The sequence below is a fragment of the Canis lupus genome, chromosome Y (genome assembly GCF_048164855.1).
Source record: "Canis lupus baileyi chromosome Y, mCanLup2.hap1, whole genome shotgun sequence".
Lineage (NCBI taxonomy): Eukaryota > Metazoa > Chordata > Mammalia > Carnivora > Canidae > Canis > Canis lupus.
This window is the reverse complement of record NC_132877.1, coordinates 3733232-4211190: the sequence shown is the minus strand read 5'-3', so window position 1 is coordinate 4211190 and position 477959 is coordinate 3733232. Positions and strand designations below refer to the sequence as shown.

Below are 477959 nucleotides of genomic sequence, written 5' to 3'. Positions count from 1 at the left end.
GAAGGCAAAACCAAGACCCACTTGACTCCTGTAGAAAGGCACTTACCTTGAAAAGAAAGGCAAAGAGCCAGATGCTGAAATATGAAAAACTCATGGAGAACAGTTTTAATTAGGATGAAGTATTCACATATGCAGATCACTTGAAAATTGCAAAACACTCTAAATTTCTGCATAAACTAGGTCGTCTAGCATTTGTTGAGTGTTCATTGTGAGCTAGGCACTTTTTATTTATGAACGTACATCCTTGCCTTTTGCTTTGCCCTTTTTGCTCTCTCTGCCCCGTGTAGTGGCTGAGAGTACTCCCAGCTTCCCCTCTCTTATCTCTAAGGGTTATGTTACATAATTAGGTTATGTACCCCAAAGGCCACTTGGTTATGAAGCGGCGGGGCTGAGGATCGGGGTCGTAAGTTACACGTGCTTCACACTCCAGAAAATATAGCTGTTCCCAACGTAATTATCGTCAACCATAGGGAAGGAAATATGTTTCCGTGGTAGTTAGAATAAAAAGGATGTTTGTCGTCCTGTTGACACCTTCGTGGTGTAGACCCAGCCCACACGAGTGCTGCCGGGGAGCAGTGAATCCTACGCTTAAGTATCTTCTCTACTCACACTGTCGGTGGCCGCAGAGAACACGTGCCTGACTTAGCTGCACTACCAATTTGTATCAAGAAAAGTACTTGCTTTAAACAAGTTTGAGATGCCCTCTAATTGGGAAAATATTAAGGGCCTTGGACGCTACCGCTTGTCTATGCATGAGACAGCTCCCTCATTACTTTGGTTTTTGGTATTCTCAACCTACCTCCAGAAAACACTGCAAAATGTCATTCTTGAGTGCCCTCTCTTTGCAAGTACTTATCAGGCGTGTGTGTGATGAGCTGTTTGTTCTCTGCTGATGCTCTTACTGATGCATAGTCATGTTGATGAAGCAAGTTGTTAGCCGGTTCAAGACTGGAACAGAGTCAACAAAGTTTGCGAGTGCTTCCAGCCACAGTGCAGGCCTCTGAAAATCATCCCTTCCCTCGGCCCCCAGCTCCTCAGGAATAGTGTATGGTTGTTCCTAGGGAGGGTGTTGTTAGGACCTCTCAAGGATTAAGACCTGAGGCTTTTCACCCATCACTCCCCTCTGTTAAGACCATTTCCAACACCAGTTCTATTTCTCGACCTTGATTTCTTTCCTCTCAACTGCCATCTGGTGGTCCATCCCACCACCACCACCCCACTACATCCAGGGAGAACTCGCCCTTAGGGTGATAGAAGTCACCAGCCTTGTGCCCCTTGCCTAAATTCTTCCCAGGGTCCCAGCAGTGGTCCCGGAGACAGGCAAATCGAGTCCTTTGACAGCGCCTGTAGACCCGCATGCTATCTACTCCTTCATGGTAGCTGTGAACGCACACCTGCTTTTCTCTGGCCAGAATCTCCTTGAAGGGATAGCTCAACATGTATCCCAAGAGTTGGAAGGCAGAAAAAGTACCAACTCAATTCCCCTGACTGTTTTGTTTCCCAACTATGTAAACCACATAAACGTGGTCCAGACTCCTCCGTGCAACGTGTAATTTAGTATGAGAGACATGGTAAGAAATCACACACATGAAGGTGTAATTGTAAATTGTCAGAAACACTGCAGAGTCAGAGAAGAGGATCTAAGAATAGCAGGGTGCACCTAATTTAATTTGGGGCTTACAGGGTCAAGGAAGGGGGCATCACTCAGCGCCTGGCCAGTTTCTGGAAAAGTACAATGTATGTTGTCCATACAACCCAGCAATCCACTCTTGGGTGTCTGCTCAAGGGATATGAAAATGTCCACCCACACAAACACCTGTACACAAGTGTTCATAGCAACCTTTCTCGTAACCATCAATGGAGGAAAGTACAGAAGCCAGCAGAAGAGAGAGGTCTTGGTAGAAGTTGGCTCTGTGATGAAGTTTCACAAATTCCAATGTTATTGGCACTTCTTACCAACACCCACATGTTGTTCTAATTAAATCGTATAAAAGTACCTTCCTGTATTTCTAACCAGTTATGTAATTTGGACAAATCATCGATGGAGATCTCCACGTGGAATTCAGAGTACGCCCAATAAGTCAATGGACTTGGTCCATTTTCCAGTGTAAAATATGTGCACTTTTAAATAACATTAATATACTTAGTGATGCGTGATGTCGGTAAGAAGAATCTACAGAGGTGACAGTAGGAAGAAGGAGCTCAGATCACTCCGTGCTTTATATTTTATTATTGTTGACATTGTGGTTCTGCAGTTTGGCAAGATAAGGCAATACCCAGCTAGGAGGAAGCTGCGTACCTTTTGGGGAGCCTCGGTCTTCGTAAGTGAGATGGTGCCCCATAAAAACTGGTGGAAGGGGACTGGCTTGGGCACCTAGGAGAACCCTAAGGAGCATCTCATGAACGTGAAGGTCAACCTTGCAGTGCTGCTAAGAGACCAAGAAACTTCAGGACAGAGGACAGACATGGGGTTTGATTATCTGTCCTTGCACTGATCAGCTCAGGTGACTGGTGGAGGTCAGAGCAGACTACAGAAGAGTAAAGTGAAGCAGAGACCATCAGCACAGAAGACTCATGAGCAATTGTGACAATTGGAGCAAAGAAATAGGGCTGTCACTATAGGGCAGGAAGGATCCAGGAGGGAGTCCTTTGTGTTTTTGGGAGTTCAGGGTGGAATGAAATTCTGAAAGCAGAAAGAGAGCGAGAGCTTCTCAGTTCCAGATGCTGGGGATTCTCATGAAGAAACCTTAGTTTTATCCTTAAAGGTAATGAAGACCCATTGGAGATGCACAGTTTCTACTTCTCTTTCAAGAAATGAGGCCTCCAGGACAGAGGGAAGGAGAGAAGAGGCTGTGAGTCTGGCCTGGTGGAGGCGAGGCACAGAGGAAAGGACTCCCCATGAGTCATAGTGGCATTTTCCCCCTAAAGTCCATTTAACCCCACACATCCAACCCAGCCCACCAGCTGAAATTCTCTCCCATTGCCGCACTCTCTAGATCTTGAGATGCCGCTCATCGGAAGCGATGTTTGTTTACAGCTCCATCAAGGGAGCAGCCACAGGCTCCCACGATTTAAGCACCCCTCAAAATACTTCCCACCTCCCACATCTCACTTCCTGCACGGAAGGGAGCTCATTCCTGCTGTCCAGTGCTCTGCAAAATTCCATGCTGACAGTGTCAAACGTGTCCCCTAATCTCCTTGTGAAAATGCAAATACCCCTAAGAACGTGACTCCCCTCTTAACCTCCTTAATCAGACTGCTTCCTCCTCCTTTTTCGCTGAGCACTGCTCGCTGGAAGGAATCAAATTTTGATGCAGGAGGGTGGATAGTGAAGGGCTTTTGAATAGGAAGCTTGGGAGCGGGGGAAGTAGGTTTGAGTGGGCACTTCACAGGATGAAGACAGGCTGAGGGAAATAGGAGTCCGGATAGGAAAGGGGAAAAGAGAGATGCCACAAGGTAGGCCAGGGTCACAGGAAGGGGACGACCGTGGGCATCCACCATCTTGCTAGTTCTAGCTCCTGTGATTTAATTGTCGGGTGCAGGAGGTGAGCGTGCATATAGCGGCACGCAGTTAGGAGGCCCTCATCCGAGCTCCCCGGGGCCTTTCTTGAATATCACCGGAGCCCGGCAACATTCTTTGTGGTCTAGTAGTGCATGCCCGCTACTGTGTGCCCAAGCACTTATTTTTCCTGGAAAACCCAGCACCTGCTGTCTTCTCTGAAAACTCAGCAAAGCTCCCACCGCAGGCAGCACAAACACAGCAGGATCAGGTTCTGAGACGTGCGTGCCTTTTTATGGGGATGTGTCCCAGGGCAGTGTTTCCGTTTGTGTCCAGCCCTGCAGCAGCACACATTGAATTCGGCTGGCTCTTCCCAGTGGTGGGTATAGATTGGGTCCGGAGGTCGTGTCCTAAAACCACTTCCTGGAGTAGGCTCCAAGCTCTGGGGTGGCACAGATGGCCCCAGCTGGGGCTCTGAAGACGAGAGTGATTTCATACTGGACCAGTTGTCCTGGGAAGTAGAGATGGGCCTGACTCTGCAGCCCCAGTTCATAAAAAGACTCTTGTCTCCAGCCCAGTGCCCACAGATGGGGTTGTTACCCGGAGGGCAGACAGTCACTGCTGTGAGATCTCCTCCATGCTGAACGTTCAGCCTCATTCGGACAAAATATTAAAATGGGAGGTGTCCATGTGATGTCCCCTGCTATGCCTCAAGCCCTGTCCTTACCTGTGCAGTTCAGAGACAGCTCACGGATGGAAAGAAATCTATATGCGCCTTTTAGGATTGGAATGGTTGGTCTTCCCAGTCATGACCCAAACCAGATGGTGGCTTGGAGAAGATGTCAAAAGAGAAGCATTACTCTGTGCTATTTTCTCCACTTACCAGAGTCAGAATTTTCCTAGAAGAATGCCAATATTGTACCCTGAAAGTACACACTTACCACAGCAGCACCCATAGAGATAAAGTGTCTGCACTTGCCACTGGGTAGTCATTTCCAGTCTAACATCATCACGCATGTTTTAAGAAAGTCCTGTTGGAAAATAAGCTCATAAATATCACATTAATTCTGAAATAAGCCTTGATAGTGACTGACTCAAATTGGCCATCCTTTAAAAAAAAGGGGGGGGGAGATGATGCTGCATTAGAAAAGAGGAACAATCAGAAGAAAGAAAAATATTCATCCCAATGGGTTATGGAGCTCTGAGTCAAACACAGGATTTATTTCTCCTTTTAAATGTATGAATTTTTTCTCCTAAAGTCGCCTTTTTACTTCACTATAAATCCCATATACCGTGAAATTCCTAAGTAACATTAATTTCCACCCAACAATAATGGTATGAATTTTGAGAATTATGTTGGTCTATTTCTCAATTTTGATTATTATCTGTACGTACTGATCAATGGTAAGGGGAAGAACCCTCTTCCTTTTAAACCTTTTATGTTGTTGAAATACATCAGTTAGTACAAGCAGAGGTATCAAAACTATTATCTTTGTTTAATCCTCTTTCCAAAATCACACTTCACCTAATTTTAACTCTATTTCAAAGGTGATCCTAAGCACCGTGAAAATAAGCAGCAGCCCCTATGTGTTCACTCTTGGGGGCTCTCAGGATGATTTATACAACAAATCAGAATCCCTCTTCTTGTATTGCCAACATCAGTCATGCGCCCCAGATGGATCCTTCCCTGCTATTTCATGTAAATATCTACTGTGCTCATCTGGGCCAACAGACTTTTTGCACAACGGCACATCGAGCTCAAACAGGGAAAATGCACTCTGTGGGCAAAATCAGAAGGAGATGGAGAAAATAGAAATTAAGGTAAAAAGAGGGGAAAAGTATATCCTTTAGCAAGTTTTGATCAAAATAGCTTAGAAAGAAATAGAATGTGGGTATCTATACGTGCAATCTAATTGTTTGGAATTAAAGACAAGGATTTCTATGGCTTATATAGCATCCATCTGATTGAGTTAAAATTTTCCGTCGGGTTTCTTCCTATAGCTCTTCATCATCACTCATATTTTTTAGACGGCCCATAATAGCATCAAGAAGTGCATCATGGCTCTCTTAGACTGTTCTGTGCCCTATATCCGCGACTGTTTGAACATATGTTGTTGGATATTCTCTTCAAGTCTTCTCTCTCTGGTGTTGAATTCTTTGGGAAGAAAAAAGAAGACTGGATTGGAAGAAAGAGATGACTTTCAATTTCAAATGGTTGTATACACACAGGTCGGTTTTGATTCTTCTATGAAACCAACCCAAAGTAGCCCAGAGACCAAGAGACAAAGAAACGTTATCTTTGATGAAACTAAAAGGAGACTAACATTCTTCCAATTTTTAAATTTATTTTTTAATTATTATTATTATTAGTTTAGAGAGAGTGCTGGTTTGTACATGCGAGTGGGATAGAGGGTGGGCAGAAAGAGAAGGGGAGAGAGAATCTTAAGCAGGCTCCATATCTAGTGGGGAGCCTGATGCGGGGGCTCCATCCCATGACCCCAGGATCCCCAGGATCATGACCTGAGCCAAAATCAAGAGTCAGATGCTTAATCGACTGAGCTACCCAGGTGCCCCTAGTCTTTGAAAAACTTTTGAAGGAAAATCCAGTAGTTCACATCATGTTTATTCACTTTATACAAATAATGCTATAAGGACTAACGATAGAGACATTAGTAATTCTTTAATATTGGAAGAATATTTGTTCTTTCATTCATGAGCAATTTTCCCCCATCAGTGATGATATTAGCTGTGGGTTTTTCATCGATGGCATTTATTATGTTGAGGAGTATTTTCTCTAAATGTACTTTGTGGAGGGTTTTGTTTTGTTTTGTTTTGTTTTATCATGAATGGGTATTGTATTTTGCCAAATGTTTCTCCTGCATTCTTCCTTCTACCATTTTGGGGTTTTGTTCATTCTCCTTTTTCTATCTCCACTAGGTGTGAGGTCAGGTTGTTCGCTTCAAGTTTGTTTTGTTGCTTCTTGAGTTAGGGCTGTGCTGCTATAATCTTTCCTCTTAGAACAGCTCTTGCGGTATCCCAAATATTTTGGACCATTGTTCTTTAATAGTCACTTATATACATATATTTTTTATTTCCTCTTTGATTTCTTGGCTGACCCCATTCATGGTTTAGTAGCATGTTACTTAACTTCCATATATTTGTGTTCTTTCCAGATTTATTCTTGTCGTTGATTTCTAGTTTCATAGCATCGTGTTTGAAAAAGATACACGATAAGACTTCAGTCTTTCTTAATTTTTGATATTTGTTTTATGGCTTCTTATGTGATCAGTTTCAGAGAATGTTCCATGTACATTCATTCTTGAAAAGAATATTTTTCCACTATTTTTGGATGGAATGTTTTGAATATATCTGTTAGGTCCTTCTGATCCAGTGTGTCAATCGAAGCCATCATTTCCTTGTTCATTTTCTCTTTGGATGATCTATTCATTGATGTCAGTGGGGTGCTAAAGTTCTCTACTAATATTATATTACTATCAATTTCTTCCCTTATGTGAGTTAATAGCTGCTTTTATGTATTTGGGTGCTCCCATGCTGGGCACATAAATATTTATAATTGTTATATCTTATTGTTGGATTGTTTCCTTTATACTTATGTAGTGTTAATGGACTTGATAATTTTTCAGAAGTTTTAGGTTTATAGAAAACTTGACTGAAAGTACAGAAAGCCTCATATATGTCTACCGTCCCAGTTTCCCCTATTATTAACCTCTTGTGTTAATTTGGTACATATGTTACAATCTATGTGGCAATATTTTGATGCTATTATTAATATAACAATAGTTTATATTCCAGCTCATTCTTGGTGTTTTACATTCTATGGATTTTGACAAATGTATCCACCATTGTAGTATCATACAGAGTAGTTGCACTGCCCTAAAAATCCAGTGTCCCATCTGTTCATCCATCCCTCCTCCTTACCCCCTGCTAACCATAGTTTTGTTGGTTGGTTGGTTGGTTGGTTGGTTGGTTTGGTTTGTTACCGTGCTTACAGTTTTGTCTTTTTCAAAACATCACAGTTAGGATGGTAGAGTGTGTAACCTTTTCAAATTAACTTCTTTCATTTAGAAATATGCTTTAAAGGTTTTGAAGATTTTTAGAACAAAACAGTATGATTAAAGATGGAGAACAATCAGGAATTATATGTTACCTTAAATTGGAGTCACTTGATTTTTCTAACATTTAATGTTAAAACACTTACTTTTAAGCAATATGTTTGAATGTTGATATATTTATTTTCAATTCCAGCCTCATTTGACACATGCTTTGTATGCATTTTCAAACACATATTTTTCATGCATTCATGGAAGAGTTGTGTTCATAAAGCCCTTGCTTGAAAGGAGCTAACCACTTTTTTTGTGATTTTTATTACAAATAGTAGGTCATATATGTATAAGTTTTTATCTGAAGTGAGAAAATATATATGCCAATGATCTTTGATGGCAATCAAAACATGATGGTGTATTGAAAGGTTTTATACACTATATTTTATGTGCATTAATATTCATCTTTGATTTTCAATATATTTCACTGTGACATTTATCTGGTGTTCAATTGTGAGTTTACATTGTCTTAAGAAAGTTTCCATCCCTTAATTGAAGTTTTCAAATGTGTGAAGAACAAAAATATTATCTTCCTTGAGTTAAAAATACTTGTGCCCATAAACATAACTTATTCAAAATCATCAAGAAATCTTTCAATTTTGATATCTAATAACTCCCTAATAAGAGAAAAGATTTATCCCATAATGAAATTAAAATACCCTCTATGATGATAGAGAATTAGAGCTGGTATTGTTAAAAAAAAAAAAGAAAAGAAAGAAAAGAAAAGAAAAGAAAAGAAAAGAAAAGAAAAGAAAAGAAAAGAAAAGAAAAGAAAGAAAAGAAGAAAAGAAAAGAGGAAAAGAAAAAAAGAAAAGAAAAGAAAAAAAGAAAAAAGAAAAGAAAGAAAAGAAAAAGAAAAGAAAAGAAAGAAAGAAAGAAAAGAAAAAAAGAAAAGAAAAGAAAAGGAAAGAAAAGAAAAGAAGAAAAGAAAAGAAAAAAGAAAAGAAAAGAAAAGAAAAAAGAAAAGAAAAGATCCCATTCGGACATTGCAGGTTTTCATGAGCCACAGTGTTAGCCCATTGGATATGAGCTGTTTCATTTACTATTTCACAGCCCTGTGTCCAGAAATTTGATTTTGAAGATTAAAAACAAGTGCAGGAAGAACATGGAGCAGTACTGTAATTTTTAGTTTTTCATATGTGTGTATGTGCATATACATTTGTTTATTTGTGTAAACTGAAACTAAAATAGCCACATGGCTGTACAACAATAATTAGACCCAAATCTCTAGGAAAAGTATGTCTGCATAGTCTGGGCTAGAAATAATATTCTTTTCTCTTTTGAATACCTTTTCTAGAAACAGTTGCATGAATGACCTCTTTAGAGTACTATTGAAAAATCTTGGGCGCCTGGGTGACTCAGTGGTGGAGCATCTGCCTTCGGCTCAGGTCGTGATCCCGGGGTCCTGGGATCGAGTCCTGCATCGGGTTCCCCACAGGAGGCCTGCTTCTCCTCTGCCTGTATCTCTGCCTCTCTGTGTGTCTCTCATGAATAAGTAAATAAAATCTTAAAACAAAGTAAAGGAAAACAAAAATCTCCAAATAGAAATTCAAACTTTTCATGCAAAAACATGTTACACAGGTGAATCTGCAAAATGTTTTCATGTGGCTGAGTGACTTGGTACCACCACTCATATTGGTTGGGATGGTTCAACTTCACATAACATAGTACCTGACTCCACCTGGCTAAAAGAGTACTGACGTGTACTATTGAAGGAAGAGAGAGATGAGAAGTGGGGCTGGGCTTCCTGCTTGGTTGTTTTGGTTGTTCAGTACTGTGCTAAGGATGCAGGATCTTCCTTTTTCCACTGTGCCCTCACAGATTTGGCTTCCCCTAAAGGTTACACTCTAATGGTCTTCAGATGGCTGTGGCAGTAGCAAAGCACACTGTTTATTTGTTCCCTCCAGGAGGAGAAAAGGGGAACATTGAGTCATTTCATCAGTCTGATGACTCAAGTTAAGACACAAAGCCCTCTGAGCCTGGATTATGGCTGTGGGCCCAGGGATATATACAGGTTGGCTTTTCAGATGAATCCAGTCACCGTTGAGTCTGATGGGCTACTTGCGGGAGTGAGGAAGCTCTGAACAACTGGGGTTCTGATCAGAAGCAGGACGGGGAGAGCGGATATGGACCAGGCAATTTCCATCTCCTGCTCTCCCCCACGAAGGATACATAGCAGTCATGGTCACTCTAGTCCTTGTCCTCAGTAGGCAGCCCAGTGCCATATTGCTTGTTTGCAGCAGAGTTTGGAACTTCATTTATACCTGATTGCATTGGATTGACCACCATACCTCTCATGAACAGTGACAGATGCGGCTGGTGAGGTAGCAACGGCAGTGGAGGCCCTGCCAGTATGTCAGATCAAAACCCAAAGATGGCCAGATGCCATCCTGCCCTGGTGCAGCCAACTGCAGCTGGTCCGTGCTTCCCTGTAGGGGATTTAAGAGGCAGTTCACTGTAGGTACTCGCCATGCTGCAACCCCAGGAAGCAAGAGGGAAACTGAGAACAAAGAAGAGGGTGGAGAAGTCACAGGATAAATGAGAGATGTGAATTCCAGCATTTTTCAGTGCTCATCTGCAGCTTCTAACTCCACAAGTCAGATCACTTTACAGATGCTTAAGCAGCCCCTATTGTCTACCCAAGACGCTGCATTGAAAAGGATCAATGTGGTTTCTACCCTGTTTACAACTCACAGCCCATGGCTCTTCCATTCACTATTCCTTTAACCTAGTCCTCCACCTATTGCTCACATAATGCCAACTTTTCAGCACCCCCAAAAGAGGTATAAAGATTACATGTAAGTACATAGCTGTTCCAGTCCAGTTATGCCAAAGCCACTGCGACACATCATCCGGAACGTATGCAGACTTTGATCCTATCAAACAAATTTTAGAAGAAGACCAATACTTGCTTTAACTTTGTGGAACATACATTTTGTTACTTACCAGTCTGGAGACTGTTAACTCCCCACCTGAAAACATAGTCAACTGAGAATAACAACCATATAAAAAGCTATTGTTCTCTAACATTGATAAGAAGAAAAGCAAATTTTCTTTCTTTTTTTTTTTAATTTTTATTTATTTATGATAGTCACAGAGAGAGAAGGAGAGAGAGGCAGAGACATAGGCAGAGGGAGAAGCAGGCTCCATGCACCGGGAGCCTGATGTGGGATTCGATCCCGGGTCTCCAGGATCACACCCTGGGCCAAAGGCAGGCGCCAAACCGCTGCGCCACCCAGGGATCCCGAAAAGCAAATTTTCAGGAGAAACACCAACATGGTTTTTCTAAATCCACACTGCAAATAGGAAAGAACTGGAAAGATTTTCTGTGCTGTGTAAAAACCGCATGTGTAAAAATTGAATGCCCCCATGTTTCTCCCTACCACCCTTATAGTCCACGCTCCCATCCAATTTCCCTCTTCTAGTCCCACCCCCACCAATGACACATAGCCAGCTGACTGCTGGTTACTTCCACCCTGACTCACAAGTCCTGTGTGGACAGTACCATGTTTCTTGCTTGGAGTAGAGTAGGAACTCAGTGGGGTCACACCACTAATTTTGTAAGAGCAAGGAAAAAACAGATGGAAGGGTGGTTGACAGCTTCATGTATTTTGGGTAACACTGTCTTAGTAATAGGCAGAAGAGGAGTTGAGATCTGAGCTTTAGGTGCCATACACCACCACACACATTCATAGGCACTGATAGATCCAGTTCCCCACCCTACTATTTTGTGCCTGGAAGGCACCTGCTATCCTGGAGTTTCCCACTACTTTTTAGTGTGTCTTTTTCATTCATCGTTATTCAGATGTCCCCTCAACCTCACAACAGTATGGAACTGTCCCAAAAAATATGTTGAAACGGGCCAAATGTTGTCTCCCTTTCCCCAAAGTTTATATGTTGAAGTTCTATACCCCCAAGAACTCAGAATGGGTCTGTATTTCGAGGCAGGATCTTTAAACTGGTGATCAAGGTACCATGAAGCCATTAGGGAGGGGTCTAATGCAATTGTAAGAAGAGAAGATTAGGACACAGACCCATGCACAGAGGGGATGACCATGTGAGGACGCAAGGAGAAGACAGCATCTACACTCCAAGGAAAGAGGCCTCAGGAGAAACCAACCCTGCCCACACCTGGATCTTGGACTTCCAGCCTCCAGGACTATGACAAATAACTGTCTGCTATTGAAGCCTCCCAGTCTGTGGTACTTTGTTATGGCAGCCTGAAGAGACTAATACAGATACTTAAGAATTGTTTCAATCATGGCAAGTCTTTAAGTTTAAATGTCACTTCTTGCTTATTCCATTTGGTGGCTGGCAGCCGCTGAGTGCCACTTGTGTCCTGTGACCATAGAACTAAGCCCTGTTAACTACCTTGTTGCCACTTTTGTCCAGCAAAGTGTATTTCTCTAGTGCCCTTCTTCCTTTCTTCTTGGCCTGACCCATAATTTTCCTCTTGCATCTCTGCATAGACGACCTGTTCTAGCATCCCTTGTCCTGACTTAAAATTGGTAAATGGAAACCTCTCATTGTTGTGACTGGTCCAAGCAATTCGACAAGAGGATAAAACGGCCAGATTTTTTTTTTTTTTTAACAATTATGTATGGTACCTTGCCAAAAATTTGAATCTTCTTGTCTCTGTTGAGGTATCTTTGCTGAGTAACACACATTTATGGATTTCACCTTGGATAAAAAGTGAGCTATCTACCTTTCTCCTTCAAAAATATATATAGAATCCTGCCACTCTGCAAATGAAGCGTAAAAAAGTTCTCTTAGGATAGGCTTGGAGAAATCAGCAAAAATATTAGGTGACACTCACATATATATATATATGGTTCTTCTTGCAACAAAGGTTTATTCACTTGAAGGCAGGCAGCATTTGAGAGGACTTTTGAGGTTGTCATTGTTAGATGTTGGCTCATGGCTACAGTTGCATCCAGGGAAGCAAGGCCAGGTGGGAGACCTTCTAGGAACCAAGGATGTGAGTGCAGGGCTGGAATGGGAGGATGAGCTGAAGCAAGTATGCTGGGGATGGGTCTCACATGAGGGTCTGTGCACGCTAAACACAGCATCCCACACTGATGTATGGTTGGGGCAACATGGATATCTCCATGGTTTCCATGTCAGGCACACTCGGGTTTCCCAACCTGCTATTAGTGATGTTTGACAGGATCATTCTTTGTTGCAGAGTGGGGCTAGGGGACTATCTTAGCATGTTAGAATGCTGGACAGTATCCGTAGACTCTCCCGACCAGATGCCAGTTGCACACGTGCCCAGTTGTAGAGACCAGAAATGTCCCTTGACATTTCCAAATGTCCCCCAAATGGGAGAGGGAGATTACATCATCCACAGTGAAAAAAATCACTGAGGTTTATGGAAGGAATGGGTGCCATACAGGATCTCAGCCCCGTGGGCAAGACAGAGGAAAGTGAATCTGTGCTGTGTCCAATTCCCAAAACGTCATGGTGGAGCTGGATTTCTGACACACTATTTTAGAAGGATTCGAGGCCAAGCTTTGAGGAAGGGACTAAATGATCAATCAACGATGTGCAAGTGAAACGAAGGATGTGGAGATGATCCTTCTGCCGCCTGTTTGTTACTCCAGGACCCTGGCAGGTCAGAGAAGGGATGCTGTGGCCTCAGATCATGGGGCCACTTTCCAGCAAGACTTACCACCTTTTCGTGTAAACAGGAGACACCAAGCCTACTGATTTTTCCCTTTTATTATGCTGTCATGATGGATGCTGGGGCCAAGATGGCCTGGACAGCCCGGGGGCCCTTGTAAGGTGTAGCTGGACATAAAAAATAACTCACTTATAGTCCAGAGAGGTCATATAATGTAGATCCCCAATTTAGTATAAGAATAAGCAGTCTGTCCTCTAAGACCCTAAAGACTTATGGTGGAGACCGGCAGACACTAATGTAGAAATCCAGCAGAAACACCTGCTCAATGAGTTGTACCGTGGTCTACCCTCCCTTTCACATTTGACTAAATGATGGGCCCCCATCATGCCAACCGATGTCTGATCATGTAAAACAATTAAGCAAAAGCATCTACTTGCTTACCTAGGAAAATCTGAAGTTTTTATAGTGCAAAGTGTTAAACGAATTTTCATGGTTGACATAGTATATTTATCACTTTATGCCTAGTGGTCTTTCAATGATGAATTGACGTAAGTGCCGTGCCCTGGAGGATTAGCACAGATTACCTTTTTAAATAAGGGGAAGGCTGAAGTGACAACCTTGTCTCTCTTGGGGTTTAAAGATGCAGTTGTCTCTCTGCATAGGGCATTTTGAAATTCGAAGACCTCTGAACATTTAGGGTGAATCCCAACTGCAAGCCATCCATTCACCAAGGGGTTAAGGATCAGGAAAGTCAGGCCCAGATGCATGAAGTGATGTGTCCCTGGTTTCGAGCAGGGAGTTTTCAGTCCATCCTCATGACAGTAACCCTTTGCTGCCTTCCACCATCACCTGTCTTCCCTCTGAATTTTATACATCAAACTCAGAGTCTGGAAGAATCCTGGTGTACCTCTACGATCACTGAACAGTGTGTGAAAAATGTGGAGAGAAGCCTTGCTTAGAAAAGACTTCAGGTGTAAAGGGAATTTGGGGAAATGCAAGTTCCAGTGAATGGCATTAGCGTACAGAGCAGACCAAGAGAAGGCTAGTCGCTACCTGGCCGCGTGCATAGACCTGTGAGCCCTGAATACACCCGCAAAGAAGAGGACAAGCTCCCCCAGCCTAATTGTGGTTGATAAGAAAGAAAACAAGGGGGGCAGTTATAGTAGCTGAGCAGCAAGCAGTGCCTTCCTCCTTTGAGTAGACTCTGAAGGGACCATCCCAGCCAATACCACCGTAGCACACGAACTGGAATCATACGGCCATGCAAGGGAGCCCTTTATACCTGGGCAAATTTGCTCTGTTCTGTTCAGTTGCTTCTGAAGGCATTGCTCAGATTCCAGTGCTACCCAGTAGTGAAGGACCACGATACTGTCCTGTGAGTCACAGTAGAGTAGAACAGAACATTGTCATTATTTAATCATTCTCACACAGCTGGAGCAGATAGTGTGTGTCACAGAAGTAGGCTACCATTCAATACTGTTTTGAAACATTGGAAGAGCAGTCAGTGTAATCTACAATATTATCAAACTACAAAAAAAAAAAAAAAAGACCTCAGTAAATGTAAGGAAAAAAAAAACAACCCTTTTAAACCCTACATCCAGTACTGATTAAAACCCTCCAGGAAAGTGGGAGTAGAGAGGAAGTTCCTTCGCCTGATAAAGGGCATCTTCTAAAAAGCTAAAGTCAACATCATGGTAAATGGTCGAGCTGAATACTTCTCCCTTAAGTTCAGGAACAAAATACGAGTGCCTGGTTTCACCTCTTCTCGTCAACATCATACTACAGTGCATTAAAAAATTGAAATAAATAAAAGAAACCTAGCCAGAAAGGAAGACGTAAAACTGTGTGCATAGAGACAGGAGCAAAAATCCGATGGAATATACAAATAGTTACTAGAACTATTGAGGTCTTTAGACAGAAAATCAACCACGTGTATTCATTATGAACAATTAAAAAACTAAATAAAAATCGATACGGTGTACAGTGCATCAAAACGTGAAGTACTCAGGGAATGTAGCAGGAACTGGGGAGTTAATCCAGTCCTTGTTATTGTTTTTTGGCTGGAAGTGGAAGTTCTTGTATTGCTCCTATTGAATCCCCTGGAAACAATAGCAATGAATAACCTCACGTAAAAGAGAAGTAAATGAAGTAGCAGACATCTCAGGTGTCTCACAAACATTAGGGAGAGCTCCAGAATAATCGTGCCCTGTATCACCTTTGCACTCAGGACTTCCCGAGGTAAGGATACAGCATCTGTCGACTTTGAGGCATGCCGTCCAAGTCTAATTCAGCCCAGATCCGTAAAATGGTAGAGGGGATTTTTCCTTTATCGCACGACCAACAAGTTAGATAGAAGACCGTACCAGAGTTGAAGAGACTGTGCCCACAATCTAGTTTGTTGATGACGTGGGTGACGTGGATTTCGAATGATGATAAACCAAAGGATGCAAAGACCGAGAAGAACATGATTTTGCAGGTGCCTGAGAAGACCCGTTAGGCAGAGGATCCTGCAACCCTTAATGCTGCAATTAATTTTACATAACATCAGCCATATAACACTGCCCTGAATATTAGGGAGCAGCCTGTTTCCAGGACTTTGCAGGTATGGAAAAGGGAAGCATTACAGTGCGTGCGACGTTCCAGTGAACGTGTCTGAAATGATACCCAGCGGTTGCCGGTTCTGCCCTCAGTGCCAGTCTGCACGCCTGCTTCTACAGCTGTATTCCTGACAATCTGAGCATAAAATGCATGTCCATGACAATAAATCAAAGAGGCATTGTTGAACGGGTGGCGGGGAGCCCCACCCTTAAGAGGTGAGATGCGTACCTTTTCAAGCAAATCTGCAACCAAAACATGTGTACGTCAGGCATTGCCAGCACAACGCGTTCACCAGTGGTCCGGGACGGTTATACTGAACCCACCTTCCCCGGCGCTGTCGAGTAAGCGGGATGGTAGGCAGTAAGGAGGTACATAGGGCTTAAGGACATTGGCGGGGTGGCGGTGCGGGGATGCTCTATTTGTTTCCTGTCCTTGCAACTTTCAAGTCTATAAAAGAAACCCTTCTACCTAATTCTATGTCTAGTCTGCTAAACGATTAGATCCCGGTCCAGGTGGCCCATTGGCTTGACTCCTCTTCCTAACGACGTCATAACCAATAACAGCAAAAGTAACATTTCATGCAGCTGCCATTGAAATAAGAGGCAGTGCATTAGTTTGTTGATAAAGGGGCACTTGCCTGAGCACAGTACCATTTGTAGAGAGAAATGATGAACGAGTGGCAGTGGCGGAAGTCGTAGGCTCTCGGAGCCTCATCAAGCACCGCTGTGCGCTCGTGAACTTTGTAGAGACGTGGAAGGTCAGGAGGGGAGCCAGGAAGGCCCAGCCTGGGCAACCTCAGCGGACACATCATGTGGGATGGTTGTGTGGCTTCTCAAAACCCATCAGGCTTCTGCTCTAGGTGGCTGTAGGCCCCTTTTCCCCTGGCCAGTCCAGGCTGGTGGTTCTGACTGCACATCCCATTGCTAACACACAGGGATGTGTGAGCTCTCCAGCCGTGGGCTGGGTTGTAGGCACCTGGCTTTGCCCAGTCCCCTTGCTACCTTGGCTGGCACCTGGGGAGGGATGAAGGTGAAATCACGTGTCCTGGTCAGCAGAAGGGCCCAGAGGAGCAGCAGCATGTCTCTGTTTACCTTTCATCAGAGCATGTCCCTAATACCATTGAGGTTAAGGAACTATTCCCAGGTGAGAATGAGCATTTTCACCTGGAAGGTGGCAGGCAGCATGAAGGTGGCACCTTAGGCCGTCAGAGCGGTCCTGCTGCCCGTCCGTGCATTTACACTGGCCTTGCAGATTGCTCCCGTGAGCCTGACACCACACACGGCAGGCACTCTTCCCCTTCCAGTTTCCATGACAATGGGGGGCTTCTAGGCAGAGGGACACGGGGGAGACCGGGAGGTGCTGAGTGCGGCAATGACGTAGGTGCGCTTCTGCGGGGACTCCCTGAAGGCTTTAGCTGAATGCAAACTCTGCGTGCGTCACTGTGTTCGCACTTTGCAAACCACGCTGATGAGCCATCAGGCTCCTTTCATGTCGAGCTGGGCAAGCTTGTGCCCCACCTCAGCTAGGCATCCCAAGGCACTGGATCTCAGCTCTGACGTCCAGCCAAGTCTGAGAAGTTGTTGACCCATCTTCCAGCTTCCCACACGTACTCTCTGTCCCTCTGCCCATCCCTCTCTCTCTGGCTTTCCACTCACTTTTGGATATTCTTTGTTTTGTTTCTTGTACCTAAGGATGATTCCTGTATTACTAAATACTTAAATCCGCCCCAGCATCATTCAAGACTTTTTCATATTATATTGGAATCCATTATCCTAATAAGCATAACAGCACCCTTTCCCCAGAAAGTGACCAGCTGGACCCATCATCTTTCCTGTAAACAGAGGGAAAAGAGATGTGGTCTCTTGTAAATCAGCATTAATCTTCTCTTGTGTGTTTTTTTTTTTAAGATTTATTTATTTATTTGAGAGAGAGAGAGAGCACAACCAATGGAGGAGGGGGGTGAGCAGTCGAAGAGAGACAAGCGGACCCTGTGCTGAGCGTGGAGCCCTATGGAGGGCTCGATCTTGTGACCCTGAGACCATGACCTGAGCCGAAACTGAGACAACCAATGGAGCCCCAGGGCACCCCGTCTTTTTTGCCTTTTTAAAATAAATACCATTTCTCAAGGTAGGAAACGACCACACTCCTGTTAGAGTCTGTGGTTAGAAGCCCCATCACTGGGGCAGAAACAAATGCACGTGGCTTACTTTGTAAAAGGTGGCTTTTTGTTTTCTTTGGTCATTCAGTGGCGCTTGGTTTACCCCAAAGTCCTCAGATACTGAACATGGGTCTGTTCGGTCTCTCGGCATTATCTTCAATTTGTATCACCTAAAAAGATTTTTAGCCTCGATGCCTCGAAAGTGTGGTCTTGCTGGGACATTTGGGATTATGACTCTAATACAATAATGTAATTTTTCTTATTTATGCTTATAGACATTTAAAAAGTGATGATCAGGAAGTAGAAACGAATGTTCCACTGCTTTTCCTTTGGGGGAAAAGAAATGGGTGGGTTTGCACCCTGACAGCTAATCAGGTCTCGGTGTGCATGAGGCAGGCCGTGTATCAAACAGATCATCCATGACATCCAGTTTTAGGAAGAACGCCAAGAAATCTCAGCTGCCAGGAGAAAATAAAGACTTGCTTTTCGTGCCTTTGCACCACAGGCAAGGCCAAGTCTGTTCTTACTTCCTGCGGTCCCATCAGCAAAGGCTGTTTTAACGGCGGGCCACCTGAAAGGAGCGCTGCAATTAGGAATGTGGAACTGACGTGCTGTCTGCCCAGCCGCGCTGGCCCCACTGCACCCGGGTGTGCAGGCCTTGGAGGAACGGGGTTTCCAGATCTCCCAGGGAGCCTCAGCTGCAGGCTATATGATACGCCCGTGTTACTCTCGTCACAGCCTTCGAAGCAAGCGCCTTGGGTTACTAATTGTCGCTTGACCCTTCCTGAAACAGAGTGAACGGGGCTCTTTACGTGCGCTGCCTGTGCTGGGTGCGTTCTGTTACTTTATACCCCAGCTACAATGCTCTCCTGGATCGTCACAGAATAACAGTGCATTCCAAATAATATCAAACGAAATCGTCTGATATTGGACTTTTTTTTTTTAAGATTTTGTTTGTGAGAGACTGAGCACACAAGCCAGAGGAAGGGCACAGGGAAAGGGAGAAGGAGCTCTCCACTGAGCAGCGAGCCCGACAACATGGGGCTCCATCCCAGGACCCCGGCATCATGACCTGAGCCGAAGGCAGACGCTCAACCGACTGAGCTGCCCTGGTGCCCTGCAATGAATTGGGGAATAATGGATAATCGACACTTAGTATGATGTGAATTCAGGGTGTACAAGGGGATGAGGTGATATATATTGCAAAATGATGACCAGTTCATGCACTCACATAATTCCCATTGTGTGTGTGTGCATGTGTGTGTGATGAAAATATTTAAGATAAAAAAAAATAGAGAATATTTAAGATCTACTCTCAGGCAGCCCGGGTGGCTCAGCGGTTGAGCGTCTGCCTTCAGCTCGGGGCGTGATCCTGGAGACCCAGGATCGAGTCCCAGGTTGGGCTCCCTGCATGGAGCCTGCTTCTCCCTCTGCCTGGGTCTCTGCCTCTCTCTCTCTCTCTCTCTCTGTGTCTCTCACGAATACATAAATAAAACCTGTTAAAAAAAAGTAAGCTCTACTGTCTTAGCAACGTTCACGTACACAGCAGTATTGTCAACCAAAGTCGCCATACTGTGTATTACATCCCTTGGACCATCCATCTTAATGTTTGACAGTGTGTTCCCTTCGGCCAACATCTCCCCATTTCGGCCTACCCCCCAGCCCCTGGCAACCACCCTGCTATTCTATGTTTCTGCGAGTTGGGCTTTTTTAAGATTCCACATATGAGCGAGTTCTTCCAGGATTTGTCTTTTTCTGGCTGACTTACTTCGCTTAGCATAATGCCCTCGAGGTCCATGCATGTTGTCACAAAAGGCAGTATTTCCTTCCTTCTAGTGGCTGAGTAATATCATGCGTGTGCTAGTGCGTATCACATCTTTATCCGCTCATTTGTAGACACGTGGGTTGTTTCCATATCTCGACTGCAGTGAACATCAGATGGCAGCCATGTCTTGTCTTCAATATCCTGTTTTCATTTCCTGTAGAAATACACCCAGAAGTGTGATTGCTGGATCATATGCTGGTGCTGTTTTTAACTGTTTGAGGACCCTCCACGCGGTTCTCCAGAGCAGCTGCTCCGGTTTGCATCCCCACCAACGGTGCACACGAGGGTTCCTTTTCATCCACATCCTGTCCAGCACTTGTTATCTCTTGCTTTTTTGACGATGGCAGTTGTTAGAGGCATGAAGCGGTATCTCATGATGGTTTTGATTCGTGTTTCCCTGATGAGCAGTGATGTTGAGCATCTTCTCGTGTGTCCGTTGGCCACCTGCATGTCTTTGCAATCCCGTCTCTTTTCCTGTCCACACCCACCAAAGGTCTGCTAGTGGCGGGCTTGCGAGGTACGTGAGCATCCTCAAGGCGGGAAGCTCTAGATTCTGGTATGTTCTTCCCTTGAGATTCAATACCGTAGAGCCGTGAGCTTCACATGGATGTCAGTTCCCAATATGGAACACTATTTAACTTTTCCCTCCTGAGTACAAGGAGGGAAGAGGTGAGTTAGATACATCTCGTGAGAACAGTAGATGAAGGTTATACGGAGGTAGATTTTAATTTAATATTAGAAGACACATTAAAAATTGATATCAATTATCTGTGGAATGTTACAATTTGTTGAATCTTGGCTTTGCTTCCCGGGACATACTCTAACCTTCCTGGTCCTGCAGATTGGGTTAAATGCCTTTCTTTTGTGTTCCATACTATGTCTAGAATGTTCTAGATAAGATATCTGTATTTTGGCTGTCTTCCACGCTAGGTTGTCAGACTTTTAAGGGCAGGTGTCTTACTCATCTTTGTATTTCTAGCATCGAACAAGTTTCCGATACGGCAGAGTTACTGGAGAAAAGAAGCCCTTGACTTTAAATAGGAAATGTGCCTTTCAGAAGCAGTTTTACTGGTTGAGAGGTGGTATTTGATGAATATAAAAATCCTCCTAAATTTTAAGATTGTCTGAGTGCGCTCCCCACCAAAGATTCTTATGCTAACCTGTCATTACTAAATGGGATGCTTTGAACTAACACCCAGTAGATTTGAAAAGATTCACTCTTGCTTTCCAATTTCCAAATTCCTGGTTCCTGTTGTAGCCAGAAATTCATGAAATGGCTAGTTGTGGGTATGGATTAGAGCTTAAATATCCTGGAAGAGACCACAGCCAGCACGACGTTTTAAGCAGCTTAGCCTGCTGGCAACGCACCATAAAACTGAGGAAATAAGTTATTCCCATGGAAAAAAATTCTCCAAATCACTGTTACCAAATTATCACCTTTTCTGTAAAACCAACACATGCTTGCTACCCTAATTATTTTCCTCTTATTTCATTTCTGGTTGTTGGCCTATTCCCTTGAAATTCATATCAGATGGACTGGATCCCACATCCCAGGAGTAGAATTTTTATTTTTTATATTCTTTTAAAAAATATTTTATTTTTTTATTTATTTTAGAGAGAGCACGAGTGAGAGAAAGAGGGAGAGTGAGAGGCATACCCGCCCCCCCCACACACACACACATGCACACAGGACCCCAGGATCATGACCCAAATGGAAGGCAGGTGCTCAACAGTCTGAGCCACCCACGCGCCTCTCCTGGAGTAGAATTTTTTAAAAAATCACTCCATTTTGTAGTTTGGAAATCACCCCTAATCTCAGCCGTCATTTTACAAGACCACTGAGTGAATACCTGTGTGATCCGCTAAGTCAGTGCTCATGAACCAAAGGAAGCTTTTGACATCATCAGCTCAGATAATTTACTGTCATAGTTTTCCTTTCCTGTGCCTGCATACATCCTGAAAACTAATCAAGAATACGTCTTATGAATTCTACTTTTATTTTAATCTTTAAGGACTTAATGGCACTAATCATCTAATTTATGCCCTCTTGGTATTTCAGTCTTGATTTACAAAAACGGAGAAATTAGGAGTGAACGCTATTCACACAGCAAGGATCTCTCTCTCTCCTTCCCCTCCTCCTCCTCCTCATCTCTCTTTCTCTCTCTTCCTCTCTCTCGGAGGCATTTCTGATGCACAAATGACCTTTCCCTGTGTTGCTGGATGGAGAACACTTCCAACATAAAATGATTTCTTCTAGATCAACAGAGGACATTATGTTGAAGACACTTCAGGAGCAGGTCTCCTTCTGTGGGAGAACCTCTATGTCCAGGGGCAACCCACTGGCAGGGGACGAGTCCACAAGAAAGCTTCATCGTGTGACGGAGCATTTGCTGCAACAATTTTGCACGCTTTCTCTGTACTCACCCCTGCAGTGTGCCCCTCCAGGTCAACAGTCCCCTCCACAGAAGGAACTCCTCCTTTCTTTGTAACTCCTTCCCACCACCCAGGTCCTCTTGCTGGGATCGGCAGCTTGTCTTCCTGAGACTCCGCAAGACAGCATGCCTGTCTTCTGATGTTCAGAAGCAAGTCTGCGCCAAGAGCCCTGGCGATTCTCGTGGAGCGAAGTGGATCTCTGTAAAGACAGAGCTATCAGGAACATGTGTCCAGGGGCTAAAGATATGAGGTTTTAGAAGAGAAATACTTGTCAGTTTCCAAAGATAAAATCTCCAGAGCTTGCTAATAATATTTATGGAGCAGCTAACTGCCAGAAGCTCAAAGCTTTTTTCTCATATAATCACATAACGGCTGGCATCAAAACATTACTCTGAAATGGCTAAGGGGTGTCTATTATCCCGTTTTCCCACAAAGGAAACCAAGATAAAAGGTTTAAGTGGTTTTGCCCAGAGGGACAGAGAAGAATTAGAGGTAGTATCGGAAATAGAGGAGAATTGCTCGATTTATACTCTAGCCTGGGTTATATCATACAATTTTGTGAAATAAATAAATGCTTTAATTTGTATATTTTATTGCATAAATCACACATACACTTCTATTCCCCAGCTGGTAGAGTATGCTTGATATTTCAACCTTCCTTGCCAAAACCTGAACGAAAATACCTGTATTCTAGTCCTAGCGTTAACCTTCCTATAGGCCACAGATTCACGTGTCAAACCACAGCAATCACGTCTTTCCTATGGATATCCTTCCCAGAAGGTAGGTCCCTACGCCCTTTCTTTTGAAATCTTGAGTTTAGTTTCTGAGCCATTGGAGGAGTAGACAGGATTAGAGAGAGCTTGCTCTGAGGAGTGAAGCCACAGATAGACACTAAGGAGGGAAAGCCAGTGAGCAAATACAGCAGGACAGGTAGGGGCTGTGGCCTGCTCACTGCCCCGTACCCCCTGGACGTCTCCTCCCTCATGCATTCCCGGTCTTGACATGATAGAAAGTGCCCTGCTGACAGGGAGGGTGATGATGTCCGTGAGTGAAAGCATTCATTACTGGAGAAAAGAATGGCTGAGAGACTGTGCTTTCACTTGTAATAGTTAAATAAAGGAAGGAAGGAGGGAGGGATAGAAGGAACGATGGAAAGAAGGAAGGGTGGCAGATGGAAGGGAGGAAGGAAGAGGGAGGGAGCCACGCAAAAAAACAAGTTGCTAGGCACTTTTTGTCCTAGCAAAAATTAAAATTTGTTAAAATTTGACCTTGGAACATGCAAGGCTCAAAATTCCTTAAGCTTCAATTCTACGCATCTAGAACGTCTTCTTTTCTTTAAAAAATAAATAAAAACCAACCAAACAAAAAAAGACACAACCACCTTGAATATTGTTCTTACCCACCCCAAATAAATGTAAAGGCAATATAGTATTGTCACCGTACAACACCTATTGCACATTTCCCGTGCCAGACACGACGGCCAAAAAGCTCTTTCTCATTGACCATCCTCCATCAATATTTTGGATCCCTGAAACAAAATCTAGAAACCAAGCAGGTTACTCCCTAATTGATGCTCATGATTTCATCAAGAGAAAATTCTGTGGTTTCACACACCGTGAAATCAGAGGGAAGTAAAGACTTTGGAAGAAAACCAGGCAGTATGTCTCACTCTTGTGACGATGTCCTCAGTGTCTTACCTACATTTGGTGTGGTCTCCAGTGGCCTTCTTATAAACAAGAGCGAGAAATGCATCCAATGCCTGTGCAATCATGTTAATTAAATACCATGTTAACAACCAAACCCAAAGGGCTTTTTGACTAGGCCATGATCAACATAATAAGAAATTGCTAATGATGAGTCTTCAAAACCAGGCTTGAAAGAACTGATCATGGTTCGGTTGCTAAGGTTTGGCACTGGCTTTTTTGACATCGGTCAAATCTGACTCTCGATCCTGTATAATGATAGTACCCACTCTCTTGGATTGGAGTTTGCTTTATTGAATGAAACAAAGGGTTGGTTAGCAGTCCGTCATCCTACTGCTATGAGAGGGTGCCAGGGAAGAGAGGGTGGTCACACTGCTGCACGGCAGTAGGCTTCATATTTGATTGCACATCACTCAATCATGGAGAGATTTAGAAAACCCCTCATGGCCAAGTCCCACCACACAGCATCAGGTCAGGGTCTTGATTTGTGGGATCCAGCCTGAGTATCATTAAGGAAGGTGATTCTCCGCGTAGGGCGTCTGGGTTTGCAATATTGATGCGAAGTCTCCACTTTTAGTTTCTATCAGCACCTTATGGATGAAGACTTGAGGCCGTGCACATCGAAGTACATGAGCTAGCAGCTATCTTTTTCTCAGATGGTATGGGACTCTATACATTGTTGACAGAGCAGCGGGTCCCATTTAAGAAGTGCAATGTGACTGGACATAAAGATTTGCCCTTTCATTCAAACCTCATGGTGGAGAATCCACAATGGGAGTCTGTGGCTTGGCAGCAACAACCACAGCATGGCACACAAGCAAGATGGTGGAGTCTTGGCGATCAAACCCTAGGAAGAGTAGAGGAAGAAATGGAGAAGGTTGGTGATTAGAGATGGGAGACTTGTGTGGGATGACTGTCCTGGACATGAAAAGGCTGCCACATGAACCAGAGTTGAATTCATCGCCTCCCATTCTGCAGTACAAGCATCTTGAATAGTTTTCTGCTTGCTCTAAAAATGCCAATGTGTCCTCACCAGATTGTCTTCAGTGATTGTTCCAGGGGACAGATTGCTGGAAACGATTCATATTTGCCTTTTCCCTTGCTTGTGTGTGTGGACCCAAGGGAGGGCGGTTGGGAAGGACAAAATTGAATATTATCTTTTTCATTATCCCTGGTACTGGACCCTCCATACGAAGACATGTTAAAATTTGACCTTGGAACATGCAGGGGTCAAAATTCCTTAAGCTTCAATTCTACGCATCTAGAACGTCTTCTTTTCTTTAAAAAATAAATAAAAACCAACCAAACAAAACACACAACCACCTTGGATATTGTTCTTACCCACCCCAAATAAATGTTAAAAAAAAAAAGATTAAATCTGGTCATGTGTCATTCCCCTCCAAAGTCAGTAATGTCACCATACCAGTGACATTCCTAACAGCAAGGTTAATTCTGTGCTCACTTTGGTTCTTCATCACACAGTAACTTGCTAGGATCATTCACCTTTTTTTTTTCTTTTAGAGTCATTGCATACAGTCTTTCCATCTGTCTGTAACTCTGTTTTGGTTTTCTACAGGGAGAATAAAAATGTTCCTTCAACATCTTAAGTATCTACCCATCCTGGATTGCATTCCCTCCCTTGCTTTTCTCAGATTCTCAAACTCATCTCATGTCCTTCATGACTTATGATCATGACACTGTATTCTTTTGAGTCACCGCAAGAATGTTCCAGATCCCCTTTCACTAACAGAAGTCCGCCCACTGCCAGCTCAATCCCAGAGACACTTGATACCCAACATTTACATAACATAATATTTGTATTTCTGCCTGTGTCAGGTATTGGTTGAATAGTCTACGTATTATCCTTGGCTTTGAATTTTCCTGAAGGTTTTTCACGGGTGATACAGGTTCTTATTTTTCTTTATTAGAGCAGATGTAATTTTATAAAAGCCTCTATCCCTATTTTCAAAAACTCCTATTTCTACTTCTACCTCTCAACAACTTCATGAACCCATACATTAAAAAAAAATGTGAACAGTTAAATAATGATTTTTTTTCTTGACCTGATTGGTGTTAGGCTACATTGCAAACCCCCCAACAAATTTCAAGTAGTATTATTCTTTTTTAATAATTTATGCTCTCTGCCCCCATGTGTTATCCTTGGTATTTGGTGACTGAAATGCCACATTATTTGGTCAAAAACCTTTGAATATGGGACTTTTCCTTACGCATAATTTTTTGAACCATTTTAAGACATGGGTTTATTTTATTTCATTTCGAAGAGTGGATTATGATGAAGACAGAACCACATTTCAATGATGCTTTTATTTATGTCCCTTTTAGTTACTTTGAGCATAGGATTTGCAAGGACGGCATTACAAATAAAGCAGTTAGGTAAGCATTTTTCCACTTCCAGTGAAAAATCAGAGATTGAAAATTGCTTTTAATGCAGCAGCCTGAGATGTAGAGAAAGAATACGCTGTGCCATTAGAGTTGCCACCTGGTATTGATCACAGGCGAGGGGCCACCTATTCCTGAGGGTTTCCCGCCTTGCACGGATCGTATAGGTGTGTGAGTGTTATCTGCAGGAAACGTAACTTATTTCAGCATCAGATAAGACAGGATACACTTGGTTTGGACATGACTCACTACCTCCACATTGTATTCAAAAGAGAGTGCTTTTATTCTTTCTCATTTCTTCAGTTAGCATAAAAACTTCATCATACATAATACAGCCCTTGTGTACCTATTAGACTTTGGCATTTAGATGGTCTTCTTGGGGCTTCAAAGAATGAGATAATCATTAATTAATGCTAAAAATCCCCCCAAATCCTTTTATGTTGGGTATTTCCATAATGACCTTCATTTAATCCAGGAGGGAGATTAACGAACTAATCCTGAAGTCTGTGTCAAAGTCAGTCACAAAGCTGGCATCAGGCGTTGGACCTCCGTGTCTGCTTCCATGCCAAATGACTCGCCTGCGAGGGAAGCATGAGGCACAATGTAAGCTAAGCCACCACTTGCCATGCTCCTGCGACTGCATCTGCTGAAAGTCCTGGGCGATGGGCGGCAAAGGCAGTATCTTCAGGGACGCCTCGTTGTGAAGATAACTAAGTAAGAAGGAGGTGGCCAAGTAGTGACCTTCACAGCCCTGGGTATTGGCCCCAGCAGTGGCTTGAGTGGCAAAAGCTGAGCCAGCTTAGTAGCGTGTGTCTGCACTGTTGCATTTTCCATGCAATAGCTCATTTAACCCTCACAGTGATACTGTGGGGAAACTGAGCCATGCCGTTATATAACACAGCTGAGATGTGAACCTCAAGTTCTAGAGTCTTCAGTCTTGATGCTGTCTCCACTTTTCTGCTGGACTCTTCCTCGAGGTGACCCCTGCCAAGGTTAGCATTATCTTTCTCCAGTTGAAGGCATTACCTCTCCTTGCAGCCTGCTCTGATGTTTCACACCTGTATCACCATCTCGCGGGCATTAGACAGGAATTCCTGAGTGAGAGAGCACTCAGGATGTACTCTTGCCCTCCTCAGACCCTCCCTAGCTTCAGATGAAACCCACACTCCATCTTGAACAAGGCATTCAAACCCATCTGAGCCATGATTGAAATTTGACTCAGCATTCTCAGATTTAATGCCTGGTGTCGCTCCTCGTGAGATCAGTGACCCAGCCTTCCAGGAACATCACTAGTTTCAAGGTTGCCTAACTCAACAACAACAAAAAAAGTGAACAATTCAATTTAAAAAAAAAACAGGCAAAGGCCTTGAATAGACATTTATCCAAAGAAAATATACAAATGGCTAACAAGCACATGAAAAGATGCTCAACGTCTTTCAGTGAAATGCAAATCAAAACCACCAGTTCTCATTGGTGGGGGGTGGCTGTTAAAAAAAAAAACAAATGAGACAACAAACAAACACACTGAACCAGAAAGTAACGAGTGCTGGTGAGGATGCCGAGAAATTGGATCCCTTGTACACTGCTGGTGGGAATGTCTAATGGAATTAGAAAATAATTGGACAGCTCCTCAAAACATGAAAATATAACTGCCATATGATCCAGCAATTCCGCTTCTGGGTTTGTCCCCAAAAGAACTGAAAGCAAAGTCTCAAAGAGATAGTTACATGCTCATGTTCACAGCAGAGTTATTCATGACAACCCAAAGGTGGAAGCAACCCAAGTGTCCCATTAATGGATGGATGAATAAGCAAAAGGTGATGCATACACACAATAGAATACTATTCAGCCTTCAAAAGGAAGGACATTCTGACACTTGCGACAACGTCGATGAACATTGAAGACATTACGCTAAGTGAAATAAGCTAGTCCAAAAAAAAAAAAAATCACTGTCATTAAATGAGATAGTCAAATTTCTACAGCTAGAAAGCAGAAGGGTTGTTTCAGGGACTAGGGGAGGGGGAATGGGGAGTTGTTGTTTGATGGGTATAGAGCTTAGTTTTGTGGGATATGAAAAGTTCTGGAGATGGGTGGTGGTGATGGTTGCAGAGTGTGAACATACTTAATACTTCTGCTATTTTACCACGATTAAAAAGTAAGATTACCTCACTTCTCTGCCTCTGCCCATTCTGACCTAGTTTCTTCCCTCGTTGGTCTTCCTTTTAAAATCCAACCAACTCCTAAAGGTCTAGTTCAAATGTTACCGCCTCTGTGAAATACTCGTTTTTGCAAACAGTTGAATTGAACGCTGCTTTCTCTCGGTGGCCACCACAGTTTACTTACCTTTTGATCACAGCACTTGATGCAAAAGCTTGTGTATTATTACTTAGCGCTGGTCCACGCAGGTCACCCTGATTTCCCCCTGCCGCCCCAGGAAGACTGTAAAGTTCCCGGGGATTAGAGTCTTGATGTTTTCCACTTTGTAGCTTGCACAGTGACATACATAGTAAGTACTCAAATTGAATAATTTGACAGCTCCTCTCCTTTTTTTTCCCCCTCTTTTTGCCAGAACTTCAGGGAAGATACTGGAATTGTCTGCAGTGCTTACTCGATTTTGCATTCTCTCAGTGCTTGGCCACAGATGGTCTTTTGTTGAGCAATTTAAATTTTGCAGAAGGACCTCAAAGTGGCACGAAGCTCTTTGAATGAGTCGAGATAAGTTCCTTTCTGCAGAAGGAACTTAATGACCTCTTAATACGACTTCCGTGCCCTAATCTTTAAATAACATTTCTAGCAATAATTCCATTTTCCACATACATAGCAGGAGATCTGCATATCATCCAAATATAAAATCACTGTTTTTCAAATATTATTAAGTTTCTCTTCACTGCACAGTAATGGTTCTGTCAGGAGAACGGATATAAATGTATGGTCTATTAAAGAAAATAAAAGGCAAACTGTTATTTATGATCTTTCTGTGATGATAAGTTGTAGATGTTTTATAGGCAATTGTGAAAAATGAGTAAAGTGTTAGGGATGGACAAATAATTTCATATCAGTCTTTGTTTATTAATTACTGTGATGTCAAAAAGCAGTCTTCTCATTCTGCCTGGCTCCTACTTGATAGATCCGGCTCACAGTAAATATTTATCGTGCTATTGTCCTGGTATTTGAACAAGTGATTTTCAGAATTATTGAACAGTCTCCTTTTCTCTTACTTTTTTCACCACTTGTGTTATTATTTTTTTTTAAAGAAATTGGTTCAGTTCTTCAAATCATGAATCTTCAGATCATGAATCTCTTGCGTTTCCCTCCTGCTGTTTCCTGATATTTTAAGCTGCATTTACTCATTTTCAAATGGATCCAAGCAAGATCCTTGTGCGCACACCTGCCATACCCAGGCTCATCTTCAAATACCGTCTTTCAATTCACGATCTCTTTATTCCCCTAGCGTTGTGTAGGCCTGGCTTCAAGGCAAGACGCGAGTTGTTGGTTTAGATGGCTCTCAGACATGTTCTGTTTGTGAACTCCTCAACTGTCTGTCCTCCGCTCTTTCCTCTTCCTTGGAGCACATGGCGAGTTTGCTTGCAGCTCAGCCCATCTGCACCTTGCTTGCTGGTGCAATTGGACTCTGTCCAAGGCTAACATTCTCTTTACTTCTCAGGACATCAATGAGTCCTGCCACCATTTCTCAGTGAAACTGAGTTCCCTTCACATCACTCTTTAGCCAAGATGGGGTTGGGGGGAGGCGAGGGTAGCATAAGAAAGAAACTCTTGTCTTTCAACACAAAATATGTAATTGGAAATACTGGCATTTGAGGCTGACTGGAACACCTGTCGAACACCTGTCACTTTTTAAAACCGTAATTTTCTTCTTGTGCTTAACTTTCTCAGGAATCACGGTGATTGTTCTAAGCTTTGAAGAAGTAACGTGTGTGAAGTCAGGGTCATTACAGATATTCCATTTGTTTATATTCTTTTTCTTTGCTCCCCTCCAAAAATTGATAATATTTGATGTTGAAAATATTAATCTTTGTAGAGTGACTATAATCTAATATCAAAATCAGGGCAAGTAGAGAGTGAAAGTCATCTTTCATAATTAGCAGGACAGCAGGGGTCAACCAGTATGCTTCCTGGCAAACCAGTGCAGAGAGTGTGAATACCCTAACTCAGCTCCCTGGAGACCAATTTCTAGCGAGTCTGACTGAAGGAGTGGAAAAAGCCATAACACGTTATGGAGAGAAGAAGCCATAAATCCTGACTGTAATGACTTTATCTCTGTGGGCATGCCCACAGGCTCCTCGCAAATAAAACTTTTGCTTAGCTCTCCCCATCCTACAAAGCTAATTGAGTCCAATTTCAACCAGGAGGAACAATGCAAGAATCAACACAAGAATAAATATAGCATTCATTCATTCATTCATTCTTACCCAAAATGCCATTCCATCCTTATCTTCTACGAGTTCCCATGAAGACAACCAGAAAGACCAGCCAGCAAATACAGTATGCAGTGACAAGGCCCATGGTGGAGGTATGCCCAGCGGGCCTCGCCTTGCTTTATGCCCGTGTTTGTGGGAATTTGTCAGAGCAGGGCCAGGATGCTGATCCCGGGTTGGTGAAAGCTTCCCCAGGAGATCTGTGCTCTGGTGAACACCGAGATGGGCCAGATGCAAACAGGCAGAAACTTCAGGGGGACCCAGCAGGGATGTCTGCCCAAACGGAGTGAAGAACACGGAGATGGAGACACAGGGCAAGCAGGAGGCCGTCGTACTACCAAAGTCAGAAACCTACAGTCTTCCACAAAGCCTTTTCTAAGTGACGGGGATACAGAGCACAGGATTAAAAAAACTATTTACAGCAACACGACTCCTTCCATGTGGGAGAACCCCTCCAGTGTGCACAAATCATTGTGACTAGTTATGCTTTCAAGGAGCCTTCAGGAATCTAATATATATACACACAGACGTGTACATATATACGTAATATTTGGATAGACTTAAAGCAGCTGCCAATCTAGTAGCACATCTCATCATCCCATATTTCATTATGGCAGATTGTCTAATCTTTATGTTTTCCTCATCAGAACAGGGAGACAGTCCCACCCGTAATGCCTGCATCCTAGGGCTCGTTGAGAATTAATGGAGTTTGGGACATACACGCTCAGCAAACAAAACAAGGAATAGCTCCCTATTACTTGCAGTTAACAAAGAGAATAGCCATGAATGCAGGGGAAATACGAGAAATGACTGCTCAGTCATCTTTGGTCTTAGGATTGTTGTTAAATGGCAATGCTCAAAAGCCACAGAGAGGGAGTATCATGTATCATTATTATAGTTTTCCACTACTGAATGGGTGGAAGGGTAGATGGAACGTCGGCAACTACTGTTTTTAGGGTGTCTTCAGCACACTGCACACTGCTTTGAGACACAAATGGGTCCCTGAGTTCCTGCGGTCTGCATAGCGTCGACCTATGTGAGAAGAGACACATGCAAAGAAAATAATGTTATTTTTCATTACTCCAGTCATTCACTCTCATTATAAAAAGCTAGGACATCATGCAGAACAGTAAACCACCAAAAACTCGACCATCTGGACATAATCACTATTAGCAGTGTGGATATTTTTGAAGTCTTCCTGAAGTCGCCTGCCTCCCTGTAAATCCTCTCATCCTTGCCTACACCCCATCCCACTTTTAAAAAATCCTACAGACATGTGCCCATTGCCTGGGGCAGAGAAGTATAAAAGAATGGCATGGAGAGAGAGAAAGAAAAAAAAAAACCCTCTTCCTTTGCTCTGCAGATCCCTGAAAGCACTAGGGACCTGGACCCCTAAGGGCATAAAAACTGTATTTCAGATCATGGCATGTGAAAATTGAAAAAAAAATAAGAGAATTTCTTGGTCAAATAAAGAGTCTGTTATGTTGTCTTCTAGTTTTTTTTTTAATCATTTTCCTGTAAATGTTCTTTTTTTATGTTAAATATTGAATCCTTGCAAAAGCACATATAACCAATGATTAAGCACCAGGGAATAAGAACACATGAGCCAACTGCATCCACCACTGCAGAGCACAGAAGGTTTCTGGCAGATCCATCGCCCTGATGTACCCCGTCCTGGATTCCACCCTGCTCCCTCTGCTACCCACTAGGAACGGGCTCCCCAGATTTTGGTTTTTAATCGTTCCCTGGCCTTTCTGTATAGTTTTACCAACTGTGGAAATAATATCGTGCCAGAATGTTGAACAAGTGTGGTACATACAGTTTGGTCTCCAAATATCCTTTTTAATTTTTATTTTTTATTAAAGTTTTTATTTACTCATGAGAGACACAGAGAGAGAGGTAGAGACACAGGCAGAGGGAGAAGCAGGCTCCCTGCAGGGAGCCCGATGCAGGACTTGATCCCGGGACCCCGGGGTCATGCCCTGAGCCTAAGGCAGATGCTCAACCACTGAGCCACCCAGATGCCCCCAGATACCCTTTTTAAATGCTTGCAGATGCTCATCATATGCACAACATGGAATAACTTCCTGTGACTTTTGTTGAATGGGATTAAAAGGTGAGAATCGATGTAAAGTAAATTCTGATCTTCACCCACACGTGTTGCTCAAATATCGGCGGATAAAATGAAAGGATATCTGGGAATTGCCTCAATATCACCAGGTGTAAGGGTTGGGAGGATGCACAGAGATGTGGTCATATTAGCGGAGGCCAGCAGTTGAGAATTGTTGAAGCTGAGTGATCCATTACTACATGGCGTTCATTGCTATTATTGCTCTACACTTTATATGTTTCAACTTTTTTCATTTAAAGAGGCTAAAATAAAAACCCACGTTTCTTAAAATTGGCATATGAGATGCTTAAGTGTCTGACTCTTGATTTCAGCTCAGGTCATGATCTCAGGGTTGTGAGATCGAGCCCTGTTGGGGCTCAGCGCTGGGCGTGGAGCCTGCTTAAGATTCTCTCTCTCTCTCTCTCTCTCTCTCTCTCTCAAAATAAATAAATAAAATAATGAAATAAATTCAGCATGTGTGTAATAAACTTTCTCTATACACTCATTATCATTGCTTACCCACTAATAACTGCTTATTAATGTGGTTATTCCCATATTCCTACATGACCAGCATAAATAGCATTTTGAGTGCAAGTGGGTTTTTTATTGTTGTTTTAAATTTTATTTATTTATTTGACAGAGAAACAGAACACAAGCAGGGGAAGTAGAGAGGGAGAGGGAGAAGCAGGATAATAAATAATTATTAGCCTGTCCCACTAACTCACGAATGCCAGACTCTACCACCTACAGAGTTCATTCTTCCCCATGTTCTAAGGACCCCATCCCTTCATATATTTTATTTCCTTGAGCTACCTTAGAAAGCATCTATCCCAGTCCAGTGTTTTATAGATGTGAAAACTGTAGTCAAGAAACACTAAACACTTTTGCCTTTTCTCAAATCAGAGTCAATAAAAGACAAGAAAAAAAAAAAAAAAGAAGCCAAGGGTAACACCCAAGTCTTCACACTACATTTTTCCATTCATTTATTCATCACCAAAGGATTTGTGAAGTACTGTCTACGTGTGAGGCAAAATAAACAATGCAGACCAGAGTCCAGGCCCTCACGCAAACACACAAGTGGCAGCATGGTGCCCGACCACGGGAGTCAGCAGTTCCACTCCTAGTTGCATGTTCAAGAGAAAGGAACCATGTACACAAAAGAAAATTGTGCGTGGACGTTCATGGCAGCATGATTCGCAACAGCCAAAGGGCGGAAGGCAACTCAGATGTCTTTCAGTCTGTGAATGGATAAATAAACTGTGGTCTGACCATATAATGGAACGTTATTCAGCCCTGCAAAGAAAGGACGTACTGACACATGCTACAACATGGATGAACATTGAAAGCATCCTACTGAGCAAAAGAAGCCAGTCTCAGAAGAGCACAAACTGTATGACTGTATTTCTTTGAAATGTCCAGAGTAGGTAGGTGCACAAAGAGAGAAAGTACATTCCCGGCTGTCTAGGGCTGCAGGTGTATATGCATTGGGGATAGGAGATGATCGCTTCAGGGTGCAGGGTTTCTTTGTAGGGTGATGGAAACGTTCTAAAATAGACTGTGGTGATGGTTGCACAACTCTGTGAACACACGAAAAGCCATTAAATTGTACAGTATGTGAAAGGTATCTCCACAAAGTTCTTAATTCCAAAAAAAAAAAAAAAATACACAGGCCATGAGTGTGCCACACAGAAAAAAATTAAAAGGGAAAGGTATTTAAGAAGTGCCAGTGGGGTTAAGTTTTAGTAGAGTGCCTTACACAACATTCTCTGAATTCCTATAAATAAGTAAATCTTAAAGGATTTTTTTGACTCACAGCCAACTAATGACATGCCCAGAGGTACCCACTGCCCTCCTGCCACATTAATTAAATTGTATCACTACGGGCTTAAAAAACATCCAAATGATTTCTGGCCCCAGGAAACTCAGGGTTTGACCAAGAGAATGCTGCCTATAAACCCACGGGAGGATCCTGCCTCAGGGATAAGAATTCTATCTGAAGACTAATTGGGTTTCACACAATGTGCTCACCCAGGGGCTTTGCTTTGCAGGCATAATCTTGGATGAAAATTGGGTGGTTTAATAGCCACAGGCCCACTGAATCCACCGAGTCAAGAAATCAGTGCCTTTCTGGCCATTGTATCCTCTCTACCTACGTGTCATCACTTCTGGCCCTTGTAGGGCAAGAGTTTTTAAAAATAAGTACACTTGGTATCTTTCCAAGTTCTATTCCTGAAGAGTGCTGTGAGGTTTGTCAAGAGTTCAGCAAGTTTTCCCAAGAATGGCCAATTGGGAGGCATCCTCTTGCCCCGTAAATATTCTTAGAGTGCCCACCTTCCTGAAGCCACGATGCAGCCGCCATCTACAGGGTGGCCTTGGCGGGTGTGCCCACTGGCGCTTGGCTATTGTATCCAGACTGCACCTGCTGCCTCCAGCCCCAGACAGCCCAGGTGCCTACTCTCACCAGCGACAGATCCATGACAGCAACAATCCCGAGGGGATTACAACTACCTCTTGAGTCCCTAGGGGACACACAGACTTGACCCTGTACATTTATAAGATCTAATAAATTGTACCCTCCAGAAGGGATGCCCTTGAAAGCGTTATAAAGGCATAACTTGACCACGAAGTGGAAAAGTCAGGAAGTTGCCGAGGGCTCTGGTCTGACCTTTCCTTGCACTTTTTTGCTATTTCTGTGGTTACATTTGGCTCTGAATTTAGAGTCCTCTCTTGGGCTTCCGAGGAAACGTGCATCCTGGACGGCTGCCAGCCCTAGCGGGTGATAAAGACTAGCAAATGTGAAATATAGATTTAGAGGTGTCAGAAGAAAATAAATTGGGTTCACATCATATTTTCTTCTGAATCTGAATGTCCCGAAAGTAGGATTTCATTTCCAGTCTCAGACCTGAGGCAGAGATGGCCTGTTGAGCCCCTATGAATCAGAAAGTTTGGACACAGCCTTCTCCAGCTGCAAAGCCCCCCGTCTCATCTGTTCTCCAACCAAAATAAAATTAAGGTTTGGAAAGCCTGCTCTGGGCAGTAACTACTTATGCAGGAAAGTTAGAAAACTGGAAATCACCAACAAAGAGCATAAAATGTGTGACTGTCACACAGGTAAGATGTGATGGATTCGGACAAAACAGAAAAGAGAAGGCCCAGGAGGCATGCATTAAAAGAGTCCGCAAAGAAAAATGCAAAATCCACTATACTTGGAAGCAGCAGATGAAGGAGAGTAGATGAGAAATATCACAGCCTGAAGAAGAATGGACACCTCTGTTTTCCTAAAGAACGTCAGCGTCATGAAGGAGCGTTATCAAGTTAGGAAGGAGATGCCATAAGGAAACCAGCTACGGGTGATGGAAATTAGAGATACAGCATTTCATGTTCTAACTAGTGTTGACCATGTGAATCTCTTACCATCCCTGGGCTCTCCTTCCAAGAGGAAAGAGCGTGGATACCTACTTGTCAGGGTTGCTGGATTGTTAAGTTTCATAGGTGACACGAACTAAGAGAAACCACTTAATAACATAAATTGGGTATCGCGACCCATGGAAAATGTTCTAGATGGGGCTCAGTGCACTATTCCTACAGGCCAGATGCAGCACGCCTCCGATGTCTGTAAAGAAAGTTTCACTGGAACACCATCATGCCCGTTCAATATGCATTGTCCACAGGTGTGTTCCTGCTACAGCTGCAGAATCGATTAGTTAAAATTGAAGCCATATGTCCGCCAAAGCTGAAGATATTTGCTATCTGACCCCTGACAGCAGAAGCTCGCTGACCCCTAGTCTAGAACATCAGTTGATCATCCACTTGGAAATAGAAATAAGCTTCCATTTATTGGTCATCTGTTACGTCTGCTCATAGATGATTTCATGGACTCTTACAAGCTAGGTGCTGTTATCTCCACTTTATTTTTGAGGAGAAGGAAGCGTGTCATTTCTGCAAAGTTACATAATGAAAACGAGCAGAGCCAGAATTCTGATTTGAAAGTCAAGTGTACGTCATTTCTCATCATCATCATTTTATTCTTTTTTTTTTTTTTAGAAAGCACGTGCACAAGCACAGTGGGGAGAGGTAGAGGGAGAGAATCTTAAGCAGCTCCATGCCCAGCACATCATGGGTTTGATCCCATGATGGAGATCATAACCTGAGCTGAAATCCAGAGCTGGACGCTTAACCAACCAAACCACCCAAGCGCCCAACTGGCATTTTAAATTTTTTTTTAAATGAAGGATATAATGCCAGGAGAGAAAAATAAAAATAATGAATTGAATAGAGATCATAACCTGAGCTGAAATCCAGAGCTGGACACTTAACCAACCAAGCCACCCAAGCACCCAACTGGCATTTTAATTTTTTTTTTAAATGAAGGATACAATGCCAGGAGAGAAAAATAAAAATAATGAATTGAATAGAGATTGTTCAGCCAATTGATATAAGGTGAAGCACCAGCAAAGAGAAGGAGCCACCCTTTGCTGGTGGTTTTATTCAGAATTGCAGAAATCCCAGGCAAGGCTCCGCTTTCCTCAAGGACCCAAGACGGGCCCACAAGAGAGGATTTTGGTGCTTTAGTCTCTGCTCATCTTTTCAGTCGCACTTCCTATCCCACCCAACCCTGTACCTTAAAATGAAGTAACTCACAATGAGAGGGAGCTCTGCTCTCAACTCACACCCTAACCTCACAGGTAGACACATATGCGCATGTGCTTGTGCTTGTGCTTTCTTCCTCCTGAGAATACAAGGCAGGGGTCTGCATTCTGAACCCTTCAGGAGTCCTTCTCCAGCCCCAGATGGAACGCCTCTGGGCTCTCGGTGCATTCCATTTGCCATCCTTGACCATCCCAAAAAGACCTGTCTGTTCGCCCATCTATCCCAATGCCCTGGGGGCATGTTGTGGTTCAGGGCCGTGTCTTTTCTTAGCACGAGGTGCCCAGCTCAGTCTCTAGTAGTGAAGCAAAAATCACTTATTTGAATCAACCTTTGCAAGTGTCCCATCAAAGAACAGATAATTCTAGAAAGAGGACTCAATAGAAAGTTCATTTGCAATTGCCAATCTGTCTCTCCCATCCAAAGTGTGCTCTGTTTGGTGCAACTCTTCCCCCAGTCGTCTGTTCACTGTCGCCAACGCTTCCGTCAGAACAAGAGGCAAGCTTTCCAAGTTCCAGAGGGGTGGGGGTGGGGGTCTCTTCTCAGGAGATGAGGGGATATAGCAAGGAGGAGGAAGAGGGAGAGCTCACCTTATTGTAAGTGAGTAGGACTTCAGGGAGAGCTTGTCCTACTGAAGTTATGGGCTTAGAAAATCGGGATTGGTCTCCCTCCAAAAAAGGGCGGGCTGTCACGTGGGCGTAATGGCATGTCTCAGGCCGTCTCAGGCTCTTGAGTGCTGAGTATGAAGAACGTGAGGGTAGAAATCTCCTTTGCTCGTTACTAAATCCTCCTTTACAGAGACCTCAGATAGAAAGCCTCTGTCGACAGGTTGGCAGTTATCGTGGCTGGGCTGATGCTTCCTTATTCATATCCGAGCAAGCCTTTACTTCCCTTGTTTGGCTTTTCTCTGTTCTGAGCTGCTGCCGTCGATGTCAGGCGTGGGCTTGTGGCATTACCTAAAATTTCACAAGTCCCACACCTTTTTGACAATATGCTTCTCCAGTACATACCTGGCCACTGTACTTCTCCCAAGGAAAAGCTTTTTCTCTCAGACTCCCATACATGGAGCTGGTTACATTTTGGCTCTAATTATCCAGTTGACCACACAAAACCACTTACGTTTCAGTCTGTCTAAGAATTCTTTCTTGCCTGTCCTGCAGGCAAGTATCTTCTTTGTGACTGTGAAAATCAGCTGCTTAGATAACCTGTCATGGACCATTATTCTCACCACGTATTTGATTTTTTAAAAAATCATTTAAGGGGCACCTGGGTGGCTCAGTCGGTTAAGCATCTGCCTTCAGCTTGGGTCATGATCTCAGGGTCCTGGGATCGAGCCCCGAATCGAGCTCCCCACTGAGCAAGGAGCCTCTGCCTCTGCCCCTCACTCCTCCCTCTCTCTCACAAATAAATAAAATCTTTTAAAAACCATTTAAAATAGAAAAGACAGTGACTGACAAAAATATTCTGTTGATACCATCTTCTGGGAAGAGAGTAATTTGAGACTGTGATCAACATAAAGGACAAAAATATGAAAATAGAAAGGTGTTCATCACTGAGGAACATATCTCTACATGCCCTGGATTTACCTAATTGTCACATTTATGCTAATGACATACATTATCTTTTATTTTTACTCGGAGGTAAAACAAGTTTGAGTAGCTGCCAAGTTGTTAAGCTTGAGGGTGATGCTGTATGTTTCTAAGGACATAGGTGCTGTTCCATTGTGTATACGTGTCTACTGACCTGACGCTCAAGTTCAAAACAAAGGCAGTGGAGAGAACATGAGACTTGATCTCAGGAAAATTAGCTCTACTGCTCACTAGCTGAGAACTTGTGCATCTCTCTTGGCATCCTGGCCTCAATTCCTCAATCTGGGACATAAGGGAGCTGGAGTTAGATCCTAAGAGTGCTTCCCATTCCAAAATTCCCTGGCGTTATTTATCCACAGGAAGACATAAAAGAATGCCAAAAATAGGAAGCAAGATACAACCAGGCTGAGTCTATTCATTGCCAAGCAGCTATCTCTGAGTTTGTGAAGATGTGGAAGAGGACAGTAAAGAAATTGTTCCAGGAGACTTGAAACAAAGAAAATCCAGAGTCCTTCCAAGAACCTGGGAAAGCTGCATTCATTAGGACACATGCACTTTTTTACATGCATAAAGAATCAATCTGAAGTACACTTGATACGTGGATTCATAAGTGAGTGAAAAAGCTTATTTGAAAATTGAGGGAAAAAACAGCCACATTGAATGATGTTATCATCTGAAAATTCTCAGGGTCGTATATACAAATAAATGTGATCAAATTTGTATTGCTCTCTCCGCCCCAAAGACTGTTATATCTTTTTATGAAATGAGTAGAGCATAACATCATTTCTCTAATTTGGCCAATTTGACTCAACAACCAACCAACATGTGCTAGATGAATCAACTGTCGTGGAATCAGCAGTCTTGAAGGAGATATGGACCAAAAAGTAAAATATTAAAAACATAAGGGGCCCATATGTGATTGTATGGCTATTTCAAGGGAGATAATTAGTGTATTTTATTTGTTTTATAGTTCACAATTTTAGAAATAAGCAGAAATAACCCAAGTTCTCATTCATAATGTTATAGATATCTCTGCTTTCCTGACCAAAGCAATGGGACACAACAAACAGAAGGGAAATGTTAAACTTCATCTCTGATGAAATGAAGGACCACATAAGTGTTGAACCACCACCATATAACGAAAACCTGCTAGTGTGAGTAAAATTTGGACAGTGTGAGGAGGAAGGAGATGCCGAAGAAGGAGGAACACCTCCAATATGTTCTTCAGGATGTGGCAAAGCCCAAAAGGCAAAACGTTGTTTGGAAAAATGCAAATTGGGGATGCTGTTGGATGATGCCGAGAAGAAGCAGGGTAAGCAGGATGAGTCAAGGAGATATGCAGTCATAGCACCTTTGCAAGTGTGGCTACAAGCATGGCATGATGGAACAGATTTTAAAGATGGTAGCAATTCTGCTGATCTGGCTGAACAAAATGGGTGAGAGTTTTCACTCCCCCCGCCCCCCAAAAAAAATATTGTGAATTTTGAGGTGGAGAGGCCCCCTAGTAACTGGGAGCAAGGGTGTATTATAATGCAAAGTAGTGATGGGCAAAAGTGCTTGGAGACAACAAAAGCAGGCATAGAGTGTCCAAGGTACATATAATCTATACTTTCATAAATAGAAGACGAAAGCACAACAGGAAAAAATTACAATTTGGAAAACATTTGACAAGAAATGGCAAGGAGGGTCACATAACCAGGGAGGAATCTAAAACCTTTCTGTGGATTTATAAGAGTTTATGGGGATTTCTCAGTTTCAGAAGGAGGTGTGGCTTTCTTTGAGAGACAGTACTTAAGATACTAATCAAAAAGAAGTGGTTCATTTACACGTGGAGCAAGAACAGAACAGACAGGCAATTTTCAAAAAGAACAACATGACAGCCGGCACCTGGGTGGCTCAGTTGGTTGGGCGTCTGCCTTCAGCTCAGGTCATGTCATGATCCTGGGGCCGTGAGTGGGGCTCCCTGGTCCATGGAATCCTGTTTGTCCCTCTCCCTCTGCCTGACACTCCCCCTGCCTGTGCTCTCTCTCAAATAAATAAATAAAATCTTAAAAAAGAGAGAGAAAAAAGAAAAACATGACAGTCCAATGGCAAATAATCCTAATGGGAACAAGAAGGCTGATGTTTTAACAGAAATTGTGATGACACGAAGAAGCCCTCTAAATGAACTCAGAACAAGAACATGGTCCAACTATGAGAGAATGGGCACAGAAGCAATCAAGGAATATAAAGTCTTTGCAGAAATCTTTAAGTATCAAGAAGTCTTAAGCCCAGGGGTTCCTGGCTGGCTCAGTCAGTAGAGTATGTGACTCTTGATCTTGGGACATGAGTTCCAGCCCTATGTTGGTTATAGAGTATTTATTTATTTTTTAAATTAAAAAAAGAAGTCTTAAGTTCAGAATGAGTCAAGGCATCTAAAACTATGAAAGATATCACAAGAGTTTTGAGTTCACACTGTTAACTAGAACATAGAAGATCTTACTCTGTGTTCTATAGGATCAGCTAGCTAGACAAAATATGTGAAGCCTTCACGGGTACTTCTCTAGATTGACTGAAAATTATCCTCTAAATCTTTCTCTCACAGGATCCAGGTAGTTAACATTCTCATTTTTTTTTAAGTAGGTTATATGCCCAGCATGGAGCCCAGTGCAGGGCTCAAACTCATGATCCTGAGATCAAGACCTGAGCTGAGATCAAGAGTCTGAGGCTTATTAGAAATGACAAATACCCACCATTTGCTTCAACGTGGATGGAACTGGAGGGTATTATGCTGAGTGAAATGAGTCAATCAGAGAAGGACAAACAGTGTATGTATGTTCTCATTCATTTGGGGAATATAAATAATAGTGAAAGGGAATAGAAGGGAAGGGAGAAGAAATGGGTAGGAAATATCAGAAAGGGAGACAGAACATAAAGACTCCTAACTCTGGGAAATGAACTAGGGGTGGTGGAAGGGGAGGAGGGCGGGGGGTGGGGGTGAATGGGTGACGGGCACTGAGGGGGCACTTGACGGGATGAGCACTGGGTGTTATTCTGTATGTTGGCAAATTGAACACCAATAAAAAATAAATTTATTATTTAAAAAAAAGGAGTCTGAGGCTTAACCAGCTGAGCCACCTAGAAGCCCCTCTCACTAATTCGTTATGACTATCGCTATCCCTTCCACCTACTGATGTTCCTCTCACTGTCATTCCCCCTACCGAAGCCAAGCTATAGTTTAAACAGTCATTCCTGATTGCCATTTTAATAGTCCTGGAGAGAAGGATATATATTATTTTGTCCTTTAAGGTCTTAGCTAATCATCAATAAGTGGTAATATATAGGCTATAATAAACTTGGGAAATTAAAAAAAAAAGTCTCCATCCTGTGGCATCTAACTACCTCTTCTTTACTTTGGAGCACTTCACATCTGTCCACCTTCTGCAGACATTTGTCTCTTTATGCAAAGTTCACATTGTCCTTAATCCTTTATGAACTGCAGATGGAAGGGCTTAAGAAACAAATAGCAATTTTTTTACCGACTTCTTCCCTTATAAAGACTACTAATTCCCAAGATAGGACAATAGGTGGGAACTAGCTCTGCTCAGGTAACTGCTTATACTCAAGTAATGGACATTTTGGAGGAACCCTCCCAGCTTCCTGACAAGCTTAGTAGTTGCTCTGTGCAACACCAAAGTTTCCTTGGATCCTTGCTTCTAAAATTATGTGATCGCTGTGGTCTTTCCACAACTACCTAGCATAACAAAATAGACTAAACTTTAAATATTTCCTCCCACAATTCTTTTTCATTTTTCTTTTTTTCTATTTTCCATAATTGGCTTTCATAACTGTTTCACATCCTCTCTGTTCTCTGATTTTTGACTACCACTCTCCCAAAACAAACAAAACCAAGCAAGCAGTTATTAGCAGAAAAGCCCAGAATGGGATGATTTTGTCTGGCCAAATTGGCCAAAAGATAAAGAGCATACCAGAAATTATAGTCTCTCACAATATCAAGGGGTTCCACGGAAAGAACTCTAAATTATGGATGTTCCATCATCCAAGTAATTATGCAAACCATTGACTACTTCTTTCATAGGAAGAATAGCTCTTAGACTTTAATTTTGCTTCTTCTGCTCTGTCATTGAGAATAACCTGCAGACAGGTAATTGTGAAACTAACATTTAGAAGGACATTAAAATCCCAAGACCCGGAAGAGGTTAGAAGGGGAAACCAATTTTGGAAGAAAGATTTTCTAGCCTGGATAAGCTGCTTCTCAAATTCATGAAAGAGCTTACAAATTGTCTGGACTAATTATCATTGGCAATGTTGAAAAGTCATTTATAAGACAGCAGCAATTTCCATCCAGAAAACTGAAAGTGACCAAATGTTTTGATTTTTCAAAGAACAAGGAGATGAATTACACAAATGTGTGAGCAAACAAGGTGGGGTGTTTGACAATGTCAAATGCCAAGAAGAGGTCAAGCAGGAGGTAGCTGAGAAGAGGACGCTGGACTTGATGATTGGATCTCGCTTGAGATCACCAAGAAAGCAGTTTAGCTCTGAGAGAACATGAACTTAATGTCATCCCTGAGGATAATTTGGAAATGGATTATTTTAGAGGCTGGCTGGTGAACACTTAAATTAGAAAATGGAGGTCGCTATGAGTCAGGGTGGGCTCATTATGAACAAAACATGCCTGATTAGAATCATTTCACTGGACTGATAAATACAAGAAATGTAGTAGACCTGAAGGATCGTATCTTCATTTGAGCAAAAATTTGATGAAGTTTTTTAATCGTAGCTTTGAGGACTGGGTGATGATATAATCAAGATCAGGTTAAAATTATGGAAATTAATGATTAAGGGATATTCACGTGGGGGGTTGTTTCTCATAGTCTCTCCGTCGCTTGCTCATTGGTCGTCTCCCGTGGACCATTTTAATTAATAGCTTGGATGAAGAAAAAGATATCCTGCTGACCAGGGTTACAAAGTAGTAGAAGCTGGGATGATTAGCTAATGGATTGAGTGACACACTTGAGACCAAACTAAGCCAGGGCTATGGCTGGGCTGGATTGATTGAATGAATCTAACAAGATGGAGACTGATATCACCCAAGTACTTGGTCAAATACGCCAGCCTCTCAAGTACCAATGAGGAGAGAAATGCCTCAACAACTAAATAAAAAAAAAAAAAATACGCATTTTAATTGACTCTCAGGCCAATGCGTGTGTTCAGTTAATCCATCTAACAACAACAGAAACTTACCCAACTGCACACACTTACAGAATAAATAAAATGTTGGGGGTGCCTGGGTGCCTTAGTCAGTTAAGCATCCAACTCTTGATTTTGGCTCAGGTCATGATCTCAGGGTTGTGAGATTGAGCCCCAGGTTGACTTCTGTGCTGGGCATGAATCCTGCTTCTGATTTTCTCTCTCTCTCTCTCTCTCTCTCTCTCCCTCCTTCTCACCCACCCTGTCCATACCCCCTGCTTTCTCTCTCCCTCAAAAAGAAAAGGAAAGAAAGAAATGTTGAACACAATGAAAGTAACTCCAGTTTGGACCTCACTGTAGATGATTGCATTTGTTAGAATAATACAGAGCCTGGTAACTACTTAAAAATAGCCTTTGGTATTTATATAGGCACATCCCCAATCAACAACAAATTTGATAAACCATGTAACTTTTGGCCTGGAAAATTTCATTTATGGGTTGTGAGTGTCACTGGAAACTTTACTGAACTGATCACCCACAGAGTTGTGAAGTTCTGTCCTGAGGGCCCAAATAATATATTTCCAGAGAAAGCCAGATATGGTGGTGAAGGACCAAAAGATAGGCACATGGATGGATGGAAGAAAGGAAAGAAAGAAAGGCATGAGGGCCTCGTGGAGATAGGGAATGGGATAAGAATGGAAGAGGAATGGGGTGGAGTGACAGACATGTACTTGAACCTTTATTGATGATTCATATACTTGGGTGATTTCCCTGTATACTTGTATCCAGACTTCTGAGTACAGCTGGTGATGACTAGCATACCATAGCTATGATACCGTGTCTCAAACAGAACCTTCCTCATTGCACATTCCCTTTGTGACATTTCATACAATGATAAGTAACCATGTGAGTACTCCTTTCTCTGCCCCACTAGACACTAAGGTAGGTCCATGGGAACATACACTGTGTTGGTCTCTGTCATCACTGTATTTTTAATGCTTAGTATATAGCCATATGTGAGCATGTGCTAAGCACTCTATAAACGTATTTGAATTAATTTTTGAACATTGCTTAGCAATTCAATAACTTTCCTCTAAGGTGGAAATCTTTTAAACAGAATGTGTATAATGAAAAGAAAAATGCCTTTCGTGTTAGCATGTGAATGTTGCCGGCGACAAAGGAAAAATGCATTCTCTCATAATACATGGAATGTCAATGAAATTTGAACAATTGGTTCATAAAGCAGATTATTAGTAAATCTCTTCAGGCTGGTATCATATAAGTCACATTTTCTCTTTATAATGCCTTAAGTTAGAAATCAAGAACAAAGAGATAAATAGAAATCAAGAACAAAGAGATAAATAGGTTAGTATAGATAAATAGAAACAAGGAAATATTTAAAATTTTAAAGTACACATTTTAAAAAACTCATGGGTCGAAAAAGAGATCATAATAGAATGGAAGATATAAAGAGTGATAATACTATATACTTTACAAAGGGGAGATACTATAGAGCAGTATCTTAAGGGAAAATTTAAATCTTGAGTGTTGCTTTAGAAGAGAAAGTAAGATGGACATAAATGAGTTGAACATCTACATTTGGGTGTTAGGAAAAGAACAACAGATTAACCTTCTCTGAAGTCAAAAGAATAAAATAGTAAGACTGAAAAACCTCTGGCAAGATTGATTAGCAGTCACAGAAAAAGATCTGAGAGAGAGATAAATATACTATCAGAATAAAAAATATAGAGAGATACTGCTGAGATCAAGAACATAATAACACGATAGCATTAACGACTTTACACCAATAAATTAAAAAATGTAAATTTTCAAAATCCTAGAAAGATAGAATTGACTCAAAAAGAAACATAAAATTTAAAAGCTGAAGGAAAGGCCTATACCCACATGGTTTTTATATATTGATTCTAGCAAACAATCAGCAAATAATTCCAAACCAATACAACTCTCCCAGAGACCAGAAAAATAAGAAACTGATCTCAACTTAATCTATTACACTACCTAACTTTAATAACCAAGTTATCCAAGGAGAATAAATGTTAAGTCTAAGAATGAACATCTTAAAATAATAATAAAATAATCTAGTAGTATGTGAAGAATAATAATCACATCATGGGAAAATTGGGGTGGTCTTAGAAATACAAAGCTGGATTAACATTAGAAAGATCATTCTATTGAGGCACTTGGGTGGCTCAATGGTTGAGCATCTGCCTTTGGCTCAGGGTGTGATCCTGGGGTCCTGGAATCGAGTCCCACATCAAGCTCCCTGCTTTTCCCTTAGCCTATGTCTCTGCCTGTCTCTCTCTGTGTCTCATGAATAAATAAAATCTTTTAAAAAATAAGAAAGAAAGATCATTCTATTAATCGCTAGAGAAAAACCTATATGATCATTTTAATAGGTTAAGAAAAAGCATTTGATAAAGTCCGAATTTATTACTCACTTTTTTTTTTTTTTTTTTTAAGAGATCCTTACCAATTAGGGCTAGAGTGCAACTTTCCTACTCTGACAAATATCTATTTAGAACAAACTAAGGGGCACCTGGGTGGCTCAGTCAGTTGACCATACGACTCATGATTTTGGTTCAGGTCATGATCTTGGGGTCATGAGATTGAGCCCCATGTCTGGCTCCACCCTCAGTGGGGAGTCTCCTTCTCCCTCTCCCTCTGTTCCTCCCTCTGCTCGCTTGCTCTCTCTCCAGTAAATAAATAAATAAATAAATAAAATCTTCTTAAAAAATAAAACAATACTGAGTTGAAATATATTTAATGGTGAAAAGGTAAAAGTATTTTCGTTTAAGATCAGGAATAAGAATGCTCTTTATTACCACCTCCATTCAGCTTTCTATTGGAGGTACTAAAGAATAAGAAGAAAAGAAAATAAAATCTATGAAGGTTACAAAGGAAGGAGCTGTTTGTTATCCTTCAGAGCTTATTCATTGTCTACCTAGAAAACCTCGGGCCTCAAAGAATACTGAGATACAATTGTTCAAAACAATGAGGTTTTATCACAGTTGCTGGATACCAAATAAATATTCCCAAACACTTGTATACTGATATACTGGCCCTAATTAGAACATACCTTTTTAGAAAATATCTTTCACAAAGGCACACAAACATAAGGAACCAGGAATGAATAGACTACAATTGGTGAAAAGACTTTATGAGGATCTTCCACACATAATATTGAAAAATAATAAAGGAGATAAAAATTAATGAGGCATTAAACATAACAGTGATACCAATGTTAGAGAGTGCCTTTCACCTTGAAACCATTGATCAGGACCAGCCAAAACTGCTGGGATCTTTGCTTAGTCCTAGCATGTCTGTAACTCCTGATTTGCAGCAGAGAACAGGAAATGCCCTAATCTGTGTCTGAAAAGGGTTATCAAAGCATGAGATCCCATGCTGTGTTTCATCTTTCAATAAGATGGTTGTTAGAACAAATACATTTTATTTTATTTTATTTTATTTTTTTAAAGATTGTATTCATTTATTTGAGAGAAAGATAGCACGTAGAACCAGGGGGTAAGGAGGGGCAGGGGCAGAGGGAGAAGCAAAAGAGTATCTCACCCGTGATTACTTTGGTGACCTTTTGTTTTTTATTAATGAAAAACACGTATTGTATTCCACTCGTTACATATGCCTTTGGTGCCTATAAAGTGACCAGCATAGGCCTCTATTTGTCCAACCTGGTAGCAGCTTACTTTTCATTTTTACTTTTTATCTCCAGAGATTTTGGGGGAACAAATATACCAAGGATTTAGAACCCTATAATTTGCAATTTCACTCTATTCCCTTCAACAATATGTCTAGGAAAGGCTGGAGAGAGTGTCTTTTTGGCTAAGTGTTTTCTGGATGTATGCGTGGGAGGGGTGGTAACCAACTTTGATTCAAGAACTAAGCAAAATAAAAGAAGGTACTTCCTAAAGATCCTGCATTGTATCTATTTTGTAATATTTTAATCACACTATGTTGATTTGTCCTATCAAATGCCTGCTGGTTTAGCTGCAAGGAGATGTAATTTGGAAGATAACTTATATATAATGTATTGTCAGATAACATGACATAAATTATTACAGTACTATATTTTATACCTTACAACGTTAAATAACAGTGAATAGTCAATGATACAATGTTAATCCAGAAATAAATCACAGCCATGAGTCCTGAGGTGTTATTTTTTGTCTAATGATGCTTATCCTCCACCCGTTTCTTGATATGTGATAACAGAAGTGTCTGCTTTGAGCTTCTCCAGATCTTTAACAACCAATCCTATTTAGCAGTTGTTTTGAGGTCCAAGCTTGGACATCTAAAGTTCAGAGGTCGTGAGGTCAGTGAATGGACTTGGTCATGGAAAGTGGATGCAGTTTTATCAAGACACAGGAAACGTAGATTGTGGAGTATACTTAACATTTTCTGCTCTATCAGGAGTCCTACCTTTTTGCTTATGGTGAAAGTTAAGACTGGTCATCCCAATCTATGAAAAGATGCCTTAGCTAAGATGGCCCAGAATTCATTCTTGACAGGCTTTTTTTTTCTTTATTCATTTTGTTATATCTTCTTTGTTTTTTTCTTTTGTTGTTGTTATTAGTTGTTTTTAGTCTGAGAGGATCACTGTCATTCATTTTTTTTATGTAACCTTTTTTTAAACATTATTACCAACATCTGACCTAAATTGAGTCAATTATTGCTGCTTTTTCATCCCCTAGTGGTGATTTAAATCTCGACAATGGTACAAATCCATTAAAAATCAATTAAGACTTAAACTACTGGCTACTTTTAAAAATTCTCAAATGTTAATGACACAAGGAAAAAAAATCCATGTTTCTATTTTTGAATTCATGTTCTTCTCTCTCTTCTTTTAGAACTTTACATGGTATTACCCACTGAAGAGGGAATTCAACATAAAAACTATCTTGGCCTCCATCAAAGAGATCACTGAAGCACCGAAAGGCCTCCAGGATGTCGCATCTTATGATATACAGAGGGCTACAGTGTATTCTGCAGAGTTGGGTTCGAGAAAAGAAGATAAATGGAAGTTATAGGGAATTTCAGGAAACTGAAAGTTTCTTGAACCCATGGCCATCAACCCATTGAATGAATGCTGCATGTCCTTGAAGCACTGTTGACTTGCCACTTGCTGCATGAGGACTCACCAGGGAAGCACCACTTCATGACAGCCTGCAACTCTGGCCCCCAAACGTCAGTGTCCAGGGGTATGGGGCTGGACCACGTAAAGGATGCATTTTGTAGAAAGGGAGGTTACGAGGTCCTGGCATCCAAACAGGTTCCCAGAAGTACCTTGACATCTCCCTACCAAATGCATGGTCACCCTATTGCAATAGTAGGGTGCTCACATTCATATTCTCACTATGGATCCCATGCTTTTTTTTCATTGTGTTGACTTCCTTTGCCATGGTGGAGGTTTTCATGGTCTGAAAGGATAGGAGCCTCAGCATTTTAGCATCAGTTGGTAGAGACTCTTCCTCCTTGCCTTCTGTCTATCAAATCACTGGAGCAGCATCAATGGAAAGCCTCAAGCAAAGGTCTCAGGTAGCAATCCCTGGGATGTTCTGGCTCTGGTGTTCCTGAAAGTTTGCAACTAGGTTTATATCCCTTGGCTTAACGATGGAAGGGTCCAAAATCGTAAATTCAAAGTACAATAGAAGAAAATAATAATTTATCCAGTGACTGCAATAAACACAGTCTGATGTCTTAAATTTATTCCATTGACTATTCTTCAAACCAGAAGAGATGTGTGTCAACATAGAAATGGTCTTTATTATGGGGAGCAAATGCCATGGGGACTGTTGATTCTCCGTCACTGAAGCCAGTTTCTTATTTGTGGGACAAGGATGTCTTGCAAAAAGCTCTCTCCTGTAAGCTAATGGCAACTAATACCTTTGTATCTACATCTAGTAGTCTTGATATCATAGTTTTTCCTGTCTTAGATGAGGGGCCTCCTGTAGTCCCCACAATGGGATCCAGTTCTTTCTGCACATTCGTGGAGCGACTTGGAGAACAGAAAGCTGGTTTGCTGAAGGACCACTGGGTAGAGAGGTAAGAAACTCCTCATTTGTTTAAATGCAAGCTTAACTTCCCAATGCAAATATAGAAAAGCATGTGGGAAGATTTCTTTTACAGAACACATTTCTGTTGCCTAGGATATGAATCCTTAATGTCTTTCTAAGTAGTGATTGGAATTTACAAACAGAATCTTCCCTGTTTTGCATGACTCCATGTGAGCTAATGTTTGAAATGCCTTTGGAGTCACTAGTTATTTTGTTTGTATTCCATGCTCAGAAAATCAGAGGGGAGGGTTTTAACCTTGATATTTTGGCTCCTAGAATGGTAGGTACATGAGAAGCTCTAATTTTCATCCAAGGGATATAAGGTGGGTTGCAATCTCTAAATACAGTAGTAGGATGCCCTTTGTTGCTATATTGTTCTTTTAATGGGACCTGCATTCAGAATTCTCTAAGGAAGTAGCTGAGAGAATGATGTTTAACCTTACTTCAAAAGGGCTATTCTCAAGTCTCCTTGAGTATATTCATGCCCAGAATTATATCAGGAGCTGCTGTGCACCACTTCAGGGACACCATTGACCTATGAAAATGTATCCATCAGCCCATGTCATTAACTTGGACAACCATCTAGTCAGTGGTATGATCTTGACCCTTGTAGGGGCCAAATCTAGGAATTTCTCTGATATCTATTGATCTCATTCATCCTAAAAGTTTTTCTCTCTTTTCTATAGTCTAACTTTATGGATGAAAGTTTGGCTTGTTAAGTTAGTGTCTGAATTAGATCCTGAAAACCTTGAGTTTGGAGCCACATGGGGAGCACTGGTTATTCCTTTATTTAAAAAGATGAATAGTGGATGCCTGAGTGGCTCAGTGGTGGAGCGTCTGCCTTTGGCTCAGGTCATGATCCTGGGGTCCTGGGATCGAGTCCCGCATCAGGCTCCTGACAGAGAGCCTGCCTCTCCCTCTGCCTGTGTCTCTGCCTCTCTCTGTGTCTCTCACAAATGAACAAATAAAATCTTTTTTAAAAAAAAAAGATGAATAGTTATTCTCTTGGGAAATTTCATTTTAGAAGATGATTGCCGAGAGTTCCCACAGATATGTCCAAATAGAAGTCCAGCCTATTCTGCATGCCATCATATCCCACCCCAGGTACATTCTTTCTATCCTGAAGTTTGCTGGAACCCAGTGTCCATCCGTGTACTGGCCCTGTTCCCATCAATAAGAGTCCCTAAAGTTATTTTTTTTCTGCCAAAAGGAAATACATATTTCAAGAGTCCCTTTGCACATAGCTTCATGCATTCTACAATATTACATGACACAGAGTAATTAAAACTTCTAGTTTTAAATAATGGCATACCTTCCAAAATGGTGTGATTTTACAAAATCTGCTAAATGATTCATGAATGGCAGCTCTTTTGCTATATCGTGTGAAGTCAAAAATCTATTGCTAAGAACTACAGGTCTTTAGAAGAAAACTTGTATTTTTTTCATTCAGATTTGCTAAGACAGAGGAAAGTACTCTGTGTTTAGAAGCATGATTACACCTCCAGTGACCTCAGATACAGTAGATTGTGCCCCATAGTGAGTGGTAGTATGGTTTACAGACTAATTAGGTTCTGCAGAGAGATCAGTTTCAGAGAACAGGTGAGATCTGCCATTATTCCTAGCATGGTCCTCCCGTGGGGACATTTCTTCACACCCACTTGGTTGCTCACTAAAAGAGAATCTTGATACACCTGCCAAGGGACAATGACCCGTGTGGGCTCGGAATGGATCACCAGGCTGTCCTGCTGTCTGCAGACAGTAAGGTGCTGTGCCTATGCCCGTTTTAGGAGCAAAAGTCTTTAGGGGAAATTTATGTGAGCAGCAAGGTTTATGATCGTGTATCTCACCCTTTGCATACTTTTGGAGCCATTCACACCCGCCCTGCTCACAAGGACTACACAGCCTTCTCCTCACAGAGGTTTTCGGGACAAAGCTCTCTGTTGTTTAAGAAAGACAGTCAGTATATTTGGAGCGTTGCTGGTCAGTAAATCCTAGAAGTGAGTCAACTACACTGGCCAGTGCTGATGTGTGAGCAAGATTTTGGTGGTGATGAAGGATAGTCTATTGGACATACAAGACACAGAAGAAATGGAATCTGATCACTGTTTACCCTCCACACCTTAGAGAGAGCCCCATATTAAGCCAGGCAACCCCAGCCTCATGGGTGGATGGGTAAATCAAACCACTTTCCACAGAGGATGGGTTGGCATCACCATATAGGTCTAAAGCTCATAGACTCTAAGCTACGGTCACGAGATTCATACCTGCCTCCCTCCAAATGCCAAGCCATGTCCCAGATCTGGAGTTCTGTTGCTCAAGGCACAGAGTAGTCAGTTCCCCTCAAATGTGTGAGGGTCTTCATGGTAAGATTTCTTCACACACTGCCACCAGTCAGTCCAACCACATGGGACATCCAGGTAAAACTCATGCTTCCAGTATCAGTATCAGTATCATGCTTCTCTCTAGAGAAGCTTCTCTCTTTTTTGGTCTCCTAGAAAAACCACATTTCAGAAGGGATTATTGAATCAATGTCCATATCCTTGATTTTGGAGTTAAATAAGAACTCGGGTCTTGGCTTTTTGTGGGGACAGACTTGGATAGCCCCCGCTGATCCCTTTAGCAATACATAACTAATGTACTCTTCGACCTACTAGATGGATAACCCAGGGACGATTTGCTTTCCTCTCTATTCAACCCTCATCTTTAAAAACTGAGTGTATAATGGCTACCTCATGGACTATGAATGATCCCTTCCAGAAAGTCTGGAATACCCCAAATACCGGAGGCTGCAGCTTTTTCAAGTATAAAGTGAGAATTCTATAATCTGATTTTCCCGGGAGACTCAGAATAAGGACCCTATTTCTGAGAGTTTTCATGCCACTTATCCTGAAACTAGAGCTTTTTCTTGGCTCTGTGTAAAGCAACCCATATCTCAGAGGCCCCCGTCTAGAAAGCAGAGTTTATTCATGCACGGACGTTGGAACACACTCATAATTGCAATGATCTCAGGCCAAGGGAAACATCTTCCCAAGCACCTGGAGTCCCCTCAAGCCAGGGGAAGCAGGTGCTCTCTGTAAGTGTGAGAGTCCTGGGGAGTAAAGTTCTCCTGGCCTGCAATTGGACTGGGATGGTTCTTACCCTTGACTGTACCCTTGACTGCACATCAGCATGACATGGGCAGAGTTTTCGTGACATTCTCACCTTGAACCTGCATCCTACCTTAGCACTAGCATTTCTGGGGTGGCCCCCTGGCAGTGGTATTTGTAAAAGCTCCCTGGGTGATTCCACCGACACTGTGGACTAGGACTTCCCACGCCCCCGCCCAGGAGATGAAGTCTGCTTGTATGGTCATCACAACTACATCTCCTGAACTCTGGGTCCTCAGCCCCCAGGCTCTTGGCCCAGAGCCTCTCACTGCTCTTCTCCTTCTGGGACATCTGTTCTACAATGAACAAACACTTCCACTTTTTCAACCTTTCTCCCACTGCCTGGATCTTCCCTGGGGCCGCCACTGCCCTGCAGTGCTCTCCCACGGACAGCCATCCATCTGTACCCTGAGAGGTTCAGGGGAGTAGCACTTATCGAATACTTGGTCTTCTCCCTTCAGCATCTGCTCCTTCCTTCCTCTCCCACCACCTCCAGAGGCATGCCCTGCATTTATCTTCTTGCCGTACTAACACCCGCCTGAACTCCCCACTGTGCACATTCCTCTCTGTGATTTACACTATAGCATATAGCATTCCCATCAGATGAATCTTCCTCCCCTTGGGCAAGCTTTCCCGCTTGTCTTTCATGGCCTCAGACATCCCATGTCTCCTTTATCTTCTTAAACCTCTAGCTAATCCTCCCCTTGTATCTATCCATTTTCAGCCCACATTTTAGGCAGCTTCGTCCGGTCCTTCAAAGACATCATTAAGTGGCCCTCACGCAAAGCATTCTTATAGCACCTCATACTGTGGTGAGACCCATCACAGAGCATTCAGATTGCCTATTTACCGCAGTTCTCCCCACCTGAATTGATCGGGTTCTCTAGAGAAACAGAACAAATAGGATATCCATAGGTATAGATATAGCTATATAGATATAGGTATATAATACCTATCCATCCATAGATCTATCTAGCTAGAGAGAGAGCCAGGGATAGATCTGTCTTGATAGAAAGACAGGCAGATGCATAGGTGTATCCAATATATCTCTATCTCAATATAATTCCATTGGATCTACCTATTTAACTATCATCTATCTAGAGAGATGTGGCTCTGTCTCTATAGAGCTATATTTTTATTTCTATCTGTCTGTCTAGTTCTCTCTCTCAAATTATTTTAAGGAATTGGCTCATATGATTGTAGGGGCTGGCAAGCCCAAAATCTGCAGGGCAGACCAGAAGGCTGGAAATTCAGCAGGGATTCTGAGTTGCAGTCTTGAGACAGAATTGCTTCTTCTTTGGGAAACTTCAGTCTTTGCTCCTAAGCCCCTCAAATGATTAAATAAGACCCACCTCCAGGCCCCATCCACTCCCCATCCATCAGCATTATGGAGGAAATCTCCTTTTCTTCAAGTCTGTTGACTTAAATGTAATCACATCTAAAACATAACTTCAGAGCAACATCTAGGCTAACGTTTAGCTGAAAACTGGGCACTGTAGCCTAGTCAAAATATATTTACGTCGCACCACCTGTCTCAAATATGAAGCAGAGTGTGGTAGCTGGCCCTGTGGATGTAATTATTTTGTGTATAACTCCTGTATAACAATAATAGTAGCAATGATCAGGAAAGTTATTGAGTTCATACTGTGTAGGTAAACTATACACAGACTAGTCTATGTGCATACCCTATGTGTTTGTTCTTAGCTTTTGCTCACAGTATAGTATTTGAACTTCACCACTGTCTTTGAGGCGAGTAGTTCTGCTTTATCCGAGGTGACTGAACTCAAAAAACCTTGATTTGTAAACCAAATGGATATCATCAATGAGAGGCAAGCTTGGGATTTAAATCTAGGTCTCCCGGCTTCTAGCCTTACCCCCCAAATCCTAGCATCTTCCTCTCTTCCCCTTGCTTCTATTGTTATTAGGTTATAATCATGTGCTCAGATGTGAGAGAAATGTATCTTTTCTGTCTCTTGAACTGTTTCTGTAAATGAGTATTTATGAACAATCTTTCTCCTCTCAAGTGTGTAAAAAAAATTCCAAGGGTCGCATTAAGCCTGTTATAACCCGGAGCCTCTCTCTTGACCCCCAGCTGCCTCTTGTTTTAAAACAATACTTGGAAGAAAATAAATTGTTAGCTCTCATGGCAGAGCCTTTATGCCAGGCTTTAGGGGATCATTACCATAATATTATGCATCAGGAAGCAATTTTCCAAATGACACTTCAGTGACCCCAAAGAGCCTTAAATCAAAGAAGAGAGCCTTGGATTGTGACTATTTAGTGCAAAAATAGCCATCGACTTCTGTTTTTTAAAATAATCAAGCAGATATCACACAGAGGACAAAGTTATTTAGCTTTTGGTTCTGTGGACTATTGTCTGGGTTCAAGTGGACATCATCATTTTGTTGGTGAAGGCGCCAAATTTGGATGGTATTAGGAGGGGGGGAAAAACAAATAAACCCAAGCTTAGAAATGTGTCATCCTTTCGCATGACAATTGGAGATTCTTGACTGAAATATTCATAAGACTAGATTATAAATGTCTTGGGAGAAGGGACCATATGTTATTCAATGTTTTATCCCTGCCTGCCTGATCAGTGCCTCATTCCAAACACAAAGGAGCCCAAGACCCACTTCTTGGACTGAGTTATTGAACTTCCTCAAAGTAGAGAATCAGGCCTCAGTAACGACTTGGTTTTCCTCTTTATTCAATAGTTTTGTTCTCCCAAATGCACAGAGAATGGACCTTCCTCCTGCAGTTTCCAATATATTTTCCAGAAAATAAGATGTATGCTAATGTCATTTCAATTGAAAGAGCTTTTGACTAGGAGTATTATGGTCATTTGAGAATAATCACTTGCTGTTTGTATTATGCAAAAGACTTTGTCTAAAACACTCTGTAAATAAAGCCCAGAAAGTGCCTATAATCTAGATGTAGGTCCACCATTCACTTCCTAGAATACAGTTCTTGATAAAGTACCAGAAGAGGCACGCTAATATCAACCACTTATTTCTGTGCGGTTAGAACAGTTGTGTTTTTTTTTGTAGGAAAATGGGGCAGATGAAGAACCTAGCAAAGAGTCTCCAAACATTCAGTTCCTCCTTCTCATAGAGTCAAATTTTCAGGAGACTGAAGTGATGGTTGTCAAGCCTGTTTTTCCTTAGAACATAGGACAGGAAGGGATTAAAACCAAGAACCCAAATGACTACCCTGGAGGAACATTAGTGCACATAGTACAAAGAACTTATGGCCATCCTCCTTGTCCCTGTGCGGTGGGAATACCTGGCTAGAAATGTGTTAATAAACACTCAGGATTTCAAGAAAATGCCAATCAGAAACTAACTCCATAAAAAGGAAGAGTTCTGCGCACACATTAGCTGGGGAAAGAGAAGAAAGTACCAAGAGAAGATCCCTACCAGCCTCGATGGGCCATGGCCCCCTTTACACGTCGCTCAAGCATTGCCCAGCGGGCATGTGGGAACATAAGGTGTATCCTTTGTAACCCACTGTGTTGCAGTAAGTCACAGTTCTCATCAGAGTAGGCCGTCAGTTGCATCATCAAAAAAGTCCTTTTACCTTCTTCCAAGAGTTCCAAATCAAACATCTTCTGCATGGATTGCTATGTCTTGAGAATCTGATTATCAGCGGTAATTCAACTTGTTACAAGAAAACAGAGGATAGAGGAGCTCCACGGATGAAGCAAGGAGACGTATTGATGATTCCATTCCATCAGCACTGAGGAAAGTAGCCCAGGGTAGGAACTAATGATGGTGCTGGGAGGATCCACTTGTCAGTTTAATCCTGAGGGCCTCGTGTGGGTTTGGGTGTCAAAACACAAAACAAATACCAACAGAAACCAAATCCAGACTTAAGAGAGTTGTATTCCAAAAGATTTCTGCAAGGGGGGAAAGCTACTAGGGGCATGGGATCTCTGGAGTTTGGGAGGATGCTCTGTCTATAAGATCAGCAAGAACAGTTAGGCAAAAGAGGATTGTCTTTTTATGGAGAGAACCAATCCTGACAGTCATGACCTATAAGTCTAGAAGGAACCAGGCATGGGGAAGTGGGATGAAAGGTGGCATAACCCAATGGTAGTGGTTTACCAGCGCTTGTTTTCCCCTGAGCCAGCCTGTTCTATATGGAGGGGCTGTCCTTGCTCAGGCTGAGGCTGCCAAACAAAAACTAGCTCAGTAAAAAACTCCAGGGCCTTTGAGCGAAGGAGAACAGCTGAGGCAAAGTTTGGTCAACAGGCATTTTGTTCCGGTGGATCAGTGGGGATGAGCTGTCCATTGTATCGTTCACAAGGCCAAGAATGGGAATCTGGAGGGGGGGTGGTGTCTGACCTTCTCCTAGGTAAACCAGCGGGCCTCCATGAGCCTTATCTAACCCACGTGAGGAAGGGTGGTTCTTTGCAGTCTGCAGCTTTCCAGAACAGAGGCAGTGGGGTAACTGCTTAGCCTTCCCCCTTTTGCAGGATCCCAAGGTTCAGGTAGAGTTCACCATTGTCCTGGGTCGGTCCTTCGGATGAATCTTGATGGGAACACCAGTACTAATGGTCCGTGCCCTGGCTGCTCAGGCTCCATGCACTCAGCATAGAAAGAAGCAAGCTTGGCATGTGCAGAGGGAATGTCTTGAGGATTCCCATTTCATGAGATGTCCCCGATGCCGCTGTTATGTTACTACGACTGGTCTTGGCTGTGTTGCTGAGGAAATCCTCAGGCGCGCTGCAGTTTCCGGGAAGCAGTGCTGGAGGCCTCTTCCTTGACCCTTTGGAACAAAGCAATCGTTTTCTCAAGAGATTAAAAAAGCCCATTTCCTCCTGGAGGAAAATGTTGGAGGGTAGGGGGTTGGCCTGGATACACTGATGGCTGTATCCCCTGGCAAAAAATGTTTGCAACAAGGAAGCAGTCCATTTGATCCAATGATACTTTAAGTCCATGCATTCAGGAAGTGATGGTTAGAGAGAGACACAGGATTTGGGTCAGAAGAACTTGGCTCAGTCCCATTTGGGCTCTTTGTTAGCTGTGGAGAGACCATTTGCTCACCCCTTCTTCCATATGCCCAGGCATGCCCATTTCCAGTCTTTCTCATCATTAGGTGCGCCCAGGTGCCCAGGTCCTCCCAAGCAGAAGTGAATGTGCTAGGCATAACTATGGAACTCTGTCACAGGATATCCCTCCTCCCACCCCCCCACCCTTGCACTTCTTTCCAGCTGACTGCAGCGCTGATGCCCAGAGGGATGCTGCGAGAGGAGGGCTGAAGATGGTAGAAGCGTGACAGCTTGGATCCCTGAATGACCGTGTGGACCAGAGGCTTCCACCGTACCGCAGCACAAGCTCTCCTCTGAAGCGCTACCTCTGGTAAGTGATATTTCTCCCCAGAATCTCATCTGACAGAGATGATAGCAGTGCCAATATCTTCTGTTCTTGTGAGAATAAATTAAACCACACATGTAAAAAGCTCTGGAGCTATAAATTGTAGCGCAGACATCTATTGTTAGAATTCCCATTGATGTGAGAAATCATGGTTTATTGGTCATAGCTGAAGCTCTAGATTTATTCACACAGAGTGGGATTAGGCTTGTAGTTTTTAGAAAATGTGGAAGGAGACCAATGATCACCATATAAAGCTGATTTTCAAAACTCTGAATATTGGCTTTGTATAAAACTGAGAAACATTAAATCTAAAACCAAAACAATCCTTTGCAACAGACATGGAACGATTGAAAGAAATTTTCCCACTAGTTGAATTTCATGGCATTAAAGTTTTCAGTTTTGAGGGACTGTAATTATTTAGACATTTGCTCAGGGACACATTTAACAAAATAAGAATTTTCCAAAGTGACTATGTTATGTCGAAGAAGAGATCATGTGTCAGAAATAATAGAATCTAATCTAAACACAGGACCTTCTGGAATTGTCTTCTATTTTATAGCAGAGATTTTATTGAAAACTAGACACACTTATGAGACATTAATACCATCCGTTGTGCATGCCTGGAATTTATTGTGTGTGAATGCTCTGGTTGAATCATACATAGGGGTATGGCATTGTCATCAAGCACATTATATGGAATTAGTGAGAACATGTGTGTTATTTTATTTGATTTAAAAAAAGATTTCTCAGAGTCACACCCTACCAAATCAAAACACTGGTCCAACAAAATGTAATCTAACATCTCTACCAGTGGTTAAAACTACACCTCATAGGATAGGGAATGGATTTTGTGAGCTCGACAGTGGGAGTGTTATGGGTTCTCAATACGTGTGAAATTATAATAATTGTTTCTACTTGCCCTCTCTTTCAGAATCATTAATTGATTTTCCTTATTGTATTCGAATTAGAGTACATTTAAAAATGTTTTATTAATTGCCAGCATACTCCAGGCTCCTTGGCAGTAGCTTTCCACTCTGTAGAAGCTTGTTGCTTGTTTTTGTATTATTTATGAAGGGTATGTTTATTCTTTCTTAGCATAAAGAATACTTCTTCCAAGTGCTGGATTGCTCTCAGGAATAATGATGATGTGTTGATACAGAGAAGTGGAGCAATGTTTAGGCTCCTGCATCTGTCCTTGCGTCTTCCACTCACTAACTGAATTGACTTGGAAACTTGATGTAAATCCCGTGTGTCACTTTTCTCGTTTATAAAATGAGAATGGGAACCACAGCGTCTCCTTCATAGGGTTGCTGTGAAGATTTAGGAGATTCACAGAATCACTCTTGGCCCCTTGTCAATGTTCAATACTTGTGAGTTATTTTGATGGTTAAGCCTTGGTTCTTAGCTGGTTTGTTTATTCATGAAACGATTACTTAGCACTTCCCATGTGCTAGAGACAGTGCTGGTTTCTTGCAAATATAGAGATAATGACAAGGGAGCTTCAGTGAGCTTCACACGTGAAGGGGAGACACCATAACCTCCGCTCGATATTGTGGTTATGGCTGAAGTAAATTCGAGAAATGCTAGTATCAAAGTAAGGAGTTCACAGTTAAGGTTGAGAAAGATAAGGCTTCACAGAGGAGTTGCTTTTGTTTTTTTGAAGGGGGGGATTTTCTTTTCTAATTGTATGATTTCCCTGCCATGAAAGTTTAACACCATAGTTGCATTGTACATCTATTATGTACTGCGTGAATATTTGTGCTTTATACATAGGAACACTAAGATTTCTTGCTCCCCAAGATTCGATCTTTGTCCCTTAGGGGTTCTGTTGTCTCCATTGACAGTGCATGGTATAGCAAGAAATAGCACCATTGATTGGGCAGAGGAGATTTGCAAAAGACAAGTAAGAGTGTATTCCCATGATCATACTGGCTGAAGCATCTTACATATTCCTGAATGACACAATCCACACACTTCCCCATATCAACATCTACATACAGTTGTGTTTACATCTACATATCCCTTGTGTATGCCGATGCTGGTTAGGTGTGTGCTTAGGTTATTATACTTTAAAACATACCTACTTCTAATTAGCAAGGGGAATTTCCATTATTCTTAACGTATCCTTTTTAGTGATTTTTCACAAAATTCAGAGTAGAGAAAAGAGCGTATAATCCTCCAAATATTATTTTATATCAATGACTTACTGAGTGGGCAAATCTTATAGTTCATAGGTCACAAAGCTGGAGAGGCAACATGTAAAAAAAAAAAAAAAAAAAAAAAAACCTCATTAAAATCTGTTTTCCCATCATTTTTGTAGGATATATGGCCATAGTAGAAAAGTATTAATGAGAAACAAAAAAGTCAACTGTGATCCTACCACCATGGAAGCATCATTGTAAATGTCTGAATACACACGTGTTCTGGCGGTAAGAAATATACACAGAGGGCAGCCCTGGTGGCTCAGCGGTTTAGCGCCTCCTTCAGGCCAGGGCGTGATCCTGGAGACCTGGGATCGAGTCCCACATCCGGCTCCCTGCATGGAGCCTGCTTCTCCTTCTGCCTGTGTCTCTGCCTCTCTCTCTCTGTGTGTCTCTCATGAATAAATAAATAAAATCTTTTTTTAAAAAAAGACATATACACAGAGCTAAGTGTCAAAAAAGAGGATGAAGATCTCCAAGACAGTAAGAGATACCCAGCTGTGTAGTCTAGAATTTAATCTTATTCAAAAAAAGGGATCTGGTCTTTGCCCATTAGCTTCTGGAAGTGACTCCTGAGCCCTTGGAATGTCCTGCCTGAGAAGGGTATCTTTTTTTTACCCCTGGGGCTCTGGGTCACTTGGTTGTGTAACACTGTGATTTAGGGTAGGGGTGCTGACCATGCTAGAAAACCTAATGGAATGACAGAGGGTAGAGGCTTTGGGGTATACAGTATCAGCTTGTCTTCCTGAGTGGCTGGAGACTAAGGTCAGCCACATGGTTAGCCTATTGTTTTTACATGATGGAGCCCCCATAAAAACTCTGGACACCAAGTCTCAGGCAAGCATTCCTACTTGGCAATACCCCTGTGTGTAGTCACACATCAGTGCTGGGAATGTAATACTGCCCATGTGTCTTCAGGGAGAGGATACCTGGAAGCTCTGCATTTGCAGTTTTCCCTTTGCATCTCTACCTGCCTTCTCCCTTTGCTGATTTCCATGTGTACCCTTTCCCTGTGGTAAACCATAACTGTGAGGAAAACAACTTTCTGTGCTATCTGTGAGTCCTTCTATAGAATTACTGAACCTGAAGGTGGTCTGGGGAAACCTCCCAGAGCTTGCTATTAGCATCAGAAGTGATAACCATCTTGAGGACTGCTCCCTCTGCCTTGGTGGTTGGCTAACTTCTGCATGGGCTTGTAGTCAAATGGAACAGGAGGCCACAGGATGGGGTCAAAGTCAGGAGGTGAGATGTGGTGAGCAGGATATAATGCATGGGTCCAGCCAAGAAGCCAGAGACCATTCCTGGGAGTTTCCTAGCATAAGGACTGTTATTCAGGGCTGGAACTTATTTCCTCTCCATGGCATGGTGCATGGATGGGTAACTCTTTAAAAGGCTGGATGAAGGGGAGTAAAGACCGCCATGTGGTGCTAGTGAATGCTAGGAACAGCACACTCAGTACAACAGAGAAGATGTCATTGTGGGCATCATAGTCAGTGGGAGCTTCCTGGAGGAGGTGGGCTTTAGCTTGGAGGATGAATGATATTTGGCAAAGTCATTTGGAGAGTCGGCTGCAGGAGTGAACGTCCCAGGCACTGATGTTTAGGAAATGCTTATAGTACAGGGCATAGACCTTTCTTTGTTGGGGGATGGGTGGGATTGGACCCATGTAGTAGAGTGACAAAGTCAAATTTGAAAAGTTTGTGGGTGATCTTGAACCTCTGGGTAAAGAATCTGGGTTCTCTTATACCTGTTTTATTACTTACTGCCTTTAACTATGGCCTTGGGAAAATTAGCTTCTTCATTTGAAAAAACAGTCTGTTAATATTTAATTTAGAGAACTCTTGTGAAATGTAAGTAGGAAATATATATAAAATATTTATTACTTTCCCTCACACCGTGGAGATGCTCAAAATATGGGTTTCCTTTTATCCCAACCAAGAATAGCCTGCAGGTTTAAGCAGGAGAGTTCTATGAGAGATATGGTATGTAAGATTTTTTTTTTTCTTCTGGAAGAAAACAACAAAGATGAAATTGAATTAGAAATAAATTGAAAACAGAGAAAAGGAATAAATAAATAAATAAATAAATAAATAAATCTTTAGATATTCTGGAAATTGATACTTAAAAAAAAAAAAAATCCCCTGGTCACACAACACAAGAAATGATGAACAGTAGAGAAACTCAACAGATGCTGTCTTTACCAAGTGACCCTGGTTAACATCATTAGTGATGAGTCATATGGAAATCATGGACTTCTGATAGGACATGATGAGAAGGGCATCTCACCTCTGAGGACTTCTTTCCCAGAACACGTATGTGCAGTTTAATCATTAGAAAGCATCAGACAAACCCAGGTTGAAGGATATTCTTAAAAAAATCTCTAATCATCAAGGTCATAAAAAGCACGGAAATTCTCAGAAATTGTCATGGTGCAGAGGAGACTAGGAGGCTAAATGCAGTGTAGTATCCTGGATGCGATCCTGGAACAGAGAAATCTCGTTTTTGGAAAAACTGGAGAAATCCTCATAAAGTCTATAAATATAGTTAATAGTAGTGTCCCAAGTTGGCTGCATAGTTTGGGCAAGCAGGCCATGGTCATGTAATATGTTAACATTAGGAGAAGCTAGGTAGAGTGTGTGAGAAATCTCCATGCTATCTTTATAACTTTTCTGTAAATCCAAAATATTTCCAAAATAAAAAACAAGATAAAAAGTGTTAAGTAAAGGAAAATTACTCCTGATTTGCTGTAGGCTGTACAAAGCAATTTACTGCCAAGTAAAGCACTCTAATCAAGAGCTCCAGTATCTGAAGGCAGGAGAAGATGGACATGGCAGGTCAAGAAGAAAGAGAATTTGCCCTTCCTCTGCCTTTTCATTCCATTCAAACCCCCAGTGATTGGATGAGGCCCACACACATTGCTGAATGTGGATCTTCTTTACTCAGGATACTGATTCAAATGCTCATTTCTTGCAGAAACATCCTCAAAGACACACCAAGAAGCAACATTTTATCAGCTATCTGAGCATCCCTTAGACTGGTTAATTTGACATAGAACTGTCACATCAGTGTCTAAGAGAAACTAAATGATTTCTAAATAGCCACTTAAAGGGGAGCAGCACTCTTTGGTTTTGTGGAGCATGGAGTTTGATAGGGCATATGGGTTTAATGCCGTGTGGCCTGGCTTCAATGAGGGGGATGAAGATCATTAAAGGAGGAAAGAGACAAGAGAGGAGAATAGGAGATGGAAATTTTTAACAGGCATACAAGGTGACAAAGATCTGGAGGATAAAAAGCTGTGAAATGTGTGAAGTCGGTCCTCCTTTGTCTCACTTATGATATCTTTAATAAAAGTCTACAAAGTAAATTCAAAAAAATTCTTTAGGTGGCTGGATTTCCCATGGAGATTGGTGAGGGAGACAAATTTCTAAATGCCATTTGTATTGTGGGTTGGTAAGGGGGGTACATTCTGGGTTGTTGATAAAGTGCAGTTATCTAGAATGAATGGTCCTTGGTTTATACCTTCCTGTTATATCATGGCATCATGGGTTGACTTCACGTGACACAGCTCTTGACTTCTATGCAGTGAAGAGGGTTGACCTAGGAAACACCAATTTTACCTGCCTCCATCACTACCACAAAATTGGCTAGTGTGCCTATGTTCTTAAATTGTGATTTTTGTCTTGCCTCCTAGCAGGGCATGATGCCACTTAGTTGGTTCAATTTTTGTACCGTCAGGTTCCAGACCTACTAGATTCTAGCACCCTGGAACATCTCTTTCTTTACTGTTTGCTTCACTTCAGGGACATTTCATTCTGTTGTCATTACACAATCTACAATCTGGGATAAAAAAATGAGTATACCCAGAAACATTGCGCAAGTTGGCCATATGATGTGCAAAGTATGGAAAATTCTCATGGGTGTGAAAATATTATTCTTTCCCTCAGCACTGTAAGCCTTCAAATTCAGGCATGGTTCAGGCAGCATTGGTTCACCTGAGAGCTTGTAGGAAATGTAGAATCTCAGGTCCCTTCCCCACCAAGATCTGTGGAATCAGAATCTATAATTTTAACAAGACCCCTAGTGGATTTGTGTGCACATTAATGTTTGAGAAGCTCTGCTCCACCGTATGAAATGTGAAAGCTCAGCTGCCCCTACCAGTGAAGGGAGAAGGAAGCAAAGGAGACCAGAGTTGGTACTTGAGAGCCTGACCCTGGAGTTGAAAAAGCAGATTTCTAACCCCTACTTTCTTTATTTTCTAAGAGCCTCAGAAGAGTTTCATCCTAAGACCAAGATGTCAGTTTAACATAAGGACCTTTATTCAAACAGTGATTGAGAAAGGCGATCCTTTCCTCCCCTTTTCTAAAGCCTGCAAATATCTGTCAGAACCAAAGGATCATTTTTTTTTTTTTTAGGTGAGTTCTCTCCTGAATATAAAAATAGTCCATTTGTGTGCTAGGAGAAAGGGCTTTGCTCTGTCGGGGGCCTCCTCATTTGTTTTATCTGCAGTCTCCAGTCATGGAGGTATGGGGGGCTACAAATCGTGTTTGACACTCAATTTTCCTCCTGTTCTTTTTCCTTTCAAAAGGCTGGATGTGAAAGTTAGTGGGTTTAAAAAAAAAAAAAAAAAAAACGTATTGTTGGAAAGCCCGGAGGTGAATGTTGTGGAAAGAGGCTCAATGTGTGTAAAGGACAAATAGAATTGTCTGCATCTCAGCATTGCTCTGTAACTTCAACCATGGTCAAATTAAGAATGATATGGCCCACAATATTCATTCCGTTTAAATGACCTAATATTTTTTAAAGCCCATTTTATGTGGTTACTGCTTGAATTGATAGCCTCAGTGATAAGATATGATAACAATACATGTTCATGTCACTCCCCATCTGTAGCCACTCTACTCTTAAATGTGCCATCTGTGTTTGTTGACTTTGGGCCAAGATTCTACATGCACCTCTTAATATATGTCCTCTTTGCCAAATATCAGATCAGTGCATGTTCATTCTAAACCTAGGAAGTGTCTATGAGCATAAAGAATGCGATGATGTTCTACAATGATCCTACCACTGGAATGACTGATGTTTGCATTTTATAGCACAACCTTCCATATTGCCTTCATTATAGCAAGACCTGGAGAATATCCTTCCACAACACAGGATCCTTAAATAAAATGTCTTTATGAATTTAAAATATATATATATTTGTTCACATCTTTCTGTACAAATTCATAGTGTTCTTTGATATCATTGTTACTGACCAGACATGACTTTGTCAATATTACAGCCTTTGTCTCATCTAACTGACATTATTGGGCACTTAACGTATTGTCAGTGTATCTTCATAGATTTTATTTTTTTAAATTTTCATCTTTGTTAATATAGTCTTCTCATGTTCTTTTGACCATTCAGATTTCCTCCTTACATTTTCCCCCCTGACTTTTTAATTAATGTTTCCTAGTTTTTATAGTTTGAAAACAGGTAAAATACAGATACATTCCATTTGAAAGCCCATAAAGAAAAAATGCTAAAATATTTGTTTATAAAGACCCCCCAAAATGAGAAAAGTACAGAAGTATAAATGTAAATTGGAAAACCTATCTCCTCATTTCCAGTTTTCTTGCAAGCTCTTCCTCTGAATTCCCTCTTGATGGGGTAATGACCTCTTGGCTCTATGTTGTACCAGACTTTTTAGTAAGCACATACAATGTAGTATCATCACCTCTAGTATGTTTTTCAAATGATGTGGAATCATCCCAAATATTCTGCTACACGTACATATTAGATATCCTCTCTTCAGTGCACGCAGATGGGGCTACACTATGGTAATCACATTTACATGCCCCTGGACATTGAAGCCCTTGGACACATATGCACACCTGTGTGCATCTCAGTGTTGGAAGCACCCAAACAGCTCTTGGGAAGTGCCGGGAGTCTTCCACAATCTATCACTTTGTGTGCTCAGAGGAGGTGACCAGCTGAATACAGGCAGGGAAGTTGTGTGTCTGGGACATATTTCTGCTGTGAAGAACAGAAGCCCCCTTTCTGACCTAGATCCAAAAGGCAGCATTGCCATCTGCTTTCCTCTTTTGATGGAGCATGTCCGGCTTTGAGTGGGCACTGTATGCACCATCTCTTCTGAATTCTAGAGGCAGTGACAATTCTGTGGATGGGAGCTACTTTGCCAAGACTCTTCAGATCACCTAATTTCACATTCCTAGAAAGGTGAGAAGGTAGCACCAGCAGAACTGGCATGGGGCCATAGTCAATGGTGGTAAAAAAACAATGGAGATGAGTTTCAGAAGACTCACTAAAGAATCACTGTGAAAGGATCACTCCAGTTAGAGAAGCAAAATCCAGAATTCTCTGTGGCCACCCTTTGCCCAAGACGTGGTAGGTTCCACATCTCCGTTAAAGCAACATAATCAACAGAGAGAAGTAAAACTTTCTGGAGAGTACTGTTAGCTTTGGACTCCTTTCTTCTTCTTCTTCTTTTCCTCACCTGTGTTCATTTTGAATTGTGCAGCCATAGCCTTAGGTCATAAAACCTTGAATGGCAGAGAATGGATGTGTTTAACTGTTTTATTGAGGGAGAATAAAATATTCATGTTTGCCTCAAGTGTCAGTGTGTTTGATGCTTTGTGAAGTGTTGAAAATGTGGTACCATTTAAGAGAGCTTAAGACTCCTGTGGAAAGGCAGTTTATCTTTACTAGTAAAGTGCCAACATCCTACGTTGGAGTCCTAGATCTTGTGAGTGGAGATAACAAGTACCCATTGAATATTTCTGGCACTAATAAAAACATGGTTTTCCAGAGTGCCAAGGTTTTATTCCCCACCCATCTCTCTGAATACCTAATATTCAGAGCATATTCAAAGCAGGTGGGAGCCTGACATGGGACGTGGGAATATTGCCTGCTTTCTCAGCTCCTTACACTGGATAAAGTCTTGGCGTAAAATTTTCATTCGATCCCAAGTCTGCGAACAACAACAACGAAAACCCAAATAACAAAAATCTGGGATAATAAATGAAACAGTTTTGCCTAAGGCTGAAATATATCTTTGAGTCACAGCTCCCTGGGTAGAAAGACTTTCTGCTGAGATGAAAGAAACTTTTAAAATATTTTAGATATTAAAGTAATTGCTGAAATGATAATTGGCAAAGGAAGAAATGTTCTATTATTCTATTAAATATTTTAGAAGTGCTAGTGATTAAGACTCTGGAGATGTGTAGGTGGTAGCACAATTTTGAAATATATATATGAAAGCCTTGAAATGTATGTGCAGTAAAAAGCCACTCATAGCGCCCAGCATATGGTAAGAGTTAAATTATTCAATAAATAGTACATAAGAGTAGATAGTAAGCCACCTTGTAGGGACTTTTTGGTACACAGAGATAAATGTGAACACGTAATTACTGAAGGATGTGGATGAGGTGTTTATGTGTATTACAGTCAAGCCTTGAACAATGTGGGGGTTCAGGGGGCCAACCCCCCACACAGTTGAAAATCCACATATAACTTTCACTCCCCCCAAAACTTAACTACTTAGCCTACCATTGACCAGAGGCCTTACCGACCACATAAACAATTAACCCATAGTGTATATATGCATTATATACTATATTCCTACAATAACTAGAGAAAAGAAAATGTGATCAAGAAGAGCATAAGGAAGAAAAAAAAATCATAAGAAAGAGAAAATAGGTTTATAGGACTGTACCTTATTTTTTGGGGAAAAAACAACACACGTAACCCGTGCCATTTAAATGTGTGCTGGTCATGGGTCAGCTGTAGTTTTCTTTGGCTGCTAGGACACAGTGCTACAAACTGGTGGCTTACCATGACAGAAATGTATTCTCTCTTAGGTCAGGAAACCAAAGTCCAAAAGCCAACGTGTCAGCAGGGATATGTTCCCTCTGGAGAGCCTAACAAATAACTCTTACTTGCCTCTTCTAGCTTCCAGTGGCACCATTCTTGGCTCAGCATCACTTGTTTCTCTGCCTCCCTCTCCCCATGGCCTTTCCCCCTGTGCATCTCTATATCCTCTCTCCTTATAAGGATTTGGGGCCCACCTTAAATTCAGGATGATGAAACTAATTACATCTGCAAAGACCTTCCTTCCCAGTAAGGTCACATTCTGAGATTCTGAGTAGACATCAGTTTTTAGGGAACACTATTCATCCTTTGGGTATCTGGGGTGGGGGGGATAAGAATATGCCATCCCAAAATATGCCACTCTAGCCTAAGGTTATTTCGAGTTGAAGCCAATTAAGAAGCACGAAATGCAGAAAGAGCTCTGTGCCCTCCCACTATCTGCCCCAAAGCAGGGCATGCATTTGCCTTCATGAAGAAAGTATTTCCCTTCCTCTCCCCTATACCAGGAGGAAAACAGCCCTTATCATAGGAGATCACCATACAAATCTTACTAAAATAATCCTTATCTTTCATTAGTTCCTCCCGAATATTTACCCTCCCACAATTTACTACCCCTTGAAGCCCAAACACCTTTGCCTTTTCTTGTCACTTATATACAGTTCATGGTGCTTTGTTAAAATGGCATGTAAGCTCCTTAGTCTAACTCCTTCTTTAGGTTCTTCTTTAAAAAACAAAACATAACTTTAAAAAAAAATTATTTGACAGAGAGTACATACAAGCAGGGGTATCAGCAGAGGCAGACAGAGAAGCCTGACATGGGACTGGATCCCAGGACCTGAGGATCATGACCTGAACTGAAGTCAGATGCTTAGCCGACTGAGTCACCCAGGTGCCTGTCTTTAGGCTCTTTTGTATGAAGGACTTCATATGCACAAATAAAAAATTTATACTGTTAATCTGTCTTTTATCAATTTAATTCACAGGCCTCATTACTATAACCTAAGAGGGAGGAGGAAAATTTTTTTTCTCCCCTGCATATCCAAGGAAGCTGAACTGTCTCCTCAATTTCTCCCTAAAAATATAAACACAGAACACAGTGTCTGGAATGTGAATATTCTGTATTACTTTTCACCCCAAACCCTAACAGATCACGCCAAAGACATGCATCCCACTCTTGTAGCTCAGCCCAGACGAGATCTTGAGTAGGAACTAAAGCAACTTGCATAGTTTTTTGTTTTTTTCCCCTTCAATCCCACACTTAGACTTGGATAGTTCCCAATAATGGGAAAGAAAGACCTTCTTTTGTGGAGAGGAGAATTGACCTCAGAGTCTACAACAGTCAGGTCAACAGCTTCTTCACTGGAGGCTGGTACAGACAGCTTTGGGTGGATTGGGCATTGGTGACAGTGACAAATAGGCTTCCTTACCAGGGCAGCCAAGTGAGAGAGAGAGAATCCAAAAGAGTGGGACCTCTTGCCACCCCAACTTTGAGGAAGGGGGAATTGAGGGAGGAATGCTTTCTCTGGAAGAACGCTCCCCACAACCAAAAAGGAAATTATTCCTCTGTGGTATGACACTGAATGTCAGACTCTAGAGAAAAAAAGTTAACAAAATGATTGATCATTTCAGATAGACTTCTTCAAGTTTGCTCACTCAGGACTAGCAGACCACTTTGTCCAACCCCCACTACCCACAAGATAATTCTCTGATGGGTCCTAGATTGAGAATTTGCTATTTTAAGGTTTTAGTAAACTAGAGCCTGTGGTTATCCTCAGCTTTTGGCTGATAAATAACAATTTCTTCTATCTTGCCTGTAATTCAGTTATTGTAAATATGGCACTTTGGTCCGCTAATTCCCACCAACACCCATAATTGCCTTAATAACTCTGTCCTTGTAGCATGAAAACAGCCACAGACAATATGTAAGCCAATGGGTGAGGCTGAGTGCCAATAAAACTTTATTTACAAAACCAGGCAGAAGGCCAGATTTGACCCATGGGCCATAAGGTGTCAATCACCACTATAAACCATGAATCAAGCTGAGCCCTGGAGAGGACTGAAAAGGCCTTTTATCATAGAGGGAAGGAGAGGCTAAAGGTTAGAGGCCTAAGATTCCAGCTCGGTGTTGTCACATTATTCCAGAATGGCTTTTATCTCTTGATTGCGGTGAACACAACCACGCAGAAGCAAGAGCTAATCCAACGTCAGTGATCCCAAATGTAGAGATAACAGTGTGCAAATCTTTGTTTTTTGAAAAGATCTTCATGTGGCTCCTCTAACAGCTATCTAGAATTCTTGAGTTCTTTTCATGAAATAGGATCTCCAACTTCTAACAATAAATGTATCTCCAAGTATCGGGAAATTGATATTACAATATAAGGTATTTCCTCTAATGCTGTGGCTTCTGTGACACCTCTAAGGAAACCTTTCACAGTCACACATTTCCCCCCACGCTTTGGCAAGACTGTCAATAAGGATAAAAATGTATCTTGTCTCCGCAACGGAAGGAAGATGGCGGCCAAGTAGGAGGACCCTAGGCTCCTCTCATCCCATGAACACAACTAAGTAGCTATCAAATCATCCTAAATACCCCTAGGAGTCGACCTGAGGACTAACAGAACAAACTCCACAACTAAAGGGGGAGAAGAAGCGCCATCAAAGAAGCCATGAGCTTTGCGGTTGGGGGTGGGGGGTGGGGGGGGAGTCTCCTTTGGGAAATCTTGCCACCTCAACATTTCATAAGGAGGAAAAGCTATAAAATCTTGTGCAGCTACATCCATGATAAATCGTGTTCAACCCAGAGAGAATAAATACAAATGAGGCACATTTTTTCTCACTTCCACACTTTAAATGGACTGACTTATAATAACACTGTAAGAAGATAATTTTTTTAATAGATTTGAGTCTATGGAGGGTAAAAAAAAAAAGATTTCTCAAAATAAGTGCTCTATCTTGCTATTTGTAGTCGTATCCAACTGCTGAAGGATTTTTAAAAGCCTGCCCAACTTATAACTGCCAGGTGCAAAGTACAGAACAGGTTACTGAAAACCTTTTTCTTAAATTATATTTTGCCATGCACCCATTAGTGATATGAAATACCCAAGATTTGTATATCGCTATCTGGACCTATATAAAAGCAAATAGAAGTTTTCTTAAAGTTCAACAGCATAATAAATTAATGATGAATTAGAAAAAAAATCTGTGTCATCTTGGGAGAAAAGAAATTGGATTCCCTCCATTTCCCTAAGTGTAAAAGATTTCACCAGATTTCTCAGAGTGAGAGATGGAACCTAGAGATAAAAAGTCACGGTCCACATAAATCAAAAGAACCAAAAAGCTGAGAGCAAGTTTGCAAAAAAAGATAATTTTAAGCATACATTATAATTGGTCTGCCACAGTACTTACCCATTATCTGCTTTTTTTTTTTTTTTTTTTAGTTATTACCAATTTTCTGGGACATAATGGATAATTGTGCTTAGGAATTTGAAAGTAAAATGTGACATTTACATAAAGGTTTCCTGCTCCCCTTTGCTCTTCTTAGTTTTGGCGAGGATTGGTCTTGCAAAAAAAGAAAGAAAGAAAGAAAAAGTTGCTTTGTGAAGGTGCTTCTTAAATTGACATAATTCGTGTGACCTTTGACCTGAAACAGTAGCTTGCTCCGCTTTATAAGGTCTGATCTGTGCTTTAATCCCTCCCTGGGAACAAATGCTTGACTCTGCAAGGATGAAAGCACGGCGGTTACCAAGGACGGCGGAGGAGATATACACTTTCAGGAAGGTGGCAGAAAAGGGAAAAAAAAAATCTGTGTATGTCCACCTGCACAGACCAGGAACTGCAGAAGCACATGCCTCCCCTGTGTAACCTTGGAGGAGAGGCCCTCCTGGCAAGTGCCGCCCATCATCCATCAGCCGCTGGATTGCAAGGGATGAGGGAGCCCAGGTAAGCATGCCTTGACCTGTCCGGTATGAAATCATCCGCCTGCCTGGAAGGCTCCAGTCTGTGACCACAAAACTGAGTTAATAAGCAGGAGCCACGCTGAGGCGCCAAGACAGGCCCGGTTCCGGAAGTTTTAGGTACTTGTGTGTGGCGTGCCCGTAAACACATGCACACACATACATTTATTTATAAACGTATATTTAATTAAAGAAGAGGCTGCTCGCATAAGGTGTTCACAGAGGTAAGTGATGAGCTAAGTTTTACTAATTTAAAAGCTTTGGGGGCATGAACCTGCAGAAGAGTTGAGTATGTGAAGCTAGCATTTTAAACATTAAACATGTTTTTTTATACAGCAAGAAATTTTGAGCCTACTCACCACAGCGGAGGCTCCAGGAAGGGTAGGAGAGGACTGTAGAGGAGAATGATTTATCCTGTTTATCTCGGGGTGAGTCCTCGGGGTACAGGCTGGGTCCTGTCCACTGCACCACAGGTCCTCGAAATCTTTTGCCTCCAGCAGAGCTTCTTTGCATTTCAAGGTCCCCACGCAGAAGAGCTGCCTCTCCTAAATTTTCTGATTTACAGTGACTTGCTCAGTAGCAATTAGGAACAGAAACAGAAATAGCAAAAGCCATTACTTTATCGGCTCTATACACTTCCATCCTGTGGCGTATAACAAATCTACCTAATTATGCCCTTTGCGTGAGACATTTTTGCTTTTAAATAGAACACGAGCTCAAGCATGCACGTCCTCAGTTTTTCTCTCTCCTCCTTTCAGGAGCAGGCTTCTCAAGATAGTGGTCCACACTTGCTGTCTGCATGTACTAACTCTCATTCCCTCCAGGGCCGATTTTGGCCTTGCTTCTGGCCCTTTCATCCCCACCCCCCGAACAGTTGTCACGAAGACTCCAAAAATTCCATATCATTGATTGCAATACACCCCCCCCCCTTTTTTTAAGCTTTGTTTTTATGGGATTTCTTACCAACATGGCCTCTTGGCCATTTCCCCCATGGCACATCACTGTCCTCTCTCATTCTTCCTTAACTTTCCCTGTAACCTTTCCTGGGCTCATCCTCCTCTGCCGGATGGTCATGTGTTAGAGGTGAGCAGGTCTTTTGTCCTGAGCCCTCTCTTGCTCTACCTCTGCCAAGTGTCCTCCCAAGCTATCTTACTCAATCCCACACCTTCCTGGAGAAACGCCTGTTAATGATTCATGTGGGAGAGTAACAAGATGGAACCGTTAACAAAGTGTTTACACCAGACGCTCAATGTACCCAGTCCTCATTACATCCCTAGGAGGTAGATCTTAATATTCTTATTCCCCTTCAACAGATAAGAAAACCAAGGCATATAAAGATTAAGGAACTTGCCCAAGGTCAACATCTCAGGTGTAGCAGAGATAGGATTTAATCCAATCCCTCTGTGCTCTTAAACTTTACACTCGTTACATAATCTCCTGAGTTCCGGATCTGTTTATGCACCTGCCTCTTTGTGTGTTTTCAAGCTCAACACACCTGAAACTAAATAAATAACGTTGGAAACTTGGTCCTTGTTAGGCAATCCATGTGCCTTTGGACGGCACCACCATCTGTCAGAAACCCCAGAGTCATTGCAGTCGTTCCACAGGCATTGGAATCAACACGCATTGACACCTAAGCTTGGCAGGAGGAGACACTGAACCAATCCACAGGTTGTGACTTGCTGCAATAGCACCACAGACCGTCTGAGGAGCTACTATTGAGTTTAGAGCGTGACTCCCATCCTTCAGGTCACAAGACGGCACTGGAGCTGAATGTTGCCGTGAAGTTTCGGGAGAAAAAAAAGACCGTGAAAAACAAGGCCAAGCAAAGTCTAGAGCTGAGACCTTGTCCCAATGGAAAGTTTGAAAGAATAGCCCCCCAATCTCCCACTTTCCACTTCTCCTGGTCAGGTGGACCCACTGTCCTTGCCTCTGTCTCGTTTAGAGTCACAGGTGTCCTGTGGTCGTCGTTGCTCTGTGGCAGACTTGACGTATCTTTTCATCTCTCCATGCCATTTGAACCACCTTTGCTAGCTCCTCTGTACACCCCCGGACAATGGCAAAATTCCCTTTTTAACATTGGGCTGGGGTAGAAGGAAATGGTCAGTAACCAAGCATTCTGGACCACGCAGCTCCATCATGAAAGGATACATAGTGACATCATAGAAAGGAAGGTTGGTGTAGGGCATAAGACAGGAAGATCTGAAGACCGGTGCGGTTTGGCCAAGTGTGATTTTTTTTTTTTTTTTATGTACACCAGTACAAAATACAGTTGCTAGATAAAATATAAGGCACCCATTTAAATGTGAATTTCACATAAATATGGAACATACACCGAAAAAAATTATGTGTTGTTTATCTGACATTCAAATTTAACTGAGTATCCCGTGGTGGTTTTATTTGCCAAGTATGGCAACCTTAGTACAAAGTAATCTGTGTCATATGTGGGCTTCCAGTACCTGATTGTCTGTGCAGTACATGATTGATCCCAGTGGTCAGGAATAAATATGTAATGATAATGTTTCTCTAGGACCATGCTTTTCAAACTGGGGTGCACATATCCCTAGGGTACGAAGGAGTGATGTAGAATTTACAAAGTTCTAGGACAACTATTGTTCAGTTCTTTGAGATGTCCAATATGGGAAGTGGCAAGTAATTTATAGCGCATTTCTGGGGGAGGTATCAATTTTATTGACTGGGAAGTTATTTTTAACACATCTTTTTTGGATGTGCCCGTTTTTGGTAATTTGTAGTTTTAATTTTATGACGCACCCAATATTGGGATATTTGTATCGGATGGAGTGACAAATTTAGTTGAATTAAACAATAATAATAAATGTGAGATACCAAAGAGAATTTTCAAGTCATTATTACACATCCTAAGAATCTCTGCATGTTACAGTCCGGGCACTTAAGTTGGAAAGAGTGAAGAGGATGGTTCCAGCCCAGAGATATCCACAAAGTGAGATGAACAGAGTTGATTTCATATAGATCAGGGGCCCTCTAGGGTTCTAAGCCCTTGGTCCCAGCTACAAGTGTCAGCCCTCACAATTGGTGCTTTATCTGAGTAGGAACATGGGACCATTTTTTTTCCTTCAAGGAGAAGAAGTTGCTTCCCAGTGTCCTCAATGTCATTTACTAAAACACCCTATAAAAAGACAAGGGAGATCTCACTAATTGTTATCATCCCACTGACCACAGTAATTTTTAGTGACTTTCAGAGTTAGAAGCACTACAAAGAATCATTTTCCTAATATCCATTAGTGATTGTTGCTAAGACCATTGGGTGGTGGTGGGAAGGTGGTGGCGGGGAAACAAACACAGTATGGTACCAAGTTACTAAAAGAAATAGAACGATTTTAGTGATGTTGGTGAGATTTTGTTCAACCTGCCCTAGACAAGACAAACCAACGAGCAGACTTTCCTATCTCCTCAATCAATGGTAAAATGAAGTTATTCTATACGAAGCACAGAAATGCTGTTGGAATAATTCAGAGTTCATTCTTGGTAGCAACAAATGGATGATAAAATGGGTTTTGTTAAAGTATAGAGAGCACTTAAGGAAGGGCAGATATAGATATCTTGCATTTGCAATAATTGTTTGTGGACTAAAGAACAGGATGGCATTAATTAAACTGAATTAGTGCTGAGCTGCCTCCTTGTTCCCTTTCAAAGCCTTTGTGTTACATTCCGTTTTCTTGGAATTAGAATCATTTTTTTTTTTTAAAGGAGAACAGTGTCTTCCAAGAAAAGATCTCGCTTTTCAGACCTGTAATTTAAGTTTTGCTTTTCCCATTTGACTGTGCCCATAATTCTTGCTTCCTTTGTGTTTTCTATTGTGTGTTTATTCAGTGATATCTTTAGACACTAATTCCATAGCACACTACTGTCTGTTAGCAGAAGGCTGAGAGGCAGACACAGACACAGGTGCAGAGTTTCTTTGAAGGATTCGTCTGGCCAGGCTCTTCAAAGAGCATTTCCTTTGTCATAAAACATAACATGATCTTGGTAAAGAGCGTGGTGTACCAGGACAGATCCAACCAGAAACTTCTGTATGTGGGAATCCACTGATCTGGCTCCCGCGTCCTTGCTCCCTGACGCCGATATCTTTGGCTCACAGATCAAACCCTGTCACCCGACCTGTTCACAGACACACGACTGAATGGGGTGCCACAATTACCTGTTGCTTAAACAGGATTTGAAGAGGAGAGACACAAATGAAGAACTTTAATACTTGGCTTGTGGCAGATCAACATGGGAGAGAAAGAGAAAAAAATCCAGAGTTCAGAAAGATAAGAAAAGTGAATCAGCCGGTTACCAGCATATTTTCAACTAAGCGTTTGAGTCACATTATTTAGATATTGGATCTCAAAGACTGAGTTGATTTCTTTTTATGAAAAAAATAATTTTTAATTGAAATCATAAGCAGAAATGTGTCCCTTTAAAGCAGAATATAAAGGAAATTAAAGTAGAAGGTACAAGAGGCTTTTTCCTTTGTTTGTTTACTCATTTTGTTTTATCAAGACAAGTTGTGCATCATGTTTGTACTTGGGCATCATAATATTTACCAGTTGGTCTCAAGTGCCAATGTATCACACAGCTCCTCCTTCCTGGAACATTCCGGTACCTGAGAAGTACATAACCAAATCTGTCCCCAGGGCAAATGCTTATAATGCCCAAATGCTTACAGAGAAGAACAGATCTGTTAGAACATATTTAATAGCTATAGTTTATATTGACATGATACTTTTGTGTTGTTTTTTTTTTTTTTTTTTTGAAGAAAAATGCAAGTAGCTCCAAAAGGCCAATAATTCAGACAGTGGTCTCTGGGAACTCCAGAGACTATTGCTATTCCTCTTATGCAGCTGCCCTCAACTATTTCAACTCTTTGTACTTGTATTCAGCATTCACTCAACAAACGATTGTCACACAATTCCCTGGCTTGGGGATTGCAGTCATCAACAAAAGATAGAAATCTATGCCACTGTGAGACTAATGTGAGAGATGGTCATAGGGACGATGATAAATACATAAAAAAAAGCAGTGTGTGGGATGGAGATGACATTTCAAAGAGCACAAATAAACTATTAAGCATCAGGGCTCTGGTTGAAATGTTAGAAGGGATTCCTGAGATGGGGAATTTGCAGGTGCCCAAAGGAAGTGAAAGAATAAATCACAAGGCTGCTGGGGTGAGAGCAGCTCTGGAAGAAACAGAAGCAGGTGGAAAGGCTCTATGGAGGTAGAGCGAGTTTGGAGGCCAAAGAAAGAGAAAGGAAGTTGAAACACAAAAAAGAGTGTGTCTGTGGCAGAGTACACATCCAGGAAGTCATGAGGGATGAGATGGTGCATGGCATGGAGAGGCACCGTAATAAGGCCAGTGACTTTGAGCTTGAGTAGATACGGAGCCGGATGATGTGGAAGGTGTTTGCCGAGATGGCTGGTGTTGTGTCCTAACACTTTAGTAGACCAAAGTGATGGTGGGGGCGGTTGACACAGAGGAAGCAGCAGGGAGACCATACAAGAGATGCTTGCAGCAACCCAAGGGCGAGATAACGATGTCAGAACATTGGTGAGAAGTCATGCGATTCTGGATGTCTCTTGGTGGATTTCTCAGCAGACCAGATGAGGGCTGAAGGAGAAAGTGGGGGCCTGAGGGTAGCAGGCACATTTGTAGCTGGGCAGTTATAAGACCCGAACAGTGTGGACCTTAGCAGAAGGCTGTAGGAGTGGCTGGTTTGAGGGTGACAACAAGATCTTGGTTTTGGATGTGCATTGACTTAGCTATCAGAGCTCTAAGTGAAGATGTCATACAGCGATGATCGTATATTTCTGGAATTGAGGGGAAAGGTTTTCAAATTTGGGAGTCATCATTGTACAAGTGGTATTTAAAACCATGAGCCTCAATGAGTTGCGTAGGAATAAGTGTAGAGAGAGGGAGACAGGAGGCACAAGGATTGAGTGCTGGGCACTCTTCCCAAGAGAGATAGGAGGTAAGAGAGACAGGAAGAACCAAGAAAGCAGACACAGAAGGACCATCCAGAAATCCAGGAGGGAAAAGAGAGAGAGGACAAAAAAAAAAAGTCCTTCTAGGGGTGTGAGAAATAACCAAGGCCTCACAGCATGGCGGTTTTGAGTAGTGATGCTGATGGAGTGACTGGGGAGCATCCAGGACAAAATGGTAGAAAAGAAGCTGGAAACATGATTGTAGACCATTCTTTCAAGGAATTGTGTGATTAGGAATGCAGAACCATGTGGTCTTAGCACCAGGTTGGGAGAAAGCTCAAGCGGGGGTTTGCTCCTGTTGTTGAAGATGAGACAAATGATAAGCCCATTTGTTTGCTGATGAGAATGGGGAATGGGTTGTGTAGGGAGAATGGGCTACTGCAGGAGGCAGAGGGGACTTTGTTGGAGCAGAGGCAGGGAGAACTGCTGGGAACCCATGCCCAGCCTCTTCCTAAATGTTCCACTTCCCTCAGCTGACTAGTAAGCCATATTGTGATCTCAGAGTGTGGGTGGGGATGGAGATGGAGATTTAAGGAGCCAGTAAGAAAGACTCACTGAGGAGATCAGGAAATGACAGAGGTATAGAGAAATGTAGCATGCTTACCTGCCTGCATGGAAGACTTCTTGGGATTTCCAGTCTCCATTTAGATGAAGCATCCAGCATGATCTGGATTCGTTTTTGCTAGCCACATCCAGCTGGGTATGTTCAAAGATGGAGTAGGTGAATAGTGGGCTCCTCTGACAGGAGCTCAAGAAAGTGAGGAGGAGGAGGAGGAGGTGAGAGAATTAAGGGAACGTACAAAGGATGTTATTATGTTTGACCACAAAATTAGGGTATAAAACAGGGAAAATGAGGTTCAAGAAAGCCGTGAGGAATCATTAAAAATAGTAGGATCAATGGATGGAAGGTTCTGTGTGGATGCATAATTGTAAGCTTTGGGGAAGAGGGAGGCTGTAGGAAAAATAGGACAAAGCAGTCTAGGGTGGGATAACTGACATTTGTAAAGAGGCACTTTTGATATGTGCAAGATAAAGGGTATGGCCAGAGGAGGGAACGGCCGAGATTTGTATAGGACAGGACCACTGGGGGATCCACCGAGAATCCCAGAGTTGATATGAAGTTGCATTTAAGCTGAAAATATTTCAGATTCAATAGATGCAGAAAGAAGGTCCATTTTTATGAGCCTTTTCTTCTAAATTTTCTTTTGGATTTGAAGGTTCTTCCCTTGTAATTCTATGCAGCAGAATTAATGAAGGCACCAAGTGAAAACCAAACGGGTAGCAATGCAAGAGAATTCAAGAGAAGCATCAATTGGCTTCTGAATTTCAATGAGAAATGTATCCTCGCATTACAATTTTCTACTTCCATTGGCAGGAGAGGGTGCAGGGGAAGAAGGAGACTTTCTGAAGGTCAGGATGGCATCGGTCATGTACATTTCAGCATTTCAAAGAAAAGCTCAAGATAAAAGATTTGCACTTCCAGCTGCAATGAATTTCATCTTCCATACTCTAGGACTCTGCATGTCCATTGACTTGGAGGGAATCAGAATTGGTTTCTGTGACACTGGCTTACAAATGCCAATGTCACTGGAGGCTCGTTGCTTTTACTGCAGATGAAGGGATCACAATATTCCTAGTACTGTTTTATCTTAGCTATTGAGATTTCCTGATTCAGGATGAGTTTATGGACTGCCTCTCTGCAAAGAGCTGTGTGAGGGACCGTGGTTAATCAAAGACAAGTCAAGAGCTGAGTGATAAGGGCTGGTATCTCTGGCATCATCCACAGTTAATGGCTTTTTTTTTTTTTGGTTCATTAAAAAGCAAGAAAAGGTTATGGGGGGAAGGTTTAGATCTGATGCTGCTTAGAGGTGAATGACTCAAATGTTATCCAGAGGGCTGTGGTTTTATCTTTAGTGACAATTCCTTGTGAATGCATGTGATGACCACCCAGCAGGATTTCCACTTGGCTTCTGTCTCTTTTCCACCATGGCAGCCAAACTACCCATTGCCTCCCTGTTCTGGGCCTTCCCTTGCTTGCTGTGATTTCAGCCATACATACACTGGTCACAAAGCCAAGGGTTTCCTAGATTTCTTAACACCATCTTTTAGGAGCCAGATCAAGTTCTATTTTGTAATAATCCACATCGAACCACTCATGTAAGTGATAGTTACAGAGGTGATACACACCCAAGTCTGAACCAACAACATGTTAGTTTCGAAGGAATACAGATAAGTTGGAAATCCACAGGCTTGTTTCACTGATACCATCCCTACTTTATTTTTAGAGAATTTCTTCTCAATGATTTCTGTTGTTTTTTAAATTGTTTTGTTTTGGTGGCTATTTGTTTACTAGAGTTTTCAAATCTGCTAATTTGTCTGCAAGATGAAGGAAGTGTTTAATTCAAAATCAAAGTCACAGGGCACCTGCGCAGCTCTGTTGGTTAAACATCTTATTCTTGATCTCAGCTCAGGTCTTGATCTCAGGGTGGTGAGTTCAAGCCCCGTGTTGGACTCCATGCTGGACATGGAGTCTACTTACAAAACATTTTTAAAAAGGTAAAAATGAAATCAAAGTGCTATAAATAGAAGAAGAAAAAACAAACTGGCATTTTTGTTGGCACCCCACCTTACATGTTTTCAAGATATTTTAATGCATGTTTTCCATAAACATAAAAAGAACAAAATGTTTTAAAAAATGCTTTGTGGGTCCCGAATACCTTTTCTTTCATTTTTCTGGCAAAACTCTATACAGACATAGAAATAATACTTTTGTTAATTCCAACCTTGTTTTACAATTTTTTTCACTGAGCATCAAATGAAGGCAATGAATATTATGAATGCTTGCCGTTGAGGCAAAAATCAAACATTACGGTTTCTTCAAAGTAGGCAAGCTTTTGAATAAAAGATGTCAAAATCAAATAATAATGGCAGTTGCATTATGAACAAAGTAATGTATTTGCAGGGTTGATTCAGCAGCCCCCAAGAGGTATCAGTAGACAAAGCTTTGTCCGTTTTTCTGCTGTGCCGTCTGTATTATGTAACTGTTGGTCTTATGGTCACATGATGGCTGCTGCACTTCCAGGCATCACATCTGCATTCCAAGTAGTAAAAAGGGGGCAAAAGAGCAAAGGGTGAAGAACTAAGGGAAACCTACTGAGTCTGAACCTCTTAGTAAGCTTAATAAGCTGAAGAATCAAACCAGTATTTCTTAAATGCTTGTTTTTGATTATATTTTACACCTTGTTTTATAGATTGGTTATTTTGACTAGACTTGTAAAGAAATATGGGAATATGAGAAGAGGAGAAAAGGAAAGAGGAGGAGTGAAACCAAGAAGGTGCATGGCCATATTGGTGACGGAATGGAAATGTGTATGCATGCGTGTTGTCAACTTAACTGGATCATAGAGTCCCCAGATATTTGGCTGAACATTATTTCTGGGTGCATCTGTGAGGGTGTTGCCGGATGAGATTAGCCTTTGACACAGGACACTGAGTAAAGCAAATGACCCTTCCCAATGTGGGTAGGCTTCACTCAATCTGTTGATGGTCTGAATCGAACAAGAGTGGAGGACAGGAGAATTTGCCCTTTTTTGTTGGCCTGGTTGAGCTGGGACATGGGTCTTCACCTGCTCTCAGACTGCAAATGATACCTTTGGCTCTCCTGGTTCTCAGGTCTCTAGACTTGTGCTGAATTAGACCACCAGATGTCCTGGGTGCCCAGCCTGCAGGAGGCAGATCATGGGTTTCCTCAGCCTGAATAATCATGAATGCATTCTTGCTAGTAAATTTTTCTTATATGTATGTATCCAGGAGGTCTGGAAACCTAGGGGGTCGATAATGTATCAGGAGATCTGGAAACCTAGAGGGTCGACATGTACCCAGGAGATCTGGAAACCTAGAGGGTCGACATGTACCCAGGAGATCTGGAAACCTAAAAGGTCGACATGTATCCAGGAGATCTGGAAACCTAGAGGGTCGATAATGTATCCAGGAGATCTGGAAACCTAGAGGGTCAACATGTATCCAGGAGATCTGGAAACCTAGAGGGTCGATAATGTACCCAGGATATCGGGAAACCTAGAGGGTTGACATGTATCCAGGAGACACAAAAGCAAAGTAGACAATGGAGGATATATATAAAGGATGCATATAAATATGAAGAACAGTATATGTAGGAAGGATACATATGTAGCTATAAAGGATACATATGAATATACATGTATATACAGGAGATGTATGTATAGATACATACTTCTATGTCCTATTGGTCCTGTTTCTCGGGCAGATATCCCGGCAGGATCTAGCAGTGTTTGTGGTTGTACAGGAAGCCTGGGAGAAGCGTCCGTTTGGTGATTTGGAGGCACGAGTATAGAGGCGGACACAGCAGAGCTTTGGTTTCACGTTACCGTGGGCTGGAATTCTCGCACTGTCGGCCTCTTGCTGGAGACCTAAGCTAGAAAAGTCTTTAAGGCAAATCCAGTGTCTCCTTTTTGGGTAAAATGACAGTAATGATCACCACCCCCGAGATGAGTAATGTCACATAAAATCACACATTAAAAGCTAAGGCCGTCATCATTTCACAAAGGGATGAGATTGTGGACAAAGTATCAGAGTCAGAGTTATCCAGGGGAGGAGATCTTGAATGTTTTCCATTGGAAGAGGCCCATTTAAACCCTTGATTGACGGTCTCTTTGGCTGTGAGGTAGGACTAGCAAAATGTACAGGAGACGGTCGGTCTGTGCCCTCAGGGGTCTTGAAAGGTGTTCAGTGGGGAAGACTGGAAGGCGCGTGGACAAGAGGATGGGAGACAGGATCTCATCAGGGGTCAGATGTGTGGTCCAGATCATTATAATTTCTTATACTTACGTATGAGACCATCCGTCTGGTCCCATGCCTTCTGATCCCATGTCTCCACTCCATTTCTATTTCTGTCCGTTCTCTAAAGCTCACACATGTGTGACCCAGGTCACAGAAGCATCTGATCGGGGTACACCAAGGTGGAAGAAGGACACATGTTCATTAAGCGTTTCAAAAGAACTTACGCCTGAGTTTTTCTGCAACCGTGAAACAGACTATATCTCACTGAGGAGACCTCCATGCTCATGACTTTAAATTGCCAAAAAATGGCAGCAAAAGTGTGTAATTATTCTGGGTTTTTTTCCCTACCCTCTAATGACTGAAGACAAAGCATGTATTTATGAGTTGGACACGTGTAGGCAGATTTTTAGAAAAATGTCTATGGGAAAATGAGGAGCCATTGAAACGAGCCCTTCAGAGCAGACCATTAGGAACGGCACTCGAGAAACATAAAGGCTGATTCTTGGTGGTGCCCGAAAGTAGTCGAAGGACGTTCATGTCCACGAAACGTCTGTGAACAAAGCCCTGCTGGGAGCTTACTCACGGAAGAGGTCGGCGTTACACAGTAATGGGACTCAGGAAATGAGCTTCTGCGTGTGGAGTTGTACGTTTGCAGTCTTTGAGTGTATGATTACATTTTATTACAACGAGGGGAAAAAATCAGAGGTAAAGTGTGAACAAGTTGAGGGAGGCTGTTTGCCTCTTCGCATCCAGGTGAGATCCCAGCGGAGAACCAAGGCCTGCTCCCTGTAGGTATTCAACTGTGTGGACCTGTGAGCATCCTTATAACGTGGGCGTGACATGGACACACCTGCGTGGTGTCTCTGAAAACCAGTCTTGCTCCAGGGCGGGAAGAGGGCACGCATTCCCAGGGGTTCCTGCCCCCCTTTTGTCAGGACTTGGTAGGCCTTGTAGATGTGAAAGGTAGTACGCGCGTTAAATCTACATCGTCTGTAATTAGGAGACTTGTGCTTATTGAAATGGTGACCAGTGTTCCTTCTGGATCATGGCAGGTGACTTCAACAGATTCCAAGATGCACCAAAACACACGGGAGTGTGCTCAAAATAAAACCTGCACGACGCTCACGGGGCTGCAGGGACACAATTGAGCGTCTCTGTCAAAACACGGCATTCTCCGCCTACCATGTCCCAAAAAGGAAATGAGGCATTTCCCTGTGCGAACCCATTTTATCACCATCTGGGGTTTTAGGGCCGCAGCTCTGTATGCGGGTGAGAGGTTAATCAGTAAAGCAGGTAGACGGAAGGCACTTGTCCCTCTTTCTTTTCAGCCTGCTTTGGTGTACTTACCCTACACTGTCCTGTGCTCTGGGTGTATTGTTATTTTTGTCCTTATTTACAGCTACACTTGACCCTTGAACAAAGTGGGCATTAGGGGCATGGATCCCCCCAACAATCAGAGCTCCGCATGTAACTTTAGACACCCCCCAAAAAAACTTGACACTAATAGCCTACTGTTAACGAGAAACCTTACTGAAACTATGTATTAGATGCCGTATGTATTCTTACAGTAAAGTGAGCCAGACAACGCACAGTGTGATTATATTATATGAAAAATGCCTTTACAGGACCAGACTGTATTGTTGAAACAAATCTGCATGTAAGCGGACCCACCCAGTTCAAGCCCGTGTTGGTCAAGGGTCAATTATCCACACACGACGCCGGAGGGAAAATGTCGGAAAATATTTTAAACCCCTTCAGCTGTATAACCTCTCTGTATTATTTGGATATCAGTGTCAGGATATAAAACTAATGCCGTGAGGAATATAGTGAGGCTGCCAGGTGACAGAATTTGCAATGAGGCTCAACCATTGCTTTTTGAAATATTTTTTCTTTAGGGACGCCTGGTGGCTCAGTGATTGAGCGTCTGCCATCTGCTCAGGGTGTGATCCGGGGTCCTGGGATCGAGTCCCGCATCAGGATCCCCGCAGAGAGGCTGCTTCTCCCTCTGCCTGTGTCTCTGCCTCTCTCTCTCTCTGTCTCATGAATAAATAAGTAAAATCTTAAAAAAAAAAAAAAGAATTTTTTTAAACATTACAGTGCCGTGCTGCACATATGGAATCTGTTCATTTGCGAAAGGATCCCAAACTTGGGATAATTTAGTGGTATGCAGGTACACAGGGAAACCCAATTATTTTGTAGACCAGCTATTTTCAAAAAAAATTTCTGATAGAGGATTGGACTGTCTCAGATGGAAAAGAATGCTCTTTGGAAATCAGAAAATAAATGTTTTGTGCAAGGGAATTGTTAACCTAATTGTCTCAATAAGCTATTGTTCCATCTGTAGAAAGATGACTATTAACTAGCCTAGTCATGGAAAAATTTGGACTGTGAAGTTCTTTTCTTTCTTTCTTTCTTTTTTTTTTTTTGAAGTTCCTTTCCTAAAAACAAAACAAAACGAAAAAAAAAAGACTCTTGGAAATTTTAAATGCTTTAAACTGTTTCCTTTATGAAAATTTCTATGATTTTTGACAGTGCTTTTTTTTTTAATGACTTGGTAAGCTTTGTAGATCTAAAATGTAATACATATTAAACGTGTGGTATCTGAATCCCATAAATGCTATGTCCTCAATTCGAATAATGTACGTAACAGCATACAGTTATTCTGGGGTAAAAGGAGTGACTCTAATAATGTAAGCAATACATAAATCTATTGATCACTTTGGTGCAGTAATTCCATTTCTAGAGATTCACCTTGAAGAGATTATTTGGCCTGTGAAGCATACAAGCCTCAAGATACTGCCCGAAGTCCCTTACAAGAAAACAAATGTAGGAAACAATTTATATGCCCAACCATACTTGATGGGCAAAATGAATTTTATAAATCCGTGCTGTCAATTATGATATAGAAATGATTTATTGACATGGAAAGATGTTATGATATTAAGAGGAAAAGGGAGTGTTTGAAATAGAATTTGAAAACTCTATTTGCAAATGTATGCAGAAGAAAATGATTTGGAATGATTTATATAAAACTATAGATGGTTATTTCATGGTGGTTTTGATTTCATTTCCATATGATCAGTGATGTCGAGCACCTTTTCATGTGTCTGTTGGCCATCTGTTGTCATCTTTGGAAAAATGTCTATTCAGGCCCATTTTTAAATCAGGGTGTTTTTTGTTCTCCTCGGTTGTATGAGTTCTGTGCAGATTTTGGATGTTAACTCCCTTATGAGATATAGGATCTGCAAATATTTTCTCCCATGCCGAGTGTTGCCTTTCTATTTTGTTGACTGCTTCTTTTGCTTTGCAGAAGCCTTTTAGTTGGATGCAGTCCCTTGTTAATTTTTGCTTTTGTTGCCTGTACTTTTGGTGTCATACCCAGGAAATCGCTGGGAAGACCAAGGTCAAGGGCACATCGCTCTGTGTTTTCTTCAAGGAGTTTATAGTTTCAGGTCTTCAGGTTCTAATCCACCTTGACTTCATTTTTGTGAGTGTTGGGAGGAGTCCAGTTTCATCCGTGCTCATTGTGTTGCAGCAAACAGATCTCCCTCAACTTACAGTGGGGTTACACCCCAATGAAACCCCTCATAAATTGATAATATTGTTTCGTTGAAAATGCATTTAATACATCTACCCTGCGGGACATCACAGACCTGCCTTAAACGTGCTCAGAACAGTTGTATTAGCCTCCAGTTGGGCAAAATCATCTCACATGCAGGCTGTTTTATACTAGAGAGTTGAGTATCTTGTGTAATTTATTGACTGCGGAAAGTGACCAACAGATCGTTCCGGGGGAACAGACTGGTTGTGATCGTATTGGCCGTTGACCCTCATGATCGCATGGCTCACCACTGCTGCCCAGCATCATGGGAGGATTGTACCGCATATCCATAGCCCGGAAGAAAGATCACAAGTCAAAATCTGGGCTATGGTTTCTCCTGGGTGTGTACCGCTTTTGCACCATGGTAAACGGGGAACATCGTTAAGTCAAAGGACCATCTCTTCGTAAGCCAGGGACCATCTCGTAAGCCAGGGACCATCTCTATAAAGGTCTCAAATCAACACGTTGTGGTGTTAAACTTATGCAATGTCTTATGTCAGTCGTATGTCAATTACATCTCAATAAGCCTGGAAAAACATAAATTCTGTGCCAAATACCAAAAAATTCTGGTGTGTCGGGGAAGCGGAGACACAGGAAGGGTTTGGACCACCTGCAGCCTTGCCTAGAGCTTTGCATCTTCCCTGTGGCCGGCGCCCCTGGGAGCGTTGGTTTGAGCTCTCATCTGAACTTCACCCACTTCCTGCACGTGGCGATCTAAGTCTTTGGGAACAGGCTGTCTGGTGTGTTCCCCATCTGGAATGGACTGGGGTTGTCGTACCCCGCTCTTCCCTCGATTTACACTGTCAGAGCCTCTTCCCCAGCAATTTCCAGTCCTTTCTCAGCCTTCAAGGCGAGCCTCGGTTTCCCGTTTCAGCCAGGTCCAACGGGTCAACTTCCCAGGTGCTTCGGACAGTGTGTCTGAACTCTGCCGGGAGCTAGCACTGAAGACAGCCGTCCTCCCTTGGGGTCTCTGCCTGGAAGACATTTAGAATTCACTGTATCTCTAAACCCAAAGCAATTTTCCATGCAGCCCTGGGTCGGGGGGTGGTTCCTAATCACGTCTTTATCTCGTTTCCTTGTCTTCATATAGTGTCTGACTTCCACGCCTCACCGTCCTTAGAAGCTGTGCTTGAAATTTTTCACGAAGTTACGGGCCAGTTGTGCATGCTGATACCAGCCAGTGTTACGGTAGCAAGCTGAGAGGGCCACCCAGCAGCAGAGTGAGCATCCTTGCACTTTCTGGATTTGCCTTTGCAGTGGTAAACAGCAGGCGTTTGCAAACTGGCTGATCTTTACGGAAGGCGCCTCTCACCCCCAGAGCCATTGCGTGGTGGAAATGTCTCGTGAGGAGCTCTTTGAACAGCATCCTGGGGAATGGTGCCAGCAAGAGATATGGAAAGGTTATGATTAGCAGCTGTCAGCGATAGAATGCATTAAGGTGGAGAGCACAAAGACTGCTTCGTAAGGATGCTTGGGAAGAAAAGGGCCAATATCATCAGAGGAAACCATTGCCGGTTCAGTCCAATCAGAGGGAAAAACTATCAGTTCAATGCAATCAGATGGAGAATCGCCAATACAATCGATGAAAACGGTTTCAAATTACCCACTGAATCTGAGACTTTGAGTCTAAGTCGATCAAAAATAACTAACATTACTGTGCGTTGGTCTTGAAGGAAATTCATGGACCTCATTCCCTCATCCTAACCCCAAAAATCGTCATGGCCGTGTGCTGGTTTGTGTTACGGTCTCTGACCGGATTGAGGCACCAGGGCCTTGGATAATCTTTGCCATTGCTGTTCATCCTCCCGAGTTGACCATCGGGCAGACCACAAGTTACACAAGGCGTCAGAGATTCTGGTGGCAGCAGACACCAGGGCTGGGACTCCCACACACGTTTTCTCACTTTGAACCCATTACTCTTTGCAGGAGAGTCGGTTGTAGCGTCCAGGTTATCACGGTGAGGACCGATAGACTTGGCCCCCGCCTGAGCGTCGACTACAACTTTGAGGAGAACGTGGGCGGCTCCTGGAAGGATGCTGTAATGGGCACCACAAAGGACGTGGGGTGAGGACGGGGGTGGGAGGGGTCATCTAGGGAGTGTGGGACGTGTGCTGGCCACGTGAATCCCAGAGTAGGGAGTGGAGCGGGCGGGCATCAGGACTCAGAAGGGCAACAGACCCACGCAGTAAGGAGGTGACTGAACCTTCCGCAGTTTTGGCTGAAGCGCCCCTGGCTTCCTGGCGGGTTTCCCAGTAGGGAGCTGCAGCTGGACAGGGAGTCAGGAAGAAGAGGACAGCCACGGGCCGCCTTCCTTCCAGGCACCTTGTGCTCTCTGAGCCCTTCACCAAAGGCTACTGCTTCTGGCCTACAGCCTGTCTACACCGCCTCTACCAGTGTGGTGTCAGCCGTGACGCCTTCCCTTCGCCCACCTGTGCCTCGGGGCTCAGGCAGCACAAGTCCTACTGGGCCTCGGTTCCTGCAGGCTGCGCACAGCTCCCCGTGCCAGGGTTCTCAACCTCAGCACCGTTGAGCATTTGAGGATGGATCATTCCTCCACATCTGTTCAAAGTTGTTCTGAGCATTGTAGGATGTTTAGCCTGGCCTCTACACACCCCCGCCACCCACATACCCTCAGATTTGGCAACCAGATATGTCTCCATGCATCATCTCCAACCTCCCCCTGGGGGCCACACTAGCTCCCTGCTGAGCACCACTGCTCTACACCCACACTGTTATAAATAGGCCCCTTGCAAGGAGATCCTTCTCTAATGACTCTGTGTGTATTGAGATCCTGACGGATTCAATGAGGAAACAGTCAAGAACGTGAGATCGTTTATTCTTTGAGGAAGCAAAAGGATGAGAATAAAAGCTTTATATCTGTATGGCTGGAAAAGAAAGAAGGAATGTTTTTCAAAAGAATCTAAAATGACATTACTTAGCTCTAGGAAGATGAGGCTCATTTGCTAAAGCCTTTCGTTTTTTAGAGACTTAACAGCACTAAAGGATGTGTCATCTCATGTAGAAACACTTTTAACAATTAAAATCAAGGAAAGATAAGTATAGGGCAGTGACTCTGAACCACCGGCAATTTGGCATCGTAGGGGCCCCTTGGTGATGTCTCGGGGTGCTTTTGGTTGTCACAAGTGGAAGGAGAGCAGGGTGCCACTGGCATCTGGGGAGGAGACCAGGGATGCTGTTCAACATCCTGCACTGCACAGGACGCCCAACCCTAGAGAGTCATCGGGCCCCAGATGTCGGCCATGCCCCGGTTGAAAAGCCCTGGTCTAAGGAAGGAGAATGGACCTGGAGATGTAAAGACTGATACCCAGTATTACCTGCCTCACTAAAGATGTGTAATTTTAGGCATCTAATTTAACTCTAGACACTTCAGTTGACCAACTAGGAAAGCCAAATTGTCAGAAGAGAGTATCTCCCAGCACGTGTCCAGCTCTTGCTTTCCAAGATACCAGCTATCTTTTCCTACCCATGTTTAAGATTCTATAACCTAATATTGGTTATATTAGGTGTGCAATACACATTGCACACCCACCCTCCCTGCCAAGGGCAGCATCTCTGTGGTGATATGGTTACTCTTTATAGTCAGGATAAGCTCATTTGTGGAGAGTGACACCTCAGATCTAGCGGTGTTGAAGTTGTAATCCTGGCATCTGGAAGATGAAGTTGCATCCTGTAATCTGGAAGATTGAGTGGAGGGTCATTGTTACTGAGCGCGTTGCTCAACAGGTTCATCAATTCAATGGTGAAGGGCCCACGTGAAAGGGAATCTACTTTTGGTCTTGGGCTTCTAGACATTTCGTTGCTCATGCTAAGGTCAACATGGATTTTAATATCTTCATTTTCTCACATAAGCCCTCAACAACAGTTTGAGGCGGAACCATGCGTTGGGACTTACAACACTTAATCTGGAAGGGGTACGTGCATTTGACATGACCACAGTGAGTGTTAGCATGGGAGGGTAGGGGTGGTTGGCATCCCCAAGGCTCGCCAACCAACCTAGGCCATTGCGTGTAATACTGCTTGACATCGTTATCATCTTCCTCTCTATCATCGCCCTACTTTGAGTTTCTACTCCATCCTAAGACCATGCCGAGTGTTCTAAATCTATTGTCTGATTTTCATGCTCAACAGCAGTCTTACTGGGTATGTGCGTGTTACGATGACTTTACAAAGGTCAGCGGGGCTGGCAGTCCAACCAGAACTGGCCCATCTCCTCTTGTCCTTGCAAAGGGAGTGGCCCATATCTCACTGGAGGGCCAACAGATGTTTTTACATATGTTTGTGGGCTGGACAGGCGTCACACAAGAGGTGGGTCCTCAGGCAGCCCTTGAACGGGCAGGATTTGACCAAGTGAAGATGAAGGGGTTAGAAGGCACTCTCTCTTGGGCAGATGTGGGCAGATTCCAGAGGCCCTGGAATCTCAAGTTAAGGGGCTTTGATTCTTTGATTCTTAGATCATTTAGAAAGCCCAGGGGCTAAAACCAGCCTGTCCCGTTTCCAGCATTCTTGTCCATGAGCTAAGAATGGTTCTTATACACATTTAAATGCTGGTGGGAAAAAAAAATCAAAAGAATATTTCATGACACATAAAAATATGAAATTACAATGTTGGTGTCCATAAATAAAGTTTTATTGGCACTCCGCCACCCCCAGTCTTCTAGGTATGCTCCATGGCTTGCTTTCATGCTACGAAGGCAGAGCTAGATTGCAGTGACATAGACCATATGGCCCCCAAAGCCAAAAATAATCCTTATCTGGCCCTTTACAGGAAACATTTGCCGACTCCTGCTTTAGCTATTTAAAAAACAGCCAGCTTTTCGTTTCATAAGCAGGAAGATGACCCCTTTATCACATTTGTTAATTAAATGTAGCCATTCAGGCAATAATGGTGGTTGTTTGAGGCAAGGCCAGAAAACCAATAAGTGGGTTTGGCTCTTCCATGTGTCTGGAACCTTACATTGTGGAAAAAGCAAACGAACTTGGTCAATCTTGACATGTATTTTGGTAGGGTGAGTCGGACGACGGTTGTTACTTCTGGATTCATGTAGCTGCTTCCCAGAGGGCACGCTTCCCTAATGTGTAGCCAAAGATACTCAGAATGCATAGGATCCCTCAACAGTTGTGGGCTCCTGTGACCCACAGGTCGCCTTATGCTCTTCCCTTTTGGGCTCTTGGGTTCTTCCCTCTTGGGCTCATTTGTCTTCTGGATCCAGGCCCCCCTACACGTGGACATAATAGGAGAAGGTTTCCCAAAATCACCTACCAAATATGCTTAATAATGATATTAACTAACAAAGAGCAAGCACCTGCTGTTCATAGAGTGCTTTTCCACATGTACAGTTTACATATCTCATCTTCTGTATAAACTTACTTCGATAAAACTTGCAATCCCCCAAGTTGATATGTGATCCCACTTTACAGTGGAGGAAACTGAGGCATGGGTGGTTAAATGATGATCATGATCATCATGGGTTAAATGAGCCCATGATCATGGGCTCCAGTGCACTCCATGGTACAGTTGAGAGTCTGTTACACCTAGACCCTCTAGAGGACAGTGAATGTTGAATCCTGCACATCCCATGTCATGGTTGCTACTGGCTGTGCAGGGTGGTAGATCTTCTGATTCATGTTAAATAATAGAGGGATGCTGCAGCCTGCCCCAGTATAGATCAGACCATACACCACCCAGATGCACATCTATATTTTAAGAATCATCTGTGCATTCAAGAAATCAAATCATGCTAAATTGTGTGATGCAGGAACCAAAAGTCTCCATGGCGACCTGTGGTGGTTTTCCAATTCAAAAGATGTTCGTCTTACTTGGCAGCTAAATGATATCCTCTCTCTGAGATGCATGGTTTCCCCTCCTCCCGCCTTGTCTACTCTACTGCAGAAGGTCCAAGAGTGGAATGAGGATGAGGGCAAGGGCTGGGCCCGTGTTCTGGATGTTCGCTGCCTTCCGTGTGTGGACCAGCAACCACAATAGATCTATAACATCCACACACACTTTGTGTGAACCTGGTGAAATTCGGGATTTAAACCTGGCTTTAGAAACCAGCTCATAAAATGTTGAGCAGCAGTTTCCAAATCCAATGGACTTTAATTGTAGTTTTCAGAAATCCACAAAGAACAGCATCTGTTGGCCGTCCTCTGTCCTGCCAAGCCTACCATCCCTAGGACTCTGTCAAAACACAGGCCAGAGTAGCTTGGAGCTAGAAAAGTCTACATGTCTAAGTACCAGGGTCACATAAAAATTTAACGCCAAGTCCTAGACCCCCAAGGCATCTCCATGAAGCAGAAAATAAAGTACCAACTGCATTGGACCACAGGAGGAAAGAAGTGGCATAGAGTGAAGGGAGCCCTCAGCTACATCACACTTTGGGGACAACGCCAACTGACCACATTCAAGGGTGTGAAATCATACATCCCACCTCACACGGTGGCTCTGATAACGTGATCCCTGAATCAGAGCTCGGGCATCAGCAAGCGCTCGGGCTTGGTGTGTAGACACGTTCACAGCGTTTGATCTGCCCTGTGTCAGCATGAAGATGCACAGGTGAAAACGTCTAGTGTTCAGACAAAGGAAACACTTGTTTTTCCGATGAAACATGGTTAATTACGGAACTTATCACAGCACTGTCTTACTGCATCACATGTTCGCATCAACCAGTTCTGCTTCAAGATAAAAGACCCACCTGAGACTCTGAAAAAATGCAGGAGTGTCCTCTTTGCTTGATTACTGACCGCTGGAGAGCCGGAAATAAGAGTGTAAGTCAGCGGTAACAACTCAGTGCGTGAAAACCTGTCCAGTAATCTGCCTCTAAAGAAAAACAAACAACAACAACAACAAAAACAAGCCTCAATTTACAATACAATCAGGCATAGAGTTCTAAACTTGTGTGTTTTTGTGGTGGGTAGAGGCAGTTTCACACATCCAGTCCTGAGTGTTCCTATATATGTCCTATAACAAGGGCCCTGTGCCTAGCATTATCCCGGCAAGGCAGTTACATGAGTTTAGTAATTGGGCGATTTTATTCACTCCGTGGGGACCCTTGGTGGGTATTGTTTCATGTTAGATTTCTGTGTCAAGGCAGCAGGGAATTCTGGAATTTAAAAATGAGTTTTAAATTGGCCAGTCCCTGGCTTTACTTCTCTAGAGAAATCCCATATACCTAATATATAAAATCTGCAGTGAGATACAATATTTGGTCCTTGTGAGGAATTAACCGCTTTACATTTTCATTTTGTCTTCTCTGCAAATATGGAACACTTTTTTTTTTTTCACCACGAGCAGGGCCCAAATCCTTAAGACCGACAAAATTCCTACTCTGGAATTCCTCCACTGTTCCAACCCATGCATCCATCCATTGTCAGAACTCGCTTTTCTGGTGGCCAGCACCGAAACAAGAAACTACCTGGCAAATGCCCTAGCGGTGTCAGCGATGTCCTGGAAGCCACACACATGTCCTTTTCCAGGACAATCTTTGGAAAATGAGCTTCTGAAAGCTTCTGAAAGTCCTTTGTTGTTGTTGTTTTTTGTTTTTGTTTTGTTTTGTTTTAATGCTAGGTCAAGTGTTCTTGCGTGAGTAGATTTAGAAACAAACAAACCAAGCACAGTCATGCTTTGTAGGATGGAATGGCCCATGATTTGGTTTGGGGAAGGCTTGGCTCTGCCAAGAGAGCAAAAACCCCACACGGTCCTTGGCTTCACGGTCCTATTCGCGTAACTTTATCAGCCTGGGAACCAGCTGGGAGATCTACTTTACACGAATGGTCACAAGCCGTTCTGGTGATGAAATGGGTTTTTTCGTCCGCTTGTTTTCAGGAAATGAAACTCCTCTTCAAATTGTATACATAAAACCCTGTTCTACAAATCCTGCTCCGAGGACAACTGAGGCTGGTAAACTTTGCAAGTCTTAACTACAGAAATGTTCCCAAAGTAATAGCTGCAAGTTTCGGAAGTTCTTGTTATAAGATACTGGATTAGAACAGTGCCTATGCCCTACCTGTTGTAAGATACTGCGTTAGAGCGGTGTCTATGGCCTACTTATTGTTATTATAAATGAAGTTAGCCAAAATCCCCCCAATATTCCAAGTATATGACAAAGGGACTGAGGTTAGTTCCAAAGCATTTACATCTGTGTTCTAAGTTTAGTGTCTGCATAGAATCGTGTTAATAGGAATGATCATCAGAACCTATGTGGACACTGCCTTGTGGTGATTAAGTAACTATTCTGATGCTTATCTCCCTGAGTGCCTTCTTTTTACTTCTCCTGCACTTGGAGAAGGGATTGTCGTAGTTCTTTGTGACTAACGAGGTCAGGCTTTGTCATTGACGATCCAGGAACAAGATTCTTGGTATTTCGAAAAAAAAAACTGCTAAAAACAAATACTCAGTATCACACTGGCGACCCTGGACTCAGAAAACGAAAGATGGATGAACTTGATGGTCATTTCTACAACGCCCCCTTTTCCAAGGACATTTACCTTGGTGTTACGGGCTGGGTTGTGTCCGCCTCCCCCAAATTCACACATTGAAGCCCTAACCCCCCATGGAGCTGTATTTGGAGATGGAGCCTGATAGAGGCGATTAAAGTAAAATGAAGTCATTAAGGTGACCCTACTCCCAACACGACTGGTATCCTTATGAGAAAAGAGCACGAGGACACAGACACACACAGCGAGATGACCATGCGAGGACATGGGGAGACCATGGCGTCTGTACGCCAAGGAAAGAGGCCTCAGGAGAAGCCAGCCTCAGCCCTGCCTGGATCTCAGACTCCCAGCCTCCAGACTACGAGAGAACAAATGTCTGTTGTTGAAGCTTCTCAGTATGGTACGCCACTATGGCAGTCCTACTTGACTAATCCAGTTGGTTTCCCCCATCTGAAAATCCCTATCTTTTCTTACTCAAAAGTCAGCTTTAAAGACTTGTTTTGGAAACCTGAACCAGTTAATCAAACCTGACTTGAATTATATTTTGTGCCTCCTCAGCCAGTATCTGAATTGAGTACAACTTCCTCCCTATGGCTTAAATCTTTTTATTCTCTACCCCCTCTCTTTACAGCTAGAAGGCAAGACATCTGCTGCTTTTGTATTTCCTTAGAAAGCAGTTCATTCCAATAACGTATTGGGAATACTAAAGCTGCTCTTGGTTGGGCTACCGGATTTGGCAAATAGAAATACAGAATGCCCAGTTTAGTTGGAGATTTAAATAAACAGCCTATCTTTTGTAGTTCAAGTATATCTCTGCAATATCTGGGGCAGACTTCTAGTTAAAGAGCATCCATGGTTCATCTGAAATTCAAATTTAGCCGAACGCACTATATTTCATCTGGCAACCCTACTTGTTGGGAGTTTTGATTTGATGGAAACAGTAGAAAAGTTTAATCAGCGACTGTACAAAATGCTACAGACAATCTTGAGAAGCTCAGAGAGGTCACCCATTCTGCTCTTAAGAAGCATTTGTCTGTGTGATCTGCGCACGTTTACAAGGAAGTGGACTCTGTCAGTTCATCAGCTGAGTGCCTCGGGCTACGGGTGCTCTGGGGAGTATGGGAAAGAGGTCACTGCAAAATGTACACAAACACAGAGGGCTTCGTGGAGGAGGTGGTCCTTCAGCTGGACCTTGCAGAGAGGGTTGCAGCTCTCCAGGAAGAGAAAGGTGACGACATATAGGCCGTCCAGATCTTTTCCAGGCTACAGAGCAGAGAATGGCAGTTAGGAATTGGGGAGAACAGCTACCAAGTGATAGTGATAAGTCAGCTACGAAGTAAGCACCTGGCATAGAGTTTGGGAAGAGAAGGGAAGGGAGAAACGCATGAAGGAGGCTTTGGGTGCTTACGATGAAGTGTGGGTTTTGCCTGAATGATGAAAGTTGAGAGACAAAGGAAATTAGCCAAGGAAGTGTGGTTGATGCTCATTATCCATTGAAGACATGTTCTATGAAGTCACGGTGAACATCATATCAGCAAATAATGAACACGGTTTCAAGCGGAAGCCCAGGGGTAGGTTCCTGGGAGGTTCTGCTCACCACATTTTCATTGCCCGAGCAATACGTTACCTTGTTTTATGTGAATTGCTGATTAAAGAAAGACACCTTATGGAATCTGTACTCGACTCATTCACTTGAACTCAGGGCCAACAGCAATGTAACTCATGCCTGAAAAGGAAAGTTTATCTAACTCATGTATTTTTCTTTGTAAGGCGCATTGAACAAACCTCTTGAGCTTAGGCACGCCAAACAATGCTGTAGCACGACACTCGGGGGCCATTTTAAACAGTGAAATCGCCAAAAACAAAAAAAAAATCACAAAAGTGCATAAAACGTGGCTCTGAGCATACTGTGGAAAGAACCCTTTTCTCGTGACTTGAGAACCGAAAGAAGACAGTGTTGCCTTGTTGGGTTCTGTTAGGAAGGTGTGTGTCCGCTGACTCAAGTTTTTTGCTGCTCCGCACATCTCTCTACATGAGTGTGAAAGCCCCACAGGTATTGATGACAAAGTTATAAATAAATATTAGCAAGTAGGAGAGTTTGAAAATGCAGACCTACAAACAATGGGGTCAACTGTGTGTGGTTTTAGACATGAGTTATGGGAGGTAAGGAAGGAGGTGGAAGTCTCCTGAAGCATGGTGATCATGGCACATATGAACCTAGTCAAGGTCGTGTATGAACGTAGTCAGTAGGCGCATTTCTGCTTTGTGTGTTTCTTCATACATTATGCATCGCTGGTCTACCCCAGTTGGGTACTAGGTCAACAACCAGGTGGAAGAAGCCTGTAGAATCTAGCACAAGGTGACCATACCACTGATTCAGACACCATGCTTTCTCTTCTCTTCCGTCTCCTGCCTCAGTTACCCCGACCTCAATGTTGGCTACACTTCCTGATGACAGTCACCTGTGGTTCATAGCCAGCCTTCCTATGCTGCTGAGAAATGACCTCTCAACTCAGTAAATCATGTCTCAGAGCTCCCTGTCCACATGTCTCCAGGGTCACCTGTTTGTTCACACCGTCATGCAGATGGTTCCTTCCTTCCTTCTTTCTGTCCTTCCTCTAGTAGGTTTTTGCACCCATACGTTAGGCCGGTCCTCACTTTATCTCTCAGGACTAAGGAGGTCTCTGCAGATGGGGAAAGAGCTGAGCAATGAGTCTTGAGGAAAGTCCAGAAATGATGTCAAGTACTCTATTAAGTCAATAAAGGTAAAACAAATCAGAAAGGTGAAAGGAGGGGGGGGGGGAGGTATGATTAATTTCTTTATTCATCCATCCACCCAACAAATATTTATTGAGCATGTCAGGAAACAAACACATCACGTGCCTGCCAGAAGAGAGTTTCGGACATAACGATCAATCAAATCCAACTCAATAGAAAAGTAAAGGAAAATGTTAATCCAGAAAGTCAGAGAAAGAGAGCCTGAGAACAACACAAATATACAAGAACTAAGAACATGCTTATATCATGAAGCGAGGGGTAAACTCAGCGTGCAGGATCTTGGCCTCCAAAGATATAGCATAATGAGTAGGACTCACATTTATATTTGGCAGCATCTTGGTCTTTTCATTATATGGAGACTACATCTTGTGTAATGATTCACAGTGTGTGTCCTGGGTAATCAGCTCAGTGAGTCATACCTAATTTCTTCTTGTATTTCCAAAACTCCTTTCTGAGACGGTGGCCAAGCCAGCCCTTTCCCTCGCCAGAGTAAGATATGAGCTCCCAAACCCATCTTTTGTCTGGGGTATGTTACACGGCGTTCCTCTGCTGGAGGTTCGGGCTCTCGTTGGCGGTACTCTGGCTGGGAGATGGCCGGGCATCTTGAAATGGTGTTTGGAAGCCTCCTTTTTGGAAGGTCCTTTCTGCTGCACTTTCAGCCAAAACATGAGATTTCAGTGTCCTTGTCACGTTCAGGCACTGGCAGCTCTCCCAAAGTCATTAATGAGGATGCCAGATATTGTCAACCATGATACGTCTTGTTGTGGGTTCTGTGCCTGTGAAATGAATTTCCTCTTGATAATAAAATGTTCACCCACATGTGGTAAATTGCCTTTTCTGGGGCCATTTAAATCAGATTTAATGCAGTCTTCCTTCCCACATGGAACTGAAGAAAGACGGTCAGTGGTTGTCACACAGCAGTCCACATTAGCAGCATGGTTGCTTCGAGAAATTATTCCTTCAGAAACGAATTCTAACATTTCATACTAGCTGACTACATGCTCTTCACTTCCAAACTTTTGTCAAATAACGATGATCAGTATTTTGGAATGACTGTGCTGTCTCTCCAAAGGAGCATATTTGGGGTTTAAGTGTCACCATAGGTGTTGTGTGCCACAGAACAGACTATAAGAAACATCTTCAATCCCGAATGTTCTTACAGTTTGAGCAAAAAGACCAAGTTCGGGCGCCGACCTCCATCTTTTTTGACCCTTGAGAACCTGTGGCCATAAAATCCTACGGCCTCTTCCCCAAAAGACAAGCCTGTTCCTTTTCTACCATACTGCAATGCCCAAATTTGACAGGAAGTTGCAAAATGACAAACTCTGGCTCATTGTCAAGCCATCAGAAGTCTTCACCAGGGCAGACGCTGAATGAAGGTGAGGACGTGGATTTCAAATAGATGATTCTGGAGATGTGTCTTAATACACCATTATTGTCAGATGTCTACAGCTCAGACACTGGCGTCCTTTCTAACATGTCTGTTCATTATTACCTTCCCTATTCATTGTTTGAGATTGGTTTTATTTGTACTTCTGCGTTTTAAAAATCGTTATTATTGAAGTATAGTTGACGTACAATGCTACAGTAGTTTCAGGGGCATGACGTAATGATGGGACACATGTCTATAGATCACTCAACGCTCACCCTTAAGTGCGGTCACCATCTGTTACCGTACAATATTACAGTATTATTGACCATATTCCCTGTGCTTGTACTTTTCACTCCCGTGTCTTACTTATTCTACACCTGTAAGTTTGTACCTCTTACTTCTTTACTTATTTTACGCATCCTCCCACCCACCTTCCCTCCGGCAACCACCGGTTTGCTCTTTATATTTAACAGCCTGTTTCTGTTTTTTTGATTGTTTGTTCATTTGATTTTTAGATTTTACATGCAAGTGAGATCATGTGGTATTTGTCTTTCTCTGTCTGACTTTTACTGGGCATAATGTCTTCTAGGTCCATCTACGTTGCCACACATGGCAAGACCTTGTTCTTTTTATGGCTGAGTCATATTCCATTGTGTGTGTGTGTGTGTGTATCACATCTTCCTTACCTTTTTGTCTATCTTGCATACTTGGACTGCTTCCGTATCTTGGCTGTTGTAAATAATGCTGCGATAAACGTACGGGTGCACGTGTATTTTCAAATTAGAGTTTCTGTTTGCTTTCAGTAAATACTCCAGTAGCATGATTGCTGGATTATGCAGTAATTTTATTGTTAAGGTTTTAAGGAAACCCCATACTGTTTTCCACAGGGGCTGCACCACTTTGTACTCCTAACGATGCACTCCCAACAATGCACCACTTTGCACTGCCAAAAAGGAAAGTTCCTTTTCCCCCACATCTTGTCTAATACTGGTCCATGACCATTAAGTTTGATGGTGTGATCTACTCTTCCCTGGGGTCCTTGAACTTGACTGCACATTGGAATCACCCGGGCAACTGAAAAAGTATCAATGCCTGGATCCTACTCACAGAGATTTGAGGTTGTGACTGGGGCCATGGGATTTTACAAACTTCCCAGGACATTATTATGTGTGCTCAGGGCCATGGACTCCCAACTTTCTTAAGACCATCTTTTATATTTCTTGCTTCGCCATGAAGGCACCAAGACTTTTCTGCCGTTAAAATAACAACCAGGAATGTTTCTTTCAAGAAAACAATCCAAACTGTCTTTAAGACGTCCACTTGGCAATACGTTTTATATTTGGAGGTGCTTTCGTTTTTGTCTCTTGTCACTTTAAAGCAGGTAAGATCCTCCTCAGAGGAGGATCAGCCTTGATGCAGAAAATGTCCACTTCTCGTGTCAACAGTTTCATTTTCTACAAAGTAAGGTTGTGTCCTTGGATAAGACACTTGGATATTGTCAGGCAGTACTTTACCTAAATGATATGGTTCTAGATGCAGTCTTTTGGTGACTTTCAAAGAGATCTAGGGATTTCCTATTCCTTCTTCAACTCTTTGTGTCTTGGATTTATTAATTCCCATGCCCTTGCATTACAGTTGCTGACACCCTAGAAAAAAGACTTTTCAAAGAGCTAAGAAACTAGAATCTCACCCAACCAAAAATAAAAGTAAGAGATAAACCATACTCACAAGATATCTGTTGATGACAAGAGTTCCTTGGATCATGAGTACCTATTATAGCCCAGAGGAAAATGGTTTATATCTGTACTTTCATCATGCCTTTGAAAGTCCCTTTGAAAGAAAATTAGCATTTTCTTGTAACCATTACTTTCAAAATAAACAGTTCGTGTGTTATCAAGGCAGGGGAACTTCAGTTATTAGCCTCGTGAAAAATTTTGTATCGATTAATAAAGGACCTGCCTCTTTTATGTATAGACTTAGTTCTAGAACAACTGAACAGTGGGGGTTTAAAATGAAATACCCTTTAAATTTATTCTGAGAAATGATTTAGCTGAATGCAGATTATATCAGAAGAATGAGCTCCTATTTGCATAGATATTTTACAGTTAGATGTTGGTGGCCAGGGACCTGCGATAGCAATATCGCATGGACCATATTTCTGTCTCTCTGCTTCCTGGGAAGCCAAGATACACTAGACTTTGTTTTTTCCTTTGTTTTTGTTTGAAGGTTTTTTTTTTTTTTTTTTTTTTTTTTAGTAATCTCTATACCCAGCGTGGGGCTTGAACTCAAAATCCTAAGATCAAGAGTCACATGCTCTTCCAAACAAGCCAGCTAGGTCCCCCTGTTTTTGTTTTTGTTGTTTTTCCACAACAGAAAACCATTTGGAACTTTAAATCCTGGAAAGATTTAAATGACCATTTATACATCATCAAAACTCATTCCATACGATTCTAGAAAGAACCGTGATAGCAAGCATCAAGACAAGTGTAAACATATATTTTTATTGAATTCCATTTGTTCTGTTTCTGAATATTACCTTATCCATAGTATATCTGGTACACAGTTGTGTGTCTTTTGTGTTTTTCCACAACGTACGATGCTCTTATTAAGCTGGAACTGGCAACCTGTGGCCGTAAAGGACCAGGTCGTAGATATTTTTGGTTTTACAGCAGTTGAGACCATTCTATCTGTCTTAACTACTTGCTACTGACGTAACATGAAAATACGGACAGTTTGTAAACTGAAGGGGATCAGAATATGCCACTCCAAAACATGACACTTTGGCAGATGCATTATCTTGAGCTAAAATGCAATCGAGAAACAGCAGACACAAAAAGTTCGCTGCCCCCACCCGCCCACAATCTGCCCCAAATCAGAGTATCAGTTTCTTGTGAGACAAGGAACCACCCTCCTTTCTTTTCCTTTTACCAGGACAGAGGGAGTGACTGTCAGCATTGCAGAGGGGGGATTAATGCCTAGATGAGGTTACACAAACAGCCCTTACTAAAATAACCCCGTTCTTCAGTTAGTGTCCTTCATGCATTTCCTACTCATTGTGTGCAACCTGTTCCCCTTTGTTAAAATGATATAAAGCCCCCAAGTCTAACAGCTTGTTTTCAGTTTTCATTCTTTTTCTGTGAACCTCTGTTATATCAATAGCTTTTGCTATTGATCTGTCTTTTATCAGTGAAATTGCAGACCACAGGCACTGAACCTAAGAGGATAGAGGAAAGATTACTCCTCTCCTAGAAAACAAACAGGCAGGGACATATTCCAATAACATTTAGGTAGTGGGCTGGATTTGGCCTCTGGGCTGATACAAACATTGACCTCCTGGGTAATCTCTTTTCAAGTTTATATTGAGTAGGAGGAGAGGAAGCCTGCTGAGTGACTTAATTTATCATGATGACACCCCTCTAAAGATACCCTTGATGGTAGTTCTGCTCTAGAAGGCACTTAGCACATCAAGGTTTTTGCACCTGCCTCAAACTGTTCCTCAGAAAATCTAAAACTTTGTGCTGCTAGAGTAGACATTTTTGACCTACTTCCTTCTTATGCATTGTCCCCAAAATCTTCATTGTGCATCTTCCCAAGAAGATGTGGGTTCCATGATGAGAGGGGCAGTGGGTGTTTTGTTTGCCATTGTATTCCTGTCGCTGAGATAGGAACTAGTATAAAGGGATGGCTCAGCTGGTTAAATGTCTGCCTTGGGCTCAGGTCAACCTCAGGGTCCTGGGATCGGCTCCCTGCTCAGTGGGGGTCTGCTTCTCTCTCTGCCCTTCCCCACTACGTGTGATCTGTCTCTGTCAAATAAATAAATAAAACCTTAAAAAGGAAGAGCTTCAAATATTCTTACAGAAGACCTTCAAATATTCATTGACTCTGGGTTTTGTATTTACTAAGTTCAACCACATGAAATTGCCATGTGTGTTGGCTGAAAATGGTGGCATAGCATCAATTTCTTGGGGTTCAACCTAAAATCAAAGACCAGTATGAAATTCAAAGGTGACCACAGACCATTGCAGTTCCTAATAAAGATAATGAGGAGTGGTTAGAACGATGCTCTCCAAAGTCTTATGACCACACACCCCCATGGCTCAAGCAATAAAGTCCAAATGTGTGCATCTATCTTTTGTAAGTGATAGCCACATCAGACCATTATGTAATGTCTCGTGGCACAATATACATTCCCAAGAAGATTCCGCTTTCCCAATAGCGGATGCAGATTGCTCTTCAGTAGCCTTCTTGAAAACTCAGAATTTCATTTAAGTGGGAACGAGCATTTTGCCAGCTTTGTTAGAGAGCCGTTGCTTTTAATTGGAGACTGTGCTGACGAGAGTCAGGTGCTGCTGGGTCAGCTTCACCACTTTCCATAGTTTGCTTGATTGAGGTCAGTCGCGGTGTCCTGGTAGGAGCCTTTCAATTGCTCATCCACTTCCTGGGGGCTACTTTAGCGAGAACTAGATGCATCATCCCTTGTACGTGGCAAATGGCTGCAATTTGCTGAAAATAAAAATGAGTGGAAATGAGCAAGCCATCCCTGCCTCTGCCGTAGAAACCCACCTGTAACATCTTGCAGAAGGACCGCATGTGGCAGGAAGCATCAATCAAGATTTGAACTTTTACTAAACCCCACCTTGAGTTGATTCACTAAACATAAAATAGAAATCTGAGCCTTTTCTTCCCATTCGCCAAGGGATATCTTTGCAATCACCTGGAGCTGGGTACATCCAGTATAAGAGCCACTAGATCACAGAGTATTTATAATGCAGGTGATGGCGGAAGCATTCCAAACACAGTCTTGAGGAAGCAAGGTGTGAGGACAGAACGAAACACACTCCGATCTACTTAGGAGATGCCTCTCCAAGTTTCTTGATGAGCAGAATTGAGGTTCTTATCATACTTTAACCACTTCAACATGCAAGCCATCCATTATAGAGAATTGCATCTTAAGTTAGGGGGTGTTTGTGATAGGAAGTTGGGCCTGCTTCCATAAGCTCGAAGGGAGCGCACGGGCTTTGGATTGTTGACCACATAGGTTTGCATGTTGGGTGGACTCAGTTGTCAAGAAAAAGTTTGCAGCTGGCAGGCTAGCCAACTGCGAGCAGACGGTGTCTGTGGCACTTTCAAACCCAGACACGATGCAAAGTCTCAGTCTCCGATCATAGGTTCTGGTTGGTTAGTTCATTAACTTTTTCTCTTGCTAAGATGTAAGATTCTGGAGAGGACAGATCACAGCTGTATGTAAGACAACTTAGCCCTGCCCAGGGCCTGGTGGTTAATTTATATCTGTTCAACGAACAGACACATGAATGAAAGCCTATAGTAATTTTGGCAGAACCGACATTGCAGTTCCAGTCCTCTGACAGTAGGTGAAGTCCCATGCAATTTTCCCAATTTTTTCTGGATGCTCCTTATTTAGAAGAGACTTCTGTTTTAAAATTACTTCTTAAGGGTTCATGTTCACATAAAAATCTCTCTTTTTTAGGATTTTATTCATTTGGGAGAGATTGAGCACACAAGCAGGGGGAGCAGCAGAGGGAGAGGGAGAAGCAGGCCCCTCTCAGAGCAGGGAGCCCAATGCAGGGCTGGATCCCAGGACCCCGAGATCATGACCTGAGCCGAAGGCAGATGCTTAACCGACTGAGCCACCAAGGTGTCCCTAAAAATGTCTTATTTAAGTTATATAGACTAGCCGCATGCTCTATACTGGACTTGGGATAAGACATATAACTTAGTACCAAGCTGGCTGGTCAGTGGAAAGCAAACAAGAAATAATCATAAGGTTTAAAGGGAAGCCATTTGGACGATCTGAAATTTGGGCCTGGACAATATGTTAATCGATGGAGACATTAATACAAAACCACCTTGAGGATTCTCTTCCTATTTACATTGAGTTCTAATCTATCTACTTCTGACGGGACAACAGAGACCCAGAGACATGAAATGTCTTGCCCCAGATGACACAATGTGAAGTAGAGTTAACCAGGACCCAGACAGTTGCTCTTGCACTGAACTGTGACATACGTGTGTGCGTGTACTGCTTGCATCTTCTGTCCCATATTCAGCTGCAGAATACAGGCTGAATGCCCGAGAGACAAACCTCAATGACACAATTCAATGCCATCCTGTCAAACCACGACCATGCTTTCTTGCTAGCAGCGTCTAGAGTTGGCACAGTGAAGTGGCTCATAGGGGTCTCTCCCCAAACACTGCAAATGCAGCGTTCCCTTTGAGCTGCATCCTCTCCGCACACCACTTTCTTCAGTACACACACAACGGTGACCTTGAGACTTGCATGGTCCTGCACCATGAGGAACGGATTAGACCATCTCCGACCCTGAGGGTGTGACAATGCCCTCAAGTTTTCATTTAGAAAAGTCCTTTTCCATTGAGTTGGATATTCCAGAGACAGTTTGCACCGTGAAAGGGACTGTAGAAAATCATTTTCAGGATCCTCGTACCATTCATTATCATCGATCTAGCCTCACAAGACGCCCTGACAAGAGAAAAAGATGTGATTGAACAAATCTGAACTCCGAATGGTAACTATGGACATTTGTACATAGTCACGAGTGATGATAGGCAAGAAATCTCTCGATCTTCAATGGGAGACCGGAGGATTTTATGAAGCTGCCCTGCACGGGATGGAAAACACCTTTTGTCTGTACCCAACCAGCTGTTTGCCACTGTTGGAAGTGGATCTGCATTGCTATGTGTGATAGCCGATGCAAATTATATCTGATGGGATCTTAATTAAAAGCTGGGAAGTTCATCCTGCTAAAGGGTTTGCAACATACAGCGTCAACACAACTCATGAAGAGTGAGTGAATGTTCTCTCTCAGATGCCTTCGATGGTACTGCAGTGGCAGGAATTTCTTGTTCTTCGTGATAGTTGAAGATGGGTGGAATCACAGAGAAAGGTAATTTATTCTATCATTTGATTTTTTTTTATTTTTTTTTTTTATGACAGTCACACACACAGAGAGAGAGAGAGAGAGAGGCAGAGACACAGGCAGAGGGAGAAGCAGGATCCATGCACCAGGAGCCCGACGTGGGACTCTATCCCGGGTCTCCAGGATCATGCCCTGGGCCAAAGGTAGGCACCAAACCGCTGCGCCACCCAGGGATCCCTATTCTATCATTTAAACAACACTAGTTGACACGACTTTTTTATTTAAACTTGAACTATGCATAGCAGATACCTGGGCAAGGACAGTGCCGCCATTGATCAGAATAATAATTAAAAATCACCTGTGCTTACACTTTGTGAGGGTGGGGAAGACATTGTAGGTTGTCAAACAGACCATGCCAGTAGCTGGAAGACTGACACTCTAAGCCAGTTGCTGAAAATACCCTTTTCACAGTGGTCAGCTAACCTCCAAAATTAGAGGGAAATAGAGTTAAAATTAAATTAGAGAAAAATGACAAACTGGAGACGGTTGTGTTATCTCCTTTGCATTAGCCTGAATTATTCACCCCCACCACGCACTCCCGGTGCCCTCAGCCAATTTCTCTGCCATCGATAGTCAAGCCGCTTCATCAGCATCACTTGGGAAATGGGGGATGTGTCTCTGAGCCCAAGCTTAGGAATATGGCAGGTCGAGCTTGAGAACCCTTAGTTTAACAAGCTTCTAACATCCAAGAGATTCGGATGCACCCTGAAGACTCAGCTGAGTAATTACCTAACAAGCTCAGTCACTGCTTTGCAGCCACTGGGAAGTGTTGTCTATTAAAGACTTTGTGAGCTCCCTGATAAATGCCTGTGGATATTGCTTATTGAACTGGCCAAATCAATGACACTCATCTGCTTGCTGCTGTGTTCTTATTCCCATTCCACTTCAAACCCTACTGTGGGGTGCTTGTAGGGAAATTTAATCCTTCCTCAGTGACACCACAGGAAAGCTTTTTATGCTGTGGTCCCTCCTCCACCCTCACGCTGTTTAATCTCCTGCCATATTGAAATCCCCCAAGTGTAGGAGATGTGGTCCAGAGACAAGGTTTGGTGCTGTAGGCTTTCCAAATTTTTAAGATTGCTTCATATTCTTTCTTATGTCAGAGCTAATAATTTAGACTGTTGTCCTGTGAAAAGAGTACCCAGATAGACAAGAGTTCAAATAAGTATACGGTTTTGTTAGGACTTAACTTTAGGGCTCTGCCTCCTTAATAGTAATACAGTTTGAAAGGTGGACTGATTAGAATGATCCCAGATTCCAGAACAAACTAGAAACTTAGATACGATGGCCTTTGAGAAGATAGCAAACCTATCTGTAGCTAATAAGCCTGCTTATAGAGTGGTTGGGTGAGAAACGAAGGTTTGTTGACCGACTCAGTGCTTAGTCCATATCCTACAAGTGAGGCATCCTATTCTACAGAGGCTGGAAGGTGGAAAACGACACTTCCCAGATGCCCTTGCAGCTAGGTTTCAGGATGTGATTTAGGTTCACCCGTGTCACATGCATTCTCTTAATACTTGCTTCAGGAACCGAGGCAGATGCGGAGAAAAGGCCACATCTGGCAGGTGTAGTGGGTTTCTGAGGTAGGCCCCCAACTGTGGTGTAACCAGCATTTCCCCAGAGGGCTATTTTAGTCCTGTGAGTCTAGGGGTCCTTCCTGGAGGCCCATCCAGTGATTTGTAAACACGCGTTCCGTTGTTTTCTGCACAAAATAGCAAGAGCAGTGCTTGTCATCTGCAACTGAACCCCAACAATTATTCAAAATCAAAAGCTTATGAATGCGTGCTCAAGGGTAAGGGGATGGAGGGTGCTAGGCCACGACTGAAGAAAATCATTTCTTGCCACATTTCAGCATGGAAACAACCATTGGAATTGGCGGTGCTCGCACACTAGTTAAATTGAAGCTAATTCCTGGGAAGTTTGAGAAAAACTTAACCATACTTCAATGAAAATTAAAGAGGAAAACATCTCTCCCAAGTCTTCGAGTTAAAATAAGGCTGAAAAGAGGGTATTCTTGGATTTTGACACATAAAAATTTAGTGTTGAAATCAAATTTCAGTATCCAAATAACTGTCATTGCTCAGAGGAAGGAATACTATAGACTCTTCTGGAGAGAAATATGATAATTGCTTTAGTCTCCCAAAGGGACTTTAGTTAATGCTCCCAGCATACTTATTTAATCCAGATGAGGTGGGATAGTTGGGAATTTAGCCATGTGCAAGGCAATATAGCTGCTCAGAAGAAAGGATGCGCTTCTTTTTTCATACGGAATATTTGATTGGCATCTAGATGGATCAAATTCACCAGAATGGTGCAACTTCACGCCTCATTTGGTACATGTAAACACAGCCTATAGTTTCCCACTTTGAGCTCACTCCTGGGCAACTGGATTCTACGCCGTGTAGTAATTTGACTGACATCTCTACCGATAACACAATTGTCTCCAGACAGCCGCTCATCTTCTCAAAATACTTACATCTCTATTGGTGGTCTGCTTTCTCCATTGTTGCTCTGAAACAATTTATGGGGAATTTAACAAACAATAATCAGTGAACCCTATTAATAAAATCAGACGGGGTTCTTGATTTCTGTTTGTTGAATGACGTTTATTGCCAGATACACATGAATTAGTTAATACAAAGGCTTTCACATAAAACGGATAAGATGTTTGTAAAACCTGTAATAGAATGAGACCAAAGAAGGGGGGGCGGGCGCAAGATCTGATGCACAGTGAGCACTCACGATTCAATAAATGCTCAGCTTGGGGAGAAGGGTGGAAATCTGAACCATAGCATTGAGTTGAATCCTGCTAGAGGTGTTTAAACTTTAATCTTTCTGATTAGTGTTTTGCTTAATGGAAGAACGGCTGCATATTCTTAGGTTATGTCAAGATATAATGCAATTTGATGTAATGGCACTGTACAAGAATAAATTGGTTGCTCCATCAATCTGAATGACAACTAGTTTTTGTAGTGCCAGTTAAAAGCAGGTAATTACCTATTGCCCATGGGTGTTGACAGATACCTAATACAGAGTGAATGTAATATATGGTTGAGTTTTCTGCTCCTAGCACACTTTTAACATACATAGGATATGACATTATGTAATTGCAAATTCATTATTTGATCTTAGTACTGATTCATTTAATAGGTTTACCTTGTAAAAAAAAAAAAAAGTCTATGAGCTATTTGAACATTGAATCAAAATGGAATCCTATTCTTGAATTGGGGGTGAACTCATTGTTTGAGGATGAATGCATAGTTTTAGGCCTCCAGAGTGTCAACATTTAATGAAACAAATGTTTATCAATGGCAATCTAGTAAGCCAGAAGATTACTTTCTTAAAAAATATCAGAGATCCCTGGGTGGCTCAGCAGTTTAGAGCCTGCCTTCGGCCCAGGGTGTGATCCTGGAGTCCCGGCATCGAGCCCCACATCGGGCTTCCTGCATGGAGCCTGCTTCTCTCTCTGCCTGTGTCTCTGCCTCTCTCTCTCTCTCTCTCTGTCTCTCGTGAATAAAAAAAAAAAAAAAAACTTAAAAATATTTTAAAAAATCTGTATCTATGAATCTATGTATGTATGTATCTATTATTGACAGTTGTCTTTATTTCACAGTATCCTGTATCCAAAGAGGAGCATAGTTTCCTTACTACATACATACTTCTTTACATAGTTTCTTTATTTGAAAAATTAGGAAACCTCAAAATGAGCTGTTAGGACTACCTCAAATAAAAAGCTTCTGCACAGTGAAGGAAACAGTCAGTGGAACTAAAAGGCAACCTACGGAATGGGAGAAGATATTTGCAAATGACACATCATATAAACAGTAGTATCCAAAGTATATAAAGAACTGATACAACTTAACTCCCCAAAACCAAATAATACGCTTAAAAATGGGCAGAAGACATGAACTGATACTTCTCCCAAGAAGACATCCAGGTGGCTGAAAGACACCTGAAAAGATGCTCATCATCACTTTGCCATCAGGGAAATGCAAATCAAAACCATATCTGTATCTTTGGGGTAAATACCTAGTAGTGCAGTTGCTAGGCCTTAGGCTAGCTCTATTTTTAACTTCTTGAGGCATCTCCATACTGTTCTCCAGAGTGGCACTGGGTGTTATATGCAAATGATGAATTATTGAAAATTATATCTGAAACTAATGATGGACTATATGTTGGTAGATTTAATTTAAAAGAAAAAAATAAAAATATCAAGATAAAAATCATAAAAGTAAAAAGAAAAAAAACCCCACAATGTGGCATCACCTCACACCTGTCAGAATGGCTAAAATCAAGAACACAAGAAACAACAGGTGTTGGTGAAGATGCAGAGAAAGCAGAACCCTCTTGTGCTGTTGGTAGGAATGCCACCTGTTGCAGTCACTCTGAAAAACATTAGGGACGTTCCTCAAATAGTTTTTTTTATTTATTTTTATTTATTTTTAATTTTTTTATTTATTTATGATAGTCACCCAGAGAGAGAGAGAGAGAGAGGCAGAGACATAGGCAGAGGGAGAAGCAGGCTCCATGCACTGGGAGCCCGATGTGGGATTCGATCGCGGGTCTCCAGGATCGCGCCCTGGGCCAAAGGCAGGCGCCAAACTGCTGCACCACCCAGGGATCCCCCTCAAATAGTTAAAATTAGAACTATCCTATGATCCAGCAATTGCACTGTTAGGTATTAATCAAAAAGATAGAAAAATACAGATTTGAAGGGGCACATGTGCTCCAATAGCATGTCAATAGCAGCATTATCAATGATAGCCAAACTATGGAAAGGACCCAAATATCCATCGACTGGCGAATGGATAAAGAAGATGTGGCATAGATATACAAGAGAATATTACTCAGTCATCAAAAGAATGAAATCTTACCATCTGCAATAGTGTGGATGGAGCTGGAGTGTATTATGCTAAGTGAAATAAGTTAGAGAAAGACAAATACCATATGATTTCACCCATATATGGAATTTAAGAAACAAAACAAAGAAGAAGGGGGAGAAAGTAGAGAGGCAAACCAAGAAACAGACTCTTTTATTTTATTTTATTTTATTTTATTTTATTTTATTTTATTTTATTTTATTTATTCATGAGAGACACACAGAGAGAGGCAGAGACACAGACAGAGGGAGAAGCGGGCTCCCCACTCCAGACTCGATCCCAGGACCCTGGGATCATGACTTGAGCCAAAGGTAGACACTCAACCACTGAGCCCCCCAGGTGCCCCTAGAAACAGACTGTTAATCTGAAAGAACACACTGATGGTCACCTGAGGGGAGCTGGGTGGGAGGATGGCTGAAATAGGTGACGGGGATTAAGGAGTGCACTTGTTGTGATGAGCACTGGGTGATTAAAATAAAGACTTTTGTTAAAATGGTGAAAGCTCAGGTATGAGGAAGAAGATAACATGGCTAAAGCTGTTTAAAAATCAAAGTCTGGAATGGATCCAAGGTCTCCTAGAGTATCATTCAGAGTACCTCTACACGAAAAGGTTGATGACCAAAGTCGGACAGCATTGGGCGTCCTCCTCAAGCCCCATGTGTGGGTTCCTTTGTACTTCAGGGATCTTAAATATTGGCTTTCGCGCAAACTTGGGAGCTCTATTCCCAGCAGATGCAATCAAGCCTGCTTTGATGAACAAACCTCAGGAAGTCGTTCAATTCATTGATTGGGTTGAGTTGACTTTTAATCTAGGCATATGTCCCAGGGCCTGGGGACTTCTGCAGGGTACTTAGGACTGCCGGGTCTTGCTCTGAATTCATATAACCTGATTTAGCTGGCATGCCAAGTAGACTGCTCTCTGTGATGTTTGGCAGGTGGTTCCAAATGGAATTCGCTCCAAGCCCTGGTGTAAATGGTGCAGTAGGACTTAGCCTTTGTCTTCCTGTTTGTCAGAAACATCACCGAAGCTTGTGTGAGGGGGGAATGTGAGCATATTGATTTTGTGCATGCTGATCCTCAGCTGTCTGCATTTTTACGGGTTGAATTGTATCCCCGCTGCCTCCCCCCACCAGTTCTATGTTGAAGTCCTAATCCCTAGAACTTCAGAGTGTCACCTTATTGGGACACAGAGGTAATCAGCCTAAAAGAAGACCACTAGCGTAGACTCTAACCCAATGGGACTGGCGTCCTTATAAAAAGGAGAAATTTGGGCACATTCATGGAGAAAGGGAAGACTATGTGAAGGCAGAGGAAGACGATGGCCCTCTCTAAGCCAAGGGGAGGAGCATGGAACAGATCCCTCCCTGACAGCCCTCCGATACCTTGATGCTGACACCTTGATTTCAGACTTCTAGCCCCCAGAACAGTGACACAATAGACTTATGTTGCTTTGAGCCAGCACATTTGTAGTTCTTTGTTACGGCAGCTGTAGGTTCCTAATCCACGCCTGCGCGGTCATGTTAGCAAGAGGGTTACAAAATCGTTGACATTCATGAATGACAAGGGCAGAGCTGGCTGCAGGGGCCCACACCCATGCTGGTGTGTGGGACTTTCCTGGTGGTGGACACTGCAAGTCCCGCATGAGGGAAGCCTCTTATTCCAGAGCAAACAAGGACCATTGGTCACTCTCAGTGGACACCTGACATCCAGTAGATCGTCCCTCCGGTGTTCACCAGGCCGTCTCTCTGAGTTAGTTTCTTAGCTCTCAAGAATATCCTGTCAAAATGAAGAGTGGCAGACGCGGCCTTGGGAGGAATATGGCTCAGTGATTAGGACAGGTCTTGTGAGTGCCCGACATCCTTCAGGGCTCACTCAAAAAGTGCTGATGAAAAGACTTCCTGTTGCAAAATACATTCCCCATAGCCCTGCAATAATCTAAAATTCCACAGCCCTTTTGACTTGCAATAGATTTTTCAGTCTCGGAGACTGTTTTAGGTCAGATTTCCTGGAAACGGAGCCTGAGCTGAGGAGTCACGGGCAAGTGATTTATTGATGGAGGGCTCTGAGGGGGAACGTCCCAGGAGGTGAGGGAAGCGGAAGAGGCAGGGAAAGAACACAGAGCGGGGTCTCACTGCAGCTGAGGTTGTCTGCACTTGCTCCCGTGGGTGGCTCTGGAGCACAAGTGGTGCTGTGGATCTGCCCCACCTTGTCCCAAGGGGTGGGGCCCCTCGCACATCGCGGTGGCTCTGCAACACAGCAGCAGTATTGAGACACCCCCCGTATCGATACGCAGGGCTGCATCCCCTCCCCTTGAATATTGGCAACGCTGTGATCGCTTCGACCAACAGCGTATGGTGAGGTTGACATTAGGTGACTTTTTAAACATTTTTATTGGTGGTCAAATACACATAACCTGAAATTTAACCATTTTTAAGTGTGCAGTGGCATCACGTACCTTCACAGTTTTGTGCAACCGTCACCACCATGCACGGCCGAAGCACTCTTCATCTTGCAGACCTGAAACTTTGTCCCCATCAAACAGCAACTCCTTGTGCCCCCTTTCCCCTTTGTCCCTGGCAACCACCGTTCTGCTTTTTGTGTCTGTGACTTTGACAATTCGAGCTACCTCATATAAGTTGAATAATCATGCAGTATTGGTCTCTTTTTCATACCTGGCTGACCTTGAGTGTCATCCGCGTTGTAGCAGACAACAGAATGTCCTTCCTTTTCAAGGCTGAGTAACATTCCGTCGTAGCATATGTGGCATTTTAGTGGATGCTTGGCTTGCTTCCAGCTTTTGTCCATTGCGGGTAATGCTGCTCTGAACATGGATGTACAGATGTCCCTGAAGATCCTTCCCGTATTTGAGCCCATACTCAGAAGTGGAATTGCTGGATCACATGGTAGTTTCAGTCTTCATTTTTGGTGGAACAGCCATATTGTTTTCCGTAACAGCTGCAACATTTTACATTCCCCCCCGCTAAGAGTGCCCAGGGGTTCCTTTTTCTCTATATCCTCACCAATATTTGCTATTTTCTGTTTGTTTGTTTTGAAGATTTATTTATTTATTTGAGAGAGAGAGAGAGAGAGACAGGGAGTGCCTGCAGAGGGAGAGCGAAAGTGAGAGGAGCAGACTCCTCGCTGAGCATGGACGGGGGGTCTGCTTCATGGAGCTCAAGGTGGGTTATTTATTGATTTTTTTTTTTTTTTTTTTTTTTTAGAGAAAGGGACTGTGCATGAGTGGGGAGAGGAATAGAGGGAGTGAAACTCAAGCAGACTCCATGCTGAGCTTGATCTCATGACCCTGAGATCATGACCTGAGCCAAAATTAATAGATGCCCAAAAGACAGAGCCACTCAGGTACTCCACTTTATTCTTTATAATTGCCTTCTTGATGTGTGAGGTGGTATCTCATTGCAAGTTTGATGTACATCTGCCTGATGTCAGTGACATTGAGCTTCCGTTTACATTTTTGTGGGATCCTATGTCAGATCATAAAAGGTCAACCTCCCTCTGGTTTGCTGATACACTCATTCTTAGAGCCCTGATTCACCACATATGAGTCCAGCTACCCTGAGGCCGTATGCTGGGAGGAAGCCCAAGTTTCATGCAGAGGCCACAGGTAGGTGCTCCCGTCAAGAGTCCCATCTGATGGGATGTCTGTGTGGCTCAGCAATTAAACGCCTCCATTCCACCCAGGGTGTGATCCTGGAGTCCCGGGATCGAGTCCTACATTGGGCTCCCTGCATGGAGCCTCCTTCTCCCACTGCCTGTGTCTCTGCCTCTTTCTCTGTGTCTCTCACGAATAAATAAATAGAATCTTAAAAAAAAAAAAAAAAAAAAAAAAGAGTCCCATCTGAGCCCAGCCTGGGAATTTTCCTACTCCAGGCTCCAGTCCAGTGAATGAAGAAGGCTCCAGGGAATTCCAATTACCAGTTATTCAGTTCATTTGAAGTCACTTGGGTCTTGCAGCTGAGACTCCAATCATCATGGAACAGGGCAAGCCATGCCACTCTGCTGAGTCCAAATTCCTGACCTACACAGATCATGACCTTAATGATCATTGGTGGAGGGTTCTTTTTGTCCCTAAATCTGGTGTTGGCTCCTCTATGCAGCAATACATAATTGAAACATGCTCATATCAGTCATTGGAACCATTTCTGAGGAGAACTGTTACCTCCCATTTATTTCCCATTTGGCTGAGACCAGTTGGTATAGCTCCAAACTCATAGCAGCCAATATTCTTCTCAGTTGGGGAGTAGGTACCCCAAAGGGTCAAGTGGCAAAGAGTAAACCCGGATGAGCCACCAACAGTATCTGCTATCCACCTACTAGTATGTACTAACACCATTAGTGATTCATCTTCCCTGGGTTAGACATTAATATTTTGCCAGGCAATTAGCAGTACCACGTTGAAAATAGATTGGAAAAGTGAGTAAGGACTAAGGCAAAAGCAAAACAGGGAATGGTAAGAGATGGGCCAAGCCCATCATGGCCCTATTTCACAGTTCTTCCCAGGACTAGGCTGCTCATTGAAAAACATACAAGGACAGCTAAATCAGTAGTTAGAAAATCACTAGAGAAGACAATTTTTTTGCAGCTGACATAGGCTTTTGCAGAGATGTTCTTAAGAAATAAAGATGCCAGAAGAAATGAAGCAGGCTTCCTATTTAGAGCAAGGTGATAGGAACAGAAACACTTTCTAGCTGCCTAGGAAGACACTTGAGTAGAGAAACACAAAGCAAACTCTAAAACAAATGCTAAATGCTAATCTGAATCTTTGCACCAAGGTTTAGGCGATGTGATGGAAAAATTGTCATGAGAAGTCCTTACCTGTTTGCTTGTAGAACCTCAGAATGTGATAGGACAGTCAGCCCGTTCATATTCTGACCATAAACTTTCCACTGAAAGCCTATGCTGTATTGCTAATCTTCTTGAACCATTAGACCTGGTCAATAAAATCTTAATCATGAATATGGAACACAGAGTGCTCTTCATCAGGCCACTCAGCTTTGAGATCTTGATAAATGCCACTGCTTCTGAGAGCTCTTTCCTGACCATCCATCCAAACTCTCCTCCCAGGGCCATTGCATGACGTTATCGATGTCCCGCTTAATGTTTAGCACTTAATGCTGTCTGTTGCTTCTCTTACACATTAATTTGTTTGTTACCTACCTCTACCTTCTCCACAAACACCACCTCCACCTAACCAACACCACTTCTCCTTTAGTTTAAAAACAAAACAAAGGATGGGACGCCTGGGTGGCTCAGTGGTTGAGCCTCTGCCTTTAGTTCAGGTCGTGACCGCAGGGTCCTGGGATCGAGTCCCACATTGGGCTCCCTGCATGGGGCCTGCTTCTCCCTCTGCCTGTGTCTGTGCCTCTCTCTCTCTCTCTCTCTCTCATGAATAAATAAATAAAATCTTTAAAAAATAAATTTAAAAAACAGCAAAGGATGACAAGGGCATTGTTTTCCTTGATCACTGCTAAATCTACAATGCTGGAGCTCAAAGAAGGCAGTGGGTAAATAAGTGTTTGTTATTGAACCAGGAAACGGTGGGCATCCTGCAGTGTTGACAATGCCTTTGAAGGGTAGGGGTGGTGTGTTTTCTGGGGAAACTTTGGTCCATTGACTTTGATCTCATTTGCAGAGGATTTTTAAGGCTCTCAGCAATCAGAAAAGGTAGACCCTGGTGGGAACGTTGGGTACAGGAGAGATTCTCAGAATATTGCCAGTGCCTTCTCCAGAGCAACGAAAAGTATCTGGAAACACTGTGACTGTGGCTACTACACTCCTTCCCGTGCCTGGAATCCACGGCTATCTTCTAACGTGACCTCAGACCCACCCACTGGGGCCCAGTGCGCTTCTTTTAATTATGCAGTTTAAGTTTCATTGATGGAACAAGTTATGTGACGTTTCTCTTCCTGTTCCTTTCACTCCACCATAATGTGACTTCCGTGTAGCTGAGCCTCTCATCCATCTAGTCAACTTCTCTGCCCCCTTCCCAAGTCCCAGAATGGCGACTACTGCAGAGAAGGCTGTCACATATATTTATAAAAAGAATTGAATGGATCTGTGATATGCCTTTCTCCGACTGAGACTTCCTGGTCTTCATCTTCTTTGTAATGGTCCGGGTGAGATGCCAAGAGAGGCAAGAGTAGTGCAAGCAGCACTTTGTGAGAGTCACGAGAAGGCACCAACCTCCAAAGATAAATCACAAAATGACACCCCTTTCGTGCAACACTGCAGGTCAACATGGGCTCTATTTCCTCCTGCCCGCCACCCTTGTCAGCCAGCGCTCTTTGAGCTCTTACAGGGCAAACCGCTTCCCCAACTCTATAAGAAGCCCTGGAGCTAAATAAGTATCTGTAGGTTGAATGAATTTTCTTTCTTTGGTATTTAAAATACACTTTTCCAAGGGCACCATCCTTATAGCGCACATTGGATTAAAAACAACAACTCTTAGGAATATTTGAATTTAGTTTCTATTTCTTAATCTTAAAAATGTTGTTAACCATGGGCTATTTCACATTCTGTGGTGCAGTGCAGCTAGCACAAAAAAGCAAGAACATAAATGATAATGAAAACAAACTTTTCTTCCCATTACTTTTGGTAGTTGTTTTGAAAGCAGATTTCATATGTGACTTCTATTATACTTCTAAACCTCCCTAATAAGAGAAATATATGTGTTTAGGGATCTAAGTCAACTTAGTGTGCTTGGATGTGTATCTGTGTACTTGTGGGGTTTGTGTAAATTTCTTCCATTCTCTGCATGTCTGCCATGATAGACATAGATGAGGGAATGCCCAATCAAATGGCAATTAATCCCTTTGCCTAGAAAAAAAGTTACCCTCTTATTTAAAATTCAGTGACCCATTCACATATTTTTAAAAGGAAACGTGCCTTTCCGAAAGTGGAAACTCTGGGAAAAGTTGCGAATGATGAGAGCATTTAGTGGTGAATACTCATTCTGTTCCCCAAATGGACCCGTTTACCAAGAGACTGAAAGTGTGGTAGTGTTTCTTGGCTTCTCTTCTTCCATGTGTCTTATGGGAAAAATCGTCCTGTGCTCTGTGCAACATTTGCAAGTCTCTGAATGAGACTGCATTTCTACACATAGGGTGGAAAGTATTTCTAATGCAGAAGTTGAAGATTTAGCTTGTAGATGCTTGTTTGGGCAGAGCTGTGCTTGGGGGAAAAAAAAAAACATTTAACTGCTTTAGTCGGGCATTTTTCCCTTAGAACTTACTGTTTCATCAAACACAATGATATTAACAACAAAAGAGAATTATAATAAAAGGAGGCTGAGGTAGGCAAAATAATGCCCCCTCCCCAAACATCTGTGTCTTCATCTGCAGCACCTGTAAATATATTGTCTTCTTTAGATGGCAGAATTAAAGTTGCACATAGAATTAAAGTTGCTACTCATCCAATCTTAAGATAGGGAAATTGTCTTGGATGATCCATTGGGGCTCAATGAAATTACGAGAAGCCTTACAGATGAGGAGAAAAAATAAAGCAGAAGAATCAGAGGGATGTGATTTGAGAAAGACTTGACCAATTATTGCTGGCTTTGAAGATGGATGGGGGCCATGAGCCACAGAATGTAGGAGGTTCTAGGTGCTGGAAAAGATTAGGAAATAGATTCCCTCAACAGTCTACAGAATAAATGAATTCTTGCTGACCCTTAGATTTTAGCCCAGAGAAACCTATTTCAAACTTCTGTTCTCCAGAACTATAGGATAGTAAATTAGTTTTGTTTTAAGCCCCTAACTCTGTGGTAATTTGTTACAGCAGGCATAGGAAGCCAAAACAGGCTCCTCCTTCAGTTAGGGGAATGAAGGACAAAGACATCGTGAGTGGGAAATGGGCGCATTTTTTGGAAAATACTGTATTTTGTTGGGGATAGGTGGTTCCAGAAAGGCAAAGCTGGACATAGACCAACTTGTCATTCTCCCAAAAATTTCAGTATCATCTACTTCCAAAGTACATCTTCTCTTCATCTCTTATCTTTATCTAAGCTCAATTTTCCAGAATGTTCCTCCGCCACATGAGTCACAAACAGGGACACCAGTAGAGAAGACCTGCATTGCTTTGAGGATGGGGAAGGGTGTAGCACATAACAAAAAGGAATTTACAATCTCAGAACCATCTATGGAAGATAGTCCCTTCTCTGTCCTGAAACCCATTTACTAATTTCAACAGCGCCATACACCATGGTCCACCCCAAGATAAGCTAGATTTGCGTGACCCAATATGGCAGCCACTCACCACACGTGACTTTTGGCCCTTATAATGTGTCGAATCTCAACTGCGATGTGCTCCAAGTACAAAATACACACCAAATTTCAATGACTTAGTACCAGAAAAAAAAGAATACTAAATATCTCAATGATGTCTAAAATATTGTTTACACATTGTAATGCTTTGGGTATATTGGTTTATATACAATATGCCATTAAATTTAGCTGTTTCCTTTTACTTTTTTTTTTAGATGGAGCTATTGGGAAATTTAAAATCACATACATGGCGTATATTTTTGTTTTTTCTTGTATTTCTACTGGACAGCTGATAGTCTTGAATAAATATTTTAAGTGACCATAACACAGCCTAATACCTCCACAAATTAATTGTCAGTACACTCTGGCAATGTTGATCATAAATATTTGAAATTTCACACTGTAAATCTGATCACAGGAAGAACCCTCTGAAAATCATGTCACTGAAGTCTAAAATATATACTGGCTGAGTCATGCCTATATACCCTCTACCTTGACCCCCCTGGGGAAATTTAGATCCGCGGCTCTCTTCCTTTAAACAATGTGCAGCAAATTATTCAAAATGAATTAAGAAGACATAAAGGGATCCTAGGAGATATAGAGTACCTTTCAGCAGTTCTTTTTGTAATTTTTAACTTATCGACTCATTTTGTGCGCTGTCTCATCTTGAGAAGATGTGAAAAAAAATGGTTAGGAAACTTCATTTCTCCTTTCAGACTTTTTGAACAAAAAGTGAGCATCTTTTGGGATTTAGGCACATGTGAGCTAAACGTTGAGGGGACTGTTTTTCCATCTTTATTCACATTCATCCACATTGTTAAATACATTAATTTGACAAAATAGTGATTGAGTACTATCTGTGGATGAGGCAAGTTGCCAGTAAAGGAAACCTAGTGCCTACCTCTCTAGCTTTCCAATTGTAGTGGCAGAGGCGGTCATGGAGAATTCTGGACTGCCCAGGAGCACGGACCTGGGGTGCTTTCACCTCTGGATGGTACTGCAGGGACACAAGGAGAATTGACAGAATTTTCCATAGCTTTCTGAGTGTTAGAGAATAGGGACTCAAAATAAATATGTCGGGGAACACTTTCAGTATGGTGCCTGAAGCGTGTCTTGAGGGTCCTGTAGGTGCCTCACCCTCATCCCATTGGCCTACTACCCAGGTTCACCAGCAGATGTAGTGGACAAGGGCTCTCAGCAGGCTGCCAGGTTCTTGAGAAGGTCAAGTTATTTCATCTCCTTTCTTCCCAGTGGTGGGCTAGCTGGATGGGTCAAATGCTTTAGCCACCCTACCCCTGGCAGAGGTGATGTTTTCAAGACCACACCTTCCCTCTGAAGGACTTCTCCCAAAATAACTGGAGCCCTCATCCCTGGCCAAGCTAGCCCCTTACTATCATATCCTCTTTTGGTTTATCTCCTTCTTTCACTTTCTCAACCTCCTCATTTGTGCTTCCTGGGATCATCTTGTGAATAAAATCTCTACACTCAACTCCTTGTGTCAGGATCTGCTTGGGGGAACTCAAATGAAGATATCTATAAGAACAAGATGCCGCATCAAGACATTCAAGATAGTATTAGCAGAATTTTGAAACATGAGATTGTGATACCTGCACATTCCAAATATAATTTTTTATTAATAGTGGGTAACATTAATGGCATATGGAATCACATCATGTTAAGGCCCGCTATGTAACATTATAGAATTTATTAGGAAGACACTGGGGAGAAGGTACTGGTGACAGACCAAGAGACTGTTACACAGTTAAGTACCCCACTTCAATAAATTATTTAGAAACTCTCCCCAGGTCACTTGGGTGGCTCAGTTGGTTAAATGGCCAACTCTTGGTTTTGGCTCAGGTCATGATCTCAAGGGTCATGAGATTGAGCCCCACATCAGGCTCCATGTTTGGCAGGGAGTCTGGTTGAGACTATGTCTCTCCCACTCACCCTTCCCCTCCCCTCATGCTCACTTGCTCTCCCTCCCCCTCTCTCTCAAATACATTTTTAAAAATTACATCTAGAAACTCTCTCTATTCTTACAGCATTTCAAATTTGGGAGCGCGTATCTTGCTTTTTATGGCGTGAACATATATAAGGGACTAGTAAAGTCTTCAAAGCCATGGGCAGTCTTGGAGACTTCAACCTCAAAATCCCCTGGGGGCAGATCGGAAACTTGGCTCCTCCATGGAAACATAAATCATGTACCAACTGCAAACAAAGTAGAAGGTATTACCCGGTGAAACTTTCATCAGATCTCTCTATACTAAAGTCAATACAGATGGGATTCTCGAGGCTTTTATCACATTGGAAAATGTCTGCATATGCAAATATGGCCACAGGGTTCAAATCAGCTATATTTCTCTCTCTACAAAATCCCAGGAAAATTACTTAGATTTATAGCAATAAAGCTATCCGCATAGTGGTGCGTATTCCTTTTATTATAGTGTCACTGTACACTTGTTTATTTGTCTCTCTCTCTCTCTCTCTAGGGTTCAATATCCTGTGACAAGAGACTGCCCACCATTGAAATATTAATGTTTTGAAAAGTGTGGTGATAACGTAACTAACATATATTCCCAAAAAGAAGCATTTTTTAGGAGTCAGAATAGGAGAGTTGTAACACCATAGGCTTGAAAGCAAAGTGCTGGGTCCCAATTCTGGCTCGACCCAGAGCAGAGGGTCACTCACTCTGTGTCCTGGTTTGTTCAGCTGGAAAATGGGTTTCATGAGACTGTCTGCCTCCAAATGTGCTAATATGTGTTGTTCTGTTTCAGTCCCAACCGTATGTACTACAATTTGACTCTGGCACTGACCACCTGGACTTAGCACAGAGCCCACAAATTAAGATCCCAAGAAGACTGTCCTGTATTTGGTCTTTCTGGTCACCAGCTCCCCTTCCTGGAACCATCCAATGGCCCCACCATGAGTCATCTCATCTGAATAACAAAGACACTCCTGTCACTCAGGATACTCTAAGGATTTTAGACAGCTGTGCCCAGAACCTAGGCACCAACACCTCAGGGATGACTTTTTGTCCCATATGTGCCAAGGATGTATGCTTAAGGCTGGTATATCGTGAGTAGGCAGTACACAGCAGCCAAGGCTGGAATAGAAAGGGGACAGAGTATCAAGGGACATATTTCATCTCATCTTAAAATCTTGTTAATTGAGAACATGTTCAGCTGCATTTAAGTTTCTGTATTTCCACTTTTTTGTCCACTCAGAAGAAATTCTGTGAGAACAAATTTATCAACTCTTTCCTTGCTCCTCCAAATATTTGCTCCTGTTTGATCCCCCTAGTTTATCACATTATTTTCTGTTTGTTCTATTCCTCATTTCTTTGGGGAGCATTTTTATTCTTCATTCTGTCTGGTCAAGAATATTTTCTGTGCCTCTCAGTAAATGCTCGGTGATTTTTTTTGAACAAATGAATCAATATTTGCTGAACTTGCTCAGATTTTAACCTTTTCTTTTATTCTTAGCAGATATGTATGGAATGAACATTTGCATTCTTTCATTTAATATGTCTTTATCCATCATAGCAGCCAGATGAAAACCATCCCAATTTCCTAGTGACTGGCCATGGTTTCCTAATTAAAACTATTTCATACGAGGTATAAACAAATTTTAATTTAATTTGAATATATGTGTCTGTGCTGGAACATCTGACTTCTTAATTGGCTTGTTTAAATCAAAGTGTCAGGAATCAGGTAGAAAATCAAAACTAAAACAAGAAAATGGGGCCCATGGTGGATATAAATCAGCTATAATCTGTTTCATTAAACCGCTGACCCATCCTGGCTGAGTTATTGCATTTTTCATAACCTATAGATTCCAGAGAATTGCTATGTTCTACATTTAAACATACTGTGATTTATTCAGAGGGTCCTTCCCATAATCAGATTTGAGGTGTGGAATTTCAAATTTTCTTGGGATACACTGCCAACATCTACTGATAATTAATTTATAAAGGCAAATAAGGAGGAGGATGGTCCATTGCAATATCACTTCAAGGCCAGCATCATATAATAGGCCAACAAAACAGTCTGGTGTGAAGGGCATGTACATTGAGCATAACTTTGTTTGCATGTGTGTTTGCTTAGCATATGGATTCCAGAGCTGGAAATGATCAGTAATCATCAATGATGTTTAGAGAGCTTTCAGAGTAGCCTTATGGGGAAGATAGAGAAGGAGGTATTGTAAGAGAAAGGGTCATATATTTGTCAGGGGTCTCCCGGGACACTGAACCAATAGGAGATATATACAAAGAGATTTATTATAAAGAATTGGCTGTCATGATCATGGAGGCTGAGAAGTCCCATGATCTGTCATTTGCAAGGTGGAACCCTTGGAAAACCGGTGGTATAGTTCTAGTCCGAGTCTTAAGGACTGAGACCCAGGAGAACCAATGATGTAAGTTCTAGGCTTGTTGTTGTTATTCAGGTCTTCAACTGACTGTATGAGATCCACCTGCACAGGAGAGGGAAGTCTGCTTTACCTAGTCTCCTGATTCAAATACTAATCTTATCCAGACACACCCAGGATAATGTTTGACCAAATATCTAGGTGCCCCTGGCACCTGGTTCAGTCAAATGGTCACATAAAATTAGCCCTCACAGGTGGAGAAGTGTCCAGGTACCCCCATCCCCTCTTTAAACAGAGTGGCTTTCTTTTTCCTATTGTACCTCTCCAGTTCCTACAGAGTCTCAATGCACATAAGAGACATCATCCTACAGTATTAGGAAGTAGGTCAAATGTGTGCTCTCTTATTCTGACCTCAAAACCACAGGGCTTCCCAGGAGCTCTTGTTAATGTCTCTTCTCCCTCTCTTCCCTTAGTCCATCCCCTCCCTTATTGCAAGCCACACTTGTTCCTAAATTTATTTTTCATTCTAAGGTATAAATACTTGAAAAAGGTCAAGAGCAACATTTTCCATTACTTGTACTGAAGGAACATTAGCCCTGATTGATAGAGACTTCTTGAAGGAATGGTTGCGAGACTAAATAAAACTGAGAAATGTTCTCATGTCTTCTCTTGTGATGCAGTGTTAGCAAACTGAAGATATACAAATCAAGAAATCAGAGATAAGAAACTGATGGAAGCCTTAAATTAAAAATTTGTTCCGACTTACCAGATTACAGTGCCTTTCTTTCCCTCTTTCCTAGCATCTATTAGTGTCTTTTGAAACCGCTGTTCTCTTTATCCTAATTTGGGAGATACTGGTCAAAAGTAATCTGGCAATGTCAAGTGATATTTGTATGGGATATGGAGCAAGACTTTAAACTCAAGACTCAGTATCTCCTCTGGTAGTGTGTAGGACATAGCATGGCTAGGCATCTTGGAAAGTGGCACCCACCATTTCTCCAAGTGCATTGGATGAAATCCAGCTAAGAGTAAGGTTAAAGAGGATGAGCAAAGATGCAACATTGATTCAAATTCAACTCTACCTTAGAATCATACAAGTGGTGCCTTGGTATTATTTCGTGAGAAGTAGTCATTGACACGAATTGTTTAGAAATGGCTCAGCACTGGATCGAAAACATGCATTTCAGTTTTCGAGACCTAAAAGAAAAAGAAAAATGCATAGAACCATTTTTACAATCTGAGATGGTTTATGATGTGTAGTTCTACATTTCTAGCAGATTTTATTCTTTTTTTTTCTCTGATTTGGAATGTTTTTTGAGATTTGAGAGCCTGCTTCCTTTAAATTATATGTATATTACAGTTGCTCTGGGCTGAAGTCATCAATGAGTCAGAGTGTTAAAAACAGCTATATGTGAAAGTAGGATGGTCTTTACTATACACATGATGGAAGATTAAAAACTAAAGGAAGAATATTATTTGGTCATAAAAACGGTTGAGGTACTGACAAATAGTATGACATGAATGAGCCTTAAGAGCATTATGCTGAATGAAAGGAGCCAGTCACAAAAGGCCACATAGCACATGATTCTATTTATATGAAATGTCCAAAATGGACAAATGTGTAGAGACAGACTGCAGATTAGTGGTTTCCAGGGGCTGCAGGCAGCAGGAGAAATAAGCATTGATTACTCACGGGGTCAGCATTTTCTTTTGTGAGGGTGAGCTGGTCTGCAACTCCGTGGCCATGATTGCACGACATTGTGAATGCACTCTATGCCATGGAGTTGTATCTGTATTTTCAAATGGTTAATTTTATGTTGTGTAAATTTAACCTTACTTTGCAAAAGAAAAAAAATGAAAGGGCAAAACATATCGAGGTTTGACAAGACCACTTATTTTTCACTAATACCAGTGACTCTGGACATGGGATCTAAGAGAGAAATTTTTACCGTGAACGAGAGAATCCCCTTCAGTTGCCATAATGCATATGTCACACACACAGTGAATTTAAATTATTTATCTCTTTATTTTTTAAAAAAGGAACTATACTTTTGTTTTCTCTCTCTGAATAAGATGGCATGAGTTTAACCAATGGTCTTTGTAATGTGGCTTTGAGAAGGACTTTATGATAGTTTAGTGTCTTACAGAATTCCTGCACTTCTTTGGCTACAAATAGACCCTGCGGAGAACAGTAGTCATTGAGCTGGTTGGTCTGTCCCATTCCTGCTGGGTCCTATGCCCCCCACGTGCTGTGGCTTGTCTGCTGGGGGAGCAACATCTCCTGCAGCCTGGAAATCACGCCCTAAGCTCCGGCTGCTACCGCCCAGCAAAGGGATGCAGAGTGCCATCAGGCAGATGGGGCTGTGCTACATTCCTTTCCCTCATACAGGAACGTGTTACCTTCTAGTTTGTGGGGTGGTCCCAGTGAGCTGTGTTCCTCTGCCACGTGGCAGGATGTTCATTGGGCTGCCTCGCAGGAGAGCTGCACCTGGGTGTAGACCATGCTCTATCTCTTACCTCTCCTGCTGCCACACAGAGAAGGTCCTCCTAGAATTATCCAAGCCTGCTGTTCACCGGCAACATGTTTGCCCATGTGGCTATCCTCTTGTACGTGGTGTCCTTAGCAGTCCCTAGGAAAATACCAGAAGCTTAATTTGACAGACAGAAATGGAGAAATCTGCATGTCCCTTAGCAGATGCCTCAACTTTGTTCTTCCACACAGCATGGCCCACAAACACCCACTTCGGCATTGAGAATAGTCAAGATTGCTTAGAATTAGGGCATTCTAGATAGAGAGGATCCCTGCGGGGAGGTTTGCTCTTTCTCTGTCGTTTCATGGAGCAAGGGGCTGGTGGCTTAGAAAAGGAGTTTTGCTGTTTTGGAGTAGGGCAAGAATAGAAATGATGTTCCTTGACTCCAAGTTTGGGCTTGCTGATGCCTGGGTTGCGGTGATGCCGAGGTTACCTTGTGATCCCCAGTACGAACGGAAGAGCTGGTGTTCTTGTGGTAGTATGACCTGTGGCCACAGTGTAGAAGGTCTATACAATAGAGTGTGTCATTGAGTATTACCTGTAGCAGGCTTAAAAATGCTGTGTAATTATAGGGAGTGTGAAATAACATTTCAAATAATGTAATTCATGGGGTTTCTTTTACGGACTTAGCATCCTCTCCACCCCCCAGCTCCCCTCTTGCTCTCCCTCCCCCTCCTCCATCCTTCTCCGCTCCGAGGAAACTCATAGTAAAATTCTGTCCACGCTTTATTTTCGCAATGACAAAGTGCCACCTGCAATACGTACATCATCACCGGCACGTCTGCAATCTTTGGTAATGAGATTCAGAACAGAAGAAATGAAGGATAGCGCCTAATTGCTTTCGCTTCTCTGGAGATCCTCAGAGAAATGTTAACATCTGGCATTGTATCACTGCTTGAAAGGTGATTGGGTTTTCTGAGATTAGCTCTTTCCTGATTTTGCAAATTCTTCTCCCTCTTCAGAGATGCTTTAGAATTCAAGAAAGGAAATGATCTTCCTTTCATGTGAATGTGATTTTGGGGTGAGAAGGAGGGGAGCATAAGGTTCTAGGAGGTATCTTTCCTTAATGAATGACAATTTTCCAGGAATAGTGATTTAAAAAAAAATACATATATTTCTGTATGATTATAATGCCTACATGTAAGTTAGATTGCCTGGAAGATTTGATTAAAAATTAATTTTTCAAAATAGTCTATTGATTTTCACTTTATCTTTGTCCCTAAAGAGGCTGCACTATTGTCCGATGAATAATTATATGGCTGTTTATCTTTTTTTTTTCTGTGTAATACATCATGTATGCATTGGGTTGTTGGATTAGCCTCAGATTATTTTTCTTAGATATACATCTCCCGAGGGTGAGTGTGGTGTCAGCAACTTTTGTTTTAATGGGTGTATTTGGTAATAGTAAATATACATGGCAATACATCTTTGGAGAGGCCCTAAAGAATATTCCTAATTTTTCTCTTCTTCAGGGATCATGAGCACATACATTATGAGGTTCCAGAGTATTAGGCCGTAAAACTTAGAATAATGTTGTTTATAAGGTGAATTCCTAGACCAGTCTTCCCCTTTATTATTCTTTCTCATGTGGGTGTTCTGCTCATAGATACTGCCCGCCTGGTTTGAGATTCACAGGTAATTTATCATTTAGATTAATTAAATACTCCAATTCTGTGGTTTTCTTTACGATCTGTGACAAATTGGTGTTGGCTAGAATCTCAGGTTTCAGTTTAAAGACAGTAATCCTTTACCCCGCCACAGTGTCTGTAACAACCACCACCACGATCTCCAGCCTCGCTCTATCAGTCTCGTTTTTAAAAATGAATGTAGCAGTAGCAAGGTCCTTTGCCAACTGGATATTAAGTTCCTAAATAGCTGACACGTGCTTCATTTCCCAGTCCAAAGACACTGAGCAGACCCTGATGACCAGAGTGTGTTGAAAATGCTCATCGTAATGTGTGCACTCATGTAAGTTTAAATGGCATGTGGCTCAATGATAGAATTGCCATCTTTGCCTATTCTTACCTGCATTTCCCCTCTTGAGAAACACACAGAGTGTGCCCACAGAAAGGAATGTTCTGTCTCGATCCGAAGCAGGAGCTAGAGAAAATCACGTACATCGTAAGAAAGGCAAATCAAAAGCCACTCTAAATCTTCAAGATCTTCTACTTTGATTCGTGATGTTAGTAATATGATATCTTCCATGTTCTGAATAGAAGTGGTCCAGTGTTCTGAATAGAATATAATCCTGTGTGGTAGTTTGGCCAGAGCTCTATTGTTTGGGTTACACAAGAGGAGACAAAGAGGTTGACTTGCCCGGGATCACACAGCTCAAGAGTAGAGTCCAGTGTGCTTCTGTAGAGATCTTCTTGTGCTCCTTGTGAGAATCCAGATGTTTATGACTTGAAGTTCTCCTACGATGGCCCACACTGGATCTAAAAACCAGCCTATAGAAAGATAGTATTTAAGTTGTACCCATTTACTAGAGGACCTTCAAGCCGAGACACAGTTGCCAATTGTGGGTGGTGAATGTTGGGGAACCCCGAGAAACTTAGCATTTCCCCAAGGGACATCAGGAGCCTAATGTAGTTTGCAAAGACGCCCAAGACCATCTGTGCAATTTTCTGATAAAATACCTAAGAAATCATATAGGGTCATGGATGACACCCTAGACATAGGATGCTCATCTGAGCCCAGGGTTTAACAATCTGTGGTGATTCATGCTCCAATAAATAAATGTGTAAGTGAATCCTAGGGAGAGTGGGGAAAACTCGGAACATGGAAAACCTGAGAGGTATTTTAATGGCCTTTAAGCAGATCTATGGGCTATTGATTTATACAGATGTTTCCTCTTGAGCTGATGTTGAACGGGGAACTATTGCTACCATGTACCGTGCCTTGTGCAAACTCCTAAGTATCATGTAATTGCTACAGGCAATTAATGTGAAAAAATGCAGTTTCAAATTATATATGAGGACATCCAGTCCATTTCACCTTCACCAAAAACAAAGACATCCTCTCTGCCTCCCCAGCTAAGGACTGTGGTTAATAGGCCGCCGCCGGTCTTTGAGGAAGAGGTAGTGGTAGACTTTGCTCCTTCCCTAGTTCCTTGCTGGATGTTTCAGAACCTGCCAGGGTCTGTTGTGGAGGCTGGAAATATGAAGAAGTTTGAGTAGTTTGGACTTGTTGAAATGGCCACGGGGCCACTGAAATGTGGGTATTGGTTTCCTTTGTGGGTATTAGTTTCTTTTTGCTGCTGTAACAAATTATCAAAAGTTTAAGGCAACACAAATTTATTATCTTACAGTGACAGAGGTTATGAGTGTGAAGTCGGTCTCATGGGGCTAAAGCGAAGCCTTCTGCAGGGCTGCACTCCTTCCAGAGGATCTCGGGAAGAATCCTGCGTTCCTGGATATTAGCCTCCCTGTTCCAATTTTCCCCCTCAGTCTTCACATCACCTCCTACCCACTCTGATTTCCTGACTCTCTCTCTCTCTCTTTTTCTTAAGATTGTATTTATCTATTTGAGAGATAAAAACAGCAGGAGCGAGCAAGAGAGAGAACATAGAGCACAGGAGCAGAGACAGAGGGAGAAGCAGACTCCCCGCTGAGCAGGGGGCTCCATGCGGGGCTCCGTCGCAGGACCTGGAACATGACCTGAGCCAAAGGCAGACACTTCACTGACTGAGCACCCAAGCGCCCCTCCTGACTCTCTCTTATAATGACTCTGTGGCTGCACTAGATCATCTCCCGTCTCATAATTCTTGACTTCATCCCAATTGCAAAGTCCCTTTTGCCACACAGAGTAACTGGGAATTAGGACATGCTCATCTTTGGTGGGGGAGGGAGGGCATGCTTCAGCCTGCCACACTGCACTTAGTTTCATCAGGTCACTGGGCTACTAGGAGACCCTCATGTATTGAGTCTCCCATGCAGCAGCTTGTATGCACAGACTCACAGGAGTGCAGGGCAACCCTGACATAGTCACCTGATCCCACACCCGTGGTCCACTTTCTCTTCGCTGGTATGAGTCAGGCACCTGAGACAGTTCTCAGGACATCTCACCTCCAGGGAACAGCATCAAGCTCTCTTAGAGCTTCTAATAAACTCATGCCCTTGACTCTCTTTGAAGCATCCCCCAAAGAAATGTTGCCCTACATTATGATCCACTTTTATTTTTTTTTAATATTTTACTTATTTATTCATGAGAGACACACAGAGAGAAAGAGGCAGAGACACAGGCAGAGCGAGAAGTGGGCTCCATGCAGGGAGCCCGATGTGGGACTCAATCCCAGGACCCCGGGATCACACCCTGGGCTGAAGGTGGTGCTAAACCACTGAGCCACCCAGGCTGCCCATGATCCACTTTTATATGCTTGATGTGGAGAAGGGATCTCAGACCTGGGGAATAGATCTCTTTCTGAATTCTACATTTTTGTCTCTTACCTCCTTTTGGTATGTTGTATCAATTACATCCCGGTGCCCCAATATCCTTCACGTGTATAAATGTATACAAAATTTTTGTCAGGTAAACAAGATGAAGTCCATCCTGTTAGGGCCATGTAACAGAGGCAAGGTGGCTTTATGGAAACGAACATAGATATTGGAAGTTCGACAGACCTGGTTTCAAATTACTATTTCCCCACCATCAACAACTTCTTAAATGTCCTGAGGCTCGGTGTAGTGGATTGATTGCGTAAATTGCCCTGTTTAACATCTCCACATCCATGTCCTTTGCGATTAGCTTACAACTCAGAGCACTTTGCAAAAAGCCGTGCTTTGTTTCCAGAGGTGTGTTTTTATAAAGCAGGTCAGCATTGTTATGACTGTGAACTAGGTAAGGATTAATTATAATGATTTGGTGAAAATGCACATAATTCCATGGTATAAATTGTGGCAAAATAAAAGAACATGCTCTGCGTTCAGACCTGATCCACAAACCCACTCAGAGCTCACCTTGTAGTCCTCTCTTTCTCCTGACTATAGACCTGGACCAGGTCTTGTGACTTGCTTCGGCCAATGTGACATAAGCCAACGTTTGAGAAGGCACTTCTGCTTCCTCTCTTTGACCCCAATCACTGCCATAAGAACGAGCACAGGCTAGCCCGTTGGAAGATCCCAGCTGAAGTCGTTCTATGCTAGCTGGCCCATGACCTAGACGGCCGTCTGACCACAAATTCAGGATGGACCCCAGTCGGGAACGGACAGTTCATTCTAGATCAGAAGTACTTCCTAGCTGATGCAGACATGTGACAAATAATAAGTGGCTGTTGTTTCAAGCCACCAAATTATGGCAGTGCTTTGTTATACAGCAGTAGCTAACTGATACACTCCATTCCCTCATTTGTGAAATGAACATTAAAATACCTTCTGCTTATGGGTATTGTGAGAAGTGAATGTACACGAAGAGCCTTGTAATTATCTGGGACACTCAAGGTATGCAAGTGGTAACTGAATTTAAGGATGATAATGCAGAAAGACTGGGATCTTTTTGTGTCATGTAGAAGTGAGATTCTGATTAAAGCAGAACATATTTTTTAATGTAAGAATTCTTGTTTTCTCCTTGGTCATACTCTATTTGAATTTTAGATATTATGATAATTCTTTTAAGAGTTTGAATTCAGGCAAAAATATTTTTTGCCTCTTTCTTTTTTTGTGTGGGGGGAGGGTAGAGGGAGCAGCTTTAAAATCATCTCTGTTTCATATCTTTCCACTATAATTCCTTGGTCTTAAAAAATAGATTTGCATCATCAAATGTCAACACCCGACTATCTGCCTTTGAGAAAGTAAAGGCATATAAGTGACATTGTCATGATTTCTGCGAGAGACATTGAGCTTTTATCAAAATTTATATCCTATTTAAATGATGCCTCTGAAATCATTAATTTTACTGTTTAGCAAAGAACCTTTGCAATTAGCTATTTAGAATTCAGATCTTTTAAAGCCTTCATGAAATGTGGCCACTGAGCTTCCTGTACAGCATTTTTATAGTTTTAGGTCAGCATGACTGGACTTTAGATTGTTTATGACCCTGAACTAGGAAAAGATTAAATTAAAATTATTTGGTGAAACCAGACATGATCCCTTGGTATAAATTAAGTGTGGCAGAGCGGAAAAAATGTACACTGGTCTCCAAACCAGCTCAGGCGGTTCTTCTCTTTGAACTCCCATTTCCTCATCCATAAGGTGACTCACTCCCCTGATGGTTATTAAAAGGGTAAGAAATAATGTATGTAAGATGCTCAGTAATGCCTGGGACGTGGCAGGCATTCAGTAGGTGGTAACATTTTGTTAATACAAACCAGAATTTTGTGGACATGCTTTTGCTTGTAACTGAAGAGATCGTTTAAGATGCCAAAGCCAAAGTCAAAGCATGAAGACAGTAACAATAGAAGGGAGGGTGGTGTTTGGTGGAGGATTTAACTGAAAGGGAAGGGAGAGTGAGCACAGGTAGTTGAGGGATCTACGGGCACCTAGGTGGCTCAGTCGGTTAAGTGTCCGACTCTTGATTTCGGCTCAGGTCAAGAGCTCAGGGTTGTGAGGTGGAGCTCCACGTTCAACGTGGAGTCTGCTTGAAGTTCTCTCTATCCTTCTCTCTTTCCCTCCTCCCCCTACTTACTCCATCTCAAAAATAAATAAAATAAAATAAAATAAAATAAAATAAAATGAAATAAAATGAAATAAAATAAAATAAAATAAAATAAAATAAAATAAATAAAATAAAATAAAATAAAATAAAATAATTTAAAAAATGATAGTAGAGGGATCCCACAGCCATTGATCTGAGTTTACCTGCATCACAGCCTTAGGAAATTTGAAAAAGACCTCAGAGCAATGCTTTTAAAAAAAAAGAATCTCTGATGTTTCATGGACCTAGACTTTTGTAAGCCAAAATGAAGTATGAGGAAAGATGAAGTAAAAAGACCTACAAAATACCAGCTCACTGTCTCATTATTAGAGTCCACAGAGAGACATTGACTGTATCAAGTTACTATATACATTTCAACATGCTGACTCTCCATCTCTGTACTTAGCCTGCTGGGAATGGCAACCATCCATGGACCACATGTCGGGGCTCACTGTCCTAAAGACATCTGACTGAACCTCCTTCACAATCAGTGCTTCCTTGTATTGTATTCTTCGTGGCTTTTTGCACCACCATTATTTCTAGGGAAAGATGGCTTGTGGTTTCATGAGTTGGTTTCTTCTATTTTGGGAAAGCTTCAGTTTATCTTTCCAAGACCTCCATGGGTGCCTGGAAAGGACAGGAGCCAGTGGCTGGGTTGAAAAAATACAATCCTTCCTTCCTGCTGGGATGCTCCAAAGCAGAACTTAGGCAAATCCAAGTGGGTGGATCACGATGGTTTTACCAGCTACCAGGAGACTGGAACATTGGTTTGCAAACTAGAGCATGCAGTTAGGGAGTGAAAGGGCCCAAGTAGTGGACTGTAAATGCGAGAGGTTGTCACCAGAAAACAAAATTAGAGCTTTTTGTGCTAGTCAAGGTATGGGTAGCTGGTGTTCTTGCCTCCAGCCCCATCCTCCTGTGGTCCATTCTCCATGTTGTAGTTATAGTGATTTCCCAATGTTCAAGCCCGATCATATCAATCCTCAGCTTCACACTTCTCGATATCGCTGTTCATTTACATATGAGCGTTCTGTTGACCATTCCTTGTATGTGTCATGTTCCATATACTTTCTGCTTGTTAGGGAGTAGGGATGCCTGATGGAGTGAAGATCTGCCCTTCTATCACTCTTCCATTTCTCCTCCTAGCCACAGACTTTATTATATTTGGTCTTTAAGAATATTTGTTCTTTTAGACTTAGGTCAAAAGTTACCCACTTGAGGAGTCTTTTCTGGCCCCCAGCACTAACATATCTCCTCTTGTGTGTTCTTATAGGATCATGTGTTTAAACTATTTTGTCACATAGCTTCTTTCCCCTTTAGACTGGGAAACCCTAGATGGCAGAGTCTTTGTTGTATCTCTGGGAAAAGTAAGTTCTCTAGAGTAAGCAGTGTGATAGCTAGCCAAAAATATCTGCACCCAGAGTTCCAAAAACCTGTGACTATATCCTATTACATCTAAACAGGGACTAGGGTAGACAATGGAATTGAGGTTCCTAACATGCTGACATTAAAATAGGGAGGTTATTTTAGACTCTCCAGTGGGACCCTATAAGTTGAAAAAATGGAGGCAGAACCAAGACACGGCGCTATGAAAAAGGCAACCGCCATTTTTGGCATTGAGGATGGAAAGCTGGCCATGAGCATAGGAAGGCAGATTCCCTGTAAAATCTGGAAGTGGCCATCAGTGGGTTCACCCCTGGGCTCCTAGAAAGGAACAGTCTGTGACACCTCCACGAGATCCCTTGTGAATGGCTGACCTCTAGAACTAGCAGATTAAAGATGTGTGCTGTTGTGTGCTCATTGGGTAATCTGCAATGGGAAACTAATACAGCCACTTACGAACATGTGGTACTTCTTGAATATTTGTTTGGACAAATGAATGCTGAGTTCACCCAGAGACGAGACTACTTTGATATGAAGCAAGTGAAACTCTCATCCAGAATCCCTTTCATGAGCAATATTGAGCTTAGGACCGCGTTGAGTTTGCATGGGAGACATTCCCATCAAGTGGAGATTTACAGGGTCGGGGCAAACCAATCTTCCTTTGACAGTGTTCTCCCACAGATCTTCAACTTTTCAGTACTGAAACTCTGTCTTCCTCAACATGGTCATGACTTTTTTAGATACAGACAAAACACTGTAGCTTCTGGATGCTACAGGTACAAAAAGATGATTGTATTTGTGATTTTTTGCAAATAACCATGAAACTTAGTGGTCAAGAATGACTAAACAGACCTTTTTGTTTGTTTTTGCCTTATGATTTTTGTAGAGTCTGAAATTCTGGAGCAGCTTAACTGAGTGATCCTAATTTGGGGTCTCTTGGGAGGTTTTTTAAAAAAGATTTTAATTATTTATTCATGAGAGAGAGAGAGAGAGTGGCAGAGACACAGGCAGAGGGGCAATCAGGTTCCCCACAAGGAGCCCGATGCGGGACTCGATCCTGGTTCCCAGAATCATGACCTGAGTCAAAGGCAGATGCTCAACCGCTGAGCCACCCAGGCGTCCCTCTCAGTTTATAAACCACTTACACACAGACGAGTATGGAAGACATTGTGAAGTGCTTAGACCCAGTGTCACACTCCTCAGATAAGTGGGCAAAAATGACGTGACCTTTACTTAACGGTCCAAAGCCAACAATGGTAAAAGCTATGGAAAAGGGGTTCTTATAAAAGTTGCCACCCACACGTAGTGAAGTCATTTCACGTTGTTTAGATGAGCACTAGCTATTAAGAGATGCCAGTGTTTGGTAATCTTACTCCATGTTCAATTCCATTTATGCACATACCTTACTGGATGTATTTTCACAATAAATATAACCATATATAACTTCTGAATGTACCTTTTCCGACCTGAGTTCATGGTGTGGAGCCAATGCCAGTGATGGGACTATTTCGATGGTCAGTACACAACAGTTGTTCTTGTTTTAGTAACTTTGTGGCTATAGAAATTCTATTAGTTCAGTGCTACTCAGACACAGACCCGCCTTATGTGTCCTGAGTCATGTTTGTACTGATCCGAGTACATACAATTCGATACCATAAAGTGGCAACGTTACGCTTACAACTGCAGGTCAAGAGCCAGCAGGAGAGTCATAATAGATATTTGCTTCTGATGGAGAAAAAAAAGACATTTTTGAGGATTTTAAAAGAGATTGGACAAATAGACAGTAAAATGGTTTATATTTAAATATACATACAAATATACAGACGTACCTATCTGTATGAAATGTTTCCTAGTATTACTCTGTACATTTGGAAAGTGTTTCTTCCCCCAAAATAAAATTAAACTGACAGAGAAACTCATTTATCCTTCCATATTCATTTTAGCAATAGAAGAATAGGAGCATTTGAGAGATCTTATGAGCTATTTGTGTCGAAACAAATGGTCTATCATGTCTGTTTCAAGATTCTTCCATTGAAGAAATTTGCAAAGTGCACACTTGCACACACAGCTCATACACACGCACTTGGTGTATTCTGGCCTTTTTTTTTTCTTTGAAGAAATATAGTTGTGTAGTACTTTTTGGTTATCTCTAATAGCTTCCTTAACATGCAACGCACACATGTATTCACAGTGTCGGATTTGATTTTAATTTGCTCTTGAAATGGTCCAGGATTTAATGCTGCTTTTTTTTTTTGTTTTTGTTATTTTTTTTAATGCTGCTTATTTCTACAAAATGTCTTTGTGGGTACATGCACTTCTACATTACACGAGGCATGAAGCCATTATTTATTGGAAAACTCGTACGGGTCAGGCGCATGACAAGTCATCGTCAGCTGCTGTCTACAGGAACTAGACTGAATATACATTAGTGTCTCTGCTTTATGGGTAGGGAAACTAAGGCTCTGAGAGTCAGATGGTTTACATAATTTTCTTAGTTCCTGAGCCTCAGGTTGGTGAAGAATTCCAGAGTCCAGATAGAGGTAGACGAGTACCTGGATGTCTGTCAGATTGTCTTTTTGTCCATTATTTCTGTGCACCTTATCTCACTCTGTCTCTATCATCTATCTATCTATCTATCTATCTATCTATCTATCTATCTATCTCCCTATATATTCTTTTTTTTTAAAGATTTTATTGATTTATTCATGAGAGAAAGAGAGAGAGAGAGAGAGGCAGAGACACAGGCAGAGGGAGAAGCAGGCTCCATGCAGGGAGCCCGACGCAGGACTCGATCCTGGGTCTCCAGAATCACGCCCTGAGCCAAAGGCAGGTGCCAAACTGCTGAGCCACTCAGGGATCCCTCTCCCTATCTATTCTATCTATCTACCAATCTATCTATCCACCCATCCATCATCTATCTCCCTATCTATCTATCCATCTATTTATCATCCATCTATCTCTATATATATATCTATCATCTATCTCCCTGCCTATCTATCTATCTATCTATCTATCTATCCATCGTCTACTTTACAATTTTTAAAAGGTTTTATTTATTTGAGAGAGAGGGAGCTGGAGACCGAGCACGAGCAGGGGTAGGGGCAGAGGGAGAGGCACAAGCAGACTGCCCACTGAACAAGGAGCCTGACACAGGGCTCAGTCCCAGGACCCCAGTATCATGACCTGAGCCAAAAGCAGATGCTTCACTGACTGAGCCACCCAGGTGCCCCTACAATTTTTATATATACGCATGTTATAGACATGCCTCTTACATGAAATTGGCGTTGTAAAAACATACTTTTGTGGTTCTCTTCACCCTAACTTCCTACTCATATTGGTTTTACATGGTTATAAATGGCCACATTTAATAGTTATCTCAAGACACCTGTGATTGTGTGTGTGAGAGTGTGTCTAGCACGATGTCCAGGGCACCCACAGCCTAGTCTAAGGCAGGTCCTGCTCCAGCGGGGGTTGGTACTCACATGAGTCAACAGTAGGAAACGCATAACAGGGGCCTGGGGGTGTGGAGGGCTGACACCCCCCCCCAAGCAGGTTCAGGACGTGGGCAGCACCTGAGGGACCCAATTCTGGCCCCACCGCGGGGTTCGCTTCTTCTCCGGGTGGTCTTCACCACTGCCGTTCTGCAGCTCTGCAAATGCTCTCAATACCCTGGTCCGCGTCTCTTGCATGGTTAGGTCTTGCCTCCAGATGCAGGATTCGCAGCCCCGTATCCTCTTCCTTTACCCTAACCCTGGGAGCGGGAGACTGCTGGCCGCAGCCCTGCCCCGTGGAGAACTGGTGTCAGTGGTGCTCTTGGACTTGTCTGGACGATCCTCTGTGTATTTCCTACAAAATTCCACCTGGGTCTCAGGAGTTGGGGTGTGAGCTGTTCTGGGGGCCTCTTGAATTTAGGCCGATTTGCTCTACAGGATTTCCATGGGGGGGGGGGAGCGCCCTCGTGGTGTCCGCAACTGTTTCTCCTTCCCCTTTTGTGTTTCCTTCTGTGATTTTGGTCAGGTTCTCTAGGTTTGCTTATCGAGAAGCACAGGGGCAAGGGAGCTGTACTTAGGCTGTTATTTCCCCCCAAAATGTTTGGATTTGGGTTTATTTAGCCCAATCTGGGAGACTCTGTGTGTTTACATGAGAGTTTAACCTTTTCTCTGTTCCAGCCACGGGTGACAATACATGTGTGATTGGCTCCAGTCGTCTCCTTGCTGGTGAGGGGTTTTAAGGCTTTCTGGCCATTTCCTTTGTTTTACGTTCTTTTGTGCTATGATTGTGTCTCATTTGTTCACATCTTTTCCAAAGATTAGAAGGGCACATTCTGCTTTTGGAAATACTCTCTTGTGCCTCCCTCTTGGCTTTTCAAGAACCTGATTGCTACAGCCTGAATATTTCCCCGATTTCGTATGGAAGCCTAACCCCAACGGGTTGGTGTTTGGGGACGTTTCTTTGGGAGGTGCCCCGGTCATGAGAGTGAAACCCCATGAGTGGGATCAGTGCCCTTCTATGAGAGACCCCAGACAGACGTGAGGACACAGGCAGGAGATGCTGTCTATGAACCGGGAAGCGGGTTCTCCCTAGACACCACGTCTGCTGGCTCCTTGGTCTTGGGCTTCCAGCCCAGAGAAATATGAGAAATAACAGTCTGCTGCTTGGAACCTGCAAAATCTATGGTGTTTTATTACAATTGCCCAAACACACTAAGACAATTACTGACCCCATACTATGAATCTACATGAGGGACGCCTGAGTGGCTCAGTGCTTGAGCACCTGCCTTTGGCTCAGGGTGTGATCCTGGAGTCCTAGGATCGAGTCCCACGTCGGGCTCCCTGCATGGAGCCTGTTTCTCCCTCTCCCTGTGTCTCTGCCATTCTCTCTCTCTGTCTTTCATGAATAAATGAAATATTAAAAACAAATGCCGAGAACAACAGCTGGTCTATAATAAGTGTCTCAAAAATATGAGTTACTTTCATTATTATTGATACTTACATTGTTCAGCATCATGAATGAAGTCATTATCTTTAAACTCCCACCATGTCCAATGAGGACGACTTATATTTTATTGACTCATATTTTCATATCCTTTCCTAACAGAATCTCGGATTTTAAAGCCAAATTATTTTTGTTAGACATGTTACAACTAATACACCCTTTTCAACAGCTTTTGACATTTAGTTTCTTTGGATAGCCATATTTGCCACTTTGTTTTTGTAGGAAACACTATGCATCTCTGGTGTTAGTTTGTAAGAAACACTATGCATGTCTGGTGATTTTGTTTCCAAACCTGCTTAGAATTAAATTAAAATGAGACCCATAATTTCTCCATTCTCGAGTTCTCATTTCTGTTTCATCTCTTTGTGAATTAAAGTGGATTTTAATTTTGAGAATATTTGGATTATAAACAAATGGAATCCTTTAATATTTGCTCTTACATGAGACAGACCTCTTGGGCAGATATAAACCTCTTTGGGTAACAATTTTTCTACTTTCAGAAGAAAAAGACATCTCTAATTCAGGCTTCCATAGATGTCTGAGCACCCCATGATTTTGACTTCTTGTGGGGAGCTTGTTTTTATTTCAGATTTTTATTGCATTTAGTGTCCCTGACTGAATGCTTTTGAAAAACTCTTTCCCTTTAACTTAAAATCTCAGGAAAATAAAAATTCCAGGTAACATTTTTTGTGTGAGTGGCTCCGCCTTAGTCTTTAGGTTGATATTATGTTTTATTTATTTATTTATTTATTTATTTATTTATTGCCATTGATCCATGTCCATTTTCACTCCTCTTTAGGTCTTTTTTTTTCCCTTTCTTTCTTTTTAGGTCTTTGAATGCTGCAAACTGATTTGTGCAAACGGGCTGGGTCTGTGGCTTCTCTTTTGCTCTTCTGTTTGCCACCTTATTTCGGGAGGAGGGTTTTTTTTGTTTGTTTGTTTGGTTAAGATTTTATTTATTTATTTTTTTAAAAGATTTTATTTAATTAAATGTTAAAGTTGTAACCTGAACAACTATACAATAATCCATTTGTTCTTGTAAGTCACTCTGTGGTACTCTGTTACAGCAGCAGCATCAGGAAACATACGTATACGTGTGTATAGGTATATTGATAGAAAATCCTGTTAATAGATAGTTTTAAAGCACAGACCTGGGGCACCCGGGTGGCTCAGCAGTTGAGCGTCTGCCTTCAGCTGAGGCATGACCCCGGGGTCCTGGGATGGAGGCCCTCATCAGGCTTCCCTGCACGGAGCCTGCCTCTCCCTCTGCCTGTGTCTCTGCCTCTCTCTCTGTGTCTTTCATGAATAAATAAAATATTAAAAAAAATAAGGCACAGGGCTCAGAGCAGAAACACTGCCCTCCGTGGCTTCCAACACTGCCTGCACCCCCACACTGCCCCTACTAAGCATGCGTGTGTCGCTCTCGGTGACAGTGAGACCAATGTGTTGGGCCTGCAGGACCCCAGCAGTACTATTGCACAAGCACCTCGTGGACCTTCCTGGGAGCCATGAATCAGGGGACAGACTGTACCGCACGTGACGATGCTCTGGCCGCCCCAAGTATTCAATTCATTTAGCAAGGATGTGGAACGTGGTCGACTGGGGGCAGCTTCATGAGCTGAGGGCAGGTGCTTCTTGGAGAGGCTTTCAGCTGCCCCATCTCCCTTCTGGAGCACACGTGCGTGCGGGACGTTTCTGCGCAGCGAGCCGTTTCCCGCAGTTAAGAGGTGGCATCCTTGCCGTGCTCTTGTGCTTCATGCCCGTGGGCACCGTTGCACAAGAATGTACCGATAGACCCTGAGGACCATGCCAGGGATTGGAATACATGCGGGATGCCTCGATGACTGAGCCACACGCATCCTCTTATTCTTGCTTCAGAGCAGAAGACGAAGCCAGTGCTCAGGAGTCCCCAGAAACGTTTTGTGCTTCCACGTTCTTGCTGTTTCCGAGAGGGCATCCCATCCTGCCTGACCATGGCCCAGGCAGAGCCAGACACACACCCAGCCCCACCCACAAGGCTCCCAATGACAACAGGACCCTGCGGGAGCTTCCTCTCCCATCCACTACATCTAGTACACTCCCTTCCTCCCCTGCAACCCGTCTTTATTGCAAATGTATGGTAAGGACCTGGAGCTGAATGCTCAGTGTGCTCAGAGCGGGCAGGCGGGCTGCAAACGGCTCCCCTCAGCTGTGTCTCTCTGTCCTAATTCTCTCCTTGCACTAAGAAGCTGCTCTCCTGCAAGCTGATGTATGGCTCTTCTTTTTCTGTGATCGGCAAACCTGGTTAGTGTTTCCTTGAGTGCTTTGAAGAGCAGTGTGGAAGCATCTCATGGAGGAAGTTGAACGCATATATATAAATATATTTTTTTTCACTGTATGTGGTCCTAAGACATTGCATGCAGGAGCAACAGTGCCGCCTGCACCTTCTCACGGGTCCCTGCTCCTACGCCCCGGGGCCCACACCCCATACCTGTCTCCCACCACTTCCTTCTCCTTTGGGAGTCACCTCACCATCTTTCACTCAGATGCTCCTCAAAGCAGCAGACGTGTTGGCTTCCAAACCTTGGGATTTTCTTTTTTTAGAGAGATTTTAACATCTAATATCTTAAATTTTGATTTTTTACTGTGACTGTCCACTACATAGACAATTTTTTATAGAAAAGTATAAATGTAATTAATTGTACGCTTGCTTTCCATGTATGGGGAGAAGGTGACCTCAACCGTTAGATCCCCAGTCCAGCTCCATAGAAGACCACCCAGCTCTGTCTAGAACCCCACCTTCACCCTTGTGGATGTCTCTCCAGTGCTCACATAATCCCAGGCTCTGTGGCCATGCAGACCCACACCTCGTAACAATACAACCATGAGCCCCGCGTCACGATGTCCTGCTGGTGGACAGTGTGAATCTTTCACGCTGGAGGCCCTTCTCGTCATCTAAGATAATCTCCTGTATTGTGTCTCCCCTTTCAAAATATTGTGCAGGACACAAAGGTGCCAAGTACGGCGCGCTGCTCGTTGTCGATGGCAAAACATAAATATCCGCTGAGAAAAGAAATAAGAAAAGTGAGGAGACTCCAGAATCACCTGTCAGAACTTTGCAGTTGGGAATGGAGACAAATTACTGCACCTGAGGGCCCGGTTAAAAAAAATAGCATGAATCCATGAAGGCTTTTTTCAAATCTGATTTTGAGTGAATCACTCAAAAATCACTGCTTCATGCGTCCTGTGGAATAAAGAGGGAGAGACTGCAAGTATCATTTACTAATGCAAATCTTCACGCTACCGGTGCTGTGCCTGCATGTACGCAGTCTCTCCGCGGACCACCCTTGCATGCAAGAACAGCAAATGCATGTTGCGTGCGTACCTTAGTACGCGTGAAATAGTACCATATCTTCGTGGGGGAAATACTTTTAAAATTCTGGCGAGAGAGACAGAGTCAGTCTGTGTGTTGTATGACATTTAAGTAAGATCCAGGGTGAAAACACCAATGATGGTGGGATGGGACCCTCATGGAAAGCTATGAGCAGCCTTCAGAATCCTATTCTCCTCTTGGACAGAAAAGCCCATCTTCACGTTGTTGACTTATGTCACAATTTCACCAAAATACTTCATTTTCCACTCGTACCTAAGTATTGACCTTGTAGGGGATCTAAGTACATCTTATGAAATATTACCAGCAACAGGTGCATCTTTCCAGAAGGAATTTCTTAGCGAGCTCTAGGAATAACGAGGACAAGGAATGAACAACTCTTACGTACATTGTGTTAACCATTTCATTAAACCTTTTGAATTATCACCACTACCATCATCACGAATGGGATTATTCACATTTCTTCAATAATAAAAACAATAGGCTCAGAGAGAATCACTTATTTGTACACAATTTCTCAAGTGGTTTAATTAAACTCAGCTGTATACCCAAATCTGTATGCCTGAAAATCACATGAATTCTTTTTTTTTTTCCACCACACTATATGGATATTCTGTTTCACGTGTGGTAGGTGATACAAGCCAAAGGAAGAAAGCAAGTAGGTGCTTCCCCGATCCTATGTGCTTGCTCTGTTCTGAGCTTGTTCCCAAGGTAGATTCGCTGTACTGACACACCCAACGTAAATCCTGTTTGGACTCAGCAATACAAATGCCAGTGACTATTCTGAAGGTGGGGTGCAGCTTGGCTGCTCACATGGTGTTGTGCATTTTGAAGACACAAAATCTAGTATGTGCAGAAAACAGAGACGCCAAGGGTTTGTTCTGTGTTGCTAGGAGTGCAGCACATTCAAGACTCCACTCCCTTTGAGCCAGGATGCTACGGCTGGCAGACGGACCGAGTTATGCCATCTTGCGGAAGGCGTTTGGCCGTGCTCTTACGATGGTAGTCACACACCGAAGGAGAGTGTGGTCTTTCTCAGTCCCATTGAGAGTCGCTCGGCATGTGTGTTTCAAACTGCTGAGACTTGAAACAAACAGTTCAAAATACCCCAAAGGAGACCACTTGTTGCAGGAAGGGGTGGGGTGCGGTGTGTGCCATGACAGTTTCCACGTGCAGCTCAGCCTTCCCTGCTATTGGCTAACAAAGATTTCCCAGCTTGAGTGATGACACTTCGTCTATAGCACAGGTTTGGAGACACCAAGCAGAAACTAGAAGAGAACTATAGTGGGACAGTGGGTGTCACAACACATGTTCGCACATCCGGACTTCTAAGTCGTTGGGTTATGGATGTGTCCAAAAAATATCCGGGGTGCTACAGCCAGATTGAAATGAAATGTCGTAAAAGAAGATGATGACGGATGACTGGAACTTGGGAAGAAGGAGAGACCTACAGAGAGCCTTCTTGTCTTCATTTTGGAATGAGATGGTTGGAGAACGATGGCCAAAAGGTCCAAGAGGTGCAGAGAATGAAGAAATGCAAACATGGGTTTTATGAGAGATTATCAAGTGCGACAGGGATCTGGAGAAAAGGGAACTCAGCACCACATGTGTGGGTGGCAGCCTGCTGAAATGGCTCCCAAAATTCCAACCTCCTGACACTCACACCCCTGTGTCTGTCTGCATCTCCATCTCTTCTGTACAGGATGCCTGTTGACTCCTTGATGATGAATAGAGATGAAGTGATCTGAGATTACGATACAGTCTCCATCGGCTCCGGCTGCCATAGCAAAACAGCGTAGACTGAGTGGCTCAAAAACCACACATCTATTTCTCACGGTCCTGGAGGCTAGAAGTCTGGGATCACGGGGCCACTGCATCGGGTTCTGTGACGATCCTCTCTACCTGACTTGCACATGTCGGCTTTCTCCCTGGGTCCTCAAGCTGTGATGTCTCTTCCTCCTTATCCCACCACAGGGACTCACACTCATCAACTCCTCTAATCCCACCACGGGGTCTCACCCTGACCTCCTCAGACAGCAGCATGCGACCAAAGCACCTTCCATCCATCCTGAGGAGCTGAATCCTCTCAGCAACCACATCCATGAGCTTGGGACAGGTCTTTTCCAGTGCATTCTGGAGATGTGGCCCATAGCTCTGTCCGACAGTTAGGTTTTTAGATTGTGAGAGATCTTCCTGTCTAGAGAACCCAGCTAAGCCCAGAGCCTTGATCTGCAGAAATTGCAATAAATGTTGCTGTTTCATGTCACTAAATTTGAGATAATTTGATGATCGCATAGACAGCCATCATCAATACAATATGGTAGCCTGTTTCAAATATGGAAAGGGCTTTAAAAGCTGGAAAGGTTTAGATTTCTTCTGTTGATTCTGTAAGTGCCAATGAACCAAACTGAAAGTGGAGGGGGGGATGGTTTGCTGTAGTTAATTTAAAATGAAGACTTTCTAACCATTTGAGATTTCTAAAAATGGAACCAGCTTCTATAAAAAGCAGTTAAGTCGAATCATTTTCAATTGGAGACCAAATGGCCGTATCTCCAAAATGCCACGGGGCTAGTAAGCTGTTGTATCAAGGATGGACAGGATCCCTGGTTCTCGAACCTGGCTACCTATCAGAATTCCATGGGGGCATTTTAAAAAATGCCAAGTTCTGAGCCTCAGCACCCAGGATTCTGATCTAACCAGTTGGCAGTGATTCTACAAGTTTCATATTCTTTGACAAATTCCTCACTTCTCTTTGATGCAGGAAGTCCAAGGACTAATGTTGGGAATTCACTTGCCTAGAAGACATCTGGATACCCAATCTTTGGATTTTAGCTTTTCAATTTAAAATAACTAATATAGTTAATGCTCTCTGTTTCCAGATTCTTTCGAGGCTCCGTGTACATCTTCTCTGCCGTTTAGAACAAAGGAGGCAAGGGTAGATGTTGGAACGATCATCTCTTCCCTGAGAGGAATGTGGTGATACACGGGGCATATGTGGGGGCAGGTTATTCTCATCACCTCAGCAAATACAACAACTGAGCGCTTTCTGTTATCAGTAAACCTTCATGGACGTGACTTTTCTGACAACCTGAACATTTTACCAAAGATTGGCCAGGGACATGAGACAAGAGCCTGTGTCCGTTCACCTCGTGAATATATACCAATGGTGTTGGTACTGAAACAGTGCCATGAACAAAAGGGAAGGTCTCCGTCTTCAAGGCAGCCGGGGCCCAGAGGAGGCACACACCCGTTCTGATGTGAATGGAGTCCCAAGAGCCGTGAAGCGGGGCAAGAGGCAGCTAACTCAGATCTGACAGGAGAAGAGGGAGAGGAGATGTGGAATCCAGCCTCAGGCCGTGTGAGAGCATTACGACTGTGTTCTAAGGGCGCCTTCAGCTGTGCCAGAGGATGTCAAGCAGGGGAGTAACGAGCTTGTTTCAGACGATCGCTGTTAGCTTTGGTACAAAGCTGACCGGGGAGTGGGATGTTGCATTTAATTGTATTGCAAGAACTACTTGCAAATACAATAGACCCTTAACCGACATGGCTTTCAACTGTGTAGGCCCCTTAGACTCCAGTATTTTTCATAAATACAGTGCAGCCCTGTTGGTGTATTTTCTTTTCCTTATGATTTTTTTTCCTTATGATGTTATTAATCACATTTTATTTTCTCTGGTTTACTTACAAAATATGAATATGTATATACTGAGATCTTTCAAGTATGTGCTAGGGGACTGTTTATGCTATTGGTAAGCCTTCCGGTCAACGGTGGGCTGTTATTAGTTATGTTTTGGGGAAGTGAAAAGGTATATGCAGGTTTTCGACAGTCTGCGTTGGGGGATGGTTGGTGTCCACTTCCCCTCCCCATGTTGTGCAAGGGTCAACCGTAATTTTAAAAGTCGGTAATATTTAAAGAAGTCTGGCATCCAAAAAGCTCTTCGTCGCCCCACATCGTTGCCTCTCCCATTTAAGCAACTGCCCTAGAGGCCATCAACTCTTTCACCTTTTCTTCTGGAGTTTAGAGGAAACTATCTGTTCACTTGTCTGTCTAGAGGTTGCTCTTCTCTATCAGCATGAAAATTATTTTTACACAATCAGCAAAAGAAGCAAAAGCACCAACCTCCGTCAACCTACTTCCTTCACCTCACGACCTGAGGATGTTTGGTATTGGTGGAAGCAGGGAGAGTAGTTGATGGAACAGTTTCTGAAAACTCTAGAACCTCCTCATCTTGCGTGCCTGAACCTTTATACCCACTGAACAGTCTCCCCATTGCCCCTCCCTCCAGTCCCTGCCAACCACCCTTGTTTTCTGCCCGTTTCCACTCAAGTCTCATTTTCCCGTTTGCTGTGGACCACACCCTCTTTCTTAAAGCAAGAGAAGAGCTCTTTCCAAAGAGAGTATGCTCCATGCATGTGGAGTCAGCAGTCTTTAAAAATCTGAAGTTGCTCAGTGTTCCGCTGGGAAAAGTGTGGGTTATTGTTCTATTGACGTTGTTCAGACCTTGAGGTGCTCCCATACTTTCATGGCGCCCACACAGAAGAGGAAGCAAAATTGCGTCATACATAAAATACTACAGGAAAATCCTGTCTTTGGTTTCTCTCATTCCACACATTCCCGTTGCAAGAATCCCTCCATGCCTGTGCACCTGTCCTGGTCCCCAGCCTCACCACAGGCTCTGAGCAGCTACCCAGAACCCTAGTAAGTGCAAGCAGACCTCTTGGGGATGACAGTCTGCATGACAATGAAACCCAACAATCCCACAGGTTTTAAAGAAGGGATTACTGGAACTGCCTTTAAGACCTGAAGGGTTTGACAGCATTGTCAAAACTCCCACTCACCACCCTTGCAAGATCGGTGTTTCAAAGTTCCCCGTGTGACATGCCCCCCCCCCCCACCACTTGGCCTGGCGCTGCTGAGATGTCTCACCTTGAGCCTCAGATGGTAGATGAAAGGCGTCTGTGCACGCCTTTCTCACCATAATTCACAGCTGCGATTCTCCCCCGGAGATGCAAATCCTTCTCCTCAGAGGATGCACGGCAAGTCACAGGGCCACTGTGCTGCTTTGCCCCTGGCGTGATTCCAACCCCGGGAACATCTCAATGTCACCTGCACATGCTTTGTTTAGTCACTGTTCTCACTCCCCCTCGCATGTTCTATTTTCTCCTGTTTCTCTCTCGGGGTGACCTCTTTTCCTGGAGGCCTCTCCCTCCTTCTCTTTCACATCTGAATGATCCATAGGGACAGTCAGCGATGCCCGGCCTTTTCACCCTCCACGTTTACCCATCGAATGTACATGAACCCTCTGATACCATCCGTCTCGCATGGATGAGCCGAAAGCGTGAACAGGTGAAGATGACATGTGCGGGAGATGGAGGATGGCTCCCATGGAAAACTTACCTGTGTTCAGATCTCTGCATCCCTGCTCCCAGGGGTCACTCACTCCTCCCCAAATACTGATGATGTTGAGAGAAAGACGGACTTCACTTGCGCAAAGGTTATCTTTAACGATACCCAGGCCGAACCTTTATTTGTAAGAATAACTTGATTGTTGGTGAGGAAGAGAGAAGGGTGCTTGGATTTGCCGGGTTCTGGTTCAGGACAAAGCAGTGCCTTCCGCAGCACTCTCCTTGGGGTTAGGCCTTCCCAAGAAGGCGTGAATTACATGCAGGGTCTGCCAGAAGACAATTGTGTGATGAACCAAGAGGATGCACATTGCCCAGTAATCCATTCTCAGAGTGGAGCACCGCAAGGGCCGAGGGCCTGTGGACAGACTGGGGGCCAGTAGATTTGGTAGCTCAGTCACTGTTCGGATTTAGGCCCAAGACCTAAATCCTGAGCGTCAGCTGGTATTCATGATTTACCACTCCCTTTTCCCTACCGTATCCCTACATACTCTCCCCCATCCTTCATCCTCTCAGAGGCCAACGGTTGCCCACTTAATAATTAGCTAACCCCAAGGACTTCTGGGAGTTCTCATAATTCTGAATGCCCCCTTATGGAGCATTTGGGAACCATGGGGGGGGGGCGCATTTTTAGCAGCTGCAACAAATGGCAGCCCTTACGCATTGGAGGTTGCGTCCGTTCTGCATGACATGCTGGAACCCATAGGCAGCCCCACAGCAAGGAATGACCCCCAAATCCTTCATGGTTTTCAGAAGCTCTCCTAGCTACCCTGGAACGTAAAAAAAACACCTTTTTATAATCATACACCCCTACGATGGAACTCTATTTCCTCTGTAAATTCAAGTACTTTTTCCCCTCACAATGTTAAAACAATGATTTTCTTGATGCATGTATCATTAAATTATGCAGCTGACCCTTGAAACGACACAAGTTTGCACCGCGCCAGTCCATTACATGTGCATTGTTTTTGATAAATACAGTACAATGCCATCAATGCCTTTTCTCTTCCTTAGGATTTTCCCAATCACATCGTTTTTTTTACCCCTCTCTGGCTCAGTCTATTTTAAGAATACACAGTACACCATACATAGAGCACCCCAAATATGTGTGACTCTGCTGTTGATGTTACCGGCAGGACTTCTGTAGGTCTTACTTCAACAGTAAGCTATTAGTACTTAGGTTTTGGGGGAGTCAGAAGTCACACATGGATTTTTGATTGTGCAAAAAAAGTCGGGGTTTATCCCCCTATCCCCCATGTTGTGCAAAGGTCAACTGTAACTCAGTTTTGTCTAGGATTTTGCCAAAGCTTGAGCACCATCATGGAAAACCATCTCACTAGTATGACGTCCACTCACCATGTTGGAATTCTCTTAACATACAGGGGGGTTTCCACATAGGACTACGTGTTCTGTGATAGTTTACCACGGCTGGTTTCATTCCATATCCTGAGAAGGACATTCGATACTGTGCTTCTAGACAGGGCCAGCCCAAGCTCGTGTGAGGCAAGACCAGCCTGTCTTGATTTCTCCCCTTGGGCAGCCTATGATTTGTCTCAGCACATTAGCCTAAATTTATTTGCCATTATTTCCATGTTTTTTCCCCTCTTACCACCACCTGGCGGTCCTTATCTTAATGCTAGTTGTTACGAGTGCCTTCTGCGTTGTACTCCTCCCACCACACGTTCTCCCTTAGTAATATCTTCTGATCTCCTCCTAATCTCAGGCCTGTGCATCTAAGGAGGCACCATGTATGTCCTCAAGGACATGTATGTCCTCATGTATGCTTGTGTTTTCACGCCTACTTCTCAATACGGTGGGATACATACTCTTCTATGGGGACAATTTTCCTTCCTTTCTCCATGATAGCCCGGCGAAGGCATCATATTGCTTTATTTTCAAAATCTGGTTGTGGTAGCTTATGGTATACAGACTTATGTCAAGATAAAGAAGGAATTCCATTTGTTGTAAAGAAGGCACCTTGGTGCAGGTATTGTTGAGGAAGTCTGGGGTATAGGTAGGAAAGTAGTGTGAGAGGGACCCCCCAGCACAGCCCACCTTGTCTGCTAAGAAACATTTCACGATGGCGCTTGTAGTCATGCCAGCGCCCTGGATGGACGGATGGCTGACAAAAGAGATGAGCTCATGGGCAGGGCAAAGAGCATTTGGTGGGGCTTGGCCACAAGTTACGAGACCACGTACAGACCTTATAGGCTTCGTTCTCTTCGCGTCCAAAACGCCAAACACGTGTCCAGCAACTGGGTGGATGTGCAGTCAGCCAACACGGATGTGCCCTTCTCTTATGTCTCCGCCTCTGGGAAGATTAGCTCTGCTCACACTGCTTTGCAATGCTTTGCCTCAAGCTATGGCTCTGCGACCCAACCATTCTCTCTCTGAGGCTGGGGGATATTTCTTGTTCATCTTTGTGTCCTTGGATTTGAGTGTCGAAAACTATAAGGTGCTTCAAACATGCTGGAAGACTCAATGCACTCCTTCAATCATACGTTTATTCAAGGTGAGGTTGACATCCGTCGTTTTAACGCCACTGACTTGACTAATTTTGAGTAGCCCGGAGAACCACTGTTGTGCCTAACGACAATAACGGACATAAACCTGCTTGAGAGCCTCTGTCGTTATTTTTTATTATTTTTTTCTTTTTTTTTTTCCGCTGTCGTTATGATAACCCTCCCTTATCTCAGCAATTTTAGAAGAAAGAGAGAGGGGGTAGCTTTATTTCCACTATCTGCTATCCAGGCATGAAAATCAGAGCATAAGTGTGATACAGCTTTATGCATATCAAGGGTCATTTCCTGGAGGCACACATCATAACCGCAGAATAAAATTTACATTCCTGCAGGCTTTAATTTCGTATTTATGAAATTTTTATAGGTTTTCTAATAGAGAGTGTGCCTAGAGTTTGGCCAAGGTGTGAAAAATATTATATGGTAAATGGCCGTATCCACCAGTATTCTCGAGACGTGAGAATAAAAAATAAAAATAGTTGAAACATTTGCAGATGAGCGACTAAAATATCCTGGGCATTAAGCACATGCCGTGGCATGCTATTAAGTACTTTGATAAATATTATCCTATTTGATGCTTATAAAACTTGCTAAAGTAGAACTTGCCAGTTTCCTTTTCTACCTGAGGGGCCTGGGGATCCAGATAGATGCTCACGCCGCCCGCAAACGATGGATTTGTTGGAGCCACATTCCCCTAACTCTAAAAACATTGCTCTGCTAGACGCTGTTCCTCATTTAGGCCGTGGCTTTCTTTTGTCTTCATGATTTTAAAAATTTTTTCCGACTTCCTTTCCCTAAATGGAGCGCGTCCCATCGTTTTGGCTCTTCCGTTCGTGAACATATTTTCCCGTAGTCAAATTTAGCCACTTTCCCTTGACTCTGCTCATTAACAAATGCTTCCCAGCATCCTGGGATAGAGACGCAGACGTTTTCACGTGTGTGGGGGGGGGCACTTGGGCCTTTCAGCCACGTGCTCCCCCGTGAGCAGGAGGGCAGGTGCAGCACGGCCGCTGCAGGTGCGGGCAGGCGCCGCTGATGTCCGGGCAGGCAGGCTGGCCTCGACGGACGAGGCTGTGACTCGGTTCTGTCCCCGGAGAGGACGCGCCGTCTGTGGTCGTCTGCTGCAGCCGGTGGCTCTGGTCCTCACGCAGCCGCCTCCTCTGCCCGCAGCCTGTTCCCGTGTGAGGCGGGCTATTTCTCTCGCACACACGCGTGGCCAGGCCCCCACGCGCGGCCTGAGCACTGGGCTGCCGAGACCCCGGCCCGCCGGGCCCCCTGCAGCTGTGCCCCTCCTCCCCGCCACCCCAGGAGGGAGCGCAGGGGGCCCGCGTGCGGTGACCCTGCCTGGCCTGCCCGTGCACGGGGCCCCCTGGCTGCACCAGCCCGTTGGGGACCAGCCCGTGACCAGGGCGGCAAGAGGGGCCAGCAGCCAAACCAGGCGCTTCCTTGAGCGTCCCGTAAGTGGAAGCAGCGCTTTCCGTGCCCACATAAGCTGAGCTGGTTGGTAAAAGACGGAAAAATGTGCGGACCTGCGATGGGCACCCTTCCCCACAGCTCCCGGTCGGCGTCCCTTCCTCCCCTTTGTCACCGCCCGGCCAGTCCCGAGTGGCGTCCTCGGCCTGCCACCGTCTCCGTGTCCCTGGGACGCTGTGCAAACAGAACCCCTAGGTCGTATTGCCAGTCCAGGCTTCTCGAGAAATCCGCCGCCGCGCGTCCCCCGACGGACACGAGGTGCAGGGGCATTTCCGCCTCACAGGTTAGGGGCCTCACTGTTGGCTTGTCCCTCTGGCCGAGCTGGCTCCAGCCTCCCCCGCTCCTTCTGCCTGCTGACCGCGCACCTGCGGCTCCAGCGCGCACCTGCTGCCTGCAGGCGGCCCTCGCCCCCCCCACCCCCCGCCCGACTCACATCTGTCCCCAGGTGTTGCCTCGCTTACTCCCGCCATGCCCCCGCTTTGAGGCTGGGGTGAGGCTGCGAGGGCTTCAGGAAGGGAGACACACAGGAAGGAAAGTCAGCCCGGGGTCCGTTGCACGTCGGCCGTGCTCAGTGCCGAGAGGAGCAAGCACAGGCCGGCACTGGGGCCGGGGAAGCGGGCCACGCCTCGTGAGCTGGTGGCTGCATTTAGCACACGGCGGGCAGGTGCACCGACCTCTCGGCTGCTTGCACCGCAGGACCCGTGCGCCCGCATTGCCGGCTTTGCTGCACCACCCTCCCGTCGGGGCTGCTGCGAGGGTCCATGCCCCCCCCCCCGCCGCCTCCCAGTGCTCCCCCCGAGGCACCTGTGCACCGTGGAAGTCTGACTCACGCGTCACCTCTGGCTGACCCCCGACCTTAGGATGAAATACAGAACTCATGCTGCGGTCTCTGGCTGTGCACACCTGGGCTCCTTGGCTCTCGTGCCCCCTGACCCTGTTTCATCCCGTTACCTGTGCTTGTCTCTTCCTGCCCTTAGGACCCTCAAGCAGACCATCCCCCAGGCTGGATGCCCTTCTCTTCGTCTCCAGAAACTTCCATCTATCCTCCAACAACCAACTGTCCTTCACCCTTCACTTGGAAAGCTCTTCCCGGGTTTCTCCTTCGCCCACTCGATCCTTCTCAAATTCTCAGATTCTTGTATTTCATTCACAGACCTTATGAGAATTTGTGATGTGTGAATACTTCTGCAATCGCTTGGTCCCCCCTTCCACCTCCTCCCTGGACGGTGAGGACCAGAAGATCGCTTTGGTTTACACCCTGCCTGCTTGGCTCCTAACACAGCAGTGCATGGGAAACACATATGAAATGTGGGTTCAATCAAACTATTGTTGGTTGAATCAAATGTTGATTCTCCACCAGGGCTCACTGTTGCCCCCAGAGAACACTCGGCAACATCAGGAGATGTTCATTATCACAACCAAGGGAGACGCTCCTGCTCTTTGTGGGTAGAGGAATGTCGTAAAGGTCCTACAGGACTTGATGGGGCTCCCCGTGAAGTGAGCTGTCTTTTCCAAGAACTCAAGGAAACACAGACACTTCATCCACGTCCGCTGGTTCCTACAGGATCCCATGATCCTTCCAGCTCCGAGGGAGCTTTGGTCGGAGCTACAAACTCAAAGCAAAGTGAGAAGCATCCCATTGCCTGAATTCTTCACTAACTACTGATGGCCATGTGCGTACATGTCTGCTGTCACGCCTCCTGTCTGCACGTGTCCAGCTCGCAGTTAGCTTGGTCCTCTTTCCTCCTTTTTTTTTTTTTTTTTCAAGATTTTATGGATTTAAGAGAGAGTGAGCGAGCAAGAGAGCAGAAGCAGAGGGAGAGAGAGAAGCAGGCTCCCTAGCAGGAGCGTCACGTGGGGCCAGATCCCAGGACCCTGAGATCACGACCTGAGTGGAAGGCGGGCGCTTCACCCACTGAGCCCCTCCGCCCCCGCCAGGCGCCCCATACTCTCTCTGCTTCTATGCCATTAATCTGGAGCCTTTCCAATCACGCCATCTCAAACAATCTTCTAAATTTCCATGCTACATCGACCGCCTCTAACACCAAAATTCATCAACGGAAAAAATACTGATCTTAATATTGAGATAACAAAAGCATTCCTCCCCCGCCCGGATTAAATTACCGTATGTTGGCCCGCGAGCATCATTCTCACGAATATAATTAAAATATCACTAAAGAAGAGGCATCAATATTATGTACCTTGAAGCCGTTGCTGCACAGAGTGACACCAACGGTTGTGCGAACTGATCTGGCGAACTGATCGATGCAGACTGTTAATCTGTGTGTCTCAGACACTCCGGCCTATTTCTCTTATCTTCTACCATTATAAATTTCTCAGCGGTGTAAAATAGGATTGTCCCGTTTCCTCCACCAGTGAAGAAATGCATCAAGCTCGGAGATATGTAAATCTCTTATCACAGTTTCAGGAATTATCATGTTCATAAGAGAGAAAGGGGGATAAGCCTAAATTCCCATAAGGCAGTGTTTCCGAAGGGGCCACGCTTTCCCTCCCGCAGTCCCTGACCCGCCTTTCTTTTCTGGTTCACGGGGCTTACTCGCAAAGCACGTGTTCCTTAGAAGCGATGAGGTTGGTGGGTGTGGTGTATTTTACCGCCTGAAACCTGAAAACTCCATTTCATCTTTGCTTTGCCTTAGTCCGGATTTCCCACTTCTCTTCTGTACAGATTCCCACTGAAGGAAGATATAAATGTCCCACTGACCCGTTCCCTCTTACAACTACGTCCCTTAATTGAGTGCTTGTTGGTGCACCAAAGTTTCGGTTAAAAGGTAGATTCTGACCCAGATCAAGAACATCGCGTGGGTTTCATTTGATTGACGGTTGACAGGCCGAGGTCTCATCCCTGTCTTGATGCTGCTCCATGGCTCCCAGGTCAGCTTGGAGCTCTTTCCTCTTGTCTCACCATTTCCCACGGGCTGTACCCTGCTGACGTCGTCCCTCGTCTGTGAGCTGCTGTCACTGAGTCTGGCGTGGAGACTAAGGGCATAGACTCTGGAGCACCCAGACTGCCCACATTGCACCCCTATGTGGTCTTCACTCATTTACTCAAGCGCTCCATGATTCAGTTTCTCCATCTGTGAAATGGAATAAGTCTTTCCACCATTGACCAGCATTTCGATGTTCCTTTTACATAAGAGGATGGTGAAGCCCAATAGGGTTCAGAGGGTGTGATCTCAGCCTGGACCTCGTGGTGGTTGGAGGAGGCTGGGGGCCCCCCACTCACACTCCGTGAGCTTCAGTTTCCGATGTCTTAAGCAGGTTCCATAGTTTGTCTTCTTCATAGGATCCCTGTGGGGACTTGAGTGAGAATACGGAAGCCAAGGTGCTCTTTAGGCTGAAACACATCAAGCGCAGGCTCTTTTCCATGATTATCCAGGACACTATTATTATTGATGGCAATGCACACAAACACATGAACAGACTGTCTGCTTCAAGAACCCATTTTTGGTCTTCTGCTCATCATGAGATTCTGTGGAAAACCCAATACTGTATCCGTCAATCCCCATGTTACCTCCACTCACCTCACATCTTTCCATCACTCCTACATTTCTCCTTCTCCTGTCATGTCCTCTTGTAGAAGACCACCACATTTTTGCAAATCTCTCACTTTAGAACCGAATTCTCCACCGGGAAGCACCTATGGCCACCTCCTAACACGGTTTAATTAATCGTGGCCACACGAAAAAGGATTTCTGCATGCCTGAGATTAAGTCTGAAGAGACGCATATTAACCTACCATGGGTGGTTATTCAGACCACAGTCTCCTCCTTTTTAGAAAAGACTTTGAGTGGAGACATTGAGGGTGTTGGTGTCCACAAAACAAGTTAGACCTGACAGAGAAAATCGCCTGTCACGAAGCACCAGAGCCCGTGATGGGCGGCCACGGCTCTTTCTCCCATTGGCAAAGGCGATGTAAATACATGATCCTTTCAGCCTGTTAGCATTGGCCTCTTCTCGCCCCTTCCCAGCCTACTTTTCCTAAATGTGCTCCTTCTCCCATCCAGTGGTAATTTGCCCTGTGTCGCGGAAACATATTTCCTCCTCGTCGTTGCATTGTTTCCCTACAGAAATGTCAGTCTTCTGAGAGACCCGGGTCAGCCACCTAATAGCGATGTGACCATTTACACCCTCGGCCTGGGTGGTGTCCCGCCCCGAAGACACATGCGGAGGGCTCTTGGCGGAGAAAGGCCCACGAGGAAGGAGATGCTATCGTGTGGGCTCTTAATACCCTGTTCTTTGGAAGTCACTGCAGAGCGGGATTACATTAAATCAGGCTGCATGTACTTATTCTCCCGCGACCTCATCAAACAAGGCTTGCGTCCCTAGGATCAAACACCCGATCTTCACAGGCTGTGTCAGCAGGTTGGCTTCCCCATCCATCAGGCTCAAGGCTGGAAGGCATGAGCCCTGTCGGAGGTGCTGGCAAGGAGCGTGCTTTCCCCTGGCCGTTCTTCCTGCTGGCAGAGAAGGAGAGGAAGACTAAGACGCAGAGATGCTATTTGGATGCAACCGGTGGCCTCGGGGGCAAGGCGCCAGCGAATTGTGATTGTAGGCGCGGATGGGTCGCTCCCAAGAATAGGACCCTCTTTCTTACTCAGAAGCTCGAGTAATTGACCACCGGAGCTGCTTGAGTTGTGAGTATCGATCAGTGACAGTCCGGGGCTCTCATGCCATCACTCGTCCGGGGAGGCCTAATTAACAGAGGCTTGCTTGCTGAATTAGATAAAATTTAGTGTCCACCGAAATTAATGTGATGTTGTCTGAGCATCCTTCACCTAATAGTGGAAAATCAAGTTTAAGTGGTGGGAAGGGGGGTCCTAGTGAAGGCTGAGGCCTTTCACCGTAGCCAAGAAGTAGCTTTTCCAGAGTTTGCAGGGACCAGCCAGAAGAAATACTGTCAATTTGTCCCGACACCTGACAGCCAGTGTTTCAATATGATCACTAACGGTTATGCCGAGTAACTAACACGGAGAATTGTCTGCCGCGCTGGCCATTTTCGTTTACTTTTGCTCTACTGAGAATTGGGGTGTTTCTTCCATTAAAGATAAGAAGGAATGCAGACTTACCATGATTTGGTCGCATTTGGAAATCATGTGACTTTGAAGGTCAGCATGTAATACTTTGAAAGGCAGAGTGGGGAGGACTATTTCAGATGGACCCTGAAATCTGTAAGAAGAAAATTCAATCAACTCACTGTTTCAGAGGCCAGAGCTTTTTTTTTTGCGTATGCGATTTTGTAAAATGTGGTTCTTCCTATCATACCCCAATTAATCGGTGGTGCGACTTTTTAAGTAGCCCTATCAGGATTCCACAGATGTCCGTCAAGATAACCCTAGTCTTTTGTATAGCACTCTCTAAATGGGTAAACATTTTGTCTTTTCTTTTTCTTTTTTTTTTTTTTTGAGAAATTATAAGAAAAAAGAGTTAGGATTAAAACCATATCAATAGATGCTCTATGAACAATTAGGGGATCATAGCTTTAGAGCCGAATACTTTACAGTCTTGAACTTTAAGGAGTAGGGATGCATTTTTAAAAAATCAATACACATTTCTACTCTCTTCCCTAGGTACTTAAAAAGAGAGAGAGAGAGAGTCTTACCCTGTTTATCGCAAGACTGGTTTGATAGCCAAATATGCTATTGATCTTGGAGTTGTAGTATTGCATTTGAATACGTAGAAAGGAAGGCCTCATGAAAATCTTCAAACCATGCTTCAAAGCTAGACGTCGTTATGTCTGAAGATCCTGTGTTTATTTTGCATGTTTAGCCATGTTCGTTTTGAATTCTTCTGAAAAGAGTCTGGTTTAATTCAGCCACTGAAATAATCGCCTCACAAGCCCACACTTCCACTACCTCCTTCAGGCCACTTCAGAATCAAATGCCCTAGGAAAGAGTCGTCCCTGTGAAGCTCACGGCTGTTTTCGTAGGAGCAAGGGTAAAGTGTATCAGCTAATCACATGCAACATCTCTAGGTCACCTGTTTTAAATCTTAATTTATCCACATAAAGGATCCCTGGAAGATGGATCCATAATTATACTGAGATGATTCATCCTTTTAAATGCTTACACGCACTCTATTGAGAACGTATACCGTAATTCACGGAACCATTATTCCACCCATAGACATTTAAATTATATCCAAATTTCATTGCTATAAACTATCATTTCCTAAGTAGTCTTGTCATAGCCTGTGAGCCAGAAGCAAACTACAGTTGACCCTCGAACAACATGGGGGGTTCAGGGTGCCAGTCCCCCATACCGTCAAAAATCCACCTATGACTTTTGACTCGAAAAGTCGAAAATGTAACTACTAATAGCCCATTGTTGACAAGAAGCCTTACCGGTAATATATAATCAGTCGATCAACACAGAGTTTGTATGTTGTATTACTGTACACTATATTCTTACAATAAAATAAGCCAGAGAAAAGAAAATGTGATTAAGAAAATCGTAAGGAAGAGAAAATCATTTATAGTACTGTAAACATTTGTTTATTGTATATTTATTGATATAGTCAACATATATTGTAATATTCAATATATATTATATACAAATGCCATGTACAAATATACCTGTACATTACATACTGTACACAAATAATTATTGAGTATATTCATTGAAAAATGCCATAAGGGGGTATTATATATATTATAATATATAAGGGGGACCCATGTAATTCAAACCCATGTTGTTCATGAGTCAACTGTATATTTATTACTATTGCTTAAAATATGATTTAATACCTGTGAGGCATCATTTCCCCCTTTAATTACCTGAATTTCTTTCCCTGAACTTCACTGACTTTTTTTTTTTTTTTTTTTTTTTTTTGCAGTTTTCTCTGCTTGTAAACCTTAGAATAAGCTTGTCTGGTGCAAGCATAAATCTGATTAATTACATCTTTTTCTCAAATATGAACATGGACGTGTAGGGATGAAAAAAACGAACTCTTTTATGCTTTAATACGATCATCTAGGAAGATTCTGTATTTTAACATATTGACTATAATCTCTGCAAGAATGAGATTATGGTACCTGACGAGTTGCCAGGGAATGAGATATATCATAGCAGTGTACTATCAATGTCCTTGACACTGATCCCATTCAACGCCGGCGTCAAACCATGTCGACATTTTTGGACTGGATGCTTCTCATCTCAGCCATAGTCTCCATATTTTCCTTTTGTTCCCACAGTGGAAGATGGCGTTGGTATGTATATTACTCAGGCATCCAATGCCGTGTAACAAATGCACACAAAATGTAGCATCTCGCAGTAACGCACATTCACGCTCTCACAGCTTCCATGGCTCAGAAATCCGTCAGGGGCTGAGCTGAGCATTTGTGGCTCAGGGTACCTCATGTTGTCAGCTGGGGCTGCGGTGCTTTGAAGGCTTGAGTGGGGCTGGAGGACATGCATGTTGGATGGCTCACTTGCATGGCTGTTAGCTGCACGTCTTCAGTCCTTATGATGTGTCAGAAGAAGCCTCAGCTCTAAACCATGCATCCTGCTCCACTGGGCTCACAAGACAGCCACTGGCTTTCTGCAGAATGAGTGAACCAAGACAAGTGAACCAAAGAGAAAACCGTAGTTAATTTTACGACCTAACTTTGGGATGCATACACCAGCCCTGCACACACAGTAGAGTCCTACTGGCTGTACAAACCCGTCCTGGTACTGTAGATCAGCATTATGTGAGGGTGTGAATAGCACAGGGCAGGGGTCATCTCAGCCCGCTTGAGCATAGCTACAGCAGTGAGAGCGGATACTTTCAGTTCTCTGTCTGGAGCCAGAGACACATCATTTTTATTCAAATTTTCCATTGCATATGGTCCAGTGATTTCCTTTGATAATTTGGCACCATCACCAATGTGTAGTGTAGTTGTGTGGGCTACCATGACCACGCTTAGGAGCATGGCCACTAATATTACCTTTAGGGGGAAAAAAAATAAAATGAGAGACAGTTACCTTTAGGGGAAGTCTCTTAAAGTTGTAGAGTTCTTTGTTTTGGCATAATTCTTCTTAGAGTTTAATAATGGTTTCCTTCTCCATAGTTAACTCTTGATTTAGGTTGGACATCATTTCCCCAATCCAATAGAGTGCAAATGGTTTCTGTCAGAGGCACCAGAGATTATACCGTCTGTGATGTACCCAACAGGGCCACATGGTGAACACTTCCAACAATCTGGATAAATGCTTCCTTTTTACTGGCCACATCTCACCCATTGTCAGATCTGTAGCTTGTTCCTGAAAGCTCAGATGAGGTGACTGTCAAGAATGATATATGGCTTCCTGCCCTTCCTTAGAGTCTCTTCCCCTACCCCCATCTCTCCATCTCTCCGTCTTGTTCTGTTTTAGATTACACAGACACACACACACACACACACACAAGTCTACAATCCAGAAACAGTCATATGCTCCACTGATTCATAAACTATAAAATATAACTTGTTTTACACTGAATTCTTTACTCCATTCTGTGGCCATCAGGTAAGGACGTTGAGATAATTTGTGGAAACTCACCGAATAGAAAAATGAAAGGCACACAATACAATGTTTTACCGTATTGACCAGGAAACTTTCCATCTTTCCTCTTCTTTATTCTTTCTGGTCCACAGTTTGACTGCCCTTAAGTAATCATGAAGTCCATAATATCACTCATAAGGTAGGAACTTGCTGATAAACACTTGCTCATAAACACACATGCACACAAACACACACCCATTTTGAACCTAATTAAAACAAAACTATTTTCAATTTCTACCCCTCAGGCATCTCTAATGTTATAAAAAGTGTCACATTTGGTACCATAATGGTCTTCCATTCAGGGCCTTCTTATGGTCCAGAAGGCAGGCACTCTCGCAAGGAATATGACCTTGGTTTGGGATTGCTAATGGTGTTGAATCACGGTACTTCACTTCTTTTCAGGGAGGTTATGGTAGCAATTAACTTCACAATTCACATGGTCAAGATGACTCACAGTTGAAAGCACCTGAGTTGTCTGAAGATCAATTTTCTTTTAGGATTGTGCTGGAAAGGTTGAAAGCAGGACTGAAACATAATGGTGTGAATAGCAAAGGTCTAATTTCCAGGAAGGAGACTCACCCTTGGGGAGTTTCTCACCTCATTTCCCCCAGGGGACTGAGATTCATTGTGTCTCACTTTTTGACATATTATAGGCTCTCTTATACCTCTCAATAATTGGATTGTTTATTCAAGACATCATATTAAAAAGATGTGGGGAGGGATCCCTGGGTGGCGCAGCGGTTTGGCGCCTGCCTTTGGCCCAGGGCGTGATCCCGGAGACCCGGGATCGAATCCCACATCGGGCTCCCGGTGCATGGAGCCTGCTTCTCCCTCTGCCTGTGTCTCTGCCTCCCTCTCTCTCTCTGTAACTATCATAAAAAAAAAAAAAAAAAAGATGTGGGGAGAGCATTCTTCTGGAGTCTCTTGCATTTTTGCATGTATTACAAGCAGAGGTACTGACAGCTTTCCATCTGGAATGTCTTTCAGGGATGTTTGTGTAGCTAATAGCCTTGGAAGACAGAGATTGTGTCCTCCTCTCAGGTAAGGAGCCAGTTTGCTTACTCGCCATTACTTCATTAATAATGTCTTCCATGAGAGGGTAGATCAGAGAGGCTGACCACCCATTCTAAGTATTCAGGTCAGGTTCCCTAACTGCACGTTCCTCTCCTACAACACAACCTACTGTGCGTGCACCTGCCCTGAGGGACCCCAGCCGCCATGCTGTGAGGAAACCCTATGCAGAGAGAGGCTCAGGAAAGAAGAGACCAAGGCTCACCTACAACACGAGTGGGCCACAGATAGGACGGCAGCCCTGACCAACAGAGGGGCTGCAAGCCTATCAGATACCTTGAGCCAGAGGAACCCAGCCAAGCCACATCTGGCCTGTCCACCCACAGAAGCTGTGAGATAATCAGTGTTTGATGTTTTCAGTGGCTGTGTTCAGGGATGATTTGTCACACAGCAATAACTAAATAATATAAGCCAGGAAGAGTGCCTAGAATGTGAGAGGGGCTCATTAATGAACGTGTAAGAGAAGATACATGCCTCTAGATTCATGGACGTGGTCCTCCTGACTACCAGTCGGGCTCTCTGATTCCCAGAGATGGCATTATGGTTCTCGGATGTCCTGGACAGTGGAGCTGTGGCTCTTCTCAAGAGCAAAAGAAGGGACAGGCCACACAAATCCTATCTACACGACCCTACAGCCAATCCTAGAAATGTAGCTGAGATGGAAGAAATGGGATTTGCTGGAAATCCTCTTGAACAGGATTGAATATTTGGGAGTTACCGTTTTGTGAGCCTACTGCGGATGGCCAATTCCACTGACTCAGGAATAAATAAACAAGTTCTCAGGAATAAATAAATAATCCTTACTCTGGAAGGAGATGATGATTAGCTTTCAGGTTTCATATTTCTCAGTAGGGTATGCAAAACTGGGTAAGCTGAGACCTTCTTCTAAATACATGTTTCAGAGAAAGTCCAGGTAGCCTGCCTGCAGTCCCCACTTGTCTGACCCCTCTGCACTTTGCATAATCTGATTATGATTCTAGGGGCGGGTACTCCTCTTCCCACAGAAGGGAATTCAGAGTAGCTACTATGGTGATCCACCCTGTTCTTCTTATTTGTTTTAATATTTCATTTATTTGACAGAGAACATAAGCAGAGGGAGCAGCAGAGAGGGAGAAGCAGGCTCTCCATTCTGAAGGTCAGACATCTGATGCACAGTGCTGGCAAGGCTGTGTATTTTCTGGAGACATGAGGAAGGATCTATGTCCTTGTCTTTCCAGCTTTTAGAAGCATCCTATATTCCGTGCTTTTAACCTCGCCCTGTCTGCAATCTTGCTTGTGTCCCTTTCTTTTCACACATGTAGATCCTGATGAACCTTGTGCTTGTTAATCACCCTCTTAGTCGGCTTCCTGCAGGACTCAACCCCAGACACCACACTCTGTCAGATTGTGCTAGGAGCACAGTGTCTTGCACCCAACTTGTGAAAAATCTAAAGTTAGGTTCTGGAGGAATTCAAAGATATTTATAGTAAAATAAAAAAGAGAGAAAATAAGAGAAGAACAAGAGGGAAAGAAAGGAAAGGAAAGGAAAGGAAAGGAAAGGAAAGGAAAGGAAAGGAAAGGAAAGGAAAGGAAAGGAAAGGAAAGGAAGAAAAAGAGCGAGCTACCCTTCAAAGCAGGGTACCCTTCAAAAGATCCTAGAAAAGTCTGTCTTTTCTAGATTTTTCTAGATAAGCAAGTCAGTGTGGCTGAAAGTCTTCTTCAGGGCTGACTAGCTTTTCTAAGGCCATGAGGTTCAGTCCACATTCACACATTCAGGCTTTAGCTGGCACTTTGCCATTTGTCAGTGGAAAGGGGGATCCCATTGGGGTACACTCTCAATTTAAGTAAGTTATTCTTTTTCATTCTTTCTTTGAGCAATGAGTGACTTTCTCACAGAGTAGTTTGCCATTTAGCTGAAACTAGCTTCACTTAGACCAAGTCAAAATGCCAATAATTTTCTTCAGTCACTTTCTTGTTAAATGGAGAGAACCATTGAAATTTTTTATCCACATACCATAAAGAAAGGAAAAAACAAATTACTTACTGAGAGCTCGCCCTATCATCTATCTATCCACCTATAATACATCCATCCATCTTATCTATGTACATATTTATCTATCCATCCATTACACCATCCGTTCATCCTGTCTATCTATCCCTGTATCCATTCCACCATCCATCCTTCATCAATCTATGCATCAACTATTTATTATCTATCATCAATCTACCTACCTACCAAATTATTAATCACTTATTTATCATCTACCTACCATTTGTGTATCATCTATCTACTCATCTTTGTTAAATATACAAAAAGCCTATCAGACCTCCTGATTCTTTCCCTCCCCTCACATCCCATATACAATCTGTTATTCAGTCCTGCTGGCCCCATCTATGTTCTGTCTGGGTACCACTGTCACTCTAGCCAGAAGGCCTTGAGCTCTCATTCCTACACCAGTGCATTAGTCTGTCTCTTGCTGCTTCCTCTCACACTTCCCTCACTCTATGTTCACAACTGCAGATGGAATGATTTTTGGCAAAAATACATCTCGCCTTAACACCCTCGAAGCCTTCCCATTAAGCCCAGGCTAACATGCAGACTTGTTCCCAAGACCCCAAGGCTCCCAGTGACCCTGCCCCCTGCTCACCTCTTGAGCTTCATATCTTCCTGCTCCCCTCTTTGCTCGCTAGCCTCCAACTGACAGTCCTTTCTTCTGTCCTATTATCGACAAGCCCATTTCCCCAGACTCTGCATCTGCCGGGCCCCTGTCATCATCCAGAGAGTCTGAGTGTCATCTCTGCTGGGGAACCTTGGGGAACCTTCCCCCACCACTTGTCGACACTATCACCCCTACCGGCCAACTCAGAATCACTCTGAATCTCTGGGGCATTGTGACCATCCCATCTCTTTGTTTTGCATTCTCCAATACACAAAACAGCATGGTGGCATAAATTATTTTTGCTCACCTATCTGTTTATTGTATGAATAGGCTGCATGAATGTGACATTACCTGTCCTTATCACTGCCCTGTACCTTCACTTAGAATGTGTATCAACACACAGTTGGTGCTCACCAAATATTCACTGAATGAAGGTTTAATGCTTTTGTTATGAACTAAGATAATATTTTTTAAAAACCCTGAGGTTATATGCAAACTAGGTTTTACTTTCTGTGATAAGCACAGGCTTTAAGAACAAAAGTGTAGTAGCCAAAGTGTTAGTAAAACATTGGTCTGCTTCAAGATTCATAAATGTAACTTTTCACAAGCTTTTGGTGGTAACTATAAAGATAATCCTTGAGTCTAATGATTTTTAAAGTGTAAACAATTTAAGCATAAGTATATATCGCATTCAAGTACCAAAGGCAAGGTGTGTCAAGTATTAAAGACATTTAAAAGAAAGTCATCGATGGCCACACCGTTCCATCCTCAACAAACAAGAAATTATGTTTTCATTTTTAGTCTGAGGTTATTATCCTATAAACACTAGGAAATTGTGTAAAAGAGTTTCAGGGAAAAGTAATTACCTACAGTTACATAAAGGATTGTGTAGTGGAAGAAAAATAATTTTCCTTCTACCGTTCCGAGTTTTCTTCTGAGACCCGTATAATTAAAATGCAGGTTAACAAGGGAAAAACTCACACAAGTTTATTAACACGTCTACCTCCTGTATACATGGGGGATACCCCGGGAAAAATGGAAAACCCAAAGAAGTGGCTTTAGAGTTTGGAATCTGAATAGGCGAAGGGAAGGAGGATGTAGGCGGGGAGAGTAAATGAGTTCAGGAAAGACGACTGGGCCCTTGGAAGAATAGGTGGAGGCATGACAGTTTGTGGCAAAATTTGCCAGGGCCTGGGGTCGAATCTCCTTTCCTGTGACAGGAGACCGTCTTTGTGGTTGATGACAGTCCTGGAGAGGGCATTGACGACAGTTGAATTCCTTTGGGGTGAAGTGTCTTTAGGTAGATGAAGTAAGTTCATGGAAAACCCCTCCGTCCATCTGCTGGTTTTCAAGTGGCCACAACTCAAAATAATCTGTATAGTAAAGTGGCGCATTTTGGGGTGATGTGTTCTGCTACTCTTCGGTCCTGTCCATTGGATTGGCTTCACCAGTAATGTCACAGAATTAAAACAAAAGTAATAGTATTCCATAGCACAAAAAAGCAAAACACAACAGGGTAATAAGAGACCAAGCAATGGGGAGATTCTAACAATGACACAAACTTTCTATTTCCTCCCTGGACGTCTACCTCAATGAAGAGGTCTGAATGTGATGTATTTTGCTGGGGGATCTGTTATCGGTGCTCACAGCTACAAATGCAGACACACAGACCTTTCAGCTTATATTCAGCAACCAGCCCGAGGTCCAAAGGATACAGGTTTGCGGCCAGAGCAAGCAGTTTTATGTTCTCTTGTCATGATTTACGTTGTGTTTTATTTTAGGTAATTCACGGTTCTGATTCCATGTTGGTTGATTCTCCAGTGGATTTTTCTCCACCAAATCGCTTCTGAGGCCCGTCTACCGAGGTGACGTCACACAAAGCAGGTAACCCGCGTGAAATTTGACCAGTGCCCTGCCGACGGGCTGATGCTATAATCTGGTGTAAATCAACCTTGGAGGGGGATGGGTTAGGGAGAGAACGTTCAAGACGTAAATGGGGCATCTGCTGGAAATGTTCATCATGGTACAGAGGAGAAAGTTGAGAAAAACCATGGGTTTTGAGAGGAATATAACGAGTATCTTTCTACCTAACAAGATCTAGGAGATGGTGGGGATATTTGACAAGATCCTGAGGAACAAGTCCCACAGATTAGAGGGATGTATTGAACGTGGGCTGGAGATAAGGGCCAGTCAATGTGGCACAGTTGGGCCAGTGAGCAATGCTCGGCTTTTAGAATACATTAGATGCTTTAATCCGGTGTCCAGAAGAGAGCAGTGCACACTCCTGCCCCATATGGAAGTTGGTAGAGACTCGAAGAAGCAAAGAATGTTTGGAATACCTAAAATCTGCACTGTGTGACTTTTGTCAACAGAGAAGGATGGGTGATGTTGCAAAGAATCTATACACGGTCATTGGAATTATTCACTCAGTGTCTTACTCTTGTCGTTTTCTTTATTTTTTCCTTTCTCTCTCTCTTTAAGACACTGCTGGGAATTCCACGTAGAGAAGCTGTGACCTATGTAAGATAGTAGATGTCACTCGCCTTGAAGGGGGACTCATGATCTTAATAAAAAGACCTGTGTGTCTCTCTGCTTCGAGATTTTAGACTCTAAGAGCCAGGCATTGAGTATCTCGGTCTCCCTGTTGGTATGGGGTCGAGCCTGGGGTCGAGCCTTTGGTTGGACACATACTCGATGATTGATAAACGGGTATTGAAGAAGTGAATGAAAAGTGGAATGGCATTGCGTTGACACCTTAAGTGGTGTGGGGTCTTAGAAAGGACGAGAACAGTGAGCTGAGTGTTTGTGAACATGGTTCCATCTTGGCTCAGGCTTTAAATGGTGGATGAGCTTTAGGGGAAAAGACCCTGAACGTCGCCCGATGGACGTGAGCAAGACGTGTTGTGCTTACATCACGCAGAATCTGCGTCGAAGGAGAGATGCGTGTAGTGGGTAGGACACCAGAGCCCTACTAGTGCCTTGGCATCAAACCCACATCCGTTTATAAGAGATGCTGGCCAATTTGTCCTATGTACGAATGGTCTTCCTTATAAAGTTTTTAGGGTTTTTTTCTTTGGTTGAGGGGAGTGCCGGGGAAGCTGTGATGGAAGCATATTACAATTCAGGCGTCTGCCATGTTGCTCCTTCTTGCCTCAAGGCAAGACAGCGATGGGAAAACAAACGTTTATAACATTAAGGAGTGGAAGGCAAAATTTTTTTTAAAGCAAATTTTTTGACAGGGGAGTTACCTAGTGATCATTGGTTGACAGACTCCTTCCCATGCAACCAATGATCACTAGGTAACTCCCCTGTCTGTGTGTGAGCTCAGAACACCCTCCCGGGACACAACACAGTGAAGGTTCCGGAAGGGTCCATTTCTCTGACAACGGGAAGCATCAACGAGGGAAATAAAACTTGCAGAGGAATGCTCAGATACGGAAATGACGGATCTCTTGCAAACGCGCCCCAGGTAATTGGTACTTGGCGAATGAGTTTTGTAGGTGAGGCATTTGCCGAGTGGAGGAATTTTGAAAGAAAGGCAAAATAAAACTGCAGGTGATGCAGTGTCACGGTTTAGTAAGTTTAGGGAGTGTAGCAGGGAGCCCCCGGCTTGTGGCTGGTGTATGTGGAAGACAGTGAGGCCACCACCTTCACTTTTGCGTCCGATTCTTTGCCATAACTGGCCCCACGTCTCCCGCCCATCCTGGCGCCTGTCTCAGGGCCTGGGCGATCGCTCCCTCACGGACCCATTCTCAGATTATTCCAGAGATTGTGGGAAAAGAGAGGCATGTCTACACAGATGGCACATTCGTTTTCACGCCGTGGTCTGTGGGCACGAGGCGCCGACCTGACCGAGACCGTGCTCCAGGAAGTCAGGGTCACTGGGGTGGCAGGGAGCTCTGTGCCTACCTGCCTGCAGGTGAGGGTCGATCACGGCTCCTTAGCAAATGGCCTGGTGAAGCCAGGGTCAGGCTCCAGGGGGCTCCCACCCTCCGAGCTGCCTGACGCAGACCGAGTGGGCCCCCCAACGAGCAGAGGCCCGCAGCCCCTTTGAGCAGGGACTGCTCGTGGCACTTGTGTCCCTCGTCTTACAGTCGGTGTCCCCACAGGGCCAGTCCCTTGGTCTCCTGCTGTGCCCCAGGCATGGCATCCGATTCCAGGAGGACGAGGCGGCCGGCCCTGAGCTCGGGCATCGGGTCTGCTGCTATGATCCAGCACTCGCACCCCTGGGGATGTGCGGCATTGGACGCGGATGACGTGGCACCCCCGGTCCCCGTGCAAGCCATGAAGAGGAGCCACCGCAGCGTGGAACGAGGCCGAGACCACCCGTTGCCGGGTGACGGTTCCAGGGATGCAGCCGAGAAGCCTGTGCTCGCGGCCCCACGGTGCTTGCATCCTTCATGGAAAAGCGCAGCTGCATCCGGCATCCCGTGCGTGAGGAGCCCACTCATGGCTTCACCGCTGAGCCCGTGGCCCATGATGGCCAGAGGAGTAAGAGGCCTGTGCTCCGTGCGGCGCTCGCAGGATCCCTCTCGCCCCCAGTTTCCCGAGCGATGGAGTGGGGCTGCCTTTCGACGAGGGGCCTCGGGGCTCACTTTTCAGAGGCAATGCTCACGTGCTTGATCGCGGGAGAGGCGTCCTGGAGGAACCCCCAACTCTGACTCGGTGCATGCACCCAGATCTCACGCTCTGCAAATGCCTTGCCCAGTCCCACGGCACACGGAACGCTCGGGGCCTTTCTCCGTGTTTCTCTCCCACAGACACATTCGTGCCGAGTGGCTGCTGACCGTAGGCTGCCTGGAGGACGTGCCTCGGAAAGGCCGGGCCCGGGGTGGCCGTCGTTAGCGCATCTTCTCCCGTTGTCAGCAGTCCCAGGCAGGTTTGCGAGTGGCCCAAGCTCAGAGACAGCGTGGGCGCCTGTGGGAGCCGGGAAGCCTGCGGGGAGCACTGGGAAGAAGTCAGCCCCTTGCAGAACGGCTTCCGGATGGTCAGTACGGCTCGGTTGGGCAGTGGCAGGCCCTGAGCCCGGCGGGGACTCAACAGCAGCCACTTCGCGAGCCGCGGTCTCACCTGGAGACGACCCACCTGCTCGGAAGGCAGCCATCCGCACCTCGGAAGACGAGGCCTCAACCGCCCAGATGCCAGCAACGCCCTGACCTCCGGCGATTTTGCAAACCAGAGCTAACCTCAGCCGGGACGCACTGTCCCCGACCTGAGATCCCCTTCCGAGGTCTCCGTTCCCCTGCGCCTTTCTGAAGGAGGCCAAGCCCTACTGAGATGACAACTACTGACCTCACGGCCCCGGAGCAAGCCTGTGACCCGTAGGGTCTGTTCCTACAGCAGAACCAAGCCTTGAGCCTCCAATGGGGATTCGGAGACGCAGAAGCCTTTCCTTGCCATCATGTCCCAAAATGGGAGAGAAATCGCATTTGGGGGAAATGCTGTAGGTGGAGTCGACCCACGGAGAGCACGCGGGACACCAAGTCCTCGGGGCTTTACAGATGACACGATGGGCCTCCGGGATGGGTGGGCCCACAGCCTGTTGGAGGGATGCGCATCCCTCGAGAAGAAGAGCCGTCTGTGTTACCCGGACATGAGGCAGTGCCAAGCCCGCGAAGGCTTGATGAATGAGTGCCGGCTTCCTCCCCAGGGGTCACCCGTGGAACGGAACAAGAGGAAGCGCGGACGACGCTGGAAGCTGCCTGGCTGCCCGGCTCGGTGGGGGAACCTGCCCCCCTCGGACCCTCTGGGCACCATCCACGTGCCCTCCGCGGCCACTTGGAGCTCCCCGCTTGCCGCACGCCGCGTTCTCAGCAACGGGCGCTGGCCTGTGTCACCGGGTCCTCCGGGCCGACGCCAAGGGCGCGGAGGCACTGTCCCCGGAGCCCTGTGCCTTGCTTTCTTGGGCGCACTGAAGCCTTGCTTTCATTCCCTCTGCAGGGCACATGCTCAGAATAGCTGAAATTCCCAACATTCACCAGGAGGGCCCATAATAAATTATTGACTAACACATAAAGGCCGTTCCAGAGCATGGGAAATGGGCTCGGAAAGCGGCCTGCAACCCCCGCCCGCAGCCACCGCATCATAAATGAGTCCTGTTGTTGGCCACCCGGCTGTCCCCGTCCCCATCTTTCCTTTCTCAATGCCCGCTCCTAAAAATAGCGCACAGTCAGCGGCGGTCACAAAGCACGGCCTTATGGCTGCCGGGGGTATTTGAACCCTGGTGGGGTGTGTGCCGCGCCCCGGTTCCAGTGGCTTCCCAGTTGGGTATTCAGAGGGCCGATTCATTGTGTGGCGGGCACCACCGCGTCCCCATCAGCCCCCGACAATGAACGCTGTCCGCATAACAAATGCGGCTTTCTCGGGCTGCAGCTAATGCGACGTATTCAACAGGGAAGGGAGGCGGCCCCGGGCTTTCCAGCCATACCCCTGGTTTTATTTAACCCTGCATGTGTCAGCCCCATCGGAAAGCCTCTGGAATTTTCTTCTGCTGCTGCTTCTTCTTTCCGCCCCTGCGGGGTCTGAGAGCGAGGCGCTCGGAAACCCCCGCTGCTGACGGGCTGCTCAGGCTTGGAGAGCTGCCTTCGGCCCTGCACATGCACAGGATGCTCAGCTCCCTGCTCCTGACGTTCACGGAAGCAGTTGCATCGAAAGAGGCTCAATCTCACCTCGTGTCAGTCTCCGTGTCTCGTGCAGCCTGCGGGAGCTGCTCGGGTGCACCGAGGGAGCATTAAGGCTGTAAATCAAGCCTGGCGGCGGCGGCAACACACCAAGAATGGTGGACCTGGAGACCTGGCACAGTCACAGCTCCCCCTGCCATCCCCAGGTGCCCCAGGAGGAAGCATGCAGACGGTCCCGTGGGCCCTGGTGCTGATGGAGGCCCGCCCCCTTGGCAAGCCCTCCCTTTGAGACGCTGCGGACGCTGCCTGTTGCACCCGAGAAAGGGACCCAAAAGCCCGAAGCCCCTCTCTGTTCTTCCCAGGCCGCATGCCTCCTCGTATTGGCGCCTGAACACACACCAAGAGGTCCGGAATAGCCTTTTCCAAATGCATCTCTATTGCGAGAAATATCACGCGCGGTGCAGGGCCCGGGTGGCCAAGTATCTCTGCAAGCGACCAGAGCAGCTCCAGAGCCCGCTGATGCTCGCGGCAGCTCTCATAGTCCACAAATTTTCCGAAATTAGAGAGGAAGGCCGGGCTTGTTTACGGGCAGCTAGTGGACGCGGAGACTGTCACCTCTTTTCACGTCGGTGTTGTCGTTTCCAGGTAAGGAGCGACCATGGGGAGCTTCGGAGAAGGCAAAGCAGGATCGACTACGGAGCCTGGCACTTCGCCGTATCCGTTGGCTGGCTCTGTTGGCCTTTCTGGGTCTTTATCGCGTCGCCTCTAGAAAAGGACTTGGGGTGACCTCCGTAAAGAAGCAGCACAGCATAGACACGGGAAGGTCTTGGAAGCAAGTGCGCTAACCAGCGACATCAAACTTTCCCCTTAACTCTGCATCAGGGGCCAAAAACAACACAAAGGAGTGGGAGGGAGAAGCTATTCATGTTTTTCATGGTCAGAGAAACGACGCAGCAGAGCTGAGTTCCTCCTCATGCCTGGGATGTCCTCTGAACATCAGCTTTATGCTAAGTGCGCTGGGAACTTGATCTGGGTTCTTGATTCTTAACGTCTCAACCGTGCAGGTGGTTCTATGCTACGGTCTCTCTATGCCCGATGTCACGCCGTCAAGGAAAGAAGAGCTTTCCGCCTTGACTAGACGTCATCGAGGTCAAGTACTCTGTTATTAGAGTCTCTAGATTTGCAGGGCTGACTCCTTAGGGGTTTTCCCCCCTGTGTTTTCCCTTGTTTGGGCTTTTTGACCATAGAAACCACTGACAGAGCAAAATTGCTGCGTGTAGCAAGCAGCCTATGAGGGGAGCCGGGGTGGCTCCGTCCGTTAGGCATCCAAGTCTTGATTTTTGGCTCAGGTCACGATCTCGGGGTCATGGGATCGAGCCCGGTGCTCACTGGGGAGTCTGCTTGACATCGTCTGCCTCTGCCTCTCGCCCACATCATGTGCACACACTTTCTCTTTCAAATACATAAATAAATCTTAAAAAAAAAAAACACGATCATAGAAGCAACGTAAATATTGCCTTTGGACTCAGACCCAAACCGGGTCATATATGGTGATGCATTCCCTCCCCAATGGCTTTCGCTTTCAACTAGCGGACGACAATCTAGGAACATGCTCCCTGCAAATCCCACCTGAGCTAAAGTGACCCCCGGAGATTTGAGTCGTGTGTGTGCACATGTGAAGAATAAGGCTGCCGTGGCCCCGTGAGAGTTCAGAGCCAAGAAAACAGCTTAGGGCAGGCTGGTTACAGCGTCTGCTCCAGTCACAGGAGGATATTTCCACAGCCGGGAGTCCTCTGGGAGTGAAGCTTCCCGAAGCCGTGCACACGGTCAGGAAACGCCGTCGGACGTTGCACTGTGCTCGTGTTCGGTGCCTCACCTGGTGCTTCCCAACGGCCCTGCGAGCGCCCTTCAGTTGTAAACAGAGAAACCACGCGCGGAGAAGTTAAACGGCTGGACAGAGCGTCGTCCTCAGTATCGAAGACACAGAGGGACACCAGGTCCAGAGCATGGATGCGACTCCCTACCTCTTTCCCCCGGATGTGGGAAACAGATCAACCCGTCACCGGTGACCCAGCAACATTTGCAAGGCGCCACACGTCATCGGTGTTCCTTGGAGCCTTCCCCCTCTGGGGCATAAGGAAGTACCGCTTTCCCGGCCACTCAGAGAACCCACACCCACTGAGCCCACCGAGCCGCGGAAAGGGGAAGATGGCCCGGAGTCTGTCTCTGTAATCTGCTAATGATGACTCCAAACGTAAGCGCTGGAAATATCCACACGTGTTGGCAGATTCATTGTGTACTATTTATACCAGGGGGAAAATGGGCAGAACCACGCGCCATCCTTTCACCCCAAAAGGAGCAGTTAGATGCAGAATGGGCTTGTTTTGTTTTAGAAGAGCATCTGCAGGTGTTCAGCTGTAGTTTCAAATAATGATTCATGACAGGGGCAGGTGCATGTGATGTAGAATTAGCTGGACACATTGCAAGTTAGGAAATTGTGTGTAGGGGGCACCCGGGTGGCTCGGGTTGAGCGTCTGCCTTCAGCTCAGGGCATGATCCTGGGGTCCCGGAATCAAGTTCTGCATCGGGCTCCCTGCACGGAGCCTGCTTCTCCCTCTGCCTGTGTCTCTGCCTCTCTCTCTCTGTGTCTCTCATGAATAAATAAATAAAATCTTTCAAAAAAATTGTGCATAGAGCATCCATTTCGAAGCTTTAAAGTCCTACGGACGACTTGCTCAAAATGCCCCTCACCACCTTCGTGGTTTCCCATTAACAGGGTCTCCAGAGGGAAACAACAATTTACACTTGTAACCGGTTTCCAGCTAATGCTGATGCTACCGGCGCAGGGACCCCACTGAATTAATCAAATATGCATGAGGCGCGTTGTGACAGCCAACCCTCCTGGTAGGGCGGTCATTGTCCCCGGGGTGCTGGAACTTTTAGGAAGTAGCAGCATCCAGTGGCAACGTGAGGCGACACAGCCACTGTCAGAAACACATTGGCATTTCTTCAAATAAATTGCAAAATGCAGTTAGCACATGATGCTCCAGTTCCCCGCCGAGGCACCGACCTAGGAGGAGTGCGCACAGGCCTTCAAGCAGAGGTATGCACACGTGTGTTCACAGCCGCACTACTCGCAGGCAGCAAGGGGTGCACACGGCCCACGTCTCCATCAGCAGGTTAACAGATGCACAAAACGTGGCCCAGCTCCACCGTGGAAGAGGTCTCGGCCACTGAGGCCACGTGGTGATGTTGTCACACCTGCGACGATGTCGGGGCGACTGCAAAGATCCAGACACGCAAGAGCACATTGTATATGCTTCTGTGCATATGAAACGTCCAGAATAGGGGAATGCATCGGGTCGGAAAGCAGATGAGTTGGTTGCCTGGAGCTGAGGTCAGGGGCCACGGCGGAGCGACTGCTTCATGGGTACAGACTTGCTTTGGGAGCCGCGGAAGGTGCAGAAATTAGGTATCGGTCATAGTTGCGCTGCATTGAGAACGTGCTAGAAGCTTCTAGATTGTACGTTTGTAAATGGCCAATTCTATGTTATATAAATGTCACCCCCTATTTTTTAAAATGTCCATACAGCACACTAGCGATTCTGATTTCAGCGTTCTAGGACCTGGCTGTTTTTATTTTATTTTATTTATTTTATTTTATTTTATTTTATTTTATTTTATTTTATTTTATTTATTTTATTTTATTTTATTTTATTTATTTATTTCATTTCATTTCATTTCATTCCATCGTATTTCCTCATATTTCATTGTATTTCATTTTATTTTTATTTTTTATTTTATTTTACTTATTTTATTTCATTGTATTTCATTTCATTTTATTATTTATTTTATTTCATTTTATTTTATTTTATTATTTATTTTATTTTATTTCATTGTATTTCATTTTTTTTTCATTTATTTATGATACTCACACACAGAGAGAGAGAGAGGCAGATACATAGGCAGAGGGAGAAGCAGGCTCCATGCACCGGGAGCCTGATGTGGGATTCGATCCCTGGTCTCCAGGATCGCGCCCTGGGCCAAAGGCAGGTGCTAAACCGCTGTGCCACCCAGGGATCCCTCATTTTATTTTTTATTTTATTTATTTTATTTTTATTTTATTTCATTGTATTTCATTTCATTTTATTTTATTTTATTATTTATTTTATTTTATTTTATTTCATTTCATTGTATTTCATTTCATCTTATTTTTAATTTTATTTAATTTAATTTTATTTATTCAATTTTATTTATTTAATTTTATTTTATTTATTTTATTTCATTGTATTTCATTTCATTATTTTATTTTATTTCATTGTATTTCATTTCATTTTATTATTTTATTTTATTTCATTGTATTTCATTTCATTTTATTTTATTATTTATTTTATTTTATTTCATTTCATTTCATTTCATGTATTTCATTTTATTTCATTTTATTTTTTATTTTATTTATTTTATTTTTATTTCATTTCATTGTATTTCATTTTATTTCATTTAATTTTTAATTTAATTTAATTTATCTTATCTTATTTTATTTTATTTATTTTATTTATTTTATTTTATTTCTAAAAGGCCCCTGAGTGGCTCTGCATCTGCCTTGGGCTCAGGTCATGACCTCAGGGTCCTGAGATCGAGCCCCGCGTTGGGCTCAGTGTGCAGCAAGGAGTCTGCTTCTCCCTCTCCCTCTGTGCTCTCTCTCTCTCTCTCAAATTTCATTTATTTATCTTAAAAAGAAAAAAGAGAGAGAGAGAGAGACAGGAGGGGAAGAGAGAGAATCTCAAGCAGACTCCCGATGCGGAACTCGGTACCATGACTCTGCAACCATGACCAGAGCTGACACCAAGGGTCAGATGCTTGAGCCCCTGAGCCACCCAGGCGCTCCCGAGGTATTTTAAATTGCTTTTCAGATGATTCTAATGGGCAGCCCGGCTTCACTGACCTGGTGGGGATTCAAACAATAGCAACAATGACGGGCAATAACTGGGTCTTTGGACGTGGTTCAAGTGAAGGAGCATGAGAATGGGAAGACTGAAGCTACAACTTTAGCAGGTGGTCCCCATGCCTGTGCTGCTCGGCGTCCAGGGACCAGCAGCATCAGCCTCACCTGGGGGCTTGTCACAAAGGTGGACTGTCCAGCCCCATCCCCACGCCGCCAGAAATACAATCTGCCTTTTAATAAAATCATGCAGGCCTTGTGACATCGTATTTCATGGAACGCCGGTGTGTGGACGGTTATTACTACTTCCCCCGACACAAAGGGTCTGTACGGCCCAGATGTTGCCTGGAAGCACGTTAACCGAATTCGTATCCTCCTGTATCTATGAACCTTTGAGGAGCTCGTGCATCTGACACCCTTGCAGGAGCATTGCAGGGACGACGTGCAATCGTATTGCAAACCGTTCAGAGAATGCAGCTCCTTCTAGAGGAACGCTTTACGATCCTGAGGGGGATTAGGCTTCCGCAAGGAGAACTCTGACAGCTGCTGCTCCAGGACGGTTTTCAATCTTCTGCACCGGCTCCATCCAAAGTGAAGCTTGAATCTGCTAAAAGTCCAGGAGCGACCCTGCATGTCCGTACCCAGAGACACTGGGTGAGAAGTGTTAGATAGACACGAATCACGGGCTACACTTCAATGTGAGTCACAAAACAAGGGAAAGAGGGGCAGGATCCCTTCACGACTCGGCTCTTTGTCATCCTCACTCTTGGAAGATTTGGAGGTTTCAGGCCTGCAGTGAAGATAAGCTAGAGAGACCACGTAGCATGCCCGTACCCAACACGTTCCTGAGAAATTCTCAAGCACCCCAGACTTTTCTTCCAAGCCTTTGTAGGCGAGCTGGGCCCAGCTAACGCCCAAGGGAAAGTCTAATACATCTCTTTGAAATCCATCTTGAGATGACTCAATTTCTATAAATAACAAAAGTACCCAAACAGGAAAGAAAGTTCATGAACTTGTGCAGGGAACGTCAACAGCCTTCTTTATCCCATCAATGAACTTTTTTTTTTTTTTTTTGTCCCTCTGTATTTCCCTGAAAGTCTGACAAGCCATACTCAAATTTGTTTTTCTGGAAATAGCAATGTAATTTTTAACCCGGCGTGAAATATTCAAGAAGTGGGATGGATGCGAACCTCAGAGGTCACCCATGAAATTGGTCCCAATATTGAAGTGATGAAAAATGATTCCGCCCATTCTGTGTGTCAATCTGTTAATATCACATCGTAGATGGGATGCTGATGGTCTCTAACCCCTCAGACCGAAGGTGCCCTCAGCTATCACATCTCGGCAAGATTCACGAATTGATTAAAATAACCATTTTTAGAGAAATGAAGACAGGTTCTTTTTTTTTTTTTTTCTTGCCTATTTAATGGAGTCAAAAGAAGAATTCCCAGCTAAGCCCACATTTCTCAACTCAGTTAAACTGATTTCCATAGACGACGTGAGGGGTAGAGAACACAAGTGATTCACAAACGGTACACATGAAGGGGCCAGCAGAAGGGAAATGATGCTCATTGCTGTTTGCCTGCAAGCCCCTGAGAAGAGTGTTTTTTAAGAAACCCCTTGGGGCACCTGGTGGCTCAGTCGGTTAAGGGTCCACCTTCAGCTCAGGTCATGATCTCGGGGTCCCGGGATCGAGCCCCATGTCAGGCTCCCTGCTCAGCAGCGTCTCTGCTTCTCCCTCTCCCTCTGCCTTTCCCCCTGCTTATTCTCTCGCCAATAAATAAATAAAATCCTTTAAAAAAAAGTTTCTTTGTGAGAAATTGAACATCTGCTTCTTTCTTTCCCGGACAGAAAACAAATGGCAAGGTATCTTTAGCTCAATGTGCAGTTGTTTCTATGTGACAGGGATTGTGCAGGATTTCCTTGTGGGGGCATTTCCAGGGATCCACAGACCACAACCTGGGGACCAAGTGCAGCCCAAGACCTGGTTTCATAACGTGCCTCTGGATCGCAGCCGTGCCCGTATATTCACAGATCGTCTGTGGCTGCTTTCACTTGGCAAGGAAATAGCAGTCAGGTGGTGGTAAGAGGGACCAGCAAACCTAACACATCTACTGTCTGGCATTTTGCAGAAAAGTCGGGGGCACCTGGATGGCTCAGTCAGTTAAGCGTCTGCCTTTGGCTCATGCCATGACCCCAGGGTCCTGGGGTCCAGCCCTGTGTAGGGCTCCCTGTGCAGCGGGGGTGAGGGGTCTCCTTATCCCTCCCCCTTCTCTCATGCTCGTGGGCTCTTGCTTACTCTTGCTCTCTCCCCCTCTCAAATAAATAAAATCCTTAAAAAAATAAAAAAAAGAGAGATAGAGAGAGAAGTCTGCCAACCCCTGCCCTAAGAACGCCTCTGTTCACGAGGCCGTTTCTGTGTGCATCTCGTGATGGGACAATTTAAACGCCGTATATACCGTTTCTATCTACGTGTGATGGATACGGTAGGGTGCCCAGATATTTGGCTAGAGGACATGAAATGAGCATTGGATCAGTAAGACTGAGTGAAGCAGGTAGCCCTCTCTGGGGTGGGTGGGCTCCATCCAATCGGTGACGTCAGGAGTAGATCAAAGAGGTGGAAGAAAGGTTGAGTTCTGTGTGCCTCTCGGACTGATGGTTTGAGCTGGGCATTGGGCCCCTGCCCTTGAACTGGTGCTTGTAGCCTCGGCTCCCTGGGTTCTCAATCCTTCACACTCACACTGAATTACCCACCACGGGCTCTCCTGGGCCTCCAGCTTGCAGATGGCAGACTGTGGGACTCCTCAGCCTCCATAATTGTGTCAGCCAATTCCTTATAATCAATCAATCCACTCCTCCTTCTCTTTTTCTCCCTCCCTCCTTCCCTTCTCCCCTCCCTCTATGCCTACCCCATATATTTCCCGTTGGTTTAGTTTCTCTAGAGAACCCTGACTGATGCCAACAAACATTATCTATCAAGTTTTCTTAACTCTTCTACGAAACTTCTTTGAACACCAAGTATGCGTAAGGTTAGGTGAAGATTAGGAAGACGAAGAAAACAGTTCTTACCCTGAAGACGGCCTCTCAACAGGCCAATGACAATCAATTGACGTAGAGCATCAGACGTGGCTTGAGCAACATCTTCACAAAGTCCTACTTTATTTATTCGCAAGAGGAATCAAACCCCAGCAGTCCAGGGGGTGCTCAAGGTCTCAGAAGAAAGACGGTTATGTCAAGAAGTCTTCACAAGTGCCACGTGTGACACGGGGGCCATCGCAGGGTACAAAGAATGGGCAGTGCCCAACGCAGGTGGGGTTGAAGGAGCTCAAAGTGATGGTTTTCTGGAGTAGAGCAAGACCTGTGGGTGGCACGTTTCCAAGGCAACCCCTGCTCCTGTGTTCCCTGTGATGACACAATGCCTGAGGGCTCTGAGCCTGGCACCCAGCTGAGACAGGCGTGCGAAATAAAGCCAATAGGCCTCCGCTTGAATGCGGGCAGGTTCTGTGTCTACTCGAGTCTGCATGTAGCTCACAGGAAGACTTTTCCACGGTGAAGCCACAAACCACTTGGAACGACTTCACTTTTGAATGTGTTAGTGGAGTGGGTTGGATCGGAAGAGGAGAAAGCCTGACTCTCGTGTCAGAGAAATCTCCCATCTCTTGACGATTTTTCTGCTGGGACTTGATAGGGTGTCATCTGCTTTTCCTTATCATTTAGCATCTAATGAGAGATACTTGCTTCCAGACGGGTCTTCTGTTCAAATTCACCAGGCAGCCTGGCGTTGCATATCCACTGGTCAGGTTCTGAACGATTTACAAGTCGACGTTCTCTCCTTAATGCGGGTGGGCTCGGGGCGAGTGAAGGGTGGCCCGCGATGTCATTTGGGAGGAAACAGCCCCGACTTAAAAGCTGGCAATCCATCCATCCATCTGCTCTCTTTCTTCTCCCTTGCCTGTCATCAGCCAAAGACGTCCCTGACGGGTTAAGTTAATCTGTGATAGAGAATGTGCCACCGTGGGCAGCGTGTTAGCCTTTGGTAGATGTCAGAGACAAACGCGCGCCTCCACGGGGAAGCCCTGAAAACAAACCTGCGCCTGCCTCCATCCTTACCCTGGGTCTGTGGTCTTGAAAACCTGTGTCAGCGCTCTGGCTCTCCAAACAAGGGGTCCGCAGACCTCTTCTGTAACGTGATCGGCTTTTGGGGCCGTGGAGTCACATGGACTCAGTTGTGCCATCGTAGAGCAAAACCCACCACGAAACATAATGACAACACATACCCGAGTGTGTATGGCCAGTTTCGGCCAGCACGCCGTAGTTTGCCCGTCTTTGGACTCGATCACTCTCCCACATCTTGGTAATATCCTGTGGGGGAAGGTAAGGGTAGAGGGAAAGTCACAATTTGCTTGAGCTGCTTCATCTCCCTTCATATGAGGGAGCTCCCTTTGTCAAGGAAGAGACCCAGGACGGGGGAAAGATACACCCTGCACGTGAATCCCATATAGTGGGAAAGGATGTATCTACGTCACTCAGGCACACGTCCTTTAAACTTGTCGCGCTCAAGGGAGACCGAATGGGTCTGGAAACCACCTGTAGAATGGAACATGCCTCCAACATACCTTCCTTTTAGATCGCTTGGGCTCTATCAATGAAAAGCACCCCCAGCCAATTCTGGGAGACAGTTTCCTCGTCCTGGTACCCTCTGGCCATCACAATTGCCATTTATTTAACTGTGACGGAGAACCCAGCTGCCAGGCTCACCCGCAGTCCTGTCCGCCAGGCTCGGCCCAGCGAGCCGGTGATGGGTCTCTAACGCAGCACTGCAAGCACCAAGACGATGCTGCCATGATCGCAAACCCTGGCAACTCCCTCAATACAGTGAAACTCAGACGCTGAAAAAGACTCAAAATGCAAGCGCTCAGATGAAAGCACCCCTGGCAGCATCAACAGGCAGTGAGCGAGAGAGGAGAAAAATCGCCCTGGTGTTTGTTTCTGAATCGTGGAATTGGAGTGGAGGCCCCTGACAGCCTGCCTGGCTTCCGTCGTCGGAGACTCGGTGATGGAGTCACCAGTGGGGTTTCCTCCCACCTGCCCCTCTGCTTTAATGAAGGGCAAGACAGGCATCGCCCAGCCGCCATGCAGGGTGACCCTACCACGTAACAGTGTCCTCCCGTCTCTGCCCAAGGTGAGCAGGGCATCCAGGATGCAGCCGCACCTTAATGAGAAAAACTGACCTGCTTATTTACCCTGTCTCCTCTGTTTCTAATCCAAATAATCTCTGCAAAATCTTTGTCCTTTTGCCTGTAGAAATCAAGCTGAAGCCCCTCCAGGTTGGCTCGTCTTTGACAAACTAGAGGGGTTCAGGTTGGAGGAGGAGCCCAGGCTTGCTGGGTGCTCACGAAATGGGAACACTCGTTGACACGCTCTTCACGACCCCTTCATCGGAGTATGGGCCTAGGAACGTGACAGCTCAAGCTCGACGCTGGGCTAAGTGGCTCTCTTTCTCCACGTACGAAAATGTGGTGCTGTCCTGTAGTATATCACATTTCATGCAGTGCAGCCTGCCCTGATTTCAACAGGGTGGCCACTTTTCTGGGGCAAAAACAGATAATACACAAAAAAAAAAACCCACCAAAAGTCATTGCTTCCTTGTGACAAGCTAGATTTCTATCCATAGAATGAGTACGGTGAGGTTCTGCTATGAACGTTCTGTTCAAAATGATCGCATTAAGCCAACATGCGTATATGTTGGTTAATAAATAAACAAATAAATAAATACCTACTCGAGGTCAACAACACAGAATCCAAAAAAAAAAAAAAAAAAAAACCAACAACAACAACAAAAAAAACCCCAAACAAACAAAAAGAAAAATCTCAAAGTAATTCCAGCAATATCAATACTTTTGATGAATTCTCCATCAATGACTGGACCTTGCAATTTTTATCTCAAAGAGAATTCTAAAAGGCAAAAATAGCCAACCTCGATGTACCCAGCACCATTCAAAGGAAATCACCTACAATTACTTTCTCAGTCCTTCCTCCAACACGGAGGCAGAAATCCTCATCGCTACCATTTTTACCTAATATACTCAGGCGGACACAACAAGCAAGTGGTTGAAGCCACTGGAACCAGGCAGCGTGGCTTTGGGGAAATGTTCTTAAATCCTGGATCACAGCGGGTAGAAACACAGGTTCTCCCCCCTGGCACTCCTGACATTTGCAGTAGGTGATGTTTTGTCGTGGGTGATGCCCTGTGCTTTGCAGGTCATGGAGCAACATCCCTGGCCTCTGCACGTTAGATCCCAATAGCATCCCCGCTCTCCACGGACGTCTCCAGTCGTCATGACCAACGAGGTCTTCACACATTGCCAAGGGCCTCAGGAGGGACAAGGGGAAACGGGAATGCAGAATTGCTACTGTTTGTACTGTTTAGGATATGGTTCTTCAACACGTGAGGGCTGCAAACGCAGATGTGGCCCTGGGCCAGGCAGGCAGTTAGTGCAGATGCGCAGGTTCACGGCAGCAGCAGACGGTCAGCTGGTGGTGGTATTAATGCAACCGCCATGCAGTTTAGGACAATGAAGAGAACGCACAAAACGATTTATGAGGATTATCTTTTGCCAGTGGATTTCCATTTGGCCCATGAGTGATTCCATGGAATGAAGCATGGTCTGTCCACCCTGGCCCTTTGAGATTTGGAGCTGAGGGACTCTTTGTGTGTGTGTGTGTGTGTGTGTGTGTGTGTGTGTGTGGCTGGGCTGTAATCTGCGTTCTAGGATATTTAGCAGCATCCTTGGCCTCAACCTTATAAATTCCAGTACCTCCGCCCCCTAACGCCAACCCCATGGGGGTCCAAGCACTGCCATACGTCCCCAGGGAGGGCAACATCACCCCAGGTGGAGAACCACTGGTCTTGAGCCCCATGAATTTGCCAACATTTAGTTATTCTTGACCTGTACACATGGAAATTTCAAGTGACCCCATCCAACAGCCTCTCAGGGGTTCACCCTCCAGCGAGTGGATAGGTGAGTTTTCCAGATCGAGGACAGGAGCGGTAGGTAGATAGCGTAAATGGGAAGTGGAGTCTGGTGAGGCCCATTCACGCCGGGACAACTTCAATGTGTCCACAGTCTTCCAGGCAGTGATGGAGAGAGACGTGAAGCAAAGTTGCTTAAAAACTTAAACCAGAAGAGTGTACATCGCCTTTCTCATTGCTCAAGAAGTCTGCCTCATTTTTTAAAAAATTTTATTTATTTATTCACAAGAGACACACAGAGACAGAGGCGGAGACATAGGCAGAGGGAGAAGCAGCCCGATGCGGGACTCAATCCCGGGATCCCGGGATCACGTCCTGAGCCCAAGGCAGACGCTCAACCACCGCTGCCCCAGTCCACCCCATTAAGCTTCCCAGACCTTTGGGTGATTTCTAACGCACTCCCGAGCGGTGCCGTGGAGGCTGGCTCTGAGCGCATCTGTGCTGTGTGGCTAAACAGGAAATGACAGTGACCCTATATTCCAAGGTGGATCGAGGGCAGCTGCTATTAAGGCTGAAGTGGCTTCATCCTGTCCTCATTAGGAGCAAGGTGAGCCCATTAAAATGGGCTATTATCTCCGTCCGGCTGTGTATTCCACATTGACCACCAACTAATGAGGAAAATAAAATAGAAAGTTGCTCCCCTCCCGTGACGTCTTCATTCAGGACGTTAATGAACTAGTTCCATAATAAAACAAGAATTTAGACACATGGCAGGACTAATGCCCATCAGCCCTTTGTCTGGCAGCTGCATGGTAAGTCGCAATAGCATTTGGTTTTGGGTTTGTTCACAATGGACCCAACACATGTCGTTGTGACCAGATGTAGCAACACTCACTAACATTCCTACAACCAACCTTACCATGCTGGGCCATTGGAGTATATTATTTTCTAGTTCGAAATGTGACATTGGTGTGGAAAATGCAAAGTTAAGAAAATCTCACAAAATCTTGACAAATTTTTTTTATTGAAATTTTAAATGGCGTATGTCATTTTACTCAGTTTTTGAAGATATGTTTATTTTTATTTGAGAGACAGAGGGAGTGTGAGCCGGGGTTGAGGGACCAGCGGAGGAGGGATAGACGGGGAGGGAGACAGACAATCTCAAGCACGCTCCCCACTGACCACGGAGCCACACACGGGGCTCGATCTCACAACCCTGAGATCATGACGTGAGCCGAAATCAAGAGTCAGATCCCATCCAACAGAGTCGCCCCAGGGCGTATAAATATCATTTTAATGAACATATCATGCATGTGCCTCCATCCAGTTCAAGGCTCTTCTTCATGGCTGTTTTTGACAATAGCTTTATTCCTGTTTATTCTCATTAAACATGTTATTTTGAGATCATTATAAACCTAGAGTTTTGAGAAACAGTGGCGATGTCACACGTACCACGTATCCAGTTTCCTACAAGAGTAGTATTTTGCAGTGTAAAAAGCAGAGACTAGTACAACATCCCAACCGGGCTATGGACGTTGATCCAGGCAAGATGTATTTCCATCACCACCAAGAAATCCCACTCTAGCCGCATCCACTTCCCGCCTGCCCCCCGCCCCTTGGCTTAACCTTTCGCAACCACTAACTTGTTCTCCATTTCTTCAGTACTTTAATTTCCAGAAAGTCATCTAAGTAGAATCGTAACCTGTGGGGTTGGCGCCTTTCATTCAGCATCATTCTCTGGAGATGCATCAGGTGGTTGCGTGCATCCATAGGTCCGTGCCTTTTGAATTCTGAGCGGTATTCCATGGTTTAGACATCACCCACTAAAGGAAATCGGGGTCGTTTCCAGTTTCTATTTTTTTAAACATTTTTCAAGTTTTTATTTTTTTGTTTATTTTTTAAAGTTTTTATTTATTTGTTCGTGAGAGACACACAGAGAGAGAGAGAGAGAGAGGCAGAGACCCAGGCAGAGGGAGAAACAGGCTCCCTGCGGGGCGCCCGACATGGGACTCGATCCTGGGTCTCCAGGATCACGCCCTGAGCCACCCAGGCTGCCCAACATTTTTCAAGTTTTTAAAGTGATCTCAATATCCAAACTGGGTCTCAAACTCACAACCCTGAGATCAAGGGTCATGTGCTCTGCTGACTGAGCCTGCCAGTTGTCCTAGTTTTTAACGATTACAAATAAAGCTGCTAAAAACATTTACATGCAGTTTTTTTTTTTTTTAATAAATCTTTACATTTCCCTGGGATAAATGCCCAGGAGTGCGGTTTCTGGGTTGTACATCAGTTGTATGTTCAAGTATTTGAGAAACTGCCAAACTGTTTTTCCAGAGTGGCTGTAAAGTTGTAAATCCCCCCACCAGCCATGCATGAATGATTCCATTTCTCTGCATCCTCACCAGCATTTGACATTGTCGGTGTCTTTTATTTTAGTCATTTCGACAGCTGGGTAGCGATATTTCCTTGTGGCTTTTGGCCTTCTTATCAAACTAGTTTCATTAATATCCTTTTACCTACTTACTTTTTTTTTTTTTTTTAAATAAGCTCTACGTCCAGTGTGGGGGTTTGAACTCATAACCATATGACCAAGAGTTTCATGCTCCACCAACGGGGCCAGACAGGCACCTCTCATTGTGGTTTAATTTGCATTTATGCAGGATCCCTGGGTGGCTCAGCGGTTTAGCACCACCTTCAGTCCAGGGTGTGACCCTGGGGACCGGGGATCGAGTCCCACATCGGGCTCCCTGCATGGAGCCTGCTTCTCCCTCTGCCTGTGTCTCTGCCTCTCTCTCTCTCTCTCTCTGTCTCTCATGAATAAATTAGTAAAATCTTGAAAAAAGAAAAAGAAAAGAATTTGCATTTCTGGAATAGCTCTTAAAGTCGAACATCTTTTCATGTTCTTATTTGCCATAGGTATCTCTTCTGCAGTGAAATGTCTGTGTGTCTCCTGAACCTAATCTCATTGGGCTGTTTGCTTTTCGCTGTTGTGTTTTGAGGGTTTTTTTTTTTAATATCTCCTAGATATAAATGTTTTGTCAGATATATGGTTTACAAATATTTTCTCCCACTCTATAGCTTGTCTTTTTACCCTTGAGCAGGATCTTTCACAAAGCCAAACTTTTATATTTTGACCAAGACTAATTTATCCATGATTTCGTTTATGGTTTGTGCTTTTGGTGTCAGGCCTCAGAATAAGTTTATTTCTTCATTTTTGATTGGTCTGCCTCTTACTTTCTTATTGCACTGACTAGAACTTCCAGCACTAAGTTGAGTAAGATGATGAGAGTGGACATCCTCGCTCTGTTCTCTATCTTAGGGGAAAATATTCAGTTTTGCACCATGAAGTATACTGTTAGCTGCAAGCATATGGCTTTCCTTTATACGGCTGAGAAAGGTTCCCTCTATTTCTACTTTTTTGATATATTTACCATGGATAGACGCCAGTCTGTCTTTTAATTGGTGTATTCAGACCTTTATAAATGATACAATTTTTTATATATTAGGCCTTAATTATGCCCCTTTTTTTCATTTCTCTCTTTTCTGTTCCCTACCTTCCTGTGGGTTACTTAAACGTTATTTAGAATCTCATTTTGGTTTATTTATGGTAATTTTAGTGGGTCTCTTTGTATAACTTTTTGGTGGTTTCTCCAGATGTTATATTATATACTCATAACTATCACAGTCTACTGATGTCACCATTTTGTCAGTTTTAGTAAAATATACAAACTTTGTCTCCCTTCACCTTCTCCCTTTTATATTATAGTCATCTTATGTCTTTTTTCAGCAGACACTAAGAATGACATCAGGCAATATTCTGTTTTTTGCTTCTACCCTCAAATATGATTAATAAAACTCATTTTGAAATATGTGACATATGTGTAAATATATGAAAAAAAGACATATTTACCTATATTTTTACATATTGTATTTTTTACTCCCTTATGTTGTAAGATTTCTTCTTTTACCAGTTCCCTTCAATTTAGAGAATTTCTTTTAGCAATTATTTAGTGTAGGTCTGCTATTGACAAATTCCCTTACATTTCATTCATCTGAGAACGTCTTCATTTCCTTTTTATTCCTAAAGGATGTTTTGCACTGAATATAGGATTCTGCATTGACAGGTTTTTTTTGTTTTTGTTTTTTTTTTCTTTCATCATCTGAAAAATTTTATGCCACTTCCAAGGGCCTCCATGGTTTCTGGTGAGAAACCTGCTGTCCTTTGATATTTTTTCACCCCACGGGTAAGTTACTTTTTTGTTGTTGTTTTTTTGGATGTTTTTAAATTTTTTATTGTGTGTGTGGCTGCTTTCAAGATTTTTCTTCATGTTTAGCTTACTTCCAGAAGTTTAATGAAGATATGTCTTGGCATGGATTTAATAGGGTTCATCCTCTTTGGTATTCATTCAGCTTCGTGAATCAGCAGGTTTATGCCTCTTTTCAAACTGGAGAAATTTTTAGCCATGATTTCTTTTAGGATTTTTTTCAGCCCCTTGTCTCTTATCCTACTGAGAATTGCCACTTGTAATATCTCTAATTGGGAAATGCAGCTCACATAGTATGGACAAAGAGGGAGTCTAGTTGTCTGTTCTTGGCTATATGTCCTAAAAGTATCCATTGAGGGTTTTTACTGTCATATAAATCTATAATATATTTGCATTTTTTTCCAAATGGAAATAATTAAAATGTTCATGTTTAGAATCCTGTTTTTCTTTTTGTTTGTACAAGTCTAATTTTATATTGCTGAGTGAAATATTTTTTTATTATTCTAGATAGGTTTTATATATTTCTTATTAAGGTTATTATATCTAGTTTTTTTATTTTAATTTCTACTGGGATAGGCCCTTTTTTAGACAACATTTTAAAACTAGTTTCTCGTACTTAGGAAAACTGTGGTTTTATTACATTTATTTTGTATTCAGACATTTTATTAATATTTCTAATTACTACTGTTTGTTTTTCAGTGGGATTCAATACTTTTTCTGAATGTTCTGTATATTTCCCGGTTCTTACCTCAGATTCCCCAAATTTAGCTACAAAACAGATTAATGCATATTCTGAAAGATGCCCCTGAACATCATTACCCATTGTCGATAATTTTAGCAAATACTATATTTTGCTTTCACACCTGTTGATTGAAAATTTACCTTTTCATATTAAACGCTTTGAGAAATCTTCCATTCAGCTTTTTAAAATATAAAGAGAGCTTAGGAAGTAGTACAAAGATGAACTCCCCAGTAGTACAAGGGGCAACTAACAGCAGTAACGCAAATGACCACCACACCATTTTCACCTGTCAAATGAACAAATCAAACCATGGTGGTATCTGGTTATCTTTGTTTCTGACATTCCATCAGATGAAGAGCAAAAAGCTGACTTGCACTGAAACTTGAAATCTTGATAATTGCTTATAATTCTGGTTGCCCAGACTAGGATGAGGAACCATCTGCCTTGCATTCTGCTCTATGAGCAGTTAGCCTCATCAATCTGTCTGCTCCATTGCCTTAGCAGGGATCTCTCTGTTGTTAACAATTCTATTTTCTCATGCCTGCCTGGATTGATTGCTTTCCAGAGGTCAAACAAACATATGGGTTATTTTACTGATTAAAATGCCCACTGGGTGTTAAGATGAAAGTTTTGCGGCACTCTAGGTGCATGGAACAGGTGGGTGTAGATCATTTTCTAGCTGTCAATACCGTGAAAAGGTGTTTTAAGTATTATAGAGCGATAAAGACAGCTGATAATTTCCTATTTGGGTGTTGGTTGGAAATGATAGACCTCTGTGGAGGAAACACCATGGCGCCGATGCAGAGCCCCCATTTTTTTCTAAGCACCATTGGCAATGAACAAGATACACCCTTTCTGCTTTCCTGGAAGACAGTACATCAAGAGGTATAAAAATATCCATGACCCTTGGCCCATAATTAATTACCCAGAAAAATATTCAGAGATGTCAACCATAATTTAGGTCAAGAAAATTCATAACCAAATTACCTAAAATAGCAAGGAAAAGCTCCATCATGCTCAGTAATAGGGAAATAATTACAAAATGTGTAAATATGACAAAACATATAAATTATGATATATGCAGAGGTTATATAATTATATCGATCAGGGATCAGCAAACTCTGTAAGAAGTCAAATAGTGAATATTTCAGGCTTTGAGGATCATAAAGTCTCCATCACAATTACCTAACTGCCCTTGTGGGGCAAAAAAAAAAAAAAAACCCAGTACATAACGAATGGACATGGCTATGTTCCAATAAGACTTTATTTATGGACACAGAAAGGGGAGTTTCATATCATTTTCATGTGTTGTGAACAGTTATTCTTATTTTGATTTTTTTTTCAGCCATTCAATTTCAGTGTGGGCTTAACATGTGGGCTATGTGAAAACAGATGGTGGTCAGTATTTGGCCCATGAATTCTACTTTACTGACTCCCAATATAACTAATAAAATCATATTTTCAAATACTATTTTACATGGAAAAGTGCTCACAACATAATATTAAATGAAAAAAATGTAAAAAAAGAAAAAAGAAAAAAAAGAAAAAATGTAGAGTCTAAAACCATTTTAGTGTATGCTGGCATTTTGTAAAAATAAAGGAATATAAAAAGGACTTGAAAGAAATACCCGTAAGTATTAAAATATTTTTCTCTGTAGGGTGGCCTTTGAATGATTTTTATTCCCTTTGTATGCTTTTCTTTGTTTGCTGAGTGTTGTGCAATGAGTGAGCATTATTTTTATAATAAGAAACGTTACTTTGAAAAATGGTTTTCTAAAAAAATCATTCTCAAGCTGGTTCTTTCTTCTGCTGTTTTAAGGATGCATTTTCCATACTTTGATATTTATTTCCTTTCTCTGTCATTTGTTTCCTTCTTTCAAGGATGTTTGTCTTCTATTTTGAGAACATCCTTCATTCTTTCCCTTTCCCCCTCTCCCTCCCCGTGATCTTTCTCATGTATGACATTTTTCAAAGTTCTATTTTGAGCCAAAAGGGAGAAGATATTAAACATATTCATTATATTGGAAATGAAGGTAGAAAAGTATAGTGTGTTTCCAAGCCCCATTGACTTTATTTTAATGTTTTGTGAATCAAGAGATTCCTCAATGGTGTGACCATGACATTTTCAGTGGAAAATTTAACCATACCAAAAATGATCAAAAATAGATTTTTTTCCCATAATATATACTGAGCCCTACTTAGACCATTGAGCCAAGGTTCTCTTAACCTAGAGGCAGGAAGAACAGTTTTATTCAGATTTCTAAACTTTATGGCCATTTCTCATTTGGCTCCTAAAGAGCACACCAGGATTACCTCTCTCTCCTAAGTATTTATATATTTATATATAATTTTCTTTTTAATTTAGTTTATTTTGTCCTTTATATACTAAGTATTCTTTTTAATGTGATCATCACTGTCCTTTTGCAGACATCCTTCCATCACCATGACCAGGAAAAGGTGGCAGTGTGGTCACCATACGTGTGCTTCTCTTTATACCAAAACCATCTGCATCTTTGGGAGGTGATTAGGTCTTGAGGATGGAGCTCTCATGAGTAGGATTAGTGTCCTTATCAAGGAGACCTTACAGAGCCCCCTTACCCCTCTGCCACATGAGAATACAGCAAGAAGCCTCAGCCCATGAATTCGGGTTCTCACCAGAACTCAACCATGGTAACTTATACCATGTTACTTATACCTGTTTGCACTATTTTGCACTATTAGCCCAGAATACCTAAGACCCCAGGAAAGCCAGTGTTGTACTTCAGTCCGAGGCCTGAGGCCTGAGAACCCCGAGCATTGGTATTCAAGGCCAGGAGCACACGGATGCCTCAGCTCAACAGAGAGTGAATTTGGTCTTCTCTGCCCTTTTCTTCTACCCAGGTCCTCAATGCATTGGGTGATGCCCACCCACAGGGGTGTGGGGCTCATGTTGCACTCAGTCTATGAATTCAAACACTAATCTCTTCTGGAAAGACCCTCACAGACCCACCCAGATGTAACGTCTCACCAGCTCCCTGGGCGTCCCTTAGCTCAGTCATGTTGCCACATAAGATGAACTGTCACACTATCCTGGACAGGAAGGACCCAAGTCCTGGAAAGAAAAACAAATTTGCCCTTGTTCCCCCAGCTGCTTAGCACTAGAGCCAGAACCTTGGTCTACTATTCTCTGGCTATTCTAACCTGTGCAAAATAAGAATGAGATAACCCACGACTTTGCAATGTGAATCAAATGCTGCCTCAGTCCCGTTTCTCCCTAAAAATAAATTTAAGTCCAATCTGTTGATCTTAAATTGTTACCGCATGACAAGTGTGAACTGTCCTTATCCTCTTTATTTAATGCTGAAATGTCTGATTAAAAAGGAATGTTCCCATGGCATAAGGACCTCTATGTTAAAAATAAGGGAGAACAAATGTAAGAAGAAGAGCAGATAAGAATATTGTTTTGCCACGAACCTTGCCTACCTTCAGGGAGAAGCTTACTGGACTTTTAAAATGAGCACTGATTTCCAACATGGAGCTTTGCTGAAAGGGTCTTTCCTGACCTTGGCAATTTTGCCTTGATAGAGGTTGAAATTGATACAGGAATTGACACGAACCGTGGTCGTGAATGCAGAGCTTCCACCAGCCCGCAGTTGGGATGAATTCCGTATCCGCCAGAGTAGCTTCTCAGGACTCCCGTCCTGGGGATTGTCTTCAGGGTCTCTCATTTCACAGGAGGGATGCATTCCTCTGGAGTCTTAGCAAACTGATCGTGTCTGAATCTACCGTGGTCAAGGGCTGAGGCTTGCTCTTGAAGTCATCATCAAACCCACGGGGGTCAGCTTTCTTCCCTTCAGTCTCAGTGCTTCTGAGTATTCAGGGCTGGCTGACAGCTGGGCGTGGAGTCATTCCCTCCCACTGGGTGACGAGAAGGACAGCTGCACAGGCGTGCGTGTTCTCTCCCCTTATATAATACGTTGCTTGATGTGGAACCCGTCTTGACTGTGCTCCCAAAAACACTTGCAGAGCTGTCACATTACCTTGCAGTGGGATCCGCCAACCTCCAGTAATTCACCTAAGAAACCTAGATGAATCCCAGATCAATAAAGAAAATGCAGCAACACAAAAGGGACAAGGAGAGGAAACCTTTTGTCAACCTCGCATTGCGCTTTTGGCCACTTCCTTCTGAACGCGTGCCCAGGCTGCTTTGTGGACATTAAGGGCATGCGGATTGTTCAACAAGAAGTGCCCTGCGTTGCCATGGCAAAACGGGAAGCGTCCACGATGTCACAGAGCTTGTTGGCAGCACTGTTGTAAACAAAGCGGTTAAGGCCAGCGTTTTTGCCAACAGAAGACGCGTGTGTGTTACGGAGTCAGACCTCTTACAGCTGAGGATGGTGTGCTGAAGCATATGAAAGACACTGACAAAAAAAAAAGGAAGAAACAAAGAACGAAAGAAAGAAAGAGAAAAGAAAAGAAAGAAAAGATAAAAAGCCAAAGAGAAAAATCACCTGTGGATTTAGGAGTCAACATATTCTGTGTCACTGGTTCTCAACTGGGAGGCAGTCTCACCCTCCGTGGATATTTGGCCATGTCGGGAGTCAATTTTTGGTCGTCACAGCTGGGGAGACGGTGATAGTGGTACCAGCATCTGGTACTGGAGGGTAACCGTATCATGCATGGGAACACTCCCTACAAAAATAAAATAATATTAAAAAAAAAAAAAACCAAACAACTCTCCATCCCCAAATGCCAATAGTGCCGAGGTTGGAAAACCTGCTCTCTGCAAACAGGAGCTTTTCATGAGACCCTCCATGAGAAGTCTGATCCGTGAAATTCTGTTCCCCATGAATCCATGCCACAATGGCCAAAACAAGACTTCTGGATGAAAAAAAAAAGTCAAGAAAACAAATTAAAGGAAAAAAAAGAAAATGTCGCAGTGATGTCAACTCCCAGGTCCCGTACCTGAAGCTCCTGAAAGACATCCATAGGCTGGAAGACACGCAAACTGCAGTCAACTGAATGACCCAGCTCACGAGGACACAGGCAAATCTCTGGGCTCCAATCAATCGGTAACTACGTGAATCTCCGAAGCTCCCTGCAGAGTCTGGGAAGGAAGGAGTAGGCGTCGGGCTTCTGTCCACGTGGGGAAGCTCCCGGACAAGACGCTGCGGGTCAGCTCCACTCTGGTTAGCGGCTGCGAACCTGCAGGCCTCTGCAGGCCTGCCCCTGTGTGACGCTTCCGTGGGAGCCCAGCCACTCTGTCTGGGATCAGGACCCTGCAGCGTGACTCGTCTGCAGCTATTCCGTGACGCCCTTGCCATGCTTCCCGTGCTCACGTCGGTGGGGCAGCTTCCCTTCGACCTCGCAGACCCACGGTCATCGTCTCGGTGCCTCCTCCACCATCCTGGGACTCAGGGCCTGTTGGTTCCTGAGGGCTCGGCTTGCATAAAGGTAGATGGACTCGACTCCAGAACTTCGCGCGCAAGCCTCCATCTCTCCGTGACAACGGAGTAGACACGTGCTTGAAAATCACCACGGCGGGTTTTGTGTCCCTCCCTTATGGCACGTCATTTCATATCACCCGGGTGGGATGAAGGATGCTGTGCTCAATCTCTGCTTTGGCCACTAGCCAAGCAAAGCACGAGCTTCCTTTGGGTGTTTACGCTCCTCTTACTACCGTTCAACCGAGGTAGCTTGACACTGTGATTTTTCTTTTTTTTTTTTTTAAGACAGGTATTTCTCTGAGAAGTCAGTGTATGGCCTCGGCCATCTTTAAGGCGACACAACTATTTACCAAACCAGTTCATGTGACAATGTGCCTCTCAGTTAATCCCTCTTGGGCACGGGGGAAATAGCTCTTGATTATCCACAACACGACTGCCCCGGAACATAACAGCGGTGTCCGTCCTGGGAATTGACCGCGTCGTATCGGAGGGACACAAGTCTCCGGGGGGGAGCATCGGTTGTCATCGGAGAGCAATTATGTTCTCAGAAAGCTGGCCGTACGGCCTTCCTGGCTCACAAACAGGCCCTGCCTGGCATCATTTCAGAAGTTGCTGCTTACGGCTACCTAAAAATCTATAATTTGGGGACTAATCGGCATATTTGAATCAACTGCCATCGGTTGCCTGACGAGCGACACGGGTGCCTGCCGCCCATATTCTAATGTATGTGTGTGACTTTGAGGAGCTACCAACTCCTGCATAGCCTTGTTCAGATTTTGGAATTTGTGAGTCAAAGCAGAAGCCATAACCCCTTGCATCTCTTGCAAGGACGCTTATCATGCTTATCATTTCTCCTTGAGTTTCGTTCCAGTAGAAGTGGTTCATCTCTGCAGTTGACCAGCGTTGGCTTCCTCAGTCTATCTCCTCTCTGACTGGTCCCTTCCTCCAGGCTGGCCTCTCTGCACATCCCCACCTCCCATTCCTCACCAGAAGTCTCTTCTTGTCCACTCAGGCCTGATCCTAAGATTGTCATTTCAGCAGCTTTCTCCTTAATCTGTGAACTCCTGTAACTCTTACTTTTCCATTTCCTCTGCTCTGTCGTTCCTTGAACCTTGGCTTTAAAAGACCAACTTGCTTCTCCAACACTAACTGCTGAGTTTCTTGAGGGATTGGTGTCATGCCACTTTATCGACCTCTAACTTTCACGTACCCCAGTGCCGTCAGCAATGCGGGCAGGTCTGTGGCCTCTCTGTGCTCCTCCAAGGAGTACAGCCAAATCCTCATCCCCTTGTCCAGGGCACTTCACTCCTTGTCTCCCAGCCTTTATCCCAGTAGAGTGTACCTCCTACCTCAGACAGAATGGGGAGTCTATTGGGATGAGCTGCTGAGTGCTCGTCCACTATACCTACCACTATACCCATCCTAGACTCTCCTGGGATGCGCAGCTGACTGCCCTGCCACCATATCTGTGCTTAGGGCATCTATGAGGATGAGCTCACCTAGTGCTCTGCTGCTATACTTGTCCTTCTAGACTCTATTGGAATGAGCTACTTAGTGCTTTACCCCTATACGTGTCTTTGTAGACTCTACGGCAATGAGCCGCTGAGTGCTTTGCCATTATACCTGGTTCTTAGAGCCTATTGGGATGAACCTCTTTTTTTTGGGGGGGGGGATGAACCTCTTAATGCATTGCCACTATGCCTTTCCTTACAGACTCTATTAGGATGAGCCAGTTAGTACTTTGCCACTATACCTGTCCTTCTAGACTCTATTGGGATGAGCTTCTCAGTGCTCGTCCACTATTCCTACCACTATACCCGTCCTAGACTCTCCTGGGATGCGCAGCTGACTGCCCTGCCAGCATATCTGTGCTTAGGGCATCTATGAGGATGAGCTCACCTAGTGCTCTGCTGCTATACTTGTCCTTCTAGACTCTGTTGGGATGAGCCAGTTAGTACTTTGTCACCACACCTGTCCTTCTAGACTATTGAGCTGAGCCACTTAGTGGTCTACCACCAAACCTATTGTCATAGACTCTGTCGGGATGAGCTCCTGAGCGCTTTGCTACCATGCATTGTCCTTATTCCATGACCTATTTCCACCTGCAGTTCTTCCCTCTGATCCCATGCATGGATTATCTGTCCTTTGGTGAAATAACTTGAGTAGAGACAGAAGAAAACCTGCATGCCAGGTCTGAAGAAGGGGAGGGTAGGAAACAGGAAGGCAAAGCATTGATTATTGATCAATTTATATTGATCCTGGGAACATTAGGAATATTGTTGGGAGAGGAAGACTGAACCACCTAGAGAGGCTGTGGGGCGGGGAGCGGGTGTAAGATGCACGGTTGGTACTCAGCCATGATTCTTATTTTCCACACCTCTATGGAGGCTGCAAAAGCACCAGTCACTCTCCTGCTTAAGTGCTCAGCTGAATTCCTCGTGCTGTAAAAATATCCTGCATAATTTATAGGTTTTCACACTTAAAATATCATTCATACAAACATGGAGATTTCTGAGGTAAGACGCAAAAAGAAATACTCACCTAGGCACGGCTGATAATGAGTTTTATATTTCTGACATCTCTCAAAGTGTGATGAAAGGTTGTATTTATATCTTGCAAAATGATCGCAAGGCCCTCAAAGAAATTCTCCTTCACTAATTTGGGCCACATGCTATTTTATTTCTTTTCCTTCCCCCCCCCCCTTTTTTAAAGAAACCATTCAATGTTTTCATTGCTAAGGTATTGATGAGCAGGCTGTTTACTAAATAAACTCATAGAATGTGGGGCTGGAGGAGGTAATTATGAAAACATGACTGGGGACCAAAATACTCCTCTCTCGCTAGCTGCTGTGATTTCTTTATTGGAAACCAGAGAGTTTGCACAGGGATTTGCCAAGTGAGTTACGTAAGGGACTCCACATACAGAAATGATGAAGGAAGCCAGAAGTGGCTTCTGATTTTTCCCTTTTCTCTCGGTGTGTGAAGGACACGGTATTCTTTCCTGATGGTTTTCGGCAGCCATGGCACCGTGACGGTTTTGTCACTAAACCAAGATATTCCCAGGGCGTTGTTCACTCTGGCAAGTGTTCAGACACTAACTCCCCTTTAGGTCTCTCAGCTGAAGCAGTTACTGAGTTAATTACCAAACCACAATCGATTTAAGCAAGAGCCCCTGTGACGCCTACAGTGCATCTTATTGTTGGGTTGGAAGCCTCCAATGATTTCCTTGACGTTTTTAATTTAATTGTTTCTTTGAGGGAAACACAAAACCTCACCATAATCAGCGAAGGAACCAGTTGTCAAAGATTCCAGCAGATAAATCCATCTGCCCAAAGGCAGCCAGGCAGCCACACTCACGGGGCACTTAGCCTGTGCAAAATAGCGTGTCTGCGTGTTGGGCGGCAGTGAGTGGGGACCTCAGATGTTGGCTGTCTTTGGGAGCAGCGCACACACACACACACACACACACACACACACACACACCTTTCGGCCAAAGGACTGTTTCGAAAGGGTACGACTCTTGTACGACACAAACCTTGTGGTAAGATAGAAGATGCCTACGTGCTAAGAGGCATAGCAGGGAGTGGCCCAAGTCCCCTTTGAGATTTGGTCACTGAGACAGTCTTCAATCTGATGAAAGCATTCTCAACAGATGGCTCCTTTACGCCCTTAACATCTGGGAAGCACAGATCGAGGCTTTCTTTCCTTTTTCTTTTTTTTTTTTTTAAGATTTTATTTATTTATTTGAGAGAGAGACAGAGAGAGCACAAGCACGGGGAGAGGCAGAAGGAGAGGGAGAGGGACAAGCAGATTCCCCGCTGAGTTCAGACCCTGACTGGGGGCTCAATCCCGGCACCCCGAGATCATGACCTGAGCTGAAGTCAGATACATCACTGACTGAGCCCCCCCAGGTGCCCCCAGGCGGACCCTTTTTGCACACGAGAGGCTCTGCATTTCCCACACCACACCCGAACCAATTTCCTGCATGAGGCCTTGAGCTTGTCAAGCCCCTGGAGTCAGGAATCCAAGCTGCACACATCCTACGAGGACCCTGGCCATTGCCTCTGCATAGGGTCACTGTGTTGAACATCCCATTTAACTTATTTTATCCTGGATTCAGATTGCTATCGCCTGCCGGCACGGTGAATCAACAATCATTTCATAATCGAATCTCATGCCTTGGGGCAAAAATCATCTCTGGAAGGGAAGACATAAAAATTAATGCACTGCGTCCCTGTGGGCCACGGCCAGGTTTTAAGGGGAGGGTACCATTGTAAGATGATCCTAGCAGCTCAACTTCTCCATTTCCTCCCAGGACGCAGGACACAGGAAACTGATTTTTCAGACAAATGACATGTGTGGCTGCAGAAATATCGTATAAAAAGGACCACTTCCCATACGATGAGCAAAGGCATCATGGAAACAAAATGTTTAACATCCATCCAGCGTAAAACTCTTTTGTGAAACTCGTCGAGATCCATTGGCTGTTTCAGGAACCTCCACTGTCAAATATTTATTGTGTCCACCACTAGGTTCTTTCCATCTGGAGAATTGCTCCCACCAGCCCACTTTGCACGTGCCCTGCAAGGCAACTTCACGTGCTGTGCTCTCCTAGCAGAGCATCCCTGTTCCCACCCCGACCCCCATCTCTCTGCCCCCTGGTCCTTCCCTCAGACAGCTCTGCCAGTCCTTCTTCCCAGGCCAACCTCCCTTTCTAATGCAGAGAGAAAGTAGTCACTTTCAGGAATAACCACCCCCCTTGCTTTCTCACATCTCCTGGACGACGATCTGTACCTGCATGCTTTCTTCCCTCCCGTCTCTGGAGAGCACAGGACCAGAGATGAGAATCTCCCCGTCTGCTCTGCAGTCTCCATCACGTCTCAGGATGCTCTCCATCCTTCACCTGCTTCTCTCCCTTATCACCAACCTTTCCAAGAATAGAGCATCTCTAAACGAATGAGTTCTCTATGCTTTTCAACATACTTGCCAAATATCATCAATCAGTATCGTTCCAATTTTAGCACCTCCACTGCTGGGCAAACGTTCACAGGATTGTCTTTGCTCACATTCACGATTTCACCTCCCACTTATTCCTTAAAGCCACGGGCACCTGTTTTCAGAATTCACTGCTCTTCAGTTCCGGATACACTCAAGGTCAGTCATCAGTGACCTTTACACACGCCTTAATAACAGCTATGGGGTCACATTTCTTTTCTTTTTCTTTCTTTCTTTCTTTTTTTTTTTTTTTTGAGGTCACATCTCTATCTGATCTCGTTGCATGTATTATCACAGAGTAGACACTTAAACAAAAATTTGTCTCCTCTTTTTTAAAGGAGTTAATAGTTCCAGACTAAACCTTGGTAGTTCAAACTACGTGTTCCTCTAAGACTTTAGCATTTTTTTGCAGCTCTGGCTTGCAGAAGCAAACTGGGGCCTCTGACAGAGGTTGAACAATGACTCTATTCAGCGGTGTTTACCACAATCTCACCTTGCACTGTGCTTAAGGAGTGGATGCATGCGATAGGACTGATTTTGGTCAGAGAAATTATTTTGTCAGCTATGATATAGTCGCATAATAAGGCTCTGTGTCAGACCTTTATGGCTGAACACAAAAGAAGCTTGCAGGAAACCCAAGACTTATTGAGATCCAGGGCCTGAGGGTTTTCATGGAGACCTTCGAAAATGAATGTGATAAAGTGAGAGTGATTCGCACATTCACGGAGTGCCGACTGGGTCATGACCCTTGAACTAGGGACACCATAAATCATGGAGCTCATGTAACCCGAAGCCTGTTATTGATGAGGCCCCCAACGTGTCAAATAGATAAATACTAATATCTACAGGTAACCTTTCACAAACAGAAGAGAGCGTTATTTTTCCCTACAAGGTTTTTTCCATCTTTCTCAGTATGGTGAACTGAAGGTCACATAATAACTTAAAATGATTTTCATAGACCATCTTCACACACATTTTTCTCTTATGTTCTCTGCCACACGTTCTGCAGACTTCAAGACGTGAGTCTAAAAATAAAGACTCACAAAGATTCAATCACTACTATTCTTTTATTTAAAGCTCTGGACAATTACTGAGAAAAAAAAAAACCCCAGGGGATGAAAAATAGAGATTAGAAAAATCGAATAAGAAAGTCATTATGTACAATACATCATTTGGTATGTGGCGCTTCGTGATTTTGAATTTTAATAATGAGTCAGAGAATAGTTAGGATTTTTACCGAGTATTATGATCCCGTAAAATTTTCCCATCAGGGCATTTTCATAAGTACCTCAAAGATTAAATTGATATTTAAATATACCTTTCTAAAGCAGATATTATTTCCTATATTTTCAAAAACGATTACGGTTGTCTAATTAACATTCGCTGATGATCAATATGGTCATCATTAATTGGAGAATTTTCTAAAATAATGCATGTAGATAATTGGGCAACAACCGAGTTATGTCTATTCATACCTAAAGAGTATTTAAATATTGACAAGGGCCTCATGCATATGTATGTACCTGAAAAGGTCAAGATGAGTCATAGTGTGGTACTGTACTTCTTGAGAATAAGGTTGAAAAAATGTGTGTGATGCCCTTCTCCGGCTCATGGGTCTAGCAGATCAACTCAAGCGAGATACTTCCTACGTACTGAACCCTGGGGAAAACGCACTACCCTACGTTGGGCATCACTAATTCATTTATTTATTCATGCGCGCATTACAGAAAAGTATATGTCGACGACGGTACTGTGCTAAAGAACGATCCATGAAATACACAGTCCCCTGTCTCAAGCTGCATATCGTCTCAAAGAGGAAAGAGGGAAATAAGCATGAAGCAACATCAGATAAATTATTTAAAAGAGGCAGAAACAGAGAGCTCCCCGGGTTCCCTAATGCAGCAATGGATTGTGATTGGGGAAGGCCGGGGGAGGTCAGTTTGGGGGATGCCTTGAGACAACGCCTTTTGGGTTGGATTGAGTTGGGCACTGCCTGGTCCAACAGGAAGTAGTGCAGCTGAGTGGCCACTAGCTTCTGAAGTCACAGTTCTGGGGGTTTGTCATGAGTGAGTGTCTCTGCGGAAACGTGCAGAGAAGTCAAAGTTGGCTCAGCAGAGAGGGTACGAGTGACCTACCCGCCCGTCTTCTTTGAAGCGTTCCAGTGCAGGATGGAATCTGTTATCTACGGGTGGTGCACTTCATTTATGGTAGAGTTTAATCCATAACCTTGTTTCTTGGAGATACTTGAGAGCTCTTTAGATCCAATGTGGTGAATGTCCAAGTAGACTCTTAAACAACATGTAATAAGCCACCTGATGATCAAGGCTCGGGAAGGTTGTGCCTGGTAGAGGGGCCAGCAATGCCAAAGCATGGGATCCTGAGGGTGCAACGTAATATCTGTTTGGCTACATACGAGTCATCAAATTAAGGGCCACTGAGCTAAGAACGTTCCCATGTTTTTAAATTATTGAAAAATATTAAAAGGGGGGTAATATTTTGTACACATGAAAATTACATAAAATTCAAATTTCACTGCCCGTAAATGACATTTTATTAGAACACAGCCCTGCCCAGCACTTAGGCACTATTTCTTATGTCTATAGCTACATTCACGCTATAGTGGCAGAGTTGTAGTGATAGCGACTATAAGGCCTGCAAAGTCTAAAATGTTTTACAGACAACGTTTGCTGACCCCTGGGCTACATCTGAGAAAGGTGGCGGGAAGGGGGCAGGGCGGGACATGCTGAGGTAGAAAGGCAGGATCTGGAGGACAGAGAGTCTTGCGTGGCATACGAAGAATGTGTATTTCATTCTGTGCCAATTGGAAGTCATTGGAAAATTCTCAGCAGGGAAATGAGTGCATTTGAGAGAAAGTGTGCATGTTGGGAGGCTCACTTGGGTGGCCATGCACATCAAGAACTGAAGAGCAAAAGCAGATGGAATCAGTGAGCTATTGCAGTAATCCCGGTGAGAGAAAAGGAGAGTTGGAACGTGGGCCGTGACAGCATGGAAGGAAGCAACAAGTGAGAGAAGAAAAAAAAAAAAGAATCTAGAATAGTCCCAGAATAATTTCATGTATTGGCAGATGGCATCCTCATCTTCCAATTACCTGGACCGTCTTGAATAATGTCTGATTGTTGCAGCTTCAAGTGTTTGTCTTTGAACCCCTTCTAAGACTGTGGTGGATGCAGTCAGCGAACCATTCACGTTGCTTTCGCACCCACTTCTACATGCCGAACGTGCTCTCTGCTAACACCCCCGATGCCCTGCTTGGGATGGTTTTCTTGCTATGGCAACACATGTGGACCAAGTACAGGATAAGCTGAAAGTGCTAAGGAGTTGTTGGCCTTACAAGAACCCCTCAAACAATGACAGATGGGCGGTAGGTGGATCAATACTCTAGCTCCCTCACCCATCAGGTGGGATTATTCTCAAGTGTGGCTCTCAAAATCCCCAAATAGTGCTTGGCCTTTTTGCCCACGGGGATAATTCACCATTTACTGGTTTTCTTTCCTGCTCTGTCTCGCTTCCCACTCTTCCTCTGGTCCTCTAGAGCACAGTAAAACTATCCTCACTCAAATTCCTGTCTCGGAAACTGTTTCTCATGGAACCCAACCTAAGACATATTGTAAATGTGTCTCCTGATTCGTGATGCAAATAACATTGGAAATGATTTTAATATGGTCAGCTTGACCTGCCTGCTAAAGTCTTTTCATGCCTGTGAATAATTTTACCTACTTCAGCAAGATAGCATGATGAAGTTAATGACGAATTAAGATTCTCTTCTTTCCTTACACTCCCCACCACTTAGTCCCAGCCTCCAAATCCAACTTCCTCTCTGACCTGGCCTTGGGAGGAAATAGTCACGTTCGAAATTGACCCTCACTTCCAAAACAATAGCCTTAAAGGTGACGGGTCAGTGGAGTGTGTGCATTGGTCTCACACGCAGGGTCAGTGAAGATACGTGGGGGTAGGGGTCAGGGTGGTATCAAACAAACAACTGGGTTCTGTAGGGGTAAGAGGTGCGTTGGCTGTGGTTGACGAGCATTTGTGTTCAGATGGTGGCCTAGTCTCCACACTCCCAACACCAAAGTTCGGGCAGGGATCTAGCTCATCTCATTGGCCAGGGCAGTTCACCCATCATGAAGCGTGATCATTGCAAGGATGCCCAAGCCATGGACGTGTGGTTCCTGGGGCCAGATATGACACAATGATGGGACAGACCATTTGCCTCACATTATTTAGCGAGTCTATAATGCTAAATAAGACACCAAGTTTTATTTATTTACTTATTTTTTTTAGCTGCTTCATATCCTTGGCTTAATTTGTTGGACTCACATGAGTGGATACTCTGTTTTCAAATGACCATCCCTAGGACATTCCGGGATGTCCAGAAAGGGCAGAGTAATGCTGAGTAAAAGGCAGGTGGCCCATTCCATTCTAGCACGTAGAGTCTGATATGCCAGAAAGACACTTGTCCACTAGGTAGCCCATGAGATAACATGTCCACTAGACAGTTGACAGTATGTACCTGGGACATAAAGACTGCAGTTTCAGATGTGGATGGGAAGTCCTCGTGTTTCCTAGTCTGAAGGATCCAGCAGTAAAGAGGCCCAGTCATTGTGAAAGGATGGAGATATCTGAGTCCCTGGTAATGAAGACCCAGGGGTCACTCTACTGCTTGTAGGACCAGCCCCACCCACCAGAGCTGGTATCCTGCACTGCCCATCAAATGTCAGGGTAACTCTGTTCTTCCTGCCTACACCTTTCTAAGGAAAGCTATTCCTGGTGGGTTGTTTTTATTTTTATTTGTTTAATTATTTTTTTAATTTTTTGGTAAAAAGTTGCTTAAGAAGTTTAGTTCAAGTAAGTGTAACCCTGCTTTCCAGGCTTGCGACAGTTGCATCCGCCAGGTACAGAGTTGTGGAAGAGCATAGCAGCCGTCAACAGAGCACTAGGAGTTGGCCCAGCACACACAGCTGACTGTGCTAGTCTCCTGCTAGACGTGATGACCTCACACAACATCAGCATCGAGTCTGTCCTTGGTGGACTGAGACCAGAACAAAAGCCCTCTGTGATCATATCTGTGCACCCATGGAACAGGAACCTTGTCCAAACCAGAAAATATGAAATGCTCTTAGGATCCAGGAGTGACTGCTATATCTTTGCCAATTGACAGTTTCCACTTAACTTCTCTACAGATGGGACGGATTGAGATAATCACAAAGTCGCTCCTGCTTTCTGAGAGCACTCCATGCAGAATGAACCCCTGACTGATTGTCCCCAAACCATCCAACCAAAGTCCAAATCCTGCCATAATTTTTGTTTTCTTATTGAAGGTTGCCCATGAGATACAGCTTTTTGTTTGCGACAAATAATGAGCCCAACTTGCCCAACTGCTGGTCTGTCCCTGGTGGTCTTTGGCCAAAGGCAGTTGACAGGCATGAGGAATTCCACGAGTTGATGCAAGGAGGTGGCTTGGTGTGTTCAGATCTGCTCCACTAAGGTATTTCATATTGATTAGTAATAAAGTGACTCAACTGAAATCTTCTCTTAGGATGTTTTTCCCTTCATCTTAAGAAAAGGGTGCCCCTATCTATAGGGTGTCTACAATTGTGCATTCCAGGCTCATAAGCAAAGGAGCCTAGAGCAGCAAGCAGCCATACAGCCTAGAGCAGTATGCAACGGAGCCTAGAGGCATAAGTCGTAGAATCCAGGCCCATAAGCAGTAGAACCTAGAGAACTCTGTGCAGCAAAGGTAACCAGCCTTAGACCCCACTGTTCTTTATATTCTCTCCCGGTGAACTTAGAGGTGGACTAATTAACATTGAGTGACAATTTGTCACCAAGAATCAATACATCCCTAAGGTGTAGAGAGTCTAAACAGTAAGAATCGTATTTCTATATTAGGTAAAGGAAGTGTTTGTACACTTCCCGAAGAGTAAAATAGAATACGCACACACACACACACACACACACACACACACACACACACCCCACATGGGAAATGGTCACATGAAGATTAAACCATCATAGCAACCACTCACTGATTTTTTTTTTTCTCATCGGAGGTAATGGGTAAAATGTCATTATTCAACCTTAGTTTGAGGGGCCCATTAAAGAAGCAGCATGTGGCACCCAGGACACCATATACAACATATCTAGAAAAAAAACCATGGGCCATTTTTAGAAAGAGGACCCTCCAACTGGCTTCCATTGAGGTGCAATACTAGTCCTAAAAATTGCCCAATAATGAGTTTCCATGGCGAGACTTTCGTCAGTGTCCCCCCCCCACCGGCCCCCGAGCCTTCTTTTTGCACCGTGGTTCATTGCCATTGAGAGGGATGGCGAAGTGACTGAGACTCCTGTCCAGTTTACCTCAGAGAAGAAGGTGCTGGAGAGGCGCCATCATCAAACGGATTTAGGGTTTCCTGCATGCATCCAGCAGACAGAAGACCTTGAATGTGAAGAAAGAGACTTTGCTCATTCATGGAAATCTCTGGAACCAGTGGCGAGCGGAAGGGAAAGCAGCAACACCAGAGAAAACTCAGTGCTCAGCTGCATGGCGGAGCCTTAATTTCACCCAAGTACAATCACACTTTCCCTACTGCTTCATTCAGCTCATCCTCTCTACTAGACGTGAAAGCGGTCTGCAATGGCAATCACACTTTTTGTTTTTCAGCACAACTCTGCAAACGGGAAAAGGAAAGGGAGAGTGTCTTGGTCTATTGGGGCTGCCATAACAAACCCCCCCCCCCCCCCCACTGGGCGGCCCAAACAACAGACGTTTGTTTCTCACAGTTCTGGAGGCTGGAAGTCCTAGATCAAGGTGCTGGCCAATTTGGTGTCTGGAGAGCCCTCTTCTGGGATCACAGACCAATGTCGTCTCGCTGTATCCTCAAATGACAGAAGGGGCAGGGGGTTCTCTGAGGAAACCTTTTATAAGGATGCTAATCCCATCATTAGGGCTCCACTTTCAGTACCTAATCCCCTCCCAAAGGTGTCACTTCCAAATACCATCACGGGTGTGTGTGTGTGGGGAGATTTCAACATAGGAATTTTGGGAGTGAGGGGGATGCAAACATTCAGCGCATAGCAGAGGGCTGTGCATGAAGCAGAAATAGGTAGGCCGAGGGATGACGCCGTAGCTGTTTGCTCTGTGTTAGCGAAACGTGTTTTCTTTTCTTTTTTTACCCCGCCCTGGAGTGTTTTGGCAAATCAGCTCAGCCAACTGAGCTGTCTTTTTACTGTTGGTGTGTTAATACTGTTATTTAGTTGAGTAATTTTTTCGCTCTTCAGATTGTTGTCGTTGTCATCTGTGTTTCAATCTATCTAGGCTTTAAAATAGCACAGCAGGGATATGGTATTCTTTTAAAACTATTAAGAACTTGGTTCTCTTTAGTCTCGCTTCAGGATAGGCAAAAGCTTTCTGTGAAGAGCCAAGGAGTGACTATTTTGGCTTTATGGACCGCACGGTCTCTGTCACAGACACAGAACTCTTCTTCTGTACGACAAAACGCATCCCTATACGGTACCTAAATAATGGACATGACTGTGTACCAATAAGACTTTATAAAAAGAAGCATCGTGCCAGAGTTGGCCTGGGCCTCTGGTCTGCTGACCCTGTCCTAAATCAAACCAAATATCTGGAACCCAGAAGAGAATGTTGAGTTAATTCAGTAACTCCAGTTATATCAAGCCTGCAATCCTGAGATCATGACCTGAGCCGGAATCAGGAGTCAGATATTTGGGCAGACCCAGTGGCTCAGCAGTTTAGCGCCTGCCTTCAGCCCAGGGCCTGATCCTGGAGACCCCGGATCGAGTCCCACGTCGGGCTGTATGGAGCCTGCTTCCCCCTCTGCCTGTGCCTCTGCCTCTCTCTCTGTGTCTCGCATGAATAAATAAATAAAATCCTTAAAAAAAAGAGAGAGAGATTTAACTGACTGAGCTACTCAGGCATGCCCAACATTAATTTTTTTTAATGATATGAGACAAGTTAATATTAAGAATTTACTTGTATATAAAAATTCCAAGATGGATCATGGAATCTATGTCTCTCTATATTGACATCTATCTTATGTATTCATTGATCGTCTATTTTCATATATACGTATTCCTAATCTATTCATGCTATGCGTGTCTGGGTGCGCATGTACACATGTATATACATGTACATCTACACACACGTATGGAATTCTTATTGAATTCATATATACAAACTCATTTATATATGTAACCACTTCCCTAGATATGCACATTTGAGGACATGTGGGCTGTATAGTATCACACATTTGACATCACAAAAATTAATTCTCAAAAGGTATGTTGGGATTGATCTGGTTTCTCATTGTCTCGGAGCTGCAGAGGCAAACTGACACTAGGAGGTACAAATGATTGAGGTTTTTGAACAGGAGCACTGCTGAGTTTTTTAAATTAAAACCACAACCCTTCTACCAAGTGCATAAGCACATTGTATTAGAATGCTTTGACATGTTTTTTAAGTGTGAGATAATGGGTCCTCCAGCCTGATCGTTATAGGCCCCCTTAGTATCTCCGAGGTGACATTTCACTGGATGAACTCATGTGGGGCCGACGAGGGGGCTGGGACCTCTCAGGGATCTCCATGGTGGGTTCTTGTTATTAACAGGGCTATTATTTAAATGTGGTGCACGACCTTACATTTGCAGAGGGAAGAGTGAATTACAATAGTAATAGGCACGCACAAGAGATTCTTCACATTGTTAAAAGTCCTACCCTTAGGGACATCGTTGGTGGTCCTTGAGCTTTATCAAATTGGATACAAATAAAATTTAGTCTTGGAATGAGAGAGCTGGAATAGTTCACAAACAATTCTCTGAAACAGTGTCTTTAACTGTTGGGGATATGATCCCTTCTCTCCCTAGTAAACAACAAAAACAAAAACAAAACAAACTGTGTAGATAAGAAGGGTTCATCCCATGACAAGAAAGATTTAATCATTTCTTTTCCAGATGGGAGAAGGCTAATTCCCGAGTTATGCTTTGGGGGGATGTGCCAATGCAGCATTTTGCCAAAAAGAGTTTACTTGAAAAACCAGTTCCATGGAATGTAGGTGACCAACCATCCCCCGGTTTGGGAAATTCCCAAGACTTGGGACTTTTAGTTCAAAAGCTGGGGCAGGACTTGCCAAACTGGGATGAGTTGACCACAATAATGGAATTGGGAATACTGGAACGGCCCAGCCACGGTTTCAGTGGTCACACGTGTCAGAGAAATTCTGGGACACACGCAGTCCAACCTTTGTTTTCCATGTAAGCAAAGTCACAGTAGCCTAATTAAGAAACAAGATACGTGTTTTTGGGTGCTCATACTACCAAGTACTAGAAGCTAAAATCCTTCTAAGACGGTGGCTAGGAAATCAATTATAGCCCAAGTTCTATCCATCTTGGACAACTGAGACGGACTCGGCATTTTATTCCAAAACTCCCTCGATGAGCAGGACTTTAAAGACAACACATGAAGGAAAAGTATTTGGAGAAAAAAAGAAGGTATATCAATACGTCTAACGAAACCACATGGTAAGATGATTTGTAAAGGCGTGCATCTTTTTCTTTATTCTACTCTTCTCTTTCCAAGGCTTGACATTTGTGTTGAGTGATTCTTGATCCTGGGGGAGAGGGGCTGTCTTATGCATTGGGGGTATCTTGAGCAGCCTTCCTGGCCACGTCTCACGAGATGTCGGTTGTACTCCCCAGCCTGTGACAACCAAAAATGTCCCTGAAGGAGCACACTCGTTATCAATTATAACTGATCATCTATTTGGGCCCATCGAAAAAAAATAGGCTCTCCACAAATAGAAAAGCAAAGTCAGGAAATGTACCCTCAGAAAAGCAAACCCACATGAGGATGTCATCCTGGGTCCCCACCCGGTCATTGGCAGCTTCCTGAGTCGTGCAGTGCAATCTCTGAAAAAGTGGAAGTCCTCCCGTCATCCGTGTGCACTACTTCAATGAAAAGCAGGCCCTTTGGCTGGTGCATTGTTCAAAACCTGGAAGGAGCAGACACTGATGCTCGACCCAGCACCTGCTGTGTTGATGTGACTCTATCAGAGCATTAACTCGGCTTTCACAGACACAATTCAGGAAGGAAAAGGACATGCAAACACTTGTTCTGTTTGCTCTCAAAAACTGCTAATTGTCACCCTAACTAGGTCCTAGAGGCACTTAGGTGTGTGAGAGATGATGTTCAACCCAGATGTTTGCTCTCTTTAGCCTTCTCTTTCCTCGCTTCCATTTTGCCCTCCTACAACTTTCAATTCGCTAATTAAAACGAAAAGCCGCACACACGTGCGCACACACACACACACGCAGACATTTAAAAATCTGGCGGTTGATCCTGGACTCGTTAGTACAATAGTAAGATTCCCTGGGTTCTGGACAGGGCTTGTCAGCCTCAGCAGTATTGATATTTGCGGTTGGATAATTCTCTGTTGCAGGGACTGCCCTGTGCATTGTAGGATACTTAGAGCATCCCTAGCCTCTACCCAGAAGATGCTAATCGGGTTGTTGTAACACCGAACGTCTCCTGAAATTACCAAGTGTCCCTGGGAAGTCGGGTTGCTCCAGTAGAGTACCACTGGTTTAGGGGACGAAGATGAGCAGAAAATGAAGGACAGTGAGGTGAGACGTTTTAGGGAAGACTCTAAAGGGAACATTAAAAATACTTATGCCCGGCCCCACCCTGGGGGGTTTGGAGCTAACTGGCATGGGGTTCAGCTTGGGCACAGGGTTTTCATAAAAGTGACCCAGGCGATTCTAATGTGCAGACAGGGTTGAGTGCTGCCGATCCACAAAGACAATCCTGACCAGAGTTCAAATGAAGCTTTGCAAAATTTCTCAGGAATCAATACACAGGCCGCCAGCACGTCCCATTAGGCAGATACCAGTTCTAGAAACCGTGCACGTTTCTGAGTGTCTAAGAGCTATGTTGCGTATGGCTAACGGGGAGGATGTGTGCTGGGCAATCAGAAAGCAACACTCGTCAGCCATTCTCTGCACCTTCAGTTTCTAGAGTTTTCCAAGACTTTGTAGGGTCATGTTGCAATCCTCCCCTGCTCTCCCACCTCATGTCCAATCTATTGAACCTTCAAAATATGTCCAGAATATGACCCCTTCTCGTGACCTCCACCACTTCCCTTTTAGAAACTTCCACCCTTGTGTTGTCTCTTTCAGGATAATAATAATAATAGTGACTATGATATAATAATATAAGATAATAATAAATTAATTAATTAATAAATTAATATCAATAAATTATCAATCAATTAATACAAGATAATAATAAATTACAATAAAATTTCATTTTAAAAATTAAATTAATAACAATAAAAATATTATTGATCAATAATAAATTAATAATTTATTAATGTTATTACTGTGTGACTCAGTGCTAGGCTGTCCTAAAGCTAGCTACCAGAATCATCTTTTTAAAATACAGGATAAATTGTGTCAACACCCCCACACACGACAAATCTTCTCTCAGCATAAAATCTGAGAACTTCACAGTGATGGACAAGGTCCCCACCACCACCCCCTTGCTCCCATCTCCTACTACACTTGCTTGCTCACTCTGGGCTTCTAGATGTTTCTAGAGCGTTCCAAGCAAGCTCCTCCATCACCGGCTGCTTGCTGTCCCTTGAAGGCTCTTTCAGATATTTGTAATGCTCACCCCTCCTCCCAGAGGTCTTTGCTTAAAATGTTACCTTCCCAGAGAGGTCTTCCCTCAACATTTTAAGTAAAATTGCAACCCCCAAGCACTCGTTATGACCCCTCTAATTTTCTTCATTGTATTTCTTGCCACCTGTATTTGGGGAAGTTTGGGGCAGTGGTGGGGGTATGTTAAAACCAACAGAAATGTATTCTCTCACACTTTGGAAGGCTAGAAGTCTAAGATCCAGGGAGGGCAGGGCCTGCTCTCTCCGTGGGCTCCAGGGGAGGGTCCTTCCTGGCTATTCCAGCTTCTGGAGCTCCAGGCGTCCCTCCAATTTTCAAGATCAGTGTCTTCAAATCTCTCTCTCCTCTTTATTCGCATTGTCTTCTTTCCTACATTTGTAAATCTCCCTCTGCCTCCCTCTTCTAAGGATACATGGAAATATATTTAGGGCACACGTGGATAATCCAGGACAGTCTCTCCATTGCAATTTAACCCTTGATTTAATCACAACTTTAAAAACCCTGTTTCCATATGCAGCAATGTTTACAGGTCCCAGGGATTTGGCCTTGGTTTCTTGAGGGGATGGGTGTTATTAAGAGCACCCTACTATCTATTTATTTTTCATGGTTTTTTATTATATCTTTCCCCCACTGTAATATAAAATCCATTATATATTTTTTTTTATTTTTTACTCCATAGCCATACTCTCCATCTAGAATACCATAAACAACAAATAATGCCAGCTATAGGACTCACTGGATTTGCAGAAGGAGAAGTCAGAATACAGGACGGAAGAAATAACAGCTGAGAATTTTATAGAATTTAGAAAATACCACAGCTACAACTCTCTCTTCGAGGAATACAAAGAAATCTTCTCCACACCCATGCCTTCAAGCTGCAACACGCCAAAGACAAAGACGAGGAAGAGGCCAAAAAGAAGGGAAGTCCCTTCTGGTAGAATTCCCAACCAGTGGACGGAAACATTCAAAGGGAGGAGTTGCAGTGCGTGCAGAGCGCAACAAAGAAAGTGGGGAAAACAGTCATTTGTTATTAAGAGAAGGTCAAGGGTTGGAGAGAGTATGAAGCGAGAGGGCTCAGGGTGTGCTGGTCGGAGCTTTAATTGCCGTTGAAGAACAACTAGGGATATGCAGGAGGGGTCGCTCAGCATTTTACTGCTCACCTATTTGCACAGGGGTATGTGCACAAGGATGTTTATTGCAAATGAAGTTAAATACTCAACCTGGAGCGTGGAAATCAACTGGGGTGGAGTCATGCATGAATTAGAGCAGTGAAAAGTGCATTAAGATGGAACCAACCTATGCAGGTGACGACCTTGACAGACACCGTGCCGATGGAAGCGTTCTGGAATCCGTGCGATGGAATTCAAGCAGCGCACCGTGCAAGAGCAAAGCACAGACTTCCATCTCGATGTGCACAGGCAGGCGGCGTGCATCGGATTTGTGAGCGCAGCATGAGTCATCCTGTATCATAAACGGAGACGGCAATGGGTCAGATGAAAAAACGAAATCAAGAGGAGGTTAAGGACACATGGAAGAACATCGAAAAAGACCACAAAGGCATCCCCAGGGCCTTCCCTTGTATCTGTTGCCTTGTATCTCTTTGTGCCGTGGCCAGCTCACTCTCTTAAACAGTGGGGTCTTCATGCTTGAATTTATTTATATGTCCCACATCTGTGCCAGGTAAGTACATAGACAAAGAACAGGACAAAGCATGCAAAAATAAAAATATTTTCATTTTTATGGACATGTTACCTTTTCTACTTTCAACATTTCTAAATGGCCCCATTAGCATTTTTTGTTTTTTTTTTTTAAATCTAACACAAACATGTTCCCTTCACTTTGCAACGTCTGGGGCGGTTGGTGACGGATGCTGTCTGGACGGCGCAGCAAGGATAGAATTGTGTCCGAGTGTGGATGGTCTCGGCGAAGTCTGCCCGAACCAGAAAAATACCTTTTTTTTTTTTTTTTTTCCGATTGCAACGTTAACTTAGTTGAAAAGAAGCCAGCCAGCTCTGGGTATAATTGGCACTCTGAGAACCATCAAATGCTGTCAAGGGCACAGGAAGAGTTCATAAAATGCGAGCCATCCCTGGACATTGCTGGCTCCCAGAGCAAAGAGAATCACGACTGAGAGCTTAAGTAAATGTTTTGATGTCGAACAGGTGGAATTTGTAGCCCTTCAACGTTACGCGGCCAATCTGCTCCACCGGGCATCCTGTATTAATACGATTAATTCCTTTGTATGAGCTTGCGATGCACATTTCTGCTTCGTACTTACAAACCCCAAGCACCGCGTGTCCGATTACTATCTCCTCTCCGTGCACCTGATTGTCGTCAATATAGGGGCAGGAACGGGGCGGGGGGAACGTCAGGTAGCTCTGGAGTGGGCCCAGACACACGGCATGGGCTAGCACCTGGCCGCGGCAACATCCCAAGCAACATTCTTGAGGCGAGATGGTTAACCTCAGCTTTACAAGGATGGGAGCAGATGCAGTTGCAGTAACGGAAGAGATGCCGGGTGCCGGGGGTTCGGGGGGGCGGGGGAAGTTACCTGAATTATGAAAGCGGCGTGCAAATGCTCCCAGTGTTGGAGACGTGCCCCAGGACTTTGCTGGAGGTCACATCCAATCTTAAACTGTGGTTTCCCCCAGTTTCCTGCAGACCCAGAATCCAACCTTCTCCATAGAACCTGTGGTCTGCAGCACGGAGGACCGTCTTCCCCCAGATGACGCGCAGCCTCCTGACTCACTCTCCAGCCTCAGTGCCCTCCACACACCAGCCACAGGACCCTTTGACCATCGTCTGCTCAAAGCCCTGCAATGGCCACCATTTCTCTGGAGCCAGAGCCAGTCCCCGTGTTGTCCAAAGGCTGTGCCCCCTCGCCCCTCTGGTCTCATTTCGTACTGTCCTCCTCCAACACCCCCACTCAATCCCCCTCCTGGTGCATGTTCCCCAGACCCAGCATTTCCAGCCGTCATGAACACCCATTCGTGATTGGACCAGCTCCGTTCAAGCTTGGGGACCGGGGATAGACGCTTCAATCACAGCTGTCACGCTCAGCGGTTGGTTCCATCCCTATTACCTCTCATTATCCTGCAACCTCTCCCTGGTTTCTGCTCTTGACGCCACCCTCAGGGATGCAGTGTGACCGATCCTGATGTCATCACTGTGTCGTCAAATGACTATTTATGGTCTGTGCCGGCTGCTGAGAGGAGCATCCCTTCCTGGCGCGGGACCACTCATGCGTGTTTAGAAGCAACCTGCACCACGGGGAAGAAAGATGGTCCTCAACTGCTAGACTAGCTTTGTAAAAACAAAACAAAACACATATATGTGATTAATAAAACTAACACAGGACTGTCACAGTCCTCACATTACGACTTTATTAATTTATTGATTCAGTTCTGTTCTCAGACATTTAATTTGTGAAGTTTTGTCCCTCGTTCCGTCCTTCTTTCCTTCCCTCCTTCCATCTTCTCTCTCTCTCTCTCTCTCTCCTCTTCTTGACCTTCTCTTAGGGGGAAATCAGAGATTCATGTTTTGAATTTATTTATCAGTTCAACAAGTTTTTCATTTTGTAAGCCATCTACTTGATGTATGAGCATTATTTCTTCTGCTTTACGAAGGATTATTTAACCATCTTTGAAAAAAAAAATGTCCTCATCATCTATCACGTGAATATACAACCTTCCAAAAGTTATAACATTTACGTTCCGTCTTGCGATGATATTTATCTCCATTACTTAGACTTCATTCTGTAGTTAAACAGATCCCCCGTTTGCTGCCTCTTTTTCACACCTTACTGCCTCCGATGGTATTTTTTTTAAACTATTTTGATTAATCCAACATTTCATTTGAGTACATCTCCAAATGCCTATTTATTTCCAGGAAGACTTATGAGTGATATGTTTTCAGCATCCTTGCACATCAGCGAGAATGTCCCTCAGCAGGTTGTGCATGGAGGTGACATTTCCTGGAGTGTGTGTTTTATGACCATCTCCACATGAGTAGAAGGAAATGTAAATCATGCTCAGATTTACTTTAGAGTGTATTTGTTGACATATGTCCCGGGGATAATGTTGTGACACATGGCCGTAAATATCTAAATTCTTAAGTGCTGTTGAAATCTGTCATCTTAAGCATGATGTTTAAGGATCCTACTTCCCTGAAGAAGGAGGGGGAAACTGAGCCAGTGACAGGCAAACCCTCATCTACAATGGGCACAAGGGGAAGAAGAGGAAGGCCTCTGCTTGTTTTGTTCAGATGCTAGAAGCAGGACTTGGGAATGCCTGGGCTTCATCACCCCATGGGGCAAATCCCATCCGTCCTCTAGGGATCATATCCCCGTTCTCTCAACCATCACTGGATGGCATCCTTGGTGGGAGAGCCCACGTGTGCTGCGGTCCGTACCAATCCATGGCGGCGTCACTGGGGGCCCACCACAGTGCACCCAACGGGCAACATCTGCAGACCACGGGCGTGCAATGAAAATTAGGGGCAAGGCCTCTTGTCCCATGTTCTTTCCTTGTCCATTTGTTCATTCAAAAATAAAACTTTCCCCTTTTTCAAGCGCCTGGTGGTGAAAATGCTCCATTTTGTCACATCGCAGAATAAAGTCAGTTAAAATAGACTTTTTGAAGTCTCTTGCACAGCTGCGATCCATGTAGATGAGCTGTTTGCGGTGGTGCATGGTAGGGGATCTCTGATATTATAGACCTACCCCCAAGATTTCACTGAGTGAGATCTGGAAATCCCCCAGTTGAGCAATTCTACATAAAAGCATGATTCTTACTTTAATTTAGAACAGTGTTTAATGAATGAATCATGAAAGCACAGCAACTGCAAATTCAGTTTATGAAACGTTAAGTCATGAAATCACATATTTACTTCAGCCTGGCAGGACTTCCTTCTCTAAAACTTTAGTTATTTTACTACTTAACTTTCTCTTTCGTTCTTTCTTTCTTTTCTTTCTTTTTTTTTTTTTGCAAACAGATGATTTCTTATGCATGTTTTTGCGCTCCCCCCCCCCCAAATATCATGAAAATGTCATGAAAAATACAAAGGGGAGATGGAAACGACGGAGCATACATTTGCAAACAGCAAATATTCTGAAGTTTTGCTCAGTGTAAGTTTCTTCATTTTCGTAAATGCATAATGAGATGGTTTCATTATTCCTTGACCTTTCAAGGTCTGAATGTATTCACTTTGTTGTCTGAGACATTGTAACTCAGGAAATGTCTTTCTGGAGAGAATGCTAAAATGGTGCCTTTTAAAATCTTCGCCATGGGGAGTGACTTCTGACATTTTTGCACATTAAATTACATTACATGTGAACTCGCTTTTATTTGAGGTTATGTTTAGATAGGGTGGCTTAATGGAGGTAAAAATGTAAGGAAAACAATTAAAATACAAGGAGCGAGAAAAGGCTATCCTGGGGGTGGGGGAAAGCAACAGATTTCTTCCAGTTTTCAATTAAACCTTCCATCAACATGTTCTGTTAAACCCAATCAACCTAGCTTCTTAAATTCAGAAAAAAAAAAAAACACAAATTATTGCAGACTTAACAGGAACATATGAAACATTCCATTTTCCACAGCCTTGATACTTGGCGTATCTTGACGTTTTTAAAACCGTCTAATTGGTATCAAACAGTAGCTCCCTGTTGTTTAAAAGCCCACTTTCTTAATTTTTAGGGTCTGAGCACATTTTCCTAATGTTTTTAGTTATTCCATCTCCTTTATGATAAATTACCTTTTCGTACTATTTGCTCATTGTCTTCTTAAGTGCCCCATTTCTTTGTTGATGTGTGGGGCTCCTGCACGCACGCGGGAACTAATCCACTTGGGGTTTTATCCCTTGTAAGTCCCTTCCCGGTCTACGGCTTATATCTCCAAGCCGTGTACGCGGCCTGTCTGTCGTGTCAAAACTTTGGGCATTACTGTGATTTGAGACGCCGATCCTTTTCGTAAAGAGGGTTTGTGTGTTTGGGGGCCCTCGGTCACGTTTCATAACCCCAAGCTCTTCGACGCATTTTAGTACAGTTTCTTCTAGTGGTTTGGACATTTGGAAGAGTTTTTTCATTCACCAGAGTTTTAAAAATAGCGTGATGGAGGGATGTGTCATCCCTGTTCACCCCACATGTGCACCCCGTGTCTGGAATGGCCTGTCCATCTCCCATCCCCACCCCATCATTCCTCAGTGACCTTTTGTCCTATTGCATGTTCCGGGATATGCTTAACCTATCCCCCCTCCTTGGGTTCTTCGGCGTGTTTGACTGTCGGGCGTCCCACTGTTTTGATCACTTAACGTGACATATGCTAACAAATGACGTGATTCTCCATCTTTAGTACGAGAATTCCTTCATCTTTGTTCTTCTTCTTCCCAATGGTATTGGCCATTCGTGGACACTTACCTTCCTTGCCAAACAAGAACCAACTTCTCCGGTTTGAAGAGATCCTCTATTATGATTCGACAGACGATTTGCATTGAATCGAATTTGCGTTGCATCGCAGTGAAGCATCTTTAAAGATACTGAATCTTCCCTTGAGTGAACAAAGGAAATCTATTCATTTGTCACATCTTCTTTCGTGTTGTCCATGAAGTTCGTTTCTCTCCGTCACGGGCTTTCATCTACCACGATAGGTATGTTTTACATACTTTGCAGTTGAATATTTGTGTATTTTTAGAATGATGCTTGTTAAATGGTGTTTTTAAGTTATTTGTTGCTGGTATAAAAGGATGCAAATTCCTTTTTTGTATATTGCTCTTGTGTTCAGCAGCTTTGAGGGACTCTGCTTAATAGATTCCCTCAAGATCCTCTTGGATTTTCTTTGTAGATAATCATACTGTTTGTGCCTAATGATGATTTTCTTTCATCCCCTACTTTTTCAAATTGCCGGGCTAGGCCTGCTCATGTGAGTTTCAGTGGAAAGTGTGTCTTGACTTTGACCCAATGATATTTATGTTATTGAATATAGCTTACAGTTGGATTCATTAATTTACCAAGCATTCTACATTAAATAATTCTGTGGTTAATCAGGTCAGGGAGGAAAAACATTTCTTCCAGCTGCTTAGGTTCTGTACCCGAGAGAGTGCAAACGTAACCGACCAAAGACAGATTCACAGGAGAAAAGACAGGAGCTCCCAAAGACAGTGGCCCAAGGAAGCAGCTAGAATTTAGAGCGTATATACTATCTTCATAGTGGAGGCAGGGGGACAAAGGCAGTTATGGAATTCCAAGTAACACTTAGGAAATATAAATAAATGAGTCTTTGGGAGGAATATATCGTAGGTTATATAGATTTGTGACAATGTTTGTCTCTGGGATTTCTCATCCTGGTACCTTGGTGTTAGGAGTCAATTTCCCCTGCTACAGGAAGCCTCTCTGGAAGGCGAATTTACGGCAATTGAAATCACTTGGAAGGTCCTGTTTTTAGTCTGCAATGCAGATTTCCAAAAATGCCTTTTCCCAAATCTATGGATTCTCGAGTGTCCTCAGCTCAAAATCACTATTATGCCGCAGTGCTATATACCCCGGATCCCCTCAGCCACATTAATACATCGAACTACAAGCTACTATTTTATGTAAAGAACACATACGCCCCTGAGCCTCCATCTGGAGGCTCCCAGAAATGGTGCAAAGCGACCCAAGGACACATCACCGACATTTTCTCCTATAGAAGGTGAGGGTAGACCAGTCCTTTTTATGCTGGAAATGACCTGTGTCTTCTCTGACTATTCAAGCACATATATTGAGGGGAAAAGCTAATTCCGAGACCTGCAGGCCCATCACAGGGGAACGAGTGTCACACTTCTTCCTAGGCATGTGCATCCTTTTCCTAGCACCTAATTAGAGTCCTTTACCCTTGCATTTCCTGGCAGGGTGCACAGGCCATTCTCCGTATGGTCAGTTGTGGCCTCGGCTTGCTGCTCTCTTCTGTGTATATTCTCTCAAACAGCCCAGTTCACTTTTTATCAGCATTAAATTAAATAACAGGAGCAGATATAAATGCTGCTGACACATTGTCTTTATTAAGCGGGCTGATTTCCTGTTCTGAAAGAATGTACCAGTGAGCCGTGCCACTGACGTGCCTGACTATGTGACTCTGCCCCCTAAGCTAATGCACATGGGTTCAGACATGGCGGGGACGGGCCCTGAGGGATGCTAGGAGCTTGTATGTGACTAGCAGAGACATCCAGAAATTTGATCATTTTTGGTATGCGCACCTTTCTTCATTCCCTGGGTTTCATAAGGACACATGTGTGTGGACACTGGTGCCTCTGGCCCCTCCAGGGGCCTCTGTCACAGGCAACTCTCAACCTGCCCCTGTCCCACATTCTACTTTGGAATCTGCTCTTCCCCGTGAGAAGAGGAGGGCCAGGGGCTCTGGGCATCCCACAGCTGCACGGGCAAGCCTGCCTACCTGTGGGGTCCAGTCCTGGAAACCCTGGTTATCTGCAGTGACATGATTTCACTCATCCAGCAGCCATTTATTGAAGGCATTCCATGGGCAAGCAATGGTCAGCCATGACTCACGCATGGATGGGCAAAGCCTACCTGTGCGATATTACAAATCATCCATTGACCTATTTCTCTATCACGGAGAAAACCTTGACATGTTTGTTGAAATCACTTTGGGGGTAAAGCCAATGTCAGAATTTTCCCGAATTAGCACCGCTTAGCACAACTGAGAATTATGTGGACTATAATGTCTAAGTAAATGGAAGCATAGCGAAGGGCTCAGAGTAGGGCCACCCCAAGTACGCCGCTTGGACAGATTTTGAGCGGAAGGTGCTTGAGAAACAGCATATGCACCAGGATTTCCCTGTTTCCTTGGAAACTTGGGGCACAGGCTTCCCATGAAAAAGGTGTGCCCTCTGCACCAGGAAGCGAAGAATATTCTTATCACCAGACCCTGGGAGTCAGTGCCAAGGTGGACACATACAAGGAAACCTCTGAAAACCCACCTTATCTCCCTGTAGCGACCCCTGTTTCCTAGTCATCTCTCCCCAGTTTGCTGCCCTCAGAAGCTTGAACCCTTTACCTTGTCTTGACAGCTCCTCACAAATTTATCATCCTTTGTCAAGAAAGATGTATATACGCTTTCGGTACTAACCTCTTCTTTGGGTCTTCCTTTTGCTTTGGAAATCTCCTGTATGCATGCAAAGATATTAGATAAAATCTGTACGCTCTTGTCCCGGTCACGTATCTTATGTCAGCTTCACGCGTGGGACCTGTTGCAGAACCTAAGAGGACAGGGGAAAGATTTTTGCCTCCCTTGCAACCGCCAGACAGGTGAATGCTCTGTGGTCCGTAGAAACGATGCACAAGCATTTATTGAGATGGGAAAATGAGGGACGCCTGGGTGACTCCGCGGTTGAGTGCCTGTCTTTGACTCAGGACATGATCCCGGGGTCCTAGGATCGAGTCCCACATCGGGCTCCCTGCAGGGAGCCTGCTTCTCCCTCTGCCTATGTCTCTGCCTCTCTGTGTTTCTTATGAATGAATAAATAAAATCTTTTAAAAAAAAGAGATGGGAAAATGATTATGATCTATTGTGAAATTAAAAAAAAATATCAGCGTGAACTCCTTTCCGGTAAATGAATATATATGTGTATATAATGCAATGGGTAAATAAATCTGCATATATAATGTGATATGCCTATAATGCAATATGCATATTATAATGTGCATATAATACACCTATAAATATGATAAGCATATTCCTATGAGGATATATATATGCGCACTCAGACATATATACCACTGTTGGATATATATATATATATATATTTGTAACTGGAACAGGCAGGCAGCCAATTTAGAACATCTAACATCTGAGTAGTAACAGTGATGTGTTGAAAGAGAAATGAATTAAGCTCACTTTGGAGTCTCATATTTTCTTCTTAGACGCCCCCTGTGTAGCTTTACTTTTATAGGGTTTGCAATGCAAGGTGAGCAACATGCCCGCCACGTAGGTTCTACTTACATTTCTATGCACAGCTGCTTACCTCCCTACCTACCTGCCTCTCTGAGTGTGTCTCTGTGTATTTATCTCCTGTCTGTCCGTCTATCTGCCTATGTATGTACATTTTTTTTCCATGGTTGGTGCTGAATGGTTGAACTGCTGACAGTCTAGCTTCTTGCATTCTGGGTAATACCCATAGAATATGGTTCCCGTTCAAGGATAAGGCCTTGGAGACGGTGCGGTCAGCATCATTAGTTTGACATGTTGACATGTTTCCTGTTGCACCTTCTTCCTCTCTTTCTCACCTGGAAGACTCATCGGCGGCACTTGTCCCCGGACCCAGAATGTGCGGCGGACAGTCCGTGCACACCCGCCCCGCCCCCATCCTCCCAACAGGCACAGAGAGAAGGGATGGGGGACGGAGTCACCTTGATCTCTCCTGGGAGATAACATTCAACGTAAGCTTTTCGAAATGCTGTCTTGAGTCCAGACACGGTGCCTCGAGTGGAACCGACAAAGCTAAACGAGTAATAATCCTTCCACGAAGCTGTGAATCGCCAAGCGCCAGCCGCTGTGCTGATCGCAGGGACGCAGAGATGGAGAGACACAATTCCTGGCTTAGAGGAGCTCGCACTCTTGCACAGACCAGCCTTCCCTTGGTGCTTCTCTCACAGGATTGCAAAGACCCAATGAAGACTCTCCAGTTTGGGGCATCTGCCTCTGTAAAGGCTTCCCCAAGCCTTCCTGACCCTCTGGGCCTGCTCCAGTTTCTCACGGCTCTTGAGACCCTCTCAATGGCCTGGTGGGGATGCGGGTCCTGCCCCTCTAGCAAAAACCATTCACCTTATCCCCCCCACGGCCTGTTGCAGAGAGAGGTGAACTCCACATCCTTGCTCAGATTTCAACACTAATGACGTATATATTGCAAACAACGGTTCCCGATATTAGCACTAAAACATGGTTCACTAACTCCCTGGTGTCCCGAGGCTGGCTGCCCACCCCTGCGCCAGCAACAGGCAGTGCTCGGTTACTTCATGAGTCTGGAGGGCACTTTAGACAGGAGCCACGGCCAGCCAGGGAGGCGGAGGGCTGACTCAGGGAACGCATTCAGTGCCGCTAACACTGTAGGTTAATAGTCGGGGTTACGTGACAAAGGGGGACCAGATGGGAAAGGAGGATATTTGCTCAGTGTGAGTCATCCAGGCCTCCACAGCAGGGCATGCATCGGACACATGATATTTCTGGCCGCAGAAGCACAGTGGGAAGCGCTGATAAGCTGTAGTGAATGGGCCAGACAATGGCTTTGTCCACCCCACATGGACCTGGCACTTACCATGGAGACCAACCTCTGTCCCATCCTTAAACCTCTAGGTGACCTGTCCTCCCTACTGTCCTCCCCTACACAAAAAAGGTGACATGTTCACTTGATCAGTGCAAGCCCACACAGGCATCCTTTTCTTTCTCTTACAGGGACTCAGTCCATGATGGACAAGCTGTGTGCTTGGAAGAGGTTGACAGCACACAGTTAGGGGGTGGGGGGCATGCACGGCGCAGTGATGACCCTTGGCTCACGGGGACAAACCAACTGGAATGGGCTCCAGAGGAGATCAGATCACTAAAAATAACTGCAAAAAAGGAAATACAGAAAGCAAGACTGCTTGTGCGGTGACACGAGCGCCCACTCTGGGATGAGCTAAGCAGACGGGCGTGTTTCGCTGCCCCACGCAGGGGTAGCCAAGCCCCGCGTCACGCGGAACTGCGCATCTCACATCCACTCCAACGACCAGATGGGGCTCACACTCCACTATGTCACAATAATAATGATGATGCCCACTGAACACTTGACACCAGCGTTCCTACCGGGTGTGGACAAAGGCGGGACAGGCCCACGTGAGGGCGTGTAGCACCCAAGAGGGAACTCCAGTGCATTAAATGAAGAAGGGGTGAGCCTCGCTGTAAAGTCTCACTTACTTCATCCTGGGGGCTTGGAGCGTCCTCAACTCCGATGTCTCAACCCTCACATCATTTATAGCACACGTGTGGAGCTGTGGCGTCCTGTGTGGCTCAAAGTCGGTGGCTCTGCTTCCCAGATTTTATGTGCCTCCAGCTGGAGCCGAGTTGCATCTGGTGGTGTTGACCATTCTATCATTAGTATGGACAAAGGATAGAGTTGCTTGATTACCATGTGCTGGAACTTCAAATTCCTTTTTTTTTTTAAATAAAAAAATCCAGTTTCTCTGCTTGTGCCTTGGGTCTGAGAAAATCGGGGAACTTACAAGTGAAATGCATCGAAGAGCCCTCCTTAAAAGCAGTTGTCCAACAGATGATAGAAACGTGTTGGCTCCTGGTCTGAGCCTACTGTCCCATCACTTAAAGGACCACTCAGGGATGCCCAGCTCCACTCAGGGAATACTTGGTGAGTTGTGCCTAGGGGGCCTAATGCCTCATGGTAATGCCATTTAGGGTTGGAAGGCTGTGAGGAGCCTCTACTGAGCCAGAGATAAAAGCTGCCCACCATGCTTTGGATGACTCAGGCGTAGTTGACCAAAGGATTCCTTTTGTCTGGGGAATCAGGAAAGACTTTCCAAAGTGGGATGGATACGTAGGCTTGGAGACACAGAGAGAAGAGGAAGGAAGGGACATTTGGAATTGGAGCCTGGGCAGGAGGGCCTGCCAGTATGAGTTGTCTCCAGGGCACCACGAATGGATGAGGTGTGGGGTCAGGGCACAGGGTGCAATCAAGCAACGTGCTGGCAGGTGAGCTGGGGACGCGAGTAGGGCAGACCCTGGAAGATGCTCTGTGCCATGTCAAGCAACGTGGGTTTTATTTTGTAGGCCGTGCGGTGTCACTTGGGGATTTGAGTAGGGAAGTGACACTCCCTAAGCCTGACCTTTTAAGGGGATGATTCCGGTGAGGTTGGCAAAAGGTTTTGGAGTGAGTGAGGTGCTTCTTTTCAGAGCTTCAGGTCCCTTGAGCTACACTCATCTTGAGAATGACTCTATGTCCAGGGTCGTGGCTACAAGAGTGTAGACACCTACATGAAGATCCTAAGAGTACAGACCCTTAGGCATAGGCCAGAGGGCATAGACTTGGCTGCACTGTGCACAGTGTTTGCCTCTGAATTTCTTTTTTTTTTTTTTTTAATTTTTATTTATGTATGATAGTCACAGAGAGAGAGAGAGAGAGGCAGAGACATAGGCAGAGGGAGAAGCAGGCTCCATGCACCGGGAGCCCGATATGGGATTCGATCCCGGGTCTCCAGGATCACGCCCTGGGCCAAAGGCAGGCGCCAAACCGCTGCGCCATCCAGGGATCCCTGCCTCTGAATTTCTGATGGGTTTTAAACTGAGTTAATCGGCCCTGATCACTCATGCCTGCACAGTTTTGAGGATGTGGCAGGAGGATAGCTTCAACAAGTAATGAATACCTTTACGCCGATGAGGGACCCCTGGGACCCTGGCCCCAGCTTGCTCCTCTCTGCTGCTGCTCATCCTGCCAGGCTCTGATGGGAATCCATGGAGACACAGGCTCCAAGCTGACCATGACTGCCGAAGACCTGATAAAGTCTTCATTTGCAAAAATCATTTGATGTGATGGTGAAGAATCATGAGAATGACTCACTGCTTCCTGCCACGGTTAAGAATCTAGTGATATGTGGTGGTGATATGGGCACTAATGAATACTACACAGGTGAACACCCAAGTGCAGCTCGTCTGCATGTGCATTCCCTTAAGACCCCGTCTGTGGTGACATCTGACAACACAGATGTCATCGCATGACCTTCCCTAGCACTTGGAGGAGCTCCTAGCACTTTTAGGCAGCCCTGCGGCCGTAGGTTACACGCTAGAAAAGAAGACGGAGACAGGCAGTGTCATCAACCCTGGCAGAGAGATGAGTGTTATTCTGGAACGTCCTCCCCATAGAATCCTCGCTGTCACACTGTGTGTGGGATAGAGGTTTCCGGAATGCTACCATAGGCAGTTGGCATGTCACAAGAATTCTTCCCAAGGGAGTGACCGAAAACGATGACTCTCCATTCAGGAATGTGGAGACAGGCCGACCATTCTTTCCATAGGGCATCAGGCCACGGTTGGCCACGGTTCGAATTCCTAAACGATTTTAGGAATTCGACTTCTTTTGGAGGACGGAAAGTGCATTTTGGGGAGTAAGTAAGTAAGTAAATCCTACTGGAGTTTGGTTTTGTTTTTGTTTTGGAGGAGACTGTCTCAAATGAGCAGTGAGGTGTTGAAGTTCCACTCAAATGGAGACGCTACCATGATTTGTGTGATTTGTGAGGGTGGTGGTGGGTGTTTCTGCAGAGTCAGGACAAGGTTGTAAAGTGTCAGCTTCGTAGGCGGGTACTAGATGGGGTTTGTAGCCGTGTTTCTTGTGACTTGCAAGGCATCCTGTGGTTGAGAAAGACTCACCCAGTCAGGTCCTAGAGCATTGCATGGAACCCCCTGACACTACTCATAGCATGTACTGTTTCCTTTCATAGTGATTTCCAGACCTTTTGAAAGAATCCATTGCATGCTGTCAATGATGTTTCTTATCTCATCCTGTAAAAATTGGGGCACAGGGCAGCGCCGGTGGCTTAGCGGTTTAGTGTCACCTTCGGCCTGGGGTGTGATCCTGGAGACCCGGGATCAGGTCCCACGCCGGGCTCCCTGCATGGACCCTGCTTCTCCCTCTGCCTGTCTCTGCCTCTCTCTCTCTCTCTCTCTGTATGTCTGTCATGAATAAATAAATAAAATCTTTTTTAAAAAATGGGACACAGGCTATGTGGCATAAATGTTACCTTTTAACCCTCATTAAAGTGTCTACATCAGTGACATTAAATACATTCCCATTGTTGCTCCATCATCACCATCATCCATAGCTAGAACTTTTCTGCTCTTCCCAAGCAGAAACCTGGTACTTATGGAACATCAGGTCCCCATACCTGCTTCCCCACCCCACCACCACACAGCTTCCAGAAACCACATGTCTACTTTGTCCCTCTGGCTTTGGCTGTACTGGGTACCCCATATAAGTGGTATCAAGCAGTATTTGTCCTTTTGTGTCTGTCTCATTGCACTGAGCATAATGTTGAAGGAAAGCATAATATGCCACCCCAGAATGTGCCACTTTGGTACAGACATTATTCTGAGCTGAGGGCAATTGAGAAGAAGCAGATATAAGGAAAGCTCCTTGAGTTCCCCTCTACGTATCTAAAAGCAAGACATCAATGTGCAAAGGTGTTCCTCCTCCCCCTCTACCTGGAAGGACAAATGTTAACCACCAGAGACAACTTTAGACCCGACTATCCTGGAGGACACACCAGAGGGATCCATGTAACAGACCTTACTAACTTCCCCTCATCTACCATTAGCCTATCTTCCCACAGATTGTGGTTGGGGAAGCCCCAAACCGCATTCCTTTTTCCTATTATTTCTCCGTGAGTTTATTGTTTTTGCTGAATTTGCCATAAAAGCCAGAGTTCTGAGCCCCTACTTTTAGTCACTCATTTTGCCTGGGTTTCTCCCATATATATGAAAGGTAAACGAGTTAATAAGCTTCTGTTGCCTTTTCTCTGGTTGATCTTTTATTACACGGATCTCCAGGAAGAACTCAAAAGGGTAGAGTGGATTTTATTTTTCCTCCGTGTAAGTCCCCACGATACTTCCATGTTGTGTCACATGTCAGGATTTCATTTCTTCTTAAGGCTGAGTAACATTCCATTGTGCACATAAGCCATGTTTTGTTATTTAAGTCACCTTGAATCGTTTCTTTCTGTTAGTTTTCCTTTATTTTTTTTTTATTTTTATTTTTTTTTTGGTTTTACACATTCTTCTGTGCCAATATCCTAGGCCTCCAGCAATAAAAGAGATGGGATTACAAAGGCATATGTCCTTTTTTTTTTTACCGATATTTTATGTATGGAGATGTGGCTAGCCTGGAAATAGGGCACAATTGGTGATTTCTAATATAAATTGCAGAATTTATATTAGATTTCTAATATAAATTCTTCTGCAGAGGCATTTATTTGACTGAATTTAAGGAAATTACAGAAAAAGACAGTCCATCCATGTTTACCTTGAGAATCTTATAACTTACAATTTTATAACTATAATTTCATAGTGTTATAACCATAATCTTACAACTGTGTTGTTGCACTCACACGTGGTGTGAAGGAGCCTCAAGCCTGCAGGTGGTAATGTGGGTACAGCGTGGTATCTGGTGAGCCCCTCTCCTTGTGCTCACATCATTTCCCCTTGCAAAGATCCAGTGAGAGTTTCTGCTCATCCCCGTGTTGTCTCTGTCAATAACTTCCCAATAGTTCAGTGCACATTGCTTAATGAAGTATCCTTCAGAAAAATGAAGCAGAAAACAAAATTACCGGATGGCTACAAGAGCCGTCTCCTCGCGATGAGGGATAAGAATGCTGACAAACCTGAGAAGACGGTCCATGCTGAACGAGCAAGCAGACGCAGCCCACTGAGCACAGTTTTGGGGTGAGCGTCTAGGTGATTGAGGAGGGAGGATTTATACTTGAAAACAAACACACAGTACGGTAGCATCATTGACTAGCATAAAATGGTGGGTGTGACCCCAGCCTCTGTTTTATAAGTTCCCAGGTGATTCTGTTCTGCTCTGGGTTGAGAGTCCGTGGTTAAACAAAGGATCTAAACACAGGTGTTCTCAAGTCTCCATGTAGAAAAAACGAAAAACCATTCATTAGCCTCAGTATCCACCAAGAGGTAGACTAATGCTAGGGAAAACAAAGGAAAATCTGTAAATCCAAATGAAATAAAGAGCCTGTTTGCATATGTGCCCAATTGTGAAGCAATTGTAGAAATGTCTTCAGTGATTTATAAAGGATCAGCTTGACAAAAAAATAAAAAAAATAAAAAAAATAAAGGATCAGCTTTATAAAGTATTTCTCAAGGAGAAAATCATGGTGGGAAAAAGAGCTCCCACCTCTTGACCTCAATCAATCAATTATGGAATGGGCTTCATTTGAGCACACTTGCTTCAGAAATGTTCTCAAGCGAAATTAGGGATAAAATTGTATTAATCTCTAAAAGTGACCTACCTCTCCTGTCTAATCTGTAATATTGGGTAAATCTGTAGATTCGGAAGTATGGTAATCAGACCTACACAATCAATACCTTTCTAATGAGGTCTTACTTCTCTATTCTTGACTTTAGAGGATATCCCAGAGACTGGAGAGTGGAAAAATAAATACACAGTGCAGGAGCGAATTATGTAACTGTAGTTTATTTTCAGTTATGATGGAGAGGCAGAGAAGCAATCATTCTCTAAAGCAGTGGAGAATATAAAAAAAATCTTTAGAACCCATTACTTTGGCATCACATTTACCTGGTGAATGTTTTGTTTGTCCAATAAAAAGTGATTATATGGTTCGAAAGCATTTTAAATGTTTTTTTGTTTTTTTGTGTGCAAGCAAAGAATTTGGGGGAAGCAATTTAAAATGTCAAATCTGCTTCTGTGAAACACAGAATGAAATGATACAGGTTCAGGGATCCCTGGGTGGTGCAGTGGTTTGGTGCCTGCCTTTGGCCCAGGGCGTGATCCTGGAGACCCGAGATCGAATCCCACATTGGGCTCCCGGTGCATGGAGCCTGCTTCTCCCTCTGCCTGTGTCTCTGCCTCTCTATCTCTCTGTGTGTGTGACTATCATAAATAAATAAAAATAAAAAAAGAGATTAAAAAAAAGAAATGATACAGGTTTGCTTAAAGCCCTTAATTTAATTGCCAGGTGATTCTGCAATCTATGTGTCTCTGTCTAGGTTACAACAAATGGAAACATGTATATTTATACACATACAGGTAACAAATTTATCTTTCTATATGTGATACATGTATTAAAAAGATACATTCGTTCTATGCTTATTACAATTTGTTTCATTAGGAATATAGCATAGATATTTATACGGGTTGACACTTAGGTCGTATCCTTTCTGGGTTCATCTTGAGATGGAAGAAAATATAAGCTTCAAAATGCCAAGAGAAGTTTTTTAGAAAGATACTTGGAAAAACTACCATGGAAAATTAGCTCCTTCGGACAGAAAGTGACATGTACGTTTTTATTTTAATTAAACAGAAACATTCTGCCTCTTTGGGAAGACGTGTAAATCGTAAAGGGTCAACTTTTCTAATGAGCTAAGTGCAGTTCCCACAGACGAGCTTTGGATGAAGAGTATTGAGAGGTCGTAGAAATGAGACACTGTGTCATATACCTCCTGACCCTCGGTTCCAGCCAGAGAGTAGATGGTCAGTAGATGCGAGTCCGAGAAATGAGGATGTGCTCATAACAGACATGCGCGGGGAGAATACAGGCTGCAAAGTGCAGGCCGACCTAACGCGCACGGGTTTAAACACCGAGGGCCATGATTTCATCTGATGCCAGTGCAGAGGTAGAGCGAGCCTCAGAGGAGATTGCTGGCTTCATCAGCTGCACTGTGCCATCAAGGTCCTTCCGCCCCACTTCTCCTGTTAAAGCAGCAGCTTCATCATGGCTGTAGGTGGTTGCCAGTAGAAACCAGAGCATCTTCATCCACATCCTGGTGGAGGGACGGTGACAGGCCTCTGTTTCCCAGCAACCCCATCCAGCAGATCTCTTTTTGTGACTCATCAGCCCAGTGTGGCACGGGTGAGCAGGCCCATCCTTGGAGCAAGGGTTTCGGAATGACCAGTATTGGTCCGTGATCAAAATCTGGAAAGGGGTAGAGGTGCTGCTGCACAATCCCAGGCTGACGCTTCTCTTTTCCTCTTACGATAGAACACGCTGTAATCGAGTCTCCTCGCAGTCATACTGTCTCAGTGTGGGGTGGGCTAATATAGCAAGATGTGCTGTAGAAAAGATTGAGATACAAAGAACGGGTAGAGATATTCCCAAAGGGATTATTGTCCGTGATGGACATGACAAAGACCTAGAGCCGGCTAGGGTTGTGTATTTTTTTTTTTAATTTCAAGTATAATTAAAATACATTGTTACATTAGTTTCAGGTGTACAATATGATTCATCCATTCTAAACATTGCTCAGTGCTCATCACGTAAGTGTGCTCTTAATCCCCTTTATCCGTTTCACCATCGCTCACCCACGTCCCCTCTGGTAAACCACCAGTTTGTTCTGTATCTTTGAATCTGTGTTTTTATGTGTTTCTTTTTTGCTTTGTTCATCTGTCTTATTTCTTATATTCCACATTTAAGTGAAATCATACAGTATTTGTCTTTCTCTGGCTGACTTCTTTCACTTAGCATTATACCCTCTAGTTCACCAATGTTGTTGCAAATGGCACTAGGAATTCCTATATTCATTCATTTGAGCTGGGTTATTTCTATTGTTGTTATTCTCTGTTTTTCTCTGCATTTCTATGTCTTCAAAGCACAAAGGAGGACTTTTTATCTTGTTTCACTTTGCCATTTTGATCAGAACTACTACTGTATGCGTTCATTTATCATAGGACACCAGCGGCTTCCATAATTTGTCTATTGTAAATAATGCTGCAATAAACAACAGGTGCATATGCACCTTTTTGAATTAAGGTTTTCCTATTCTTTGGTTAAAAACCCAGCAGTGGAATGACTGGATCATATCATATTTCTATTTTTTAACTTCTTGAGGACCCTCCATACTGTTTTCCACAGTGGCTGTACCAGTTTGCACTCCCAATAACAGTGCAGGAGGGTTCCTTTTTCTCTGCGTCCTCACCAACGCCTGTTATTTCTTACGTTTCTGGTACTACATTCTGAGCGGTGTGAGGTGATATAGCTCATTGTAGTTTTGATTTGCATTTCCTGATGAGCATCTTCTCATGTATCTGTTGGCCATCTGGATGTCATCTTTGAAAAAAATGTCTATCCATGTCTTCTGCCCATTTTTATTTTTTTTAAAGATTTTATTTATTTATTCATGAGAGACACACACAGAGAGAGGCAGAGACACAGAGGGAGAGGGAGGCTCCATGCAGGGAGCCTGATGTGGGACTTGATCCTGCACCGGGATCATGCCCCGAGCCAAAGGCAGATGCTCAACCGTTGAGCCACCCAGGCGTCCCATTCTGCTCATTTTTAATCATTATTTGTGTGTGTGTGTGGGGGGGGGTTGGTGTCACATTGTAAGCTCTTTATATATTCTGGATACTAACCCCTTATCCGATATATCATTTGCAAATATCTTCTCCCATTCAGTATGTTGTCATTTAGTTTTGTTGATCATTTCCTTTGCTGTGCAGAAGCTTCTTATTCTGGTGTAGTCTCAATACTTTATTTTTGCTTTTGTGTCGCTTCCCTTGGGAGACATAGCTAGAAAAATGTTGGTATGGCTGATATCAGAGAAATTACTGCCTGTAGTTTCTTCTAGGAGTTTTATGGTTTAGGTCGCACATTTATGTCTTTCATCCGCTTTAAGTTTATTTTTGTGTGTGGTGTGAGAAAGTGGTCCAGTTTCATTGTTCTGCATGTGGCTGTCCAGTTTACCCAATACCATCTGTCTTTCCCCCTTGCATAGTCTTTCCTGCTTTGTTAAAGATTAATTGACCACATAACTGTGGTTTTATTTCGGGGTCTTCTGCTTTATTAACCTAGGTGTCTATTTTTGTGTCATTTCCATATCCTTTTGATGACTACAGCTTTGGAATATAACTTGAAATCTGAGAATGGGATATCTCTGGTTTTACTCTTTTTTTTCAGGATTGCTCTGGCTATTTAGGTTTTTTTTTTTTTTTTTTTTTTTGTGATTCCATATAAATCTTGGTATTACGTGTTCTAGTTCTGTGAACAGTCCTGTTGGTATTTTGATAGGGATTGCATTGAATCTGTAGACTGTTTTGGGTAGTATAGACATTTTAATGCTATTGATTCTCCCAATCCATGAGCATTGATAGAGCCATATAGTTGTAATGTCTGGTCCAGTGATTCACCTTTGTTGGATTTTATTCTGACATCAGTCACTGCAGATAAGCTTTGTGCCTGGTGTTACCCTGCAGTGCTTGAATTGAGGGTTCTTGAAGATGCTGAATTGGTTGAACTGAGAGTGTTCTTAAAAGTGACAGGTATTAACATCTAAACTGTATAGGAAGCAGAATTTTAGATTGAAGCTCCAAACAGGAAGCTTCTTTTATAACAGTTAGCAGGAATTGAAAGTTACTCCTCTATAGTTACATTTCTTGCTGAGTATTAAAAATAATAGAAAAACACCTTCAATTCTCAGTGCCCTTTCATTGTATTCACAGCACAAAATATTTTACCTAAAAAGGATGAAGTTTCATCAAGTGAAGATTGTCATTCGGAAATGATCATATATACAACATTAAAAATGGTAACAAATGTATATGATACACAATACTGGATGTTGATATAGATTATCTTACTTAGTCATTAGAATATCCCTTTGCAAAAGACGCAATTTGGAATCTTTCTATTTATCACTTCTCTGTGTATATCTGTGTGCGTATTTAATGAGCCATCCATCCATCCATCCATCCATCCATCCATCCATCCATCCATGTTTCTTTCTGTCTCTGAATTGTATAGGAGGAAAAAAAACCCCTTTATTCCCTCTACCCTCTTAGGATCTGTATCTGGGGTGTCTGAATTAAAGTGGCAGAAAACAGACCAACAGAATAAAAACCATAGATTTATTTATTGGTGTAATATTTTTGTATGCATGGAGGCTTCACAGAAAATGAAAACCCAGAAAGGCGGTTTGACTCAGGTGCTTTATATACAATTTTAACAAAAGGCAGTAAATTATGGAGAAGTGACCAGACAAAGGAAAAGGGGATCAGCTCCTAGGAGCACCTTCCCAAAAGGAAATTTATGTCCTTCTTTTCGCCAGAAAAAGGGAGGGCAGAGAGTCTTTGTGTCTGCTGCTTCTCGGATGCTTAATTTTCAAGTCAAAATAATCCTTATGTCAAAGTGGCCTATTTTGAGGTGTCATACGTTGATTGATCATCTATCTATCATTCTATCTATGTATCTATCCATCTATCCATCCATCCATCCGTCCATCCATCCATCCATCCATCCATCCATCCATCCATCCATCCATCATGTCTATGTATCTATGTGTCTATGTACCTATCTATCCACCTACCCCATCCATCCATCCATCCATCCATCCATCCATCCATCCATCCATCATTTCTTTGTATCTATGTATCTACATACCTATGTACCTATCGATCGTTCTATCTATCTATCTATCTATCTATCTATCTATCTATCTATCTATCTGTCATTCCAGAACTCAGGCTCCCCACAATATAGTTGCATGTATAAACATGTAAAATTATTATGAGAATGCTCTAGACATGCCCATCAATGCATGTAGTCAAACTTAGCCCTATCACGAGTGTCTACAAAGTTAAGAACGTACCCAGAGTGAATAGGTAAAACAACCAGACAGATAACTTTTATTCCTTAACTCCCAAGGCAGTGTGTTTTCACTATATCTCTTCTCTTTACTATTTTGAATTTTCAGAGCTTTTAAAAAATGAGTTGCTTGCTCAGGCTCCCATGAACATTAAAGAAATCAATTTAGATTTCTCATCTTTAATTTGTTCTCAGGCCAGAATCTCCCATCTCCCAAAGAGGGGAACAGAGAGATACAGAGAAAGAGAAAGATTTCATATAAAATAGAGAGAAAATTATATATATATCACATAATACTTTCTACGACTTTGTAGACCAAGAAATCACAGAACTTGTAAGCCATACACGAAGTCGCACACCGCTCAAGGAAGACCTGTGAGAGCCAAAACGTTTGAAAGTCCTGATTCTTGGAAACCTACTTTTACCAACTTTGCTTGCTCTCGCTTTCTCGGCCTCCCACTGAGTTCCCTTTTGGCAGATTATGTAAGTCAGGAGGGCACGGTGGCTCATTATTCCAGCTTTTTCTTCTTAGCTTCGCTCCTCTTGACCCATTCCTTCCCTGAAGTCGAAAATAGCTATGGCTCTTTGATGCACAAGACAGAAGTTGTGGGTAGTCCTGAAGAGGAACATGCTTTGCAATCAGGGGAATTTTCGACTTCTTTCTCTGCCAGTCTTGCAGTGCCGTCCCGGGTAATGCAAGCAAAGTAACGACTTCATATAAAATAGAGATATTTTATATCTGTAGTATATAACTGCTCTGGGACGGGATTCTGAGGTTTCCTCTATGGTGTGTATGACTTGCTGATGTCCTCAAACAAAAATAATAATCACTCTTCATTGGAAAAACTGCTTTCTCCCCCACCCCACACCCCGAGGGAAATATTTACAGAAACCCATATTCTCTGGTTTTGCATTAACCAAGTAAGTGTGCTTCATCAGTGTCAATTATGTTTCTTTTGAAGATAATAGATTGTAGACGGAGTAGAATTTTGACTGTATTTACGGGAACAGGAAACCATTTAAGGCATCTAGATGTTATTTTTTAAAATCCCACAATTAAAGACTATAATGCAGGGAACACTACTCTATCATTATTTTTCTCTATTTACTTAAACTGTCTTTAGATTTTTATTTTCTTTTTTTTAATTTAATTTATTTTATTTTTTATTTTAAGAGAGACAGAGAGAATCTTAAGCAGGCTCCATGCTCAGCGCAGAGCCCTACACTGGGCTCAATCTCACAACCCTGAGATTATGACCTGAGTTGGAATCAAGGGTAGGATGCTTAACTGACTGAGCCACCCAGGCGCCCCTTGTTTTAGATATTTTTAAAAATAAGTATAAGAGGAAATAGTGGGGTTTTTTTAAATTTTATTTATGTATTAGAGAGCATGAGCAGGTGGAGGGGCAGAAGGAGAGGATGAAGCAGGCTCCCTGCTGAGCAGGGATCTTTAAATGGGACTTGATCCCAGGACCCTGAGATCATGACCTGAGCCGAAAGCAGACACTTAACCGTCTGAGCCATCCAGGCGCCCCTAATATCTGTCTTCTTAATTTCACAAAGACATTTTGAGCTTGAAGTAAGCCTTGACTATGAAAGCATTTTGCAATAAATCACAGCCATAGTCACTCATATCATTAACAGTTGGTATCAGACAGACACTTTGAAAGCCCTCGGGCGTCTTGGCACTTGCATTTCATTCTATTTGCACATCCCTCTAGTCTCCAGGATTTTGGACGATTTAGGCTATAGAAACCGGTCCAAACGTCAACAGTAGTGGCATCAGCAAAGAGCTACTTAGACATGCGGAACCTCCAGCTCCAACCACCCAAGACCTGAATCTGAGGCTGAAGCAAGGTCTTCAAGAGAGTCAATGCACCTGAGAGTTCGGGAAGCACCAGTTTTCACATCTCCACTTAATGAATTCATCATCTTCTTGTGTGTGGTGATGAACTTGAGAATATTCCTCCAAAGAGGTTGACCCTGGGCATTTGGAGGAGTCAATGCATGTGTCTCAGCCGAAAATCAGCACAGGGTGATGTGAGGAGGGAGCAGGAGAAAGGTACTCAGTGGGCAGTGAGGTCGGGTCATCATCATGCTTTTCAGCTGTGCAGAGGCGTGGTGTGTAGCAGAGCGAGGGTGGGGCGTGGGGTCAGAGGAAAGGGCACTGCATCCCACACGCGACTCCGCGGCTGTGTCCCAAGGTGCAGGGTTCCTTCACTTTGGTACTTGTCTGTTTCCCCAGCAGTAAAATCAGGATGAACCAAGCGGCCATATACACGACGTGAGGAATATGGAAATGGGGGATGGGAACAGAAGTTGTACACGGCAATAGTCACGAACTTAGGCCGGAACTCCTGACTCGGTGGTGTCGAAGGCTACAGGCTCCGTGCACTTGCAGACCGCATGGGGTGATGGCAAGCAGGCCCCTCTGCACGAACAACCCTGGGGCGTGCTGCTGGCGGCCCTGCCCGGATGCCGCTCGGCTGGCCGTTGCGGCTGGCCACCCATGCATCCTTCAGAAGGGGGCACCCCCACTTTTGATCAGCATCTTTCTAAGCAGCATGACCAATAATTGAGTTCCCCTTTTGCAATGCCAGACGCCGTGAACTCAAATACGGACAGAATGTTCCATGTCAGGAGCAACCTTGTGTGAGTTGTGCTCATGAAGGCAACATGTGCAGAGCAGCGTCAATCTCAGGGGTAGGGACCAACCCTTGGGTTTCAGGGTGCTTCTTTTGCAGCGCATGCTTGTTACATGGTTAGGGTCAGGGGATGATCATAGCACTGTGTCCTTTCCACACGCTTCTATGAGGAGCAAATACGTCGATATTTATAAAGGTGCTTAAAACAGTGTTTGCGAAACAAAATTATGATGGATATCCACTTACTAGTGGACGTGAGGCTAGCAAGTTCCTTGTCACTGTATGTAACATTGCAACCCCTTTGCATCTCGTTCAGTATTTTCCTCTACATCTCTGTGTGATGTACATTATACTTTTATTAGTTACTTTTGAAAATTGTCTTTTTTTTTTTTTTTTGGTTTTGTCTCTAACTAAAATGCAAGCTCATTTAGGGCAAGGAATTTTGCATTTTTTCCTCAGCTGTATCCCTTACATCTAACAGAGCGATTGACACAAAATGATGCTCTTTTCGTATAAAGACCTCAGTCCTATGGGATCAGGACCCACCCTAGTGATCTCATTTTACCTTATTTACATCTTTAAAAAACTTATCTCCTAACACAGTCATACTGTGACCTCCTTTGGATTTCAACACATGAATCCGGGGATTGGAGGGACACACTTGATCCCATAGCAGTGCCTACTGCCTTAAAAAAAATTTCCAAGTTTCCTTCTCATGTCATTTCTCTCCACCTTGATGAATATCCAATGGAATGTCTTTTTACTACAGAAACACTGGTGGAAATAGACTCAGCTCTCTTTTATCTATTTCATTTTTGAAGGATATTTTCACTAGACAGAACTGGGGAGACCGCTTCTTTTCTTTCAGCACCTCTAAAGCTACATCATTGTTTGCTGGCATGCTGTAAATTCAGGAAACATTCTTGTCAGTATGATCCAAGATATAAGGCCTTTCTAATTTGCCTGCTTTCCAGCTTTTCTTTTTTTTTCCTTTTTTGTTTTGTTTTGCTTTCAGCATCTTGATTCTTTGTGTCTAGGCGTATTTTTCTTTGTGAATATCTCACTTAGGCTAAGTTTGTTAACCTTAAACAGGATAAATACAAAGAAAACTATATTCGAACATCTATGGTACATGTGACGTTCTTAAATAATTATATGGTGTTTTTTGGCCATTGTCCTTCAAATAACTGCCTTTTCCTGCACCAGTCTTTTCATCTCTCTTCCTGAGATTCCAAGTCTACATACATGGACTTCTCCTCTAAGGTCTGTGAGACTCTATTGACTACATTCATTCTTTATCCTTCTCGGTTCTTCAGATTAGGTAATTTCTGATTATTTCTGTTAAGGTGTTTAGCCATCACCACTGTCTCCTTAAACCAGCAAGGGAAATTGACTTTCACAGATGGCGCATTACATTCCTTAAATTTCTACTAGGCTCTTTTTTATAATTGCCGTGTCTGTGACGGGAATTCACAACCGCTCACTCTTTTTCCTTTAAATCCTTAAACATAATCATATAAGCCGTTTTACAGTCCTTGCCTGACACTTTCAGCATGTGGGTTCACTCATTGTCTGTTTCTATTGACTGTTTTTTCTTGTGGTGATGAGACCTATCTTCCTGCTTCTCCTGAGCCATCAAGTTTTTGTTTCTGCTTTGTCGTTTGTTTGTTTGATTTTATACCAGACATTGTGCAACACTGATGATGGAGTTCGGATTCTGAAATTTTCCTTCAAAGCATGGTAATTGGTATGCTAGCAGGCAAAGTATATTTATACATGGACAACATATGTATTACATTTATATTGCATGATATATATCTTCAATTTTATAATGTCCTGTGTTCTAATAAAACAAGTCATAGTTTGCACTTGGCTTCATTGAAGCATGGGAAGAGACCTACTTGTGATTATTTTGGAATAGTTAACCAATTATTCCAGCATATTTAACTGAAGGATCTGTTCTGTGAATTTAAATTGCTAACGTGCTGCATAAGAAATGTTATGTACTGGGATCCCTGGGTGGCACAGTGGTTTAGCGCCTGCCTTTGGCCCAGGGCGCGATCCTGGAGACCCGGGATTGAATCCCACGTCGGGCTCCCTGCATGGAGCCTGCTTCTCCCTCTGCCTATGTCTCTGCCTCTCTCTCTCTCTCTCTGTGACTATCATAAATAAATAAAAATTTTTAAAAAACTTAAAAAAAAAAGAAATGTTATGTACTAAACTCCTGGGTCTGTTTCTATGGCCTCACCCATCACTGTTGACATATCTATTCCTGAGCTGGTAAGATTTCATCCTAACGTGGCTGTAGCTTCATAAAAAGTTTCAAATTATGCTATGGTGATTTTATCAAAATTACCTCTAAAAAAGAAAATTTTGGTCAAGTTGTTCTTCCCTATAAACTCAAAATAATTTTGTCAAATTTCTATAAAATGAGATATTCTATTAGAATTGAATTAAATTAATAAATTTATTTGAGAGATGATACACGATATGTTTGTCATTATTCTGCTTTCTTTCTTTTATATTAAGTAAGATTTCTGGGGCGCCTGGGTGGCTCAGTCAGTTGAGCACCTGATTCTTGATTTCAGCTCAGGTGATGATCTCAGGGTCATGGGATTGATCCCCAGGTTGGGCTCCCTGCTCAGCAGTGAGTCTGCTTATCCTCCTTCCTCTGCTCCTTTCTCCACTTGGAATCTATCTCTCTCTCAAAGAACAAATAAATAAAATCTTTAAAAAACATTAAGTTTTTATATTTTTTACTTTTACATATGTATAGTCTGGTGAGTTTATTTTAAACTATTTTCTGGCCTTGTTACTATAGACAAAATACTGTTTTCATCATATTTTAAAACTACTTATTTATAGGAAGCTTTTAAAAAATTGTTTTTCTTCTAATTGACCATTTATTGAACTCTTCTCTACCACTGACCTTTCTTGTCTTGGTTCTCCTGAGCGGAAAATCATTTTATTTATATGTAACATCAATTCATGCATCTGATAATAAATATGTATTACTTCCTTTTCTTGTTTCATTGTTTTATGATAAAATGTACAAAATGATGTCTAATAATAATGGTGATGATGATCTTGTCTTGTTTTTATCTTTCCAGCTTTTTAATTTCCTAATAGATTTTTTCTTTTTTTTCTTTTTTTTTTTAATTTTTATTTATTTGTGATAGTCATAGAGAGAGAGAGAGAATGAGGCAGAGACACAGGCAGAGGGAGAAGCAGGCTCCATGCACCGGGAGCCCGACGTGGGATTGGATCCCTGGTCTCCAGGATCGGGCCCTGGGCCAAAGGCAGGCGCCAAACCACTGCGCCACCCAGGGATCCCGTCACGATTTTTTTTCTAATAGATTTTGAAAAGGAATACAATTAGATCTTGCTCTTTATTCTTATAATAGATTTCCAACAACTTGAATGAGGTGATTAGCTTTCATGCATTTGAGAAATCAGTTTACTTTCAGGAAATTATTTTTTATATGCTACTCCTACATTTTACATATTTTTAAATGGTTAGATATATTTAGATTTACATACTGTGAAATGCATGGATCTTAATTGTATAACGAGTCTCCATCATTATATATACTCATCTCCTAATTAAGATGTAGGAGATTTCCAGTATCCTAAACAAACTCTCTTTCTGCCAATCAGCCTTCACCATCTGCTACAGAAGCCAATTTTCTCATTTCAGTCATTGATTTGCTTTTTCTTCTTTTCTTGAACTTTGTATACGTCCAATGATATGGTATCAAGTCTCCCATAGTATTCCACATGTCCATCACTTGTTCTTTTTCTTTTTTTTTAATTTTTTTATTTATTTATGATAGTCACACAGAGAGAGAGAGAGGCGCAGAGACACAGGCAGAGGGAGAAGCAGGCTCCATGCAAGGAGCCCGATGTGCGATTCGATCCCGGGTCTCCAGGATCGCGCCCTGGGCCAAAGGCAGGTGCCAAACCGCTGCGCCACCCAGGGATCCCACTTGTTCTTTTTCAATGCTGAGTAATATTCCATTGTATGAATATACCATAGTTCACTCTCTCTAGTGATGGACATGTGGATTATTTATAGACTTTGGTTATTATAAATAAAGTTTCTATGAATATTCTTTCCCAAGTCCTCTTATGGACCAAAAGAAAGATTATTTCTCTTTAGCAGCTACTAAGTATATAAGTATGTTTGATTTTTATAAGAAATTGCCAGTTTCCCAAAGTAGTTGAACCAGTTCATACTTTCACCAGCAATATATGAAGTACCAATATGCTACTGTCATTCTTTTTAATTTCAGGGCTTCCATTTGGTAGGATTTGTTATCTTTGGGGGGGGTTAATTTGCCTATCATTTTGACTAATGTCGTTCAGTAACTTTTCATGTAAGTATTGGCCATTTGTGTACTTTCTGTACTGAAGCATCTAAGAGTTTTGCCTCTTTTTAATGGGTTGCTTTCATTATTCTCTTTTTAAACGTTGTGTGTGTGTGTGTGTGTGTGTGTGTATTCTTGATCCAAGTCTTTCCTTCTGCATATGTATCACAAAGATATCATTGCAGCCTTTGGCTTTCTTCAGCTTATAAACTATCTCCTTTGATGAGCAAGAGATTTTTTTTTTAAATTTTTTTTAATTTTTTTTATTTATTTATGATAGTTACACAGAGAGAGAGAGAGAGAGGCAGAGACATAGGCAGAGGGAGAAGCAGGCTCCATGCACCGGGAGCCCGACGTGGGACTCGATCCCGGGCCTCCAGGATCACGCCCTGGGCCAAAGGCAGGCGCTAAACCGCTGCGCCACCCAGGGTTCCCGAGCAAGAGATTTTTACTTTGACAGAGTCCAGTTTGTCTTTTTTTGTTGTTGTTTACTTTGTGTTTAATTCTCTTTACATCCTTTCTAAGAAATATCTGCTCTGCAATAGTAATTTTACTGCCCGGCTATATAGAATTTAGACTGCATAATTTATAATAAGGAGACAAAGAAAGATGCTATATTTTAGGTAAAAAAAAAAAGTAAAAACAGAATAACAAGGTTTGTCCATTATAAAAACATAAGCAACTCAATGTAATGTCAAAGTGTACCAAAGGACTGACAGACTCAAGGGAAAAATTCAGATGTCAGCAATTTTAGCTAGAAATTGAAGTCAAAGTGTTTAATAGTTAGAAGAAAAGGAAGTAGACCCTAAATTTTGAACAATACAATGAATAAAGATACATCTTGAGATGTAGACTGGATTTTCTAGCCACAAAGAATCTGTTTGTTGTAGGAAGAAAGGATACATTTACAAACATTCACCCTACCCTAGGCTATAAAAAAAAAAAAAAGTGTCAATATTTTCCAAAGTTTCAGTGTCATACGCTGGTCTGCTTCTCTGGCCTCTGTTCCTGGCAAAAAAAAAAAATTAGAAGTTAAGACAATATAATGAGTTTAAATGTAATAAATTCCGCCGAGCAACTGGCTTTGTTCCTGCTGTCTTGGGGTCAAGTAACCGAGGTGATGATTTGCATGCTGAATTGGACATCTTGATTACTTTCATGAAACGCTCTTCCAAGCTGGCAACGTTAAATCAGCTGGCGGGACTCGTGACGGTAGATGTTGAAGTAGAGTGAAGACCGTCAAGCGTGCTGAAATGCACAAAAGGGAAAAAGCACCACAGCCAGTGAGGGCCTTGGGCTTGTGATATGCGGAGATACCTGGCCTCTGCTCACTGAGGTTTGCAGGGAAGCAAACGTGGTCATTTTCAGGATTAACGAGTCCAAAGCCCAAGTTTTAAGTCTCCTTTTCAAGGCAGCGCTTTTGTCCTCAAAACACGTGGCGTTGTTCCGTGTTACTTAGTGCGAATTGGAGTGTGATTTTCTCCACCTCAGCCTATTTGAATCCTTAAAATTTTTGTTTCCACCACTTCTGAACCATCAGTAGAATCGTACGTCACCTACAGAGAATGCATTTGCAGTCTTTTGCGGCCGCACTCTACTAATACCTACTGCCCTGAAAACTAAAGGGAGATTGTGTACGCTCCACGCATAGACAAACAGGAATCCCTCCAAAGACGAGATAAACGAGCAATTACATAGAATCAGGGAAACACTGTGGACTGCATTCCCAACTGAACAAGCGGAGATAAAGTAATCGAGTCATCATCTCTATCCTTCGCTGTCTGCATCCCATCTCCTATTTTATTTCATTTTATTTTATTTTATTTAATATTTTTAAAATCTTATTTTATTTATCGTATTCTCATGCCCTGTGTTTTAAATGTTAACCCTGTCAGTGCCATTTACCTTCTTTTGCATCTTGTCAAAACAGTTTCCTGCTCTTTTTGAAGGACCAGCTCTGGAGTGCGTTGACAGACATGATGCGTTCCAGGGTTCCTGGAAAAAAATTCCTATGTCTTTTGATCTGTCAGCTCCATAAACCAATTGATCTCCAAGAATGTGGTCTAGATAGGCGCTCTCCTTGAAGGGGGGAAAAGGTGCTAAAACACAAACGTCTGGGACAAATGAAAATGTTCATATTAAATAGACATATATTCACACTGGAAAATTTATGGTGTTTAGATTCACATCCTCAGTTTTCTTCCAGAGGATGACGTTCACTTTAAAGAGTCAAGGTATTTATATAGATGATTTTTTTTTCCTTTTGTTTCTGATCAAAGTGACAGATTGTCAGGATTAAGAGGCTTTGTTGAAAGTTTTGGTTTGTTTGTGGCATATTGTGGCCGCGTGACCGGTGTTCATCCACTGAGGGTTGGAGGAGCTCAGGGCCTCAGGACTCTGGGGATGAACACCGGTCATGCGTAACTGGGGGAGACAGGTGAGCATCCCACTGCCGCTCAGCGAGACCAGCGCTCACGGTCACGGAGGAAGAGCGCACCCATGCGTGCACACGTGCACAGTGGGATCATGGAGGAGAAATACAACTCTCTATAGCCTGTGAATATGGAATAGCATCTAGGGATTACGTTTTAATGATCTATATAAATGCTGATAGGCATGTCTGATATACATGTGCGTGCAATGTGTGTACGTGTATATATATATAGAAATATTCAAATAAATATATATAGAAATATCACCATGATTAACCATTCTTTTAACTCATATGATGTCATAAAAGTGCACCTAACACATATCACATATCAGTTGTAATATATCAGAATACTATAAATTAGTGCACATTTTGACTACATATATATGCACCTATGTATATATTCATACATAACAGCTATGTATGTGTTATGTATTTATATATATAATAGAGACTATATTACATATATACATAGTTTTAATTTTTTTGTTTCTGTGTAAGCTCCACGCCCAACGCGGGGCTTGAACTACTGAGCCTGAGATCCAGACTCACATGCTCCAGTGACTGAGCCGGTTGGGCACCCCACACAAAAGTTTATTTCAGATTCATTTTTATAACATTACATGGATTAAAACAATTAATATTTATATACAAGATGCTAATGTACATATGACATATACTACATATATAAAATATATCACTTTGTTTTAATCTCAGTATTCATGTCAATGCATCTAAAATATACTCTATCTCTGTGTGTGTCTCATGAATAAATAAAATCTCTAAAATAATAGAATGTACTCTTTGTAACCTATCAACATACATATAGAACAAAGAATAAAACGATAGTATGTGAGTGATCTAGATGTACATGAATAAGAATGTGTATTGTATAATATGTAATGTGCAGTCTTAGTAATACATAAAATAGTCAATAGGCTGTAGCTGTGCTATACAGAAATACACATGACAAGGAGAATAATTTAGTGTTACTTTTATGTGGATTAACATAATTGTGATATATATTATATTATATATCTTGTGTAATATATACATTGATATATATAGTTACTTGATATGTTGATTGATACAATTATAAATTGTATCAATTGATTGATTGTTACATTGATATATATCAGTTACTTTAACCCACATGTTTATAAAAGTGAATCTACAATGTGTCTTTGTCATTTATACACATACATAACCCAGTAGAAGTGTTACCTATGAATATATATGTGAATGTATATATAGGGATATACGTCTGTCTACACATACACAAACACAGCTCCCCTAACACATCTGGCTTTGTAATCTCTCTATAATACAGAACACCATACCTTAGGAGCACTTTTATGACATCATATAGATTAAAATAATTGTTCATCATGCTGATTTTCTAGACACTGGTAGAACCATTTTCGACACCTTATTTCTGCAACTTCTATTCTTCCTAGCAGTGCTAAAGCCAATGAGCCTCTGGAATGACTCCGACATCTAACATTTGAACCTGTCTCCAGTGGCGATCCAAAATAGCATGGCTGATCTTCATCAAAAACAGCGATTTTGATTCTCCTATTCAATAGCTTGTTCTTTGAAGAACCAAATCAGAGATATTTTAAACAAATATTGCCTGTTGAAGAACAGAGAATCAAAATTGATTGGTATGCAATTATGTGTCGGGGAATAAAACATATTATGGTAGATTTGCAAAGGAAAGCATTTTTCAGCAAAGCTATTGCTGCCTCTCTTTAAAAGAAAAAAACACGAGACTATCAGTGACGCAACATTTATAAAATTTGATCTTTCTTTCTGGAAAATAATCTGCTGCTGTGTATTTCATTGAGCGCGCACAAGATGAGGGAGGGGAACTTTTCATAGCGTATCTAGCAGTTGCAGCTGAAAATACTTGTTTTGCCTTGTGCTTGAGAGGAGAGAGGTTTAATACAGAGACAAGAGACCATATAATTTAGGGTGACACGGGTCTAGTATTCAAGTGTCTTTGTTATTCGTTGGCTGTGTAAGCTTACGTGATTGATGGGACTTTGGCAATTCTCTCTGTAGGTAGAAAACAGGCGGTAATGCGCACATCAGTGGTCTGTGTATAAATTAAGGGACTTCTATATAAGTTTGTATGTATATTGATCATAGGTACGTGCACGTGTTCATATAGAGGTGGTTTATCCTGCATATATATATATGGTATATCCTGCATATATATATATATATATATATATATATATATATATATATAGCATATAGCTCAGTGCACCACACGACTTAGGTGTTTGTAAAATATAAGTTCTCAGGGCACCTGGATGGCTCAGTGGTGGAGCTTCTGCCTTTGGCTCAGGGCATGATCCCGGGGTCCTGGGATCGAGTCCCACGTCAGGCTCCCTACATGGAGCCTGTGCCTGCGTCTCTGGCTCTCTCTCTTTCTCTCTCTCTGTGTCTCTCATGAATAAATACATAAAATCTTAAAAAAGAAAAAAAAGGCCTCAGACCCAAGGTAGAGGATTCCCTATCAGTGTAGCTGTGTCATGAATGCTAAAGCTCAGTGAAATGTTTTGATGTCTTGTTTCTGCAAATAATGCAGATTTTCAAATGTTGGAAATTGATTCATGAAGGACGAGCACCTGGGGGAAAAGCACCACAGAGACAACAGCCCTCCTCTGAGCCAGGCTTGGAGTACCAGCTACTCACTTGTGACTTCATGTCCAAGCACCACATACAGGAGTGTTCCTGCAAGTGTGGAAGGAACCTCCACAACAGAACCCGTTACAGAAGCAATGTTCAGGTCGCCCCTGCGTCCTACAGGAAGGGAAATGGTGGTGGACACCGCCATGTGCCTCTTCACACACCGGCCGTGTCTGGATCTGCAAAGGAAGCCCAGCGTGCCAGATGTGACCCGCCGTCCGCATTCTCACAGCCACCAACTAAGAGCGCTCTTGACATTTTTAAATGGTTGGGAATCCAAGAAAGACCCAGAAGAATCCTATGTGCAACACCTGGGAGCTTTAGGAAATTCAGTGTCCGTGAATATGGCTTCACTGGGGACCCAGCCGTGCCTTTTTTTTTTTTTTTTTTTACAAAGTAAACTATGATTTTATTGTGAAATTCTCATAGATGGAAAATTAAATTGAATATTTATTCTGTCCATTTCATTTTACAATAATCTTACCACTTATTTTTGTGCCATGTATTTCAATTGCTTGTTTAGTGAAAATAAAGAAACCTATCATTTTCGGCTTGTTTTTAATTTAAATTTTATCACTGGATTAAAGATCCCACCATAAAATGTGTTGCCAACAGCCACATTTGTGTGTTCAAGTTTGACAATTCAGGTTTCAGACGGCGTTCTCTCCGCCACGGTCACTGAAACCTAATCCTGTGTTTGTGTCAACACAAGAAAGATGGGAAGAGGAAGATGCACCAGTTATTCTGTGTGCTCGTTGACCATCTCTTGGTGAATCCACTGAACTTTGGCTTTGGAATAAGATGGACGCGGTTGGGGGACACCCGGGTGGCTCAGTCAGTGAAGCACCTGCCTTGGCTCCGGTCATGATCTCGGGGTCTGAGATCGAGTCCTGCCTCGGGCTCCATACTCAGCGGGGAGTCTGCTTCTCTCTCTGCCTGTGTCTCTTCCCCTCCATTCCTTCTCTGTCTCTCTCAAATAAACTCTTTTTTTCAAATAAACAAATTCTTAAAAAAAAAAAAAAAAAGGACAAGACTTGCGATTCTCAACACCGTTCCTGGAGGTTTAGAAATGTTAAATCATTCGGATTCCTCCCCTGTGAACACAAACAGATAATCCATACCAGGCAGGATCATTTTGAAGGTGAAATAAATACAATAAGCACATGAGGTTACACATAAAGTGCATAACAAACGTCCGCACACGTAGCTCATGTTTCAGAAACGGAATTGTCATTGGTGTGATAAGACCCGTTTTCACTCTGAAGAGGTTCCAGGAGAGTGTGAGATACCAGGAACTGACCCACCCGAACTCTGTCTAGTTTTGGGGAAAAACATTACTATCCCCGTGATGTGACATATTTTACAAAAATGCCGGGATCTGGAGTAAAACACTGCATTCCCTTTTCATTTTTTTAAATAAATTTATTTTTTATTGGTGTTCAGTTTGTCAACATACAGAATAACACCCAGTGCTCATCCTGTTAAGTGCCCCCCCTCAGTGCCCGCCACCCAGTTACCCCCACCCCCCGCCCACCTCCCCTTCCAACACCCCTAGTTCGTTCCCTTTTCAGAGGCCAACGTGACTTTTCTTCAAAACTCCTACACATAGGACTCGAGGAGAGTGGAGTGTTAGACAGCTGGGTCGTGACCGACCCTGTGAGAGCCCTCATCAGTATTCCTATCAGACAAGGCACATGGTTCCCCTAACTATTCATTGACGACGTATTGAATAAACAGAATGCCTATCACTAACCATTGCTTCCATGTGGCAAGATTCATCGTTCTCTTAATCTGGTCTTCCATCTTCTTGCCCGACATCTTCTTATTTGATAACAAGGAATAGTCGTCTCTCAATTTCCAATAATGCACCTTAATATCTCCATGGGGTTGGAAATTCCCAAAGTGAGTGGAAATAAATGAGAAGAACTAGAGTTTCCAGGGAGAGGTCTTTGATCGCCCACTTGAGCATGACATAATGGATTCCAAGTATTTTTATCCTCTCCTTCAGATGGAAGTGCTAAATGCCAACTGATTGCATGGAAAATTGCCTCTGTCTGCCAGTTTCCTTGAAAGACATTTCGAACTGGTAGATGCACATCCCCCCCAATAATAATAATAATAATAATAATAATAATAATAATATTCCCTGGTGAGCTCCATTTCAGCAAAGTCCATTTTAAGCATCATTTGAAGAAAAAAGTCTACAGGTGGAAATGCAAGTATTGAGTGGGAAATTCTTCTTGGGCGTGTATAATGCCTATAAGGCCTGGCATCTGTAAGCGTAACTCTAATGGACCTTGCCTAACTCCCACTGCAAGGGTATGCGTGAATACAGAGCAATGAGGAAAAATCTTATCCCATCTCTACGTTTGTTTTGTCTGATAATCACAAGTCAAATTCTTTTAGCCTTGCTACAGATTTTATTATTTGCCAGCACAGTGATTACTTTTTTCCTGACTTAAAAACTATTTCAAAAACCTTAGTGTTTTTGCAGCGCAATAAAAAAAGGGGGGGGGGATGGGGCACCTGAGTGGCTCAGCTGTTGAGCATCTGCCTTTGGCTCAGGGTGTGATCCCCTGGTCCTGGGATCGAGTCCCACATCGGGCTCCCTGCATGGAGCCTGCTTCTCCCTCTGCCTGTGTCTCTGCCTCTCTCTGTGTGTCTCTCATGAATAAATAAATAATCTTTAAAAAAATAAAGAGACATGCTTTCATGAATCGAGCCCAAGTCCGGTGTTAAAAAGTGAGTGTGACCTGGAATTAATCATTAATGCCTTTTTCATTTTGCTTAAATGAGGAAGATAAGACTTGTCATAGTTCAGTAAAAAAAAAAAAAATCACATTTTATTAGAATAAAAATCTATGGAAATGACGGGACTGAGAAAAAAAATGTTAATCGTGGGAATCTGTGCCCAAACTGAATATAACCAGTTGACTTAACACAGAATCGTGATGCCTTTCCCGTAAGGGTGGTATAAACCAGGAGGGACATATTTACAGTCCAAAATAAATCCAATCAATGACCTTTCTGTACATCACTTTATGAAGTCACTCTGATTTTACGTAAGAACCGTGTATTGGGGTCTCAAACTCCTTAGAAGGCTTTGTTCATCTGTGGAAACGAAGTTACTAAGCTAGAGTCAGTCCGGTTCTGAAGGCCAGCAGTCAACCCGCCTGCCACTCTGTAAGAACGAATAGGATCTATTCAGTTGTTCCTATATTGGCCGCTCCCGTAATTCTCATTCATATTCCTCGGACTGCTGTCGAATGAATGATTCCATCCTTTTCACCTGCCGGGACCTTGCAAGGCTTGGCCCCTTGCCCATTATTGAAGTAGGCTAAAATTATCTTTCATTTCCCCCCATTTCTCCTTTTGTCCCCACCCTATAGCTACATAGCAAACTTCGATTGCATTGCGTGTATATTCCTAATAGGCTGAAAATTGAGATGAATTTCCTACTGCGATTGTGCCAAATTATAAATGGTTGGCATTGGTTCCATTTGTAAAGCACACTTACTGTTTATTGAGGGGCAAAGGCTTCAGAGGAAGAAACTCAGTTTAGCTCGTTCACCTAAACACAAAAGGGAAACAAGATTCGCTTAATAAAAAGAGAAAGAGCCCTTGCAGTTTAATCAAAGTACCATTGAAGGAACTTCAGCCTGCCACATCTGTCTAGATGTCTCAGACCATCTATCCTGCTCAGACAGAGAGAAATAAACAAACATTGGAGACACCAGAGAGCCATCCAGAAGGTCAGAACGTTCAAAGATATACTTGACTGGACACACAGAAAAATCACTAATTGTAAAAGACAATACTGGTTAAACAAAATTTAAAAACAAAAGACAACACTGGTAATTTTTGGGAAGGCGTTCTGATTGCAAAAGGCACAGGTAACACAGTAAAATGGGACCGCACCAGTTAGGCACCAGTTGTTTACAGCATTTTGAGACAACTAAAGTTTCATATGTTGAATATAGAAGTAAAAAAAAATCACATTTTATTAGAATAAAAATCTAAAAGAAGATACTCCTACAAATCAATAAGTAAAATATTAGCAACGCACATGAAACGTGGGCAAAAGATTTGAACCAGCATTTCAGACTTTGGACATCCAAATGCCCGGGGCACACATGAAAATGATACTCAACCTCAATTAACACCAGAAAGATTCACACTGAAACCATGATGGGGGCCCTCCACCCAACCACCAGAATGGCTACATCCAAAGGGTTGGCAAAGGTATACAGCAGGTGCAACTTCCTTGCATTGCTGGTCTGGGTACAAATTGGCACAACCGTTTGGAAAGTTGTTCGCCAATGCTCTATTCTGTTTCTATGTAGGAAAGCTGAAAGCTGTCCATAGATTCACAGAGTTCCATTCCTTTTTTTTTTTTTTGTAAGATTTTGCTTATTTATTTGAGAGAGAGCACAAGCAGAGTAGGGGTGGAGCCGAGGGAGAGGGATAAGCAGACTCCCCACGGAGCAGGGAGCCCAACGTGGGGTTGGTCCCAGGACCCTGAGGTCATGACCTGAGCCCCAGGCAGATGCTGTGACTCCTGAGCCACCCGGGCGCACCCATACTTCCATTCTTGACAGCCGTGCGTACACAGGCTTGGCCAATCGTGTTTGCTTGGGAACGTTCAGAGCACCAGTATTCATCCAGGCCAACTGCACAAAAGAACCCGAATGTTCATCAATAGTACAATGACTACAGTGAGCGATATCTCTACAGCGGGCTATTATCCAGAAACAAAAAATATTTCAGGCACCACCCCCTGCAACAACGTGGATAAATCATACGCATAATATTAAGTGAAATAAACTGGACAAGATAATACTGAATAAAGGATCCCACTCATGTGGAGTTTAGAAACGGGCACACCTAATCTGTGGTGTCAGAACTTAGGAAAGCAGCTATTTTTGTCATCTGGAGTGGAAATTATCAGGAGGGCTCTGGAAGACGCTCCATTGATGCAGGTAATGCTTGATTTTTGTTGGTCGTGGTTACGTGTGTTTACTTTGCCACCATTCATTTCACCGGGCACCTGTTTTTCAGTATGCCATACATACGTAACGATTGTTAACTTTTTTCAAGATTTTTTATTATTATTTATTCATGAGAGACACCCAGGCATCCCCAGTTGTTAACTTTTTAATGTTCCTCCATTGAGCCAATGACCTGTGAAGACACTTTTACGTCAAACCAAAGGGCAACGAAAATGTTTAGGTTTCTGTCAACTTCAGCTTCACCGTCTTTTCCATCCCTGCCAAACTGGGGGTTCCTCTTCCCTTTAGCTTTAGCTAAAGTGACAAAAATACTGGTTACGGCTTCCCAGGGACTCTGTTACACCTGCCCTCATCTTCTACTCACTCCTACCTGCATTAACATGTGTGCAACTTGGCTCGCCAGGTGATTTCTGACCAGTGGGGGTGAGACTCAAGGGGCCTGCAGGGGCCACCTGGTCTCCCCAGGTCTCAGGAATGCACACATTTGTTCATAGCTCAATACATTTTTTGGACCCTTAATTGAATAGAATCACTGAAACTCACCAACCTTGTCTCAGTATGAACGCCAAAGGGAAAAAAAGAAATCCAAGAAAGGCTAGTACTTAATGTCTACTCACAGTGAGTCACTCAATAATCTCCTTCTGGAGCATCAATATACGTACTGATGTTGACATTTATGGCTAAATGGCCTGGTGCGGGACTCCGTGAGGCCGCCGTCCAAACTTTCTCTCCCCCGCCTCGCTGGGTTATTTGTTGTTGAATGGTTGTTCATGTGAAAGCCCAGGCTCTCATTTTCTCCTTCTTCCTGGACACACCTTAGATTTAACCCTTAGTTTCACGATGGATGAAAAACCACATAAACCAAAGACTTAAAATACAGTATGAATCAGTTAAAAAAAAAAAAAACTCTAAAAACAATCAATCATCTGCCTTCAGTTTTCTAAAATTTAAATTCTGTCCTTGCTGCTCTCTTGATTCATCCGAGCATCTAAAGTGACACGTTTAATGCCATCTTTCAATAAGAAGATCAATAATGAGCATTTATAGTTTCCACCATTGTGGGGGAAAATGAGAAACAATTTTGTAAAAGACCGGAAGAGAGTCTCTCTGAAAGAGCCATTTGAGTACAAATTGCCAGCGAGGATTTAGGAGATGAAGCGTTTTCTTAAACTCCCTTAGACTACCGTGTGCAGGGATGTTACGGATGCTTCCGCCTCACGAGGCGTGGCAGCTCAGTAACCGCTGTGTGATTAGATTTTCAAAACCCTTTGGATTGTGTTTCACTGGCGAAGCTACTTGTAAAATGCAGGTGCTGGGGATCCCTGGGTGGCTCAGTGGTTTAGCGCCTGCCTTCGACCCAGGGTGTGATCCTGGAGTCCCGGGATCGAGTCCTGCATCGGGCTCCCTGCATGGAGCCTGCTTCTCCCTCTGTTGTGTCTCTACCTCTCTGTCTGTTTCTCATGAATAAATAAATAAAATATTTTTAAAAATGCAGTTGCTCAGAATTATTCAATAAGGGAAAAAAATGGGTCAACATTTTTAAGCGGCAAAACTCACTTGTCTGTAGCAAAGAACAACTCCGTTCCGATTTCAGTGACAAATAGAAGCATAGGAAGCTGTGTGTCCTGGGTGGGGGGTCACATATCCTTCGAGACTCCATGTGCTTCCCTGTAAAAGGATGTACCGGACTTACAGCCATGACTTCTTCACTCCAATGGCTCGTCTTTCTGCAGTTGCTGGGGGTGGACGGGGTTTCTGTTGTGTCTACCCCTGTCTTGGCCGTCCTACCATCGCCCCCTGAACATGGGGCTTGTCCTGCTGCGTCTGCTCGAGCGTGTGTCATTGATTTGCTCTCCTTCTTGCCAGTCCTCCCTGAAGCTCCTGGTTCCGAGGACCAGTGGAGAGACGTTCTCCTTGCACACGGTCACCAGAAATGGGCGGGCTTTGAAAGGTCTCTGCCAACCCTACCTGCCAGCATTTCCTACCCTGTGCTGCGGAGGCTGACCCAGTGTGTGCAAAGAATTGTAATTGTGTGTAGCGCCACTGAGCTCTGTAACCCATTCATTCACCATCACTATGTAACAACCAATAGGCCATAGGAGCCGATTCTCTATGTATTATTGTGTTTGTTCTTGTCAATAATTAATAGGCATCTGCACACGTTGGGAACCACGTAGCTTCAGAGAAATAGCACAGGAGGAGAAAGCTTTAAAAAACCATAAGCTTCCTACGTCTGCCCTTAAATTCCAAGGAAAACACCAGTCCTTCATGTTCATCCTATCTTTCAATGCTGGTATCTTGGAAGAGCGTTGCTTCATTCCATCTTTCACACGAAAATCCCTTTCTCTTTTTAGAGAAAACAAAAAAAAAACTCCAAGTGGTGGGTCTGGTTGTAGGATCATCCCAGGGTCTTCTCCTCTTCCCTCGCCCAGCGTCCAGAGGTCACAGAAGAAGAGTGGACTTGGCGAGACCCTCCGAGCTGGCTTTTTAAACCTCTGTTACAATTCCCCGCGAGTCTCTCTGGTTTATGCAACAGTGCAAGGTTCAGCTTTGCTTTCACCTCTGTCTGGACCATTCAGTGGGTGGGTGTAGACCCTCAGAACTGGTTCCTTCTAAATCCATTGAGAGAGACAGAGAGAGACACAGAGAGAGAAGCAACTTTCTCACCACCCCCTTGCAGCCCATGACTCGGAGGTAATGGCTCTTTGCCACCTGCCAGGACCGTTTTGCTTTGACAGCAAACCCGCCTTTCACCACGCACTCAGGACAGGTGGGCTGCCAACAATGCTGGGTGTGTGTCACTGGGTGCGGTGTGAGTCCTTTACCCAACGTAACAAGGCAGCTTCGGCATCGCCGGCAGCAGACGCTCCCTGACGCCGCGTGACAGCCGAGGAAGCGCCCAGGGCACAGGCATGAGCAGTGCTAGCAGGCCTGCCAGGCTGAGCAGAGGATGGGACTCGTATCAAGGGATTTGTAAGAGGAGTAGGCGGCTGTCGCTGGCGTCGGCGTCACAGGGGTAAAGCAAGGAAGTTCAGTGCCAAAAGGGAGCATTTCAGAAGGAAAACAAATGAAGTGCAGAGCTAAGGGCGTTGCAATAGGGGAGAGGCATGTTGCTCTAGGAAACAATGCTTCCAGACCACAAAAAAGGCAAATGCAAGAATGAGAGTGTGTGTGGTGCCACCGCTTAAAACCATGGGGCTACCTCTGTCACCAACAGCTTTTTAATTTGTTTTCCCCTGTAATAAATGCACACTCAGCCCGCTTGCCAGATTCAGATCCTCATGTAAATATTACAGGGTCTAGCTCAAAATTATTTTCAATCTCTTGGTGTGGTTGCCTGTGACCTATTTCTCTTCTTTTCTTCTTCTTCTTCTTCTTCTTCTTCTTCTTCTTCTTCTTCTTCTTCTTCTTCTTCTTCTTCTTCTTCTTCTTCTTTTTTAATTTCTTTGTGCAGGCCTGCCTGCTTGCTCTTCGTACACATTCACTTTGTTGGTGGATGGATTTGCAGTTGCGTCTCCGTGCGGATAAGCTGTTGACGTTAGGCAGATGTCTTCATAAAATTCTGTTGACTCTGTTAGCAAGTGGAAGCTCCTATTCAAGGCGGAGAAGATCTGGGGTGGGATGGTGTGCTCAGCAGCCCGGCTGGGGATTTCTGCAGAAGGCAAGTTTGCAAGACTGCAGAAGCCGTGCCCAGTCCTCGGCAAGGCAGGAAGGCACCATTTATCGTCTGCGGTGCCTCTCCCTCTCCTTCCTTGGGTCTCCCCCGTGCTCTGTGCAGCGTCCCCTGCTTTTAAGACTGCGTGCCGTCCTCTCCTACCTTCTTCTGCTACTCCGCCCCGATGCCCAACCTCATCAAGCCAACCTCACACCTTTTCCTCCTGGTCACCATGCCTGGTGGACGGAGGTACGGTCAAGGTACGGTGCAGCATTAAAGCAGGTCGAGAGGTTCATGTGTGTGCGGACGGAGTGGGAGATCTGTGGAATGCCCCTGTCTCACAGGGGTCACCCCAGATTTGTGCTCCTGGGAAGATTCCCTTGACGCATATTCACCTAGGATGCCCTGGGGTCCCGTCGCTGATGCTCATCACTGCATATACAGCACCCCGTCAGGGTAAGGACTCCATCTGGCCCATTGGTTGTGATTTCTTTAGTGTCTATCACGTGTGGTAGAAACCACGGAGATACACTTGGTTTCAGAGGAGAAACCAGTGCTAAGGGAGGTACAGGGTTTAATTCTATCAGTGACCCCCGTGTGGGGCCATATTCCCAAATTGTGACCAAGCAAGCAACAAGACACTCTGCTAATGCAGACAGGCGATTCTGTTTCCCCGAAGCATGGGAGACCCCTGGGCCAGCTGGGCCGTGCATGGGGCTTCCACGCATGCTGCTGCCTTCGCTCACAACACCGCCTCACGTGCTTGCTCCATAACCCCTGCAGACAGTCTGCAAGCTGAGAGACCCCTGTCATACATAGGCTATCTTAGTGACTCCCGGGGAGGCCTAAACTCCTGGCGGGTTTGGGGTAAAGGCAGTTAACCAAAAATAAATAAAAATGCTGTGACAGCTCAGGAACAGAGAGCAGGAGGACCTTTTCCTCTCCGGTGGGGAATGGCTTGCACGTTCCTCACTCCCTATCTTGAGAGAACGAGGCAAGAAGCCAGTCGGGGGTGGGGGGCCCACGATCCAGTTGCCTGTTGGAGGCGACGTCCATTTCTTGCCAAAGCCCATCCAGACTCACTGTTCTGCCTGAAGATGATTGACTCTGCTTTACACCTGTGACCTCGGAGAACAGATGGTTGATCTTCTAGAGCCAAAGGCGAGAGAGGAAGCTGTTCATGCATTTTATAGATTAAAAGAGACAGTGTTCTCTGCAGTATGAGGGAACTCCCTTGACTAAGAGTCTTTCCTTCCTCTTTCTGATGGGGATCATGAGACAGAAAGGTCTCAACAACGCCGTGCAGATCCTCCCAGGACGTGCAAGAGGGAGCAGGGGAGTGGTTTCCCCCCGCATATATCTGTTTGCTGGAAATGTAAAGAGGAGCAAGAGAGGAATTTGTGAAAGTTCTGCTCTAGGGCTCAGTACTCAAACATATGTCTCCACAAATGGTCCATATGTTATGGTCTTTACACAGGCAAAATTCCCAGGGAATCATGGGGTTTCCCTAAGTAAAGATTAAAGTTCAGCAAATGCTTTCAAAGCTGCTCCACACACTTTTGCAGCTGGCCAGCCCTCGAGTAAATCAAGCAATTAGCTTCAAATAAACGTATTAAGCTCCTTTTCTCCTTTCTGTTGTCTGTTGGGATTTCCTGAGAGTTTGTGTTCCTGGGACAACTTTCTTCTTTGGTGCAAGCAGTTGTTGATACACATTCCGCGTCCCAGAGAGCAAGAAGGGGTGAGGCCATGGTCAGCTGATTCACCAACACAGCAGCCCTGAGTCCTTTATGGCTCCCAAGAATTTGTGCTTCTTTCCGTACTTCTGTACTCATGGGACTCTCCAGGATCCTGGACATCACAAAATAGCAACAGTCGGATAAAATATATCACGAAAACCTGGTTGGCTCACCAAGTCTTAGATGACTTTGTTCAACACAGGAAGTGCAGAGTCCTCCAAAACAGGAGTATGGTACACGGGCGCCGTCCTTTCTGTGGTGCAAGGAGAGGCAACAGTTTGGAAATGTTATGTAGACCAAAGTACACAGAAATATCACAAGTAACACCCCCGGTTTCTGCTGCTTTTACCTCCCTCCACGGTATGCTTCCCACGGAAAGCCGGTAGGTAACTATATCTAGGTAACAAGAGAAATGTCTGAGCTACTTCTGGCCAGACACTGGACATCTGGAAAGCCACCTCAAAGCGTGCTACGCCTATCCTCAGGCCTTCCCGCCCTCATGTACATTCGGGAAATAATAGTGACTCTCACGAGCTATTGTTTGGTGGTATTGAGGACACTCAAAGGCAAGGGCACGTATTTTCTTTGTTAAGTGTCTTTGGTACATAACGGAAGACGTAAGTCACTTGCGCAGATGCTCTGTGTTCTCAGAACTGCATGCAGCGCCTCCTCATACAAGTCCTCTAAAGGAGTAATGGTCATTTTCAACCAACGTTGGCACGCATATCCTGCATGCTCGGTGAAGTATCCCACTTTGTCCTGTGCAGACAGATCAGTCACACTCACAGAAGGGCGGGCCCATCTGGCAATGGAGAGCCCGCCTGGTAAGAACGCCCACCGCCTGGGATCCTGTCTCCATTATTCGAATTTCAAGTTGCATGGCCTGCCCTTCTGCAACTCATCCTCCTTGCCTCTCACTTGGGTATGACAATACCTGTTCTACCTCACAGACCATTTTTTTTCTGCATGAATGGACCAAAGTGCTCTGTGAGCTCTGCACAACCCTGAGCCCTTTTTGTGTGAAGGCCCCTGAGATCTTCACGCCCAAGTGAATTCTCATGAATGAAGCAGCTCTTCGTGCTTGGCACTTAAACCACTCCCTGATGTCAAGGACAACAAACGTGGGGCTGCTTGGCTTTAGGGTAATTCCCAAAATGGTGGGAAGAACCCCTCTACTTCCCCATATTTACAGGGTTTCTGTGAATGTGGACCTGGGGGAGAAGAGGCATACAGTCTGTCAGCCCAAACAGAAGACACTTAGGGCAGCGAGAGGAAGCACGGTTAGTAATTCCACGGGGGGAACAGGTGTCTATCAAGACTTCCCTAGACAGACCGCAGTGGGTGGCCATCTTATCTATAAGGACAGAACTTGGAAACTCCACATATGAAGACCATGACATCCAGACCCTCACACTGCCCCTACTTCTAGGCTTGAGCTTCTCATCTCACCAGGGACCCCGTGAGTGCTTGTGGGGGTGAAGCCCTCCTTCTTCTATCGAGTCTACATCAACACTCCATCATGTCCGTCCTTCCCAGTCATTCGTGCCACCTGGCATCTGTTTCACGCACTTACAATTTTAATGTATCCCGTCACTAGGAGGCCGCTGTCGTCAAGGGTCTGAATCTTTTCCTTTTTAAAGAAATACAAGGTAAATACTTTTAGGACGATCGCAGGCCTGGAAGGAAGGCAATGACTCCCATCAGTTCAGTTTCCACTTGGGTGCCTCAGAGAAGGGGCCTTCAAGGGTGAGTAAGAGTTTTCTAGGATGAGATATCTGACTCCATTAAATTTTTTTTTTAAAAATTGACTATGGTCAAATTTGACTATGGGTGGCTCAGTGGTTGGATGTCTGCCTCCAGCTTAGGTTGTGACCCCAGGGTCCTGGGATTGAGTCCCACATCAGGCTCCTTACAGAGAGCCTGCTTCTCCCTCAGCCTGTGTCTCTGCCTCTGTCTGTGTCTCTCATGAATAAATAAGTAAAATCTTTAAAAAAAAAAAAGTACAATAAATTCAAGCATAGTGGCACACAATGTCACATTAATTTCAGGTGTACAACGTAGTGATTTGACTTCTATATACATCACGCTATGCTCACCACACCTGTAGTTATCATCTGTCACCAACAGGACACTATTATAATCTCATTGATATATTCCCTGTGCTGTGCCCGTCATCCCTATACTTAGTCACTCCACAAATGGAAGCCTGTATCTCCCACTCCCCTTTCCCATTTCACTCACTCTCCCACCTGCCCCTCCCCTGACAACCATCAGTTTGTCGTCTGCATTTAAAGGTTTGGATCTACTTTTTGTTTGTTCATTTTTTTATATTCCACATATGAATGAAATCATATGGTCTTTGTCTTCCTCAGTCTGACTTACTTCACTTAGCTTTATACCCTCTAGGTCCATCCGTGTTGTCATCGATGGGAAAACCTCCTCCTTTCTTATGGCTGAGTGATATTCTATTATCTGTCTATATCTACCTATCATTCCATGTATCTATCTATAGACCTATGTCCATAGATACCGATCTCTGTATCTCTTTATCTACCGATCTCTATATCTATCTCATAGATCAATAGATATAGATAGATCTATATCAATAGATAGATATAGATCTACAGATAGATAAACACACATACCCTACCATTTCCTTATCTGTTTCTCAAGCCATGGACACTTGGGTTACTTCCACATCTTGGCCGTTATAAATAATGCTGCAATAAACATAAGGGTGCATGTGCCTTTTCAATGTAATATTTCTATTTTCTCTGGGTAAATTCCCAGTGGTGAAATTACTGGATCTTATGGTAATTGTATTTTTAACTTTTCAGAGAACCTCCATACTGTCTTCCACAGTGGCCGCACCAGTTTTCATTCCCACTAACAGTGCACAAGGATTCCTTTTTCTCACCAACACGTTCATTCTTTCTTATGTTTGTTTGCCATCTGTCTCCCTTCTTTGGAAAAAATGTCTATTCAGGTCCTCTGCCCATTTTTCAATTGAATCGTTTATTTTTCTGGAGTTGAGTTGTAGAAGTTCTTTATGTACTTTGGCTATTAACCCCTTATTGGAGATATCATTTGCAAATATCTTCTCTCACTAAATAGGTTATCTTTTAGTCTTGTTGATTGTTTCCTTTGCCGTGCAAAACCTTTTTATTTTGTTGCAGTCCCCATAGTTTTTTTTTTTTTTTTGTTATTGTTTTTCCTTTTGCTTCCCTTGCCTCAGGAGACAAAAAGTTGCTACAGCCAATATCAGAGACATTATTGCGTGTGCTCTCTCCTAGGACTTTTATGGTTTCAGGTCTCACATTTAGATCTTTCATCCATTTTGAGTTTATTTTTGTGTGTGGTGTAAGAAAGTCGTCCAGTTTCATTCTTTTACACATAGCTGACCAGTTTTGCCAACACCATTTGTTAAAGACATTGTCTTCTTCCCATTGTGTATTCTTGCCTCCTTTGTCATAGATTAACTGGCCCATATAACCATGGTTGATTTCTGGCTTTTCTATTCTGTCCCATTGATCTGTTGTTTGTTTTGTGCCAGTGCCTTACTGTTTTGATTACTACAGCTCTGTAGTATAGCTTGAAATCTGGGATTGTGATACCTTCAGCTTTGTTCTCCTTTCTCGGGATTTCTTTGGCTATTTGGAAATCCAGTGCCATTTTTAATAGTTGACCACTGACAGCTTTTAACCTACTTCCCTCCTCCCTTTTCTTTTTGTCCCACAGATGGACAAGTTGATTAAAAAAAAAAAAAGACTATGAGCTACTTCCCTTGAAAGTGGTGAGTGAAGTTCAAGCCACAAAAATCCTAACTTGTACATATAGAAACCCTCACTCTGGTTCTGTTCCCTAGCCACAGTAAAATCCAATCTCGTCCTCCACCTCCACCCTCCAGCTTCATCTCTCATTTTACACCAGACTGAACCTGAGCTGTTCTCCTTGGAAAATTCTTTTGTTGTTTCCTATGTGGTTACAAAACATTTTATACCCATGGTGGCTATGTATCGTATGTCCTTATGTTGACTAATTCCTAAGCAGAGAGATAAAACCAGCATCCAACCAAGGATAGTGGTCACCCAGATAATGCACCATTTTAGGTAGCAGACTAACCATCATTAAATAAATAAATCTATCATGGAGTTGTAAATATATCTGTGTACACACCAAGCAACTCAACCCTCATTCTGGAGGATGATTCTAAAATGCTCTGCTCCAGGTTTGCAACAAGGAAACTTTGTGCTCACCATACACTTGTAAGTCAAATCATCTGCAAATGTAATTTTCAAATCTGACTCAAATCCATGGAGCTGTTGTCGTGCGATATGACCAACAGAATCTGCTTTCAGTTTACGTAGGTGTCTTGCGTCTAACTTTTTCATGGTTCCAAGTCAAATATTTTATTTATTTTTTAAGTTTTTATGCAAATCCCAGTTAATATACAGTGTAATATTAGTTTCAGATGCACCATATAGTGAGTGATTCAACACTTCCATGCTTCACTCACTGCTCATCACAACAAATGTCCTCCTGAATCCTATCACCTATTTAACCCATCCCCCACGCACCTCCCCTCTGATAACCATCAGTTTATTTTCTAGAGTCTGTTTCTTGGTTTGCTTCTCTGTCTCCTTCCTCCCCACCCCCAAGCCAAGGATTTTAAACTTGTGCTAGTTATCTATTGCTGTGTAACATTACCACAAGATAGTCAGCTGCAACAACAGACATTGATCATCGCATGGGTCCTCTAGGTCAGGACTCTAGGTGTGGCTCAGCTGGGTTTTCTGCTTCAGGGTCTCAGAAGGTTACAATCAGCACATCAGCCAGGATGTAGTTTTCATCCCAAGGCTTGAATGGAGAACAATTTGCTTCCAAACTGATGTGATCGTTAGCAGGATTCAGTTCCTTGCAGATTATTGGAGAGAAAGTTTCAGTCCCTTGCTGATCATTGCCTGGATCCACCCCTCTGTTTCTTGTCTTGCAGACCTCTCCATATGGCAGCTTATTTCATCCAAAGCCAACAAGAGAGAGTCTGCTTAGAAAGATAAAAGTCAAGAGTGTTAGGTAACCTAATCATGGAAGTGACTTCCCATCATCTTTGCTTTATTGCATTGGTTAGAATCAAGTCACGAGAGCAGTCCATACTCAACGGAAGGGATGAAATAGGAGCATAGACCAGGAGGTGGGGGTCGTTTGGGACCATCTGAGTTTGCTTCCTAAGAAGGGGAACAGACTCCTAAAGTTGTGTTCCCTTGTGCAGCCATTTACCCATTTGCTCATACTCTAATAAGAGGCCATAAGCTATAGCTGTTGGAAGTTGCCTGGTGTTTCTCAATTTTGTCCATTATTGCTCACTAAGCCACTTTTTCACACATTGTTTTTCAATCCATCCCCCTATGGAAAGTTTAACAAATATACAGCTTGTCTGTACTGTATTTCTGGTCTCTATTCATAAAATGACTAAGATTTTATTTCATCTCCCAGGAACCAATTTTCACCCAACATGGAACGGTTTTGACCCCAGGAAGAAAGTAGAGTTAGAAAATCAGAATCTATATCTATCCGACTACTTAATAGCTTTGTGATCGTAGGCAAGTCATCAAATCCCTCTGAACCTTAGCTCTCTTAACTGTAAAATTAGAACCACAGTAAGACCTCCCACTTATAATTCTTTTGGAGATTAAATGACACAATACACATGAAATATCTATGAAACACTTAGTAGACAGTGGGAACTCAGTAAATCTCATATTCTATTATTGCATTGTGCGGAACACCATGTCCAGCCCTGGACATGCCAAAATAAGACAAAAGCAAGAGCCTCGAAGAATATGCTGTTTGTTAAAGGAGACAGATCACCAAGGGTATGGTATGTGCTATAAGACAGTTATATTCATGATGATTTAGGCATAGAAAAAAGGGGGTGTCTAAATTCTGGAAGGAGAGAGAAGGGCATGAGAAAGAAAAGTTTCTCAGAGAAAGGACAGTTGAAGAATGAGAGTTGATTTAAGAGCTGAGGAATAAAGACCCAAAGTAATGTAACGTTAATGGTGAGGGAGAGGAAAAAAAGGACTGGACAAATGATCACGCAGTAGAACACAGCATTTAATCAAAAGGTTTGCTGACATAAGTATGTGTTCTTTCAGGTATTTTTGTCCATTCATTCCTCCGTACCTTTATCCACGCACGTATCCATTCATTCATACATATCTCCATACATTCATCTATCTCTTTGCATTCGTACATTCATCCACTCATCCATCCCATCTATCCGTCCATCCATCCATCCTTCTATCCTTCTTTCCATCCTCTGTCTTTTTCCACAGAGTTTTTAGGATGGCTTAGGAAGACACATAAAATATATGGAGACAAGATATCAGTAAACCAACAGAACAATGAACAAACCAAACACAGAAACTAGGTGAGAATGTAATGGAGAGAACTCCATTACGGACATAGATTAGAGCCAGGGATTTGGTTTATACAAGTATGCCTTCAATATGGCCCCATATACCAGCCAAATGAGGGCCACCCATTTAGTGTGTTAAGGTTTTGGGTTGCCCGTTTGCTTCCAATGTGGCTTTTATTTGTGCAGAAATTTCTACAGCATAAAATGTCAATGGGTAATCCACTAAGATATTTACTCTACTCCGCATCAAATATTTGACGGCATTTGAATAGATATAACAACTACAGTCCATCTCTCAATTTATCCTTCATCAGCATCGAAAGTGAGTCAGGCAGTGGAGATGAGATGACACTGGCTAAAATAAAGTCAGGTTTCAAATAGTTCCTCCAGAAAATCCATTTTACTCCTTTGCTGCTAGCAGCATTTACTACAGGAAAATGTATACTTAACATTTAGCCAAAAATAAAGAACCTCTGCAAAATACCTAAATATAGATTGCTTCATTACCTTCAAATCAGCCCGAAAAGAATGCAGAGGCTGGCACTCAGGAGGAATCAAGTGGCTGTGTAACCGCAGTGCCGTCTGCAATCAGAAGGAATTACAATTATGGCACTGAGCGCTAATCCTGGAAAATCAAAACACAGTTAGGCAGCCACTAAATCCCATTATAAAATATAATAATCATTATTAAGCCTTTTTTCCCAGAAAATGAAGAGTTGGAGACATTATGCCATCCCTTAACCATTTTCCATAGCAGGGTCATTATTCTTTATGGCGCTACTAAATATACTCATCATTTTACAAATCCCAAGTTCACCTTCCAAATACATGATCTCGTCCTTCTGTGTAAAGTTAATCAAAGTTGTAAAAGTGCTTTATTCCATATCTTTATTTTCCCCCACGGGGATGGGGGAGCGAAAATGTGATGCATTGGAGGAGAATCTCGGAACTCCACAAAAAAACCTTGAGACGTTATTGTCTCTGTCTTTGCTGGGAAAGCATCCATGCAGAGATTAACCCTCTCCTGGAGCATAGACATCTTAAGTGTTTTCAGAGAAGAGCATGCTTTTCTTGTTAGGACATGAAGTTCTTTATGTCCTACCCTGACTTCTTACATGCTGTACTAACCTTTGCCTCCCTAGTGAAAATTAAAAAAAAAAAAAAAAAAAAAAAACAACCAGGTAATATCTCCTGTGAGCTCTTCAAATACTGAGATCATAACCAAAACTTTGACAATACAACAACAACATCCACCAAAGAGGCTGCGAATGGTGCTAATTTTCCTGAGATAACCACCTCTTCTAGAACATGCCAGAACCAGACCACGCCGTTTGATTTTTGTTCTGTGCGCACACAATAGAGCGCATTTATGGACACGTAATGAATATTCATAAATCTTCTTTGGAAGAATGAGTAAATCAATGAATCAGTACTTCCCGAATTCAATACAAACCACTTCAGACAATGAAACCAAAATACCCATCACTCATCTCCCTCAGTTCAGAACCTGGCATTCTCACATAAACAGCAAGTTCTCCGTAAATGAATTATTTCTAGGTTGAACTATATGAAATTGCTATTATTTCTTTTTAGGTCAGAAAATGGTTGACTATCAGCAGCATGCTAATATTTGCATTCTTCTGCTGATATCAGAGACTTTTTCCATGTCTTTAGCGACATCAGGAAAAGTAGTTTAAGATGAGTCGGGGATATATAAATAGCATCTCACCTTGGGAAAATAGCTAAGTGTACATCAGAAGAAAAGCTAAAACTTTCAGTTTGGGAATGTAGTCTTTCAATTAGAGGAAAAACTTTGGTCAGTGGTAGATACTCTTTTTAGCAAGATGAGGCATTTTAGCCCAATAAAGCAATGAGTTCCATCTTCTGTTGAGTTAGCTGGAAGAGCTAATGAGTCAATTAAGAATGAGTGTCAGAGGATCTGAATAGACAGTATTTTTTTTTTTTTACAGAACACATGCAGATGGCCAACAGACACATGAAAAGGTGCTCAGCATCACTCATCATCAGGGAAATGCAAATCAAAACCACAACGAGCTATATCACCCCAGGCCTGTCAGAATGGTTAAAATCAACACACAAAAACAACAGGTGTTGGAGAGGATGTGGAGAAAGGGGAACCCTCTAACACTGCTGGTGGGAATGCAAACTGGTGCAGCCACTCTGGAAAACAGGATGGAAGGTCCTCAGAAAAATTAAAAATAGAATCACCATATAATCCAGCAATTCCACTTCTGAGCATTTATTCAAAGAAAAGGAAACACTGTCTTGGAGAGATATGTGCACACCCCTGTTCACTGCAGGACTATTTGTAGGAGCTAGGCCATGAACGGGTAAAGAAATGGATGCAGAAAATATATACATATATACATAAATATTATTCAGCCACAAAAAAGAAGGAAATCCTGCCATTTTTTTAAAAAAGATCTTATTTATTTATTCATGAGAGACACAGAGAGAGAGAGAGAGAGAGGCAGAGGGAAAAGCAGGCTCCATGCCAGGAGCCCGACTCGGGGCTCGATCCTTGATCTCCAGGATCATGCCCCGGGCTGAAGGCGGCGCTAAACCACTCAGCCCCCCGGGCTGCCCAATCCTGCCATTTTTTGATGACACAGGTGGACCTTGAGCTCAGTAGGTAGGAGAAATAAGCCAGATAGAGAAAGACAAATACCATATGATTTCACTTATACGTGGAATCCAAAAAAAAAAAAATTAAAATTAAAAAAAAAAAAAAGCCAAACTCAAGTTATCAGAGAAAAGATTGGTGGTTGCCAGAGGTACAGGCAGGGAGTGATAAAATGGATGAGGGTCGTCAAAGGGTCGAGAGTTCCAGTTAGAAGATAAATAAGTCCTGGAGGCGACTGTTCAGCACGGTGACCACAGTTAGCAAAGCTGTGCTGTGTATCTGAAAGTCACTAGGAGAGCGGAGCTTCAAAGTTCTCATCCACGAGAAAAACAAATCATAACTACGTGTGCTGAGGGATGTTAGCTAGATTTATTATAGTAATCAGTTTGCAGTCAAAACGTGCATCAAGTCGTCCTGTGGTTCACCTGAAACCAATACAATGTAATATGTCAATTTTTAAAAAATAATGAGTGTCAGTTTTTGCACAGAGCAGAGGAAAGGAGTCTGTGACAGGATTAGCTCTGTTGTGCTGGTTCACAGGATGCATTCGGACCTGACAGGATCTTGGCTTCCCTGGTGTGAAAACCGCTGACCGAAGGCCAAGGGGATCTGCATCATCGCCCCACCCCACCCCAAAGATTTCCATGTCCTCATCCCCGAACCTATAAACTGTGTTACCTAATAAGGCAAAGGGGACTTTACAGAGATGATTAAGCTGCAGATCCTGAGATGGGGACATCCTGGCCTACCTGGGTGTCACTGATGCACTCACAGCAGCCCTTGTAACTGGAAGCATGAGGCTCAGAGAAGGAGGCATGACAAGGGTGAGGTGAAGGTGCCCGCTGCTGGCTTTGAAGGGGCCGTGCACCACAGAGCGCAGGAAGCTCCTAGAAGCCGGAAAAGACAAAGGAACACATGCCACCCTACAGCCTCCAGCAGAGAGGGCACCCCAGGGAGACCTGTTTCTGACCTCTGACTTGTAGGACGGTGTCATAACCAATGTGCCTTATCTTTACCCACTGGGTCCGGGGCACTGTGTTCTAGCAGCATTAGGAAACTCATGCAGGATGTCCCTCCGGACTCCCGTCTCTCACCACCGATGTCTTTGGGGGATGATGTTGGACACTTAGGAAGATGGGGACCCCTACTTCACTGGTCAATGGCAAATCCAATAAACGGGCGTCTGTTGGATACTTTTTATCTGCAACTTAGGACTGAAACTGTATTCTCTGTCTGTCCCTCTAACGGACACCCTTTCCTCTAGAGGACGTCACAACCTAGGTCGACGCCTAGACCACGGGTGGGGGTTCTGGTTCAACGTGACTAAACACAGGGCTCATTTCTGCAGCTCGGACAAATTGTATGCACGCAAACATGAACGGAGAGGGTCACGTAAGGGGCTAGCAAGCCCACGAGAATTTAGGAAAAAGAATGTGAAACAGGGGAAAGTATGATCTTTCCAAACAGTGTGGGAAACCATCTAGGTCTCCCGAAAAAGTTCCCTCGATGTGGCGCTTTACATGCTAAACCTCGAAAGTCCTTGGCAAACCGGAATACGTCGTCGGTCACCCCATTTCCACATAAAATACATAGGTCCATGGAAGAGGCCAAAGAGATGGATATTAACAACCCAATAGGGCGATCAAATCATTCATTGGCTCAGCAATTTATGTTAAATATTTGCGATGATTTAATCGTGTTTAGGATAAAGAAAAATTTGACATAGACTACCCTCAAGAAATATATTATCCCTTGGAAAGATATAGATTGTATCATATCTATTTAGAGAGAGGGCACCTATGATAAACCTCAAAAAATGGAACTCTGGAATTCATTTTTTTTTTTTAATGCAAGATCGTCGGGTACCGTTTTCTGTTTGTCTCGGATACCTCAGTGCTCTCTTCTGACACAATGAGGGTACTACTAAAATAGATCAAAAGTGGGAAATTGAAACAGATGTGCTCCCATACTTAAATAGGACAGTTTGCTCTGGCAACTTATTGGGTTCATTCAGGGGGGAAAAAAAACCCACAGCGGGGCATCGGGAAACGGCAAAGTGCTCCATTTTGCTGAACGGGGGACACAGTTTGCGTGGCCTTTAACTGCTGGGTCCAACTTCTGGAGGGATAAAATTAGGTTAAAAAGGAGTGTTCTCAATCTCAGTCCTGTTGTAATTTGTGGAGAACTGGCCAGTGTGAATATCTGTCTTTTTTTGGGGGAAAGGAGTGGACAGGGGTTGGATACCAGCGGCCACCCCGCACCACGCATTCCCTCATTGGCAGAGCCACAGAGTGCCTTTCCCATGAGGGACGCATGGTTCCTTCCTCCCGTATCCTCGTCTGAAGTCAGCGTGGCTTCGCGCGCCCGGGGACAGCGCTGCTGTGAATCCAAAGTCCTGAACGGTCAATGACCTGATTAACCTCCGATTGGTCACCTGTTGCATTTCTGCAACTAAATATATTTATCAGAGTCTACGGTAAGGGCACAGGGTCCAGTTTCATGGATGACGATAATGAGTTTCGGGGTAACCCAGAAAATGTCAATTATGGCTTCAGCAGAGGACAACGGGAGCGCCTGCCCGAGACGCCCCGCACATGGCTAATGTCAATACCGAAGCCAACTGGAGATTGTAGGAGAGCTGATTAACCTCTGGGTAACTCCATGTGCCAATCCAAGAAAACTGTGAAATTGGATTCTTCTCCGAACCGGCTTCCCTAGCTCCCAAGGGCAGGCCCTGGTGCAGCAGGAGAGCCAGCCTGCTGGCCTCGCCGGCCGTCAGTGAGGCCCACCTGTCCAGAAGACCTTGCCGCGTGTGCGCCGCACAAGGAGCATGTGAACCCTGTGCTGTCCAGGTCACTGCTCCTCGCGCCTGGAGGACTGCCTGCGAGCCGGTGCTCTTCACGGCCTCAGGGACAGATGGAAGGCGGGACAGGAGCTCACATTCGTCAGCGGCCAGGTTCTGGGAGAAGAGCTAACCTTTGGCGTGGCAGCAGCAGGCAGGGGGATGTGCAGAAGAGACAGGCAGGAGGGGCGGAGGTGCCGTCCAAACGGGCTGTTTGGCCTCTGCTGAGCTCCGTGCAAACAACATGAGCTCCCTCAGATCCAAGCCCAGTTTCCTCTTCGAAGGGCACCTGGTTGGGCCCAGTCAGCGAAGCGTCGAGCTCTTGGTTTCGGCTCAGGTGGTGATCTCGGGGTCATCAAATCAAGCCCCACGTCAGGCTCCACACTCAGCCTGGAGTCTGCTTTAGATTCTCTCTCCCTCTCCCTCTGCTCCTCCCACTTGTGCTCGCTCTCTCTCTCTCTGTCTAAAATAAGTAAATAAATCTTTAGTTAAAAAATAAGGGGGAAAAAAAGGGAAATCCTCAGCCCCAAGCAAGTCCTCCTCAGTCAGGTACTGTGGGGCTGGAGCAGGTGGGGCAGAGTCAGTGCACTCAGCAACGTGGGTTGTAATAAGCACTCCAGGGGATTCCGAGGCACGGGCTGGTTTGATCACCATCACTGCAGAAGGAGGACTTTGGTGGTAAAAAGAAATAGAATAGAGTAGAATAGATTTTTTTTTTTAATTCCAGCAAGAAGAAAAATCAAAGCCCCATTCTTAGAGAAACCTGTGGGACTTCACAAGGTTGCAAGAAAAGATTTGAGGTGTGAGGAACAGGACGGGGCTCCTGCTGTGCACCTGTGTGAGACAGCGTGCAGCGGAGCCAGGGATTGGGTTCACAAGCAGAATTCCCATCTCTGGCCCTGAAACGGCAGTGTGGCAGACTCAGGTGGAAGACTGACGTGAAGCTGGGTCCAGGTGCAGGACTAGAGGAACCTAGAACCAGAGCCAGAGTCATAGTGACTTTATTGCTGTGGGTCTAGGTGCTGGGCAGGCCATTGCATCATCCTCTTCCTTTGCCCTCGTCCTAACACAGACACCTCACCTTCGTTAGTCTGTCCTCACGTAATACCTCCCGTGCACCTTCCTTCTGCTTTGACACACCTGGTGTTGACTGCTCTACCTGCATCTTCTCATGGAGCTATTCTTGTCCATGTGGTTGAGCAGGGGCCCGTTTTCACTTACTTTCCTGTCTTTCTTGAGGTTCGAATGGCTACAGTTCTGCTCAGGGAATCCCAAGGTCAGGCGTGTCCTTGATCCATGGAACAACTGGATTGTATTTCCTCTTGAGCGGATTTCCTCTTGAGTTCCTCTAGCACTTCCTGGCGGTCTAGACCTCGCACTGTATTGGCTCATCATCCATAAGCAACAGTAGATGGAAGTAAAATGGAGTAAGCAGTGGGCTGGGTCTCCAAGACTTGGAGTCTTATTCTCTCCCTGAACCCAGTACCTCTGTGGCCTGTGGGAAGCCCCATGATGTCTGGGCTTCATGTGCATCATCGTAAAGTTATTTAAGTAGAAATAGTAGCAGTCCTTTTGAAATCTCAAGTTCCACAATCTATGCTATTGGTTCCCATTGTTGAGCCCTACTTGGTAAGTGAGAGCTTCGCCCAGCATCCTAAATGCATGGCTAAGACTCAGCGAGCAATGCGTCTAAACAGTTCATGATGTTCCCTTTTGCCATTTTGGACAAATATAATATCCCAACTCCCAAGACTTAGGAGGTAGCAGTCTCCTGAATCTGAATGTCTTAGTTTAGATTGCTAAAAAACCATAGCCTGGGTGGCTTACATATGACAGAAATTTACTCCTCACAGTTTGGAGGCTGGACGTCCAAGATGAAGACGCCAGGAGATTCACCTGCTTGCTGGTTCCTACATGGCCCCTTCCTTACTGTGTCCTCACATGGGGAACAGGACAGGTTGCTCTCTGGGGTTTCTTTTATCAGGGCGCTAACCCACTCATCAGCCTCATGACCTAAGCACTTCCCAAAGACCCTAGACCCTACCACCTAATACCATCAGCTGGCGGGAGTGTGGGGGCGGGGGGTGTGGTGTCAGGATTCAACATATGAATTTGGAGAGGACACAAACAGCCTATTTCACCAAATGCAATAACTCTGCTGAGAATAAGGGGAATCAGCTGCCAGCAAACGTTTTTAAAAAATGGACAGAGTAAAACAGTTCTTCCATCCACCTCATTTCTCAATCACCAGCAAACTCTCTCATTAGAGGTCTCTGCAGCTTAATTAAGTCTTTTGGGTGAAGGTAAAAAAGAAAGATGACCTTTACAATCAAACTGGCATTGCTCGAGTCAGACAAAAGTGGTTTTCTCAGTCGTATTACAACACGGCACTGAATCTGTAAGAGAATATCTCATTTTATTGTAAGTCTGTGAGGCTGAATGTTAAGAAAGGCCCCAAGGCTCCCACTCCCTGGTCCGTACGTCCTGTGTAACCACTGCCTTTGGGTGTTAGCTCCGTCTTTGCATGGGATGGATGTCATCCAGGGATGAGGTGGTGTCACCTTGCGGGGGGAAAGGGTTTTTTGTAGATGCAGTGAAGATCCCTCACCCACAGACTTTGAGCTAATCCAAGAGGGGTCATCCTGGACGGACCTAAACAAATTTAGTTGGGTGGTACACTCGAAACAGCAGAGTGTCTCTGGCCAACCCAGCGGAAGCAAGCCGTCATGAGACCTGCCAACCATCCGGGAGCTCGAAGAGAATCCAGAGCTCCAGATAAGAACAGAGCCCCTACTGTCGCCTTCACTGCAGACGCTTGAAATCAGCAGAAGACTCCCCTAAGCCAACCCCTGGACCTCTGACCTGTGGAAACCCTGACATGATGAACATAAGTTCTTCTAAGCTCTTAAATGTATAGTGACCTGATAGAAAGAATGAGCACTCTCAGACCGGTGGCTTGTGGTTGCAGCCTGGGAGAAAGGACGACTCCAGATCTGTACAAGACATGTGGAGAAGACCCCACTTTCTCAGTCTTAGGAAATTTGCTGTCGGGGCAAAATGATGAGGAAAAAAATGTGTTTAGTATTTTGCTAATGATCGTAATGCTGCTCATTGTTAACAGACTGATATTCAAAGGTAGCATATAAGGTCCAGTAAAAATACAAGAGTCATCTGGAGTAATGCTCACATGGAATAGAAATGAAGGAAAGAGAAAAAGAGAGTCATCAGTTACTAGCTCTTCCTCCAGTGGATTTTAGGAATCCAAGCCGGTCGCTCCCGGATGCCGGGAAACAAGCTGGTGGCAGCTGCTGAGGTGTTCTCTCGAGGGTTTGACACCTCCTGAGGATCAGTTTCCAACTGGACCCCGTTAAGTGATGTAGGTCTGTATGTGGAGACTCTTCCCTGTTGCCCTGGGCCGGACATTGCCAAATTTCTTTATTGAGTCCTTGATGGGAAAGACAAGAGAAGGACCACACAATGACCAGAGATCTGGTGTCTCAAAATATTCTTATTATGGCTTAAGGGAGGAAATATCGCCCTCTCTCCTCTTTGGGTCTGTGGCTGAGTCTGAGAAGCAAACCGACAGAGGACACCGTGACAGGGGGAAAATATACACGTTATCATTGAGTTTTCACGTGAGCACGGAAGCCTTCACAAGGGAGCAAAGACCCACACGCAGTTTTCATGCCTTTGCGACAAGGAAGCGATACATTTGTGAAGACTTGACAAGATAAAGGGATTGGGGCTCAGAGTACAAGATGGTCAAGAAGTAACTAGGGGGCCATGGGTTGGTTTAACAAGATCTGTTGTATATATTTCTTGGCCCCCTATTCCCCCTCTCTGCTGCTAAGAGAGCCTTCCCTTCTCCTGATAGAGGGAGGGTACCTTTCACAGGAGGATTTATGACCTATTTCTGGGAACAAGGACGAGGCAGGGGAGGACATAAAAGTAACCTTCCTGCCTCTACCATTTTCCTCAAACTCCTTGAGCTCAGAATACTTAAGGTGCCATGATGCCGTATTCTGGGCTAGCGTGTCTTGAAACCCATCAACAGTGAGGCAAGGACGAAGAGCCTGAGTCAAAAAAAAAATGGGTTTGTTGGCGCGCATTATCAATTAAAAAAAAAAAAGATTTAGAACACGCTTGACATTCAAGCTCCATTTTGAGTTCGCATTGGAAGGAGATAGAAAAGGTCAGGAAACAAACTTCTCCCAAACCAAGAGTGTAACATCATAAAATAGAGTTTTATCTTGTAATTGTCGTCTTGCTGAAAATTTGAAATACATCTCTAAAGGGAACTAGATAGGCATAAGTTTGTCAATAAATCTTCCTTGGGAAGGTCTCTTTTTTTCCCCCTAAAAATAAGTCCATACTTTTAAAAGAAGTGGTAAAATCATGACTCTCAGACTGACAAAAAATGAATGAGTGTTTGAGAATAGCACTTAACTGAGTATTGGTGAGTGAACTACTAGTGAGGTGATATGCCACCATGAAAGGACAAACCCCCACCCCCCAAAAAAATCTTCTTTCTAGGTTAAACATGGAAATGTGTAAGCACATGGAGGTGAAACACACTTCTATTTTTGTGGGGGACCAAAGTCAGCTGAATTTTCAAGAGACAAAAATCTGCGTGCCTATAGGCAAGAATGATTTTGCATCATTTTTGGTCATTTGCTGCTTACAGAGTCATAAAATCACTCAAAGGCAATGTGAGACACACAGAATCCTGTAGAATCAACCAAATATGCAAGAAGGCGATGATCAAAGCAACGCGTAGCTTGCTGGGGAAGCTCAAATATTCCCCACACATATTTTATTTTATGAATTATACTCATCATACCTCATGGTATTCAATTTTTTAATATCTTACTGGCAACTCTGCACGAGCCTCCCATTTTTGAAGGAATGTTGCTGCTGGATGTGGTACAAAAGCAGACAACCCAGTCTAGCCTACGACAATGGTTCTCTTTGATTTTAAATTCAGAACGTTATTCCTCAGCTTGGGCTCCCATATATTCTATTCTTGCCCACTAATGGCTTTTGGTTGCTCCAAGAAATGAGCTAGAACACGAAGGAGAAAAGAATTTGCCACTGATGAGGCTCTTCTAAGTCACTTTTGGCAGTCTTTGAGGGTAATCCCGAGTGAAGACTTCAAAACATATCTTGAGCATTTACAATAAGAGCTTCAAAGGATGAATCTCTTTTGAAGGGGATGATGCAAATCTGTGTGTTTATGTTCGGTGTCGTTCACGAAAAATAAAGCAAGTTTAACTGTAGAGACAACATGTCATTCGGAACGAAGGCAGCACTGGGTTGAACACAAATCCAATGTGAAACGACCCCCCTCCAAGCCAGGCTTAAGCGTACAGAATGGTGGAAAAAATAGGTTTCAGAGAAAAAGTACGCATCGTCCACATAGAGCACATTTCCCTGAACTATCCCAACTGTCTCACGACCCTGTAAATTGTTCGTAACAGATAGTGATGCAAAGTAATTCTTAGAGGTCCGCAAAGCCTTTCCTGTCCCACTTAATTAGGTTTAATTACTCCCTTTCCTGTTGCCCCTTAGAAAAACCAGTTGACCTTCCATTAGCACATCCATTTAAACATTCTCAGTTTATAATTTTATGATTAAAAAAAAGAAACTTTCTCCCACAATTGATGAATAAGATTATTAAAACGTGTTCATTTTTATATCTTGTTATGAGTGTAATGATTTTACCCTTTTGTGAGCTTTGCGGTTTCAAGTGCAATTGCATGATTAGTCATAGATAAAGACGCAGCGTAAATGCTTATTACGATCACAGTTGTTATTGGCCACGAGATGGATCGGGAGCTGTTGGCTGCACATCATCTCGGGTGAATTTTTCTAGCATCATCTCTGCCTCCCCAAGCAAGCCGAGCACTCACACACGAATCCACCCCCCGCCCCTCCTCCCCATCAAGGAATTCTGAAATCCATTGAGGTCAGAACTGGAGGCACGCCTTTCTTGGGCTGAAAGTGCATCTTTCAGAGGAATCTTCCTTTCTGTTTTGTTGTGAACCTTCAGCTCCTCTTTGAACGGCTTCTCTCTCCAATGGCATTTCTCTTTAATTTCCCTGCTTCGAATGTATGTCTCCTGTGGTTGACGTTCTGAGATAAGCTCAGTGTCCCCTCTTGGGAAAAAGTGCACACCCGTCCTGTTATTTTATGGGGGAGACATGATCCAAGCTTATGAACTGGCAAGAAGTTCCGCCTAAGATTCGTCAGGGTGGTGGGACTCACTGGCCATGCACCGGGGTTTCCGCACACCGACCAGCAATTCTCAGACACCAGCCGTGTGTCAAACACCTCAACCCAGTTCTGACACGTCGACCTGAGGATAGCGTCAGATCCCACTGATTAAGGGCTCATTCCCAGGCGTCTGCCCCTTGCCCTTCAGACACCACTCGCAGGTCCACATTGGCACCTGTGCCTCTGACCTACCTGCCGTGGGTCAGAGGTTCCCATGACCCCTGCTTGGGTTCAACTGCTCCACCAGAGTGGCTCATAGAACTCAAAGGAACATGTTACCTGCTGGATCAGCAGTTTATTAGAAAAGGCTGTAAGTCAGGAGGAAGCAGATGGAGAGACGGCAAGGGCCAGGTACAGGAGAAGGGACGTAGGGTCTCCATGCCTTCTCCAGAGGCACTACTCTTCCTACACCTTCATGTGTTCCCCGACCCAGAAGCTCTCCATACCCTGTCCTTTTGGGGCTTAATGGAGGCTTTACCATGTAGGCACGATTGACTAAATCATTGACCATTGGCATTGGAGCTCAACTTCCCCTCCCTGGAGATGGGATTGAAAGCTTCAACCCTCCAATCACAAGATCTGCTCCACTGGCAACCAGTTCCCATCCTGAGGGGCTGCCCCAAAGTCACCTCATTCACATAACAAAAGATTGGCTCCCATTGGAGGAAAGTCCAAGGGTTTTAGGAGCTCTGTGCCCAAAACGGGAGCCAAAGACCAAATTCATATTTCTTATCATAAATCACAGTATCATTTACCTTAGTGACAGACTTCATCCGCGTTGGGTGAGACATCTGTCTCTGTCCACTCCGACTTTCTCTCCTTCCTGCTGGACCATGTGCCAGGTGACATTGGGGTGGAGAGACCCAGATGAGGGAAGGGAGTTGGGAATACGTTTAGTTTGGATGTAGTGTCCACTGTCGCTTCCACGTCATGTCAGATTCAGCCCCCTCTCCTGGTGGGTAATGGTTTGGCTTCCAGAAATACTCCTGTTTTGGTGCCATGGGTCCTAATTCACCTGACATTGTGACATAAAGGGGCCGGACCCCGGGTCCTGTCTGGGTAGGAAAATATCCTCAGTGCCCAGCCCTGGAAGTAGACGAGTAAGGGAGAAAGAAACCAGCCTTCAAATGAACAGAGATAGAAGCTATTTTACGGATTTTCACCCTCCCCGTGAGGCATGCCATATTAGAGGAACGCGTTCGGTTGTCATCAATGGGAAAAAAATGGAAGTCCCATCCTGTCCGAAATCGACAACGTCATGCGGTAGATTAAAAAAGCAACACACACACACACAAAAAAAAGCAACACATAATCCTCATTGTGTTCTTTTTGTTCTTAAAAAGATGGAATTGAGTGAACTCCTGTGTTTGTAAATCAAAAGCAACACCGTGGTAAAGGCAGCGCATGGCACATGCATCCGTCACGGCTCATATATACGAGGAACTTGACGGCAGCTTCCACGTTCAGTCCTGTCTTTAAAATCTTGATGGGATTTCAAGAATATCAGTTGTGAGCTGTGAGGTTGGGGAGAAAAATTTTCCAGTGACATTGGTGTTACATGCAACTGATGAATTACTGAGCTCTGCATCTGAAACTAATGATGCACTCTATGTTTGGCCAATTCAAATTTTAAAAAAAGAATAAATAAATAATAAATAAATAAATAAATAAATAAATAAATAAATATTTTTAAAAAAGAATTCATAAAAATTCAATCAACCCCCACCCCCAAAATAAAGAGTTGGTGTAGCTGTGTCAACAGCACAGGCTTCTCCCACAATAACTGGTGATTTTTCTCTGCAGAGCTCCTGTGCTTCTCTGTCTAGGAACGTGATGAACAAGGTGCCCTTCACCACGGCAGGGAGCTAGCCAGGTGGCAACGTTCAGCTTTACCTGAGCCCCAAGCTCTCAAAGTAGCAACGGTTTAAACCTCTCCCAACCCTCTCCTGTTCCAGGAAATGACCAACTGCAGGGCATCACCATTCTCTCATCCTCTCGAATGTTCTCAGAGAAGACCCGCCTCGCTCCTTCCTTACCCCTGGTGGAGGACCAGGGAGGATTCCCTTGTCTGTTTGCATCTGTGAAACCCCAGCCTCCAGTCTTCTAGCTCTTCCTCATGAAGGAACGTTCCCCTATTGCAACAGCCTGAATCAAATCACCTCATTCATCTCCAGGCACATGTCTGTTTCTTTGTTTCCTAATCAGGGAACCAGACACCCTAACACTGGCCACAGGCCGACAGGACTCACAGGAACCAAAAGAGGAGTGTCCGTGATGGGGGAAATCTTGAAGGGGGTGGAAGGGATGGGAAACACATTTACAAAATTTGGAGACATCAGCAGAGAAATGAGGCTGTGGGAGACGGCACAGCAGCAAGACGGTTGTAACATTCAAGCAGACGCGCATCACCCTGCCGATACTCAGATGCCTTCTGGGCTTCTTGCGGCTCTGAGTTGGAAATCCAAATTCCATAAATCACTGCAGATTCAGCATCAACCCGACACATATCCAGGGACTCGGCCGAATGCCAACAGCTTGTAGGAACAGCCCTGCCTTTGCATGCACGCTTCTCACTGCTTAAAACCCTTCCCTTTAGACTCTGTCTGCATGCTGTTCACTATCCCTGATCTCACCTCTTTCTGTCCAAATCATGACCATGGCCTTCCTCGTCCATCCCCCCCACCACGCCCCAAGTGCCTTTCCATACAAGAGGCACAGTATTTGCACATCGCAGCAAGAACTTCAGAGGGTATACGAAAAGTTTTCCCTTTTTGTGCCAGCCACATGACAGATAAAGGACACCTTTTTTTTTTTTCTAGATGAACACAGCAATTCAACATATTCCTATTAATTTCTTCTTTTCAATTGTGGTAAAACACAGAATATAAAATTTACCGTCAAAACCATTTTAGGTGTACAGTTGAGTCGTGTTAAGTATATTCACATTGCTGTGCAAACAGATCTATGGAACGTCCTTTTTTCTTTTTTAATTTTTTAAAATATTTATTTATTCATGAGAGATAGAGAGAGGCAGAGACATAGGCAGAGGGAGAAGCAAGCTCTGTGAGGGGAGCCTGATGCAGGACTCGATCCCAGGACCCCAGGATGACGCCCTGAGTGGAAGACAGATGCTCAACTGCTGAGCCACCCAGGCGTCCCTGGAACATTCTTTTATTTATTTTTTATTTTTTTTCATTCTTTTTTTTTTCTTTTTTAAAATAATGAATCTACTAAATATGCATCTACTTTTAAGACTTGACTTTTAAGAGCAGTTTTAGGTTTCCAGTGAAATTAAGAGGAAAAGTACAGAGGCTTCCCATGTACCTCCCTGCCCCCACACAAGCAGAGTGTCCCCTTCATATTCAGCATCCCCACCAGAGTGGTTCATATTTTTGTCGAGAATGAACCTTCCTCCACTCATCATATCCCTCCAAAGCCCACATTTTCCATTTGGGTTCCCTCTCGGTGGTGTGTGTCCTATGGGTTTGGACAAATGTGTAATGACACATTCCCACCGTTATAATATCACACAGAATCGCTTCATTGCCCTACAAACCCTCTGTGCTCTGCTTGCTCATCCCACCCTCCTCCCCCACCCCTGGCAACCAGTGATCTCTTTACTGTCCTCACGGGTTTGCCTTTTCCGGAATGTCCCAGAGTTGGAATCGCACCTAATCTTTCCAGCTTAGCCTTTCTCACTTGGTAATGTGCCTTGACATTTCCTCCGTGGCTTTTAGCTCAATTCTCCTTCCCGCTGGATAGTAGTTCATTGTCTGGTTGGACCGCGGTTTATCCATTCACCTGCTGAAGGGTATCTTGGCTGCTTCCCAGTTTGGTCAGTTAGGAGTCAACCTGCTGCCAACGTCCGTGTGCAGGTTTTTGTGTAGACATACATTTCCTTTTGGCAAATACCAAGGAGCATGACCACCAGGTTGTGTGGTTAGAGGGTGTTTAGTTTAGTCAGAAACCACCAAACTGTCTTCCAAAGTGGCTGCACCATGTTGCATGCCCACCAGCAGTGAATGGAATATTTTCATCTTGCAGAACTGAAAATCTGTACCCGTCGAACACCCTGTCCCCCCATCACCACCATTCTACATTCTGTTTTAATGAGCTTGGCTGCTGTAGACTGTAGATGGCTCAACTGAAGGGAGTCATCCCATATTTGTCCTTCTGTGACTCGCTTATGTCACTTAGCATGATGTCCTCAAGGTTCATCCGTGATTTTCTTCCTTTTGAGGATGAATAATGTTCTGTTTTATGTATATACAGCATTTTGTTTATCCATTCATCATCAGTAGACATTTGGGTTGATCCCCTCTCTCAGTGACTATGAATAACGCTGCAGTGAACACGGGTGGGACCACTAATATCTCCTTGAGATCCTGTTATGAGCTCTTCTGAATCTATACCCAGAAGAGGGATTGTTGGGTTATTTTCTTTCTTTGAGGAAAATGGGCATCACATAGTTAAAATCAGCTTTAGGAAATAAAATTGCTGACACTTAGATACATTTGGATAAAGATAAGATAATGATCCCTGGGAAAAAAAAAAAAAAGTGCTTCTCTTACATTTATTTCCCCAGAGCTTTCTAAATGGAAAGAAACCTGAGGATTGATTACAGTTATTTGAGTAGACAAGAGCCTCTGGAAGCCATGCAAATTCAGGATATGCAGTGCGGGCATGTCTCACAGATATTGCTGGTGTGGTTCCAGACCACTGAAGTAAGTATCGCAATAAACCAAGTCGAATGAAGTGTTTGGCTTCCCAGCACATGTAAGAGTTACATTTACACTAAACTGTACTCCATTAAGTGTGCAATAGCATTATGTCTAAGAAAACGGACAAACCTTAATTGAAAAATACTTTATTGCCAAAAAAAAAAAATGGTAGCCATCAACGGGGCTTTTAGTGAGTTATAATCACTGCTCACAGATCATCATCACAAAGAGGATAAAGAAGAAGCTTGAAATATTGTCACAGTTCTCAAAATGCGATCCCGAGGCACCAAGTGAGCAAATGCTGTTTGCAAAAAAATGATGCAGGGTTTGCCATGAACCATCATTTTGTGGAAAACCCAATATCTGCAAAGTGTGGTAAAACAAGATATGCCTGTATCGTCGATAACTTCACTTCCACACATTTTTTTATTTTCCTTTGAACAGTGTTTCCACAGAATAGAGGGGTCTTTTAGGTTGGTTTGTTTATAGTTCTGTGATTTTTCCATGAAAAAGGCATCTCGGCTGTGTGTTCTGTTGTTATAATACTGCGCCCAAGGAGGAGTCTTATAATAATCGTTTCAAAGCAGCCACGATGATAAGGGAGGGTCGGAGAAGGCAGAGCTAAGTGACTCAGTGTGTCCTTTCGTTAAAGCCAGCGAGCCTGGATATAATTGCCCAAAGAAGTCTACTCCTCCTCCAGAGGCTAGGATTCGTTGTGACTCGAAAGGAACCTGATGGTGAATTTACGTGATGATGCCCGTGGAAGGGGGAGAAGCAATGGTTGCAGGTGTGGCTGCCTCTAGCTCAGCACAATGAACAGGCATTAGCAGACGGAGATGCTCTTGCCCCTTTGGTGGCTTTTTCAGCAGGTGTCCACAAGCCATGACTGCCTGGGGCTCTTGTTCCTGTCACCGTGGTCTAATAAAGAATGTATTTGCTCTTTGCCTGCTGGCACAGAGCCCCTAAAACTCCTAGATTTCCTAAATAATATGATTGTCTTTTGTCATTTATAGTGAGACCACTTGGACCACACCAAGGCTTTATGTTCATGAGGTGACCCCAGGTGGGACCCCCTCTGTGGCTTCAGGGTGGGGGCTGATCACCAGAAAGACCACGTGAGGAGAAGGTTGGCACTTTCAGCCCCACCCTGAGCTCTGGAGGGCAGAGGGAGGGAGGAGGCTGAGATCCATAAAAACCCTTCAACAAGACTCCCAAGAGCTTCCATGTTGGTGACCACATTGCAGGACTGGACTCAAGGGACCTAGACAGGGCATGGACATGGACATGTCTTCCCCCACACCCATAACTATGCCCTCTGCACCTGTTCCATGTGGCTGTTCCTGACATGTGGCTTGTCCTTGATGGCACACCAGTTAACACCAACTCAATGGTTCTCCTCAGTTCTGTGACCTGTCCTACCAAGTGATGGAACGTGAGAGGGAGGATGTGGGAACCCCCATATTTGTAGTTGGCCGAGCAAGAGTATCACCCCACCTGTGGCTGACAACTGAAGTGACGGACAGTCTTATAGGACTCAGCCCTTAACCCATGAGGTCCACATGGACTGTCGATAAATAATGTCTCAATTGAATTGGATCACCAAGCACCCAGAAGCTCTGAGAAAACCAGAAACGTGATGTAGGAAGCAACACATATTGGGTGTCACAAGTAGAATTGAGAAACACCACACCATCACAAATCTTGTTAAATTACAATCTTGTTAAATCCACTCCCAATGTAATACTGGAGAGAAAGAAACAAACAAAAACAGCAAAGAGATTCCAGAATCTTCAACATGGCGGCACGCTGAGCAGTAGGTCTATTAATTCTTGGCTAGATCTTTGTAAAACATATCCAGCCAGTTTTCCATGAGAGATGGAGAATCAAAGTTTTTGTAATTAAGAAGGTGAATCGAACATTCCTTTCCAGGTACCACCTGCATGTCTCAAAATTGTGACATCAACAGGATACACCTTTTGAAGTCAAACGTTCACCAAGTGCAAATCAGAAGAACTTTCATTAAAGCATTACAGTCGGAAAACTTTTATATCAGAAGGGAGAATCTTGATACAGCCACGCACATAATAATAACAGTCATTACATATTCTCTGTGTCTATCTATTTTATGCATCATCATAAGCTTCTCAACAAATCTTGATTTTGCCCTCCATAGGGCAAAGAGCCATATCTGAAGACATTTCTTATCGTCAGTAATGCATAATATATACTACTGGCATCAACTGGGTAGACACTAGGGCTGATGCTGAACACTCTACAACCCACAGGACAGCCCCATAACTGTTTTCTGGCCCCAAACCTCACTAGTTCCCAGGTAGAAAATCTCAGCAAGTGCGATTCTTAAAAAGTAGCCACTGTTTCTTTTGTTTTGTTTTGTTTTTTTGTTATTTATTTATTTATTTATTTATTTATTTATTTATTTATGACAGAAAGCAGGAGCAGGCAGGGAAAAGGGGCAGAGGAAGAGGAAGAAACAGACTCCCCACTGAGCAGGGAGCCTGATGTGGGCCTTGATCCCAAGACCTGAGCTGAAGGCAGATGTTTAACCAACTGAGCCACCTAGGTGCCCCGAAAAGAAGTAGCCACTTTAAGATTCTAGTTTCTGGGACACCTGGGTGGCTCAGTTGGCTAAGCATCTGACTCTTGACCTTGCGTCAGGTTTTGATCTCATGATCATGAGTTTAAGCTCTGAATTGATTTCATATAGCATGATAAGTAGAACAGATAGAAATATTCAGTTCTTCTATCTCATGCTACTTTTGTCTTGACTTTTACTTGTCAGTTAAAGCATGGAATCTGGGCTTGGGATCTGGAGCATGGAGTCCACAGCTGTAAAGTATCTGTGTGTCCAAAACTATGTATTTCATGTTACTATTTAACTGGCAATGGGCCAGGTGCTGGGGTTACATTTTTCATACAAGACACACGTGGTTCCTGCTTTGGAAGTCTACGAATAAACGACGAAGCTGGATCTTTGTTGTGTACCATCCACACACATTACTCAAAATGGATCATCAGCCTAAATATGAGTTACCTTAAACACTCTTAGAAACTCTTAGAAGGAAGCATGAATCTTTCTTCGTGACTTTGGGTTAGGCAATGATTTCTTAGCTATGATGCGGAAAGTACAGGGACAAATGAAAACAGAGAAAGCTGGACTCCATAAAAATTAAAAATATTTGCCTTCAAGAGAGACCATCAATAAAATGAAAGAAAAAGAAAATGAAATGACAACTTGCAAACTGAGAGAAAAGAATGCAAAGCCGTGTATCCAATAAGGGACTTTATTCAGAATATGGGAATAGTTCAACAAAAAAATAAATCCACAAATTAAAATGAAAATGGAAATTTCTCCCAAAAAAGATGGATGGATAGCTAAGACTTATAAAAATAGATACTCAATATTATAAGCCATCAGAGAGATGCAAATCAAAACCCCAATGAGATAACATGTTGCATCCACCAAGGTGGGGGAAATAAAAACCATAGGCAATAATAAGTGTGGGTCAGGATGGGGAGATAGAACCTCATATGTTGCTTGGGAACCTAAAACGGCATAGCTTCTTTGATGAAACACGCTGGCAGTTATTCAAAATGTTAAACTTTGAATTAGCTAGGTATCTACTCAGGAGAAACAGAAACATTCATCCACACAGAAACTTTTCCTGAATAATGGCCATTATCCACCACAGCCAACAGGTAGAAACAATCCAAATGCCCATCGACTTATGGATGCAGACCAAAGGGGTCCATCTGTACAAAGAAGTACTATTCAGCCATCCAAAGGAATGAAGAGTAGATATATACAACAAAATGGGTGAATTTTGAGAAAAAAAATGCTGATTGTCAGAAAGCATATATTGTAGGGAGAATGAGGAGTTATTGTTTGGTAGGTACAGAGTGTCAGTTTTACAAGATGACAATAGTCCTGTGGCTGGATGGTGGGGATGGCTGTCCAATAGCATGAGTGTACTTAACGCCACTGAACTGTTCACTTAAAGTGGTTAAGTTGGTACATTTTACATTATCAAAATGTTATCACTATTAAAAGTAAAATATAGGGGCACCTGGGTGGCTCAGTAGTTGAGTGTCTGCCTTTGGGTCAGGTCATGATCCCAGTATCCTGGGATCAAGTCCTGCATTGGGCTCGCCACAGGGAGCCTGCTTCTCCCTCTGCCTGTGTCTCTGCCTCTCTCTCCTGTCTCTCACGAATAAATAAATAAAATCTTTTTTTAAAAACCCACTAAAATATAAACACATTTATATAAAATGCCCAAAAAAGGCAAACCTATAAAGACACAAAAGAGTTAGGTGGTTGTCTAGCACTGGGGACAAGATGAGGGAGAAGGAGTGGGGAATGATGGCTTATGAGCATGAGTTTTCTCTCTGCAGTGATGCAGACATTCCAAAATGACATGGAGGGGAGGGACGGTTGTGCAATTCTATAATATATTAAAAGTCATAGGAATGTACACATAAAATAGGTGAATTATAGGATATCAGTAAGGCTGTTAAGAAAGCACCATAGTATTTCTATTTATTAAACCATAACACTCATCATCACGGTGTCTTTTGTAGTAAACAGTTGGCTGCCTTTTCGTGGACAAGAGCCTTCAGCACCAAATATGAGGGAAAAGGAAGGAGAAAACACTCAAAGATGGGACTGGACCAGTATGGGGGAAATCCAATGGGATTGGGCCAGATTGGATAATGTTTAAGGAGCTGAGAGTCAAAATGAGTTTACTGAGGACCAGGGGCAAGAGGCTCTCAAAGACCAAACAATGATAAGTCCTTGGAAGCCAAGGTCATAATAACTTGTTCCTTTTGGCTTCATTTAATTGTGTTTTAATAAAGATGTTGAGCCTTGAGGTGCCGTGGCTTGAGCTGGGCCGTGCAGTTGTCGAGTGTGGTTTACAGACGGCCTCCAAAATTCGTTAACCACGGACACATGCCATCCTTAATCTTTCTAAACCTCACGAGCAAATACTAGTGGGGATAACAAGATGGTGTGTGTGTTGCGTCCTTGTGGTAAGAACTCCGTTTACTTACTTAACAGCAACCAGCACCCTGTCTGCTCGGGAGTATCCCTTTTCTCTTTATTATTAGGATGGACTCACATGGCACATTTAGGTGCCGCTCTACATTCACGAGAATGGTATTTCCGGTCAGAGAAGCTTTTCATGGTGTCCTAGAAACCATTCTATCTTTCTATCTTTGTTCAAGGTCAGCGTTGAGGTACCGTGTGTGGGTGGCGACTTTTGCGATCTCAGACACCGGTTAGGTGACCGCAATATCGAATGCAAGTTCTTTATTTTTGTATCTGTAATTTGGCGGTTATCCAGCATGTGTGCAAGCCAGTCTTCTGCTTTCGAAAAGCTTCTCTGGTTAAATTTGGGCAGATCGTTGCATTTCCGAAGATTGTCTCAGCATCATGTCAATAATGATTTTCGTGTGTGTTGCGTGCACACCAGGGCATTTCAGTCTAAAATCCATTTTTGAGTTCTGTGACATTTGCATTTTAGAATTGCATTTAGTGGACAGTGATGCATTTTTCTACACCAAAGGGGGAGGGGGGGAAATCCCCACAAAAGAAAATTAGGCATTTTGGGTTACACTCAATTATTTGAAGGTTATTTGCATAATAACAGGATTTTGTTAAGAGTTCAGGGTGCCTGCTGTTTATTCCCTACTTGAAGTCATAATCCTGTTTGTGACATCCCTATCATCTCCATGACAACCGATTGTGATTCAACAAATTGAGGATTATGAGGGAGACCAGAGTGAAAACAAACAGGTGGTACAGGTAGAGGACATAAACTTAAAAAAAAAAAAAAAAAAGAAAGAAAGAAAGAAAGAAGAAGAAGAAGAAGATAGAAATTTCAATACTTTTTCTTTTCCTGAGCAGGAAGCCCTGCGCAAGGCTCGATCCCAGGACCCCAGGATCATGACCCTGAGCCAAAGGCAGATGCTTCAGCAACTGAGCCCCCCAGGAGCCCCTCAATACTTACTTTTAAAATATAAAGATATCCTGCTGGAAATATCCGTGTAATCATGATTCTCAGCAACCATAAACTTAGTCCTCACCAGACTCATGGATAGGGGTTAACCTGAATTACACTAACTAACCTACAAAGGAGGCCACAGAACTGCCATTGCGATTTGTTCAAATGTTCCCTATAAAAATGCGTACGTGGTGGTCGTGTGGTTTTATGTTTCCTGAAACTAGATTTTCCTTGTCAAGCTGTTATAAAAGGGACGGTCTCCAGACTCCTCTAAGGGCTAGAGGACATTTAGATCTATATTTAGCTCATTTTCTAATCACAGTGCACAGGTAAGCACTTTCCCCAAAGTAATACCGTTGGAAATAACATGTCCCTGATTTTAATTTTGATTTTGTGACTCTACGTACTAATTGTCTCTGCAGTGCTCCATGGCGGCTACTAAGTTGGTCACAGAAAGTGCAGATACCAAAAGGGGAGCATATTTTTTCCTGGCCCTTCCTCCAAAGGTTGCTTCTGAAACATGGTTAGATTCCCCACCTCCCGCCACCGCCGCGCCCCCCACCTCCCCACCAGGCTTATCATAATGTCTGGAAAATGAATTTTTCCCATTTTCTCCAAAGTTCTGAGGCCTGTCCCCGCTCAATGTTCTACAAAAGTGAATCTCAGAGATAAAATGGTGAGCCAGTCTCACTGATGGTCATTGACATTCTACACGATACTCACAACCACATGCATCCAGCCCGATGGAATATTTTCAGAATACTCGGAGGCCGCCGTTAGTCGTTACCACACATTCATAGGAATTCAAGCCAATCAGTTATTTCTCCAAGCCTGCCATATGAATCAAAAAGATCAATACATGGCCAAAGTCACTTATCAAAACACTCTAACAACACTAAGTGACAGGCTGTAGAAGAAGGGATCTAGAGTTAACCTCTAGTTAAAAGTATTGTCAGGGCTTGAATTGTCCCCATATTTTTATGTGGACGTTCTAGCCTCCAGGATCTTGGAGTGGGGCTGTATTTGGAGATGGGGTCTTTAAAGAGGGGATTAAGATAAAATGAGGTTGTTAGTGTGGACTCTGATCCAACAGGGCTCGTGTCCTTATAAGAAGACAAGAGGACACAGACACACACAGAGGGACGGCCACGTGAAGACATGGGGAGAACACGGGGTCTACATGCCTAGGAGAGGGGCCTCAGTAGGAACCAGCCTCGGCCTCACCTGGATCTCAGACTCCCAGCCTCCAAGACGAGGAGAAATAAATTATTGTTCAGGGCCCGTCATGGGTCGTATTTCCTTAGAGCAGCTTTAGGAAACTAATACAGTGGCCAACGTTATCCTTTTAATGACCTTTATAAACTCTTCTGTTCTTTTCTTCACCCCTTCTACGGATATTTTAAATGATGAAAAGCAATCCCGTCCCCTGTGGTATCAACAGGGATTTTGGAAGGATGTGACTAGAAGGGCAAAGAGGTAGGTGAGAGGATGCCTCCAATTCCTTGATGACTCTTGGAGTCTCTAGAATTCAGGCTAACGTGCTCACATTGCCTTCTGCAAACGCCTTCTAACCTGAACTCGTGATCAAACTGTCTTGTGTTGAGAAATTGGCAGCTGGCCATCCCACACTTGTTTCAGCAAAGACCACCTGGATGTTACTTTTAGGTATGAAAAGAACACCAGACACTCTGCTTAAATCCTGAAGAACATTTAAAGTTGACCCCATTTCAAGGCTTTGTTGTCTCTCCAGGAATATTTTATCATCATGGTGCGATGTTTCGGGGGAGAGGGATGAGGGAGGATTGATCAAATGGGATCTATGTAGGTCATTTGGAACATTTTAGACTCCATCTTCATGTTAAAAATAAAAGCCATTCTCGGAGGATTTTAATCAGAGTCGCCGCACACTCAGACTTCCTCAAGGAGAATTGAATGGGAGGCTGACAGGAGAAGATTTGAAGACACCCATCAAGGGGTCTACTGCAACGGCCCAAGCAGGAGACAGTGGTTTGAAGCTGGGTGGCTGCAGTAGAAATTAAGAAAATTATTAATGGAATATATATTAGAATGCACACACACAGACACATATGCACATCGGTTTGGATATTAGATTTGATAGTGACTATGTGTCATAAGGGACGAAGAGGGAGAGGTGATGGGGAGAGGGGAGTGAATATACGGAGGGTGTGGTGCCCCAGAGACACCCACGCACACGCGCCAGATGCTACGATGTCAGGGCTGGTGCTCTGACAAGAAGTGTGAGTTGCAGGCAGATGTCTGGAACCTGCTTAGTCTATAGACTGAAATGAAGAAAGGGGCCAGGAGTCCCATTAAAAAGCCAAGTAGTGGAAAGAACGACGTGGACATCTCACGTGTGAGGTCCCAAAGTCAGCCCGGGCATCCTCCAGGCTCACGTGAGGTCAGATCAGCTGGGATGTTGACACTTGTGAACAGATTTCCATGTCATCGTGATTCTTGGACACGGGTACCATACAGTTGTAACCGAATTACAAAACGTGTGACAGAGAAAATTATAATCCGAACCCACTGTGGGTGCTATCCCTCTTTGCCTCTGCAACTGCATAACTTAACAGCATTTTGACCTGAAAGGGTTATAGTACTTTTGGGAAGAGAACATGAGTCCATGCATCTTCCTCGAAACGTGACCGACCATCCCAAGTTAACGGCAGAAGGAAAGTCCTTGTGGGTGGGTGTTCGGACCTTCGGGTAGCCTTGAGGGAATCCACAACGGGAGTGTGCCTTCATCCAGAGTTCACAAGGATGGATCGGGACACCCCGCATGGTTCCTTCGAAACCCGTAACTTCAGGAAATTAGGTCATTACAGCTCTACACTAAGTAGGTCAGATACGAGCAATCAGAGCTCTATTTTGGAGGAAGGGAAGGTGGGGGGTTTGGAGAGTTGTGGTTTTTTTTTTTTCTTTTTTTCTGTAACAGCTATTGTCCCGGGTAACTGAGAGTATAATAGATTTTCCAGCATGTCGCTGGCAGATGGAAGCCTTTAGTGAAATATCAGGTAAATCCATTTTCATCAATGTGCTTTGCAGAGGTGCTGTGTCACGTCGCATCGGTTCAATCTACCGAATAATTGGGAGGTGATACAGTAAGACACAATATTGAGGCATGTTAAGAATTTTCACAACCTATTTGCTCCAGCACATATCCAAATTAGAATTAAGGTTTATAGGAATCGAAGGAAATTTTTTAATTTCGCTCTGAATTGCTTTCGAGGATAATTCTAGCAGTCGTGAAAAAGAGCATTTCGTGGGAAATACGTCACATATGCAAGCTGGCGAAGGATCTCAGCGATGGGAAGTGCGCGAACAAAAAGCTCTTCAACAAGACAATGGACGTATTGGAAACTATTTTTCAAATGTTTACATCTCGGGGCGCCTGGGTGGCTCAGTGGGTTAAGCATCTGCCTTCGGCTCAGGTCATGATCTCAGGGTCCTGGAATCGAGCCCCATGTTGGGGTCCCTGCTCAGTGGGGAGTCTGCTTCTCCCTTTCCCTCTTCCCCTTGCCCTGCTCTTTCTCTCACTCAAACAAATAAATTTTTAGAAAAGTCTACATCTCTTGTAAAAAATCCAGAAACTACAGACGAAGGAAAAAGGAAACAAAACTGCCCCACTTTCCAAGTATACAAGGGGGACTCCTGGGCGGCTCTTCACAATGTAGCTCTTCACTGGCCTTCCGACCAGACAGGTGCATCCAATTTATGGAAATTTACCGTAAGATGGACACTTTTTGCTCCGCCGCGTTTTACCGCCGAGTGGTAGCCATTGTGCGGCAATACGACCATTTGTTTCTTCGTCCTCTTCGCAGACATATGAGTTTTCTCATGTTTCCCTTTGTTATGAATAAACCTGCTATGAACATTCTTGAGCAGGTCTTTTTGGGGACATGTGTTTTCCCATCTTCTGTGTAGGTATCCAGCAGAGGCCCCTAGTACGTCTGACCTTCTAAAGAAGACTCCAGGCTGAGTGAAATAAGTCAGTCGGAGAAGGACAGACATTATATGGTCTCATTCATTTGGGGAATATAAAAAATAGTGAAAGGTATTAAAGGGGAAAGGAGAAAAAATGAGTGGGAAATATCAGAAAGGGAGACAGAACATGAGAGACTCCCAACTCTGGGAAACGAACTAGGGGTGGTGGAAGGGGAGGTGGCTGGGGGGTAGGGGTGACTGGGTGATGGGCACTGAGGGGGGCACTTGACAGGATGAGCACTGGGTGTTATTCTCTATGTTGGCAAATTGAACACCAATAAAAAATAAATTTATAAAAAAAAAAAAAGAAGACTCCAGGGAGTTTGCAAAGTAGCTTTGCTGTTTGCTCTCCCACTAGGAACGTGTTCCATTTTGTATTACCTATTACTCTCCTTGTGCCTTTTGGGGAGATTGATTGGATTATTTATTTATTTATTTATTTTAGTATTCTGTTCTATCTTCACTATCGATTAGATACATAGGTATTTTGTGATTGCTGCTCTACGGTAGGGATCTAGCTCACTAGCTGCTTTTGTAGGGTCTACTGGCTCAGAATGCTTATTACACTTTTAAGGATTCCACGTGAAAGAGTTATATATGTGCCGTCAGAACATCTTCCATTTCGCCTGCTGGTCGACAAAACCTGAACTACATCCTACTTGATCTTTGGAAGAAAATGGTTGCTCATCTGTATCCGAGATGCCCTAGAGCTGCACGGTCCAATACGGTCATCATTTGTCATCTATAGCTATTGCAATAACTTAAAATTAAATAACATTTACAGTTCCGTTCCTCGGTCGTACTAGCCCCATGTCAAGTGCCGTGTATCCATGTGTGGCTCAGGGCTACCATGCTGGATATAACAGAAGAACAGTTCCATCCCCTCAGGAAGTTCTGCATGAAAGCACTGCTCCACAGGGCACAATATTGATCTTTAACGGATCATAATCTACCTTCAAAATAATTATCCTACCTCCAAACCTTACCACAGACCACTTGCATGTATTTGCTTTCTGCCAATTACATTTTCATTGCTCTGTGATTCGTCTCTACACAGACTATCAATCTAACCAAATATTCTTAAAATTTTTGTTTGAAATAGTGACTACATACTAAAAGAAACCTCAACGTACCAATAGTAAAAATACACATATTTTAGTGGCACCTGGGTGGTTCAGTCAGTGAGAGCTCCAACTTGATCTTGGCTCAGGTCTTGATCTCATGGTCATGGATCAAGATTCTAGATTGTTGGGCATGGAGCCAGCATGGAGTGTTTTTACTTTAACAAAATACATATTTTTAATGTATCCAGGTATTTATACTTTTACTTGCTATGCTCTTCTTTTTGCATACTTGGGTTTTATCTGGCACTGTTTTCCTTTGTCCCAAAGATCTTCTATTTTTATATTTTGTAGCATGTCTCGAGGAGTAGGCCCCCCCTGCCCCCCCGGAATGGAACACCTCTGCCTTCCATTTACAGAGAATGTCTTTGTCTCCCTTTGGGTTTCCAAGGAGGTTTTCACTGGATATATAATTCTAAGTTGACACTGTTCATTCGTCACCTTAAAGATGTCTTTCCATTGCCTTCGGGCCTCTCTTCCCTTCTGGTGAAAAGTCGGCTGTAACGCATAATGTCATCTGCGTGTGTGTCATACATCTTGTTCTCCAGCTGACTTCATGGCTGACTGTTGATCCTGCATGGTCAGCCTTTGTCTGTGAAATCGTGAGGTGCCGTTTCCTCTGTGTGGATCCTGTGTGCGGTTCGCCCAACGCCATCAATCTGTGCCCAGCTATCTTTTGTTGACTTTAGTCCCCGGATACTATCTCTTTGAATACTTCCGTTGGTCGCCAATGGGAAGTATCCAAATCGCATACAAAGATAAAAAGGCTGAGAAACAAGGAGAAACACGCTGTCCGAGATCCACGAGATGACGCTTGAGCTTTCGTTGGATTAACTTCACTGTTGACCTCAAGTTTTTGAAGACAGGATGACACCTTCACATTCAGGAGGGCTTGGGATGAGTGCTCTCTGTATGCTCCAGGACGGACTCGGTTTTCTTCACCACAAGCTTGCTGTCTCCCCTGACCGCCAACATGCCATGTTTTTTGGGTATCGCTGGGGTGTCTGTTTGCTTTCTCTCTCACACACATTCTGGCTTTCTGCACCTCAGGAGCGTTTGCTCCACACCGTGACATGGCCCTCGTCTCAGAAGGGTTGCTGTCTTAAACTCTATGACGTCTGGGATGCCAGGGACACAGTCACTCAGGTCTCCTGCCCTGACCCCAGCCTCCTGCATGAGGCTGTCTTGGCCTTCGGGGAGAAACCACATGCCTCCTGGACTGTTTGTCTTAATGCTCTTCACCTCCGTCCCACGCTGCACCTACTGGGGAGATTCTTGGGAAACCATGGGCAGGTGCCCCAGTCTTTCCTCCACTCCTGGAATGCCAATATTTCTAATCTGAAATACCAACCCATCTGTGGCCACTAAACTGTTTCACACGTTGAGCTAGTTTCTCTTTCCCCTCATCTACGATAGATTCCTTCTGCCCCAATCACTTCAGCAAAGATGGAACTCAACCTGGGTCTTTTCTTTCCCACAAAGGGGCTCTCTCTCCCTTTTTACTGTGTAGTTTATTGTCTCTGTTTGTGTCCTGTGCTCTTAATGAATCTTTGAAACAAAAACTATGATTTTTGATTTTTAGCATAGCTCTGAAACATGTTTCTCTTGCTTTGATTATCGGGGTGAGAGTGATATACTTTTCCTGAAGCAGAAGTGGTGACTCCAATAATTATATTTAATTCCAGGGTTTCGTTAGGTGGGAACTGAATTTTACTCTTCCCTAAATAGTTCACCCAAATATTCATCATCTTGCATTACATTATTTAATACACATACGCCTTTTTGCATACATCTTCATGTATCTCTTTCATCTAATTCATCGGTGTCTATATTGTAGTTCTGATATCATGCTGCTTGAATAATGCGAGTTTGTGGTTGGGATTAATACATTCCCTCTCTCCGTCCTTTCATTGCTTCTCATCACCAAATTGCTATGACTGTTCTTGTACATTCACTCTTTCAGATGATCACAAGAACATTTCTGTGAACAACAAAACAAAGTACGTTGTGATTTTCATTAACTCCATGTCAAACCTAGATTTGTTTCTAAAAAAATATGTCAACAATATTGAATAGTGTCATCCAGAAACATGTTGCATTTCTTCATTTATTTTAGGTTTTTTTTCTTACATCTTTCAGTAAATTCTACATTTTTAAAACAAACAAAAAACCAAAAACACAGCAAGTTAGAACAGAGAAGATTTTTCCATCAGGACCCAGTTAGACAGGTCTATATGCCTAAGGCAGCCTTGCCTCGTTGAGAAGGACTTCTGGTTTCTGGTCGAAGTTAACTGTAGCGTGCTTATTGTAACCTCCTCTTGCGGTTGACCCTCTGGTTGGCTTTACACCTCCTCTCAGGCCCCACGCCTGTTTGTCTACCACCTCTCTCTTCTTTGTCTACACTAAGTGGCATTTCTTTCTTATATTAGCACTGAATAACTAATCCCACTTGTACATTTTCCAGAAATAGAGAAAAGGGTTTTTTTTTGCTCCATTATACTTTGAATATTAAATATTCTAATATGCATTTTAATAGGAAAATTTTGATGGTCTGGTAATATACAACAGTCAGAATGTTCATGACAAATGAAGAAAAATGGATGTTAGGAGTAACTCCGTGACCTTGTAAAATGTTGAAAGGGTAATTCTCCCTGAATCCGGTACTAAAGATGATGGTTGTTAAGGTCTGCCAGAATCACTGCTGAAGAATAGCTATTGTGCTGTTTTGCATTATTGAAGGGTATTACCATGCATTACAGAGCATGAGCTGAAAGAATGCAAAATAATAATAAAAAAAAGATATCTATGAAATTCCGCTGAGCTGTTCTCCACCCACCAGGGTTCACATAACCTACACTCGAACGTAGATATCAATCAGGAACCACTGTGCAAATGTGTTCACTAGATCTTAACTAATTAGAGGCACACAGAATCACCAACATTTGCAGGTCTGACCTAACATAACTTCTCATGCTGTGTATGTCCCAGAAATACGAGTTTGGAGGACAGCACGCCGTTTGCATAGAAAGGCTGGACTGGCTTGTGCTATAACACGGAATCAAATTTTAAAGGAACTGAAATCATTTTTCAATTGCTGCTCCGTAGACAGACGATTAACACCTCCATCGTAGCCGAATATATATCAATGTTTTCAGACTAGAATATATTTTTCTTCAGTGCTAAAAGGCCATAAGGTGTTATTAGATATGGTTAAAACAATAATCTTTCCCACGAACTGCAAAGACATTAGACTTAATTAGTTTCACATCACAGAGAAAAATGTTGGAGAACAAAATTGGAGTCAGAATACTGGCATAAATTCTGAATCCATCGGGAATATCTGAATATAAGGAGACGTTCCTATCTCGCTGTCCAGGCAGGTAACCTCTGGGTGGGAAAGAGATTTATCTTGTGGAAGTGCCTATTTTTCTCTTGCATATCTTACTGTCCTTCCTCATGGTAGACCTCCAACCATCTGCATGTTGTCATTACTCTTGGCATGGCCTTTTTTCTTTCTACTCCTGAGCACCCACCAATGGCTTGAAACTTGCTATCATCCATGTATTTAACCAACACCCCATTGGTTCATGAAAACATCAAATGGCCGCATCTAAAGCACATCACAGATGAAGAGACCGTTTCACTACTCATTTTGCACGATGAAAACAAGAGAAACGTATCCTCTCCCGATTCTGGAGACCCAAAGTGCAAAATCAAGGTGTCAGCAGGGCCATGCTCCACCTGAAGGCTCTAAGGGAGAAGGACTTCTCTCCACTTTCTAGCTCCTGGTGGTTGCTCCAATGTGTGCTGCTCCTTGCTCGTGGCCACATCCCTCCCATCTCTGCAAAAGACATTAGACTTAGTTTCATACCACAGAGAAAATGTGAGCCCCTAGAGCATGACGAGATGTGATCCCCTAGAGCAAGTGCAGCACACAGCTTCTGCAAAGGGTCTTTGAGCGAATATTTTAGCTTTCACAGTCTAAAGACTCTCAGAACTTGAAATGTACTGTTGCAGGGTGAACGCAGCCATAGGCCACACACACACACACACACACACAGACACATGCACATGCACGCACACACACATGGGCATGGCTCTATATCAGTAGAACTCTACAAAAACGGCAGCACGCTGGATTTGGCTGGCACCACCATTTGGGAACCCCTGCCCCGGAGACGAGGAAAGCCCTCCCTGCTCAGAAGCAAGGCACTGACGGACTCGTTACGTTCCAGTAAATTCCTAAAAATCTCTCGAGGGACGACATTCTGAAGAAGGAGGCCAGAGCAATGAAAAATAAAAGAATGCCTTCCCTCTAAGCTCAGGGGACAAGAGGTTTCAGAACTCCTATTATTTTTGATCCTATATAAAGAAAATCACTACATACGCACAGCGCTTTCCCAGAATCACTGTGATTATCATGTTTTCTCTGGTATCCATTTCCAGGGAGGCAGGCACATGCCACGTGTTGGTCATGCCTTCATCCATCTCTGTGACACCTGCAGGCAGGCATGGGTGTCATTTTGGTTGCCCGGAATCGATACCTGTTGCAGATGAAGCAGGCACGTCTGTCGCTTCTCTGTTCGTGACAGTCCAGCCCAGTTCCCTGTCACCAACCGGAGCATCACTGCCAGCACCACCAGCTTGGCACTACCAGCCAGGAGATCTCACCAGGTCCTAGTAACATGTCTTTGGCAGAAAACAGTGTCCCCGCCGAGCCGGGGCCCAGCTCCCAGGAAGAGGCACGGCGGGGAAGGGAGGCTGCTGAGCCTTCTTGCAACTTGGAGGTGAAGCACATAAATGCATAGAGGAGGACATCGGGGAAACCTGGAAGCAGAGCTCATCAAGCTTGCGAGGGAGAACAATACCCAGTTACAGCCACAGAAGCCCTGATATTTTGCAGTCATCCTAATCAATCCGGTGCAGCCGAGCCTGAGGGTAGCGGCGCACAGGCCTCGTAGTTCCTGATTTTCGTTCTGAGTTCTGCGGCGGGCGTGCACTCCCCCGGGTTGCTGATCCCAGGGTTCTCTGGGCAGGTGATCCGTGGGCAGTGCCACCCTATAAGTGACAGGCTGGGCTCAGAATAGCAGGCTTTCTCCCTCGTCCCAGAGGAGACTACTTGTCAGCTCCAGCGGGCAGGTGGGGGGGGGGGGTCGGTGCAAGGGGAAAGCCACAGGGAGTTGACCGAGAGAGGGAAAGGGATATCCTGCCGTGGGTTCAGGAGGGGACCCGCAACAAATTTATGTCCCTAGGCATCTCAGAAAGGGACCTGATTTGGAAATCGGGTCCTTGCAGGTGTAATTAATTAGGGATCTTGATTGGAAATCATGGTCCATGTAGGGTGGGGCCCCATCCAATGACTGGTGTGCTTCTACGAGAAAAGAGGCAGGGGGTTGGGGGCTGGACATAAAGACCCACAGGAAATGCCCAGGTGAGGCCAGAGCAGAGATGGGGGGGATGTGGCCCCGAGCAAGGAGCACCACGTGTTGGAAACAGCCACCAGGAGGTAGAAAGAGGAGAGAGGTTCTCCTCCCTCTAGAGCCTTCAGATGGACCATGGCCGTGCTGACACCTCGGTGTTGCCTTTTGGCCTCCAGAGCCGGGAAGGAATGCATCTTCTCCTCTGGAGACACCCGGGCTGTGGTGATCCGTTGGGCGGCCCACAGGAAACTCATGCGCGCGTTCACGCTGGCACCGTGCACAATGCCAATACCTCCTCCCCTGGTCCTGGTGACAGGCTGCATTCCAATCTCAAGAATCACAAAAGGACACAAAAGAAACAAACCCAAAAGAAGCTCTCATTTCAACCGAACTTGGCTTCCCCTGAAAGTCACCAGCACGGCCTGAATCCCACCAGCGGGGCGCTGCAGGAGACGCTCGAATCTTTCACCCACCGCCCTGAAGAATGGAAATGGAACCAGGGGTGGCAAACCATGAGGGGTTGACCTGCGTCTTGCTCGGTTTCTTTCCCTGGGAAGGAAGGATGACGATCCCCTGCAGGACCCCAGGGTGAGAGCAGATGATTAACGGCCCAACGCCGAAAATAAGCTTGCGTTTCACACAACCTTTTTTTTTTTATTTTTATTTTCTGGCTTGGCACCATGTTGTCACAAAAACAGGTCTCATTGTTTAAGACCTTGCACCTTGAGGAATCTTATTACTTTAAAAAAAAAAAACAAAATCTTGCCATGCCCCCCCCACCACCACCATGGGAGCTGCCACCCACGTTCCAACCTGAAGGTAACGTGGGTCTTTATATAAGCGTGGCCAAGGCGAGTGTGACCGGATGGAGGGGAAATTGTGGAATCATCAAAGGGAGTCGGTTTAGGGATTGCGTGTTTTCCTCTTCCTCGTCACGGGCCACACTTGTGCATGCCGGCAGCCGGCTGAAGCTGAGTGGGCCTGTGCAGTGCTTGGGGACGCGGGTTCCATAAGGGGCTATTTGGCCATCATAGGAGCCTCCCTTAGGACATGTTAGTAAGCGTGGCAGGAGGGCAGGGAGTGCGGAGGGTGACGATGGCCTCTCCTGGGAGACATGCAGACGCGCACGGTCCACAGCAGCACGGAAATCGAGACATATGGGAGTTGGAGATGTTACCTAGCATCCAGGGGCACAACTTTCTTGAAATGGTGAATGTTAATTGCACCAGCAGGGGTGAAATTTTTTTTAAGAGTTTCAGACTTTAAAAATATATGCATATTTCTATTACGTGCATATTAGAAAGTTATCTAAGTACGTATAGAATCAGACAAGCCCAGAGGCCGAAGTAGCTGAAAGAGTTTTCTATACGATTCTTTACTTAGCCTTCTGGGATGAGTTGTGTCATACCAATTGAAGCCTCAACTGCAGGACCTCAGAATGTTATTGTATTTGGAGACGGGGTCTTTTAAGATGCAATTAAGGTAAAATGAGGTCTTGAGGATGGGCCCCGATCCCATAGGACTGAGGTCCTCTAAGAAGAGGGGATGAGGACACAGACACGCACGGAGGGATGACCACGTGAGGACGCGGGGAGAACACGGGCCCTACATGCCCTGGAGAGGAGCTTCGGGAGGAACCAGCCTCAGCCCTGCCTGGATCTTGGACTCCCAGCCTTCAGGACCAGGGGGGATCAATGTCCGTGGTTGAAGCCACACCCCATCTGTGGCACATTCCTACGGCAGCCCTAAACTAATGAAACTAATAACTGCGTGAGAAAAAACAGAAAGCCTTCCTATAACGTCTTACTAAGGATGGGTTTAGCTTCTGTTGGATTCCTTCAGCAATCCACGACTTGGGTTAAATGTGAACAGAACTATAAACATATTGATGGAGAGTCTCCCCAAGGGATAAAATCATACACAGCCTCCTCCTTTCCACAAAATGCTCTTCCATCTAGAATTACCATTGTGGCAACTGCGATTGTATAATTCCTGCATGTTTTCTTTAAAATACCCATGGAAAGAACCTTAAACCCTTCCCCATCAACATCCTGCAGATCAATTTACACACATAACATTATTTCTAACATTTCCCAAATCCCTTCATAGAGCCATTTAAATTAATACTTGTTGTTTCTTTCCTTGGTGAAGAAATCTATTCCCCGTTGAAATGAGAAGAAATCCCAGTTCCTGGTATTGTGAACATTATAGTTTATGGAAAAAAATTAAAAAGAAAAAAAGACCATGTTCAATTTCGTCTTCCTTTTGAGAAATGTCAGGTGACTGTTATCATGTACGTGACCTCAATCACTTGCTGTTCACCCAACTAGATTTCATACTTTCTGAGAAATCTAGCAGTCTAAGCTTAGGTCCCCCAAACTTGGCATCGGAGACAAGAATTTTGGCAATTTGTTGAGGACGTGATCTTAGGAAACATGGTGGAGAAAGTGACAGGGAAATGAGGAAAGCCAGGTGTATCGGTTTCCTGTTGCTGCGTAACAAATGCCCACAGCGGATGTAGCTTCCAACATCACACTTGTACTATCTCACAGTGTCTGGGGGCCAGGGGGCCAGGGCCAGGTTAGCTGGCTCCCCTGTTCGGGGTCTTCCAGGCTGCAATCCAGGTATTCTGGCTCAAGGGTTTGTGATGAGATTCGGTGCCTTTGACTTGTAGGATGAAAACCCCAATTTTCCTACTCAAGGTTGGCCAGGCTCCATGACACCGCCCGCAGTGTCTTGCCATGTGGCCCGATAAGCAGTTGGCACGATGGCTGTCTGCTTTCTTCCAAGCCAGCAGCTGCCTATCTCTCTGCCTTTACACCTTCTGATTAAGTCAGGCCCACCCGGGATACCTGATGGACCCAAAAGGCAACTGGTGAATCCCCTAAGCAAGGGAGTGGGACCAATCTTGTTCACGGGTCCTGCGCTCTCTCCAGAAAAAGGGACAGCACATTTTGGGCTACACCAGCGCATAGGCGTCTCGGGTTACTTCAGCGTCTCACACCCATAAGAAGTGTTCATGAGGGTGTCGTGGTGTGGGCAACGGGGTTTCAGCCAGGCTGGAGGCTCCCAGAGAGGCACAAGGGATTGCACGAGCCGTGTGTTTATCCCCGGGTATGTGGGGGACACTCGCACGGTGCTTCCTGGCTCCTGAGCCTGATGAGGCTGGGGAGGGGGCATGTATGCACGGCGTGGAGTCTGTCCGGGCCCGGGCGTCCCCACGGTTGGGTACTTGACCGACGGTTTGTGCTGCACCTGTTGGTGCGACAGGTGTGCCGGCTTCGCAAGGCGCCCAGGGGGGCGCACACGTGCTGCAAGCCTGGCTGTGCATCTCTGGCGCCCTGGGGTGCGTCTGCATTCCCCGCACCCATGTGGGTGCATCAGTCCGGGGCAACCTGAGGTCTGAGCGCCCACAAGGAGCGCAGGGCCTTGTGCCTGCCGCCTGCAGGGTCGGTCAGACCCCGGCGCTGCGGATGCACCTGCCGCCCCCAGTGCCTCTGTGTGTCCCTCTGCTTCTCCACATCTGTCTGCTGATGCACCACGACCTGCAACCTCAAATGGAAGCTGCGCATGAGGCTGCTCCCTGGAGTCGGGCCGTCCCCACCTGGGGTCTGGGACCTGCGGAGCCCCCAGCTGGGCCCGGGGCTAATGGGGCTGCACATGGAGCGCATCCGCTGCAGTGTCTGGCGCCCAGCCTCAGCCCAACCCACGCACAGTGTCCCCCATGTGTCTGCGACAGCAGGGCAGCAGGGGCCCCTCGCACGGAGCCACAGTGCCGGGGGATACCCCGGCTTGCCTGAGCTTGCGTATCCCCATCCCTTTAAAGAGGACTGACAAAACCTCTGGAAATCCAGGAGGACAGGTCTCCATCCGAGATCCAAGGAGGCATTGCTGGCAATGACTTAGGGGCGCGCTAGGAGCAAGGATTGTAGTTTCAGGGACGAGGGGGGCTCAGGCCAAGGTGAGAGAGCTGAGGGGGGAGAGGGCCCCGGGCAGAAGGCGGCCTGGCTTGGGGCCTTGAGGTGAGCCTCACGGCACCGGCTCCCGGCAGATTTGCACAGCTCGGGGTGCAGAGGGTGTTTTCACACAAGCTCACCCGGTGGCGGGCCTGCGGATCCCAGGACAGCACGGCCCCCAGGCTGTGACCACACGCAGCGCACAGTGTGAGTGGATCTAACACGCACAGAAAGGCCTGTGGGGCTCTAACATCCCACCAACCGCCCCCCCCCCGCACCGTCTTAGGATGTGCTGTGGCTCCCGCTGGCAGAGCCCTTGCATATGTTGAGGCGAGGATGCAGCAGGGCGTGTGCCCCACCATCCCGTCCTCCTCCACGTCCTGGTCACCTGGTGCTTCCAGAACAAACCCCGCAGCCCGGTGACCCAACAGCGAGCCTTTGCTCATGCACTTCTGGAGCTGGCGGCTGGAGACCAGGGTGCGGGTCCGGGGCGCTCACGAGCACCTCTTGCTGGCTCCCCGGGGCCACGTCTTGCTGCCTGGTCACCTGCTACAGGGGACGAAGCTCTCCGGTGTCGCTTCTGATCAGGACGCCAGTCCCGCCCTCGTGAGCTCGTCTGCACCTCATTACCCCCATCACCGACCTCCGAATACCCTCCCACCGCGGGGCGGTGCTTCTACAGCAGTTGGGACGGGCACGTCGTTCATCAGCCCCGTGGATGCTGTATCTCCTTCGGAAGCGGAGCTTTTACAAGTCAAGGGATTTACACAGAGAAATGTGTCTTGGGGGTGCCGGCAGGGCGGGGGGAGGCTCCATCAGTGAAGCATCTCCCTTCAGCTCCAGTCTTGGTCTTGGGGTCTTGCCATCGAGCCCCACATCGGGCTTCTTGCTCAGCGGAGAGTCTGCTTCTCCCTCTGCGCCCGCCACTCGTGCTGTCTTTCTCAAATAAACAAAATCTTTTTTTTTTTTTTTTAAAAGAAAGGAAATGCTTATTTGTCCTAGTATCACTGCCATGATTTTAAGCCAGTTTCTCTCGTGACGCGCATCGTTTACGAGGCCGGCGGAGCCCCTGACGCAGCCCTGACCCTCGGCTGGTCCCTGAAGGCTGTGTCTGCACACAGGACAACAAACGGTCTGTGTTCCGTAAAACTAGACAGCATGTCCGCTTTTTCGTGGCTTTTATGAACTCGAACCAATGGCATTTGCATCCTGGAGTCCTGGCAAAATAATTGTGGCGTTTTTTGGGTATTATTCATAGCGATGACACATTATCATAATATCATAATACTATATGTTAAATGTGCAAATAGTATTCTGGGAATTGTCTTGGGAAGCTCGTTTCCAGTGAGCTCCAGAAATACAGCCTGGGAATGTGCATGAGGACGCCTGACCCAAGTTCGGCTGGGACCTGGGCCAGTTTCTTTCCTTTTGGTCCACGGCCATAAATTGCATTTACATCAGGGGCTGCCGATGGGCCCAAACCGGGAACCCTCCACATCCCTCAGGAGAACACAACAGGACAGGACACGGAACCACGCACCGTGTGACATCGGTTCACAATTGCCGTTTTTATATTTACAGAATTGCATATTACCAGCCGTGTAATAAGAAGCCTAAGAAGACTAGTGACATATTTCGTGTGCTTTACAGTGGATAAGTGAGCGCATTAATAATAACTAGTTATCAGAACACATGGTTCTCTTTCTGGAAGAGATATAATGGAAAATGTTGTCTGTGAGAATGAGAGATGCAGAAATCTCTTCTTTTTTAGCAGCAGAACCACTGAGCATCACCAATCTCCATACCTTGTCCCATGGCCCTTCTTTGGGAATTAAAAAAAAAGGAGTCATTTCTGCCTTAAAAATGCAGAAATCTCTTCTTTTTTAGCAGCAGAACCACTGAGCATCACCAATCTCCATACCTTGTCTCATGGCCCTTCTTTGGGAATTAAAAAAAAAGGAGTCATTTCTGCCTTAAAAATGCAGAAATCTCTTCCTTTTTAGCAGCAGAACAGCTCAGCATCACCAATCTCCATACCTTGTCCCATGGCCCTTCTTTGGGGATTAAAAAAAGGAGCCATTTCTGCTTTAAAAACCACTGGGAAGAGATTAAAAGAAATCTTCAGAGCTTGAAATTTCACAGGACAACATGAAACCGAGAAACCCCGCGACTCATTCGCTTAAAAAAAATTTTTTTTTTACTTAAATAGGATACGGAGAAACGCATTAGAGTATGGGAACTTGCATGCTACATACGTAAGATCTGAAAAGGGAAAACAGCATAATGATGTTTTTATGTAATCTGACATATGCTTTATGGGGAGAGAATCACACTATTTGGTAATTACCGAAATTACTACTTCTCGAATTCGTGTAATTATTTCACGTAAAATATGTCAGTCTGGCCCCATTTTTAAGCAGAGATTTTAAATGTTGTTGTTGCGAAATCGTGCAGAGACGATCGTGCTTTGCAGAAGATAATTATGTCGCATTTTGATTAACAGCATCAGTCCAGGACGCTCATCCACCTCCCCGGTACGGAAAGAGGTCCTCCTGTGTGCCCGCCTGCGTCGCTGTGTCGTATGGCAGCCATGCTATGTGCGTGGCGTCCTCAGGAGCCCGTGCTCACCTGACTCATGGTCGTGTAGCATTTTCGTTTTCAGACTTTTGCGGTGGGAACTTTCCCATCCCAGGTGCTGAGGGGTCCTCGATCGATGCCCTTCAACGTAGGCTTATTATCACTTTTCTACTGCGGTTGCAGAGAGCCTGTCTTGCCCGAGTGACTATCCCTGTGTCTGGCAAACGCACAGACTTCCTTCCACGTGTGGCTTGGGTGCTGTTCTCAGACTCGGTTGGGCGCTGGGGCATATGGCAGGTAGAGACACGGCTGGTTCCATTGGAATGTGATATTCAGTCACAATCCGTTCACCACAAACGCTTACGAGGCTCCTACTAGGAGTCGGACACGACCTGGGTCGCACGGAAGAGCATGACAAAGGGGACACTGCAACAATCTGGCCAAGCAGGCTGTAGGCTTCAGAGGGGAACCCAGCACAGTGAACGAGTAGGGTGTTCAGTGAACAGAAAGGACGTGGAACACGTAGGACAGAACACAGGGAATGTCTGGTGCGCGAAGAACCCATAGAAATTCTGCAGAACGAGGGTGTTGCAGTTGGGCGGGACGGTCGGAGAAGGGAGGATAAAGTTGAAGGTATTCCAGGCGGCAGGGGCCACACCACCAGGGGAGGAAGCACAACGACGGGAGACGCCGTGGGGCATTTACGAAGGAACCAGAAATCAAAGCAGCGTGTCTGGCTGGGGTGAAGGGCGGAGACCCCGCGGGAGGGCCCCGTGGGCGCACGCACGCAGGGACCAGATCCTCAGGGTCACGGCCCGGGCTTTGGCATTCATGCTCAAAGATGAGGAAAGCTGTCCACCTTATGGTCATTTTCAAAGAGTGTGATGGCCGCGTTCCTGTTTCTCAAGATTTCTCCGACGGCACTTTGGAGAACATAAGGAAACAGGGTAAGACTGGGAGCGCGGAGAACAAAGTAAGAGGCCATCAGGCCATCAGAATAATTCCAAGGACAGATGATGGAGACCTGGCTTGGGAGGTGATACGGGAGACCGGAGATCTATGAAACTACTGCATAAAGACTCAGTGGAGAGCTCTGGGGTTGTTGGACACCTACTCATCCTCGCCGACACAGAGAACTGTGAGATTCGAAGTATTTTCCTCCTGTTCCTTTCTGCCCATGGGTTAGTCCTTTCTTCCCATCAAAACAAAACATCCAGTGAATGGTAAAAACAGCATTCGTGTTTGGAAGCCAGCTCCACCATTTCAGATTTTGATGCAAATGGTCCAACACTCCTCTTCACGTTGGAATTTTATCTGAGTCAAGATTAGGGGCGCCCGGGTGGCTCCGTCAGTGAAGCATCTGCCTTCGCCTCAGGTCGTGATCTCAGGGTCCTGGGATCGAGCCCTGGGTCAGGCTCCCAGCTCGGCGAGGAGTCTACTGCCGCCCCTCCCCTCACTCATGATCTCTCTCAAATAAATCAATAAAATCTTTAATTGGCATCTCTCTCTCCCTCAAATAAACTAATAAAATATTTAATCGGCGTCGAGATTAAAGCATAGCTTTGACATTATACAGGTTAGCGGTTAGTCCAGTCTTTTTCTGAACTTGGCCGTTCTTACAAATGACAGAATGAGAATGGCGTACTTCATTCCTCATCAAGTTCACAGTCACTCTGGACGAATGAAACTTATACCCGTGACGTGAATGATAACGCGAGTATCTGGGGCTTTAGATCCTTTCCGGCTGAGAAGGTCTGTGTCAGTATGGGTTTGGGGTGAAAACAAGTGATGCTCATTATGGAGTTTGGTAGAACGGTCATCGGGAAGGTTCATGAGATCCCCTTGGGCTTGAAAGTCCGCTTCTGGAATTGGGGTGGGGTTTACGGTGGAAGGACCAAGACACAGCCGGAGGCCCCCTGAAACCATGTAGCTAGCAGGCTGGTTGCCAGCAGTGATTATGCTTCAACCCTCCATCCCATCCTGCTCACTTGCTCAAGAGACGGTGCCCTGCGTGGAGGGGCTCAGATCAAATGCCCACCTTTCAAAAGAGGGCACGTGTGTCCCACTCGGCTTCCTAAAAGCGGAGACAGTGACCTTGATCTATGTTTTCACCAAATTTATGCACAATGGGAGCAAGCAACAAAGACAGTCCCCCCAAAAGGAAATATAGAGGCTGCCATGGACCAAATGTCTGTGTCCCCACCTCAAAATTCATATGTTGAAACTCTAATCCCCAGAGTGATGGAACATGGAGATGGGCCCCTTGGCACATAATTAGGTCATGAGGGTAGAGCCCTCACGATGATGTGATTAGGGCCCTTATTATAAGAAGAGACCCCCAACAAGAGAGCTTGCTCCCAATCTCTCCGTCCCTCTCTCTGCCATGTGAGCTGTCTCTAAACGGGGAGGACGGGCTCACCGGAACCCAGAGCCTGACCATGCTGCCACCCAGCATGCTCTCAGACTTCCTAGCCCCCGGAATTACTGGATGCCAAGAAGCCAAAACACAGCATGTTGCGTTCTCATAAAAAAGCATCAAGAACCACCGCTTAACCAAACATTTAGACTCATCGATCTAGATATTCTCCTAGTTACCGAAAAGCGTCTTTGACTCAGGCCCACGCGGACATCAGTAGATAGTTACACCCGAATACACGGCCATACAAGGCTCCGCATGTCAGGCAAATGCCCTAAGCCGAGCTCTTTTGACTATGATTTGTGGTAGCAGATTGTGACACTGCCCCCACCTGATGCCACTTGAGATACAACCACCTAATTCTTTGCATTGATCCAGGGGGCCCTAATAAGATTTAAAAGATAAAACACAGCTTGCCGATGGGTTAAGTTCGTTATTTTATGCCCACCGCTGAAAATCTAAGTAAATTTCACCTAATCCCTTACATGCAATGAATCAGATTACATGTGACACCTTTTCTGCGTGACAAATGGGTTTATAAAGTATTACTCACACAGCATAATGGTAATCTGTCTGCCCGATGGCTGGAACCCACACACTCCATTTTTCTGTAACAGTCCTAATTCATCATTTCAAAGCATCATAATACATGTAAATACTTCTTTCTCAACGGGAGATAAATAGTGTATCAACATGAAAGTCACAGTGTTTTCCCTCCAAGTTGTGATGGCATACAAGAATCACTCAACCTCCCCAAAACCCGTGGTGGAACTCATGAATGTGAAAGTGTTCCTAAAAAAAAAAGAAAAAAAAAAAGAAAAAAAAATAAAGAAAAAAGAAAGTGTTCCTTAGGGAGTAAGAAATTGGGCATATGCAGATCTCGTAGAGGGAATGATCTCATTTTGGCTAGGTCTACTCACTTGAGACCTATTCAGTGGCTTTAGACTCAAACAAATGCTCCACAGAAAGCTGGAGATGTTTGATCTCCTCATTTTTCCAGTATCTTCCACCTAAACTGCAATAACGATATGCTTTTAATGACACATCTTGTGGAAAAATACTTTTGTCCAGGTGATATTTTAACGCTGATACAAGGGGCAAAACCATTTTCCATCTCAACGTTCTTCTATTCACTCCACTCCCCAAAGTTGCATGCTCTATAATTCTGTTTTTTTTTTTTAATTTTCTTTTATAATTCTTTGCATTGATCCAGGGGGCCCTAATAAGATTTAAAAGATATGTTGGTTTTTAGACCAACATTTTCAACCATGTTTCTGTACTTTATGGGCGACTCATAGATAAGGAGATTTTAGCTCTCTATAGACTCTTGGAAGATTATAATACTCTCCCAAACATTGCCTTTCCCTTTAAATTGATGAAATATTGACCTTTTGGGTATGGATTTAAGAATGCCCTGTGCTAAAAGGCTATCTTAATTGGAAAGTCTCAGCACAGGTCAACGAGACCACTATAGTCATTTGAGCATTAAGGGTGCTTCCGAGGGATGCCTGGGTGGCTCAGCAGTTAAGCATCTGTCTTTGGTTCAGGGCGTGACCCCGGGTCCCTGGATGGAGTCCCACATCGGGTTCCCTGCTTCTCCCTCTGCCTGTGTCTCTGCCTCTCTCTCTGTGACTCTCAGGAATAAATAAATAAAATAAAATCTTAAAAAAAAAAAAAAAAAGGAATGCTCCTGAAAATATAAAGGACCTGTTTGCTACATAAGGGGAATGGAAGAAAGATTTTATTTTTCATGTTGAGGTTGTTTGTCCTTATTATTTACATAATTAAAATGTGTGTGGCAAAGGAGCAGAAGAGTTCCACCTCTGCCTGGCAATTTCTTTATGGGTCTAGTATCAACACCCAAAAATAATGCAAGCTCACCTGGAAAGTAAATTCTTCCTTACGCCGTACCTTGTTATGAATACACTGAATTTTTTTCCTCTACATTTCTGGAGAAGCCAGTGTTAGGAAGACACGCATGACACAGGTATTTTTTTTCAAGAGCATGTTGTTGTGTGTTTGGCGATGCTGAGTCTACTTTTGCTAGCCTAAGTCTCTGTGTCCACCATCCCTGATTGTGGGAACATAGTGCAAGGCAAGATCACGTACGGGAACGGGAAGGTGCGTTGCAGCGTAGCGTCTCTTCCCGGCCCTGGGAACTGTTTGGAAAATGGTTTCTCTTGGCAAAATTTGTCAAGACCAACCATAGACACGTTGGTCGGTGACCAACAACTCTAGTAAATACCGGACTTGGAGAGTTTCAGACCTGGCCCAATGTTCTGCCTACAGTTAATTTCTCCGGGAAATTCTCAAAAGAATGGATGGTCGCGAGGAGAAATGACAGGTGGAACTTCTGGGAATGTGCCTTTGTCTTGATGTATTTGCCTTGAGGTTCCACGAACAGAAAACTAGCGGTAGATCTGGCGAAAGCCTCATAAGATTTCTAGTTTAGTTAATGGTAATTTCCTGGTTTCACAATTGTGCTATGATGACACACATACGAACGTTAGAAAAAAACGGTATAAAGTGTACGCAGAACTTTCTCCACTGTCTCGGCAACTTCTGGAAAGACTATGATTATCTTAATAAAAGGTCAAAAAGTAAATAAAAAAGGAAATTAATGGGAGAAAAAAAATCCTGCACCTCTCCAGCATTTTTTAGTGAGGCGTGTATTCTTTCTCCTTTGCTTGGCTTACAGTCTTAAAAAAGTGCTCCACAAGCGTTTGTCTATGATCCTTATACACAACTCCGATTGCTGGGTTTCAGTTTTGGTTATTTCTTTCTTTCGAGGTCCCTAGAGATGGCACATTCTGGTCCTCACCCCTTCTGATTAGGAATGCCCCAGGGACGCGTGGGTGGCTCAGTCGGTTAAGCATCCGACTCTTGATTTCCGCTCAGGTCACCATCTTAGGGTCGTAAGATTGAGCCCAGTGTCCGGCTCCCTGCGGACGTGGACTCTGCTTAAGATTCTCTCCTTCCTTCTCCTTCTGCCCTTCCTTTTTAACTTGTGCTCTCTCTTCTTAAAAAAAATAATAAAGAATGTTCTAGAATAAGAATAATTGGAATAGACACGTCCTTTCCCTCCTAAAATATAATATACAATCCAATTTTAAGAGAGAACATACTGCTTTTCTCCTGCCCATTTCTTGTAGTCTGATCAAATCTTCAACTAAATCTATAATTGGACATTGCCCTTCTTATCAGCTAAAGCTTTTCCTTGACACCTAATGGAAACAACTCACCACGGGACAATTTTCTGTTCCTTCTTGTCACTGTTTCATTTCACGCCGTCTTCTCCACTCACAGACACTTCTGTGTAGACCCTGAAAGAGCCTCAATATCTTTCAGCCAAGGCAGGATGGCTTCTCTTTCTTAAGCTTTTTTTTTTAAATTATTATTATAAAGAAGACACAAATTGGTTGAGCCCAGCCGAGTAAAAATGCCAAAATTAAATAGAAGTTTCACCTCCATTATATACTAATATAACTCCAAATTAAATTCTTCGCCCAGTAATGTGACACACACAGCCACCTCCGGGGATTCATATGACTAGAGCTATTCCCCTTGGGTTCATCTTCACTGATTATCAGAGTGCTTGCCACCTCATCTCTAGCTGGGCACCTGCTCTTTGTTTGTTAGAGATTTATTTATTTAGAGAGAGAGAGAGCATAGGGGCAGAGGGAGATAGAATCCCAAACAGACTCCATGCTGAATGCAGAGCCCAATGTGGGCTCCATCTCAGAACCCCGAGGTCACAAGCCGAGCCAAAACCAAGAGATGGATGCTAAACCACTTGAGCCACCCAGGTGCCCAAGGCACCTACTCTTTTTACTTGGGTGTTAGATCTACAGAACAGGCTACCTCCTCTTGATGGTTTCCTTCCATAGTCCCTCTACTCTCAGAAGGTTCTCTAGGTCTAGGTCTAGGATGGGGAGAGTCTGACGGGAATGAAATAAAGCAAAGTAAAATGACTCTCAGGTGTAACTGCCCACTCTGGAATACAAATGTCATATGGTCCCACCATGTTCCCATTGCACTTGGATCTGCATGCCTGGGATCCTCCAACCCCTGCCTAAATGTCACCTAGGACATACTGAATAGGTAATAAATGTTGCACTTGGATCTGCACATCTGGTATCCTCCAACCCCTGCTAATATGTCATCTAATACATATTGAGTAGGTAATAATATTGCACTTGGATCTGCACACCTGGGATCCTCCAACCCCTGCTAATATGTCACCTAGGACATATTGAGTAGGTAATAAATGTTGCACTTGGATCTGCACACCTGGGATCCTCCAACCCCTGCCTAAATGTCACCTAGGACATAGTGAGTAGGCTTTAAACGTAGCACTGGGTCTCCACCTCTGGGATCCTCCAACCCCCTGCCTAAATGTCACCTAGGTAGTGAGTAGGTAATAATGTTGCACTTGGATCTCCACATCTGCGATTCTCCAACTTATGCTTTAATTTTGCCAGGTACATACCGAGTAGTCATTAAATATTGAATGGAAATCTTGGTGCACATACATTCTTCTTCGTTTGTTGTCATTCCTTTTCACCCTCTCTCCTCCCCAGATATCAACTTTCTTGCATTTCCCAGAACACAGTGGCCCCTTCCATATTGCCATACCTTTACACCTGTTTTCTTTCCTGCCACGTACATGTCTACACATCTCTGGAGACTCTAAATAGCAGCTCCTCATCTCTGCTGAAAAAGTTCACTGAACACCCAAAGCTGAAGTAGGCCTTATTGTCATATATTCTCATATTTTCTTGGGGGCGTGTTTATGTGCATTCAATATTATTTCAAATATGCTTGTGTATTCATATACAAACGTTCTTATGGATAAATATATTATTCCGTTATTCGTGTTTTTGATATCTATATAAATACAATCACGCTGGACAAATTCTTTGACTTGCTTTCATTTTTAAATTCAGCATATGTTTGGTAAATTTATTCAGGTTGAGGTGTGTAGCTATAACTTGTTCATTTTTCCTAATCCCTTGTATAAGTCCATTCTATTGATAGACCATCTAAGGAAAAACTGATGTGCTTTCCTCCTGGGACCACATGTGGGTCATTATTGACTTGTTCTTAAATATCTTGGCATATACACTATAGGAAGAGAGTTTTACCAGGGTTAAATTTTTTGCAATATATAGATTATTTACTTGAATTGCTGGATTCTAACGTGAACTTCTCACCCTCAACCTAATACTTGCTGGCATGAAGTGTGAGTGAATTAAAACCTGTCTGGATGTTGGTTATGAGGTGTTTATTATAGTTTTCAAATTGCATCCTACACTCAGATTTCCAAATGCACCCATTTGTGCTTCCATGGGCAATTTTCATTTAAGGGTATACTCATAATATTAATGCAATGTCAGCCGCCATATTTAGCTTTTTCTGTTATTCTACAGAGTTTAACTGAAAAGCACGAGTTATTTGAGTCATTTTGGCAATAGAGTAAAAATTATTCCCACTAGGATCCATCGTATGGCATTCATATAAATCAACTGACAATTGTGATTTGATTCCCAGAATTCTGAAGTTAATCATTACCTACTCTATTCTCAGGTTAGAAAAATAATAATAGTCAATAGTGCAACGGAACTGACAAAACAAATCTAAATGTAGGGACTTAATAGAATGTACTAAGGCAAAAAAAAAAAAAAAGGCAAAATATGGCATATTTCCAACATGGTCATTGTTCATGGGATCCTGGCTTTGAATTCCAGATTTTGATCTAATTAAAGATTGAGCTTTAGTTTACCACCAAGAGGGTGATTTGCATGAGAGCCTTATATATTCTTTTTATTTCCTACATACATTCTGGTTTTCTTCAAAATATATTTCATAGGTGCAACGTTGCCTTTGAATATTTAGAGCTACTCAAGGTATCCCTGATGACTAATTATGATAGAAAACTGTAAGGCAATAACATATTTTATCAAGGAATGTTAGAGGAGCTTAATGAGCCAGTTAAGAGGAATGAGGGGTTTGACTCTGAGAATTCAAGGCTTGGAAACTGCAGAAGGAAAATTTAAGATTCTTCACAGAAATTCTTAATAGAACCAAGCAGATGAAAATGTTCATACATCATGTAACTGGCATAGGTAGATTGAAGGTTTTTCATTTTTTTCTCTATGAATCTCTTATTAATCACAAAGTTTCAGAATAATTAAGTGTGTGCAGCTGAGTGCTTCAGAAGCTCTATCACTTAGAAGCCCACTTGGATTTCTGCATCCCCACCGTCTCTTTCTAATACAAGGCTAACAAAAGTCACATCCCAAGTTCTCTGTTGAGCCAAACTCCCATTATCTGAATGGGATGCCATCTTGTACTGCATGATCAGTGTCTACATATTGACCCTAGGGAAGCGACGGTGGTGTTTTGGGATCGTCCTAAGATGTTTAATTATCTCTCCCCAAAGAATTGTTGCTTTTCAGAGCATCATTGACACAATCAATATGTGGATCCCTCTGAATGTTCACATGAATGATGTGTTCATAACAGAGTGCAAAACAAGGCAGTGGGTTTAAAAATCTGTGGGGCCGCCTGGGTGGCTCCGTCAGTTGAGCTCCTGCCTTGGGCTCAGGTCATGATCCCAGGGTCGTGGGATCCAGCCCCCCATTGGCTCTCTGCTCAGTGGGGAGTCTGCTTCTCCCTCTCCCTCTGTGCTCTCCCTCTCTCTGTGTCTCTCAAATAAATAAATAAAATCTTTTTCTAAAAAATGGTGGCAACACCAGAAAAAAAGTCTTTCCCTGTGCTGACAAGACTGAACACAGAGAGTGAACAATCTGCATGTCAGAGAGATCCAAGAATGTATATTCTAATTCTTCGCTCATTCCTCACCCCTGGCTAGAGTTATGGTGTCAGCTCTGATAGGTAAGAATGTGCCTCGGGCAAACGACAAAACCCAGCCTGGCATACTATGACATTTCGGTATATACTGGGTTCTTGCAGAGGGACTGTCTTCTTTTATCCTTACTAAAAACAATGTTAGGCAGATGGAGAAAATATTATTACTATCACCATTTGTAGCTGAGAAACCTGGAAATCAGGCAAATTGGCAATTTGCCCTGAGTTTTCATGGCAGGTCAACGCCAGGACTTCATTTCCGTGGACTAAAGTTTTCTCCATTCAGATTTTCTCTCCATTGTATAGAGCAGGGAAGTTTACTAAAAGTTATATGTGTAATTAAAACTGTACCTTAATGTATTCAATCTCAGGCATTCAGGTCTTTCTGATATGCAAAACAGAATGACTTTATTGAATCTGGAGTCTGAACAAAAATGAAGCTAAACCAATAGCCATAAAAAAAAAAAAAGAAAGAAAAGAAAAGAAATCAGAACATAAACCAAAAGCATCAACAATTCTAAGTAAAGATAATAAACCATGTTTTATGTGGGAGTTCTAAAGAAAATCTCCAAAGACATCTCTTGATAAAAACATCTTTTCCTTGAATAGTCAGTACTTTGGACTCAAAATTATTTGACCCAAACCCACTTGTTAAAACAAAGAGCAATGTACCAGTGATGAAGTAGATGAAAGTAACTGCCTTTAATCAGCTTCATACTTAAACGAAAGGTCAGTTGTGAATCACATCTAGATTTCTTGGCATTGTCCTAAGAACACTTAATCGCACTTGAAGAATGCTAACTTCTGAGTTAATGAGAGTATTTATAACATTATATTAATGTTTGTAGAGACTTGTCAGGAACAAATGTGTGTTTTAGTGGCCTCTTGGTGGAGGGCGGTGGGGGGATGGATGAGATATTAGGGTTCCTAACTGCCTCAGATTCAGTGCTCTTCATGACGTTTCCATACTCGGAAGGTGTATATACATATTCTGGAGAAGAAATAAAAACAAAACCCTCCCCCCAAATGTATAAGGCATTCATAAGAACTCGGTAGGGTGGTCTGCAAATAGACCTATTTTGAGACAAGTTCTTATAAACGAAGGCAACCCACAATTAGGGAATTGATTAAAATGAAAGTGATTTCCAGGTCACATCCTTAAACAGAATGGAGACAGCATGACATTTGGTGATAAACACTCAGGAAACGCTGGGAAGAAAGGTATCTGTGCAGAGGAGCATTCCCTGCCGTCCTTGTGAGCATTTTGTGAAGCTCCTCTGCAAAGGTAACCTCGCAAGTCTGAATGCTGAAAGGTTATTCGATCACAGAGACTTCTATAAAAGCACAGTAGAATATTCCTTCCATGAGAGAAAATGTCAACATTGTAAAAGCAATAATTAAGCCTGCAAGGGGTCTTTGAGGTGGTAATAATGAAGAATGCATCGGCCGCTGAAGCACGAGATAGTACCGACGCATTGTTCTGCGTGTCTGTGGGAGGTTTCCGCCCGGGCCTCATCAGGACGTGGTGACTTCAGAGAGGAAAGGTATTTAACAAAGCTGCAGAAGACCTTCTCTTTCCAAGGAGCCTTAAGACTGAGCCTCGCCGAAGGTGCAAGTGGGGCGCTCGATTAGTTAAGCAATCGATTCTTGATCTCAGCTCAGGTCTTGATCTCCGGGTGGTGAGATCCATACTTAGCATGGAGCCCACTTAAGAATAATAAAAAATAAAAACCCAGTGATCCTTGTTGAGTGGATGTGGAATTGTGGCCCTGGAATCAGCAGCATCAAGGTCAAGGGGGAGCTTGTTAGAAATGCACATTCTTGGGTCCTGTCCTCCACCTACTGAGTCAGAACCTCTAGAGATGGGGGCCTTCCAAGTAATGCTGGTAAAAGCAGGCCGCTCTGGTCTGGTGGAGCTTTGCATCCATATTGAGTTGAGCCATGCCAGAGAGTTGTGGTTGCCCCAAAGCAGAAGCTACTACAACCTCATCTAAAGGAACTACCTCGTTGGCATTTCTGAGGAGATGGACTTTCCGTGGTAGGGTGTGATGAGTTTGTTGTGAACACTTGGCTCTGCCCGTACGGGTCTGTCTAGTGGTTTGGGTTCATCAGCAACCGCTCTCTAGGCACACCTGCTGACACTTGTCACTAGAATTATATGCCTAATGGGATTGAGGCTATGATAAGATCATTTCCCTAATGATGCCCTGGAAATGAAATTGCTAGAAAATTGCCTTAAGGTTAAAAAATAAGATAACTAATGAATAACACCTGTACGAGTTAAAGTCTGCCAATTTATTTTTCCTGTTCAACTTAAAAAAAAAAAAAAAGGCATTGAAAGCAATCATGGATGGTGTTCAATTGTTAATTTTCCAGTGCAAAGAAATGGAGTCTTTGCGGAAGGAAAAAAGTTACCTCTGTCATTAACCTCATTGGCTTCCATCAGGAACTGGAGGGTTATTTACAAAATCACCCCTTGTTCAGATACCTAAGTGATAGAACAGATATGAAATCACAAAAGGAAATATTAATAAACTTTATAACCATAAATTACTTACCTGGAATAAACTGCTTACTTTCTTGCAAAAAATTACCAAGAAATATGAACTAAATGAGAAAGATAAAATGGGACACTTGGGTGGCTCAGTGGTTGAGCGTCTCCCTTTGGCTCAGGTCGTGATCCCAGGGTCCTGGGATTGAGTTCCGCATTGTGCTCCCCATGGGGAGCCTGTTTCTCTCTCTGCCTGTCTCTGCCTCTCTCTCTGTGTCTCTCATGAATGAATAAATAAGATCTTTAAAAAAAAATAAAGAGAAAACCTAAATAATCAATTTCACAGCACAAATATCAGGCAGTGACTATACCCCAAATTACATGAAATTTGATTTATTTGACGAGACAGGTATTTTTTCCTAAGATTATTTATTTATTTATTTGAATTAATTAATTAATTGATTTGAGGGAGAGCACGAGTAGAGGGAGGGAAAGAGAGAGAATCAGAGTCCCCGCCGAGCAGGGAGCCCGATGCAGGACTCGATCCCAGGACCCCAGGATCATGACCTGAGCCAACGCAGACGCTCAAACACTAAGCCACCCAGGTGCCCCTAACGAACTAGATCTATGAAAATTTCATATCCTCTCCCATTTTGTAATCTCTGTATCTTCTAAAGGATCAGTTTTCCTCCCGCATCCTGCCAGCCTACTATAACACTGACTCTTTAAAAATGCAAAGAAAATAAAATATAGAATAAACTCCAGCTTCCATCAAGCATATCTTGACCGCAAATAAAAATAAAGTGTTAGCAATTTTCATGTACTCTTTGGAAAATACACACCATTTCCAAATGGACTTCATTCCAGCAGTGTCAGGATGTTCAGCATTAGGTGATTTATTAAAATGTTATCATATTAACATTGGAAGATAAAAATGATGCCATCACAGCAGGGTGTGTGGGAGGGAAAAAAATGAACACAAAAGCACATCAAAGAAGGAAAAATACCTTTTGTACGAGATGGTTCCAGCAAACACCACATAATGATACAATATTTTGCTGCAGGAGGGATTTGGGTTAATGAGATCCTATATGGGGAAGAAAATACCAGTGTCTCCTTCTCTATCTTTATGGGCTTCCTTCCCAGAAGTTTCCCAAATTCTCCCACAGCAGTGGGATACAGGCTGGACTGACCCAGACCCTAAAAAGCCTATATACCCCTAAAAGGCCCTTTATTTCCTCATAGTGCTGGTTCTTAGGAAAGACAACCAAAGAGTTCCATGAAAAATCACATTCTTTGCCAGCATTTTGTATGTTGAGAAGGACCTAGACAAGCCAGCACGGTCTGGGGGAACAGCATGCATTAAAAAAAAAAAAATGATCTGAGCCATATGGTGATACAAAGCAGTATGATGGGAACCGAGTGAAATCTGTGTTTTTGACATGGCAACAGAAATCTATTGCAATATATATTTTTAATATGACTCGTCTTGGGGAGATGTAATTCAGTAAAATAGGAGGAACATTTTGAACACATTGAGTGACTACGATGTGGAGAAGCATTTGTCAACGTTCCCATGAGCGTTGGTGACGCCTCACGATATTAGTAGTAGGCGTTTTACACTCACACGTGCTCCCATACACACGTTTTACACACATGTACTCTCTCATACACACATCACACGCAAGCAAGCAAGGGCTTTGTGAACAAATAAGCTTGGGTTAAAAAGCAAAAACTGCCTTCTTCACTAAGAGATGCCAGGGACCTGGAAATGCCGATGGTCAGTGGGAACTTCCGAGTGGGGCGACATCCAAGGTGGATGTTTTGCACATAAGGTAGAAAAAAGGACCTAATTTGAGTCAATATAAGCCAAATATGTTGAACACTTAAAGAAAAAAATACCAAAGCAGATAGCTCTTGCTGATCATAAAAGCTTCTTTTTTTTTTTTAAGATTTTATTTATTTATTCATGATAGTCACAGAGAGAGAAAGAGAGAGGCAGAGACACAGGCAGAGGGAGAAGCAGGCTCCATGCAGGGAGCTCGACGTGGGATTCGATCCCGAGTCTCCAGGATCGCGCCCTGGGCCAAAGGCAGGCGCCAAACCGCTGCGCCACCCAGGGATCCCGCTCTTGCTGATCATAAAGAGACAAAAGTCAGAGTCATGGTTGACCTACAGAGACTCACCCCATTGTACAGTCTGTAGCTCAAAAAAAAAAAAAAGTAATAAAGTCATTTCTTCAGTCAACCTGTTTTTCTGCTCTTCCTTTTATTCTTCTTTTTAAGATTTTATTTTATCTTTTTTACTAATCTCTACACTCAATGTGGGGCTCAATCCTAGAACCCCAAGGTCAAGAGTTGCATGCCTTACCCACCGAGCTAGCTGGTGCCCCCTCTTCTATTCTTTTTTATACTAAACAAATAGATTCCATAAACAATCCAAGTCTAAATATAGAAGAATTTTCAATGCCAAAAATAGGGCTGTCACACTTAGGAGAAAACAATCCTATCCACACCTGTACAGTTATTTCCCCAACAACAAAGCGTCAGAAGACAGGGACCCATCTGATCATCACAGGTCAAGATGGTTCAAGCATAACTGATTTGACTAATCCCACATGACGAGACTTTTTAAACCAAATTTATTAGGAAAACCATGGCACAAAATGAAATACAATTTCATTGACAGATATAGGGACGCCTGGCGGCTCAGCAGTTGAGTGAGCCTCTGACTCAGGTCGTGATCCTGGGGCCTGGGGATCGAGTCCCACATTGGGCTCCCCACAGGAAGCCTGACTCTCCCTCTGCCTGTGTCTCTCATGAATAAATATATCAAATCTTTTTTAAAAATTGTAACAGATATAAAAACAGATGTTGTAATAATTTATCATCTTATAAGAGCACTTAGAAAACATGTAATACCAACACAGAACAGCGGTCAAACAACACAAATTATAAAAGGAAAAAAAAAGAAAAAGAAGAAAAAAGAAAAAGCAAATGGCTGTTAATCAAGAGGAAATGCTTCCTGCATTATTTGTTTTTTGTTTTTTGTTTGTTTTTTAATGATAGTCACAGAGAGAGAGAGAGAGGCAGAGACATAGGCAGAGGGAGAAGCAGGCTCCATGCACCGGGAGCCCGACGTGGGACTCGATCCCGGGTCTCCAGGATCGCGCCCTAGGCCAAAGGCAGGCGCCAAACCGCTGCGCCACCCAGGGATCCCTGCTTCCTGCATTATAGCAGGAAAATAATATATATTTTAGCTAGCAAATTTTAGCACATCTCCTATGCTCTTAGAAGGATGGGAAACAGGTTGGGATGTTCCTGCAAAGCAGCTTGGTTATTGGTTTCCACTCTTTGCAGTGTTCGCGTCTTGTAACCACGTAATATCCATTTCAGGAATATTCTATAAAGGAGGTGTCAGATCATGCCCTGAGAGATTCGTGTCCATGGACAAAATCATATTGCTTCCAATCCTGAAGCATCAGAAGCAATCCGAGTAGGTGAGCTCATGTACGTGGGCTCAGTAATCACCAGGAATATAATGTGGCCACAGAAAGGAACAATGCTTGTGACACAATGTCATGTAAAGAAAGGAGAATAGAGGGGCGCCTGGCCGGCTCACTCGATGGAACGTGTGGAGCGTGTGACTCCTGATCCCTGCTGGATTGTGAGTTCAAGCCCCACGCTGGGTGTCGACATTACTTAAAAATAAAGTCTTAAAAAGAAAAAAGAAAGAAAGCAGCATATAAAAGCATGTATATGATGAGATCTCCATCATGTTAAAAATACATTTGGAGATTTCAGCTTGGGATAGCTGTATGAGCTGAGACATCTAAGCCCATGAGCCTGCTCACATTCTGCCTACATCACCAACTAAGTGACATTGTTTAAAAAAGATTTTATTTATGTATTCATGAGAGAGACACACAGAGAGGGGCAGAGACACAGGCGGAGGGAGAAGCAGGCTCCATGCAGGAAGCCCGACGTGGGACTCGATCCCGAGACCCTGGGGATCATGACCTGAGCTGAAGGCAGATGCTCAACCACTGAGCCACCCAGGCGTCCCTGATAATTTAAATTGCATAACTCGTCTCACTCAAAGGAGGGTCTCTATACACCAAAGCTTAGTGAAAGAAGCAGGAGTAACTATTTGAAGATTCCTGATCTACACAGACACGCACATGATTTAAGAGGAAGAAACATCTATAAAGCAGAAAAAGGAAGCCAGGGAGAAGCATATTGAGATCAGAAGTGAAAGAATAGAGACCAAAAAAAAAAAAAAAAAAAAAAAACCAATATGCAAACAGCAATGGAGACAACGAACAGCAGAGTGTGTTCTAAAGAAAACTGAATTGTTGAATTAAAAAAGCAATTGTGAGGAAGTGACTCCAACCAAAGACAGTGGTGCATTCCCACGGAGGACGTGATGCAGGACATGATGGAGCCTCGTGATGGACATGGTGGACGCTCCTCCAAAACTTGAAAATAGAAATACTGTATAATCCACCAGTTCTACTACTGCGTATTTACCCAAAGAAAAGGAAAACCCTAATCTGCAGAGATATATGCACCCCTATGTTTATGGCAGCATCACGTACAATAGCCAAGGTAGGGAAGCAGCGCAAGTGTCCATCGACGGATGGATAAAGAAGACGCCGTGAATCCATATACACACATGTGCACGCTCACACACAGCGGAATACTATGCAGCCATAAAAAGGATGACGTGGTGCCATTTGCAACCGCATAGATGGACCCTGAGTGCAAAATGCTAAGTGAAATAGGTCAGACGGAGGAAGACACATTCCACAGGATTCCCTCGTATGTGGAACCTGAAAAAAACAAAAACAGAAACGAAGAAACAAATGAATCAATAAACAGAAGCAAAATAAATAAATAAATAAATAAATAAATAAATAAATAAATAATAAAATAAACAGAAGCATAATAATGAGACCTGTAATCACAGAGAACCAAGTGATGGATGCCAGAGGACACGGTGTGGGGCACGGGGAGGAAGGGTGAAGGGGCGTGGGAGGTACGGGCTTCCAGTTATGGAATGTGTAAACCATGGAAATCAAGGGCACAGCTCAGGGAATATAGCCAGTGGTGTTGTAATAGCCCTGTAGGGGGTCGGATGGCAGCTGGCTACGCTTGTGGGGCGTAGAGCAGAATGCGTAAACTCGTACAGTCACCCGAAACTACTGTACATGTGTCAGCTCCCCTCAAATAAAAATTTAAACATTTTTAATGGAGTCCTGGACCAAAAAATAATAATAATAATAATAAGAAGAACAACAACTCCAAACCAGAAGCCACAGAAGCACCCAAAGGAGAAGCAAGGGGTACTAATGACAGACATCAGGCTCCAGATGCAGAGGCCTTGCCCGGGGCCGGCCGCCAGCACGGAACACTGGGCCCCACGTGGAGAAGGCATACCTTGCCGGGCCTCCTGCGGAGCAGGGCAAAGGAGAAGCGTCTCCGAAACTCAGAGGGGAGCCGCTAGCTCGTGCCCCGACAGGTCCACACGGCAGGTGCGTGTTCTCGGGAGGACCTGCTCTCCGCACTCCCCGAAGGCAGTGCAGCCAAGGACCGAGGCCTTCCCCTCGGAACGAACTCCGGGAAGGAAATTGGCTGTAAACACACTCGAAGGCAACTTTGTGCATCGGAGTTTGGTTAAACGCCGGCCAGGAACGCGTTTACAAGTCGAGGCAAATGTCAGAAGAATGACACAAAACACGGTGAGCCACGTTAGCAGGAACGTAATACAGCATCGGCCAATACAATAACACGCCCGGGGGCGCCTGAGTGGCTCAGTCGGTTGGGATCTGCCTTGGGCTCAGGTCATGATCTGAGTCCTGGGATCGAGTCCCGCTGCGGGCTCCCTGCTCGGCAGAGAGTCTGCTTCTCCCTCTCCCTCTGCCACTCGCCCTGCTTGTGCGCTGTCTCTCAGTGTCAAATAAACAGAATAAAAAATCTTTAAAAAAATAAAAATAAATAAAATAACATGCCCCAGAAGCCAACCGCAGGGGACAGAGGCTGTGTCCGTGTCTGCGGCCACTGCAGTGGCTTCACTTAGCATCCGGGACGCGCCTCATCAGGAGGGCCTCATCCTGGGGAGGCTGAACGCGGAGCACCAGTGGACGTGGCAGCCAGGGCCTGGCCCGGGCTTAGGCTGCAGCCACATGGTCCCCGTGGTCACAGAGCCACCGCCCGGTTCGCCGAGACAGCCTCAGAGTGGTTCTGTCAAGAGGCGATGCTCGGGATGCTTTCCTGGCCCTCTCAGCTCCCGGGGCACACAGGGAACACTCCCTCCCTTTGCAGCATTTCTGTTTTAAAACCTGCTCAGAGGTGGGGGACCCCTGGGTGGCTCAGAGGTTTAGCGCCTCCCTTCGCCCCAGGGAGTGATCCTGGAGACCCGGGATCGAGTCCCACGTCGGGCTCCCTGCATGGAGCCTGCTTCTCCCTCTGCCTGTGTCTCTGCCTCTCTCTCTGCATGTGTCTCATGAATAAATAAATAAAATCTTTAAAAAATAAAAAAATAAAATAAAACCTGCTTGGGGGTCAGCAAATGTCGGTGGATTTCCGGTTGCTTGACGTTTCATCCGCATTTGATATGGCCAGACTCTTCCAAGGGTGTGTAATCTACTTGTTTGGGTATGACATTGTTTGAATTGTCCTGAGATTAACCGCATCGAGCACGTTGATATACTTATATATGAATATATATAAAATACGTATATAATATATGTCAAAATAACATCCAAGAATTAACGTGAAGGGATCCCTGGGTGGCGCAGCCATTTAGCGCCTGCCTTTGGCCCAGGGCGCGATCCTGGAGACCCGAGATCGAGTCCCACATCGGGCTCCCGGTGCATGGAGCCTGCTTCTCCCTCTGCCTGTGTCTCTGCCTCTCTCTCTCTCTCTCTGTGTGACTATCATAAATAAAAAAAAATTAAAAAAAAAAAGAATTAACGTGAAGCAGCCATAGTTGAACAGAGATACAGAAATATTATATTATGTTAATATATTATTTATATAATTTATATTCATAGTATAAATATAAAATATAAGTTTTACATATGAATAATATAAATCTAAATTGTAAATTTTTATCATAAAGTATATTTATAATATATTATTATTTATTCATAGATGTATTAATATAATAGATATGTAATATGTACGCATATATTTATAATATATTATTTATTCATAGATGTATTAATATAATAGATATATGTACGCATAAAACATATAGGTCAACATATTTGTGATACGTAAATATATATTTTATTTTATTTTATTTATTTTTCATAAATATATATTTTAAAATATGACAACTATTACATATGTGTATATGTGTATGTGTGTCTGTGTCTGTCTTTGGCTATTTGAATATCCTTTCTGTTTTTGTAGTATCTTAGATTTTTCTCAAGGCTTTATTTTTAAGTAATCTCTAGACCCAACATGATGCTTGAACTTAAGACCTCCAGATCAAGACTCCCATGCTCTACTGCCTGAGCCAGGCCCCCCTCTTAGATATTTAATCTGTAAAGATTCCAAAGTATCATACATATGCCTTCTTGTTGCTTCTGGCCTTATTCCATATGTTCTTTTAACCGTCTTTTCATTCTTAATTTTTTTAAACATTTATTTATTTCAGAGACATAGAGTGCAAGCACAAGCACGGGGAGGGACAGGGAGTAGGAGAAGCAGACAAGCCTAATGCTGGGGCTCGATCCCAAGACCCTGAGATCATGACCTGAGCCAAAGGCAGACGCTTCACCAACTGAGCCACCCAGGCACCCCCCTGCCCCCGCCAAGTGTTTTTAAATAAAAGTCTTTAAAATAAGACTGAAAAACATGCTTAACAGGGAAAATTCTTTCCTTTTGGAGTTCATTTTCCTTGCCAGGAACCCACACTGACCTTCGTCAAGCCTGTGACTTTTGAACTGGGGAAGAACCTCCTGTGAGCAGTAGGGCATGGCATACAGCAAAGTTTGGGGAGTGAAAAGCCTACCCTGGCTCTACCATGTGTGATTCAGTGCTTCCTTGGGCAGGTTTTTCAAATTTCCTACACCTGTTTTCCTTATCCATGGAGCAATCCGATGGGTTGCTGGAGGGTTGAATGACGCAGAGTCTGTATTTGTCATCATGTATGTTTATCTACTGGGAACAGAATCGGACACAGTGCATGTTCTATTATGTCTTACCGCCCGGTACCATATCCTGGACTCATATATAAATTTCTTTCATTAAACTCCGTGTTAATAGGGCAGAGAATGCAATTGGAAACCTCCATCAATGCATATTTAAGTCATTACTTGTACGTCACCGGCTTTGAGGATAAAAGTTTCCTATAGCAGATAAATAAATAATACTAGTCATGATGCCTGGAACTTACCCCGGTGGACATGAAGAAAACCCGCAGAAAGAATGGGAAGCTGATGCTTTTCCTTGAATTGTTTGAAGCACAGAACGCCTCAAAAAGTAGACGGAACTCTTCCTGCATGCATTGCAAATGATGATTGGAAGCATAATGCGATCTGATTTCCCGAAGCCTTACCAAGGATGCCAGCAGCAGTACTGCTAATTAGCAGAACGTTATTTCCCTTCATTTGATTTGTTACTTAATCCAAGTCAAACGAGGTTGGATACGTTTCAGGAGGAAGTGTCTTCCTAGTACTCGCCTGGGTTTCAAAGGCAAGTCAACTTAATACAATTCGCTATTTGAGGAAGACATCAACAAAACAGACACATTTGAGAGGATGCTCTTAATTTCTGCATGTGGTGTTTCTTCACGGGCCCCTGGAGGAACCAGCAGGTAGCAGCATTCAGGGTCAGACCCAGAAAGAACAGGAACAGCCTCGTAGGGTGAGTGGAAGGGACTTTTGCAAAGACCCACCCATCTTGCCTCTGTGTCTGCAACATTAGCTTCCTTTATTTTTTTTAATTTTTTTTTCATTAGCTTCCTTTAGACCCTCGCTCCATAGGGTGGCAAATAAGAATCATAACAATCCAAGAGAGAAGCTTGGAGGAATTCATCAAAATATATATGTTTATAGCTGGTCTCAAACATATTTTTCAAATAACAGAATAAAAACAAAGCATGTAGAAATGCTGGTATAAAGTGTGGGCACCGTTCATTTCCCATTTTCTTCTGAATCTTCTTTTCAGCTATTTTCAAATGAGATTTTTATGCCAGAAATCAGTTCCCTCTTACAGAAGCGAACTCTTCAGAGGTAAAAATACACCGCGATTCCTCTGCAAAAATGACCTTTAAATGTGAAGGCCGACGACATATAATGCAAACAATTACCTGGTAAACGTCAACAAGGCATTGTGGGCCATTGAGGGATGTATCCCAATTTTTTTTTTCTGCTGCTTCCATGTGAATGTGAAGAGCATTTTAATGGATAAGACTTTCTGTGGTCTTTCAAGGGTTAAACTAGACCTAAACACTGGGAACTATTCCATACGGAGCACAGGGTACCTGTTCTAGTGCACGTTTTCCATGATCCTCCCATGTGCTCATTCACGTGCATCATACTTTGGTCATTAAAGACACCCAAGGAATTACCAATGTTGATGAAGGCAGACTAAGCTAGACTTGTGGGTTTTCCGTGACGTGATGCCATATGCCAACCAGGCAAAGCCTCCATGAAATAGCAATGCACCTCACCCATTAAATATTGGACCAAGGGAGGCCCAGTGGCGACCTCCATGATGTAATAGATAAAGGACAAAAATGCACTCATGGCATAAACTATGGCTTGCCCACTGACGGTGTTCACCAGTCTGATATAATGTGATTCAAGGAGGCTGGGCCTTGATAGCAGAGGACAGGCGACTTGTCAGAGGTGTGTGTGTCTACTTCTCCAGACACCAGTGCCATGTTTGTGCAACGGTGATAAGTCCTCAGGAGGACTCTACGAGTGAATAAGGCAAGGGTGTGTGAAAGTGCTGTGTGCACAGTCACGCGCTCTGCAAACCTTCCTTGTCGCACAATTTATCTGAACCCCTCGCTCTCAAAGCACGTTTGACGCACCTGTTATGTTGCATTCGTCACATGGAATAAGACTATTTTAATCCGGTGTTTGGAATAGACACTTAGAGAAAATGCTTGTCTCGTCGCCGTATTCCTGGTATTGGACACGTTTCCTTGCACTCGCTAAAGCTGTTCCCTGTTCAGTGAGCAAATTGAAGGATTGAGTGACAAACTGTTACACGATCGCATGAGCGAAAGGATGCATAAGCCGTGTGTGTTTCATAAGAATATGCAGCAGAAAGAAGACAGTTTGGGGGAGAAGAATAAACATTTCAATTGCTTGTTATCTGGACCATTGAACTAGGGCTATATACTAAAAGTATAATTGAAATTTTACTCTGTCCGATTATTTCATATCATTGCTAAGGAAAGCCGATCTCTACATATTTTTTCTGAATCACATTTGCCCACATCATGATCAATTATTGATTTGCGTGGCTCTCTTCCTAATGACGGGTCTCTCTCCGCTGGATTATCAGTTCAGTGGGAATATCCGACGTGTTCCTACTCTGTCCCCAGGATGTAATAGAGTATGTGGAACATGGCAGCACTAATGATCCACTTATAGTTCATATTAGAAAAGTCCATAAAGCGCTTTTTTTTAATTCCCAAAATTAAATGGCTTAAATGTAATATTTCAGAGTCTGCTCCCCCTGACACATTAAAGAGAAATATGATCAAACAGGAGACGTGTGGCAGGAATATGCATATAAAATTCCTATTCTCATCACGCCAGTGATTCAGTTTTGTCGTGTTTAGATGAACCCAAAGTTATGCTTTTCTCCCTAAACACACATAAAAGAAATTTCTGGAGTTCTCAAATACATTTGGTTAAACTGTGCTTGGAAATGCCTAATTATTGACTCTCAGAGCCTCGGCCCAGCTCTGATGCCCATTGCTGGACAATAAATGCCGTGTAATGTTATTGAATCTCATAATTATTACTGAGACTCAAAACTGGCGCATCCCATAAAATACAAGAATGGCTCAGTATCTATTAATGCCTCGCACCATTATAATAAATCACAGAGGACATAAGCCTTGTGATCCATACGTGCCAAAATGGATCTGATAAAATTCAACGTCAGCTCTGACTAAAATGGCTAATAAAAAGGGACTGATAATTTTATAATGAAAAAATAAGCATTTTCGGCCGTGAACCAGCTTTAATTCATATGGAAACATTAAGAAAATTCTTATTATAGTCAGTGTGAGATAAGGATGTTCACTGTCATTGTGAGGATTTGACATTGCTCTGAAATTACCAGTCCATTCACTTAGAGACCTAAGAAAGATGTCTGGAGCAAAAATGCAGAAGGAATGCAAGAATTTGCAGATGGGAGTGTGTATCTGGGAAACATCAAGACCGTGTTCTGAAAAAGTGTTAGCACAAGAAAAAGATGGAGTAATTATATAGATGTACATGTAATTTAAATTATGTAATAGCGAATAAATATATAAATATATATATTTATAATATAATTGTAAAATATATGATATATATTTAGCTATAAATATATAGCTAAAGATGGAGTAATTATATAGATGTACATGTAATTTAAATTATGTATTAGCTAATAAATAACAATATACGTTCTTGCTTTTTTGGAAATGTTTTGATAGTGCGTTATAGGAACTATATACGCGTGAATCTGTTGGTGTGCCTACACACACGCATGCACATATATTTATATATAACATATATTACACACATCCATTTATAAAACATACAGAAACACACAAGAACATTGCAAAGGATATGAAAAATGTTGTTGGTCTGGATTATGACAGCGTTTTATTCTTTACTACATATCCTCTTTTTTCTTTGAGAGCCCCCTCCAAAATATATGTGCCTTAGTTTTAAATTAAAAAGTAGAAGTCAAAAAATAAATAAATAAAAAATAAAAAGTAGAAGTCGCAACAAGTGAAAGCAGAGAAATGAAATAAAAGACATCTAATTCAACTTACTTCATTTCTTCCTCTTTTTTTTTTTTTTTCCATATTTTTACCTAATACCACTCTCTTATTAGAGCCAGACAAAAGCTAACAGTCCCTGGGACTTTTTTTTTCCCCCAAATAAATACCGATTCATTATGGGGCTATAAACAAAAATTAATCTTACTTTTGTCCTGAATGAATTAATAATTTAATATTTCTTGGACAGCTCAGGAGCTATTATTAGGAATTGACAGTGTCTTCTACTTGTTCTTGTGACTATTATTTGTTATGCATTAGATGCTCTGATGCCTAGATTAAAAATTTAACAAAAGTGTCTTTAAAAGAATGCTAATGAGAGTGGCACATCCTAGTATCATTCTATAGCTTGTTATATTTCCATTGTTATGACATTTTTGCTTTACCTTCCCTATCACATAACCATCCCACTGAGGTTAGGGCTCTATCTATCCATTATCTATCTTTCCATCCATCCATCCACCCACCTATCCATCCATCTGTCCATCTATATCTGTTATCTATCTATCTATCTATCTATCTATCTATCTATCTATCTATCTCATCATCATCATCTATCAATCATCTATCATGTCTAGTATCTCTCATCTATCTATCTACCTGCCTATCTACCCATCTGTCTACCCACATCTATCTGTACGTAACTATATCCAATCCTCACCATGAATATTCGGTCGTGTAATATATAATAAACATATGTCTCATGATTTTAGAACCACATTGTTGGTAATAAAGATTAGCAAAGTAAAGGATAACATTCAGTGCTCATTTGCAGCAATTTTCCAAGCTATAAAGAGACCACTTCGGACTACTCCGAGTTCCGCGAGGAGTGATACCGGAGAAATACAAAATACCATTACAATTGCTAGAGCATCAAGTTGTCAATCAGGTGCCTCAACTACGCGCACCTTCACAAGCCAGTCATTCGCGAGCATCCGCTTCCCGTCTGCTCCGTGAAAACAGAGCTTTACGATACAGCATCAAATATCCATGTAGCTCCATAACAGGACTGGTGAGTGAAAAATTAGAGAATTAAACCGCCCCGCATTTCCTTGGCATGAACATCAATTGCGATAAACGCGCATGTGGCCTTTCTGGCGGCAATTGTACCTGTTCTTCGGGCCCCACGGCATGTGTCGGCTCTGCTGAGTAAGTGACAAATGGGACGACTGAGAAGGCAGTTGAGTAGGGATAGCCTTGGACTAGGCTAGGTGACAGCTCCATTAGATCTAGGTCACTTGTCACAAGCCTAAATCAGGTCACGTATTTCCCTACGTTTAGATGATGGACAACAGACCATCAGCTCCCCCAGGTGTGGCTGGACGCGGCGGTTGGGGAACCAGATGCAGGTGAACCCTCGATGGGGGGCAGAGTAGCTGGCTGGCGGTTGGAGATGCGGAGCTAACGGTGGGTGAGGGCGTGGTGACCCCACGGAGCAGGGCGGTAGGCACCAGACTGCGGAGGGAGGGCCCTGCCTTGCCCGGGAGTTCAGACTTTTCTTTCTTTCTTCCCTTTGCTTCCTTTCTTCCTTCTCATTCATTCATTTTGCCCGCACTTCTCAGAGTAACCTAGAGATGGTTTTTCAGAATCGACACCGGGAACAGCATGCGGTAGCCTGGAGAGAGCGAGAGAGCGCTGTCTCACTTGCACAACTCGGAAACAGGTGAAGGAGGGCTGCTCAGTCAAAGCAGTGGTGGTGGTGGGGTGCAAAATTTCAGAAGCCCGAGAAAGGAGCCAAGCATTGTCCCGGGAAACCCAGAGATCTTTAATCCACACACACAGCTGAGCTGGGAATCTTAAGCAGAGAGCCTCAGTATGCAGATGAGAGCCAACCAACTTCCCCGCCTTGCTCTCCGCGGACATCTGCTTCCTGACTAAACCTCTTTCCACCATGCACCGCCCCCTTCAAACCATCAGGGGGTCCCAAAGGCAACACGCGTGTCCGAAAACCATTACTATGCTTGTGGGACACTGCCGGAAGACTGTTTGAAGTAAAAAAAAAAAAAAAAGCTAAAGAAAATCAGATGTGAATTAACGACATATTTGCAAGGTATCCAAAGATGCACAAAAGCCAACTCTATTATTGCAAAATAACAAGAGACGAGAAACCATGTTTGCTTTGACACTTGTCATTCTGTCACTGACACCCTTTTTGAAAGTGGTGTCTTCAGGCGCGGTGTGAACTTCCCAAAGTGCCAATCACACTGAAGACCGTGACGGTAGACCCTGTGTTTAGTTTCCCCATCCTGCTGGGAATGACCTCCAGTTCATTTCAGCCACACTCGTTTTTTCTTGTCTCAAGACACACTGGCTGTTTTGTGGCCCACAGGGGTTCCATCTGCTATCCTGCTCCCCTCTCTTCTGCTTTTCTGTCCAATAGTTCAGCACGCATCCCTCCCTCGAGGCTACAACCAACGCACCAACTTCATGAAGACCTTCGAGCTTCCCCAGGCGGGTTAGTTCCTTGTCCTGGCTTCATGGAGCCTGGGACCACCCGTTATCCAATGTGCGTGTGGCCTCATGTTTACTTCCTCTCCCGGACTTCAAGCATTTTGGGAGCATCTCATTTTTACTCTTGAGCCCTCAGCTCCTGGCAGATGATGGAGGCTTCTGAAAGGTTCATTAACACAACACAAAACAAACAAACAAAAAACCCAAGATGAAATCATGTACAGAGAAATGCTTTCAACATTGTAGGAATTGCGAGAACCCCACATTCATATTAGATTTATGGCAAGTACTATGTTATGTGGGTCTGTGGTTACATGAATTCTCTTGCGATGCTTCCTCCATTGGGGGTCACCGTGATGGAAACAGAAGACCAACAGTGTCTCAACCTTGGCTCTTACTGCGTTCAGGTTGGATCATTCTTGGTTGCAGGGGAGCTTCCCGGTGCATTGCAGGACATCGAGCAGCATCCTTGGTCTCTACCCACCAGGTGCCAGTAATAACACCGTCCCTGGGCTCTGACAATTGAAAACATCTCCAGATATTACCAACTGTCCCCTGGGCAAACTTACCTTATGGTTGAGAATCACCAGACTACCTTATAGGGTCATTTTTAAAAATCCTTTTTGTTTCTTAAGACTATCTGAAGGGGATCATTAATAAAAAGAGAAACAGCATTTATCGTAGAAACATGAAAGAATCTCCAGTTTCTTTGTTGGACAGTGTTGACGCCAGATAAAACTCCTCTTTCCTCTCGAAGCGGGAGGAAGGCATTCCATGAAGTATAGGCAGAAACGGTGGAGCCATGTCCAACCCGAGGAGCCTTGTGTCGGGGTGCAGATTCAGAACAGAGACAGCCGTCACTGAAAGGCATGATTTGGGTTGAACAGCTGTCAAGGGCACTGCTTCAGTTGTGCTTCTGCTTCACGACATGGGCCACTGCCTGCGTGTCTGCTTCTGGATTACCCCATATGCATGGTCTAGGGCTTGCGTCCTGTCTTCTTCATGTTTGCTCCTGAACGTCAACCATACAACAGCACTGAAACACGAACTGAGCTGGGGGCCTGGTCAGTCTCAAAAGCCCAATTTCATCTCACTTGAATTGAAGGTGCTCCTAAAAGACAACCACAAAATCTTTTTTTTTTTTTTTTGGAAATCACCACATGCATGCTTCTCCTTCTCCTGACCAAGTGTTTTATGGTTAATTACTTGATCCTGGCTGCTTAGGTTATGGCAACGTTTGTAGTGAGCCAGCAACAGAGAAAAGGAAAGAAATGCTAGACGTTTGTCTCCGTCTCTACCACCTTACTATATGTAAATGTTTCAAATTATTTTATGGGTAAAGAGCAATGATCATTGTCTGAATCTGGGTTCTATAGAGAAACAGAGAATAGAATACAGATACGTGGCATATATATTTAGATACATAGAGAGAAAAGCATATATAGATATCTGGCACATATGTATATAGTATGTGGAGGAGTATAGGATGTCATATGTGTGCATATTACATAAATATTCATGTGTACAGGGTGTGTAGATGTGGGAGTGTGTGATTTCTTCTTTGGCAGTTGCATTTGGTTTATGCGCCTATACTCTGTCCTTTGCTTACCTTCTACTTAACGAAGCCGTCAAAAGTGCTCAAGGTCACACCCCTGAAAAGTGAAATAATCGAAACCAAAAGGCTATTATATAAATTCCTTGAAGATAAATGCAATGTCCTAATTCGACATGTATTTTTTTTTTCTTCTGAAAAATGTCTGTTGAGTAGAAATGCCCTACGCATTAAATATCAAGAGGTAGTCATTACTGATTACTAGTCAGGCTAGCCTACCTTGGAGGAACAATAGAATCAAAACATCCACTCATGATACAGTAGTGATCATTCCATTCCAATTAATTGACATGTATTCTTATTTGTTTTTATTTTTAAAAATATTTTATTTATTTGAGAGAAAGAAAGAGAGCATGAACAGGGGGAGGAGCAGAGGGAGAGGGAAAAGCCAACCTGCACCCTGAGATTATGACCTGAGCTGAAGGCAGATGCTTAACCCACTGAGCCACCCAGGTGCCCTGACATATATTTTTAATACAAAAAGTGGAATTAATGTAAATCTGCCTAACAAAATTCCAAAAATCCCAATTATTTCCCGTTTATAGGATGATAAAAATTTGTTTCCATTTATTAGTGTCCCTTTCTTTATACTCACTGAGTGTGTTTTGAATTAATGGAGATTTATATGCCAGTGTCGTTAAATATTACAAATTTATCTGAAGAAATGACAGACTCGTGAGGATATTCTACTCAAACTTTACAAAATATTCAGTTCAACTTATTTGAAAACTATGCGGGGGTGGGGGAGACCAAAAACCCTCAACATTTGAAATATTTCTGTGAACCATCAGTTTCCCCAGAAGACAAAATTTGTTGTAATTCAATATTCCTATGAATAATTACTTTTATTCTTGGATTAGAAACTGTTCTATTTTCAGTGGAGTCTTCAATTTATTTTTCTCTTCTTTAGGGAAATCATCGCTATCGGTGACGAATAGGCTGCTGTTATGTGTTACTTCCACTTGCATACATCCATCGCGTTTCAAGTCCTGGCGTCCAAAGGACAATTTCAGGCCATGGGATAACAAAGCATCTTCCAGGAAGCGGCGGGCTTGTAAGGAGAAGGTAAGTGGGACCAATTTGCAGAACGTATCTGGGGTCAAGCAGGGCTTTTCATCGCTGGCCTCCTAATTGGGGTGCGTCATCCCCTTGCGCTCTCTCCAGAAAAAGATCCCTTTGGCCACTCAGGGTCTTTGTAGTTTCATATGAATTTTAGGATTTTTTTTTTTCAATTTCTGTCAAGAACGCCATTGGACTTTGCATTGAACCTGTAGATCACTATGGATTGCATGCAGTGTAACCATATTAATTCTTCCAGTTGATGAGCATGAATGTCTTTCCACGTATCTGTCATCTTTAATTTCCTTTGCCAATATCTTATAATTTCCAGTGTACACATTTTCACCTCTTTGGTTCATTCATTCCTAAGTATGTTAGTGTTTTTTGTTGCTTTTTGTAAAAAGATGGTCTTCTTAATTTCCTTTTTGGAGAGTTTCTAACTTGTATGCAGAAATATCACCATTTTTTTTTTTTTGGATGCCTTTATTTCTTTTTCTTCTATGATTGCTGGCGCTGGGACTTCCATCCACTGCTGTGTTGAATAGACGTGGCTAGATGCTCATCCTTACCTTCTACTGGATCTTCCGGGAAAGGCGTTCTGTGTTTCATTGTTGAGGATGCTGTTCCCTGTGGGTTTTTCACAGATCACAGTTACTGTGGCCACTGATTCCAGGAGTAGATAAAACATTGTCTTTTTGCTTAAAAAAACATCCAAGAGGTACAAAGAGCCCCAGGTAGAACCAGCCACACCGAATCTATGGAGAAAATCCAAGATCCCGTTGGGTGCACTCTGCTACTCCTCCACCCGTTGACATAGGACAGCCTGATACTGATGAGCTCTTCTGACCCAGGGGCAGGTCTAGTCACCCCAGAGATGCCCCACAGACCAACAACACCCCGTCTCATGTTTGCTGCAGATCCTATTACACTTCCTCACCCTGAAAGACTCCTCCTGGGGATTGCTTGACTTTGTATGTGCCTTCTTCTCTTTCTCCAACGCATCTTCTGTCCCTCTGCCTAGAAATTATATTCTAGGGCACCTGAGTGACTCAGTTGGTGAAGCATCTGCCTTAGGCTCAGGTCATGATCTCAGGGTCCTGAGGTTGAGCCCCACCTCGGACTCTCTACTCACTGAGTAGCCTGCTTCTCCCTATACTTCTGTTCCCAACTCATGTTCACGCTCTCTCTCAAATAAATAAATATAATCTTAAAAAAAGAAAGAAAGAAACCACGTCTTGGGTGGAGAATGCAGTGACTGGGATAGAATCTGTGCTTATTTTTATTGTGTTTCAACATACATTTTAAAATGCTTCTCCACCTCTCACGTTACAGAGTTTTATTTTACTTAGTCTCACTGGAAATATTCTCATTTTGATTGCATATTTGAAGAGTGTATATAGTTGCGTAAATGTAATTTATTTCCAATTTATATCCCCTTTCAGAATAAGAATGTCAAGAATGGTCAAGATCACATGTATTACATTATAAATACCTTGCTGTTATCTATATGTGTGTGTGTGAGAGAGAAACAGAGGGAGAACTGTACATTTATATGCTATCTAGAGATTGCCGAAAAATATCATGTCATTATTTCTCGAACTAAATGACAATACTCAAACTTTCCGAGGTTCCCCTCATTTTGTCTGATACCATAATACAGTCAAAGAAAAGAATTCACTTTTGAGTTCCAATTACCTGGCATTGCCCTAGCAATTTCAGCGACCTCTTTAACTCCCTCTTGCCCTCCGAAAAGCACATCTGACTTCCACTTGCGTGCTGCCCTACGATCATCCCGCTTCAAAGCCCTCCCTAAACACACCCATGCAAATATTCCGTATAATTTCCACGTGAGCAGGAGGGAACGCCGGCTCAGCCGAATGCAGCCTTTTTGGCTCAACTGTCTGAGGAAACAGATTTCATCCTCCGATTGCAACCTGTCCTCATCAAAGAGAGAACCTAATTTCACGTGTGTGCATTTGTCCACAGCTACGCCTGTCCTCGGTGATGAACCCGACGGGCTTTATGGAACACACGCAGCTGGGTCTGCGAAGCATTTCTGAAACCTAAGTCAGATTGTGACCTGGGGCCATGGAGCCTACGGGTATCACTCTTCACCACGGACCAAGAATATTGTCTAGATGTTCAGTCTTGGCTCTGTGGCTCCCAGGATGGGGCTCTGGAAGCAACCAGGTGTCATCGTCTGAGACGGCGATGACTTTTTCTGGATGGCAGAGGATGAGTAATCCATTTGGGGCATGGCTGCTCCTGTTTGCTTCTGGATGGGGAACTCTTCCAAACTGGTTCCAGGGTCTCCACTGGGCAGCATCAACAACATCTTCCTGCAGCTACTGCCATCGGCAGAGGTGGTGGCCAAATTAAATCTACCTGCTGCCAAAGTGCACCGCGAGCCTTTCCTCTTTCCACGTCGGTCCGTCATCTCTATGTTTCATCAGAAAATGCAGATTTCCAAATTGCCAGGCTCTTTTTTCTTTTCTTTTTTTTTTTTTTTGCCAGGCTCTTGAATAAACATTTTGAAGGTTATGTGTTTGATTCTTTGAAGGATCAAAATCCTGTTCTTTCTGTACCATGGTCCCGTTTTCTGTGGAATCGCTTGCCGAGATGGAAGAGGACCACGTTTTCACTTTAGCACCTCCTAGCAGAGGTGTGCAGGGCGTTCCCCAGGAGGGTTTGTTAAACGTGCATGGCTATGCCCCTCTCCAAAGTCTGGGATTAAGGAGATCTGGGATGGAACCCTCAAATCTTCATTTCTCACTAATTCCCAGGTGGGGGTGCCGATGCTGAAGGTCCTGGCACCACACTGAGGAGAACCATCCTTCCACAGTTCCTCACAAATTTAGCCAGATAATTACATTCAGCAAATCGAATAATTCTATATTTTGGGCTCCAGATCCATCATCATTCCATTAAGACATCCTGCTTTAAAAAAAAAAAAAAAAAAAAAAAGCTCACTGCTTAATTATCCCTATCCTGGCATTTTAAGATATTCCAACTCTGGCTTTGATAACTGCAAATTTAAGAAGACAATAAAATCAATGTAGGCATGGCTCCTGATGTTCCCATCACACCCATTACTTACTCGTAGAATTCAACATTACAGCTTATTCCTCCCTTTATTAAAATTAACTTTACAATCCCTCTCACCTTGTTTGAAAATGAACTCGTAATTTCGATCAACACATCCGTCGTAGAGGCACCTGTGAGGTTTCGTGACTCTCGGGAGGCTCTTCTTAGCTAACGCTTACCTGTAGCTCACCTTTAACCTGTGCTTCTTGACCGAGCAGTTGGGCGGACGAGCCAGGAGGGCTCCCCACCGCTCTTCAGTGGTGGCATTCCAGGTGGGCTCACACTTCCAAACAAAATCTCCCCCACACACGTGGCGGCGTCTTGACTTGCATCCCCCGTTTGATTGCGGGGTCTTTTACTAAATGATTGGGATGAAAAGGTAAAATAGAAGTACCCCTGAGACAGGTGAGGTGTTGAGTGAAAGACATTGGGTCTACTAGAGGAGGGCATTAATTGCCCTCCTGGGGGCTCCGGGCATCCCTTGGCCCGAGGCTGTGTCCCTCCCGACTCTGCCTCCGTCTTCACAGCGCTTCTCCTGTGTCTGTGTTGCTCTTCTTCTGTCTTTTGTAAGGACATTTACTGGATGTAGGGCCCATCCCAATCCAGAATGATCTCCCTGGTTCCTGGCAGTGGGCTCCCAAAACCTTTGGAATTTCTGGGTAGGAGTGAGAACATCTTTTGTTATTCAGGAGAAAGCCAACCCCCTCCCCGTGGATCACACCCGAGTTTATGCTAATGAGGTGATTCTTGGAGGGGGTGGTGGTTGCCAAGGTCACCAACCACAGGATTAGGGGGTTGGGCCTGGGGCCCCACTGCATACCTCCAAGGAGAGGAGAGTGGTTGGGAATTGAGTCCGTCACCGGCGCCCCAGGATTTGATCAATTCTGCCCACTAAAACCTCCCTAAAGATCCACAAAGGAAGGGACGGAGACAGCATCCTGGTTGTTGCCGGTGCGCATGCCCCTGGAGGCGGCTGCACCCCAGACTCCCTGGGGACAGACACTTATGCTCCGGACCCTCTGTCTCGGGCGTCAGGCTGTGTTACGTCCTCCTCTGGCCTTACTCTTCATGACAGATTGATAATAGTAAGTAGAGTTCCCTTGACCTTCCTGAGTCCTCATGGTGAATCATCGACCGTGATGATGATTTATGATCCATGAGGAGCTGGTTTCGGGAACCCCAATGTCTGGCCACGTCGGACAGAACTCTGGGGACCCGCGACTTGTCAACTGGGGGCCTCCTTGTGCGTCTGAGCCTTTACGCTGTGGGGTCAGCACTCACCCCGAGTCCTGCGAGAATGGGATTATATGGAAGGACGCCCCACTGGGGTCAGCAGGGAATTGCAGAATTGCTTGACATGGGGGACACGCACATTTGGTGTCAGAGGTGTTGAGGACCGAGACGGCTTTCCCTTCAACAATCCAACTTTTTTTGTTTTTCTCCTTCAGAGCCCGCACCTCCTGGCTGACCTGTGTGGCTCTGGGTCTCTTCCCCCGTCCACCGTACTCCTCTTTGCAGTCACCGAGGATGCTCTAAAACACCAATCAAGTCACGCCTGTGGCCTGCTTACGTGGACAGGTGGAGACACCTGCACTCTCGCCTAGTGGCCTCAGAAACTGTCGAGGGCCGCAAGCAGGCCCCGGGCGTGACCTGATTGGTGTTTTAGAGCATGCTCGCTGACTGCAAAGAGGAGGACGGACTGGGTGCTCTGGTGCTGGTGCTTCGGTAGCTCTGAAACCACTTGTCCTCGCTTGGAGCCGACCCCCAAGGAAGGGCCCAGCATAGCCTGTGACTCACGCATGTGCTCCGCCGGCGGGCGGGCTCCTTTCGTTCCCACAGGGGACACTGTCCCCACCTCCTGAACCAAACTCAGCCTTGCATTCCTCTTCCCCATACTCGTACCCTTCGACGCCTGCTCCCGGTTTTCATGTCTTCTGCAGAATTTCCGATAATCCTATCCATTACAGGCGTGCTCGTTTTGTTCCTGGCCTAATAAGCCTACTCCGCGTTGGCTCATTCTTTATGGGCCCGGAGGGAGAGATCAGTAATCCGCACCACCTCAAAGACTGCGCAAGACCAAACGGAGCTCATGCTCTGCAGAAAATACCATCTTGATAGAATTTAAGGTGTGGGTGGCAACCAAGTGGGACGTGGACATTTGTGGTCCTGCTTTGCTGGTTACCTGCTGAGACACATCCCTGCCTTCAAATACGATTGCACAAACTCTCACTTTAACGGGGGAGTGCGAGCAATATCATTAGACCAGCTACATCTAAGGAGGCTAGGAACTATTTTAATTTTGGTTTTTTACCTTATTTCTACTTTGCTCACGTCTACCTGTGCAAAGACTTTTGAATTGTCACCGAGTTGGAATAAGAAAACCAGAGAACCCCTTTGCTCCTCATTTCGTGACTCCAGGTTCTCACGATGTCCGCTCTCCCGGGATATCCCTTTCCTGCCCCAAAACATTCGTCATAGTTGCAAGATCTTTTCCAAGACCGTTCTTTGTGACTCCTTACGTGATTGGAAAAACCTGCAATCCTATCTGCAGGCCTTCTCAGAACTTTGAGTGAACAGGTGTTCCTTGGGCTATTCAAAGACTGGTATGTCGTACTGAGCGGCCTGCCAGCTTATGTTGAACGTGGAAGGTCTACATGAGGCCAAAGTACTTCTGGAAGGACCAGGCCCCCCTTTGCTTTTCCTTCCCCCTATGGGTAAGAATCCCAGCTCACGGTTGTCTCCCATTACACGCCCCGATGTCCCCAACTGGAAGTGATCTCTCCATCTTCTGAAAGCCTGGAGCAGATGTTTGCCCACTTGGTGATTTGGTGACTGTGTCTGATTTATCTTTTGAACTGAAGTCCGGGTGGCACAGCATCACATCAGTGTCCCCATTGATCCCCATTAGTCGCCCTTGGTTTGAACCCCCTTCACCGAGAGGGCGTGAGCGCTTCACCGTGCCAGGTGTCGGGGGGCACAGGTGTGCAGTCCCTAGCCACCCCCTAGGGTGTGAATACAGGGCTTAGCCCATGGAGGCAAGGCGGGGCAGCTCTGGCCTCAGCCCACCGCCCATCACCTCTCGCCTCTCCTCGGGTTTTCGCAGGGAACGACTAGCTTGCTGCTCTCCTGTGGTCGAAGTCCTCGTGCCCAAACAGATTTCGACCTTTGCATGAGCTCTTCTCACTGCATGGCAACCCCGGGGTTTGCACGGAGCCTATGACCTAAGTCCTCTGTGGCGTCCTAGGGCCTCATACAGTACCTGTTCCGGGACGACTGTCCCCTAATTATGTGACATGAATCGAATGCATCCTCCTCTAGAAACCATCACAACTCTTCATTTCCTTGACTTCCATGTACGAGGCGGGGCGGGGGGGAAGGGGTCTTTCCCTGGTCAAACTGCTTTGTTTAAAGGGTTTGCCCGAGATCCAGGTACATCTTAGAGAAACATTTGCCCCTTTAAACATACTTCTGCACTGTTTTCCAAGTGTCCAGATCTTCCGTTGTGGCCAGTCTGGGGTTGGCTTCCATCGGGACGGTGGGAGGTCTCCTAGCATGTCCTCAAAGCCGGATTCTCATCGAAGGGCACGGGTGGCTCTTGTGGGCATCTACACACGTGCCATACAGTATTCTGCTGTTAGTTATTTAAATTTCCTGCAAACCAGCTTCAGCATGGGGAGGGAGAGGTGTTTGCTCGGCTGTGACACGATCTACTTTAGTCCCCGTTGGTGGTCTGCTAATGCCTAGCGCTGACCAGCTTGCCAACCAGCTCCAGGTGTTAGTTTGCAGGAAGCCCGGGGTATGGTGGGCTTCAGCGGCAGAAATTGGGTGAGTCTGTGAGGCCGCTGAGAACCTACGTGTTCTCCGTCTTCCTCTGATGCACTCATGGCAATTAGTTGTCTTTGGCTTGGTAGCAAGATTTCCGTGTGGTTCCAGCTGTGCCCTGAGGCTGGAGAGGGGTGATGGGGATGCTGAGAGCCCATCTTTTCTCATGCATCCCTACCGGATAGGAAGGCTCTTCTCCCAAGGGCCTCGCAGAAGACATCCCCCATCCTAGTAGCAAGGACCGCAGTAGCGGCCTAATTCCTGAGCTGCACACCAGAGCGATCACACACATTGTCTCTAGTTCCATCACACGCTCCAAGCTGCTGAGGATGGCATGAGCTTTCCCATGACCATTGGGTTCCACGGTGATGCGGTGGGTGCAACGGGTGGGAGTGGCAGGTATTAAACCAGGGACAAAACCACATACCTAATGGTTTTGGGGGGTTGCTTTTTTTTAATATTTTTTAAAAAATTCCATCTGCCAACATATAGTATAACACCCAGTGCTCATCCCATCAAATACACCTACTTGGAAGTATACACGAGGGGGAAATTCACCTTGAGGGGCAAATCACTGCCGGTGTTCTGAGGCAAACGTCTGCAAGGGTTTATTTGCTTTTGCTTTTGCTTTTATTGTTGATAGAATGAAATTTCTGATGGTAAAAGATGATGAATGCCTTTGTGTACATCAAACTTGAGCCAAAGTTAGAAGGGGTCAGGAAGGAAAAAGCACAGGCAAATCCTCCGCGTTCGTTCTTTGAATTTTGTTGTCGTTGCCCAATGTGTTGCAACTCAAAAACGAAGCCGCTTTTCATAGGCAAAGCCCCCCTCAGAGGAAGAAGGGAAATACCCAAGCAGAGGTAGCACCCGGTGACTTCCCATCCCGAAATTGCACCGGGTGCCTTATAATTATCTCCTAAAAAGACACAGTCTCCAGAGTTGAGAAGTGTTCACACAGAACCCTCCGTGATGCACAACTTGTCAACGACGGTCCATTTGGTTTGAGGATAAGTAGAAGAAAGCATCACAATTTCAAGCAGAAAGAGTCTCAGGGCATTCGCGTGGCTTCCCCCATCCAAACCTACCGGCATTTGTCATATAAACTTGGGAGCCTGAGCTCCACCAGCTTTGTAGGGCTGCGGAGAATAGCAAGCTGGCCTTTCCCTGCAACCAGACAAAATACCGTAGGGGTGAGCTCTTCCCACAGATCTCCGTGACGGTTGTCCACCTTCCCTAACGCAATTACAGGGCGATTCTGAACTGAGCACCGAGACGCCTGTATGTACTTTTGGTTTTCAAGAACTTTTTTTCTTTTCACCAGTAAAATCTCTTTGGCTTTACCCACCCACAGACAAAAGACCCTCCTTCTGGCAAATTAGTGAATTACGTTACCGCGATTTATTAGGAGGGACAGAACTCGGAAGACACGCTGCCCTGCAAGTCTGGATGGAATGAGCCAGAGCTTGATTTTGATTCCTATTTCAGGTATATGTCAGATTCTCTCCAGAAAGCCTTGCTCGCACAATACCTCCTCAAGTCAGTTTTTCTTCCAGTTTCTTCAAATCCCATCTGCCCGCCGCAGATACAGCCTCTGATTTCCAATGGATTTCTGACCCATCCTGTAATGACGGCGCCCCCTCTGCGGAGCTGTCTCGTGCTGCTTTCGGAAGCCTCCATCCTAAACTACATCTTACATTTCCTTGAATCTAAGGGCGGTTTGCTTGTGTGACACACCACTAGGGCGTGGCTCTCTGAGGGAAAATCTTGCCAATTAAGCCACTCACTTGTTTTCCGATCACTTATAATTTTTATACTCTTTCCAACAGCTCTATAAAAAGCGCACGCTACAACCCTTATACACACATACAACCGGAGATAGATACGAAGCAAAAGAACTTTTTACGACCTAAACTTTTTACAACCTTTACATGTTGGCGTTCACACCCTCCGACACTGATGGAACCGTCCATGTCTCGGCACGATGGCTCACGTCCCATCCTTTGCTTTCTGCTCACTATTTATATGGGAATATACATCCTGAAATGTGCACGGACCCAAGAGCTGCAGCTTTGGGTGCCACAAGTGGGCACACTTGCGTATACGTCTCCTTGAGCAAAACGTTCACCATTGCAAGCAGGTTCTCCCAACCGTGACTTTCTACCTCACAGATCACTTCAGATCCCTTTTAAGCTGTATAAAAAGAGCATCCCAGAAAGCGTATTCTTTTGCATCTGGCGTCTTCTGCTTAACGTTACGTTGGTGAGATTCAATCGTGTCGTCATGCGTAGTGGTGGTCCGTTCATTTTCATGGGTATGTGGTATTCTAATGCATGACAATTGTGTCATTTATTGATTGATTCTTACATTGCTGGGCCTTTGATGTGTTTCCCATTTTTGGCTATTATAAGTGACGCTGGTGAGTACGATTTTGCGTAGATGTCGAAGATCAAAATGGATGGATCTTAGGGCATAACTGTGGCACACGGTGACGTACACTTTTCAGAGAGCTGGTATTAATTGAATATGGTAGCCACGGGTCCCTTGTTGTCACTTAAATTTACGGACCATGAAATGAAGACAAACATTAATCCCTCCATTCTCGTGGCCAAATTTCAGTGGCCACATGGCAGCTAGTGGCTACCATATTGGACAGCACAGCATACAACCCTTTCGTGAGCACACAAAGTTCCATTGCATAGCAGCATTGCACATCCTTCTAACTGTATTGTGAGTCTCTCTAAATTTAGAAATCCAGGTGAGTGTGAGCGGTACCACTTCCTGGTCTTCACTTGCCGTTACTTGGTTGCTAGTATCTTTGGATAACTTGTCGTGTTCCCTAACCATTTAGAAATTCTTTTCCAAAGTGCCTATTAAAGTCCCTTGCTTGTAGTTTTAGGTGGTTGTCCGTCTTTGTATATATATATTATTTTTTTCTGAAGGATTTGAAACACTCCATTATATTTTCTGCTCTAAAAACCTTTTGTGTGCATGTTGCAAATATCTCCTCCCACACATGGCTTTTCCTTTCACTCGCTTAATGGTGACCGCTGTTGAACAGAGGTGGTTTGTTTTAAGACAGCAAATTTTATAATCTTTCAGGTTCATGCTTCTTGTGCACTGTTGATAAAAGTGAGGTGTTTGCTTTTCCAGATGGATACATTAATGGTTATTGTTCAAAACGGAATGCTGTTAGCTATTCTGTGGGAATGAGAAAGGTAGATAAAGGTGCAGCCCTGTCAAAAGGGACTTCTAATTACAGGTCACTTTAGTAGGAGCCGTATCCTTCCAAAAGATTCTAGAAAGAGTATAATCATACAGATTTTTTTATTTCAATTCTAATCGATGTTTAACATGAATACCCATGAATACTCTATTAAAGTCTAGATAGCATGCTAAGCTATCCTTTCTTTTTTTTTTTTCTTTTTTTACAGTTAGTTTGCTTATTTACTTATTTATTTAAGTCATCTCTACACCCAACCTGGGCCTCAAACTCACAACACTGAGATCAAGATTCGCATGCTCCTCCAACTGAGCCAGCCAGGTGCCCCTATACCTCTGCATTGTTACGATCAAAATGTCAGACATTTGTTTATACGTCAATTCTAGTTTCTTTGAAATTATTTAAGGGCACTTGAGATCTAAATATTTATCAAAAGGTATTATTGCATGGTCTTTTAATATCTACAGGGCAAGTTAAACATGTATTGGGAAAATATCAACATCACCACAAATGGCTCCTGGACAACTAGCTCCCAACCTCATACCAAATAAATACACCATCAAATACATTGTGGATTGATGAAACACATCATTTAAAAGGGGAAAAAAAAGCACGTTATGTAAAATACAAATATTGAGAGAACTTTGGATTGTAGAAAGACTTTGTAAGCTTAACTCTAAATATAGAAGTCAGGAGGGGCACCCCAGGTGGCTCAGTCAGTGGAGCATGTGACTCTTGATCTCATTGTGTGTTCAAGCCCCATGTTGGGGGTAGAGATTACTTAAAAATAAAACCTTTTAAGAAACAACAAGAAAATAAACATAGAAATGCAAAAGGAAGGCACCTATTGGTGCTGCCTGGACTCATCCACTTCTATTACCCACCTCTGCTTCTTCCCACTGATGGACACAAATCATCGTTCACATAGTAGCTTGAACATCATTTTTTGCCTACCTATATCTACTTCATAGATCAGATTGCCCTGGGAAACACTTGACAGATAACCTCAAATATCCTTTCAAAACACTAGCCAAAATTGACAACTGCATATTTACCTGTTTGGTCTTTTGAATTAAAACCTTTCTTTCCTCCAATATATTAAGGCCCCCAGGAGGGACCAGGTATATTTTACTCATCATTAATACCCTCAGCATTATTGTCTCTTTCCCATAGATGGAGCTCAAAAATATTTTTAAATGATAAAAATACTTTTAGGTTTTACTTTACAAATGATGTTTTGTTATAATAAAAAAGGCACATGAAAAACATGTAGAAAGTAGTTTTGACACGTATCGACATATAAGGTATCCCATAATGAGCTGTTAAAATTGTTAGGAAAAATATTAGTAAAATAAAATGATGCAAAAGCTTTTATTTATTTATTTATTTATTTATTTATTTTTTTTTTTTGGCAAAAGCTTTCAGAGCTCATAAACATGAAAAAAGTTTAAAGTCACTAAAACAAAAATGCTTATGTTTAAACTCTTCATAAATATTTCTATGATATTGATGACTATAATAATAACAGAAAACGTGAACAAGGACATCCATCAAAGAGTACTCTGGGACACTTTGAATAAACTTGTATAATGTTTTTTTGTATAACTTTGCTGGTAGGCTATTTGGAAATATGAAATGCTTCTAAAATGTGTTCAGTGACTCCGGAAACATAATTTTAGGAATTTAACCCAAAGAAAAATAGCACAAAGGAGGAAGTACTGAATTCTGATGAAATCTACAGTACCAGAATAGCAGCACGAATGCACTTTCCTAGGGCAGATAACGGTTAATTATGACAATCTGTGGAAGAGAATACTATATCTGACGTCAGATATAATCAAACATATTCTTGAATGGCTTGAAAAGAACAGAGCCCTCAATAATGTTTACAGTTCTTATCTGTAGTGCTTAGAATAATGGCTGAATATATTTTGAAAATTAGTTATTCAGAATTTTTCTAATTTTTCTCCAATAACATGCACCATCACAGTTAAGTCCCTCCCTTTTATTGTTCAGATTTGCTTCAAATATTTTGCCCGGTATTTTAAAATGAAATTAGAATATATAATAATATATTTATACATAATATAAAATATTTAATATATATAATAATATATAGTGTATGCTATATACCATATATCATATAATATATGCTGTGCTATATATGTTATGTATGCTATATATTATATAATGTATGCTGTATATTACGTATGTATATATAATATGTGCTATGTATGTTATATATGCTCCGTATGACATATATAGCATGCATAATACATAATATATTTATAATATATATAATTTATACATAATTATATATCTCTATATATGTATCTGTATCTGGGGTATGGTATATAGAGAGATACATTTTATGTATATCTTGAAAGCCAAAAGTAAAATATAATACGAAAATTTTCCTTTGAAAGACAGGGTTATCAAGAATCAGTCTTAAAATTATTTTATTTTATTTTTTTTTTGGTAAACGGTAGAGATTGAAAAATATTCGTCAATTCTTCTATTTCTACCCTTTTGTGTTTACTGATACGGAGGAATGAACAGAAATAAGAGTTGTTCAAATCATACAAATAACTGTATTTCCAGTTAATTTTCTCAGTGGATTGAATGAATCTCATAATGAGATAATATATGTGAAATGGTTTTGAGAATTGTAAACAATAGGAAAAATGTGAGTGCTTATTTAGAGTGATCTTGCCCTGGCAAATACATTCGTACTACTTTCCATACATCTACACAGTCTACTTCACTAGAAATCATTCCGAAGAACTTTTGGAAATTGAATTTATAAATTTCTACTGCATTAGGAGAAAATAGAAATGGGGAAATTATTTCCCTAAGCTCACATGCTGAGTTCCAGAACTGATTAATAGTGGCATCCAGAACCAGCAAAATGAGCGGCATTGTGGGATGAGAGAATCGGAGAGCTTACCCGTATTAAACATTTGATTAAATGAAATACTTTGAGACCACTGAGCAAACCTCAACTTTCTTTTCATTTTCAATACCTGGTGGTTTTTTTTTTTTTTAATGTGTTCTAAAATACTTTTACTTTTTATGGATGCCAGTGAAATCTTGTATACATTATGGATTATAACCTCACAGAGTGAATTTCTTTAAATTCAGAATTGATTTTTTTAAAGATTTCATTTATTTACTCATGAGAGACAGAGAGAGGCAGAGACACAGGCAGAGGGAGAAGCAGGCTCCATGCAGGGAGCCCAATGTGGGACTCGATCCCGGGTCTCCAGGATCACACCCTGGGCCGAAGGCAGGCACTAAAGCACTGAGCCGGCTACCCAGGGATCCCCTGATTTTTTTTTTTTTTTTTGTAACCTGAATCTACTTGTAAGTAAAATGAAACCATTGAAAGCACGATGAATTATGTCTTGGGCATCTTTAGGTACAAATAACTTATCAACAGTAATAACTAGTGTAAGCTCCCCCTTGCAGTCCCCTTTTTATTTTCCTACAGACCTCTAAAAAGTCCTAAACATCTCTTGGGTCTGCAGCAAACTCATTCATGAGAACCTAGGGGTATGGAAACAAATATAAACTCCCCTGCGTTCCCCATGAAATGGTATCTTAAACAACTGAAATACTATTAATTATGAACACCTTAAAAATAACTTACTACTTTTAATTCAGCTGTGTTGTGCAGTGTTTTCTTAATGGGGGACAAATCCATCTGTTCACTGAGACCCTTCCAGAATACCCCGTCGTCTTGTTGGAGCATCCCTTCATTGACGGGTCAGCTGGCCCCCGTGATCCATGCATTGAAGTCTATGCAGAAGGATTGCATGGGGAGCATGCCTGATATTCCTTTATGTTACGTTTTCTGATTCTTCAATACCCTCAACTGTCGTGTTAAAAATGCTGCTCTGTAAGAGAGACCCCCAGCCCAGTGTACCATCCTTGCTCCTCCTGTGGGCCAAATGGCAGCCTCCACTTCTCCTAAGCCAAACTGACCTACACAGAAGACAACTTCCCCATTTAAGAGCCTTGACCAAGGAAATCGGGCCGTCTTTCTGTCCTCTGGGCTACATCCTCAGCTTGCTAGCTCTCTCCTGAGATAAGGTTGCTCTCCAAGGACGAGGCATGAAACAATCCAAGTAAAAGGGACAATAGCGATGACTCTCCAGTTGAGAGAACATATATCTTAAAAAAATCAAAAGCCCCTCAATGTCCTGCAGAATTGACCCTGTGAAAACTTCTCTGACAAACCCGGTAGTCATAGGTTTTTACACAGTCCTGTTTGCCACCAAATTTTCCATCTCTAAGCCTAAGGATCCGGGCAATTTGGGCCAGACAGATGTGGGATAGTATGAGGACAGAATAACATGGGGGGGAAAGAAACATCTGTTCTGCTTGTGGGGTATGAAGGAAGGTCTTCACTCTATAATCTCTGCCTTCTTTTTTTTTTTTTTTAGTTTCTTTTTCTCATGACTTCCCCTGTTTCCCATTGGGCACTCTGTTTGTCATTTTCATAGTGGTTTGGGGCATTTCTCTACATATCTTCTTCCCTCTAATTCATTGGTGACCGTGAGAAGACTTCTTCCCCTTGGGGTGCTCAGTCTTTGGGGCCAGGGGCAGACAAGAACACGCCAAAATAGAACCCAGTTAGGACACGACCTAGAGTGCAGCAACACTGCAGCCGTGCCTTAAACACACCATGGTAGACTGCAGGGAATGGGAATAATTTGGAAAAGCCTAGAGCGTATATTGAATATTGGGCAGCTGGGAAGGGTATGTGCGGCAGGTGTGCACAATGGGAAGTATGAATTTTGGGAGACTTCGGTGGCTCCCGTCATGATCTCATGGCTCATGAGATTGAGCCCCACGTTGTTGGGGAGTCTGCTTGAGATTCGCTCCGTCTTTGCCTCCACCCGCATTCTCTTTCTCTCTCTCCAAAATAAATGAATCATTTTTTTAAGTGTAAACTTTATCCTGAAGGCATTACGGAGTCACTGCAAGACGTTAAGAGTGATCCCAGGAAGATGCACTTCAGATAATCGTACTCGTCTGCTCAAAATGGCAGAAGGCTTCCCATCCTTCCTGGCTGCCATATGTTTCTTGGTCACTAGATGACTCCTATCTTTTAGTGTGCTCTTCCTCTCTTCTGTCATTTGCAATTTTATTTTGGATCCTTCTTCTAAAGTCACATTTTTGGTGAAACTTCCAAGGTTCTCCGTCCTCACATACCCCACCCCCACACCAAACACGTCATACCCATTTTCTGGTCTCTATTTTGATTTGTCCCTAAGATTTTTTTTTTTCTTCCTAACATACTCTAATACTCTGTTGTCCATCTTTTTCTTTTGTCCTTTCGGGTCTATCTCCCCCAAAAAGATATGTAAGATGGGATCTATGTCCAGTGGACGTGCTGACCTGCCATGCAAGGTCAGACCTGGTCAACAGTGCTTGACGTCTGCCCTTTTAGACTTGACCAAAGGGTACCGTGTATGCTTTCTAATATAGATCATTCTTGCTTTCCATGTTTAAAAAGTAATAGTTTTACTGCAAAAAATTTTTTGAAAAATGTAGAAAAGTAAAAAGGATAAATTTAGACTCTGATATCCCTGCTTCCCAAGGATGAACAATGTCCATTTTTTGGCAGATGTTTAAGTTATTTGATATAATGCACATTTTACATATAGTATGTGATATACACATTTTATGAAATGTTTACGAATCTAGGATCGTACTCTATACATAATTGTGCATTCTGCTTTAAAAAGGCTATTCTTTCAAAAATTTCAAATGTGGTATATACTTTAATCTGAATTTTAATGGCTGAATAGTATCATGAAATGTATTCCACTAACTTAATTTTGTTGAGCATTTGCACTTCTTTTGATTTTTTTTTTTTTTGCTACTATCAATAAGATTGTAGTGAACATCCTTATTACATCTTTCTGTAAGTATCATCATTTCTTTAGGATAAATTCCAAATAATGGAGATGTGGTAGTTTTTAAATTGTACTGTTTTTTTTTTTCTCCCTGAATCTATGTGAGACTCAACTCAGCCCTAATAATAACATGCTATTTCATTTTCTTAGTATTTTTAGATCTGCCTGAGGAATTGAGAGAAAAGCTAGTCATTTTCCTTAGTTTGAATATTTTCTTTCTTTTTAAAACCTCAAACTCAACATTTATTCAGTTTTCTAAACAATGCAGTGTGTTTATTTCTGCATTATTTAAGCATCATTTATGAGTAGACAAGATTCCAGTTTAAATAATTAGGCACAAGGATGAAATATTTAGAACTCTTCTTGGAAATATGCATTTATATTTTCATAATGATTAATAGTCACCTTAATTGCCTAATTTTCCAACAAAAATCATTGGTGCTTACATGACTGGTAGGTAATTCAAATCAATCTTAATTACTTTATTCTAGACTAATAGTGTCAGTCGTTAGGATCTTAAATAGAAAAACTTGGTCTGGAAGGTGACTCTCTCCTTCTTCCAAATTGGACATCAAGACCCCGCCCCTCAAACTATATAATGTCCAGCCCCATTTATTGAATATCTGATGCCCTTTGAGCTCCGTGCTACATGCCAAGGATGCTTAATGCTAACATACATTCTAAATATTCATAAAAAACATGTGAGCAATATAAATGAACTCCATTCAACAAAATAAACTATGTAAGGAAATGATTTGGAAATCATATACATCAGATGTAAAATGAGAAAGGACAGTTACTTTGAAATGAGTCTGAATTGGACCAAAGGAGAGATGAGGACATTGAATGTAGCTGGCATTCCTCAAATACAGATTTGCTTATTTAACTTCAAGGAGGAATCAATTCTGTTTCAAATGAAGAAAGAGATGTCTGTGCCCAGAATGGCAAATGAGCTTATAAAGCTAATTCTGCTGGAAACAAGGGATACTGGAATTTGTGGAGGAGATGCCATTCAAATGAACATTGTAAGCCCCGAGAAGGTAGTGTGGCCAGGCTCTTTTATTTCATCGATACCTACAAGGGACAACCACGCCTTGGGTTCAGCAGTTGTGAATATTTCTAGTATAAATATTTGAATCGCTTAAAAAATGATCCCCAGAGGCAAAAAGTCAGGGCTTCACAGAATGTCTTCAGAGGTGCATAATTTAAGTAAATATCCAGTGTTCCTGTTAAATCTGATCAAGACATTTTTTTATTTCAATCCCTTAAAGAGTCAGCGGAAGGAAATGTCATGTTCAGTGAGAGCAAGAAATGACGACCACTCCCCGCGACTAAGTGCGCTGCTTTCCTAATACCTGAAGTCTGCCCAGGGTCAGGGAGTCACTGACAGCCCTGTCCTCCATCACAATAAACAGTGTCAGATCTGAAAAGGCATCTCCATAATTACAAAGAAATGCAAACGGGCCTGTATAAATCCTTTCTTTTAACAAAGCCTCTCAAGACTCTGTTGCTTGCTCCCAAATACTATTTTCAAGGTTGAAATCTGGCTGCAAATGTCGCTCCACCAAAAGCATTTGAAGTTTTGTGGAAGCAGTCCCCTCACGTTGTTTTTCCTGTGACTTGGATTCCTGACTCTGTGAAGCTGCCTGAGATAAAGCAAGTTCAACAACATTAAGGATGCAGTCCTATCAAGATTCTGACCACAGGCATGGGGAAACTATGGGATAAGGGGTTTTGCTAGAATCTCTACTAAGCCCCTGAACTCTTAAATCTGAGAAGCAACCTGTTCTCCAGAGCAAAGCGTAACTGATTGGACAAGATGGAGTTTGTTTGTTTTCTTATTTATTTTTGAAAAAGAGAGAGAGCAAGTGAGCCCCTGTGAACAGGGAGGGGAGAGGGAGAGAGAATTCTAGGCAGGCTCCACACTCAGCATGGATGTGGGGCTTGATGTCCCAACCCTGAGTCATGATGTGAGCCGAAATCAAGAGTCAGAAGCTCAACCAACCGAGCTACCTACCTGCTCACCCCCGCCCAAGACAGACTTTAAAGTAACTAAGTGAATCAAAGCTACAGAGAGATCCCCTGCGTTTCAGTCATTGCCCATTGCCAATGGTCTATTCTGAGATAAGCAAAAATCAGAAAAGAGCCAAGAGAATATTGTTGCCTTATTTGCAAGGAAAGCAGGTGAGGAGGAATGAGAAACATCAGCAAAAAGAAAATATGACACATTTCACAAAGGAAACAGCAATCTCAGCTAATTCTTCACAGGCTACAAATAACTTTTAATACATGATTTCTCAAAAGGAGTTAAAAGAAGTAAAATGTCTCAAGATATTACAAAACAACAGAGAAATATGTAAATTAAGTTGGAAAAGCTAGTGGAAAGAAATGAAAGATAAAAATAAGAATTTAAAAGGTTGAAAAAGCCATTTGGAGTGCCATAAAATAGCCTTAAAAAGAGTAAAATATTGCCAGCAACACAGGGAATAGGTTCAGGGAAATCGCTCAAAATAAAGCAAAAAAAAAAAAAAAAAAAGGCGTAAACATGTTTAGAATGAGAAAAATGATAGCAACGAGAGAGCGAGGATAAATGTTTACACCGTTGGTGTTCCTGGAGAGCAGAACAGAAGGAAAACTCGTTTCAAAGATGTGACGGGAGAGACGTTTCTTGAGCTTAAGCAACACTGGGATGTGCTGCTCAAAACTTGGTTCTGGGAAAAGCCAGTGCACCGTGAACCTCTCATCAAAACCAAGCCTACTCGTGCTGCCAAGTGGGCAAAATAAAGAGATCATCAGGGGGGGTGTTCAGGGAGAAAAACAGGCCCGATAGAACACGGAGGAAACACATTTTCAACACTCTCAATATTTTCATAGAGATGCTCTGAATGGGCCAACGACTAAAGTCACTGTGTAAATCCTTTCTTTTAACAAAGCCTCTCAAGACTGTTGCTTGCTCCCAAATACTATTTTCAAGGTTGAAATCTGGCTGCAAATGTCGCTCCCCAGAATAATTTCTCCAATAATACAAGAATAAGTTTAACTATTTGGAGAAAATATTTAATTGCAGAAATTTTACTAATTTTAACTATTGGAGAAATTTTACTGATTTTAGTAGTTCTAACCATTGGAGAGATAAAAAACTGAAGATGGATTCGTGAGAGGAAAAAGGTAGTAAACTACTGAAGACCAAATTGATCCACACCTTCAGAGTTTGGGTCACCTTTGCCTAAATATCTCCTTAAGGAGAACCTAGACGATGAATATAGATTTGCCCAAGCTCCTTGTCCACCGTGCAGTCCTTCCCACACCCACCATGTGCTTCACTTTGATGGAAATAAGGTATTTGATTCCCCTTCTCAGCCCGCCCCCCCGTGGGAAATCACGTTCAGTCCAGAACATTAAGCTGAATCCTTCCCTTTTGCCCCCTTCCTTCATCTTAAAAGATGCACTGATATAAATTAAACACGAATACATGCATGTGCTCTGAGCTTCTCCTGGTTTCAAAGCTCCAAATACCACGTTGTTCGTCCAACAGAGGTCACGTTGGTTTTAAAAATCCCCGAGTCTTGACCTGTTTATACTGCCTTGAACCGACATCTTTCGTTCAATCACACTGAGGTTTACCCACTCTTACGTCTCTCCCGTGGGGTCCCTGACATCATTTTAACAATGTTTGTCTTTAGCAAGTGAAAAACCGAAGCAGCCCATCTTAATGGTGTCGGTTGCATATGGAGAACTATGGCCTAACTCCCAGAAAACAAGAGCCCGTTGGAGATCATCTGGTGAATGAGAGTGAATTTTAACCTGTGGGACCATTCTGATCAAAGATGTCACTGCTAGGTAAAGTGAACGAGGTGCTAATCATTGCTACAAAGGCCATCGTACTGCAGGCTATGAATGCGTCAGATTAACTACCTTACATTTACATTTACATGTCAAATACACTTCCATTCAATAGGGCAGGGGGAGGAGGCCAAAGATCTAAGCAAATAGGACAAAGCTCTAGGACCCTCAAGTTTGGATTCTTGACCAGAACCACTCCACCACCACACCTGGGGCCAGAACCCAGCTCTTTCTACCAGCCTACCCTTTGGGAATTTAGTCCCTAAATACCCCTTGGGAATTTAGTTTCCATTAGCCAGCTCTGGAAGGTGGCATAATGGCCAGAAAAGGGAATCCATTCAAAACCAAGCAGACCTAAGTAGGAATCCCCTTCTTTTTCCAAGTACGAATGTAACTTCTGAGGAACACAGACTCATATTTTCCTTACCTTTCTTTGTCTCCCATCCTTTCCAATCCCCACCCCATAATAGGAAGAGAACATCACCTATTTTAATGGGTGGATCTTTTTCTTTGATTCATTTGGCTTGCTCTGTCTCTGATAGGGAAAATTAACCTGGCATTTATGTATATTTATAAGTATTCAATCCACCTATATGGGTATTCATCAAGGTAGAATGAATGCTGTGTAAATTAATTAAATCCAAGGCAAAGCCGTGTGTTTTCCTTTGACACGGGCATTTTAAGGGGCCGTGATTGATACATCATTAAAAGAATTAGGTGTGAGGTTAAATTAGTTATTGAACCACCTCCACGCTGTTGCTCTCCATTGTGTGTGAGATTGGACAGGCTGACCTACCACTCTGCATAAAGCAGGCTATCACACCAGGGTTGTTCAACTTCCAGCACCCAGAGAATGGTAGCCCTGGAAAGAGATTACACAACATGGTAGATAAAACGTACATTTTTATAAAACAGCCAGTAATTAATTTTCACCACAAAAGACATTGCTCGAGCGGCTTTCGTTAAGGTATGGCCCCAATAACTGCACATCCAAGAAGTAAAATCGTGAGTTTCACTCTTTGCATGCTCAGATCTCCGTGTAATGAAGCCATCTTGGGTCGACATCAATGGTGGGGGTTCAAAGAACACCCTAGTACTAGGAAGTCTTAATTTTAATGAGTGCTCTGCACCATTTTTAAGAAGTTGATCTTGCAATGCAATTTAATTCAGGGACACTACTGCAACCTAGATGAAAGTACTTATTAATAAATGTAGCTACAATATGAGAATGGTTCAAATGGAAAGCCGGAGGATCAAATACCATTTTCCCTACTTTGTGAATCAGTGGTGTTTCCATAAACATCCGATTCATTTATCAGTCTTATGTCATATATTTGTTTAGGTAAATGCATTGTAGGCATGCACAGTCTGTTAAACATGGTCAGTGGCAAAGCAAATATTCCAATGCATGCCTCCTAGATTGCAGGCATCACTCTACATGATGATGAGCAAATAATTGGTGTCTCTGCATCCATGGATTTTATATTTGTGTGTGTGTGTGTGGTTGCAGAAAGTTCTAGCAATAGATGAGCAAACAAATCAATGAACCTGGCCATTTTAGGTATGCCAAGTGTGGATAAAGAAAATTAAACTGGATGAGGAAAGGTAAATTGGGTGTAGGGCCTAATTTAAATCAACAGCTCACTGGAGCTTGTATCTGACACCCTGTGCTCAGCAAGAGGCGTGGTGGGACAACGGGAGAGCCGTGACCTCAAGCCAGTGGACAGAGCCATCAAGGGACCCAGCTGTCTTGCACTTCCAACCAGTGGGGTTAAAAATTAGCCCTTACACCTGTCCCAGACACAGACCCTCGTTTGGTTAGACTGGGAAGTACCATCTTCATGCTCAAAACTGATTGTATCAGGACTGGAATATATTCAGGTCGCAGCAATAGGACCATAGGTATTATTTTATGGGACTTTTCTCCTTCTTGTCCTTGATAACATGCTGTGAGTATGTAAGGCTGGAAATGGTGAGCAGATTTTTCTACCACGTTAGTGTACGGACAGCAGCATAAAGAGAAAAAGAGATATGAGATGTTTGATAACTTCATCTGGTGCATTCTCAGAAGGTAGTCCCATATCCAGATGCTTAATAAATTACCTTTATTTTTGTTTTTGAAGGTGGTTTTCTGCCGCTTGAATATATTCCTGATTAATATGGTACCCGTTCTTTGATGTCTCATCATCTTCCTTCCTAGATTTTCATCATCATCTCCTCACTGACCTAATGCTTGTCCTCTTGAATCCATTTTCCTAACCAAGCCAAAGTATATCTTTAAGTCCGAAATACAATCACGGCGCCTCTTTGCTTAAACCTTCTTAATAGCTCACCCTTACCTTCAACAAAATTCCAAATATATTTTTTTCAAAGATTTGTTATTATTATTATTATTATTATTATTATTATTATTTATTATTATTTAGAGAGTGAGAGCAGGGGAGGAGGGACAGATAGACAGGGAGAAAGAAACTTAAGCAGACTACTGATGTGGAGCATGGAGCCCGACGTGGGCCTTGATATTATGACCCTGAGATCATGACCTGAGCTGAAATCAAGAGTCAGTCGCTTAACCACCTGTGCCACCCAGGCATCCCCAAATTTCCAAATATCTTAACATGGATGTGTTAACCACACTCTGCCCTTTAATTGTCCTATTACCTTAGATCAGTCCCTCAATTTCTCTCTGTCATCCTGCATTAAATAAGAAAATTAATAGGAACTATCTCATAAGCCCTGACACAAGTTGAAATGTGTTGAAAGCATTGAGCAGGGTGGCAAGGGCAGCTAGTGCCCACTAACCATGGGTTTCCCACATTTTCTCAGCTTCCCTTCTCGTTGGGAGTGGTTATGGAGCTAGTTTAGTCTAATGAGTTGTGGGAGGAAGTGACCTGTGCTAGGATCAGAGCAAGACATCTAAGAGCAGAAGTGAATTTCTGCAATCTCTCTCTTTCTGCTATGTTGCCTCAGGCAGCCGTGAAGGTTTCCCCCATAAGATGGCAACACTGAGTCACTCTTCTAGAGCTACTTGATCTTCAGTGCACTTCCAGAGCAAAAAAGAATATCCCCTTATGTATCCCCATATACATATATGTGTATATTATATATTTATATATAATAACATATATAAATATATATATATTATATATTATAATATAAATGATATAAATATATAAAATATATAAATATATTATATATTTATATATATAAACCCCTAAGGGGATGTTTGTTACTACATTATTACCTATCTTAGCCCAACTCCAACAAAAAATTTCCTGGCACCACAACATCAAGCCCTTATCTAATTGTTAGCAATTATAGCTGGTCCTTCCTGGCTTTCCTCTTGCAGGAAGAAGCCTCAGGAAAGCCTGAAGCCTGGATCCCCCAAGAGATACTGGCTTGGACAATGACTTTGGGTGCACAGTCTTAGAGGACGCGTCAGGAATGTTCACTGCTGTTCCGCACCGGTTGCTTCCACCTCACATTCAACGTGATCAATAGGGAAGCCACCGGAGTGCACGCTCACTCAGCCTGAGTGAGTGCTATAATCTCAGTAGGAACTCTGAGCCCGCGTAATCTCAGTAGGAACTCTGAGCCCGCGATATTATTTGGTCCCTTGAAAAGATCCCATGGGGTGATGACTTTAGCTTTGCATGGCTGCCTCTGAATAGATGTATTTCCATATGCTTTGTCACACGTCCAAGTTGATGCTCTCTCCGACCTGCCTGTTTGGTGTTTGTTGGAAGGGAGGAAACACTTACCATATCCTTCTAGGATCCATAGCCGAGTCTTCAAGAAAGGTATGCATGTGTGTTAACGTGGAGTGTTGTGTGTGCTGCAACACCTTGGGGGGGATAGGTGACTGCCCCAAAAAGCAGTGAGATCTGAGAGCTTCTCCACCATCTTAATAAGTAAAGGGGAAATCACGTGGGTCTGCGTGGAGAGTAAATGTTTTTGTGAAAGGCAACTGGGTCCTTAGAAGAACAGATGGACATGTGACAGTTGTGGCAGAGTCTGGGTGTGGGGTCGATGTCTGCTCTCCTCTCCTGTGAAAACAGGCAGTCCTTCCCAGCGATGCCAACAGGGAGGGCGCTGATGCCCGTTGAGGTCCTTTTGGAGATTCTGTCTCTAGGCAGATGACGGAAGTTCAGAGGAAACCTCTCTGCGCGTCTGCCAGAGTTTTGAGGCCGTCGTTCATAATCAACGTCCTGACACAGTTCATTTTGGGGGGTCTTGTCCTGAACCCCTTCATCGCCCATCCATCCATCTGTCCGTCCCACCCATCCATCCCTGTGCTTCTGTGGTAATCATATCCCCGTCCTGCCTCACCATCTTCCTTTCCCGAACACCATGTCTTCAGGCAGAGTGGACTCTGGTTATTCATATGCTATATCGTCTTACATCTCACAGTCTCGCATCCTTCACACAGGTGTGCATTTGCCAACACCAGACCGCCTGTTCTGCTTCTTTCTGATGGTCCTGTCCCCCCGGCAGTCATGCCTTACACGTCCCTTTCTTGCCTGTAATTCGTGCAGATGCTCCTTCACATTGACAGCAAACTTCGTGCGCTTACCCGTTGTACCAGCATCCATTTCATTGGAGCTTCTGCATCACTTCTCTCTGCATCCTACTTGCCTGTACACCCTTGAGGACCCCTTCAAGGACCCAGTCATGATCATTATCTTGCTGCCTGACATTCCATAAATGTTTGAGTACATGAAGATCTACTAAGCATCGACTTGAAGAGCCACAAATACCTACTTCCCCAAGTGAACTCATGTCCTAGTGGTTTTTGTTTTTTCTTACACTCTGTTGACTTGAAAACAAAAAGCCTAAGAAAACAGGGAAAGGTAAAAGAAATATGGGAACTTAGCTGTTCTTTGTTTCTCCTTAATTACAGTATCTTTAGCAACTAAAGACCATATGAAGGAACAAGGCATAGAAAAACAATTAGCAAATTCATTAACTGTTTGCTTATGCTTTTGGTCTTAAGGATAATTAGTTGTCTTATACTTCTGCTTGGATTAATGCCTTGTGCATGGAAGCAGCCTATATTTCACGAGTATTTCTGCAAAATACAGCAGGGTGGCAAGCCTTGCCTGTGGATTGATGCAATGACATTGTGCATCAAGCAGAGTCTCTATTGATACAGTTAAATTTGAGTGTGGGGGTAGAAATAGAAATGCATGAATTTGCTAGTGTTTGAATTTCTGCAGAGTTCATCTAAAGTGTCAAATTTCATCATGGGAGGGAGAAGATCTTGCATAATGATATAGCAGAAACTCTTTGTCATGTAGACATTTTCAATTATTTATGTGGCCTGATAATGTTTGAGAAAGCTAGTGATAATTACTGGCTGTTCCAAATTTATATTTGAGGATCCATTGAGGCAAATTATTAATTCATTAACCAGCTATTTGTCTTTGCATGTGTTCCATGCAGGACCCTATCCTAGGAGCGTTGGCATGAACACTGGAATAGGACGGTATAATTCACGTGCAAAAGCAAACACACAAATAAACGTCATTCAAGGTAAAGGAAGAAGCACTGATTTAGGAGAAAGAGTAAAATACTGGAGTAAAACAAGCTTCTTCCAGATGGGAAAAATCAGGGGCAGCTTTGTAAATAAAGGGACATTTGACTTGATGTCTGCAAAATAGAGGGGTATTTGGATACAGAAACGTTCGTGTTTTGGGGGGAGCAGGAATCAGACAGGTCGATTCCCAAGCTGAAGCTATTTCTAAAGGAGCCCTTGCAAAAGAGAGGGGGGCAGACTCTCCATCATTGACTAATTACTTTAAAACCCACATCATCTGGGACACCTGGGTGGCTCGGTGGTTGAGCATCTGCTTTTGGTTCAGGGCATGATCCCGGGGTCTGGGGATCTAGTGCCATGTTGGGCTCCCCATAGGGAGCCTGCTTGTGTCTCTCCCTCTCTCTGTGTCTCTCATGAACAAATAAATAAAATCTGAAAAAAAAAATGCCAGTGGGGTTCAGGAGGCACCAGTATCACCACTAGCCAAGCCTAGTTAATCTGCATGTGACTACAAACAAGGCAAGTTGCATATTAGTCTCCACCTGAATTATATGTAACTGCAGTGCTTTGTGGGAAACGGGTATCTTTGCCTTCGTCCTATAGGGACCCTTTTAAAAATGACATGAATGGCATCTAAGAGTGTAGAAAATAAGTGACCTCACTGGAAGATGCCATGTTATAGTAACAGCTGGTTACATAATGAATTACTGTTCTTTGAACTTTCCAGAAAACGACAGAACGGGTCAGAATAATCCACATTCTGAGTCTCGTGGAACACGCTGTCTTGATATACCCAGTATCCCGTGCAGTCCAGTGCAGGGGGTCTCATAGGACGGCAGGTCTACTCTACACGACTCGCGGCCGCGTGCCAGTAGCATTTGAGGCAGGGGACAACAGAGAGACTGCAAGTTTTCATTAGAGCAAAGAGAAGCATCTCCAGCATAGGTTGACAAGGTACCAAATTCTACGGTTAGCATCGATTCCTCTTTGCTCCTTTACGGACTTGAGTCTTCCCAGTTGGGCTTGGGGAATAGGGTCCCTGTGACTGTTTATAGTATTATGGAATGCTTCCTCTTTGGCGATGACCAACACAATATATCACAGCAACGAAGTATCACCGTGTGGCAGACCATCCTGACTCTCAAACGCAAATTAATCTTTTCTTTCCTTCTTACCTGTGACTTCCTGACCCCCGGATGGCCAACACTGACGTCCAAGAGCAACAGATGCCTATTTTAATGATCTGTTCGTTAAATGACTTGTTTTTCTCCAGCTTCACTAAAGAAAGGCCGAGGAATGAGAGAGAATGCAAGGCAGTAAAGAATTAGGTAGAAAAGCTTGTGTAGCTCTATGACTGTTTCTCTCAAATTCACAAAGAGCAGAAGACATTCTTTTACTGGGTTTCAGGAAAATATTCAAAAGCGGTAATTCGTTTGGTACTGTATTCTTCCCAATTAAGGAAATGCAACATGTTTTTCCAAAGACAGAGATTTTCCTCGTGGTCTGTTTGATTCAGGAGCCAGTCAAGTGTTTTTAGGATCAGGAGGAAATTATCACTCCTTTGTTGTCCAATGCCAGACACTCTGATATTTTGTACCTTTCATCTCTCAAATGGTGCACGACGAAGAAGTGTCCTATTTACTTAATGAGATTTGTGTGTGTGTGCAAAGATTAAATTGCAAAATCGTAAAATCACTTCTCAGCTAGTTAATTTAGAGATTTTATACACAAGATTTCAATCGCTTTGCAACCCACTGCCTGGAACTTTTTGGACGGGAAACCAATGATTTGCAGAATGTGACATTTCTGATTGCAAACTTCAAGTGAGTCAGAAGGAAGTGTGCTTTCTCGTATGGGGTTTATGAAAAGACCCCAAAAGGACTCCAGGTCTAAGGTACCCATAGAGCAGATCAGACAAAGAAGGATGCTCTCAAGAACGTAAAAATGCTATTTAAAATAGTGTGTGTGTTGGACAACAGGTGTAGACCGACAAGTGTGGTTTTATTCATATATCCATTTTTTCCCCTGAGAAAACTCTCACCTAGATTACTGACTTCACTAGGACGGACAGGTGCTATTCAAAAGCTATCCCCAAGGTTAAATAAAGTGTTAAGACCAAGTTTGGAACTCCAGTACACGTGCCCCACAGTTAACTGCCGCATGTCACACACTATCTTGAAAATGTGGTATTGTTCAAGGGGGTGTAGCCTAGGACTTCTTTCAGCCCCAAAGAATCTCTTTCTCTCTTTACTCCTTGTGGTGTTCTAAAAATAGAAGTGCCTGGTCACCTTGGTAATGTGACCAGGAGCGCATTGTGTTGAATCAGCAGTCAGAAAGGTTCTCTATCCTTTCTAAAAAGCACCATGCCCAGAGAGTTTTACAGATTGAATCTCAGTGAAGTTTCAGGAAAAAAAAAAAAAAAAAAGAATACCCTTAGCTTTTGTGAATGCTTTCAAAAATATAACAGGGATGAAAACTTCCCAACTCACTTTGTAACGCTAGTGGGGCTTTGATACAGAACTGTGTATATTTTGTGTGCCTGAAATATTGCTTCGTATTTCAGATGAGCATATTGTAAAATGCTCTGGAGCAACAGATTAATACTGTCTGTTCCCATCTTTAGTAGACACCTTTGTAGCTTTTGACCATAGCTTGACCCCATAATTATAAATATTTATGGATGCCACTATAAGGAATTTACTGATGCGTATCCCAAATAACCCTCCAAACACACCTGGGAAGGCACAGTTTACTAGGCAGGTCCCACGGGGGAGTCATGCAGATATCTGGGAAAAGGCACGTGAGATACAAGGACCCCAAGCTCAGATGCACATGGTGGGCTAAGCATTTAGTCAATATGTTTACAGAATAGCATGGGGGATATTATTGCTGGAATAGAATGAATAAAATAAGCAGCTACAGATTAGACCAGAAATGTGTCAGGATCTCATGAGAAGTAGGGCTTCCTAGGCCGTTGTAAGACACGTAACTGTTACTTCGAGTGAGATGGGAAACAATTCGAGAAATTCAAAAAGAGAATCTGGATGTAAATTTTAAAAGAACTAACCTGAATTAATTCTGTTGAGTTAACAATAGACCATAGGGTGACAGGTCAATATAGGGACCTATATTGTAAATTTTAAAAGATGTAAATGGATGTAAATTTTAAAAGAACTAACCTGAATTAATTCTGTTGAGTTAACAATAGACCGTAGGGTGACAGGTCAATATAGGAACACCTGTTAGGGAGGTGACTGCGGTAACCTAGGTAAGATATGCTGGAGGCTAGGACCAGGCTTGGGTGGAGAAGGTGATGATTGCTGCTCAGATTCTAGATATGTTTGACCTTGGCTGCAGAGCATATGCAGAAGAGAGGAGATAAGGATGATTCTTGCATAAACTATAGCTTAGGGGTAGATAGAAAATTTGGCTTTTTTTTTTTTTCAGGATATTTTGAATTCTATTTCAAAGGCATAATGGATAACCTTATCTCTTGCTCGTAGCCTTTATGGGAACTTCAGGGAGTAGCTAATTCACTCCAACATCCTGGATGTTTCCTTCCAGCTGTCCTAAGCCTTGATGGGCACAGAGTCTGAGTCCCAAGAAGTAATTGGTGGCGATTGAACTCGTATTCCAAACTGCATATTAATGCTAACCAGACTTTCCAGACCAAGGTAGAGTTCTCATGTTCTCCCGCCTTTATAATTGGCTGTAGCACACCCCACGTTTTAGATGTGTGAATTGTGACACACCACTTCTTTGGACGTTATTCTTTGAATAGACAATTTTGGATGGCAAGATAAATTTAGAAATTATTCACTCCGGCTTTCAAAAGAATGATGTATAGTGGTGTTTCTGACTTGCATTCACGTGTAGGACTATTTTCAGGATTGGCTTAGCCAGAAGCTCCTGTTCCATTTTTGCTGAGGTGTCTTTGGCTTTGGCTTTCTCTAGGGGTTGGCCATGAGGGTTCAGCTACTCCCCCGTATAGTGCCAAAATGGCTGTAGCATTCCAGCCGTCACACCAAATACCGCTCTCTCCATAAGTGAGAGGATGTTCAGTCTGAGCATGATAAGCTGGGGTCCCAAGATTAGCTCTTATTGGATCATTTGTATCACATGCCCACCATGTGCTGATTAGTTCAAGCTAAGACACACCTTAGCAGCAGCAGAAGCGAGTTCATGGTCCATCCAGATATGTGAGCTATGTGGATACTGAAATAAAAATATGAGTGACATTAACAGGAGAGATTAAATGGATAGGCAACCTATATGCCCTCTACGGTCATTTTGTCAATACTCATCAATTATACACAGATGCTATCTGGCTGCTTTGATTTTTAAACAATCACATGTACACGTAACTATTTATTTACCCATATGCTTTAGCCGTTGTGGTAGGCAGCACCTGAGTTGGCTCCCCAGTGATCCCTTCCTCATGATATTCATACCCTCATGTCCCTCCCTTCAGTGTGGGCTGAATCAAGTGACAGTTTCTCATAAATAGAATATAGCTAAATAATGAGATGTCATTTCTGATATTAAGATTCCATATCTCCTCTTGCTCCGAGGAAGCCAGCTGCAATCTTTGAAGCTCTCCTACAGAGAAAATCACATGTAAATGAAATGCCATCTCTGGCCAACAGCCAGCGAGGACCTAATGCTTGCTTAGAAGTGGGTCCTTCCACAGTCAAATCTTCAGATGAGACCCCACCCCCAGCTGACATTTAATGGTAACCTTGTAAGAACTTTTTTTTTTTTTTTAATTTTATTGATGTATTCATAAGAAACACAGAGAGAGAGGCAGACACACAGGCAGGAGAGAGAAGCAGGCTCCCTGCATGGAGCCTGATGTGGGACTGGATCCCAAGACCCCAGGATCATGACCTGAGCCAAAGGCAGATGCTCAACCACTGAGCTACCCAGGTGCTCCTAATTGTCACTCCTTGCAAGAATTCTTAAGCCAAGGGACCCAGTTAAGCTGTTTCTAGATTCCTGACCCACGGAATTTATGAGATACATTATTGCTTATTTTAAGTTGCTAAATTTTGGATCTGTTTTAATGCACCATCAGACAACTAACACAGTTATAATATCGCCAAATTGGAAACTAATTAAATTTTCAACACCAGGGACTTGGCCAACCAAATGATAGTATCCCATGCTGAGGAACTGGAGTTAGAACACTTAACTGAGAATACCACTCACCTTGTTACTGCATCGACAACTATGGCCAAGAGCCATAACCCTCTCTGTGATCCTCAGTCCTCTGTAAATAATGGTATTTCATAAGGTTCCCAGGGATGTTAAAGGACATAATCCATCACTCAACAAAGTGCCTGGCAAAAAGCAAGCCATCCAAAAGCATCAAGGGAAGAAAATTTTTTTGTTTTCTGTTTTGTTTGTTCCTTAAATGACCCCACACCTCTTATAAAGCATGAACCTGGGGAGTATTTATGGATATGTGAAATGTTCACGACATAGTAAGTGCAAATTTGGGCTATAAAAACATGCTGATACATGGACACAAAGTCTAGAGGTTGTAGGTTAAAATGACTAAAATTGATCATGGTGATTATGGCTAACTCTGTGAATACTCTAAAAACTAGCAAAGGTACACTTTATGCTGGTGAATTGTGTGGTATGTGAATTCCAGCTCAGTAAAGCTGTTAAAAATATAAACAGTGTTTTTCTTTATGTTGTAGACTTTTGTTTGCCTCATTAAACATTTCGATGTTCTCTACTGTGACCATTTTTAAGAAATAATCAGGAAGCCTTATTAAAAATCTAGTAATGACTCCAGTTTAAAAATACTTGGAGTAAGCCACTTTATGGTAGGTATGCTTGTCAAAATTCCATTATTGGCATTTATCTCTAAGCATACACAGTTTAATGGGGATTTATCATTCTTGTGAGCTAAAGAGACAAAAAAAATTTTTTTTTTTGCTTTACTTCATTTGTATTATCCTATTATGACCAAAAATGTATAGATAGGTGTAAGCAAATCTGATCGTCATGGTGAATATTCTATCATTTGAGAGGACAAACCAGGCATTGGAAATAATTCCCCCAAGATATTTTCTTATAACTTCGCTTACAACCCAGCCTGTAACACTGAGAAAAACTAATAAAAAATAAAATAGAGGGGCACCTGGATGGCTCAGTAGGTTGGGCATCTACCTTTGGCTCATGTCATGATCTCAGGGTTGTGGGATTGAGCCCCACATTGGGCTCCCTGCTCAGTGGGGAGTCTGATTCTCCCTCTTCCTCTGCCTCTCCCCCTGCTTATGCTCTCTCTGTCAAATAAATAAATTAAATCTTAAAAAAAAAAAAGAAAGGATACAGGTCCAGCATATAGTATTACTTGATTGACTGTTGTCTCTCCAGCATTGTGCTAAGCTGCATTCTGCATTGAATATCTCTTGGGATGCCCTGTCTCTCCTGTGAGGCAGGTCTAGGAGATGCTCCTGTTTGTAAATGGCTCCCAATGATCCTCACCTCCCGACACTTCATGCCTTTGTGTGACTGCCTCCCTTTCAGTGTGTAGGGGACCTAATGACTTGTTTCTAATGCATAGAATACTGCAAAGTCATGAGCCATCACTTCTGTGTTTAGGTCATAAACACATGTGACATCATCTTGGTAATATGCTACTTCTATTGCCTTCTTGACTTGAAAACTTTGACCATGCAGGTTGACGTGTTTGGGCAGCTCATGAAGGAGGGAATTGAGGGAAACCTCTGGCCACCACTCACCAAGGAACCAAGGCCCTCGGTCCGACAAAGTGTGAAGAATTGAATCCTGCCAGTGATCATGTACACTGGGAAGCGGGTCCTTCCCCTATTGACCCTTCAGATGATTATGATGGGAAGACCCAGCCAGGCTGTGCCAAGATTCCGGACCACAGAAACTGCAAGACGACATATGTGAGTTCTTTTAAGCATCTACATTTTGGGATAACTTTTTCATAAAAAATAGATAAATCACAGCATTCTATTACTATGTTTTCAAAGTGGGAAATGTATCATGTTGGGACAACAGCAACAACAAAAGATATCTATTTTCAGATAAGTAGGTAAAACTATGGAATTTCTCACATTAGAAGGTATTCTAGCCAGGCAGAAAAATAGAATTCAACAGATTTTAATACTTTGGTAAATTTGTCATTGATAGTTTTTTCATAAACGTGTGGTTGATAGGAACGGAATTTTGGGTTTTCTCTTAAGCTCTTGAGAGCAAACTTACTTTCTCATGGAACATGTCAAGGCATGTTTGTGTGACAGAAATCTAGCCCTAGCATGCCATCCCCTCACAACCACCCCCAGGTTATATTAAGGAGAACAGCCTACAATTCTTGGTTTCTACAAGGCAGGATTTTATGGTGTAATGCTTACCTCCTCTTTCTGACTTCTCAGAAATCCTGGAGGTAATTGGAAGTATGGATATAGATTCTTTCATATACACACTGTACGACAAGACTATTTTGGTCTCTGAGTAGATCCCTCATATGGTGTCAGTAATGATGACTCCTTTTGGGTACTGGCAGGTTTACAGGTGAGCATTTCCCGTAATGCTGTGAGGTTCACTGCCAGTTACCACAGCTGCGCACGGCATGAGCTGCGTGATTAGGTGCTCTCATGCCGTATCACTGATGGCAGCCCAGTGTAGACATATGGAATGCTTTCTGGGAAAATTTTGTGACTCGTACTTAATTCCTCAAAGAGTAAAGTTGGACCTGAACTTTGCTCTGAGTCCAGGAAACACAGTCTTCTCAGCCATAAGCTTACCCTCCTTCTCTACATTTTTATTCTCAAAGAGTCTGTGTTTCTTTGCTCACTCTGCCATTTATGCAGGTTCTGGGGTGTGTAAAATAAAGAGTACAGTTCACAAATACAGTTCACAAATTAATTTCCACATATACTTTGTCCTGTTATCCTCACAGCAAATGCGTGAGATGGGTGGTAGAGGAATTATCATGTACATTTTACAAAAGAAGAAATAATATTTCCGAGTTTTTAGGGAGCTGGTCAGCATGAAGCAGTTCTTCCCATGATACTAAATTCATTTACTCCACCTGGATCGGATGGTATGTAAAAAAGCAATGGTCCTCAGCACAAGGAGCAGATGTGGTGTAACTCAGGGGAGCAGGGCGCTTTAGTTCCTTAGTAACACTCCTCCTGGCGATGCCTATCTCAGAGTTTGAGCCACAAAAATCTCTGTAAGCCTTTTTTGTGTTGTTGCTTGTTTGATTGCACCTTACTTTTAATGCTGTTTAAAAAGAACTTTGTGTCATTGGTATATAAAGGGATGCATGTTTGAATTATATATCATCTCAAGACTCTTGCTAGGAAGATTGAAAATGTTTACTCTCTTAGTTCTGGTAAAAACATCAGGTGATATTTTGAAAAATTCTTGTTTAAGATATTTTCACTGTTTTTCTCACAGTTCTTTACTCCCTCAAAAACTCCACACCAAAATTTGAGATATTTTTGAACCTCTAAATTTGAAGAAATATCTTCATTTCAAAAGTGCAAGCTTAGCTGATATTCATTTTTAAGGCAATTTGAATCCCAGATCCCATTCAGGATGCTACCTCCGTATCTTTCAGGCTTCAAGGAGACAAATTTGTAGATAAATGCTTTCTTTAGATAGATTTAAATAAAGTTAAATAAAAAATATTATGTTTGTCTCACATAACTTTTAAGGAATAGTTAAAAATATGAACTCTGTGCATTTCTACAGAATAGTTCAATGGAGTGTCTACATTGACCTAATTCAATAAAAATTTTTATCAGAATGCAAACTAGAAAATATAAAACTGGAAAATATAAAAATTATTATAGGGTATTATACATTTTTTAGTAGTCACATTTATATGCCTATGAAAGGAAAGTGAAGTTGTCTCGTATAAACCATACAGTAAATCATGACTAGTTAAGAGATGAATTAAAAGTTAAATTAAAAACAGAACATAATATGATTTTCTCTTACACATAAATCCACATTCAAGATCTAGTCTAAGACGTGGTGCTGAGTTGCCATGGACACATAGCAATCTTTATAATAAAGATAAAACCAACACCACTGCTTCATAATGTTTGGAGAATATTTTGAATATTACTGAACTATGCACTCTTCTAAAACAGTGAAGTTATTAACTAAAGATGGTAAATTAAGGAAGGATTAGTAGAGTTCAAAAGGGAGCTTTATTTGGATTAATGGAGATGGGGAGAATCTCATTTTCTAAAAATTACACCCTAGCTGAAGCCTGAGTGAGTTGATCTATAATATTTCATTAAAATACATAACCCAAGCCTTGCAAGTATAAATTAAAAAAAAAAAACCAACAGAACTAGAATATTTGGAATAGAAATGAAGAGAGAGAACTCAAAATTCTCACAATCCATTTGGGATCTTTCCTAAATTATTTAGATATGTACACTGGATGGTACAAAGCCGTGCCCCTAAGGGGTGTACAATTTTCCCCTAAAATAATCTAAATATTCTTGTTGGTAAAAATAGCTTAATTTGTTAATAAGGATACTGGAGGCTCATGGCATGAAGTACAGTACTGGGAAAGGTGGGTGGAGAAGTATTCTATAATACAGTTGTCAAATACCAAATCTATGGCCACCTGTCTGGCTCAGTTGGAGGAGCATGTGACTCTTGATCTTTGGAGTTGAAAGTTCAAGCCCCACATTGGGTGTAGAAGGTACTTAAAATCATAAAAAAATAAATTACCACCTCTATTCTTTGGGAAGGCCGTTCATGTTGAAGTCAATGTAGTGAACTGTAAAATGAGAGGAAACATGACATGGAGATGCCCGCAATATGATGTTTGAATAAATAAGATATAAGGCATGCAAAACATTTAGTGTACGACTGGCATGTGAGTCCTCGGTAATTAAAAAGTGTTATTTGTATCAGGGGCTTGTGGTACGAGTTGGCCAGTGGGGGCAGCCTGGGTGACTCAGTTGGTGAAGCGTCTGCCTATGGCTCAGGTCTTGGTCTCGGGGTCTTGGGATCGAGCCCCCGTCGGGCTCAGCCTGCTTCTCTTTCTCCCTCTGCCCGCTGCTCCCCCTGCTTGTGCTCTCTCAAATGAATAAATAAACAAGGGGGTGTACTGTTGCTATTTCCTAGATGCTGTGTGCGTGTGTGTATGTAAGATTAGGAAGCAATGCGGTCAAGGTCAATCCCCTGCAATCAGCAAATCAGAGTCATTAGGGAATATATAAACCCAGATGAGCAAACTGGTGTTGATGCCCCAAATCCATTCTTGCTGAGACGGAAGGAGGACCTTCAGAGCTTACGGGCAGGACTTGGTGTCTGGTGGTATCCAGGTATGGAGGAGTATTGGAAGGGGTGTCAGACTTAGTCTGTTCGGGATGCGCTATCAGAACACCACAGATTGGACAGCTTATGAAAGTACACACAGTTATGTGTCTCAGTTCTGGGGCTGGAAGTGCAAGATCAAGGCGCCGGCAGATTCGATATCTGGTGAGGACCCACTTCCCGGCTCATAGGAGGTTGTCTTGTCTCTTAATGGACAGGTGAGGGAGCTCTCCAAGGTCCCTAATCAGGCCCCTAATCCCATTCATGGGGACTCCGCCCTCCTGACCTGATCATATTCTGAAGACCCCACCTCCCAATACCATTCCATTGGGGGTTAAGCTTCCGTATATGAATTTGTGGGGACACACACACATTTAGTCCGTAGCAGACCTAGAGACCGGAGTCCATGTGTCACTGTGTGGAGAAAGCAGACAGGACCCCCTGCACACATGCAATACAGTTGCCATTTACACATCAGCTGAGTCAAACCCTGGCTCTTCTGTGGAAAGACAAGGGTCTGCCGGTGAGCATATCCTCTACAGCAAGGCAAAGCTGCTCGCTCATGGTGCAGATAATCAGAGTCCGAGAAAGTCAGTGAACTTGAAGATGGAGTGTCCATCCCTAAAATAAAGGGATAGTATAAATAAGCATTCCCTTCCAAAACTCATCACAGCCATGCAAAAGCCATTTAAAAAAAATGTAAAGGGTAGTTCAGAAAATATCACTTTTATAGAAAGGCACTTTTTTGTTGTTCTTAATTATGGGCAGTGGATTTTTTTCTTTATTCTTCTACAAGTCGTGGACTTACTGAAATGTCCCTAAGATATGATCAATAGTATGGACAGTCTTCCAGTAATAATGCAAATAATGTCTAACAGAAAATCATTATTTGATACCTGACAAAGAAATATTGCAATGACAAAAGGTTGATGTTTCAACTACACCAATCGTTTGGGAGATAGTTCGCCAAAATGTGAAATGGCAAAAGCAAAACAAAACAAGAAAAACACACCTTGTGTCTTTTGAAAGATCAGGCCTCATGAATATAATTCACAACGAAAAGTAACATAATGTGAAGAAGCATGAAGCCAAACTTAGGACTCCTTACAGAGAATTGTAAATATCCTCCTGGCCTTTGTGTTTGTCAACAAAATGATAAATCATGATTCTTTTTTTTTTTTTTTTTTTTTTTGCCTGGGACAATATGCATAGAACTCCCTCCTTCTGTGGGGTCATTTGGTTTTATGTGAGCACAGAGAACCGTTCAGTTGGCAACGATCTCAGGGAGTCAGGAAAAGCTTGTCATCCAAACATACAACTTGGTTCTCAGATTACAGGAAAAGCAGAAAGCATCTGAATTTAAGTGAGAGCACTAGACTTACTTGTAACTCAGAGAAGCTCCCAGTTGTACTATCTCTATTCCCAAAATTTCAGGGGCCACACAGAGTTCAAAGAAAGCTGGCTTGGAAATGCATCACGGTTCCCCATGCAACAATATTTGGTTTGGGTCTCAAATACTGGGTTTGTTAACTAAAAAAAAAAAAAAAAGTATGGCTTTAACAAATGTTTTCACTTGCCTCCAACCCTCAAAGTCTGGTAGAAATTGCTATGGCATTTTCAAATGGATTGTGTATTCGCCACTGAAATTATAAATCGGTGGTAGTAGTGATTGCCCGGTTCTAGAGTAGGGTAAAGCCCTGTGTTGGTATCACTGCACATTTATAGGGAGCCGAGGGGATGCAGGAGGCTTTGTGCTGGAAAAAGACAGTGAAGCAAGATACCTTTTTCTGTTTAAATTGATTTACCACCTCTTAAAGAGAGCAGAGACTGCCTTAGAAAGATCCATAACAACAGATCAGCAAAGTGCTATATGCCGGGCTTGGGGTTTGGACCGAGGGCACATAACAGCATTTGAGGGGAGCAAGTAGGATTTTGAAGAAATGCTTCCAACAGAAATTACAATTTGAACTTATTCCCCACCCCCCACTTCAGCATTTTATTCTATTGCTTCTGGCCAGAACAACTGTGTGTGTGTGTGTGTGTGTGTGTGTGTGTGTGTGTGTGTGTTTTAAGATTTTATTTATTCATTCATGAGAGACACACACAGAGAGAGAGGCAGAGACCCAGGCAGAGGGAGAAGCAGGCTCCATGCAGGGAGCCCGATGTGGGACAAAATCCTGGGTCTCCAGGATCAGGCCCTGGGCCGAAGGCGGCGCTAAACCGCTGGAGCCACTCAGGCTGTCCCAGTTCAGTAGGATCTTAACTGGCCACACAGAAGGGAAATTCTCCATGTTTTAAGGGATTTGAGTCTTCGATAAAAGAAAAGCAGAAGGTGATGTATTATGTGCAAGAGAAATATGTCTGCCAGAGATTCCAGGGCAGAGTGTGCTCCACATGCCACAAAACCAATATGGTGGTCTACTTTGGTTTAATGGAAGTGGGAATAAGGTATGAATATTGGAAGTAAAGCATGCTCTTAAGAAGCCTGATGGGAGTGGCTGGGTTGGGTCTGGTCCTATGGCTGTAAGTGAGAGCTGGGCAGTCACCTGCCATGGTGTTGGACAAACCCCAGAACCGTACCAGAGTGAGGGACCCATGGGAACTCAGACACAGATGTATGATTGAACAGATTTTTTTTTTTTGACAACCATGAGATTGTATATTGAAGTGCCCTGATAACACAGAAAGACCATCAATGGGTGAATGGATAAACATGATGCTAAGTGAAAAAGCAGTCACCAGGCGCCATATGTTGTGTGAGCTTCATTACATGAAATGGGCAGCATAGGCAAATTAGCTCCATCCCCATCTTTTCCCCCACACAGGCATCTTGCCTATACAAATCTTCTTGTATTTACTTTTGTCTTGGTTTGCTTCTCAGAGGACATGGGGTCACACAAACTTCCACGCAAGCCTCCTGACTTTGCATCCAGCCACATCATAGCAGAGTGTCCCTCATGCTGTTGTACCACGCCATCATCCTCTGGTAGATTGCAAGCTCCTTGAAACCAGGGTCTTTACCCCAAAGCCTAGGACTCTCTATGGCACAATACTGATTCTCAGTAATTGTTGAATGAATAAGTAAATAATTTAAAGTGACCGTGTCTGTCAAGCATAGATGAGAGTAAATTCCAACAATGGCTAATTAATTTCAAAGCAACACGTGCCCCCTACACACGGCGATCGTTGTGATCACCCCATCAACTGAGTTTTGAGATGATTTCCAATCTTCTTGTCTGTCATTTGTGAAATTTAGTGGATGGGGTCTATAGATACTACATTGATTTTCAGCATCATGCCCTTTTGGTATGTGCGGATATTCAAACCACTAATGGCCTTTTCATGTGTATGTGTGTGTGGCTTGGGAGTGAACAATGATGGAGTGTACTACATCAGATTCGCTACTCTACTTTTCTCATGTAGGGAATAGTTTAATAAAATAAGCCATCCGTTCCGAGTGGGTGATATCTTTAGGATTGCCACAAATGTAGTAAAAAAAGAAATTCAGGAACTTAACTGCTATTGTAATTCTAGTCAGGATTTTCCAAATTTTAATGGGCATACAGTCTCCTTGGAAATCTGCGTTAGAAGAAACAATAGCTCAAATACGAGCCATAGACCTAATAATCGGTTATGCAAGCACTGATGCTTTTTTTTTTTTTTCGTGATGAAGACTCTATCATAATGCAACCTAGATACTCCAAGAGTACTATGAAGGAAATGTTCTTATCTGTTCACAATATTAGTTCACTTCCCTTCAGCTCTTGTATTGCTACCGCCTGGATTCAGGAGAACCTGGGCATCAGATTATTAACCCAGACAAGGATAGCAACATGTTTCTTACGCCTTTATGAGATAAACTACATCGTATCAATGCATATAATGATGCTGATGTTTGGCTGGAAGTTTGCAGTGATTATCATCGGGTGAAGCATGGCGCATTTCAAGTAGCATTAAGCTCTCCGGTAAATGTGCATGCGCAGGATACGCTAAGGAATGAATTTTGCTTCTGGTTATCTCCATCTGACTGGCAAGGTCATAGTATTTTCAAAAATCATGAGAGAAATCTCAATCCAGAACTGTATTTGCAGTGTCAGATTATAGAGAACGGTGCCCACAGTGAGACAATTTATCTTGTTTTAAAGACCAGCATTATTTGCTCTGTGAATACAGGTGTTACAAACAGGCAATTTTTTTCTGAGTTAAATTTATCAATATCTTTAATCTCGGATGGTCCCTTAGCTGAAAGATTCCAAAATTAACTTTTGTACTATCGAGTCATTTTTCTCCTATGGAACTAGAAGTTTAATGGCAACAAAGAGACAATTTTTTTTTTGAAAGTGCACTAAGGGGATCCCTGGGTGGCACAGAGGTTTGGTGTCTGCCTTTGACCCAGGGCGCGATCCTGGAGACCCGGGATCGAATCCCACGTCAGGCTCCCGGTGCATGGAGCCTGCTTCTCCCTCTGCCTATGTCTCTGCCTCTCTCTCTCTCTCTGTATGTGACTATCATAAATAAATAAAAATAAAAAAAAAGAAAGTTTGCACTAAGAACAATTCATATGATAACATTCTTTCATCAAAGAGCTGAGGAACAAAGCCATCAGGTCAACTGTGTGTTTGCTATCAGACAGCATCCTTTTCCCCTCAACCACATTGTTTCACGTGACCTCTCAGTGTCTCTTGAGAAACATTACTGTTACTTTATCAGATCAACATAGAGACTAGATAGCAATCAATATTTTGCAAAAATAAGCTCAAATATCACATATTTTAAAGGCTTATAAATTCAGCTTTTAAGATGACTCAGGTGTTCTGAATATCAACAGCTGGCCCAGTGAAACTGTGTACTGGAGTGCCTTGACCAGTACAGAACTGGTCTGCTGTGAAATGTAGAACGTGCTGTTATTTCTCAGTGAATCCCACAGCATGTTGCAAATGCATAGATTGGATAGTTTCTAAAATGTCCTCTTTTATTTTTTTTGTCAAAAAAAAGGCATTGCCTTATCCATGAGGTTTCCTAGAAAACTACTCTCTTCCTTTAGAAAATGGAATGAGAGTTTAGTTTTCCAGTAGAGAAATCCTGGGTACAACTATGGGGGCGTATCTCTGTGTCGTAGGAGCTGCAGCAGTTCCTATATGATGGACATGCCCACCTTACAATGCTTCAACCCCGTAGTCATGTCTCAGATGCAAGGAGGCAGGAAGGGAAGCAGAAGAAAAGCAACAAGGTAGTGTAGGAGGAAATGGGCCCTGGGGGTAAATCAAACAAGGCTTCAATGACAGAGAAATAATAACCATCATATAGCCAAAGTAGGAATGAAAGTACTAACAACAGAACACAAGTAATATATTGTATTTGCAGAGGGTATTTTTGCAGAAGAGCTAATAATTACACTGTTCCCATAACTCATACCTAACCTTGAGATTTTTTTTATTTAATTGTTAATTTTTTTTACCTTGTGATTTTTTAAAAATAAATCTCCTATAAATCTGTAATAGCGCCGCCTATATTCATCGTCTATCACCCTACATGCCCCCTCATATCTTCAAGTTAATGTCACAGGGAGAAAATAACACTGCAGATTTTTCTATACAATTATTCAATCGAGGATTTTTAAAAAATATTTTATTTATTTATTTGTGAGAGACACAGAGCAAGAGGCAAAGACATAGGCAGAGGGAGAAGCAGGCTCCTCTAGGGGACCCCGGTGGGGAACTTGATCCCCGGACCATGGCGTCATGAGCTGAACCAAAGGCAGGTGCTCAACCACTGAGACACCCAGGTGCCCCAAGATGTCCATTTAAATGACAATATCCAGACTTTAGTACAATCATGGCAAGAATACCCAAGTGTACCTAACTGAGTTCATGACTAATGAACTGGGCGGGATTAATGAAAGTATTATTTCCAAGTATTTAACACCAGGGACTCCATGGAAACAAGACCTTTTTGAGCTACAGTACTGGAATCTTATATACTAGTTTGAGATGTATATGGAAATTCCTCAGTTTCCCTTTCTGTGTCACACGTAAGCCCCAACCAGGATAGCATCTGATAGTGATTGAAGGACACAGTCATTGTTGTTCTGGAAATTCAGGAAATTGGAATTGACCAAGGGGACTTCCCTCTACCATGCATAGAAGCGGGCTTTGATATCCCCCTAACTTCTGACACAGAATGAACTGTGGAAGTCAACGTGTGAGCTCAGCTTTTATTCTGAAGGCAGGATGGCTGCTTGGTTATCCCAATATGATCGCCGTCGTCGTCATCATCAATAGTAGCCTTCTGCTATTTTCAAACCACCTTCCTGTATCTTCTTAGTTGACGTGAACGTCAAGGTACTCATTTCTGTCTTCAAGACGTTGTCAGGAAAACTGATGCACAACTTGAGACTGACAAGCCATGAACAGAAGGTAGGTGATTAACTACAATATATTAAGATTCAGGGTGGTGTAGACACAGTGTTTGAGCGCTGCAGAAAATCCCGAGAAATCAGAAGTGGACTTCTCGGAGAAGTAGGACATGGAAACGTATTCCGTGATTCAGAGAACATTTATGGGCCACTTGTTTTAATCCAGGTCGTACGTTAGGTGTGAGGGGATTATGAATTAAAAGCTATATCCTCAGCGTGACGGTGAATTTTGTGCGTCAACTTGTCCATAATTAGCAAATTACTTTCACAAACCCCACCTGTGATTGCATGCGACCGATCGACAAAGAGGGAAGCTGTTATAATTTCCTTGTGAAGGCTGATAAAACTGGGGTCAAGTAATACTTTTAGTGTTTTAAATATTTCTCCCTGTCTCCTGACTCTTGGTCCAGTGTTCTTTTACACAGTAAAATATCCACTAGTGGACTTGATTGGCAGCTATGATAGATTCCAGAGAAATTCCCAAGAGAGATGCTCGCCAACTCTAGACACTCTTATATAATAGCTTTAATCCCTTTGATCCGTAAAGAAGAAGAAAAAAAATTCAGATCTTAATACAAGAGCCAGGAATTGTAAGTTGGGATAAGAAGGATTTGTCAACTATAAACTCAATGAGCCCTTTAAATTTCAACTTTATATTCGATGAAACAGAACTATACAAATTTAATTGATATTGTAGTGACGGGATTATTATGTTCTCATTTAAAACACACAAACAAAATAATTAAAGGTAATCCCCAGAGAATGCAGTACCCTGGTTAAATGATATATTTTCTTTCTATTAACTAAGATCTTGTTCTATAATTGCTCTCTCCCAAGCTTCATAAGCTTTTCAAAGGGGCCGTGTTTTGCGCATCTCTGTACAACTTCTCGTAATACTTGTTTTTGTACACAGTCGGTGGTTACGAAGGTTTGCTATCATTATTTTTACCAAGTTCCTGATATTAGTGTATAGATTTGTGAGTAGTCTCCCTCCCTGAAGAAGGGAGAGTCCTCTCAACTTGGATGTGTGGGTATGAGCTCACCTGCAGTAGAGGCACCTGGGTTCATAATCCATCTCCTTCCCTGACACATGTTTGGATTTTAACTTCTGTGGGTCTCCATTTGTTTATTTGCAGAACAGGGATAATTTACATTTACAGGGTGGTTGCAAGAAGGGGCTAGTTATCACAGTCATTATACTAAATTCATATTATCCTTTACATATTTAGGGGGAGGGCTCTATGCAATCTTTTTTTTTTCCCTACCTTATTATTTTTTTATTTTTTTCTATATTCTTTTTAATACCCTATTATAAATGACCAGAATTAGGCTACTTATCCCCAATCTATTTATTTTAATAACTGGGTGTTTCAACCCCTTTCAAGAGAACGGGGTTTATAGCTTTGCAGCGCTACAGAGAAAGTCAAGTGGAATATTTTTCTGTTGTTCATCCCATAAGGAAAAATGTTCTTTTGGTTGGAACCATCACTTTAAATATTCATGCAACCCCAATTTAAATATAGTTAAAGAGGCATTTCCTCTCTGGCAAATAGAACATAAATTCCAAAGAAAGCTATCGGAATGTTCACTGTAGGAATGAAGTATTACCTCCTACCCACGTGTGCCTTCAGAAGTGGATATTTTCATAGTATCATAATTCCCTCTCTGTGGCACTCAGACTAAAATATTCCAAGGTGCTATTAATGCAGACCTTTTATCTTTGAATATTGTATTGAAAATATAACAAGTGCCTCTCAGCACTGATTAACAGATAACTAGGTCCGCAGTCTGCAGAGGAGACCTAGCAGTGTTTATTTTTCGGGTATAAAAATCTGCACTGTTACATCCCAGCACAGTAGAATTTGCTTCAGTTTAATGGCAAACTGATTAAGTGCCGGGGTCCTGTTTAGAATAACTCACCTCTAATGAACATAACCCACAAATCTTCCGCTGCAGGGGAGGCAAAATCTCAATACCTTCCTAGAGAAGAGGATTCAGATGCATCATTATTTCATTGCAGAAGTCGTGTTGTAAAATATTTGGTATTTGGACGGGGAAGTTAGTCCAAGTTATATAAAAGGATGGAACATTGATTTCAGTGCTGGAAGTGAATGAGGCTAAAATCGACGGAATGAATAGCTTATATTTCCAAGTCTCTTTCCAAGAAAATTAAGGATACACTTGCACTTTGAAACCGAACACTCCCACAGATTCCAAGGAATACGCTTGACACAGTTGTTTGGATGATTCAAGAGTCTTTTTTTTTTAATCCCCCCAATAAATTGAATTATTTGGAGAAGCATTACCTGTCACTTTTGGAAAAGAGCTAAATGAGTTAGACCCATTCAGAGATCCGTTTGGCATACAAAATTGGAGACGTGTTATGGTCTTTTTCAAAGGGGTGCTTGATCTTAACGAGAAATTATCTAGGCTGTTTCCTGAGTCCATCTTTATCTGATTAGGAATCTAATTGCTTTACCCGCTAACTCGGGGCAAACCGTTTGTGTGCCTGCTGAATAAATAAATGAGTGGGTGCACCGAGGAGAGCTGCAGACACGTAGCAGGGACAGGGGCACAGAAGGCATCTGGGAAAGGGGCAGATGGAGAAGTAGAAAGAGTCTGAAGAGTTTGTAGAGGGGGGAAGAAAAGATGCGCGGTGTGAGCATCCCACCTCTCCACGTCTTCTGCCCCCTTCCCTGTCGCGGAATGTCCTGAATGGGCTGCTATGGTATTGAGGTGCTCATGATCGCCGTGTTGCCTTTGTCACTGAAAAGAAATCCATTAACCAAAATCAAATATTGGCCTTTGCTTGGCCTGTTCCGGAAGAGAGATAAGAGACAGAGCATTTGTCATGTTTAGATGACAGCATTCCACTTGGGGAAGCCATCACGTAACTAAAATATAAAATCTACCAGGTGTTTATAATGGAATAGGGAGATTTGGGAGGAACCCGTTTCTTTCGCACAAAGCATTTGCTTCTGCGATGTCCCTTGCTTTTCCTTCCCTGCCTATGGCGCTAACGACCTGCTAATGTTGTGCTCTAAAAGATGCCTCTGCTTGAGACAGACCTCCATCCTGGAAGTAAGGACACTTGGGTTCTGGGGAACCGGCATGATCACTACCTCTGTAAAACACATCCATGTTGCTGTGGCCCATTTTGTTGATCTCCAAGTCGACTTCCATTTTTAAGTCATTGTTCTCAGTCGCTACTTGCTGTGGTTTATGAATTTCAGAGTACAGTCCATTTTTTTTTTTTGCCAAAATCCCAGAAAAAAAATAATTAAAAAGCCTCAGCTTTCTTCACACCTGCCAGCCCCTTACCACAGACCCATGTGGGCATCCCGCACAAAGACAAGGACACGTGGAGAGCTCAGCCTTACTCCCCACGGCTCTCCTCTGAAGGAGCCAGGATGGCATGGCGCATTTCAAGCCTGTACGTTTTATGCTCCTTGGCATGGCCCATCCGTCATCCAGAAAGGAATTTGGCCACCTCTGTGCACGCGTGAGGAAAAGGCAGCAAGGGCCTGATCCTCCGGCCCTGATTAGCTGGCACCCATGAGTAACTCCCACTGCCTACTCAGGCTCCTCGTGCAGAGCACCATGGAGAATCCATTAATCCATTACTTGTGGTTCAATATATCCTCTCTACATTAAACCAAGTAGTAGCCCAGTGTTTCTCCGAAATGTGGTTGTAACTTCTGGTGGTGCTTCGTGGTTGAGTAGATTTTGCCCTATTTGACATCTTGGCCGGATGCCCTTTAACTACCCATACTACTGAGAAAGAGGGGAACGTGCCTGTGCCTTTTATCTGCCTTTAAATGCATTCATTACCATTTGGCAGGAGGAACTTGCTCCTTTTTGTTTATTTGTTTGAAGTCTCCTGAGATAAACTTCCCTAACGTGCACGTATAGCATGAGGACGATTACTTGTACTGACGCACAGGAGCTGCCACAGAGACATCTGCAGGTCCAGCGTAGGGTGTTTGAAGGAGAATGCCAGAGAAGATGGCAGGGGACAACAAAACTCGTGAAATTTTGACTCTCGTGGGCGTTTGTCGTACCGCGGTGACCGTGGCATTCCCTTTGTTTCTTGGGTTTTACATTTATTTCTTACTCCAGCCCCAGAAACCAAAGCTCTGCCTTTGGGTAAGAAAACATGGCGGTGGGTGGTATGTTTCTGCTGGTGTTAGAAGGGGGAAAGTCCATTTTATCTATCTAGATTTCTGTCCTTTTCTCATCACTTTTTATTGCTTACACATCCACTGAACCACAATATCACAAAAAGCAAGAACCATCTTTTTTTTTTTTTTAATTGAAGCGCACTTGATACACAATGTTATAATTTTAGGTGTAGAACATAGTGATTCAATCATTCTATGTGTCCCACTATGCTCACCACAAGGGTAGCAGCCATCTGTCCCCGTACAGCGCTATTACAACACCATGGACTATATTCCCTACATCAGACCTTTCATCCATGACTTATTTCATACCTAGAAGCCTGTACCTTCCACTCCCCTTCACCTCTTTTGCCCATCACCCAACCTCCCTCCCCTTTGGCAACCACCACCTTCTTTTTTGTCTTTTCCTGTCTGTTTCTGTTTTTGTGTGTATGTGTGTGTGCATTTATGTTTTGTTTCTAAGTTCCACATATGAGCAAAATCAACAGCATTTATCTTTCCTTTCCCTGTCTTATTTCGCTTAGCATTATATCCTCTAGGTCCATCTGTGTCATTGCAAAATTCAAGATCTCATTGCTTTTTATGGTTGAGTTACACACACGCACACATCAACGTCTTCTTTTTATTTTCTTTTTAAATATTTTATTTATTTATTCATCAGAAACATGCAGAGAGAGGCAGAGATATAGGCAGAAGGAGAAGCAGGCTCCCCGCAGGGAGCCTGACATGGGACTTGATCCCAGGACCCCAGGATCACGACCTGAGTCAAAGGCAGATGCCACTGAGCCACCCAGGTGTCCCATACACACCACGTCTTTTATCCATTCTTCTATGGATGAATATTTACGTTGCCTCCATGTCTTGGCTATTGTAAATCATGCTGCAGTAAACATAGGGGTGCAAGTATCTTTTTGAATTAGCGTTTTGAAGGTTTCCTTTGGTAAACACATAGTAGTGTTTACTACAGTATAGTAATTCTAAAAATAGAATTCTGTTTTTAGCTTTAATAATTCTATTTTTAGCTTTTTGAGGAACCTCCATACTGTTTTCCACACTGGCCACCCCGGTTTGCATTCCCACCAACAGTGCATGAGAGTTTCCTTTTTCCCCACATTTTATTTGCCAACACTTCTTTCTTATCTCTTTGATACTAGCCATTCTGACAGGTGTAAGATGATAGATCTCCTTGATTTGTATTTCCCTGATGATCGGTGACATTGAGCATCTTTTCCTGCATCTGTTGGCCATCTGTACTTCTTCTTTGAAGAAATGTTTATTCAAGATCTCAGCCCATTTTTAACTGGATTATTTGTGGGGTTTTGGTATTGGGTTGTAGAAGTTGTCTATATTTTTCTTTGGATATTAGCCCCTTCTGGGATATATCACTTGCAAATATCTTCTTCCATTCAGTAAGTTGCCTTTTTGTTTTGTTGGTGCTTCTTTTGTTGTGCAGAAGCTTTTTATCTTGCTGAAGCCCCAATAGCTTATATTTTTGCTTTTGTTTCCCTTGCCTCAGGAAACCTATCTAGAAAAACACTTCGAAGGTTGATGTCAGAGGCCTTACTTCCTATGCTCTCTTCTATGGTTTTTATGGTTTCAGGTCTCACATTTAGGTCTTTAATCCATTTTTAGTTTATTTTTGTGTGTATGGTATAAGTGGTCCAGTTCATTCTCCTGCATGTGGCTGTCCCAGTTACTTTAGCACCATTTGGTGAAGAGATGGTCTCTTTCCCACTGTGTATGCTTGCCTGCTTTGCCATATGTTAATTGACCATATAATCATGGGCTTATTTCTGGACTTTCTGTTCTGTTCCATTGATCTATTTCTTTTTTTTTTTTTTTGATCTATTTCTTATTTTTGTGCCAGTACCATACTGTTTCGATTACTGCACTTTAGTAATATATCTTGAAATCTAGAATTTCAAGCTATGTTCTCCTTTGTCAAGATTGCTTTCACTATCCAGGGTCTTTCGTGATTCTGTACATAATTTAACATTGTTTGTTCTAGTTCAATAAAAAGTACTGTTGGTGTTTAGATAGAAATTGCATTAAATCTGTAGATTGCTTTGGGTAGTATGGACTCTTTAGCAGTATTAATTCTTCGAATCCATGAACATGGAATATCTTTCCATTTGTTTGTTTCAACAGTGTTTTATACTTTTCATAGTACAAGTCTTTAATCTCCTTGGCTGAGTTTATTCCTAGGTATTCTTTTTGATGCAATTATAAATAATTTTATTTTTTTAAAGATTTATTTACTTAAAGAATGAGAGAGAGTGCACGTGCATGAGGAAGCTTTTGAGGGAGAGGGGGCAGAGGGAGAGACAATCCCAAGTATGCACTCTGCTGAGGGTAGAGCCCAACATGTCTCTGTCTCACCACCCTGAGATCACGACCTGAAGCAAAACCAAGAGTTGGTTGCTTAACCAACCAACCCCATTAGATTTATTTCTTAATTTCTCTTAATAATGGCACTTCATTATTAGTATAGAAATGCAACCTATTTCTGTGTATTAATTTTGTATCTTGCAACTTCACTGAATTCACTTATTATTTCTAATAGTTTTTTTTGTTGGAGCCATGAGGGTTTTCTTTATATGTATCCTGTCATCTGAAAATAGTGACAGAGTCAACTTCTTCTTTGCCAATTTGAAGGCCTTTTCTTTCTTCCTTCCTTCCTTCCTTCCTTCCTTCCTTCCTTCCTTCCTTCCTTCCTTCCTTCCTTCTTTTTTTTCTTTTCTTTCTTTTCTTTCCTTCTTTATTTATTTTTTTTTGTTGGTTGCTGTGGCCAGGACTTCTCATACTATGTTGAATAAGAGTGGCAAGAGTGGACAACCTTTTATGAGTAATTTGATGTTTGACAATGTCTTCAAACTCTGTCTCTTTCTTTGAAAAAATTAACTTCACATATATATGCCACTATGTAGCACAATGAAAGTCCTAAACTGTACTTGTTAACTAAAGCAATTAAGCAATAACAATTAAAAATGTCAAAAACTTACCCATGCAGGTGAGGTTCTCTTTTCAATATCAATGTGAGAAATTATTGTCTTCTGTTAATTTTCTGTGAATGCAGCTTCTCACACCCCCAAGGATGCCTGCTACTTTCAGTAAATGCCACAGAATGCATGGAAATTTGGAAAGACAAGAGAAATGTCCTCAAAGCCTTACTCCCATCTCATTCTTCAAGATCCAACCCAGACATCTCCCTCAATATCTCAGGGAAGCAGAGCTGACTCCTTCTGCCTTTCACCATGATGGCACTTAATTCATGACTATAGATTAACCTAGAACAGAGGTCACCATAATTTTTCCAGAAAGGCCCAGTTGGTAGAAATTTTCAACTTTGCAAGCCATGTGGCCTCAGTCTCAAACACTTGACTCTGCCACTATAGCACAAAAAGCCACAGACCATATACAGATGAATCGGTATTATTGGTATCCAATGAAACTTGATTCACAGACACTGACATTTGCATTTCCTATAGTTTTTAATAGACTACATTTTGAGCATTTTAGGTTAACAGAAAAATTGAACAGAAAGTATAGAAATTTCCCTTATACCTACTGCCCCTACACATGTGCAGCCTCCCTTATTATCAATACCCTCCCCTCAAAAGTAGCTCTCTCCCCACCCCACCCAGAGGGTACATTTGTTAAAAGCAATGAACTGGGCAGCCCCGGGGGCTCATCGGTTTAGCGCCGCCTTCAGCTCAGAGTGTGATCCTGAAGACGCAGCATCGAGTCCCGCATCGGGCTCCCTGCATGGAGCCTGCTTCTCCCTCTGCCTATGTCTCTGCCTCTCTCTCTCTCTGTGTCTCTCATGAATAAATAAATAAAATACTTTAAAAAATAAAATAAAAGCAATGGAACTATATTGACACATCAGATGACCCAAAGTCCATAGTTTATTTTTTATCTTATTTTTTTTTTAAAAAAGATTTTATTTATTTATTTATTTGAGAGAGAGAGTGAGTGTGGGGAGGAGAAAAGAGGGCGGGAGAGGTAGACTCCCCAGAACCAGACTCAGGGCTCGATGTCATGACTCTGGGATCATGACCTGAGCCAAAGGCAGACACTTAAACAACCGAGCCACCCAGGTGCCCCTAAAGTCCATAGTTTACATGAGAATTCACTGTTGGTGTTGGACATTCACTGTTAGTTTGTACAAATGTATAATGACATGGAACTCCTGTTATAGTAGGACACAGAGTATTTTCACTGCCTTAAAAAAGTCCTGTGTTTTCTGCTGAATCATCTCTCTCCTCTTCAACCCTTGGCAACCACGGATCTTTTTACTGTCTCCACAGTTTTGCCTCTTCCAGAATGACACAGAATTGGAATCATACAAGATGTACCTTTCTCTCTGATTGGCTTCTTTCACTTAATAATAGGCATTTAAGGATACCCCATATCTTTCTATGGCTTGAAATCTAATATTTTTTTTAGTGCTGAATGATATTTCATTGTCTGGATGTACTAGTTTATCCATTCACCTGCCAAAGGGCATCTTGGTTTCTTCCAAGTTTTGTCGGTCATGAATGAAGCTGCGGTATGCATCCATGTGTAGATTTTTCTGTGGACATAAGTTTTTGACTGATACAGTGAATGCCAATGATTATACTGTAAGACTGTATAATAAAAGTAGAGTTTCATGTCGTTTTCATATGTCACACAATACTATGGTACTTATTTTTTCCAACTATTAAACATATTTTTAAAATTATTCACAGGCCATTCCCAATCGAGATAGCAGGCTGAATATGGCCTGTGGGCTATAGTTTGTAGATCCCTGTTCTGGTTCATACTACTGTGTAAATACTTAAGAGTGGGGTTTTTGTTTTTTTCTTCCTCATAATCTTTAAACGCCTTGAGGGTAGTAAGGGTTGACTCATACTCATGTTCAGATCCTGAGTATTTATTATAGTGCCAGGCATAATTATTAGTAGAAAGAATAAAATTTGGAATAAAAATCTGCATTCCCATGGATGTTAACTACCCACTCCCAATGACCTTGACTATCCACACGTCTCCTACAACGGTTGAGATTTCTGCACCACCCTGAACCAAATGCACCGACAATGCAATGTAAATAGTTTAAAGGGATATTCAATATTGAATTTTAGACTGCTCACAGTGATAAATAAATTTCCCTAAACGTGTCTCAATGGTGCATTAAAAATAGTGGTGCATCAAAAGATTCGGTAGTGATTGCCAAACGGACGCCGTCTAACAGATTCAAAGCAAGGTGGGGCTTGCTGCTTGCTGTCCTACTTTGCCTCTGTGTCACAGACTTGTTTGTGGAAATGCATATTAGTTTAGAAAGAAGCACTTTGGGTTCAGAGGCCTGATGCAAATTAATTAATTAATTCAGCCTCCAGCAAAACATCTATATCAAAGGACCGCAGCAGAGAAGGAGCCACCGATGTTTAAAACATGAGTTTCCATTTCATTTTATTTTTAGAGCATTGCTTTCAAGAATGTGTTCAATGCCCTTATGCTCCATGCTGATCTGCAGGTTGACATCAGGATCTTGGAATTTAAGGGCCTAAGCCAAGTGAGGGGTCATGATCTTCTGACTCATTCACAGGATGTCAGGGAAGCCCCAGAGAAGCCTTTTCCAGGGACTCGTGATCAAATGAAGACTTATTGAGCCCCGTGTGTCCCCGATCTTTCCAACACCCCAGCCCTGCCATTGGCTGCCCTTAGCTTTGCACATTCAGATGAGCTTACCTAACTCCCCGCCCCCCGTCCGTCCGTTGTCTCCTTCCTCATTTTCCACTCTGCCCAGAAGAGTTTAAGACACTCATCAACAGTCTGACTCAGTCTTGTGACCCTTTCTGTGTCCTTTCCTGTTCTAAAGACCCCACCTATGCTGCAAGCATGCAGACCAAGCCCTGCCTACTTCTTCACCTGATAACCCAGCCCTATAAAGACAGGGGTCTTGCCTTGATCTTCCCATTTCATGACAACTGAGCTTGGTTCTTGGATGTGGCCCATTGCATATGAAACTGCTAATTCCCAGCACATTTTGCAACCGTCGGCTGTCCTCTTGGGTTTGTGAAGGGGAGCCACCGTAGGATCTTCCAAGCCCACACTCCTCTTGTCTTCCAGTAACTGGGATCTTTGCAGCCTGTGGATTCTCATGAACCCTGCTTTGCTCCACACCTGTTATCTCCTCTCTGCCATTCAACTGGGGCTGCACTCGCCCAGCTGTCCACTGTTGGGGAAGGAGGTCTAACTCCATGTCTTAACTCTCACTATATTCCTCGGTCAACAGCCAAGACCTAGACCTTCCAGTCCCAAGGTGTGATGAAGTTTACCTGTGATAAAGTGGGGCCTGAGCTTTTGGATTTAGGGTACATGTTTACACCATCCATGTTTTCTGAAAACATTATCTCACTTAGTGAAGACAAAGGTAGAGTGGGTTGTGTCCTCCAGACACTCAAGTCGTCACCTCCAGCACCAGAGAATATGTCCTTTTTTTGGAAGTAGGATCTTTGCAGTTGTAATTAAGGTGAAATCATACTGGGTCAGGTTGGGTTCTTAGTCCAATGAGTGGTGTCTCCACAAGAGAAATTAGAGGGAGATTTGGATACTGAACCATCATGTGAAGGCAGAAACAGGCTGGAGTGATGCATCCACAGACAAAGAGCTTCAAAGACTGGCAGCAACCACCAGGAGCTGGGTGGGAGGCATAGAACAGATTCTTCCTCATAGAACTCAGAAGGAACCAACTCTGTGCACATGTTGATTTTGTGGTAATTTGTGACAGCTTCCAGGAATGAATACACTTGTGCAAAGGACCCACCTATAATTCCTTCCTTCCTTCCTTCCTTCCTTCCTTCCTTCCTTCCTTCCTTCCTTCTTTCCTTCCTTCCTTCTTTTTCTTCTTCTTCTTCTTCTTCTTCTTCTTCTTCTTCTTCTTCTTCTTCTTCTTCTTCTTCTTCTTCTTTTTCTTCTTCTTCTTCTTCTTCTTCTTCTTCTTCTTCTTCTTCTTCCTTCCTTTTTTTTAACAAATGGAGAAACTACTTGCACCTTTGCCCAAGGAGTTATCACCCAGGTTAATGGCTTTAAATATATTCTTTCTAGGCTGACATCTCGATCTTTATCTCTAGCACATGCCTCTCACCAAGCTGCTCACACCTAACCCAGGGGCCTTCTGATAGCTAATATTTATAAGCACCGACTACGTGTGATGATTTTTATAATGTAAGTGTCTCACTTCCACCTGGGGGAGGTACATACTATTTCACTTCCACTTGTTGGGTTAAGAAATCAGGACATGGAACAGTTAGGTTCTTCCCCAAGCTCACACAGCAGTAAGAGAAGGATCGAGAAATACATTTGATGAGAATATGACAACACACAAGGTTCTTATTTCTGTACCATAAATAGGCAGTGTGGTATTAGCCAGTGTTGACTAACCAGCAGGATTGTGTCTTGGCTTCAGCACTGGGTCATGTGACTCAACAGCACAACAAAGCCGCAGGCCTCCTCTCTCAACATCCCAAGTTCACTCTTGTAAAACGGAGACACCTTATCTACTTCATATTGTCTTAGGGAAGATTAAACATCTGGCAAGTATCAACTCTACAATGAGCATTATCACCGGTTGTTAATATTACTACCATCATTTGGAGGAGAATAATGAAAATCATAATTACACTTACCACGGAGTGGCTTCTTCCGGGCGGTGTGTACGATGAATGTGCGTCGTATGCGCAGACAAAAACACTCCAGGAGGTCGTCTTGATCCAAAATGATAATCACAGAACTTCAATTTGGACTACGAGGAAGGCAAACACAGCCGTGCCTGCCTGTTGGCTCATTGTCTACAGCTGCTTTCCCGCTGCAGCCACAGACCAGAGCAGTCACAACACAATCGGATGGCCCGTAAAGACTCAAATATCTATAATCTGATGCTTTACAGGGAGTGTCTGTCAACCCCTCCTATAGGTTTTCATACGTCCCGAGCACGATGTCTGCTGAGCCCCTACTGCAGATTATCCTATGCTCTGACCATGCAACCTTGGTGCTTTAGATACATTGTCCTTAGACGCCCAACTACCTGCTTGATGGGAGTTTGTGTTCGTCGTTTTTGCCAGGTGCTCAGAACAGTTACGTGGTTTGCAGAACACCAAATAACAGACAAGTGCTGTGTTACGATATGAAGTTCTGGAATTCTAATTTTGAAGTGCTATTCCACACCCCTGAAAACAGAGGAGTAATTTTCCTACAATTAGGCATCCTCCGGCATTGGATACATTTTGGGGCTTGGGAGAACTTGTGATTGGCAAGATGCTTCAGAGCTAGAGTTCCCTAACAGGTGGAGGCATGGCACAAAAGCAATGAAATGGGACTTCTCGCCCAAATGGAGCAGAAGGTCCTTATACACCACGTGGTTCTGTGCCTGTACGGTAAGTGCACCCCAAGAAATAGCTACAGGCCTATCTGCATATTGACTGCTCGCCTGAAATAGGCCCGTACACTTGAAAAATAGTATAAATACCCACAATGCATTAACCAAACCTCCAGATATGTAGATATTTATTAGGCCATGAGCTGCCACCATGACACAGACCAATACGAACAGGCTCTCCTCCTGAGGGCTAATCCTCTGTTTCTGTTCAAGTAATGCTAATTTCTCGATGTTCACGGCACAGCCTTATCATGGTAAATTATCACTGGGACTTACACGAAAACGTCATTTGTTTCAAAGAGCTGTCCAACCTTAAATATTGTTCTAAAAGCTCTGTTGGGCATGTGAATTCACACAAAATGTATTGAAGCCTTTATCGGTGTCCATCAATGAATGAAAATAAAAGACTTCTGTGGTGGTTTGCATCTCTTTGCCACCTGGTCAATACATAAAACCCGAAGCTTACTAATAATGAACTCTCAATGAAAGTTTTTCTCTTTATCGAAAGTGGAGGCCTTATCTCTATCAGCAGGTAATTTTCAGCTTCCGACACGGACTTAACTTTGTTTTAAAGGAAGATCGGTTCTGAAAACAATCAGCTGGAAACGAAGAGTTTTGGCGTCTACTGGACGTAATCCATCACCAACAATGAGAGCCGGTGTGGTGTCTCTGGAAATCCATCAGGACATTGAACCACATGCACAAAGCAGACAGATACATCTTCTGGCAATTACATTTCCTTCTTGGTTGACATCCTGGGTATAAACGGTGGTCTTCATTTCTTTCGTCCTGTATGTAGTAGATAATGACTCCTTTACAGGAATGAATCATCATGCATATTGCCAAAATAAAAAATCAACATCCACATTGTAATACCCTTAATCAGTTTACATAGTCTTGAGGGAATCACATCACGAAAAAAAAAATCATACTGTTACTGTCTAGACCGGTGCTGTCGAACACAATTTGGTATGCTGATGGAAAGCTTCCGTATCTGTGCTGCCCGGTATCAAACCTGCTAACCATAAGTGTCTATGCAGCTCTTGAAAGGTGGCCACTATGTTGGAAGAACTGAATTTTAAGTGGTTTTTTTTTTATTTGAAGTATAGTTGAAACACAATATGTCATCAGTTTCAGGTGGACGGTGTAGTGACTCGACAAGTCTATATACGTTACTCTACGCTCACCAGGCCTGTAGCTACCAACTGTCACCACACAACGCTGTTCCATACCATAGACTGTGTTCCCTGATGTACCTTTCATCCCTAGGACTTGCCCGTGCCGTGACTGCAACTCTGTACCTCCCACTCCCCTTCTCTCGTTTTCTCCACCTCCGCATCTCCCACTCCTCTGCCCCGCAACCATCAGTTTGTCCTCCCTGTTTAAGGACCTGTGTCTGCATCTTTGGGTTCATTTCTTTGACTTTCTTAGATTCCACTATAAGCAAAATCATATAGTATGTGTCTTTCTCTGACTGACTTATTTCACTTACCCTCTTGATCCATTCATGTTGTCACAAATGGCAAGATTTCATTCTTTTTTATGATTAATATTCCATTGTATATATGCACACACCAATTTTCTTTATCCATTCATTATCTTTGGACATTTAAGTTACTCTGTATATCCTGGCTTTTGTAGATAATGCTGCAATAAACACATAGGTGCATCCATCTTTTTATATTAGTGCTTTGGTCTTCTTTGGGTAAATATTCAGGACTGGAATTGCTAGATCATATGGTAATTTTATTATTAAGTTTTTGAGGAACCTCCATACTGTATTCCAGAATGGCTGCCCCAGTTTGCATTCCTACCAGTAGTGCACGAGGATTCCTTTTTCTCCCTATTCTTGCCAATACTTGTTATTTCTTATGCTTTTGATACTCATCATTTGGACAGGGCTAAGGTGATATATTTCCTTGTAGCTTCACATTTCCCTGCTGACAAGTGATGTTGAGCATCTTTTCATGTGTCTGACCATCTGTATGTCTTTGGACATAGGTCTGTTCACATCCTCTGATTGTTATTAATGGTATAATTTGTGGGGTTTCAGGTGTTGACTTGCTCTTTATATATTTTTGATACTAACCTCTTATCAGATCTATTATTGCAGATGTCTTCTCCTATTCTGTACGTTGCCTTTTCATTTTGTTGATTATTTTCGTTGCTGCAGTAGTTCATTTTTGCTTTTGTTTCCCTTGCCTCAGGAGACATACCTGGAAAAATGTTGCTAAGGCCAGTGTCAAAGAGATTACTACCTATGCTTTTTCTAGGATTTTTATGGTTTCAAGTCTCACGTTTAGATCTTTATACTCTGTTTCAAGTTTATTTTCTGTGTGTGATGTAAGAAAGTGGTCCCGTTTCATTCTTCTGCATGTAGCTGTCCAGTTTTCCCCAAAACCATTTGTTGAAGAGACTGTCTTTTGCCTATTGTGTACTCTCGCCTCATTTGTCAGACACTAATTTACCATATAATCATGAGTTTATTTCTGGGCTGTCTACTATGTTGTTTTATGTGTCTATTTTTGCACCATTACTATACTGTTTTGATGACTACAGCTTTGTAGTATATCTTGAAATCTGGGATTGTGATAGCTCTCATTTAGCTCTTCTTTTTCAAGGTTGCTTTGCCTTGAAAGCAAGGGGGGGCTCTGTTGGGGTCTTTCAGAGCCATATAAATATTAGGATTATTTGTTTGTTCTAGCTCTGTGAAAAGCGCTATTGATATTTTGATAGGGATTGCATTGACTCTGTCAATTGCTTTGGGTAGCATGGGCATTTTGATGATATTGATTCTTCTAATCCATGAGCATGGAATATTTTTCCATTTCTGTGATCTTTGGTTTCTTTCACCAATGTTTCATAATTGTAGTTAATCTCAATTTTAACTTAAATTGTCACACATAGCTAGTGATGCTGTAATGGAAATATGGACCTCTTTGCCAGGTGGTGTTAAACTGAATAATTCAGTGAAAACTTAGATTATTTAAAACTAATAATAATACTAAAAATCCAGAGTGATTTTTATGTATGCCAAGATATATGAGGTCACTGATGGTTGCATGTTGAGCCATAGCTGAATTTGCACATTAGTCCATATGAATATGGGCATGCTCCTCCATTGGGAGATTCTAGACACAATATTATCTCATATATCATGAAGGTATCCATGAAAACTTTTATCATTGCTTTATAACAATGTGAGGGAGGAATTCTTGGATTTTACCTCTTGCTATAAACCTAATCATTTGCTGGTTTTAAAGAATTCAACTCTAGTAGGCTGAATAATGCCTCCCACCCCTGCCAGTGTCCATGTCTTAATCTATGGAACCTCTGTATATGTTATTTTACATGATCCTTATAGGCTACATTGGTCCTCCTCTATTCACATGTTAAAGTTCTAACCCCTGTTATCTCAGAACATGACTGTATTTGGAGATAGGGTCTTTAAGGAGGGGATTAAGGTAAAATGAGGTCAGTAGAGTGGGCCCTGACCCCATAGGACTGGGATCCTTTTACAAAGAGTAGATGAGGACACAGACACGCAGAGAGGGATGACCATGTGAGGACACGGGGAGAAGACAGAGTCTACATGCCCAGGAGAGGGGCCTCTGGAGAAACAAGTCCTGCCCACACCTGGATCTCAGGCTTCAGTGTCCAAAACAGGTAGTGAATAAATTTCTCTTGTTTAAGCAGCGCCCACTGCCCCACCCAGTTTGTCATACTTCATTATGGCAACTCTCTCTAATGCAATGGGGAAAGGACTTTCTGGGTGTGATTTAGCCTATGGACCTTGAGATGGAGAGGTTTTCCTGGATCATGTGACTGGGCTCAATCTAATAAGAACCATTCCTGGCTGTGTTCAGAAAAAGAGATCAGTAGATATTCAAAGCGTGAGAAGGACTGGGCCAGCCAGGACTGGCTTAGAGATGGAGGAAGATGAGCCGAGGCACGTGGGGGACCTCCAGAGTCAGAGCAACTTGTCGCCAACAGCCAGCAAGAAAGGAGGAGCTCAGTTCTACACAAGGACATGTATTTTGCCAAGAGCCTGGCTGACCTTGGAAATGAATTTCCCTGCAGAACCTCCAGATGGGAGGTCATGTGAGCTAACACCTTGATTTCAGCCTTATCTGTGAGATGCAAACTGGGATTTGCATTAAGCCACTAGGTGTGGTGGGTGGAGTTTGTGATAGGATCCTTGGAAAATAAACACACACCTATACAATCATTATCATTCAATATTAATAATACCTGCTATTCACAGTTTATGGAGTCCTTAAACTAACCACTTAGCAATCTCAGGAGGGAAGCAAGATTCTCCTCTGGTGCTGAAATCATTGATGTTTCCTTCAGGAAACCCATCCATAAACAGAAAGGTGACCAAAGGCCAACATACAAAGTAGATGTAAAGATACTTAAAATGGTTCTGTGTGGCTGTAAGCACCTCTTCTGGGTAAAATACTACTTCTGTCAAGGACCCGATTTAAAACCACCCAGGGTAACTACAGAAAGAGTTTCCCGTTTTAAGGAGGAAACCCATCTATAACAGAAAGGTGACCAAAGGCCAACACACAGAGTAGATGCAAAGGCACTTAAAGTGGTTTTGTGTGGCTGTAAGCACCTCTTCTGAGTAAAATACTACTTTTGTCAAGGACCCAGCTTAAAACCACGTAGGGTAACTACAGAGTTTCCAAAACCTGATTTACCCACACAGCCTTCGTAGTGGAGTGCGTTATAAATCCCTCCAAGGTGTAAGACTCCAGTGGCAACATTCCTGTACTCAGCATTGTCAATATAAGTCATTGTGTTACTTATAGCAAATTAGCTGCAACTCTGTAGACCCAAGGGTTGATTTTTATTCCCTCCTGGGGTTGACTTGTGGCTTTCTTTGGCATTCTTCTTCCACTTGCTTGGGCTTAGCACACTAACATACCATAAATATTTAAATGTAATTGTATTTTCCTGCTACTGTTACCAACCAAATCATTTTTCCCTAAAGAAATGCGTTAAGCTTTTGGTTCCCTATGAAACTACTAAAGGTACAACATAATGATTATACGCGCTCTTCACGACCAACATTCAACAGCACGATTTATTACCCACCTGCTACTTAATTTATAGTAATAACACTTCATTCTACCAGTATTGATTTAGTGCCTACCACATCTCAGGAACCTTTCAAAAGGCTCTGCGGAAATAATGGGAATAGACTTCCAGTGTAGTAGGGGACATAGGCATATTCAAAGGAGTGATGCTTGCTTCATGGAAAACAAGTGGACAGCCCCCAATAGGGTGACATTGCAGAGGACGAGGAAAATTGGCCCAGGGAAGAGCAGCAAAGGTATCCTGTCTTTGAAAAAAATGGATGCATATTTGGTCTTAACAAGTATGTTGGAGATCCTCAAGGGCATCTCAGGAAGAAGGACAGCCTAGGTGCAGGAAAGAGCCAAAGAAAATACTGGGAGGTATACAAGAACCTATAGCAGTGCTTAAGGTTGGATACAGCTAGAGTGGAGTTGGACAATGGGGAAACATAGCCACTTTCTGTATTTTTCTTTCTGTCTCGCAAGAGGACTGTGGATCTGCATGTCTTCCTCTTAATCTGAGGATCACACAGCCTAGCTCCTATCATTGACTTACATCATCTCATCGTTTCTGGCTTCGGTACCATACTGCTGATCATTTGATTCTGGCTTTAGTGAGTCCCTGGACATGGTTTCATGTTACCTATCTATGGAACTTCAAAAAATGTCTCTTCAAGAGTCTTGTTTCCTGTATATTCAGCCAAACATGAATCTAGGTTCTGCTGCAAAGGGACTGTCCAGATGGAGTTAAGGCCTTATCAACTGACCTTAAAATAGAATGTCTTGGACTATGCAGGTGAGCACAATGCAATCATATGAGCCCTTAAGGTAGAAGCAGCACCCAGGGAGACGTGTGGGAGAGGGAGACAGAGGAAGGGTGAGATAGATTCAAAGCAGGAGGAGGTCTTGACCCTTCATGGGTGGCATCAGAGGGCCCAAAGGCCAAAGAATAAGAGTGTTGGACCCAAGTAGCTGACAACCTTGCCAGGAAACAGGGACCTCAGTCCTATATGACCCTATTCTTCCATCCACAGGACTGGGTCTGCAAATGAATTCTTTTCATGAACTTCCAGATGAGAACACAGCCCTCTCCACACATTTATTTTAATTCTCGTGAGACTCTAATGGGAGAAACAGCTGAGCCACACGGTGCCAGGAAGCCTCATCTACAGAAACCATGAGCTAATAAATGGGTGTCACATTATGGCGCTAATTTTGTATGAATTTGTTATGGAGGCATAGAAAAGGAATTCCCCGTCTTGGAGATCCCTGGTGACATTGAATGGAAGTAGTTTCGCATCTCAGCACAAGCACAGCATTGGGGGAAAATGTGCTCTGAAGATCCAGCATTTTGACACTTGACCTCCTTTTGTAACATGAGGAATTTCAGAGGAGTTATAGCTTCCCAAACATGATACTAGACTCATGTCTAAATTTGCCTTGTTCTTCCATTGCAGCAACACCAAGAGGACATGAGCATTTCTACTTTCTCAGTTTGGGGATAGCTCTGTGATTACCACCATCACATTGATGGATGCAGACCGAGTGCATACTCTACAGGATTAAAAGGGGGTGCAAATACTGTAAGCAGCACGTCCCTGGATCTTTATATGAATCTTTCACATATAGAAAGATATAAATTTGCTTTTCCAGAAGATCACTTGAAAAGACAACTCAGTATAAAACAATTCATAGCAAATGTGTCTCATGGGTGTGCTGCCCATACAGGGTTGGAGTTCTCTATCACGGGAGACTGTGGAATGACGGGAAAGTCTTCCTGAAGCAGAAGAAAGTCAAGTCATGCATTTAAGTGGAGCTTTTAATTTCCATCAGGCCTGGAAACAATACCACCAGCAGGAAAAATAGCACAGAACGGGAGCAAAAGTTCAAGAAAAATTAAGATATTGTGAGCAGGCCAATGGGGCTCAGGGTGTTAGAAATATAACTAGGATAAGACTAGGGAAGTCCATGGAGATGAAGAATGAGGAACCGAAGAAGGGCTTTCAGCTAACAAGTGATTCTATGAAATGCATACTTCCCAAGAATTCCTTTGTGTGGCTGTGGAACATAGGATGGACTGTACCAGGCGTGATTGAGAGCACAGGACAATTAAGGAGTCATGCAGCACCTTCAGATTTGTTTCTGGGGTGGCATGCTTTATTTCCAGGTATCCATGCAGAACAGGCAAGATTCAGAGATTTTGCAAAACTCTGACCAACGAGAAAAATTACATATAAATGTGTGCGTATGGAGAGATTGAGGTGGGTGGGTAATTTCACGGTGGTCAAATTAATCATGGCTGGCTGGTTCCTTTTAATTTTGTGTGACTAAATCCAATTTTGTAAAGCAAATTCCTACAGCTAAAATGAAGAAGGGTGCAATTACTGATAGCAAAAAATTGTGTTTTATGAGATTGTCTGTTGTCGCATGTTTCACGGTCAAGGAGTACATTCATGAGAGATGAAATTAAATATATGTACAAATATGTATAATATATACACATATGTCCCCATAAGTAGATATAATACATCTGTATAGATATATTTCATCTCTCAGCAATGCACCCTTTGGCCATATAATATATAGAGAAGTGGAATTTTGGTATATGTGCTGCCGAAGCGAGCACAAGAAGTGGCATTTTAAAATCAGGTCAGCACACAAGAAGCAGACTCAGGAATTGAGTTGCTCAAAACTTAAATGGTAAATGAGCCCATTAGAACAGTGTCCTTCCAACTCATTTCCAGGGACTCTTGTCTTATTAAGATACTTCATGTGTCTTGAAAGCATTTGATTCAAACTTGTGAAAACTAATGTTGAAATTAGATCGCACCTGTCACCCGTTATTCAAACTTCTTCTAATTTCCACATTTGTCAAAAAAAAAATCACTTCCCACTGACTGATCTTATGAAGCCACCATTATACATTTAAGCTAAAAAAAAAAAAAAAAGTGCACTCACAAAATACCCCATTTGCTCTCTTATATTTTGAGCATATGCAAATGGATTCATTTGGCAGCAGGCGAAGAATCCAGGAAGACACACACCATCCGAGGTACATGGCTTTCCCAGGGCAGTAATGCTCCCGGTTCTTGTGTAGAGTCATTCAAGACAATAAACTGAAATGTTCGGCTCTGCTTGGGATAGTAGTTACAGCGTGGATTGCCCCGGGTCCCTGCAGAGCACTGGGCATTTGTGTCATCCCATAAACATCCTGGATAAGCCTTGCAGGTGTACGCCTGGCAGGTGTGAGCACACCAAGTCTCTGGCTGCAGAAAACAAATAAATAAATAAAGCCCAGCCACCAATTTCTACTTACATTGCTCCACTGACAGCGTCTCAAAGCCTGCTTTCGCTAGTGTTGTTTTTTGGTATCCGCTTTACCGCAATAAAATTCACAAAACATACATTCCACCCATTCGAAGTGTACAATCAAGTGGTTTTTAGAATATATGCCGTCTTGTGTAACCACCGTCACAACATTTCTGAAACATTTCAACATTTTCAAACATACTCTGTCTCCCTCCATCTCTGTCATGTGCCCCCCAACCCTAGGCAACTGCTCATCTATTTTCTGTGTCTGTATGGGTTTGTCCGTTCTCGATATTTATTATAAGTGGACTCCTCAACTAGTGTCATTATATAGCTGACTTCTTACGCTTAGAATAATGTTTTCAACAAGTGTCGGTGAGGATGTGGAGAAAAAAGGAACCCTCAAGCACTGGTAATGGGAATGCAGACTGGTGCAGCCACTGTGGAGAGCAGTATGGAGCTTCCTCAAAAAGTTAAAAATAGAATGACCATATAATCCAATAACTCCACTACTGGGTATTTACCCAAGGAATTCAAAAAAACATAAATTCAATAGCTACATGCACCCCATATTTTTTACAGTGTTCATGTTTAGGACATATTATCAGTACTTCATTCCTTTTTATGGCCAAACACTATTGCATTGTATGGATACACCATAGTTTGTATTCCTCCATCCACTGATGGACATCCACTTTTAACAATGTGTTTTGCACTGAGTAGAAATTCGTCCCTGCTGACCCGGATCGGCCATGTCGGGTTTTCGTGCCATGGTTCCCCATCCGTCTTCAGAGATTCCCAGAGGGATTTGGCGCTGAGTGATATGAAAGCTACAGTGAATTCTAGGTCAGCTTCCCATTTATGAGCTCTTCACCCAGGTCCACGTGCTTTCACTAAATGAAGGCAACATCACAGCCATGGGAAGAAGGGAGTTCTCTGGACGTCCGTGGTTAAAACAGAACCAGACCCCGAGCTCAGAACTTGGACAGTGTTGCCGGCAGGAGTCAGAGATTAGAGGATATAAAATAGGACAGAAGGGGAAAGCTAATACAGTAGGCAATGATTTTGAAAACCATGTCAACTGGAAGTTGGAAATAATGTGGCTCAGTTTCTCACTTTTATTCCTACCAAGGAAAGAATTACTTCATAAGATTACCGTGACTCATGACTAGAGGAATTCTTGGTGGTTATGGGGAGAAAAATGCCCTTAGAAAAGCCACTCGTAAATAAATATGAAAATGGTATTATCACCCTATCCCTCTGAGTTCTTAGCTGTAGAGCCTGCCAACTCCCCAAATAGTTGCCATGGACAAATGTTCTGTTGAAAATCCCATCCTCGGCCCAAATCCATCCACTGAAAATTGCATTTTTATTCCACACATAGTAAATCAGTACTTGCTCTTATGTAATTTCACCCCACTCCACTTCATGAATATCCCACTTCTTAGCAACTTCTAGAAAATCACTTGAAGCTTTTATCACTTGTGAACATAAGTGCGTTTGCACATACAAATGGAGCTCTACCCAAATGCATGATGGATCACTTAGTGCAATTCTTTTAAAGTAATGGACCAAACCTGTGGGTCCAAGTGCTATTTGTCAATGTTGCTCTCTACCATTTTTGAAATTCCTTTGGTACAAATTGTTTTAAAAAGACATCATGGCCCATACCAAAAAAAAAAAAAAGAAAAATCAGTTTTAGTGCTTTAAAAACCTCTCCATTTTTACAAAGGCCATACGTTCCAATTTGCTAAAATCGGTTATACTTATCATTTGCAATTATGTACATAATATGAGCCCTGTACCAGCTTAATGCAGTTTTATGTGCATTGTGTTAACTCGCTAACAGGCATAGAGGGAAACTGAGGCACAAAGCTACTTGCCTGATGTCACATGATGAGTCTCATAGGTTAGGCCCAGAACTCACAGGCTGTATCTTCCAAAGCCCTTCCCATTCTGTCCCTGCTCCATCATGCTGCCATTTTGATTACCCGCCATATTCCCGGTAGTCAGCTCTGGGTGAATGTAGCTATTTCCCAGAGACTTAAAAAAAAGACAAAAATCATCATCACTGATGACAGAAAAACCCTGAGTTGCTACCTCTGAAAACAATAGGACTTATATAAAACTATACAGGCGACATGTTGTCAGCAAACTACAGCTTAGCTGGGTGGAGAAGGGCGGCCACAGGAAATGCTTATCAACTACTGTATGCATCTCTCTGTGGGCATCAGAGCTGCATTCCATCCCCCTCCCATGCTTTTATCTTGCAAATGTCAAAACTACAACAACTTGTAATAATAGGATGATCACTTATATACCCTTCCTTGAGAGTCACTATTAATATTTACCATTTTCCTACATTTGTTCTCTCTCTACTCTTTCGGCTCATGCATGCTCCCAAACACACACACACACACACACACACGCATAAATACATAGGTATGTGCATGATATATATATAACATATATGATAAATGCATAGCTACATATATAAACACATAGGTACATATATGAATACATATAAAATACATTATATATACATATCCTTCTGAATCCATTGAAAGTAACTGCATTTTATTGATAAACACTTCGGGGATCCCTGGGTGGCGCAGCGGTTTGGCTCATGCCTTTGGCCCAGGGCGCGATCCTGGAGACCCGGGATCGAATCCCGCGTCGGGCTCCCGGTGCATGGAGCCTGCTTCTGCCTGTGTCTCTGTCTCTGTCTCTCTCTCTCTCTCTGTGACTATCATAAATAAATAAAAATTAAAAAAAAAAAAAACAACACTTCAGTGTGCACTTCTTAACAACAAAGACATCTCCCACGTATCCCTCATGCAATGATCACATCTCACATATTTAAGATAGATAAAAATAACAGCTAATGTACCATCCCACATTAAGATCATCCCATTATCACCAGATTTCATATATGTATTATCGATGAAGAGATCATATCTATAATGCAGTTACAGATCTGAAGACTGTGCATCTATTTAACAGACTCTCCTTAATAATCATGCTTGGCGTTTGCTTGTAACGCCTTTTCACCCTCTGTAAATCTAGAATTGCCCCTCTGCCTTTTTGGTTCGTTTCCCCAAAATTGACTTTTTTGAAGAGTCCGTGCTGCTGGTTTTGTAGATTGCTCTTCAAATTGGATTCGTCTAATTGCTTCCTTCTCGTGATTAGACTCAGGTTAAGCTTTTTGGGAAGAATATTACTTATGTAATTTTGAGCAAATCCTATCAGGAGTCCGATAATGTCATTTCCTGCGTTTGTTCCAGGATCAAACCTTTGATCTAAGATATGTATCAACTCAAATAGGGAAAGAGGGGCTGAGGAGACCCTAGTGTCATCACAATGGCTTGTTCTTACCATTCCATCTTTCAAAGAAAAGAGACATACTGGAATATTTTAAGTAAGAAAAACATCGGCATAGTTTAGGCTAATAACTGACTCTGAAACAAGTTCCAACATTTTCTAATCGAAATCTACACAGTATTAGAGCATTAACTTAGCCCTGACATGAAGATCCATGCGACGTGTGTGTGCTTAGTCTTAGAAAACCCAAGTTCTCTATGTGACTCTAATTGCCCCAAATTGCTCTAATTTTCTATAACACCTAAACGGTGCTTAATCTAACCTCTAACCCTTCATACTTGGCAAAATGGGAACTTTCTTATGGCCCAACCCGAAATCAGACAGGCTTTTTTTTTTTAAGATTACTGACCTCACTTACTTTACAGGGTAGCCAGAAGGACTTAATCAGGAATAAATGAGCATCAGGTGCCTGGCCTAGTCCATTGCTGAAAATTGCATTCAGCACATGCCTATCCTTTTCAACATCCTCGACCATTGATTCAGGGGCATTTTTGAATCTGCAGCAATCACAGAATATGCATGTTATGTGAAAAAGTGTCCAGGTGAGAAAGAAAGGGAACACTGTTGGTTTTCATAATCAAGCGTTAAAAGTTCAGAATCTATCATTCTCACGTGAACAATGATATATTAGTGCATTAAGCAGTGTGGCCCTGTGTCTGCCAAAACTTTGAATATTGGGCAAGCAAAATCCGGGGATTCACTCATTACCCACATCACAAAGAAAGACATCATAAAATGTAACTATTAAGCAGGTAAATACAGTTTCTTTTCTGTGTGTGTGTGTGTGTGTGTGTGAGCAAAATATCTATATTGCAGCTTTATTATTAAAGTATGTATGAAAGATATAAATAATAGCCAGCATGCCTCTGCAACTGTTTCCATTTTTTGGAAAAAAAGGAAACAAAGAGGCGTCTAGACTTGCACATAATTTCATTGTGTCTAGACTTGCCCATAAACACACACTAAAAATGCAGAGATTCCTGCAAGTTGAAACTTACAAAAACTTGCGTGATATGATATATTCCCCCTAAATACTTATCATCATGCGTTTATTTTCACAACCAATTTTGACTCAGAGATCAGTGGGCATTCATTTAAGTGACACATTAAAATATCCTCCAGACTGCAGATAGCATGGGTTGAATTATGAGAGACGGCGGTAAAGAGAAAATGCATTCTTTCCGAAGCTCATTTCCAGCATCACTGCCTTCAGCGTGTCATAATTTTAAGTCTTCTCTTCCTTTACTATTTCCTCCCGGTAAAATGCAGAATGCTGGCCACAGTGAGCCCCCAAATCCTTGTTAAATCATATCTCTTCTTCAGGCCATAGGTATGTGGATTCACGTTTCTGTAGTTTTGGATTTTCCAGGGGCGTTGGGGTTAGGAGGGCTCTTGCATTCTTCGTGGGAGGTTACCTTCTTTCCAGGATTAAATAGCCTAAGCCCATTTTGGTATCTTCATATTTTCATGAAAAGCACCATTTTTTTTGTCTTTAAAAAATTTTTAATTCTCGTATAATGAACATAAAATGTTATATTAGTTTCAGGTGTACAATACAGTGATTCAACAATTCTGTAGATGACTCAGTGCTCATCATGATAAGCGTGCTCTTCATCCCCATCACCTGTTTCACCCACCACCTCCCCTCTGGTGACCATCACTGTGTTCTCTAGAGTGAAGAATGTGTTTCTTGATTTGATTCTTTTTTGCTTGTTTCTTAAATCCCTCATATGAATGAAATCACATGGTATTTGTATTTCTCTGGCTGACTGATTTCACTTAGCGTTATATCCTCTAGATCCATCCATGTTGTGGCAAATGGCAAGAGTTCATCCCCTTTTATGGCTGAATAATATCGCTCTGTTTGTCTATACCACATCTTTATCCATCCATCTGTAGATGCTCCATATCTTGGCTATGCATAATAAATAATATAATATAATATATTATAATATAATAAATATAAATAATGCTGCTATAAATATAGGGGCACATTTATCTATTCAATTTTGTGTGTTTTGTGTTCTTGGGGTCTATATCTCCATACCCAGTAGATCCTATGGTTGTTCTATTCTTAATTCTTTGAGGACCCTCCATACTGTCTTCCACATTCCCACCAACAATGCATGAAGATCCCTTCTCCACATCCTCACCAACACTTGCTGTTTCTTCTGTTTTTTTTTTGTTTTGTTTTGTTTTTTTTTTTAACCATTGAAAAACATATTTTAAATCACTAGGTTGGAATAAGGTTTTGATCTCAAAGCCACACGTCTTCATTCCATATCAGCTATAGCAGGTTGATGGTGAAGGATGGAGTTACCTTTCCAGGATGGAATCTTTTCCTAAGGCAAGAGCTCTCTCCTCCTCCCCTTCTTCTTCTTCTTCTTCTTCTTCTTCTTCTTCTTCTTCTTCTTTTTTTTTTTTTGTTTGGGAAATAAATTCTCTTAATTTTTTAGAAATTTTTTAGAAGTCTTTTGATTCCCACAATAACTTTCCACCTGGGAAATGTTTTAATATATTTAGACCAGAGTTTTTCTTCATTTTAAGCTCTATATGGGTCTCCTAGAGACTTTTCCATCCAATAATACAAAGCCCCCTCTGCTCTCTGATATAAGCCTTTTTCATTTGTAAATTATAAGATTTAGACTCTATGGAGTGGGCCTTTCTATCTCAATGCCTTCATTCAGGAATAGTTTTGCAGAAAGGTAGAATTTTTGGTGAACTGAAATACAGCCTTTGAAGATCTCAAGGAAACCTTACAGGGTGTGATGTTGATAACTCTTCCCAGTACTATCTTTATCTAAACCCCAATCTCCTTTTAAGATTCAAGTGACTCTTCTTGTGACGAGCACCGGGTGTTGTATGGAAGTGTTGAATCACTAACTTCTACACCTGAAACTAATATTACACCGTATGTTAACTAACTGGAATTTAAATAAAAACTTGGGGGGAAAAAGAAAGGCTCAAGTGACTCTTCCTTTCCCAGACTGACTCCTGGTTATATCTCAAGACAGATCTTGGCTCCAGTCAAACTGGTCAGTTTTTGAAAGCTTCAGGGCAGCTTGTGGTTTCCTTCCCCAGGGCGTTAAGGTCACCAAATCCTAATGTTCCACTTGACATAACCTAGGGTGACTGGTTGCTCTACTGCTCCTTCCCCATGCACTGATGGAGAGCCACGTAAAATAGGAATATCAACAGAGCCCACCCAACTGAGACTCCTGTTTTCTTTTTAAGATTTTATTTATTTATTTGAAAGACAGAGAGCAAGACCGAGAGAGAGAGAGAGAGAGACAGAGAGAGAGAGAGTGAGCATGGGGGGGGTGGGCAGTAGGAGAGGGAAAAGCAGACTGCCCGCTGAGCAAGGAGCCCAATGTGGGGCTCGATCCCAGGACCCCAGGATCACGACCTGAGCAAGCTACCTCTGGCATCACAACTGAACCATGTGATGATGTGGCCTCCTCTGCCTGTTTTCTCAGCTCTAAAAAGTGGATCAGTGCCCCAACTTTTATGCGGTTTTATGGCCAGAAATCAAATGATATTTCTATGTATATAAAGAAACATTTTTTTTCCCATTCCTCCTCCTTACGGGATTAAATGGCTCTCACCTTTGTATTGTGTTCAACACCCTAACAATAGAAGAATCTTGATAATTATATGTTGTTGCATTAATTGATTTCTTCAAATTGATTAAACATCAACCCAGTTAATTACGCCTCATCAATTTTCAAATTTCTTAAAATGAAATGTCAACCTGTCATCTCCTTTACCAATTTTAAGACCCCAGCTCCTGCAGCAGAACAGATTTCAGCGTTTACAACCCTGTCTTCCGATGATTTCTCTTAAAAAGTTCTTAAATCATCCAAAGCGGGTAAATGTATGCTTCTCCTCTTCCATCGCCAGGCCTCAGATGACCCACTGCCTCCGACCGTGTTTCAGACAGTGCTGGTTGCATTCTCTTCTGTTAGGTGAACCCCCCCCATTTGCCCTCAAGCTACATGGGTTCCTCTACATAAAAAACAGTCAAGACAAGAGAGAGAAGGAAACCGAGCGCTGGTAGGAAGACTGTCAGATTCTCCAAGGTGTGTGCAAATAAATTAATTCACTTTACCATTGGGAAAATGGTCTGGGAGGCTTGTTTTCTGCCCCCCAGCTGGGGAGAGGCAGTTCAGTTCAGCTCACTGAATGGACTAGTGGGTCTTGCTGATTAGTGAAACACAGCTCGACCTACCAGCTTTTCTGAACACACAATTCTTGAACAGAAACGGCAGGTAATTCAGTTGGCGTCGATGGGGCATCCAATCAGCGCTGCCAGAGTTCACCTATCTACCTAATTTTCCCCCAAAGTGGAAACCAAATGGGTGATGAATTTCCCATGTCTGCGTCCTGGCATTTCGGGTGCCGCCATCCATCGTAAGGACACCTGTAAACATCACGTTTTTAAGGACACGTGTAAACGTCACTCTTGCAAACAGAATCACATTCTGTTTCCACCTGTTCTTTTGTTATTTTCATGAATCAAGTGAGGGCCTCTTAAATCTTTTTTTTTTTTTTTTAAATAAAGAATAAACACTGTCAACACTACAAAAACAAAGCAAGAGTTCCATGGTGAAGGTCTTAGGCTGCACATCCTGGGGGAACGTCAGGGTCCCGTGCCATCTGATTACCCCATCAGCCTTAAATTCCTTTACTTTTCCTCACACAGTCTATACTTCAGACAAATGATGACTTAGGATTCTGAGACAAAGCTGTAGAGTGTCCGAGATCTTTGACCTTGAACATGACCTTCCCCGTGACATTGCAGATCAAGGAATTGTCTTCCCCCAAAGCACCTAGTGAGTTCACCCTTGTTTTTGGAGACTAGACCAAATGCCTAATCCCAACAGCCTTTCCCATGCTCTGTACTGACAATACACTAAGGTCCTATAAAACACTAGCCAATATATAGGTCTTCCCCTTTTAAGCCACCAGGCTCCTTTTCTTTCTGTTGTTGAAATATTTTTGTTTCAACTTGAGGGTCACTGGACTAAGAGAAGGAACACAACAGCAGTCCGTAATTCTCAGAGCATCTCGGTGGTCAATCAAGACACCCTAGGGTTTCTTCTCGGGAACATGACCTGATGCGTAGGAATAACCTTTCCTCCAAACCAGGTTCCAGGGCCTGGGGACTCAGGCTCCTCTAGTCTGGCGTGATTTGGTTCCGCCTAGGTTATATACCATTTTGCTCACCTTGACCACTGTCATCTATTTTAACTCTGAGCGCTGATGCAGAACTTAGTGGAAGATTTCCCTCCAAGTAGTATGTCCTGCTCACACACCATTCTGTCTGAATGACATTGACACAATTAAATTCAGGGCCACCAGCAAAACTGTTATAGGAGCCGAATGGAAAATGTGAAGGGGGGACTGCCCACTGTCCTGGCATAGCTACGGGCATCACCCACATTCACAGGATCATCCACATTTCTCCCGCCTGTAACTATGGCAGGTGCATATGCTTTTCACCATTCATCTGGCTCCCTGGGCCCATGGTTCACGCAGGAGAAGGCTGAAATGTGCAATAGAATCTTCCAAGATATTTGAAATCTGTGGACACTAACCTGCCCGGGAGCATTTGCCCCGGTCACCGGTGTGGTTCTTCATGGTCTTGTTTCCTCCCTACCTCCACCTTCAGAGGCCGGAGGATGAAGCAACAACATCCAATGTGATACTAGCATCTGGTGATTGATCCGAAGCCCAGCTCCTCCCCCGCACCACCGCGGAGAGAAATTCTGCTATTTTTGATTTGTTAATTTTGTACTTTGTGAACTCTTCCGAGGCAGACAATTTATAATACATAATGCCAAGCGGAGGAGGGTGAAGGGGTTCTCTGCTGTTCTTTGTGAAGGACCTGCCAAATGGGAAATGCCCAGTTATATTCAGGGAACACACAGAAGGTATTGCCTGTCCCGTGTGTTATAGGTATTGGCCTAAAACATTGATTTCTTTTACAAAAATATGAAAATCATTTTGAACTGGGACTGTCTTATTTATACATTTCTCAGAAGATGCCTTCTGTATAGGAGGTACTCATTAGCTGTTTATAAACGGGCAGGCTGTTTCTAAATATCACATGCCATCCGTGTCAGAATGAATCATAATTCTGATCTGTCCTTCTTCTGGTACAGCCCGAGCCATTAATTTACCCTTCCTGAGATGCTCACTTATTTGAAAAAACATAATAATAATAACAGGTGTTTGGAGGAACAGAAATGCAGGCAACACTGAAAAGACAGCTTTCCATATAGTTTTAGAACTACCTGCATTTCAATCTTAAGGATTCCCCAGATGAAGTTTTTACGTGAGAAATAAAGACATAGAAAATATGCTTCATTCAGCTACATTGATTTTTTTTTTCTAGCCTGCTTCTATAGGACCACAGTGTTTATAGCAAGAACAGCTGAAATAAAATGTCTGTTACAGATTGCCTTTGCTCCTCGGTACAGCATTATGGAACAGAATCCAGAAGCATGATGCTGTACATCCTCAACAACGCAAGTGATGTATGCCGGTGTGTTTTATATTCTGACCACAAAAAAGTTATTTCCCCACAAATATGCTACACATAAAGCCGTATCTGTTTACAATAATACAGAAGAAATACATGCAAAAAAGTTAAGTTAGCGTCATTACTTGGTGGGATTTATCGTAAAAGCTGCATTGTCCACAGAGTATACAGATGGCTTGCACGAATCAATCCTGCATGAAAGATATTTTGATACTAAAATTTGATGAACTTATATAAGCAGTCCTTCTTGCTTTGTGCTTTCACTCTGAAAACCTGGGATATGCCTGCTAATACATAATGCATTTCACGCATGGGAGCCATGAATCAATGGGAAAGGCACCGTACCAAGAATGAGATAGGTTCCTGGTTCCGTAAGCCTCCAGATACTTTTGGGGACTTCAGAAATTCCCATTGGTTCTGTCTTCTTTGCATTTTTGTCATAAGAGTCTGGTCCGATTAGTTGTGTTTCTGATGGTAAATCAAGGCAGATTTACGTCACCACCACCACATGGTGAAAGTTGACTTAGCTCTTTCTTTTTTTTTTTAAGTTCTGCTTTTCTGTAGTTGGCACACAACGTTATATTAGTTTCAGGTGTAGCCCATAGTGATTTGACAATCCTATACCTTACTCAGTGCTCCCCACAATAAGTATAGTCACCGTTTGCCACTGTGCAACGCGATGACCATACCATGGACTATCTTTCCTATGCTGGGCAGACTTACTTCTTTTACCTTTGGAGGTTTCTACTTCTTAATCGCCATCATCTACTTTGCCCATTACCCCACCCCAAGCCCCAGCAACCACAAGTTCTCTCTCTGTATTTATGGGTCTATTCCTGCTTTTTCTCTTTGTTCATTTGTTTTGCGTTTTAGATCCCACATGCGAGTGAAATTATATGGTATTTCTCTTTCTCTGTCTCGTTTTACTTTGCATAACACCCTCTAGGTCCATCCATCTTGTTGCAAATGGCAAGATCTCATTTTTTTTTAATGGCTGAGTAATATTCCATTGTGGAATATTATATATTTATATAACTTACATTTTTATTTTTAATATATAAAATATATTTTAATATATTTAAAATCTAAAATGGTCATTTTATACACATATATGTGTGTGTGTAGAGAGACCAACAGACAGATCTATTTGGATCTTGGTCATCGAAACCTAATTTTAAGAGATCCCAGGTCTAAAAAATCTACTTTACAATTCCCATCAATTTTATATATTTTGGAAATGAGCAGGAATAAAGATTCCCTGCGATTTTTCTAACAAAAGTCCAACAAGGTGTTATAAAATCTTACCTAGCTAATCACTTATCTTAGGTATGAGAAAATCCATTTAATGTATATTAAAATATATTTTTATTTATAATTTATTTATTTATATATATTCACATATCTATATATGTCCATATATACACACACCACCTCTTCTTTATGCCTTCATCTATCAATGAACGCTGGAGCTGCTTCTATATTTTAGCTTTTGCAAATAATGCTGCTATAAACACAGGCGTGAATATATTTTTTTTAAATTCGTGTTTTGATTTTCTTTGGGTGAATACCCAGTATTGGAATTACTGGATAATGTGGTGATTCTACTTTTAATTTCTTTGAAGAACCTCCACCCTATTTCCCACAGTGGCTACACCAGTCTGCATTTCCACCAATGGTGCACAAAGGTTCCTCTTTCTTCACATCCTCTTGTCTTTTTGATTCTAGCCATTTTGACAGCTGTGAAATGATATCTCTTTGTGGTTTTGATTTGTGTTTCCCTGATGATGAGTGATGTTGAGCACCTTTTCATGTGTCTGTTGGCCATGTGTTACATCTTCTTTGGAAAAAGGTCTATTCAGGCCCTGTGCCTGTTTTTTAAAAGTCTGATTATTAGATTTGTAGTTTGGGTGTTGAGTTGTATAAGTTCTTCGAATATTTAGGTTATTAACCCCTTATAGAGCATGGCATTTGCAAATATCTTCTTCCATTCCATAGGTTGCCTTTTCATTCTCTTGATGGTTACCTTTGTTAAGCAAAGTGTTGTGTTTTTTGTTTTTTGTTTTGTTTTTTAGAAAGTCCCAGTAGTTTATTTTCACTTTTGTCTCCCCATAGACATATCTAGAAAAATGTTGCTACAGCCAGTGTGACAGACATTCTTGTCTGTTTTCTTTTAGGAGTTTATGGGTTTTGGTCTCACATTCAAGTGCCAGTTGATGTTAGCTAATAGTCAAGTTAGCTCTTGACTTACGTTTTTCTCTTTAACCACTCAGAGAGTGTATGAGGTAAGAACTGTGAGCCCATTTTACAGATGAGGCATAGAGCCGTGAAGCAGATGTCAGAGAGAAATCAGTGTCTGCTATTTGTAGATACCCCCCTCCCCACCCCAGGCTATAATTTCTGTTGGAGCAGCCTGAATGGACTAACAGAGTGCTACTGAGTGATGTGCGGGTCATACTCCTGAACTCCCCATGGAGTCAGGTGGAAGTCCACGTTCCTTGAGATCACGTCCACCTTGCTTTCCCCACCTCAACCCCATCCTCCTCTCCTGAGAGCTCCACTTCAAAAATTCACATGCACATGTAAGAGTAATCCTTCTCACATGCTCTTCTTCTGGAAAACCTGACGTAAGATGATGGTTTTATAGAAACAGACAGACAGACCTCTATTTGGATCTTGGTCTTCAAAATGTAATTTTAAGAGATCCCAGGTGTAAAATTCTACCTTGCAATTCCCACCAATATTACATATTTTGAGAATGAACAGGAAAAAAGATTCCCTGTAATTTTTCTAAGAAAAGTCCAACAAGGTGTTATAAAAGCTTACAGAGTTAATCATTTGTCTTAGGTATGAGAAAATCCATTTGCTGAGTAAGATAATGGGTCTGTCTTCTGAGTAGTCCACATCAGCTCAAAGTACACTGGTAAGCTGGAGACTTTACAGTTGGGAGAAATAAACCCAAGGGATTAAAAATAAATATAATGGCTGGAGACCAACTTAATTTAAAAGTTCCCCATGGGAAGGACATAAAACTAAAATGTTTAGTTCTTGATCTTCAGTATAGAATTCAAAGAGATGTTACAGATGTGAAAAGGAAAGAACCCATTTCTAGTGTTTTAAAAAAATCATGTGCCTATTCAAGTCACTATGTAATCGTGCCTCAGAATCCATTGCCCCAACTCCAAAGGATAACTTCTTAAAATCACATTTTCTCTGCTCTTCCCTCAAGCCATCCACATTGTGTTTTTGTCATTGATGTGTGTTTGTTTGTTTAAATGTCCCCAAATAGAAATCTGTTTAACTAAGCAGCTATTTTCAGCAACATTCTAAGCAAAAAGGAGGAATAATCTAACTCCTTGACATCTTTCTTAAGGTTGTTTTATTTTTTTAAGTCACCTGAAAACACGTTGAAAGTAATAGAAACATCGCTTTTTTTCTTTTTCACAACAAACACAAACGCTTGTCTTGACGCAGAATTTTTCCCTAAGGAATAAAAAGCTGGAAGCATTTCAATCCTGTTTGTTTTTCACGAATGCCCTGATCTATTCAGTGAAACCTTAGTAGCATTTACTTGAATGCATGAATTATCAGTTCTTTGCCTCTCTGTTTGCTGTAATTCTAGGAGACGGCTATAAGACTGTCAGTACTTCATTCATTTCTATGATTCCAAGTGCCAACTACTTCTTGGCATCAAAAAAGCTGTGGATCTCACACAGATCCTCGCTGGTGGGTGTACACCACCAGATCTAAAACTGATCCTTAGGATTCTGTGCTGTGTCAGCTGCATTTTTTTTTTTTTTTTTTTTTTTTTTTTGTGTGTGTGTGTCCAAATCCTAGGCCAACACACCCAGTATAGAACCTCCTGGTCATAACTTTATTAGAGTCCTTAATATAAATTGTCCAAGCTTCTCAGATTTCTGTGTGTTTCAGAGTTAACCTTACAGCCAGGTGCTATGTTATTTGACTGCAGTCAGCATTGCTTCACATTCAGTGGAGCCCTGGAGCTGGGTCCCAAAAACTCAATGGGATCCATCTCTTCCCATTTCCCGATTGAGTGACCATCACATGGGTAGCTTGAAATCAGCCACAGTAAGAGTACTTAGGCCACAGAAACTGGTAAACACTACAAATAGGAGTTCTCTCCCAGCTTCTTTGGAGAGCCTGTTACTAAGCATTTGCTAGTCTTCTACTGTCTATATCTTGGACACAGCAAAAATGATTAAGAAAAAAAAGCTGAAAGTAAATATACCCTTTCATCTGAGTACAGAAGGAATGGGATGCTCAGTGAGACACAAACAGCCAAAATCCTCACTGCTGATTTATAAAATGGAAATGGGGCCTTCGGGGAGGATTAGTTTTAAATGAGGTTGTTAGGGTAGGGACCCATGATGGGATTAGTGTCCTTATGCTAGAAGAAGAGACACCAGAGCCCACTATCTCTCCATCATGGAAGGACAGTGAGAAGGTGGCCATCTTCAAACCAGGAAGATCGACCTCACTTGGCGCTCTGATAATGGATGTCCAGCCTCCAGAACATTTAAGACCCAAATGTCTGTGATTGAAGACGCCTGGGGTATGGTACTTTGTTTGGATAATCTGAGAAGATCAACACACCTGGCAAGGAGGAAACCAGTTGTGGTTGATGATCCTCACTGTGAGTTTCTAAGCTCTAGATGGACGGTTCTGATACTATTGTAGAGTACTCCCATGTATGCAACCTAATTGTGAGTTAAACATGGGCATTTAGAGACCACAGTGTCTCAGTAATTTCCCATGTCAGACAGGGACCTTCTAGATCCAAAAATCCACATTTCAACAGGAGATTAAAACACTTTCATTGGCAAGACTGGCCAGGGAGAGTCTCCAATGGATGGAGTGAGATGTGGAAATATCAAAGTTTACCAGATGTACAACATATTTTTTTAAGATTTATTTATTTATTTAGGGGAAAGAGTCTCCAGTAGACTCTTCACTGAGCTCAGAGCCCCATGTAGGGCTCAATGCGACCACCCTGAGATCATGACATAAGTGAAATCAAGAGTTTGCCCACTGACTGAGTCAACCAGGTGGCCCTACAATGTATTTTTTTAGTCCCCTTAAGATAGTCCCATGAAAGGGGTACCTGGGTGGCTCAGTCAGTTAGGCATCAGACTCTTGATTTTGGCTCAGGTCGTGATCCCAGGGTTGTGAGATCGAGCCTCCAGTCAGCCTCAAGCTTAGCACCAAATCTGCTTGTCTCCCCTTGCCTCTGCCCCTCCCCCTGTGTGTGCACACACACTCTCCCTCTATCCCTGAATTAGGTAAATAAATGTATATTTTTTAAGTCCCACGACAATTATATCCAAGTGTCAAATAGCTAGCTTCTTTGTTTCAGATGTAATTTTATTTATGGTACAAAGATGTGGCTGAATGGGCACTAGCTGTGATAAAGGGGTAAACTAGCAACATGTCACACAGCAAAGACTGACCAATTCTAAGGACAGACGTCTTCCAAAGGAATGGAGGCCGGACCATTTTGTCTTGAGAGAGACCAGAGACCTGAGAAAAAAAAAGAAGGAAGGATGTTAAAACACGTTTTTTCCCTACCACTCCATGATGGGATAATTCTGTAGCAGGTGGAAGTATGTTGCAGATAGAATGTTGAAGAGCAGAAGGGACTTTATGTGCAAAGCGGGAACATAGCACATGATTCGCAAAGACATACAAAATTAGTGAATGTAGGAACGTGTTTACCTTATGAGGAGAACAAAGAGAGGGAGTGGAGGACACAAAGGATGAATAGGAAGCCCATCAGAGAGGGGACGCTCACGGGGTAAAAATAGGGATGGGTTGCTGGCCGCCCAACTGGACCCATGCCATGTTCCTCCATTAGACGAGATACATGGTGCCTGCCTGGCAAGGTCCAGAGGGAGCTGAAGAGAGAACTAAATTTATTGATGTGGGTCATGTAGAATGGTTCTGTCGGTAGAAATGTAATAAACGTTACTTGTATCATCTTGAGTTTTCTAATAACGACATTTGGGGAAAAAAATGTAGACAAGATAGTGACATTGATTTAACGTAACATTTTATGTAACCCAATATATCTAAAAATATTATTTCCACGTGGGTAATTTGTATTAAAAATGTTCCGAGGACGTAGCTTACATATTTTGAAATCTAGTGTGTGTTTTGTACTTACAGCCTATCTCAGTTCAGACTCCTACATTGAAGGAGCTTCATTGCCTTACGTGATAAATGGCCACCATATTGGATAGCACAGATCTATTCCGAATTTGTGTCCGTGACTTGGGTCTGTGCCTTTTAAATGTGATTTCTCTATCAAATGAAAGCCACAGCCAGCCCCTGTGAGATCTTGAGGGCTTCATGACCATGCTTCCCCTGCCACTCTATCTATCTTACTATCATTTCTTATTACTACTTATTTTTTGCCAAAACTCATGATGAGCAAAAGCAGGCTCTTCTTTTGTCGATCCACCGATTCTCAGCTTCCCTGCTTGATGGGGACTCATTTCCAGATTGTCTTCTTTCTTGCAGTCTGGTCTGCTCTCTTTCTTCTCCCCACTTCAGCTGCTCCTGTGAGCTCCACGCCCCGGCAGAAAATGAGACAAACTAGGAAACTCTGTTGACGAGAGGGTGATAAATTCCTAAGAGACGTCCTAGTTTTTTTCCACAGGCAGTAGGCCTGGTTCTCTTTCTCCATCAAAACAAGAGAAACAGCACCAACAAGTGATTAGGAAAATGCTGGTGCCTCTTCACCAGAAATTGCTTCCTAACAGGGCTGAGGTGTCCACAGCAGACAAGCCAGCGTCCAAGCACTTGTTACTGCACACAGAATATGCTTCTTGAGATCTGTGTGTAGATGCTTATTTATTTTGCATTTGGAAGAATAATAAAGGCAGCCCTCCCCGGGATGAACACAAGAAGGAGCTGATGGCCCCATAGTGATGGCTTTGCTGTACCCAATATTGGCTTATTTTCCTCTACATCTAACAGATTAAAACTAGGATCTCTGTGTACTTGTAATTGCTTATTTAATAATTTCATTATTTTGGCGACCATCTCTTCCCTTGTCCAAAAACTGTTTGTGTTGCTTATTTTCTAGGAACGGACAATTCTTGTCCTTCACCCATGTGTAGGCACCCATGTGTCCTTCACCAGTTGTAGGTCTGGTAATCATCACTTCCTAGGAGGTTCTCAGGGAGTAAGGAGCCTTTGCTTGTGATACAACGGACAATGTCATTTTCCTAGCTTGTCACCTGGGAATTCAGTGTAGGAGACAAAATAATATGGAAATGTCGTTCCCACGGATAAGCCACAACCAATCAGAATAACACTTAGAAAGACAAAGAAAAACTAGAAAAACTTTGGAAAATAAGAACAACCAGGAGGATGGCTGAAATCCTTTTAAGTATTATTATAGTAATTTCAAGAGTCCAGCAACAAGGATGAAAACAGAGTATTTTATATTTGTATAGTGTAAACCATTAGCCCTGTATTGCCCCTTATGGTAGCCACTGGCTGCATGAGGCCATTTAAATTTAAATTTTCTTTAAGAAAAAAACAACTGTTGCTCACTTGTGTGGCTCCTTTGAAAGGGATGAGTAGCCAACCCTGTGTCTGGCCAGTGGCTACCATATTGGATGACACCGATAGGGAACATTTTTACAATTGCTAAAAGTTCTGTTGGATGGCTCTGCTCATTTGTCCATTGAGTACATTTTTCTTGAACTATATTCTAAGCACTGCTGTAGTTATTGTAGACACCAGCAGAAAATTAAACAGAAATGCCTGCCCTGAGAAGGTTATATTCTAGCAAGAGGTGCACAACATCAGAAGATAGTCCAGTCATGGGGCACCCGGGTGGTTCAGTTGGTTAAAAAGTCTGCTTTCAGCTCAGATCATGTTCCCAGGGTCCTGGAATCAAGTCCCACATCCAGCTCCTTGCTCCATGGGAAGCCTGCTTTTCCTTCTCCCTCTTCCTGCTACTTCCGCTGCTTGTGTTCTCTCTCTCTCTATATATATATATCAAATAAGTAAATAAAATCTTTAATTAAAAAGGTAATTAAGTCTTAATTTGTAATGCCTGTGCCTCATTCTCAAATTTAATACAGACTATTCACATATTTAGTTTTCTTTTTAACCGTGAGCCTGTTGTGAACAGCCAAAGGAGCCCTACTTATCTTTATAATCCCTGAGCATGATACAGTACCTGGTACATACTAGTAAGTGCATGAAAGGTGTTTGATTAGTAAATAAAATCATCTGCTGTTCATAGGGAAACAGAAACAGAACTCGAGAGACTAAATGTCCCTCATTAAGTGGAAGAACCAAATTTAACATCAACTCTGTCAGTGTTACATCACCTCTAGAGAATATTAGAATTCGTGGTGATGGATTTTGAAGCAAAGCATCGTACAAAGAAACATATCTAGATCTTAAATATTTGAAGAAAAGATATTTATCATTGGAAGTTCATTGGTTTTCAGGAGACCATAGGAGACACAAGAATTTATTTCCTTTTATGTCGGTCCTATTGGCCTGTGTGATGTGTGCTCATGCATGTCAGATCCTCACCTAATCGATGGTACGTTCTCTGAGAAAGAATGGGATGAGCTGGGGAACAGTTGGGCATGGATTGTTATAATGCACCTTGGTATTCATATTGAATTTCACTTTATGATACCTTGTTTTAACCCAAATTAGTACATAAAGATTTAAATACACACAATTATATGTTTTTTATTCAAAGTGCTCATTTCCTTTCTAAATTGAATTCACTTAATCCAAGCACTGGCAGAGTGTTTGTTTTCAATATGTGTCATTATCCAAATTCCACTTTCTCTTACAACTATTTTTTTGTGTGTGTGAACATAAAATAAGTCCTACACAATTTCCTGGGAAACCAAATTAGTTGTCAGTGGGCGAAGTTGTAAACCATAGATATTTGGAAAGAAAAAAATGTATTTGTCAAATTAAATCCAGATATTCAAGGCAATATCAAAATTTGTTATGTGTGCTGGAAAGATGTGGAAAATTTATGAAAGCTGCGTAAATGATGTAGGTTACAAAATCCTTCATAAAATGACACGGATTGTTCACACTGCGTGCTCACAATATTGAAATAATTTTTTAAAAATTTCATTAGTTTTTTTGACAAACAATAAAGGTTCCATCTAGAAAAGCATTGAAAAGAGAACATGAAGACCAGAAGACACAATCCCCATGACTTCTGAATTTCTTGAAATAATGCCAAATATCTTTTGGCTTATTTCAAGTATCTTCTTTTCTATGCTAATTTTCATCATTTCATTTCATTTTTTTAGACATTTCATTGTTAAATACTCATTCTCACTAGATGGACTATAATCTAGTGATCGTGATTTCAACCTGGTGTGTTTTTTAAATCTACGTTGCTTACCTATTTCTTCTTAGAATCAAAACCATTACCATGGAATACATGAAAATTTAGTGATTTTGAAGGGGATTTAACATTGAGTATGGATCAGATTTGGAAGCAAAAGAGTTACTCACCTGAGCACTGAGTGTCCAAGGATTTGTGCTTGTCAGGTTTTCAGATCAAACAAACACCTCTTAGGGACACCTGCCCCCTGCCCCCGCCGCTACCCCCCAAGCTACAGCCTTCTTCCTGAGCAAACATGTGTCTTTCCTTATCATGACATTGGAAGGATCAAGTTACATCAAGAACACATTGTGATTGTTATTCAGTCTTGGTCTCTAGCATATATTCCCAAACTCCCCTCTCTGCCTCTGCCCCCTTCCATCAGAAACCACCTATTTTTGTCAGTTTTCCCACCCTCTTCCTGCTCTGAAAGGGCCCCTACATGCATTCGAGTATTTTGATTCAAAAACTTCCATGGTCAACCAAGGCACTGAGTAGGCATTTTGAAACACACCAAGGCAAGCAGAAAACTCCCGCAATCAAGGGGTCTAAATCAAGAAGGAGATGAAATAGAAGATTGCTTTATAAATAAATGATGGGAGTACACCCCCCCTTTTCTTCTCAGTATAGCTTATCCTAATTAATGTGAACATTGTCACTATTCATCATTCAGTAAAGATGAGGATTTGATTCCCAATAATGAGTAGAGTGTCCATGTGATGTCCATGATGTTTATAATTGACCCTAGGCTGATTAGTATTGTAGCAAATTAGTAACAATATATTATTAATGACTTAGCGCTAACTGATGGAGAAGGTCAGTGTAAATTAGCGAAAATCGTTTATTTCTAGAGTGCTCATTTACAAATTAAGTGCTTGCAGATTTTGTCCACAGTGCTGATGGATAATGAACAAAATATGTTCATTTGTCATTATGAAATTAATTATGGCCAAATGTATAGTCTTTTTTCCCTCCCTCATCCATCCTAGGTTGATTTAGCCACTTAGCAATGCGCTCAAACTAAGGATGGATATCAGGACTTTCTGGTTGTCCAAGCAGCCCAACAACTTGGCTGTCAGGTGACAGAGTTGCAGTGAAGGCCAACTCTGCCCATAGTATGATTATTTCTTTATAGAGACATTTTGATGAACTCAAGAAACCCTCTACTCTCTGTTTTCAAACACAAGCCTTTTTCATGAAAGATGTACATTGAGACAGAATGATATTCTGAGGGCAAGAATAGGCAAGCAAGTCTCCCTTTGACATCTGAGGGATGGAGATGCGTGACACAAGACAAATGGGATTGTAGATCAAGCACGTTGTCCTGAAGGCATTGGGTACGCAAGCTTGCTCTGTGCATCGGTTCTTTGTGGTGGCTGGAGCACATTGCCACACTCCTGGTGGCTTAAGACAGCACAGATTGATTATCTTAGAGTTCTGTAGGTCAGCTGTCCAGCGTGGGTCTCAGTGGGCTGATAGCACTACATCTGCAGGGCTGAGCTCCTTCTGGAGGCCCTGGGGTGGGGGTGGGGGTGTTTCCTTGCCCCGCCAGCTTCCAGAAGCTGCCTGCATTCCTTGTGTGTGGCCCCTTCCTTCACTTCCAAAGTGAGGAATAACAGTTGGAGTCCTCACACCTCACCAGCCAGTCTGACATCTTCTATGTCCGTCCTTAAAAGTGGGCGATTCCATTTTTTTATTCCATTGAGCCCACTGGCATAAACCAGGATAACCTCTCTATCTTAAGGTCAGCAGGTATACTTTAATTCCATGGACAGCCTCAATAATGCTTCGTCATACAACGGAATAGTTGCAGAGGTGCTGGGAAGTTATGTGAACATTTTGGAGCAGGGCATTATTCTGACTACCGCTTATATAGATAGCACAGGTCTTGTCTCCACCCATCTCCAGAGAAAAATGATTTCTTACATACCTTGTGAGTAAGGAATCTCTGTTGTAGATTTCAAAAAGGATGTTTGGAATATATCCTTTATGGGTACTTGTGGATTTCCGATTAGTGACTTAATGTGCTAACTTCCTACACGAGGTAGAAAGTAAAGTTAATTTTCATACACAAATACATCATTCAGGATACAATGAGAAGGCAATTTAAAGTGAATTGTCAAAAAACGATAAAACACCATGCGTGAAATGTAGTTATACCAGGGAGTAAGCTGAATGTTATCTCTTCAATTTATTGAGCAAATGCTTTCTGAGTCAAAAGTGCCCAAAATATGGAATTAAGAAAAAAAAATCTTAGCATAGGAATAGCTCACAGAAGCTTTCATCCAATTTCCTCATTTTAAATTGAGACATGTAAACTGGAGAGAATTTATGGAACCTGATGAAAATCACAGATGTGGTTAGTGACAGTGACCTAGATCATCTTAATCCAAGTCCGGTTCTAGTAGCAAAAATAAAAGTCTAGCTCTCATCTCTGATAGTAACCCTCAAGGAATTTTTATTTCAAATCGTTAAACATTTCCAAATTAGAACTATTAAAATTATTTGAATTTCCAGTAACAAGTCTCTATTTAAAACTGTTTAGGGGGCACCTGGCTGGCTCAGTCAGAACATGCAACTCTTGATCTCCATGGAAACCATGTTGTGCTATATTATGATCAATGTGAATGTCATACACTAGAAAACCGAGGGAGGGGTGAGTGATTTTAAATGCCTGTTGTTGTTGGGACGCCTGGGTGGCTCAGTAGGTTGGGCATCCGCCTCTTGATCTCAGCTCAGGGTTGTGAGCTCAAGCCCTGCATTGGGTTCCATGCTGGGCGTGAGCCTAGAAATGAATGAATGAATGCATACGTGCCAGTTGCTATTCTAAAGCACCATGAGAGCACGGAGAGACACGGTGAAGACTCATGGTGTGTTACATAAACTCCAACGTACAATGTTGGCCAACGTTTCAGCTGCTCCCAGCAGATGCCCATGTCCCTCGAGGTGTCCGTTCAAACCCAACACCTTGACCACACGTCCCCACATTAAATAGTTTAGGTGTAGAACCATCACAGCTTATGAAACACGACAGTTGCTTTCTCCTTTCACTGTCCCCAAACTCTAGACTGTTATTCTCATTTTACCAGGTGGCACTGAGGGTTGGGAAGGTGACACACTTTATCCCAGCTCACACAGCTGGTAGATGCCAGTCTAATGACTCATTAGCTTTGTGTGCTACAACAACCATTGCCTTCTGGCTGGGGTGCATTTGCTTGTATTCTTCATATGTCCAAATGCGTCCTGCGCAGAGCACTCACAGAAGCATATGACCTCCAGGGCTCGGAGAAGAGTGTCTTATCCTTTGCTTAAAGACGTGTGCTAGGAAGATCTCCTTGAGGAGCAGGAATGGCCCCAGTTTCCCATCACTCTGCCTCCTTGAGCTTCTGAAGGGACGTGAAATCTATCCTTTACTGGCGCCAAGTGATGTCAAGACCACAGTCTAAATTCAGCCACATGGAAAGGATGTTGTGGTATCTGCTGCCATAGAAAATCTGCTTGTAAACTTAGACTCTCAGAAACTCACCTGTCCATCCAGCTAACAGGTGTTTATTCAATAACCCCTGTGCTCAAAACACACAGGTGAGTCAATACAGAAGTTCTGTACTTATGCTCATGGATCTGCCAGTCTAATGAGGAAAGCAGTCATAAATAGGCTCTCAGCAAATGGTATTATTTCGGACCTGGAAAGCATAGCCAAGGATACAGAGGAGTGAAAAATTAATCAATTAATTAATTTAAGAAAGAGAGAGAGAACAAAATGCCTTCACCACCAAACTACTGAATTCAAAAATCCCAAGTACAACTCGGTAGTTTCTAAATTATTAAAGTCTGTATCATTAATTTTAGGAGCCATTACATGATGGGCACGATGGCAATGGAGGGATATAGATATTAAATAAATCCTTTGCAGGGAGTTTATCCATCTCTTAGATTCAGAAATCTATTTTCCCCTCTTTTGAGCTATAACATGAACGCATAAACTCTCCGTGCAAATAGAATGAGTCTACCAAGTTCAATCCTAAATACTCAAATGGCTTTTAAAAGGACTCACCACGGGATTTATTAAGTTGAGAACTGTGAACAAAAGCGGATAATTTAACCCTTGTTAAAAATGTAAAATCCCAACAAAAATTCCTAAGACAACTTTTAATAGCACAGAACAAGAAGAGTTTGCTCATGCAAATTGTAAATGACCGAGGGGTAAAAGTATAAAAGTACGTGATGTTTTCCCCACGTTGTGAAATATTTTAAGATAGGTGCCTGTGATCGCATTCCTAATCAAGGCAAAATTTTCACTGCCACATCTTCTGAGTGAAAACACACCCAAATATTTATTTGGACTCACAGCCTCTTTTCCACGATGTGAAAATTATACAGTTACGTAGAAACGGAGATCGCAATTTAGATCATACGTTATTAGAAACTTTATCTTGGTATATCTAGGAAATTCCTGATAGATGTTACCCCTCAAAAGGGCTACTAGAGATCAAGAATATTTTTGAGATCCTATTATGACAACATATATTTTTTTTAGTATTTTTTATTTTATTTATTTATTTATTTATTAGTATTTTTTAAAAGAGCTTTACTGGGGCATAATGACATAGAGATGTTCCACCTCTGATTCGAACAATGAGCACGTGATGCAATGGGTCTGTCCCCAGTGCTATTACACTTATGGAAATGCGTATTTCCCACATATTCTGCAGTGCCTGAGATATTTGATGTGCGTGAAAATATTCCGTCAAGTATGAACAAGAAACTGCTTTAATCATATTTTCCCACATATAAATTGTACACATCACCTCAAATACACTACACGAACGATGTGCATATTCAGTGGGTTGAAATGCATGGTGAAGAAGTGGAGATGCATGGGGGGATTTGAGAATCTCTACAGTCAACAATTTCAGCAATATGCAATCCAAATGATGTGCTCCAGAAAATCGAATGCTAAGTTCCAGGCGTTTTCCATGATAGGTGATCATCTTGTGCAAAATAAGTTAGCTTTCCTCATTTTGGAAGCCTCTGAGGCTTGCCCGCTTGGTTTAAACTTATAGAAAAATCATGAATAAATTGTGGATTTCAGCTTCTCTTATCCATGTGTCAGTAAAAGGCATTAAAAAAAAAAAAAAGCAGAAGAGCATTCTTAATTCACCACTTAACCACTGATAGCGTGAGCCCGTTCTTTGGGAAACCAAGGAAAAATGGTTTAAAATCCACAGAAGCGATGCTCATTGTCCATCGCTCGCCGCACCTCACAGGGTCATTCCAGACTTTCTGTGCGGGTTCTTACGGACACAGGAACCAACTGACATTCCTTAACGAGCTTTCAGAGCCCTTGGGAATAGAAAAGCGTTCTAGAAAAATGTCCTCCAGGTTGCTGAAAGGGTATCATGGTCCCTCCACCTCACCCCAGCACCCAGCCCCCCCGCTGCCGTGCACACAGCCCGCCAGCCTGCCAGTAAGTGCCCTCCCTCGGCAGGTCCCACGGGTGACTTTTCTTTCCACCCATAATTTCTGAATGACACACTGCTATTTCACACGGAGGGACTCCGTTGAGAATCAGCCTTGTGGGTTTTTCAGAATGAGATGTTTCCATTCCATAATTTCAAGCTTGGCCAGCTCCGAGCATCATTGTGGCAGGTCAATATGAGCTGGAGCAAGGAACACATGTGGACTCATTATAGGCTGAGGGACGTGGGAAGGATTTCCTCTTTCAGAGTTTATCCAGCTGGATTTATAGTTGATCCAATAATTGCTTTAATAGCGGTGCACGATTCAGAGCACATCTTCCGACATCTCTGTACCTTTGATCGTTCCCTGGGACTCAGCGCTTAAAAAATCACCTGATCCGCAATCACAAGGACGCGACTACACGAGCACCGGGCACACCGGAGATATGCTGTGATCCCGCACTAAGAAGCAAAGTGGTGGCGATGCTGTGCGTATTGGGATGGTACATTCTAACTTTAAATGAAATTTGAGGTCACTTTGAAGGGCCCTTTTTTAAGGAGCACATTTTCAGGAACAGGTACCCGACTGCGCAGGGGAATGCTATTGCAGCCTAGTAAACTTCTTGGCGACTGCCTCCAAGAGGAACGGCTCTGGGTGGCAGAGGAAGCCACTGCACTTCCTTCCAATCCTTGCAGATAATTTTCAGAGCACCCGTGAGAATTCTTGACTGCCCCCCACCAGCATTCTTGATGTGTCCTCCAGATTACTCTTTCTAGAATATTAGTGGGTATTTGTTAGGGATGCACTGGATTGTGACCCACCCCCTCCAAACCCATATGTTAAAGTTGTAGCCCCAACCACCTTGTTTGGAAGTAGGAGCTTTAAAGAGGGGATTAAGGTAAAATGAGGTCAGTGGGATGGACCCTCATCCAATATAACTCAAGCCAAGGAGAGGGGCCTCTGGAGGAACCAGCCTCTACCCATGTGTGGACCTCAGACTCCCAGTCTCCAGCATTAAGTTGTGAGAAATAAATGTTGTTCAAGTGTCCCCCATCTTTGCCCTTTGTTACAGCAGCCCTTTAGCAAACAAATATTACATTAAAAAAGCAATTGTCATTGCCATGAACGGTTGGGAAGACTAAGGGAAATGCCATCAAACATGACTTTTTCATATTACCGTTTTGAACAGCATTGTGTCTTGCGACTCCACCAGAAACAATGATTACATGCAATGTCTCTGAACTTCTCTGGCCATCGATCCTTTTAACTCAGGTAACTCCGAGAAACCTTTGTTCTAGCAAACATCCTTTTGGAGACATCTCCCGACACCAAGGTGCTCTAATTAATAGAAATATCCATTCATCCCCGAATACCCTCCGTTTGCACATCACATTTCTTCCAGCATCCCGTTTAGCGTGGCTCGGTGCAATTATCAACCAGGAAGAGTCCTCTGAAAAGAGGCCCAGTCCTGATTTCTCTTCCAAGGCACGTCTTCCGACAGAAATGAAAAAAAAAAAATTGCCTGTAAAGTATAATATAAAAAAGCCAACACCTCATATTGGCCTAGTCGTGTGGAGATTATCATGCTTTAATATGTAATCCTCCATCCCAGAAACTTTGTGAAAGTGGGCAAAACTTTCTTTCCCTTTTCTTTCTTTCCTTCCTTCTTTCGACAGAGAATGAGATAAGGAGTAAGTGATGCAATTTTCAGCAGCTTTATTGGCATCTTTAAGACCTTGACTTTGGACTCCATTGCCTCTGCCTACAATACTCCGCCTGGGAAAACCCATCCGGATCTCAAATTCTTCATCTAGTTAGTGAGAGAGAATACAGGACAAAGGTCAGTGTCAAATTGAGAATTAAAAGAGCTGAAAAAAATTAGCAAGTGACAAAGAGCCTGGTGTAGCCAATACTCAGGAACCAGTGGGTGTTGTCTTTACCGAGTTTATCTGAGCCCACAAAGGAATGATACAGATGGCTCCCAAATGCTGTCCTCTTACATCCAGTCTCCTGTGCTTTTCCACTGCATATAAATCACTTTTTTTTTTTTTTTGAGACTGGCAGATAGAGACTGATTGCCCAGAGCTTAATCAGTGCTAAGTAATCTGATAAAACTACTATTTTTATCCTACAAAGAAAGATATGCTCATCAGAATTCAAATCAGCGAAAGTGTGGGATCCCCCACACATGTACGAAGCAGCGTAGAACTTCAGAAACACAGCCCCCCGCCCCGCCAAAATACTGACACGCGCCAGTTTGTCGGGGACACCAACGCAAAGTATTAAAGGGATCTCAGTGAAAATTACCGACGCACCACAGAAAGCACCATTTACACGTGGCTTACTGAAGTCGAGGACCCAATTCTGCTTTATGGCCCTCAAATTCTATCATCCAAATCAAGTGCAACTCTTATTTTTTATTTTTATTTTATTTTATTTTTATAATAGTCACACACACAGAGAGAGAGAGGCAGAGACATAGGCAGAGGGAGAAGCAGGCTCCATGCACCGGGAGCCCGACGTGGGATTCGATCCCGGGTCTCCAGGATCGCGCCCTGGGCCAAAGGCAGGCTCTAAACCGCTGCGCCACCCAGGGATCCCAAGTGCAACTCTTAAATTTGTTTTGTCGTATAGTTAGTTTTGGGCATGCATGTTTGGGTCTCTCTGTCTTACATCTCTAGGGTTCGTTTTCACGGTTCAATGTTACCTTTTATTAGAGACCATAACAGCGTGCCGGTTAGCCACCAGCTAGCACTTCCAACATTCACAGTGTTATTCAGGGATGCACAGGTATGCTTTACAAACATGCTCCTCTTTGCCAGATTTAAGCGTTAAGGCCTTTCATGAAGTCAAGTCATTTCCCAGAACAAATATCTATCAACAGCAGCCGTAAACAAACAAAAATATCACAACCACATTCCAGCAATTCAAGCCACGGTCGGCATTTCATACATCAGTGTGAGGCAGAGGTTGCAGACTGTCCAGTGCACGGCGTGGAGCTATTTCTTCTATTTCTTTCTCATTGAAACTTTTTATTTAGAAATGATCATAAATTCACACTCGGTTGCAAGAAAGAGAGAGAGTTTGTGTGCCTTGCATCCATTTTTTTCCCAATGTAAAAGCTGATTTTTTTTTTAATATTTATTTATTTATTTATTTATTTATTTTTTAATATTTTATTTATTTATTCATAGAGACAGAGAGAGAGAGAGGCAGAGACACAGGCAGAGGGAGAAGCAGGCATCATACAGAGAGAGAGCCTGATGTGGGACTCGATCCAGGGTCTCCAGGATCACGCCCTGGGCTGCAGGCGGCGCTAAACTGCTGCGCCACCGGGGCTGCCCTGAATTTTAATTTAATTAACATATTGGGTATTATTAGTTTCAGACATAGAGTTTAGTGATTCATCAGTTGCATATCACACCCAGTGCTCATCACATCATGTGCCCTCCTTAATGCCCGTCACCCAGTTACCCCATTCCCCCAGTGTTCATAGCAGCAATGTCCACAATAGCCAAACTGTGGAAAGAGCCCAGATGTCTATTGACGGATGGATAAAGAAGATGTGGTAAATCTATGATGATTGATAGATAGATGATAGATAGATAGATAGATAGATAGATAGATAGATAGCAATGGAATACTATTCAGCCATCAAAAATAAATCTGCATGGAACTAGAGGGTATTATGCTGAGTGAAATAAATCAAGTAGAGAAACACAATCATCACATGGTTGCACTCAAATGTGGAATTTAGGACAAAACAGACGAACATAGGAGAAAGGAAGGAAAAATAAAATAAGATGAAAACAGAGAGGGAGACAAACCATAAGAGACTTTTAACTCTAGGAAACAAACTGAGGGTTGTTGGAGGGGAGAGGGGTGGCTTTTTATTTTTGTTTTTTTACACACTTATTCATTCATTTAAAGATAGCAATGACGAACACATTATACGTTGATGATAACATCTTCGTATTATAATGAAATTAGTACCTGCCCTTTAGAGACCCTAAACTCTGGCTTATAGTGTCGATTTGTGCCACAATATGAAGGAGCTGATGAAAGACGAGATTTGGGAAGTGAATTTTATTTGACCTGATTTATGACACCTACGTTTGACAAAAACTTCTAAAAATTTTTAAAAATTTTAGCAAAGTGTTTTTGATTTTGATGATTCTATTTCCTTGCTTTATTGCTTATTGCCTTTGCCTACAATATAAAAGGATTATCTCTTCGTTTCTGTATAGCAGAGATTCTGTATCTATCCAGAATAATTTCCTGTACTTTATGTTGATTTTATTACATTCTTAACTATTTAAGAAAGAAAAAAAAAATGAAGTTTTCTCTTTCCTTAGTTCTAAAAAAAAATCTATAATTCTTTGTGATTGTATTACTTTCTTTTTTGTATTATTTTAAAACACTTTATTGATGCTACCTGTGGTCTTTTTCAATGTGATTTATTGAGCATCTAAAGTTGGTTAGATTTTTTTTTTAAAAGATTTTATTTATTTGAGAGAGAGAAATAGTGAAAGAGAGCACAAGCAAGTGGGAGAAGGAGAATCAGACTCCCCACTGAGCAGGGATCTTGACTCAGGGCTCAACCCCAGAACCCTGGGATCATGACCCGAGCTGAAGGCAGGCACTTAACCTACTGAACCACATAGGCATCCCTAAAATTGGTTATATTTGGATTTTTGAACTTGGTGTCTTGTTTCCCTGAAAAATGGAAAGATTCAGCAACAGAAGACCTGTATTTTCACAGGCAAACAGGGTGTAGTGCTATGTGATTCCAAATCAAACAGGCTCAGAGATTTGTCAGATTTTCACCAGGAAGTATTTGCGTTTCTTCTCTGTGATGCCTAATCTCACACAGATTGCGTAGTAGAGGGGTCACTAGACCGTGGCTGGATGCCCTCGCTCCCCACTCCTGTTCTTTCCCTGCCAAAATTCTGGGGCTGTGTCTCTCCATGCTTGTCCCATGGACCTTCTCACACCCAGCTTACTCTTCACACCAGTCTTACCCTCTGACCTCAGCAGCATGTGAGTATGAGACTCCTGGCTCCAGGTTACTCTGGCACAATTCAGAACGAAACGAACTTGGTTCTATGAGAAGAAGAGAGGCCTATCAAGACCGTTGCAAGATGCCTCCCGTCCTGGTGGAAGTAAAAGCCAACAATGAGGTCAAACGTCTGAGGAAAAGATAAAGGCGTCCCAGTTTATACGATCCGTGAAAAGATGGTGCGAATAACCCTCAGGGATGAAGAGGGTGTTGCACAGCCAAGAAGACATGCTGGCCTCGTGCAACTGACAGAAATCAGAGTGAAGGGAAATCATTGACGAGTGGCAAGCAAATATCGATGAAATTGGCACGGTTTGGTTTGGGTCTGGGTCAAGATAGAACACTTGTCATCCTGCAGGGTGTGGGTGCCTGGTTTTCACGTTCCAGCATGGGCATGGGCTCTTCTTCTTTTGTGATGGAGATGACCTTGCAAATGGCAGCCTTAAATCTCCGCTGGTCACTGTGGCTTCATCAACCACAGGTGTACAACCTACCAACTCATTAAGAGCCTTCCCGAGGGTAGCCTATTTGAAACGGCTCCAGACCCCTCATTTTCATCCCTAATGCTGGAGGACCTCATGCCCATCACTGGGAATCAGCAAAACTCTAGTGCCCGACATTTACAGGGACACTCCGTTATGACATTTCCTTCCTTTTGCTATGTGAGTACCCAACCTCATGGAACTATGCACCTGACCTAAGACCGACCTCTATGCTATTTAGCAGGGAGGCATTTGGGGGCATGGAGTTTTATGGTGCCACGGAGGGGTTCTTTCTGTAATGTACATTTACAGATTAAATGTGAATGCGTATATCATACATACAATATACAACATACACAGATTGCTCTTCAAACTTTGCTCTTATCCATAGCCCTCGTCTTGTGAACACTGGTGTTGGAGGGTATAAACTATCCCTTAGATGGTCATGTCAGACTCCATGCGTTCATCTCCCTCTTACCATATTGAACCTCTTTTGAGGCTTAGCTCGGTATTTTTAATGACCTATAATGTTCCTTTCGGTACTCACTTTGGCAATACGCCGAGGCTCTTTGAACTTTAATGTGAAGACATTATGTCTTATTTCTGTTGACAGATAATCTTAGGACATGTCAGATTTAATTCAGTTGGGCATGTTAAAAAAAAAGTGTTAATAGTCTCAAAATAGAAATAGACTAATACCAGCTGTAAATAAAGAAGGCGTGTTTTTTCAGACACAGATGTTTATATTTGGAATTAAAACATTAATCTTTCTTTAGATTACCTGAGAGAATTAGAAGAAGCTTTAGCTACTTTAAATGATAATAATTTTATAAAATGTTTTGAAGTAATTATAAATATACAGTAGGAGTAATCAATCTTCTAAACTTTTGTGAAGTTACTTGGATTTTAGATCTTTAATTAATTGACGAATATTATACAGTGATAATGCTATCTCACTTGCTCTTCAAAGACTGAAAATATGAAAGAGATGAAACCCTAAATTCATAATTACTTCCACTTACGTTTTTCTAATTTACTTTTAGAACTCAACATTTTGTATTATGTAAGAAGTCCATTCATCATTTTCTTTTTTTTTTTTATTTTTTATTTTTTTTTTTTTTGGTGCTGGCAGAAAACTGGACTTCAGTCTTTTCATTTACCTCGTTTTATAAATCTGCGTTGGGGGCACATAATGTGTTTAATAGTTATTTCTAGCAAGAACATGTATGACTTCACTGGGTTCTTTTTCTCAACACTAAGTAAATATCAATAATAGCAAATCTGGTAATCATCCGTAAATCCCATTACTGGAATTCAATTACTTTGTGAATTTTTGAGAAAAGTGAATGGTCATATTTTCTAAGATAATCCACTTTATTATATCTGTGGATTAATTTTTAAGTCAATGCACACTTATTAATCACCATGTTCCTCTTACAAAGTATCTTAAATTGACTTAGATTGAAAATATGTGGAGAAAATTCCGAAAAGCAATTAATCTCGGTATAACATATCATATGTACTTACTTATGCACTTTTGTTCCCCATCTATTTTCAGAAGGACTTTGCTACTTTAGGGCTTTCACTAATTGTGGTGGTTACTTTCATCCCTGGGTAGCTATATTTTTGTAGGAGCCTACTTATCCAGAACTGTGTTCCACATCATAGTTTAAAATCAAGTTTGGGCATGTTTAATTCCATAACAGTGGTGTTGTACGCACATTTCTTAAAGTCTAGTTGTGTGTTTTTGTTTTTTTTTTTTTGAAATAGTGTGTGTTGGCTGTGTCACTAGAACCTTTGCGCTTGCATGACCTGCATGATAACACAGAGCTAGGTCACCGCCCCAGCTGGCCTGGGTCTTTTTGTGTTTTTATTTTTGGACAAGGAACAGATAAGAACACAGTTAATTCACTGTCCCCTAGACTAGCACAACTTCTGTCTATCTTCAAATGTGGTTCTGTGCAATTGCAAACTATTGCATTTCTGCATGGCTCGCAGTAACTATTGAGCTTCCTGAATCCAATCCATGCGTTGAATCCCTGGAAGGATCATTCTGGCAAGCAGTATAGTTTCTCTTGTATTGACCACAAGTGAAGAAGAAGCTCCCTGGTGATAGACAATCAAACCCGACTCTGCACCTAATGCAGGAAGACAGAGCCCAGGCTAAAGCCATGAATGAAGCTGGGTCACGGAAGGACATTTCAAATCATTATGGGTGGCAGCACTTTAAGTTTGAGGCCAAGTTAGCAAGATTGACGGCAATCGATGCCATACCTTCTTTCTTCAACATTTCACATAATCTCCCTGATATTTTAGCTGGAAATTATTCTATTTTCTTGGATGCAAGAAGAGAAAAGCCACATACCCAATGAAACGATAGAAAGCTTTGCAATAGATGGTTGAGGAGGGTGTGTTATGTGAGGTGAGCATTCATAGACAGAAGGGTAAAATCTATAGAAAGATGCCATCTTCTGTAAAGTATGGCACAAGAGGGACACATAGATTTGGGGCAGATTGCATATTAATTCTATTTATTGGTATTTTTATGAATGACCCACCCAGGCATGTCTAGTTTTACCAGCTCAAAGGGAACATTCACAGCAGCATGTTCCTGGGATGGAAGTATTTACACAGAGGTTACGCATCGTGCCTTTTGGCATTTTATGTGAGAGGCTTGGAGGACCAGTCAGAGCAGAACTTAGGGCCTGGGATTTTTGCATCTTCGTGGATGACTCCCTCACAGCTCTTGTTTTGCCACAAATAATGGTTTCCCTTCTGCTGAAGGACATGTTATGCTGCACATCATCAAGGTAGATTTCTAGGATAGCAAGTGTGCAGAAGGGAAGTCTATCTTCCATGGAGGGTGACTTTTGAAAGCATGATTCTGCCTAGAGGTATTTTGGGGAAAATACCACTGAGATTGAGAAATAAGAATGAGAGGAGAGAATACTAGCATACCTCCTTTCTGTGGTGCTCCAGAGCACGTCTGTAGTGTGTGAGGTAGGAGTTCAACGGGGCTGGGCTGGGTGGGAGCTGAGAAGAAATGGAGACCACAGCCCCTAAATCAGGTAAAGAATATATTTTAATTTCTGGGCAGATTAACCTTCCTACCCACACACCAGTTCTCAGATGTGCTTATAGCGGCACCGAGTATCTGAGCGACATAAGATCCAGAACAAGACATACTGATTTTATTATAGCAGAATGATCATATCTGAGTCATGAACACTATATTCTTTTTGAGAAAAACAAAATAAATGAGTCAAAACTCACGTGGGTATTTAAGAGAATGACTCCTAGGCAGGCAGGTGTCAGCTCTGTAGAAATAAGGACATGATTGATCGCTGACTATGTTTATGGAAGTAAGCAATCGATGAGCATCCGAGAATGGAAAAAAAGTTTCAAATAGCTGGGTTTAAAAGAAAGGGAATCATTTCGGGGGGCTGTACGATAGATAACTGCTTTTAGGCAAGTATATCTCAGGGTGACAGCGGCCTCCAACTGGTTGCCTATGGAAAGTAACTAAGAATCCATGCAAATAAAGACCGTTTCCACAGCAGGAGAAATGAATCTGCCCACCAGGATAAAGACACAATAGTTTGAAAGAGAATTCTTTTGCATCCTCAGCTTGAGCTGGGTATTTGATGGCTAAATTTGCTGCCTATTTCCAAATCCCTCGAAACAGTCACCAGACATGAGGTTTGTAAGATAAATCCCATATTGTAGAAGCATGCATAGAAGAATAAAACGTATATACAAAACGATTCGCCGCATCTGACTGATCAGCACCCATATCATATGCTCAGCACAGTGAGATGTTGCCTCAAATGCAGACAGATATGAAGCCAGGCCTACCATCTAGTAAAGCAGAAAAAATTAACGTCTGACAAAAGTTTCTAATAGCAAAACCTTATGTTTGTCAATGTGATAAGGCTTTCTTGATTCAATATGTTTCACCCATAAAATGAAGGAATGAGGGACACCTGAGTGGCTCAGCTGATGAAGCATCCAACTCTTGCTTTCAGCTCAGGTCATGATCTTGGGGTGCTGGGATTGAGCCCCACAGCGGGCTCCATGCACAGCACAGAGTCTGCTTGAGGTTCTCTCTCCCTCTCCCGCTGTCCCTCCCACTCATGCGCACTGTCTCTAAAATAAATAAATCAATCTTTAAACAAAAGGAAAAGAAAGGCAGAAAGAAAGATGGAGGCAGACCACTTGTAAGATCCTTTCCAACTCTGCAATTCTGAGATAATGAATGGCCATATGAGTGCTATGGTTACGCTAAGATCTCAGAAGGGGAGGAAGTAAGGTCCAGTTAAAGACGATTCCCGTAGTCAGTGGGTTTGGAGCTGAACCTCAAAGCTGTGTGGTGCCTAGGTAGCAAACTGGAATCGGGGAGGTGATTCTGTAGGTGAGAACATCAGGTTGAGGGGAGAATTGTTTCATGAGACCATAAGACAGTCTCAGTTCAACACAGAGTGTTCACAGAGAGGCGGAAGCTAGAGATGCAGACTGGAATGTGTGAGCAAGAAGTGACAGGGCCTCGGGGGACATGACAACAGGTTACTTTTTGATATGTAGCAACAGCAAGGAAGTAATGCAGTATCGAGAGCAACTGGGAAAGATTCCACTCAGGTAGCATTGCAGAAAAGGGGAAAATGCGGAAATGATACTTTATATGGGGTTATAAAATTGCCTGTTAGTTTTAAGGCAGCCATATTACCTAGTCCTAATTACAGGACAAGTATGGGAAACAGGACGAGGTGGGATTCCTTTTAGTCACAGAACAAGAAATTTAGAGATGTATGTACAAGGTAGAGGGGAACTTTGGGAAGAGGCGGAGGGTTTGAGCAGTTAGTAGGACCACGACGCTCAATGCCGGAGTGTGTCAGCCATGCCTGTGTGGGTTCAGAAAGACATTACAGGAGAAGCAACCGAGAAAACCAACGGGGAAATAGTTCTGCCCCAGAAACCACAACAATGATACAAAGTCAGAAGAAGTTTGGCCAAGTGGGACAAAGAGAAGAAAAAGGACAAGCCCCTCACAGAAATGCTGTTATAATGAGAAAATGTAAAACATGAATATGTGGTCAAAAGGGACAAGGTGAACCCCATGTGGTCCAGCCAGCTCTGCCCTGGGTGGGGGGGGGTGGCCCCGAGAGGATTCTCGGGTGGAAAGTGGGGTTTCCCTAAGCATACATAATTAGGCACCTGTTAGCTTCTGCAAACCTACCTGCTGCATCTCCAGCTGCTGAATCTAGAGGATATTGAGATAATGCACCTACTGGGGGCCCATACAGCTCTCAACAGACCTCACAGGCTGAGTTTACATAGTGCAGCGTCGTCTGCTAACATGATGCCCCGATGCCGGGCTAGCTGCTTCCTGCTTGGTCTGCCTTCTGGGTTTCCCAGTCTGATGACATTTGGGGTCCGATTCTTCTTTGCTGCGAGGCTGTCCTGGACACTGTGGGATATGTAGCAGCATCCCTGGTCTGTACACACCAGAATCCAATAGCAAGCTTGCCGGTCAGGACAGTGAAAATGTCTCCAAACATCGTCAAAATCCTGAGGGACCCCCTTGCTGCTCGTTTCCCCTTCAGCAGTTAAGCGCAGTGAGACACCTCCCTTCTGTGTTAATGAGTTCAAGACGGAAGGGTCTGATTTTCCGTGCGAGGCTCTGCATCCCTTATGCCTTTACGAACCCACAGATAATCTGGAAAAAAAAAAAAGACTAGGCGTTAAAACTTCCTACTAGGTAGCTTCGGTTATGCACAAAAAGTCCTACTCGCTCCTTCAGTATTTTGGGAGCTAGAGCTGCCGGAGAGAAAGGCTGTCTACGAGCTGCTACTCGTTTCCCTGGTAAAGGACGTTTTGGAAAAAAAAAAAAAAAAAAACAGTGTTACCTCTCGGAAATGATTGCTTTCATCACCCTGTGAGACTTTTGAAGATGCCTGTCCACGGCGGGCTCCGGAGCTCTTTGGGGAGCTCGAGGGAGATGCGTCGACCCCAACACCCGGCCCCGGGGAAGGCCGGCCCTAGCCAGGGAGGCACACGAACCCAGAGCAGGCCTCCGCTGTGCTGTGCACAGAGAGCTGTGGGAAAGCCTGGCTGAATGAGCTCATTGAAGAGCAGTGATCACAATGAGGGTGCTATGAAGCTGGCAGCGCCTTCAAAGGTTTCCAGGGGGGACATTCCTCTGCCAGGAAAAGCCAGGAGGTAAGAGACCTAAAGCCTGAGGAGACCCTCCTGCTTAATAGCGAGCCCTGCAAAGCTGCGCTGTCTCCTCCCCCATAAAATGAAGCAGCTATTCAGGATCCTTCAAACGCCAGACAGCACAACAAATCACTTTGCCAAACGTGAGCTTTGAAGTCGAGGCCGCCCTTCTGGGTCTGCTCATCAGACGAAGACGCTCCACAATCAGGGTGTTTACCCAAGCGCTCGGCAAACCACGGGGTCGCCTCAGGGGGGATACAGCAAGCAAGGATTATGCACTGACTGTCTGCTCTGGCGCTGAACTGAACCGGGTATGGAAGCTCTCCTGGAGCTTGGATCATTTGCATCACACAGTCCGTGAATGCGGTTCAAAGGGTTTTGATTTACGTCTTTGGTGTGGAATTCCTTTCACTTTTGGAGATAATGAGCTCCGCGGTCATCAATCCTTCCCTTGGAAAGAACACAGGGGATGACGCCAAAGCCTTCCCTCCTCTGGGCGCCATGGAGATGTTGTGGAAGACAATTGAGTTGGGTGCCCTCCCCTGCGTGTCCCTACTCTGAGCTGGATGGAAACGTCTGGCACCCCACATCCTGCTGCCTAACCTTGTTTCTGTAACCCCTCCCATCCCCGAACCCGCAGGTTGGCAACACTCACATCTCTGGCTGGGGCTCAACGTTTCCACACATTCAAGTGCCCCGTCCACCCCCCCCCTTCCTTCTGAAGTTCCTTTATTGCATCAGGTGTCCTGCCCTTCAGCCTGGGTGAGTGCATTCCGATCAACACGTGCACAGCAGCATTTTGGGGTTGCAGTGGAGAGAACTGCAAACCTCACATCCGCACCAGACAATTGTCCTGCCTGCTGGACAGCCTCCCTCAGGCCAGGAGAGCACTCCACTGTCGTATCTGGACGCCAACAGGCTTCCAGGGACAACAGGCAGCCTCAGTTCTAAGGAAGGCGACCACAGGAAGCCATTGGCCATTGGGGAGGCCCTTGGCCTTTGGGAAAGCCATTGGTCGTTGCAACAGATATGCTGGGAGACTTGAGATCAGTGGCTCTACCCAATGCAGCTACAGACTTGAAATCCTACCCCACTATGAAAACTCCAAATTGCTACTTCCTTCTCCCCAAAAAGGGCCTCCTCTGCTCCCGTGAGACTGGTATCTGTGGGAACCGCACACATGCATTCTGTGGACTTCGGAGAACCGGAGGTCAAGGAGACCCCGCGGAGGAGCCGTGGATGGATGGTTGACAGCTCCCGGTTCTGTTTTCCTGCATTCTCTGTGAGCGCTCAACTAAACCTGCAGAAGAGGGCAGCTGCCCTCAATACGGGGCCTTCCCCCTAGGTAAATCACCTGGCCTTCAGGAACAGCAAGCCAAGGGACAGGAGAACAAAAGTGAAGGATTTGAATCCCCGGAAGCAGTTCGCTTTGGCAGCCTTTGACAACTGTGTTCTTAGCCTAGGGCGTAGAGTTATTTGCAAGACTTCCTGTATTTTTTTTTTTTAAGAGCAGGGCAGATAAGTATAAAGTCAACAAACACCTGCTAGGTCAATACTTGCTTCTCCACCAGACCAGCTGACAGGTCAATATCTCCGCAAGATCATTTCCTAAATGTCTCATGATCTGTTAATTTTCCTGAACTATATTTATTTATTTATTTATTTATTTATTTATTTATTTATTTATTATTTATTTTTACAGTAAAATTGTCGGAAGCATTGTTTTTGGTTTGCTTTGAGAAAAACCCGAACTTAACATTTAAGGAAACCCCCTCGGGGGACCCCTGGGTGGCTCAGTCCATTAAGGTCTGCCTTCGTCTCAGGTCATGATCTCAGGGTCCCGGGATGGAGCTCCGCATCCAGCCTCATGTTGGGCTCTGTGCTCAGCGGGAGCCTGCTTCTCCTTCTACCTCTGCCCCTTCCCCGTTCATGCAGTCCGTCCAATACAATCTTAAAAAAAACAAAAACAAAAACCAAAAGCCCTTTGGCGTGTCTGTACATGCCCGCACATCGCAAGAGCTGTGAACACGGCGCCTGAAGACCACACTACCCTGTGCTTCCTTAGCAGCCTGTGAGCTCATCAGGCTTGGTCCTGGCCAGCTGGTTTTTTCCAGAAAGCCCAGAGTAATTAAGTGCAGAAAGCCTGTTTTGTTAATGGTGCCAAGAAAAAAGATCAGATAAGGAAAGGTCGCTGTGAGGAGCAGGGGTGAGCCGTTGCTTCCTTTTTAACAAACACTGTGCCTTCCATAACGTCGCTGTCTTCCGACACTGCATCATTTGGGCAACGTTCATCCAATCGGGAGTGATTTAAACAAAGCACAACGTGGCCCGGAAAAGAATGTTCCTCTTGTTATTGGTGAAAGTAGCTCCAGGATCACGGAATGATGGGGTCTCCAAAGGACAGAAGGAAATACAACAGAGTTTATTTTAGATCAAACCCAGTCTCTGGGTATTTGGGGAAATGCCAATATATATATTATTAAAAAAAATTTTTTTTAAAGAAAGAACACACGAGTGGGTGGTGATGGGTGCAAACAGAAGGAGAGGGAAAGAGAGAATCTTAAGTAGGCACCCACTCTGGGCTCGATCTCGCAACCCTGAGAACATGACCTGAGCCAAAACCAAGACTCAGACTGAGCCACCCAGGCGTGCCCCCTAATATTTTAAACAATATTTCTGCTCTGTCATCATTTCTGCTTCCAATAGGTGTTTCTTTGGAAGATGGAACGAAGGGAAACGTGAAGGAGTAACTGCCTAGACCCCAAATATGCCTGGTGGGGGTATGAAGAAAGGACATCTCGTAACCTCTGTGTTCGGTGACAAGCCGTTAGTTATCTCTGTCACAACTTCCGTTTTCTGGAAAGGCTAATGGGCCATCACTAAAAATTGGAATTGTTAAAAATAAAATAGGCAAATAAAGACAGGGCATAGAGTCGTCCACATTGCAGACTGTTCAGTGACTGGGCCGGTTGCTGAAGGTCAACCAGACTCAGGAACCGACCGGTGGGTGTACAGAACCCACCGTGTTGCCATGTGTAGTGCCCAACATGCCGACGGGGTCTCTCCGAAACAACACAGTTTGTGTCACTAAAGAGAAAGGAAAGGAGCCACAAAAATGGAAGAATGTAGTAGCATGAAGAGGTCTCCAGAGAGATGACAAGATGCAATTTGTGAATCCTAACTGGATCCTGCGGAGGAAAAAGAGGAGGAGGAGGAGGAGGAGAAAGAGGAGGAGGAGGGCTATGGAAGACATTATTTTCAGAACAAATGGGTACGTTTGGACAAGCACTCAATAGCTCACGATGCCATCAAACTATTCTGATTTTTCCTAAGTGTGAAAATGCTGAAGAGGAAGAAAGTCATTCTTCAGAGAAGCACATGGCCAGCAGGTGAGGCTCGCAGCAGAAACGTCCCACTGCTAAACCAACGTCGTCACATTTCAGGCGCTTCCAAGATGCATGGTTCTCACGTAATTCCAGGTTGAGCAGGCGACAGGGACGGGTGACGAGCTCTACGGGCAGCCCCTGCTCAGTGTCTGTGGGATCCACGCCGTAAGTGGGTCTGAGTTCAAGCCTGGTGGACAAGGATGCAAAGCTGAGAGGAGCCAAGTGGATGATGCTGCAAACAGATGGACATGCAGGTTCAAGGGCAGGACAGAGAGAGGATTTGACCCATTTGCTGGGCACTAGGTAGGCTGGTATTGCTCCAGCCAGCACCCAGGGGAGGGTGGTGCTGAGTAGCCATCAGTCCGTAATTCTTACAAGAGCATGAATTCAGGAAATCACCTTGTCCTTGCCTCAGCTTCCCACCCTAAACTGGAAATCACGGTCCCACCCAAGGTAGGTCCCTCCCGGGTCCTGCGGGAGCGGTGGCAACAGCACGGAGTACAGGCTCTGCTGAAAAGTGTGGATCTTGTCCCTTATCCCTCGACTCAGATGCCACCAGCAAACATGCATCCGGCCCCACTGGGCCACGGAAAATGCTGTAGGAAGCAGAGAATCCCAGGAAAAAGCGCAGGCCCGCCCTGCCCTGCTGTCTTCACGCGTGCAGGTGGGAGTGCTCCCAGCACACACACAAAGGCCCAAGAAAAATGCCTGTGAACGCTCAACCCCAGTATTGGATGCTGCCCATAAAACGCCCCGAGCCATTATTTACAAGCGCATATGACGACTGTGATGGATGACAGCCCTGTCGGGCTCTGGAGGCAGGCGGCTCTCACTGCAGGAGGGAGGGGGGAGGCGTGTGCCCTCCTGAGATGGGGATAAATAGAGGGGAGGTGACTCGGGCATCACAGAGTAGGACTTGGCCGCATGAGCGAGTCCCGAGAAGGCAGAGATGTAGGAGTCTGCACGGCCCTGGGGACAGCAGCACTGCGGGGACAGCTCGCGGTGGGAGGGCAGGAGAGCATCCGTCAGGCACAGGGCAAAGTCAACCTTCCTGTGCCCTTTGGTGTAGGCAGACCCTTGACAGGTCAGATGAGCCCCAACCACGTCGGGGAGGGCCGTGTGTCTACCGGGGGCACCGAGTGGAAGGCTAACGTCACCCACAAGTACCCTACACGCACACACCCAGAAGTAACGCTTGACCAGCTCGCTGGGCTGAGCTCGGGACCCTTCAGGTGGACACACAGCCTGAGCCACCCACCTGCCGCCGGGGTCCGCACCCACTGGGCCGTGTGAGTGATGCCAGCACCTACTTCCTAACACCCGCTTGGGCTGTATAGTCTCAGAACCCCCGCATGCCCCGGATCCGCTCACCTTGTACACTTTGTACTTAGTCCAGCGTCGACCCGTCATATACAACCCTGCAGCGTCTTCTTAAAAGACGCAACTGAAGTCTAAACTCGGTGCCCGGGGGTCACTGCTCTCCTGTTCTCTCCTCCACAAACGGGAAAAGGCAACTCATAGAGGCACACCCAGGAGGGCACAAAACCAGAAGGCAAGCTCCCCATTCTGACCCCTTCTCCCGATGATGCCACACTTGCACCGGAGAGCTCCGGAGAGCCCTCTCTTTCTCCTCTTCGATCACGGATGTCCATTTACAGCGCGGCGCCCGGACAGTGGCCGCCCTGCATAACCAGTTGTTATGGTAACAATTAGCAGTTCCGATCCAACCGCTGCCGCCGTGGAGTAAGAGAGCCGTTCTTTGGAAACGAATAGAAGAAGAATTTCTGAATTTCCTGGAGGCCGCCTTCATGCAGACCTCATTGCAGGCTGGACGCGCATTCGCGGTCATGGTCTAGAAGGTCTCCTCGACAATTGCCAGGCCTGTGTGCTTTCTCCAGAAGTCCGTTTCTTGCTTAACTCCTTTCGTGATTGTGTGTGTGTGCACATGCACGTGCACCCATATGGGGCAGCGGGGGGTAGACTGCAGAGTGACCCAACAGGCCCATCAACAGATAGACGGGAGTCTTTGAAAATCCGATCTCCCGAAATGAAGGGACATGTCTGCACAGCCACCTGCTACGATGCATCCGTGCGCGCTGAAAAGTGCTCCCGAGTAATTAGAAATCGTCCTGCCGTGACCCAGCACCCTCTTTAGAAACTTACTAGATGATTCCTTAGCAAGAACGGTGTAAATAGCATTTAGGAGAAGGACTTAAATCGTTTTCTTCCAAAGACTAACCCCTGTGTAACTAGACCACTTTACTAGTAATTATTTAAGAGGAAAATTTTCACCGGAGCAGAACAAAAGTGAAATTCTTTAAGTTACAAGATGTTTTTTTTTTTTATAGACTCTAGGGGGGGACAAAAAAAAGCACATTCGCATTCGTGCGGGTTTCTTTAGTAAGTCATCCTATGGCATTGGCTCATGAATGCTCAAATGCATTTTGAAATGATTTTTGACCTGGGGGCAACATCCACCCCACCGTCTGGGCCTTTTTATGAAATCCACTGAGACCTCTTTTTTGAATTAAATATATAGGTATCCTAAACCAAAATTGTGAGGCAGGGTTCTTCGAATTCCTTCTTAAAGGGCCAGTTAGAAAATACTTTAGAATTTCAACTTTTACAAACCAAGATGCAACACTAAAGAGGTTATGTAGGTACATATACTATACGACCATTTAAAATTGAATGGTTTCAGCACCCGACTCTCAATTTCGGCTCAGGGCATGATCTCAGGGTCGTGAGTTCAAGCCGCAAACCGGGCTCCACGCTGACTGTGGAACCTGCTTGTGATTCTTTCTCTCCCTCTGCCCCTCCACTGCTTCTATTGTTTCGAAAATAAAATTTAAAAAAAAATAAAAATAAATAAAATTGAACCATTGAGAAATCGTAAAGGCCACTCTTAACTCACCAACTATGAAAACGAACATAGACGGCTGGTCCGATTTGGCCCACAGGGTCATCATGTGCCAAGCCTTGATCTAAAGCATCAAAAATGGTCAAAATTATAAGTACAGAGATGTTAGTAGTAATAAAAGTATGAATACGGTCAATGAAATCTACAGGTAAGAGCTTCTGGATTGTTTCACAGATTTTACCTTGTTTGGCTGTCATGGTTGTTACTCCCCTACCATCGCTTCAAGTGATATTCCCATTGGGAGTTTTGAGGGAACCAGTTTGATTTAATGCAATGAGGACAGAACTGTCTTTTGGGAAATGTTCATAAAAGGGACATGAGGTGTGGCATCAGCTGGCATGTGAATGATGGCTCAGCGGCTCTGCATGCTGTTTTATTGACATTGCCCTCAACGGGACAGGATTTCAAGGAAAACAATAGGAAATGCACAATACCACTGAATCCTCAGAAGGACTTTACAAGGATAACAGACGAGTGGTTCCGTTTCCAGGAGGAGAACTTCGGACTTTTACCTACTTGCACGTATGGTCCTCTGCTGACTAGCCTGTTCCAACCATTGCTGAAGAAATAAAATTTCCACTGTTGACATTTCCATATATATTTTGGAAGCCCCGGTGCAAGTTATCCCAGCTCAGTCTTGCAGACGTCATCCTACATGTGAGACAGTAGACATTGCCATATTAGGTAGGGGTGTCAGAAAAATAAACTGGAAAATGCTTGTCCTGCTCACCCTCATTTGAAGGAAAAATTGTGGGCAAGATGTCCAACGTCATCTCAACACCGTGCCAGGAGACGGGAAATAAGTAAAAATCGTGGCAGAAGACGCCTGACTTGCTTCTTGACAATGAAGTAAACTATAACTCCAGGGTCAGGGCATCCAGCTTTCCAGCTCTATCAGTGACCACCCATCATCTTGTGCTTATTAACCTGTTCCCCATCCCCAACCACAGGAATTTGACATTCGGCTGAGGAATTCTCACATTCCCGCCAACCACAGACATTTCTAGAATGCCTACCCGTTTTTTCCAACCCATGCTTTTGGCTCAAATGCTCCTTGATTCTTAATCACCTGTCCTTTGTTTCTTGGAATACCGTCACGATAACTACGGCACAAAAAAGTATCTTGGAAATGAATGATAGAGGACATACAGGACATACTAGAGCTGCCAACCAAAGCTACGACGGCAATCGTATTATAGTATATAAAGGTATCCAAGCAGCATCACACACCCTCAGTGTACACGAAGCATGTTCTATGTCAAATACATTTAAATTTTTTAAAAACCTCAGAAAATATATTGGCAATGACCATATTTTTTCAGTGATTCACATAAACCCAGAGCAGTATCAGCCACAAGGATGACAGACCCGCCAATGGAAATCGCTACTTCAAGCTGTATCATTTCTTCCTTTGCTCACATACATGATATTTGTAGAATGAAGATGCATTTATTAGTATTAAAATAGGGGCGACTGGGTGGCTCAGTTGGTTAAGATGCTGCCTTCGGTTTAGGTCATGAGCCTGGGGTTCTGGGATGGAGACCCAGGTCAGGCTCCCTGCTCAGCGGGGAGTCTGCTTCTCCCTCTCTCTCTACCCCTCCCTGCCCCTTGTGCACTCTCTCTCTCAAATAAATCAATAAAATCTTTCTTAGTATTAAAATAAAAAGACTTTTAAAAATTACTTGTGGAATACACAGAAAATTGGTCATCTTAAGTATTTTTAAGTGAACAGGTCAGGGGCATTGAGTACACTCATATGGTTGGGCAATCACCGCCACCGTCCAGAACACTTTGTTGTTGAACTGAACCTCTATGCCTGTTAAACACTCCCCTCCCATTCGCCCCTCCTCCCAGCCCCCCGGCACCCACTGTGAATTTGTCTCTATTAATTTAATGATGTTAAAGTACTTCCTATAAGTGGAATCATACAAATGTGTCCTTTTGTGACTGTCTTATTACACTCCAGTGTAATGTCCTCAAGCTTAGCAAAGGGAGTTTTTAAAAGCTTGTTTCACAAGGCACAAAATTGTGGGACACAATAACCCCAATTTAGGATCCTTTACAACAAGCTTGGGTAGAATTAATGTTTCCAGAATACACCGATTGGTTTCTACGTGTGCAAAGATGAACAACATCATGAAAATGCATGTATTCCTCCTTCCCATGGTGTCCACTTCCTATAAAAACATGGGGGCAGGTTCATACTTTAGTCTAGGATTTAATTAGAAACTTTGTACTGAGAGGGAATATCTTCCACCTAAAAAACCAGGACACGGGGTAATAATGAGTAAAAATGATTTAAAAGTCAGTTGGAAAGAGACCCTGATGTATCCGTGCAAAGTGATAATGATGATTTCGGTGTTTATGGGCAATCGTTTCCAATAATAGCCAAATGTGCTCAATTCTGAGAAACAACGTAACCTGCTTCTAATATTGCGATTGTCTTAAATGGTCATCTCATTTTGCGGTTATGTAATAAGAAAAGCGTTATTTGGCACTCTGCTTAAGAAAGATGAAACGGCTATGGTTTAGCGGCATCGTGCGGGAATATTCTTTCTCACGTGTTTTTACATCTTCTTGCTTCCTGGCTTCTTATCTGATTATTGATTTTAAAAAGCAATAATGCATCCCACACATAGGGTATTAGGAAGAGTCATGTGTTGGTTTTGCCTTTATGCAGTAGGGTAAACTTGCACATAAGTGTAAAGGCCGCTGATGTGTGACACACCATATGACACCTGAATTTCACTTAGAGTTTCTTCAACGATTCTGTTATCTCAGGCGACATGTGTGGCTTTCACCCGTAACGTGAAATGAAGCACTTGGGTAGATCGTGAGTCTTCAAAGGGAATGGTAGCTGAGACTGCAACCCTTTAAAAAACAAACAAAAAAATGAGACAACAGAAGCCAGAAAGTGAGCAATCCATAAAACAACCAGAAAGTCTGTCTGCCCCTCCTCATAACTTCCCCTCCTCACTCCTGGGGGTGGGGGAGGCTCAGTACTACCCTCTGGACGTCCAAACATACCTTGAAAATTACTGGGCCAGTTAGACTGTAAAGGGCCACCCTGCTCAGCTGTAAAACACACACACAAAATAAAAGACCATTATATGAAAACAATGTAAATTAATTTGAACACAGATGATGACTATTTCTAAAAATGAAAGATACCATCAACAAAGAGAAAAGTCAAGAATGTATAAAGACTTTTTTGGAACACATTTTATCCCAACTGTTTATAATGAATATCAAGAATATGATGACGTGATGTATTATGCATAAAAATATATGTATATTATTGTATCACCAAGAAAGAGAAAAGCCACGAATGCATAAAGACTATTTAAAACATATTTTACCCCAAATGTTTATTTTTTATTTTTTTACCCCAAATGTTTATGATTAATATCAAGAATATAAGAATATCAAGAATATAAGAATATCAAGAATATAAGGTATCATAATACTTTAATATATACATAAGAATAAATGAATATCTGTGTATATAAGAATATATAAAGTGCACACATACACAGATTCTGATAAATCAGTAAGAAAAGTGGGGAAAAAGGCACCTGGCTGGCTCAGTCAGTGGAGTGTGTGTCTCTTGATCTTGGGGTTGTGAGTTCAAGCTCCATGTTGGAGTTGAGATTACTTAAATCTTTTTATTTTTTTTTTTTTTTAAGGATTTTATTTGACAGAAAGAAAGCACAAGCAGGGGGAGCTGCAGGCGAGGGGAAAGGGAGAAGCCGACTCTCCTCAGAGCAGGGAGCCCAATGTGAGGCTTGATCCCAGGACCCTGGAATCACGATCTGAGCCGAAGGCAGATGGTAAATGGCCAATAACACATGAGTAGCCATCTTTTACTCATGGACAGAGAAATTCAAGTTAAAACATGAATAAAACTCCCTTAAGTTAGGGAAAGAATTGAGTCAAACTGTATAAAGTGCTAAGGAAAACATGAAGCTAAAAAGGATCCTCTTACTATTAGAAGGAGCATGGATTGGTACACCACTTTGGGAAGCCTTCTGGAAGCTTCTAGAGAGCTGAACATGCACTCAGCCTTCCAGCCAGCTGTCTACTCCCAAGAAGCTTATGTGCACAGAATTATGGACAAGAATGTTCCTGGTAACTGCTTGCAATAATGAAAAATTAGAAATCAGTCACACTATAATAATCAAATTTATGTAAACTGTGGTTACAGGTATCAGTCCAATCCATGAGTGAAAATTAATTATGAATGAAATAACATATACATGTTAATATATATACAGATATAGATAGATTAGATAGATAGATCTAGATGATTATAGATGGATGGATGGATGGTTGGATGAATAGATATGACGGATGGATGGATAGATAGATAGATAGATAGATAGATAGATAGATAGATAGATCTAGATGATGATGGATGGATGGATGGATGGATGGATGGATGGATGGATAGATGGATAGGTCGATAGATGATAGATAGATAGATAGATAGATAGATAGATAGATAGATGATAGATAGATGATAGATAGATGGTTGTAGATACAGGTAGATACATATGGTGGATAGATATAGATAGATGGACAGATGCACATGTATTAGAATGATAAGAAAACCCAGAGACCCGAGAGACTGTTCAAACCAAACTGATTAAGGTCTGCTGGGAAGACAGCGAGGAAAATGAAATTGAGGACAGGTGCATAGGGGATTTAAAACTATTTCTCTCACATGTTTTAAAACTCATCATAGAGAAGGCATAAAGGAAAAATGGCAAACCTCTTACCACCACTCTGTCCTCTACTTCGTCCCTCACCCCAGCCTCTTTTCAATGCCCTCCCTCCAGCTGCATGTTTGCATCCCATAATATCAAGCCCACTAGCATTATCTCTTCAAAAACATATTTCTAGGATAAGAGGAAAATTACATTATTTTCTTAGAGAGAAATGCTGGCTCATAAGTCTCAAGTGTCATAAGTAATTTTCAAATGAAATAAGCAATTAATAATTGATATGTTTATTTTCCTCACTCATTCATTTCGTATTTTTCCCCTGTTTAAATGTGATTGTTTTTATATATCAGTGAACATTATCAAGCAACAAATAGTTGAGATCTTCCAGTTTAAAAATATGATTTTTTTTTTTTTTTTTAAGGAATAAGGCCTCTGGGAGTCTTGGGCATATGTTAAAACTCATGGGCATATGCTCGCCTCATAAAGAGAGTCAGTCATGGCAATTAGCTCGCACGTGTTTTATCGCTAGCCTCAGTGGCAGGAGTGCAAGTACCAATCTCCCCCAAATGAAGCAAACCTAAGCCCTGTCCCTGGTGTCTTCCTGTCCTTGTTGTCTCTTTCGTTCCCATGATCGGACTTTCTGGTCTGGACTTTGTATTCCTTTCCGTGAGTGGGGCAATCCTGACCGTGCTGTCCCTGAAATCTACAATGTGTCATACAGCATCCAGTAGTACGCAAGTCGACGTTGAGGGAAGCAAGTCTGGGAGGACAGCACCATACCTCTGGCGAGGAGGAACCGAGTACTGCTGCCAACTGGTATGGACCCCGGTCAGGTCACCATTGCTTGAAAGGGAAGAATGTTAGACTTGTGGCCAATGTTCTTAACCAAATACATCATTTGCATAAAATGATATGTGACACACTCACATGAACAAATATGTCTCTATATACGCCCTACCTATATCTCCCGCCGTGTCCCTTTGTATACACACAATTAGTTGTTACATTAAGTAATTATACCTTATGTTATGCTATATGCTACTATATTAGTGTAAATATTAATGAATGTATGTATTAACACTAATACATTAATATTTGTAACCATGCAAATGAGTTTTATGTTAATTAACAGCATGTGCATTATGTAATAATATGTTACATTATATATCATCATATATTAATATAACCATTTATAATAGATAGTATAATGTATAAACTATGATATTCACATTATCCATTATCACTTATGATATTAATAGTTTATTGATATCATATTTATATTAATATAGTATTTATATAATCCATTATCACTTATGATATTAATAGTTTATTGATATCATATTTATATTAATATAGTATTTATATAATCCATTATCACTTATGATATTAATACTTTATTGATATCATATTTATATTAATATAGTATTTATATAATCCATTATCACTTATGATATTAATACTTTATTGATATCATATTTATATTAATATAGTATTTATATAATATAGTATTTATAACATATACATACTATGTGCACAATAATTTAGAGTGTTTTATGTCAGGTTCAGTTCTAAATATGCCCCCTTTGCTTTTACAATCTAATCTTCACAACAGCCATGAGCTAGAAGGTATTATCATACCCATTTTACACAGAATACCGATACCCCAAGAGGCAAGTTACATGGAATCCCATGACAAGAAGCACTGAATATGAGCAGTGATTTGATTCCACTCTGTGGGGTCCAGAGAGACCCCTTTCCAACTAGAATTTCCCAATTGTTGGAAGTCGCCATTGGTTTACGCTTTTCCCCAAGTGCATGAAGGCGCCTCCGAGGATATGAATGAGCAGTAACCAGAAATCTACCATACTGAATTTAACATTAACAGCCTCAGGATTAACCCTCACTGTATGAATTCACCATCATTGTCCCTATTAGAAGTACTGGACCGCATCTCCATGTAACAAGTGCATTTCCACCTCCACACCAAAAGAGGGAGATGAAAGATCCTTTGTGAATCACGTTTCTCTTGCTGGGGATACAGATGTTGCAAAGGGAAAGTTGTAGACGCATCTACGTTAATCACCAAAGAGAATCACGAATAGCCTTGGATCTATCTAAGTAGCTCGTGCATGGAACGTTCTCTATGTACTGAATATTTTAAACCCCATTATCATCATTATCATCTACAGCTACTTCATCATCATCCGCGAGTAATGGAAAATGTTTTGCTAACTCCCAAAGCGCTGTGTGCTCATTTCAGAACGTCCTTTGCTCTTAATGCATTTCTTAATGATGGTTCCAAATTGTGATGGGGAGCAGGGGTTTTGGAAGTCAAAAAGCCAGTATCTCGTTGCAGCCTCTTCTTCAGGTGGAGACAACCCTGCCCATCTCACAACAGACACCACTACACAGAGCTCAGATTGCCAAGACTTCACTTACTGAAACCAAATGAAATATCAATATCCTTTTTAAGGTAATCATTGCACATATAAAGTCACCTCTGGTTTTTGTACAAACAAGCACAAAATGGAAAGATGAGAAGATACTCCTAATGCATTCAGGCGTTGAGACTATGACCAAGGAGCTTCACCATAAAATAATCCGCTGCAGCTTTAGAGCAGATCTTACTTTACGCTTACCATAAATTAGAGTTGGTAATCCAGATGAATTGGAATGGCAAGCTCTGTGTGAAGCCATGTTAGAAATGGGTTGGGTTCTCTAGAAACAGAATCCGAGACAAGAATATGGGTGCATTTGATTCATGGAAGGAAAAACCAACAAAGAAGGTGACAGGGGGATATGCCGGGAAGAGGAAAGACATGACAAAGGGGCAGCCACTGCACGAGGCAGCCTCGGTCTGACATCATGGCGGGCTCGATGTCATGGTCCCCCAGGGTGGAGAGGTAGGGGGTCACTTGGCAGGCAGGGGACCTCGTTGTCAACCAAAGGCCATGCTCTAGAGGGAGGGAGACCACCTGTGAGCCATTAGGGCCTAAATCGGACAGCTGAAGGACAAGTGCGTTGGCCCTGTGAGGGGGGCTTGGGCAAGGTGCCAAAACAGCATCTATCACACCCACCATTTCCACTACCTGCAAGTGCAAATCTCCGTAAGCATTCATTTACCATAATATGTCTCTTCCTGCCCTCAGAAATTCCAATGCCCTGAATTCAGATTAGATCATGATTCTTACGCTGGCCAAAACTGTACATAATTTAAGGCCGTGGTTTCTAAATCTTTACTTACATCTCAGTATAAGGTAAGGATTTGTAAATAACAGGATGTTGTTTTGTTGTTTTATAAGATGTATTGGCATGATTTCAAAATCTGTGGTTCGTTTTGCACACGGGTTTTCTTGGCTTATAAATCCATATACTTAGCTAGAGCTGATGCTTACAATAATGGTTTCTCAATGAGAAGCTGAACTGGATTTATTAGCAGGTTTTATAAATCAAGTGCAAAATATATAGTTTAAACTTCTAGAAGCACAGATTTATGTTTCCTTGCAATAAATCATGAGACTAAGTATCCACAGAGTCCCACTGTTTTTGTGTTAATCCGGTCAATTGCTGGGTAAATACCTCATGCCTTTTAATCCAATTCATATTCATAATTAGAACTCATTATTTCAGTAAATATCTGTCGATTTATGGTGATCCTAAATGCATGCATTTGGAGGAGTTTGGAAGCCTGCCTGCATATTAACAGTTACCGGGGATAAGAAATGCCATCACCGAGAGAATGAGTGAAAAATGTACAACAATAATATTGAGTCCCATAAGTAAAGGATAAAGCAGAATTTGAAATATCTCCATTTCCATTCTCAAAACGGCACCATTCAGTGATGATTATGTGCTATTAATGCAACTTTGTAAGTGGAGGATGCTTTATGATTGACTTAACACTTTTATGCCTCCGTCTTTGTTTTCTTCTGACACGAGGAAATAGGAAATGTCTGCTGGCACCAGTGGATGAAACCGAGCCTCAGACATTCCGTGCATTTCTGAACATCAGTGACATAGTCTGGACATCATGGCTCCTCACTCTGGGTCTTGGCGTCCAGCTGCCCTCAGACTCACCCCCATGTGCTTTATCATGGACACAAATGCTAATCCCAAGAGGGAAGCACTCTCTATTGGGACTCTCCTCTCTTTTCCTCAAAGTCTCTATACTCCAAGGATCTTGCAAAAGGTTGGAACTTGGAAAGCTCATTGCTTTACACCTTCCTCCACCATCATGGGAGAGGACAACATGGGGGCAACTCACCGTCCACACAAATCGCCTTTATAATTGTTATTACAACTTACCGCCTCAGCCTTACATGCATTGCCAGTTGCCAGAGGACACTGGCCAGGGCTCATCCACTATGGTTGACGCAGACTAACTGTTATGCCCATAGAGAAATTCCATTAGCCTTGCAGCTGGGGAGCTGCTCCGGTAGCTGTCCTACTGTCACAAAAGAAAGAAATATGGATTTAATTTTCAATAAGGGATTAAATACTTTGTTAATATTATTAAACATGAAGGTAATGTTTTAAAATTTTAATCAATGATTAATGTCATTATGGGAAAGCTGTTTGCAAGGGGACTGTCACAGAAAATGTGTTCAGGATTCTAGATAAATGACTGACCAATTTAAAAAGATGAAATATGGGAGGAATTGGAATTTGGGAGTGACTAGCTCAGGAGGATGTGGAACAAGGTGAATATATAATTTTTTAATTCACGCAGGACTAAAGAGAAATAGGGACAGGGAAATTTTACAGTTTTATAACTTTTATAATTAATTGTAAAAATATTAACTGAAAAAAAAAGTTTTATCAAATTGTTGGAGCTATGGAGCAGTCCTATTTAAAAGTATTTCTTTAGGGGCACCTCGGTGACTCAGTTGGTAAGCATTTGATTCTTGATCTCAGCTCAGGTCTTGATCTGAGGGTCATGAGTTCAAGCCCTGCTTTGGGATGAATAAATTTTTAAAAATTAAAATAAAAGTTTTGTTTGTTTGTTTGTTTACATATATACACAATTATCTCTTGGGGCATATAAGTGGCTCAGTCAGTTAAGTATCTGACTCTTGGTTTCAGCTCAGGTCATGATCTCGCAATTGGGGGATCGAGCCCCCCACGGGGCTCTGTGCTCCTTGCAAAGTCTGCTTTGGATTCTCTGTCTCCCTCTCTCAAATAAATAAATAAAGTGTTTAAAAAATACATATTTCTTGCATCCTTGTTCTGGATAAGATGGTATATTAGTCTGCTTGGGCTACCTTAACATGATACCACTGAATGGTTGGCTTAAATAACAAAGATTTATTTTCTAATGGCTCTGGAGGCTGGAAGTGCAAGATCAAGGTATTAGTGGGATTGGTACCTTCTGAGGCTTCTCTCCTCACCTTGTTGGTGGCTGCCTTCCCATGTCCTCGCGTGGCCCTTTCTCTGCACGTGCTCATCCCTGGTATTGCTTCCTCTTATGTGGATACCAGTCCCATTAGGGCCCCACCTTTATGACCTCATTGGACCTGAATTACCTCTTTATACAGTACCCCCAAGTATAGATATACTGGGGGTTGGGTTTCAACACATGAAGTTTGAGGAGCTACAACTCCCTGTGTAAAATGGGGACAGTGCATTGTATGCGGACTCTCCTTGAACAGGATGCACAGAATAGCTATTTGGAGACTAAAAACTACATGGCCACTACATGCCCATTAGAATGGCCCAAATCCAACATCGAATGCTGGCAAGGGTGTGGAGAAAAAAGACTCTCATGCATTCCTGTATGAGCGGCAGCCACACTGGAAGACAGTTGGTTAGTTTCTTACAAAACGAAACATCCTCTCACCATGCAATCCAGTAATCCTGCTCCTTGGTATTCATCCAAAGATACTGAAAACTGATGTCCACATGGATGCTGACAGCAGATTGATTCGTAATTGTCGAAACCACATTTGCTAATATCATCAATCCAATCTGAAATGATGTTAGGTATAGGAAGCTCTCCGTAGCAGATAAAAATTAGATTTTTTTCCTTTGAAGCCAAAAGCTCACTTTGTTCACTTATTGTTTCCTAAGGGTGACTCTTAAATGAAGCTGTCTTTCCCCCACTGCCAAGAACATGTCTGCTCCATTGCTTCCTCAATTTACTAAGAACGTCAGTTTATAAAGATGTGCATGTACTTCGCTAAAAATGGTCTTCGTTTTATGGCTGCAAAACAGTAAGTTCACCTTCGACATTGAACAAGTGTTCATAATACACCAGGTGTTTCAACGAAGACACAATGAACTTGGAAAATCTCTACTTTTAGTCCTTGGTTGAAAAGTGGAACCACCGTTAGAATTAGTTGCATGGATATTTCAATATTCTCAAGTTGTGAATATACAACTGATGTCGTTCATCTGCTCAGGAAGATGAAGCTCTGCCACTAGAGCCAACCTGCTTATGATCTTTATATTACTTTTAGTACATGTACAGGAAAAGTTGTAGAAGAGACGGATAATTTTGAATAGTCAGTCGCTTGATCTAAATGAAAGGTCATGCTTCCCAAAATGGCATGTAGATTCACTTTCTGCAGCTCCGTGTGTTGTGTCATATCACAATATAACAAATACAAAAGAACTCACAAAATACTACTAGATATTTTTTTAAATGCTGTTACTTCTACAGATTTGTGTCCTCTGCTTTCTTGTAAATTGTGCGATCCCAACAGCATTTGTGAATTAAAAATGTTTACAGATTCTTCGTGCAGGTTGCTTCAGCATCAAGTTTCTTGAGAAATGGAAAATGAACTCTTAATTTGTCCTTAATCGTGGTCTGTTTTAGAGTTCATTCTTGTCAAGAGGGTTTATCACAAAATGTTTTCATGTTTGATCCAAAACATAAATAACTGTAGCTTTATACCGTGATGTTAACAATGCAGCTACTATGACAAAATATTCAGATGACTATATATACACCCTAAGGCAGGACTACTGAGCCTTCTTCTCCAGCACATATTTGCTATATGCCTAACCAATGATGTCCTGTTGCCACACTGAACCTTGCCCTGATGGCTTCACATACATTTTGGGTGGAAACAGCTATGACTCAGCAGACTGGTACACCAATAGCAATGGCCACTGTCATCAGAGTACTCAGCTTCTTCTGTTCCAACACCATGTGCACTACCTGTGAGCACCTGCATATTTAGTGTTAATGACTTAGCACCTAGAAAGGGTGCTTGAGCTTCAGATAGAACCACATGTTTCAGTGGTGACTCTCAAAACCATCTGTTCATTGCACATACCCCTCGGAGAATGATACCCTACCTATCATAGCTTATTTTAATGCAATGATGAGCAATGACACAAGTCACCACAAATTGAAAACCCACCACGAATACTGGATTTAAAAGGATGCTGAGGATGCAGATAAAATCATGCACATTTTTGACTTGCAAGAAATGCCCCAGGCAAACCAGAAAGTGTGGTTACCAGATGTAGAAAGAATTGGGAAAAAAAAAAATCTTGAAGGTCATGGAATACCCAGCATCAGTGGTCTTTAACTTCTGGAGGAAGAGATGATCCTCATGATTTGAGAATTTGCTGTGACTTATCAACTGCCTCCCCAGGAGAATCCATCTATACTTAACATTTTGCCTAGAATTTCATCAGAGTCCAAGGAGATCCTGATTGTATCCATAGATTCCTGAAACCAACCCTTCAATGGTGGTTATGGATTTAGTTATAGTGACCATTATTATAATAATTTACCATCACTATTGTCATTTAGTGGACAGGAGCCAGGAAGGATAAAAACGTCAGTAGTGTATGTTGGAAAGAAACAAAAAAAGAACAACAAAAATCATACTGTTTCCCGCACAACTTTGAAATACCCCACCACATATTCATTTACAATTCTTTTTTTTTTTAAATCTCTCAATACCTATCTAAATCTAGAACCTAACTCCATTTTATATCTAAACTCAAGGAGTCCTTTTTTTTTTACATAGTTTTAATAGGCACCGAATTTTCCAGGAACACAGCTGCCAAGTAATTAGAGGGAAAATTGTCATTTATTTGTTTGGAAACGTACCAAGAGTTGTTAACAATTTCAGAAAAATTCCAACACTGCTCATGGTGTTTGAGTCACTGACACGAGCAGCTCACCTACCAGAGCTTTGGGCTACTTCATTATGTCATTAGGGAAGATACACATTATATTATTGCGTTTTCTTTCCCATTTATTTCTTACGTGAATGGCAGTTACAGGATTCATCCTCATAGTCATTAATATCATTAAATTATTAGTGTAGGTAAGTTATAGCATAATGGGTAAGACCTCACCCTTTATCAGCTTTGCAGACTCCATCAAATTGTCCACTTCTCTCTACCTAGATTGGTGATAAAAAGGACTCACTTCGCAAAGCTTGAGAATTAAGTGAGTTACCACCTTGTCCGAAAAGGGCTTGTGCCTGACAGTATACAGCATATAAAGTTAGCTATCATTAACATTGTCATTTTTAGTTATTAATATACATGTGTGAGCACCAGGGGTATATTTTAAAATATATAAAACATATGACCATTTAAATATATAAAAATATATAATATATATAAATATATTTTAAATTTTAAATAAAATTTTAAATAAATTATATAAATCTATAAAATATGACCATATAAGTGAGAGATTTACGTCTGCAGGAATTTAGGTAACCCAGGTGAGAGAAAGCATGAAAGTTGCCTTCAGAGACAAGATTTTAAGTTCTACCTTTTAAAAAATAGGCATGCTTTACTCTTTGCTGAAATTTATCCCATCGTTGGCATCATTGAAAGGTTCCTCCGACCCAGAGAAGAAAGCCTAATTATGCTTGGAACTGTAAATACATTAGTCTGTCACTCAGTACTAGAGTGCATTCGCTGCACATTTTCCAAGTATTGATTGAAAGGTTTGCAATTTACAGAGATGCCTTCCATCTCTAGAACCGAGTTACATTTTTGCTCCAGCAAAAGCACCATCATGGAGTCCCAGTGCAGACCATGGCCATGCCACCTTCCTGCGTCTGGCTATTTAGGAAGTCTTTGGTTGCCATGGCTGCTCAACGTCCATCCCACTGAGACTGCAACCTCACCCGTCAAAACTTCTCACAATTAACCAATTTCTTGCTCTGTGCCCTCCTTGTGGCCCCAGGGGGGCATTCAACACCACCAGTGCTGATACTTGTGCGTCTTGGTGCTGCTGAGGCTGTCGTGCTGAGGTGCAAATATATTTGATTTCTGCTGGTAAACATTGGCAGCCATAAGACCAAAGAGATTCTGAGAAATGGCATGGGTTTCATGACTTCTTGTAATACAAGTCAAATCATGCATGATTTTCTTGGCTCTGTTTTAGGGAGCAGAACCAGGGACTATTGCTAGTTGTACATATTCATCTTCCTGAAAAAATATGATTGCTTACATTTTTTTCCCCTCATTCTCTGCATCTCTCCAGCTTAACTAATACCCATTTGTCCTCCACCCACCCCCAAAATTACTCTTTAAAGTCTTACAACGTAGGATGTGGATACTGCTTTTTGGTTCATGATCCATAAAGCGAATAGATCCACTGTCTTTCCATATCAGGGGAGAACAAGCTGCAATGACTTATTAGAAAAAAAAATTCTGCAGTACCTCCTATCTAAGTTATCAAAAAAACTTATCTGAAGGATTCAATTAATGAGGATTGGTTGAAGGAGAAGTAGCCCACTTGCAGTCTAACTCTCTAAAACAGCGTTTAGATGCTCTAGCATCTGCTTGGGTTGAGACGCGGCACAAAAATGTCCTTACAGCTTACCATCTCAGTGGTAGTGAAGATGCTGTGGTCAGTGTTGACCACTTCATCATCTTTTAACCTCACCATATTAAAGCCCATCTAAAAAAAAAAAATTACAGCTTCATGTTGCTGAACAATGTTTGCTTCTCCTGATGAATCCATTGACTCCATTGTTTTTAATGCAACGTCAAATGTTGAGTTCACTTCTATTAACTTTATGGCCTAGATTATTTTTTTTTCTCTTCTACATTTTATTAGAATTGCAGACATGTGTTTTTACATTTTATCGTATGTATTATAACATGTGTAGGAAATATCTCTTTTCCCATGTCGCCCATCCCCAACCCACTCCCCTCTGGCAACCATCAGTTGATTCTCTGTATTTATGAGTCTGTTTCAGCTCATTTGTTTTGTTTTTGAGATTCCATGTTTAAGTGAAATCATATGGTATTTGTCTTTCTCTGTCTGGTTTATTTCCTTTTTGCATAATACCCTCTAGGTCCACCCGAGTTACTGCAAATGGCAAGATCTCATTTTGTAAGGCCGCAAAATATTCCATCACACACGCACACATATGCCACATCTCTGTATCCACTCACCTCTCCATGGACAGTTGGGCTACTTCCATATGTTAGCTCCTGGCACTAATGCTGCAATAAACATAGGGCTACATATATCTTTCTGAATTGGTGTTTTCATTTTCTTTGGGTAAATACCCAAAAGCGGAACTACTGGATCACATGACAATCTTATTTTTAATTTTTCAAGGACCCTCCATACTGTTTCCCACAGTGCCTGTACCAGTTTTCATCCCCACCAACAATGCATGAGGGTACTTGTTCTCCACATGCTTGTCAACACTTGTAATTGTTTTTGATATTAGGCATTCAGATTGGGGTAGAGTGATACTTCATTGTGATTTTTGATTTGCATTTCCCTCATGATTAGTGACAGTGAACATCTTTTCCTATGCTTATTGGCCCTTTGGATGGCTTCTTTGGAAATGTCCATTCAGGTCCTCTGCCCATTTTTCTTTTTTTTTTTTTTATTTGGGTTATTTGGCTTTTTATGGTGTTGAGTTTTGTAAGTTCTTGTATATTCTGGATATTCAACCCTTATTGGATATATCATTTACAAATATCTTCTCCCACACAGTAGGTCGTCTTTTTGTTTTGTTGATGGTTCCCTTCATTGTGAAAAAGCTTTCTTTTTGGTGTAGTCCAAATCATTTATTTTTGCTTTTGTTTCCTTGGCCTCAGAAGACAAAAAAAAAAAAAAAAATGTCTAAAATGTCTAAAAAAAAAAAAATGTTTCTATGACTGATGTCAAAGAGAGAACTACCTATGTTTTCTTCTTGGAATTTCATGGTTTCAGGTCTCATATTTAGGTTTTAGTCCATTAAATTTAGTTTTGTGTATGGTGTAAGAAAGTGGTCCAATGTCATTCGTGTGCGTGTACCTTCTAACTTTCCCAACATCATTTGTTGTTAAGACTATCTTCTCCCCATTGTATACACTTGCCTCCTTTGTTAGAGATTAATGGCTCATATAGTGTGCATTTATTTCTGGGCTCCCTATTCCAGTCTACTTTTGTGCCATTGTCATACTGTTTTGGTGATTAGAGCTTTGTAACATATCTTGAAATCTGAGATTATGATAGTTCCAATTTTGTTCTTCTTTCTCAAGATTACTTTGGCTATTTGTGGTCTTTTGTGGCTCCATACTAATTTTAGGACTATTTATTCTAGTTCTGTGACAAATGCTATTAGTGTTAAAATAGGGGATTGCACCGAATCCATAAATTGCTTTGGGTGTGTCTCTGTGTCTCCTCTGTAGCATTTTCCTTGATTCTATGCACATGACCCTGAAGTTGGAATGTCTTAATCCTCTCCTGAGGCGGTTGAAATGCTCTGTGGTGCACGAAAAGGGCCATGTCTGGAAATTTATCTTCCTTCCACCATCAGAGCAAAGCCATGCTGATACCCATGTGAGGACCAGTGAGAGCCTCACACCCCCCATGTTGGCTTGGGATCATTTTAAAGCAATTGCTACCTGAGACAGAAGCCTGCAGGGCCAGCCTCCCTCCCCCTTACCTCCAGGAGCAGGAGCTAAGGAGATTTCCATTTCCATTCTAAAGAGAGACACACACTTGACTTTGTCATGAGAGAAGGGAACTAGCAAAGAAACCACAAATTCATCCATGAGACAAGACATTAGCCTTGAAATCAGCTAATTACAGAGGGCAAGAAAACAGAGTATGATTAGTGGCTGCCAAGAACAATGTCCTGGGATGCTTACCAACTTCCCTTTCCCTATGGACCGTAGTGTAAAACAAAAACAGAAGCAAAAAAAGTCAGCCCCTGTGTAGGGGAGAAGGTGAGGCAGAAAAACAGAAGCACCATCACCCCGTATACTCTAATTGGCCAGTCTACAGCAGACTCCAGCTGGGGAAAAAAAAGGTTCTAATTTAAAGTTAGGATTTAAACATTTTTTTTTGTCTATAATTAGATAATTTAAACTACTGAATTGACAGTGGATTGGGTGATTAAAACCAGTTGAAAGCGAGATCCCACTCTCATCGAAGATGTTCACAGGGGCAGAAGAGCAACATGAGGATGGATTCTGATTGTATGTTAGGGGTCCATGCTGTAAGGATCCCAACATATCATATGCTCAATGAATATTTATCAAGTTCTGACTAAAGCTTCAGACAATGCCAAATAGCAAGGAACGCGAGAGAAATGGGACATGGTGTATATCTGCTGGATGAGCTCATGGTCTCGGAGAGAATTACAGACAGAGAGACCTGGGCCCATGAAGAATGCCCTACCCTCGCTGTGCTGCATGTTGAGCAATAGATCTACTATGAACCCAATGACCACCAAATCTCAGCAGAAACAATATCCTAATTAATTGAAAGAATGATGCCATGCTCTCCATTCTCAGAAAATAATTAAATGATCACTAGTTGACATTTGCTTTAAATAGGCCATTCTTGAAGCATTTCTTATGTGGCCACTCTGTCTAGGATTAATGGATCATCTTTTAAAATCTTTGTTACAATTAGAGCTGGAAAGACAAAGCAAATGCGTAAAATAATGAACAATAAAAGTCTGAGTGTATTTACCTGTTACTTTGAAGCAATTATAGTAACTACTGCAGGGTTTTACTAGGGTCAGAGGTAACTTGATTAGTAAAAAGCCTCATAAACCAGATGGGACTTGCAGAATGATTAGGACTTCCCCCAAAAGAAGGAGGGTGAGAAGTGATTCTAGGAGAAAAGCATAAAATGAGCAAAGGTACTGAGGGGCTAGAAGGGAGTGTTTTGAGAGACTTTGTGTAAATCAAACTGATGTAAGTAGACTTTGCTCATCGGAGGATGCTCAACATGAGTTTGTATAGGTAAAGAGGGAAAAACCAGAGAGTCCTAGGAAACCAAACACTTACCTCTATGAACAAAGGAAGAACATAGCAAGGTTTGGAGCAGGGAAATGGGCTACAAATAATACTTAAATGAGACGAAGCTCATAGAAGCCATTACCAGTAGACAGAAATAGGAGAGTCTCAGTAATGAAGTTCACTGAGAGGGTGCCGGCATCCTCAGTCAAGAAGGTGAGTGGGAGAGGATTGGATGGATTCAAACAGAGGTGTGTAGGATTTTCTCGCCGGCACAAGTATGACAGACTAGTGACATAAAACCAACATTGCCCCCAGAAAACACATAGCAATCCCAGATAAAGTGTAGCGAGCATCCTTTTAAATACAGAGTTCATTATAAGAAAGTAGTAATAGTTACGTTTTAGGGGTAGAAATCGAACAGCAGAAGAAATAAGAGTGTCCAGAAGGATCAAAATTTCTCTGAGGGGAGTAGCCATTTCCAGGACAGAGAGTACACAAGACCTTGGTCTGATACCAAGGATGGAGTTGAAATTGAGACCTCTTCCTGCAGCCAAGAACTCAAATGTCTCTTGCGCCAGCAAAATTTGCACTAGAAGAAATACCTACCTGTTAATACAAGGAAATAACAAAAATATGTACTCTTTAGACCTGAAATCCAGATTGGAAAAAATGTCTCCTTTGAGAGTTTGTACAGCACTACTGTTGTGAAGGTTTGGGAATTCGACCTTATATTTGGTGCATGATTTAAGCCCACACGATACATGATCACCTTAAAATGCACCAGGGCTACTAGCACGTAAATGTGCCTGGCACCTCGAAGGGTGTTCTTCCTTGGAGCAATGCACCCTCAAAAATATCAGGATTCTCACAGAAAAAGCACATGGTAAGGTCCATACATGAACCCAAGTGACAAAATACACAAGGCAACAAATGACAAACCACTGAGAACTAGAGTGACTTATGGGAACAAACAGCAGGTTAGAACTTTAAGGAATAAATCTTTACCCCATGTCCGTCATCCTCTCCCCAGTAAACTGTATCAACTGCCTTCATCCTATTCCCAATAGACTATTTACACCAACTTCCTTTATCCTTTCACACATGGAGTATTGACACCAACTTTCATCATCCCGTTGCCCATAAATTGTTTATATCAAACATCTTCCATTATCAGGGCCCCTAGGTGACTCACTGGATTAAGTGTCTGTCTTCAGCTCAGGTCATGATATCCGGGTCCTGGGGTTGGCTCAACAGGGAATCCGCTTCTCCCTCCGCCTCTGCCTTTCCCTCCACTTGTGCTCTTTCTGTCAAATAAACAAAATCTCTAAAAACATCTTCCATTATCTTTTTCCAATAAACTATTTATACCAAATTCCATCATCCAATCCCCAGTAAACTATTTCTCCTAGAGATGACTGCATGACTGGGGCATCTCCTGCAACCCCATTGCATTACCTTGGTCTAGCCATTCTTAACTTGGAACACCAAGTTTGGCCAATACAGTGATGACCTATTTATCAGGCAATCCTCAAGAATCCGAACAAAACCACAGCCCTGGATGATTCAGGGATTGGAACAGAGGGGCATCCAGAGCCTTGGAGGGAGGTCATACCTTGGATGAGAACCTGGCCCATATGGTCCTGGTGCAGACCAACTCCACAGGACATCTGATGCTCCATCTTTGACAATTGTGTCAAGACTTCTCTAAGTGAAGTAATTGCCCTGTGTAGTGTCACATCCACATCTTCCTCAAAGGAGAAATAGAAATCAGATGTCACTATTTTTTTCTATTTCCTATGTGGATTCATCATCTCAGACTTTATCGAGGTCCTTTTGTACCTACTTTCACTCTGCATCTCTTCTAGTCCCTTCCAGAAACGAGTGCTACATCCTTCTTACCTGGCAGGTAAAGAATACTTCTATGTATCATAAAATGATCGTGTTCTGACTTCCAGGAATGTATCCTGATTCTGGTGTTCTGGAATTATGTGAAAGAAAATATAGGTGTCTACATATGCCATGATTTTATGGCACATATGCCATGACACATAAGTGTCAGTTGTGACTACTTGCTTCCTTATATTTTCTAGAACAATTAATACTTGACCTATAGCTCCCTAATGACCTTTACTTTTTAAATTTTATACTGAATCGGTACAAGAAAATCAGTCTTCAGTATCCTATCACTGTTCCCAGGCAGAAATTCATACAAAGGCACTTGGACGTTCTTGAAGTCATTGGTTTCACATCCCGAAAGCTGCAGATATTAATTTTGGTTTGTCATTCTTTCATATACAAAGAGACTTACTATTATTGTTTTGGTTGTTTGCCATATATTTTATCTTTGAGACTACTATCAGGTGATGTTGAAGGTTGCTGGGCTTATGGAGATTTTTGGACGTTTATCTCTTGCAAAACTTGCTGAAGGTAGTAAGAGGCAACGTTAAGGGTAATGGAATCTGTTTTAGGTGAGAGAAATGCAGAGTAAATTCCCAAGAGAGGAAATCCTATAGAAGTTGGAGTGGGAGGCAGATGATTTTTAGCAGAGAAGAACTCGAATGGTAAAAGAGTTTGAGAGCTATCAAATAGAATTCTGCTAAATACATGAAGATTCTTTTTGTTACATGAAAAAAAAATACCTCGCAAAATAATGTATATAGAAAGGTAAATCTTATATTGGAACATGTTTAAAAAGATTACCTACTCATTTTATTTTCATAAAAGAGACACTGGAAGGATACATAAAAATCTAATAAACAATTTGGAAAAAAAGATGAAAGGGGAGCAGAGGTATTACAATGCATACATTTTATATTATCTTGAGTTTTTGAATTATCAGAGAGTCTTACTCATTTTAACATTAAGTGAAATCTAAGTGGTTTGTAAAGGTAGGAAAGATGTAGATTAAATTATTAATCCTTGATTTTCTAGTAGAAATCCACTACTCAGGACATAACTCTTACCGAGATGGAATTAGTTGAGACAGTAACATTTTGAAGGTGAGTACAAATCAAACAGTCTTTGAAGAGCCCTTCAGAGTCATTGAAGGAGGCACTTTGGATGTGCCCACTGCTTTCAGGCCGATGATGTATTGGTCTTCTGCTTCCCTTCCATGGGACTGATGGCTAGGCTGGAAAGGATACAGGCATGGTTGGGTAGGAATGGGCGACTGGGAGGTCTAGGACATTGCCTGCCCAGTGTTCATCATACTTTCTTTCATACTTGAGTGGTCCTCATGCTTTGCTCTGAGTGGCGATGTATCCCACCAGGAGAAGACTCCATGGTCCATCCTGTCTTGAAGCCAGGTCATGTCCTGTGACATGGGTCTAGGCCATAGAATTTAAATGGAAATCATTGCTTTGGCTTCCACAATTCTGGCATAAACTAGAATTGGCTGGCTGATCTCTTTTACTCTCTCCTCTTTCCTTCTTGCCTGGAAGGGACACATGTTGGCTGGAGCTACAGCTCTCATCTTGTTACCATCAAGGAAAGCAAGTGCAAGAGAATGGAACCAATTGTAGCCTTGACCTGTCTGAACCACTGAGCCAAAGTAAGCACCTCTCCTTTTACAAATGAGACCAAAAACAGTTCATTTATTAATCACATTAATAAGAGCTAACATTTCTTCAGCATCCACCATGTGTTAGGTTCTTCTCTAGAACCTTCCCCTGTACAAACATATGTAATCCTTACAACATGCCTATGAAATTAATACTACTTTTATGTCCATTTGACAAAGGAGGAAATGCAGGGCTAGCCCACATTAACACAGGTCCTAAGAGGCAAGAGGGGATTCCACACAGGGATTCACATGTTTCTCCACTGGGCCCCGCTGCGTTCCCAAGCCCCCACTGAGGCAGGTGCTCTGAAAGTCACAGCTGGCTGAAATCTGAATAGACCCACCCGGTCCCCAGGGGATAACATGCTAGAAAAAGAGTCCCCCAAGCTGTTACCCCAAATCCTGTGTTCATCATTTTCTGGTTTCCTCTTTGTACCTAGTGTTGCTGCATAGATTTATCTTCCTAATATGCACACACCCCTAGAATGACAGAGATGGAAAAGGAGGAGGGTGTGCAGTGACAAAATGAGTTGGCTTACTCAGAAAACAAGATTTATTTTTTCCTGAATGAGACACAGAAGTAGGACTAGAAGGGTCACGTGTATACTGACACGAGCCTCTCATCCTCATGACATCTGCTTTCTTCCACTTACACCTTACACAAGGTTCTAGTCACCCTCCTCATTCTTGTCGTGAGCAAAGAGAATCACTGAGTTAAATGTCTTTTTCCCCATCTGCAGGCGTGATTGGACCAATGACTACTTGGAGAAAAATACCTTCTTCTGTCCCTCAGGAACACTAGACTTGATATTATTTCAAGACACTGGTTGGAGACAACTCCATTCCCCCACCCCTTCCAAACTCCTTTTCAACCCCCATTTCTAAAACATAGCTGGCCATGACCACATAACCCCAAAGACCTTACAAATTATTTAAATCATCTTAAAATATAATGAGCATTAGTTCACGTAAGCTGAGAGAATATTTTATGTGCCCTGTACAGATTATTTTGTTGAGGTGCTGAATGCGCAGGGAGAAAGGTATCACGGAAGAGTGAGTTCTCCAACGTCTGTTTCAGACAGTTGTCAGCAAACAATAATTTCTGGGTACACTGAAAAATTACAAAGGCTCTTTCACATAAGCTACGTCTTGCAACATGAGAGCAGTTGCAACTCAAGGTAACTCTTGGTCATTTCTCCCACGTCTCAATCTGCCATATTTATTTTCCTAAAAACTCTGAATAGTCCATCAACAGGTACAGCCATGGGGAGATGCCTCTGAATTTGGTCCTCCTGCTGCAAACAAAATAGAAATAGAAATTTTTTTCTAATAGGTTAGAGATGCATCCATTCGATCATATTTTATAGTCAAAAGGTTTTATATAAAGAAAGAGATGTGATGATAGAACTTACCTTTCCCCCTTGAATACTAAGCTGGTACTTGTTATTTATCAAGGGGCTACAGATTGGCTGGGCTGGGTATGATATTTAATACGGATGGATGTGCATTTCAGGAGTTATCGATTTTATTATAGAACACCCTGGACATGGGAACTAAGATTACGTTTTGGAATTCAAATATCCCAGATTCCAGTTTGAGGGGGGAGGGTAGATGAAGGCAGGAAGAATCAGTATGGAAAGCTTATGAGGTGGACATGATAACGCAGAAGCATTGATTTGCGCATTATTCATTTGATGAGCCAGAGACTTGAAGGCAAAGAGCTGCGTTGGTTACACTTTCTATTTCCAAGATCGATACTCATTGTAGCATCGCTGTAATTTGGTTCCTTAACATAACATGTGGTCAACTATAGGGTTGGTGAACGTTGGGCTGTCCGTCCAGAAAATACCAAGACGTATTTCTCATCCGTGGAAAAATACATATAAAATTTGAGCAATGTATCATGACAACACTTGCTCTATTTTTATTAAGTTTCTGTCTTCTACACTTTTCCCAAAGAGTCGGTGATAACAAATCATTGATTTGACTCCTTTCTTGCCATTCCTCACGGAGCCATTGCATAGCATACTAATTCTTTCGTGCCAATCGAATTCACTGATCTTTTATTTCAATTTTGAATCAAAAATGAATTTCATTGATCCAAATGTTGCGATCTACCATGTTCATTAAAAGCTGAGACCTTCTTGTTGACACTTGAAAAAAAGAAAAGTCTTACAACTTTGCGATGAAAGAATTTGGTATTTTAAAGTGTTTACTCAGTTGGTTGAGCATCCAACTCTTGATTTCAGCTTGGGTCAAGATCTTGGGGTTGTTAGATTGGGCCTCCATTGGGTTCCACATTGGATATGGAGCCTGCTTAGGATTCCCCCCATCTCTTAAAAAAAAAACCTTCAAATGATTGGAATGTCTGGGTGGCTCAGTGGTTGGGCGTCTGCCTTTGGCTTAGGGTGTGACCCTGGGGTCCTGGGATAGAGTCCTGCATGGGGCTCCCTGCAGGAAGCTTGCTTTTCCCTCTGTTTGTGTCGCTGCCTCTCTCTCTGTGTCTCTCATGAATAAATAAATTTTAAAAATCTTAAAAAAAAATAAATAAAAAAACAAGTGAAAAAAACAAAAAGTGCTTTGCTTCTACTTCTTCACCATATAATAGGGATTCTTCACCATACAACCCCACTGTGTACTTATCAACATTTAAATATCAATTATGAAAAATACATTTCATATGCACAGTATGTAATTTATAAAGATTGCACATAGACATTTAAAAATCTGCATGAATCTTGGTGGCTCACAAAAGCTGATGGAGGGAATAGATCTCAAAGCAGAAAATAATAAATGCAGCTGATGACAATTCTCAGTCCAAGCAGAAAAACAAAAGTAGCAGCACTCTTTGGCTCATCCTAGTCTCCTGAAACACGGAGACAATACTTGTACAGAACCCAAATGTGATGCCTGACCTACAGCAGCCTCTGGCAAACACTGCCCCAGAGTCCCAGTTTTCTGGTTTTCTTGTAACAACATCTAGCAGCGGGGATGCACCTGCAGGCAACCAGAATTCCAGGTGCTCACAGTTTCATTGGTTGACCTCTTAACCTCTTCAATTTTTTAAAAAAAGTTTTGAAAGATGGCGCTTCTCCAAACATAAATCACGTCCAGCATTTGGGGCAAAAATCCAAATATGTAAAACTCACAGTGTCTCCTGTGGTTTTGGCTAGAAAGTGTAAAACTGGATAACCAGCAATCTTGCTCCTTCCCCTGATACTTAGCACAGAAGGCAATGAGCAGCTGTAGGAGTCATGGGCAGGAGATGCCAGGCATTTTCAAAATCATGTTTGATAAGAGAGTTTAAGGACTTACCTTGTTTCCGTCCCCATATATCTCTAAATGGACGCTGGGTGATATCTGACAGTTGCGGAAATTTTCCAGGTGGCTCATTCTAGTCTGTCTCTTCCCTCCTTCTCCCCCTTTCATTTTAGAAAGGCTGGCATCACCCCCTGACACTCCTATGCTTGGACCGTTCATCTCCAGCTCCACCAACCATTTAGAAGCTACTTGCTGGGTCATGTTTAATCATGGTGTCTCCACGCTGTATTTTACCACGTGATGGTGGCTACAGGGAAAGCGAACCCAGACCAAGGCTGGCTGCACGATATGCAAAGCCTCCAATGATCACCAGCAAACATTCCCATTTCGTGACGATGGTCGTCTGGAGTAGTCTGTGTGTGATGCTCATGCGCTCCTGATTGTACCCCAAATGGCAGGTCTGACACAAAACTCAGGAGCATAGCATGGGGTAAAAGGAACTCCAACCATGGCTGGACCCATTCCCTGGAGGGAATTCAGAACTCAGTGCATCCACTTGTCACAATTCATGGAATTCCAAAGGCGCTTACCTGAAGTTAACTGGAGGACACGCCGGGTATTCATGGCTTTGATTCTTAAGGGTATGATAATATGCAAATAGAGGCTCCCCTAGAAACACATGGTTTAAAAAAGGGAAACGGTAACTTACTATTGGAGACAAGTTTATTTTAGGATATGCATATTTCAAATGAATTTAAATGTAAGTTGAAATTCCCTATAAATTTTATTAGTTGTAAAATATTAATTTACTGGAGAAACACTTATTGAGCATCTACTCTGTGCTGAGAACAAGCTATCCCTAGGGAAATATCCCATGATATTTCTTTTAATCTTTTTTTTAAAGGCTTCCTTTTTTGTAGCATAAGGTTTTTTAAAACTAACTTTTTGTATGAAAGTGCAAACTTACCAAAATGTTGCAAGACTACTCCAGACAGCATAAATTTCATCCAGATTTATCTAATGTTGTTTACTCCATTTGTTTTATTTTTGCTTTATTGATAGATAGAAGCAGATATAAATAAACAGATATAGATGATAGATAGATAGATAGATAGATAGATAGATAGATAGATAGATAGATGATAGATGATAGATAGATAGATGAGAGATGATAGATGTAGATAGATAGATATGATGGGTAGATATGATGGATGGATAGAGAGACAGGTAGATGGATGTAGGGACAGATGGATGGATAGATATGATAGATATAGATATATAGATACAGATATAGATAAATACGTAGATGATAGATGTAGGAATAGATGGATATGATAGAGGGGTAGATAGATGGATGGATAAAGATATGATGGGTGGATAACTAGATGGATCGATATGATAGAGACAGATGCAGATATAGATAAATCGATAGATGATAGATATAGGAATACATGGATAGATATGATAGAGGGATGGATAGATGGATGGATAGATGTAGGGATAGATATGGCGGATGGATAGGTAGCTAGATGGATGTCAAGACAGATGAAAAGATAGATAGATAGATACATAGATAGAAGATAGATATGGTGGAGAGATAGATAGCAAGTAGAAATAGATAAATTCACAGATAGATGATTGATAGATATAAATAGATGATAGACAATTTTTATGGCCTGTTTAAAAGTAAGTATGCTGGCCTTTTATCCCTTTGTGTTTCACTATTTCCTAAAAAAAAGACCATCCCTGTCTAACTACAGAACACTTCTCAACCTCAGTATATTTCACAATTAATATTATCTATCGTACCGTCTGAATTCCAGGTTTTTAATTCAGTCATATAATGTCTTTTCCACATTTTTTCCCTTCCAGTGGAGGGTCCAGCCTAGGATCTCAGGTCACATTAATTGTCACATCAGCTTCACCCCTTTCATCTGGAAGAGTATCTCAACTCTGCTTGGGCTCCGGTAACACTGACATTTCAGTGACTACAGGACTCTTTGTAATAAACTGTCATTGTGAGTCTGCTGCTCCTCTGCCCTCTCTCAGCCCTCATTGTACGCGACAAGCTGGAATATTTCCTAAGCGATGTGTCTTTTTCAGGGTATGTCCAAAGCCCCCCAGTGTATGGATGTATGTCCATCTGTGGCTGGCGATGCTAATGGCAATGACCTGGCCAGGTAGTGTCCAATTTCTCCACAATAATCTCTGTATTTTTACCTTTACCACAAATAATTAATACATGTGAACACTCTCAGACCATCCAAATATCATACTACTCATGGAATCCCCTCCACCACAGATGGGACATTCATCGGGGATTCCTGGTCAAATTAATCTTGGCATTGATGACAGCAAAACATTGGTTTTCCTAAGTCATCCTGCCTTCAGCACTGTGTCTCACATTTCACTGGAAACAACATCCCTCCTTTCTTCCACATTCACTTATCTTTTTATTATTGGTAGGGGACTCATGGATTCTTGATGATTTTTCATTCTCTAGTGTCCCAAGATATCTTTGTTTCCTAGTGATAAGCAATGATATGTGTATTTGGGATGTTTATTTTGCTGTTATGCCACGTACCATATATGGGAATGTGCATGTTGATCCTTTAAGACAATAATATATCCAGAAAATAATTTCATATTATTTTCATAATATTTTCATAGTATTTTCATATTATTTTATGGATAATTTTCATATTATCCATAAAGATTATCCTCATTTTCACAGCTGCATAGTACTCCACTTGTGCGCACCATGGTTAGTTCAACCACTTGCCCCTATCTGGGCATTTAAAGACCTTCTGGTATTTACCATGACCGACAGTGCCTGCCCAATAGGTCATATTATCAAGGTGTTAACATTTGCCAGTGAAACAGGAAAGGTATCCCCATGCTGTGTTAGCCTGTGTTTCTCACTGAAAGTGAAATTCAGCATCTTTTCACAGAAGGGTCATTCAAAGAAAAAAAATATTTTCCATGTGAGTCGTCAATTTGCGTCTTTGCCTAATTTTTAAAAATCTGTGCCTTTTCCCATTTTTATAAGCCTTTGGGTATTAGAGATAGTAGCCTGTAATATATTCCAAATATTTTCTCCTCATTTGTCTTTGTTTTTTAGTTTTATTTATGAAATTAGAGATAGTAGCCTGTAATATATTCCAAATATTTTCTCTTCATTTGTCTTTGTTTTTTAGTTTTATTTATGAAATTTTATACCACTTTTTTTTTTAATGTAGCCAAATGTTTCCATCTTTTCTTTTACAAATTTTGGTTTTATTACATCTAGATGTGACTCTTAGAAAGCTATTTCCTGGGCACCTGGGTGGCTCAGTGCATTAAGCATCTGCCTTCAGGTTGGATCATGATCTCAGGACCTTGGAATCAAGTCCTGCATTGGGCTCCCTGCTCAGCTCTGAGCTCTCTCAAGAAAAAAACCTATTATCTCCAACTGATTTGAGATCTAACTTTATCCTACACTAGATTTCTATGGCTCCTTGGGTCTGTTTCTCTTCTTTCCTGTCTCTATTTCATTACTTTTTCTTTCTTGGGCCAGTTCAACATAGTCTTTGTTATAAAGACTTTGCTGTATATTTTGTATATATTTGCTCTATATTTAAAACACACAGTGTGATTAAATTCTTCTAATAGACCTTACTTTTCAGTATAAAACATGCTTTTTTGAGGGGACAGCCCGGGTGGCTCAGTGGTTTAGTGCCACCTTCAGCCCAGGGTGTGATCCTGGAGACCTGGGATCGAGTCCCACATCAGGCTCCCTGCATGGAGCCTGCTTCTCTCCTCTGCCTGTGTCTCTGCCTCTCTCTCCCTCTGTATCTCTCATGAATAAATAAATAAAATCTTTAAAAAACAAACAAACAAAAACATGTTTTTTTTTTACGAAAACAGTCAGAAGTTGGTGGGACCTCTCCAATCCCATACTACTGTTGATTTTGAATGCTTTTTAAAAAAATCTGTCAGAGATGCCAGGCTATCCAAAGAGTCCACTGATAATCTCTTGAGTCCATTTTTGCGTGTGTGTGCACCAATAGGAACACTACAGACACACATGTCCTGTATTTGCATTGCAAAAATGAACAGGGCTATCTTGATTTTTCATTACTGGTGACACAAGCTGTTAAATTATCTCCTCTGTAATTGAACATAATGAACATTAGGGCTTTAGATTGAAATGCTCCAGTATCATCTTTTATAAACAAATGCAGACCCAAAGGACAATTATAAGGCTTCCAGATATTGTATCTCCGTCTCAAACAAAGGTAATTTAATGTTCAGTTAATCTCAGGAGGAGGGACAAGCTGTCTCACATAATATCCTCTTACCAATTTATATGTATTGTTGTATCAAGTAATAACTTGATCTGAACTGTAAAAATGAAGTGCATTTTTAGCCAGACAGCGTCTCCAAGTAGCCCATATGTCTAGGCCAGATACTTCATAAGAATTTTTAAATGTGTAAGGGATTTTTAGAGCATGTTTCTCACTATAAAATATGGTCTCTTAAAAGCCCTCATCAGTTATTACCATAGCTATAATTGACAACGAATTGTCAGTAAATCATTTTGAAAATTCCCTTGCAGTTAGGAAGTTTTAGTTTTTATTGTTAATTGTTCTAACCAATGCCTCAAAAAAGCTTTCTGATAAATTTTATGTGGACCATGATTAGGAATGGATAAATGCAGTAAAATCCTGACTCATGGACTGTCATGATTCAATCATCCCCCCAAGATATTTTCTTTATGATTTGTGGTTCAAAAAAAAATCACACTGTAAGAAAGCAAACACATTTTGTCCTATTTCCTAGGCTTCTCAGATTGAAACTGAATTTTATTCTGAAAATATCACGAAAATCAAGTGAATATAAATAATTAATAATTGTCAGTGCATATGGAATTGCCACAACATATCTTTATTTTATAAATATACCTTAATTTTTTAAAATGGTAGTGTATTTGATCTAGACATATCATTTTAAAATGTAGTTGTGACATGTAGTCTAATCAGGAAAAATACATTTATAAAAACAAGTTAATCTTCTTAAGCCTATGTCTCATAAAATTGGAAAATCATTTATATGGTATCATAAGTCAATAAGACTATAAAAGAGACCACATTTTCAATTATGTATCTTTTTAGATAAAATCTGGCTAATGAAGCTATTAGATCATAAATTATCATAAGTCAACAGATTTAAAGATAGATCAAAACCAAGTATCTTATGGTACGAGTCTAATATAGACAATTTGGCTTCTTATTTTCATTTTTTTTTATTTTTATTTATTTATGATAGTCACAGAGAGAGAGAGAGAGGCAGAGACACAGGCAGAGGGAGAAGCAGGCTCCATGCACCGGGAGCCCGATGTGGGATTCGATCCCAGGTCTCCAGGATCGCGCCCTGGGCCAAAGGTAGGTGCCAAACTGCTGCACCACCCAGGGATCCCCTTATTTTCATTTTTTTTATATATTTTTATTTTTTTAGCTTCTTATTTTTAGTTGTATTGTATCCTATACCCATTTCATATCTTTTTCAACTCCCTTATTCTGTCCTTTGGACTGCCATACAGAAAGTTCTGGATTGGAATTGAGCAATGGGCTTCTGGTTCTGAATCAGTCTCTAATTACCCTGGAATTGCCAATGCTTGGTTTTCTCACCTATAAAGAAAGATGTGGGTTGGTCAACATCCAAAAGAGCAGACTGGAGTTTTCATTAGCTAGAAAAGAGCTACATGATAGTCTTTGATAAGAAGGAATGAAGGCATATCTAGAAACAATATTGATCATGTAGTCTGCACAGAAGCTGCAAAATAATCTAGAGGCATGTGTCCCAAATACCTGCTCCGGATGTCCCTCAAATGTCAAGCTCTTTGCATAGAAATGAAGTTTACCTTGTACGTGTGGTCTATGCCTCGGGTTCCTACTCTGTTCCACCGATCTATTTGTCTTGATGCCAATATTACACTGTCTTGGTTACTACAGCATGAAAATATCTCTAATATAGATAGTATGAGACCTCCAAATTTGTTTCTCTTTTTTCCAAACTTTTTTCCCCCTTTGTCTATTCTACATGTGAATTTTAGAGTAGATTTACCAATTTTAACAAAAGAAGCCTGCTGAGATTTTGACTGGGATTGAATTGGGTAGAACTGAGATGTTGAAACCTACATAGTTTTCCAACCCTTTCCACTTATTTTGATCTTCAAATTCTCTCCGCAGTGGTTTCTAGTTTTCAGTGTATTGGTCTTGCACATTCTATGTCAGAGTTATCCCAAAATATTTCATACTTTAATGTTCTTGTTATTGATGTTGCTTTGGCAATTTTAGGTTTTGAATGTTCATTGCTGGTATATAGAAATATTATTTCTTTTTGTATATCGATCTTTTATTTTGCAACCCTGCTAAATACACTTAATAGTTCTGGTAGTTGTTTTGTATATTCCATTGGGTTTCCTACATGGATGATCATGCCATATTCAAATGCAGTTCTAATTCTCCTTTTCTAAATCTGGAATTTTGGGTTTTTTTCTCTTCATTGCATTGGCCAGAATCTATGGTACAATGTTGAAAAAAGTTGTGCAAATAGACATGTTTGTTTTGTTCTTATTTTAGGTGGAAGAGTTGGTTATTAAGAATGCTATTAGTTGTAGGTTTTGTGTAGATGCATTTTATCAAATGGATAATTTCTTATTTTGGAGAATATTGTTTTTTTATTTTTTTTTATTTTTTTTGAGAATATTGTTTTGAAACCAGGAATACACATTGAATTTCAACAAATTGTTTTCTGCAAATATGGAGATAATTAGGGTTTTTTCTTTTTTTAATTGGTTCATAGGACATTGAGTTTGGGTGTTAAGACAACCTTATGTATTTGGAATGATCCCCCTTTGGCCATGACACAGTACCCTTTTAATGAATTTTTTTAATGAATTTTTTATATACTTTGATAAACATGCATTTAGAATGTTTGACTGTTAATGAAAAACAATCTTCCATAGTTTTTGGGTTTTGTGCTCTTTCTCCATTTTTATGCAACAGTATATCCACCATCCCTCCCCACCAGCATATACTGTTGATGGCATGCATTTTAGTTTTATGGATATAATAAATCCCACAGAAATTCATGTCATTTTTATTTATGCCATCATTTTAAAGATAGTTAATTAAAAAATCATACAGGTTTCTGAAGGAACTTCTCTACACTCTTGTGTTAATCCAGATATCCATCCAATATTCTTTTCCTTCTGGCTAAAGGAATTCTTTGGACGTTTTCTTGTAAGTGGGTTCTCCAGTGTGGGGCCTGAACTCATGACTCTTAGAACAAGACCTGAAATGAAATCAAGAGTTAGATGCTTAAATGACTGAGCCACTCAAGCACCCCTGGACATTTATTATGGTGCAGGTGTGCTGGTCATGAATTCTTCAGGGTTTTATATGTCTGAAAATATATTTTCTTCACCTATATCTACTTTAAATATATTTTTGCTGGGTATAGAAGTCTAAGTGACTTTTTTTAGTACCTTAAATGTGTTTCTTCCCCATCTTTCTTAAATTGGTACTGACAAAAAAAAAATCTAAACTTACTGTTTGCTGATCTATACAAAACATTTTTTTCATCTAGATATTTCTTTAGATTTTGTCTTTATCACTGGTTTTGAGCAATTAGATTCCAATTATATGGGCCTTGGTAAATTTTTTTCTTGTACTTCTTGCACTTGGAGTTTGTTGAAATTCTTGGATCTATAGTCTTACAGTTCTTTTTAAGTTTTGGGAATTTCTAGCCAATAATCAAATTTTTTTCTGACTTCTTTTTTTCCTCCTTTGAGTGTTCTAACCACCCACTTATTAGGATACTTGGTGTTGTATTACAGTTCACTTATTTTCATTTTGTATTCCCTTTTTATCTATATATTTCATTTTTGGGTAGTTTCTGTTGCTATGCTCCAAAAACTCTGATATTTCAATGTAGAAAGTTGTGAATTTTACCACTTTGGAGTTGGGTATTTTTATTCCTATAAAAATTCATAGGCTTTCCTGAGGTGCCTGGCTGGCTCAGTCAATTGGGCCTTTTGCCTTTGGCTCAGGTTGTGACCTTGGGGTCCTGGTATCAAGCCCCACATTGGGTCTGCTTTTTGCTCTCCTCCTGCCACTCCTCCTCTCCCTTTTGCTCTCTCTCTATTAAATAAATAAAACCTTTTTTAAAATATTCAAAGGGTTTCTTTTTGGGGATTTAGTTATTTGGAAGGAGATTTATCTCTTCTAGTCTTGTTTATCAGGTTTGGTAGCAAGACCTGAGCAGTGCTCAGGCTGCAGAGAATGATTTCCCCCTTACTAAGGTAGAAACTTCCTCAGTACTTTATGTAATGTTTTAAATACATGAGATTTTTTTTTCCTTCTGGGTGGCAGAATCAGGCACTGTTTACACTCCTCTGTAAACACTGAGCAGTGTTCTAATTCTTTGGATGGCTGGGTCCCATCCTTAGGTAATATGTATGCACTGTATTTGTTACATAAATGCATTGATTAGTAATTTGCTAATTACTCAAGGAAGGCACTCTGCCGTTCTTTTGGGTTCTCTATGCAGCTGTTTTTTCTGCAAACTCTGTCCTGAAAATTCTAACAGCCTTGTTCCCTCCACTCTGAGATCCATCACCTCAAACCAGGAGTCTTCTGGTTCTTCTTAGGTTCCCCTTCTTGCCCCACTACCTAGAATCTCTCTCGGTGCAGCAGACGTTCATTTCTTACCTATCTTTCTGGAATAAATGTCATCCACTGATATCCAATGTCTTGAAAACCCTTGTTTTACATATTGTTTTGTTTTGGTTTGTTTTCTTCTGTCAAGAGGGTGATTTCCTATTTGTTACTCCTTCTTAATCAGATGTACAAGTCTTAGGTCAACTTCCTACATCCAAAGTCAGGTGATTTCTTCTTATGAGAAAATCTGTAATATGTGCTTATGAGCGACATTGAGAGCATTTTTTTTTTTTATACCAGTAATTTAGTTGCCTGGCTACTTTCCCAAATGCAAAGGTATATATCTGCTATCGTCTTCAGCCCAAGTGAAACAAGTTCACACTGACTTTTCGGTAATGGAGAAGCAATGCAGCTCGGTGGTTAAAAGGCTACATTTTAGAGCCAGAATCGATCAGTTTGTATCATGGCTGCAAAATTCACCTGCTCTGTTCCACTGGGGAAGTTACCAAAACTTTCCATGCCTCCATTTTCTTATGCATAATGTAAGGATGACAATAATGCTGCCTTTATGGGACTGTGGTAAGAACCAAATGAGCTAATATTTGTAAGACACTTGGAATGGTGGTTGGCACAGAAGCACCATATGTGGTTGTTAAAACAAAACAACAACAACAAAAAGTAAATGGTAACTCCAAAAAGGAATTATAAATGTTGCAGTGAAATAATGGGAAAGTACTATCTGTGATTTCAGGAACCATTATGTAGACAAATAGCTCTCTCATTCCAGTTGTAATGGTTTTATCAATAAATTATGCTTAAATCTTTTATAGCACTATATCACATCAGTATTTTTTTAAATGGGTCATCCTGACAAGATTGAAATTAAATCATTAATCTTATTTTTAATTCAGAATTCTAATGATACTTGCTACTAAATACATAAAGTAATTATCAGCCCTGCAGCTACTAACAAAAAAAAAAAAAAGGTTTTTTTCTTTTCTTTTTTAGAGGAAATGGATAAACATGTGTTTAAAAGGGAAATGTTAAATGATGTGATGGAAGAATTAGGTTAGCGCCCAGAAACTCAAATTTGAGTGGATTCAAGAGAGCATCTTAGGAGTCTCTCTTTGAAATTGGATCTACGTCACATGTTTTTTTTTTTTTTTTTTCCCCCAGGAAGGTAAGACAGAGTGACTAGTTTCCCCAACTGTGATGGCACAATCCAAATGTGGGAAGAGGTAGGGGTTGCCTTTTGATTACCCAATCATTTTTCGTCTTGAACCCTTTCTCATATGAAGCTTCACCACATCCTTTGCTTCTTTATAATCCTCGCTCAATGTTTATAATACAACATCATCCTAATTCAGAAGGCATATGGATTTAGGGGAAACATTAGTTTTTTTGCCTTAGATCAGATGATCAGAACTGGGCACATGAGTTAGGAAAGCATAGTCCTATGATAGGACACGTATTTGCACATTTCATGTTGTTTGCTTTCTGCAAGGCCGCTTGACTTAGAGCCAGGAACCCAATTCTGGGCTGAATTAAGTTCTGATTCGCCCGTCTCAAGACCCTGGTCATTAAATGCGACATGAGTTAAGTCAGGGAGGGAGGAAGGCAGGTATGCCTTTGGAAGTGTTTCCCTTGGCTTTGTGGATGTACATATTCCAGAAATCCCTTTCCTATGTGTTTCCCTCATCCCGTATGAGTCTGCAGAGGGATTAGGAGGGTAGGAGCCATCATTTTGCAGATCATGCGTGTCACCTCTGACTTACTGACTCACCTCATTGGTGTGAAGCCACGCTGTGTGTCTCACTGTCCCAGGCTCCTCCTCCAGCCTCTGCAGTGCACAGGCTTGTGATGCATGTGCAGCTCCACGATGAGGAGCCCTGGGTTCTGCAGGATGCTTTGCCACAAGGTTAGAAGCAACAGTAATGCACACAAGTGTCTGTGCGTCTTCCCTCATGCTTGTGACCTGCAGCCTGCCGGGATCTCTTCCCCTTCACATCGCTTGTCCCTCCATGACCACCTGCTCTGTGGTCTTCAAGCTCTGGCTTCAGGCACGAGGATGGCAGCCTGAGCAAGTGTGCCTGGACCACTTCCACAGCTGTGTAAGGTCAAATATCTGTAACAAATACAAACACGTCCCCCAGGGATTGTGCTTCCATGATAGCACCCAGGGTGATTTGCAGGATCTGGGGGAAAAGGTAGGCAGGCGGCGCAGCAAACGCATAAATACCATGAATACGTGTGAGGCCTGAGCACTGACGATAAACACCTTCTTTGCAATGTGTGGGAACTGGGCCTTCTGTGAACCACAGAAATCAAATAAAGGTGTTTTATCAGCGTGGATCTTTTTCCTTCCAGGATTTGTGGAGACAAATGATCACCAGTGACGTATCAGCTGGGATGCTCTAGCTCAATGATGAACATAAGGAAAAATGCTTTTCAGTATCTGCGGAATGTTGTTTTGTTTTTACATCCTAGGTCATTTTTTTTAGGTACGAGATAGTGAAGAATAGGACTTTTCTTCCCACTTCTTTTGAAAGTAGGCATAACACGAATGCAACCATGGCGTTTGCATGTTTTTTAAGAGATAGAGATTAGTGAGAACGAATCCCTTTAAAGATTTCTCTCTTTCTGAACCCCTGAAAAGAGATAAAAAATAAATAGCAGTGCCAGTTTTTCGATCAAGTGGCCGAGAGTAGAAGGCACCACATTGCCCTCACGGGAGTCCACATTGCCCACAGGGAGCCGCACCCGGCTGGGATTCAGAAAGGCAGATCCCTTGCTTTCTGGTTGTTCCAAAGTTGCTCACCCCTCCCTGACTCGCTAGCCATGCCTCTTACCTCCAAACACAGGTGGAGGGTTTGATATGCACCACACTCGCCTGACGAGCGGCACAGCTACTAGGATGTGTACAAATGGGATTCCCAAACTGTCCAGGTTTCAGGAAATAGTTTCCCTTGAAGCGGTGGTTCTCGAATCCTAATGGACGCACGAGTCACCCCGGACACGTGTCCAGGTGTAGATTCTGTGCCCGGCATGCATTTGGTCCTGAAATGCCTCATCTCCTGCAAGCTCCCGGGATATGAGAACTCGACTGGTCCAAGAATGACACCTCCCAGAGCAAGGCCTTGATGACCACACATTAAAGGCCATAAAGAATGAAAGATCCATAAATTCCTCAGCTACGTGTCTTTTGAAGCGAGGGGCACATGGTGACTAAATTATAAAGACCTTAGCATCTACACGATGTATTTATCTGCTCATGTGAGGTGTCACCGCCTTTATGAATGTTTTTTAATTTTTCTCACCGACTTTGCAATAAAGGATACATGATGAATCGCCTGGATGGTTGCTTTTCTTTCTTTCTTTCTTTCTTTTTTTTTTTTTTTTTACTTCTTCCAATTACTGACTTAGATGTGCATTGCACGGCTTTATTTGTAATTGATGGTAAAATGTGTACCTGTATTCTCCAATGAAGGAGCCAATTTATCTACCTATCACATAAGGAATATTCAAGACGAGGTGATAAAAGGAATGGTCACAAAACGTGCTTGATTTCAAGACACTCTTTGGTTATGCCCTGACACTCCGAAGTGAAATGGAAATTTAGCAATAATCTTATGAATTCAAAGCCCAGACCACGTGGCGTCCTGAATTACATAGTAAGGCTATTTTGACACGGAACAAATTAACAGCTGAAGCCTAAAAAGCTCCCAACAGATTGGCCGTAGAAAAGCAAAGGGGAAGAAAAGTAATGTGTTTACAAAAGACAGGAGACAAAACAAATTCAAAACCAAGGCTGACATTTAGAAATAAGATAACAGATTAAGAATAAAAAAAATGTATCAAGTCCAGGCTGCTTCCATAATATGTTGGTTTACATTTAAAAATAAAACCCTCATGAATTCCCCAAATTGTTTTATGTAGATGGACGTTCACCTTTTTTTTTTCCTTTGAAAATATAATAATGCTGATGGGAGGCCTGTGTTCTCTCTAACACTTTGGAAGCAGCTTGTAGTAGCCACGAGACTGACAAAAATGATGTTTTTTTTTTTTTAAAGGGAGACAGTATTCAAATCTATAGTCATTGAATTGAGGATGTTATTAATTGATTCTCCTTTATTCTTCATTAACAGAAAGAGTAAATCATCTGAGATGTGTAAATATAAGTATATATATATATATATTTTTTTTTTTTTTCTTTTTTAAGGACAAACAGAGAAAAGACTCCAGGATGACATCCATTTTTAGGATGTGGGTGTGAGGGTAAGACTTGAGGATTGTAGACGTGGTGGGAATTGTCGCTTTCCTGGGATGACCTCACCCAAACCACGGGTGAGTTTGAGGCTGTATCCTTCAATTGTAATGTCCTGCTTAATACCCCAGGTCCCTTCTATAATGGTTTCTACTCAAGAAGTCTGGGATGGGACCTGAGACTTCACGTTTTTGTTTTGTTTTTTTTTTAAGCAAGTTTCCGGGACATGTCACGTTGCCGGTCTAGAGACCACAGTCTGAGAACCGCTGCTTTTGATCCTAACCTCTCCCGACTCGTTGCTTCCAATTTCCTATCCTCTGTGCAGGAATTAATTCCCAGTTGGAAGGTCTCAGTTTTTCTCGTCTTGTGCCATTGCTCTTGTGCGCATTGCTTTACAAATGTGTGTTCCTGAATTTAGAAAATTCATTCAGAAAATCATATTTGCTTTAGAAATACATGGAGTTGAGCCTACCTGTCAAAGAAAGAGCATGTGGAAAAATTCCCAGAGGTTCTTGTCACCATTTAAGAAAGACAATAGTGAAGATTTGGTTACGTGTTAAAGGGACTCGATGTTGCCTCTTCTCACATTCCCACTTTTGGTATGAAAGTGTTTCATGTTTAATAAAGCCGTCTGGTGTGACTCCAGGCCTCGGCAAGAACAATTTCTACACCTGTTGGCCCCAGAGAATCCTAATCAGGGCTTATATCCAAGAAATTGCCCACCGGAGCATCATTGTTCAGGAAAAGCCCGATGCCATTCATCTGGGGCTGTGGAAATGGCTTGTCCTTATCAAGACAGATTTGCTAGAGTTTTGCTCTTTTACTGAAATGGGACGTTTCCCAGATGGGGACAGGAATAGTTCATCAGGGAAGGAAACTCTCCTAGTCTCCTATTGCTCCCGTATCCAGTCGCCGTGAAACTACTTGGATGGAAACAACACGAATTTTGTCATCTTTCTGGAGGTCTGTTGTCATTTCTGGAGGTCAAGATTCCACCGTGGGGTCTCCCTGGGCTAAAACCAAGATATTGGTAGGATCAGATATTCTGGGGTATTCAAGCCCCTATGTTTCCCAGCAGATTCTAGGCGGATTTGACAGACTTGAAAATAGCCCGTGGATTTGTTTGTGCCACTTTATCTCATCCGCTCACACTTTGCCTGCTTTTCCACCTCGTAAATGGTGCTCCATAAATCCATTAAGGAGCAAATTGGCAAAATTAGAGGCCGCTTCTCACTTTTCACTTTATTGGATTTCTTTCTGGTTGGGATGCTGCTGAGAAACAACAGCGCAGAATTCTCTTCACTCCTATTTTCAATCTTTCTCTAAAAGTTCTCACCATGATAATCCGAGAAAACGGGAAAATGCGACACAGATGCACAAATAGTGAGCCTTTGAGATTTAGCTTATTTGACGTTCCTCAGATATAATCATGGTTAGTTAACACGTTCCCGTAGAACCTTCCAATTACTCCTGGGGAAACATGCTTTCGGGTGTATATGCATTATTAATCACCAACTGTGCTTTTTAACTGTTTTCTTCACTTAATACCTTCCAAGTTTCCTTCTTGTCAATTTAGATCTCTGTCGCTATTAGAATGGGTTCAGGATATCCTGTTATATGTCTGTGCACCTGTATATACTGAGTACGTAGGCCCTCTTCCATGACTCTCAAGGAGTTCTCGACATACTATTTTAACTCCATAAAATATCTTCATATTTTTAGGAAAAAAAAAAGTTGTCTCCTTTATGTCTCAAAACTCACTTGCAAAACCTACCGGGTTTGTCCGAAAGAACTTTCAAGCATTTCTTCAAGTTAATACTTGGATATTCTGAATGAATTTGCATTAACGTGTTTGCAGTGGAATTTATCTTTACGATTTAAGTCTTTCTGGACCAGCATGCTCTGTGTCTATTTAGTCAGTGCTTTCTATTAAATCACATCTATTTTGTTTTTAATGTCCTTCCACTGAGTTTAAGAAATCTATCTTTCTTGGGGCGCCTGGGTGGCTCAGCTGTTGAGCGTCTGCCTTTGGCTCAGGTCGTGACCCTGGGGTCCCAGGATCAAGTCTCACATCAGGATCCCCGCAGGGAGCCTGCTTCTCCCTCTGCCTGTGTCTCTGCCTCTCTCTCTGTGTCTCTCATGAATAAATAAATAAAATCTTAAAAAAAAAAGATATCTTTCTTCCTATAGGTATAGACTTTCTCATTGATTTTATTCCTCTCTTTCTTGATGTTTGTCACTATTGTGCAAACAACACTGCAGCATTATGCTTCCTACCTGGTTATGGTTTAAACCTGAAAGCCATATTGACTTTCTGTTTCAATCCGGTCAACAGTAACCATTTTTTAAAACGCTTACTGTTGCCTCCCTGGGTTTCATAATGAAGTTGCATAATTTTGGATATTATTTGGATTTTAAGCTGGCCCTTGTGGTCTGCTATCAGGCCATCTTCAGATATCAACGATTTGCTTCCTCCTATCAAATGTGTCCCATTATCTTTTTTGATGGAAAACTATAAAGAAAACTGGGGTGAGAATTCTTATCATCGCCTGGATTGAGGTTAAGGGAAAATGTCTAGGGCTTCACCGTTAGCATGACTCGACTTTTGCAGTAATGATTTTTTTAATCGTGGGAGGAAATGTCTTTCTCTTGCTGTTTTAGTAACAATGTTTAGTAGGTGTGGATATTGAATTTTATCAAATTCACTAATGTTTTCTAATTTATGGAGAAAACTGCTTACTCTTTCTTTGGTGTCCACTGACACAATGAGTTATATCCTTGGATGTCATGTTGACCTGCCTTGCGTTCCTGAAAGGAACCTTATTTGTTAATGACATACTGCTCTGCTATTGTCCTAATTTCTTTGTTCTTGGAAAATAATAAATGCACAGGAATCTTGTGCTTCGTCAGAACTTAAAACAACTCATTGCACTTATGGCATCATCCTCTGGCAACTTTCTCAAAAATTTTTGGAACCGTTGGTCTAAGATTTTTACCTCTTTTTGAGCCTGTTTTGACAATTTATGTTTTTTCAAGAATAGTGCATCCTCATTTCTAAGTTATAGATATGATAATATATATTATATATATGTCAAGGTATATTCACATTACATCCATATCATCTATTTTACATATGCATAAAACATGGATATGAAACAATAAAGAATAGGATTTTCTTCATATTCTATATACAAATATATATCTTTCAAAGGTATTAATTTCTCTATATTTGATTATGTATAATTTTTCACTCATTTTGGATCTCTGTAAGATTTTTAAATGCTGTTCATGGCTATACACTTGACATTACATTTTGTTTTGTGGAAAATCCTATCTAGCGTGATTTTATAAAAATACACTTTCCTCTAATCCATTCAATTCCACTATTATTTAGATTACTTCATTTGCATTTGTTCCGGTCTGTCTTTAAAGTTCTTAAATGAAGGCTAAGTTGCCTGTCTTCATTTATTTTTAGCAATGCATTAGTTTAAGGCTATGCTATTTCCCTGGAGCCCAACATGGCCAGCATGCTCTAAGCTGAAGATAAACTTCTCACACTGTTGACTTTTGATCTGGTGATGCAATTTTAATATTAATATTTAATGTTTAATGTTCCCTTCAGCCTCACCTCCTCCTTTAACTCCACATTTCTGCCAGAAACCTTAACCACGTTCTAATCATCATGGCTCATACACTAAAATTCTCCATGACGTGCAAAACATCCTTTCAATTTTGTAG

The 477959-nt window shown here is 42.8% G+C and overlaps 4 long non-coding RNA genes across 11 annotated transcripts; 1 reads left to right on the top strand and 3 right to left on the bottom strand.

Moving 5' to 3' along the window:
* Nucleotides 1-24233: 24233 nt before the first annotated feature.
* Nucleotides 24234-75099, bottom strand: LOC140629087 (uncharacterized). Of its 6 annotated transcripts, XR_012026972.1 has the most exons (7): nt 73328-75099; nt 63433-63626; nt 61026-61188; nt 52689-52915; nt 31744-31828; nt 30791-31171; nt 24234-24807 (listed from the first exon to the last, which is right to left on the bottom strand). It is a non-coding gene; the product is annotated as an uncharacterized lncRNA (long non-coding RNA). The 6 variants fall into 6 exon arrangements; XR_012026968.1 differs by having other exon boundaries at nt 30791-31828; XR_012026969.1 differs by having other exon boundaries at nt 30791-31828; nt 61030-61188.
* LOC140629089 (uncharacterized) lies at nt 49126-440832 on the top strand. Its single transcript, XR_012026976.1, has 7 exons — nt 49126-50413; nt 56618-57324; nt 58783-58930; nt 166807-166909; nt 330361-330515; nt 362632-362864; nt 440213-440832. It is a non-coding gene; the product is annotated as an uncharacterized lncRNA (long non-coding RNA).
* LOC140629088 (uncharacterized) lies at nt 148892-180020 on the bottom strand. Of its 2 annotated transcripts, none has more exons than XR_012026975.1 (6): nt 179657-180020; nt 160758-160901; nt 159827-160332; nt 158396-158678; nt 157863-157962; nt 148892-149152 (listed from the first exon to the last, which is right to left on the bottom strand). It is a non-coding gene; the product is annotated as an uncharacterized lncRNA (long non-coding RNA). The 2 variants fall into 2 exon arrangements; XR_012026974.1 differs by having other exon boundaries at nt 148892-149141; nt 179657-180019.
* LOC140629057 (uncharacterized) lies at nt 359353-362484 on the bottom strand. 2 transcript variants are annotated; one of them, XR_012026917.1, is made up of 2 exons: nt 362303-362484; nt 359353-360153 (listed from the first exon to the last, which is right to left on the bottom strand). It is a non-coding gene; the product is annotated as an uncharacterized lncRNA (long non-coding RNA). The 2 variants fall into 2 exon arrangements; XR_012026918.1 differs by lacking the exon at nt 362303-362484 and adding an exon at nt 361147-361274.
* Nucleotides 440833-477959: the final 37127 nt, after the last annotated feature.